This window comes from Gorilla gorilla, chromosome 18 (assembly GCF_029281585.2).
Source record: "Gorilla gorilla gorilla isolate KB3781 chromosome 18, NHGRI_mGorGor1-v2.1_pri, whole genome shotgun sequence".
In the NCBI taxonomy this organism is placed as follows: domain Eukaryota; kingdom Metazoa; phylum Chordata; class Mammalia; order Primates; family Hominidae; genus Gorilla; species Gorilla gorilla.
The window spans coordinates 14,838,012-15,300,987 of NC_073242.2; the positions used below are offsets into that span (position 1 = coordinate 14,838,012).

At 50.2% G+C, this 462,976-nt stretch overlaps 8 protein-coding genes, 3 long non-coding RNA genes, 1 other non-coding gene and 3 pseudogenes across 16 annotated transcripts; 7 read left to right on the plus strand and 8 right to left on the minus strand.

Annotated features, from left to right (window-relative positions):
- Positions 1 to 12,560: 12,560 nt before the first annotated feature.
- LOC109023600 (uncharacterized) lies at positions 12,561 to 26,950 on the plus strand. Of its 2 annotated transcripts, none has more exons than XR_010131502.1 (3): positions 12,561 to 13,783; positions 26,096 to 26,119; positions 26,217 to 26,950. It is a non-coding gene; the product is annotated as an uncharacterized lncRNA (long non-coding RNA). The 2 variants fall into 2 exon arrangements; XR_010131503.1 differs by lacking the exons at positions 26,096 to 26,119; positions 26,217 to 26,950 and adding exons at positions 15,099 to 15,257; positions 17,894 to 17,925.
- Positions 26,951 to 44,400: 17,450 nt separating this feature from the next.
- Positions 44,401 to 46,190, plus strand: LOC129527565 (heterogeneous nuclear ribonucleoproteins C1/C2-like; annotated as a pseudogene).
- A 5,408-nt stretch (positions 46,191 to 51,598) lies between these two features.
- Positions 51,599 to 182,990, plus strand: LOC129527566 (uncharacterized). Its single transcript, XR_010131504.1, has 7 exons — positions 51,599 to 51,706; positions 132,164 to 132,283; positions 133,245 to 133,314; positions 177,629 to 177,672; positions 180,192 to 180,257; positions 181,032 to 181,145; positions 181,252 to 182,990. It is a non-coding gene; the product is annotated as an uncharacterized lncRNA (long non-coding RNA).
- SOCS1 (suppressor of cytokine signaling 1) lies at positions 52,482 to 58,143 on the minus strand. Its single transcript, XM_019012606.3, has 2 exons — positions 58,016 to 58,143; positions 52,482 to 57,465 (listed from the first exon to the last, which is right to left on the minus strand). The coding sequence occupies exon 2, from the start codon at positions 57,413 to 57,415 to the stop codon at positions 56,780 to 56,782; it is 636 nt and encodes a 211-aa protein (XP_018868151.1). The 5' UTR covers positions 57,416 to 57,465; positions 58,016 to 58,143; the 3' UTR covers positions 52,482 to 56,779.
- Positions 69,780 to 71,239, minus strand: TNP2 (transition protein 2). The gene is made up of 2 exons (XM_004057201.5): positions 70,758 to 71,239; positions 69,780 to 69,935 (listed from the first exon to the last, which is right to left on the minus strand). The coding sequence occupies exons 1-2, from the start codon at positions 71,155 to 71,157 to the stop codon at positions 69,919 to 69,921; spliced, it is 417 nt and encodes a 138-aa protein (XP_004057249.1). The 5' UTR covers positions 71,158 to 71,239; the 3' UTR covers positions 69,780 to 69,918.
- PRM3 (protamine 3) lies at positions 75,091 to 76,438 on the minus strand. The gene has a single exon (XM_004057205.4). It carries the CDS (start codon positions 75,499 to 75,501, stop codon positions 75,178 to 75,180), a length of 324 nt encoding a protein of 107 aa, XP_004057253.1. The 5' UTR covers positions 75,502 to 76,438; the 3' UTR covers positions 75,091 to 75,177.
- On the minus strand, positions 76,016 to 76,139 carry LOC115931140 (uncharacterized; annotated as a pseudogene).
- PRM2 (protamine 2) lies at positions 77,522 to 78,284 on the minus strand. Of its 2 annotated transcripts, none has more exons than XM_019012608.4 (2): positions 77,898 to 78,284; positions 77,522 to 77,779 (listed from the first exon to the last, which is right to left on the minus strand). In XM_019012608.4, exons 1-2 carry the CDS (start codon positions 78,166 to 78,168, stop codon positions 77,628 to 77,630), a joined length of 423 nt encoding a protein of 140 aa, XP_018868153.2. In that variant the 5' UTR covers positions 78,169 to 78,284; the 3' UTR covers positions 77,522 to 77,627. The 2 variants fall into 2 exon arrangements, with proteins under 2 accessions (XP_018868153.2, XP_018868152.2); XM_019012607.4 differs by having other exon boundaries at positions 77,522 to 77,735; positions 77,898 to 78,281.
- On the minus strand, positions 82,640 to 83,139 carry PRM1 (protamine 1). The gene is made up of 2 exons (XM_004057202.5): positions 82,926 to 83,139; positions 82,640 to 82,834 (listed from the first exon to the last, which is right to left on the minus strand). The coding sequence occupies exons 1-2, from the start codon at positions 83,035 to 83,037 to the stop codon at positions 82,791 to 82,793; spliced, it is 156 nt and encodes a 51-aa protein (XP_004057250.1). The 5' UTR covers positions 83,038 to 83,139; the 3' UTR covers positions 82,640 to 82,790.
- Positions 95,017 to 95,120, plus strand: LOC115931159 (small nucleolar RNA U13). Its single transcript, XR_004067706.1, has one exon. It is a non-coding gene; the product is annotated as a small nucleolar RNA U13 (small nucleolar RNA).
- Positions 145,962 to 152,311, plus strand: RMI2 (RecQ mediated genome instability 2). The gene is made up of 2 exons (XM_004057204.5): positions 145,962 to 146,301; positions 151,190 to 152,311. The coding sequence occupies exons 1-2, from the start codon at positions 146,007 to 146,009 to the stop codon at positions 151,336 to 151,338; spliced, it is 444 nt and encodes a 147-aa protein (XP_004057252.3). The 5' UTR covers positions 145,962 to 146,006; the 3' UTR covers positions 151,339 to 152,311.
- On the minus strand, positions 172,425 to 325,411 carry LOC101140736 (uncharacterized). The gene is made up of 67 exons (XM_031002978.3): positions 325,274 to 325,411; positions 321,584 to 321,637; positions 320,118 to 320,278; positions 317,170 to 317,240; positions 314,425 to 314,590; positions 314,212 to 314,346; positions 312,780 to 312,960; positions 307,346 to 307,485; positions 300,692 to 300,795; positions 299,418 to 299,583; positions 293,334 to 293,519; positions 292,406 to 292,558; positions 290,451 to 290,595; positions 287,455 to 287,613; positions 286,002 to 286,126; positions 284,311 to 284,505; positions 277,986 to 278,141; positions 277,272 to 277,456; positions 276,215 to 276,397; positions 275,077 to 275,168; positions 271,121 to 271,284; positions 268,977 to 269,136; positions 268,644 to 268,723; positions 261,535 to 261,721; positions 260,382 to 260,537; positions 259,895 to 260,028; positions 259,314 to 259,472; positions 257,199 to 257,379; positions 250,966 to 251,177; positions 249,276 to 249,464; positions 248,322 to 248,461; positions 247,136 to 247,298; positions 246,938 to 247,024; positions 241,335 to 241,472; positions 241,120 to 241,239; positions 239,885 to 239,977; positions 236,041 to 236,258; positions 231,406 to 231,599; positions 225,505 to 225,813; positions 224,486 to 224,721; positions 224,242 to 224,403; positions 223,556 to 223,633; positions 218,005 to 218,212; positions 214,729 to 214,895; positions 213,224 to 213,336; positions 211,650 to 211,731; positions 207,569 to 207,706; positions 205,082 to 205,244; positions 202,424 to 202,545; positions 201,653 to 201,793; positions 200,091 to 200,204; positions 199,861 to 199,989; positions 198,726 to 198,887; positions 196,931 to 197,095; positions 193,812 to 193,980; positions 192,740 to 192,924; positions 192,433 to 192,525; positions 192,089 to 192,284; positions 190,650 to 190,834; positions 190,476 to 190,573; positions 187,439 to 187,623; positions 185,569 to 185,774; positions 185,246 to 185,423; positions 184,575 to 184,684; positions 184,217 to 184,333; positions 183,973 to 184,114; positions 172,425 to 173,136 (listed from the first exon to the last, which is right to left on the minus strand). Exons 1-67 carry the CDS (start codon positions 325,338 to 325,340, stop codon positions 173,132 to 173,134), a joined length of 9,957 nt encoding a protein of 3,318 aa, XP_030858838.3. The 5' UTR covers positions 325,341 to 325,411; the 3' UTR covers positions 172,425 to 173,131.
- On the plus strand, positions 264,217 to 274,768 carry LOC109023609 (uncharacterized). The gene is made up of 6 exons (XR_002003031.3): positions 264,217 to 264,345; positions 264,880 to 264,954; positions 267,409 to 267,554; positions 270,082 to 270,190; positions 270,745 to 271,296; positions 274,569 to 274,768. It is a non-coding gene; the product is annotated as an uncharacterized lncRNA (long non-coding RNA).
- Positions 267,111 to 267,199, plus strand: LOC115931161 (uncharacterized; annotated as a pseudogene).
- Positions 325,412 to 346,240: 20,829 nt separating the features above from the next.
- On the minus strand, positions 346,241 to 385,683 carry LITAF (lipopolysaccharide induced TNF factor). Of its 3 annotated transcripts, none has more exons than XM_004057206.4 (4): positions 385,271 to 385,683; positions 354,733 to 354,957; positions 351,786 to 351,942; positions 346,241 to 347,988 (listed from the first exon to the last, which is right to left on the minus strand). In XM_004057206.4, exons 2-4 carry the CDS (start codon positions 354,950 to 354,952, stop codon positions 347,880 to 347,882), a joined length of 486 nt encoding a protein of 161 aa, XP_004057254.1. In that variant the 5' UTR covers positions 354,953 to 354,957; positions 385,271 to 385,683; the 3' UTR covers positions 346,241 to 347,879. The 3 variants fall into 3 exon arrangements, with proteins under 3 accessions (XP_004057254.1, XP_018868029.1, XP_030858840.1); XM_019012484.3 differs by having other exon boundaries at positions 385,084 to 385,278; XM_031002980.3 differs by lacking the exon at positions 385,271 to 385,683 and adding an exon at positions 384,818 to 384,912.
- Positions 385,684 to 462,976: the final 77,293 nt, after the last annotated feature.

Genomic DNA, 462,976 nt, shown 5'->3' on the forward strand with positions numbered 1-462,976 from the left:
CCACGCCAGTGGGCCCTGCTCCATGCATTTCCCACCCATCAGCTCCTTCTGCCCTCCAACCCTAGGAGCAGGCTCTGTTGTTCCCCCACTTCACAAAGAACCCAAGACCCAGGCAGGTTAGCGTAAGAATACGCCAAGGCAGGCAGATCGCTTGAGCCCAGAAGTTTGAGACCAGCCTGGGCAAAACCCCCATCTCCACAAAAAGTACCAAAATTCGCCAGGCAGGGTGGCGTGTGCCTGTATTCTCAGCTGCTGAACAGGCTGAGGTGGGAGGATTGCTTAAGCCCAAGAGTTAGAGGCTGCAGTGAGTTGTGATCGCACTGCTACACTCCAGCCTGGGCAACAGAGCACGACCCTGTCTTTTTTTAAAAAAGGAAAGAAGGAAGGAAGGAAAGAAGGAAGGGAGGAAGGGAGGAAGGGAGGAAGGGAAGGGAGGGAAGGGAGGGAAGGCAGGAAGGGAAAGAACAAAGGAGGGAGGGAAGGAAAAAGGAAAGGGGAGGGGAGGGGAGGGAAGGGGAGGGGAAAAAGGAGAGGAGAGGGACCAAGTGCTTTTCCTACAGTTTCTCTCTCTCCCACTGTGCCCCATGAAGTGGGTGCTATCATTGGCTTAATTGTGTACAGATGGTGAAACCGAGGGTCAGAGAGAGAAAGCAAACTGCCCGAGATCCCAGAGATGCTTAGGACTCAGTCCCCCTGACCTCAGAGCTCAGGCTCTCAATCTCTGACCCTCCATCCTCACTGCCAAAACCTGGATGCCTGCACAGCCTGGGCATACAGAGGAGCTCCACGACAGGGTCCCCTGTGGGCTTAGGGAGTGCTGAGGCCAGGCATGGAGCCCTTTTTCTGGCCGGGGGACAGACTGTGACGAGCAGGACCCTGCCCACTTCTGTGAAGGAAACCTCTAGGGAGCTTATTCCTAGAAGGAAGGGCCACACCCAGTATTGACTTGCCAGTCACAGGTGCCAGTGACCGGGTGTGTCTCACCACGTGTCTGCTTCTGGGGAAGGGAGGGAGTGGTTAGGCAGACTCAGGCAGTGGCTCCTGTGTGTCCCAACCCCCTCGGCTACAGCAGACAGCTTGGGGACTGGCACCCAGGGGGATGGACTGAGCAGGAGGCCTGGATTCTGAGTCTCCTTTCCCCCCGCGCCACCCTGCATCAGACAGGGCTCCTCTGCCCCTCCTCGACATCACCACCTTCTCCATGCCTCAGTTTCCTCATCCACACCTCGGACACAGTAATGCTTCCTTCCTGGCATTAAGCAAGTTAAATGATGAAGTCATGTGTGGGGCCTCTAGGGCTCCAAGGAGCCAGGTTTTGATCCTGAGGGCAGTGGGAAGCCATGGTGAGGTTTCCAGGGAGCTAGTTAATACAGGATCAATGAAACTGATTTAAAAATACCTATTGATAAGCCCCCACTGGGTCTGGTGCCTCACGCCTGTAATCCCAGCACTTTGGGAGACCAAGTTGGGAGGATGGCTCAATTCCAGGAGTTTAAGAAGAGCTTGGGCAACGTAACGAGACCCCTTCTCTATCCAAAAAAACAAAAAGATTAGCCAGGCATGGTGGCACGCACCTGTGGTCCCGGCTACTCAGGAGGCTGAAGCAGAAGGGTCACTTGAGCCCAGGAGGTTGAGGCTGCAGTGAGCTGTGATTGTGCCACTGTACTCCAGCCTGGACAACAGAGCAAGACCCTGTCTCTAAAAATTAAATAAATAATTGCAATTTATTTATTTATTTATTTATTTATTTATTTATTTTATTTTGTTTTTGAGATAGAGTCTCACTTTGTCACCAATCTTGGTTCACCACAACCTCCGCCTCCCAGGTTTAAGCAATTCTCTGCCTGAGCCTCCCGAATAGCTGGGATTACAGGTACGTGCCACCACACCCAGCAAATTTGTGTATTTTTAATAGAGACAGGGTTTCACCATCTTGGCCAGGCTGGTCTTGAACTCCTGACCTCATGATCCACCTGCCTTGGCCTCCCAAAATGCCGGGATTACAGGCGTGAGCCACCACTCCCGGCCACAAATGTTTTTAAAAAGCTCAAAAGAGGCCAGGCACAGTGGCTCACGCCTATAATCCCGGCACTTTGGGAGGCTGAGGCAGGCGGATCACCTGAGGTCAGGAGTTCAAAACCAGCCTGGCCAACATGGCAAAACTGCATCTCTACTAAAAATACAAAAAATTAGCCAGGCACAGTGGTGCGCATCTGTAATCCCAGCTACTCGAGAGGCTGAAGTACCAGAATCCCTTGAGCCTAGGAGGCGGAGATTGCAGTGAGCCGAGATCACGCCACTGCACTCCAACCTGGGTGACAGAGTGAGACTCTGTCTCAAAAATAAAAAAAGTGAAAAATAAAAAGCTCAAAGAAAAGTAAATTCAGGGGTCAATAATAAAAATGGAACTCAAGGTGGAAGGGTGGGGTGGGGAAGGGGAAAGGGACTCAAATTGGCCTTGATCCCTGGTCATGACTTTCGTGGGAGCAGGAACAGAAACCCCAGTATGAAGGCAAGACCCTGAAGGGCTTCCCCCATCCCATGGGAAGGTACATCACCCTCTGCCCAGCCTAGGAACAGCCCGAGATTGGATAGCGGGAAGTCTAAGAAATTGAAAGTCTGAGCCTGGGAGTGTGGGGGTGGGGCAGGGCAGGGGAGACTGAGGTCTGGGTGGATTCTACTCTGGGTTGCTGGAATCTCATGCCGGGAATTCAGTGTGAATACAGGTCCCCAGCTGGTGAAATCCCTGGAGTATTACTCAAACTCAACGCATCCCTTTTGGGAAACGTCTCGTCCTGAGGGGTGTGGGAGCCCGAACGTGCACAGGCACACGCAGCAAATCTCCCCACTGAAGATGAGCTCACAATAAAGCTTAGAAACCACCAGAAAAATCCACCACATGGGAGAATCCACAGACAGAGCATCAGGCACAGCAGGTCCATCTGGGTGGTCTGTGCTGGAGTGGCTTATAGATCTGAAGTCAATATGACATCGCAGCTCTGTGGCTGCAAAACCCCCTTCCCGTTTACACCCCCCAAATCCTCAGTCACCACCGCTTCTCACAAATGCCTCATGGGAGCATGAGTTTTGTTTTGAGGGATACAGGGAAGAACTGACATTTCTGCTGGGGTCCACGGGATTGATGAGCAGAGGGAGCCCATGTGCAGAGGTGGGACTATAGGAAAACCGGTCCAGTTCGGTGCATTTGGGAGACTGGGGCTGGAGAGGCTGTGAGGACGTGAGTCCTTGGAAATTAGAGATCTGCAGGGGAAGGCTTGGCTTTCCATAGGGGATGGAACTCAGGTTTGGGGGCTCTTACTTAGCCTAAAGAGACACTCGACTCTCCCAGGGTCAAGGGGAGGAAGCCTGTGCTGGACCCAGGTGGTGAGCTGAGGTCCCTGCTCTCGTGGGGTGAGGCTGGCCTGGGTAACTTTTACCTGGCCACGTGGCTACAGGAACACAGAAGGGGAGGCACAGCTTTGGGGGACGGTGACTTTTTTTTCTAGAGACAGCAGCAGGTCTGGATTTGAATCCGGACTCCACAGGGCGTTACTGAGTTTTCCCATGCCTCAGTTTTCATCTCCATGTAATGGGGGTAATAATAGCTCTTCCTCCAGGGCACTGAGAGGACTGAATGAGAAAACCCACTTGACAAGGCAGCTGGCCCAGAGGACAGGCTGGGCGAATGGTCATGGAGTTTACTACTAATGAATGAAGGGCCAGACCCACAGATGAGTCACACAAGTGATCCACTGATCGATCTGATAACAATGAATGGACAAATGAAAGAAATGAATCAATGAATGAAATGCTCAGGGCCTGCCTCCCAGCACCACAGAGAGGGGACCTGGCCCTGGGGAGGGGAAGGAGGGCAGGAGAGGCCCACCCCCTGAGTCAGCTTCCAGCAGCTCCAGCTCAGAAAAAGTTCAGCGGTCAGGTGACCGACACATGGCGCACACCTGTGACGCCCCCCTTAATCACTCCCCCACATCGTGCCAAGGGGATCGAAGGATTCCCCTGAGTCATCTTCCTGCAGGCCAGCCTGCAGCTCCTGCAGCTCCCATTTCCTCCCCCTGGCCCGGCAGAGGGTGATTAAGGGCTTTTCAGGGGAAATGACAGTTAAAAGACTCAGCAAGGAGTGTCCAGCCTGGCGAGTCAGGGGCTGTGGGCAGGACTCGGGAAGGGCCCCCTGGCCCCTTCCTGGCCTCAGAGGGAGCCTCGTCCGAGTGGCAGGGCTTGGTGATCCTTGAAGTGGGAGAGGGATAGCCCCATCCACCACAATAAGTAATAGGAATGACAATGAAAAGTTTGTTTGGCCAAATTCTGTGTCCAGGGCTGCTCGTTTGTTTCTTCATTTAGTCCTCAGCTCCCTACCGAAGGCAGCCGTCTGCTGAAACCATAGGAAATTGCTGATTGCCTGTCTGATCTTGACCCACAAAAATGGCAATCTCATGTGTCATTCGATCTAATAGTCCCATTATTCCTATTTTGCAGAAAATCACGGCTCAGAGAGGCTGAGCAGCCTGCAAAGGAGAGCCAGGGATGCTGCCATCCAAGCCTGGGAGAGCCTTGGGGTGCCCAGGCTTGGGGCCGAGGGAGGCTCCTGGTCTGGAAACAGAAGTGCCCAGGGGACACTAGCGCAGAGCTAGGCTGCACCTGCCCCCTGGGGGAAGGGAGGTGGGGCCAACACTGGGGACGCAGGGCTCCCTCCTGGCGATCCCCAGGCTGGGGGAATTTGGTGCTGGGGATTTTGAGCAGTTGGAGGCTGGGTAGGGGCTTTCTTGCCTTCTGGCTGGGGCCCCGTGGGAGTGGGGGAGTTGGGGCTGCATCCATCTGTCCATCCATCCAGGGAGTCTCCCTCTCCAGTGGTGGCCGTCACTGGGGCCGTCTGCAGAGCCTCTCTGGGGCATTAATTTAACATGCAAAGGGGAACCCAGGGAGAGGGCAGTGCTGAACCCAGAGGAAGGGGGTGGGTGATGGTGGCATTTTGGGCAGACTTCAGTATGGTTTTCTCCCCAGAGAGTGTCTTTCTAGAACGTCTTTCTAGACTCCTGGGACACTGGTGTAATTGGCCTGTGAGGCCAACCAGCCCCAGATGGTTCTGGGAATTTGGAGACCTGCCCCCTGCAAGAGACTCAGATGCTTTCCGTGGAAGGGGCCAGGGAGGGGAAGAGGCACCAAGGTCTCACTGGACCCTCGTGGTCACTCTGAACATTCATGCCACTTGGCATGAGCCCTTCACTCTCCAGACTGTAAAATCAACACCTGGCCCAAATAGCAACAACAAACAGCAACAATACCCCTTACCCCCTCCACGTGGCACCTCCTGTCTGTCTCCAGGGCGCTGTGCTTAATTAAGCACCACACACGCAAGAGCTCAAGGGAGTCTCATGACTAGGCATCTGCGGGGGCTCCTCTGTTTCTCATCTTTCAGGAAACCAAGGAAAAACAGAGAGGTTGAGTAACTTGTCCAGAGTCACACAGCTCTAAGAAGTAGAGTCACCTACTCCAGAGGCCAAGGCAGGAGGATCAGTTGAGCCCAGGAGTTCGAGGTCAGCCTGGGCAACATAGTGAGACCCCATCTCTTTAAACACAAAAAAGTGGAGTCAGAAACAAAACCGAAGGACTCTGGACCCTTGTACTCTTGGCTGCACACATCTTACCCTCCTGAAGAAATGTTTGCTGAGATTACAGACTTGGTTAAATTCATGACAGTCCATCTATGCCATGGGGCCATTAAAATAGTGATTTGGAGGCCAGGCGAGGTGCCTCACACCTGTAATCCCAGCACTTTGGGAGGCTAAGGCGGGCAGATCATCTGAGGTCAGGAGTTCAAGACCAGCATGGCCAACATGGTGAAACCCTGTCTCTGCTAAACACACAAAAATTAGTCGGGCGTAGGCCGGGCGCGGTGGCTCAAGCCTGTAATCCCAGAACTTTGGGAGGCTGAGGCAGGCGGACCACAAGGTCAGGAGATCGAGACCATCCTGGCTAACACGGTGAAACCCCATCTCTACTAAAAATACAAAAAATTAGCCCAGCGTGGTGGCAGGCGCCTGTGGTCCCAGCTACTGGGGAGGCTGAGGCAGGAGAATGGCGTGAACTCGGGAGGTAGAGCTTGCAGTGAGCTGAGACTGCACCACTGCACTCCAGCCTGGGCGACAGAGCGAGACCCCGTCTCAAAAAAAAAAAAAAAACCAGGCCTGGTGGCACATGCCTGTAATCCCAGCTACTGAGGAGGCTGAGGCAGGAGGATCACTTGAACCTGGGAGACAGAGGTTGCAGTGAGCCACCACTGCACTCCAGCCTGGGCGACAGAATGAGACTCCATCTCAAAATAAAATAGATAAAATAAAATGGTGATTTGGAGTATTGCTTCCCTGGGAAAATGCTCATGGCATGTGTATCCTTACAGGAAAAAGCAAGTTGTAAGAGTTTGGAAACCATAACCCCATTTTGTTCGTTCAAAAATTATTTGCATAGAAAAATGACCAGAAAACAGTTACAAATTACAGTGTTGGCAACGATGATGCTGAGGAGGAAGAGCAGGGGCCCATGGAGAAGGACAGGGTCCATACCACCAGGTATGTGCCACCACTTTTGCCTGTGATGCCAGGAAAGGGGGCATCCCCATGGCTAGGGGTCTGAAGACCTGGAGTGAGAGAGAGAATGGCTGTGCCCATGACTGGAGGCTCAGGGCTCTGAGAGGTGGAATCAGGGGTCTGTGGGGGAGGCAGTGGGTGATCCCTCAACCACGGGGCTTGTCCTTCCCACGCCTGCAGAGAAACATTGGTCACCCTGCCTTTGCCCCAGCTGGCTGCTCTCCTGGGATGTGACCTTTCACGTTGGTGGCCAAACCTGTCCATCCTTGACACTAGCTCAGACATCCCCTCCTCCAGGAAGCCTCCTCAGATGTCCCTGCCCAGGCATTTGCCTTCCTTAGTCCTCTGGATCCCTAGTCTAGGACCGAGTGCTTCCTGCCTCCTCACTGCCTCTGACTTCTCTGGGGGGTTGATTTAACACGGCCACGGGGGCTCATTTCCATAACCCCAGCCTCTGCCACAGGAGCCGCTATAGGGTTGAGCTTTACATCCTCTCAGTGGGCTCGTGACCCCCTCATCCACACCTTCCCTTTTATCGAGTCCCTTTCATGTGGTGTCTCATCGACTCCTCACCATAGCCCTAACGGATGGGCATCGCTATTCATTCCCATTCTACAGATGCAGAAACTGAGCTTCAGGGAAGCTGAGGAGCTCACCCTGGGTCGTATGGCCAGCAAGTGGCACAGTCAAGATCCGAGCCCAGGTCAGTCTGTGTCCACAGGGTATCTTGGACAGGGCTAACCTTCCACCACGTTGTCTCTTCATATAATGTTGAAATCTGGCTTCTCTTTCAATAGCTGCCCCAACGCGGCCGGAGCATTGGGACTAAGGCAGACATGAGCGCTAGGATCGCAGTCACCAGCACTGCTACAGCGCCTTCCCTTTTAGTGCCTCCTGTCAACGCTGAGAGGTAGTCACAAGTATCCCCATGGCAGATGTGGGAGGACTGAGGCCCATGAGGTCCAGGGCTCCAGGGACACCTGGCTCTGATGAGGCTAAACTCAGGCTTGCCCCTTCTCTGCACTCCAAACTCCTGGTTTCTGGACCCAGCTCAGCATGTGGAGCCTTGGGTCACACCCAGCACCCAGTGAACAGCATCCGAGAAACACTCTTCCTGCTGAAAGCCTGGCTTTCTGGAAGGGAGCTGGGGGAAACTGGGAGAGGATGGAGGGGGGCCAGGTAGCAGATAGGCACACTCCTTGCGGCAGGAAGTTCTACACATCATTTCTGGGAACCAGGATAGCTTGGCAGTAACTCGGCGCACTTTGACCCCAATAGAGCACCCAGCTGTCACTGTTGACAGCCCCCCTTCCTTCCCAGGGGATATAGGTGAGCTGCTTGGAGCCTTCATGTCGGACATCCAGGTGGGCCTGGGGACAGCCTTGGAGCTCCCGGGCCACCTATCTGGCCACCACCGGATGGAGTGCCCAGATGGGGCTTCTGCCAGCTCTCCAGGAGGCAGCCCAGGCTGGGACATCCAAGCTGAGCCCTGAGCTGGCCTGGCCTGGCCCAGCCCGCACTGATGAGGCAACGTGAGTCCTGTTTCCTGTTACTGTGGCTATGCAAATGGGGGGAAATCAGGGCCTCTCCTGGGGTAGGCTTCCCGGAATGATGGCATCGATTGTCCCAAGAAACCTGGCCCCAGTGGGGCTGCTATGGGAGGGCAGTTGTCAACGGCTAAGATCCCTTTCCTGGTGCATCTCTCCTGCGTGCTGGGCTACATACTGCTGGGAAAAGCTTCTTCAGCCCAGACCTAGGTCATCACTGCATGTCCACTCCCGGACCCACTGCCCATGAGAGCTGGGCTGTGGCTTCCACTTCTTGTCACTGCATCCCCAGCTCCTGGTACATCGTGGGAGTGGGGCGGACGGGACCAGGAAGTGGGTGGCCTCAATGGCTCTCAGCCCCTGGCCTGGAGATCACCACACCCTTCTCTTTACACATAAGGAAACTGAGGACACCAGACTGGGCCAGGGACTTGCCCACGTCTCTCTGCCTCGCCCAGACATCCCGCAGCAGCAGTGGCAAACTTCTGCTTGCCACCAGAAGCCAGCTGAGTCTTCCAGGTCAAGTCCCTCTCCTGCTCCCCACAGTCCTGCCACACCCCTGGCTGCTCCCCAGGTCAGGCTCTCCTAGGGGTCGTTCTCAGCTCACATCTGACCATGCCACTCCCCTGCCCTGGCACCTAGCCCTCACTCAAAGCCAGGCCCCATAAGCCAGCAGTGATTGGGTACCTTCCACCCTGAGTGGTCTCATCTCTTGACAACTCTGCCTCACACATTACCCCTGGTGATGCCAGAACTCCTTGGAATTCCCCCTTGCACCTCTGTGGCTTTGCAAAGCTGTTGCCTCAGCCTGAGAGGATGCCTCCAACACCTTTGTTTCTCTCTTTATTTTTTTTTTTCTGAGACCAAGTCTCACTCTGTCACCCAGGCTGGAGTGCAGTGGCACAATCTCGGCTCACTGCAGCCTCTGCCTCCTGGGTTCAAGCAATTCTTGTGCCTCAGCCTGCCAAGTAGCTGGGATTACAGGCATGTACACCACGCCCAGCTAATTTTTGTATTTTTAGTAGAGATGGGGTCTCGCCATGTTGGCCAGGTTGGTCTCGAACTCCTGACCTTGTGATCCTCCCACCTTGGCCTCCCAGACTGCTAGGATTACAGGTGTGAGCCACTGCACAAGGCCTAACACCTTTGTTTCTATAATTCCTATTTTTTCTCCAACACTCAGCAGTGTCACCTCCAGGAAGCCTTCCCAGATGCCCCCAGCTGGACCAGGTGCCTCCTCTAGGCTCCCTGCATGTCCCCATCACAGCATGTATCACACTGGGCTGTCCTCATCATTTTAGTGCCTGTCTCCTCCCCTGCACGGGAGACTCATCACGGAAGCTTGCACAGAGAAGGAGGCAGAGATGTGGAAATGCCCATGGGTGCAAGACACACGCAGGAAGTCGAACCTGTGGACTTGGGGTGCAGCAGAGGGCTGTGTCAAGGACTGAGTGGCCAGATATTCGACTGTGCCTCTCCTGAGATGGGGAATGCTGAGGTTTGGGGAGGCACAGAGCCTTAGTCTATGAGCCCTAACTCTCTGAACTCCCACCCCAGAGTTAGGAAACTCCTCCCACATAGGACAATGGGCAAGCAGAGCCTGCCTTCCATGGGAGGAGCCCATATAGTCCACACCCACTTTCCCTGCCTCCCTTGCAGCTAGGGCATGGCATGTGACTGGACTCTGCCAATCAGAGGCACCTGCTCTGGAGTTTGAATTGGAGGCTTGTCCTGTCCAGGACTCTTTCTGGAGGGAGCCTGGGCCACATGGAGTTCCTGGCAGCTGTGAAGAAGGAGGACTTCACCAGGCTGGCTCTGTGGTAGGAATAGGGGTGACGTCTTGCCTCCCCTTTTCCATGGGATCCTCCTGCCTTCCTGGGAGTTTTGCATACCCCAATATCTGTTTAATACCTTTTCTTCTGCTTGAGTGAGCCACATTTGGATTCTGTCACTTGTCACTAAGAATCCTGGAGGCCCCTCTTGGGGACAACCACTGGGACCAACCTTGAAGGAGGAGCCCATGTTGATGGGAAGGACAGCAAGTGCATTCGGGGTGTGGGAAACAGCTGACCAGGGTCAAGGTCAGGCTTCCGGGACACGACAGGGAGTGTTGGGGATGATGGCTCATCTGGGTCAGAGTGTGGGGTTCGGTGGGGAGCTGTTGGCAGGGGGTAGATCCAAGGCAGCTGATCCTGAATGCCAGGGCGAGAGCAAGCTTGGATGCCAGCCTGCGGGCAGTGGGACCCAGTGACATACTCTAAGTGGAGGTGGGACGTGGTCAGATTTGGGTTCCAGAAAGCTCAGTCTGCTGCTAGGAGGAAAAGCTAGACCAGATGGGGCAAGACTGGGAGAGTAGGAGACCAGGCAAAAGACTACTGCAATGGTCCCAGCAGACAGTCCTGGAGGCCAGAAAGAAGATCAAGGCAGCGGCAATGGGCAAGGGCAGACCTGGGATTCAGTGTGACTGGCCCTGGGGAGCCATTGAAGGCTTGGGTGACCTACCATGATCATAAGAAAGTGGGGTTGAGCTGAGCATGGTGGCTGATGCCTGTAATCCTGGTACTTCGGGAGGCTGAGGTGGGAGGATCGCTTGAGCCCAGGAGTTTGAGACCAGCCTGGGCAACATAATGAGACCCTGTCTCTACAAAAGCTAAAATATTAGCTGGGTGTGGTGGTGTATACACCTGTAGTCCCAGCTACTCAGGAGGCTGAGGCAGGTGAATCCCGTGAGCCCAGGAGTTCGAGGCTGCAGTGAGCCAAGGCTGTGCTGCTGTGCTCTAGCCTGGGCAACAGAGTGAAAGCCTGTCTCTAAAAAAAAAAAAGAGGAAGTGAGGTTGGAATTTCATGACTGCCTGGACATGTCACTTGCCTCACACTTGGACAGCCCTGATTCGTTCTCAGGGTTTCCCCGCCAGGGCCAACTTTGTGCCTTTGCCTCCCAGCTAAGCTGACACAGACTTGCAGATGTGATTCAGAAATGGAAAACAGGGCTGGGCTGAGTGGCTCACGCCTGCAATCCCAACAATTCGGGAGGCCAAGGCAGGGAGATCTCCTGAGGTCAGGAGTTTGAGACCAGCCTGGCCAACATGGTGAAACCCCCATCTCTACTAAAAATACAATAATTAGCTTGGCATGGTGGCGGGTGCCTATAGTCCCAGCTACTCAGGCTGAGGCAAGAAGATTGCTTGAGCCCGGGAGGCATAGGTTGCAGTGAGCCGAGATCACTGCTGCATTCCAGCATGGGCAACAGAGCAAGACTCATCTCAAAAAAAAAAAAAAAAAGGAATAGAAAGCAGGTCTGTCAACTCCATACCACTGCCAAGCATGCCCCTCGGGCCATGGGTTCCAAAGGAGAGGCACAGCCAGGGCCACCTCTGTCTAGACAGAAAGAAGGACTCAGATGGGACAGCTGGGATCTGGAGGAAAAGTCAACAGGACTGGGAAAATGGGGAGAGGAGACACAGGGCACCCGGCCACCTCCTGCCAGCCCAGGAGTTCCCTGGGCAAGGAGCTTGGCCACAGGAAGCAGTGGATGGATGCTGCTTCAGGGGCTCACCCCTGCACCCCAAACAGCACCAGCCTCATCCCCCAGAGTCCCCTGAGCCTCATCCCTCGGGCGCAGAAGAATATCCTGAAACCATCCTGTGGGGTCATTTTAGGGATGAAAACTTGGGACACAGAGTTGCATAAGGTACTTGATTTTCTTCTTCCTCCAAATCACACAATTTAAAAGCTGAGTGAGGGGCCCAGGGCTCCAATGGGCTCTGTCTGTGTCTGCTTCCTCTCCTCACCGCGTTTCATTTCCTCCTCCGTAAATGGGGAACACAAGCTGGGTGCAGTGGCTCATGCCTGTAATCCCAGCACTTTGGGAGGCCGAGGTGGGTAGATCACTTAAGGTAAGGAGTTCAAGACCAGCCTGGCCAACATGGTGAAACCCCATCTCTACTAAAAATACAAAACTTAGCCAGGTGTAGTGGTGGGCACCTGTAATCCCAACTACTCAGGAGGCTGAGGCAGGAGTATCGCTTGAACCCAGGAGGCGGAGGTTGCAGTGAGCAGAGATCGCGCCACTGCACTCCAGCCTGGGTGACAGAGGGAGACTCCGTTTCAAAAAAAAAAAAAAATGGGGAACACGCACGGCCTTCAGCAGAGAGCCTGGAAGATGGTAAGCAGCTCTTTGGTACACCCCCTGTGTATTCCTTCCTCCCCTAGTGCCCACGACAGCTCAGCTGGGAACCCGCCATCCTCCGAGAAGACATTTTAGCAACAGAGGAGGCCATTTTGCTTTGAGAATCAGAACCAAACCCTGCAAGGCCAGGACAGGGAAAGTCTCAGGCAAGTCACGACTGTGGCCAGGGCTTGCTGAAGACAGGAGGGCAGGGGGCTGGTGGCGGGGGCAGGTGGCCTCTGAATGGCTTTAAGAGGAAGCAGAGATGGGGGCGTCATGGCTGCGCTGGGGATGACACCCTCTCCCTCTAGCTGGGTGTCCCTCTAGCTTGGGCAGGGCCTTTCCCTCTCCAAGCTTTTGAGTGCTCAGCCTGCAATGGCGGACTCCAGCCCCCCTCACACCACCTTGCAGGTGAGTGAGGAAACCCAGCACCAGCACCTGGGTGTGCAGCGTGGGAGATGTTTTAGGGATTCCACCCCTTCTTGGAGCTTTTCTATTTAAAACAATTTTTTTTAACTTTTTGTAGAGATGGGGGTCTCACTGTGTTGCCCAGGCTGTTCTTGAACTCCTTGAAGTTCAAGTGATCCTCCCACCATAGCCTCTCAAAGTGTTAGGATTACAGGCGGGAGCCACCGTGCCCAGCCCCTTCTTGGATCATGTAGTGCTTCCTGGGTCCTTTTCCTCTTTATTCTCCCTCCCCCTGCACCCCAGAACTGATGTGGGGCTGATCTGACCTTACTGACAGGGTGGGAGCCCAGGTGCCCTTCCTACCCTCCCCAAGGGGCTCTACGACCCTCCAGGACAGTCTTTGCCCAGGTGCCCTGAGGGCTCCTGGAAGCAGCAGTGAGATGCACTCTGGAGTAGATGGCTCCCTCTCTCAGCCTCCAGCCTTCGAGTCCACTGACATGCAGCCACAGCCATTCCCGGCTCCACACTTAGCCCTTCAGCAAGGCCTCCTCACCACATCCTGAGCCTGTTCATCACCTCCTCCCTGAGGCCACTGCCCAGGTCCGCACCTCCTCATCTCCCACCTGGACCATCCATGGCAGAAACCTCCCATCTGGTCTCCTGGCCCCTCCTCGATGATCCCAACTCTGCCCACACCAGAGGTGATCTCCTGATCTCCTCTGGCGTGAATCACACTGCTCTGCCCCCTAGCCCACCTGGCTTGCTGTCAGTGCAGGGTCTAGGCCCCTCATCCCTCCTTTACCCCCACCTCCCAGCCCCTTCCCAGTGTCCCAGCCCCTCCCCAGCATTCCAGCCCCACTGGCCTTCCTTTGCATCTCCCGTGGTTGTGCCCCGCTCCTGCCCCAGGACCTTCACACATGCTGTCCCTCAGCCCTGCAAGAACCATCTGCTGGAGCCGAGCAGAGGCTGCCTCCTTTGAACAGGACCTGTACCCTCCACTCCCCTACCGCTGCACCACACCAATCCATCATCACACTTATGATGTCATCTTCTCAGAGGTGAGGCGCATTTCTCAACTGCTGTCTCCATCAAACAGGTATCTGGGGAGGGCTATGGGCTTGCAGTGGCCACCCTGGTTTCATTCATTCATGGCACCTCCCTGTGCCTGGGGGCGGCTGAGTCTGTGACCTCTAAAGGCTGGGGGAGCCCACCGGAGGGCAGGCGGTTAGAGTGGCTAGATTGGCATTTAGAAAATCGGCTTGATCTAGAAAATTGGCTCAGATAGGCATTAGAAAGTCCCTCTGCTCCTGGGTAGGTAGTAGTTAATGGAGCTGCAGGGAGTTTAGTTAGGAAGCTCCTGGGTGTCCTGGTGACAGATAAGGGCGGCTGTGGGAAGGGAGAGAAGCAAATGTTTTCCAGAAATAGAGGTCAAATGGAGAGCATTCGGCTGCTGTCACAGGCGCTGCCCGAGCTCCTCCCAGATTCCTCCCCCAGCCCCCATCCCTTTACCCCTCCCCCCAGGGAACTTTCTCTGCCAGCAGCAGCTACCTACATTTTCTAGTCAGGCGCCATCTTTCGCTGCTGGAACCAGCTTTGCCTGCAACCCCTGGAGAGGCAGAAGCTCCCAGGAATTCATGCATTGCCCAGAGGGCAGAAGGGGGGGCTCCCTTAACCAATCACATGCGGTGGGCATAAAATTCCAGCTCCCTTGCCCCTGATCAGGACTCCTACGGGGTGACCCAGCACCATGTCATGGTCACCAAACCCCTGTCTAGGGTCAGCTTCTAGGGAACACGCACTAAGGACGGTGACTTCAGATTTTGGGGTCTGAGAGAAGAAGAAGGAAAGGCGTTTGCACAAGGTTTTGACTTGTGCAAGGGTGGCCAGTCCCTAGACGGGACGCATCAGACAGGGATCCCTGACTCAGATCGAGGGAGGGCTTCAGGGTGCAGTTTCCTTGAGGACAAGTGGTTATATCAGTTTCGTGTTGCCAAAAATCATCAGGGCAGCGACCAAGCTGAGCACAGATGCAGTTCACTGTCCAGAAGAAAGGCCCCCAACATCTCAGCGCCGTCCCGCTCCCTGCCGTGGGGCGGAGCCGGCCAGCATTTTCCTGGCCTGGGCCAGGCACAGCTAAGGCTGAGACATCTGCGCAGGGCAGAAAGGGCCAGATCAGGCCCTTCCTGGCAAGCGCCTCCCAGGGGACAATGTCAGTCCCAGAAAGCGTGAGTCATGAGTAGAGGACCCCCCACATCCCTGGCCAGGCCAGGAGGTGCCTCTGCAGGGACTTGCCCCAAAGGGGCACCGTCTCCAGTCATCCTCAGAGTCAGGCAGGCTTGCCAACCTGTCCTTTCATCTCTGTCTTGCTCCCAGGCAACCCATAAACCCCTCGGGGCCCAGAGGCCACGCCTCACTCGACAGCTCAGGAGAGCCAGGCACAGGGGCAGAAGCTACTTGCCGAGGTCATGCAGTGACATGGAGCCACAGCCTGGCTTCCTGACACCCCTTCTGCCTTACCAGGCTGATGCACAGGTTTGCCATGTGGGAATTCCCCAGGCCCACCCTGCTGCCATGCCCTGGTACCCTGTAATCTGGAGGCATGTGGGTGCCTGTCACCCAAGCACCCTTTCTGGCACAGCAGGAGGAGACAGCCAAGCACCCAGGGCAGCCCCCAACCTCAGGGATCCCCAGCTCCTCCTGTACCCCTTGACCCTCCCACTCCTCCAGGGGCTGCCTCATGGTTGGTGGGTCCCTGTCCTGCCCTGTCCTAGTGTGGGTCCTTCAGGGAGGGCTGGAACGCAGGGCTGTGTGGCACCCAGCACACACCTGGGGCCCTGGGAGAGGGTGCGCCTCTTCCTTCTGGAGTGTGAGCTGCCTCCTGCTCTGCTCTTGCCCATCAGGCCAGGTGGTGGGGGAAGGGGCGCAGGCGTGGATTTCCCTGCAGTCAGGGCTGCCCTCCCACCATCTTGCATGGGGAGAGATGAGGGGTAGGGGTGCTGGGTGCACAGGTGGAGTCTCCCTTTCTCTCTTTGGTGCCTTCATAACCCCTTGTCCACCTTCTATCCTGGGAAGCTTTGTTCCCCCGTGGGCCACCTACTCCAGCCCACCTCCTCGGGTGGCGACAATGGGCTCAGTGTGTTCCTCCCTTCTTGCCCAAGACAGGATCTTTGGCCCTTATTAATAAAAACAACCAAATCTGGCTGGTGCAGTGGCTCACACCTGTAATCCCAGCACTTTGGGAGGTCAAGGTAGGAGGATCACTTGAGGCCAGGAGTTCGAGACCAGCCTGGACAACATAGCGGGACTCTGTCTCTACAAAAAAATTAAAAATTAGCCAAGCATGGTGGCGTGCTTCTAGCTACTTGGGAGGGTGAAGCAGGAGGGGATTGCTTGAGCCCAGGAGTTTGAGGCAGAAGTGAGCTACGATTGTGCCACTGCACTCCAGATGAGGGAGACCCTATCTCAAAAAAAAAAAAAAAAAAAGTACAATAATCACAGTCACATCTATTAAGTGTTACTTCGTGCCTGGCGTATAGCTGAACACATGGCCCATATGACTTTATCCATGATCCCTGTTTTTCAGGTAGGAAATGGAAGTTCAGAGAGGTTAAGTGGCCCACCCCCAGCGCACAGCTAGTACACGATGGGGCTTCTATGTACCTCTCAGCCCCGGGCCTACCTTATTCTTCATAAACCCATGAAGGTTGCAGGTCTATCCAACATATACACACAGGAAGCTTCTGGCAGCTTGAGAAATACTTGTGACATGAATAATCAATCACAGCTGCTACTTACTAGGGGCTGCCTAAAAACAGCACTTTGGGCCGGACGCAGTGGCTCACGGCTGTAATCCCAGCACTTTGGGAGGCCGAGGTGGGCGGATCACGAGGTCAGGAGATTGAGACCATTCTGGCTAACACAGTGAAACCCCGTCACTACTAAAAAATACCAAAAAATTAGCCGGGCGTGGTGGCGGGTGTCTGTAGTCCCAGCTATGCAGAATACTGAAGCAGGAGAATCACTTGAACCCAGGAGGCGGAGCTTGCAGTGAGCCAAGATCACGCCATTGCACTCCAGCCTGGGCGACAGAGCGAGACTCCTTCTCAAAAAAAAAAAAACAAAAAACAAAACAAAACAAAACAAAAAACCAGCACTTTGTTTTTATTTATTGATTTGACATTTAGTTCATTTTTAAAAAAAGATGGTTCAAAATGCAAAAGAGATAAGAGGGTCTCTTTCCCTGCTGGCCCCTGTCGTCCCCCAGCCACCCCAGTTCCCTTTCTGATACCAGTTTCCTCAATTCCTTCCAGAAATACTTTCTATTTTTGAGATGGAGTCTCGCTCTGTCGCCAGGCTGGAGTGCAGTGGCACGATCTCGGCTCACAGCAACCTCCGCCTCCCGGGTTCAAGCGATTCTCCTGCCTCAGCCTCCTGAGTAACTGGGACTACAGGCATGTGCCACCACATCCAGCTAATTTAGTAGAGATGGGGTTTCACCATGTTGGCCACGATGGTCTTGAACTCCTGACCTCGTGATCTGCCCGCCTTGGCCTCCTAAAGTCCTGGGATTACAGGCATGAGCCCCCACACCGAGCCGTTTTTTTTGTTTGTTTGTTTGTTTGTTTGTTTTGTTTTGTTTTGAGACGGAGTTTTGCTCTTGTCGCCCAGGCTGGAGTGTAGTGGTGTGGTCTTGGCTCACTGCAACCTCTACTCCTCGAGCTCACATGATTCTCCAGCCTCAGCCTCCCAAGTAGCTGGGATTACAGGCGCCTGCCACCATACCCAGCTAATTTTGTATTTTCAATAGAGATGGAGTTTCCCCATGTTGGACAAGCTGGTGTCAATCTCCTGACCTCAGGTGATCTGCCCACCTCGGCCTCCCAAAGTGCTGGGATTACAGGCATGAGCCACCAGGCCCGGCCTCCTTCCAGAAATACTTAATACATTTACTCAAATGTTAGACTACTATACTGATATGATTTGGATCTATGTCCCCACCCAAATCTCATGTTGAATTGTAACCCCTGATGTTGGAGGTGGGGCCTGGTGGGAGGTGATTGTATCAAGGGAGTGGATTTCTCATGAATGGTTTAGCACCATCCGTCTTGGTACTATCCCTGTGATAGTGAGTGAGTTCTCATGAGATCTGGTCATTTACAAGTGTATAGCACCTCCTCCATTTCTTCTTGCTCCTGCTCCCGCCATGTGACATGCCTGCCCCCTCTTTGCCTTCTGCCATGATTGGAAGTTTCCTGAGGCCTCTCCAGAAGCTGAGCAGAGGCCAGTGCCATGCTCCCTGTACAGCTTGCAGAATTGTGAGCCAACTAAACCTCTTTTCTTTATGAATTACTCTGTCTTTAGTATTTCTTTATAGCAATGTGAGAATGGACGAATCCATGTACATACTGTATTCATTATCTATTGCTATTGCTGCATAGCAAGTTAGCCCAAAATTTGGCAACTTGAAATATGAATAAACCTTTTTTATCTCACAGTTTCTGAGGGGCAGGAATTTGGGAGCAACTCAGCTGGGTGATTCTGGCTCAGTGTCACGTGAGGCTGTGGTCAAGCAGTTGGCCAGGGCTGCTGTCATCTGAAGGCTCAACGGGGGCTGGAGGCTCTACTTTCTGGATGGCTCATTATGTGGCTTTTGGCAGGAGGTCTCAGCTCCTCACCACATAGATGTCTCAATAGGGCTGCTTGAGTGTCCTCACAACGTGGCAGCTGGCTTCTGTCAGGGCAAGTGGTCCAAGACAGGACAGAGTGGAAGCTGCTATATTATTTATGACCTAGCCTTGGAAGACATGTTTCCACTGTATCCTCCTAATTACACAGGTCAGCCTTAGTTAATGTGGGAGAGGACAACATTAGGCCCCAAGAGGTGAGAATCATTGTGGGTCATCTGGAGGCTGCCTAGCACACACAGTGTCCTGCACCTTGCCTTTTTTCACTGCACAATAGCATTCAGAATGGTTCTATATCAATATACACAGAATAACCTTGTTTGTTTGTTATTTATTTATTTATTTATTTATATGAGCTAGGGTCTCACTCTGTCACCCAGGCTGGAGTACAGTGGCATGATCACAACTCACTGTAGCCTCAACCTCCCAGACTCAAGCGATCCTCCCACCTCAGCCTCCCAAGTAGCTGGGACTACAGGTGCATACCACCATGCCTGGCTAATTATTTTTAAAAAATGTTTTGTAGAGATGGGGCCCCACTATATTGCCCAGGCTGGTCTCGAACTCCTGAGCCCAAGTGCTCCTCCTGTCTCAGCCTCCCAAAAAATATTCGGATTCCAGGCATGAGCCACTGCACCCAGCCTATTTTTTAAATTGCATAGTATTCCACTGTGTGGGAACATCATGATGTATTTACCCAGCCCACTATTGATGGATCTTTGGGTTTTTCCTGATCATTTGCTATTACCATCAGGGCTGCAGTGACCATCTGATTTGCAGAGGCATTATTTCCCATATCTGATGGGGTGATACTCTGGGACGGACTGGCCTAGTCAAAAGGGGTGGTGCTTTGAAAACACAGCTGTGAATTCTTTGCCACTTCTTGGATTAAGAAGTGGGGTCTAGGCCAGGTGTTACACCAACACTTTGGGAGGTTGAGGCAGGTGGGTTGCTTGAGCTTAGGAGTTTGAGACTAGCCTGGGCCACATGGTGAAGCCCCATCTCTACCAAAAATACAAAAATTAGCTGGTCGTGGTAGCACATACCTGCAGTCCTAGCTACTCAGGAGGCTGAGGTGGGAGGATCATTTAAACCCAGGAGGCGGAAGTTGCAGTGAGCTAAGATCATGTCACTGCACTCCAGCCTGGGTGAGCCAGACCCTGTCAAAAAAAAAAAAGAAAGAAGAAAGAAAGAGAGAAAGAAAGAAAGAAAGAAAGAAAGAAAGAAAGAAAGAAAGAAAGAAAGAAAGAAAGAAAGAAAAAAGGAAATGGAATCTATATCTCCTCCCCTTGAAACTGAGTGGGCTTTTGATGAATTCAACCAGGAGAGTATTACAGAAGTGATGCCGTGGGATGTCTGAGACTTGGTTGTAAAAGGCCATACAGTTCCATCTTGTTTGCTGGAAGACTTGTTCTTGGAGCCTTTACCTGCAACTTAAGAAGTCTGACTCCTTCAGGCTGCCATGCTGGAAGGAAGACCAAGACACTTGAAGAGGCCACATGTCAGCACATCAGTCACTGTCCCCAGTGATGGTGACACCCAACCTTCAAGTCATGCCAACAAAGACACCAGACATGTGAGTGAAGTAGTCTCCAGACATTTTGAGTGACCCCCTCCCCAGCTGAGGCCTTAGTCTTCATGGAACAGAAATAAACCACAAAAAACTAGAATAAAGGATATGAGCATTTTTTTTAAGGTATAGCAAGCACTTATACACTTTAGCTCATTTAATTCTCCCAAGAATCTCGCAGGGCAAGTATTATCAACCCCATTTTACAGAGAAGAAGAACAGAGCTCAGAGAGGTTCAGCAACTCGCCCAAGGCATTACAGCAGGTGACTGAAAGACCTGGATGCTAACTTGGGTCTTTCTGGCTCCAGACCCACCCTCCTACATGGGTTGCTTGCTGAAAGAGGGAAACAACTCATTGTGTCGAACTTTCAAGCTCAGCCATAAGAAATTTCTAGACCCAAAGAATACACTGAATTAGATCAGAAGTTCCATGCCTGGGTCCTCTGGGAGCTATTTTTGGCAAAAAACGCTGGAAAACTGTGCATCCATTCTTCCTGCCAATGTTGTGTAGGCAGGGAGGAATGTGTAAACTCTCCGCTGTTGCTGAGAATTCTGTTCATTGAGGATCTCAACTGGCCAGATGGTCTTACGGTTAACTACCCTGCTGGTTAACAAACAAATGAAGTTATTACTCCCTTTAGTAGGAAGAGACCTTTCTTTTAAATTTAAATTTATTTTTGTTTTCTGATCCAACTGAGAAACAAGTTAGGAGGAAAGCTTTCTAAACATGAAATTCTGCCAGGGCACTTGCCACCGAATGGGTTTCTCCCTACTGGTGATAAGTGGTATTGCAACTCAGCTCTATTAGACAAAAGGGAGGTGAGAGACACATGTACGTGGGGCAATCTCTGGAGCTGGAGACAATTTCAAGGGAAGGCTCAACTAAGAGACAGTGTCACAGAATGATTACACTTGAGTCTCAGGAGTCACAGGATCTGGGTTCAAATCCCTGCCTTGCTGCATGTCCATTAGGGTCCACTCAGGGAAACAGAAACCACATCAGGTATTTCAAACAGAGGGAAATGGATACATGAATGATGAGACTACCAGAGATGAGCATCAGCAGGAAGCCAGTACCACCCAGAGTGCAAGAGGGAAAACCGGAGGACCCCGTATTACCAGAGCCCGGGAGCTGGGGCCATCTGAAATGCAGGAATGGCAACTGAACCGTTCCAAAGGCTAGACTTTGCCAGGGATGCTGGAGCCACAAAGAAGTCCCTGCTGCTGCAAAGATGCCACTTGAAGCAGAGAGAGGGAGAAATACCATGTTTATCCCTTCTTCTCAGTCTCCAGCCTCCCGCCAGGCTTCCCATTTGTTTAACTCAGTAGAGAGTCAATTGGCAAGGAGGCCTAGGATATGTTGGTTCTCACCATACAGAGTTGAGCAAGAGGACAGATATGAAAGCAAAGAGGCAAATGCAGCCTCTCTCTGTAAATGCAACATTGAGCAAGAGCCTTAGGCCGAGTGACTTCCTGCTCTGGGCCTCAACTTCCTCCTCTGCAAAATGGGGATAACATCCTATCTCGGACCGGACCCATCATGATGACAGTCAAGAGAGATAATCCAGAGAAGGCTGCCAGTACCCAGCCTGACAGGGGGTAACAAGCACTGCAGACTTGGTGGGGCTGTTGGTGGAACATCCCCAGCCCCCCAGAAGTCACCAGTGCTGCCCACTGGGGGATATTTTCCATAGGACCCTTCTTAGATTTTAATACAGGAGGGAGCAGGAATGGGGGAATTAGCTTTGAAGTAATGTCCCCTTGCCTGTCACTGCCTTTTTTTTTTTTTTCTTTTTTTTGAGACGAAGTCTCACTCTGTCGCCCTGGCTGAAGTGCAGTGGCATGATCTCAGCTCACTGCAACCTCCGCCTCTGAAGTTCAAGCGATTCTCCTGCCTCAGCCTCCTGAATAGCTAGGATAACGGGGGTGCACCACCACGCCTGGCTAATTTTTGTATTTTTAATAGAGATGGGGTTTCGCCATGTTGGCCAGGCTGGTCTTGAACTCCTGACCTCAAGTGATCCTCCTAACTCAACCTCCCAAAGTGCTGGGATTACAGGCATGAGCCACTGCACCCAGCCTGCCACTGCCTTTTGTATAGAAGTGTTCCAGACTAGTTTGTGCTTTCTAAAGGCTGAGTGTAAGGGAATGTGTGGTGTATGTTCATAGTAGGTGTGTGATAACATGTAAATATATGCATGCGGGGAATTGGTGTGAGTGTGGAAGTGTGTAAGCGTGTGTGTGAGAATGCATGGCATATGTATATTGTATAAGAGTGTGTGGTGTATGAGATGTATGGTGTGTGTTTGCGAGGGTGTAATGTGTTTGGGCGTAGCATGTGTGTGAATGCATTTGTGTGAGTGTGTGTATGCTTGAGTGTGTATGGGTGTGGGTGAGTGTGAGAGGGGCTGCAGGATGAGAGTCGGATTCTCCATCTATGCTTCTCATATAGAGCTCCAGAAGGTCCTTTTGAGAAATCCCCAAACCACAGCCTGCTGGGCCCTGTGTCAGGGCAGAGTCGGGGCCAGGCGTCCAGGTGGGCTGAGGTTTTTCAACTCGAGACTAAGCTCCTTCTGCTGGGTGTGTGACTTTGGCAGCCCATGTGACCTCTTCTTCTGTGCTTCAGTTTCTGTTCGGTGTTTTGTTTTGTTTTGTTTTGTTTTGTTTTGTTTTGTTTTGTTTTGTTTTTTGTTTTGAGATAGGATCTCATTCTGTTGCCCAGGCTGGAGTGCAGTGGCACAATCATAACTCACTGCAGCCTTGACCTCCTGGGCTCAAGCCATCCTTTTGCCTCAGCCTCCTGAGTAGCTGGGACTAAGGGTGCACACCAGCTAATTTTAAAAATTATTTTTAGTAGAGATGGAGTCTCACTATGTTGCCCAGGCTGGTCTCCAACTCCTGGGCTCAGGTGATCCTCCCACCTCAGACTGACAAAGTGCTGGGATTACAGGCATAAGCCACCATGCCCTGCCTGTGCCTTGGTAAATGGGGGTAAAATGGGGGTAATCACTGGAATTCCTAGGATGGTTGTGATGTGAGTGCTTGGCCCAGGGCTTGGGGTGGTGGAAGGCATTAGCCACCTATTATTATCAACTCTGGCTATTTATGTTGCTATTTTCTCTCATCATTATATTTATTTCATCTAAAGAAGTGACAGTGGCCCTCAAGAGGAGGATGAAAATCAGCAGGGCTGGCCGTACAGAGTGTTGTTCAGGATGGGGAAGCCCAGCGACTCTCAGGTGCCACTGTGGGCAATGGAAGTCATTCAACCCATCTGAAATATGAACGGTGTCCACAAAAGCTAACCGTACACATACCCTATACCCAGCAATCCCAGTCCTGGGCAAAAACCTGGAGAAACGAGGCACCTACCCACCACAGGCCTGCACATGCAGCATGGCTCAGGATAGCCCCCAAGGGGAGACAAATCCAATGTCCACCAACAGGGTCATGGAGAAATAAAGTGTGAAAGAGGAGCCGGGCGCAGTGGCTCACGCCTGTAATCCCAGCACTTTGGGAGGCTAAGACGGGCGGATCACTTGAGGCCAGGAGTTCGAGACCAGCCTGGCCAACATGGGGAAACCCTGTCTCTACTAAAAATACAAAAATTAGCCAGGTGTGGTGGCGGGTGCCTGTAATCCCAGCTACTCAGGAGGCTGAGGCATGAGAATCACTCAAACCCGGGAGGTGGAGGCTGCAGTGAGCTGAGATTGCACCACTGTACTCCAGCCTGGGTGACAGAGTGAGACTCCTTCTCAATAAAAAAGTAAAATACAATAAAAATAAAGTGTGAAACAGCCATGCAGTGGAATACCACTCAGCAATGCAAAAGAACAAACTCCTGCCGTACACGATGTGAATGAAACTCACAGACATGGCGTTGAGGGAATGAGATGAGCTAGAAAACATCCCCACTGTCCGCTTTCACTCATCTGAAGCAACAGGCTAAACTCATCAATAGTGACAAAAGTCAGAGCAGGGGCTGCCTCTGGCCAGGAGGTGGGGAGGGTCTGAGGGACCGTGCTAGAGACGCCCTGGACCTCAGTCTGGGTGGTGCCTCTGTGGGCATACAACTATGTCAGAACTCACCAAGTTGGACACTCAGGTGCGTGCATGTAAGTGATTGTGTTTTCCCTTGATAAACACTTTTTTATGACACAGAGTCTCCCTCTGTCACCCAGACTGGAATGCAGTGGCACCATCGTAGCCCACTGCAGCCTCAAACTCCTGTGCTCAAACGATCCTCCAACCTCAGCCTCCCTGGTAGCTGGGACTACAGGCATGCACCACCATACCTGGTTAATTTTTGTATTTTTAGTAGAAACAGGGTCTTGCTATATTACCCAGGTTGGTCTGAAACTCCTAGACTCAAGCGACCCTCCTGCCTTGGCCTCCCAAAGTGCTGGGATTACAGGCATGAGCCACTGTACCCAGCCGATAAACACTTTTTGAAATCCTTTTTGTTTTTTTAAGTAATCAATGGATTGTAGGAATCACGGTAATAAAAGACTGATTCATGCTACATAAAGTGGATGAACTTGAAAATATGTTGAGTGAAAGAAGTCAGACACAAAAGGCCACTTACTGTATGATTCCATTTATATGAAATGTCCAGAATAGGCAAATCCACAGAAGAAGAAAGTGGATTAGGGTTGGCCGGGCGCGGTGGCTCACACCTGTAATCCCAACACTTTGGGAGGCCAAGGCGGGTGGATCACAAGGTCAGGAGATCGAGACCATCCTGGCTAACACAGTGAAACCCCGTCTCTACTAAAAAATACAAAAAATTAGCTGGGCGTGGTGACGGGCGCCTTTAGTCCCAGCTACTCTGGAGGCTGAGGCAGGAGAATGGCGTGAACCTGGGAGATGGAGCTTGCAGTGAGCCGAGACGGCGCCACTGCATTCCAGCCTGGGCAACAAAGCGAGACTCTGTCTCAAAAAAAGAAAGAAAGAAAGAGAGAGAGAGAGAGAAGGAAGGAAGGAAGGAAGGAAGGAAGGAAGGAAGGAAGGAAGGAAGGGAAAAAGAAAAGAAAAGAAAAGGAAAAGAAGGAAAAAAGAAGGAAAGAAAGAAAGAAAGAAAGAAAAGAAAGGAAGGAAGAAAAGAAAGAAAGAAACAAAAGGAAGGAAGGAAGAAAGAAAGAAAAAAACAAAGGAAAGAAAAGAAAGAAAGAAAGAAAGAGAAAGAAAGAAAGTGGATTAGGGTTTACCAGGGGCTGGGACAAGGGCGGTTGGGGGGGTGACTGCTATGAATATGGGGTTGTATTTTAGGGTGGTGAAAACATTCTGGAACTAGACTGATGGTTATATAACACTGTGAACGTACTAAATGCTACCTAACTGTGCTTTAAATTGGTGATTTTTATGTGATGTGTATTTTACCACCTTTTTCTTTCTTTCGTTTTTGGAGACAGATTCTCACTCTGTCACCCAGACTTAAGTGCAGTGGCATGATCTCAGCTCACTGCAACCTCTGCCTCCCAGGTTCAAGCTATTTTCATGCCTCAGCCTCCCGAGTAGCTGGAATTACAGGTGTGTGCCACCACACCCAGCTAATTATTGTATTTTTAGTAGAGATGGGGTTTCACCACGTTGACTAGGCTGGTCTCAAACTCCTGACCTGAAGCAATTCTTCCACCTCAGCCTTGCGAAATTCTAGGATTACAGGCATGAGCCACTGTGCCTAGATGCCACCATTTGTTTTAAAGTAATTAATGGGGCTGGGTGCAGTGGCTCACGCCTGTAATCCCAGCACTTTGGGAGGCCGAAGCGGGCAGATCACCTGAGGTCAGGAGTTCGAGACCAGGCTGGCCAACATGGTGAAACCCCATCTCTACTAAAAATACAAAAATTAGCCAGGCGTGGTGGCATGCACCTGTAATTTCAGCTACTCGGGAGGCGGAGGCAGGAGAAGGGTTTGAACCCTGGAGGCGGAGGTTGCAGTGAGCCGAGATGACACCACTGCACTCCAGCCTGGGGGACAGGTGAGACTCCATCTCAAGAAAATAAATAAATAAAAATAAATAAAGTAATTAATGGTAAAACAAAAAAAGTTGAACTTTGCTCTGAATCTTCACAGTATGCCTACATGTGGTGCCCTATTTTCTCTGTTTTGCAGGTGGGGAAGCTGAGGCCCAGAGAGGTGAGTGGCATGTCCGAAGCAGCCCAGCGCAGGGTGCGAGGTAGGCAGGGCTGGGCCCCCTGGCCTTCCCTGTGAACCATCTGCCCGCCAGTTGCAGGAGGCAGTTCCTGGAAAGCAAGCGGGCCAAGTTCCTCACAGAGATCAGAAGAGCAACAAGATCTCCAGGCCAGGGCAGAGGTCCCCGCCCTGGATGCTGGTGACACTTCCCCTGGGCGGGAGGGGCTGGGAGCATGCAGATCTCAGCCCTGAACAGCCTGTCCTCTCGCCTCGAGGTTCTTGGTAGGCTGGGAACAGCCTGTCCTGCTGAGCTTCCTGTCACCTCTCTAGCTGCCCACACGCCGCACAGCTGCCACCGCCGGCCCTGGCCCGGGAGAGGGGGGTCTCTGGGGCTCTTAGCAGGCCATGGTGGGGGTGTCTTGGGGCCAGCCTGAACTGAAAGACCATCACAGCTTGCAAGCCACCTCCCTGCTCTGTTGCTGGCTCTCCTTGAAGACAAGTTTTTTTCAATTAACCAAAGCGGTGCATGGCAATGTGCTAAGAGAATCAAACACAGAGCAACAGAATCAATGCCCCACACTGGGAAATAGCCGACTTTCTGTTCCCTCCCATCCCTTCCTTCCCTCCCCGCCTCCTTCCCCTACTCCTTCCATTCCACAAACATTTATTGAGCACCTGCTGTGTGCCAGCCACTGTTCTAGGCCCTGAAGACACAGAAGTGAACCAAAAAAAGAGTCCCTGTGCACATCCTGGAGGGAATTTCCCTGTGTGTGTGTGTGTGTGTGTGTGTGTGTGTGTCTATACAGTGTATGCAGACAGTGGATAATAAAAGCTGTTTATCAGGCACTTTCTCTGAGCTGTTCCATGTGCTTCACTTATACTCATTCAGCTAATCCTCAGGACACCCCCGTGAAGTCAGTGATATTAGTCACAGAGGCCCAGAGAAGTGAAGTGACTTGCCCAAGGTCACACAGCCAGCAAGAGGCCAAGCCTGGATTGAACCCCAGCCGCCTGGCTCTGGAGCCTGCAGCATAACCACAGCAGGGAACTGCCACCAGAGACAGACATCAGCAGCCACTAGGAGATGTTAACCAACAGGCTTGTCTTCACGGCACGGCCCCCGCTTCACCAGCTGCACTGTTTGATGAGTTTTGCAGGTCCCAGATCTTATAAGCTCATGGTGATTGATCCAAATGATGCAGAGGTCGGCCTAAAGTTAGAAGTGGACCCCTCTCTGCCCCAAGACAGCCCTTCACCCCAATTCCATTCCCACAGTTTGGGCATCCACCCAGGCTGCCAAGCCAAGCGGGGGCTGCCCGGGTTAGCAGGGACCTGGCCATGGGCCTCCTCAGCCCCCGGGGCCGCCTCTCTGAGGAGTGGGTGCCCCGCCCCTCCGTGGGCCGCCTGGTTTCTCTTATTGGCAGCGTCTGTAGTCCCCTGGCTCTGTCACCCGCAGCTATTCTAGGCCTCTGGTTCCTTTCACTTTCTGCTCTGCGTCTTCCTGCCTCGGTGGTTCCCCACCATCCAGCCTGAGACCTCCCCGTTGCCCGCCCTGGGTTTCTGTCTGCTCCTCTCCATGGTGGCTGGCCCTGGCTCTGCCCCCAAGCCATGGAGAAGGCCAAATGCAGGCTGTAGAAAGGTCTGGGATCAGATCCCCCCATCCCTCCATGGCCACGTGACCGGGCCCGCCTCTTCCCTCTGAGTTTCACGTCCTCATCTGAAGAGGGAATGCTGCTCATGCCCACCTTGCGGGGATGTGGGGAGGGGGTGCTGCCAGTGGAGACTCCCAGGGGACCCTCCAGGAGTCTCATCCTGACTCGAGACTGGGCACCTGGTGGGGGCACAGGCCCCCTCTCCCGCCATGGGACCGCCACATCCAGGCTCTCGTGGGTTGAGATGCTGAGGAAAGGAAAGAACAAAACCTGCTGGAGGAGCAGCCAACACGGCCCTCAGCTGGGTGACCTTGGGCAAGTCGCTTCCCCTCTCTGGGCCTCAGTTTCCATATCTGTGAATGAGGCAGCTGGACTGAAGAATAGAGAGTCACAAAGCAGAGTGACACAAACTGGGCTACAGGAAACCCTGGAGGCCCTTGACCCAGGCTGGGGCCGGGGATGGTTCTGCAAAGCCTCTTGGGAGAGGGTTGCCTGAGCTGAGTCTCCAAACAGAACAGTGGCCCTAAGTCATGGGAGATGAGCCGGAGCAGTCCAGAGGGCACGGTCAGCACATGCTAAGGTCCTGGGGCACAGAGTACAGGGCTTGAAAAGGGTTCCTCTTGCTCCATGTGACTTTCATCATCCAACAGCCTGTGGTGGCACTTGCCTGTATCCCAGCTATCTGGGAGGCTGAGGTGGGAGGATTGCTTGAGTCTGAGAGGTCGGGCTTGTTCTCCTGGTGTTGGCAGAGTCCAGAGGGAGCAAGTGGAAGCCACAGGTGTCTTGAGGCCTAGGCTGAGATCTAGCACATCACTGCGTCACTTCATTTCATCCTATTGGCCAAAGCAGCCCAATTCTAGGGATGGGGATCTAGACTCAACTTCTTGATGGGAGGAGTAGCAAAGTCACACTGCCAAGGGCAGGGACACAGGGAGGGATGAAGAGTTAGGAATGGTTTTTCTTTTTCTTTTCTTTTTTTCTTTTTCTTTTTTATTTTTCTTTTTTTTTTTTTTTTTTTTTTTTTTTGAGACAGTCTTGCTTTGTCACCCAGGCTGGAGTGCATTGTCGTAAGCTCACTGCAACCTCCACCTCCCGGGTTCAATCTATTCTCCTTCCTCAGCCTCCCAAGTAGCTGGGACTACGGGTGCCTGCCACCACGCCTGGCTAATTTTTGTATTTTTAGTAGGGGCAGGGTTTCACCTGCCAGGCTGGTCTCGAACTTCTGTCTTCAAATGAATTGCTCACCACAGCCTTCCAAAGTGTTGAGATTACAGGCGTGAGCCACTGTGCCTGGCAGGGCTGGTTTTTCAGTCACTCTGATGAACTCCCCAACACTCATCCCTTGTCAATTAAGTTCCAGGCCAGTCAAGGTGGCTCACACATGTAATCCCAACACTTTGGGAGGCTGAGACGGGAGGACATCTTGAGCCCAGGAGTTTGAGACCAGCCTGGACATCATGGTGAGACCCTGTCTCTACAAAAGATAAAAAATTAACCGGGTGTCGTGGTGCTTCCCTGTATCCCAGCTATCTGGGAGGCTGAGGTGGGAGGATTGCTTGAGTCTGAGAGGTCGAGGCTGCAGTGAACTGTGATCACTCCCCTGTACTCCAGCCTGGGAGACAGAGTGAGACCCTGTCTCAAAAAAAACTTCCAGTTCCTGGTCACTGACTTTCTTTTTTTTTTTTTTGAGATGGAGTTTTGCTCTTGTTCCCAGGCTGGAGTGCAATGGCGTGATCTCGGCTCACCGCAACCTCCGCCTCCCAGGTTCAAGCAATTCTCCCGCCTCAGCCTCCTGAGTAGCTGGGATTACAGGCAGGCACCACCATGCCTGGCTAATTTTTTTTGTATTTTTAGTAGAGACGGGATTTCTCCATGTTGCTCAGGCTGGTCTTTAACTCCTGACCTCAGGTGATCCGCCCACCTCAGCCTCCCAAAGTGCTGGGATTACAGGTGTGAGCCACCGTGCCCGGCTAGGTCACTGACTTTCAACGATGGGCAGGTAACTCAATTCTGGCCAATGAGACATGAAGAAAGCTTTCCTTGCTCCTAAGGGAAGCCCCAGGGAGAGACATGGTTTCTGTTCTTCCTGATGTGATGCCTGAAACTTCACTGGCCCTCTTAGGACTGACCTCAGATAAAACCAACAGCGAGACATCAGCTGAAAGATGGAAGGAAAATGAACTTGGATTTCCTATTGAACAATATATTACATGTCCAGATTCTTCCTTTTTTTTTTTTTTTTTTTAAGAGATGGAGTCTTGTTCTATCACCCAGGCTGGAGTGCAGTGGTGTGATCATAGCTCACTATAGCCTCGATCTCCTGTCCTCAAGTAATCCTCCCACTCTGGCCTCCCAAAGCACTAGGATTACAGATGTGAGCCACCACACCTGGCCCATTTCCAGATCCTTTTTAAAAAAATATTTTTTAAAATAGAGACACGGTCTCACTATGTTGCCTAGGCTGGTCTTGAACTCCTGGCCTCAACGATCCTCCTGCCTAAACCTCCCAAAGTGCTGGGATTACAGGTGTGAGCCGCACTTGCTTGGCCCATTTCCAGATTCTTTAAGCCGGTTTACATCAGGATTCCTTTTACTTGACCCCGAAGACATCCTTAATGATGCCTCTGGTTATTTTGGTCTTTGTGAGCTGTGTCTGCCTGACTGTGCCAGGTCAGAGCTTGAGAGCTCCAGGCTTTTCTCCCAATGATGTTGGAGGGTCCCAAGTGCAGCCCCAAGCTTCTGCCCTTCATATACAGGGACCTCCCGTCTGCCCACTGTACCAAGGCCTCTCAGCCCCCACGGCCAAACCAGCAGTCACGATCCTGGATTCAGGAGACAGACCTGGGTTCTGGTGAATTGGACTCCACCCTTTATCACTGTGCAACATCAGGTAAGTCTCCTAACCTCTCTTAGCCGTAGGTGGCTCTTCCACAAAACGAAGTAGTCAAATGTACATTTGCATGGTTAATACTTCATGACAGCACATTGAAAATGTTGAAAAATCTCTCTCTGGCAATTAAAATTTGCATATCTGTGGGTTTTCATGGTTTCCAATGTGCTTCTTAGTCTCTTAATAATAACAACAGTAACAACAGTAATAGTAACAGCCAGCAATTAGGGAGCACCTGCTCCGCGCCAGGCACACTGCAGATGGTCTTGCATGCACCATCTCATTTAAAATCTTCTGTGCTCGGGACACTCCCGTCTTACTCTGCATCAAAGCCTCTCTCCTTTCCAGGACCCATGGTCTCTGCGTGATCTGATTCTACTCCTCACCTCTCCATCCTCACCTCTGACTTCTCACCCCTCACGCATGCTGCAGCAGCCACACTGACCTTTCTTTGAACACACTGGGAACAGTCCTACCTCAGGCCCTTGGCACCTGCTCTTCTGCCTGCCTGAAAGGCTCTACATCCAGATGGGCAGCTTGCTCATCCCTTCCAGCTCCCAGCTTCTTGGAGAAGCCTTCCCTAGCCATCATAATAAAATACCAACCCACACCTGGCACCTCCTAGCCACACCCCACCCGCCACTGCCTGCTTTACTTTACTTCCCTCTGACATACTGATTTTTTGTTTGTTAGTTTTTGCTTTTGTTTGTTTTGTTTTGTTTTTGAGACAGGTTCTTGCTCCATCACCCAGGCTGTAGTGCCGTGGCATGATCTTGGCTCACTGCAGCCTCAGCCTCTCCAACTCAAGCAATCCTCCCACCTCAGCTTCCAGAGTAGTTGGGACCACAGGCGCACACCACCACACACAGCTAATTTTTTAAATAATTTTTTGTACAAACGGAGCCTTGCTGTGTTACCCAGGTTGGTCTCAAAACTGCTGGGCTCAAGCAATCCTCCCACCTCCACCTCCCAAGTGCTGGGATGATGGGGGTGAGCCTCCATGCCCAGCCCACGTACTGTTTAACAGGTTTGTTGGCTAGAGTTTGCCTCTCTCCCTGCTAGACCATACGTTCCTCAAGGGCAGAGGATTTGGTCTGTTTTATTCACCGCCAACAGCCCAGAGCCAGAAAGAATGCCTGTCGTATAATAAATGTTCAGTGAATGTTTGTTGAATAAATGAACAATATATATGCCCCTATAGGATAAATGCCAGTGTTATTCCCATTTTTCAGCTGCGACGCAAGAGCTCAAGAAGTGAACTGGCTCCCATTTGCACGGCAGAAGGAGCCGTGGCGGGACTCTGATGTGGAGTCAGCCTCGAGCTGCAGGGCCTTGAGCTGCAGAGCCAGGACTCTGCACAGCACCTGCCTTGGCCCTTTTAAGGTCTCTGCTTCTGGATCTGCCAGGTAAGGCCTGATGCTGGGCCAGATGCCAGAGGGCCCTTCCTGTTGGCATCTCTGCAAAGCCTCATGTGTTGTCTGATGGCAACATAGTACTGGGAGAGCCCTGGAGGCCTGGAGCAGGACCAAGGAACAGTCAAGTGGACAAAGGCCTTTCTGAGGAGGAAGCAGGTGACAGGAGGGAGTCCCGAGTGGCAGGACCAGCCCTGGGAAGGACAGTGTCCTTCACAGCTCAGAGGTCAGAGTTGAATCAGGCCCACAAACCCTCCCTGAGCCTCTTCTCTGGGCTCCTCATGGATAGGCCTAAGAGCCAGGGGTGATTCAGACTTAGGTATTAAAGTGGGGGACAGACGCAGGAGGGTCCTTCAAAGGGGGCTATTTTAACTTTTATTTATTCATTTACTTACTTGCTTACTTACTTATTTGAGGCAGAGTCTCACTCTGTTGCCCATGCTGGAGTGCAATGGTGCAATCTCAGCTCACTGCAACCTCCGCCTCCCAGGTTCAAGTGATTCTCCTGCCTCAGCCTCCCGAGTAGCTGGGATTACAGGCACCTGCCACCATGCCCGGCTAATTTTTGTATTTTTAGTAGAGAAGGGGTTTCACCATGTTAGCCAGGCTGGTCTCGAACTCCTGACCTCAAGTGATCCATCTGCCTGGGCCTCCCAAAGTGCTGGGATTACAGGCGTGAGCCACCGCACCCAGCTGCTATTTTTATTTCATTTCAGCCCTATTCTGATCCTTCTTGGGGATAATGTCTCCCCATTTCATAGATGGGGAAATACAAACTCAAATTGGTGAAGGAATTGTCCCAAGGTCATTTGGCTAGAAAGAAGCATATCGAGGTGGATGACAATGATAATAATAATGTGACTCCCGAGTAGCTGGGACTACAGGCACCTGCCACCACGCCCGGCTAATTTTTTGTATTTTTAGTACAGATGGGGTTTCACCGTGTTAGCCAAGATGGTCTCAATCTCCTGACCTCGTGACCCGCCTGCCTCGGCCTCCCAAAGTGCTGGGATTACAGGCGTGAGCCATTGTGCCCAGCCCCTAGTTCTTTCTTATTCTCTTATTCTGAGTGTCCCTTTTCACAGCATCTTATTCTTCTTATATGAATGCAATATATTTTATTTCTCTGAAGCTTCCTTATTTTCTCGAAGACTTTTGTTTCTCCCTACCTGGCTCTGTTTTTTTGGAGTTTTTTTCCTCTCTTGGTTTCGGTCTTTGACTTTCGTTTTACAAGCTACCCTCAAGGGTTCAGTGACCCTCCATTGCACGTTCATATTGAAGAGCAGGGAACTGAAAAAGATACTGGGAAATGAAGACCCTTGGAAGCTCCACGTCTGTGGCAGGACGTGTGGACAGGTGAGGCTTGTTGGGATCTGGCTGTCCTTGTAAGATCCCAAAGCCAGCATCGGAAGTGTCGTATGAGAGGACCCCTCTGGCCTCCTGACTGCAGAGAAAGCAGGCTATCAGCTTCCAGGAACCAAGCAGGGGGATGGGGCCAGGGGCGTCTCCCTGACAGGCATGTGGCCTTTCCCTTCACTCCTTGTTTCAGGACTAACCCACCCCAATTCACTTTGCTGTCCTCAAACTCTAAGCCTCCAGCACAGGTTTTATTTGGATAGTATATTTATGATGGGTGTTGATAAAGATTGGAGGGTAAATGGCCTCCCAACTTACTCCTTGGCACCCCTCGGATGCCAGGTGGTAGGGTATGAAAATGAACCAGACCTGCTGGTTGAAGACCTGCTAATTATTGAGCAACTACTATGTGCCAGGCGCTGGATCTAAATCAGGGTTTTGCCATGCAATGAACATCTGAGCATGTCTGGAGACATTTCCAGTGTTACAAATCGCTGTAGGGGTGGGTACTACTGGCATCTAGTGGGTAGAGGCCAGGGATGCTGCTAAACGTCCTAAAGTGCACAGTGCAGCCTCCCATACCAGGCTCTGAACGTCAATAGAGCCGAGGTCAAGAAACCCTGCTCTAGAAAGATGAAAGACACATTCCCTGACTTCACAGGACAGGAGTCAAGAATTTCTGGTTCCAGCCGGGCACACTGGCTCACGCCCATAATCCCAGCACTTTGGGAGGCTGAGGTGGGCAGATCGTTTGAGGTCAGGAGTTCAAGACCAGCCTGGTCAACATGATGAAACCCCATCTCTACTAAAAATGCCCCCCGAAAGCCAAAAATATTAGCTGGGTGTGGTGGCACATGCCTGTAATCCCAACTACTTGGGAGGCTGAGGCAGGAGAATCACTTGAACCTGGGAGATGGAGGTGGCAGTGAGCCGAGATCATGCCATGAACTCCAGCCTGGGTGACAGAGCGAGACTCTGCTGAGAGAGAGAGAGAGAGAGAAGAAAGGAAGAAGAAGAAGAAGGAGGAGGAGGAGGAGGAGGAGGAGGGGGGAGGGGGAGGGAGAGAAGAAGAAGAAAAGAAGAAGAGAAGGAAGGAAGAGAAGAGAAAGGAAAGAAAGAAAGAAAAAACAAAGAAAGAAAAAAGAAAGAAAAGAGAAAGAAAAAAAGAAAGACCCTGCTCTAGCAAGATGAAAGACACATTCCCTGGCTTCATAGGAAAGGGGCAAATAATTTCTAGTTCTGGCCAGGCACAGTGGCTCACACCTGTAATCCCAGCACTTTGGGAGGATGAGGTGGGAGGATGCCTTGAACCCAGGAGTCTGAGACCAGCCTGGGCAACATATCAAGACCCTGTCTCTACCAAAAAAAGAAGAGATAAGAAAAGAGAAAAAAAATAATTTCTAGATCCTCAGCATCTGCTATGTTCCAGGGGCAGGAGGAAGCTCTGTCTTCACTTTGACAGCAAGCCTGTAGCCTAGGCATTCTCAGCTCGCTTTGCTGGAGGGGGCATTTGAGGCCTGGCCAGCTTAGCCAGCCTACAAGGAGTGTCACTGGGGTGAAAACAGCCAGCGGGGACCAGTCTGCTTGTGGCCCGCCAGGTGCCTGGGATGGGGAAGCAGCAAATGCCCACCTTCCTGCCCAACCCCCTCCTCCCTCTTCATGGGGGGAACTGGGGGTGGCAGCGGCTGCCGGGTGTGAGCGGGCTCAGGCCTGTGGCCCTGCCTGACGTTGGTCCCCATCAAGCCATGTGACGAGACCAGGCCACAAGAAAGAGGTTTCAACAAGCGTTATCGTTTCCTGGAACTCCAACTCGGCGACTTCCCCGAAGACCGGCTGTGCCTGGCGGGCGGGCTGCGCACAGCGGGGACAAGGCTGCCCCCTTCCTCCTCCGCTGCCTCCGCGGCCGCGTCTATCTCAGTCTGACTACCTGGAAGCAGCACTCCACCCTCCAGCCCAGCGGCCCTCGGCTTGGCTGCCAGGTCACCGGCAACCCCGGGAGCGGTGGGGCAGGGGCTGCTCCACCAGCCTCTGTGATGTTCAGGCCGGGCTGCACCAGCCCGGGACCCCTAGGTGCCCAGAAACCCACTTCCTCTTGTTTCTGCCCCTGAACAAGCTTCTCAGGGCAGCTGACAATCAGACTTAGCACAGATGTGCCTCAATGTTGCTCTCAGAGAAATGGACACAAGGCTAGATGCAGTAGCTCACACCTGTAATCCTAGCACTTTGGGAGGCCGAGGTGGGCGGATCGTTTGAGGTCAGGAGTTCGAGACCAGCCTGGCCAACATGGTGAAATCCCGTCTGTACTAAAAACACAAAAATTAGCCAGGCGTGGTGGTGGGCGCCTGTAATCCCAGTTACTCAGGAGGTTGAGGCACAAGAATCACTTGAACCCAGGAGGCAGAGGTTGCAGTGAGCTAAGAGTGAACCACTGCACTCCAGCCTGGACAATAGAGTGAGATTCCATCTAAAAAAAAAAAAGAAGAAAGAAAAAGAAAAGAAAGAAAAGAAATGGAAACAAATCTCCCACCCCATTCATCCTGCCCACCAGACAGGGGCCTCTCTGGATCCAGGCAGATAGTTTCTGTTTCTGGCTGGCTGGGCCCTAGAAATCCAGAGAAGGGGCTAAAACCTCACTTTGGTGGAGGTGGGGTGGCTCAGAACTCAGATTCTTGGGTACCACCATCTCAGTGATGACTCTGGGATAAGTCACTTCCTCAGTTCCCCAGTTCACAGAAACCCCAGTTGTAAATATAGACCTGGCCACAATGGGGCGGGGTGGTGGGCCCGGGGGCAGAGTGAGATGGGGAGTGAGGAGGAAGAACCAAGGAAAAAATCTGATTCCTCTGAAAAGGCAGAAGCCTCCAGGCCAATGGGGTTTTCTTAATCTGCTTTTGGGAAGGAAAGACTGTCAGGCTTTTGGTCCCTCTGGGCCTCAGTTTCCTCTTCTATAAAATGAAAATGATATTAGCTTGAGCCATATGAAATTGGCAACACTCTTGTGGTTTCGACCTCCAAAACCAGCAATTTCATATGATGCTCTAACACGACTTATCTGGAAAACTGCAGACTGAGATGAGATCCTGCAAAGTGCTTAGCAGAGTGATTGCATATAATAGGTGCTCAATAAACAATACGCCTTATGTTGTAATACTTTTTCAAATAAAAATATTATTTTTTTGTAGAGACAGGCGTCTCACTAGGTTGCCTAGGCTGGTCTTGAACTCCCGGGCTCAAGCGATCCTCCTGCCTTGGCCTCCCAAAGTGGGATTACAGATGTGAGCCACTGCACTCGGCCATAATATATATTTTATATCTCTTATATCTCCTATCTAATGATATGTCACCAGTAATAATAATGGCAGTGCTCCTAATTCTTTCACCCATCCTCTCCTTGTCAAACCCACAGCCACTTCCACTTACTGAGCACACTGTGCACCCAGGACACATATAAATGTTCTCCATTCAGTTTTCACCACTTACTGTCACCCACAAGCGTGAGCCTGTGCAGGCATGGTGTCAGAGCTCAGGATTCATGTGTACACAGCATATAAGCCAGCGCGATCTCATTCTGTGTCCCTTCTCATTCTGGCCATCTCACTCCAGAGTGAGACCCACTCTCTCCTCATTTGGCGCATGCTTGCTGAGGATGGCCCTATTGCTACATTAACTTGTGCAAGCCACACCACGCTCATGGTTAATCTTGAGTTTATATCCTACCATAGTGTTAAGATCAGAAGTTATCCTTGGCCAGGCGTGGTGACTCAAGCCTGTAATCCTAGCACTTTGGGAGGCCGAGGCGGGCAGGTCACTTGTGGTCAGGAGTTCAAGACCAGCCTGACCAACATGGCGAAACCCTGTCTCTACTAAAGACACAAAAAATTAGCTGGGCGTGGTGTAATCCCAGTTACAGATTGAGGCACGAGAATCACTTGAACCTGGGAGGCAGAGGTTGCAGTGAGCCGAGATGGCGCCACTATACTCCAGCCTGGGCAACAGAGCGAGACTCTGTCTCAAAAAAAAAAGTCACCTTCTATTTCAGCAATTGATATTTTTAAGCCAAATGTAGGATATTTGTGTCTTCAATTTCATCTTTGTACCCACTCAGTGTCCCAGTCCAGGGTTTGTTTGGGATCTGGCTCTGTTGCCCAGTGAATTCATTGTCCTTGCAATAAGCAGGTTGTCTGGCTTCTAATGAAGGAATCCAGGAAGAAGGAAGGAAGAGCGTAAGCTGAGGCCAGAGCCCTGTGGCATACCACGTAAGACCGCTCAGCCAGCTGTCACATGTGTGTGCAAGCGTGTGGTGTGTGTGTGTAGTTAATAATTTACAGAGTTGGCCGCCAGGTGCAGTGACTCATGCCTATAATCCCAACACTTTGGGAGGCTGATGCAGGATTACTTGGGGCCAGGAGTTTGAGACCAGCCTAGGCAACACAGACTCCGTCTCTACAAAAACAAAACAAAACAAAACAAAACAAAATTAGCCAGGTGTGGTAGCACAGTCTATATAATCCCAGCTACTTGGGAGGCTGAGGCTGGAGGATTGCTTGAGTCCAGGAGTTTAAGGCTGCAGTGAGCTAGGATCATGCCGCTGCACTCCAGTGCTGGCAACAGGGCAAGACCCCGGCTTAAAAAAAAAAAAAAAAAAAAAGTAAAACACATTTATAAAGTTTCCAACCTGGATATTAATGCTTCTGTCTGGCTTTAAACCTCACTGAAGGGCCGGGCGCAGTAGCTCATGCCTGTAAGCTCAGCACTTTGGGAGGCCGAGGCAGGCGGATCACGAGGTCAGCAGTTCGAGACCAGCCTGACCAATATGGTGAAAACCCGTCTCTACTAAAAATACAAAAATTAGCTGGACATGATGGCACATGCCTGTAATCCCAGCTACTCAGGAGGCTGAGGCACGAGAATCACTTGAACCCAGGAGGCGGAGGTTGCAGCAGTGAGCCGAGATCACACCACTGCACTCCAGCTTGGGGACAAGACTGAAACTCTGTCTCAAATAAATAAATAAATAAATAAAAACACAACTCATTGAAGGCTAATTTTGGCCTTGCCACATGTTAGCTGTTTGACCTTGAGCAAGTTGTTTCACCTCTCCGAGCCTCAGTTTTCTCATCTGAGAAATGGAGATTGTAACAGTTTTCCCCCTATGGGGTGGTAGAAAGGATGACTGAGACGGTGTACATGGCGCTTCCAGCAGTGCCTGGTGTGCCATCGCAGTTTGAGCCAGAGCCATGGAGCGTCTCTGCACCAGATGGATCCTGAAAAGTTGAACAACAGCACGTCTCCAGGGCCAGCAATTTGGCAGAGGCAGGAGGGAGGCAAGGCTGTCCCTCAGGGACTGGAGTGCCAGGCCTCCATGCAGGCTCCCTAGGAGGCCAGTCTCCCTCCTCTCACAACACAGCCTCAAAGCCTTGGTTGTGTCTAGTTTCACAGGGACTGACCAGCAGCCCCTTCCCACTTGGCCCAGGGCTTTAGGGCTCCCAGCCAGAGTGACTTCCCCAGTCTAAGCCTCAGTTTTCCCATCCATGAAAAGGGAACAAACCCGCAGTGGACGGTTAGGAGCACTTGGTGAAGGAAACCACATCCCAAGGTCAACACTGGGTCCGTTCCCCATTCTGGCTGGGCCTGGGCTTCCTTACTGCCCTGATGGGGATGACAGCTCCTCCCTAGCTAGTCAATGACCTAGAAGGATGCTCATGAAATGCTAAGTGGAAAAAAAGTGTGTTGCAATATGGTTCATAAGAAATGGTGTCTTTTCTTTTCTAAAGAGAGAATAGGCTGGATGCAGTGGCTCACTCCTGTAATCCCTACAATTTGGGAGGCCAAAGCAGGAAGATCACTTGAGGCCAGGAGTTTGAGACCAACCTGGGCAACATAGTGAGACCTCTGTATCCATAAAAAATTTTTAAAAATTAGCCAGATGTGGTGGCACGTGCCTGTAGTCACAGCTACTCTGAGACTGAGGTGGAAGGATCACTTGAACCCAAGGAATTTGAGGCTGCAGTGAACCGTGATCACACCACTGCACTTCAACTTGGGTGACAGAGCAAGACCCTGTCTCAAAAAAAGAGAAAGAAAAAACTATATATGTGTGTGTATCTGCAGAAATCAGGTTAGAAATACACACATTACACACACACATACATATGTGTGTGTATATATATATAATTTATTTAATACTAACGTTATCGGTAGGTTCTTTTAACATTTTTTGAAACAAATGTGGAAATTAAAAAATAACATGGGCTGGTGGGGAATGTTAATGAGGGGGAGGCTGTGCACGTGGGGGCAGGGAGAACACGGGAACACTATGTACTTTCCACTCCATTTTGATGTAAACCTAAAACTGCTCTAATAAATACTAAGTTATTAAAAGCAACCATGAGGCCAGGCGCAGTGGCTGATGCCTGTAATCCCAGCACTTTGGGAGGCCAAGGCAGGTGCATCACTTGAGGTCAGGAGTTCCAGACCATCCTGGCCAACATAGTGAAACCCCATCTCTACAAAAAATACAAAAATTACCTGGACGTGGTGGTACACGCCTGTAATCCCAGCTCCTCGGGAGGCTGAGGCAGGAGAATCGCTTGAACCTGGAAGGCACAGGTTGCAGTGAGCCGAGATCGTGCCAGAGCACTCCAGCCTGGGTGACAGAGAGACTCCATTTCAAAACTAACTAGCTAAATAAAGCAACCACAAATCAGGGGGTGTGAAAGTGTAGAAGCCCTGCGTTCCACTTGCTCTCCCTCAAGCTTTCCTCGACCACAGACATCAGCAAGTGACGGGGGCCACTGTCGGCACCAGCTCCTGGCAAAACTGGTCTTAGCTCTTTCACACTGGAAGATCATTGTGTCTCTTCTTATGACATGTGGCTCCATTTCACTTCATTCCAGCCAAACCTGACCTCTGACCCATGCTGTTCTCCAGACTCCAGTTACCCAGGACTCTGGGTTGTAAGTGACAGAAACAAAACTCAGGCAGCATAAGTGAAAAAGGAAATGTGGCACATGGAACAAGGACATCAAGGTGGACTTCAGGCATGGCTGGATGCAGGCCATCACACAATGCATCAGGGCTCTGTCTCGTGTCTTTCTCATCAGCTCTCTTGATACAGTGGGCACATTGGCTAAATTAGGGCCAATGTGCTAAATTGGCTACATTAGGGCCAATTCTGTTAGTTTCAGCTGAAAAGGGAGGTGTCTGATTGGTCCAGCTTAGGTCATGTCCCTACCCTGAATTGGGGCATGGGGAACTCTGATTGGCCAGGTCTGGTCCACACCCATCTCTGGCCAGGGCGCTGTGATTGACAGCTCCTTCAGGACCATAGAGCATGCGGGCCAGACAGTTCCCTGAGAGCAAAGCTCTGGCTCACAGTACGCCACACGTGATTTCTGCTTTCCGGCCCTCCAGCTCCTTAGAATGTGGGACAGAGACCATCGGCTCAGGTCTGTGTTCCTAGGGCTGGGACGCCTCATATAGTGGAAAGAGGAGGGACTTTGGGCTCCAACAGACCTGGGTGTGAATCCAAGCGCCGCAGGTCACTTTACCTCTCTAAGCCTTATTTTCGCTCCCAAACATGTCTCCCTACAGGATGGTGCCAAGGATTTAAGTTAGTCCCTAAGGGTAGAGTGGGAACCTAGGCCCTGGTCCGGACCTGACAGCCACGATGGGGATCGGGGCACTGCCTGTATCTCACGTGAGAAAAGTTTGGATCTCCACTCAGGCTGTGCAGTCTTGGGCAGATAACACTTCTGTAAACCTCAGTTTCTTCCCTTGCAAAAAATAGAGAAACATGCTATCTTAGTCTGTTTTCTTTTTTTTTTTTTTTTCTGAGATGGATTCTCCCTCTGTCACCCAGGCTGGAGTGCAGTGGCACGATCTTGGCTCATAGCGACCTCTGCCTCCTGGGTTCAAGCAACTTCTCGCCTCAGCCTCTTGAGTAGCTGGGATTACAGGTGCCTGCCACCATGCCCTGCTAATTTTCGTATTTTTGTAGAGATGGGGTTTCACCATGTTGGCCAGGCTGTTCTCGAACTCCTGACCTCAGGTGGTCTGCCTGCCTCAGCCTCCCAAAGTGCTGGGATTACAGGTGTGAGCCACTGTGCCTGGCCCTTAGTTCATTTTCTGTTGCATATCACACAATACCTGAAACTGGGTAATTTATAAAGAAAGGTTATGGAGGCTGAGAAGTCCAAGGTCAAGGACTGCATTTGGTGAGGGCCTTCTTGCTGGTGGGGACTCAGTGCAGAGTCCCAAGGTGGCACAGGGCATCCCATGGTGAGTGGGCTGAGTGTGTTTTTTCACATCTCTCTCCCTCTTCTCATAAAGCCACCAGGGCCACACCCATGATAACCCATTCATCTATTACTCATTCATCCATTAATCCATGGGTCTCTCTTGACCCAGTCACCTCTTAAAGGTCCCACCTGTCAATACTGCCACACTGGGGATTCAGTTTCAACATGAGTTTTGGAGGGGACAAATATTCAAACCATAGCACATGACTACTACAGGGACAGTTATTCTGATGATGGCAGATAACACGGGCCCATTGCTAGAGATCACACCTCCAGGCCTTTGCTGATGCTGTTCCTGCTGCCTGAGATGTCTTTCCTGAAGCTTCTGGGGGAAACTCCTTGCCACCCATGTTTGGAGACTCAGACAGCAACTCCTCCAGGGAGCCTCCCCTGATTTCACATCTCTTATCATCCTCCTCACAATTCCTGGGCCTGATTAGCCATGCTCCTGCTGAGGCCTGGGTCAGGTAGTATTGAAGCCATGTCTGAGTCCGTTTTTTTGTTTGTTTGTTCGGTTGTTTGGTTGGTTGTCTGTTTGTTTGTTTGTTTGTTTGTTTTGAGACAGTGTCTCGCTCTGTCACCCAGGCTGGAGTGCAGTGGCGCAATCTCGGCTCACTGCAACCTCTGCCTCCTGGGTTCAAGTGGTTCTTCTTCCTCTGCCTCCTGAGTAACTGGGATTACAGGCTCCCGCCACCATACCTGGCTAATTTTTGCATTTTTAGTAGAGATGGGGTTTCACTGTGTTGGCCAGTCTGGTCTCTGACCTCAAATGATCTGCCCACCTTGGCCTCCCAAAGTGCTGGGATTACGGGTATGAGCCAGCACCTATATCCTTTTTATCCTAACTGTGAATGGCTCAGATTCCTCTGCCTGCTCTGTGCCTGGCATGCAGAAGGCACTGAATCAACGTTTGCAGGATCAGCAGATGCCCTCTAAGCTTTCTGGGGGTCACCCAACTCCAGCACAGGCCTCTGATGTTGGCTTTGCTGGCAACATGACACCTTCCCAGAGGAGGGGGCCTTTGGGCAGGAGAGGAAGTCCAGGCTGCACTTGGAAGCCCAGGTGGCTGATTTCTAAGAAACCAGTTGAGGGACAGGAAGGCTGGGGAAAGGATGATTGGGACGGCTTTTACTTTCAGTTTTCTGGAGCTGGAGCAAAGCAGGTGCCCAGGGTTCTCGGTGGGAAGGGGAGGGTGGCGCAGTCACAGCCTCTTAGAGTCAAAAATAGCCACCACTTCGGGACATAGACCAGGCCTGGAGCCCAGAGTGGCTCCGCTTGGCCCCAGCAACACAGGCATGAGGGTGGGTGCAGTGAACAGCTGTCACTGGGGGCTCCCAGGCAGGATACAGCATCTGAAAGCCTGCGTCCTCGCTCCTGGTCCCTGGCTCATCCATTTGTCCTTTATTTATTTATTTGCTTATTTACTGAGACATGATCTTGCTCTGTTGCCCAGGCTGGAGTGCAGTGGCACAATCAGCTCACTGCAGCCTCGACCTCCCAGGTCAGTCAATCCTCCTGCCTCAGCCTCCCAAGTAGCTGGGACCACAGACATGCACCACCACGCCTGGTTAATTTTTGTATTTTTTGTACAAATGAGAGACTCACTATGTTGCCCAGGCTGGTCTCAAATTCCTGGGCTCAAGCCATCCTCCTGCCTCAGCCTCCCAAATTGTTGGGATGACAGGTGTGAGCCACTGCAACCGGCCTCACCATTTATTTTATACATGCCTTAGATTATTCATTCCTTTACTCGCTCATTCATTCATCCATGTCTCCTTTCTGTTGTCCTTAGGTTCTCTCCCTGTTTTCTCTTGTCTTGTTTCCCTTCTCATTTTTCCCTCGCCTCCCCTTCTCTCCTCTCCCTCTCTGCCCCTCCATCTGTGTGTGTTGCTCCTTCTCTCTCCATCCTTTCTGGGTGGCTCCATCCGTTTCTCCCTCATCTCCCCAACTCTCTCTATCTCTCTGCCTCCTTTCCCCCAATATGCCTCTCTTACTTTCTTTTCTTTGTTCAGCATTCCTCAAACTGCCTCGTTCACTTAAGACAATGTTTTTGTTATTGTTGTATTTTTGTTATTTGTTATTTTGTTATTGTTGTCTCACTCTGTCACCCCAGGCTGGAGTGCAGTGGTGTGATCACAGCTCACTGTAGCCTTGACCTCCTAGGCTCAAGTGATCCTCCCACCTCAGCCTCCTGGGTATTGGGACTACAGATATTCACCACCAGGCCCAGCTAATTTTTGTATTTTTTGTAGAGATGGGGTTTTGCCATGTTGCCTAGGCTGGTCTTGAACTTCTGGGCTCAAGCAATCCACCTGTCTTGGCATCCCAAACTGCTGGGATTACAGGTGTCAGCTACCGTGCCCAAAAACAATTTTTCACCATATCGTTCTAAACAGATGTTCCCCTGAACATTAAAGCAATCTAAATGTCTACTTTAGTGTTGTCTCAGGGAATAATAACCATAACATCTAAGGTTTTATGAGATACATTTTTCCCTAATACACACTGAAATCAATACAACCATTAAGAGAATGTTTGCAGCCAGGTGTGGTGGCTCACCACTGTAATCCTGGCACTTTGGAAGGCTGAGGCAGGTGGATTGCTTGAGCCCAGGAGTTCGAGACCAGCCTGGGCAACATAGGAAGATTCTGTCTCTATTTTTTTTTAAAGGGGGTGGGGGATGAAGAGATGAAGACTGAGCGGTTGTGGCTGCATTGCCGACCTCAAGCAGCAGTTGGCTTCTCCACGTAGAACCCGGGAGTAGGAGACTCAGAATTGAATCTCTTCTCCCTGCCCGCTCCTGTGAGACTTTTTTGATCTTCAGCTACATTTTCGGCTTTGTGAGAAATCTTATCATCAAACACAATGGCCAGCAATGTTACCAACAAGAGAGATCCTTGCTCCATGAACGCGTGTTCGTTGGGAATCTCAACACTCTTGTGGTCAAGAAATCTGATGTGGAGGCAATCTTTTAGAAGTATGGCAAAATTGTGGGCTGCACTGTTCTTAAGGGCTTTGTTTTCATTCAATATGTTAATGAGAGAAATGCCCGGGCTGCTGTAGCAGCAGCAGATGGCAGAATAATCGCTGGCCAGGTTTTAGATAGTAACCTGGCTGCAGAGCCAAAAGTGAACCGAGGAAAAGCAGGTATGAAATGATCAGCAGTGGAGACGTACGGGTCAGAAACAGAACACCCTTCTCCATTCCTCTACTCAGCTCCTCTTTTGACTTGGACTATGACTTTCAACGGGATTATGATAGGATGCACAGTTACCCAGCACGTGTAACTCCTCCTCCTCCTATTGCTCGGGCTGTAGTGCCCTTGAAACATCAGCGTGTATCAGGAAACACCTCACAAAGGGGCAAAAGTGGCTTTAATTCTAAGAGTGGACAGCGGGGATCTTCCAAGTCTGGAAAGTTGAAAGGAGATGACCTTCAGGCCATTAAGCAGGAGTTGACCCAGATAAAACAAAAAGTGGATTCTCTCCTGGAAGACCCGGAAAAAATGGAAAAGAAACAGAGCAAACAAGCAGTAGAGATGAAGAATGGTAAGTCAGAAGAGAAGCAGAGCAGCAGCTCACATGAGACTCATGTGAAGATAGAGTCTGAAGGTGGTGCAGATGACTCTGCTGAGGAGAGGGACCTACTGGATGATGAGGATAATGAAGATTGGGGGATGACCAGCTGGAGTTGATCAAGGATGATGAAAAAGAGGCTGAGGAAGGAGAGGATGACAGAGACAGCACCAATGGTGAAGATCACTCTTAAGCACATGGTGGGCTTAGAAATCTGATCCCATTATTTCTTTACCTGGGTGCTTGTCTAAGATCAAATGCTTCACCAGACCCTCTCCTCTAGTATCTTCAGCACATGCTCACTGTCCTCCTCACCCTTGTCCTTCCCATATTCATTAATTCATATTACCCTGCGCCTAGTCCCATTTTCACTTCCTTTGACACTCCTAGTAGTTTTGTTAAGTCTTACCTTGTAATTTTTGCTTTTAATTTTGATATCTCTTTATGACTTTAACAGTAAAAAGGATGTATGGTGTTACCAACTGCTTCCAAAATAATATCTTGTCATGCAGGGAGTACAGTTCTTTTCATTCATACATAAGTTCAGTAGTTGCTTTCCTAACTTCAAAGGCAATCTCACTGAGTTGAGCCCCTCCTGAAAGCAGCTTTGAGTTCGAAGTATGTGTGTTACACCCCTACATTAGTGTGCTGTGTAACAATGCACAATGTAACAAATGTACAAATGTAACAATGTATTTTTGTGAATGAGAGTTGGCATGCATAACAATGAACAGTGTACAAATGCAAATGTAACAATGTATTTTTGTGAATGAGAGTTGGCATGTCAAATGTAGCCTCTAGAAAAATAATTAGTGTTATAGTCTGAAGATTTGTTTTCTAGGCCAGGCGCCGTGGCTCACGTCTGTAATCCCAGCACTTTGAGAGGCCGAGGCAGGCGGATCACGAGGTCAGGAGATCGAGACCATCCTGGCTAACACAGTGAAACCCGTCTCTACTAAAAAATACAAAAAAAAAAAAAAAAAATTAGCCGGGCATGGTGGCGGGCGCTTGTAGTCCCAGCTACTTGGGAGGCTGAGGCAGGAGAATGGCGTGAACCCAGGAGGCGGAGCTCGCAGTGAGCTGAGATCGTGTCACTGCACTCCAGCCTGGGCAACAGAGCGAGACTCCATCTCAAAAAAAAAAAAAGATTTGTTTTCTAAAGTTGATACTGTGGGTTATTTTTGTGAACAGCCTGATATTTGGGACCTTTTTTCCTCAAAACAAACAAGTCTTTATTAAACCAGGAATTTGGAGGAAAAAAAAGAAAGAAAATGTTCACCAGTTTTATGCCTGACACATACTGGGGCAGGACACCATACCTGCACTTAGGGAGGGGCTGGGTTAGTGTCTCCTTCACCCCCGTGTCCTGGTTCCTCCTTTCCTCCACTGCATTTTTTTTTTTTTCTCTCTTTTTGAGATGGAGTCTTGCTCTGACACCCAGGCTGGAGTGCAGTGGTGCAATCTTAACTCACTGCAAACTCCGCCTCCTGGGTTCAAGTGATTCTCCTGCCTCAGCCTCCAGAGTAGATGGGATTACTGGCACACACCACCACACCTGGCTAATTATTGTATTTTTAGTAGAGACGGGGTTTCGCCATGTTGCCCAGGCTGGTCTCAAACTCCAGACCTAAAGTGATCCACCCGCCTCAGCCTCCCAAAGTGCCGGGATTACAGGTGTGAGCCATCGTGCCCCACCCCATTTACATCCTTGTCTCCATTGCTCCTTGGTTACTTAGCCCATTATCTGCACTCGGTGTGGGACTGGTGTCTGACCTCTAGATACATTTCTGTTTTGTTTTTTTTGTTTGTTTTTTGTTTTCCTAGAGAACTTTCTTTGTACCAGGCATGCTTCTAAGCACTTTATGAAGTTCATGCATTTACACCCCCTTAACAGTCCTGGGAGATAGTGATGGTGATAATTCATGCTTAACAAATGGGGAAACTGAGGCACAAAGTGGTTTAATCAGTGATTAAGTAAACTTGCTTATGTTACAGAGGTTAAACTCTCTCACAGAGAGGTCCCTGCCCTCTTGGCACTCAATCTGTAAGACAGAGCAAACCTCTTGGCAGTCCCTCACGTGGACTTTAGCAGAGGCAGCGGGACCCAGCAGAAAAAGTTAAGGAGAGCTTCCTAGGGGAGATGTTTGCTGAGTTGGGTTTTGAAGGTTGAGTAGGAGTTTGTCAAGTGAAAAGAAAGCAAGGGAAACAGCAAAGGCTTTCCCTGGGGAGCTAGGAAGGCCTAGGAAACCATGAGATATTGGGGTAAATGGGAGCAGATGAGGAATGTGACAGGAATGAGGTGGGGTTGGAAATGTACATTGAAGCCAGATGGCGGGGGGCCTCAAGTTTCACAGGAAAGGGGTCGTATTTGAATATCTAGCAGTTGAGAGCTGCTGGAACACTGTGGAGTCACCTTGTTTGGTTCAAATACTGCTTCTACTACTTTGACTACCTTGAAATCATGGACAAGAAACATAACCTCTCCTGGCCTCAGTTTCCCTGTCTGTAAAATTAGACAATAATAATACCTAACTGGAATGTGCTAGATAAGGGTGAGCTGATAGTAATTTTTATTTGCAGTGGGAGCTAAGTGTATAACTGGGGGTGTAAGGTGATCAAATTTGCAATTTGGGTAATCATACCCAATTCCCTCCTAATGCCTGCAAAGGGAGCTGGGGCCCACATCTCTGGTCCTCAGTTTCCCCATTGTGAATCCAGTGAAGGGGAGCCTGCTTTAAGGCTTGAGTGTGCCTTCCTCCCCTGCCCCCACACCCCTGCCCAGGCTAGACCTGAGATAGTTTCACTTTGACCCAACTTCTGGCAACTGTGGCCTTTCCTGTCAGAAGGCTGGCTACAAGAGGACTTGGCAAAGGTGAGACAAATGGCAGAAATATGCCCAGGGCTGGGCATGCTGGGGGTTTCATTTTCAACAGTACAAGCTGGGGTCAGAGGCAGGGTCCCCTGACTTAGGATCCAGCCTGCCCTGGGAATATCATCCCTTTAGTTGAGCACGTATGCTGGGCTCCACAGTTTATTATCACTTTTTTATTTTTTATTTTTTTTGAGACAGGGTCTCACTCTGTCACTCAGGCTGGAGTGCAGTGGCATGACCTTGGCTCACCACAACCTCCACCTTTCACGTTCAAGCGATTCTTGTGCCTCAGCCTCTGGAATAGCTAGGACTACAGGTGAATGCCACCACACCCAGCTAATTTTTTTGGGGGGGGAGGGGGTGGGTAGAGATGGGTTTTCAACCCTGTTGCCCAAGCTGGTCTCAAACTCCTGAGCTCAAGCAATCCGCCTGCCTTGGCCTCCCAAAGTGCTGGGATTACAGGCATAAGCCACCTCGCCGGGCCTATTATCACTTTCTTTTAATCCTTCACACGCTGTGAGCTCTGGATGCCCATGCCATTTCACAAGTGAGGAAACTGAGGCCCAGCATCAGTGAAGGGGCTACTTGTCAATAACACACAGCTGGCAGTGTTTCTCCAGGAGTGGGACGAGTGCCCTGGAGGGTCTCTGGGTGGGGCTTTTAGGTGAAACATGGACATTTTTATAAAACATCGAGGCCCCTCCTCCTCTGTGAAACCGTGATTTCATATTTTCATCCTCTTGTAGTCTTTCTGCTTAAGTCAAAAAGAAAGTCTCATATTGGTGCTATTGTGTCATAAACACCTCTCCAATGCTTGCTAATACTCCCCCTTCTCCTTCTCCTTTTTTTTTTTTTTTGCCCGACAGAGTCTCACTCTGTCACCCAGGCTGGAGTGCAATGGCACGATCGTGGCTCACTGCAACCTCTCCCTCCCAGGTTCAAGCAATTCTCCCGCCTCAACCTCCCGAATAGCTGGGATTACAGGTACCTGCCATCATGCCGGGCTAATTTTTGTATTTTTGTAGAAATGGGGTTTCACCATGTTGGCCAGGGTGGTCTTGAACTCCTGACCTCACATGATCCACCCACCTCAGCCTCCCAAAGTGCTGGGATTACAGGAGTGAACCACCATGCCCGGCCTCTCCTTCTTCTTTTTTTCTTTTCTTTTTCTTTCTTTCTTTCTTTCTTTTTTTTTTTTTTTTTTTGAGACAGAGTCTCGCTCTGTCTCCCATGCTGGAGTGCAGTGGCAATGATCTCGGCTCACTGCAACCTCCACCTCCAAGGTTCAAGTGATTCTCCTGCCTCAGCCTCCCAAGTAACTGGGATTACAGGTGTGCGCCACCATGCCCAGCTAATTTTTGTATTTTTAGTAGAGACAGAGTTTCACCATATTGGCCAGGCTCGTCTCAAACTCCTGACCTCAGGTGATCCGCCCACCTCAGCCTCCCAAAGTGCTGGGATTACAGGCGCAAGCCACTGTGCCCAGCCTCCTTCTTTCTTTTTTTGTCTCTCAACCAAACATGGAGCAGACCTTTTGCTCAGCACACAGCAGTGTCTAGCTAGAACTTACAATTTTTGGATTTCATTTCATTGCTTAAGGGTTACCTCTTTGTTGCGGGTGATTCTACCTTCCATCTATGGTAATAAAACCTTTCCCTTGAAATAAAATTTACTTAAGGAAATCATGTAACTTAATTTGCAGGAAACATTAATTAAATAACAGAACAGCTGGGGACTTGGACAGATCTTGCAAAAAAAAAAAAAAAAAAAAAAAAAAATACAAGTGAAGCTCCAGTGACTGGTGTGACAGCCTCAGCTTAGAGATGAAAACGAAGGCATGGCTATAAAATTAGGCCGCCCGAGATTAGAATCCATGCCCCCCACCAAGGCTCTGCTACCTACCTGCAGTGTGACCCAAGCCCGTTATTTAACCCTGTGCCCCAGTTTCCTCATCTGCAAAATGAAGGTAGTAATAGTCATACCTGATTCATACAGTTCTTGTGAGGATTAATTGGGATACTACGCATGAATTACTTAGAATCATGCCTAGCGTCTAGCAACATGGGTGAGCTGGCAGTCACCGCTGTTATTAGCAAGAAGCAACCTGAGAATGGGACCAGGTGGGTCTGACTTCATGGCTATGCTGATTCAAATCGTCTGCACAGCTAGTGTGATGCAAAATAATAATTATTATTATAGTTATGTCTGGGCGCGGTGGCTCATGCCTGTAACCTCAGCACTTCGGAAGGACAAGGTGGGAGAATCACTGAGGCTGGGATTTCGAGACCAGCCTGGGCAACATAGCAGGACCACCGTCTCCAGTAAAAAATAAAAAATAGCCAGGTGTGGTGTTGCACGCCTGTAGTCCCAGCTACTTGGGACGCTGAGGTAGGAGGATTGCTTGAGCCCAGGATTTTGAGGCTGCAGTGAGCTGTGATTGTGTCATTGCACTCAGCCTGGGCGACAGTGAGACTGTTTTTCGTTTGTTTTTTCGTTTTGAGGCGGAGTCTTGCTCTGCCACCCAGGCTGGAGTGCAGCGGTGCGATCTCGGCTCACTGCAACCTCCGCCCCCCAGGTTTAAGCGAGTCTCCTGCCTCAGCATCCCTAGTCGCTGGGACTACAGGTCCATGCCACCACGCCCGGCTAATTTTTGTATTTTTAGTAGAGACGGGGTTTCACCATGTTGGCCAGGCTGGTGACAAACTCCTGGTCTCAAGTGATCTGCCCACTTCGGCCTCCCAAAGTGCTGGGATTACAGGCGTGAGCCACCGCGCCTAGTCAATGAAACGGTGTTTCAAACAACAGCAACAAACAAACAAACAGCAGCAATGAAAGAATCAAGCAGAGAGAGCTGATTCCAATGACTGGACACACATCACGTATTAAGCACTTTTCAGGCATCCTTTGATTGAACTTCGCCCATGAGGTGGGTAGTTCTTAACCTCATTTCCAGGTAGGAAAAGAGGTTCAAGACCTAAGGTCTATGTGAGGTTGGGTAGGCAGGGGTTGCTGTGGACCGGAATGGAGTGGGAGAACACGTTGGTCTCCGACGACTACAGGGCGTGGGAGAGGGCTCGCTATTGTGGCCTTGACCTGACATGACCTTGGGACATGCCCTTCCTGGGCCTGGGGTCTTCCAAGAGCCCTGAGATCCCGGCAGGCAGGACGTACCACGAGAACTGGGAACCACGTGAAGGCCAGAAGGGCTGCGGAGCCCGCAGTGCTTCCGAGAGGCCGAGAGGAAGCCGAGGGAAGCCGAGTGTGGCCGAGCCGAGCCAAGTCAAGCCGAGCGTGGCCGAGCCACGCCGAGTGGGCCTGCGGCAGCGGTTGGTGGGGAGAGCGGCGCAATGACGACACTGGCGCGGCGCGTGGTGGCCTGTCGAGAGTGCAGGCGCCGTGGGGCGTCAGCTGGACAAAAGCTGACCCGACTTCATTTATCTGCCTCGACCCCGACCCTGGCTGGTAGACAGCACTCCTGATGCACGGGACGAGGGAGCGGCACGAGCAAAGGCCCTGAAACAGGAGGGAGCGCGGTGAGTGCCTTGCCCAGATCCCTGGGCCGTCGTGGGACTTGGGCCTTCTGTGCGCTGCGGGGAGCCATACAGGGCTGCGGCGTGGGATGCCGGACTCGCCCTGGGTGTCGGGGGAAGGAGATGGGGAGGTTGTACTGGGGCCATACAGTCATTGTAGAACCTGTTCCCCCTGAGGGCCGTCTGTCGGGTCCCAGAGCCAGGACCACGGTTGGGACAATTTGAGCGCCCACCTGGGCACCGTTGTCCCTGTGCGAATGTGCTTTGGTGAAAACTGTGCCTCCTTCTCTAGAGGAAACTAGATACCCCCTACCCCCAAATCAGGCCAAGCCCACCATGTTATTCCTGGTAAGCTCCCAGCCCTGGGGAGGCTCTGAGTGATAGCAGTGGGAGGCCAGGTGAGAGGTACAAAGCTGGCATCCAGGTGGAACTGGCCACACCTACCATGGCCCAGCATCCACCAGGCAGGTCCTGTGGCCTTCCCTTGCCGTTGGTCTGATTGGCTGGAGCCAAAGGGCCTGGCCGAGAATGAACCGCTCCCTTGTAAATATACACCGTGAGGCAGGAAGCCGAAGCCCATCTCACCAGGCCCTCTGCTTAGATCATCTCCACCCAGCAGCCAGGCCAGATCAGGTTACCTCCACGTTCCCCATCAGTCTTGAAATCCACACTTTCCACCAAGGTCTACAGGGCCCCACGTGCCCGGGCCCCTGCCCATCCCTCCCGCTTCTTCACCCCTCCCACTCTGCCAGCCTTCTTGAATGGGCCGAACTCCTTCCTGACTGAGCGCCTTTGCACTCGCTCTTCTCTCTGCCTGGACTGCTCATCTCATCTCCTGGCTTTGCCTGGCTGGTGCCTTTCTGTCATTCCAGGCACAATAATTTCAGTGTCACCTCCTGACCTTTCTAAAAGAGCCCCATCCACTGTCCAACCACCCTGTCGAGTTTTCATCTGACCACTGTCACTATGTACTTGGAATGTTCCTTTTCCTTTATTTCATGTTTAGTTATTTACTGTCCAAGGCCCTGAATGTAAACTCTGTAAGCAGGGTTCAGACCCCTCTATTTTGTTCATTCCTGTATCCTTTCGGCTTAGATTAATGCCTGGCTGGGCACAGTGGCTCACACCTATAGTCCCAGCATCTTGGGAGGCTGAGGTGAGAGGATCACTTGGGCCCAGGAGTTGGAGACTGGCCTAGACAACATAGGGAGACCCCATCTTGGCAAAAATAAATTAGCCAGACATGGTGGTGCATGCCTGTAGTTCCAGCAACTCAGGAGGCTCAGGTGGGAGGATCGCTTGAGTCCAGGAGGTCAAGGCTACAGGAGCTGTGATCACACCACTCCACTCCAGCCTGGGTAACAGAGTGAGACCCCATCTCTTTAGAAAAAAAAAAAAGAAAAAGAAAAAGAGGAGGAAAAGGATAATGCCTGTAACATAGGAGGTGCTCAGTCAGTGTTTGCTATATTAACCTCAACTATCATTATTGGCACCGCATCATTCAGAGATGTATTTAGTACCTACTGCATGCTAAGTTGTGCACTAAGCACTTTCTGCCTATTATGTCATAGAAGAGGCTCAGTTCGCCACTTCCTGGGATAATGACAGTACCTACTCAAAAGGCTGGGAGGATCAAGTAGGCTGAGTGAAGCCTAGGAATATGCATTTTCACCAGATTCCTCCCTTATCCCATCCCCTCTCCCGCTATTTAAGAAACCCATCCTGCGCTGGGCACAGTGATTCCTGCCTGTAATCCCAACACTCTGGGAGGCTGAGGTGGGAGGATCGCTTGAACCCAGGAGTTTGAGACCAGCCTGGGAAACATAGCGAGGCCCCATCTCTACCAAAAACAAGAAAATTAGATGGGTGTGGTGGCTCACACCTGTAGTCCCAGCTACTCAGTCCCTGGGCTGAGGCGGGAGGATTGCTTGAACCCAGGAGTTTGATTCTGCAGTGACCTGTGATCTTGCCACTGCATTCCAGCCTAGGTGACAGAGCAAGACTCTGTCTTAAAAAAAAGAAAAAAAAGAAAAAGAAAAAAAAAGAAGAAACCTGTCTTGTTGTTTAGAGTGGGATGCATTTGGTCCAAGTCCTGGCCATCACTTACGAGCTGTGTGACCTTGAGTAGGTGGCTGCACTTGTCTGAGCCTCCATTTCCTCATCTGGAAAACGGGGGCCAGAGTTTTCAGGTCAAGGGTGGCTTGGAGGCTGGTCACAGGCTGTCCCCACACCCACACACAGTCCTTGTCATTCCAAAGAGTGCCTCCTTTCCCATGGTGCCCGCCCCACACTGCCCTGGCTCACCCGCTCAGTGGGGAGGACACCTCCACTGCACCTGGGCCCCCAACTCAGTCTCTTGCACACACAAACCCTCCTCTCACTTTTCATTCTTGTAAATTGACGTCAGCGCTGCTGAATCATGAAGCTGAGGTTTGAGAGAGAGACAGAATCTGCACCACCCGGGAAGCCACATGGCGCTGGTGCGTGCACACACACACATACACACACACACACACACACACACAGCCTTTTCCCCCTTCAGTGGTGCCTGCACACACTTTGTCACACGGGACGTGGGGTGCAGCTCCCAGGGCTTTAGGTCACTGTACCTATGTTAGTATGGATTTATTTTAAGTGACTTATAAAGGGAGGAAGGGACCAGCTCTGGGAAGTGTGATCAGAGGGGGCCTTTACTCTTAGCTGTTCTGCTTCAAGTTCTGCAAGGGGAATGGGTTTGGATACCCAACACTTGTGTAAGGAAAATATGATTTTCATACTTTTTTCAAAGGAGGAAAAAAACTGTAACGTATCGCAAGCTACCTGCTAGTGGACCCCTCTTTCAAGGAGGACCTGTTTTCCCATCTGTAAAACGGGGATGTTCACAGTCCCTACATCGGAAGGCTGGGTGTGAGTTCAGTGTTTTACACAGGTGATGCGGGACCTGGGAGCAGTTCCTGCACAGACAATGCTACATAGAAATATGAGCAGCTGCTATCATTACTGCAGCGGTTAGGTCCTCGGGTTGCCTAGTGGTGCCCGGCCTCTGAAAAAGTCCTGAGTGGGTTTGCAAAATCTGGCTCCCCCCCTTGTTGTGGTCCTGCTTTGCCTCTTGGAGCCTGTTTTCCTATCTGTAAAATGGGGCCAGCACAGCCAGTGAGTGGTCACTAAGGGTCTGTGAGTACACTAGTATTACAACCAGATCCCCAAGCATTGCCGTCTTGGATTTCTGTTTCTCCAGACACTGCCCACAGCAGGCAACAGACAGGAAAGAACAAGGACAGGACTTAATTAATCCACAGCAGAGAAGGAAGGGCAGGGCTGTGGCAAAAAAAAAGAAAAAAAGAAAAAGAAAAAGCAAGATTTTTGGAGATAGAGATAAGACATCACCTCCTTCCCTCCCACTTCACCTTACTAAGGGATGAAATTGCCAAAGCTCTCTGAGATCCTAAATCTCTTCTGGCCATCCTTAAAGTCCTGGAACCTACTTAATCCCCAAGACAGGCCTGGGCTGCTCTGACTCTCTGACCATCAAGTTAATTTTATGTTGTACTTTCAAGTCTGAAAGGTATTATTAAGCATTAAAACACTATTATATGTGTCTCCAAGGCTGAAGAGGGCCACTCTATCTTCTAAAGATGAAGTATGACGTGTCCACCAGGCTGCTTAACCCTAAACCTGAAAATGACTCAGTTCACCATGTGTTGAGTACAACCCTCAAGTTACCAGCATGGCCCATGTGTCAGGCTGGCCAAAGACACAGAAGTTGCCAGAAACCCAGGTCCTGGACACTTTCTGGTGCTGTGGGCCAGCCCCACAAACGTCCTGGAGCCACTCTTCCCTTCCCTGGCTCCTGAAAACATCAACCTCCTCTATGATGCGCAGAAAGTTGCCCTTAGAAAGGTGGAGGCCCAGGGAGGCAAGGGGAATTGCCCTAGCCGCCAGCAGCACCCTCCCGCCACCACAGACCACACAGCCTCCTTCTGGCTCCCAGTTGTGTGTTTCACCAAAAAGTACACAAGACAGAGCAGGGTGAGAAGAAGGAAACTAGACCCAGCCCTGTATCCTCCATCTCATCTCAACTGAGTATCCCCTGATGCTGGTTCAGAATGTGCCACTCCTCTGTCCAAAAACTCACTAAGCCCCCACCCCCACCCCTCCCTGGAAGCTGTTGTGGTCATAGAACCAAAGAAGTTTCCTCTCTGTTATCCATTTCAAGCAGATGCTTAGTGGACAGCCAAAAAAAAGGCCCAAGTGTTGTCTTTGACAGGAATGGCCACAGGCAGATTTACTCAGTTTTCCCTTCTGTAGAATGGAAATAAGAGCCCGTGCCTCACAGGGTTGTGCCTCTCTATAAGGATTAAGTAAATTTAAGTATGCAAAGCACAGAATGAGGGCTGGCACGCACAAAGTGCTCAAACGCGAGCTGCTGTCTTACCGGACACACGCCAAAACTAGACCAACCGTTTCTCTCCCTGGAGAGTTGTGGGTGGAACCGTGAGGGATGCCCAGCCACAGAGCAGGCCCCGTACACCACCTGCAGCCCAGCAGGTCAGCCTTAGGACCCTCTCCCCTGGACCTGTTCAGAACCAAGTTAAACTTTTGGCCAAAGCACACTCGCTAGAAAACTTATTTTTTTTTTTAAAAAAAAAACTTTCATAATAAAGTTTATTACCTAAACTGACTTTAAAAAATATAAAATAGGATTCTGCACAGCAGAAAAATAAAGCCAGAGACCCTCCCCCAACCCCTGGTTTGTGCAAAGATACTGGGTATATGTAAACATGAAGAGGTAGGAGGTGCGAGTTCAGGTCCTGGCTCCAGATACAGTTAAGTTAAGCTGCTACAACAGTTACCAGGGGGACCCAGAGGGAGCACCAGGAGGGGGAGGACCCCCTCAAGAGGTGAGAAGGGGTCTGCGGCCTCGTCTCCAGCCGAGGGCGGGAGGCGCCTCGCCCCTACACCCATCCGCTCCCTCCAACCCAGGCCGGGGAGGGTACCCACATGGTTCCAGGCAAGTAATAACAGAAAATAACACGGCATCCCAGTTAATGCTGCGTGCACGGCGGGCGCTGCCGGTCAAATCTGGAAGGGAAATGAGCTCAGGTAGTCGCGGAGAACGGGGTTGAGGGGGATGCGAGCCAGGTTCTCGCGGCCCACGGTGGCCACGATGCGCTGGCGGCACAGCTCCTGCAGCGGCCGCACGCGGCGCTGGCGCAGCGGGGCCCCCAGCATGCGGCGCGGCGCCGCCACGTAGTGCTCCAGCAGCTCGAAGAGGCAGTCGAAGCTCTCGCGGCTGCCATCCAGGTGAAAGCGGCCGGCCTGAAAGTGCACGCGGATGCTCGTGGGTCCCGAGGCCATCTTCACGCTAAGGGCGAAGAAGCAGTTCCGCTGGCGGCTGTCGCGCACCAGGAAGGTGCCCACGGGCTCGGCGCGCAGCCGCTCGTGCGCCCCGTGCACGCTCAGGGGCCCCCAGTAGAATCCGCAGGCGTCCAGGAGCGCGCTGGCGCGCGTGATGCGCCGGTAATCGGCGTGCGAACGGAATGTGCGGAAGTGCGTGTCGCCGGGGGCCGGGGCCGGGACCGCGGGGCACGGCCGCGGGCGCGCGGGGGCCGCGGGCGAGGAGGAGGAAGAGGAGGAAGGTTCTGGCCGCCGTCGGGGCTCTGCTGCTGTGGAGACTGCATTGTCGGCTGCCACCTGGTTGTGTGCTACCATCCTACAGGAGGGGCCAGCCGGAGGGGTGGGCCATAGCGTCCGGGGGTGCGCTGCGGGGGAGACAAGGCGGTGAGCTGGGGCGCTGCGGGGCCGGGCAGGTGTGCGCCAGCCGGACAACTCCGGAGGGCGGCGCTCCCGGCGGACCCGGCCCTAGGGGGCGAGCACGGAGCACCAAGTCCGCGCGGATCCATTCAGCCTCAGTGGACACAGCTAGAAAATGGGCTCTGTACTCCGCGGAGCTCTTCCCGGCGGGTGGGGGCTCGGTGGAGGCGGAGTCCGGCCTCGGGGCAGCACCGAGAGGGGGGCGTGGAGAGCAGCCGGCTCTGGCTCCAGCCGTCCGGCCCCGGCTCGCCGCCCCGCGCCCGCCGCCTGCTGGCCAGGCTGGGATCCGCGCCTGGTCTGGGCGATTTGGGCTAGGGCCGGAGAAACGCTGTGCTGCGGGAGCCCCGCGCGCGGGGGGCGGCCTGGGTGGGGCCGGCGAGGGACAGGGGCATCGCGGCCGCGACCCCATCCTGCAGCCCCCGAGGCCCGCCCGACTCCTGGCTGCCCTGGACTCCCCTCCCTCCTCCCTCCCGCCTCCTCGCCCAGGGCTCGGCTCACCTGGCGGCGGGGCGCGGGGCGCCGCGGGCGGGACGGCGGGGGGCTCCGGGGCGCTCCGGGGCGGCTCTCGCGCATGCTCCGGGGCCAGGAGCCGTACAGCTGCCACGGCCGCAGCTCGCTCTGCTCGGCGCCCGCCCCTGCGCCAGTCTTTTAAACGGGCTTGGAGGCGGGGCTAGCGACGGCGGGAGGCCCCGCCCCCTGCCGGCCCCGCCCCCAGCTCCACTTTTGGTTTCTCTTTCCGCGGTGGCGTCCGGCGAGGACCGCTTCGGCCCTGTTTCCCTCTCTTCTGGACCCTCCCGCGGGGCCCTCTGCCCGCCTGTTCGCACCTGCCCCAGCACCCGCCTCTCGAGGGGCTCTGGCCCCGACCCTGCGCCTTCTGGCCACTTCTCGGACCCCTCCTTCGGACTTGGCGACCCCGCTTTTGCCCCGCTACCTCGGGTTCCACTTTCTGCCGCCAGGCCCTCTTGGGACGCGCCCTGACACACCCTCCTCCGCCCCAGGTGTCTCCACACCCGCCGGGGGCAGAGCCCTGTCCTCTCCTCCCCTGCAGCCAGATCCCCCTAGGAGGCCACAGAAGGTGTCCCCAACCCTGAGCCTGACCCCACCCCTAGACCCCCTCCTAGCCCCTGCTCCACCCGCCGTCGACGCCCTCAGTCGCCCGCCCTGCTGTCCCGAAGCCCCGGCCGGCCGCGGCCTCTGGTCTTGGCTCGGGCTTCCCGGGAAGCGGCGGCCTGACCACAGGCTTCAGAGGAACCCCTGGCGGCGCGGGCGCCTCCACCCCGGCTCAGTTCCTCGGAAACTGGGCGGGGCCGGGCAAGGTCCCTGGTGGCCTCGACTGCCCTCCCTGCGCTCCCACTCCCCGGCTGCGGAAGAAACTGAGGCCGGGGAGGGGCTGGGATTTGCAATGGCTTGCAGATTGGGAGCTCTGGACCTGGATCCCACCTTCCCCGTCTTCATTTTGGGGAGAGGAGCAGCTGGACGACATCAAATTGGAGCCCAGTGAAAAAATGGTGCATTCTCAGACGTGATGAATCCCCAAACCTGGTTTCCTAGCCCTCCTCTCCCCCGACCCCTTCCTCATAGATTTCCCCCTCCTACTGCTCCGTCAGGCATCTGCCCTTCAAAGACTGCCTTCCCACCACACACACGGCCGGGGCTTGGGATGGTGAGCGGTCGGTCGTCAGGGCTGTAATTTGCACACGTGTTTGTGATTTAGTGATTCCGATTGTCGTGCAAGGCCGTGGAGTAGGTGCCTGGCTGCTCCGTGTATTTTTGAATGAAGGCATGTGAGGAGCCCCAGCATCACAAGGGGCCACATAAAAGCCTGGCTAGGCTGGGCACTTGGTTACTGGCCTCACACTGGGACACACTGCCCTCTACAGACAGCTCTCAGGCAGCAGCCCAGACGGCTTCTCTCCTGGAAGCTCTGGTGCTCGGTCCCTTCCCGCCTCCCTGGCCCCACGATGCCTCCTTCCCCAGGCAGAGCCTAGGTCCTTATTAACCTCCTGAATACAGGGAGTGGCCCAGAATCAGCCCGGCTTAGCACCCCATCAGTGCCCTGAATCTGCATGTGGCCAGGGCTGGTGGTGGTCATTGGTGTAGCCTCTTAGGTTGTGCGTGTGTGTGCGTGCGCGTGCGTGAGGGGGTGAGAGAAGATGCAGAACCTTGCCTGCACCAGAGGTCAGGTGTGTGGTCATTCGAGAGATGTCCACTGAACATCTGCTGGAGGCCACACTCTGTGGAGGGTGATGGAATACAAGGAGACCCAGTTCCAACTCTGCACCTTTCTATTCTTGTGACCTTGAGCATGTAATTAACCTCTCTGCCATGGTTTCTTTATCTGTGAAATGGGGATAATAATAGTACCTCTAGCAGGGCGCAGTAGCTCATGCCTATAATCCCAGCACTTGGGAGGCCAAGACAGGAGGATTGCTTGAGCCCAGGAGTTTGAGAACAGCCTGGGCAACAAAGTGAGACCCCCTCTCTACAAAAAAAAAAAAAAAAAGTACAAAAATCAGCCAGGCGTAGTGGATTGCACCTGCAGTCCCAGCTACTTGGGAGGCTGAAGCAGGAGGATTGCTTGAGCCCAGGAGGTCAAGGCTGCAGTGAGCCACGATTGCGTCACTGCACTCCAGCCTGGGCAACAGAGTAAGACCCTGTCTCAAAAAGAAAAATAAATAGTACCTCCATCCCGGGGTTGTGCGGGAATTAAATGAGTGATTATGGGTCAGGTGCTTAAAACAGCCCGTAGTGTCTAATAAGCAGTCGGTAGATGTTTGTTGTTCATCTGAGGGTGCCTGTGGAGCCCACAGACGCATGGCTTCAACCCCTGTGTCCATTTTTTTTAAAGAGATGGAGTGTTGCTCTGTTGCTCAGGCTGGAGTGTAGTGATAGGATCGAGGAGGCACTATAGCCTCGACCTCCTGGGCTCAAGAGATTCTCCCATCTCAGCCTCCTGAGTAGCTGAGACTACAGGCACATGCCACCACACCCGGCTAATTTTTTAAATTTTTTGTAGGGATGGGGTCTCACTACGTTGCCCAGGCTGGTCTCGAACTCCTGTCCTTTAGTGACCCTCCTGCCCTGGCTTCCCAAAGCACTGCCTTATATCTATGTTTGAAGCCCTAGTCCAGGGACCACAGGCCAGGGAAGGCACAGCAAGGGAGCAGGAAACCTTCTAAAGGTACATTCAGCACACGTGGGTTCTCCTCACTGCCACCAGTGACAGACAGCTTTGGTTTCATCTTCTGAAGTCCTGTGTTCAAAATGAAACCAAATCCAGATGCCGAAAGAGAAAAGGAAATCTGCTGGTTGACAAGCATCCACCTTGTGGGCTGTTCTCCTGGAGGGCTGGGCACCAGGCTGACAGGAAGCCAGGCAGTGCGAAACCCTGAGGGGCTCAGAGTGCTCGGTAGGATGGGACCAGGCTCTGACCCCAGACCTGCTGCATGACCTTGGGCAAGTGACCTGTCGTCTTGGGAGCTCATTTGCCCCAACTGCAAAGTGATCTCTGGACATCTCGTACCTCACAGAGCAGCCAGACATGCAGAGCCAAGGGCAAAATGCCAGGCATGGAGTCGGTGCTTGGCACAATGACCTCTTGTCACAGGGCGGATGGACCAGCCCTATATCCACAGCTTACTAAACCACAGCCACAGCCAGATGTGTGGAAACATTCTCCTCCCTATCTTGGCAGATCCTCGTACCCCAAATGTGAGGGGCCCAGCCAGCATCTGGGGGAAGTCAAGATCCTGGTGGCTTATGGCACTTAGCTTTTCAGTTTCTCTTTCCGGCTTTGGTGGCGCCTTGCTGGGAAAAGTAGCTCCTGGCCAGGGTGTGTAATCGTGAAACTGGCCTCTGCCCCGGAATTCCTCAGCCCTGCTTTTCCTCTAACCCATGTGTCAGGGAGGTTCCCATGGGAGTCTGTGCCCCTGGGAACCCCGAGCAGTGGGGCTCACAGTGTGGATTCTGCTGACCGCTGGTCTGAATTTAAATGGGTCATTTCATAAGCATGTGGCCTGGGGCCAGCTTCTTAGCTTTTCTGTGCCTCAGTTTCCATATTTGCAAGATGGGATAATAACATATCTATTTCACTTCTTCAGTATTTATTCAGCAGATATTTATTGAGTTCTTACTGTGTGCCAGGCGCAGGGGACTCAGAGGTCTTCAGGCAGACCTAGGGGAGTCAGTGAATTCACACCATCAGTGCAGACCATACTGGGTGCTATGTGGGGAAGAAACAGAGAGAAAGGGGTGACTGGGTGTTTGTAGGGTGAGATAAGGAAGTTAGGGAAAGCCTCTTGGAGGTGGTGACATTAGCACTGACGTCTTTCTAAAAGTGGGATGAAGACCCCAGGTGGCGAGAACAGCCAGTGCAAAGGCCCTGTGGTGGGGGTGCTTGAAGATAGGAAAGGAGAGTTGGTATAGCGAGCCAGGGGGTGGTGTAGGGGTGAGGCATAGGGGTTGGCAGGGTCTGATCCATCAGGCAGGGCCTTGCTGGGCTGTGGCAGGGCTTTGGATTTTGCCCTGAGTGCATGGACCAGCCATCCAGGCCCAAGCGACAGCATAGGACTGACTGTGGAAAGAGCCTTCTAGCTGCTGACCTTCCCAGCTGCTGGGCTTTAGCCACGATGAGCTGTAGTAGTGGCCTTGGGACACTTTCCCATGGTCCTGTGAATTGGAAATTATGTGTTTCCCTTGATCAGATGAGGAGAGCACAACTCCGGGAACTGGTGGAACTTGGTGAAGGTGTTTTGGGGAGCCCTGGGGCTTGGCAGAACCTGGCCTGAAGTCCTCTGTCAGGAGAGGTTGCTTTGATGTTTGGAGTAGATCCCTTCTGCTCCCACAACAGGAACGATTGTGTGTCTCAGTGGCGGGTAGAGGGGTGTGAGCTCAAAGGACCCGAGTCCAAGGAGAAGGTGTGAGAGGCCAGGGAGCGATGGCATGAGCCAGTGGCTGGACTCCAAAGTGGCGCCAGTCCTGGAGACTTGATGAGACTCTTCTAGCAGTCACAGGTGAAGAAAGGAGAGGTGAAGTCAGCTGTTACTTGAAGTAGTCAGTAGTCACTGGCTTTCAGAAAGCAGTCAAGATTGTTTCGTTAACAGCTGCAAAATAGGAGGGGCAGGAAAGTAGAATTCTAGGAATGCTGGTGGAGGGGTCCAGACACACCTGCTTGCAGTCCCAGCTCCCCTCCCCATCAGCTGTGTGGCTTCAGGCAAGTTGACTGAATCCAGTGGCCCAGAGAACTCTCACAAAGCCCGAGCCTGGGAAGCACAGTGCCTGTTCCTCAGTAAATCCCTTGGGATCTTTGTCGTGGCCTATTCACTCCATTTTTGCACAGTATTCCAACAAGCCTAACCAGTTTCTACCCACCCCACCCCATCCCATAAGTGACAAATTAGGTGTCAGCAGCTGACAGCAAGGACCAGCAGCGGTGACATAGGGGGCAAAGAACTTGCAGAAACTATGAAACTAGGCACAAGAGCTAGCACGCAGCAGGCTGGGGACGTTAAGAGTGTGGGGCAGGAAGATTCCTCATGTCCATGGGCCCTCACTGTGGTGATGCTGTTGAGAATGTCGGGTATCGCAATGAGAGGTAGAATTGGGCCCAGTTCTCTCTGAGGAGGCGTCTGGTCTCAGGGCACACAGAGCAGCAGCAGTCTCCTCACATGCCACGATGTGGGAAGCCCAGCGTCTACTGGCCCAGTTGGCAGTGCCCTGAACAGGCTCAGGGAGGGGTAACCCTCAACTGAGTTGTAAAGAGTGAGCATCACGGCCGGGCGCAGTGGCTCACGCCTGTAATCCCAGCACTTTGGGAGGCGGAGGCAGGCGGATCACGAGGTCGGGAGATGGAGACCATCCTGGCTAACACGGTGAAACCCCGTCTCTACTAAAAATACAAAAAATTAGCCGGGCGTGGTGGTGGGTGCCTGTAGTCCCAGCTACTTGGGAGGCTGAGGCCGGAGAATGGCGTGAACCCAGGAGGCGGAGCTTGCAGTGAGCAGAGATGGCGCCACTGCACTGCAGCCTGGGCGACAGAGCAAGACTCCATCTCAAAAAAAAAAAAAGAGTGAGCATCACTTGAGTTCAGGAGTTCAAGACCAGCCTGGGCAGCATGACAAAACCCCATCTCTACAAAAATATGAAAAAATTAGTTGGGCATGGTGACACATACCTGTGGTCCCTGCTACTTGGGAGCCTGAGGTGGGAGGATCACTTGAGCTCGGAAGACAGAGATGGCAGTGAGCTGAGATCACACCACTGCACTCCAGCCCGGGCGACTTAGGGAGACCCTGTCTCAAAAAAAAAAAAAAAAAAAAAAAAAAAGAGCTCTCACCAAGGGAACTGAGGGAGAGCGTATTCCGGGCAGAGCATGACAAGAATGTGAGGCCCTGGGCAGTGCATGAGGCCAAAGGTAAGCCGGACACCCCAAGGCAGCCCTGGTGGCTTCTAGGAAGAGACTCGTCTGGAGGAAGGAGAGGGCTGGGCTGGACCTCTGCCTGCCCTGGAGTGATGAGTCCCTCTGTGGGAGAGCGTTCTGGGTCACCTTGCCCAGACCAGCAAGCCCAGAGCAGGGGCTGATGTTATATCCACATGCCTTTACTGCCTCTCCAGATTCAACAGAGCTTCGCTGAGCACCCATTAGACACATTCACTGATGCTCATTCCTTTTTTATCCTCTTTTTCCTTCAGTTTTCCTCCCCCTAGGTAACCCAGGCACCAGCTTGGTCTGTTCTTTGGGATCTTTTTTATTTTTATTTTTATTTTTTGAGACTGGCTCTCCCTCTGTCACTCAGGCTGGGGTGCAGTGGCGTGAACACAGCTCACTGCAGCCTTGACACCCCCACCCCCACCCCCACCCCCACTGTGCTCAAGCAATCCTCCTGACTCAGCCTCCCGTGTAGGTGGCACGCATTGCCATGCCCAGCTAATTTTTTCATTTTTAGGGAGACAGAGTCTCACTTTGTTTCCTAGGCTGGTCTCAAACTCCTGGCTTCAAGTGATCCTCCCGCCTGGGCCTCGCAAAGCGCTGAGATTATAGGCATAAGCCACTGCTCCCACCCTGGGATCTTTTTCTATGAATCTACATGCTTGTATTTTGACCCATAAAAATTATGTTCCTTGGCCGGGTGTGGTGGCTCATGCCTGTAATCCTAGCGCTTTGGGAGGTCGAGCTGGGAGGATCACTTGTGGTCAGTTCGAGGCTGTGGTGAGCTATGATTGTGCCACTGCACTCCAGCCTAGGTGACAGAGCAAGACCCCAATTATTTAAAAAAAAAAAAATAGTATTCCTTTGTGTAGGACTTTTCCCTCTATCAATGTCATGTCTTTCTCCATCTTGCACTTTCCACCCAACAGATCCTCTGGCAATCTGGCTAGATCACATATAGATCGACCCCATGCTCCTTAAGAACCGCATGATACTCCTCAGCGTGTGTTCATTTAGCCGTCCCCGGTGGGTGGACACATAGGTTGTATTTTTGCTCTTGCAAACAGCGTGGCCTGCACTTCCCTGTACAGCCTCTTGGCACACATGTGATAAACCGTTCTTACCGTTTGAATGTTCATAGGTGCCAGCCAGTCACCTGCCAGCGTGCTGTGCACATTTACCTTCTGGGCAAAAGCATTCAACAATGTTTCCCCATGCCTTCACCATTATCATACTTTTTCCATTTTTGCCTATTTGATGATTTGGTAAGTGGTGGCTTCTCATTGTTGCTTTAATGCCTGCTTCTTCTTTCATATATTCAACAAATACTTACTGCACTCCTAATATGTGCCAGGCACTGTGCTAAGTCCTGGAGATTCAGCAGTGAACAGCATGGTCTCCTCGGTTCTCTTTACAAAGTGTGAGACGCACCTGAGACTCAGAGAGATTAAGGAATAGTCCTGGGGTCACCCAGCAAGGGAATGGGGGAGCTGGGATTTGAAGCTGGGTCTGTGTGGCTGCAGGGTTTGAGATGTTTTTCCTTTCGCATCATAGTTCACATGGGCAACTCCACCAGGGTCTGCCCTCTCATCTGACCACTCCATTCCCGACTCCTGCCCCAACCCAGGACCACTGCACTTCCCCTTGGTGATCCCTCAGGCCCACAGGAGTGACAGCCCTGCAGGTAACCCCACCACAGGACAGGTTGCACCTCATTGTTCCCCAGACCTCACCTCACCCCCCAGTAGCCCACTGAAATTAAATCTCTGAGTATCAAGACAGCTCATCTTCAGAACCCACGTACTCTCTTGCTGGCTGGATTTATTGTCTGTCTCTCTCCATTTCCTGAATTTGGGTCTCCAGCAGGCCTGTCCCCAACCTGCTGCCACCCACCCCAAGCCGAGTAAGTGAAAGCATGAATCTGTGGTTGGATTTTTTTTTTCCTGTCATCATCGTGCGTCTGACTGTACAAGGGTGGCGTGTATTGTGAGTGCTTGCCTACATGTGTGTTTCCTGTGGGAAGGGTCAGGGGAGGTGACTGAGAGCCTGCATGCACATGTAGGGGTGTGTGTGTGTATTTGGGGTCCACATGTGAATGTGGGTCTCTGTGTCTGAGTGGGTTTGAACAGCTGCTTCTTCATACATGTGGCCAGGAGTTCGAGGCTGTGGTGAGCTGTGATTGTATATGTGAGTATCCGTGTTTGTGCCACTTTTGTGTTGGTTGTGTTGGTGTTGGTTTCAGGGAAATGTGGAGTTAAAGGTAGGTCCATAAGCGACACGTGTGACCCAGTCCATTGGCTTATAATAAAAGATTTACCTTCAGTAATCATATCATAAAAGGACACTGCCCAGGAAGTAGGGAGGTCCTTTGGTGAGTGGGGCTCAAAGTCCCTGAATTTATGTCTAACCCTGTCTCCACTTCCTCTTTCAAAATATGTTCCCCAGAAGGGCCTCCCTAACTCTTTTGCACCGATGTGTCAGTGACTGTCATGGCTTAATGTGGCCTTACATTTGGGAACCAGTAAGTTTTGGGCAAAACATGAATCTCTTATCTCAGACCTGCCTGCCAGGAGTCCTTGACCAAGTTGTTTCACCTCTGAGTCTCAGCTTCTTCATCTGTACAGTGGGACCAATAATGTCTCTTGTTGAGGAGTGTGGATTCCGTGGAAATATTTATGTCAAAACATCTGGCATCTAGTAGGTGCTCGATAAATGGAATTCCGGAGTATGCTTGGGTGCTTCCCCACACCCTCTCCTAATAGAAACAACCTGGTACATTTCCCTGCTGTGAGAGGAGGATAAAGGGACCCAAGGAAAGGAGACTGACGGTGACATTGAGTGACATTGATCGGATGGACCAGGCCTTCTCTTGGATGCTTGCAGGTGCATTATCTCAATGAACCTCCACTGGGACCCCTCCAGGCAGGCACCATTAGCCTCCCATTTTACAGAAAAGACCAGGATGCAGACAGGGGACATGACTTGCTCAAGGCCACACAGCTGAGATCTGAAAGAGGACCTTCCATGTCATGCCACTGCCTGGGACGGGCTCAGCAAAGCTTGGAGTCCTGCAAGGCCTTCCCCAAGACACCTGGGTCCATTTCCCTTCCCTGCAGACAGCCCATCACCACTCATTTCTACTCCTGCCCCACCTCCCTTCACCTGTTCACCCTGTTCCTTCAGCCCAAATGTCAAATGCAGCACAAAAGAAAACAAAGTGACCCTGTGTCTGGCGCTGTGCTGGGCACCTTATCACACACCAGGCTGCTGGGTACCCCGCCCCCCGGTATGTCAGAATGATGAGCCCATTAGACAGAGGAGGAGAGTGAGGCTCAGAGTGGTCTAGTCCCAGCCGCCGCAGCTAGGATAGTGAGAACTAGGGCGAACTTGAGTCTGACCCTAAAACCAAGGCTGTGGGTATGAAGGTCAGAAGCCAATTCACACAAGACCCTGGCCATTCCCCAGTCCTTTTGTCTGGCAGCCGGCATTCCTTCACGAAAATCTGCCTGGTACTTTTTATGCCATGTTAACAGCAGAGGTTTACTGAGTGCCAAGCACTGAGCCCGGACACCATGTCACATGCATGACACACTGACCTCTCCCAACCTCCCAGCAAGGGTGCCCATTTTGCAAATGAGAGCAGGTTTCCTACTTGGAAGCAGGGTTCTGTCTGGTTCACCCTTATCTTCCCTCCTTGGCCTTAGCCCAAAGCCCGCACAAGTGGGTGCTCAGTAAATGCTTGCGAAAGACGAATGAGGAAGGCAGGACTCTGGGCATTATCTTGGGGGGAACCTCCAGCCCACCTGTTGTGGAAAATCTCCCCGCTAGACCGGGCTGCCATTCTGCCAATTGCTGTACCCTGTCCCATCCCCTGCAATCCAGTCTCCACACAGCAGCCAGCACCACTTTGAAAACACACACCAGGTGGCCGGGCGCAGTAGCTCACGCCTGTAATCCCAGCACTTTGGGAGGCCAAGGCAGGCGGATCACAGGGTCAGGAGATCGAGACCATCCTGGCTAACACGGTGAAACCCTGTCTCTACTAAAAATACAAAAAAGTTAGCCGGGTGTGACGGTGTGCACCTGTAGTCCCAGCTACTCGGGAGGGTGAGGCAGGAGAATGGTGTGAAGCTGGGAGGCGGAGCTTGCAGTGAGACGAGATCGCGCCACTGCACTCCAGCCTGGGCGACAGAGCAAGACTCCATCTCAGAAAAAAAAAAAAAGGAAAAAGAAAACACATACCAGGCTTGGTTCAGTGGCTCACGCCTGTAATCCTAACACTCTGGGAGGCCGAGGTGGGAGGATTGCTTGAGCCCAGGAGTTTTTAAGACCAGCCTGGGCAACGTAGTGAGACCCCATCTCTACAAAAAGTAAAAAAATACGCCGGACACAGTGGCTCACGCCTGCAATTCCAGCACTTTGGAAGGCCAAGGCGGGTGGATCACTTGAGGTCAGGAGTTTGAGACCAACCTGACCAACATGGTGAAACCTCATCTCTACTAAAAAAAATACAAAAATTGGGGTGTGGTGGGAAAGGGGAGAGCATTAGGACAAATACCTAATGCATTCAGGGCATAAAACCTAGATGATGGGTTGATAGGTGCAGCAAACCACCATGGCACATATATACCTGTGTAACAAACCTGCATGTTCAGCACATGTATCCCAGAACTTAAAGTAAAATGAAATAAAAATAAAAAGCAGTGACAAAACGCCTGCACAGTGGGGAAAAAAAATACAAAAATTAGCCAGGTGTGGTGGGCACCTGTAATCCCGGCTACTCGGGAGGCTGAGGCAGGAGAATTGGTTGAACCCAGGAGGCAGAGGTTGCAGTGAGCTGAGATGGTGCCACTGCCCTTCAGCCTGGGCGACAGAGCGAGAAGTCAAAAATAGCTAAGCATGGTGATGCATGTCATGCTACTGGGGAACCTGAGGCGGGAGGGTGGCTTGAGCCTGGGAGATCAAGGCTACAGTGAGCCATGATTGCATCACTAAACGCCAGCCTGGGTGACAGAGTGAGATGGTCTCAGAGAAAAAAGCACACACCAGACTCTTATCAACTCACCCAGTTGAAACCCTCCCCTGACTTCTCACACCAAGAATAATGTCCAAGCTCCTTCCTGCAGAGATTGGTACAACCCCGGCATGGTCTGGCCCCCACCTGGTGCCCCCAGCTCATGTCCCAGCACCTTCAGATTCTATGCCAGCTCCTCTGGAACACAGGTTCTAACCCAGGCTCCTTCCCTCACGGGGGCATGACATCACCCTGCTCCCTTGATACAGCTCATTCTGAGAAGTCTCGTGTGTTTGGACTGTAAGTTCCATGAGGGCAGGGCCTTGTGTGTTCTCTAGTTCTGTTCCCAGAGCCCAGCACAGCCCCTGAACAGACTTTGGTCCCTTAGTAAAAGTTTGTTGAAATGGCTGCTTTGAGGAACGTTGAGGTTGGTACTATGTTACAGAATCAACAAGTGAGACTCAGAGGTTGGTCACAGTCCAGGGTCACACAGCGAGTACGAAAGATGAGCCAGGATTCAAACTCAGGATGCTCTGGATTGCAAAAGGCACATTCTGAACCCCTCTTCCTGTCTCCTGTCATGTTCTTGGGCTACGTACATGTGGATCACGTGAATAGGTTGTGGACGTGTGTGCATCTTGTGTGTCCACATGTGTACACACCCATGTGGGAGCATACAGGGCAAAAGATTGTTATCCAAGCAGAGTGGACTCTGCAGGCTTCTTGGCATCCTACCCCCATTCATTTCTGCCCCTGTGCAGGCCCCCAAAACACATAACACCTTTATTAGTGAAATCAAAATGACTATGACTACTCAGGGATAGTCTTCCAGGTACAAGCTTTAATTAGTGTTGCGTAGAAATCACCATAGTAACATGTTCCTGCAAGAAGATTGACTTCATCCTAGCATTTTCTCCTTTGGGTGAAACACGCAGGAACAAGCCAAGGAGTGCGGTCTCATTAGTTGGATTTCCGTCCTAAGGGATAAGAGTGGGAAAGGAACCTTTAATAGCTGAGCACTTCATGAAGTCACTGACCTCCTTGACCTCCTGTAAGGTCTTACAACTACTCATTTGTGATTGAATATGGGACATAGATAGAGTTTAGACTACCGTCAGTGTCCTTTTGACCTATATGAATCCATGTATCCATCCATTCATTAGTTCACTCATTCCATTCATTTATTCAACATTTCTTTCCCATTCTATCCCATTAGTCTAGATATCTATTATTCTATCTGTTTATTCAATTACTCTATATTACTCTATTAAGATAATATTTAACCAATCAAACCAACCCATCAAAACTTCTACAACTATTTAACTCTATTTCTAACCAATTCATCCACCAACCACAATCTTCAAACTAATCATCTACCTAACCAACCAAATAACTAGCCAGCCAGTGCATTCATCCATTTATCCATCCATCCAGCTAATCGTATCCAAACTTCCTATCATTCAACCAATGCATTCTTCCAACTATCCTTTCTATTACCTATTTATTGTTTACCCACCCAGTCATCCACCCAACCTCTCAACTCCATTCATGCTTTCATCTAGCTTATCTGCTATCTGTCCATCTTGCCATCCTCCTAATCAACCCATCCAATTTCAAAGAGCCTGTCCGTCAACGTATCATACATTCCGCTAGTCAACTGCCATTGTTTCTCTTCTCCCTCTTCCTCCTTGCCTGTGGTTCCTCTGTGACCTGGCTGCAGCCTTCCTCTCACTGCCGCCAAGGTCTGCTCCCCATCATCTGTGGGCTCGGTGGCCCTTCCCCACCTCCTTAAAGGGTACCTGAGCTCCGCGTCTTGGTTTTGTACACCTGCTGGATCCTCTTGGCCATTTTTTTCTTTTTCAGCTTGCCTTCCAAGTTCTTTCTGTTCTTGGGGCAGCTGCAGTGCAGGATGGTGGGCCGCCTGGGAGAGTGGTGGGAGTTCATAGTCTTTTTGTGGCGCTTTGGTGGTGGACTGGTGTTGGGACTCTGGCTCTGGTGGCCAGATGAGCTGTGGGCTCCAGTTGGGTTGCGGTGGCTGGCCGGGCTCTGGCTGGAGCTCCGGCTCCGGCTGCCACGATGGCTCTGTCTGCAACTCTGGCTGAAGGTCTGGCAATGGCGGGTGCAGGTGCGGCTTTGGGGCTGAGAGTTGCTATGGAGCTGAGTGTGGGTGATAGGAAGGCTGTGAGTCTTGGTGTCCATAGGAGGCCACGTTTGGAGGCCACGTCCTCCTCGTCCTCTCCCAGCAGGCCTAGCTTTACAGAGGCCCTGGCAGCCCACCTGGTTATATAGTTGGGGCTGATTATGATGGCACAGGCAACAGGGGTTTGAGAGATGTGGCTCAGCCAAGACAAAGCCCCTACCCCTTACCCTCACCCCCAGGCTGGGGCAGCTCTCAGGGGTACCCTGGGGATAGTCCCAGCTGCTGGTTCAGGGTAGGAGCCCTTGGGTCAGATTAAGCTGAGTCTGCATCCCAGATCTGCTTTTTCCACATGGTCAGCCCTGGGGATTCGCCTGAACAAGTCCCAGTTTCCCCATCTCTGCAGAATAGGGATAATAATTGTACTGACCTCATTCGGACATTAGAAGAATTATTAATAAAGGAGAGAATTTATATCAAGCAGTTAGCTCAGGCCCAGCCCACAATAAGAGCTCAGTAAACATCACTGACCAGCATCGTCAGGTGTTTTTCTTAACACCCTGGGCAGCTTGGGTGCCAGGAGTGCAGCCCTGACCCTGGTGATGGCAGCTGAATGGTGGGCAGTTGTTAAGACAGATGATTAGTGCCCAGATGATGCGGAGGTGATGAATTGGTCAGATGGCTTGGTGGATGGATGAAAGATGAGTAACCACATGGACCAAGGGGTGGTCCTAGGGCTCACTTGGCAAGCCTACCTCCCCAGCCAGATCTAAAGTCGGGAAATTCAGAGCCGGGTTCAAATCCCAGTTTGCACTGATGTCCAGTCTTGGGTAGGCCATTGTGGTTTCTGAGGCTTAATTGCCTTATGTGACAAAGGGGTGTCTTTCCTTCTTTCCTGGTATTCTCATGAGCCTGAGATGCCTGTCAAGCTACAGGAGGCCCTCGCAAACCCGTCTCTCTCCTTCAGTTTCTCCCTCTTGATTCTCCTCCCCTCCCTGCTAACGAAGCCTCGCCATACCGTTTGAATCACGCCGTCCCTGCTCAGATACCCCAGTACCTCTAGAAGAAAGCCCAGACTTATGTTTGAACACTAGGCCATTTGATCTTCTAGTCTTTGGGTTTCCATCCAGAGCCCTCCACCCCTCCCTGTCTTGTCTGATGCCTTTGGGCTTAGCCCTTGGCCCTGTACTTTCCCACTTCTCTCTGCATGGAACTCCCTCTGTCTCTGTCTGTCCTCCCCGAGCAGGCCTCCGGCCCAAGCCAACCTCTCACTCTGCCCACGTGCAACTTTGCCTCTTGCTATGAGGATTTGCAATCATCTGCTTTTATGGAAGTTTTTTTCTTTTTCTTTTTCTTTTGAGAAAGGGTTTTGCTGTGTTGCCTAGGCTGGAGTGCAGTGGCACGATTACAGCTCATTGCAGCCTCCACCTCCTGGACTCAAACGATCCTCCCACCTCAGCCTCCCAAGTAGCTGTGGCTACAGGTGCATGCCACCACACCTGTCTAATTTTTTTATTTTTATTTTTGTAGAGATGGGGGTCTCACTTTGTTGCTTAGGTGGGTCTTGAACTCATGAGCTCAAGGTTTTCTCCTGCTTTGGCCTCCCAAAGTGCTGGCACTACAGGCATGAGCCAATATGCCCAGCCTTTGCAGTTTATTTCTTAATAAACATGTCAAATTTCTTACAGTGAGAACTGCTTTCATTTACTGAATGCTTTCTACGTGGCTGGGCTCTGGACCTTACCCTCTCCAGGCAGCTTTGCCCTCAAACCTCACAGTGACCCTTTGTAGTGGAATGAATGGCAACCCCCAAAAATCTATGTCCACGTTATAACTCCTAGAACTTGTCAATGTGATATTTGGAAAAGGGGTCTTTGCAGATGTAATTAAGCTAAGAATCTTGAGATAAGCATGTTGGCTTAGCTGGTGGGCCCTAAATCCAATGATAAATGTCCTTATGAGAGACAGAAGAGGTGTCACCCAGGGAGAAGAAGAAACCATGGGAAGATGGAGACGAGCTTGGAGTTGTATGAGCTAGAGGAGGCAAGGAAGGATTCTCTGCTAAGGCCTCCGGAGGGAGATCAGCCCAGCTGGCACCTCAACTTCAGACTTCTGGCCTCCAGAACTGCAGAGAATACATTTTTGTTGTTTTAGCCACCAAGTTTGTGGTCATTTGGTATGGCAGCCCCAAGAAACTTATGCACCCCGTGAGGCAGATACTATGGTTACATTTAGCAAAGAGGGAACAGGCTCAGAGAGGTGGAGTAACCAGCCTAGAGTCCCTTAGCCGATCAGGGGCAGAGCCAGTCATATTCAGGTCTGGCCTCCTCTCGAGGTCACTAAGGGATTCTCGGCGATTAGAGGGACACCTGCAGCAGGGTTCTCAGGGCCCTGCCTCGGGTGGCCTCAGCAGGTCCGGTTGTGGGGTGTATGCTAGACCAAGCCGTGAAGACTCTCTGGGTCTCTGGACCCCCCTTCCCATGGTCTCCTGCTCCTCCACTGCCAACGCCCCACTTTCCCACCCTCAAGCACATAGCCTGGAATGGGGATCGTGGCCTGCCATCAACCAGCCTCTCCTCCACACACCTTTCCAGTCCTCCCAGGGAGGGCTGACCTCTCCCAGCAGCGGGTGTGCAGCACGTCACATACCTGCCCCCGCACCCATGGCAGTGAACTCTCTCCCAGGACAGTGGGGACTATGTTTTATTACCAGGGCCCCTTGTGACTAGCACCATGTGGGGCATACAACAGGGACTCAGCTCATGTTTCCTGGGCAAATGAATGGGTGGGTGGACCTTTGGGCCTTGGACAAAAGGACAAAGCTGACCAACCGAGTCATTTGTGGGTCTGGGAGTAGTGGGATAACAGGGCCTCCCTTGCCCTAGGCCATTGCAGGGCAGAGCCGTGGCCTCCCCTCAGGGTAGCCCAAGGCCCCTTCCTACCTCAAACATGGCCCCCAGAGAAACCGAGGCTTCCCTGAAAATTCCCCAGCCCCCAGCCCCACTGCCACGGTACCAACTAGGATCCCCTCGGGGACAGGGGATCAGCTGATCCAGAGAATTAGCTCAAGGTGGCTGGTGCTTGGAGGACTATGAGGGAATGTGGTGGAGATCACATTTGTGGCTTCTTTGGGATGGAAGGAGTGAGGGAGGAGCTGGCAGGAGGGTGGGCAGCAGACGCACTCCGAAGCTCCTTGCGGAAGGCGCACCGAGCCCAGAGCGAGAGGATGGGGCCTAGGTTCTGTGTCTGTACCCAGTCGCCTCCCTGGGCCTCTTTTGCCTACTGCTCTCATGGGGCACTGTCTCTGCCCCCAGGGCTAGACCCCTTGAAGAAGGCAGGAGTGAGCTTCCAGGTAGGGGTGCAGGTGGTTGCCAGCAGCATAGACTGGCAATGGAAGAGTCTGCAGCCAAGAAGGACCCAGAGGAACCACCATGACCCCAGCAACAATCCCTGTCCTAGCTCAGCACTGACTGGTGCCAGGCCTGGTCCCACCCATCACTTGAGGTAATTTTTCTGATCAGCTGACCCATGAGTAGCTATTAGCTTCCCCTGAACGCTGGGAGGGGCAGCCTGAGGCTCAAAGACACGCAGTGACTTGCTCAAGGACACGCAGCTACCAGAAAAGAAGTTTGAACCCAGGTCTGCTGAACTCCCAAGCCAGTGTTCTTAAAAGACTGTCCATAGTTGGGGCAGCACAGTGGGGACTGCGATGAAGGCAGTTACCCTGTCCCGCTGGGTGCTCTCGGCTGGGGTGTGCTGGGACTCGCAGAGGAATTTCCCCTGTCCCAGAGATGGGAAGATTTGGCGGAGATGATTTCCCCCTCTCAAAGCCTCTCAACCTCTGGCTGGGGCTTGGGAACAAGGTCACCGAGCCTTGCTGTTCAGCCTTCCTTGGCAGCTGGCCTCCCTCCATGTGCACCCACACACACATGCCTTCACACATGTGCACACGTGGGACCACAAGGGATAGGGTGAGGGGAACCAGAGACAGGGAGGATTCCTCAGAGACTTTTTATTGACTCTTCTCTGAACACTGTCGCCGGAGCAGCAGTGGGCGTCCCTTCCTGGGCCTTCGTTGCGGGTCAGGAGGGTGTCTGCTTGGGCTCGGGGCTCTGCTGGGCCTCGGCGTTGTCCTTCTGGCCCTCCTCCTGCCGCTCAGGCTCCAGCAGCAGCAGCTTGCCCTGCACTGGCAGCTCTTCTTTCTCCTCCTCTTCCCCCTTCTCCTCCTCTTCCTCCTCTTCCTCGCCCGCTGATGACAAGGAGAAGTTATCCTTACTCACACAGGCCACGAGCTTTTTCATGGAGGATTCGTGGCCCCGGCCATGGCCCATGCTGTGGCCCGTGCTGTGGCCTGTGCTGTGGCCTGGGCTGTGGCCTGTGTTGAGCTTGGCACAGCGGGAACCCATGGTCTACGTTGCCTGTCTCTCTGGACAAGGAGGTGAGGCAGTGGGTGAAGGGGCTGCGAGTGGGGGCAGAATGCTGACATCACAAAGGGAGCCCATCCCCACTTTGGAACCTGGGTCTGAGACAACAGTTAACTCAGACCTCAGCCACTGGCAGCTCCCAGCCCCTACAGGGGAGGTCTGCAAGGCTGAGCACTGGGGCCAGTTCGGATGCCACACCATAGTCCTCATTTGCCCTGGAGAAAGTTTCCCTCGTAGCTGGGATGGGAGTTAGGGATTGAATTTCTAGAAGCAGGAGGGGCACACACAGACTCCTCCCCACATCCCAGAAATCACCAGCCAGAGAGAGCTGTCTCTGTTGAGTTTCTTGACTGCTAACCCTTGGAAATAAATCAAGCTGTGTGTTTAAAATGTATGCACTCTGTAAGCTCATAAAACTCAGGAACCCTTGGAACTCTTCCTTCGGGGGCCTGAAAGTGTGAAATCTTCTTGAAAGGCAATGGCTCCTAAGCATTGTTTGTTTGTCCAAGGCATGGGAACAGGCCAGAAACCAAGCTGGGATGAACAAGGGGTTGCTTTGTCCCTGACTGATGCAAGATGGACACCACCAACCAGAGGCCACTCTGCCCAGGTCAGGGTGGAGTGACATCCTCTTAAGTGTTTTGGGGCCACAGAGAAGACATCATGGAGCTGCCCCTTGGCAAGGTTCCACATCTGTGCAGCACAATTTCAGCATGGGGGGAGGGGGTTTAGGACTTTATCTTTTATACATTGAAATGAGTCGTTTGTACACTGCAATGGTATTTTTTAAATATAAATTTTTTGAGGCCAGGCGTGGTGGCTCACACCTGTAATCCCAGCACTTTGGGAGGTGAGGCAGGCAGATCATCTGAGGTCAGAAGTTCCAGACCAGCCTGGCCAACATCGTGAAACCCTGTCTTTACTAAAAATACCAAAAAAAAAAAAAAAAAATTTGTTTAGCTCCTCCAGCTACTCAGGAGGTTAGGCAGGAGAATCACTTGAACATAGGAGGTGCAGGTTGCAGTGAGCCAAGATCGCACCACTGCACACCGCCCCAGTGACAAGAGCGAAACTCCGTCTTTTTTTTTTTTTTTTTTTCAGAAACTCGTTGCTTCCTAAAGATTGGTCATTTCTGAGCACCAGGAATCCATATTCCAACATATGGATTGGATCTTGCCAGTCTTATCCCCCCAGTCCTCAGTGGCTATGGTTGGCTAAATACCTCTCCGAAATGCCCCCTTCCTGATCCTGGAATCTATGATGTAAGGATTGTGAGATGGGGAGGTTATCCTGGGTTGTCCAGAAAGTCCCTCAGTGCAATCACAAGGGTCCTTGATTTCAGACAGGAGGTAGGAGTGATGCAGCCACAGGCCGAGGAGAGCAGGCAACAAGGATCGTATTCTGCCTGGGTCTCCAGAGGCTTCAGCCAGCACAGGCCTCACACAGCGCAGCCCATTACTCTGCATTCATCTACTCCTTGCCTTTTGCCCTCTCTGTGCTGACCAAGTTGTTGCTGGAGCATGCCAGACCTGTTTCCCACCTCGAAGCTGTGGCCTGCACTGAGCAGTGCCCCCACCTCTGCCCCCACCGTTTACACTTCCAACCACCCAACACTCAAGATGGGTTGTGTTTTTAAACTGTGGCACACAGTAGGCCTTTAAATATGGCCACAAGGTGCCTTGACATCTTTGTGACTTAATTAGGACTCGATCTGTTCTAACCATTTTCTCCTTTCATGAGGTAGGATCAGGTTCCTCACTGGAGGGGGATCCAGACAGACTAATGTGGCCTTTGACACCATGGAAGGATGCACAATAGACAGGACAGCATCATAGGGTGGCCTCCCAGGCACAGTAACCCTCTCCTAGGTGTCCTGAGAGCATCAGAGCTCCCGCCCTACCTGCCTCTGAGGAAGGGCTGCAGAGAAGCCTCTACCCGCCCTGGGCATGAGGGAAGCCAGGTTTGTGTGATCCGTGCAAAGAAAAGCCGACAGGCCAGCGAGTGTCTTGTCAAGCTTTATTGGGCAGGTGACTTTTGCTCATTTCACTCAGATCTTGTGGGCTTCTCGGCGGCAACTCAGGGCTTGAGCATTTGATGTAGGGGAGTTGCTATGGCCTCACTTGGTGTTTCGGGCGACTTTTTCTTAATTTCCAGCTGGGGGTGAGGGGCCCAGGAAGCTTAGTGCCTTCTGCATGTTCTCCTCCTGGTTCTGCAGCCTTTTGGGAAAGAAAGTTCTGGTTGAGGGGGGCACCTAGGGACTCTGGGTGGGGACGGGGGTTAGGGGGCTGGAGCTTTTGTCAGGTGGGGTGGGTCCCTGCCTCCCTCCTGTGCCTGGGGTGGTCAGGGACACGCAGGGCAAGGCGGGGGCGCAGGCAGACCTTTGCGATGCCTCCTCCGGTGCCTGCAGGAGCGTCTTTTGCGCCTTCTGCAGGAGCGATGCTGCTGTCTGTGGATCCGGCGCAGCCTCCTTTGAGAGCAGTGTCTGCGCCTATAGTGAGAATGGCCGTGGGTCCTCTCGTAGACCTCGACGTGCTCCGGGCTCAGCCCTTGCTCCTCTTGGCCGTGGTGTCCTTGCTCTTGCCCATGCAACTGCTGCCTGTACACCTCGTGCGAGCGTTCGCTCGGGCTCCTCACGCGGCATCGGACCATGGTGCTGGGAGATCTGGTGGCTCCTGGGCTGTGGCTGCAGTGGGTGCTGGGGTAGGGGAGGAGGGCGGAGGCCTGCCCACCTGCCCTTGGTGTTACTGTTGGTCTGGTCTGCAAGGCTCCCCGGGAGCTTGTATATAAAGGGGGCGCCCACTATGACTCTGCGGCCCCGCCCCGTCCCCACCCTGCCCAGCCTCCTCTGTGAGGGCAGCACAGGGCCAGGGGTCACAACTAGCAGGGCCCTGGCACCCAAGCTGCAGGGCTGGAAGGGCAAGAGACCCCCTTGCCTTGCCTGTAAAGCATGTCCTCTGTCTCTTGCAGTAGCGGAACCATACAGATGGCAGGTGTTTTATTGCCTAATCCAAGCCCTCATCTCCCCAAGCCGGTGGGCACGCACATTGTCATTTGGAAGCTTCCTTGCCAACTCACTGCTATACCTCAGCCACCATGTGGAAGGAACTTCCGTGCTTGGATCTCTGTGCACACAGCTTACTGTTAAGATGGCAACAGCAGCAAACAGTTCCCTAATAGCTCCTATGTGCCAGGCATTGATTCATTTATTTCTCATACATTCACTCATTCTCTCTCTCTCTCTCTCTCTCTTTTTGTTTTGAGGCACTGTCTGTCGCCCAGGCTGGAGTGCAGTTGTGTAGTCATGGATCATAGCAGCCTCTACCCCTCCAGCTCAGATGATCCTCCCACCTCAGCCTCCCGAGTAGCTGGGACTATAGGCGTGTGCTGCCACTCCCAGCTAATTTTTTGTATTTTTTGTGGAGATAGATAGGGTTTCACCATGTTGCCCTGGCTGGTCTCACACTCCTGACCTCAGTGAGCCTCCCATGTCGGCCTCCCAGAGTGCTGGGATTACAGGTGTGAGCCACCACCCTTGCATTCCTCACTCTTACAATCCCCATTTTCTGTGGGGCAAACAGGCATGGAGAAGTTGAGTTGCTCAAGGCCACTCTGCTGAGAAGGCCAGGCCGGGCCAGCATTCAGACGGAGACAGCCTGGTTTTAGTCATACCCTTGGCTCTCCATCTACTCCCTAGCCCAGGGAATGCTCCCCTCTCCGCCTCTAAAATATTCATCTTCTCCCCTCCCGCTCGGCCTTGCTGGGGCTTCTCATTGAACTTTGATGATCCCATTAAAGTCCAGGATCAGAATCACAGAAACTGCAAAACCAGTTTCCCTTTCATGGAGGGCAGGGAGAATGTGGGAATGTGGCAGATACACAAATTTAAGGACTTGAAGATGCAGAGATCATCCCAGATGATCTGGGTTGGCCCAGTGCGGTCACGAGGGCCCTTAGAAGAGAGAATAGGGAGGCAGGAGGCTCACAGGAAGAGAAATTGGGAGACACCACACTGCTGGCTTTGAAGATGGAGGGAGAGGCTTTAAGCCAAGGGATGCAGGCGGCCTCTAGAAGCTGGGATGGACAAAGAAATGGGTTATCCTCCCCTCGTGCATCCAGGAGGAACACAGCCCTGCTGACCCCTTGATTTTAGCCCCATGAGACTTCTTTCAGAATTCTGACCTGCCGACCTGTAAGATAATACATTTATGTTGTTTAAAGCTACAAAATTTGTGACGATCTGTCACAGTGGCAATAGGAAACAAATTCAGGAGGCTTAATCTTCAGATCCTTACAGGAGGTGATGGGTGATATTGCCATGCCCTTGGTGTTTCTATGCTGCCTCTCTTTAGGGATAAGAAGGTCCTTTATGATGGCCCTCAAGCTCTTCGAGGGCGTGTGTTAAAAATATGAATGCTGAGGCCTTACCCTACGTCCCGCTAAGCCAAATCTCCATGGCCAAAGCTTGCAGATGAAAATAAGAAGGGGCGGGGCAGGGTTCGGTGGCTCACACCTGTAATCCTAGCACTTTGGGAGGCTGAGGCAGGTGGATCACCTGAGGTCAGAAGTTCAAGACCAGCCTAGTCAACATGGTGAAACCCTGTCTCTACTAAATATACAAAAATTAGCCGGGAGTGGTGGCGGGCACCTGTAATCCCAGCTACTCAGGAGGCTGAGGCAGGAGAATTGCTTGAACCCAGGAGGCAGAGGTTGCAGTGAGCTGAGATGGCACCATTGCGCTCCAGCCTCGGCAACAAGGGCGAAACTTCGTCTAAAAAAATAAAATAAAATAAAATAAAAATAGGAAGGGGCTGGGTGTGGTGGCTCACACCTGTAATCCCAGCACTTTGAGAGGCCGAGGTGGGAAGATCACTTGAGCCCAGGAGTTTGAGACCACCCTGGGCAACATAGTGAGGGCTCTGTCTACAAAAAATAAAAAAAATAGGCTGGGTCCATGGTGGCATGTGCCTGTAGTTCCTGCTACTCAGGAGGCTGAGATGGGAGGATTGCTTGAGCACAGGAGATCAAGGCTGCAGTGAGCCACGTTCACACCACTGCACTCCAGCCTGGGTGACAGAGCAAGACCCTTATCTCAAAAAAAAGAGAAAAAAAAAGGCACACCCAGGGGTCTGCCTGTCCAGCCAAGCTGCTGTCATGATCCAAGTGTGTTATGGGGAGTCATTGCTAAAGTGATCAGGGTCATGGTAGTGCCAGGGCTAGCACTGAACTCTCATGTGCTCACTTGAAAGAACATGGTTGTTGATACCCACCGTAGGTGAGTGCAGCGGCTCATGCCTGTAATCACAGCACTCTGGGAGGCCAAGGCAGGAGAATCGCTTGAGCCCAGGAGTTTGAGACCAGCCTGGGCAACATAGTGAGACCTCGTCTCTACAAAAAAATTAGAAAAATTAGCCAGGCATGGTGGTGCATGTCTGTGGTCCCAGCTACTCAGGAGGCCAGGAGGCTGAGGTAAGGAAATCACTTGAGCTCAGGAGATTGAGGCTGCAGTGAACTGTGTTTGCGCTACTGCACTCTATTCTAGCCTGGGTGACAGAAAGAGACCTTGTCTCAAAAAAAAAAAAGGAAGTGATGTATGCAGAATACCAGGCACACAGTTGGTGTCCCATAAACAGAAGTCATACTGTGACATTTCTGAGGTGTTTGGTGGGCCCTGTCACTTCAGGGAACTGGGTCTCAGAGCCTCTGGTCTCTGCCAAAATGCTCTGGGTTTGCTCTACCATCAGGAAATGACTGCGACCCAGGGCCTGGGTCAAGGAATCGGAGAGGTGGGCTTTCTTAGGCTGTGAGTGAGCCAAGTAGACCAGTGCCCAGTAGGACTTCTTGTGTCCTTCCCCAAATCTCACTGGGGTCTTAAACTCTTGCCTTAGAAATTTTAGTATAGGTGGTATATCAAGCAGCTTGAGTGTGGACTTAGATCCGACCAGATGGACAAGTTAACCTTTGTTTCTTCGGTGGACATAACATTGTGAAACCGTGCCCCAAAGAGTAAAGAAACCGGTGGTTAACAAAAATGTTTGAGTTTACAGGATGGCAGATAAGAGACTTCCTTAATGGTGCTTGATTAAATGTGAAAAGTTCAGCTCCGCTGCTACCTGGACAAGTTATCTCTGTACCCAAATGGGGATGAAAACTTCTGGCACAGAGTGAGGAATAAGCAGTTTTGAATTTAATTTTCCTGACGGTGACTGGCTTAATCTATTTAAGTTATAACCTAAGAGTTCCTTTGTTGAAGAGTGGAAATTTCAGCTTTGGGCTGAAATAAACCTGGGTGGGCAGCTAGGGGACAGGTCAGATGGGATGAGCTGGTTCAATCTTGAGCTCCAGGTGGTAAATGTTTAACTGGCTTTGGGGTTCCTGGGATGGAGGGAACCCAGATTTGTAGCATTTGCTGAGTTCTGTAAATACTCGATGGTCCATTTCAAGCTGCCAAGATGAGGTCACCAAGCAGAGGGGGGAAATGTACACAGTGGGTCCTCAAACTAGAGAGACCTGGCTACAGCACCCCACTGGGTAGGGATCTGTTAAGAGGGTTTGGGAGGCAGATTCTGGTTGTGACTTGGGGAGACTGGTTCTGGTTGTATCTTAGGGAGGCAGGTTTGGGTTGTGACTTGTTGGTACTACTAAGAGTTTGGAACAATGGCCAGGCGCAGTGGCTCATGCCTGTAATCCCAGAACTTTGGGAGGCCGAGGCAGGTGGATCATGAGGTCAGGAGATCGAGACCATCCTGGCTAACAGTGAAACCCCGTCTCTACTAAAAATACAAAAAATTAGCCAGGTGTGGTGGCGGGCACCTGTAGTCCCAGCTACTCGGGAGGCTGAGGCAGGAGAATGGAGTGAACCTGGGAGGTGGAGCTTGCAGTGAGCCGAGATCGCGCCACTGCACTCCAACCTGGACGACGGAGCGAGACTCCGTCTCAAAAAAAAAAAAAAAAAAAAAAAAAAAGAGTTTGGAACAAAACCCAGCGTGACAACTGTCTTTCATGTCCCCCCCACCGACATCTTTCTCCCGTTGCATGCCCAGGCCCTCTCCCCCTCTGCTCATCCCCGAGCCCTCCTCCCCACTGAGCCTCCCCTCTCAAGAACAAGGAGACAAGAGTGGGATGACTTTTCAACATTTATTGACAGGAGGCATTGTTCCTTAGCAGGCTCCTGATTTTTATTGGATGGTGGCATTTTCAAGATGTGGCAAGAGGATCTTGAAGTCTGGTAACATTCTCAGGCAGGAGTTTGGTGGATGTGCCATTCTGTGCAATTAGTGTTTTCTACGTCTCAGTCTGTTCCTGCGGCGACAGCACCCTGGTGAGACCAAGAAAAGTGGTGAGAGGAAGGCTGGGCCCTGAGAGCTCCCAGCCCCAGCCCCAGCCCACCCTCAGCTGGGCCCACTTACTCATGGCTCTCCTCTGTGTCTGGCAGCTCCGCCTCCTTCGTCTGCGACTTGTTTGTCTCTGGCGGTAACATCTGCTCCGGCTCTGGCTGCGACAGCATCTGTACCTGGCCATGGTGCAGGATGGGCTTGGCCTGAATGCTCAGAGCAGGGCACCACCTTGGCTAAGCCAGCCAACCTGTGAGCAGGTGGAACTCTGTGGGCTGTGAGTCAGGGGCCAGCTCTGCGGCCTCTTATAGATGCCAGGGGGCCGTTGGTCATTGTGAGGGCAAAGGGGCTGGGACCTCACAAACCATGGCCAGGTGGCCTGCATCATGTCCATATATGGGCATGTGAGGGGTGGGCAGGCCCCTGAGTGTAGGGGCTGCCTATGTCACAGCTGGGGCGATACAAGATGACTCCTCCGTGGGAGCAATCATCTAGTTATTCAATTAACAAAATATTACTGTTAATACTTTGGCCTGTTCCATGCCGGATTTTGGCCTAGGCCCTGGTATATAGTGATAAACAAGACAGACATGCCCTTGTTAAGAAGTATTTTTTATTTTTTATTTTTTTAATTACTTATGTATTTTGTTTATTTTTTTGAGACAGAGTCTCATTCTGTCACCCAGGCTGGAGTGCGGTAGCACAATCTTGGCTCACTGCAACCTCTGCCTCCTGGGTTCAAGCAAACCTCTGGCCGCAGCCTCCCGAGTAGTTGGGACTACAGACATGCACCACCACACTCAACTAATTTTTGTATTTTTAGTAGAGAAGGGGTTTCGCCATGTTGGCCAGGCTTGGTCTCGAACTCCTGACCTCAAGTGATCTGCCCATCTCAGCCTCCCAAAGTGCTGGGATTACAGGCATGAGCCACCGTGCCTGGCCATTATTATTATTTGTAGAGACGGGCTTTCCCTATGTTGCCCAGGCTGGTCTCAAACTCCTGACCTCGAGCAAACCTCCTGCCTCTGCCTCCCAAAGCACTGGGATTACAGATATGAGCCACCACACCCTGCCCCTAATAGACTTTATAATCTAACTACAGAAAGCATGAATGAAATAGCCCTGAAGAATAATTGTAATAGTGACAAATGCTGATAATGGAAACCTCGGGTTTCTGAGGATATGTGCTGGGAGAACTTGACCTCAGGTGAGGCTCTAGGGAGAGCCCCAAAGGGGTGCTGGCGAAGTGAACCCTAAAGGATGCTATAGTAAGAGGAGGGAGGAGCACCTGGGAAGAAAGAGCTGCTCCTGCAACTGTTCTGAGGCGGTGCAGGATGTGCAGTTCTGTTTCTATGCAGGGCCAGGCAGCAGGGGATCCGTGGAGACAGAAAGTGATCGGGGTGACCAGGGCGGGTGGAGCAGGGAGCAGCTGTGCCATGGGTGGGGTGCTTCCTTGTGGGCTGATGCTTTGGAACTTGATAGAGGCGGTGGTTACACAACATTGTAACTGTACTAAATGCCACTGAATTACACACTTTATTTATTTATTTAATTTTGAATGAACGAATGACAGGGTGTCGCTCTGTCGCTCAGGCTGGAGTGCAGCGGCGCAATCTTGGCTCACTGCAAACTCCGCCTCCTGCTTCAAGCGATTCTCCTGCCTCAGCCTCCCAAGTAGCTGGGATTACAGACACCTGCCACCACACCTGGCCAATTTTTGTATTTTTAGTAGAGATGGGATTTCACCATGTTGGTCAGGCTGGTCTCGAACTCCTGACCTCAAGTGATCTGCCCGCCTCAGCCTCCCAAAGTGCTGGGATTACAGGCATGAGCCACCACACCTGGCCTTGAATTACACACTTTAAAATGATGAATTTTATGTTACCTGACTTTCAGGTCAATTGCAAACACGAAAAGCTGTGAGGCCAAAAGGTGCTAACAGGTGTGAGGGATTGGAGCAGAGCATGGTGCGGGGCACTGGGCATGGTGTGGTCTTTTCCACAGCCCCATGGATTTTAAGGGTAAAGAGGGGAGCAGTTAGAATTGGTTTGGCTACTTAAACAGAAAACCGAAATGAGTGAGTTGGGTGGAAGTTTTATGTTTTTCTTAAGGAGTCAGAGGTGATTTCGGGGGTCATTAGATTGTCCCTGTTTGGGGGATACACATGCTGGAGGATTTAGGGGTGATGACATATGTTTGCCAACTACTCTCAAGGATTTACCCATACAGAAAGAGGGAGAAGAAGGGAGAGAGAGGAGACAGAGATGGGGGGCGGGGAGCTGAACAGATGTGACAGAACATTCACAACTGGCCATGCCAGGCGCGGTGGCTCACACCTGTAATCCAGCTCTTTGGAAAGATCGGCTGTGCCCAGGAGTTCGAGACCAGCCTCGGCAACATAGAGCCCATCTCTACAAAAATAAAAAAAAAATAAAAAAGATTTTTAAAAAAAAAAAAATTGGCCAATCTGTGTAAAGGGGAGGTGTTTGTCAGGGGTTCTTGCAAGTTTTCTGAAATTTTGAAATTATTTCAAAATAGATTATTAAATTTTTTTAAAAAGAACAAAAGAAAACCCAGGGAGGTCAGCCAGGGCTGGTGTGAGGCTCCATCCTTTTCAAGGGTCCAGGCTTTTGTCTTTTAGCTCTGCCTTCAGCAAGTGCTTTCCATCCTCAAAGTTGCCTCATAGTCCAAGATCAGGGCTGCCAGGGATGGTTGTGCAGTTTGTGTCCTGCTCCAAGCTCCCTGCCAAAGGGATTGAGTAGGGACTGAAATCCAGCCTGTGGTCTACTTGCCACTCCAGGCCCTGTACCCACAGGGAATGTTTCAGCCCATCGGAGCTGTCTTTTTCCTAATTTGCCTGCTCACAGCAGAAGTCTTTTCCAAATTTGAACAAAGGCACACTAAGGGCTAAACTTGGCCCTGCTGGAGTCCCACCCATATCCACCGTGCAAGCAGGAAGGAGAAAGAGGAGGGGTGGCAAAGGGAGTTCTTGTCTCTTTTTTAGAGACAAGGTCTAGCTCTTTTGCCTAGGCCGGAGTGCAGTGGCACAATCATAGCTCACAGCAGCCTCAATGGAATCCTCATGGTATAAAGAGCTTTCCCAGATGCCCTGTCCAGCAACTTCCCCTTCTGATCACTGGCCTCCCTGCAAAAGCACACTGCCCCCTGGGGTAAAGCAGGGCTCCTAGAAAGGAGAAGGGGCTGATGGATACCAGGTAGACAGTTAGTACTCTCTTCCCCAAAGGGATGGAGCCCACCCCTGACCCCAGCAAGGTGGGGAAACCATGAATTTGAAGCTAAAGTCTACTGTCACTAAGAGGGATACAGTAGCACATAGTAGGTTAGCAGTAACTTTTCATTAATTGATTCAGATCTAGATTGAGGTAAAATTGTTACCCCCAATCCTCTAACACTTAATACTTTTTTTGTTTGTTTGGTTTTTTTGTTTGTTTGTTTGTTTTTTAGATGGAGTTTTGCTATTGTTGCCCAGGCTGGAGTGCAATGACACCATCTTGGCTCACTGCAACCTCTGCCTCCCAGGTTCAAGCGATTCTCCTGCCTCAGCCTCCTGAGTAGCTGGGATTATAGGCATATGTCACCACGCGTGGCTAATTTTTGTATTTTTAGTAGAGACAGGGTTTCACCATTTTGGCCAGGCTGGTCTCAAACTCTTGACCTCAAGTGATCCACCCACCTCAGCCTACCAAAGTGCTAGGATTACAGGCGTGAGCCACCACACCCAGTCCAGGGTGACTATCAATCTTCGATATCTCATCAGGTTCCTCTGAGACCATGTGAGTTACCGTGTCTCTACTAAAAAGACAAAAATTAGCTGGGATGGTGGCACTCGCCTGTAATCCCATCTACTCAGGAGGCTGAGGCAGGAGAATCACTTGCTGGGATTACAGACATGAGCCACTTTGCCCAGCCACAGAGATTAGTTCTAAGTTCTGGGAAGAGGATGCCCTGGAGCTAGGCGGTGGGGACATTTGGCCTCGTCTGGGGTCTTGAAGCCTTCAGTGGTCATCTGAAATTTTGGGTTTGTCACAGCAGCTGGCTGTTATTCTAATACAGTACTTGCCACTCACTGATACTGTGTTTATAATTTGTCTCCCCAAGTGGGATGGAAGTTCAGTGAGACTTTCTTTTGTTCAGTGTGACAATCCTAATACTGAGAATAACCTGAACTGAAAGGAACTGAAATATTTGTTGAATGAATAAGTGAATAGCAAATGGATGCTTTGTATGATAGGATTCTTTTCTTGGCTTTTTCCAAATCTAAAATTGTGTTATCATGATTTTTAAAATGACGTTTAGCCTCTCCCTGCCAGCCACCCCACTTCTGTTGGGTATGGTCCTTGGCACTGGCGATTAGAAATCACCAAGACTCCTGCCAGTTAAACACACGCTGAGTCTCATAAGGGGACATCCAATACTGTTCCCTGAGGTCCTAATTGGGCAGCCACATGGCTTGTCCCTCTGGCGACCCCCACATCTGTGTTGTCACAGTGGCCTCTCACCCCCACCCTGTTGAAGGAGAGACATCACCAAAGGAGGAAGGCAGGGGTAGGGGATGGGTGCCCTGCTGTGCCACTGGGAGGGGTGAATGCAGGCAGTTCATTCCCAGAATAATGATAGGATAATTTAGCAGTAAGATGACAGTGTTTTAAATGTGCCATCATAGCCACAATTCCATAGTCAGGGATTTATCCCGAAGAAATTCTCCTGCGTGTTCATACAGGTGTGAGATGGAGGGTGTTCATTAAAGCATTGTTTGTGGGGAAAATTAGAAATCGCTTAATGTTCATCTTAAGGAAATGGTAAATCAGTTGTTTCACCCATGTTGTGGAATAGCTCACAGGCATTCAGAACCCTGGAGAGTGATGTGATGTGGACTGATATGGAAGGAGGTCTATGCTATATCGAAACTGAGTGAGTTGCTAAAATGTAGGGTGTCATCCCATGTTTGTAAAAAGATTAGAAATTAACACTCACATACACAGAGGAAAAAGTCTAGAATGTGATACATTGACCTGACAGTGGGAGGTGGAATAATGGAAGGCTTCACTTTCTACCTTATTCATTTCTGTATTTTGGGGGGATTTTTCACTGTAAGGGTATGTTGAATGAGTTATTTCCATGAACAGAAAGAAAAGAATGTCTGTAATCCTAGCACTTTAGGAGGCCAAGGTGGGTGGGTCGCTTGAGCCCAGGAGTTCAAGACCAGCTCGGGCAACATGGTGAAATTCCCTCTCTACAAATTGTACAAAAATTAGCTGGATATGGTGATATGCACCTGTAGTTCCAGCTATGCCAAGTGGGAGGACCACCTGAGCCCAGGGAGGCTGAGGCTGCAGTGAGCCGTCATCCCGTCACTGCATTCCAGCCTGGGCAACAGAGTAAGACCCTGTCTCAAAAAAAGAAAAGAAAAGAGGCCGGGCGTGGTGGCTCACACCTGTAATCCCAGCACTTTGGGAGGCCGAGGCAGGCGGATCACGAGATCAGGAGATCGAGACCACGGTTAAACCCCGTCTCTACTAAAAATACAAAAAATTAGCCAGGCGCGGTGGCGGGCGCCTGTAGTCCCAGCTACTCGGGAGGCTGAGGCGGGAGAATGGCGTGAACCCGGGAGGCGGAGCTTGCAGTGAGCGGAGATCGCGCCACTGCACTCCAGCCTGGGCGACAGAGCGAGACTCTGTCTCAAAAGGAAAAAAAAAAAAAAGTTGCAGAGTTAGTAAGGGGATTTCCATATACCTCTCACCCAGTCTCCCAGTCTCCCCCATTGTTAACATTTTACATCACTGGGGCATATTTGTCACAATTAAAACACCAACTTTGGCACATTAGTACTTACCAAGCAAGCTCTAGATTTTATTTGAATTTCACCAGCTTTTCTACTAATGCTCATTTTCTGTTCCAAGATCCAGTTCAGGGTGCCATACCCACTTTCTGCTACTATTAACATCTTATGTGAGGATAGTGCATTTCACAATTCTTTAACCAGTAGCGGTGCATTATTATTAACCAAAGTCTATACTTTCCTCAGATTGCCTTAGTTTTTCCTCAATGTTTTTCTGTTCCAGGATCCCGTCTCCCTTTAGGCTTCTCTGGGCTGTGACATTCCTGTCTTTGATCATGCTGACAGTTGTTTTGTTTTGTTTTGTTTGAGACGGAGTTTTGTTCTTGTTGCCCAGGCTGCAGTGCAGTGGCACAATCTTGGCCCACTGCAACCTCCGCCTCCCAGGTTCAAGCGATTCTCCTACGTCAGCCTCCCCAGTAGCTGGGATTACAGGCATGCGCCACCACGCCCAGCTAATTTTGTATTTTTAGTAGAGTTGGGGTTTCTCCATGTTGGCCAGGCTGGTTTCGAACTCCTGACCTCAGGCGATCCACTCGCCTCGGCCTCCCAAAGTGCTGGGATTACAGGCATGAGCCACTGCACCCAGCCGGTCACGCTGACAATTTTAAGGAGTACTCGTCAGATATTTTGTGAATATTCCCTCTTCCTCTATTTTTGGAATAGTTTGATTGAGTAGGATTGGTAGGGTTTTTTTAGATGTTTGGTAGAATTCAGCAGTAAAGCCAGCAGGTTCTGGGCTTTTCTTTCCTGGGAGACTTTTTATTAAGGCTTCGATCTCATTACTTGTTATTGGTCTGTTCACATTTTGGATTTCTTCATGATTCAATTTTAGTAGGTTGTCTGTGTCCATGAATTGATCCATTTCTCCAGATTTTCCAGTTTATTGGCATACAGTTGCTCATACTAGCCACACTAATGGTGCTTTGAATTTCTGCAGTATCTGTTGTAATGCCTTCTTTTTCTTTTCCTTTTTTTTTTTTTTTTGAGACGGAGTCTCGCTTTGTAGCCCAGGCTGGAGTGCAGTGGCGTGATCTCAGCTCACTGCAAGCTCCGCCTCCCGGGTTCATGCCATTCTCCTGCCTCAGCCTCCCGAGTAGCTGGGACTACAGGCACCCGCCACCACGCCCGGCTAATTTTTTGTATTTTTAGTAGAGACGGGGTTTCACCGTGTTAGCCAGGACGATCTCGATCTCCTGACCTCGTGATCTGCCCACCTCGGCCTCCCAAAGCGCTGGGATTACAGGCGTGAGCCACCGCGCCCAGCCTTTTTCATCTCTGATTTTATATCTTTAGGTCTTCTCTCTTTTTTTCTTAGTTAGTCTGGCTAAAGGTTTGTCAATTTTATCTTTTCAAAAAACCAACTTTTTGTTTCGTTGATCTTTTGTATTATTTTGTTTCAATTTCATTAATTTCTGCTTTGATCTTTATTTCTTTTTTTCTACTAATTTTGGATTTGCATTGCCCTTTTCTAGTTCTTTAGGATGCATCATTAGGTTGTTGATTTGGTCAGGTATTTTGTAGAGTGTCACTCAATTGAATTTTTTTCTTTTTTTTGAAATGGAGTCCCGCTCTGTTGCCCAGTCTAGAATGCAATGGCATGATCTCAGCTCACTGCAACCTCCCCCTCCCAGGTTCAGATGATTCTCCTGCCTCAGCCTCCTGAGTAGCTTAGATTACAGGCAAGCACCACCATGCCTGGCTAATTTTTGTATTTTTAGTAGAGATGGGGTTTCACCATGTTGGCCAGGCTGGTCTCAGACTCCTGACTTTGTGATCTGCCTACCTCGGCCTCCAAAGTGTTGGGATTACAGGCATGAGCCGCTGTCCTTGGCTTCCACTGGGATTTGACTGATACTTTTCTCATGATTAGACTGGGGTTATGTGTTCTGGGAGGAAGAGCCAGGAGGTGAGTGCCCTTCTCCTCATGTCCTACAGAGGGGACGTGCTCTCAGGAGGACTAACTTGATGCCTGGCTGAGGAAGTGCCTGTCAGGTTTCTTTACAGCAGAGCTACTGTTTTCCCCTGCATTTGATACTGTGCTCTTTGGAAGGGGGTCACTCTGTGCAGCCCATGCCTAAGGAATGGGGAGTTAAGCTCCACCTCCTTCAGGGCAGGGCATCTTCATCACTTATTGGAATTTTCTACCCTGGAGATTTGTCTCTTCTCCATTTATTTATTCATTCATTTATATCAGTATGGATCCATGGATCCTGTATACTTTGGGTGTAATCCAATTCTACTTTATTTTGTTGCTCAAATTGTTCCAGCATTGGCCACTGGATGCCTTTCAGTTGTCTGCCATGTCCCTGTGACACACTCCATCACTGTGAGATTTTGAGCACTTCCTTAACTTTCTGGCACCACAAGATGCTCCAGGCTCATCTTGTCTGTTTCCTGTCTTAGACCTAGAATCAGCTGTTTCTACAAGGAGCCCTGGTTCCTTTCATTGGTGAATGGTATTAGAAACCAAGATCAGGGTGCAAGATGTGCTCAGGGCTGTAGGGTGCTGTTGCTTCTTGGCCGTCTTAGCGGACAGAGCAAGGAAATCTGTGTGTGTACTAACCTGTATGTACACAAATCTATATTTCTATATGTAACCATCTATGGTACTGTTTTAGCTAAACCTGTTCATACTAACATCTCCAACTCTAATCCATGGTCATCACATGGATCATTCTAAATACCTCTCCTTGCTCATCTGTAACAGTGGGAAGCCTGGCTCCTACCATCCTCCATCCATTTACTTAGTTGTTCCCTTTCACTCTGCATGTATGGTGGCTTTAGAATTGTTAACCTTTCTAAAGGCTGGGTATGGTGCCTCACACCTGTAGTCCCAGCACTTTGAGAGGCTCAAGCAGGAGGATCACTTGAGCCCAGGAGTTCGAGACCAGCATGGGCAACATGGTGAAACCCTATCTCTACAAAAAATACAAAAATTAGGTGGGCATGGTGGCGCAGGCTTGTAGTCCCAGCTACTCGGGACTGAGGCAAGAGGATTGCTTAATATGAGAAGTTGAGGCTGCAGTGAGCCATGATCATGCCACTGCACTCCAGCCTGGGTGACAGAGCTAGACCCTGTCCCCCCAACCAAAACAAAAAACAACAACAAAAAACCCCACCTCACCCCTGATACCTTTCCAGTCATTCATTTATTTATTGAATGCCCTCTATGCTGGGCACTGTTTTCAACACCATGAACAAAACAAAGATCCCCACCCTCATGGAGTTATGTTCTAGTGCAGGAGATGAGCAAAACAATAAGAATGATAGATGGATAAATGATACTGTATATTGAAAGGAAAACAGAAAAAGTAGGGCACAGTGAGAACCATTGGGCCTGATGGAGGTAACTGGGACAAGTGGCAATTCAGGGTGCTCAGGGCAGGCCTTGTTGAGAAGGTGACATTTAAGCAGATTTTGAAGGCAGTGAGGCAGTTAGTCATGAGGACATCAGGGAAGAGTGCTCCAGGCAAGGGGAACATCATGTGCAAAGACCCTGGGGTGGGGATGCACAGCCCTTCTGCTGTGCCCAGGGAACAGCAAGGCCAGCATGGCTGGAGCAGAGAGAGGTGGGGGTTGGTAGAAGATGAAGTCACAGAGGTGGGAGGGGGGCACCACATTATAGGTGGCCTTGTCAGCCTCCCTAAGGATTCGACTTTTACACCAAATGAAATGGGGATCGTAAGAGTGACACTCTTTGTCTTAAGGACCCCTGTGCTCCTGTGCTGAGAAGAATGTAGGGGCAGATGTGGAGGTAGGGAGGCTGTTGCTGTCACATAGGCCCAAGGCTGTGGAGGCTCACACCAGGGTGGTAGAGGAGGATGGTGAGGAGTGGTCAGAATCTGGTTGTGTGTTAAAGATGGGGCCAGCAGGACTCACCAGCAGCCTGGATGAGGGGAGCGATAGGGACAGAAGAGTTAAGGCTGGTTTCGAGACTTTGGGCTCAAGCACCTCAAAGGATAGCATTGCCACCAACTCTAATGTATGGAGAAGGCTTGGGAGGAGGGTCCAGAATTCAGACATCTCAGTAGAGGTGTCCAGTAAGTAGGCAGCTGAGTATCTGAGTGTGACATTTAGCCTGGAAGTGATATATTTGGGCATTGTCAGTGTTTACAATCAGGAGACTGGCCAGGATCACTGATTTCGTTTTTGCTGCTGCTGTAACAAAGTACTATAAACTTTGTAACTTAAAACAGCACGAGTTCATTATGGTTTTTCGCCCCCAACTCTGTCACCCAGGCTGGAATGCAGTGGCATGATCACGGCTCATTGCACCCTTTACTTCCTAGGCTCAAGTGATCCTACCTCCTCAGCCTCCTTGAGTAGCTGGAATGGAAGCCTGGCTCCGTGTCCAGCTACTTTTTTTCTTACTTTTTGTAGAGAGAGGTCTCCCTGTGTTGCCTAGGCTGGTCTCAAATTCCTAGCCTCAAGCGATCCTCCCGCCTCGGCCTCTCCAAGTGCTAGGATTACTGGTATGAGCTGCTATGCCTGTCCTATTATCTCACAGTTCTGCATGTCAGAATTTCAAAGTGGTCTTAAGGCGCTAAAATCAAGGTACCAGCAGGATGACATTCCTTTCCTGAGCCTCTGGGGGAGAATCTGTTCTCCGCCTTTTGTTTTTCCTCATGTTTCTAGAGGCCTCCTCCTTGGCTCATGGCCCCTTCCCTTGTCTTCAAAGCCAGCAGTATAGCCTCTTCCAATCTCTCTCTGACTCTGGCTCTCCTGCCTCTGTCTTTCCCTTATGAGGTTTCTTGTGATTACACTGGACCTACCCGGGTAATTCAGGACAATCTCCCCATCTCAAGGTCCTTCATTTAATCATATCTGGATAGTCCCTTTTGCTACGTAAGGCAGCTTATTGACAGGTTCCAGGGATTCACACATGAGCATCTTTGGGGCCATTATTTTGCCTACGTCAAGCACGAAGGGGATGATGGAGAGGAAGAGAGTGCCCAGGACCAAGCATTAAGAAGTCAGGAGCTGGCTGGGTGCAGTGGCTCATGCCTGTAATCCCAGCACTTTGGGAAGCTGATTTGGGTGGATCACTTGAGGTCAGGAGTTCAAGACCAGCCTGGCCAACATGGTGAAACCCCGTCTCTATTAAAAATACAGAAATTAGCCAGGCATGGTGGTGCATACCTGTAGTCCCAGTTACTCAGGAGGCTGAGGCATGAGAATCGCTTGAACCCGGGAGGCAGAGGTTGCAGTGAGCTGAAATCACGCACTGAACTCCAGCCTGGATGACAGAGTGAAACTCCATCTCAAAAAAAAAAAAAAAAAAAAAATTCAAGAACTCAAGAGTTTGAGACCAGCCTGGCCAACACGGCAAGACCCCATCTCTACAGAAAATACAGAAATTAGCCAGGTGTGGTGGTGCACACTGTAGTCCCAGCTACTCAGGAGGCTGAGTCAGGGAATCACTTGAGCCCAGGAGATTGAGGCTGCAGTGAGCTGAGGTCGTGCCACTGCACTCCATCCTGGGTGACAGAGCAAGACCCTGTATCCAAAAAAAAAAAAAAAAAATCAGGAGCTGAGGAGGAGCAGCTAGGAAGGTAGGAGGAACCAAGAGACCTGGGTCCAGGAAGCCCGGTGGACAAAGGGCACTGGGGAGGGGGTAAGCAGCAGCTGTGTCAATGACATCAGAGGTCGACTCAGAGGTCACCCATGGACATGGCAATGTGGCAGTCACTGGTGACCTTCAGAAGAACAGTTTGTGTGTAGCAGTGGGGGCCAGGCAAACCTGGTGGGAGTGGGATTTATTTATTTAATTTTAATTATTATTATTATTATTATTATTTGAGATGGAGTCTCGCTCTTCGCCCAGGCTGGAGTGCAGTGGTGCAATCTTGGCTGACTGCAACCTCCGCCTGCCGGGTTCAAGTGATTCACCTGCCTCAGCCTCCAGAGTAGCTGCAACTACAGGCGCCTGCCACCACGCCTGGCTAACTTTTATATTTTTAGTAGAGACAGGGTTTCACCATGTTGGCCAGGCTGGTCTCCAACTCCTGACCTCAGTGATCCACCTTCTTTGGCCTCCCAAAGTGCTGGGATTACAGGCGTGAGCCACCGTGCCAAGCCTGGGGGTGGGATTTAGAAGGAACACAAAGAGACGAGTTGGAGAGAGCCAGGACTGGCCACTCTTTCAAGGACTTTCACTGCCAAAGAGAACAGAAAAACGGGAATGTGGCTGGCAGCATAACTGGGCCGGGAGAATATTTGGTTTAGTTGGGGTTTGGTTTCTAGCGGGACAGCAGAGCAGGATTGTTTGCTGGTGGGAATGTGCAACAACAGAGAATGACAGATGAGGTGGTTTTGTGGCTCCCAAGCACGATGGTCTGGTGTTCACGAGGGTGTGTGAGATGCACCTCCCTCAAACCTTGTTACAAGGTTGGCATGTTACCCGCCTGATGTGAAAAAAAAAAAAAGAAAAATAGATGAGACTGAGGAGGGAGTTGTTTGATGAATAAATGGATCACACCACACTTCTGCAACTTTTGTTCACTTAACCGCATATCTCAGCAACATCTCCATGGGTAGTATTGCTCCGAGCAGTTTTGCTTGATTCTGCTTGCATAAATCTATCCTGTTGATCAGGGTCAGTAAATAGAAAGATAATGCAAGCCAGCCAGGTAAGGTGGCTCATGCCTGTAATCCCAGTGCTGTGGAAGGCCAGGGCAGGAGGATTGCTTGAGGCTAGGAATTTGAGACCAGCCTGGGCAAAATAGTGAGACCCCATCTCTACCCTCCTCCCCCCACCAAAAAATGCCAGGTGTGGTGTGATGCTCCTGCAGTCCCAGCTGAGGACTTGGGAGGCTGAGGTGGGAGGATCGCTTCAGCCCAGGAGTTCAAGGATGCAATGAGTTATAATTGCACCACTGCACTCCAGCCTGGGCAACAGAGTGAGACTATATCTCAAGAAAGAAAGAGAAAGAGTAGAGAAAGAAAGAGATATAATGCAAGGCACAAATGTGAGCTCTATGTCATTTAAATGGTGTTTTAATGTTTTATTTAACTCAGTATATCCAAAATATCATCACTTCAAGTTGTCAATATAGAATGGTTGGGCTACTTTACATACTTCTCTTCATACCTAGTCTTCGAAATCCAGGGTGCATTTCATCCTTACAGTGCATCTCAGTTCAAACAAGCCACGTTTTAAGTCAGTGGCCACATGTGACTCGAGGCTCTATTGTGGTCAGCACAGCCCAAAAAAACTCACATAGCTTTGGGAGGCCGAGGTGGGTGGATCACAAGGTCAGGCATTCAAGACCAACCTGGCCAATATGGTGAAACCCTGTCTGTACTAAAAATACAAAAATGAGCTGGGCGTGGTGGTGGGCGCCTGTAGTTCCAGCAACTCAGGAGGCTGAGGCGGGAGAATCACTTGAACCCAGGAGGTGGAGGTTGCAGTGAGCTGAAATTGTGCCACTGCACTCCAGCCTGGGTGATAGAGCAAGACTCTGTCTCAAAAAAAAAAAAAAAAAAAAAAAGAAAAGAAAAAGAAAAGGATCTCACATAGATGAGCAGAGGCTACATACGAAACAGATGATCGCAGTGCTGCTGGTATAACCACAAAGCTAGAGCCAGCCTCACTGTACCCTGGCATGGGGCTGACAATGTATATATTGTGGCTTTTTGCTTTTAAAAGCATTAAAAGGAAACATTCATTTTGGTTTAATTCGTTTATTTAAATGATTTTTTTTTTTTTTGAGACAGGGTCTCACTCTGCTGCCCAGGCTGGAGTGCAGTGGTGCGATCTCAGCTGCAACCTCTGCCTCCGAGTTCAAGCAGTCCTCCCGCTGGGACTACAGGTGTGCAACACCACACCCAGCTAATTTAGTTTATTTTTTGTAGAGATAGGCTTTCATCATGTTGCCCAGGCTGGTCTCGAACTCCTGGGCTCCAACGATCCACCCACCTCAGCCTCCCAAAGTGCTAGGATGACAAGTGTGAGTCACTGCACCCAGCCTGAATCATTTTTTAAAGAGCATGTGTCCATTAAAAATTATTTTAATGAAGCTTCTCAGGCAATCAAAGTATCTCATCTCCAATCCCCGGCTTAAATTAGAAAACAATCTCGGCAGATTTGAAGCCCTCATTTACCCCTTCCTTCTGTCATTCCCATCCCTCCTCTCCCTGGACACTGGTGTTTATCGATTCGAAGTCCATCTTTATATGTGTAAGTATGTGTCCCCAAATGATCAGAATACCGTTTTGAGGTGTTGAAAGCTTTGTGTCCCCGAACAGTGAGAACAGTTTTGGGGTGTTGAAATCTTGGTCTGGCTTCACACTCTATGTCTCACATAATAACTTGCTTTGTCGCTGAGGGGTACCTGAGTGAGATTCATCGTAGATGCCTGGATGAAGAGAGGGGCCTTGCGCTTCTATTTGCCTTGTTACATAGTGGTAAGTTACATATTATGTTACATAGTAATCCTTATGTGCCTACCTTGTACCTGTCTTAATTGCCTCTTGTTTTTTGTGGGGGTTTTTTTGAGACAGAGTCTCACTCTGTTGCCCAGGCTGGAGTGCAGTGGCACAATCTCGGCTCACTGAAACCTCCGCCTCCCAGGCTCAAGTGGTTCTCATGCCTCAGCCTCCTAAATTGCTGGGACTACAGACATGCACCACTACGCCCAGCTAATTTTTGTGTTTTTAGTAGAGAGGGAGTTTTGCCATGTTGGCCAGGCTGGTCTCGAACTCCTGACCTCAAGTGATCCACCCACATCAGCTTCTCAAAGTGCTGGGATTAGAGATGTGAGCCACCGTGCCTGGCCTTCATTCCCTCTTGATGGACGCTTGGGCTGTTTCCAATTTTCTGCCATTATAAACAGTGCTGCTGTGGCTAGAATTTCTCTGGAATATATTCAGTGGACTAGCAGTTCTCAAATTTTAGCATGCACCAGAATCACCTAGAGGGCTGGTAAAGACACAAGGTTCAATCTAGAATCCCACGTTGCATTTATGCTACTACTTTTTCTGTTTTTTCCTCTTAAAAATTAAAAAACAAAAAATAGAAACGGGTTCTCACCATGTTTCCCAGGCTGGTCTCAAACTCCTGGGCTCAAGCAATCCTTCCACCTCAGCCTCCAAAAGTGCTGGGATTATAGGCGTGGACCACCATGACCAGCCCTATTCCTTTTTAAATTAATAATAATAATAAGCAAACCTGGAAAAGACCCCACACGTCCAGAGGTGTTCAGGTGAGGAGTCGGGGGAAGGATCATGAGACAGGATCAGCGTCTTGACCCAGACTTGCTTGGGCCCTGCAAGGACCTGTGGGACCTCTGGGCCCCTCTCACCTCCAGACAGGGCGGCTCCTCCCCACACCCAGCTGGGTGGAGTGGGTGACCTATCTATACTGCTGGCCCTGTGGGCCCTGTAATTAGAGAGATCTACTGGAGTTCAGCATCTCTATGACCTAGGAGAGTCCCTACAAAGAGTCTCAGGCTTCCCCTCTGTGGAGGATTCCAGGGTGGGGGTGAGAGGCTCTGAGGGGCTGCGCTCAGAACCTGGGTCTTTCATTTATTTGGCAAATCTTAAATGTCCCAAGTATTCACCAAGCCTTGTGCTGGTGCTGGGGGGACAGCAGAGAGCCTGACACTCCCAGGGGGCTCCTCATCAAAGGGGAGGCCTACAGTAAACAAATAATTACACAAATAAATATAGAAAATGAACTGTCACTTGGGGAGGTGTGGGCCTTGGAGTGGGGTTTTGAGGTGTGAATAGGAGTTCACAAAGCCTCAGAGGAAGGGGAAGGACTACGTTATTCATAAAAATCTCACTGGAAATGAAAAACACTTTAAGGGTTCCACTGTCTGTTGTCAGACTACCCAAATATCATTGCCAGGAAATTCCAGCAGGCCCACACAGCAGAGCAGTCCAGGGCCAAATAACTTCAAAAAGTAAAATTAGAAAAGCCTCTCTGAAAAGTAGTTGTACACCTAAAGTCTATGTTTAATGTGGCCCATAGATGTGTTTTGTAGGTTTGCTCTGATGTGGACTGGGGCACCCCAAGCAGTTGTACCAGTCACACCTCTGAGCTCCTAAAACAGCTCGGGCAGCCAGGCAGGAAAACCATGGGCAGTTTCTTATAAAGTTAAACATTCACCTACGCTGAGACCCAGCAGTCCCACTCTCAGGTATTTACCCAAGAGCAAAGAAAGCATGTGCCCATCAAGATCTGTGCACAGATATTCATAGGAGCTCTGCTCCTAATAATCCCAAACTGGGAAACGTCCCAAATATCCATCAACAGTGAGAATGGATAAACAAATTGAGGTACCTCCATACAATGGGACACTGCTCCCCAGTAAAACATTGCAAACCATTGCACACACCACGTCATGCACAGCTCTCGCACGTGTTGTGTTGTGTGAAACAAACCAGACAAGAAGGGACGCACCCCAAGTGACTGATTGGTTTATGTACAGTTTAAGAACAGGCAAATCTCACTGCTATTTATAGATGGCACAGCAGTGGTTACCTCTGCTAGTGGGGCGGGGGGTCGCTTGTGTACTGGGAAGGGGCTCCAGGGAACCTTCTGGACGCTGAGGGTGCCCTTGATCCTGATTTGAGTGGTGACTATATAGGTATAAAAAATGATCAAGCTGGACACTTAAAGTCAACATAGTTTATGCACTTTCACGTGTAAACATTATTCCTCAAGAAAATAAAAACAGCACCAGTGGCTCCCCCCTTCCCCGCAGACTCCCCCGACACCACCACCTCCTTCTTCGCCTTGCATCGGTACGATAAGGCACTTGTTTGACGGGAAAGAGAAACTCAGCTGCCAGCTGGGGTTCATTTGCACTTTCCCCGCCTGGTCTGCGGTCTGGCTGTGCAGCTAGCCGCTCTGACGGGGAGGAGGGGCCCAAAGCCACTGCCTGCCGCCTGGGCAGGGGAGAGGGGCACGTGAGGCTCATGGCAGAGGCACAGCCAGCTTCTTGCATGTGCCCTCCCCGGGGAATGGCTGCAGAGCCCAAGACTGCCACGCCGTGGGCACAGCCCTGGCAACAGACGGCCACTTGCCCAGTCACCATGCTCTACTTCTCAGCTGCAGCCCCACTGCCTGGACTCGCTTGCCCAGGCCCCCCAGACACAAATCCTGGGCCCCTCCCTGAAACCTCCAAACACAAACTCACTTCAGGCTGGGGCCTTGGTTTTCCCATCTGGAAAAGGGGTGAAAAGCCCCATCTTTCCAGTGTAGCAGTCGAGGCATTTGCAGCACGTGTTTGTGCTCAGTGTGTCGACGTAGGAGGCTCTCAAAAAGGATGTAGAAAACATGAATAGTTATGAGTCCTGTTTTAATAAAATTAGAATAAAAAATAAAAGCCAGGCAAGGTGTTGTGCGCCTATAATCCCAGCTACTCATGAGGCTGAGGCGGGAGGATCACTTGAGCCCAGTTCAAGCCCAGCCTGGGCAGCATGATGAAACCCGATCTCTACACAAAATACAAAACATAGCTGAGCGTACTCCCTAGCTACTAGGGAAGCTGAGGTGGGAAGATCGCTTGAGCCCATGAGTTTGAGGCTGCAGTAAGCTTTGATCACACAAGTGCACTCTAGCCTGGGTTACAAAAAATAAAATAGGCGAGGCACAGCGGCTCACAGCTATAATCCCAGCTCTTTGTGAGGCTGAGGTGGGAGGATCACTTAAGCTCAGGAGTTTGAGACCAGTCTGGGCAACACAGCAAGACCCCATCTCTACAAAAAATTTTTAAAAAAATTAGCTAGGCATGGTGGCGTGTGCCTGTAGTCCCAGATACTCAGGAGCTTGAGGTGGAAGGATCACTGGAGCCCAGGAGTTCAAGGCTGCAGTGAGCTATGATTGCACCACTGCACTCCAGCCTGGGTGACAGAAAGACCCTGTCTTTAAAAAACAAACAAACAAACAAAAAGAGTGAAAGATAAACAAATAATTAAATTTAAAAATAAAGAAAACTAGAAGAGGAAGCCCAAACTATTTCTGAATGTGTTCATCTGAGAAGAGGGCAAAATATAAAATACACACCAATTGTTTCACCATTATTTTTCCCCGAAGGTCGGATTAAAGAAAGGGAGGGGATTAGCGCTTGAACACACCTCCCTTTGTCCTGGGTGTCGTGCTTCAGCATGTGTGGATGGTAGCTTTGTGGTTAAAAAAAAAAAGAAGAAGAAATGAGAGCAAAAAGTACTTTGAGAACTCTTTGTAGCTGTCACGTCCCCAGACCCTGTGGTGAGAACCTCCAGGGACACCTGTGAACATGCATGTTCCCAGGCCCAGCCTCAGGGGTCTGCACGTTTAAGAAATGGATGCACTTGTCTAATGATGAGGGCAATGGTGCCGGACACTGCCCACATGTCTGCTCTCTAGGACAAGCCCTTGAGACAAGCATCATTATCCCCAGTTTAAAGACGAGAAAACTGGCAGGGTGCGGTGGCTCACTCCTGTAATCCCAGCACTTTGGGAGGCCGAGGTGGGTGGATCACCTGAGATCCGGAGTTCAAGACCAGACTGGCCAACATGGTGAAACCTTGTCTCTACTAAAAATACAAAGATTAGCCAGGCGTGGTGGCGCACACCTGTAATTCCAGCTACTCAGGAGGCTGAGGCGGGAGAATCGCTTGAACCCAGGAGGCAGAAGTTGCAGTGAGCTGAGATCATGCCACTGCACTCCAGCCTGGGCCACAGCATGACTCCATCTCAAAAAATAATAATAATAAATAACACAAAATAATAAAGATGAGGAGACTGAGGCCAGCATGGCTTTGATTCTGGCGTGAGAGTCCACAGTCAGGAAGTATCGGATTTGGCACTCCTATCCCTGAAGGCCCCACTTTACAGGTGGACCAACTGAAGCTGAGGGAGATGACCAGACTTATCCAAGGTCAGGGCCAATGAGGGGTACTCAGGTCTGAGGTTCCCTTCATTTCCCCCAGGGGAACCTGGTGAAAGTAAGCCATGGATTCACCCCCAGACTCTTCTCTTGTGCCCTGAAACCTGATTTCTGTAAGACGCACAGCCTAGGAAGGCTGGGCCAGGGTGAGCCTGGATAGCCGCTTCCCCCACCATTCCCCCACCCACCCCAGGCCAGCAGGCAGTCATTTCTTGTTTTCTGCCACCACTGGGTGTTCTGCTCTGACGAGGAGGCCCCAAGTAAACACTAAGGCTGCCTGAGCATGCACTGCTGGCTCGACCTTCCCCAGGCCCCCCAGCCACAAATCCTGGGCCCCTCCCTGAAACCTCCAAACACAAGCCCCAGTTTTGCCTCAAATGAGTCTGCAGAGGGAGGGAAAGGAAGCTGCCTGTGGAGTCAGGTGGAACCTGGTCAGGTGTGTCTGTGTCTCTGAGCCTCAGTTTCCTCATTTGGACACAGAGCTGGTAAGATCAGCCTTGTAGATTCTGTGTAAGGATTAGAAACATCACCAGGGTAGGGCCTGGCGCATGTGCTGAGAGGCCGGAGGGTGGTGGTTCTAGCAGGGGGTCTGGAGCCCAGTGCTTGGTTTAAGTCCCAGCATAGTACTTAACTTCCCTCTATCCACCCAGGTCACACTCAGAGGATATCTGCTGAGCACCTATGGTATACCAGGCACTGTGCAGGGGTGCTCTTGGCCTCAGTTTCCCCATCTGTCCAATGACAGCTCTCACGGCCATTGCCTAATAGGGCTGTTGGGAGGATTAAATACCTTAGCAGTGCCTGTCACAGCAAGCAACTGAGTTTGCTGCTTCAGGGTCAGTGCCCCTCACGGGATGATGGTGACTCGATGACAAGTAGGGCAGAGAGTGCAGGCTGGGCCAGGACTGCTTTCCAAATTGGGCCTCTCTGTTCCCTTGCTGGCCTGGATTTTGAAATGCCTTGCTCAGGCTGGCCAAGCGTTCTTGGTCCTCAGCATCTGTCTCTCTCCTGGTGGCCTGTCCAGGGATGCATGGTGGTTTCCATGGACACCTTCTTCCATAAAAAAGAGAAAATGAAATTATACTTAAGACCACATTGGTATAACGACAAACGTAATGCAGGATGGATTTGTTATTACATTGTCATCATGATCCCATGTGTTCTCCTCCTTTCTTTTAAAAGAACTTTAAATGAAAACATTTCCGTGGGCGCCTGAAGTGTCATAGCCCCAGGAGCTGTGCCTGCTGAGCCCACAAGGGGTCCACCCTGGGTGGGCTTTTTCAGATTGTAAATCCCCCCCATTACCTCTTCTTAGAAGGTGACCCTTGCCCGGGCGCAGTGGCTTATGCCTTTAATCCCAGCACTTTGAGAGGCTGAGATGGAAGGATCACTTGAGCCCAGGAGTTCAAGACCAGCCTAGGCAACATAGTGAGACCCCATCTCTAATTTTAAAAACAAACAAAAAAACAAGCTAAGGTCATGTGCAGGTGTGTTTAAAAAATAACAAAAAATTGGCCAGGCACAGTGGCTTACGCCTGTAATCCCAGCACTTTGGGAGGCCGAGGCAGGCAGATCACGAGGTCAAGAGTTTGAGACCAGCCTGGTCAATATGGTGAAACCCTGTCTCTACTAAAAAAATACGAAAAATTAGCCAGGCATGGTAGGGTGCACCTGTAGTCCCAGCTACTCGGGAGGCTGAGGAAGGAGGATTGCTTGAACCCAGGAGGCAGAAGTTGCAGTGAGCCAAGATCAGGCCACTGCAATCCAGCCTGGGTGACAGAGTGAGACTCCATCTCAAAATAAATAAATAAATAAATAAATAACAAAAAATAAGCAAAAAAAAAAAAACAAAGCCACGCTTGTTGTGTTAGAAACTTGGAACTTCCCAAGGAACAACATTCCCCATCTAGACCTCACTGTTCTGAAACCTACTCCTCCTGCCCCTTTCCTTTCCTACTTTCCCATTTAAAGTAGGGTGCAGAGGACCCTGCTTGCCAAAGCCATTTGACTGACTGTGAGACTGTAGCCATGACCATGGAAATCACAGCTGCTAGCAGTGGTGGAGTATTTCACATATTTCACGTAAACCACTGGTCTCCCCAGTAGACAGAAGCCCAGGGAAGCCACAGAACGTGCCCAGAGTTATGCAGTAAGTGACAGAATCAAGATCAGCCAGAGATCCCCTGAAGTGTCTGATCTTCTTCCCCACAATATCATATAAAATATCAGCAAGACCCTCAGTGGTGGATGTGAACTTATTAATTATATACATTATATTCATTTTCCAACATTGTGGTAACAAATTCCCACAGACTGGGTGGCTTAAAACAATAGAAATGTATTCTCTCATGGTTCTGGAGGCCAGAAGTTCAAAGTCAAGGTGTTGGCAGGCAGGGCTGGTTCCTCCCGGAGGCTCTAGGGGAGAATCTGTTACATGCCTCTCCCTAGTTTCTGGGAGCTGCTGGCGACCCCCAATGCTCCTGGGTGTGGAGATGCATTAGTCACTCCAGTCTATGCCTCCCTCTTCACAAGGCCTCCTTTCCATTGTCTTCTACCCTTCTAAGTACACTTGTTGTTGGATTCAGGGCCCACCCTAATCCAGAATGATCTCATCTCTAGATCCTTCACTTAATCATGTTCGCAAAGATCCTATTTCCAAACAAAGTCACCTTCATAAGGCTTTGAAAGGGGTTAAGATGTGAACTTATCTTTTTGGGGCCACTACACATGGGACACAGATAAGTGCCAAAAGGAATCCCAGGAAGCTGTCAAAAGCAACAATAAGGATGTGAATAAAAGTAATATCTTAGGCTGGGTGTGGTGGCTCACACCTGTAATCCCAGTGCTTTAGGAGGCCAAGGCAGGAGGATCACTTGGGCCCAGGAATTTGAGACCAGCCTGGGCAACATAGTGAGACCCCACCGTACAAAAAAGTTTAAAAATTAGCCAGAGGTGGTGGCACAAGCCTGTAATCCCAGCTACTTGGGAGGCTGAGGCAGGAGGATCATTTGAGGCCAGAAGTTCGAGACCTGCCTGGGCAACATAGCAAGACCCCATCTCTACAAAAAATAAAACATAAAAATTAAATAGTAATATATTGGCATATGGCCCAGCACCTGGCATATGACAAGTACATATATATGTATATATGTATGTGTATATTATATATATATACACACACACATACATACTTTTCTTATATCTATAAAGTTTTCAGTCTCAGAGAAACTGTTTGGATGCACTGGTTTTCCCCAGTTTCAATGTTTTCCCAAACACTAGCAGGTCTCCTCCATCTCTCTTGACTTTGTTGAAACACCTTTAGTCTTGTTTTCTGTTTGGCAGATGGCCAGTGTTCCTGCAGCTGCTTCAGGTCTGTACAAGCCCCACTTGTGACACTTTATCTGCAAAGGGGGCCCCTGATTTTTCCGGCCTGGGGCCTTTCCTCCTGCCTCCCTTGGCCCAAGATGCCTCCACCCTCCCCCTTTCACCTGTTGAGACGCATTTTGTAAAATAAGTTTGCCCTCTGTCTGCCCTTGTTACAGTAGGCAGTCAGACATAAGCAGGGCAGGAGAGGGTGCCCCCCAACCAGGACTGTCAGGCCACCATCAGGTGATGGTCAGGTGATTAACTGTCTCTCCAAAATAATAATTGGTTGTAGCCAGCACCGGGGAAAGGCAGGCTCCCAATAGATAAAAAAAAAAACAGAAATATGATCAGCAGCTTTGCGATAAGATCTCAGAGTTGGCTCAAGCATGCATACTAAGAGGCAGAATGGCAGAGTTTGGTCTGTGACCTGCTTCTAGGAACGCTGGACTGGTAAGGGAAAAACGCCTCAAGTGAGCATGCGCACAACTTCAGTAAACACACTGCGCATGCTCCCCTCCCAAGGACAGGCAGACCATGGCTAAGGGGACAGCCCACCCCAAGGGAAGGATCGGGAGAAGTAGTGCAACCCTGGAAGCGTGCCAGCATATAAGACCTCAAGTCAAATGGCAAAGTGGGCACTTGACTCGTTCAAGTCGCCCGCCTGGCACTCTTCCAAGTGAACTTGACTTCCTTTCATTCCTGCCCTAAAACTTTTTAACAAATGTTCACTCCTGCTCTAGAACTTGCCTCTCTTTGCCTTATGCCCCCTTCGTCGAATTCTTTCTTCGGAGGAGGCAAGAATTGAGGTTGCTGCAGACTCGTATGGACTCACTGCCGCTAACACACACTGGTGCCCTGTGACTCAGATATGTTCCCTAGTGCTAACACTCCCACCTCCAAAAGAACTGGGTCAAGTCTGTCCTGTTTACATTGCTGGGTCCTTGTGCTGGAAAAGGAGCCCCCACCCGCCCCCACTCCACAAAACCATTTCCAATAGTCTTGAGATTTCTCACCCTGCCCCGACCCACCTTTCTGACTCCATCTCCCCCACCCCTCCACATCCGTTATGTTTCAGTTCCCGGAATTGAAATCACGTTGCCGTTCCCTTTGCCTGGAATGCTTTTCTGCATTAGGGCATGGCTGATGCCTTCCTAGCTTCCAGATCTCAGCAAAGTGTCCTGGGGCTGCTGTGCCTGGAAGGGACACATTTTGGGTGCCTCCTTTCATTATCCGCCCATACCACTGGACAATCGGGTGCTCTGTCTTGCCTCTCTGTGTGCTAGCTGCTTCTCTCCACCAGATCACAATATCCTTAAGAACAAGGACGTTGTTTTGTTCATGGCTTCAGTCCCAGCACCTAGCAAGTCGTAAGTGCTTAGAAAATAATGTGTTCAGAGGCCAGGCGCGGTGGCTCACACCTGTAATCCCAGCACTTTGGGAGGCCGAGGCGGTCGGATCACGAGGTCAGGAGATCGAAACCATCCCGGCTAACACGGTGAAACCCTGTCTCTACTAAAAATACAAAAAATTAGCCGGGCGTGGTGGCGGGCGCCTGTAGTCCCAGCTACTAGGGAGGCTGAGGCAGGAGAATGGCATGAATCCGGGAGGCAGAGCTTGCAGTGAGCCAAGATTGCGCCACTGCACTCCAGCCTGGGTGGCAGAGACAGAACTTGTCTCAAAATAATAATAACAATAACAATAATAATAATAGTGTTCAATGTATGAATTACATCATTCTCTCTCTCTGAAACAAGGGATTCGACTTACCGGTCATGGATAGATTTCATGGTAGAGAATCTCCTAAAGTTGTAGGCAAAATATGGTCCCTGTGGAAGCATTTTTCTCACTGTGTCCATTTTAGGGGTCAGCATTCCCCAAAGACAGAACCTTCGCTTTACTTAAGTAATACTGCCTACCCCTGCAGTCGTCCTCTCCTTCCATTCTTGTTTCATTCTACTTGTTATTAAACATACACCAGGCCTCCTGTGTCAGTAGTTAAGGACACCAAACCATATGAGGGAAAGTCTCCGTCTTGGTCATTTGGGTCTCACAGTGCCATGCATGCAGTCAGCATCTCATTCGTGCTGCCAAATGGAGGAAGGAAGTCAGATTCCACTTCAGCTGCGGAACCCCGGGCTGAAATGTTGCCTGTAATATCTACCCTGGAATCCCCAAGCAGAGAAAGCAGCATGAGTCTCAGCACTGGGAGCAGATGGAACCACCTGGAGGTTTCTACAGATCGTGGTGCCCCACCTCAGGCTACTTGGATCAGTGTGTCTCAGTTGGGGCACCAGCATCAGTATGTTTTAAAAGCTCCCGGGCCTGGCTGGGCGTGGTGGCTCACGCCTGTAATCCCAGCACTTTGGGAGGCCGAGGCGGGCGGATCACAAGGTCAGGAGATCGAGACCATCCTGGCTAACACAGGGCAACCCCGTCTCTACTAAAAATGCAAAAAATTAGCCAGGTGTGGTGGCGGATGCCTGTAATCCCAGCTACTTGGGAGGCTGAGGCAGGACAATGGCATGAACCCAGGAGGCGGAGCTTACAGTGAGCTGAGATGGCACCACTGCACTCTAACCTGGGCGACAGAGCGAGACTCCGTCTCAGAAAAATTAAAAATAAAAATAAAAAGTTCCCGAGGCATGCAATGGAATATTATTCAACAACAAAAAAAAAGGAATGAAGTTCTGAGAACTGATTTTAAACCACGATACTACATTCAAACTACACCATGAGTGAACATGGAAAACACGCTGTGTGGAAGAAGGCAGGCACAGAAGACCACTTATTATATGGTTCCATCTATAGGAAATGTCCAGAATAGGCAAATTCGTGGAGACAAAATTAGATTAAGCCTGGGCAGCGTAGCAAAACCCCATCTCTATAAAAAACAAAAAAATCTGGCCAGGCGCAGTGGCTCACACCTGTAATCCCAGTGATTTGGGAGGCCGAGGCGGGCAGATCACTTGAGGTCAGGAGTTCAAAACCAGCCTGGTCAACATGGCAAATGCTGTCTTTACTAAAAATACAAAAATTAGCTGGGCATGTTGGCACATGCCTGTTTTCCCAGCTACCCAGGAGGCTGAAGCAGGAGAATCGTTTGAACCCAGGAGGTGGAGGCTGCAGTGAGCTGAGATCACGCCACTACACTCCAGCCTGGGTGACAGAGTGAGACTATCTCAAAAAACAACAACAACAACAACAACAACAACAAAAAAACCTTTTGTACACCCATGTTCATAGCAGCACTATTCACAATAGCCAAAATGTGGAAGCAACCCAAATGCCCATTAATGGGTGAATGGATGAACATGATGTGGTTTATATTAGGTTGGTGCAAAAGTAATTGTGGTGTTTGCCATTGAAAGTAATGACAAAAACCGCGATTACTTTTGCATCAACCTAATACACATTGCTATGGTCTGAACGCTTGGGCCCTCCGGCAATGCATATGATGAAATTCTGACCCCCACTGTGATGGTGCATTAGGAGGCGGGGCCTTTGGAAGGTGATTAGGTCATGAGGGCACAGCCCTCACGAATGGGATTAGCACCCTTATAAAACAATCCCATGAGAACGGGTTCACACCTTTCGCCATTAAAGATCCAACAAGAATCCTTCTTTCCAGTCTGTGAACCAATAAACAGGCCCCCAGCAGACATTGGATCTGCCAGCATCTTCATCTTGGACTTCTCAGCCTCCAGAACTGTAAGAAATAAACGTTTGGCCGGGTGCAGTGGCTCATGCCTCTAATCCCAGCACTTTGGGAGATCCGAGGCAGACAGATCACCTGAGGGAAGGAGTTCAAGACCAGCCTGGCCAACATGATGAAACTCCGTCTCTCCTAAAAGTACAAACATTGCCCAGGTGTGGTGGTGGGCGCCTGTAATTCCAGCCACTCGGGAGGCTGAGGCAGGAGAATCACTTGAACCTGGAGGCGGAGGTTGTAGTAAGCTGAGATTGCACTACTGTACTCCAGCCTGGGCAATAGGGTGAGACTCTCTCTTAAAAAAAAAAAAAAAAAAAGAAGAAGAAGAAGAAAGAAATTTCTGTTGTTGATAAACTCCCTAGTTTATGGTAGTTTGTTATAGCAGCCTAGATGGACTAAGATAACATGTAGTGGAATATAATTCAGCCCTAAACAGGAAGAGAACTCTGACACATGCAACAGCATGGATGTGCCTCAAGGACGTTATGCAAAGTGAAAGAAGCCAGTCATAAAAGGACACAGGTCATTTGATTCCACTCACAGGAGGTACCCGGAGAAGTCAGATTCAGAGAAACAGAAAGTGGAATAGTGGTTGCTAGGGCAGGAGGGAGGGGAAATGGGAGTTGCTTAACAGGTGGAAAGGTTCAGTTTTGTAACATGAAAAGACTTCTGGAGCTGCATGGCGGTTATGTTGCACAACAATGTAAAAATGCACTTAACATTTCTGAACTGTGCCCTTCAAATGGTTCAGGTGGTAAGTCATATGTGTATTTTATTACAATTAAAAATTTTCTTAGGCTGGGCGTGGTGGCTCACGCCTGTAATCTTGTTGCATGATCCTTGGGGTGCTGCTTTTATGGCCAGAAACCTCTGTGGCTGGTGGCATCTTTTGGCCAAGTTTTGCTTGGGCCCACTGGGCTAGTTCTGCCCACTCAGCCTGGCAGGCTGTGCTCGGCTCACACTACCAGCCTGGATCGCACCCTTGCTTGGGCAAGCCAGGTGTGGCACAGTGAGGGGTGTGTGAGCAAGTGCGCATGGGGTCTGGCCACTGTGCATAGTCAGGCACACTGGCTGCTACAACGGGGCAGGGACCAGGTGCCCGCACAGGCGCCAGCTCTCTGCGAGGCTGCGGCGGGACCGGGTGTACCACAGGCAGCCTCCACGGCTGCCACTGGGGAATGCAGTGGTGCCTGGAAGCTTGGAGGCTCCAGGAACCACAGGGCCCCAAAGAGGGAGTCCCAGCCCTGACTTGGGCTCCCAGGTCTGGGCTCCCTGAAGGGCCACAGCTCTTCTCTCCTTCTCTTCACCCACAATATGGCAAGCAATGGGCATGTTTCTGCCCTGTTTGTGTTACAGTTCCTTCAGCCCTGCCATTCGGCAGTTCCTGAGTTCTTGTCCTGCTTCCAAGAAGAATGAGGTACGCAGACAAGCGTAGGGCGAACAAGGTGAAGAGGAGCTTTATTGAGTGACAGAATAGCTCAGAGGAGGCCTTCGAGTGGGTAGCTGCTCTCTACAGCTGGTTGACCTGACATCTGCTCAGCTCTGGCTGAGTCCGTTGCTTTTATGGGTCTCAGAGAAGAGGAAATGCATGCCAAACGGTCCATGGGTGGCCGTGAGTGGGCCCAGAAAAGGCACCACAAGTTCCCACTCTGGTCCTGTGGGACTGGCAGCCTGGCCCACAGCCTTCAGACCCTCCCTGGGTGAAGGTGGGGCCTCACCGGGGACCCACCGCCTGCACCAAGGAACCTGTCTGCCTCTTGCTGCCGTTCATGGACCCAGGCTGTAGGTGCCAAGGGGTGCCTGCAGGTCAGCACCAAGCTGCCCTCAGCTCCCCCTCAACTTCCCTTCTATGCTTGTCAGTGCTCAAAGTCCAGAGGGGGCTGAGGCAGCAGGGGACTGGTATTGTCAGCACTGCCCCGGGTGTTCACACCTGGCCGGGCTTTGCTTTGCTCCAAGATCAGAGTGGGCACCGATAGCAGGGAGAAGCCAGGCAGTGGGAGCAGGCACTTCTGAGCCTGTGAGGGGAGGGGGGTCTTCCTGGGCCACCAAGAGTGCAGGGATGCCTGGGTCCACAGCTGCAATTTGGGCAGCTGCAGGTGTGCTGGAGACAGGGAGTGCAAGGCTTCTGCCTGCTCTGTGGGGTGGGAGGCCTGAATCTGCAGCTGTGGTTTGGGTGGCTGCAGCTGTACCCAGGAGGGGGCAGGGCTCCTGCCTGCTCCATGGAGTGGGACGCCCAGGTCTGCAGGCACGACTTGGGCAGTTGTGGCTGCATCCGGGAAGCTCCCACCCCACTAACTCAAAAGGGGCGGGGCTCCCACTTGTCCCCAGCTCCTGCCACCTCCAGAGAATGTGCAGCCCCAGCCATGCCTCCTTGCTGCAGCTGGAGTGATGGCAGAGGCCGCTCCACATGGGCCACCGCTGCCATCAATCCTAGCACTTTGGGAGGCTGAGGCAGGAGAATTGCTTGAGCCCAGGAGTTCAAGACCAGCCTGGGCAACAGAGCAAGACCCTATCTCTACAAAAAATAAAAAACTAGCCAGGCATGGTGGCACACACCTGTGGTCCCATCTATTCAGGAGGCTGAGGTGGGAGGATCCCTTAAACCCAGGAATTTGAGGCTACAGTGAGCCACTCCACTCCAGCCTCTGCTCTCCAGCCTGGGCAACAGAGCCAGACCCTGTCTCTAAAAAATACAAAAATAAAATAAAGATACAAAAAGTTTTTAAAATTATTGGCAGAACGCGGCAGCTCACGCCTGTAATCCCAGCACTTTGAGAGACCGAGGCAGGCGGATCACTTGAGGTCAGGAGTTCAAGACCAGCCTGGCTAACATGGTGAAACCCTGTCTCTACTAAAAATACAAAAATTAGCTGGGCATGGTGGCAGGCGCCTGTAATCCCAGCAACTCGGGAGGCTGAGGCAGGAGAATCACTTGAACCCGGGGGGTGGAGATTGCAGTAAGCCGAGTTTGTGCCACTGCACTCCAGCCTAGGCAACAGAGTGACATCCTGTCTTAAAAAAAAAAATTATTATGGTATGCAGTAAGGTCCACAAATCTTAAAAGGAATTGTACATGAGTACACACTCGTGTGGTGACCACCCAGACTGAGATAGAGAACAGTGCCAGCTTCCTGCCTATTCAGTCCCTCTCTTCCCTCCCCCCAGCTCCCTGGGGATCAGACTCTATCACCAGAGTGTGTTTCTGTGACCAAACGTCCTATAAGCAGAATCACGTGGTGTATGCTTCTCTGTGCCTGGCTTCCTCCTCTGAACATGATGTCCATGTGCTTCACCTTGTTGATGTGTGCAGTTGTTTCTTTGTTTTGTTTTCTGAGACTGGTTTTCATTCTGTTGCCCAGGCTGGAGTACGGTGGTGTGATCATAGCGCACTGCAGCCTTGACCTCCTGGGCTCAAGTGATCCTGCACGTCAGCCTTTCCAGTTGCTGGGACTACAGACACAGGCCACCACACTGGCTGATTTTTGTATCTTTTTCTAGAGATGTGGTTTCACCATGTTGCCCAGGTTGGTCTTGAACTCCTGGGCTCAAGTGATCCGCCCACCTTGGCCTCCCAAAGTGCTGGGATTACAGGTTTGAGCCACTGAACTCAGCCTGTTATGTGCAGTTGTATCCATTCCTTCTCACTGCTGTGTAATATTCCACTGTCTGTATAGACCATAGGTTTATCTGACCTGATGCCAACAAGCTCTGCTGTTCCCAGTTTGGAGCTGTCATGAATTGCGCTGATATGTGTGTGCTTGAACGTGTCTTTTGGAGAACGTACCACCACATTTCTGTTGGACATATCCTTGGAAGTGGGACTGTGGGGTCATAGGCTGTGTATGTGCCCAGCCTCAGGAAATCTGTGGCAAGCAGATTTCTGAAACATTGCACCAACTTACGTTCACAGCAGCAGTGAGTGGGGGTTCCAGTTGCTCCCCATCCTCACCACTCTTGGTTTTGCCATTTTCACTTTGCACCTTCTGGTGGGTGTGTTGTGTGTGGGCAGCTCCTTATTTCAAAGTGATCAAGGTTAGGGCTCACTGGTGAGCCCAGGCCACTGGCTCTGGGATGTGCGTGGGCATCATGAGACCTTCCGTGAAGAATCTCTGGTTGGAGGGCCTTGAAGACCAGCTCTTGTCCAGTAAAGGCTCCTATGGAACGTATAGAATTACCCGGCGCTTGTTAGGAATGCAGACTCTTGGCTGGGCACGGTGGCCCATGCCTGTAATCCCAGCACTTTGGGAGGACAAGGCAGGAGGATCCCTGGAGCCCAGAAGTTCAAGACCAGCCTGGGCAACATGGCGAAACTGAAACTGACCCAATAGTCCCATAGATAGTTTTTTGGATAAACAAAGAAATTGACCCTTCTTGTCTTAAAACTTGAAGCTTTTATTTGTTTACCTGAGTTCTTTATCAGGAAAGGACCTTCAGGCCTCTCAAAAAAGTATCAAAGAACTGAAACTAACCACCACATCCAGACAATGAGATGTGGAGGGGCAGGGAGGGGCCCTCATTCATCACGATTGTTTCCTTGCCCCTCCTAGTTCCTGTTTTCTTGCACATCGTTACATTTCTTTCCTGCTGTATAAACCCCTAGTTTTAGTTGGTCAGGGAGATGGGTTTGTGGCTGACCTCCCATCTCCTTGGCTGCCAGCACCGGATTAAAGCCTTCATCCTTTCCTTGGTAATACTCGTCATCTCAGTCATTGGCTTTCTGTGTGGCGAGCAGCAGGACCTAGTCTGAACCCCTGGTTTCTTGGTAACAAAACCCATCTCTACAAAAAAAAAAAAAAATATATATATATATATATATACCCAGGAGGTGGAGGTTACAGTGAACTGAGATTACACCATTGCACTCCATATATATATGTACATATGCATGCCTGTAGTCCCAGCTACTCTGGAGGCTGAGGTGGGAGGATGGATTGAGCCCAGGAGTTCAAGGCTGCAGTGAGTCATGATTGTGCCACTGCCCTCCAGCCTGGGCAACAGAGCAAGACCATGTGTCAAAACAAAACAAAAACCAAAAACCAGACTCTGTGGCTCACCTCCCACTCACAGGGTCAGGAACTCAAGAGGGGCCCAGCATGAGGTATCTTCACAGACCTGCCTGTGAGAGCCTCTGCCCAGAGCTCAGTGGTGAGGACAAGCGCTCTGCCTTTCCATAGCTCCATGGCCTTGGACTCAGTGCTTACCCTGTCTGGCCTCAGTTTTCTCGTTTGTAAAATGAGCATAATAACAGGACCCACTTCACAGGATGGTTTGCGGATTAAAGGGACTCATGTTTGTACTATGCTTGAAACGGTCCTTGGCACCTAGCTAGCGCTCAATAAATGGCTGTAAAATTTAAAGTTAAGGCCCTGGCCAGGCACGGTGGCTCACGCCTGTAATCCCAGCACTTTGGGAGGCCGTGGTGGGTGGATCACCTGAGTTCAGGAGTTTGAGACCAGCTTGTCCAACATGGCAAAACCCTGTCTCTACTAAAAATACAAACATTAGCCAGCTGTGGTGGTGCACGCCTGTAATCCCAGCTACTTGAGAGGCTGAGGCAAGAGAATCACTTGAACCCAGGAGGCGGAGGTTACACGAGCTGCGATTGCACCATTGCACTCCAGCCTGTGGAACAGGAGCAAAACTCCATCTCAAAAAAAAAAATAAATAAAGTTTAGGCCCTGTCTCGCCCAAGGGAGGTTGGCACTAGCATGACTTGACAAATCAGTGCCATATAACTGTTGTTCCAGTTGGGACACAGGAAACTTGCCACCTGCAAGCCCTGGCCCAGTGTAAAGCTCAAGTCCAGAGGGCCGGGGTTTGTGGGAGACAGAACTGTCACCCCAGGACTATCAGAAAGAGAGGGGCTCCTGGCTCTTATTTCTGCAGAAGCAGCTACATGGACAGGTCCCTCACTCCAAGGAGCCTCCAGCACGTGCCCACACCTTTCTCTGGTTTCACTTTCAGTTTCTTGGAAAGGCTGTCCTTCCCTACTCCAAGCCCCTCCCCTCACTCCCTACCCAGGATCTGGGCACTGGAGGTGCCAGACATCTTATGCGCTGTCCGAGGCTAGCAGATAAGAAATGCCCCTTGTATCTGCCAAGGTCAAAATCATACACACCCAGGTGGGGCAGTCCCACCTCTGGGAGGTGTCTTGCAGAAGCACTCCCAGGAGTGTGAGGTGATTTGGCTCCACAGTGCTTGTGGTCAGAAACAACTGGAAAGAAGTTGTGTGCTCAGCAGCATGGGGGCGTGAGGGGGTTGCAGGGCATCCCACGCCATAACCCACGAGGTAGCCTCTATGGGCTGATGGGGGATCAGTGCAGGGTGGTAAGGGCCAGGGCCAGGTCTGAAGGGAGAGTGGGCTCCCATTCGTGTGAGTGGGAAAAGCAATGTATGTGTCCAGGTGCGCCACGTCGTGCAGAGCATATCTTGAAAAGGCACACAAGGGATTGATCAAAGAGGTTGCCTCAGGCAGGATAACTGAGATCTGGAAATGATGTGGGAGGGGAACCAGTTTTTTTTCTGTGAAGTCCTTGGATGCTTTGAATTTTTGTTTAAATCATGCGCATGCATGATTATTGTTTATTCCCCGCCCCCACCCCACCTCAAGTACAGAAGAAAAGAAAGACAGTTTCTTTCTTAAACTAGTTTGCTGGAGGGCTGGACATCCTTTGTTGCTCATTTTCTGGGAGATGTAGGTTAAAATTAACCTACATCTTTGGAGGGCTTTGGAGTCAGACTGTCTGTGTTCAAGTCCTGGCTGCCCCACTTTGTAGCTTCTCGAGCAAGTCGCTTAACTTCTCTGAGCTTTTATTTTCTCTCCTGTAAAATGGCACAATATTATTGATATAATGTTGACATTATTATGGATACATCGATTTTCTTTTTTTTTTTTTGAGACAGGGCCTCCATCTCTCACCCAGGTTGGAGTGCAGTGGCATGATCAAAGCTCACTGCAGCCTTGACCTTCTGGACATAAGTGATCTTCTCACCTCAGCCTCTTGAATAGCTGAGACTACAGGCATGCACCATCATGCCCAGCTAATTTTTTGTAGAGACAGGAGTCTTGCTTTGTTGGCCAGGCTGGTCTCGAACTTCTGGGCTCAAGCAATCTTCCTGCCTGGGCCCCTCAAAGTGTGGGGATTACCAGCATGAGCCAACCCGCCCGGACTGATGTTAAAATGTTGATATTAATGTGATACTAACAGTTTCTGCCTTATAGGCTTGTTGCGTGGCTTCAATGAGACAGTGCAGGGACATGCCTGAGAAAGTGCCAGGCACCCCCACCACATGACAGCAAGACTCAGTGTCTACAGTACACTTCCACTGCTATGGGCGGCGGGTTGGGTGGAGATCTTCATGCCTATTTGCAGATGGGTAGGTTGAGGTACAAAGTAGCAAAGTCCCAGGGTAAGAGGCCTGGTTGGGGCTGCTTGTGCCCTGGATCTATTAGTGACCTGCTGTGGGACCTTGGGATGGTCCCTTCCCCTTGTCAGTGAATTGATGGGGTTGGAAAGGCTCTCCTGGGAATCGTGAAATGCAGGGTCTCCAAGCACTAGTGACAAGTGAGGTGGCAGCACCTCAGATCCTGTTCCAGGCCCTGGGGCTAGGCATCTGCCCTCAGGCTTAGGAGCCTCCGTCTGTGTCCTCTGCCAGCACACCCGCTTTACCAAGCACACGACTTTCCCGGGGTCTTGTACAGTGGAATGCAGATCCTGACCCAGAAGGTGCTGGCGGGGCCTGCAGTTCTGCATTTCCAGCAAGGTTCCTAGAGAGGTCAGTGCTGCTGGTCTGAGGACCGCACTTTGAGTAGCCAAAGTCTGAATTTGATGTGGGTCATGGTATACACCTGTGTAAAAAGCTATCTAGGCCAGGCGCGGTGACTCATGCCTGTAATCCCAACACTTTAGGAGGCCAAGGTGGGAGGATCACCTGAGGTCAGGAGTTTGAGACCAGCCTGGCCAACATGGCGAAACCCTGTTTCTACTAAAAATACAAAAACTAGCCCAGCATGGTGGCACATAGTCTGTAGTCCCAGCCCTTTGGGAGGCTGAGACGGGAGAATTGCTTAATCCCAGGAGGTCGAGGCTGCAGTGAGCCATGATGGTGCCACTGCACTCCAGCCTGAGTGACAGAGTGAGAACCTGGCTCTTAAAAAAAAAAGGAAAAAAAAGCCATCAAGCTGCACATTTAAGATGAGTGCACTTGGCTGGTCTGAAGGTAGTAAGTTATCTCAGCCAATTGTTCACAGGCAGTTACAGATCCAACTCCTCATTCTACTCTTTCCCCTTTCTCATGACTGCACTTGACTAGTCTAAAAGCCAAAAAGGGCTGGTTGCGGTGGCTCACGCCTGTAATCTCAACACTTTGGGAGGCCGAGGTGGGTGGATCATTTGAGGTTAGGCGTTCGAGACCAGCCTGGCCAACACAGCGAAACCCCATCTCTACTAAAAATAAAAAGTAATTAGCCGGGCATGGTGGCACGCGCCTGTAACCTCAGCTCCTGGGGAGGCTGAGGGAGGAGAATTGCTTGAACCCGGTGGCAGAGACTGACTGAGCCAAGATTGTGCCACTGCACTCCAGCCTGGGCGACAGAGCAGGACTCCACCTCAAAAAATAAAAATAAAAAAATATCCAGCCCAAGAAGGGCCGCAGGATGAACTCAGAATGGTTAATGAACCATGAGCCAAGTGGTGAGTACTGGCCACCCACGGTGCCCCTTAGCCCTCCCCTCCCCCTCCCCATCTCCTCCGTACACTCATCCTCCAACACACCCTCCTGGTCCAGGTGCTAGGGCGGGATGCAGGCGCCTCACATTCCAGCAGGGCAGCCGTGTCTGTCTCAGGAAATGCGTGTGGTCTCCAGCTCTGGCCGCCAGGAGACAAAGCCACCCGCTTTGTTCCTTGGCCCCCAGCAGGAGGGGGAAGGGGAGAATTTCCTTAGGAGAGGTTCCAAGAAGAGGAATTACTGCTTCAAAGGGAGTGCACCATTTCAGGCAGCTGAGAGCTGCTGTGCCGGCTTCCAGAAGGGGCCCGGCACCCCTTATTGTTCCCAGCATGTGGGTCCCGGCTAGGTCTGCCTTAGGGCCCACTCTCCTGTCACCTGCTCCCTCTCTTGCAGTTGGTGACCCCTGGGGTCTCCTCTGAGTGGCCTCTGCCCTCAGTTGCCCACCCACCCTGCCCCCTGTCCTTGCTGTCCTCTTGGTGGGGATGGATAGCCCCTTCTTTTCCCCTCCCCTACTGCCCCACTGCCTCACTCTCGTCATTTATTTCCTCACTTAGGTCCTTGTCCCTGAAGGGCCATGGAGCTAAGTGACCAGCGTGCCTCTCTGGGTCCCGTGTGTGTGGTAGGAATCTTCACACTGCCTTGCTGTGACCGTGGGCCATCGCATCACCTCCCTGTGCCTTGGTTTCCTGGCCTCTAAAGACTGACCTTATGGTGTTGTTTGTAAGGATGAAGGCACAAATGCAAGCCAAGTCCTTAGAATTCTCAGCACATAGCAAGTGCTCAATGAACCGCCTGGCTGCTGTTTGCTGGGGACACAGTCTTTTGCTCTCTGGATGTCTGACGGTGCCCTGTCCCTGCCTCACAGGGCCATCCATCAATGCTGGTGAGCTGAGCTCAGCTGACAAGCCAGCCTGGCACGGAGCGCTGCCCCTCCTGCTGGTCCCAGATCCATTCTGTCCGGAGGAGAATTTCTTATCCCCAGGAGATGCCTGGCCTCGTTAGGAGCCTCCTCACCCGCCCGCCCGCACCAACCCTCTGACTCCCTCCACCTCACCGCCTGGGGACAACAGGAAGAGAGCAGGACAGCAGCAGAAAGGAGTGCTGCTTATGTGGCTCTTCTCAGAATCAGGAGGCTCCCAGGCCAGGAATGTGAAACCATTTTGCAGATGAAGAAGATGAAGCCCCAGAGGTTATGAAACAGACCCAACTGGGCTCGCTCTTCATTCTCGGCATCAGGAATCCGGAACCTGGGCCCGTGTCCGGAACTGCTGTGCCCAGGCAGCTTGCCTGGAAATCAGGTAGCATGGGGGGACCCCAAAATCCCCCTGTGACGGACCACGAATCTGCCGTGTTTGTGCACCTCTGTTTTGCTTCCCAGAAACGAAACTTTGGCAACTGGAGAGGGATGGAGTGGGGCGGGTGGGGTACAGCAAGATTGGGAAATAGAACTGTCATCAAATGCCTGCAGACGGTGAGAGAGCCAGCAAGTGTGATGAAGCACCTGTGTGCTTCGCAGCCATTACCGTGTCTAAATCTCGCAACCACACAGTGAGGAAGGGTTTCTGTTTCCATTTTATAGATAAGCAAACTGAGGCTCAGAGAAAGTAAAGTCACTTGCCCAGGAGACACAGCTGGAAGGAGGCAGGGCGGGAATTCATAATTATTTTTTATTTTTTTATTTTTTTTTGGAGATGGTGTCTTGCTCTGTCTCCCAGGCTGGAGTGCAGTGGCGCGATCTCATCTCACTGCAAGCTCCGCCTCCCGGGTTCACGCCATTCTCCTGCCTCAGCCTGCCAAGTAGCTGGAACTACAGGCGCCCGCCACCGCACCTGGCTAATTTTTTTTTGTATTTTTTAGTAGAGACGGGGTTTCACCGTGTTAGCCAGGATGGTCTCGATCTCCTGACCTCGTGATCCGCCCGCCTCGGCCTCCCAAACATAATTGTTTTTGAGTGTTGAAAAGATACTTTTTATTTGCCTGTTTTCAAAAAATATTTCTCCCTTACTTTAGACAATTAGTAAAAGTTACAGGAGCCAACAAAAGGTGAAGGAGAGAGCTATCATTCAAGGCCTTTTCAAAAAACATATCAATCTGAAGAATGATAAAAAGAATATGGAATTCAAAAATTTAAAAAACTCCTTGCATTAAAAATAAGTCAGTATTTGTAATAAAATCTTGTTTCTGGCTAGGCGTGGTGGCTCATGCCTGTAATCCCAGCACTTTGGGAGGCCAAGGTGGGCAGATCACTTGAGGTCAGGAGTTCGAGACCAGCCTGGCCAACATGGTGAAACCCTGTTTCTACTAAAAATACAAAAATTTGCTGAGTGTGGTGGCACATGCCTATAATGCCAGCTACTCAGGAGGCTGAGGCAGGAGAATCACTTGAACCCGGGAGGCTGAGGTTTCAGTGAGCTGAGATTGTGTCACTGCACTCCAGCCTGGGTGACAGAGCAAGACTCTGTCTAAAAAATTAAAAAAAAATTAAAAAAAAAATCTTGTTTTAACCAATTATTTAGTTTTGTATTAGTGTATTTTTTAATATTAAAGATGCATCTCTAGAAAGATTATTATAATTTTTAATTATAGCCAGCTGAATTATACAACTCCTTTAAAAATTCCTTTTACTGGGGAGGGATAACATTAGGAGATGTACCTAATGTAAATGATGAGTTAATGGGTGCAGCACACCAACCTGGCACATGTATACATGTGTAACAAACCTGCACGTTGTGCACATGTACCCTAGAACTTAAAGTATAATAAAAAAGATTCCTTTTACTAACCTTATTATGACTTACATAGACCATTCACAATGTATTTTTTTTTTTTTTTTTTTTTTTGAGACAGGGTCTCACGCTCTCACTCAGGCTGGAGCCCAGCGACATGATCATAGCTCACTACAGCCTCAACCTCCCTGACTCAAGCAATTCTCCCTCCTCAGCCTCCTGAGTAGCTGAGACTACAGGCACGCACCACCACACCTGGCTAATTTTTTATTTTTTGTAGAGTCAGGGCTCACTATGTTTCTGAGACTGGTCTGTAACTCCTGGACTCAAGTGATCCTCCTGTATCAGCCTCTCAAAGTGCTAGGATTACAGGTGTGAGCCACCATGCCTGGCCCAGGGCTGGAATTCTGACCCAAGCCCTCATCTCACAGGCTGCAGAACTGAGCTCACATTCCATTGCGGGGGAGACAAGTGATGAACAAATAAATAAGATTAATTTAGGCAGAATGACGTTTTGGAGGAAGTTAAATGATTAGATGATATAACAGAGGATGATAGCAAAGGGGTGGAATCTAGACCAGCCAGATGGTTGGGGGTAGGGGGGGCTCTCGGCAGAAGCCGTGTTTGAACTAAGATGGGGAGGAAGAGGAGGAAGAGCCAGGTGTGTGAATGTCAGAGGGAACAGTGTCCTGGGTGCAGCGACCGCACGTGCAAAGGCCCCGGGGTGAACTTAGCCTGGCATGCGGAGGAACAGAAAGGCCTGCATGGCCGGAGCTCTGTGAGTGATGAGGATGGAGGAGCTGGGGCTGGAAAAGTAGGCAGGGGCCTGGCAGGTCACATGGGGAGGAGTTTGGGTTTATTCTGAAGGTGGCAGGAAGCCACCAGGAAGGACCGAAGCAGGAGGTTAACCAGATTTTTGGGAGCCACAGCCTTACCTTTCCTCAGCCCTGGTCAGGTTGGGGTGGGTGCCTTAGAGAATGGTTATGGGAGTGTCCTGAGGCCCTGAAGCCTGGAACTGTCCCAGACTTTGAGGTTCCCCATACCTGGGATCGCATTCTTGCTCTGCCACTTAATGGCTTGGTGATCTTGGGCCCATAGCTTCAGTTGTCTGAGGCTTAGTTTACTCTGCTGTAAAAATGGGGATGTCAGCCAGGGGCAATGGCTCATGCCTGTCATTCCAATGCTTTGGGGAGACTGAGGTGGGAGGAATGCTTGAGCCCAGGAGTTCGAGACCAGCCTGGGAAACACAGAGAACCCCGACTCTACAATATATGTATTTTTTAAAATTAGGCAGGAGTGGTGGCACACGCCTGTAGTCCCAGCTACTCTGGAGGCTGAGGTGGGAGGACTGCCTGAGCCTGGGAGGTCGAGGTTGCAGTGAGCTGTGGTGGTGCCATCCTCCCTTTGCAGAGCAGGCCTTGAATACCAAGCCCTTGGCACAGAGCCAACAACCATGAATGGCGCCTGGTATTTCTGCAGTTGTTGCTGTGAGCATCCCTGCAGCACCTTCTCAGACCCAAGGTGGGTCGTGTTCTGGCTCCCTGGGGGTCCCCACTGCCCAGGGGAGGCTCTGAGGAATTGCAGGAGCCTGGGGATGGCCCAGCTCCCAGAGCACCCCATTCCTGTTTCCTTGCCAGGGCCAGCTCAGCAAGATTTCCATGGACATCAAGTGTTCTTTCCTGTGGGGGCAGTGCAAGGAGGGTCCAAAGAGCAAGCTCCTGTGCCTCTGGGGGTGGGGGTGGGTCAGGGAGCCTCAGTTTACCCACTTGTGAAAGGGCCATAGTAACCTCAGACCTCTTCAGCACTGGTTCCCTGATTTGAGGATTTCAAAGATCAGCAGACTTAAAAATATAAACATAGAGGCAGGGGTTCCCAAACCCCTGGCCACAGACCAGTACTCATCTGTGGCCTGTTAGGAACCCGGCTGCACAGCAGGAGGTGAGCAGCAGGTGAGTGAGTGAAGCTTCATCTGTGTTACAGCCACTCCCCATTGCTGGCATTACTGCCTGAGCTCCGCCTCCTGTCAGATCGGCAGCAGCATTAGAGTCTCATACGAATGCAAACCTCATTGTGAACTGCGCGTGCGAGGGATCTAGGTTGCGTGCCCCTTATGAGGATCTAATGCCTGCTGATCTGTCACTGTCTGCCATCGTCCCCAGAAGGGACCATCTAGTTGCAGGAAAACAAGCTCAGGGCTCCCACTGATTCTACATTATGGTGAATTGTATAATTATTTCATTATATGTTATAATGTCATAACAGAAATAAAGTGCACAATAAGTGTAATGTGCTTGAATCATCCTGAAACCATCCCCTACCCACTAGTCCATGGAAAAATGGTCTTCTACAAAACTGATCCCTGGGCCAGGTGCGGTGGCTCACGCCTGTAATCCCAGCACTTTGGGAGGCCAAGGTGGGTGGATCACCTGAGGTCAGGAGTTTGAGACCAGCCTGTCCAACATGGTGAAGCCCCATCTCTACTAAAAATACAAAAATTAGCTGGGCGTGATGGCGGGCACCTGTAATCCCAGCTACTCCAGAGGCTGAGGCAGGAGAATCACTTGAACCTGGGAGGTAGAGGTTGCAGTGAGCCAAGATCGTGCCACTACACTCTAGCCTGGATGACAGAGGGAGACTCCATCTCAAAAAAAAAAAAAAAACAAAAAAAAAAGAAAAGAAACTGGTCCCTGGTGCCAAAAAGGTTGGGGACTGCGGTATGGAGGGATTGGTAGAGTTAACTACCAATTTAAAAAATTCGCCAAACATGGAGTTGCGAAGAAACCAAATACTATCTATGGTTTTCATCCCTTCCTAAAAGAAAAGATAATTAGCTGGTGCACGTGTGTCAGCTCCTATCGTCAGATGGAAGCTGGTCCCTGAAATGCCAAGTGCTGCTCTGGATGCTTAAGAACTCATTGAGAGATGCATGCCCGGGGACAGGAAGTAGCCATTGCAACTGTGAGGTGGCAGATCTGGGATTCAAGTCCTCAGGGGCCGGCTCCCCCATCTGTACTTTGCATCCCTACGGCCAGTGGTCCTCAAACATCAGTAGGCACCAGTGCCACCTGCAGCACCCACCTGGAGCTCCAGTAGCCGGGGTGGGCCTGAGAATGGTCATTCCTCACCTGTCCCCAGGTGGTGCCAGTGCTGCTGGCCCCAGGCCACCCTTCAAGAACTGCTCCTCATGGGGGCTGAGCAGGGTGGATCTGCTTGTAATCCCAGCACCTTGGGAGGCCGAGGCTGGAGGATCTCTTGAGGCTAGGAGTTCAAGACCATCCTGGACAACACAGCGAGCCCTCATCTCTAAAAGAAAAAAATACACACATGCAAACATACATATGTGCATACACACACCTAATGCACATACACATACATGCACATACACATACATGCATGCATACACATACATATACAATGCATACACATACATACACTTACATGCATACACACATGCATATACACATGCATGCACACATGCATATACATATGCATGCATACACATACAGACTTACATGCATATACACATACATGCATACACATACACGCGTATATGCATATACATGCATAAACATACACATGCATATACTCGTACATGTATACACATGCATGCACACATACATACATGTATACACAAATACATGCACACACACATACACATGCATACACATACATACATGCATACACACATGCATATACACATGCATGCACACATGCATATACATATGCATGCATACACATACAGACTTACATGCATATACACATACATGCATACACATACACACGTATATGCATATACATGCATAAACATACACATGCATATGCATATACATGCATAAACATACACATGCATATACTCATACATGTATACACATGCATGCACACATACACACATACATGTATACACAAATACATGCACACACATACACATGCATATACACATACATATATACACATACACATTTACATGCATACACATACATGCATACACACATGCATACACATACATACACGTGCACATGTATATGCACATGTGCACATGCATACATACACACATGCTTATACACGTACATGTATACACATACATACACACATGCATACACACATACATGCACACGTACATGCATTCCACCACTCTCTGCTCTCCTATGCCCCAGATGGGCTTCTGCCTTATGAAAAACCTATTCACTTGTTCTGGTTTCTGTTTTTCCTTTGAAGATGTCAGGGAGCAAACCCATTCTGGGACCCATCACATGGGACCCTCGATTGGGGCTAGGACACCAGGTCTGGGGCTCCCCCACTTCCAGGGCTGTGTTCTCATCTGACAAGATGGTGACCTCCACTGTCTCCCTCCAGGAGGCCAAAAATGTGAGGAGGGGAATCCAGAGAGATGCTTGGTGAGGAATTTTCCGGAAGATGGCCAGTTCCCTCAGGCAGTGTTAGCACTTACTGAGGGTCCGGGGTGTCCAGACATGATTTTCCCTTTGTTTTTTTTTTTTTTTTTTTTTTTTCTGAGATGGAGTTTCGTTCTTGTTGCCTAGGCTGGAGTAAATGGTGTGACTTGGCTCGCTGCAGCCTCCGCCTCCCAGGTTCAAGCAATTCTTCTGCCTCAGCCTCTGGAGTAGCTGGGATTCCAGGTGCCCGCCACCATGCCCGGATAATTTTTTGTATTTTTAGTAGAGATGGGGTTTCACCATGTTGGCCAGGCTGGTCTTGAACTCCTGACCTCAGATGATCCACCTGCCTTGGCTTCCCTAAGTGCTAGGATTACAGGCGTGAGCCACCACGCCTAGCCCAGACACCATTTTCTGTATTGATCTATCAAATTTTTGTTGAGAGCTTTCTAGGTTCCAGGCAGCCACTGTTCTGATGCTTTACATCAACTCATTTAATTTCCCTCATGAGGTAAGAACTGTCATCCCCATTTTACAGGTGAAGAGACAGGCACAGAGAGGCTGAGTTACTTGCCTGAGGTCCCACAGCAAGTAACAGGCAAGACTAGGATTCCAGGCCAGGCCAGGAGGCTCCCGGCTCTCTGTTGGCCCAGCCCTGGTCTTCTTAATGAGATCCCAGATCAAGGCTGGGATGAGGGGAGAGCTGTGCCTGGCACTGCTGCTTGCTTTCCAGGTGTAGTGGGTTAAAAGTGTCCCCAAAGAGATAAATCCACGTTCTAACCCCCCAGAACCTGTGACAGTGGCCTTATTTAGAAGAAGGGTCTTTGCAGATGTCATTAAATTTAGGATCTGAGGATCTGGAAACGAGAACATGGGTGGACCCCAAATCCAACGTGAGGTGTCCCTGGAAGAGAGAGGCAGAGAGAGACTTGGGACACAGACACGGAGGCGAGGAGGCCCTGTGCAGATGGAGGTGGAGGCTGGAATCACACAGTTCCAAGCCAAGGAATGCCTGGAGCCACCAGAAGCTGGAAGAAGCAAGGAAGGGGCCTCCCTTCAATCTTCTGGAGGAAGCAGGGCCCTGCTGAAACCTTGACTTCAGACTTCTGGCCTCCAAAACTGTAAGAGAATCAAGTTCTATTGTTTTAAGCCACTGAGTTCATGACTTGTTGCTTGTGGCCTCGGGAAACTGACATCCTGGGTAAAACGCCTCCCCTCTCTAGGCCTGTGTCTCTTCACTTCTGTGCCCACCATGCAGCTCCTGGGTCCCCTGCTCACTGGTCCCTGACACCAGCTGGCCAGGGACCCCTCAGTACCTGTGGGGAGTGCGGTGGGCCGGCGGCCTTCCAGAACTGCATTGGGCACGCCCCGCCAGGTTTATGCCTGGAGCGGCCTCCCTCGACTGATGCACTGGGCTGGGATCAAGAGGCATGAGCTCTGCTGCAGACCCCAGTGACCTTGGACAAGACATTGTTGCCCTCTGGGCCTGTTTCTTCTGGGAGATGGGAGCCCTGTCACCTGCTAGGTTTGCTGGGAGGGTTCACAGGGTTCTTTAAACATCGCAGGGTCTCAGTCTGTTGTGGACGTCATTGTCATTGGTTTATTACCTGTCTGTCTGTCTGTCTGTCTGTCTATCTATCTATCTATCTATCTGTCTATCTATCTATCTATCTATCTATCTAATCTATGGAGATGGGGTCTTGCTGTGTTGCCCAGGCTGGAATGCAGTGACGCAATCATGGTTCACTGCAGCCTTGACTGCCCAGGCTCAAGCAATTCTCCCACCCAGCCTCCCAAGTAGCTGGAACCACAGGCTCATGCCACCACACCCAACTAAGTTTATTATTATTATTTGTATAGATGAGGTCTTGCTATGTTGTTAAAGCTGGTCTCAACTCCTGGGCTCAAGCAGTACCCCCACTTCGGCCTCCCAGAGTGCTGGGATTACAAACATGGTATGTTGAGTGTTTAAAATTTCAAATTATTTTATTTTATTATTATTTTTTGAACCAGAGTCTCGCTCTGTCACCCACGCTGGAGTGCAATGGCATGATCTCGGCTCACTGCAACCTCCCTGTTGTGGGTTTGAGCAATTTTCGCGCCTCAGCCTCCCAAGTAGCACCCACCACCATGCCCAGCTATTTTTTGTGTTTTTGGTAGAGATAGAGTTTTACCATGTTGGCCAGCCTGGTCTCAGACTCATGACCTCAAGGGATTCACCCGCCTTGGCCTCCCAAAGGGCTGGGATTACAGGTGTGAGCCGCTGTGCCCGGCCTATTTTATTTTACTTTATTTTATTTACAGAGACAGAGTCTCACTATGTTGCCCAGGCTGATCTTGAACTCCTGGGCTCAAGCAGTCCTCCCTCCTTGTTCTTCCAAAATGCTGGGATTACAGGTGTGAGCCACCATGCCAGGCCCATTGTTATTCTTTTAATGAGCTTTTTTCCTGAGCCCCTACTATGTGCTTGGCTGGACATGAAACTCCTCTCAAGGAAATAAGGTTTGTCTGATGCTAATAATCAACTTCATTTTAGTAATGAGGATTCTGAGGTCCAGAGAGGTTAAGACTTTTATGGAGGAGCACAAGCTGTCCCAGGACCCCCACACTTTAGTGCCCTGTAACTGCTGGGAGCTTCCTGGTTGGATGGGCAGGGGAGAGCTGGCGATTTGGCATGTTGAGACAGGGGGAAGAGCAGGCAGAAGGGTGTTCCAGGCCGAGGGCACACTTCAGTGAAATCCAGGAGTGTGGACTTCGATGCCGGGTAAGGCTGGGGCAGCAAGGGGCCCGGAAAGTGCCACTGGCCGCAGTCAAAGTGGGCTGAGCAAGGTGTTCTCTGTGTTTCTGAGGCTGACCTCTGTGAACTCTGAGAGAGAGAGAAAGAGAGAGAAGGGATGTTGGTGTGCGCTTGTGTGCATGTGTGCACAACCATGCAGTCTGGCAGGCTTGTGGGACAGTGCCCATGTACAGGCAGCTCTCTTGTGTGTGCAGGGCTGCTTGGAGGCCATGGGCCTGGGCTCTTGGGTGTGTGTGAGTGTGTGTGTTTCCACTGGTGGAAAATGGGTGTATCTCTTGGCAGGAGCTGGGAATGTGAGTGGGTCTGAGGTCCAGGGAGAGCAAGCCTACGGTTGCAAGTGGGCAGACTACGTGAGAGGGGTCTGGGAGCCTTTGCGTCTGTGTGCATGCGTATGTGTGCCTGCGCCTCAGACTGTATGCATGAGTGGATGAGTGTATGCACACCTGTGTATGCAGTCATGCACACACATGCATGTGTGTGTATGTGCGTGTATATATGCTTATGTGTATGGGAGTGAATGTGCCTCCATGTGTCTGCTTGTGTCTGCAATAGCCTGAGTGTGCATGCGTGTGAGTTTTGCTTTCACATTCAGTGCTAGTCAGAGGCTCCAATTCCTGTAAACCTCATGGTCTCATTTTCCAGCAGACATCCCACAGCAGTGGCGGTGGGCACCACAGCCTAGGCTTGATCTGACCTATGGCTTCCCCTTTTCAAGCCTCTGGTTGCAGGGTGTAGAGGGGATGTAGGTGAAGGCAGGACACCCGGCCCCCAGCTGGCCGCAGGCCCCACCATCCCTGGCATCTGCGGCATGAAGCTACCCATGGGAGTCTGAGGGAGGTCACATTACTGGGACTGGCCAGGGTAGAGCTGCCCTGGGAAATGTGGGTTCACTTTCATTCTACTGAAGGTGAAAATCAGATCACGCCTCTCCTCTGTCTCTCTGAAAACCCTCCAAAGAGTCCCTGTTGCATTTCAAGCAAAACATGAGTCTCTACCCAGTATCTCAGATGTCACCAGGGCCCTGCTGGCCAGAAAGACTTGGGAAGGAACCACCCATGGTGTATCCACTGTGTCACTCTGGGCTTCGAGTCCCTTCCTGTAAAAGCTGAGTAGGAAGTCCTTGCAGGGGGCAGGGATGATTGCGTGCTTGTGGCCGTTCCTCTGTCCAGTGGGTAGACACTGGGAGGCTCTGGAGACTTGGCCATGAAGGAGTCAGCCCTCCTGGTGGGCCAGAGCATTTTCCCTTTCCATATAGCCGTATGCGATAGTAAAGAGCGGTTGCTTCTCCATGCTTTAAAAAATTTTTTATTTTATATTTTATTTTTTGAGACAGAGTCTTGCTGTGTTGCCCAGGTGGAGTGCAGTGGTGCAATCACCACTTACTGCAGCTTCAACCTCTCAGGCTCAAGTGATCCTCCCACCTCAGCCTCCAGAGTAGCTGGGACCACAGGTGTGCACCACCACACCTGGCTAATTTTTAAATTTTTTCTAGAAACAGGGTTTCCCTGTGTTGCCCAGGCTGGTCTCGAATTCCTGAGCTCAAGTAATCCTCCCACCTCAGCCTCCCAAAGTGCTGGGATTACAGGCGTGGGCCCCCGTGCCCAGCCCCTCATGCCATTTCTGTGCCACTAGGAAGTAACACTGGCTAACCAGGTTGACATTTCTCTTGTTCCCAGAGTGAAACAAATGAGTGCTTCTTCTTTAATCCTGCAACTACCCCCACATGGTCAGCACTTATATTTTCACTCTTACTTGGCAGATGAAGAAATTGAGTCCTGTTAAGGAACGTGCTTAGGATCACATGCTAGGAGGTGGTCGTGCTGGAATTCAAATCCAGGCAGGTGCTAGCTTGAGAGCCACTGCTCTATAAAGCCCTTCTCAGGCCTCCACTCAGGCCAAGGGAGGAGGAAGGGCCCTCAGGCAGGAGCAGTGTGAGCAAAGGTCTGGAGCTGGGACTGAGCATGGCATGTCAGGAGAGAGAGACAAGAGCTCTGTGGCCATGGGGAGCAGCGTGAGGTCAAAATGGAGAGGCAAGAGGAGGGAGGGGTGTGGAGGTCCCTGAATGCCGGCATGAACACTCCGGGCCTTCTGTGGGGTGGGCGGCACGGGAGAAAGGGACTCTAGCCAGCTCCGGCTGGGTGCCCTGGCTCAAACCATCCTTGTCTCAGGCAAGGACACCTGCATGGACCCAGTCGCTCAAGCCCCAAACCAAGTCCATCCTTGACTTCTGTCTTTGTCTCCCCTCATCGGGCCGTGGGGAGTAGAGTGAAACCGCAGCTGCAGCCTCCTGGCTAGTCTCTCCACTCCTCTGTCCCCACAGCCCAGTCTCCACGTGGCGGCCAGGGGCGTCTACTGAAAACGAAAATCAGGTCATGTCTCTCTCTTTTTCTTTCTCTCTCTCTTTTTTTTTTTTTTTTTTTTTTTGAGATGGAATCTCCCTCTGTTGCGCAGGCTGGAGTGCAACCACCTCCCGGGCTCAAGTGATTCTCCTGCCCCAGCCTCTCAAGTAGAGGGGTTTATAGGCCACCCACCACCACGCCCGGCTAATTTTTGTATTTTTGGTAGAGACGGGGTTTTGACATGTTGGCCAGGCTGGTTTCCTGACCTCAAGTGATCCTCCCACTTTGGCATCCTAAAGTGCTGAGATTACAGATGTGAGCCACTGTGCCCAGCCTCCTCTCTCTGTCTCTCCCCACCCCTCCCCTCAAAAATGCGCATTCCTGGTGCATTTAAAACAAAATCCAAATTCCTTTAAGTGGCCTGTGAGCCTCTACCTGATCTTGCCTCACCGACCTCTTGACTGCATCACTGACTGCTCCCCCGTCACTGCGTACCCATACTGGCCTTTCTGTTCCTCATACACACAGGGTCGCTCCCGCTGCAGGGCCTTAGCATTCGCCATTCCCTCTGGTGGGAGTGCCCTTCCCCAGCCCACCAGCCCCTTCTGTCATTCAGGTCTCAGCTGAGGGAGCCTGCGCAGATAAGCCCCTCTCCCCATCCCTCCTGGTTTATTTTCTTCATCTGCATGTGCTTAGCACCCGAAATTGTCTCTTGCTCTCTCCCCATCCTTCACCAGATTATAAACTCCATAAAAGCAGGGTCTTTTGTTGGTTTTGTTCACCGCTGCATCCCAGGCATTCAGTGAGCACTTGTTGAGTGAAGAAATCAGACTCAGTCTTCCCCTCTGTAAAATGGGACCACATCAAACCTCCTGGCAGGGTAGTTGTGTGGCTCAGAGGTAACATTTGTACACAGTTGGACTTCTTCCCTGCTGGCCCAAGGACTTACCTGGCCACCCCTCCTGGAACCCAGCCTCCTCCAGCTCCCCCAAGCCCTCTGCCTTGGGAGCGGACACCTTAGCAGAAGGGCCGTCCTCCAGACCCTTTGCAGCCAGGCCTCTCTGCTCACAGATCCCTGAGGACATCGGAGGTTGGTGCCCAGAGCCTAGCCCCAGGCTCATGCAAATTCTGTCTTCCAGTTCAGCAGCTGTGGCCTCCTTCACTCGGCCTTTTAAAAGAAATTCTTGGGCTGACTCACACTTCCTTTGTCTCCAGCTGGGTTCACTCAAGTGTCGCTGTTTTGCAAGGCTGAGGTTTGAGTCCCTCAGAAGCAATCTCCGATGCAGGGGCGCTGTGTGCTTCAGTGAACTTCGAATGAGGGTCAGGCCCCCCAGAAAACCTCATACCAGGACAGTTGGGAAACTACCCCTCACTGGTGGTCAGGGCATTCTGGGTTGGAGAAACTGCTTTGGGGCTTTGGCAGGTGTTCATTTTGTCCATCCCCCTGCCTCCCACCCAACCCCATCCCAAACTCACTCAAAAAAATGCCCCTACTGCCCTGGGGGGTGCATTTCAACGTCTCATGTCCCCCGCTTTTCCTTCCTTCCCTGTGAAATCAGGCGTTTGGATTCAGCGCACTTCTCAGAAGGTTTGTTTCTTTCTGTGCAAACACGTGGAGTGATGCTGTCTCGATTTTCTAGAACACTTCCACTTTCACAGACTTGCGGTTATTTTGAGAAAAAAGGTCTGTTACAGGTACAACAATATACTGGTACTGGTCTGCATTTCTTGTTTATGTCCCTGGAAGAGTTTTTATGTAAATAAAGTCACACTGCTCCAGGGGAAAGGAATTCCTGAGGAATTCCCTGGAGAGAATGGGATGAGTGATATTTAACCCATTTTCTCCCGTCTCCAGTAGAAAGAACTGGAGCTTTGGAGGCAGGCTGATTTCAGGGTCAACCTCTTCCTGGCTGTGTGGCCTTGAGTAAGTTACTTAACCTCTCGAAGGGCCTGAATTTCTTGGGGGTAGATTTAGGGCACAGTTATCCGTGGATACTATTTTTGAGGGGGGAGTCGAACCTTTTTTATTTACTTATTTTTTTTAGAGACAGGGCCTTGCTCTGTCATCCAAGCTGCAGTGCAGTGGCATGATCACAGCTCACTGCAGCCTCGACTTCCTAGGCTCAAGTGATCCTACCACCTCAGCCTCCCAAGTAGCTGGGACTACAGGCACACAACACCATGCCCAGCTAATTTTTTAATTTTTTGTAGAGATGGGGGTCTCCCTGTTACCCAGCCTGATCTTGAACTCCTGGGCTCAAGCGATCCTCCCGCTTTGGCCTCCCAAAATGTTGGGATTATAGGCGTGAGCCTGACCTGGAACCTATTTTTAATAAATGGAAGTGAAATTCACATAACATAAAATTAACTAATTTGGAATGAACAATTCAGTGGTGTTTAGTACATTTACAGCGTTGTGCAACTACCACCTCTCTTTAGTTGGAAAACATTTTCATCATTCCCAAAGGAAACTCTGTATCCATTAAGCAGTCATTCTCCACTCCCTCTTCTCCTTGGTAGTTAACTTAGGTACTACTGGGCTTTCTCGACTGAAGTCCCGGAAGAGGAAACAAGTATTTTCCAGCTGGGCCACCACCTGTGACAAGTTGTCATTTGCACGGAGCTGGGATTCTGTTCTGGGTATGTATGTGCCATTCTATAATTTTTTTTTTTTTTTTTTTTTTTTTTTTTAAATGCAGAGACTCGCTCTGTTGACCAGGCTGGAGTGTAGTGGCACGATCTCAGCTCATTGCTACCTCCGCCTCCCAGGTTCAAGAGATTCTCCCACCTTAGCCTCCTAAGTAGCTGGGACTACATGTGTCCACCACCATGCATGGCTAAGTTTTGTATTTGTTGGAAGAGACAGGGTTTTGCCATGTTGGCCAGGCTAATCTCGAACTCTTGACCTCAAGTGATCCACCCACCTCAGCCTCCCAAAGTGCTGGGATTACAGGTGTGAGCCACTGCGCCCAGCCCCCCATTCTCTAAATTTTGACACAGCTGAGAGTCATCTAACCACCACCACAACCAGTACACAAAATAATTTCATCCCTCCAAAAAATTCCCACTTGCTACCCTTTTGTCATCATCCCCTCCCCTGCTCCCAGCCCCTGACAATCACTGGTCTGTTTTCTGTCCCTAGAGTTTTAGCTATGCCCAAATGTCAGATGAATGGAATCCTGTAGATGTGTACTTTTGGGTCTGGCTTCTTTTGCCCAACACCAAGTATTTGAGATTCATCCAAGTTGCTGGTTGTATCGGTAGTCCACGCCTTTTCACTGCTGAGTAGTAGTTTATGGTGTGGATGTACCACAGCTTGTTAAATTCCTCTGTTAAATGGGGTTGTCTCCAGTTTGGGGTGATGATGAATAGACTGCCCTCAACATCTATGTATAGGTTTTTGTGTGAATGTAAGTTTTCTTTTCTTTTTGACATAGGGTCTTGCTGTGTTGCCCAGGCTGGAGTGCAGTAGTGTGATCATAGCTCACTGCCCCCTTGACCTCAGGGGTTAAGTGATCCTCCCACCTCGACCTCCCAAAGTGCTAGGACTACAGGCGTGAGATGCCACACTCAGCCTGAATCTAAGTTTTTATTTCTCTAGGTTAGACACCCAGAAGCGGAAACGCTGGGTCGTATGGTGAGCGGATGTGATTCTGCTCTGTTTGACCTGGGTAAGTTAAATCTCTGTAGACCTCAATCTCCCACTTCTGTAAAATGGGTATAAGAACAGTGCCAACTCCATTGGGTTATTGTGAGGATGAATGAGACACATAAGGCACACAGTAAGTGCTCAATAAATGTTGCCTTTTGTTTTTGGGTTGGAATTTTTTTTTTTTTTTTTTTTTTGAGACGGAGTCTCGCTCTGTCGCCCAGGCTGGAGTACAGTGGCGCAATCTCGGCTCACTGCAAACTCCGCCTCCCAGGTTCACACTATTCTCCTGCCTCAGCCTCCCGAGTAGCTGGGGCTCCAGGCGCCAGCCACCATGCCCGGCTATTTTTTTGTATTTTTAGTAGGGATGGGGTTTCACCGTGTTAGCCAGGATGGTCTCGATCTCCTGACTTCGTGATCCGCCCGTCTCGGCCTCCCAAAGTGCTGGGATTACAGGCGTGAGCCACCGCGCCTGGCTGGATTGGATTTTGTTTCATCCATATCTTTGGCCATGTTTTTACCTGCAGCATGGGGGCCATTGGCCAGTGCTGTTGCAAGAGGTGGGGTATGAGGATTTCCTTGAACCCCCTTTTTAGGGCCAGACGTTGGATTCCTGGGGAATTCATTATCAAGTCTGGCTGTAGACAGAGGTCCTCTCTGTAGAAAAAACATGAGTTAGGATGGTCCAGTCCCTTTATTCCACAGAAGGGGAAAGTGAGGCTCAGAGAGGGACAGTGTCTTGCCCAAGGCCACTCAACCAGGCAGTGGCAGAGAAACAGTTGGCTCCAGAGCTCCTGACTTGCTAGCCCCATGTACCTCCACCTTGATTCCAGTAGCCAGTGTTTGCTGAATGACTGAGTGTGAATGAGTGAGAACACATTCCTAACACATTAGGAACACAAGCTCTGGAGCCAGCCTGCCAGGGTTTCATATCAGGTTCTTCCTTGCACAAGCTGTGTGATTTTGAGCACATTCTTTGACTTCTCTGAACCTCAGTTTCTTCATCTGTAAAATGGGTACAATCATTGTATCTGCTGTACAGAGTGATCAGGAGGCTTAAATGAGGTAACATGTCCAGGCACGGTGGTTCACACCTATAATCCCAGCACTTTGGGAGGCCGAGAGTTCGAGACCAGCCTGGCCAACATGGTGAAACCCCGTCTCTACTAAAAATACAAAAAAATTAGCTGGGCGTGGTGGCAGATGCCTCTAATCCCAGCTACTTGGGAGGCTGAGGCAGGAGAATTGCTTGAACCCGGAACGAGGAGGTTGCAGTGAGCCAAGAATGCGCCATTGCACTCCAGCCTGGGCGACAAGAGCGAAACTCCGTCCCCTCCCCCCCCCAAAAAAAAAAAAAGATAATTTATGCAAAGACTTAAAACAGTGTCAGGCACACAGTAAGTGCTGAATTAAAGCTAACTTTCGCCAGGCGCAGTGGCTCAAACCTGTAATCTCAGCACTTTGGGAGAGCAGGGAAGGAGGATCACTTGAGCCCCAGAGTTTGAGACGAGTCTGGGCAGCTAGTGATGACCCCATGTTTACAAATAATTTAAAAATTAGCCAGGTGTGGTGGCATGCACCTGTGGTCCCTGCTACTCAGTAGGCTGAGGCAGGAGGACTACCTGGGCCCAGGAAGTCGAGGCTGCAGTGAGCTATGATCATGCCACTGCACTCCAGCTTGGGCCACAGAGCAAGACTATCTTAAGATAATTTTTAAATGAAATTAATGACAAGGACATGGTGGGGGGCTGCAAACAGATGTTTCCACAGGGAGTGCACAGTCCTGCCAGTGACGGAGCAGGTCTCCTTCTTGGTTTATTGAAAAGTCGAGGAAAATGTGGATAATTCATGTCCAGGGACCTGTAGCCAACAGAAAAAAGCCCCTGCCTTCCCCGACTCAGAGCTGCTCTAATACAGAAGCCACAAGCCACATGGGGTGACTGAGCACTTGAATGGTGGCTTAATATGAGTTGAGACGAGCTGTCAGTGTCAGTTATACAGTGGATATCAAAGATGCGGTATGAGCAAAGGTCCTGAGGCAGTTTACCTGGCATGTCTAGGAACAGCAAAGCAGTGAGTAGGAGATGAAAGCAGTGATGTGATCTTGTGGTATCTGTTTCTGTGTCTGTCGCCCCACTTGACTATTGCTTCCTTTGGCAGGGGCTGCATCTGCCTTGTACGTCTCCATAGCCACAGGGGCTGGCATGGCATCTGGCATATAGTAGGTGCTTACCACATGTTTGTTGAATGAATGAATGGATGTTGGTGGTAACTACATACAGCTGAGTTAAACTGAGCCCAAGGAGAGAGAGGACCAAATGCCTGCTGTAGTGGACACTGGTGTGTGCCCAGGTCCCCCTTCTAGACAGAGGCAGTCACTCCCCAGCTGCTGGGAGAGCTGGTGGCTGATGGTTCGTGCCCAGCTGAGTCCCTCTCTGGGCATGGCCCCCTAGACCCCTACCCCACGGGACAGCACACCTCCAAAGACTGGTGAATATGGAGTACAAAAGCCCGGCCCCCTTTTCCCCAGGCAGGACAGCTCTACTGTGCTACTCCAGCTCCCAGAACTTTCCCCAGGGATGACTGAAGCCTTTGTTGCGACTGCATCGCAGCTCAACTCCTCTGCCTGGTCCTGCTGACCTCACTCCCACACAGGTGCTGCCTCCAAGAGCACTCCCCAATAAACCTGCTCACTCGTCCGTGGGCTTCCCTGGGAACCTGACTTGTTACTCTTCTCAAGCCATAACCGTGTCATTCGTCCATTCATTCAATAAATACGTACTGAACAGCTATGCCCCAGGCATTGTTTTAGGATCCAGCAGCAAGCCCAGACAGACCAGGACTGTTTGTGTAGGGATATTGGCCATCGAGTTTTTAGATTTCACCAAGACTGAATCTCATCATCTCCAGCCCCACCGTGGCCATGCCACTCCTGGGAGGCCTGGCTGCTTCAGCTCCCTAGAGTGGCCCTTAGGAGGTGTGGACAGGTGTGGGGACAGGAAGGGAGCAGACCCAGGAGCCCAGGTCTGTGGAGTCAGGCAGACCCAGGTTCGAATTCAGCTTAGTGCTTTTTTGCATTTCCCTAGTGACTAATGATATTGAGCATCTTTTCATGTGTTCATTGGCTTTTGTATATGGTGTTAGTCCACTTTTGTTGCTATAAAGGAATACCTGAGGCTAAGGAACTCATAAAGAAAAGAGGTTCGGGCGCAGTGGCTCACACATATAATCCCAGCACTTTGGGAGGCCGAGGTGGGTAGATCACTTGAGGTCAGGAGTTCAAGACCAACCTGGCCAACATGGTGAAACCTCGTCTCTACTAAAAATACAAAAATTAGCTGGGTATGGTGGTGCGTGCCTGTAGTCCCAGCAACTCGGGAGGCTGAGGCAGTCAAGACAGTGCACTACAGCCTGGGTGACAGAGCGAGACGCCCTCTCAAAAAAAAAAGAAAAGAAAAGAGGGCTGGGCGCGGTGGCTTCTGCCTGTAATCCCAGCACTTCGGGAGGCTGAGGTGGGACGATTACTTGAGCTTAGGAATTCGAGACCAGCCTGGGCAACATAGCGAGACCTCGTCTCTATTATAAATAAAAACAAAAAGTTAGCTACCAAAAATTAGGTGGCGTGCACCTGTAGTCCCAGCTACTTGGGCAGCTAAGGTGGGAGGATTGCTTGAGTCTGGGAGACTGAGGCTGCAGTGAGCTATGATCACACCATTGCACTCTAGCATGGGTGACAGAGTGAGACCCTGTCTCGAAAAATAAAAAAAAAAAGAAAAGAGGTTTATTTGGCTCACAGTTCTGCAGGCTGTACAAGCATGGCACCAGTATCTGTTCGGATTCTGGTGAGGTCTCAGGAAGCTTTTACTCTTGGTAGAAGGCAGAGCGGGAGCAGGCATGTCACGTGGTGAGAGAGAAGGGAGGAGGTGCTGGGTTCTTTTAAACAACTAGACCTCAGATGAACTCATAGAGTGAGACCTCATTGCTGCAAGGACAGCACCGAGCCGTTCATGAGAGATCCGCCCCCATAACCCAGACACCTCCCACTAGGCCCAACCTCCAACACTGGAATGATGTCACATTTCAACATGAGATTTGGAAGGAAAAAAAACATCCGAACCATATCATATACCTTCTTTGGAGAAATGTCTGTTTAGGTCCTTTGCTCATTTTTAAATTGGTTTTGTTGTTGTTGTTGAGTTGCAAGTGTTCTTTATATATTCTAGATACTAGACCCTCATCAGATATATGACTAGCAAATATTTTTTCCCATTCTGTGAATTGTCTTCACTTTTTGGATAATGTCCTTTGATGCACAAAAGTTTTTATAAAGTCCAATTTATTTTTTTCTTTTATTGCTTGTGCTTTTGCTGTCATCTCTAAAGATCCATCGCCAAACCCAAGGTTGTGAACATTTACCCTTCTGTTTTCTTTTACGAGTTTTACAGTTTTAGCTCTTATATTTTGGCCTTTGGTCCATTCTATACATAGACAGAGAGGTTGAACTTTCTTCTTTTTCTTATTGTTCTGGCATTATTTATTAAATGATTATTTTCCCATGGAATGACCTTGTTGGCCCTTGTTGAAAAGCCACTGGGGGCCCGGTGCAATGGCTCATGCCTGTAATCCCAGCACTTTGGGAGGCCAAGGTGGGCAGATCACCTGAGGTCCGAAGTTCGAGACCAGCCTAGCCAACACAGTGAAACCCCATCTCTACTAAAAGTACAAAGATGGCTGGGCGTGGTGGCTCACGCCTGTACTCCCAGCACTTTGGGAGGCCGAGGCGGGCGGATCACCTGAGGTCGGGAGTTCGAGACCAGCCTGACCAACATGGAGAAACCCCGTCTCTACTAAAAATACAAAATTAGCCAGGCGTGGTGGCGCGTGCCTGTAGTCCCAGCTAATCAGGAAGCTGAGGCGGGAAAATCACTTGAACCTGGGAGGCGGAGGTTGCAATGAGCCGAGGTCACGCCACTGCACTCCAGCCTGGGTGACAGAACAAGACTTTGTCTTGGAAAAAAAGAAAAAAAAAGAAAAGGAATAGATGTATGGGTTTATTTTTGGACACTCATTGTGTCCTCTGGATCTATATATGTCTGTTCTCATGTCAGTACCACACAGATTTCATTATTGTAGGCTTAGTGACTTTTTGAGCCTCAGTTTTTTTTCTCCTATAAAGGGAGGGAGGGCAGAAGTAGGTCTCTGGCAGGGGTTTGTGGATGAAATGAGCTGGAATACATCATAGCAGCTAGCAGCATGCTTGGCCCGTAGTTGTAGTAGAAGCATTACTGTTATTATCATATCCAAGATGTAGATTGTGCTTAAAGACTCCTCAAGAGAGCTGGAAATGTGTATCAGTCAGTTTAGGCTTTAAAACAAAATACCATAGACTAGGAAACCTACAACAGAAATGTATTGCTCATAATTTCTTTTTGAGATGGGGTCTTGCTCTGTTGCCTAGGCTGGAGTGCAGTGGTGCAGTCACGGCTCACTGCAGCCTCCACCTCCTGGGCTCATGTGATGCTCCCACCTCAGCCTCCCAAAGTGCTGGGATTACAGGTGTGAGCCACTGTGCCCAGGCTGCTCATAGTTCTGGAGGTGGGAAGTCCAAGATCAAGGCACTGGGAGATTCAGTGTCTGGTGAGGACTCATATTCTAGCTCACTGTGTCCTCACAAGGTGGAAGGGGCAAAAGAGCTCTCTGGGGACCCTTCTTAAAAGGACACTAATCCCATTCATGAGGGCTCCATCCTTATTCATGAGACCTAACCACCTCCCAAAAGACCTACCTCCTAACACTTTCACGTTGGGAATTAAGTTTCTTTTTCTTTCCTTTTTTAAATTTTCTTTTTACATTTTTTCCCTTTTTTTTTTGAGACAGAGTCTTGCTCTCGTCGCCCAGGCTGGAGTGCAGTGGCACATTCTTGGCTCGCTGCAGTCTCCGCCTCCTGGGTTCAAATGATTCCCCTGCCCCAGCCTCCTGAGTAGCTGGGATTACAGGCACCCACCACCACACCCAGCTAATTTTTGTATTTTTAGTAGAGATGGGGTTTCACCATGTTGGCCAGGCTGGTCTCAAACTCCTGAGGTCAAGCAACCTGCCCACCTCGGCCTCCCAAAGTGCTGGGATTACAGGCGTAAACCACCACATCCAGCCTCTTCTAGTTTTTTGAGACTATACAATAAATTATAGTTAACCACATACAGTGGAACATATGAATTTGGGAGGAGAGGGCACAAACATTCTGTTCACGCCATGGCAGTGTGCCGTGGACAGCAGAAATCACTACTGGTGCAGAGGGCCCGAGAGTGTCAGTCATCAGGCACTGAGGTGTGACTTTACCCTATTCTACCCATGCTCCCTTGAGCCCAGCCCTGGGCCTGCGTGAAGTGGAGAAAAAGGGGCACCAGAGGCCAAGATGCATCGACTTTCACATGACCTGGTGATACTCTGTGAGTGAGAGAGCAGAAGTTTGTTTGTCACTGAATGCGGGAGGGCTGGGCCCCAGAATCATTCTAGGGTCCCACCCCCAGACATTCCAATGCAGGAAGGCTGTGCTGCAGCCCTGGAACCTACAGTTGTCCCCAGATGTTGTGTTATTGAAAGAACTGTGCAGTGAACATCAATCACCCACCATGCGGATTCCACAATGAACAAGTGACTCTAGTTGCCTTATCTCAGCTCTAGCCACCTGTCCTTCCCTGTATCCACCCATCCATCCACCTTATTTCTTTTCTTTTCTTTTCTTCTTTTTTTTTTTTTTTGAGATGGAGTCTCACTCTGTCGCCCAGGCTGGAGTGCAGTGGCGCCGTCTCGGCTCACTGCAAGCTCCGCCTTCCGGGTTCACTCCATTCTCCTGCCTCAGCCTCCAGAGTAACTGGGACTACAGGTGCTCATCACCACGCCTGGCTAATTTTTTGTATTGTTTAGTAGAGACAGGGTTTCACCGTGTTAGCCAGGATGGTCTCAATCTCCTGACCTTGTGATCTACCTGCCTTGGCCTCCCAAAGCGCTGGGATTACAGGCGTGAGCCACCACGCCCAGCCATCCACCTTATTTCTTGTTGCATTTCAAAGTAAGTTGCATCCAAAGTAAGTAAGAGACATCCATCCACTGCCCCTTTGCATACTTTGGCAGGCATTTCATTAAATACAGTTCAAAATTTGTGTGTGTGTATGTGTGTGTTTTCATAAAACCTGTATTTCAAAAAAAAATTCCCCAGAGTATTCTTCCACGGTGCCAATCCAGGATAGTGGGTAAGACGTTATGTTAAGAACCACCATCCTGATTACTGAGACACCTAAGAGGAACCCTTTATAAGGGTTCCCAGGGTGGGGATGGGTTCCTGGCTCTACCTCCTCCTAGCTGTGTGGTCTGGGGTAGGTCACATCCCCTGTCCAAGCCTCAATGTCCTCATCTCTAAATTGGGCTTAAGAAAAGTTATCTACTTCTTAGGGTTGTCATGAGGAATAACTGAGTCTCTGCACATGAAGTGCCTGGCATGGTGCTTGGCACATAGTAAGGGCTCAGCTAATAACAGCTTTTGCTATTTTGAAGATGTCACTATATGGATACCCTTCCAGAACAACCCATTTTATTTTATTTTATTTTATTTTTTCCTTCAAGACCGAGTTTCATTCTTGTCACCCAGGCTGGAGTGCAGTGGCGTGATCTCAGCTCACTGCAACCTCTGCCTCTTGGGTTCAAGTGATTCTCCTGCCTCAGCCTCCCAAGTAGCTGGAATTACAGGCACGTGCCATCATGCCCAGCTAATCTTTGTATTTTTACCGGAGACAGGGTTTCACCATGTTGTCCAGCCTGGTCTCGAACTTCTGACCTCAGATGATCCACCCACCTTGGCCTCCTAAAGTGCTGGGATTACAGGCGTGAGCCACCATGCCCCACCCAGAACAACCCCTTTTCTTAGTGCAGTAGGGTTGTTTCTGGAAACCAGAAGCATTTTTGGCCTGATTGGCCTGGGAACTGGTGAACGAGCAGATTGAGGATAAAGCCAAGGCCTACAATTCCTCTCACCTTACCTTTGTCCTCACTGGTGCAGGTGGCAGGAAACCGCCTTCCAAGGATCTTTGATCTCACTGGGAAGCTGGAGCTCGGGGAGGCTGGCACGGGGGTTGCTTCAGGCCTGAGTGTGAGGGTGATGGATTGTGGTGTGGGGGAGGGGGGATAATCCTCCCTAGAGGGGAGGCTTACCCAACATGTGTCAACAGACCCCAGTTGTCTGCTCATGACTGTAATTTAAAATGCCGATTTTGCAACTCTTGGAGCTGGTGGAACACTACAGCCCTTTGGCTATTTTGCAGGAGATTTCAAGGAGCTGCACGTTAGTGAACATGCAGGCTGCCTTGGTGCCTGAAGCAGAGGTCACGTTCTAGAGAGAGTTTGCAGATTGGAAGCCCACGGGCCAGAGTCAGTCCATGGATGACTTTCTGGGGCACATGGTTTGTTTTTGTTCCTTTGTTTCAGAATTGAATTGGTTGCCAGCATTTTTTTTTTAAACATGGAAATTATACATGAAAATGTCTTGAGCTGGGCGTGGTGGCTCACGCCCGTAATCCCAGCACTTTGGGAGGCCAAGGCAGGTGGATCATCTGAGGTAGGGAGTTCGAGACTAGCCTGGCCAACATGGTGAAACCCCATCTCTACTAAAAATACACAAAATTGGCCGGGCGTGGTGGCGGGCACCTGTAATCCCAGCTACTTGTAAGGCTGAGGCAGGAGAATCACTTAAACCTGGGAGGTGGAAGTTGTAGTGAGTTGAGATCGTGCCATTGCACTACAGCCTGGGCAACAGAGTGAGACTCCATCTAAAACAAAACAAAAACAAATGAAAAAAAGAAAATGTCTTGAAAAATCAGATCTAGCAACAATGGGCCCACAGTCCTGCATGACAACCACCGGCTGAGTGTGACGGACCCCTGTTGCCGGGACATCAGAAGGCCAGTTTGCCCCTGCTACACCAGGGTTACCTGTCTGTCTGCTGCTGACAACTTAGTTTGAGAACCCAGGCTTTACTGGTAAGACAGACACAGACACAACTATTTATGGCTCAAAACAGAGGGCAGTGAGTATTGTAGCTTAGGACAGTGGTTCTCCATAGAGGTGATTTAGTACCCTAGGGGACAGTGGCAATGTCTGAAGACATATTTTGGTTGTTGCAACTTGAGGAGGGTGCCATGGCATCTAGTGGGTGGAAAGTAGGGGTACTGCTCCATATCCTGCAGTGCACACGACAGCCCCCACGACAAAGATTATCCAGCCCCAGTGTCAGTAGGGCTGAGGTTGGGAAACTGTGGATTAGGGGCACCAGCAAACTGGTCTGGAAGGAAGAGGTTAATTCCAGTGGTGGGGCTCAACAAAGGCTCCGTGAAGAGAAGAGGTCTTGCTGCTGAGCAGGCACTTGATGAGTAAGCCAGGTTTCAACTGAGAGCGATTGAGGGGGAGGCATGTCAGGCAGAGAGCAAACAACACAAGCAAAGGTCTAGAGGCACCTTTGATGGGTGGAGGTGGGTGAGAGTGTGAACAGTGAGATGGAGCCTGTAGTTGAAGATACATGAAGTTTGGGGTCAGATGGATTTGGGTTTGAGTTCTGACTCTGCCACTCACTAGCCATGTGGCTTCAGGCTTGTCATTGGCTTGAACCTCAGTTTCATCATCTGTAAAATGGGGATAAGACATGAGGTTATGTAGGGCCAGACTCATCTATCCCCAGTCCTCCATTTCTACTCTATGTCCCAGCCATTCTTAACTACTGGCAGTTTGCTACATGCTACTTGCTTTCTCTCCCCTGTCTGGCCCCTCCATGTGCAGTTCCCTCTGCCTGGAATGCTCACATTCCAGATGTGTGGAGTACACCATCAAGGTGTTATAAACCTGGTGCTGACATGCTAAGACTTGTGTTTTGAAAAGATCACTCTGCCAGCAACATGGTGTTGGGCTTGTGGGAGCGGGTGCAGGGAATCTGGAGGCCAAGGGAATGATGGGGGATTCCCAGGCTCATACAAGAAGCCTGGGGGCTTCTGCCTTCATGCTAACTCCCTTCCCCATCACTTCTCTGTCCTTAAGGTACCTTGGGGGAAGGTCAGTGAGGACCCACCAGGCATGAACGGGTTGGATTCTCTCTTGGTTAATGTTCCTGCTCCTTTCTCAGCCTAGGAGCCTGGTTACTTCATAGGTCAGGGTTGAGGTGTTGTATTAGTCTGTTCTCACATTGCTATAAAGAACTGTCCAAGACTGGGTAATTTATAAAGGAAAGAGGTTTAATTAACTCCAGTTCCGCAGGGCTGGGAGGCCTCAGGAAACTTACAATCATGGCAGAAAGGGAAGCAAACGTCCTTCTTTATGTGGCAGCAGGAAGAAGTAGTGCCGAGCAAAGGGGGAAAAGCACCTTATAAAACCATCAGATCTTGTGAGAACTCACTCACTATCATGAGAACAGCATGGGAGTATCCGCCCCCATGATTCAATTACCTCCCATGGGGTCCTTCCCATGATATGTGGGGATTATGGGAAGTACAATTCAACATGAGATTTGGGTGGGGACACAGCCAAACCATATTAGGTGTAGAGGCCAAAACCTCATAGAGGCTACTGAGAGTCTATGGGCCAGCCCTCTAGCTTCCTTAAGCCTCAGTTTCCTCACCTGTGTAGAACAGTCTTTTCAGGGTCTGTGGGGGTACATGGGATACTTCCTACAAAGTTCTTACAATAGGACCTGGCTCAATTTTATAAAAATGAAGCTCTTGGCCGGGTGCGGTGGCTCACGCCTGTAATCCCAGCACTTTGGGAGGCTGAGGCGGGCAGATCACGAGGTCAGGAGTTTGAGACTAGCCTGGCCAGTATGACGAAACCCCGTCTCTACTAAAAAATACAAAAATTAACCAGGCGGGTGGCGTGCACCTGTAGTCCCAGCTACTCAGGAGGCTGAGGCAGAAGAATCACTTGAACCTGGGAGGCGGAGGTTGCAGTGAGCTGAGATGGCGCCACTGCACTCCTGCCTGGGTGACACAGCAAGACTCCGTCTCAAAAAAAAAAAAAAAAAAAAAATCAAGCTCTTGCTGAATACTCTCTGAATGCCTGGTACTGCAGGAGGCCCTGGGAACTCAAAGTTTCTCTTAAGAACTGACCTTGACCTTAAGGATTGCCTGATTTAGGATTTGTGGACTTTGCTGACTGGGGACATCCAATTTTTAGGGAGAGATTCCTGGGAATTTTATTTGAAGGATGCACACAAAGATTTAGCTTTTACGAGTGGATCACGAGGTCAGGAGATTGAGACCATCCTGGCTAACACGGTGAAACCCCGTCTCTACTAACAAAAATACAAAAAATTAGCTGGGCTGGTGGCAGGCACCTGTAGTCTCAGCTACTCGGGAGGCTGAGGCAGGAGAATGGCGTGAACCTGGGAGGCGGAGCTTGTAGTGAGCCCAGATGGCGCCACTGCACTCCAGCCTGGGTGACAGAGTGAGACTCCGTCTTAAAAAAAACAAATAAAATAAAAAAGATTTATCTTTTAAGTAGGTCCACAGTGGATATATTTATAAAGTGAAAAATTGGAAATAGCCTTAATGTCCAACTGTAGGATATTGGTTTAATATGTGATAAGACAAATCGAGTATTATGCAGTCATTCAAGAGGAAGCAGATGGATATTTGCTGATACAGAAGGATGTTCATTATTAAGTGAAAACAATATACAAAACACTATTTGTATATCAGTAATAGGCCAGGCATGGTGGCTCACGCCTGAAATCCCAGCACTTTGGGAGGCCAAGGAGGCAGGATTGCGTGATCCCAGGAGTTCCAGACCACCTTGGGCAACATGGTAAGACCCTGTCTCTACAAAAAATACAAAAATTAGCTGGACGTGGTGGTGCACGCCTGTAGTCCGAGATACTTGGGAGGCTGAAGTAGGAGAATCACCTATGCCCGGGAGGTGAACGCTGTAGTGACCCGTCACTGTGCCACTGCACTCCATCCTGGGCAACAGAGTGAGACCCTGTCTCAAAAAAAATACACACACATATTTTAAAGCCTAAAGGCTAATATACCCCAAACTTAAAAGTGGGTATCTATAAGCAGCTTTTACAATTATTTTCTTATTCTACATTTTTTCCCTATTTTTTTTACAATAAATGTGCATTTCTTGTCTGAAAAATAGCAATATATTTTATTAACCTTAAAATTATTTGATGCTATTAAAATATAAATGAAAATAATAATAAAAGAAAAGGCAAGTTTGCCAGCTCTCCCCGTCTCCCTCCCCAGCCTTATCTCCTGACTGGATTCTTGCTCACTCCCAATAAACACGGACTCTCAATTCGTTTCAGTATTTACTAACCTCAAAACAAGGCAATGTAAGGATGAATAATCATATTCTGTAGGTGATCTGCATGCACGCCAAATTTTGAGATGCGTTGAAAGAGGAAGTTCTTTACCTCTCTGCCTTCAATTATTTATTCTCGTTTAACCCATTTCCTCCGTTCATGCCTAACTTGAGGGCCTTTATTTACTTTTAACTACGCATGCGCACTCCTGGCTGCTAGAGAGGGCCGCTTCTCCCGGTGGTCCCGCCTTCTGACGTCGACCATTGGCCGGCTCTGCCAGCGCGCTTCTGATTGGTGGCTGCGGGCCGGGCCCCGCTGCTTCTCAAAGTTGGCGGGAAAGCGGCGGCGGGGTGGAATGGCTGCGGCGAGGCGGAATGGCGGCGGCTGCGGACTCGTTCTCAGGCGGCCCCGCGGGGGTGCGGCTTCCGAGGTCGCCGCCACTCAAGGTGCTGGCGGAGCAGCTGCGGCGCGACGCGGAGGGCGGCCCGGGCGCGTGGCGGCTGTCACGGGCGGCGGTGGGCCGCGGGCCGCTGGACCTGGCGGCCGTGTGGATGCAGGGCAGGGTAGTGATGGCGGACCGCGGCGAGGCGCGGCTGCGGGACCCGAGCGGAGACTTCTCGGTCCGCGGCCTGGAGCGGGTGCCGCGCGGGCGGCCCTGTCTAGTCCCAGGTAATGCCCGGGCCTCACCGGGCGCCCTCTTCCCTGCTGCCCGCCGAGAAGTTGCCGAGGCCAGATTCGATCTTGTTCTTGACACTCGAACGGGGGCGGGGCGGGTCTGTCCCTCCTCCGGGCCTCTGCCCCTGCGGGTCCCCGCTTGGGTACCCTTGCTTCGGTCCGTCCTTGGTGAAGTTGATCTGATGATAAGCATCACCTGCCGTCCCTTTTACAAATACAGATTCCTGGGACTCTCCCACCCCTAGTGGGAATCTTCTGGGGAGGGACTCCGGCACCTTCGTTTGTCACAAGCCCCCTCTCCCAATTGATATCCTTGTTTTGGGAAATACTGTCCTGGGAAACTTCTGCTCATCCTTAACGTCTCAGCTCAAATGTTACCTTTCTCAGGGAAGTCCTCCCTAGCCCCTAGGAACGGGAGACCCTCCTGTACTTCTCCTTAATTGAACTGTCTTGGGCTGTAGCTCACTCATGTTTGCCTCCTCTCTCTCTTTTTTTTTTTTTTTTTTTTTGAGACGGAGTCTCACTCTGTCGCCCAGGATGGGGTGCAGTGGCGCGACCTCAGCTTACTGCAGCCTCCACCTCCCGAATTCAAGCGATTCTCATGCTTCAGCCTCCCGAGTAGCTGGGATTACAGGCATGTGCCACCACACCCGGCTAATTTTTGTATTTTTAGCAGAGACTGGGTTTTGCCATGTTGGCCAGGCTGGTCTCGAACTCCTGGCCTCAAGTGATCTGCTCATCTCGGCCTCCCAAAGTGCTGGGATTACAGACATGAGCCGCTGCGCCCTGCCTGCTTCCTCTCTTAAACCACTGATGCTCAAACTTGAGCCAGCATCAGTCTCTCCTGGAGGGCTTGCTAAAGCTGGGATGGCTGGGGCTCCACCCTCAGGGTTTCTGAGTCAGGAGGTCCAGGTGGGGCTGGAAATTTGCATTTCTAACCAGCTCCCAGGTGATGCTGATGCTGCTGGTCTGGGGACCATACTTTCGACTTTGTAAATGTTTTATTTATTTGAGATAGGGGACTCACTATGTTGCCCAGGCTGGCCCTGAGCTCAAGCAATCCTCCTGCGGTCAGCCTCCTTGGGTAGCTGGGACTACAGGCCTGTACCACCACGCCTGGTGTTTGGGGGCCATACTTTGAGAACCACTGGGCCAGCCCAAGCTACTGGAGGGCCAGAGCTGTGTGGTCCTGACAACTGTATCCTCAGCATCTGGCCCAGTGCCTGACACATAAGTGCTCCAAAAACCAATAGTCTTGAGTGATAGGCAATGGGCATCCATCTCACTTGTTCCCTGGGATGTCAATTGAGCACGTGTTGTACATCAGCCCCTCATGTGCAGTGTTGGGCTGCAGCCGAGACCTAGATAAAGTCTGCTGGGAGACAGGCGGTGAGCAAGTGTCCCAGAGGATCGCTGATCTTTGGGGAGCCATGAGGATGTGCAAGGTGCTGAGTGGCCCGGGGAGGCTTCTAGAGGATGTGAGGTCTAAGCTGAGGAGGTCTGAGGCTCCATGGGCCTTCCCTCACCTCAGCTCCCTCCCTTGGGAAATCAGGCCAAGATCACTTCATTCCTAAGGGCCCTTCCTGCTCAGTCTTGGAGTCTAACTAGAGGCAGATAGGGCTGTGGTCTGGCCTGAGCTGCTTTGGACCCAGACAGGCTTAGGTGGAATTTCTGGTTCCACCCCTTCCCAACTGAGCTGCCTGGAGCACTCTTGTTAACTTTTCTGGACTTGTACTATTTTGTAAAAAGGAGCTAATCATTCCTGCCTGTTGTGTGGATTCAATAAGTAAACAACTGCCTTAGTACTGCACCTGGCTCACAGTGAGGATGCAAATATCAGGACTCGTTTACTGCCACATGCTCCTGTTCCGTCCCCCCACTGCCTTACCCATCAGCCTTCCCTCTGTCTCCCTGCCCTCAGCCCCAGCGTTAGTCTAGGACAGGGTCAGCAAACTACAGGCCTCCTCTTTTCATGTGTCCTGCGAACTAAAAATGCTTTTAAAATTTTTATGTATTACTATTATTATTTTTGAGACAGAATCTCGCTCTGTCTCTCAGGCTGGAGTACAGTGACGCAATCATGGCTCACTGCAACCTCCACCTCCTGGGTTCAAGCGATTCTCGTGCCTCAGCCTCCCGAGTAGCTGGGATTACAGGTGTGCACCATCACACCCGGCTAAGTTTTGTAGTTCTAGTAGAGATGGGGTTTCAACATGTTGGCCAGACTGGTTGGTCTCGAGCTCCTGGCCACCTTGGCCTCCCAAAGTGCTGGGACTGCAGGCGTGAGTCATTGCACCTGGCAGGATTTCACATTTTTAAATGGTTGAAAAGAAAATCGTGATATGTGAAAAGTATATGAAATTCAAGCATCAGTGTTCATAAGTTAAGTTTTATTGGAATACATTGGTAATTTACAGAATGTCTCGGGCCGCTGTCTCACCCCAGCTAGAATTTTATTTGGGACAGAGACCCTATGGCGAGAAAAGCCCAAAATATTTATCTCGCCCTTTACAGAAAAAGTTTGCCAACCCTTGGCCTTAGCCTTGGCCCAGCAAGTAACCCATGCTGCTTGGTGTGTTGGTTTGCAGGCAAAGCACCTTGCAGGCAGGCTGGGGCAGTCTCCTATCTGGTCTCAGCTCTGGCATAAGCCTGGCATCTAGTAAATACTTAAGTGTTTGAACCCATGGGCATTGGTGAACCTGTCTGACATACCCACTGGCCTGAATGCCAGCTGGCAGGGGCCATGTCATTTCTTCTTGTTAATTAATACTGAGTCCAGCTTGACAAAATTGAGTCACTGCCATCAGGGAGGCAGGGAGGTAAGCGGGCCACTAAAACACAAAGTAACATTGCAGGCAAGAGTGAGGTGGCGCAGAGGAGGGACAGCTGATCTAGGTTTGAGGGCTCAGGGAAGGCTTCCTGGAAGAGGCAGCCCTGAAGGATGCATTGGAGTTATCTGTAAGGACCAACCCTCCTGGGTTGCCTGGGACTGAGAGGGTCCTGGGACGTGGGACTTTCAGTGTTAAAACTGGGACACTTGGGCACCCTCTGTCTGTGTGCAGTGGCAGGAGATTGTGCGGCTCCATGGAACAGCCTGTGCAAAGGCTTGAAGGGGATAGAGCCACGTGCCTTTGGGGAGCCTGGGGCAGTGGTGGAAGGTAGGAGGGCTCTATCCTGATGAGCTTCAGTGGCTGTCTGGAAGGACCTGCCTGCTTCAAGATGGCCTTGAACTCTGCTCACTGCACTGCTGCTGTAGTGCTGTTCCTCCACCATCTCTTCCTCTGGAACATCCAGGAGTTTGTTTCCATAAACCTAAGGTGCTGAAGAGGCAGAGTTGAAGGAGAAGCTCTTCCTGCCCTCAAGCTGCTCTCTGTCTGCAGGAGAATCAGAGAAACCATGCTTACCTAGATCGCGCTTGGATCAACTGAGTTCTGGAGGCAGGAGGTGGATTTGAGAATGTTGACTGCAGCAGTGGGGTGGGGATGGTTTCGAAGAGGAGGAAGCTGGCAGGAGATGGGCTGGAGCCATTGGAATGGTCATGGCAACCGCGGGGTGGGGATGCGGGAAGGAGAGGGAGAGACAGCGGAGAGCTGCTTTGGAGTGGGAGAGGGTGTGGGTAGAACCTACAAGGCCAATTTGTCCCATCGCGTGCCTTCGAGTTCATCCGGCTGGCTGTGTGTGCCTTCTCAGTAGAGCTCCTGTTCCCCTCTCCCGGTTGGAATGCCCTTGGGCTTGTTCTTCTCTTCGTGGGCCTTCAGTCATTCTACTTCTGTGTGTTCCAACCCTACCAGCACTTTAGGCCCATTCAGAGGGGATGGCAAGTGCATTTTCAGAACTAGCCTCTGTCACGGAGGGACCCAGGTGGAATGTAGGGGGGTAGTTCTGAGATACTTGAGCACATCCTGCCTGGGGTTGAACAGCAGGATCAGGGGTCAGCTTGCCTGGGGCTTCAGTCAAAGCCCCAGGCCCCACGTGCAGTGCAATGAAAGCCTCACGGGGCAGGCAGCAGGGCTGGCACCGGGCCTGTCCTTCCTGCAGCGTTTGGAGTTTTCTTTTACACAATCGGGTTTTATGTGGTTGAGACTGGCCAAGTTTTGCTTTCAAGGAGAGTCACTTCCCCAAGGGAATGGGAAGAGAGTCACAGTTAATACGTCATTAGATCATCCTGGTGGCAGCCGGCCCTTGTGTGGATTTGCTTGTGTGTGCTGGAGGAGGTGGCAGGGATATGTCTCAGCAGTTGGAACAATGGGGCGGGGGGCTGCCTGCCCAGCCTTTTCGGCAATGTGGAGGGAAAATTGGATTGCTTAGTAACTGTCAGAGGGTGTCTGCAGAAAGAGGATGTGTCCTGTGCACAGAAACCAGTCACACACTCTGTAGCATTGAGCAAGCAACAGGATTAGAGGAAAGCTGAGGTTTTCTGCCCCCACCTCACAGCCGCCTAATTATAACTCGCTCTGATGGGAGCGTCTCCGCCATTCCTTGGGCGTGGTTACATTTTACATGACAGTTTTGTTTGGCCTAGTAAAATCAGAAACCAAAGAAGATGGCTGGGTACAGTGGCTCACGCCTATAATCCCAGCACTTTGGGAGACCAAGGTGGGTGGATCACCTGAGGTCAGGAGTTCAAGACCAGCCTGGCCAACATGTGAAACCCTGTCTCTACTAAAAATACAAAAATTAGCCAGGCATAGTGGCAGGCACCTGTAATCCCAGCTACTCAGAAGGCTGAGGCACAAGAATCACTTAAACTCAGGAGGTGGAGGCTGCAATGAGCCGAGATTGCACCGCTGCACTCCAGCCTGGGCGACAGAGCAAGACTCTGTCTCAAAAGAAAAAAAGAAAAAAAAAAGAACATTACTATGGGCTTTTCTTCTTTTTCTAGGAAAGTATGTGATGGTGATGGGAGTGGTTCAGGCCTGCAGCCCTGAGCCCTGCCTGCAGGCTGTGAAGATGACAGACCTTTCTGATAATCCCATCCATGAAAGTATGTGGGAACTGGAGGTAGAAGATTTACACAGGAATATTCCTTAGAGTATGTTGGAACTGTCGTTAAAAACAACCAAAATCCCGAAACTATTTAGAAGCTTATAATGATGTGGATTTCATGGACACTTTTCAATGTGTATTTTTCAAATGCTTCTCAGAGAGCCTTGCTTTGGTTGACCAAGGAGTCCGGATGTAGGAATGTTTAAATCCTCGGATACTTCAGTGACACAGCCTCTGCTGCCCCTTGCTTTGCCTGTGTTTGCTGATGAAAAGCAGATGCTTGTGTTTCTTTTTCCTTCCTGGTTTGTGTGTGTTAATTCTCTCTCTCTCTCTCTCAGACACAGAAGTCTCATGTTGCATTTTCCAAATTTTATGAGTGATGATACTTTTTCCATTACTGCTGCGTCCCTGTTTTACAATGCAAAATTTAAGTATGGTCATTGCCCATGGTGATTAAAGTGTGGTTATGGGCAGGAAGACAGACTGTGTAAAAAAGGAATGACATCCTGGCTCCTCATCTTCTTCATCATCAACTACCATAACCAGTTTGCAAGTGAAATGGCATTTCCTAACGGCAGGCATGGCGGCCCCTGAAAGACAACAGCTCCCTTTCTGCTTCGGACACCACTCAAACATTTAGACGCAGCTCTATCCCTTTTCCTAGCTAGAGAAGGTGATGCCTTCTTCCATTACTCAGAGATGTTGAGACGTTTTCAGAATTTCTTGTTGAAATGAAAAACATCAAGATAAAGGACGCCTTTCAGGCATTAGCTAAACTTCCACTTCATAACTTTGGGCGAGACGTGGTGAGCCTCCTGGTGTAGAGTTCTTTTGTCTTTGTATGGAATGACTTTTTGCTGTGATGGTTTTCAATGTTGGGTTTCTGCTGTCTGCTTAGTACCCATGCCTGAATTTTTTGAGATTGTAAATATCAAAGGAGTTAGATTGTGTTCTGACATGGTTGTAGACTTTCACCTGGATTATTGATATTCTACCTCTAATAAATTTTTTAATAGGCTGTATGGGTTTTTTTTTAATAGACTTTTAAGAAAACAGTTTTAGGTGTTCAGGAAAATAGAGGAGAAACTACAGCGTTCCCATATACTCCACACACCCCACTCCCAGTTTTTCCAGCTATGAACATCTTTTATTAGGATGGTACATTTGATAAACCAACATTACATTCTTATTAACTAAAGTTTAGTTTACATTAGGCTTCATTCCTTCTCTTATACATTCTGTAGATTTTGCCAAATGCATAATAACATGTATCCACCACTACAGTATCATCCAGAATAGCTTCACTGCCCTAAAAATCCTCTGGGTTCCCCTTATTCACCCCTCCCCACCAACCCTGACAGTCACTGATCTTTCTTTTCAGTTTTGCCTTTTCCAGAATATCACATAGTTGGATCATACGGTAAGTAATTTTTTCAGACTGGCTTCTTTCATTTACTATGCATATAAGATTCCTCCATATCTTTTTTTTTTTTTTCTTTTTTAAGACAATCTCAGTTTTGCCCAGGCTGGAGTGCAAGGGCACAATCACAGCTCACCACAGCCTCAACCTCTCAGGCTCAGGTGATCCTCCCATCTCAGCCTCTCAGGTAGCAGGACTACAGGTGCGCATCACCATGCCTGGTTAATTTTTTTGTATTTTTTGTAGAGACAAGGTTTTGCCATGTTGCCCAGGCTGGTCTCAAACTCCTGGGCTCAAGCAATCTTCCCATCTCGGCCTCCCAAAGTGCTGGGATTACAGGTGTGAGCCATTGTGTCTGGACTCCTCCAGGTCTTTTTCCAGCTTGTTAGCTTTTTTTTTTCTTTTTTTTTTTTTTTCAATAAATGCCCGTGCTTATTACAAGATAGAAACATGAAGAATTCCTTAGGGACTGTTTTTTTTTTTTTTTTTGAGACAGAGTCTAACCCTGTCACCCAGGCTGGAGTGCAGTGGTGTGATCTCTGCTCACTGCAATCTCTGCCTCCCGGGTTCAAGCGATTCTCCCGCCTCAGCCTCCTAAGTAGCTGGGATTACAGATGTGTGCCACCACGCCCAGCTAATTTATTTATTTATTTATTTATTTTGAGTTTTTAATTTTTGTTTGTTTAAGATGGGGCCTTGCCCTGTCACCCAGGCTGGCGTACAGTGGTGTGAACGTGGCTTACTGCAGCCTCAACCTCCCAAACTCAAGCAATCCTCCCACCTTGGCCTCCCAAAGTGCTGGGATTACAGGTATGAGCCACCACGCCCAGCCAGCTCATTTCTTTTTATCACTGAATAATGTTCCATTGTATGGATGTACCATAGTTTTATCTAATCCACCTATTGAAGGACATCTTGACTCCAGTCTTTGATAACTATGAATAGAGCTGCTGTAAACATTCATGCCCAGGTTTTGTGTGGGTGTAAGTTTTCAGCTCATTGGGGTAAATGCCTAGGAGTGCAATACTGGGCCATATGGTAGACCTATGGTTAGCCTTGTAGAAACTGCCAGTCTGCTTTTGCATTCTCACCAGCGATGAAGGGGAGTCACTGTTCCACATCGTCTCCGCCACTGAGTGTTGTCAGTGTCTCGGGTGTGCTGTGCTTTTAAACTATTTTCTTTTTAAAGCCGGGCAGATTGGAAAGTATGCATCATTTTTGTTGCCCACAAGAAGCTTGTTTTGAACTGTTTTATGTTCACAGTTTGGGATTTTTCAGGCAATATTGCTGAGCTTTAACAGGAACTTTGCAGTCCTGTCAACCTGAATTTGAGCCCTTCATCTGCAACTAACCTTGCCGTGTGACTATGAGCAAGGTACCTAACCTCTCCATTGTTCAGTTTCTTTATCTGTAAAATGCAGATTATGCCCAGCTCATAGCACTGGTGTGAGGAATAAATGAAGATGTAGATCACTTTTACATGGTATGTGACACTTGGTAGGCACCAAATCATTATTGCTGGGAGGATCAGTATGTTCTTGCTTGTCTACACACACACACACACACACACACACACAAACACACACGAGAGAGAGAGAGAAATTGCAAAGATAGTACAAAGAGTTCCCATATACCTGTACCCAGCTTCCCCTATTATTAACATGTTAGTACAGTGCATTTGTTAAAATTCATGAACCAATATTGAGATGTTATTAACCCAAGTCTGTACTTCATTCAGATTTCTCTGGGTTTTTCCTAATGTTCTTTCCTGTTCCAGGGTCCCATCCGGGACACCACATTCCATTTCGTCATCATGTCTCCCTAGGTGCTCTCCCTGGCTGGGTCGTTCAATCAGTTGCTTTTAATTGCATTTAAATTTAATTTTGGTGCAGACAGTGAGATCTGTTACAGAATTCTTAGGTTAAAACTTAGTCACAATGGCTGGGTGCAGTGGCTCACGCCTGTAATTGAAACCCTTTGAGAGGTCGAGGCAGGCTGATCACTGGAGGCCAGGTGTTCAAGACCAGCTTGGGCAACATAGTCCCCCGTCTCTACTAAAAACACAAAAAAATTAGCCAGGCATGGTGGCACGCACCTGTAATCCCAGCTACTCTGGAGGCTGAAGTATGAGAATCTCTTGAACCTGGGAGGCGGAGGTTTCAGTGAGCCAAGATCATGCCACTGCACTCCAGCCTGGACGACAGAGCCAGACTCTGTCTCAAAAACAAAAAACAAAAAAAGCAAACCTTGTTCACAAAATTATTATGGGGCACCCAGTAGTAGCCCCTGAGCTGGATGTGTGGTAGACTCCCAAGGTGTTAACCTGAAGTCTGCCCTACTGTGGCGAAACCTGCTTGTGTGCTAGAAAAAAGACCCAAGCTGCCGAAAACCACCTGTACCGTATCCTGCCCCGTTTGTCCTCACCCAACTTCTGGTAAGTAATGTCCATTGAAAAATGCTAGTTGGGCTGACATGGTAGCCTGAGCAATAATGCATCTCAGGAGTCTGTTGGGGGGTGGAGGTAGGAAAAGGAGGGCACTGTGTGTTTTTTCCGACAGTCCCCTCAGAAATGCTGGTGGCTTGGTGCTGGAAGGGTGTTGCCTCAGCATGTTAGCTGAGCTGTGTGGTTTCTTTGAATGTTAATAACTTTCACTGTTTCGGCTTGAGTTTCCTCCCTGACATCACCAAATGAAAACATATGTCAGAGGTTTTGGGTTTCTGGTGCCAAATCCAAGATGGTTTATCAGCAAGCGCCCCCCGCCAGACAATGGAGGCTGTGTGCTGGGGCAGAGCTGCTTCCCCTTTGACATTGGCTTTTTTCTAAAACCGAAAATAAGCAACCGTGGCTGTGACTTCACTTTTCTTGGAACTGCTTTACATTACCCCCCCCAAATGGAGAAAACCCTCATTTAGCAGCTTTTGGATTGCCAAGTTCTCTAATTCTTTCTGTTGCATATTCTTGTAATGCTCAAGTTTTACTGACAAATCCTTCTGCATCAGGTGAAGCAGGAGGAGGAAGGAATGACCATGTGAAGTAACTGAGTGCTTTGTTGCCTGGCCTGTGGGTGTGTGGTTTCATGGTTGAGGAGAAAAAGCACCTGGAAGACACAGTGTGTGTAGAATGCCTTCCAGTTCCAAGGGTGACAACCCTGCGATCTGCTGGCCAGCAGATGGGCTAGGGCTGCTGTTGCTAAACATCAGGCTACAGCCGAAACTTACAGAGCAGCTAGCTGCCTGCTTCAAGGACAAGGGGAAAAATGCATTTTCAGTCATAATGGCCTACATTTAGCAGATATTTCGGAGCCCATGCGAAAGGACATCTTCAAGGGGCCTCTGCCTCCTTGTGATAAGGGAGACAGTGATGTTAGTCAAACGTGGGGCCCAGTCCTGGTCCTGCCCGTTCCTGTCTGACTTTGGCCTTGGAAGTCTGTGAAGCCGAGACAATTCATCCTTCAAAGGGTGGTACCGGGTAAGTTCTTGGGAATGGAATTGTAGACAGGCACATACGTTGTTCTGAAATCATCTGTTGCTATCTCTGTCCCTGTTGGAGGCGCTTCCAGTGACGTCGTGATTGTGTCCTACTTATCTCAGTATCCCTGCCCAGCATGGGGTCTTATGTAACATACATGGGCAGTCGGTCAATGTTAGGACTGGCTGGGTTTTAGGCTAGAAGACAGAGGAAATATACAAGCAAAGGCACAGTGTCTTAAATTTACACTTGGCCCGCAGCAGTTTTCAGATGAAAGGAGCCACCTGCTTAGTAGCGCCTTTTGAATTGGGCCCCCTGTGTAGTTTATAGCAGGCCTGAGGGTGCTGGCTAGACTGTTGGGGAGTGCTCTCTAAGCACAGAGGAAAGACTTGGTAAAGACATAAAAGGGTGGAGGAAAAGGAGCGAGACAGCCGAGTCCAAAAAACGATTCATGTGGTTTGGGCAGAATCTGAAATGAGAGTCCTTTGAGATTGACTGAACGTCTCTTGATAAAGAAAGCAAGTTCAGCTGGGCGTGTTGGTTCATGCCTGAAATCCCAGCACTTTGGGAGGTTGAGGCGGGCAGATCACCTGGGGTCAGGAGTTCAAGACCAGCCTGGCCAACATGGTGAAACCCCATCTCTACTAAAAATACAAAAAATTAGCCAGGTGTGGTGATGTGTGTCTGTGGTCCTAGCTACTTGGGAGGCCGAGGCAGGAGAATCGCTTGAACCCGGGGGATGGAGGTTGCAGTGAGTAGAGATCGCACCACTGCACTCCAGGCTGGGTGACAGAGAAAAACTCTGTCTCAATAAAATCAAATAAAAATAAAAGAATGCAAATTCAGCTAAGAGTTAAGTGCCAGGGCCTGTACTGGAAGCCGTCTCATGAGTCGCTTCGTTTTTCTGTCCCAGTACGCCTGGGAGGTCCGTTTCCCATCCCCTTTCACAGCTGTGAAAACCGCAGCCACGGAGATGAAGTCTTTTTTCCAGGGGCATCTACCTGGCAGCCGAAGAGCCAGGTGGTGAACCAATAGGTGCCCCTTGTCATTAAGGGCACTGTTGTTGTGGGTGGCCAGGACCAGGCCTTTCCCTAGGGCAGCTCTTCCCCAGGGCAGCTCTGGGAGCTGATGGTCTCTACACGGGCGCTGGCCCCCCCTGCTGGTCTATGCACAGAAAATGGGATGACAACCCGTCACCAGAAAACAAGGGCACAGAATGGAGCAAAAGAACAAAATGGGGCCATGAGAAACTTCACCCCTGTCTACCCAGGAGTTCTGCCCATTATGGCCAAGCCCAGGTGGGGGTGGGGAGAGTGCTGGATTTGGCAACCAGATGGGTTCTGAGGGGCTTGCAGTGGGGCCAGCCCCACTGTTCATTCAGTGGATGACCTTGGGTGGGTTATTTTCACTGCCCTTACTTCTGATATCCATAGAGAAGGGATGAGGTGGGGTCAGAGAAGTTAAATAATTCGTCTGCATGACTGTTAACTGGAATCTGGTGCTTCAAAGTTCACTTTAGTGGCCTTTCTGTCACCAAGCACCTGCTGGGTTCCAGACTCTGGATACACGAGGTGAAGGAGACACGTGGCTGCCCCCTGTGTGCATGGTATCTTCCTGGACCTCCCATTCCTCCTTATCGTTCCTGTTTTAAGCCCGAGAAAGTCCTGTGCTTTTAAGAACTTGTGCGGTTAGATTGGGCTCACCTGGGTATCCAAGCTAATCTCCCCATCCCAATGCCCTGACTAATCCCATCTGCAAAGTCCCTTTTGCTACGTAAGGTATCATATTCAGAGGTTCTGGGGATTAGGGCGTGGACATCGTTGTGTGGGGAGGGACATTCTGCCTACTAGACCCCAAAGATGTGTGTTCATACCAAATACAAAATACATTCACCCTGCCCCAAGGTCTCATCCCATTATAACATCAACTGAAGAGTCCCAAATCTGCTCTCAATCTCCTCACCTAATCACCTCAATCTGGTGCTGCGGAGGCTTTGGGTATGACCCATCCTGAGCAGTTCGTCTCCCTCTGTGAACCTGGAACTCACTAAACCAGTTACCAGGCCGTAAAGTGCAGTGGGTGGCCACCTAGAGGAGCACAATCTAGTTCTGTCCCTGATCCAAGGGACCTGAGATGTAATATGGGCAAGAAAGATAAGAAACAATGAGGCTGTACACCCAGAAATACCAAACTGCCAAGCCTCCCTTCCTCCTGCTCACACAGGACAGGGAAAGGAGTTTCTCCAAAGGGCCTGTCAGCACCGAATTCCACGTCCTGTGAGCTTGGGAAGACGCCAAGCTACACGCTTTCCTCCAGCGGGTACTGCTCATTTTAGAAAGTGAGTCAGTCTGGGCGTGGTGGCTCACAGCTGTAGTCCCAGCACTTTGGGTGGCCGAGGCGGGTGGATCACCTGAAGCCAGGAATTTGTGACCAGCCTGGCCAACATGGCAAAACCCTGTCTCTACCAAAAATACAAAAATTAGCCGGGCATGGTGGTGCACACCTGTGGTCCCAGCTACTCGGGAGGCTGAGGCAGGAGAATCACTTGAACCCAGGAGGCGGAGGTTGCGGTGAGCCGAGATCGTTCCACTGCACTCCAGCCTGGGTGACAGAGTGCGACTGAGACTCTGTCTCAAGAGAAAAAAGAGTCAGCACCTGCCCTGGGGTCTTCCATCAGACAGCTGTGCGTTACTTCAGGTGAAGGTTTTCCCAGAGCACAGCTGAGCCTGGTCATCCTGCATGTAGGACTCAGAGTTGTCAAAAGTAGTTGATTATCAGCTCCACCTGGGCTGTTTTTAGCCTGGTCCCTACCCATATCTTTAATTAGGATCCACGTGCTGGGGGCTCAGGGAAGTCTAAGCTTTTAGAGAGCTCTCCAGTGGGTCTCATCATCAACCAGGCTTGGCAGCCACAGATCTACAGCTTCCTGGCCCAGAGATAGCCGGGCCACAGGAGGGGTCAGAGCTGCCCGTGGCACTGGTTGGGAACTGGTGAAGGCTTCCTCGGGTGGGGACCCTGGAGCCCTGAGTACCAGGACCAAGGGGTCCATGCATGCCCCAGGCTTCTGAGGAGGAGAAGAAAGGAAGGATGGGAAAAGCCCATGCGGAGGAACAGGGCTGCTCCACCTCTTGGACGTCCAGGGCCATCTTGATGCTGGGCCGTTGCAAGGTAGTGATATCAAGTTCCCTTTTTAAAAAGCCCGGTGGCTGGATGCAGTGGCTCACGCCTGTAATCCCAGCACTGTGGGAGGCCAAAGCGGGCAGATCACCTGAGGTCAGGAGTTCCAGCCCAGCCTGGCCAACATGGTAAAACCCTGTCTCCACTAAAAATACAAAAATAAGCCGGGTGTGGCGGCGGGTGCCTGTAGTCCTAGCTACTTGGGAGGCTGAGGCAGGAGAGTCGCTTGAACCCGGGAGGCGGAGCTTGCAGTGAGCTGAGATGGCGCCACTGCACTCCAGCCTGGGCGACAGAACGAGACTCCATCTCGGGGGGGAAAAAAAAAAGTGAGCCCTTTTACAGAAAACTACTAAGTAAACAATAGTACAGTGGTACCTGAGTGACTGATGTTTGGGTACTTTTTCCTGATGTTCTAAAATAGAGCTGCACTGTCCAATGTGATTGTCACCAGCCTCATGGAGCTGTGGAGTACTTGGAGTGTGCTGGTGTGACAGACAGAGTTGCCAAACTTAGTAAATAAAAGTGTAGGGTGCCTCCCATTCCACCAGCGTGGGCTGTGCACAGTGACTTCCTTCCAGAATGGAAAGGGGGATAAAAGAGTAACTTTACGGTGGTGAAACCTGACAAACTGCCTCAGCCAGCTGGCCAAGGTTAACATCAAGTTGATACATCACGTTAATAGCACACATGGGTAAGACGCCTGAGGCCCTGGGAGGCCAGGACTTAGAAGCCTCAAATTCCACAGCCAGTCCTCACCGCCCTCACGTGGCTCCTGCAGAGAGTAGGGATAGTGCCCTAAGGGGACTTTGGGAGCCGCGTATGACCACATGAGGTCTCTTGAAGGCCTGGAGAGGCATTTGCGGACATGGTGTCTTCCATAGGTATGACAGCCGGGGTTGGTGCTTGAGACCTCTGGTCAGAGCCTGTAATGCCACATCATGAATTGCCACAAACTTAGCAGCTTAAAAAAAACAAATGTATTAATATCTCACAGTTTCTGTGGGTCGGAGTCTGGTAGGGTGTTGTTAGGTTCTCTGCTCAGGACCTCTTTAGGCCAAAATCAAGGTGTCGGCCAGCTGAGCTCTCTTCAGGAGGCTCTGGGAAGAATCCAGAATGGGCATCCAGGCTCATTAGGCTGTTGGCAGAATTCAGTTCCTTGCAATTGTAGGGCTGAGGTCCCATTTCCTTGCCGGCTGTAAACTGGAGGCTCCTAGAGGTCCCCTCCATCTTCAGGAACGAGCCTTGAATCTGCCTCCTGCTCTCCAGCCTCTGATTTCCTGGGCCCAGGTTTAGAGAGGGCTCATGTGATTGGCTCAGGCCCCCTACCTTAAGGTCAGGTGACTTGGGACTTTACCTCTGCAGAATCACTGCACAGCAACACCTAGATTCGTGTTCGATTGAATGACTGGGGGAAGGTGTATCCAACAGGGGTGGGAATCGTGTCTGTGGAGGGGAAGGGGTATCTTAGAATTCTGTCCACGAGGACCTGCCAGATGGAACAGCACAAGAGGGCTTCAGATCCAGACAGCATGGTTCCAATCCCAGCTTTACAACCACTCAATAAATGATTTGGGACACATAGCCTCCTTGGGCTTCCATTTCCTCACTTTGCAAAATTGAAGTAAGAACAGCCTCGTTTGCCGCCCTGTAGTCCCTACTACTGGGGAGGCTGAGGTAGGGGAATCACTTGAACCCGGGAGGCGGAGCTTGCAGTGAGCCAAGATCACACCATTGCACTGCAGCCTGGGTGACAAAGCAAGACTCCATCATACAAAAAAAAAAAAAACCAAAAAACAAAACCAGCCTTGTTAAATTCATCCCATGTGTTGATGCACTGGCTGTAATATTCCTGCTATTATTAGTCACTTGCTCCCAGAGCTGCCCTGCCCATTGCGAGAGCTCTTCTGTCTTCCTAGGTGGGAGAATCGTGTTTTCCCTGCCTTTACCACATTCTCCGCCTCTCTGGCTGGTGTCACGGTCCTTTAAGGAGAATGAGTGCATTGACTCCAGGATCTTGGTCTCCCCAGTTTGGCGGCTGGCCCCGACTTGGCATGAGAAATAAATGTCAGTGGGAAAAATCTTTTTAAAGATGTACGTATGTAGTAAAATGCATATCCAAACACAAATGTCGTTGCATGTGTTGATGTGTCTTCAGAAACCTGGGGTAGGGAAGTTTGGTAGGTGGAAGTTACTGTCCATCTCCTTTCTCATTGCATGGCGCATGGAAGATGAGATTTTGGCTTTAGCATTTCGCTGTGAGTGTCCTGTTTATTTCATGGTCATGGGCCTTTAGTATCAAATTTACTTGAAAACCTTGTGAAATTATACAGAAAGAAAGAATGAGGAATCTTGGGTAATGGGAAAGCAACCAGCCAGTTTTGCAAAAATTCCAACATGGGTGATTTATAACTAATTGGAAAAACATGTCTCTTCTCAGTTGACTTAATCCTTTTTGCAGTGCTGGGGGCCATAAGTGTTCCCAGGAGGTTTAAGGAGCATAATCAGCTCCCAAGGTGGTCTGCACAGTGACAAAAAAGGACAAAGGGCTCTGCCTGCGTCTGAGGGTCCTGCAGTCATGGCCAGCTGTGTCTAGGGGAGCAAAGACCCTGTCTGTCATCAGCCTTCCTGGCTAAGGCAAGGGGATGAGTTTGGGATAGTAGAGTGTGGGCACTTGTTCTGGCTGGAAACTTAGCCTTCAAAACAAGATTCCAGAGGCAGAATTTGAGACCCAAACAGGAAAAGGAAATGCCCAATGTTGAAGCACTCAGAGCGGAGGGGTCCTGAGCCGTTTGATTATAAGCAGAGTGTTGGGTCCTTACACATTTTTACAAAGTTGTTTTCAGAGACACGGAAGTCGATGGTCCCCACTTTCTCTTCCTCATTGGAGTTCCCTGGAAAAGAGTGTTGCCAGGGACAGATGATCTGACGGGGCCACAGCCCCACCAGTGTCCTTAGGAGGGAAACCTGTCAGCAGAGGGACCTCAGCCCTGGCTGATCACATGGGCTATGCTAGGCCAGTATCTGCAGAAACCAACAGCCTGCCCTTAAAGCTCCCAAGTTGGAGAGACCCGGTCGGTCACGATCCTGGCTTTGGTAGCCACACTCAGTCCCCGGGTTCATCTCTCGGGGCCAATGCGATGTTGTTTGTGAGATGGAGAGAATGGCATTGCCCCTACCCCCACCAGGGTGGCTTCAGGATGAAATTCAACACGGGAAGCACCCTCCCCCCACCCCCATGGACCAAGAGGTGATACTATTAGAGTTATATGGGTTTGTGGTTTCCCCTCACTGTCTCCACTTCCTTCCTGAAACCCTGAAAGAGGCTTCGCAGGAAAGGAAGGGTCTTTCAGATGCCTGAGTGCAGCTGGGAATGGCTGTCCCCAGTTAGCCAGGCTGGTTGGAGCCTAGGGTGAGTTGGCTGGGTTGTGGGTTTGAACCACCAGAATCACTGAGGCACAGCTGGCCCACTGCCGAGTGCTGCCAGCCATCCTGCAAACGCCACCATTGCTCATCCCTGGGAGATGCTCCAGCATTGACCAAAAGGGTTGCCGGGTCTTGTCCTGCTCAGGACAGGCCACTCTAGAGTGATCTATAGTCCTACTGTAAGGATAGATCTGGGTCCTGTGCCTCCTAGGGACCCTGAGCACAGAATACACATGACAGGGCCCCAGCACAGGGGCAGCGGCCCCTCTTGTTAGTATTATGCACTTATGTGAAATGCACCTGCTCTTGAAGAAGGGGACAGCCAATGATTAAAACAGTTGAGGGCAGGTCACCAGGCTGTTTCAGGTTCCATTAAGAAATGGCTCTGAGAGGGATACTTTAGAGCAAGGGAAGGGTCTTCTGTTGCAGGGGCTCTGTGCCTGGCCAGCACCACCTCCCCCGCCTTTTTTTTTTTTTTTTTTTTTTGAGATGGAGTCTCGTTCTGTTGCCCAGGCTGGAGTGCAGTGGCGCAGTCTCGGCTCACTGCAACCTCTGCCTCCCAGGTTCAAGCAATTCTCCTGCCTCAGCCTCCCAAGTAGCTGGGACCACAGGTATGTGCCACCATTCCTGGCTAACTTTTTGTATTTTTAGTGGAGACGAGGTTTCACTGTGTTAGCCAGGATGATCTCAATCTCTTGACCTCGTGATCCACCCACCTTGGCCTCCCAAAATGCTGGGATTACAGGCGTGAGCCACCGCGCCCGGCCAGCCAGTCCCTTATTTTATGGAAACCCCAGCCTATTCCAGCCACCCAAGAACCTTCGTTAAGTGGCTCTGAAGTAGGAATGGCTACTTAATTTGCAGGGATCAGCACAAAATGAAAATCAATAATTTTCAGAAATTAAGATTCAAGATGGTAATAGAGCATTCAAGTAAGCATTGGGGACCTTTCTGAGCACGGGGCCCTGTCTGTGCAGTTTGCACACAGCCCAGGTCTGGAGAGAGTACAAGGCAGGCAGCTGGCTTGTAGCATGTGAATGAACTGAGTCACCCTGCCCTTTGTGGGGGTTGACCTGCATCTTTTCTAGGCTGTTGGCCAGGGCAGGGCTGATGACATGAGCGGGGCTTGCCCTGGTGTGGGCTGAATATGATACACTGTGAGAAGTTGAAGGGAGGGGGATTGGAGTAGGATGCTCCAGGCAGCATCATCTCTGTACAATAGGAAGTCCCTGAGCTTGGACACATGACTTGATCACCTGTCACAAGGTTCAAGGTGAAACCCAGAAGGCCAGGCAATGATGCATTGAAACTGTCACTACCCAAGTCAGCATTTTCTAATACCATTAAACACTTGTGGCTGGGCGTGGTGGCTCATGCCTGTAATCCCAGCACTTTGGGAGGCCGAGGCGGGCAGATTACGAGGTCAGGAGACCGAGACCATCCTGGTTAACACAGTGAATACTAAAAATACAAAAAATTAGCCGGGTGTGTGGTGGGGCCTGTAGTCCCAGCTACTCGGGAGGCTGAGGCAGGAGAATGGCATGAACCCAGGAGGCGGAGCTTGCAGTGAGCCGAGATGGCGCCACTGCACTCCAGCCTGGGCAACAGAGCGAGACTCCATCTCAAAAAAAAAAAAAAAAACAAACTTTTTTTATAGATACGAGGTCTCCGTGTGTTGGCCAGGCTGGTCTTGAATTCTTGGTCTCAAGTGATCCTCCTGTCTCGGCGTCCCAAGGTGTTGGGATTACAGTCATGAGCCACTGCACCTGACCTCCAACACCATTTTTAAAATTTTGATATATCTGTGATTTTGGCTTACATCTGTTTTGTTACTTCTGTTAGAGAAAACTGACCTGGCCGGGCGCGGTGGCTCATGCCTATAATACCAGCACTTTGGGAGGACAAGGCGGGTGGATCACTTGAGAATCAGGAGTTTTAGACCATTCTGGCCAACATGGTGAAACCCCGTCTATACTAAAAATCAAAAATTAGCCAGGCATGGTGGTGGGCGCCTGTAATCCCAGCTACTCAGAGGCTGAGGCAGGAGAATCGCTTGAACCCACGAGACAGAGATTGCAGTGAGCCGAGATCGCGCCACTGCACTCCAGCCTCAGCGACAGAACAAGACTCTGCCTCCAGAAAAAAAACAAAATTTCAAAAGCAGATTTGTCATTGCCAGGTGACCTTGTTAACCATGGGTGTACAAGGACAAACCAAATCCGGGTGAAAGAATTTGTGCTTTGTTTTCTTTGCCTTTGACCTTCAGCCCCGTGCATTCCTGCAAATGCATTGCCCCTGGTAAACCTTATGAAGACCTTAACTTTTCTGTTTTAAGTGAGATTTCCAAGTTAATTTAAGTTGTGTGGAACAGGACACTCCCTTTACTGGAGAGCAATTGCTATCTGAAGAGAATGAGATAGAGGTTGCTAAGGAAACCCTTGTTTGCAATGTTTGGTTTACATAAATTATTGGTGAATAAGAAAAATAAGTTTATTCCTTCTTCCAGATGGTAAACTGGAAGGGAAGTATGTTACTGGGTAAAGTGAGTTATGGGCCGTGGGAGGCTCAGATGGAACAGGGCTCTGGGATGCCTCTCTCTCTCTCTTTACTTGGGACCCCTTTCTAATTTACCTACCAGGCCTCAAAAGACAAAGCCCTCTAATCTGTTTAGGCAGGAACAGATAAAATTCCTCTGGGTGGATGGGTAGGGGAGGGAAGGAGGAAGTTTGCAGAAACTGAAAGAGAACTTTTTTGGGGGGAGAGGGAGAAATCTCTTGTTTAATTACAAAACCAAAACATCATTTGCAATGCCTTCCTTCTCCTACTAGTCTTAAGGAATTGATAAGTAATTCACATACCACAAAATGCAGCACTTTATAAAGTGTACCAGTCTCTGATGTTTTTTGTTTGTTTTTGAGATGGAGTCTTGCTCTGTCACCCAGACTGGAGTACAATGGCACGATCTCGGCTCACTGCAACCTGCGCCTCCTGGATTCAAGCCATTTTTCCGCCTCAGGCTCCCGAGTAGCTGGGGTTATAGGCACCCGCCATCATGCCTGGCTAAGTTTTGTATTTTTTGTAGAGATGAGGTTTCACCATGTTGGGCAGGCTGGTCTTGAACTCCTGACTTCAGGTGATCTGCCTGCCTCGGCCTCCCAAAGTGCTGGGATTACAGGTGTGAACTACCCTGACTGGCCTTTCTCTGGTGTTTAGTGTATTCACACAGTGGTACAACCATCACCACTACTAATTCGAGAACACTTCATCACCCTAAAAGAAATGCCATACCCATTAACAGTCAATCCTACAATCCTCGCATCCCCCTCAGCTCTTGCAATCATGAATGTACTTTCTGTCTATATGAATTTGTCTGTTTTGGACATTTCGTTCCAACGTAATCATACAATTTGTAGCATTTCGTGTCTGGCTTCTGGCACTCAGCATGGTGGGTTTTTTTAATTTTTGTTGTTGTTTTGAGACAGAGTCTCACTCATTCGCCCAGGCTGGAGGGCAGTGGCACGATCTCGGCTCACTGCAACCTCTGCCGCCCTGGTTCAAGTGATTCTTCTGCCTCAGCCTCCCAAGTAGCTAGGATTACAAGTACCTGCCACCATGCCCAGCTAATTTTTGTATTTTTAGTAGAAATGGGGTTTCACCATGTTGGCCAGGCTGGTCTTGAACTCCTGGCCTGCAGTGATCCACCCGCCTCAGCCTTCCAAAGTGCTGGGATTACAGGTGTGAGCCACCATGCCTGGCTCAGCATGGTGTTTTCAATATCCATTCATGTTGTGGCCTGTATCAGTACTTCATCCCTTTTTATGACTGATTCCTTTTTATGACATAATATTCCATCATATGGATAGACCACATTTGGTTTATCCACTCATTGGTGGATGGACTTTCGGTTGTTTTTCCTAATTTTTGGCAAAAGAGACTTGTTGACACCTAACGGAACTGCAGGAGTCCCAAAGCTGGGCCTTGGTTTTAGGAAAGACTTAACCAGAAGTTACGGAAAGGATAGCACAGTATTTGATGTTCCTCATGAAAAATGCCATTTTCTCAGGTGGCAGTTGTTATTGGTAGAGGTGAGGTCTCACTATGTTGTCCAGGATGGTCTCAAGCTCCTGAGCTCAAGTGATCTGCCCACCTTGGCCTCCCAAAGTGGTGAGCCGCTGTACCAACCCTATTTTCTGCGTTTTTAATTGTTCCATCAAAAAAGTAGGAAGCCCACATATTATCTGTTTATCTGATGTTAATAGAGCTTTTTTATAATTAATGTTTACATAGATATCTTTTTTCATCCTGTGTTTTCATCTTATCTGTTTTTGTATGTAAAGTGTGCCTCTTCTACACATTATGTAGGTGAGTCATGTTTTTGTTTGTGTTTTTTTAAATTTAGTCTCACTGTCTCACTTTCACTTGGAGTGTTTATTTCACTTTCGTTCAGTGGAATTTCTCTCTCTTTTTTCTTTTTTTTTTTTTTTTTTAGAGACGGAGTCTCGCTCTGTCACCCAGGCTGGAGTGCAGTGGCGCAATCTCGGCTCACTGCAAGCTCTGCCTCCCGGGTTCATGCCATTCTCCTGCCTCAATCTCCCAAGTAGCCAGGACTACAGGCGCCTGCCACCATGCCTGGCTAATTTTTTGTATTTTTTAGTAGATGGGGTTTCACCGTGTTAGCCAGGATGTTCTCTATCTCCTGACCTCGTGATCCGCCCGCCTCGGCCTCCCAGAGTGCTGGGATTACAGGCGTGAGCCACTGTGCCCAGCCCAATGGAATTTCTAATGTATGCTGTTTGTGTTTTTTGTTGTTGTTTTTTTTTTAGACACAGTCTTGCTTTGTCGCCCAGGCTGGAGTGTGCAGTGGCATGATCTGTGTGCAGTGGCATGATCTGTGTGCAGTGGCTCACTGCATCCTCTGCACCCCTCCCCCCACCCTGGGTTCAAGCGATTCTCCTGCCTTAGCCTCCCGAGTAGCTGGGATCACAGGTGCACGCCAGTGCGCCCAGCTAATTTTTTTTTTTTTTGTATTTTTCGTAGGGAGCCAGCGCACCCAGCCTATTTCTCTTTGTCTCTTGTTCCTCCTTTCTTGCCTTCTTTTGGATTATTGGAGTGATTCTTCACATTTCCCTTTATCTCTGTTGACTTCTGGCTATATGTTTTTGCTCTATGTTTTTAGCTATATATGTTTTCTTTAGCGATTGTTCTAGGGATTACAACACACACCCTAACTTTTCACAGTGCACCTACGGTGCTTATGACACCACTTGGGCAATAAGGCAGTAAAAAGGAATGAAGCACAGACACGGGCCACACATGGGTGAGCCTCGAACTTTATGCCAAGTCCAAGCAGCCAATCACAAAGGGCCACGTATTGTATGATTCCATTTATGTGAAATGTCCAGAATGGGAAAATCCAGAGAGAGAGAGGGAGCAGATTACTTGGTCACCTGGTGCTGGGGAGGAAGGAAGAATTGGGAGGGGTGATGACTAAGGATAACAGGGTTCCTTGTTGGGGAAATGAAAATGTTCTAAAATCAATTGAATTGTGGTGATGGATGCACCATTCTGTAAGTATACAAAAAGCCACTGATTTTGACACTTTATTTTTTATCTCTGTCTATCTATCTATCTAGGAGACAGTCTCCCTCTGTTGCCCAGGCTGGAGTGCAGTGGCACGATCTTGGCTCACTGCAACCTCTGCCTCCCAGGTTCAAGCTATTCTCCTGGCTCAGCCTCTTGAGTAGCTGGGATTACAGGTGTGTGCGACCATGCCTGGCTAATTTTTGTTTGTTTCAGATGGAGTCTTGCTCTGTCGCCCAGGCTGCAGTGCAGTGGCACGATCTTGGCTCACTGCAACCTCTGCCTCCTGGGTTCAAGTGATTCTCCTGCCTCAGCCTCCTGAGTAGCTGGGATTACAGGCGCCCACTACCTGTAACACCCAGCTAATGTTTTTTGTACTTTTAGTAGAGATGGGGTTTCACCATGTTGGCTAGGCTCGTCTCGAACTCCTGACCTCAGGTTATCCACCTGCCTTGGCCTACCAAAGTGCTGGGATTATAGGCATGAGCCACTGTGTCCAGCCCCATAAGGTAGATTTATATTCACCTTTTAAGAAACCGCCAAACTGTGTTTTGGAGTTGCCATGCCGCCACATTCCCCCCAGCATGTGTGAAGCCTCCATTTCCACACACCCCCGCTTGATATTGATGTGACATCTTTTTAATGTTGAACCTTTCTCGATAACACATGCAGCATGGCCTTCTTTGCATTCAAAGTGTTTCATATCCCTTGGCAGCATTTGAAAGATTTCTTCATATGGATTGTGTGTGTATATTTTTGCACATTTATTTCTGAGAGTTTTGTTTTTTGGGAGTGTGCTGTTGCAAATGGGATGTTTTCTTCTGTTAACTTTTCTAACTGCTTGTTTGTACATAGGAAGACTGAGGCCAGGCTTGGTGGCTTACACCTATAATCCTAGCACTTTGGGAGACTGAGGCAGAAGGATTGCTCGAGCCCAGGAGTTTGAGACCAGCCTGGGCATCATAGTAAGACCGCATCTTTATTTTATTTTATTTTATTTTATTTTTGAGACAGGGTCTTTCTTTGTCACCCAGGCTAAGTGCAGTAATGCAGTCTCGGTTCACTGCAACCTCCACGTCCTTGGGTTCAAGCAATTCTCATGCCTCAGTCTTCTGAGTACCTAGTATTACAGGTGTGTGCCATCACACCCGGCTAATTTTTGTATTATTAGTAGAGATGGAGTTTTGCCATGTTGGCCAGGCTGGTACCGAACTCCTGGCCTCGAGCAATCCGCCTCTCTCGGCCTCCCAAAGTGCTGGGATTACAGGCGTGAGCTGTGCCCGGCCCCATCTCTATATTTTAAAAATTAAGAAAAAGGAAGGCTGCTTATTATGTTACTTTTGTACCTAACTCCTTAGCGAAATCTGTCTGCCTCATTTTTCAGAGTAAATTATTTTACCTCCTGCTTTTTTCTTAAATGTTTTACTTTCCTCCTTGCCTAGTTTCATCAGCTAGGGCCTCCAAAATAATAGTGGTAACAGAGGGCATTCTTTTGTTGCGAAGGTTAATGGAAGCTTCTGTTGCTTCCATCCCCTACAAATGATGCTGGGCTCTGGCTTGATGGGTGTGTGTCTGGGTGTAATTTCCTTTATCGTGTGTAATTTAAGGAAGTATCCCTCTTTCTAATTTGATGGGTTTTTTTTCTAAATTTTGTAGTAAATTTTGTCAAATGCCTTTTCAACATCTATGACGATTATGATTTTTAACATATTAATATGAATGAAATTAGGCTGGGCGCAGTGGCTCACACCTGTAATCCCAGCACTTTGGGAGGCCGAGGCAGGCAGATCACAAGGTCAGGAGATCGAGACCATCCTGGCTAATATGGTGAAACCCCATCTCTTCTAAAAATACAAAAAAACTAGTCGGGTGTGGTGGCCGGCGCCTGTAGTCCCAGGAGGGTGAGGCAGGAGAACTGAGTGAACCCAGGAAGCCGAGCTTGCAGTGAGCCTAGATCGCACCACTGCACTCCAGCCTGGGCAATAGAGCGAGACTCCATCTCAGAAAAAAAAAAAATTATATATATATATATATATATATATATGTATATATTTGAAATTAAAAGATGTTCTAATTTTGAGCTATCCTTGTCACACTGTACAAGTCTCACTTGGTTTAGGTCACTTTTTTAAAGGCCCCAGTGGGGTTTGTTTGGTAATATTTTATTTTGGATTTTCTTACATTGATTTGTATGTAAACGTCTTACCTTGTTTTGTTTTGGAGATAGGGCCTTGCTCTGATGCCCAGGCTGGAGTGCAGTGGTGTGATCATAGTTCATTGTGATTTTGAACTCCTGGGCTCAAGTGATCCTCCTGCCTCAGCCTCCTAGGTGGCTACAGGCATGTGCCACCATGCCTGGCTAATGATTAAATTTTTTTAGAGACAGAGTCTTGCTATGTTGTCCAGGCTGGAGTTCAGTGTATATTGTAGACGTGAATTGGTCTTTCCGCTGGAATCATTCCCTCTCCTGTTTCAAATTCATGCATAAGTTCTCCACCCACACCCCCCAGTTGCAAAGTATTGATGTTGTCCAACCTGCCTTGAGAAGGGAGAACTATGTTTCCCTCTTTGTATCTCTGCTGGTGTCCAGTCCACTGCTGTGTTTTTGGTAAATACTTGACCCATAGAATGTGGGAGGCAGGAAGGAAAGGCTTCTGCATTTCCTTTCTGGACCAGAAATCATGGATCCGTTAAGCATATTGAGAAACCAACAGGTCAGGTGGCTGCACACTCTAGTTGCATCTGACTCTGAATTGCTCATGGGCCCCTGAGCACCAGTGATTTGCTTTTCTTTTATTGCAAAAGCAGAAGTGGGGGTTGACTGAGCTTGGGCAGCCTTGGGAGGCAGGCAGGCCCGCGTCAGTGCCATCCCGGCTGTTTGTAGTTTGTATGACCTTGGGGAAATCCCCTCAACTCTCTGAGCCTTTGTTTGTTCTCTCATTAAGTGGGGATCATCCATTCCTCATTGGACTATTGTAAGGCCTAAGATCAAACTGTTTTTTTTTTTTTTGAGATGGAGTCTTCGCTCTGTCGCCCAGGCTATAGTGCAGTGGCACGATCTCGGCTCACTGCAAGCTCCGCCTCCGGTGTTCACGCCATTCTCCTGCCCCAACCTCCCAAGTAGCTGGGACTACAGGAGCCCGCCACCTCACCCGGCTAATTTTTTGTATGTTTAGTAGAGACGGGGTTTCACCGTGTTAGCCAAGATGGTCTCGATTTGCTGACCTCATGATCCATCCGCCTCGGCCTCCCAAAGTGCTGGGATTACAGGCGTGACCCACTGTGCCCGACCCAAACTTTTTTTTTTTTTTTTTTTTTTTTTGAGACGGAGTCTCACTCTGTTGCCAGGCTGGAGTGCAGTGGTGTGATCTTGGCTCACTGCAGTCTCCGCCTCCTGGGTTCAAGCAGTTCTCTGCCTCAGCCTCCTGGGTAGCTGGGATTACAGGCGCCAGCCACCATGCCCGGATTTTTTTTTTTTTTTTTCCAGTAGAGATGAGGTTTCACCATGTTGGCCAGGCTGGTCTTGAATTCCTGACCTCATGATCCACCCGCCTCGGCCTCCCAAAGTGCTGGGATTACAGGCGTGAGCCACTGCACCCAGCCCCCAGATCAAACATCTTTCAAGGCACTTGGAGCAGTGCCTGGTCTCCAGGGTCTTTAGGGTGTAACCACAGCAAAACACTCAAATCACAGCCACTCTCCCTTCTGTCTTCCCTCCAGTGTGGGGGTGTGGAGGACCAACCTTCTTGTTCCCATTCACCCTGGAGTTCTTTCTTCTGAACTTCATCTAGCACCTGCTGTGCACCAGGGATTCACGGGGGGGATGGTGGGGCTGAGGTCAAGGACGGTCAAGTCTGGCCTTCAGCTTGCCTCAGTCCCTGTGGCTGATGCCTTGCCCTTTCCTCTGGAATCTGGGCCCTACAAGCTCCTACCAGGCTCAGTGCAGAGAGGGCTCGAGGGCACCCCCTATCGGTGAGCAGATTCCATAGCTGCCCACGCCTCCCCCTCTCTTGAGTGGATGATCAACCCCAGCAATCTAGAGACATGTTCTTGGATTCTGCCAGCTTTATTTTTCAGTTGAAAACTCAAAGGAAAAACTTACATTCCCAAAAGAAAGTAAAAAACTTCCAGTGATGTAGCCTGGGGGCCTGAGTTCACAGGTGCCCCTACCAAAACAGAGGCCCTCCCCAGGGTCCCCTAAAGCATTCAATCCCAGTGTGTCTACCCCAAAGAGAGAAGCTCCCTACCTGGGCTTCTGATTAAGAGGCTTGGGGCCATCAGTTCCCCTCAAGGAAACTCCTGCCTCAAAAGACCCCTGGATCAGGCAGGGAAAGCCAGTACCAAGCAGCTGAGGACCTGGCTTCATGTCCCCCACCACGCAGTCAGCGTTCTGAAGCAGTGGCTTCCCAAATGGCTGTTGAATAAGTGAATAAATACCTTGGGCATGAACAGGGGCCAGGTGGAGTTTTCTCTGCAGAGCTGGTACTTGCTGGCCGCACTGTCTGCTTGTTTGAAGTGGAAGTGTGGAGGAAGGGGGAGAATTACCCAGACCAGTGGGAGAGTTTCATGTCCCCCGGAAGTATTTTGAGCCCAGTGGCAATGAGCCCTGCTTCCGTGCGTTTGCAGCACGTGCGGTTCTGAGTTTCCCGGCATTCCATGCTGGTTATTCTGTCCCAGCCATGAATCTTGCCATTGTCAGGGAGCTGGAATTGCAGTAGAAGGTGAAGGAGTTTGAAGTCTGGCAGCCTAGTGCTGGCATAGACAAAATGTCAAACTGTAAAGGAGAGAGAAGAGAAGTAAGACCAGGCTATGGGCCCCTGAGGAGAGGGGCCCCTGCTGTTTCCTGAAATAAATTATGCTAGGGCCCCTGGCCCTCATTATTAAAAGGACAACTCCCCATCCACTCCCACTCATCTCCCTCCCACCTTTTTGTAAGAGCAGCGGGCATGGGTCAATGAGTCCCTACACCTGCAGGGCCTTTGCAGGCAGCAGTGCTAGGCCCAGCCTGCTGAGTTCCTTGGAAATTGAACAAGCATCTGTGGAGTGCTCACTCTGTGTCAGGTTCTGCTGCCAGCACCCTGGACACAGAGAAGACCAAGACATAGTTCCTAGCCAAGGGGAGGGCGGAACCTTAGCACACGATGCTTTGAGAGCTCAGGATGCATCCAACCCAAAGTGTGGGCTAAAGGGAGCTCACTGTGTGGGTGAGATCTTCAGTACAGCATGCAGTGGAGGCCATGACGTGGGGCTCCTGGCCCTAGAGGGACTGCTCTGCTGTTTCACCATCAACTGGGGTGGACAAGGGCACAGATGGACACTCAGAGCTACCAGGCAAAGGAAGTGCCCTTCTATCCCTCATCTGCTAAGAGAACTGTTGAAAAGATGGGTTTTAACTTTTTTGAGATGGAGTCTCACGCTATCACCCAGGCTGGAGTACAGTGGCTCACAGCAACGTCTGCCTCCCGGGTTCAAGCGATTCTCCTGCGTCAGCCTTCTGAGTAGCTGGGATAACATGCGCCTGCCACCACGCCTGGCTAATTTTTATATTTTTAGTAGAGATGGGGTTGGGCCAGGCTGGTCTCGAACTTTTGACCTCAAGTGATCCACCTGCCTTGGCCTCCCAAAGTGCTGGGGTTACAGGAGCAAGCCACCGTGCCCAGCTATTTATATTTTTTGAGATGGGGTCTTGCTCTGTTGCCCAGGCTGGAGTGCAGTGGTGCGATCTCAGCTCACTGCAACCTCTGCCTCCCGGGTTCAGGTGATTCTCCTGCCTCAGCCTCCCAAGTAGCTGGGATTACAGGTACATGCCACTATGCCTGGCTAATTTTTATATTTTTAGTAGAGACAGGGCTTCACCATGTTGGTCATGCTGGTCTCAAACTCCTGACCTCAGGTGATCTGCCCGCCTCAGCCTCCCAAAGTGCTGGCATTACAGGCATGAGTGACCTTGCCTGGCAGGAAGGTACCCTTCTATCCCTCATCTGCTAAGAGAACTGTTTAAAATATGGGGTTTAGGTGGCCTTTTCTGCCATCTCTTTCTACTACATTCTGGTTCTTTTTCAGATATATAATTTTCAGTAATTAGTAAATTAGCTGATTTGCTAAATTACTAAACTACAAATTTAGTAATTAGTAATTTTAATAATTTCTAGTTCCCTGCTAAAATCTGTAATCTGTGTCTAATAAACCTACTATCTGAGTCCTGTGGGTCTGTGTCTATTGCCTGTCTGTGCTAGCTTTTACACGTAGAATTTTATCTCCTTAAGAGTGTTTCGTTTTATAACTATGGTGTTCATAGGTAAAATGTTTATCATTGTATCACCACGCCTAGCACAGAGATGCTCAGTATACATTTCTAGTGTAAAAAATTTTAAATGTAGTTAAACACAAGTAAAATTTACCATAACCATTTTAAAGTACACAATTCAGTGTAAGTACATGCATATTTTTGTGCAACCAATCTCTGGAACTCAGTAAATCCTGCCAAACTGAAACTTTATCCCCATTAAATAACCCATTACTGCTCTCTCCCAGCTCCCGGCAGCCACCACTCTACTTTCTGTCTCTATGAAACTGATTACTCGAGGTCCTTCAAATAAGTGGACTCATACAGTACTGGTGTTTTTGTGACTGGCTTATTTCACTTTGTATAATGTCCTCAAGGGTCATCCATGTGGTAGCGTGTGTCAGAATTTCCTTCGCTTTTAAGGCTGAATCATGATTGATTGTATGGAGAGACCACATTTATCTGTCAGTGGACTCTTGGGTTGCTGCTGTCTTCTGGCCGTTGTGGATAATGCTGCTATGAACATCGGTGTATAAATGTGTGAGACCCTTTGAATTTTAGGGGATACATACCCAGAAGTAGAATTGCTGGATTGTATGGTAACTCTTTGTTTTGAGACAGAGTCTGGCTCTGTCACCCAGGCTGGAATGCAGTGGTGTGATCTTAGCTCACTGCAACCTCCGCCTCCCGGGTTCAGGTGATCCTCATGCCTCAGCCTCCCAAGTAGCTGGGATTACAGGCCTGCACCACCACACCCAGCTAATTTTTGTACTGTAGTAGAGATGGGGTTTCACCATGTTGGCCAGGCTGGTCTTGATCTCCTGGCCTCAAGTGATTCGCCCACCCCAGCTTCCCAAAGTGCTGGGATTACAGGTGTGAGCCACTGCACCTGGCCTATTAACTCTTTGATGAATTGCTACTGTCTTCCATAGCTGCAGCACCATTTTATACTCCCAGTAAGAATACACAAAGGTTCAAACAACTCAATGTCCTAACACTTGTTATTTTCTGTATTGATTACAGCCATCCTAATGGGTCTGAGGTGGCACCTCCATGTACTTTTGAGACAGAGTCTTGCTCTGTTACCGAGGCTGGAGTGCAGGGGCGGGACCTCAGCTCACTGCAACCTCTGCCTCCTGGGTTCAAGCAATTCTCCTGCCTCAGCCTCTTGAGCAGCTGGGACTACAGGCATACACCAGCACTCCTGGCTAATTTTTTATTTTTAGTAGAGACGTGGTGTCACCATGTTGGCCAGGCTGGTCTCGAACTCCTGACCTCAAGTGATCCGCCCACCTTGGCCTCCCAAAGTGCTGGGATTACAGGCGTGAGCCACTGTGCCTGGCCTCTCCATGTGGTTTTAGTTTGAGTTCCCCTAATAATTAGTGATGTTGAGCATCTTTTTATGTGCTTATTGGCCATTTGCATATCTTATTTGGAGAAATGTCTATTCAAGTCCTTTGTACATTTTTTTTTTTTTTTTGAGATGGAGTTCACTCTTGTTGCCCAGGCTGGAGTGCAATGGTGCAATCTCGGCTCACCGCAACCTCTGCCTCCCAGATTCAAGCAATTCTCCTGCCTCAGCCTCCCGAGTAGCTGGGATTACAGGCATGCACCACCGCACCCAGCTACTTTTGTATTTTTAGTAGAGACGGGGTGAGAAACCCCGTGGAGAACATGTTGAGGCTGGTCTCGAACTCCTGACCTCAGGTGATCCACCTGCCTCGGGCTCCCAAAGTGCTGGAATCACAGGTGTGAGCCACCGCGCCGGGCCCTTTGTACATTGTTGAACCGGGTTGGGTTTTTGTTGTTACATTGTGAGAGTGCTTTATGTATTCTAGATGGGAACTCCTTATCAGATATAATTTGCACATCTTTACTCCCATTCTGTAGGACGCCTTTTCACTCTGTTAATAGTATCCTTCAATGCAATCCAGTTTGTCTATTTCTCCTTTTGTTGCTTGTGCCTTTGGTGTCATATGTGTCATATCTAAGAAATCATTGACAAAGGAAGCTCTCCTACTGTGTTTTAAGAGTTGTATAGTTTTAGCTCTTACAGTTAGGTCTTTAATCCATTATTGAGGTTTTCTTTTTTTTTTTTAAACATGTTGTAAGAGGTTAACTTCATTCTTTTGCATGTGGATATCTGGTTTTCCCAACACCATTTGTTGAAAGACTGTCCTTTCCCCAGTTCAATAGTCTTGGCATCCTTATTGAAATCACTTGACCACATGTGTAAGAGTTTCTTTCTAGACTCTATATTTCATTCCACTGGTCTATACGTATGTCTTTACGCCAGTACCACACTTTTGACCACTGTAGCTTTCAACAAATTTTGAAATTGGGAAGTATAAGACGTCCAAATTTGTTCTTTGTTTTCAAGATTGTTTTGGCCATTTGGGGTCCCTTGAAATCGTGTATAAGCTTTAGGATGGATTTTTCTATAATTGAAGAAAAAATGCCACTGGGATTTTGATAGCAATTACGCTAAACCTGTAGATCACTTTGACTAGTATTGACATCTTAATGACATTCTTACAATCCATAAATATGAGATGCCTTTACATTTGTTGTATAACCGGTCTCTGGGACTCTACATCCTGCCAAAGTCTTTGCCTCCTGGTTAAGTTTATTCCTATTTTATTCTTTTTGATGCTATTGTAAATGGACTTTTTTTTTTTTTTTTAAAGATGGTGTCTCACTGTGTTGCCCAGGCTGGAGTACAGTGGCTATTCACAGGCATAATCATCGTCAAAACTGACAGCCTTGACGTCTGAGGCTCAAGCTATCCTCCTGCCTCAGCCTCCCAAGTAGCTGAGACTATAGGCGTGCACAGCCATGCCCAGCAATTGTTTTCTTAATTTCCTTCTTGGATTGTTGACTGTTAGCGTGTAGAAATGCAACTGACTTTTGTATGTTGATTTTGTAATCCTGAAACTTTGACAAATTATTAGTTCTAACAGTTGTTTTTTATTTCATGCAGTGTTCAGGATTTTCGACAAAGATGATCATGTCATCTGTTAACAGGTAATTTTACTGCCTCCGTTCCAATTTGGATGCCTTTTCTTTCTTAATAGCTGTAGCTAGGATTTCCAGCATTATGAAAGCAGGCATCATTGTATAATTCCTCATCTTGGAAAACTTTGTCTTTCATCACTGAGTGTGATGTTAGCTGAGGGTGGTTCTTATGACCTTTAATTATGTTGAGGTCATTTCTATTTCGAGTCTGTATGTTTTTAATCATGAAAGGGTATTAAACTTTGTTAAATGCTTTTTCTTCACTAACTGAAATAGTCATGTGTTTTCTTTCGTTCATTCTGTTAATGTGATATCTTATACTGCTTTTTATATGGTAACCATCTTTGCATTCCAGGAATAAATCTCACTTGATCATGGTGTGTAATCCTTTTTATGATGCTGTCAAATTCTCCTTATTAGTATTTTGTTGAGAACTTTTGCATCTGTATTTATCAGGAACATTGGTCTATTTTCCTCTGGTGCTTTGTCTGCCTTTGGTATCAGTAATGCTGGCCTCACAGAATGAGTTTGGAGGTATTCTTTCCTCAATGTTTAGGCAGAACATGAGCAGGATTGGTATTGATTCTTCAAATGTTTGGTGATTCACCAGTGAAGGCATCTGATCTTGTGCTTTTCTTTCCTGCCAAGTTTTTGGTCACTGATTCAATCTCCTTGGTAGTTACAGGTCTGTTTTTTCCATCTTCTATTTCATTTATTTCTGCTCTAACCTTTATTATTTCATTCCCTCTCCTATCTTTGGGTTTAGGCTGTTCTTTTTCTAATAACTTAAGGTAGAAGGTTAGGTTGTCGGTTTGAGAGCTTTTCCTTTTTCTTTGAGAGAGAGACTTGCCACGTTGCCCAAGCTAGTCTCAAACTCCTGGGCTCAAGCAGTCTCCTGGCCTTGGCCTTCCAAGTAGCTAGGATTATAGAACAGTGTCACGGTGCCTGGCTGCTGCTTTTTTTTTTTTTTTTTGCGGGGGTGAGGGGGGAGGTGGAGTCTAGCTGTGTCGCCCAGGCTGGAGTGCAGTGGCACAATCTCAGCTTACTGCAACCTCCGCCTCCTGGGTTCAAGTGATTCTCCTGCCTCAGCCTCCCAAGTAGCTGGGATTACAGGCGCCTGCCACCACGCCTGGCTAAATTTTAAAATTTTAGTAGAGCTGGGGTTTTGCCATGTTAGCCAAGCTGGTCTCAAACTCCTGACCTCAGACGATTTGCCCACCTCGGCCTCCCAAAGTGCTGGGATTACAGGTGGAGCCACCGCACCCAGCCAGCTTCTTTTTTAATTTAAGTGTGTACAGCTACAAATTTCCCTCATAGCACTGCTTTTGCTGCATCCCATAAGATTTCATATGTTTGGTCTCAAGATACTTTGTAATTTTCCTTATTTTCTTTCTTTGATCCACTGGTTTTGTAGTATGTTGTTTAGTTCCCACATATTTGTGGATACTTCAGTTTTCCTTCTAGTATGATTTCAGTCATTTAAAATGCATTAAATCTTGCTTTGAAGGCTAACATACAATCTTTCCTGGAGAACATTCCACGTGTACTTTTGAAGAATGTGTATTCTGCTGTTGGGTGAAGTTGTCTGTGTGGTAGGTCCAACTGGCCTATAGTATTGTTCAAGTACTTTGTTTCCTTCTTGATCTTGTGTCTGGGTGTTGTATCCATTATTGAAAGTGAGGTATTGGGCCGGGTGCAGTGGCTCAGGCCTGTAACCCCAGCACTTTAGGAGGCCAAGATGGGTGGGTCACCTGAGGTCAGGAGTTCAAGACCAGCCTGGCCAACATGGTGAAACCCTGTCTCTACTGAAAATAGCTGGTCGTGGTGGCATACGCCTGTAATCCCAGCTACTCTGAGGCCTAAGAATCACTTGAACCCAGGAGGTGGAGGTTGCAGTGAGCCGTTATGATGCCACTGCACTCCAGCCTGGGCAACAGAGTGAGATTCCATCTCAAAAAAATAAAAAAAGTGAGGTGAAGTCTCCTACCATTATCGTAGAACTATCTATTTCTCCTTTCATTCTACAGTGTTTGCTTAATATATTTAGGAGCTCTGAGGTGCGATGCATGTACATTTATAACTGTGACATCTTTTTGGTGAATTGACTGTTATCATTATCTCTTATAACAGCTTTTGACCTTAGGTCGATTTTGTCTGATATTAGTATAGCTACTCCTTCTCTATCTTATTTCATCCTTTCACTTTCAACCTGTGTTAAGTCTCTTAGTCTTTTGATTGTGGAATTCATTTGTATTTTTAAAGATTATCATTCTGATGCAACTCACTAACCTGGTGACTGTGTCATGAGGCCCACAGCCAAGGACTGCAGTGACCAGTTGCTGTGGGGGGACTCCAGCACACTATTGACGGGACTTCCCGATGGGGAAGGACTTCCTGGTGCCACGCTGTTGATTGTTTTCTGCATGGCTTATGGTTTGCTTTCTCTGCCATTTCGTCCCTTTGTGTTTAATTGATGTTTTTATTGTGACGCACTTAGGATCTCATCTCCTTTTGTGTACATTCTATAGATATGTTGTCATTACCATGGGGATTACCCGAAACATCCTGAAGTTAGAGCAATCCATTTTAAACTGGTAAGTTCAATCACATACAGCTATCCTACTCTTTGACTGCTCTGCCCCCCTCCTATGTTGTTGATATCACAAAGTATATCTATTTTTAGAGACAGGGTCTCACTCTGTCACCCAGGCTGGAGTGCAGTGGCATTATCATAGCTCAGTGTAACCTCAAGCCCCTGGACTCAAGCGATCCTCCTGAGTAGCTGAGACTACAAGTGCAAGCCACCACCATGCCTATTTTTTTCCACAAATTATATATTTAACATAGATGTATAGTTACAAATGTTTTAAATCCAATAAAATAATTACAGAGATGAATCAAAATTACAATACAGGTCTTTATATGTGGCCTCAAACTTCCACCTAGCATTTTTTTTTTTTTTTTTTGACTTGCGCAAGGACTCCCTTTAGCATTTCTTGCATAATGAACTCTCTCAGCTTTTGTTTATCTGAGAATGTCTTAATTTCTCTGGCCGCACGCGAGGCGGGCAGATCACGAAGTCAGGAGTTCGAGACCAGCCTGGCTAACATGGTGAAACCTCCTCTCTACTAAAAATACAAAAATTTGCCGGGGGTGGTGGCGCATGCCTGTAATCCCAGCTACTCGGGAGGCTGCACCACTGCACTCCAGCCTGAAGGACAGAGCAGAGACCCTGTCTCAAAAAAACAATAATAATAAGTGTCTTAATTTCCTATTAGAGTTCATAATATGCCTTTATTGTGTAACTTATAACCACCTTTTAATTTGTCCTTCAAAAGTTAATTATAACAGGTGACTGCTTTTCTTAGATACTTGTCTGGTGTCCAAGAGGGGAATAACTTAGCGCTTGATTGAAAAAAATAAACCCTAAGGAAGGGAGAGGACCTTAACTGCAGATACCATTCCATTGTGACACTGTGGCTGTAAGTCTTCTCTGTTGTCCTCCCAGATGTTTTGCTGATGGCTGACGTAGCGGACAGCTTTGTATTTACATGGTCAAAACAACGAGCACTTCTGTTTGATTCACAGATTCTCCGAGGTTCCCGTGGAGCCACAGCACCTCCCGTCTTGGCACTTCATAGTTGTCTCATCGAGTCCAAGGCTGCCTCCCAAGGGTCTGGTTGGTAGACCATGAAGTTGATTCCTGCCTTAAGCCTGGCTCTGCAAGCAGTTGTCGTATATTCTCACCAGTCACATTTTTGGTACTAGAACGGTGCTTTTTATAGTGCACTCATAACTGGACGCTGAAATCACAACCTGGCCATTTGGATGTTCAACCAATGCTTTATGCTGCTGAGTCCTTGGAACTCACCACCCATGCCGGAACTCACTGGAGCTCAGGTGTGTGGCACTACCTTGTTTCTCTGCAGCTGGTATTGCAAACATTTTTCATGCATTTATTTCCCATTGTTTACTTTTGAGTTTTTGTTTTGTGAGACAGGGTCTCAGTCTGTCACGCAGGCAGGAGTGTGATCATGGCTCACTGCAGCCTTGACCTCCTGGGTTCAAGCTGGGTTCAAGCAATCTCGCCTCAGCCTCCCAAAGTGCTGGGAGTACAAGTGTGAGCCACCACACCTGCCCTACTTTTGAGCTTTGAGTTCTTTATATATTCTAGAGATGAGTCCTCGGTCTGATAGGCGGTTTGTAAACATTTTTCCCAATCTGTAGCTTATCTTTCCATCTTCTTAATAGAGTCTTTCAGACAGCAAAAATAAGATCTCTCTTGCAAATACTCTGCCTCTGTAGCATTCATGGTAAAGATATCTCTAGACAGATCAGTGCTGAGAGGCTATTTCATTCTTAAATAATTGTTGAGCTGGGTACACACGCTAACCTCATGCTTATTTTCTCTTACTCCACTGTCTTCTGCTGTTGCTGGTGGGAGATCAGTTATCAACATGTTCCTTCTTTCCACTCTCTTCGGTAGCTTTTAGGACCTTTTCTTTGTTTTTTCTGCAGTTTAGTTCTGATGGGTCTTGGTATGGATGGATGGATTTATTGTATTGGGGATCATGCCTGCTGACTCTAAAGGGTCCTGTGTCTGTTTTCATTCTGGAATTTTTTTTTTTTTTTGAGACGGAGTCTTGCTCTGTTGTTCAGGCTGGAGTGCAGTGGCGCAATCTCGGCTCACTGCAACCTCCTGGGTTCAAGCGATTCTCCTGCCTCAGCCTTCATAGTTGCTGGGATTACAGGAGCACGCCACCACACCAGGCTAATTTTTGTATTTGTATCAGAGACGGGGGTTTTGCCATGTTGGCCAGGCTGGTCTCAAACTCCTGACCTCAGGCGATCTGCCCATCTTGGCATCCCAAAGTGCTGGGATTACAGGCATGAGCCACCACACCCGGCATTTCTTTTAGACACGTTGGATCCTCTTATTTCATCCTCCCTTTGACATATTTCCCAATTCATTAATTTTCTCTTCTGCTGTTAAGGTTTTAACAGCAGCCACTAATTCTGGCATCTGAAGCTCTTGGAAGTCTACTCCTGTTGTTGCCACTGACTTCTATGCCCATTTAGTGGGGCTTTGGCTGTGGGAATCATACGCAGCACTGGATGATGGAGCTCTCGCCACATGGGATCTGATGCTGTCTCCAGGTAGCTGGTGTTAGAACTGAATTAGAGGGACACCCTGGTAGTGGGGACAACACACATTTGGTCACAGAAGTCATCTGCTGTGTTGATGACTGTTGTGGTGTGAGAGCAGAGAGAAAACAGGGCTGAGTATTTTCCCTAAACAGTGGTGTACATTCAAATCCCTGATGAGGCTGGGCGTGGTGGCTCCCGCCTGTCATTTCAGCACTTTGGGAGGCTGAGGCAGGAGAACTGCTTGAACCCAGGAGGTGGAAGTTGCAGTGAGCCGAGATTGTGTCACTGCACTCCAGCCTGGGTGACAGAGTGAGACTGTCCCAAAAAAAAAACCCAATGGCAAATTTTCAAGAGGCGACTTAATGTGGCTCTGCGGACACTTAGCTTAGTAGGGGGTTAGGGAATCCGTTTACAGTGATATAAAGGAGCTCCTGAGGCTGGGTAGTTCATAAATGATAGAGATAATTGGCTCACAGTTCTACAGGCTGTACAAGCACGGCTTCAGCATTTGCTTGGCTTCTGAGAGGCCTCAGGAAGCTTACAATCACGGCAGGAGGAAGGAGGTGCCAGGGTCTTTTTTTTTTTTTTTGAGACAGAGTCTCACTCTGTCGCCCAGGCTAGAGTGCAGTGGTGCAGTCTCAGCTCACTGCAAGCTCTGCCTCCTGGGTTCACGCCATTCTCCTGCCTCAGCCTCCTGAGTAGCTGGGACTACAGGCGCCCGCAACCATGCCCTGCTAATTTTTTTGTATTTTTAGTAGAGACAGGGTTTCACCGTGTTAGCCAGGATGGTCTCGATCTCCTGCCCTCGTGATGCACCCACCTCAACCTCCCAAAGTGCTGGGATTACAGGCGTGAGCCACCGTGCCCAGCCTTACCAGCTTCTTTTTAAACAAACAAACAACCTGCTCTCATGTGAACTAGCAGAGCAAGAACTCACTCTTCACCAAACGGAGGGCACTAGGCCATCCATGAGGCATGTACCCGCCTTGAGGGGACACACATCCAAACAGGCAGTCTTAATAAATGTTGTGACTCTTAGCTCCTTGAATGACAATTATTTGTCCTCCCTGGTGAGAGAAAGGGACTGGTTTTCCCTCTGGGCTGGAAGGGAAGGCAGATGCCAGACAGGGGGCAGAATGCTAGATGGCTGGGGCAGCTTACCACACTGTGGAGGAGGGGCCAGGGGTACGAAGCCCCGGGCACACAGGTGGATGTAGGCGGCCGCCAGGTTGCAGGCAGGCTGGAGCTCCTGGGTGCCACAGGGGTCCTGCACACACAGGCTGAGGAATGGTGTAGGGTCTACCTGCAATCAGGGACACCGAGTCACTGTCCACACCCTGAGGAGGGGCCTAGGCTTAATCAGAGAAAGGGCCTTCTGCACCCCATGGGCCAGGCTCACACTCACCACCCGGAAGCAGTTCTTCAAGCTGGAGCGGGGGTCCTCGAAGAAGGCCCGGCAGGTGGGGAGCTGTCCTGGGCAGGCCTGCTGAGGCTTCTCCGTGGCCCTGCAGTCACCACCCACCTGGCAGGATGGACGCAAGACTCAGGCCTCCTGCTGGACCATGTGGCTCCCCCACGTACACTGGCCTCAGCAGGAGACTTCCCCCAAACCCTGGGCCTACGAAGTCCTCTGCAGAGCCATCAGGCCGCCTGCCTCTCCCGGGACTCTGCAGTGAGCAGCCCTCAAGAACCTCAGGGACTCTGCAGTGAGCAGCCCTCAAGAACCTCAGCCGAAAGGAGGACAGGCAGGTGCACCCGCTCACCTGCCAGGCCAGGCTGAGCTCCTCCAGGCTGCGGGCCACAGAGCCGTCCGGCAACATCAGCTCATTGCCTGCTTCATTGTCGTTGGTGCCCAGAAGGCCAGCGGATATGCCTGTGGGGAGGAGGGAAGTTGAGGCCGGCCGTAAGAGCCTGTGATCCTCCCCCAGCCCCAGCTCTGCTGCCTCAGGACCTGTGTGTGAGATGAGCCTGAGGCACACAGAGGAGCAGTAGAGTCCCACCACCTGCACCCCGGACTCCTGGAGCCCAGGCCCTGGCTGTAAACCCTCATCCGAGGAGGAAGAGAAAGCACAGGGGCTCAGGACAGCATGTGTATCCCCCGTCCCCTCCCCATGTCCTCAGCTCAAGTGGCTGGAATCCAGCCCCTTCCTTTGTGTTATTTGGCAGAGGGACCACAGAAGTGCCAACTCCACACTGGAGCCGCATGTCCCAGGGATGGGACAGAAAGCCCTGGGCCTCTTTGCGGTCATCTGGACACGGGGTCAATGGCATGAGACTAGATGAGGAGTTGAGGGCACACGCGCTGCCATGCTAGAGACGAGGCCGGCAGAGGCTCTGCATGCACGGTAGCCCCCTGCCGCCCTGGAAGCTTAAAGGGGTGCATCCCAAAGAGTCCTCTGTAGGTGGGGCCAACCCTCCTGGGGCCCAGACCCACCGTGCTGCCAGAGGCCCAGAGTCAGGCTGCAGACGCCGGTGGGCACGTCACAGGAGACAGAGACCCCGTCCTCGCTGGCCAACTCAATCCTGGAGACGTCCTTCCTTGTCGTGGCAGGATGCAGCTTGAGATCCGGACAGCTGTCCCCCGGCAGGGAGGAGTTGTACAGCCTGTAGGCCTGTGGGCCAGAGGGGGCTGGGCAGGAGGTCTGACCCACAGCCAGGTGACAAGCTTGAAAGTGCCATCCCCCCAGGCGACCTGCCATGGGCACAGGTCTCCAGGGGAGGCTCAGTCCTGCAGGCTGCCATGCCTCTCCTGCTCACCTGCAGACTGGGGTAGAAGATGAGGGTCTTGTGGTTAAGTTCCACGAACAGGGCTGTGAGCCCCGAGCCTGTCCGACTCAGCGTCAGCGAGAATGTGTTGTGAGCAAAGTCCTGGGCCAGGAGGATGCTGCCACACTGGGCGCTGAGGTCCCATACCCGGCCGTCGAAGGTCACCACGTGCTGGGCCCCGGCCACCAGGGCATGGTCTGGGGAGAAGCAGCCCAAAGGCAGGGTGAGTGGGGCCAGCTCCACACACCGCAGTAGGAGCCCAGTGCCTGCTGGGTGCCCTGAGGCCTGGATTCCCCCTCCCCTGGCGCAGCAGCCAGAGGCCCAGGGATCCCCCAGCGGCTTCAAGATGACATGAGCTGAAGGTCTACTGGCAATTCAGCCCTAACAAGGAAAGGAGTCCCGAGACCTGCTACAAAAATACTGTGCTAAGTAAAAAAGCCTGGCTCAAATGCCACACGGTCTATGCTTCTGTTTACATAAAATGTCCAGAGCAGGCACAGCCATGGACAGAAGGCAGATTGGTGGCTGCAGGGTTTCAGTTTGGGGTGATGAAAACGTTTTAAAATCGACTGCAGTGATGGATGCACAACTCTGAATAAACTAGAAGCCACTGAATCGTACACTTAAAATTCACTCATCGGCCAGGCACGGTGGCGCTAAGCCATCCCAGCACTTTGGGGGACTGAGGCAGGAGGATCACTTGAGCCCAGAAGGTCAAGGCTACGGTGAGCTGACATCGCGCCACTGCACTCCAGGCAGGACGACAGAGTGAGACCTAGTCTCAAAAAAAAATGTCACACATCATACAAGTCATCCATTTAATCTCAATGAAGCTGCTGGCGGGGATGGGGGGAAACATTCACTATGTAAGTGGATAGCCAACGGGTCCCTCAAACACAAGACTGGTGTCCTGCAGACCTACCCTCTTCAGGGTAGGGAACAGATGGCCTGAGAAGGAGGTCTGACCAGTCTAGCCAGTGCGGCCCCTGAGCTGTGGCTTGGGAGTGGGGGTGCCCTTGCCCGTGGCCAGGAAGCACCATCTATGGTGCACAGCCAGGCACCTGTCAGCCAGTCCCAGCATACTGAGGGAGGCACTACCAGCCCCGTGGGCAGCTGTCACAACTGAGAGGCACAGAGAAGCCCACGGTCACACACATGGAACTTGAAGACCAGGCTGTTTTCTACAACACCAACGTGCTGCTTAGACATGACTGCGCCCATGCTTCTAGGGAGCCCTGGGCCTGGGTGTGAGTCCCACACACATAAAGCACTCCTTGCCAAGCCTGGGTACCGGGGTTCCCCCACAGACATGAGGGGCTCCCCCTGCATCAAGAACAGTACATGCCCATTACCCATAGGAGCGAGCCACATTGTTACCTGCATTTCACGGTGGAGCAAATAGAGTCCCACAGGTTGGACTCACCTGGCCACACAGCATTTCATGGTGGATGAAACCGAGTCCCACAGAAGTTAGACTTGACTTGCCTGGCCACACAGCAAGCCTGAGCCACACGCGAGCTCCCCAGCCCTTGGCTACAGGTCGCCTCTGACCGGCGAGTCTGAAGTCAGTCAGTCCTCTTCCAGCTGGAACTGGAGGGCTGCCATCTTCTCCAGCAGTGCCCGCAGGGAGGGAGCTGGCCTGAAGCCCTAAACCGCCCTCCTCACCCCTCTGCAGGGCCAGGACTTACATTCTGGACAAAAGCAGGATGTGTCACCTCAGCCCTAGTCCCATAGGACCTTGGGAAGCCCAGTAAGCTCTGGGCCTGGCACTGTGATGCCACCAGCCTATGGAGGCTTCCCTGTGCCCAGGGGGCAGGGGGCTCCCAGGGAGGAGGGCGGCACAGCCCGGGGCAGGACTCACATTCCCAGGGGCCCGCCAGCAGGCGGCGTCTGAGCCAGTAGTACTCAGCCAGCACGTTGGCCCCAGACAGCTCTCGGAGCGGCCGCAGCAGCTTCTCCTCCATGAGGTAGCTGGTCACCCGGGCCACGTCCAGGGGCTCGTCCCCCGCAGGCAACAGTGGCAGCGTCACCACCACTGAGCGGTTCCTGGAGGGAATGCAGAGGACAAGTCACTGTGCCTGCCCCAGCCTTGCTTCCCTTGGCTGCAGAGGGGAGCTTCTAGGTCTGCAGGAAGAGCTCTGCGGTGGAGAGCATGAGGGTGCCTTTCACGGAGGGGCTGTCCTTGTTTTGGGAAATCCCATCATGAGGTGGAGGAGGACAGAGGCCGGCATGACAACGGAGGTGGTGGATGATGGCTGGGGACAGAAACAAGCTGCCCCATTTTGAGGACACAGATGTCCGATGTCATGCCTACTCTGCTCCCCGGGTCTTGGGCAGCATGGGCTTATGTGTGGGGATGCCGAGCACAGGAGCTGGAAGGTCTAGGAAATTTTTTTTGTTTTGTTTTTTAAGAATCTCATTCTGTCACCCAGGCTGGAGTGTAGTGGCACAGTCTCAACTCACTGCAACCTCTGCCTCCCGGGTTTGATTCTCCTGCCTCAACCTCCCAAGTAGCTGGGACTACCAGCGCCCACCGCAACACCCGGCTAATTTTTGTATTTTTAGTAGAGTTGGAGTTTCACCACATTGGCCAGGCTAGTCTCAAACTCCTGACTTCAACTGATCTGCCCACCTCGGCCTCCCAAAGTGCTGGGATTACAGGTGTGAGCCACTGTGCCCGGCCAACAGGTCTAGAAAATTTCTAGTTTAGCGGAGGACTGGAACTTTCTCAGGATCTAGAGTAGGGATCAAGCCTGTGAGATTTGAATGATCAGGGGGATCTCAGCTCACATGGGGGTGTAGTGGGAAGACAAACATCTCATACCCTGTTGTTGATGGGCCAGTAGAGAGGGAGCAGGGGCAGGTGGCCTCACTTGCTTACTTCTAGGAACCCAGAGGCCCTGCAGCTGGGAGCAGGAAGCAGCCTCAACTCCCTCTCTGCCACCTGAATCCATGTTTTGGCACCCCCACCTACAGTGACCGGATCCCACTCACCAGGTAAGTGAGTAACCAGGCAGGTCATTCTTCAGCCAAGCCAAACCCCGCCCTGGGAGCTCTTCCCTTCATCAGCCTCCATTCTGACCGCAGGAAGGCAGGAGCAGGAACTTGTATCACAGGGAGTGTTTTCCCCATGATGTGGGTTTAGTCCCTATTTTACGGCTGGGGAAACTGAGGCACAGAGCACTGAGGCAGAGGAATCCTAGTTAGAGGCAGAGCCGGATTCCAGATGCTCTGCGAGGCCACCAGCATGGAAGAAGGAGCTGCCTCCCTGCTTGGAGCCCAGTTCCTGGTGGGCCTCGAGCCTGTGAGGGGAAAGGATACTGGGTCCCCAGGTCTCTGCTCTAAACTGGGCTCCCCGCTTCTATCCACCACCCCCGTGTTCTCAACACAGGGGCCAAAAGGGTCTTTTAAAGTGAAAGGGCGATCACGTCCTTCCTAGGTCAGAGCAGAAGCCAGAGACCACCCGAGCCCCACCTACCCGCCTCCCCAGTCTTAGGAACTCCCAGTCACATCCACTCTCCCTTGCAGGCATTCTGCTCCAGCCCTGCTGGCTTGATATTCAAATAGACAGGGCTGGGCTTGGTGGCTCATGCCTATAATCCCAGCACTTTGAGAGGCCAAGTTGCTTGAGCTCAGGAGTCTGAGACCAGCCTGGCTAATACGGTGAAACCCCGTCTCTACTAAAAATACAAAAATTCGCTGGGCTTGGTGGCAAATGCTTGTAATCCCAGCTACTTGAGAGGCTAAGGCAGGAGAATCGCTTGAACTTGGGAGGCAGAGGTTGCAGTGAGCTGAGATCACACCATTGTACTCCAGCCTGGGCAACAAAGAACAAGACTCCATCTCAAAAACAAACAGGCCAGGCACATCCGTCTCCCAGGCCTTTGTGCAGTGGTGACCCCCACCTGGAGCGCTCTTCCCACGCTGGCCCCGTGGCTCTTGCTGAAACTCTACCTTCTCCTCAAAGCCAGTCATGGCCACACCGTTTCATAGGCTCCACCCCCCCATCTCACCGATGTTCCTTCTCTAGCATTTGCTACCTAACGTATAGCTCAGGGGTGGTAAATGGTGACCAGTGGGCCCCAGCCTGTGGCTAGCTTCTACACGGCCTGCAAGTAAGAAGGGTTTTTGTGTGTTAAAAAGATTATTACAAAACAGGCCAGGTGCGGTGGCTCATGCCTGTAATCCCAACACTTTGGGAGGCCAAGGCAGGTGGATCACCTAAGGTCAGGAGTTTGAGACCAGCCTGGCCAACATGGCAAAACCCTGTCTCTACTAAAAATACAAAAAATTAGCTGGGTGGGATGGCACGCGCACCTGTAGTCCCAGCTACTAGGGAGGCTGAGGCAGGAGAATGACTTGAACTCAGGAAGTGGAGGTTGCAGTGAGCCAAGATTGCACCACTGTACTCTAGCCTGGGCAACAAGAGCAAAACTCCATCTCAAAAAAAAAAAAAAAAAAAAAAAAAAGATTACAAAACAAAAGCAAGGAAATGTGACAGAGCCGAATGGCCTGCTTAAGATGCGACTCTCAGGCCCTCTGCAGGGAGCTGTGCAAGCCCCGGTGTAGATGACTTCCTTGTGCTTCGTGTCTGAGTAAAAGTGAGCTTCCTGAAGGCAGGGTCAGCCTCAGCCACTGCGCTCTCTGCAGCTCCTGAAATCCTGCCTACCCTGGGCCAGTGCTCACGAGGTATCTATGGCGTGAGGAAGAAAGCCCAGCTTCCTCATCTGTAAAACGAGGAGAGAAGAAGCCTCTGGGCAGGGCGGTCACAGGAGTCAGTGTGTCGGAAGGTGTCAAAGCATTCAGCACTGCACCTGCTATGTGGCAGGCACGCAGGATGCGCTACTCTCAAACCCCGAGTTACCTGGCCGACAGGCTGTACAGGTCCCCCGAGTTACCTGGCCGACAGGCTGTACAGGTCCAACAGTGGTTTGCAGAGCCTCTTCAGTGCCTGTGAGAACGTGGCCTCAGCCCAAGACAGCATCTGGTGGGCGGCCTGGAAAGGGAGGGGACAGTGAGAGCTGGCTCAGTCATCTTCACCTGCCAACTACGCCCCATCCTTGCTCACTCACCAGCTCCAGGGCTCCTTTCATAGCCCCCAGGGCTGCCCTGATGGGCCTTGGACCCTCATTGCCTGGCATCCCGGGCACCCAGGCCTGCAGCCGCCGCATGGCCTCCTCTGCTCGCTCCCGCCACACCTCCTCCAGGGGCCGCAGTGTCACCTCCAGGTAGGCATCCTTCAGTGTGGCCAGGGGCCCTGCAACAGGCAGCCACCACCCACCATGAGACCTCAGGGCAGGTCAGAGAACCAGCCCTGCCCAGACATGCCAGGCCTCGAGGAGATAGGGCCTGTTCCTGGGATTAAGATGTGGGGAGCTGGGGGAACAGGAACACAGCAGTGGCACTGGAGATTGCAGGGGAGTTGTCACAGCAGGCCTGAGCCGTCTCTGTAAGGCCTGCTTATAAGGTTGTCTGGGAACTTGGATTGGGGGAGGGTTCCCACCAGTCCTAGAATTGATATGAGGCTCCCTGCATCTGAACTGTTTGTACAAACATGGTTTATGCCGGACCCCTGCTTGCCTCCTAGGAGTCTGACAGTGTGGTCCGTGCCAAGCAGCACCTGCCAGTGTACAGGCTGCTGTGTACTGTGTACACTGTACTGGCAGTACAGTGTACTGCCAGTGTACACCCAGTAAAAACCCTGGGTGCTGAGTCTCCCAGGAACTGCTCTGGTGACAGCTGGGACAGCTAAATGCATCCTGTGTGAAAGCGCTGGGACTGGGAGAGTACCCTGGGCACTGGCCCTGGTTCTCCCTAGACTCCGCCCCAGCCCCCTTCCCTGTGCTGACACTCCTGCATCCCCTCACTATAATAAATCACAGCCATGAATAGCGCTGGGAGGAGTCCTGGCACATTCCTCCCGATTCACTGCCCTGGGGGTGGTCACAGGAACACTCTGGCACAGCAGGGAGGATCGGGAGGTAACATTCAACAGCCAGTCAGAGGGATGCCCACCCTGGCGCTGGGCAGGGCCTTGGGGGCTCTGTGCTGCGCTGGGCATTAGCCCTGGATGGTGGAGAGGCCAGAGGTTCCCAGTCCTGCCACGAGGCTGGTTGGGGCAGCAGGTGTGAGCCTTTAACGACCACGTGGCCACATTGAGCTCATCGTGGAACCAGAAAGAGATGCTGTGGCAATGAGCTTCACAGAAACAAGGCTGTATACTCAAAAGAAAGCAGGCGAGAGACTGAAAAAACCTAGGCAGCAGGCATAAGGGAGATGAGCTTGGAGACTCTGTAAGAATGACACAGCAGACCAAGAAAAAACGAAGGCTGTAGATCTATAAGAAATAAGGCAGGGGGCTAAACACAGCTGGGCTGCAGGCCCATGGGAAGCGAGGCCACATTTCTGATTGAAACAGTGCCACAGGCCAATGTGAGCACTTAGGGCCCCGGTGGAGAGGGGGGGACATTGATTTCCGCACAGGATTGAGCCCTCCCCCTCCCGCACTTACATTCCAGCTCCTCCCGCAGCTGCTCCAGCCCCACCTGCAGCCACTCCAGGTAAAGAGGCAGGTGCTGGGTCAGTGCCTGGCTCCAGGCCCACAAAGTGGCTACTGCCCAACCACTCGCCTGCATGGCCTCCCGCCCCGCCTGGGACAGCTGCAGAAGGAGGCCTGCCACGCCGTCCAGGGTGCCTGCCGGCTGTACCTGGACAGGGAAACCGAAGCAGAATCAGGGTGAGGTCCAGAGCAGAGAGAGCCCCAGACCCTCCTGCCTGGTGAGTGGGGGCTACAAGCCAGGCCAGAGGGGGACCTCTCCACCCTGAGCCCCCACCATCCCCTGCTGTGATACCCACCAATTGCTGGAACCTTCTCACAGAGGCACCCAAGCCTTGAACCTTCTCTTCCAGCCGGGCTTGCACCTGGGAGCCAACTGCTGCAATCCTGGACTGTGAGGACAGAGGAAGAGGCTGGGACCTCGCAGGAATGAAGTAGACACAAGGTTCTCGGTGCCAGCGGCAGGTGTGGGCCTCACCATGGGGTTGTCTGCCCTGGTTTCTGGGCACAGCTGGACCCCAAGGGCTCGGGGCTCCTGGCACGGGGGCCTCTGCCCAGTGAGAGAACGGTAACCCCTTCCCTGTGTCCCAGCCCAGGCCCTCTCACCTCCACATGGCCCAGCAGGCCCCCCTGGCAGCCACGCGCGGCCAGCAGGAGACTCTGGTTGGCAGCCTGCAGGGTCAGGCGTCCCAGCGGCTGGGAGGGCTGCCTGCCATCCCGGAACAGGACCTCTGCCTCGGCTGTCCGCCCGTGGGCACATGCCCGCAGCACCACACTCTCCTCTCTGCCCCCTGGAGCCAGAAAGGGACCTGCTGGTGCCCCCACCATGTCTCTGGCTGCCCACTCCCCCTCCACTGCTTTCTGTAGCTCCCCACTGCCCCAGGCCAAGCCTCAAGGCCCTAGGATTTGAGAACCTTGAGCTGCACCACCTAGAGCAACCACCTGAGCCACCTGAAGCCCCCTGTTCTGTCCCCTCCCCCGACACGGCAGGCAGTCAGGGATGCCATAAGTCTTCATGGGGTTTCCTGAGGTTTTTTTTTGAGACACCAAGGCAGGAGTACAGTGGCAGGATCACAGCTCACTCCCAGCAGCTGGGACCATAGGAACACATCACCCCCCACCCCACCAGGTTTTTTCGTTTTTGTTTTTGTTTTACTTTTTGAGACAGAGTCTCGCTCTGTCGCCTAGGCTGGAGTGCGGTGACACGATCTCGGCTCACTGCAAGCTCCGCCTCCCAGGTTCACGCCATTCTCCTGCCTCAGCCTCCTGAGTAGCTGGGACTACAGGCGCCCGCTACTGTGCCCGGCTAATTTTTTGTATTTTTAGTAGAGCTGGGGTTTCACTGTGTTAGCTAGGATGGTCTCGATCTCCTGACCTTGTGATCCACCCACCTCGGCCTCCCAAAGTGCTGGGATTACAGGCGTGAGCCACCGCGCCTGGCCCCCCCCCCTTTTTTTTTAAGTAGAGATGGGGGTCTCACTATGTTGCCCAGGCTGGTCCCGAACTCCTGAGCTCAAGCAATTCACCCATCTCGGCCTCCCAAAGTGCTAGGATTACAGGTATGAGCCCCTGCACCCAGCCCCGACTTCTGAAATCTTAACGCCCAGACCCCCGTCCTTTCTTGAGCCAACAGGGGCTGTGGCCCAGCTAGCTGAGCTGGCACCCAGCCGCCACTCACCCTCCTCATGGGCCACAGAGGCCTGGAGACAGCTTGGGGCCCGGAACCCAGACAGCCTCACTTTCTCCTCTCTGTTGTCCACACTTCCCTCCAACCGGACCAGGCTTTGAGAAGTCGAGGTGGAGACACGGCCCAGTAGGCCAACCCGCTGAGCCTTGGAGCCACGAAGCTGGGAGGGGGAAGGCAGAGGCCTGAGTGGAGCCTGGCCCACCTGTCCCTGGTCTCTCCCCTGCCCGCCCCAGGCTTAGGAAGAGGCTGGCTGGGGAGGCTGCTGTTGGACCTGTAGGGAACCAAGGGAAGGCACAATGCCCACGCCCGATCTCCAGGGCACCAGGTTCCCCACGCCATATCCCTATCTAAGGCTGCCAGTGCCCCATTACAGAAAGCGCTTATGAAACTACTCCGGGCCAGGATCAAGGGCTCACTTCTATAATCCCAGCACTTCAGGAGGCCAAGACGGGTGGATCGCTTGAGCCCAGGAGTTTCAGACTAGCCTGGGCCACATGGCAAAAACCCTGTCTCTACCAAAAATACAAAACTTAGCCAGTCTCATGACAAATACTTTTTTTAATTTTTAAAAATACCCATCTAGGAGCCCAACCCAGCAGCAGCCGTCCACAGCGTGGCTTAGAGATGGCTGCTGCCCAGGCCCCACCCAGACACTCTGATTTAATTGGTTTTGGGGGCCCCGGGCCCTGGCATTTCTAACATTCCCAGTGCCCTGGTGTTTCTGCTACAGCCCAGGCTTTCCGAGTTTGCATGGGAACCACTGCAAAGGTCTAAGCAAGGAGACATGGGCACACCTGGCATAACACCCCAGGCACTGGGAAGTTTACCTAAATCCCTGCAGGTGCCCAGCCTTGGGGGCACGGCAGGGACCAGGACAGGCGAGTCTAAAATGGGGTGGGAGAGAGGCTCAGAGGCCCCCAAGAGAACACAAGCCTGGAGGAGGCCCTGCAGGGGAGGGAGCCTCAGCTACCCTGTATTCTAGTCCAGACACTGCAGCTAACAAGCTGTGCACCCTTCAGTAAGGGTGTCACCCTCTCTGGGCTTCAGCTCCAAGATCTGTAAAATGGTACAGAACAATGGTTCACAAAACTTAACAGGACTTAAGAGTGTGTGTGCGCGTGCACGTATGTCTGTTAAGGGTTGAATTTTGTTCCTCAGATAGGTGAAGCCCTAACCTTCTATACCTGTGAACGTGGTGTTATTCGGAAACAGGTTTTTTGCAAAAGTAATCAAGTTGAGGCCATAGTGGATGAAGGTAGGCCACACACCCAATGAATGCTGTCCCTGTGAGAAGACCATGTGAAGATGCCACCCAGAAGGCAGAAGGCCACCACGTGGGACAGAGGCAGAGACTGTCGTGATGCCACCACAGCCGTGGGTCCTGGCAACCACCAGAAGCTGGAGGTGCTACAGAAGGATCTTCCCTAGGACTTTGAGAGGGAGTGTGGCCCTGCTGACAACTTGCTTTTGGACTTCTGGCCTCTAGAATTGTGACACCATACCTGTCTGTTGCATTAAGCCTTCCAGTTGGTGGCAATTTAATACAGTAGTCCTAGGAATCGAATGCAGGGTGCTTACTAAACCTGCAGAAGCATGTCGATCTCTGAGGAGATCCAAGTTGGTAATACGGCTACAGCCCAGGACTCCTGTGGAATTTAACCAAGCACAATATGATCTTGCCAGGCAGGTAGGGGCAGGGGACGGTCTGCAGACCACACGGAGTTGGCCCTGGATGGCTCCGAGCATCTGAGCTCAGCCCCGCTGGGTGTCACTGAAGAGCAAGGGCCATGCCTGCCTCTGTGTAGCCTGGGTGAGTGCCTGACCTCCCTGAGTCTGTCCCTCATCTGTCCTGGGGCCACTGGGTTGGGGTGAGGAAGAAACAAGGCTGTGAAAGCCTTCTGACCACTCCACAGACCCCAGAATGGACCAAGTGAGAACAGCTGTCCCAAATAAATCGGGGACAGGGAAGCAAGAGGACCAGCCTCTTGCCGAGCATCCACCATGGGTTCACTCCCAGGGCTCCAGTTCCATCAGGCACGGGGCTTACAGAGCCGGGGGCAGGCAGGGGCCTGGCTGGAAACGGGGAAGTGACAGTCAGTCCTGGAGAACAAGAACCTTGGAAGGAGAAACTCCTTTGAAATGGCCACGACTGCTGAACTCTCAACCCAGAAATGCCATCCTCATTCAGCTCGGATGCTGGGAAGGGAGGGAACTCCCCTCTCACAAGCACCTGCTACATGCAGATGTTGTACAAATGTGTTTCCTCCTAAAGATTCTGCAAGGGAGATGGTATTTGTTCCCATTTGACAGAGGGGAAGACTGAGGCTCAGCAAAGGAAAGTCACGAGGTCAAGTTCACCTGGCCAGGGAGACAGAGGAGGTGGATGGAAACACCGAGAGAGCACCTGCTACGTCACGTGCCTTGGCTATGCAGGCAGCGGGAACCGGTATCCAGACTCCCAAAAACCACCCTGTGAAATATCTGATCCCCTCCTACAGATGAGGAAACACATGCTCAGAGAGGTTCCTTCCTGGGATCACCTGGCCAGGTCAGGGCAGAGTAGGTATTGGAGGCCAACTCTGCCCCTTCCTACTTCCCAGGGCTGCTGGGAGGAAGGAGGGGGAGGAGATGGTGCCAATCATGGCTAATAGCAAATACTTACGTAGTGGCTGTTTTCTCTCAGGCACTGCTCTAAGCGATCTATACCTATGACTATATTTAATCCTTGCAATATTAACCCCATGGGAGATAGGGCCAGTACAATTATACCCATTTTACAAGGGAGGAAACTCAGGTACCAGGAGGCAGCTAGGCTGGGATTCAAACTTGGGCAGCCCAGCCACTGCCTCTCCGTTATAGGAAGGGCCAGGTGTTGGGGCTGTGGAGGAGCTGCTTTGTCTTGGCGCCAGGGCCAGGCCTGGGGTTCAGCAGGCGTTCCCCCGACCCACAATGAAGCTCTGGCCCCATCCAGAATGCTGGTTTGCGGTTCCTCAGATAGCCACTAGATGGCGGGGCCGCCCAGGCAGTTGGGGGCCTGCTGGCCAGGGAGGAACCGCAGGGATGCCAAGGTATCGTTCCCAGGGACTGTCAGCCCCATCCTGGCCACTGACCTCCAGCGCCCCGGAGAAGTCAGCTGAATGAGACCTGCTGTGGTTTTGGAGGGTCAGGCTGAGATGCAGGCCGTGGTCTGGGTCTGGTGCAAGGCCCAGGTGGCAGCGGGAACGCAGCAAGAGTCTACCCTGGCCCAGGGTGTGCTCCCCGACGACCAAGAGGGCCTGGGACGAGAGAGTCTAGGTGTCAGGCAGGCACAGGGGCGGCAGCTTCCTCTCTCCCCAGTCCCCTGCGCCGAGAATGCAGCAGCAGCTGCCACCTCCCAGCCTCCACACCTGTCCCAGCTCACAGCTGACCTCTAAGAAACGCAAATCAGATGCCGTCCCCTAAGAAGCTGGGCTCTGGCATGGCCTGTGGCCTGCTTTGTTGTCCCAACCTCACTTCCCTTGCTCCCTCCGTAAGTGCTGCCCCGTGTTCGTCAAGGCAGAGTCGTGCCTTAGGCCCCTTCCCTCTGCAGGGCTCACACTCACCAGTGAGGCCCCTTTTTGCAACACCCTGGCCCCTCTCTGCTTCATTCCTACACAACGTTTACCACACCCTGACCATAGACCATGCATCTCTAGTTTGTTGTATCGTCCTGGCCCCACTGGAATGCGCCACCCAGGAGGCCGGCACCTAGGCTGTCTCTTTCACATCCAGTCCCTGCACCTAGAACACAGCCTGGCATAGGTGAAACACACAAATGTTTTCTGAATGAACAGAGGAAAAGATAAGGGGTGGGAAACTATGGTTTGGGGCCGAATCTGGCTCACTGCCCACTCTTGTAAATGCTTTTTGAGACAGAGTTGTGCTCTGTTGCCAGGCTGGAGTCCAATGGCACGATCTCAGCTCACTGCAACCTCCGCCTCCTAGGTTCAAGCGATTCTCCTACCTCAGCCTCCTGAGTAGCTAGGACTACAGGCACGTGCCACCATGCCCAGCTCATTTTTTCTATTTTTAGTAGAGACGAGGTTTCACCATGTTAGCCAGGATGGTCTCGATCTCCTGACCTCGTGATCCGCCTGCCTCGGCCTCCCAAAGTGGTGGGATTACAGGCGTGAGCCACCGCACCCGGCTTGTAAATACTTTTACTGGAACACAGCCATAAGGATTCATTTACATATTGTCTATAGCTGCTTTCACAAGACAGTGGTAAAGTTGGTTGTTGGAACAGAGACTGGATGGTTCATAAAGCCTAAAATATTTGCTATCTGTCTCTTTACAGAAAAGTATGAGTCCTTGGGATGGAGGGAGGGAGGGAGGGATGGAGGGATGGACGGATGAATGGATGCAAGGGAGGAAGGGTTGGAGGATGAATGGATGGAGAGAGAGGGTACATGGGAGGGCAGATATACGGGGATGGAGGGAAGATAGGAAGGAGGATGGAAGGATGCGTAAAAGAATGGATGGATGGGTTGGTGGATGGAAGAACCAATCAATCAGCTACCAACCCCAGGAGGGGAAAGCGGTTGAGGAAAAGGGGTCCTAACACCTCTCCTCTGGGGTAATGATGACTACAGCAGCTGTAACTTATGTGCCCGGCACCAAGGCTGAGCATTCCCGCATCACGTCTCTCTTAAGTCTCACCATCACTCTACGTCCTGGAACCTGCTGCTCCTTCCTCAGACGAAACACCAGAGGCTCAGAGAGGAGATGCGCCCTGCCCAGTCACCCAGCAGGCAAATGGCAGAGCCACCATGCTGGCGTCTGGCTGCCTTGCTCACACGCCTGCATTCTGCGGGCACCACCCTCCCTGCTGCCCCCTCACCATGGGTCCCTGGTCCTCCAGCTGCCCCCTTCTGCAGGCAGACTCACCCTGGGCAGGTCACAGAGCCCCAGGTGGAGGGAGTGCCGCAGCCAGCGTGCATAGTCAGTCTGTACTTCTCCCCACAAGCTCTGACGGGTACAAGAGGCCCCGAGGACGTGCTCCAGCATGGCCTCCATGATGATCTTGTCTGGCTGAGATGGCCAATGCCTCTGGAATGAGAGGGCCCATGGGTCAGAGGCTCATCACCTGAGAATGCCCATGGCCAGCTGCAGCTGGAGACGCTCATCTAGGCAAGAGCATGTGCCAGGAATGTGCCGTCAGAGCTCTCATCAGCCACAGCACCCCCTTACACCCTGCGGCAGGATTTTTTTTTTTTTTTTTTGAGACAGTCTTGCTCTGTAGCCCAGGCTGGAGTACAGTGGCATGATCTAGACTCACTGCAACCTCTACCTCCCAGGTTCAAGCGATTCTCCCACCTCAGCCTCCCAGATAGCTAGGATTACAGGTGCATGCCACCACACCCAGTTTTTTTTTTTTTTTTTTAATTCTTTAGTAGAGACGGGGTTTCGCCATGTTGGCCAGGGGATCAGGTGATCCCCCCACCTCAGCCTCCCAAAGTGCTGGGATTACAGGTGTGATTCGCCATGCCCCGCCCGTGGCAGGATTTCTGCAGTGAGCACTTAGGGGGCCATGCCTAAGAGCCCCAGGAACCCAGGTGGGAGGCCCAGAGGAGGAAGGGGCTTCCAGGGCCAGCTCTCCCCATTTCTCCATGGCCTGGTTCCTGCCCCAGGCTCTGCAGAACAGTGCTCAGCCCCATGAGGAGCCCTATCAGGTAATGATGCTGGAGGAGACCAGACCTGATGCCTCGGGGAACCTGAGCTCCTGATCTCCCTCCCCCGCCTCCTGAGAAGCCCCCTAGCATCCCACCTCCTTCCCCATCTGTTCCCAGCATCTCGAGCCGGTCCCCTTGCTTTTCTTGTTTTCCAGAGCCCTCGCCACATCCCAGTTAGGAAGGGAACCATTTCACAGATGAGAACACTAAGGCTCACAGCACAGAAGTGAGTTGCCCAGGATCCCGCAAGCGCTGGAACCCAGGACCACGTGGTCCCAGAGCTGGACACTCCTGTGGCAGGTGGAGCCGCCTGGGGGTTCCCTGCCCAGACGCTGCTCCCCCGACCTCACCTCGTATGTCAAGTTCTGCCGCATGCGGTGTTGGCCCCAGGACAGGTCGAGCTGTTCAACGAACACAGCTGGGGTCTGCATGAAGGCCCCGCAGGCCTGGAGGGTGTTCAGGCCCCAGGTTTCCTGGAGCTGATAGGGAAGAGAATAGGATACATGACCTGGGGGGCCAGCTGAGAAACCTGGAGCGAGGGGGAGCCCCTCACTTGGTGCAGCGCTCAGGCCCCACATACCTGCCCCGGGGAGGCGGCCAGGCAGCCGTCCCAGGCGGTGCTGTGTGCTAAGGACCCGTCAGCCCAGGTGAGCTGCAGGGTCGCAGGTTGTCCTCTGTTCCAGGTGAGCTGCACCTGCATTGGGATGGGAGGGCAGTGGTGGGGAAAGGGGGACACATGGGGGAGAGGAGAGGCTAATGGTGCCCCCACACCCATCTCTGTTGGGAAATGAGAGGCTAGGGAGGATGGAGAAGCTGGTGCCCCTCCCCCAGATATCCCTAGAGGAACTAGGATGGAGGGTGGAGAGATTGCCCTGCCCAACCCCATCTCTGGAAGAGCCCAGAGCCATACCCAGGCTGGAGACTGAAAGCATTTAAATGAAAAAAAAAAAAAAAAGCCTCATCCCCACACCCAGACTCAGCATTTCCAAAGACAGAAAGCAACTGTGCTCCTCACTGGGGCCTCCGGGGCCAGCATGATCTGTCCTTGCCCATCTGACCTCATCTCCCTGTCACCCATCCCTCCCAGTCACTCTGTTCCCATCTTATTTCCCTTCCAGCCCTCCCCAAAGCACCCGGCTCGTTCCCACCACAGGGCCTTTGCACGGGCTTTTCCTGCTGCCTGCAGTGCTGCTCCTCCAGTTTCTCTCAAGCCCGGCTCCTTCCCATCCCGGGGCCGCCTCCCCCATGAGGCTCTCACTAACCACCCACCTTACAGCTGCTGCCCCACCCACCCATCTGGTCACGCTCAATCTCACATCTTTTTTTTTTTTTTTTTTCTTCTGAGACCGAGTCTCACTCTTACCCAGGCTGGAGAGCAGTGGCGTGATCTTGGCTCACTGCAACCTCCACCTCCCAGGCTCAAACGATCCTCCCGCCTCAGCCTCCCAAGCAGCTAGGATTGCAGGCACACACCACCACACCCAGCTAATTTTTGTATTTTCAGTCAAGACAGGATTTCGCCATGTTGGCCAGGCTGGTCTCAAATTCTTGGCCTCAAGTGATCCACCGGCCTCGGCCTCCCTCAGTGCTGGGATTACAGGCATGAGCCACCACGTCTGGCCCCTCTTTACTACTTTACAGTGCTTATCACACCTTCTGATTTTTTAATTCATTCCTTGGCTTGAATTCTGGAGAGCATCTTTTGCCTGCACGCAGCTGGCCTATTGTCCTCCCTTTCATAGATGGAAAAACCTGAGTCTGAGAGAGGCGATAGGACACACCCGAGGCCCCCCAGCCAGACAGGGAGCCCAGCTGCCTCACTCAGTCCCCGAAGCTACCACTAAACAAGCAACTATAAATGATCAATCAGAGATGCCTGTACCTGTTTCCCACATTAAAACGTGAGCTATCTTCGAACACCGCCTGGTATACACTAGGTGCTTAATGAGGGATTGATAAAGGAATGATTGAATGAAGGATCCCAGAGATCCCCAGGCTTCAGGAAGCTGTGATTCTGGAGAAGTCCTTGTCACTGATGAACACACTCTCCTTCTCCTACCGGAGGTGCCCAGCCCCACAGGCTCAGTCACACGGCTCCCACCTCCAGCCCCGGCCAAGGGCGCCTGGGACATCCCCACTCACCTGCCGTCTCTGCCTGCCACCCCTGCTCTCAGCAAGGCCACTGGCCTCGGCTTGCCGCCAAGACAGGTTGAATGGGTGAGCCAGGGCCAGGCGGGCGGCCAGCTCACTCTTCCCCAGCCACAGGGAGGAGGAGACCAGCACCTAGGGAGGGAGACAGACTCAGCCAGTGGCCTTGCCCAGACAGACTGCACCTCTTTCCCACCCGCACAGACCACCTTCTCCATAGAGGTCAAGGCTGCAAAAGGGCAGGTGGCTTTGAGCACAAAGCCCCATCCCTGTGCAAGGCCCTCGGAGAGCTCAGTCCATTTCACAGAGGAGGAAATCGAGGCTTAGAGAGGAGCAGATGGAGCGAACACAAGACAGAGATGGGACTGGAGGTCGCGCTCTTCCTCCACTGTCTTCCCTTAGCTCTGTGGCCCCGGGCAGGTCACTGCACCTCTAAGTGCTTCAATTTCGTCATCTGAACACGGGCCTATTAATAGCGCCAAGCAGATGGGACGCTGATGTGTGGGTTCACACACAAAACCTATCACAGGGTAAGCATTCAGGGCCTGTTAGGCACCGTCATTGCCATGGCTGTCAAGGTGTTGTGGGGACCCAGGTCTCCTGCTGCCCCCCCAGTGCCTTTCCCACAGTCCCTTGGGGATGTGGTACAGCCTCACTGACCCCAGATAAGGCTCCTCAGGCAGGGGAGGGCCCCAAAGACCCCGCTCAGCCTGCAGGGTGGAGTTCAGCTCTGCCCCAGGGTCACCTTCCGGCCCTGACACTTACCTGGTCCCTGCCATCCCAGCCGACAACCAGGCCATCCCGGTGGCTGCCTCCCAAATGCTCTGAGGACAGGCGGAGGCTGCAGTGTCGTGGCAGGGGGAGGGGCAGCGGGTGGGTGAGCTCCACTGGGTGGGTGAGGACACACACAAAGGGTAGGGCACGTGAGCTGAGGTCAGCAGCTCCAGGCCCAAGGGGTTCAGGGGACTCAGCTGACGCCACTGCCAGCTCACGCAAATGGCCACTTGGGGGCCACACAGCCAGATAATTTTCACAAAACTCAGAAGCTACACACTCACTTTGTCACCATTACCACTCGACACCCTGCACTGTCCCTGTGGGAGCCCCATTACAATGAGACTCTGAGGCTCCTCCAAGAGGTGGCGTCTGCCTCCCCAGCCCTTGAAGCTGGGCTGGCCTCGTGACGTGCTAATAAAATTCAACAAAGTTGACCGAGTGCCAGTTCTAAGCCCAGGCCTTAGGAGGCCTCACCCCGCTTCCTCCCTTGAACCCCTGTCCACCCACATGAGAACAAACCCTGCTGGCCTGTGGGCTGGTGCCACCTGGGGTTGGGGAGAACCTGGTTTCAGCTCAGGATGTCCTAGCGCAGCTGACAGCTAGCCAGCCCCTGAGCAGGCTGGAGAGCCCAGCCAAGGCCAGCGGAGCCGCCCGCTCACCCTACAGCTGACCTTGAACATGAGAAAGACCAGAAAAGCTGCCCAGGTGACCCACAGCCTTGTGAGCAAGGCGCCACGCTTGCTTTATGCTGCTGAGTTTCGGAATACTTTGTTACCATCCTGAATCAGGAGCTGATGGGGGCAGCCGCAACCTCAACATCCTGCATCCCTCTCGGGGGCCTCACATGCACAGGTGCCCCGCGCCCCCTCAGAAGCCCCACACCCCATGCTACCGTCTGCTGTCCTGTGCTCTCCTTCCATCTTGGGTGTGACAGGTGACACCCCATAGCTGAGTCCTCGCGACAAGAGACGGCCTCCACACCCCGGGTTTTCTTCCTTTGTCCCCCAGGTGAGTCAAGCTGCTCTGACCTCCGACATCACTTGACCCCATCTCCTGAGGCCCCTGAGCAGCCCTGCTTTCCCAGACCCCACAGCAGGAGGCTGCCCGAGGCCCCTTTGCACATTGGTGACCTGTGAGCTCTGTACAAAGGGCACCCACCTGTTCAGATGGGCTGCAGGAACCATGCCCAGAGACACTGGCACTGGCTGGTTCTCAGGGCATCACCCAGTCATTGGTTCTGGGGAGGCTGACCACATGCAGGGCTAGAACCCTTTGTTCCTGCCACCCGCTGACCCCACCTACAACACTGTCAACACCGTGTGGGGCTGCAGACTGTGTAGCTCACCAAGGGTGGCACAAATACACACACACACAGGCATGCACACACGTGCATGTATACGCATGCACACATACACACATGAGCACACACTCATGAGCACACACATACACGCATGCACACTGCCTTGGCTTGCTGGGGACCTGCTCACTTCCTCTGCCTTCCAGGGCACACATGTGGCAAATGTGACGCTGGGAGGATTCCATCAGGCCACCTGGCAAGCCGTGCCTCCAGGCTGGGGTCTGCACTCTGTCTCCACACCTGGCAGGCTGTGGGTCGGGCTCTGCTCTGTGCTCAGGGGGTTCCTTACACAGAAACTAAGTCTTGTGGCTACACAGGACACGAATTACAGCCCCTTCCAGGGATGCCTGTTTCTGGAGGACCCAGGGGCTCATGGCTGCTGTCGTTGGCACTGCGTCGGCACTCACCTCCCCTGGCACCAGAACTGCCCAGGGATGCCACCTCTTCCACGCCCTGGCCCCTTCTCCCTGCCCGGCCGCACTCAGGATAAGCCCCAGCTCCTCTCTATGAGCAGAGACGCTGCATGACCTGGGTCCCCCAGCCCTCCTACCTCACCTCATCCCTTCTCCCCATTCCAGCCATGCTAGCCCCGCTGCTGCTGCTCCACATGCAAACCTCATTTCCAAGTGGGGCCTTCCGCCTGAAGTGCCTCTGCTCAGACCTGCCAGCTCCTTCTCATCCTTCAGATCTCAGTTCAGAAGTCACCTCCTCCAAGAGGCCTTCCCAGACCACCCCACCTAAAGGAGGCCCACACCCCACAAAGACCCTGCTTGCTCTCACAGCCTTTCCCACTCATGGAAATGGTCATGCTTGACGTTATTTTGCTTATGTGCATCTTGTTGCTCAATGCCTGTCTCCCTGACGGGTGACACCTGGGCCATCTTGCTTCCTGATGGACCCCTGGTGCCTAGAATCACACCTGGGATATGCAGGTGCTCAGTCATGGCTTTTTTGAGACCGAGTCTCACTCTCGCTAAGGCTGGAATGCACTGGCTCAATCTCAGCTCTCTGCAACCTCTGCCTCTCAGTTCAAGCGATTCTCCTGCCTCAGCCTCCCAAGTAGCTGAGATTATAGGTGCCTGCCACCATGCCTGGCTAATTTTTGTATTTTTAGTAGAGACGGGGTTTCACCATGTTGGCCAGGCTGGTCTCAAACTCCTGACCTCAAGTGATCCACCCACCTCGGCCTCCCAAAGTGCTTGGATTACAGGCATGAGCCACCGCGCCTGGCCAGGGATGATTTCTTGAGTGACTGGGCCACCCCTGCCTGCAGCCCCTCACACACTCACCCTGCAGGCTGAGGTTCCTGGTGGGCTTGGGGAAAGGCCCAGAAAGGCTCCCGGTGAGGGCCACCTCCTGGCCATCCCACAGCACCACCTGGCGCAGGACACGGGTCCCACGAGCTCGCTCGTATGTGGTCTGCAGGACCAGCTCCCTGGGAAGAGCGCTGAGCTGGAAGAGAATGACGGCGTCACGGGGGAACCCGACCCATGCTTCTGCCTGGGATGGGAAAGAAGAGAAGCTTGCAGAGGAGGAAAAAGGGAATATTTGTGGATCATTTACAGTTTCCTGAATGGTGACATATGTCAGGGTATCAAAAACCCAAATGCTTCCTAAGGATGAGCAGATAATTTAAAGGAGAGGAGTAGGTGAGGGGAGTATGGCCAACAGGAGACAGCACAGAACAGCCACTTCGCAATTCCATGGCCAAGCTGTGTGGCTCTGGGCGTTTTTCAACCTCTCTGAGCCTCAGTTTCCTAGAAAATGGAGGCCAGAAAGTGACAACCTCTGCAAGATGATACAAGTGGTGCACTCAGCCCAGGGCTAGACGGTGGAGAGGAGCTTGTAGAAGCCACGCAGTTGGTATTGCAGTTTCTCAATCATGTAGCGAGCAGGTATCATGCTCCCAAGCCAGTGCTGAGTGCCTGGGTACAAACCTAGCCAAGACCTGGTCCTGGCCCTTAAGGGGCTCCCAGGGAGATAGTCACAGGACAGAAAATGATGGGATAAGGTGACAAGGATGGTCACAAGAGACATTCAAGGGAGAAAGGAACGCAGAGAAGCAAGCTTGGGGAGGAGGCAGGGAAGAGCATTCTAGGCAGATGGAAGAGCCTGTGCAAAGGTGCGGAGAGGGACGCCGTCCCTGCTGGTGGGTGCCACAGCCCGAGGGTGACTTGACGGCACTGCAGGAGGACTGCTGGGGTGGGGTAGGAAGTTTGCTCTTAAACGTCTCTAAAACCTATCACTACTGCCCCCAGCTTGGTCCACACATTATTATTGCCCTGTCCCTGCCCATTATGGGGCTTCCTCACTGCTCACTTCTGCCACCTGTAGGTCCCTCCCCACACAGCAGCCAGAGGGATCTGAAATCATCATCTATTTGATCATGGCCTCAAAGGCTTCTAGTAGCAGATAGAACACAATGCAAACGCCTCCCTGTGGCCTGACTGACCCTGTGTGACCAGACCACCTACTACCATTCCCCACCCACCCAGCTCCAGCCCAGTGGCTCCTTGGCCATTCCTAAAACATGCAAACCCATCCCTGCCCCAGGCCCTTTGCATGTCTTGCTCCCTCTGCCTGGAATACTCTTTTCAAAAAAAGTGTTTTAGATTCAGAGGGTCAGTGTGCATATTTGTTACATAGGTATACTGTGTAATGGTGGGGACAGGGCTTCTAGCATCCCCGTCACCCAAATATCGAACATCATACCCAGCAGGTAATTTTCCAACCCTCGGCTCCCTCTCACCTTCCTCCCTTTTGGAGCCCTCAGTGTTTACTGTTTCCATCTTCATGTCCATGTGTATTCAATGTTTAGCTCCTGCTTACAAGTGAGAACATGTGATATTGGGTTTTCTGTTTCTGAGCTAGTTCACTTAGGATAATTGCATCCCTGCTGCTGCAAAGGACAGAATTTCATTCTTTTTTACGGCTGTGTAATATTCCATGGTGTATTTATACCACAGTCTCTTTATCTGCCTCGAATGCCCCTCCCCAAGAGATTTCTTTTTTCTTTTCTTCTTTTTGAGATGGAGTTTCGCTCTTGTTGCCCAGGCCAGAGTGCAACGGCGCAATCTCGGCTCACTGCAACCTCCACATCCTGGGTTCAAGCAATTCTCCTGCCTCAGCCTCCAAAGTAGCTGGGATTATAGGCACGTGACACCACGCCTGGCTAATTCTGTATTTTTAGTAGAGACGGGGTTTCCCCATGTTGGCCATGCTGGTCTCGAACTCCTGACCTCAGGTCATCCACCCGCCTCGGCCTCCCAAAGTGCTGGGATTACAGGCGCGAGCCACCGTGCCCAGCCTTACCCCAGATTTTCAAATGGCTGGTGCTTATCATCCACCGCTAGCTCATGTGTCGTCTCTTCAGTGGGGCCTTTCCTGGCCACCTAATCTAAATAAGCTCCTTAGTCACTCTCAGTCACTTCAGTACGTTTTCTCCGTATCACAGCACTATCCGGCATATTTCGTTTGTGTGATTTCGGGGAGTCAATCTCCCCCGCTAGAGTGGACAGTTGATGAGAGGAAGGATTGATCAGATCTGTTTTAGGTCACACCCCAGCTTCTGAAATAGTGCCTGGCACCTAGTAGATGCTCCATAAATCATGCAATAAATCCAGCTCAATAAATCCAGCACATTTTGTCCATTTCACAGCCTTGTCTGTCCTTCTTCCCAGGAACCAGGACACTAGGACAATTTTTCTTTTCTCAAAGGGCTGTCCCAGAGGCCCCCCACCCCAGCGTGCTCCGGCCCTGGGCTGACCTCCACACACCTGCAGAAAGGTCTGTTCCAGTTTGATGAAGTTGTTGAGACCGGCCTTAGCAGCTAGCTGCCGGGTGCTGATGTGAAAATGACGCTCCTCCACGCCCAAGGCGAACATGCTCTGAACCTCACCCTTGGAGTAGTGTAGCTGGGTCAGAAAACAAACAAACAAACAAAAAAAACCCACCACGAAACACGATAAAGCTCCTCATCAGGGCTCTGATGGAACATTCCAGGAGATGCTGGCTGTAGGCCGAGGGCTCTGCCTCCCAAAGTCCCAGGCCCAAGAGACCCACAACTCCTTGGGCTGGATGAAGTTTGATGATGCGAGGGTTTGGAGCCTCAGGTTAGGCCATCAAGCGTGGCCATGGCAACTATCTCTTCATGCCCTCCCTGCTATAACATTGACTTGAAAATATCTACCAGCCTGGCACCAGCAGCCAAGAATTCTAGTTGTAGTACTGTTGCAGACAGCAGGGGGCAGTCTAGCAGAAACAACTATGCCTGGGTGCGTGTCAGCATCAAACACAACAGAACTCCAAGTGTGGATCTACCACTGAGAGGTGAGTGATCTCCAGCTAGTTCCTTAACCACCCAAGCCTTCTAATCCAAAAACAGGGATAAGGACACCTATTTTATTATGTGTTGTTGCGAAAATTGTATGAAATAATGTGCTAACTTCCAGGTTGGCTGAAAAGCAGAATCACTGGGGGGGAACGTACTAAAAATACAGATTCTGGGCTCCCACTTAAAACCTACAAAAATGGAGTCTCTGGGAAGATGTTCCAGAGCTGTTTTTTTGTTTTTTTGTTTTTTGAGAAGGAGTCTTGCTCTGTTGCCCAGGCTGCTGAACTGCAGTGGCACGATCTCCGCTCACTGCAACCTCTGCCTCCCGGGTTCAAGTGATTTTTCTGCCTCAGCCTCCTGAGTAACCAAGATTACAGGCATGTGCCACCACACCCAACTAATTTTTGTATTTTTAGTAGAGACGGGGTTTTGCCATGTTGGCCAGGCCAGTCTCGAACTCCTGACCTCAGGTGACCTGCCCACCTCGGCCTCCCAAAGTGCTGGATTACGGGTGTGAGCTACCGTACCCAGCCAACAGCTGGTATTTTTAACAAGCTCACTAGAGGCGTCATTTCGTTAGTGATACCCCTTGTCAAAAATGTTCAACTTGAATCTTATCTTCAATAAACAATCGGACAAATCCACATTAGGAGGATGTTTTGCAAAATAACTTCCTGGACACTTCAAAATTGTCAGTGCAGGAATTTTTTTTTTTTTTTTTTTTTTAGACAGGGACAGGGTCTGTCTGCTCTGTCATCCAGGCTAGAGTGTGCAGTGGTGTGAACACAGCTTACTGCAGCCTCAACCTCCTGGGCTCAAGCAATTCTTCCATACCTCAGCCTCCCTGGTAGCTGAGATACAGGTACATACCACCATGCCTGGCTGATTTTTAAATTTTTTGTAGCAATGGGGTCTCCCTAGGTTGCAGGCTGTTTTGAACTCCTGAACGCTAACAATTCTCCTTCCTTGGCCTCCCAAAGTGTTGTGATTATGAGTGTGAACCACTGCATCCAGTTGGGACTTTTTTTAAGGTGGTTAATGATAATAAAATGTTTAGGGGGAATTATATCTGAAACTTACTTTGAAATGTATCCAAAAGTAAGATGGATGGATAGAGAGCTATGTGATTATGTGAAATAAAATGTAAACAGGAAAATCTAGTATATGGGTATGCACTGTAAAATTACTTCAATGTTTTAGTGTCTAAAAAATTGTATAATAAAATGTTGGGGGGCCAGATGCAGTGACTCATGCCTGTAATCCCAGCACTTTGGGAGGCTGAGGTGGGCGGATCATTTGAGGTCAGGAGTTCGAGACCAGCCCGGCCAACGTGGCGAAACCCCATCTCTACCAAAAATACAAAAATTAGCCAGGCATGGTAGTGCATGCCTGTAATCCCACCTACTCAGGAGGCTGAGGCAGGAGAATTGCATAAACCCAGGGGGCGGAGGTTGCAGTGAGTCGAGATCACGCCACTGCACTCCAGCCTGGGTGACAGAGTGAAACTTCATCTCAAAAAAAGAAAAAATAAATAAAAAAATAAAAAAATAAAAACATTGGGTAAGGAAGGGTAGGGTGTAGAAGGAGAATATTCTAGATCAGGAGTTGGCTTTTGGGTCAAATTTGGCCCACAACCTGATTTTATAAAAAGTTTTATTGTAACAGCCATGTCTATTCACTTACATATCGTCTATAGCTGCTTTTGTGTTACAGTGACAATTCTGAGTAGTTGTAACAGGGACCATAAGGCCTGCAATCCCCACAACATTTTACTTTACAATAAAAGTTTGTAGACCTCTGTTCTAGATTAAGAAAATTAAAAAGACATGGCAACTACGCATGCTGCGTGATCTTGGCCTGCATCCCGGATTTAAAACAAAACAAAACAGTTTTTTGAAAGAACATTAGTGGGAAAGCTGGGAAACTGTATATGGGCTGTACATTAAATGAAGGTATTACTTCAATGTTCAGTTTCCGGAATGTTGTAATTACCGTGTTAAATCAGAAAATATCCTTGTTACAGGAAATAGTTGAAGTATTTCAGAGTAAAAAGGTGATGTCTTCAGAAACATCTCTATATTAATTCTTGATACAGAAAAAATGTGTGTCTGATGATACAAATTTATGTAACATAGATAAGAAAGATGGAAACATATTAACAATTGGTCAATGTTCACTGTCCTACAGTAGCTTTTATATAGGTTGAAATGACTCAAAATAAAACTTGGGAAAAAACTAAGAAGCTCCCGGAATGGAGCCAGGTGTGGTGGTACCACCTGTAGTCCCAGCTACTCCGGAGGCTGAGGCAGGAGGATCACTTGCACCCAGGAGTTTGAGGCTGCAGTGAGCTATGATCACGTCACCACACTCCAACCTGGGTGACAGAGCAAGACCCTGTCTCAAAAAGAAATTTTAAAAACAAAAAATAAGGCTGGGCGCAGTGGCTCACACCTGTAATCCCAACACTTTGGGAGGCCGAGGTGGGTGGATCTTTTAAGGTCAGGAGTTTGCGACCAGCCTGGATATCACGGTGAAACCCTGTCTCTACCAAAAATACAAAAATTAGCCAGGCGTGGTGGTGCACGCCTGTAATTCCAGCTACTCAGGAGGCTGGGGCAGGAGAATCACTTGAACCGGGGAGGCGGAGGTTGCATTGAGCCGAAATTGTGCCACTGCACTCCAGCCTGGGTCACAAAGACAGACTGTGTCTGAAAAAAAGTTTAAAAATTAAATAAATAAATAAAGAAGTTCCCTGAATGACTGTGCAGTTGGAGCAAAGTTTGAGGAACTCCAAAATCATGTGTAAATGCGGCAGGGGACCCAGCACATAGCGCATGCTCTGTAGACAAAGGTGGCCTGGGCCAGGGCTGGGAGGGTGCCTACCAAAACATGGTGGCTGGTAGGAAAATGAAGTGACCAGTTACAGATGTAACCATTCATGTATGCACTCACCTATTCACGCCCTATTTTTTTACTAAACAACTACTGTGTGCTGGGCCCTGTGCCAGGCACTAGGCATGCCCTCCAGGAGCTCCGGATCTGGGCACAGACAATGACAGCTCAGAGGGACAACAGAACCTGGCCTAAGACTACTGGGCCCTCCTGTCCACTCCTACGACCCCTCAAGTCCTGCATGCAGGGCAGAGATGGGGGTGACGCTGGCTCAGCTCCAAAGGGCTGTGTCATCTGTTCCAGCTTCTACAAGTGTGCCAGGCTGGGTGAGGCAACGCCAGGCGCCAGGCACTGGGTGAGGAGGCCTCCCCCATCTCCCAAAGGGCTTGTGGGCCTGACTGGGGGCCACGGGGGCTGGCCCAGGAATGTAAACCTGGGTATGTTCGGGAGTAAACCTGGGTATGTTTGGGAAAGCTGGAGCCAGGGGTTTCCGAGGGTTGCCCACTGGAGCCTGCTGCAGGCTGGTGAGCAGATGTGCATGTATTAACACTCCCCAGAGGGGCCTGGCCCCCTCCTGCCTCGGGCTGGGCACCTGGAACCAGTTAGGAGCCAGGCAGCTGGGGCACAGTTACCTTAGCTGAGGCTGAAGCTGAGCTGGGGCAGAGACCCAGGAGGGAGGAGAGGCGATGCCGGCCTGAGAACAGCAGCTCTTTGCTAGAAGGAAGGAAAGAGAAGGCCTGAAGCTGGCAAGACAGCACCTTGTCCAGTGCCCCCAGGGCCATGTCGAGACCAAGGTGACTTCCCTGAGAGAGAGTCAGAGAGCCAGATCACATCAGTGGCCCAGTTCAGGGCTATTCACACACCCCGAGGCCCAAGGGCCATACTGTGCCCTGGTTAGGGCTGGACTCTGGAGCCAAGTTACCTGGATTTGAGTCCTGGCTTGGCCTCTGCCTAGCTCTGGCACCAGGGGCAAGCTTCTTGGTTGTCCCTCTCTGACCCTCAGTTTCCCCATTGGTATCAAGGATTAAACATGGCTCTGGGCTTCAAGTCTTCCATGAGTCCATCAACGAGCTTTCTTGGGTTGGTCCCATGGGAGTCCCAGCAGGGTCTGGACAGCAGGATTTTAACCCCCTGACTCCCTCCCAGGGATCCTCCTCACATAGCACCCCTCCCCTCACTCCTCCGGGCCAGGGTGGTTACAGTCTCCACGTTTTTCTCTTTTTCTTTTTTTTTTTTTCTTCTTCACTAGAGACAGGGTCTTTCTCCGTCACCCAGGCTGGAGTGCAGTGGTGCCATCTCTGCTCACTGCAGCCTCGATCTCCCAGACTCAAGTGATCCTCCTGCCTCAGCCTCCTGAGCAGCTGGGACTACAAGCATGCGTCACCATACCCGGCTCATTTTTAAGATTTTTTGTAGCGATGGGGATCTCACTATGTTGCCCAGGTTGGCCTCGAGCTTCTGGGCTTAAGCAATCCTCCCACCTCGACTTCCCAAAGCACTGGGATTACAGGTGTGAGCCGCTGTGCCAGGCCTGTCTCCCCTGTTGCTAACTCCAGGGTGCTACACCCTCTTGTCAGGTTCCTCTGCACCTCCATGTCTCAGCCTTGGCACAGCTGACATCTTGACTCCTGGCCTTCACAGCCGTGGGTGTGTCCTGGGCACAGTAAGATGCTTAGCAGCATCCGTGGCCTCTATACACTGACTCTCAGTGTCCTCCTCCCCAGTGTAGCAACCAGAAATTCCCCAGACTTTGCTGAAAGTCCCTGGGGGGAAACTCGCCCCTAGGTGAGAACCACTGGTCTACCCCTCCAACAAGTGGCTTACTCACCCCCTCCCTCACTGCTGAGACCTGAGGGCTAGAGCTTGGCTGGTGGCCCCTGACTTACTGCACACGTAAGAGCACCAAGCACCTCACCAGGCCCCCAGGCCTAAGGGCAGTAATAGTTATTAATAAGTGTTTGGGGCCTTGGATGCACTTAGTTTCTGAGACTGAGAACTCATCAGTGCCCTGCCTGGAGAGGATGAGGGATTTTTATAGCTGTGTGACCTTGGAAAAGTTACTTGGCCTCTCTGAGCCTCCCTGCCCATATTTATGCAGCAGTGCTGAGCGGAGGATTGAGGGGTGCTGTGTCCAGCGATGGTGCACAGCAGGTGCCCAGTCAATGGTTCCTCCCCCGACTCCTCTCCTCCTGGGGGCCCCCCTCACCTGACTGCCTGGTTCTGGCCACGGACGTCAAGGACCAAGGTGGCCTGAGAATCGCAGGTCAGCTGCAGTGAGGAGCTCATCTCTTCTGCCTCCCAGAGTCCTTGGAACACGAGCTGAGGAGGGAGCAGGCTGTGAGATGTGTCGGTGTAGACAGCCTGAGGAGCCTCACAGGCTGGGTGGGGACCCCAGCCAAGCTCTATAGCCCAGCATGTCCCTGTCCCCAAGCCCAGCATGGCCTGGCTCATCCAACACTCTCACAGGTGCTGAGGATACAGGGCCGGAGTCAGCCCCTATTGCAGCTCAGGTTGGCAGTGCCCACCGAGGGACCCCAAAGGACAGCTGCAGCCCAGACGTCAACAGAGAATGTGCTCCCGGGAGGGCTCCCTGTCACCTGACCTCGAGGCCAGGAAAGGGTTTAGATGAAGTCAAGGGCACAGGGTATCCAGTCCACTCAGTTGTGGGGTACAGGGCTGAGATCCTTTGCAGGAGGGGTGACATCCTGGCCCCCTGACCCCCTGGGAGCTGCTCCCTCCTCCCACAGCAGAGTGGACTGGGGCAGGGGTTGCTGGGTAATCTGAAACAGGAGGGTGTGAAAGAAGCATTGGCGCCTGGCTCTAGAATATGTTCTGTGGCTCTTGGAGAAAGAGGGCCCAGCCAAGCAGGACGAGTTCATGCCAAGTGACAGTGGTCAGGGCATGGCCCCATGTGGGTTCCTCTTCACCGAGGCAGGAGGACACCGTGAGGAAGGGCCTGGGTGCCAAGTCCGAGTCCCTATTTTGCTGCTAACTTGCTAGGTGACCTTGGGCAAGTCACCCACACTCTCATGTGTGACCCAGAGATGATGATGATAACGATGATAATAATCATTGTCAGACCATCAGCATCTTCTTCTTCGTCTTCGCCTTCATCACAGCAGGTGCTTAAGGATCTACTCATGCATTAATGGGATGAACTCACTCGATCCTCACAACCTCCACATTATAGGTAATATCATCATCCCTGTTTTGCAGATGAGGAGATGAGGGCACAGACAGGTGAAGGAATTTGCCCAAGGCCACACAGCTGGCAAGCAGCAGAGCTGGGATCTGAACATTGGAGAGGGCCTTGGTAAGGACGGTGCCATCCTGCCTTTCTCTGGAGCGTGAGTAGGATGAGACTAATGAACGCCCATAAACCCTTTGAAGGGGGCTGGGCACAGGGCAGGCGCTTGACAAGCAGGAGCTTTGATTCTGACCCAAGATTGCAGGGCAGAAGGATGCAGGGCAGGAGCCAGACGAGGCTCCAGGGCACCCATCCACACCAGCCCTGTGATTGGAAATGCAGAGACTGCTCAGCAGCCCTGGTTATAGCAATTATGAATGAAGCCTTTGTAAACTGTCAAGTACTGGGGAAACCCAAGGCCTGGTCCTCCCCACCCACCCTGCACACAGCGGGTCCCCTGCACACCAGGAATTGGACAGAGAGGACAGAATTTGGAGGGAGGTCCTGCTCCATCCACTCCTTACCTGGTTGGTGAAGGGCAGGCCCAGCCTCTGGAGAGCAGGCACTGTGTGGCTGGCATTGGCCACCAGCTGCAGCGGGCCACGCCGTGGCCGAGCCACCAGGGCTGCCAGGTCCACGCTGACTCCACTGTCCCCACCATGGAGGGCCACCCTGGCCTGGGCCTGGGTCTCTAGAGACAGAGAATGGCATGGGCTACTGAAGACAGGTTCACCTCCCTTCCCAGCCCAGGAACACACCAGACTACATGAGAGGCCATGCCCTGTGGCCCTCAAACACAACACCAGCAGGAAAGGGCAAGGCTGCCACAGCGTGGGTGCTGGGTGGGGTCAACCCCTTTGAGCCTCCGTGACATCATCTGTCATAATTTGTCCCTGAGGATCCAGGCCTGGGTGGCTCCTTCTCTCATTGAAGTTGAAGTTGCTGAAATGACACCTTCTCCAAGAAGCTTCCCTTGACTGCCCATGTGAAGTCCCTCCCAGTCCTTTGCTGCCAGGCATCCTCCATCCCATCTCCCTGGAGTGTGGTTTCCAGCACAACCTGAAATGACCTCGCTCACTTACTTATTAGGTTCCTGCTCCCCAAACTCTCACCCCACCAGAAGGTCAGTGCCTGGGGGCGGGATTTCCCTTAGGACAGCTCCTGACATGCAGCGGGGGTGCAGTGAGTGCTTTCTGAATGACTGCGGGATGAAAGGCTTCTCTGCAGGGATTCCTGAGGATTATGGGAGGGGTAGCCTGCAGAGGAATCAGCATGAGGTCTGCTCCCCACAAATGGCCACTGCGGCCACTGACATCCACCTGCAGCCACCTGGCCCTGGCTGGAGGGTCCCGTCCTTCCCATCACCCCCTACAGAACAGGAGATTTTGGCTCACAGTCAGGAGTTTCTTCTTTGACTTAAACTCCCTTTGCTATACAGAGAAACTCATCGGGTCCAGAAGCCCCAGAGCAAACAGATGGTGCCGATTCTATGTCAGATGCCAGGTTCCCGTGGGGTGCAGCTCACGGCTCAGGCCCAAGTGACACTCAGCCAGGCTCCAGCACCTCCCATCTGGCCAGCAGGGTGGACGAGCTCCACAGCCCTGAGCCTCGACTTCCTTATCTATGAGGTGGGCACAGCCCGCCCGCCTCAAGGGACAGCGTCCAGAGTGAATGGGGTAACACACGGGAGAGGACCACTTGTGGGACATGCAGGTGGCCTCAGGAAATGCTTCCTTCCTTCCTCGTTCAACATTCAACCACATGTACCTACTACATGCAGGGCACAAAGAGACAGGGAACACAATCCCCACACCTGGGAGCACCCAGCTGTCAGAGATACCAAGAATGTTAACAACAGGCAGAGCATCCCCAGGAGGTGGGGACAACAGACTGGACAGCAGTGGGAGAAGGGAGAAGTCACTCTTGGCTGGGGGCGGCCATACCAGGCATCCTGGGTCAGGAACTAGAGCGGCGTGGAGGTGGTCAACCAGAATGGCCTCCCCTCACTTGACTGTCATGTCCCTAACAAACCCTGAGGTCAACTCAGACTGGGGACAATTTCCCCATGTGATCCTGTCCTCTGTTCACCCCTCAGGAGACTAAGGGCCAAAAATAAAGTGTTTTTTTGTTGTCGTTGTTTTGTTTTTTTTTTGAGACAGAGTTTCACTCTGTGGCCCAGGCTGGAGTGCTGTGGCGTGCTCTCGGCTCACTGCAACCTCCGCCTCCCAGGTTCGAGTGATTCTTGTGTCTCAGGCTCCTGAGTAGCTGGGACTACAGGCATGCAACACCATGCTCAGCTAATTTTTTTTGTAGAGACAGGGTTTCACCATGTTGGCCAGGCTAGTCTCGAACTCCGGACCTCAAATGATCCACCCGCCTTGGCCTCCCAAAATGCTAGGATTACAGGCGTGAGCCATTGCACCCCGCCCCCAAAATAAAAAAATTTGAGGCCAACAGAAGGACTCCCCTAGGGGACTGGGGAGTCCCCCGGGTCCTGAATGGTCAAGAGCCAAGTCTGCATAATCTATATGGGGGTCAGAGGATGGCTCTGGGTTCAATCCTCACTCCGTCATTACCAGCTGTGTGGCCTAGACCAGGTGACTCAACCTCTCTGAGCCTCCATTCCTCATGTGCAGAATGGGAATGGCGTTCCTAACCCTATCTCATAGGCTCGTTCACGCACCCATTCAATACCTACTATGTACCCTACGGCGAAGCAGACAAAAATCATCCCTGCCCTCACAGAGCACACATTCTGGTGATTCTAGCATAGAAAGAATGAAAAACAAAGGTATTTGTATGCTACACAGTGTGTTCAAATGACAGAGCTGGGGAGAGGGATGGGAGGGGATGGGAGGAAACGGGGAGGTGGAAAAGAGAGGCCTCCCTGAGATGCCATTGGAAAAATACCTAAGGGAGCCAGGCAGGCGTGTGGGAGAGACACATTCCAGGCAGCAGCATCAGCCCGTGCCAAGGTCCTGGGGCCGCAGCAAGCCTGGCGTGTTGAAGAATAGCAAGGAGTGGAACAAGTAAGGCTGGGGGCTGGGAGATGAGGTCAGATGGGGGAAGGGTGTGGATTCTGATGGCTCGCAGGCCCCTCTAACAGCTTTGACTTTCCCCCGTGTGATCGGGACAGCTGTACTGTATTGTGCTCTCGTGTGCACACAGCTTGCCTGGCATGTATGCAGTAAGTGCTCAGCCAGTGCTGGCTCCTCTTGTTGCTTTTATCTTCCCACCATAATGGGTTGAACCGTGTCCCCCAAAAAGAGATATTGAAGTCCCACCCCCCTCACCCTCTGTCCTGTGAATATGACTTTATTTAAAAATAAGGTCTTCACAGATATAATTAAGTAAAAACAAGGTCATATTCAAGTCGGACGGGCCCTCAATCCACTGTGGATTGTTTTTATTTTGAGACAGGGTCTCATTCTGTCACCCAGCTGGAGGGCAGTGTTGCAATCACAGCTCATTGCAACCTCAACCTTCTGGCTCAAGTAATCCCCTGCCTCAGCCTCCCGAGTAGCTGCGACCACACACATGCACCACCACACCTAGCTAAGATTTCTATGTTTTAAGCCATCCAGTATGTGGGACTTTGTTGTGGAAGTCCCAGAAAACTAATCCACCTGCCTTGGGAGTTAGGTCATTGATGGGCAAGGCTGTCCTGGTTGTCCTGGAGCCCAGAGCCACACTGGGCTTGATGGGAGTGCCACCTGGGTCCAGGCCTGAGGCTGCTGGTCTGGCCCAGGCATGGAGGAAGCCAGCTCCCCAGTCCCGAGGCTGTGCGCTGAGTGCCTTACCGTGTATCTGCAGCTCAGCACTAAGGCAGGCCTCGCCTGGGAACCCCGCCCACAACAAAGCCTCGCTGTTGTGCCAGCTCCGGCCGGAGAGCTCCAGGTGCCCATCACGGTAACAGCAGCTCACAGAGTAGTTGAGGAATGTGGGCCCCATCAGGATGCGTCCAGAATGCTCGAAGCCGGAGCTGCCATTGTGAATGTCCACAGAGACCTGGAATGACACCGAGGAGACGCTGGACTGCCCTGTGCAGAGAGAGCCAGCCTGGGTCAAGCTGGCACTGGCTCCCACAAACCCTGGGGTTATCAGTGCCATCCACGTCGCTGTGATGGGAGGAACTCAGACCCTCTTGAAGGAGCAGGTTTGATGACCAATGGGGTTACTCCAGCTAATTACACATGCACCCAGGAGACCGTAGAGAAAACACGGAGAAACCAATCAGGAAGTGGGGCAGGCAGGGGAGAGTGGGCCTGGGGAAGATGGCTGCAGAAAGACTTTGGGAAGACCAAGATGTCCTGGCTGGTGCGAAACAGGTTGCAAACCACAGCCTACATCTGTTGTTGTAAATAAAGTTATTGGAACACAGCCCTGCCTGTTTGTCGGAGGCATTTGAACCAGAGCAACTCCATCTTGAATAGACACTGGGCAAAGTAAGGCTGAGACCTACCAGGCCGCATTCCCAGGAGGTCAGGCATTCTAAGTCACGGGACGATATAGGAGGTCAGCACAAGATACAGGTCATAAAGACCTTCCTGATAAAACAGGTTGCAGTAAAGAAGCTGGCTAAATCCCACCAAACCAAGACGGTGACAAGAGTGACCTCTGGTCGTCCTCACTGCTACACTCCCACCAGCACCATGACACTTCACAGATGTCATGGCAACGTCAGGAAGTTGCCCTATATTATCTAAAAAGGGGAGGCGTGAATAATCCACCCCTTGTTTAGCATATCATCAAGAAATAGCCATAAAGATGGGCAACCAGCAGCCCTGAATTCTTTCTTGCACAAGATCCAAGAACCCTCCCTTGCGGTCTGGATCGAGACCCCGTTCCGGTAACATGTTCACATCCCATTCCTGTGGCTGCTTTCACAACCCAATAGCAGCAGAATGGAGGCGTTGTGGCAGAGACTGCAGGGCCACAGAGGCTAAGACACTTACTGTCTGGCCCTTGATGGAAAAAGTTTCTCAAACTCTGCTGTGAGATGTAATTCCCTCCCATGCCACCCCACAATTGTCTTAGTAAAACCTTCAGTGAGGCCAGGTGCAGTGGCTCATGCCTGTAATCCCGGCACTTTGGGAGGCAAAGGCGGACAGATCACTTGAGGTCAGGAGTTTGAGATCATCCTGGCCAACAAGGCAAAACCCCGTCTCTACTAAAAATACAAAAATTAGCCAGGCATAGTAGTGGGTGTCTATAATCCCAGTTACTCAGGAGGCTGAAGCGGGGGAATCTCTTGAGCCCAGGGGGCGGAGGTTGCAGTGAGCCGAGATCACTGTACTCCAGCCTGGGTGAAAGGGCAAAACTCTGTCTCAAAAAAAAAAAAACAAAAAACACACAAAAAAATATGCTACAAGGCTACAGTAACCAAAACAGCAGGGTACTGGTACCAAAACAGAGATATAGATCAATGGAACAGAACAGAGCCCTCAGAAATAACGCCACATATCTACAACTATCTGATCTTTGACAAATCTGAGAAAAACAAGCAATGGGGAAAGGATTCCCTATTTAATAAATGGTGCTGGGAAAACTGGCTAGCCATATGTAGAAAGCTGAAACTGGATCCCTTCCTTACACCTTATACAAAAATTAATTCAAGATGGATTAAAGACTTAAACATTAGACCTAAAACCATAAAAACCCTAGAAGAAAACCTAGGCATTACCATTCAGGACATAGGCATGGGCAAGGACTTCATGTCTAAAACACCAAAAGCAATGGCAACAAAAGCCAAAATTGACAAATGGGATCTCATTAAACTAAAGAGCTTCTGCACAGCAAAAGAAACTACCATCAGAGCGAACAGGCAACCTACAACATGGGAGAAAATTTTCGCAACCTACTCATCTGACAAAGGGCTAATATCCAGAATCTACAATGAACTCGAACAAATTTACAAGAAAAAAACAACCCCATCAAAAAGTGGGCAAAGGATATGAACAGAGACTTCTCAAAAGAAGACATTTATGCAGCCAAAAGACACATGAAAAAATGCTCATCATCGCTGACCATCAGAGAAATGCAAATCAAAACCACAATGAGATATCATCTCACACCAGTTAGAATGGCAATCATTAAAACGTCAGGAAACAACAGGTGCTGGAGAGGATGTGGAGAAATAGGAACACTTTTACACTGTTGGTGGGACTGTAAACTAGTTCAACCATTGTGGAAGTCAGTGTGGCGATTCCTCAGGGATCTAGAACTAGAAATACCATTTGACCCAGCCATCCCATTACTGGGTATATACCCAAAGGACTATAAATCATGCTGCTATAAAGACACATGCACACGTATGTTTATTGCGGCACTATTCACAATAGCAAAGACTTGGAACCAACCCAAATGTCCAACAATCACAGACTGGATTAAGAAAATGTGGCACATATACAACATGGAATACTATGCAGCCATAAAAAATGATGAGTTCATGTCCTTTGTAGGGACATGGATGAAATTAGAAATCATCATTCTCAGTAAACTATCGCAAGGACAAAAAACCAAACGCCACATGTTCTCACTCATAGATGGGAATTGAACAATGAGAACACACGGACACAGGAAGGGGAACATCACACTCTGTGGACTGTTGTGGGGTGGGGGGAGGGGGGAGGGATAGCATTAGGAGATACACCTAATGCTAAATGATGAGTTACTGGGTGCAGCACACCAGCATGGCACATGTATACATATGTAACTAACCTGCACATTGTGCACATGTACCCTAAAACTTAAATAATAAAAAATCCCAAAAAAACAAAAAAAACCCCCAAACTTTCAGTGAAATCTCCACCACCTCTACCACAATTTTGAAGTAGCTACCCAGGCATGAAGGAGCAGGGATGAGAGACGGGGAGAGGGCACCCTGGTCCCCTGCAACCCAAAGAATGAGCCGCGGCCCAGCCGTGACTGCATCACCCGGGCTGAGAAACGCAGCATCTCAGGCCCCACCCCAGACCTGCTGAATCAAACCTTCATTTTAACGCCCTCCCCGATTATGCCTGTGTACTGGGTGTGCGGGAAGCCCTGCTCTAGGCAGAAGACGGCCGCCTCTGCCGTGGGACCCCACAGGAGGTCCAGGTCTGCTGGGCTCTGATCATGTGCCACCCACCCTCTGGGATGACAGCACAGGGCCCAGGGCTGGACTTGTCCTGAGTTTCAGGGGCTCTGTACTGCTGGCCACCTCTGCCAAACTGTCCCCTTCCACTCTGGGCCACACCCAGGCCTGCCTGCTAGGCCTCTGCTGGTGTCACCACTGACCTTGATGGTGCCAAGGTCAGACGGGCCCCAGGCACTCAGGCTCAGGGCAGATCCAGAGACTCAGTGTGACAGCAGAGAGGCCAGGAGTGAGCTCTCTGTCACTATCCACGGAGCGCTTCCCTGCACCCCAGCCCCAGTGGGCAGAGCTGGGAAAACTGAGGCCTGAGCCCTCGTCACCACACAGCTGGCTCCCTGGACTTCCCCCCAGGACTAGGCATTCCCAGGGTCTAGTCAATCCTAGACCAGGGGTTGCAAACTGGTGGCCCTTGAGCTGATAAGTTTTTTGTGGTCACTCACTCTGGTATTTTTTGTGTTGTTTTTTTTTTGAGACAGAGTCTTGCTCTGCCACCCAGTCCGGAGTGCAATGGCACAATCTTGGCTCACTGCAACCTCCACCTCCTGGGTTCAAATGATTCTCCTGCCTCCGCCTCCCAAGTAGCTGGGATTACAGGCATGCGCCACCACGCCCAGCTAATTTTGTTGTATTTTTAGTAGAGACAGGGTTTCACCATGTTGGCCAGGCTGATCTCGAACTCCTGACCTCAAGTGATCCGCCCACCTCGGCCTCCCAAAGTGTTGGGATATACGACATCTTGTATAATTCTGTTTGTATGAAATTTCCAGAATAGACGAACGCATAGGGAAGGAAGGCAGATTTGTGGTTGCTAGGGACCAGGGAGGAGGGGATGGGAGGGACTACTAATGTACTGATGGGTATGGGGTTTCCACTGGGGTGTTGAAAAGTTCTGGAACTTGTAAGCACCGATGATTGTAGAATAGTGTGAACGAACATAGCATCCCCAAGTTGTATACTTTAAAACGGTTTTACATTATTACACATATTTTACTACAACAAGAAATGTGAAAAGATACATATGATGTGGAGGGTTTGAGACGTGGCACACACTCTGTAGTTCCCCACACAGCCCAATGACACATTTCAGTTCTCCGCCTGCCCCCAAAGTCTTCGAGTTTGCAACCCCTGTACCCAATGCACACAGGTTTATCACTGAAACAGCGGGAGCAGGCTGGGTACATGGCCCACGCCTGTAATCCCAGCACTTTGGGAGGCCGAAACGGGCCGATCACTTGAGGTCAGGAGTTCAAGACAAGCCTGGCCAACATGGTGAAACCCTGTCTATAGTAAAAATACAAAAATTTAGCTGGGCGTGGTGGTGGGCACCTGTAATCCCACCTACCTGGTGGGCTGAGGCAGGAGACACTTGAACCTGGTAGGCAGAGGTTGCAGTGAGCTGAGGTCATGCCACTACACTCAAGCCTGGGCAACTGAGCAAGACTCTGTCTCAGAAAAGGAAAGGAATGGGATGGAAAGGAACAGAACGGAACGGAAAGGAAAGGAAAACAAAGCAAAGGAAAAGAAAGGAAAACAAACAGCAGCAACAGCGGCAGCAGCTGCGATCCCTGCCTGAGCATGCAGCAGGCGGCAAGGCCCCTCACTGTTTTATGTCACCTGTTTTATGAGGCAGAAACTGCTACTCTATATGGATCAAAAATGTTGACTGAGCACCTACTACATGTCAGGCCCCGTCTCAAACCTGGGGATACTACCATGCACAAAATAGAAATGCCTGAGCCCGTGACGCTCAGGTGGCAGTGGTGGGAGGCAGACAGGACAAAGAGAAAGGCATTGTGCTTCCTGCCTGCACCCCCAGCAGAGACAGCATGAAGCCACCTGAGCTGAGCTGCACCCCAGCCCTGAGCGCCACGGTCCGGTTGTCTCACGATGCCAGGACATGCCCACCGCCAGCCCAGCTGCCCATGACAGAGGTGGGCTTGCAACCCTTGGGTCCTGATTGATGTTTACCTGTGTTTGCAGATGGGACCACTCGATGACCATCAGGTTGAGCTGATGCCCCTGGGAACTGGGAGTCCAGGTGCATGTCACCAGGGATGTGGGGGGTCTTGAAGGAGGGGGACCATGTGAGTATCTCCTGGCAGCGACCTCAGCTCCAGGCCACACCTCAGACAGCCCCTGTGATCAGGCTGTGCCAGCCCCACTGGAGGGGCCCACTATGTACCACAACCATCCAGCCCAGGACAGAGACCCCATACCTCGAGAGGCTGCCCAGCGATGTCCACTCGGCACCGTCCTAACAGCTGGGTGGGCGAGGCGTCTCCACTGCAGTTGACCTACAGAGACCAGTGGGTGGGAAGGGGCTGGCTTCTTCCCTGACCCCAGAGTGAACCGTCGTGGGTGCCAAGATCCCACTTGACCCTGCCACCCTTTGGGGAAGCCACCGTGGGCAAATAACCCCAAAGAGAGGTTTGCACAGGGACTTGAGGGCGAAGCCACAGCATCATCATCAAATGAAGGTAAACGGAGCTCCCAGCATGCAGGGCCTCCACGCCAGGCACGGTGCTAACTGAACCACAGAGTAACCACGGGAGGAGGTGGCAGATGAGGAAACTGAGTCACGCAAGTCAGGGAAAGAGGAAGCATCTTGCTTGTGGTCACACAGTCAGCGACGGTGCAGCCTGGCTTCAGGCCAGGAGCCCTGCTCACTCACATTCCCTCTCCCACCATGGACGGTTTAGCCACCCTCAGGGACAGGCACCGAGGTGGTTTCCTGCTTTTCATTTCTGAGAACAATAAAGAGGACAGCTGCGGGTGTGAGGCTTCTCCAGGGTAGGGGCCCCAGGGAGGAACTGAGAGCCCAGGGCCTCTACCATCTTCATTCTACCAGACAGGGCCTGGTGCAGGCTGCAGCCTGGCCCATGTGGGCACCCAACCCACTCACCTCCAGCTGGGAGGGCAGGGTGCCCTGCAGCCCCGAGAGGCCATGGTGCAGCCCCAGCACCAGCCCCTGTCGGCCACCCTCTGCCTTCCTCTCCAGGGCCGCGCGGAGCTGGTCGCCATCCAAGATCACCGTCAGCCCAGCCGCCAGACTACGTCCCACACTCTGGGCAGAAGCAAAGCTGTTGGGTGTCCCTGGGACCCACTGGCCCCCGAGAGGGCCCGGGTGCAGCCCCCTCCTCACTCACCTGGAAGTGCCCGTGGCCATCTAAGGAGAAGGGGAGGCCCCAGTGCTTGAGGCTGGGCATGGTGTGGGTGTGACGGAGGCTGGCATGGAGCTGGAGGCCCGGGGACTCGGGGGTCAGGTCCTCCAGGCCAATGGCACCGTCTAGCTGACCCCCCGCGTTCCGCAGTGCCAGGCGTGCTGAGCAGTTGGAAGCCACGTGGGTGAGAGACAGGAGCATCCCTGCCTCGGAGGGGAGTCCTGGGGGAAGAGGCCAGCGGGCAGGAGTGGGCAGAGCCCCAGAGACCACTCACCCCAGTCCACCACATTTAGTCAGGATGGGAACATGACGGAGGCCTGGCCAGCACACCTGCTCTCTAGAGGATCCCCTGAGCCCCATAGCTCCAGGTCCTACTGCACCCAATACACCAGGTTAAACCATCTGAAACTGTCCACATTTCACAGAAATGGCGATTTCATCTGGTCCAACCTCACAGCACAATTGCCACATGCAGCCGGTGATAAGACCCATGTCCCTTAGGACTTCCAGCTCCCCGAGGAAAGGACACAAATCTCAGAGGGAAACAGGGGTCTGATTGTGTGTCCTCCCCTCGCTGCTGCACCCGGGGGCCCCTCCAGGCCTGGAGGTAACATCTGAGAAGCTCGAGCAGGGGCTGTTGGGATTATTTCATAGCTGCGGTCCCAGAGGGCATCCTTGGGGTCCTGGCTAGGCCAGGTATCCACGCTGCACAAGCTGTCCCAGGGAATGGGGGGTGGGAGGCCTGGAGGGCTGATGGCAGCGGCTGTCACCAGCTGATTTGAAGCCTGTCAATACGGTAACAACTGGTACCCTGAAGCTACATGTTCTGGCTGAATCACGTCCCAGGGAAGGAGACACAGGTGTGCCAGGGAAGCCAGCAGGGGAAAGAAATGAAGCTGGAATGTGAATTTGGGGGTTGGAGGCTCATTTATCCCCGCTCCCTTGGCTCCAGGACTTAGAAGTCTTGGAGGAAGAAGCTGTTCTGCCTGGACCACTCGTCCTACCTGCATCACTCAGCGTGCTGATATTGTGTGTCAGGCCACCCGCAAGCTGTCCGTGCCGGGGGCCCCAGGAGCAGGCGCCACCCAGAGCCAGGCTGGCTGCATGGGCCCGGATGCTGGCCTGGGCCCTGAGGTTCCTCGTCTGGGCCTGCAGCCGGCCCTTCAGCTGGAGCTCTCCAGGCAAGGCCTGGCTGCTGTTCTGGGCAAGGACACAGGTCACGCTGCGCACGCTGGTGCCGTTCCCTGCCTTCTCATGCTTGCCCCGCAGGAGGAAGCCCAGCACAGCTGAGTCCGCAGTGACCCTGAGGGTGCCTGCAGAGGATGGTGGAGAAGAACAGAGCAGAGGCGGCTCAGGGAAATGAGCTGCTTTGGAGAGGAGGGAAAAGAATTTGGGGGTAAGAAGTTGCTAGATTCATGATGTCGTACTTGTAACTCATGTCAGAAATGGCACATTTGTGAAATCCATCAGAGTACACCAGCTCCCTCCCAGGATACTCTGAAAATCAAGCGAGCTAATTCGCAAAATAATTCAGAAAATCTGAACAGCTCTATATTTATATAGAGCTATACATTTATATAGCTGTATACGTTTTCCAAAAAACTCCCACAAAGAACGCTCCAGACGTCTTCGCTGGTAAAGTCGATCAGACGTTTAGAGAACATCACCACCAATCTCACACAAACTCGTTCAGAAAAGAGAAGAGAAGAGGATACTCGACTTGGTTTATGAAATTTGCATAAACCTCATACCAAACCTGATGACAGCTTTGCAAAAAAGGAAAATTACAGCCCAATAGTGCTATGAACACAGCCACCAACTTTCTTAACAAAGTATTAGGAAACCAAATTCAATTACATATAGAAGGAAAGAAAAAAATGCAGGGAATCCCACTAAAGCAAGGTTGGTTTCATACCGAAGTCCAATTTAATTCACACTATTAACAAAATTAAAGTGAAAAACCATATGAATATGTACTAGATTCAGAAAAGGCATTTGACTATATTCAACGCCTATTCTTCAGAATAAAAACTGGCCAGGCGCGGTGGCTCACGCCTGTAATCCCAGCACTTTGGGAGGCTGAGACAGGCAGATCACTTGAGGTCAGGAGTTCGAGACCAGCCTGGTCAACATGGTGAAACCCTGTCTCTACTAAGAATATAAAAATTAGCCAGGTGTGGTGGCGCATGCCTGTCATCCCAGCTACTTGGGAGGCTAAAGTAGGAGACTCGCTTGAAACTGGGAGGTGGAGGCTGCAGGTTGCAGTGAGCAGACATTGCACCACTGCACTCCAGTCTGGGAGACAGGGCAAGACTCTGTCTCTAAAAAACAACAACAAAAAAAACTCTGCAAAACCAATAGCAAACATTAAAATTATTTGTGGAAATTTTGAACATTTTCTTTCTAAGATTGAGAACAAGGTAAGAATTTTTACTCTTAGCATATTTATTCAATATTATATACTGTATTTCTTAGCTACTGCAATAAGAAAAAAAAACCTAAACGGCATAAAAATATCAGGCCAGGCTGGGTGCAGTGGCTCATACCTGTAATCCCAGCACTTTGGGAAGTTGAGGTAGGAGGATTGTTTAAGCTCAGGCATTCCAGACCAGCCTGGGCAACAAAGGGAGACCCCACCTCTAAAAAAAAAATTATCTGGGCATGGTGGCATATACCTGTAGTCCCAGATACTTGGGAGGCTAAGGCAGGAGGATGCTTGAGCCATGATCATCCCTCTGCACTTCAGCCTGGGCGACAGAACAAGACCCCATCTCAAAAAAAAAAAAAAAAAAAAAGGCATAAAAATCAAAATGGAAGTAAATATCCTATTCTAGAATATATAAAGAGTATCTACAAATCAATAAAAGACAAACAACTTAATAAATGGGCAAAAAAAAATTCATGTGACCTGTCTCAAAGGAAGCTACATGAACAAATAACACACACGAAGCAGTGCTTGGCCAGGCGCAGTGGCTCACACCTGTAATCCCAGCACTTTGGGAGGCCTAGGAGGGTGGATCACCTGAGCTCAGGATTTCAAGACCAGCCTGACCAACAAGGAGAAACCCCATCTCTACTAAAAATTATACAAAAAAAATCAGCCAGACATGGTGGCGCATGCCTGTAATCCCAGCTACTTGGGAGGCTGAGGCACAAGAATCGCAGAGGTTGCGGTAAGCTGAGATGGCGCCATTGCACTCCAGCCTGGGCAACAAGAGTGAAACTCCATCTCAAAAAAAAAAAAAAGTGCTCAACATCATTCATCAACAGGGAAATGCAAATTAAAGCCACAAGGAGAAACCACTAGACACTAATTTGATTATTTTTTTTGAGACAGGGTCTCATTCTGTTGCCCAGGCTGGAATGCAGTGCCACAATCATGGCTCACTGCAATGTCCACCTCCCAGGCTCAAGCGATCCTCCCACCCCAGCCTCCATGTAGCTGGGACTGTAGGCATGCACCACCATGCCCAACTAATTTTTTTAAAATTTTTGCAGCGACAGAGTCTCCCTATGTTGCCCAGGCTGGTCTGAAACTCCCAGGCTCAAGCAATCTGCCCTCCTCCACCTCTCAAAGTGCTGGGATTATAGGTGTGAGCCACTGCTCCCAGCTGAGGTGTGCACCTTTCTTTTTATGTAAATTTTATATCAGAGGAAGGAAGAAAGGGAAGGAGACTAAGAGCAGGGAGAATTGTAAGCACATTTTGAGCTTTAGTCCATGATGTGTATGATAATCCATTTGGGTGTAAGGTGTTCTGATGTCTACAACTCACTCTGAAAAGCATCAAAAACAACATAGATGGATGTGTTACAGGAAAGGGGTCTGGATCCAGACCCCAAGACAGACTTCTTGGATCTCCCACAAGAAAGAATTCAGGGAAAGTCCACGGTGCAAAGCAAAAGCAAGTTTATTAAGAAAGGAAAGGAATAAAGAATGGCTACTGCAGACAGAGCAGTCCTGAGGGCGGCTGGTTGCCCATTATTATGGTTATTTCTTGATTATATGCTAAACTAGGGGTGGATTATTCATGCCTCCCCTTTGGGTTTATTTTATTTTTTGAGACTGAGCTTCGCTCTTGTTGCTCAGGCTGGAGTGCAGTGGCGTAATCTCCTCTCACTGCAACCTCCACCTTCCAGGTTCAATCGACTCTCCTGCTTGAGCTTCCTGAGTAGCTGGGATTACAGGCATGTGCCACCACGCCTGGCTAATTTTTTTGTATTTTTAGTAGAGATGGGGTTGCACCATGTTGGCCAGGCTAGTCTCGAACTCCTGACCTCAGGTGATCCACCTGCTTCAACCTCCCAAAGTGTTGAGATTACAGGCGTGAGCCACCGCGGCCGGCCCATCCCTCCCCTTTTTAGACCATATGGGGTAACTTCCTGATGTTGCCATGGCATTTGTAAATGACCATGGCGCTGGTGGGAATGTAGTAATGAGAACGAACAGAGGACGCTCTCGTCACTATCTTGGTTTTGGTGGGATTCAGCCGGCTTCTTTACTGAAACCTGTTTTATCAGCAAGGTCTTTATGACCCGTATCTTGTGCCGACCTCCTGTCTCTTCCTGTGATTAAGAGTGCCTTAACCTCCTAGGAATGCAGCCCGGTAGGTCTCAGCCTCATTCTACCCAGCCCCTATTCAAGATGGAGTTGCTCTGGTTTACACACCTCTGACAGATGGAGAGTGCATAGGCGATAAAGAAAATAACACAAAATGCGAACAATTATAACATTTAGGTGGGGGCACGTGGGTGTTTGCATACAATTCAATTTTTCTATATGCTTGAAATCTTGCAGGGGAAATGGGAGGGGGAGGGGGAGGAGCCGTCTCGTAGGGACTCCCACGGGGCAAATCTAGGAAAATCCAGCACTGAAATAATGATCATGACAGATTACTGAATAAAATAAGAATCCATGAGTCCCTACTGAGGTTAAGGAAGGAAAGAAGGAGGGTGATATGGTTTGGACCTGTGTCCCCAACAACCCTCATGTGGAACTGTAATCCCCAGCGTCAGGGGTGGGGCCTGGTGGGAGGTGACTGGTTGGCCTGGGAGCGGATTTCTCATAAACAGTTTAGCAGCATCCCCTTGTCCTGTCCTTTCCATAGTGAGATCTGGTTGTTTAACGTGTGTAGCGGCTCCCCCCTCTTTCTCTTAATCCTGCTCTGGCCCTGTGACGTGCTGGCAGAGAAGAAGATGCACCATACTTCCAGTACGGCTTGCAGAACTATGAGCCAACGTCTTTATAAATTACCCAGTCTCAGGATGTGATAGCAGCACAAGGACAGACTAATACAGAAGGGAAGGGAGGGGCAAAGGGAGTAAGCAGGGAAAGCATTCTGCCCTAAGCAATAAATTATTTTTTGAGACAGAGTCTCACTCTGTCACCCAGGATTGGAGTGCAGTGGTGTGATCTTGGCTCACTGCAACCTCTGCCTCCTGTGTTCGAGTGATTCTCGTGCCTCAGCCTCCTGAGTAGCTGGGACTACAGGCGTGTACCGCCACCCCTGGCTAATTTTTGTGTTTTCAGTAGCGACGGGGTTTCACCATGTTGGCCAGGCTGGTCTTGAACTCCTGGCTACAAGTGATCTGCCCGCCTCAGCCTCCCAAAGTGCTGGGATTACAGGCATGAGCCACCACGCCTGGCCTGTAAGCAATAAATTAAAAAAAAAAAAGAATTAGAAAAATCCCCATTTGGCAATCATCATAACAGTAAGAGACTCAGACAAGCACCATCAGTGGCTGCTAAAACTAGGAGGGTCACAATTCCATGAGAACAGAGAATACTTACATGACTTCCAAGTATCTCACCCAGTTACTTATTAATTACAAAGGAAATAACTAAAAACTTTACAGCCAAGAAACCTGGCAACCCTACCTTAATCAAGAGATCAAAGCTAATGTCACCAACGGTGGACAAACAGACAGAAGGTGCCACCTGACAAGAGGCTGCCTCATTTCTGTGGTGTCCTACCAACAGGCTTTCTTGAATGCAGGCATCAGGAAGTGTCACTCAAACCCAGACGGAGGGCTGTTTCACAACATGACTGCCCTGTACCCTTCAAAATGTAAATATCTGCCAGGCGCGGTGGCTCACACCTGTAATCCCAGCACTTTGGGAGCGGAGGCAGATCGATCACTTGAGGCCAGGAGTTCGAGACCAGCCTGATCAACCTGGTGAAACCCCGTCTCTATTAAAAATACAAAAAAAAATTAGCCAGGTGTGATGCTGTGTTCCTGTAATCCAAGCTACTCGGGAGGCTGAGGCAGCAGAATTGCTTGAACCCGGGAGGCGGAGCTTGCAGTGAGCTGAGATTGCTCCATTGCACTCCAGCCTGAGGGACAAGAGCAAAACTCAGTCTCAAAAAAGAAAACAAAAAAAAAGAATTATCATGTCTGCAATCTAGGAAAACACAACTCAGGAATAAAATAATATGTTAAATATACATACATATAGAGAGAATATGAGAATGGTAAGGGAAATGTGAAATGTTAGTAACTGATTAATCTGGGCAAAGGGGCTGTGCAATTCTTTGCATTGTTCTTGCAACTTTTCTACAAGTCCAGTGTTATGTCAAAATAAAAGGTATTCCAAAATATATGCCTGGGAAACCCTGCACCCAACTCTCCCTCCTGGAGATATACAATGTCCATTAGCGTGTTAAAGGCTCTGACAAGTCCTGCATAAGGAACCCTATTCAGTTTTTAGTGAGCAGATTTTCTTTGTCAGAATGCATGTTCATTTCTCACAAAGGGAAGTCATCCATACCCCTTTATCTAAACCTGTGGATATGCCAGTGTAAGATGCTGGAGTTGGAGCAACACTGCACTTGGGTGGAAATGAATCTACCTTGCAGTTCCAAAGAAAGTGCTTGCCGCTGCCCCCATGGCATTCCCCAGGCCCTCACCCTCTTGAAGTGTCTCCTTCTGCTTCAGCCTTCCTGTGAGTGTCAGGAGGCGGGGCATCGCTGCCCAGCCAGCCACCGTGTGCCGGGTTTGGCTCTGGAAAGTCAGGATCCGGCCTCCCCTCCATTCCTCAGATGCCTTGAGGAGCAACTGTGCTGTGTTCTGGTCCAGCAGTGCCTTGGAAAACAGCCAAATCCTAGGCAGCGAAGTAAGGGGGTTAAGATCATGGGCTTTGTTGTCAGGCAAACCTGGGTTCCAACCCCAATGCTGCTGCTCACTAACAGGATGACCTGGGACAAGGACATAACCTCTCTGAGCATCAGTTTCTCCTTCTGCAAAGTGGGGAATAAAGTGGACATACTGATATTGAGCTTTTTTTCATTTTTTTCCTAGGAGACAGAGTGACTCTGTCACCCAGGCTGGAGTACAGTGGCACAATCTCAGCTCACTGCAACCTCCGCCTCCTGGGTTCAAGCGATTCTCCTGTCTCAGCCTCCTGAGTAGCTGGGATTACAGGGACCCACCATAACAGCTGGCTAGTTTTTGTATTTTTAGTAGAGATGGGGTTTCACCACGTTGCCCAGGCTGGTCTCGAACTCCTGACCTCAGGTGATCTGCCCGCCTTGGTTTCCCAAAGTGCTGGGATTACAGGCATGAGCTGCTGTGCCTGGCCTTGAACTGATATTGATATTGATACTGACAGGTACTCAACCAGGTGTGAAACAGTATGTTTGCACCTATGGCCAGCTCTTCGCATACTCTCCTGCAAGGTGACTTTGCCACTCCTGCATTAACACGTGAGATCTATGTCCTCTCCCTTTGAATCAGGACTGGCCTTGTGACCTACATTTTGGTCAGTAGAATGTAGCAGAAGTGACAATGTAGAACTTTCAAGATTGGGCCCTAAGATCTGCAACTTTCACCTTCTCACGTGAATGCTGCCTCTTGGAACCCAGCTACCTGGTAAGAAGTCTGACCAGCCTGAGACCGCCATGATGTGAGGAAGCCCAAGCAGCCACTTAAAAAGAGAGAGGGGGATGCACATGGAAGAGCACTGAGGTGCCAGACACGTAAAGGAAGCCTTCCTGGACTTCCCAGTCCACCCCCGTCCTCAGCCCATGCACACATCTGGCTCGGAACTGACTCAGCTGAAGGCTGATGTCAGCCAAGAGTCCCAGAGAATGACCCCTGCCAAAGCCACACAGAACAGAACTGCCTAAGCCTTGTGTAAGTTCCTGACCCACAGAATCGTGAGCAAACAAAATGGTTGTTCTTTAATCTCTATGCTTTGGAGTAGCTTGTTATGCAGCAACATCTAACCAACAGACTCTGCCATGCACTGTGTACTTTAGACACATTGTCTGACTCCTTACAAAAGCCCTGTGAGTTTTGAGAATATTATGAACCCTAATATACAGATGAGGAAACAGGTAGAGAGAGGGTAATATGCCCAAAGCTCAAATAAGCAGTTAGCAGTACCTAAAGCATAGGGTTGTTTAGAATTAAACGAACTTTGGAATATAAGGTTCCTGCTCCAGGGTCATAATGAGTGATTGATAAATGTGAGAAAAGGAACAGCCCCAAGAAGCTTGCTGTTAAACTTGCTGGAAAACTGGGGCAGGGGACACAGTTCCTATCATCACACAGTGAGTTCCTACATGACACCATTGGAGAGATTTCACTTGAGCTTCACCACCAGGAACAAGATCAGCCAGCATTTCGTGGTGCACAGCTGTGGACTTTGTGTGTGCACTTCCTGAGGGCCACTGCAAATACTACTACTTGTTGGTTTCTCTCTTTGCATTGCCTGCTAGGAAGCTCAGAGCCAAATCTTCAGCTGAGCTCTAAATAACACAGAGGTACTCATGGCATGAATTTTGTTTACTGAAACTACTTTGAGCAGCTTCCCATTTTTCTTTTCCCTTCCCCCTAGCTTCCTTGTGTATCTTTTTAAAATCTAGAACAAGGGTTGGAAAACTACAGCTTGTGGGCCAAAGCTGGCCCACCACTTGTTTTTATAAATAAAGTTTTATTGGAGCACAATCATGCCCATTATTTATGAATTGTCTACGACACTCTTGTGCCGCAGTGGCAGGGTTGAGTAGTTGCAACAGAGACCATATGGCCCACAAAGCTGAAAATATTTCCCATCTGGCCTTTTACTGAGAGTCTGCCAACTCCTGACCTACAACAAGGTGCATTTTAATAATTTGCCTCGAATCCTTTTCACACTGGGGATAAGGATGGGCAGTTGGACAGGTGGATGGACAGACAGCTGTGGTGGCAATTCTGAGGACAAGGTTATCTAGGACCACGTCCACAGCCCAGGGTCTCCTTAAATCCATGCCAAAGCTGGAACAAACATGGGATTGCAGAGGAAATATTTAGTGGAGACCCAATTTGTACCAGAATGTGCAGTACTCAAAATACCAGCATAATATTGTGATGTAATAGGAAATATATATTTGGTCTCTGTCCCTAATCCTTGACACATAGCTCCTGATCCCTTGGAACTAGAGAGTCTCTTTTGTTGACAGGAGCATCTTTGGTTCTAATGAGGTGACTCTTGGCGGGTTCCTGGACAGGAACTGGTCAACAGAAAGATCAAGCCATGATTAGAGGTTGGAACTTTCAGCCCCACATCCCATCCTCTGAGAAGGGGAGAGGGGCTAGAGGTTGAGTTAATAAGCGGTCATGCCTGCATGATGAAGCCACCATAGAAATCCCTGAACCATGGGGTTCACAGAGAGCTTCTGGGCTGAACACACAGAGGGTGGTGAGCCCAGAGAGGGCAGGGAAGCCCTGCATCCCTTGCCCCATACCTTGCCCTATGCGTCTCTTCCATCTGGCTGTTCTCAAATCATATCCTCTATAATCAATGAATAAATATATGTAAAATGTTTCCCTGAGTTCTGTGAGCCATTTTCACGAATGATCAGACACAAGATGGGAGGAGGTTATGGGGAACTCCAAGTTACAGCCAGTTGGTCAGGAGGCAGGGGAAGGCTCAGAAGCAGAGGGAGGACAGGAAGGGTCTATAGGAACCTGAGTGAGGGGGAGGATCCCTTCTCCAGGAAGCCCTCCCGAGCCACTCCAGCTCTGGAGCGCTCACCAAGCACAGTGGGCAGCAGAACCTAGGTTCTTCCACTGTTATGAGAGCATTCATGGTATATAACACAAAGAATTATAATAGTCTATAAGTAATAATGTATAATAATGTATAAAGGGTGGCTCATGCCTGTAGTCCTGGCATGTTGGGAGGCTAAGGCTGGAAAATTGCTTCAGGCCAGGAGTTCAAGACCAGCCTGAGCAACATAGCAAGACCCCGTTCCTACAAAAAAAGTACAAAAATTAGCCAGGTGTGGTGGTGAGCCTGTAGTTCCAGCTACTAGAGAGGCTGAGGGGAATGGTGTCTAAAGTTGGGGGCAGTCTCACACACTTAACATGTGGGGTCTGATGCTACCTCCAGGTATATAGAGTCAGAACTGAGACTATTTGTAGGACACCCAGTTAGTGTCCACCAGAGAATTGCTTGATGGGGAAAAAGACCCCCTGTTCCTGGCCACAGAATTATCCTGTACTGAGCATTAAGAGGATAGCAGCAGAAAAGAGTTTGTTTTTTCCGATTACACCTGCAGCAAAGATGGTAGCCAGCTACTGAGCATGCTCACTGGCCCTGGCTTGGAATTCAAATGCAGGGCTCAGTTCACCATTAGGACAACCCTAAGAAGCAGGTGGAGAAACTGAGGCACAGAAGGGAGGGTGGTCCCAGAGGCAGCCGTGGCCGAGTTGGGACTTGAACCCAAGTGGTCACCCCTGGACCCTAGGCTCCTGAGCACCCCACCATAGTGGACACATGAGTAGGTAAATATATACTCAGACATGAGACCAGACGGAGATGCACGTTCCTTGGGATCACTAGTGATTTTTATTTCATTCCTTTTTACGTGATTATTACTATTACTATTTTAGAGTCAGGCTCATTTCACTGTTGCCCAGGCTGGGCTGCAATGCTGCAATCACAGCTCGCTGCAGCCTCCAACTCCCAAGCTCAAGCAATCCTCTCGCCTCAGCCTCCCAAGTAGCTGGGACTACAGGTGCATGCCACCACATCTGGCTATTTTTTTTTAATTTTCTGTACAGATGGGGTCTATGTTGTCCAGACTGGTCTTGAATTCCTGAGCTCAAGCAATCCTCCCACCCCAGCCTCCTGAGTAGCTGGGACTACAGGCACACCCCACCACACCTGGCAAATTTTTTTTTATTTTTTGGAGAGATGGGGTCTTGCTATATTGTGCAAGCTGCTCTTGAGATCCTGAACTCAAGAAATCCTCCTGCCTCAGCCTCCCAAAGCCCTGGGGTGTGACTCAAGGTGCCCAGCCCTTTATACATTATCCTTTAAGCCATCTACAATGAACACTCTCATAACACTGCAAAAAAGAAACAAAGGGCAAAAGTGAAAAACTGAACACCACTCCCTTTTCATGCCCTCAGTGGCACCAGTGGGGCTGACTTGGGTGTGGTCTCAGAGGAACAGAAGAGGGGCCTCTGAGTGAGGATTTCCCATATCCCAGGACACCAGCCTTTTGGCCTCTGTGGTCTCCCTGCCTCCTCGCAGGCCACCTGGGGACCATTACCTTGCTGGGGTGATCTTTGCAGACAGCTGCAGCTGAACAGCCCTGGGGGCACTGAGGACAGCCTGGTGGAGAAGGACACTCACACCCCAGCCCCGGCTGCTCCTCCGAATGTCCTGGCTGGCGTCGACCTCCAGCAGAACCAGCTCCCGGCCAGACATTTGCACAGATAGAGACCCGTTGAGGCTGCGCACTCTGTAGCGCCCGGCAGCTGCCTGCACCTGCAGGGAGGCAGGGGACGGACAGGAAGGGTCTATGGGATCCTGGGTGTTGGAGAGGGCTGCCTCCTTCTCCAGGAAGCCCTCCTGAGCCACTCCAACTTTGAGCACTCACCAATCATGGTAGACAGCACACAACTAGGAGGAGAAACGAGACAGAGGAAGGAATGGGGGAGATAGCCTACCCTGGCTCCAGCTCCTGGCCCAGGGGTACAGTCCCATCTTGTCCTTTCCACCACATGTGAAATGGGAGTTCTTACTGTACAAATGGGTAAACTGAGGCACTGAAAGGGTCACATATGCCACCTGAGTCTGCCTAGCTCTAAAACTCGTGCTGGTGCCTGAAGGGGGCTGGTGGGGGAAGCAGAGGACATCTTTGCAACTCCTCCACAGAAAAGGAGGCCCCATAGAGTGCCCCACGGGAACCAGAGGACCCAGAACTTCTGGGGTTCAAAGAGGATGGCATCTGGGTACCCAAGTGGTCAGGCTGGGGTGAACATGTAGCTAGTCCCAACAAGGGTGCTGAAGGGAGCAGTGGGGAGGGGAGCAGTGGAGGGTGGGAGCAGAGGGGTCCAAGGCTCCACCAGCTCCCAAGGGACGTGAGCCTATCCCTTTCCTGATCTGGGCCTCAGTTTCCCCATCTGCAAAGCAGGTTTAGCCCCATGGTTCTCAATCCAGCCTGTGCATTACAATCACAGGAAAAATTTTTTGTTTTTTTCTTTTCTGTTCTGAGACGGAGTCTTGCTGTGTCACCCAGGCTGGAGTGCAGTGGCACAATCTCGGCTCACTGCAACCTCTGTCTCCCAGGTTCAAGCAATTCTCCTGCCTCAGCCTCCCGAGTAGCTGGGAATACAAGTGCCTGCCACCATGCCCAGGTAATTTTTTTTTTTTTGTATTTTTAGTAGAGATGGGGTTTCACCATGTTTCCCAGGTTGGTCTCGAACTTCTGACCTCAGGTGATCTGTCTGCCTCGACCTCCCAAAGTGCTGGGATTATAGGCGTGAGCCACCATGCCTGGCCTGGAAAGGTTTTAAAAGAATGCCTGGTGCCTCCTTAGATGAGCTGCTGAATAAAACATGATACACCCAGACAATGGAATATTATCTAGTGCGAATATAAAATGAGCTATTAAGCTGAAAAAGACATGGAGGACACTTAAATGTATGTTACTAAGTGAAAGAAGCCCATCTGAAAAGGCTGCATACTGTATTCCAACTCTATGACATTCTGGAAAAAGGCAAAACCACAGATAGTAAAAAGATCAGTGGTTGCCAGGGGGTGGAGTGTAGGAGGAGGGATGAAAAGGTAGAACCCAGAGGATTTTTTAGGGCAGGGAAACTGTTCTGAATGATGCCGTAATGGCAGATCCATTACATTATATCAATCTGTCAAAATCCATAGGCTGGCAGGGCATGATGACTCACACCTGTAACCCCAGCCCTTTGGAGACCAAGGCAGGAGGACTGCTGAAGGCCAGGAGTTGAGACCAGCCTGAGCAACAGAGCAACACCTGCATCTCTACAGAAAATTAAAACATTAGCTGAGCGTGGTGCCATGCACCTGTAGTCCCAGCTACTCAGAAGGCTGTGGTGAAAGGATGGCTGGAGCCTGGGTGGTGGAGGCTGCAGTGAGCCATGATCATGCCACTGCTCTCCAGCCTAGGTGACAGAGTAAGACCCTGTCTTAAAAATTAAAATTAAAATTAATGTTTGAGCTGGGCACAGTAGCTCACACCAGTAATCCCAGAACTTTGGAAGGCCGGGGCAGGCGGATCACTTGAGGTCAGGAGCTCAAGACCAGCCTGGCCAATGTAGTGAAATCCCATCTCTACTAAAAATACAAAAAATTATCTGGGTGTGGTGGCGCATGCCTGTAATCCCAGCTACTTGGGAGGCGGAGGCACAAGAATCTCTTGAACCTGGGAGGCGGAGGTTGCAGTGAGCCGAGATCATGCCACGGCACTCCAGCTTGGGTGACAGAGCGAGACTCGGTCTCGAAAAATACTAATGATAATAATGTTTGCACTCATTAGATGACCCAGCATCCAAGCTTCCAGGGCAACCCACCCCCACTCCCCAATGAGTTCGGGGGATCGATCACATGTGCTCTGAAACCAGAATGCCTGGGTTCCCACCCAAGATCTTCCACTGGTGAGCTCCATGATCTTGGGCAAGTCACGCCACCTCCCTAAATCTCAGAGCCTCACCCACAAAATGACAACGGTGCTCCATGCCCTCCACAATAGCATCATGAGGTGACCATGAGCTAATCCACAAAGAGGGTTTAGAACAGAGCCTGCCACACAATCATGTCACAGACATCAGCTCCTGGAACAAATGGTTAATATGATGACATTTCCTCCAATCTAACATGCCAGCAGCTCTCAAATGGGCCAGATCTCTGGGAACTCCACAAAAGCAAAAGGTTGCTAGTGAAACAGTGACCTGTGTCAAGGTGAAGATACAGACCGACTTCAGGGACATCAACCTGTGACAGCTCATGCCTCGAAGAATAAGCAGTTCCCTCCATTCAGAGCCATTCTCGGGCTCCATTCAAGTTTCTAAAACCCAATACACAGGGAATGAACAGCAGGTGTTTAAAAAAATGCTATCAGGGCTGGGCGCAGTGGCTCATGCCTGTAATCCCAGCACCTTGGGAGGCCAAGGGAAGAGGATTGCTTGAGCCCAGGAGCTCAAGGCCAGCCTGGGCAACATAGCGAGACCCTGTCTCTGCAAAAAAAAAAAAAAAAAAAAAAAAAAAAAAGTACAAAAATTAGCTGGGTGTTGTGGCATGTGCCTGTGGTACCAGCTACTCAGGAGGCTGAGGTGGGAGGACCGCTTGACCCCAGGTGGTCAAGGCTGAAGTGAGCCGTGATTATGCCACTGCACTTCAGCCCAGCTAACAGAGTGAGATCCTGTCTCAAAAGAAATTTTAAAATGCTATCAGGCTAGGTGCGGTGGCTCATGCCTGTAATCTTAGCACTTTGGAAGGTTGAAGCAGAAAGACAGCTTGGGGCCAAGAGTTTAAAACCAGCCTGGGCAACATAGTGAGACCCCACCTCTAATTTTTTTTATTGCTGTCAAATTAATGGTGTGCCCCATGTCTCCTGAGGGCCTCATCCCTGTTGGGATTTCCTATTTACACCTCCACATCCTTGAATTAGCCACCCCCTAATTTCTGTGCACACACCATGCACAGCCTCTTCAATGAAGCCACAAATTTGGTGGGGGGGGGGGGGGGACAGGGCTCCCACCTGGATGTCTTTCTCTAACTCCAAAATACCCCGGGTCAACAAAGCCCTCTTGAAGGATTACATGGCTTCTCCCAAGCCCAAATATAGGGTAGAGTTTGGAGGAAAACTCTGCTTCTGTCCATTTTCAAGAGTGAAATGTGATCCCTCACCCCCTTCAGCCTGGACCATCACTTCCAAATGATGGATGTGGAAACCTCCCTGCCATCTGTTCTTGATTCTGCAGGGCTGTTTGGCTAAGCACAACATTGCAAGTGTGGCCTCCCTCCCTCGGGCCCCCCTCCTGCCTTCTTTCTGCCCATCTCCCAGCAGGCCAGCTGCTCAGAGACAACCCTTGGCAGGCGAGTCAAGGTCATCTCCAAGGGAGCAACGTCCATACCTGGAAGTTTGGAGGAAATGTTGGTCCGTGAGGATGCCTGAGTTGGAAGAAAAATGCAAAGTCGGAGTCAGATCTGTTCAGCTGGACCGAGGCCTGTTGCGGGGAGAGTTGAAGAGGGGTCAGAGGGAACAGAGAGAGAGATGCAGAACACTAGGAGGTGGCTACTGGGCAAATGCATCCCAGAATATGCCTAAAGCTCAAACCAGAAACTTCTGTCCTCCCTTAATATTCCTCAGCCCTCAATCTTACGCAGGCTGTGCCACTGAAAAAGGTTGCTTAGGAAGTGACATCCTGGATGGGGGGCTGGGAAGACCACTCTGGAACCCCCTACTCCCTGCCATGGTGCCTGCTCATGCCTCCCACAGCCACACCACCTTCTACTTGACCCTGACCTTGAACCAGGCACTGTGCTACCAGATTCACAATGACCGCCTCATTTAATCCTCAACACTGCTTTGCTGGGTTGCTGTTACCATCCCATTTCCCAGCTAGCAAAACTGAGGCTCACTGGGATTCAGTAATTCACCCAAGGTTACACAGCTAGTTAACAGTGGAACTGGGAATTGAACTTGAACTTATATAACACTAAAAGCCCACTAGATTGAAAGCTCCTCAGAGATGGGAACAGAGATGGGGACAGAGTCACCCAGCAGAGATACAACCCATCCATGCTGAATGAATGGACAGGAATGAACACATCCACGGATGAACAAATGAACAGCCATGAATGAGTAAATATACCTACAATGGCTGCTATATATTCACCAAACTGCATTTCCTTTTCTTCCTGGACACAGAGCTAAAACTACATTTCCCAGCCTCCCTTGCAGCTAGGTGGGATCATGTGATGAGAACCCAGGCAGGAATGACCTTTCTACCTATGGGTCTGGCACATAAAAGCCTCCTGCATAATTCTCCACTCTCTGTCCCTCCATCTGCCTGCTGGTGCAGAGCCACAAGGTGGGGAGGCCTGGATCCTGAGAGACTGCATGGAGCAGAGCCACGCTAAACTGCACATGAACACTGGCCTTTCACAAACAGCCAAACATTGTTTACAACAACAGTCAATGCATCCTGACTAATCACACACACTCTGCCAAAATAAGGGCTGTGCTGTTGACTCCCCAGGGTCATGTCTCCTGCCACCTCCTCAGACATCTCACACAGGGCACCTTCACTTAAGGTTATTAAGACCTGGCCTCCCTCGGCAAGGGAGCAGAACTCAGTCTCCTGACCTGGGATGTGACGTTGTGATTGACGGCAGCTCGTGCATCCATGCCAAAGTTGAATGTTCCTTGGGGACTCTGTCTAAAGATGATGCCTCCATCCAAGCTCAGGGCCTGGGGGAAGCTCAGCTGGGAAGAAACAGACAACACCCTTTACTTCCGCTAACAGCCAAGCTCTGTGTGGAGGGCACAAACCAGTGTCTGCCCAATCTGGGGACCCATACCTGGTAGGAATGGGCCAAGTCCAGGGCCAGGCTGTGCCGGATTTCCCCATGCTGAGATCTGTCATGATGCAAACCCTTCAAGTGCAGGACAACTTTCCGGTTGACTTTCAAAGTGGCCTCGACCTCCCTGTTCTTAGCCTGGGTATGTGAGAACCAGAGGCACTGAGAGAGGTCTCATCCCATCTCTATGTGCCTGCAGAAGCTACCCTGGGAATCCAGTGGTCAGAAGAAAGTAGTCCAAAGATTGATGGGTTATGGAGCAGTCTACACTCTTCCACTTATAGGGCAGGAAGCGGGGATGGGTACACAGGAATGGTAAACTCCAGTGCCTACAGGTAAGATTAGCAGGGTGGGCTTGATGGAACAAATGTGAATGTGTCTTGCTCAAAGAAAGTGCCTTGGGAGTAGTTTATTTTGTTCATTGCCATATTCCTAATACTTAGCACAGGTCCTGGCATGTAGTAGGTGCTCAATAAATATTTGGACAAATGCAGAATCACTAGTTACAGCCTGAAACCCCAAGGTCAAAGCTGTGCTAGAGTGAAAGAATGAGTAACTCATAGTGGAGCTGGCAGAAGAACACTCAATCCACGATGACATCCATGTCCTCATCACTGGAACCTGTCAATATGTGACCTTTCATGGCAAAATAGACTTTGCAGTGTGATTGGATTGAGGATCTTGAGATGAGGAGATTATCTGGGTGGCCCTAAAGTAATCACAGGGGTCCTATGAGACGGAGGCAGGAGGGTCAGAGTCACACAGAGACTGGAAGACGCCACGCTGTTGGCTTTGAAGGTGAAAGAAGGGGCCATGAGCCAAGGCATGCAGGCAGCTTCCACAAGCTGGAAAAGGAAAGGAAATAGACTCTCCTCTGGAACCTCCAGAAGGAACACAACCCGGCTAATACCTTGATTTTAGCCACGTGAGATCCATTTTGGGCTTCTGAATTCCAAAACTGTAAAATCTGTGGCATTTTAAACCACTAAGATTGCAGCGATTTGTTATGGCAGCCATAGCAAACTAATACACAATTACTCCATCATTTATTCACTCAACAATCATTTAGCTTCTGCCACAGGCCAAGTACACAGTAGCATGTTGCCATCTTTTCCTACCTCTGTTGACTGAGAAGTTAAAAATGCCTGCCAAGGAGCTGTATCATTGGAGTGCATCTTTAAAGGGTGCTCGGCTTTACTTTAGAACCAAGACGGAGGAAGAGAAATAAGGGTCCAAGAGGAGAGAAAAATGTATGTCATTAAACAGCTTATTTTATTTTATTTTATATTTTATTTTAGAGACAGCCTTGCTCTGTCGCCCAGGCTGGAGTGCAGTGGCGTGATCTCGGCTCACTGCAACCTCCACCTCCCAGGTTCAAGCGATTCTCCTGCCTCAGCCTCCTGAGGAACTGGGATTACAGGAGCCTGCCACCATGTCTGGCTAATTTTTTTTGTATTTAGTAGAGATGGGGGTTTCACCATGTTGGTCAGGCTGGTCTCAAACTCCCGACCTCAAATGATCCGCCTGCCTCGGCCTCCCAAAGTGCTAGTATTACAGGCGTGAGCCATCTCGCCCAGCCTAGACACGGTTTTAAAAAGAGCAGACAGCCAAATTATATGAAACTAAACGACTGCCATTTACTCAGTCAGACCCTGTTGTTGTCAGGTCACACCGTCTGATTTTCTTCTTATAAACACCGGAAATCTGGGTTTTACTCAAAATCTTCTGATTTTCAATGGTAGCAATTAATTTCCTTAAAAAATTTAAATGCTAAGCAGACCAAACAAAACCCATCTGCAGGTTGAATTTGGCCCATGGCGTGGGCTCTGCAATCTCCGGTTTAAGAAACAGCAAACACCATCGGGAGCCACTTCTGCAGGTGTCTAAGGCTGTCATCCTGCCATTTGTTTCTCCCTAGAAGCTCCAATAACTGTACTACCTTATCCCCGGGGAGCCACATGCAGCCTCGTTTGACTAATGGTGAAGGGAGCCCCCAGAAGGGTGGGTCTCAATGCTCAACAGCTGCCTGGTTCACCCTCCTTCCCAGGGGCTGTTGTGTATCTTGCAGATAGAAATGGCCGGGCGTGGTGGTTCATGGCTGTATTCCCAGCACTTTGGGAGGCTGAGGCGTGGGGATCACCTGAGGTCAGGAGCTCGAGACCAGCCTGGCCAACATGCAGAAACCCCAACTCTACTAAAAGTACAAAAATTAGCCGAGTGTGGTCATGGGAGCCTGTAATCCCAGCTACTCGGGAGGCTGAGGCAGGAGAATCACTTGAACCCAGGAGGCAGAGGTTGCAATGAGCCGACATCGCGCAGCTGCACCCTAGCCTGGGCAACAGAGTGAAACTTGATCCTCAGTCTCAAAAAAAAAAAAAAAAAAAAATGATGGGAGGGGTCTGTGCATGAACCTGGGACGTGGAGGTTGCAGTGAGCTGAGATCAAGTCATTGCACTCCAGACTCCAGCCTAGACAACAGAGTGAGACTCTGTCTAAAAAAAAAAAAAAAAAAAAAAAAAGAGAGAGAGAGAGAGAAAGAAACAATGACTATCTTCCTTGCACACAGTAGATGCTCCCTAAATGCTTGCTGAAAAATACGGTGCTCTCCCAGAGTATCAACTCCTCCTAGAGGTGTCAGGAAGAAGACCCGGATGGGGTTCTAGTAGGCGTTTTACAACGCTACATTGTAATCCTCACAGCCACTGCATAGAGATGAGTACTGCTGCTCCCATTCTGCACACAAGGAAACTGAGGTCCAGAGAGATGAAATAATTTGCCAAGGACACACAGGCAAAAACAAGTTTCACCCCTAGGGAGCCACATGTCAAGACCCTCAGCCAGGTGTGGTGACTCTTATCTGTAATCCCAACACTTTTTTTTTTCTGAGACCAAGTCTCTGTCTGTCACCAAGGCTGGAGTGCAGTGGTGGCATCTCGGCTCACCGTAACCTCTGCCTCCCAGTTTCAAGTGATTCTTGTGCGTAAGCCTCTGGAGTAGCTGGGATTATAGGCACCCGCCACTACGCCCAGTCAATTTTTATAGTTTTTTTTTTTAGTAGAGATAGGGTTTTACCATATTGGCCAGGCTGGTCTCGAACGCCTGACCTCAAGTGATCCACCCACCCTGGCTTCCCAAAATGCTGGGATTACATGTGTGAGCCACCATACCTGGCCTAATCCCAGCACTTTGGAAGGTGAGGCAAGGGGATCCCCTGAATCCAAGAGATCAAGACCAGCCTGGGAAACACAGTGAGACCTCCATCTCTACAAAACATTTTAAAATGAGCTGGGTGTAGTGGTGTACACTTGTGGTCTCAGCTACTTAGGAGGCTGAGGTGTGAGGATCACTTGAGCTTGGGAGGTCAAGGCTGCAGTGAGTGAGCCATGATCGCACCCCTGCCCTCCAGCCTGGGTGACAGAGCAAGACCCTGCCTCAAAAAAGACCCTCAAAGTCAGGGACCAGCAACTACAGCCCCTGGTCCAAATGTGGCCTGTTTTTGCAAGTGAAGCCCTGTTGGGACACAGCCACGCCCGTTCATTATGTATTATTCACGGTGCTCTTGAATTGTAACGGTAGTGATGAGTCAACAAGACCTGAACCATGTGGCCCATGAAACCTAAACTAGTTACTATCTGGTTCTTTCCAGAAAAGTTTGTTGACCTCTGCTCTGGATCCTGGCATGCAATGGGTGTTAAATAACATCATGGCGACAACTATTCATTGAGCACCTACTGTGTACCAAGCCCTGTGGCTACGGTGGTAAAGTACTCATGGAGATCATGAGCTTTCCAGATTAGCAGAGGAGCCAGGGATTGATGAATCACACAAAAATAGAACTGGGGCCAGGTACGGTGGTTCACACCTATAATGTCAGCATTCTGGAGGCCAAGATGGGAGGATGGCTTACAGTCCAGGAGTTCAAGACCAGCCTGGGCAATATAGCAAGACTCTGTCTCTACTAAAAATAAAAATAAAAAATAACCAGGTGTGGTGGTAGTGTGTGCCTGTGGTCCCAGCTACTTGGTAGGCTGAGGTGGGAGGATCACTTAAGCCTAGGAGGACAAGGCTACAGTGAGCTGAGATTGTGCCACTGCACTACAGCCTGGGTGACAGAGTGAGACTCTGTCTTTAAAAAAAAAAAAAAAAAAAAAAAAAAGATCTGGGATTTGTGATAGGTACTAAAAGCGAAAGACAGAGGGCAAGCCGGGTGCAGCGGCAATCCCAGCACTCTGGGAGGCCAAGGCGGGCAGATCACTTGAAGTCAGAAGTTGGAGACCAGCCTGGCCAACATGGTAAAACCCTGTCTCTACTAAAAATACAAAAATTAGCCAGGAGTGGGAATGCACGTCTGTCATCCCAGCTACCTGGGAGGCTGAGGCAGAAGAATCACTTGAACCTGGGAGGCAGAGGTTGCAGTGAGCTGAGACTGCACCACTACACTCCGGCTTGAGCGACAGAGTGAGACTCTTTCTCCAAAATGAAAGAAAGAAAGAAAAAGATATAAGGCATCGCTAGGGTAAGCACGGGTGTGTGTGAGTTGGTCTGGGGGTCAGGTGAGAGGATGCTTGAGCTCAATCCTAAAAGATGAGTAGAAGAGAGGAGGCAAAACTGAAGGAGAGGGTGACGGCTCCAGGCACACAGGACACGCAGAGGCCCCGAGGCAGGAAAGAGCCAGGCGAGGAAATGCGAAGAGGCTGGATGAGGCAGATGCAGGCCACGAAGCAGGGCTGAGGGGACAGGACTGGGGCTTTATCCCAAGAGAGGCTGTCAGAGTTTGAGAGCATGTGGGTGGCAGGGTTGTGCTGGCCTTCAGAATACATCCCTCTGACTGTCACACAGACTGTACTAGGGAGGACCAAATGAAACAGAGAACCCAGTCAGGAGAACCTTTTTTTTTTTTTTTTCTGAGGCAGTGTCTTGCTATGTGGCCCAGGCTGGAATGCAGTGGCGCGATCTCAGCTCACTGTAACCTCTGCCTCCTGGGTTCTCCTACCTCAGCCTCCTGAGTAGCTGGGACTGCAGATACCTACCACCACGCCCGCCTAGTTTTTATATTTTTAGTAGAGACAGGGTTTCACCATGTTGGCCAGGATAGTCTCGAACTCCTGACCTCAGGTGATCTGCCCGCCTTGGCCTCCCAAAGCGCTAGGATTACAGGTATGAGCCACCACACCTGGCCAGGAGAACTTTTTTGTGTGTGAGGTTGGGGGGCAGGGGAGTGGTGTCTGAGTCTTGCTCTGTTGCCCAGGCTGGAATGCAATGGTGCAACCATGGCTCACAGAAGCCTCAACATCCTGGGCTTAATCAGATCCTCCTGCCTCAGCCTCCCCAGTAGCTGGGACTACAAGCACATGCCACTATGCCTGGCTAATTAAACAATTTTTTTTTTCTTTTGTAGAAACAGGGTTTCCATATGTCGCCCAGATGGATCTCAAACTCCTGGTCTTAAGTGATCTTCCCACCTCAGCCTCCTGCATAGCTAAGATTACAGGTGTGAGCCACCGCATTCAGCCCAGATAACATATTTTTAATCCTATTGAGCGACGACAGCAACTTGAACCTGGGCTGGCTGGGGTGCAAGTCTCTGGGGTCTCCGCTCTTACCGTGTGCTGATTCCAAGTAACCAGGCACCCCTCTGTGTTCCTGGGGATGACTTTGCCATCGTATGGATGCGTCAGACCTGCACAGACCTGGGAGGGACAACCACATACATGTACACACGCATGCAGGGAGTGAGGAGGCAGCTGGGGCCTTCCTCTGGCTCTCAGGCCCCTTCCGGGCTATGCCCCAGACCCACTCACGTAGGGGTGTCCGGCCTGGCAGCCCAGGACCATGGTCTGCAGGGTTTCCTCTCGGCCATTCAGGACAACCCTAGTCTCCAGGGAATAGCGCTGGTGTCGTCTATCAGCCGTGAAGGTCTCCTGCAGGAGGAGGCTCTGCGGGATGGGCAGGTGCAAGGGGTGCCTGGTGTGCAGAGGGAAAAACAGGCCAAAGCCATTAAAGCAGCCGGCAGTGTCGGGGGACAATTGTGCCCCATGGTCTCAGCCTGGGCCTGTCACGAGCTTGCAGAGTTAAGACTCTGCCACAGAGAAGAGAACATCAGGACACCTGGCAGCCCTATGCTTTACAATTTGGCATCCAGAACCCTTCACCACCTCACTGTGCCAGAGAAGTGGGCATGGCTGGGGTCCCCGTCGCCATTTGACAGCAAAGACTCAAGGGGATAGATGACACACAGCATCTGGTGTCACACAGACTGGGATTAGAATCCAGGCACAGTCTTTCACTGGCTGTGTGACCTTGGGAAAAGGACTTGACTATTCTGTGCCTCAGTTTCCCCATCTGTAAAACGGAGGCTAAAATAATACTGATCAGACACAGTGGTCAGGATTAGAGATAACATACATGAAATGAACACAAGCTCCCCAAGGGCAAAGATTTCTGACATTCCGGTTCTCTGCCATTTTCCACGTGCCCAGAAGAGCACTTGGTCCATAGTATGTGCTCAATGAATGTAAATGGGATAAAAACACGAACGAACACTCTGCCAACGATGCTGCTGTTCCTTTGTCATCACTGCTTCTGTTTAGGCTGTAGCTGACTTATCTAAGGCCATACAGCTGCTCAATGCATAGCCTGCAGTCCAAGATGGCTCTGCTCGTCCCAACCTCATGCTGTTCCCTGCACACAGGGAACTGTTTGAATGAGCTCGTCTCTAGGAAATGAGAAGACGCCCCAAGCAGCTCCAGGCTAGGTTGGTGAGACTCTTAACTCTGCTCCCACCTCAGCAACTAATGGAGGGGGCGAGGGATATGGGAGCTTTCAGGGGAGGTGGCTCTTCTCTGGGATTTAGGTTCCATCTGGGCCCCAGCAGGTCAGCAGGGATTCTCCAGGTAGCTCTGCCCATCCTGTTCCCCCTGGGGATGCTCCGTGCTAGAGAAGGGGAAACTTGCAGGGGTGTCAGCTGAGCAGAAGGGGCGCACATACCTAAGGAGCAAGGCCCCCCGTTTCCGGTACAATGTCCTGTCTTGCCTCAGCTCCTCCAGCTCTCCCTCCAACTGCAGGCCCCGAGGCTGGCCCTGGGCACCAATCCGCACAGCCGTGAGCGACACCTGGGTCTTCCGAGGCTGCAACAAGATCCAGGCTGAAGAGAGGGACGGGCCAGCAGGACCAAGCTGCAGACCTGCCTTGCAGGAAGGCGAGGGGTAGCCCCCCACAACCTGCCCATCACCCCCAGAAATGACTATCCGAGAATGGCTACTGAACTGGGCCACAGCCTCCACCCTGATCAGACCACAAGATCCCACCGGCACACCACCATGGCTGGACCTCCCTAGGTACCCTGGGGAAAGAAGAACTTGGACTTCTCAGCTAAAGGAAGCCAAGCTTTGCTCCTGGATCTGTGCTAAAGTGACCAGGGTCCATTTCACATGCCAAGAAACTAAAGCTTGTCTGGGCGTGGTGGCTCATGCCTGTAATCCCAACACTTCGGGAGGCTGAGATGGGAGGGTAACTTGAGCCCAGGGCTTTAAGACCAGCCTGGGAAACAGCAATACCTCGTGTCTGCTAAAACAAAACAAACAAACAAAAGTCAGTGATGCATGGTGGCATGGGTGGCATGTGCCTATAGTTCTAACTACTTAGGAGGCTGAGCGGGGAGGATCCTTTAAGCCCAGACGTTCGAGGCTGCAGTGAGCTATGACAGCATCACTGAACTCCAGCCTGGGCAACAGAATGAAACTGTCAAAAAATATATAAGAAAAGAAGGAAAAGGAAAAAGGAAAAGGAAAGAGAAAGAGAAATAGAGGCTCCAGGAGGCCCAAGGTCACAGGCCAAGCCAGTAGCACAAAGCCCTTTTCCATCCCAAGCAGGGAGAGAGGTAGGAGACCGAGGTGAGGGATTCGGTGGTCTCTTGGCTGCACGGGCCTCCTGGGCTCTTACCCACTCCAGGTGCCTGTAGGCCGCTGTTAGGTTCAGCTCCTGCTGGGGGCCTTTCAACCAGCAGTTCAGGATCTTACGGTCCCGGCTGTTCTCAGCATGGATCTCGCCCTGCACTGCTGCGTTCCAGGCTGACTCGAGTTCGCTCCAGCTGTGGAAGAGGCTCTGTGCCAAGACTGTCACTGTGGAAACCTGCAATGAGGTGAGGAGGGGGACCAAGGCCTTTGCACACCCTATTTCCTCCACCTGGGATACCCTTTCATCTCTTTCCTGCTCGGTGAACTCCTCTTCATCCCTCAAAACCCCTTCAATGCCATTTCTCTGACGCCTAACCTGACTGGTGCAGGTAGGCTAGTTTTCTCTACAGGGCCTTGAGACAAGAAGAAAAACTCCTCTCTGTTGCCCCAACCCTGAACAGAAATAATTTCCTTTTCTCCTCTTCAGTCTAGGGAGGGAATCTGATCTCGTTGGGCCGCTATTACTAGTAGCCAGGGTGTCTGTACCCTGAAGGGCACATGCTGGCAGGTGGCCTTCTCTCCCTGCACCATCACCATGGTCTTCGGGAGTCCTAGGAAGAGCTGGCTGTCATCTGGCTCGTTTCAGAGCTAGGGGAGGTAGGCCATTTGCAGCCACCACCCTGGCACAAGCCCCACATGGGATGGTTCCCTGTTGGCCACCATCCATTCTTCACACAACTCAGGGGTCTCACAAGGAGAAGTGACAACGACAAGACAGGGTTTGGGCGTGGCTGAGCCTCCAACCCAATACCAGAACTTCGTAACACTTTGTCCCATGTCACTGATCCTCGGTTCCCCACCATCAACTTCCTCATTTCCTAGAACGGCACTTCCATCCCGCCAGATGCTTGGGCCAAGACTTCAGAGCCACTTATTTCCTTTCCTTCACTCCTTCCCCACCACTAGTCCATCAACAAATATGCCATCTCCAGGATCTGGACACTTGCCGGCACCTCCACTGCCACCACCCCGGGCCAGGCTGCCATGCCCTCTGGTTGGGTGAAGGGCAGGAGCCGGCTAGTCGACCGCACCTCGCTCTCCTGTCTTGGCACCCTCTGTTACACAGAGGCCTCCTCATGGTCCCTAAGATTACCACCGCTCTTGACTCCAACCTGGTGCCACCCAGCCCTGCCTCAGAGGGTACTGTGCTGCCCTCGGATGAACCCAATCAAGGCCCAGACCTTCCCCACATCCACGCATCACCCAGACAGTCCACCCGCCAGGCTCCCTCAGCCTTGCAGATGACACTCATGGCTTTTCTCCCAAACCTGTTCTTGCTTCTGCACCAAACGTGTGCAGAGAAGCAACATCATGACAGTCAGTAGTTGGCATCAAACCGACTTACGTCCTAGAAATTTTCACTCTGTTTTTTTGGCAAAAGCCGAATGTCCATCTGTTTCCAAAGTCCTGTTTGACTTGCTTTCCTATTTTATATTTCTCTCCCCGTCATCTGCCGAGCAGGGATGTGGGAAATCTAGATTTTCTTTTTTTAGGTCTAATTCTTCTACGTCACTTAGGAACTAAACTCTGATAGTTGCAGGCACTGGGAGGGCCAGACTTCACACACCTGTGAGCTGCTATCTGCCCACAGGCCTCAGCTTTTATCCGTCTCTGCACCAGAAAAAGATCTCAGCGGCAGGGGACCAGACATATATCGGGGGCCGAGCACTGCTCACCCGGAGATAGGTGGTAGCTGCGGTGTAAACCTGGATCTTGCCTTCCCTGTTGGGGCCTTGACTCCTGCAGCCCACGCTGACCACGAGGTCCTTTAGGGTCCAGGCCTTGCCCAGCGTTAGCTCCAGGACAGCTTGGAACACAGCTCGGTGTGGCCAGTATAGCCTGTGAGCTGCAGAGACCATCAGCCATGGACTATCCAGGTTCAAGGCTCCTGCAAGCAACAAAGAAGGAGAATCTGGTACGCGGGGTAGAGAGGAAGCTTCTAGCAGGCAGCGAGAGGTCCTGAGAGTCTTATCACAGCCGCAATGGACAAATCTCAAAACTGGGAATAACTAAGCATGAGGGAACTTTCTAGGACATTGGTAATGTTGTGACTCATGACAGGTGTTTGGATCACCCAGATGTATACACCTGTCAAAACTCATCCAATCGCACCGTGGAGATTTATACATTTCACTCTGCTTAATGAAACACATGCTGAAACGTTTAGGAGTGAGATGTATACATGTCTACAATTTACTTTCAACTGCACGGAAAAAATAAGAGGGCTGGATATGCAGACAGAGAGGTGATGAGGCAAGTGGGGTCAACTGTTAATAGCAGAACCTAGTATGAGAGGATGCTGGTAATCACTGTACCATTCATCCAACTCTTCTGAATGCAATTTTTTCATAATAAAACATTGGAAGGTCAGGCGCAGTGGCTCATGCCTGTAATCCCAGCACTTTGGGAGGCCAAGGCAGGAGGATCACTTGAGTCTAGGAGTTTGAGTCTAGCCTGGGCAACAAAGCGAGACCCCATCTCTACACCAAATACAAAAATTAGCCAGGCACGGTGGTGCTCACCTATATCCCAGCTACTTGGGAGGCTGAGGTGGAGGCTGCAGTGGCTGTGATGGTGCCAATGCACTCCAGCCTGGGCAACAGAGGGAGACGCTGTCTCAAAAAACAAACAAACAAACAAACAAACAAAAAACACAGGTAGAAATGCTGAGGGCTGTGAAGAAAAACAATAAAGAAGGAATTTGATAAAAATTGGTTAGGTCAGCAAAGGCTTCTAGGAGGAAGTGACAATTTACCTGATACATAAATGAAAGACAAGGGGGAGTTGATCAAAGGGGCAGGCAACCCACCCCTGCTGGAGACAGGAGATTTACTGTCTGGGGAAACTGAGGCAGACAGGCTCAGATGCAGGGACAAAGACACAGTGAGGGGAAGGAGGAGCCGCGGAGTTGAGAATAGGGAGACATTGAATAGTGGGCAGTCTGGTCTCTGCACAGTTGCTCCCTTCCCACGGGAAGCGGGAAGATGGCACCACAGAAGAACAGAAGGAACACACGGATCCCTGGAGAGCCAGGTCCCCACCCAGTTGCTTGATTGACAGGGAAACCCATCGGTCTGCACATGCCCCACCTATGTATAGCGTCTCTTTCCAAACAAGTTTTGAGTCTCCAATTAGTTTTCTATTTCATTCATGTTCTTTCAAGGTGATAAAGATCTTATTTCACTTTATAGATCACAGTTGCGATCTGGCAAACTCGGGCCCTCCAGAACATCTGTCTGGTTGCTCATTTTTGTTTGTTTGTTTGTTTTTTTGCTTTTGAGGTCATGGTCGTTCATTTATTTCTCATTACATTGGGCTGGGCCAAGAGTCATGCGCCAGTGTGTAGATTACGTTATTCTATTGCTTTCAGACAGAATTGGGATCCAGGTTCTAATTGTCTCCCAAGTTCAAGACCTGGATCAGAACCAGAAGAGAGCGGCCACTGCTGCAGGAGGCTAGGGGCTGCTGGAGGAAAGGCAGGAAACAGACCTAGAGCTGACCCCACGCGGGGTTCATGATCAAGGACGCCCCTCTGGGTACCCGAGGATCCTGCACACAGCTCATGGGTAGGGGAGCCCACAGCGGCCCCTCAAAGTGAATGGGGATGGCACAGGCCTGGGTTTGGAACTCCGGAGCTGGAAGGACAACTGCATCTGCCCAGGCAGGACCTGAAAACATGTTGTCCTTCCATTTGTATCCCAAAATCCTGTGTAGAGTCTTTCCATGAGGACAGGGCCAGGGCTGGCTCCTGGGCCTCTGGGTGGCCTCATGGGTCATTCAGTAAAAGTCCTGCAAACTTGTCACCATCTGGGGACATTCCTGCCAGTTCTTCTCCATGCCCTTCTGTGTGAGACACTGGGCAACTGCTTTAGGCCATTCCTGATTCTTCTTCCTCAACTCTTCAAATTCAGATTTCTAATCTTTTAGGAAGCTCTGGATCTCCAGTTACTCCAAAGGTGAATTAACTGGTCCGATGAGTTTTCTGGTTCTTGGTTTCTTTTTCCTTTTTTACTTCCTGAGGGCTTCTAGTCATTTTAGTCAGATGTCTCACTTTCTCCACTTTTATTCCTGAGTTTTCTCCTGAGATCCTTTTTACGGCAGCCTTAGGGCCTAATCCTGGGTTGGCAGAGAACTAGCACTCACTCTCCCCTAATGGGATCCAGGAGAGTCAAGAGGTGGCCAAGTGTGGAAATGTGTTCTCTCCTCTCTGTTTCAGTGGGTCTCTTACTCAAAGTTTTATAAAAGGATTTTAAGGAGAATAGATTTTTTTAAATCTGTGCTCCAGAATATGAGATCCCTAACTTTGCTAAACTGCTGGTTTTAATTAAGTCCTCAGGCAGCTTCTGAGTACACTCAAAACATAATTACCCTGTTTGAAAACAGGGTAACCAATATTTTGAGCAGCCGACTCAAGCATAAGCACATATCCAAGGCTGGCTTAGCATTTGGGGGAAAGCCTCCAACAGGAAATACAGAAGTAAAAAGAAAAAAGAAACTCGGAGGAAACAGATAAAACTCCCCGAAATTCTGTAACTTATACTCTAAGAGAAGACAATTGCATTCATGGAACAGGATGCTGTAAGAAAGGAACAACAACAACAAAAAAGGGCTCTTGAAAATATAAGATAATCCAAAATAAAAATGCTAGTAGAAGGGCTGGCATATGAAGTCGAGGAAATCGGCTCTTGAACAGAACCAAAGGACAAAGAAATAGAACAAAAGAGAAACAAGGAGGCCAGGTGCGGTGGCCCACACCTCTAATCCCAGCACTCTGGGAAGCAGAGGCAGGACGATCACTCGAGCCCAGGAGTTTGAGACCTGCCTGGGCAACATACTGAGACCCCATTCTCCAAAAAAGAAAAAGAAAAAAAGAAAAACGAGTTTGAAAAGAGAAACAGAGAAAACATTAGAAGCTCAGTTTTCTGAGGACCAACATCTAACCAATAGGAATTTCAGAACAAAGAAAGGCAATTATCAAAGAAACTGTAAGAGAAAATTACACAGACCAAAATGACATGTTTCCAAATTGAAACACCCTATGCTAAGGACCCAGTACAATGGAGGAACATAGATCCATACCACGGTACCTCGTAATGAGATTTACCACCAACAGGACTAAGACGAGCTCCTAAAAGCTTCTAAGACAGTGAGAAAACGGTCACATACAAAAGATGATAAATCAGAAAAAGCATCAGATCTCCCAATTAATTCAAAATAATGGAGCAATGCCTTCAAAATCCCAAGGGAAAATTATTTCCAACCTAAAATTCTCCACTCAAACTGTCCCAGTAGAATGAAGACATTTTCAACATTTAGGGTCTCAAAATGTTTGTATTCTGTGATGGGTTAACTTGTGTTCCCCCAAAAGATTAACTGAAGTCTTAATCCCCAATCCCTCCCAGTGCAACCTTAACTGAAAATGGGGTCATTGCAGATATCATTAAGTCAAGATGAGGTCATACTAAAATAGGACAGGCCCTTAACCCAATAGAACTGATGTCTCTATTAGAAGGGAAAAATCTGGACACAGACACACACACACACAGGGAGAATGCCATGTGACAAAAGAGGCAGAGATTAGAGAGGATGCGGCTGTAAGCCAAGGAACACCAAGCTTCAACATCCATCACCAAATGCTTGGAAAAGGCAAGGGAGGGTTGTCCCCAGAGCCTTAGAGAGAACATGGCCCTGGTGGCTCCTTGACTCAAACTTACAGCCTTCAGAACTGTGAAAGAACAAATTTCTGTTGCTTTAAGCTGCCCGGTTCAGTAATTAGTTACAGAACCCTTGGAAATGAATACACCTCCAATGTATGCTTTCTTTGGAAGCTACTGAAAGATGTACTCCATCAGAACAAAGGAATAAACCAAGAGAGATGACACAGGTTTAAGAAAAAGGGATTGTGACCCAGAGGAGAAGTAAAAGGAATTCCCAGGTTGATGGAAAAGGGAGGCTGCAGAACCACAGCTGTGCAACTGGTCTACTTTGGAGCAGGACTCAGGCTCCAGGAAGAGGGTCCCCAAGAAAAATAACAGAACTAATTGAAGTCAATGAACAATTTGATGTGTCTGACCACCTGGAAAAAAGTTTTGCAATGCTGCTGAAAATTCTGTAATTAGTAGACAAAAATGATAGAAAACTAATCAAATAGAAAAATAAAGGCAATTACAAAACTCCAGAAAAAAACAATAGGTCACCATGATAGGACACCATATATCTCAGCTATGTAAGACATTTACAGTTATAATTGGGTAAGCATCAGATGTTAACAAAAAGTAACTCTTTTAAGAAAATGGAGGAGAATATGTATTTGAAAGGGACACCAATCTAAGAGTTAAATTCTTATCTTCTCTAGTAAGAAACCTATGGAGAAGGCCTAAAGCTGAAAAATCAAGAAATAACAGCATGATTATATTATTTTAAAATATGGAGAATATAAACAGAAAAAATGGCTAAAAGAATTTAGCGTGCTTACTGTTTTAAGCAAGACTTGGGGTAGGGGCCAGGCACAGTGGCTCACACCTGTAATACCAGCACTTTGGGAGGCCAAAGAAGGTGGATCACTTGAGCTCGGGAGTTCAAGACCAGCCTGGCCAACATAGTGAAACCCCGTCTCTACTAAAAATACAAAAATTTGCCAGGTGTGGTGGCGCACACCTGTAATTCCAGCTACTTGGGAGGCTGAGGCACGAGAAGAGCTTGAGTCTTGGAGGCAGAGGTTGCAGTGAGCCGAGATCGTGCCACTGCACTCCAGCCTGGGTGACAGAGTAAGACTCCGTCTCAAAAAAGAAAAAAAAAAAGAGAGAAACTAACAAACAACATAGGGAGATGTGACACAGAGGATGTATAAACTTTAATCAACTTTTATAAACTTTAATCTTTTAGATGAAACTTTATAAACTTTAATCAACTTTTAGAAAACGTAGTTCAAGTCTACACAAGAGCAGAGAGCATAATACGATGAGCCCCCATGGGACCCAGCTTCGACAATGAGCAACTCACAGCCAAATTCACTTTTAAACAAGGTATCGCTTCAATAAAAATAAAAATCGAAAAAACGGAAAAAAAAATCGTGGATAAAGTATGGTGAATCCTTTTTTTTTTTTTTTCCTGAGGTGGAGTTTCACTCTTGTTGCCCAGGCTGGAGTGCAGTGGTGTGATCTCTGCTCACCGAAACCTCCGCCTCCTGGGTTCAAGCGATCCTCCTGCCTCAGCCTCCCGAGTAGCTGGGATTACAGGTGCCTGCCACCACACATGGCTAATTTTTGTATTTTTAGCAGAGATGGGGTTTCACCATGTTGGCCAGGCTGATCTTGAACTCCTGACCTCAAGTAATCCGACCCCACACCCAGCCTCCTAAAGTACTAGGATTACAGGCGTGAGCCACCATTCCCAGCCGGTGGATCCATTTTTTAAAAGTGAGAGACAGTGTTTTCGAGACACAAAGATCTGCAAATGCAAAGGCCCTGGAGTGTGTCTGGGGAACAAAAAGAGGCCTCTGAGCCTGCAGGATAACGAGCAAGGGGGAGAGTGGGGTGGGACAAGGCTGGAGAAGGAGGAAGGGCCTGACACTTGACTGGCAAAGGTAAGAAGTTACGATGTAATTATAAGCATCATGGGACTCATTAAAGATAAGGTTTTCGTTTGTTTGTTTTTAAAATTAAGACAGGTTCCTACTATGTTGCCTAGGCTGATCTCAGACTCCTGGCCTCGAGAAGTCCTCCCGCCTTGGCCTGCCACAGTGCTGGGATGACAGGCGTGAGCCACTGTGCCTGGCCCAGTTTGAGTCTTGAGTTAGCCTAGCCAACAAAAGGAAAAGGTGTTCCAGGAAGGAGGCATAGCTTGAGCAAAGGCCTGGAGGTCAGAAATCTGAGCTGCTAGCCAAGGAGGCCCCACAGCCAACACTCACCTTCCCACTTCCACAGGGTGGCCCGAGATGTGTCCTTCCACTGCCCGCCTGCCACAAACAGCGGCCGCCCATTGTACTGCACCTTCAGGTGACTGCTGCTCTCCACATAGGGCAGGCGGAGGCTCAAGTGGTGCAGCTGCATGCGGCAATCCACTTGCCTCTCAGGCACCTGCAGCACAAACTGGAGAATGCCCACCCCCCCCAAGATGCCAATGGGATCATGCCACCCCTGGCCTAGAATGTGCCCGGGAAGTTGAGGCAGCAGTGAGCCAAGATTGCACTACTGCACTCCACACGGGCAACGGGAGTGGAACGCAGTCCAAAAAAACAAAAAACAAGGAGCGTTGGTAAGGATGTGGAGAAATCTGAATTCTCATATGCTGATGGTGGGAATGTAAAATAGTGCAGCTACTGTGGAAAACAGTGTGGCAGTTTTTCAAAAAATTAAAGATCGGGCCGGGCACAGTGGCTCACGCCTGTAATCCCAGCACTTTGGGAGGCCAAGGCAGGTGGATCACGAGGTCAGGAGATCAAGACCATCCTGGCTAACACAGTGAAACCCCGTCTTTACTAAAAATACAAAAAATTAGCCGGGCATGGTGGTGGGCGCCTGTAATCCCAGCTACTTGGGACACTGAGGCAGGAGCATTGCTTGAACCCGGGAGGCGGAGGTTGCAGTGAGCCAAGATTGCACCATTGCACTCCAGTGTGGGCAACAAAAGCGAAACTCTAGTCTCAAAAAAAAAAAAAAAAAAAAAAGACAAACAGTGTATGATTCCACGGCTCTGTGGTAGCTAGAGTAGTCAAAAGTCCGAAACAGAAAGTAGAATGGTGCTTTCCAGGGACTGGGAGAAGGAGAGAATGGGGAGTCAGCATTTCCTGGTTATAGACTTGCAGTTTTGCAAGTTCTGGAGATAAGTAGTGGTGATGGATGCACAAGAATGTAAAAGCATGTAATGCCACTAAACTCCAAAATGGTTAAAATAGGAAATATGGTCGGGTGTGGTGGCTCATGCCTGTAACCCAGCACTTTGGGAGGCTGAGGTGAGCGGATCACCTCAGGTCAGGAGTTCAAGACCAGCCTGGCCAACATGGAGAAATCCCGTCTCTACTAAAAATACAAAAAAATTAGCCAGACGTGGTGGCAGGCACCTGTAATCCCAGCTACTCAGGAGGCTGAGGCTGGAGAATTGCTTGAACCCAGGAGGCAGAAGTTGCAGTGAGCCAAGATCGCCACTGCACTCCAGCCTGGGCGACAGAGCGAGACTCCATCTCCAAAAAAAATAAAAAATAAAATAAATAAATAAATAAATAAAAACAGTAAATTTTACATGATGTATACTTAGCCACAATTAAAATTGAAAGTTAATATTTAAGAGACCATTTGCAGGACTGGATGTGAAAAGGGAAAAAATATTCTAAACCAATTTTTTTTTTTGAAACGGAGTCTCGCTGTTTCGCCCAGGCCAGACTGCAGTGGTGCGATCTCGGCTCACTGCAACCTCCGCCTCTGGGGTTCACGCCATCCTCCTGCCTCAGCCTCCAGAGTAGCTGGGACTACAGGTACCTGCCACCACGCCCGGCTAATTTTTAATATTTTTAGTAGAGACGGTGTTTCACCGTGTTAACCAGGATGGTCTTGATCTCCTGACCTCGTGATCCGCCCGCCTCGGCCTCCCAAAGTGCTGGGATTACAGGCGTGAGCCACTGCGCCCGGCCCCTAAACCAATTTTTAAACATACAAGGTTAAATGTGTGCTGTGTAGGAACCACCACCTGTTCAGCTGCTGCGCACACCATCAGTCCTAACTCAGCAAAAGAACCCACCCTCTGGGAAAGACTAAAAGCGAACCGCTCTTTCCAAAATGCATTTTTACAGGTGGAAATCTATGTTTCCCTAGCCCTCCTGCCACTCCTTGGCACTCTGACAAGTGTTTCTCACCCCTGGGGACATGGGGACATGGGGCTGGAGATGCAAAAAGGAAAGTCACCAAGGCTAAGTTTCAGCTGGTTGCATCCTTGCAGCCAGGGCCAGAGGGCCATGTGGGGGTTCCCCAGCTCCCATCGTCCATGCTGGACTCATGGGGCACGGCTCTGCCACAGTGGCCAGGCTCACCTCCATGAAGTGATTGCTCAGGGCGGGCCCCGAGTCATTCTTGAAGGTCTGGCTGACACGGACATGCCTCTTGTTGCTGTTCTTGTCCCAGTGCTTCCCGTAGCTCACCTCCAGCTGTGAGTGCAGGTGGCCCGAGTCCTCCTCATGCCAGAGCTGGACCTGGGACACACATGGTTGGTGAACTGCCCATGGAGGCCCTGCCCACCCAGTCCCTGGGCCTCCTCATAGCCACCCACTCCAGGGATATCAGCCTGGTTTTCAGAAGAGACGTTTCTGTAAAAAGCACTATTTTTTTTAAATTTATTATTTATTTATTTTAGAGACAAGATCTCACTCTCCCACCCAGACTGGAGTACAGTGGCGCCATCTTTGCTCACTGCAACCTCTGCCTCCTGGGCTGAAGCGTTCCTGGATGAACAGACATAAGACTGAGGCTGAAGTTCCAGCCCCGGATCCATTCCCATATGGCTATGTGATTGTGAGCAAGTCCATCTCTTTGGGGATGAGCTCAGGGTACTCAGATCACCACTTGCCTGACTCTAGTGCTCTCTCTGGATGTCGCACCTCGCCTGGGTACCCACCTTGTGGCTGAAGGCTGGGATCTGTGTGCAGTGGAGCTCGTGGTGCAGCTCCAGCCTGTAGGCACCGTCTGAGCCACTGTCTGCCCGCAGCTTCTGGCTGGTGCTGCACTCGTGTGCCGCCTGCTTTGCCTGACCTGTGTGGATCAACCCAGAGACCCCTGCCCTCCTCTGCCAGGCAGCCCTCCACCAGGGCTCCAACAGAAGGAGGGCCCGGCCCAGCCTGGCCTCAGTCACACCCCCCATGCTTTGCTCCACCTGTCACTCCATTAGAACCTGTCGATGGGGAGGTATTAAGAGATGGGTGAATGTCCCCTCAACAGACACACTTTATAATGGGCAGGTACTCAGTCCTACTCAGAGCCAACAGAATGACTAATGGAAAACCCCGTGGTGATAGCGTATCTTAGCTCACGGAGCCACAGCCCTAGGAAACAGGGCAGGCCCTGCCACCTCCACCTGCCCCGCAACCAGGCACGCAGTGCCTTACCCAGGAGGCTGTACTGGATCCTCAGGGAGTTGGTCCAGAGCTGGCCCCGTTGCTGCAGCAGGCCAAGGGCACGAAGCCCCACCAGCCCTGGCACGAACAGCTCAGCACCCAGGGCAGCCACCCACCGTCCATTCTCCTCCTTCCTCTCCAGCAGTGCTGCAGGGACAGAGAGCAGGCAGATGAGAGGGTCAGCCCCCAGGGACCAGCACCCCCATCCCCAGGCAAAGAAGGGACTCAGGAATCACCGAGGGGCCTTGGGGTTGGGGGTTCCTTGAAGAGCCAACATGTGCGCCCTGCACAACAGGCCACAGACAAGCCTGATCACGGCTCACTGTAGCCTTGACCTCCCAGGCTCAATAAATCTTCCCACCTTAGCCTCCCGAGTAGCTGGAACTACAGACGTGTGCCACCACACTTGGCTAATTTTTGTATTTTTTGTAGAAGCAGGGATCTCACTATGTTGCCCAGGCTGGTCTTGAACTCCTGGGCTCAAGTAATCCTCCTGCCTTAGCTTCCCGAAGTGCTGGGATTACAGGCATGAGACACCGTGCCTGGCCCAAAAATAAAGTAGAATAAAACAAAATCGAACAGGACAGAAGAGAAAAGAAAGAACAGCACATCATGGGTTGTTGGGTAAATTTCACCTTCTGAAGCTTCTGAGACACAGAAGGTCAGCCAGAACGCACAGGTGAAACTGGGCCAGCTGTTATGACTCCCAAACGCCCACATCGGGGGGTCAACAGCCACTGCTCCAAGTACCCCCAGCCCCAGCTCCTGTCCTTACCTTAGAATCTTCCGGAACACCCATGAGAGGTACACCCAGGCGCCACTACCGCAGCGCCAGCACCAGGGCCAGCACCTGCTCACTCTGTGTGTGTTTTAAATGCCCAGTGTATTTTAGGTCAAAATGTTACAAGTGTTTCTTTTCGTGGGTCAGAATAAAAACAGTCCAAAAGTTGCTATTTTAAGGTTTGCAGGTGCAGTTGGAGGTTGGGGGAGGTTCTGGGGGCTCACATGGAGCCTGGATCTGCCCTTGGATGGGATGTTGATATTAAGAGAAGCTGCAGTGATGAGGACCATAAGGAGGCACTTGGGCCACCACACCCTAACCTGGCCACAGAGCAGAGGGGACAGAAGGGGTCTCATCTCCTACCTGTCACGTTGGCCTGGTCACTCAGCAGATGGCTCAGCGATGCGGAGAAGGCCACCTTGCTGCCCGCCTGCCGTGTGAGGTTCCCGGTGAAGACGACGGGGCTGCCCCCCGTCACCAGTTTCACCTCCAGCTGCGCCTGGAACCGCTCGGCCTCGCCACCCATGGCTGGCTGCAGGTCACTCCAGCCCTGAAACGGCCTCAGTGTCACCTGGGAGGACAGGCTTGGCCAGCAGGCCCAGCCCTGACCACACGAGCTGGGACCAGACAGGGCAGGAGACAACATCGCTAACAACCTTCTACACCGATCCTTACCCAATTTTTGTTTTTCCTTGAGACAGAGTCTCACTTTGTCCCCCAAGCTGGAGTGCAGTGGTGGGATCCTGGCTCGCTGCAACCTCCACCTCCTAGGTTCAAGTGATTCTCCTGCCTCCGCCTCCCTGGGATTACAGTCACGTGCCACCACACCCGGCTAATTTTTTTATTTTTAGTAGAGGGGAGTTTCACTATGTTGGCTAGGCTGGTCTCAAGGTCCTGAGCACAAGTGATCCACCCGCCCTGGCCTTCCAAAGTGTTAGGATTACAGGCATGAACCACTGTGCCCAGCCCTTCCCCAATTTTTTAAACTCTGGATTTCTCAAAATTAGAAACCTGTGTTACAAACTCAGACATAAATATAAGGGACTCCTCTTCTCTCCTTGACATCCCCCTCATTCAGTCCATCAGGAACTTGAGTCAACTGTCCCTATGGAACGTGTCTAGAATCAACCACTTCTGCCACCTCCGCTGCCTCACCAGCTGGAGCCCCGATCATCGGCCTGTCTCACTGCAACATCCTCCTGGCTCTCCCGGCTCCCATCCCGCTGCTGGCAACTAATCTCCACACGGCGACCAGACACGTCAAATGATGGCACGCTAGCCTTTCTTACAGTACAACCCAAAGTCCTTGTGAAGGCCAGCGAGGCCAGAACTTTCTCTGCTTGTCAGTGGTGCAGACCTGGCCATGGGAAGACACTGGCAGATGGGCCACGAGGACAGCTCACTACACACTCCACGGCCTCGCAAATAATATTCTCTGGAAAAGTCATGAGCAACTGCAAACATCATCTTTGATGGCCCCGCCAACCTGTAGGCTCCCCACCCCCACACCCCCGATGGCCACCACCTGGTCAGTTTACCCAAAAGACGTCAAAACAAGACTCACTATTACCACACTGCCCTTACTTAATGCTCTCTGTCCCCGATCCCCACAGATGTGTGTGCAGATGTGTGTGTATGAATGTGTGTGGATGTGTGTACAGATGTATCTGTACATGGATGTGTGTGTATACAGGGGTGTGTATATACAGACGTGTATGTACACAGACATGTGGGTGCATACAGATGTTGTATGAATGTGTGTATACATGGATGTGTCTGTATGTAGACGTGTGTATGGATGTGTGTGTGAACGTATGTATACGGATGTGTAAAGAGGTGTATATATATGGATGCATGTATATGAATGTATGCATACAGATATGTCTACACGTGGATTGTGTGACTATGGATGTGTATGGATGTGTGTGTACGGACATGTGAACAGATATGTATATATGGATGTGTGTGTGGATATAGGTACAGATATGTATATATATGGATGTGTGTATATATGAACGTATATACAGATGTGTATATGGATGTGTGTGTGAATACGTGTGTATGGACGTGTGTGTATGGACATGTATCTGTGTAAAGAGATGCATATATACGGATGTGTGCATATGAATGTGTACAGATATGTCCACATGTGGATTGTGTGAATATGGATGTATATGGACGTGTGTACACCACGGACATGTGAAAAGATATGTATATATGTGGATGTGTGTACATGAATGTGCATACAGATATGTCTACATTTGGATGTGTGTGAATATGGATGTGTATGGACTCTGTACAGACATGTGTACAGATATGTGTGTATATACGAATGTATGTACAGATGTATCTACATGTGGATGTTCGTGTGTGTAAATATGGACGTGTGTATAATGTGTATGTGTATGGACATGTATATGGGTATGTCATATGTGTATGGATGTATGTGTGTGCACACATGAATATACAGACACACCCTTCTCCCTCCCTTTTTACAGAAACAGATGCTCGCTCTCCACTCTGCTCCCAGCTTTTCCTGCTGACAGGCACATTCGAGCGATGGCTTTCTCCAGTCTGTATCAGAGGCTGTGCAGTGCTCGTCAGAGCTTCCTCAAGGTGCACGTGAACAGGGTGAACACAGAATTTCTCACCCAAACCAGAACACTTTGCAGTTAAAGAGAACACTAGTTGTAAATGTGTCACGTCACCAGGCGTAAACTGGGGCTCTCCAGGCAACCCAGGACCCAACCCCTGCACACTAGCAGGAGGGGGCACTGAACAGAACATTCTTCCCTAAACCAACCTTAAGTCCCATTAGCTTTGAGACAAGTTGAACCTAAGCTCTGGGACTCCATATTCATGAGCTCATCTGCCTCAGTTTCTTCATCTTGTATGGGGTTACAGAGGACTTGAAGGGGGGACCTCCTGTCTGCTGAAACAGGCTCCAGAAAGTTCCGGAGTTCCGGCTGTTACTGTAATTGTGATGAGTCTGGGGCAGATGGAACTAGAATTTCTCCAAAGGCAAACATTTCCAGGCTGCAGGCAGCTCTATAGGGACCAGCAGGAAGATCCACGGGGAGGTAGAGGCAATCCGTGCTTGTACATTTAGCAAACAACTAGAAGTTCAAGGGCCCCTGGGAATTCTGAAAATGAGGCATAAGTCTCAGCCATCAGGTAGGTGGGGCTTTAGGAGGAAGACAGCTCTCCCCTGACATAGGTCTTCCCCCACCCAGGCTGATGGCAGAGCTGGAAGAGGAGAATGTATTTTTGCAGCAAGACATCCAGCTCCGGCTTCAGATGCTCCACTCCAGGCCTCTCTGAGAAGACACTGGAAACTGAGGCAGAATCAGGAGATCCACTGCCGAAGGTGCCCAGCAATCATGCCTGGTGGGATCAAGTCTAAAGCTGCTATTTGTACCCTGGCTGGAATGCAGTGGCATGATCTCGACTCACTGGAACCTCCACCTCCCAGATTCAAGCAATTCTCCTGCCTCAGCCTCCCAAGAAGCTGGGACTACAGGCATGCGCCACCACGCCCAGCTAATTTTTGTATTTTTAACAGAGACAGGGTTTCACCATCTTGGCCAGGCTGGTCCCAAATTCCTCACTTCAAGTGATCCTCCCGCCTCAGCCTCCCAACATTTGTATACTTTTTGAAGTCACGTATCTTCCTGAAAAGTGGATAGAAGTTTTCAACCTTCTTTGCAGGATGGAGGGCAGACACAGAACTTCAACACAATGACAGGGGCTTCAAATGACTAAGTTCCGTCCAGGTACCCTTGGGTAAGAACCCTAGAAAAGCACCTACTAAGATGAAAACGAGCCTAGACAACACAGTAAGACCTCGTCTTCACAAAAAAAAGAAAAAAAGAAAAATAGAAGGGCATGGTGGCACAGGCCATAGTCCCAGCTACTTGGAAGGCTGAGGCAAGAGGATCGCTTGAGCCCAGGGGTTTGAGGCTGCAGTGATCTATGATCACTGCACAGAATAAGACCTTGTAAAAGAAAGAGAAGGCAGGGGGTGGGCAGAGAGGGAAAAGAGAGAGGGGGAAAGAGACGGGGAGAAGACATGGGGGAAAGTGGGGGAAAGAGGTGGGAAGAGGAAAAGAGAGGGAATAGAGGGAGGGAAAGACAGGGAGAGAAAGGAAAGAAAAGGAAGAAAGGAAGAAAAAAGAAAAGAGAAAAAACATATAAACCTTGTGGCCTGGGAATTCCATTGTTAAGAATTTACTCTGCAGAGAGAATGGTGTTCATGGCAGAATATTTGTAAGAGCAGAAACCTGGAAAAAACTCAAGAGTCCTTCATTATTAAACTAGCTGAATAAATTCCATTCCACGGACTATTACACAGTAATTTGCGCTACACAGGAGGCACTTTCTTTAAAGTGGATATATTAACTCCATGTGCTGACTGTGTGCATAGATCATCTCAGAAAAGAATCACCAAAAAAACCCTAACAGTGGTTGGCTTTCAGGAGGGGTGGGAGAGAGGTTTTAAGTCTACACCAGCACCAACCAATAGAACTTTCTGCAATGAGGACAATGTTTCAGGGCCACAGGAAGCTGTGGAACACCTGAAATGTGGCCCATGCAGCCAAAGAACCAAATCTTTAATTTTCTTTAATTTTAATTCATTTAGTTTTTTGTTTGTTTGTTTTTTTGAGACAGAGTCTCACTCTGTTGCCCAGGCTGGAGTAAAGTGGCGTGATCTTGGTTCACTGCAACCTCCACCCCACTGGGTTCAAGCAAATCTCCTGCCTCAGCTTCCCAAGTAGCTGGAATTACAGGAGCTCGCCACTACACCCGGCTACTTTTTGTATTTTTGGTAGAGACGGGGTTTCGCCATGTTGGTCAGGCTGGTCTTGAACTCCTGACCTCAGGCGAGCCACCTCTCTCAGCCTCCCAAAGTGCTGGGATTATAGGCATGAGCCACCGCACCTGGCCTCACTGAGATTTCAATAAACATGTGTGCCACTGGCTACCATATGGGACAGTCAGTTCTATACCCTTTCATAGCTTTTGAGCTTTGAATCATTTAAATGCACTGCCTATTTAATTGTAGAATTTAATAGTATTTAGATTGAATTAATCTCAGTGAAATCTACAATAGAATTTAAATTGTATCAGCGCATGCTGGTCTAAAAAGATTGCCAAGGTGTATGTACGCATATGTGCATTACGTGTGTGTATGTGTGTGTATATATATGTGTATATATATATATATATATATGCACGCACGCACACACATATATATATATATTTTTTTTTTTGAGATGGAGTCTCACTCTGCTACCCAAACTGGAGTGCAGTAGTACCAAATCGGCTCACTGAAACCTCTGCCTCCTGGGTTCAAGTGATTCTCCTGCCTCAGCCTCCCAAGTGGCTGGGATTACAGGCATGCACCACCAAACCCAGCTAATTTTTGTATTTTTAATAGAGATGAGGTTTCACCATGTTGGCCAGGCTGGTCTCGAACTCCTGGCCTCAAGTGATCCATCCTCCTTGGCCTCCCCAAGTGTTGGGATTACAGGCGTGAGCCACGGCGCTTGGCTGCCAAGGTGTATTTTTGAGTAAAAAAAAAAAAAAAAAGAAGTCCTTACAGGGTTAAAAAAAAAAAAAAAACTGGGAAACTGGGAGTGGAGGCTCACGCCTGTAATCCTAGCACTTTGGGAGGCCAAGGTGGGCAGGTTGCGTGAGCCCAAGAGTTTGAGACCAGCCTGGGCAACATAGTGAGACCCCATTTCTATAAAAATATAAAAAAATAGCCAAGCATGGTGGCACATGCCTGTAGTCCCAGCTACTCGGGAGGCTGAGGTGGGAGGATCGCTGGAGACCAGGAAGTCAAGGCTGCAGTGAGCCATGTTTGCACCTCTGCACTCCAGCCTGAGTGACAGAGCAAGACCCTGCCTCAAAAAAAGAAAATAAAAATAAAAAAACAAAACCTAAACATGACAGTTGGGTTTTCATGCTATTGTATGATACCTGCCTCCCTCAAAACTTGTTACATCATCACATCACTCACCTGATAGACAAAATAAAACCCAGAAACCCAAACTAAAAATATTTGCAAATCTATAGGGTTATGGGTTGTACTGTGTCTCCCTGAAAGATGCCGAAACCCTAAGCCGCAGGAGCTGTGAATGTGACCTTATTTGGAAATAGGGTCTTCACACATGATTAAGCTAAGCTGAGGTGATGAGGGTGAACCCTAATCCCGTTTGCCTGGTGTCCTTATAGAAAGGGGATGTACGGACACAGACACCTACAAAGGGAAGACTATGGGAAGACAGAGACAGAAGACCACCTCCAAGCCAAGGAGTTCTGGGGGCTTCTAGAATCCAGGAGCGAGACCTAGGTCAGATCCTCCCTGACAGCCTTCACAGGTGGGGAAAAAAAAACAAAAAACAAAAAACAACAATAACAACAAAAAACACCTTGATTTCAGACTCCTGGCCTCCAGAACTGTGAGAACAAATTCCTATAGTTGAAGACACACAGTTAGCGTACTTTGTTAAGGCAGCTCTGGGAAATGAATACAGATTTCTCAGGGCGTGCATCAGTACTTCTGCAGGAAATTTGGGACGTGGCATGCTTTAACTTACAATTTATACCTTTCTCTATTCTGAATTCTTTTTTTGAGAGACAGGGTCTTACTTTGTCGCCCAGGCTGGAGTGCAGTGGCAGAAGCATGGCTCACTGCAGCCTTGACCTTCTGGGCTCCAGCAATCCTCTTGCCTCAGTCTCCTGAGTAGCTGAGACTACAGGCACACAACTCTGTGCCTGGTTAACATTTTTTAATGTTTTATAGAGACTGGGTCTTGCTATGTTGCCCAGGTTTATCTCAAACTCCTAGCCTCAAGTGATCCTCCCAACTTGGACTCCTAACTTTCTGTAATTACAGGTACAAGGCGTCATACCTGGCTTTTTTTTTCTTTCTTTTTTTGAGACAGAGTCTCGCTCTGTCGCCCAGGCTGGAATGCAGTGGCATGATCTCAGCTCACTGAAACCTCCGCCTCCTGGGTTCAAGTGATTCTTCTGCGTCAGTCTCCCAGGTAGCTCGGATTACAGGCACCCGCCACCACACCCAGCTAATTTTTGTATTTTTATCAGAGGCAGGGGTTCACCATTTGGCCAGGCTGGTCTCGAACTCCTGACTTCAGGTGATCCGCCCGCTTCGACCTCCCAAAATGCTGGGATTACAAGTGTGAGCCACTGCATCCCACCTGAATTCTTAAAAGCACGTTTTTGTGTTATTCATATCCATTTTTAACATCAATGACGGTGGGATTTGAGCCCATTTTTTTCTTGTTTATACATTTCTGGGTAACAGAACTAACACTTGTTAACTGGCAGGTAGAAAGGGAAGATCCCAGAGGTGGTGGCAATAGTTAACAGGGCTCTGGAACGGGGGCAGGAAATCCCTGGGGAGGTGTCAGGTGCAGACACAGGTGGGCCAAGGGTGTGGAGCAAACCTTGATGTAGTAGACGTCCCTGTCATCCAGCACCAGCTCCAAGTAACCCGTGTGGGTACTCCCAAGAGCCTCCATCTTTCCTGGGGGTGCAAAACAAGAGTTTAGAGACAAGGGTTCAACATCTGGATCTGGCCCCTCCATCCCCCTGGGAGGACTGCCTGCCCTTTTTTTAATCTCTGAGCCTAAGACGCAGCACCTGTAAAATGGGGCTGGATTTAGTGCTGACCTCAGGAGGTCACAGACAAACCTATAAGCCAGCTCACTGCAGGGGCCCTGCCCTGGGTGTGGCACCGAGTGAGGGGCGCAGTGAGCAGGGAGGGACGTTGACATTACCGTCCAGCTCGATTTTCTTCTTGGGATGGAGAAGCTTGAGCCGGAACTTGTTCTGGGGCAAGCTGTAGCTGATGTCCACCCCGACGTCCCTCAGCACTTCTGACCCGGGCGTGCCCATGAAGACGTGGGCTGTGGCTTCTTGGGGGAACCAGCTGTCCTTCTGGAAATAGCAGAGTCTTCAAGATTGAGAGCCTCCACCTGTACCCTTCAGACACTCGCACTGTTGTCCTCACAATTCCCCAACCAGGAATTTCTCAGGCTTGAAAATTGCCTGCAGAATTGTAAAGCTCTGCAGAACAGCCCAGGACCATGTCCACAGGGTCGCAATTTATTCAGCAAATGGCCAGGGAGAAGCGGCTGCGGTGCACACTCCTGGCACCCTGCACAGACCCCTCCCATCCTTTTTTGTTTTGAGACCGAGTCCCGCTCTGTTGCCCAGGCTGGAGTGCAGCGGCATGATCTCGGCTCACTGCAGCCTCTGCCTCCCAGGTTCAAGTGGTTCTCCTGCCTCAGCCTCCTGAGCAGCTGGGATTACAGGCATGCGCCAACAAGCCCAGTTTTTGTTGTTGTTGTTGTTATTTTTGGTAGAGATGGGGTTTCACCATGTTGGCCAGGCTGGTCTTGAACTCCTGACCTCAAGTGATCCACCTGCCTTGGCCTCCCAAACTGCTGGGATTACAGTGAGCCACTACGCCTGGCCTCTCCCATCCTTTTAACCAGCTTTGTGTCCTTGTCCCCCAGCTTCTGCAAGCTCTGCACTTCCTGGCTGTCACCTGACGGCTCCAGAACATTGCCCTCCAGCACTGCAGCCAAAACTCCCAGCACCCTAGCCCAGAGGGGAACACACTCTGAGAGTACCTCGTGCTCTGGGGCTCCCTGTGAGACCAGGCTGAGGCTGCAACTTCACCTGAAATTGCACATCTCTCAGCATCTTCCCTCGGCCTTTCCTCATTTCTCCACTCTTTCTGGGTCCCCCGGAGCCTTTTCTTAATAAATCACTTGTACCCCAGCCCAAGGCTTGGGTCTCTTTTTGGGAAAGTGCAGCCTCAGCCACAAGCCCCGTTCTGAAATCCTATGTCACCGTACATTTGTTCAACACCAACAGAGATGTGTGCTGCTGCGTGGAAGATGACTGAGCATGAGACACGCAGTCCCCGACCGCGTGGAGCCTACGTCCTAGAGAGGAGGCACAGGAACACCAGACACAAGAACGGGTAAGACGGTAGCCGCCGGTGAGTGTGCTGGTGAAGTCAATGGTGTAGGGGCCCTGACCGGGATGCTGGTCTAGACAGGGAGGCCCAGGAAGGCTGCCTCTGAGGGGTCCCATTGAAGGACACTTGAAAGGAGCTAGGGAAGGAGTTAGATGGATGTCCCGGGGAAGAGTGTTCCTGGCAGGGGAAACGCCCAGTGCAAAGGCCCTGGGGCAGGCATGTGCGTGGCCTTGAAAAAGGGGCCAGTGTGTTTTCAGGGCAGTGAGTCTGGAGGAGAGCCAGGGAAGGAGGCCAGCAGGTGCAGGACTGCCAAGGGCCTGTGGGTCACGGCGTCTGGCTCCTACTTTAAGGGTAACAGAAGCCACAGGCGGGCAGTCTACACAGAGAAGGGACACGATCCAGCTGGGATTTCAGAGGCCCTGTCTGGCTGCTGGTGAAGATGGGAAGGAGACCAGAGCGGGAGCTGGGGGATGAGACAGGAAGCCACCGAGTGCCTCCTCTGGACCAGATGCTGATGACAGAGGGGTAAGTAAAACCAACCCTGAATCTGCTCCCAGGAACTGAGTCACCAGCGGGGAAGACAGACCTTAACCAAGTAGCTTCACTAAGAAACAGAAGTGATTAAAAGGGAAGAAACGTGGTTGTCTTAAGGCAAGTCACAAAAGAATATGATGTGCTCTGGGGTAACCAAGGCAGGCTTCCCTGAGGAAGTGACCCCTGAACTGAGACCTAAAGACTGATTCAGAGTTAATGCATCATACAGCCCCAGATGGAGAATCAGCATGTGCAAACGTCCAGAAGAAACCTACAGCAAGACCAGCACAGCCCAACAGCCCCAGAGAGGAGCCCCACGTCCTTTAGGGTGAGCCCAGGGCTGACCTAAGGAGATCCACAACATGGCTGAGAAAGACGGGGCTGTTGTCTAGGGCCCACCTGTGGCTGCAGGGTATAGGCAGCTTCCAGCAGGTACTGTCGGAGCCTCGGGTCCCGTTTCTGCAGCGTCACGGAGGCGAACACAGGCAATGAGAGCAAGTAGGGCTGGCCAGGCACCGGCCAGGTCACTCCAGTGCACAGTCGCCAGCCCCAGGTGTAGGACACTGCAGAGAGAGGTAAGCCGGCAGCACTGGTCAGTGGAGACTCAGAGGGCTCTGAGCATGGGTGCCCGCAGCTGCTGCACCAGCAAAGAAAGCTCTTCTCTCATTTCTTCTGAGGAAAGGCACCATGTAGACAGGACTCCTGTGAGACAGTGGTGTGTAGACCAGGGTTTCTCTGCCTCAGCACTGCTGATATTTGGGATCAGATCATCTTATTTGGGGGCTGTCCTGTGCATTATCGCGTGTTTCGCTGAATCCTGGATCCCCATCCACTAGACGCCAGTAACCCCTACCAACAACCAAATATTTCTGCACATATTAACCAAATGTCTCCTGGGGGGTCAAAACTGCCCCAGCTGAGAACCCCTGGTAGACTTTTTTTTTTTTTTTTTTCCAGACAGAGTCTCACTTTGTCACCCAGGCTGGAGTACAGTGGCACAATCTCGGCTCACTGCAACCTCTGCCTCCCAGGTTCAAGTGATTCTCCTGCCTCAGCCTCCCGAGTAGCTGGGATTACAGGCACGTGCCACCACGCCTGGCTAATTTTTGTATTTTTAGTAAAGATGGGGTATTACCATATTGGCCAGGCTGGTCTTGAACTCCTGACCTCAGGTGATCTGCCTGCCTCAGCCTCCCAAAGCGCTGGGATTACAGGCGTGAGCTACCGTGCCCAGCCCCTGGTAGACTTTTTAAAAAGAGTGTCAGGCAATACTGTGTAGAACACAGGCTCTGCAGCAAGAATGCCTGGTTCAAATTCTAGCTTGGCCACTTTCCAGCTGTGTGACCTTGGACAAATTACTTATCCTCTCTGGGTCTCAATGTTTCTTTTTCATTATTATTATTGTTACTACTCCCCCGACTCACTGTAAAGGCCTCAGTCTTTCTCATCTTAAACTGCTAATGATAATAGTTCCTGCCTCATGGCATAGCTGTGAAGATTAACAGGTCAGTAAGTGTTGAGAGCAGCACCGGGCCTACAGTAATGTCTTTGGTAGTAACTCTTATCCCGATTATAAAAATATATTTGTTAGCTGGATGTGGTCGCTCACACCTGTAATCCCAGCACTTTGGGAGGCCAAGGCGGGTGGATCACCTGAGGTCAAGAGTACAAGACTAGCCTGGCCAGCATAGGAAAAGCCTGTCTCTACTAAAATTTTAAAAAAAATAACCGGGCGTGGTGGCAGGCACCTGTAATCTCAACGACTCAGGAGAATTGCTTAAACCCGGGAAGCAGAGGTTGCAGAGAGCTGAGATTGCGCCACTGCACTCCAGCCCGGGTGACAGAGGGACACGCTATCTCAAAATAAATAAATAAGTAAATTAATTAATTAATTAAAAAAATGTACTTGTTGCAGGAAATCAGAAAAAAAATCAGAAAGCTCAGAAAGATTTCTAAAAATTTTTTCTGTATTATATGTTATAGTTTCAAGTTTATTTACAATTCTAAATGCAACTTAAATGCAAAAAAGAAAAATTATCAAGAAGCAAAATTTGTATATCTTCATTAAATAGAGCCCTCCCCAACCTTACTCTAAAAAAAAAAGAAAAAAAAATTTCAAGATCTCCTATTATTTGGCACATTTATTTCCTGTCTTTTTACCCAGATGAGATCATATTCAGTGTTGCTGGCTTACACTCGGCATTATTATTAAAGAAGCTTCTCATTAAAACAGCTCACTCATAATGGAGTTTAAAAGTTTGGGAAGCCAAAGCAGGCGGATCACCCGAGGTCAGGAGTTCAAGACCAGCCTGGCCAATGTGGTAAAACCCTGTCTCTACTAAAAATACAAAAATTAGCCGGGCTTGGTGGCAGGTGCCTGTAGCCCCAGCTACTTGGGAGGCTGAGGCAGAAGAATTGCTTGAACCCAGGAGACAGAGGTTGCAGTGAGCCGAGACTGCACCATTGCACTCCAGCCTGGGCAACGAGAGTGAAACTCTGTCTCAAAAAAAAAAAAAAAAAGTTATGCAATATGTCAATAACTTACCAACCCAGGAGCCAGCAAACATTCTTTGTAAAGGGCCAGATTGTTTGTTGAGTTACCTAGATAGCTAGCTAGAGACAGAATCCACCTTGGTCACCCCGGCTTGAGTGCAGTGACATGAACACAGCTCACTGTTGCCTTGACCTCCTGGGCTCAAGTGATCTTCCTGTCAGCCTTCCAAGTAGCTAGGACCACTGGTGCATGCCACCATGCCCGGCTAATGTGTTAATTTTTACTTTTGTAGAGACAAGGTCTCACTATGTTACCCAAGCTAGTCTTGAACTCCTGGACTCAAGGAATCCTCTCACCTCGGCCTCCCGAAGTGCAGGGATTACAGGCGTGAGCTATCCGCCAGCCAGATAGTCAATATTTTATGCTTTGCAGTCATAGAGTCTGGCTTGCAACTACTCAGCTCTGCTGTTGTGGGACAAAGTGGCTACAGGTGATATGCAAATGAAGGGAGTGTGCTGTGTTCCCATACCACTTTATTTCTGGACACTGAAATTTCAATTTCATGAAGTTTTCATGATATGAGATATTCTTCTTTTGACTCTTTTTAGCCACTTAATATAACAACTTACCCTTAGCTCACTGGCCTTTATAATTAGCCATTTTGCCTACTCTGGAATATTTGAGTTGCTTCCTATTTTTTGTTCTAAATAATGATGCAACGAACATCTTTGTGCACAGAGCATTTTTAAGTGATTTTGGTTTCCTTTTATAGGGCAGAGTTCTAGAAGCATTATCATTGACTGAAGTGGTTGGTAAAGGAAAATAAAGCCGGGTGCAGCGGCTCATGCCTGTAATCCCATTACTTTGACAAGCCGAGGCAGGTGGATCACTTGAGCCCAGGAGTTCGAGACCAGCCTGGATAACATGATGGAACCCTGTCTCTACAAAATACAAAAAAAGAAAAATTAGCTGGGCAGGGTGGCAAGTGCCTGTAGTCCCAGCTACTCAGGAAGCTGAGATGGGAGGATCACTTGAGGCTGGGGAGATGGAGGCTGCAGTCAGCCATGATTGCACCATTGCACTCCGGTCTGGGCGACAGAGACCCTGTCTCAATAATAATAAAAGTACAATATCGGGATCCCAATTCGCTATGCCAAAAGGAAAAAATTAAGCTGGAAGCTGAGTCATGCAAGAAGCTGCCTTCTCTTGTTCCTAAGCAGGTAGCTACAGATAAAAGGTCAAATATTTGCGCAGCTATTCTATGTTCACCTTATCTTATGTAAAGTGTTGATTTATTGAGCAAGTATGAATATGTAAGTGACTATTCCCTTCCCTGCTCCTTTTCCCTTGCAGCTTGTGGATTCAGTCACATGACCATACCCTCCCTCTTTCCCCTCCAGCCCGCTTCTCCCCTTTAAACAAAGGGATGGAGAGCATTAGGACAAATACCTAATGCATGCGGGGCTTATAACCTAGATGACAGGTTGATGGGTGCAGCAAACCACCATGGCACATGTACACCTATGTAACAAACCTGCATGTTCTGCACATGTATCCCAGAACTTAAAGTAAAATAAAAATAATAAATAAATAAATATTGAAGCTTTCAGAATCATCTCTGGAAAAAGGCATAGACCACAGATTGTTCTGTGGATTTGTGTTCCTTTATTTCCAAGCATGTCCTTAACCTTGGCAAAGTAGATGTCTAAATTGATTGAAACCTGTCTCAGATACTTTTTGGTTTGCAGAATATGAATACTTTTAGGGCAGGAGAGCAACTCTGGGATCTGGAGCTGGCATTTTTCCCTTCAACCCTGGGATGCCCACCTTGGTACGATGGCATGGAGGCCCTGCTGCCTACCTTCCTCACCAGTACAGGACTGGACCTCAGAAGGGCCAGGGACATGCCTGAGGCTCCTCACGCCACCCCTAGTGATGAGGTACAGCTGAGAGCTGGGTGGGGAAAGAGGACAGTGTCAGACGCATCATTTTCATTCATTCATTAGACAACACCTTGAGCTGCCAGAGCTTGGCACAGGGGCAAATTCTACCCTGAGCGGGGCCAGCCTTTGGGCAGTGCACACGCTGGTGCGGTGACACTCCGTGGGTACAGGGACAGATGCTGAGGACCACAGAGAGTGACAAGTGCTGTGAGAAACCCACATGGAGGACAGCATGGCACAGGGCTGTCTCAGGGATAGAGCAGGGCCTCCCCTAGCTGGAGTAGGGGGAGTTCTCTGCAGAGGTAACTTTTGAGCAGAAATCCAAAGGATGAGAAGGGGCTATTGTTCCAGACAGAGGACACAGCAGGTGCAAAGGCCCTGGGGTAGGAACAAGTTGGCTGCTTTAGGAGCATGGAAAGAAGGCTGGTGGGAGGGGATCAGGATAGAGGGGGACAGTGAGTGAGGGGCAGGGAACAGGGGCAGATGCGAGGAGGGAGGAGGGAGATGGGCAGAGTCCCCATGGGGCAGGACAAGGGAAAGAATACGGGTAGGTGGGGCAGCCTGGATTCACTCCCTCTAAAATTGCCCCTCTCCAAGAGTTACCTCCCTAGGGGTCACAGACAAGCATGCCCCAGAGGGACTCCAGGAAAGAGCTGAGGGGTCTGAAAGTTCTCCAGCTCTCACCTCTCAGCTGCCCACGGTCCCTGTCAGACATGCCCACCCTTCACAGTCAACAGACACACATGCTCGTGGACACACACGCACTCCCACAACACACTCACTCCTCACTGCCACACTCACGGACACACCCTCATGCACACAGCAGCTCACACACTCTCATATGTCTGATCATGTGTACTCAGACACAGGCTCATCGGTGCACACACTAACACACATGCATGCTAATGTCACATCCACACCCACGCACATCCCCTTGCGCACACGCAGACATGTGATCACACACTCACATGCATGCATGCAAGCACACACACCACACACCTGCTCACCTGCACCCTCGTGCTCACGGTTCCCTTCCTGCCGGCACTGGGCACCCACCTGAAGCTGAGCAGCTCCACGGCCTCCTCAGGCGTGTTCAGATGCACCTTAAGGTCCCGCCCCTTCTGCACCTGGATCCCGCCATCCAGGCTGGCGGCGCTGCGGACGCTGGTCACCCACCTCAGCCCGGCCTGCCCCAGGATGCCCGCTGTGCCCATCTGAGCTGAGATCTGGAGCAGGGCACTGAGGGACAGGCATGTACCAGCTGCATCCCGAGGGCCCTGGGGCCACAGACCCCACCTGCGACCCCCAGCAGCCCCCTGCAGTCCTGAGCCACAGCAGCCCCTCCACCACTGCCACCACTGCCACCCACAGGCTGTACATGCACCAAGCACTTTCCAGTCCTCACCCACACTAATCCCTCTTATGGATGGGGAAACTGAGGCTCAGAGAGGTGAAAGCACCTGCCTGGGTTCCATGACTGGGACAAAGCATGTGGCTGGGACACGTGAATCCCGGGTGTCTAAGTCCCAGCCCAGGCTCTTCCCGCCAGAGAGCACCCAGCCTAGGGCATCCACATTCCCCATGTCAAACCCAGGGCCCAAGGACAGCTCAGCTGAGGGGCTGGGGACAGATGCTCAGCAGCACCATGACAGGTTCCAGAATCGGACCAAATATTGCACACACTCTGCTCTGGCGCCATGTGGCCCCAGGCTGTCAGTGTCCTCGCCTTGAACCTTGGTTTCCTCATCTGTCAGTGGGAATAAGAAGCACCAGGCTTGGTTGGTCGGGAGGGGGTCACACGAGTTCAGTGAGCTCAAGGCTACCTCCTCTCCTCCCTTCTGGGTGGGGTGGATGGAAGGGCATAGGGTTGTGGCCAGCCACCTCGCACTGCGGTGTGACCTTGAACATGTGACTGGACCTCTTTGAGCCTCATTCTTCCCACCTGTAAAGTGGATCTAACCACCCAGCATCTCTGCACACAGTCTCTTGGCACAGGTGTTCTGCAGAATAGGGATCCTCTCTTGCCCATATGGATGTCACCCAGACCTCTGCAGCCCTCTGTAGGGATGGGATCCCACCACCTAACCTGCGCCAGGTCCCAGGAGCTAGGTACCTGGGCTTGACATAACCATTCACAGAGAAATCCGAGCGCTGCTGGAAGTCAGTGGTTCCTCGGACCCGGATGCTGATGGCAGCCGAGGCATTTAGGGTCAGCCGGGCAGGAAGGCCAGACACGGTAGGAAAGACCAGCTCCTCTGCGGCCAGGCTCAGCCTCCGGTTCATCTGCACCTCCTGCCCCTGCCACCAAGAAATGATAAGCGGGGGCCGGGCTGGGTGGCTCACGCCTGTAATCCCAGCACTTTGGGAGGCCGAGATGGGTGGATCACTTGAGCCCAAGAGTTCGAGACAAGCCTGGCCAACATGGGGAAACCCTGTCACTACTAAAAATACAAAGCTGGGACTACAGACACCTGCCACCATGCCTGGCTAATTTTTGTGTTTTCAGTAGAGACAGGGTTTCGCCATGTTGGCCAGGCTGGTCTCAAACTCCTGATCTCAGGTGATCCACCCGCCCCAGCCTCCGAAAGTGCTGGGATTACAGGCGTGAGCCACTTCGCCCAGCCAGATATTTTGTTATTTTTTATTTAATATCCCATTTCACAGACGCAGAAACTAAGGCCGTGGTAAGTGAATCAACAGCTTCGAGGAGGTAAATGAAAGAGCTGGGATTGGACCTTGGGCAGCCTGACTCCAAATTTCACGCCCTTAAGTGCTTTGCCAAAGTGTCACAGGGCAGATGGCATGGGTAGGGGCAGGGAGGAGCTACCTTCATGAGCTTGATGGCGAGCTCGGCCAGGTTCAGGGGCCAGTGGTTCACGTGACTCCCCGTGGCCCCGCAGTTCACAAAGCTCAGCTCCTGCCCCAGCAACTTCACGCTCAGCTCGCATCGCAGAGCCTGCCGGGCCCCACGCCTCTGGGTCACCTGGGGGAGGGCCCAGACAGGTCACAAAGAACAGAGTCAGGGTTAGCAGAGTGATATGGTTTGGCTGTGTCCCCACCCAAATCTCATCTTGTAGCTCCCATAATTCCCACATGCTGTGGGAAGGACCCTATGGGAGATAACTGAATCATGGGGGCGGGTCTGTCCCGTGCTGTTCACGTGATAGTGAATGGGGCTCAGGAGATCCTATGGTTTTAAAAATAGGAGTTTCTCTACACAAGCTCTTTCTTTGCCTGCTGTCATCCATGTAAGACGTGACTTCCTCTCCTTGCCTTCCACCATGATTTTGAGGCCTCCCAGTCACTTGGAACTGCAAATCTATTAAATTTCTTTCTTTCGTAAATTGCCCAGTCTCTGGTATATCTTTATCAGAAGCATGAAAACGAACTAATACACAGGGCAAAGTGCCTGTACTTTGGGAGGGGGAAGGGGTGGCTGAAGAGAAAGGTCAAGAACTTGTGGGGTCCAGATGAGGCTTGCAAAACTCCTAGAGCATGAACCAAATCCCAATCCCAGATGTGTTTTCTCTGACTTGCACAGTAGTGCCCAATGCTGAGAGAGTGTGTGTATGTTTTCATGAAGGTTTTATTTTAGCATAATTTTAGATTCACGGAAAAGTTGAAAATTGGCTTGGAATGGTGGCTCATGCCTCTAGTCCCAGCACTTAGGAGGCCAAGAAAAGAGGATTGCTTGAGGCCAGGAGTTTAAGACCAGCCTGGACAGCATATCGAGACCCTATCTCTACAAAATTAAAAAATTAAAAAAAAAAAGCCGGGTATGGTGGCACCCGCCTGTAGTTCCAGCTACTTGGGAAGCTGAGGTGGGAGGATCGCTTGAGCCCAGCAGTTCAAGGCTGCAGCGAGCTATGATCATGCCACTATACTCCAGCCTGGACAACAGACAGAGCAAGACCCTATATCTGAAAAAAGCACAAAAGAAAAAAAAGAAAATTTGCAAAGACAGAACAGAGAGTTCCCACGTATCCTTCAACTGATTTCCCCATTGTTAACATCTTCCATCACCAGGATGCACGGTACAAACTAACAAACCAACACTGGTATGTTTCTATCAACTAAACTCCAGAGGTCATTTACATTTCACCAGTTTTTCCATTTCTGTCCTCTTTCCGTCCCGAGATCCAATTAAGCAAACCCCACCGCGTCTCGTTGCTGTATCCCCCTGGTCTCTGGTTCATGGCAGTTTTTTAGTCTTTGATTGTTTTTCATGCCACGTATGTTTTTTATAAATTGAATTTGGAAATTGGGAGATTTTATATAAAACCTAGCTCTCCGGCTGCTCTATAAAGAGAAACATTGGGCTGCCCACCCTCCCCACAACAAGGGACAACAAGGAACCAGAGCTGAGCAGTGGCTGCCACTTTAGCTGGGCCATGGGCTTCCTCTGTCCGCCACAGTCCCCACCACTCCCTATTGTCTCTCCAACACTGAGGCCAAGTATCTGCTGCCATTCATCACTGCACTCATGCAGAATGTTTCTCAGGATGTGAGTCTCTAGGAAAAGCGAGAAAATAACAGACAAAGGGGATTGTGCATTCTAAGAAAAACTGTTTATATCTAGCTGACCTCCCTCTTTCAAGTCTCTTGCTGCCCCCAGCTCTAGTCCAAGATGCTTTTAACAGCAAGGATTATTGCCCTGCTCATCCTGGTGTTCCCAAGCCCCGGGTTCACACTTGGTGGTTAGGAAACATGTGACCAAGCGAACCAATGCCCCAACTGTCCACCTTGGTCACTATGACATTTTCTAAGAGCAAAATGTTGTCAATAATCTAAAACTCCATCAATGGGAAAATGGTTATGTAAACTGTGGCTCCTACCCATAGGATGAATATTAAAATACCTGCGAATGGTGAGCTTCTAGTAAGAAAATACTCAAGTGACAATAAGAAGAGAAAAAGTAGGCTAAAGATATATACACCCTAAGACTAAGCAATTTCACTCCTAGGTGTACGCCCGACAGGTATAAATACACACGTTCCCTAAGAAGGCAGGCCCAAGAGTCTTCATAGCACTGTATGTAACAGCCAGCAACTGATGGATACATAAATTGTTGTTTGTTCACACAATGGAATACTATGCAGCTATGAAAAGGAACAAATTATAAGTACACACCACAGGACAGAGAAATCTCACCAATTTTAAACCAAAGTCAGACACAAAAAGAAGTAAAGGAGCAGCACTATTCAGTCTCCAAAAGGCAGAAACAATCCAAATGTCCATCAGTGAATGAATGGATAAACACACATGGTACATCCATACGATGAAATATGACTTGACCTTAGATAGGAATGGAGTACTGAGCTACGCTACAATGTGTGTGAACTTCCAAAACATTAGGCTAAGAGGAAGAAGCCAGACACAAAGGTCACATATTATATGGTTCCATTTACATGAAATATCCAGAAGAGGTAAATCCATAGAGACAGGAAGCAAATTGGTGGCTGTTGGAGGCTAGGAGGAGGGGCTGCTGGGGAGTGACTCTTTCATGGGTGCAGTGTCTCTTTTGGGGGTGATAAAAATGTTCTGGAACGAGACAGAAGTGGTGGTGGCACAACATGGTGAATGTACTAAATACCACGGAATTGTTCACTTTTTTTTTTTTTTTGAGACGAAGTCTCACTCTTGCCGCCCAAGCTAGAGTGCAGTGGTGCGATCTTGGTTCACTGCAGCCTCTGTCTCTTGGGTTAAAGCGATTCTCCTGCCTCAGTCTCTTCAGTAGGTGGGATTATAAACGCCTGCCACCACACCTGGCTAATTTTTGTATTTTCAGTAGAGACGGAGTTTCACCACGATGGCCAGGCTGGTCTCGAACTCCTCATCTCAGGCAATCCGCCCACCTCCGCCTCCCAAAGTGCTGGGATTGCAGGCAGGAGCCACCGCGCCCAGCCCTATTTGATTTTTTATTTTTTTGAGACGGAGTCTTGCTCTGTCACCCAGGCTGGAGTGCAGTGGTGCTATCTTGGCTCTCGGCAACCTCTGCCTCCCGGTTTTAAGTGATTCTCCTGCCTCACCCTCCAGAATATCTGGGATTACAGGCGCACACCACCATGCCCAGCAAACTGTTTTGTGTCTTTGGTAGAGACAGGGTATCACTATGTTGACCCGGCTGGTCTTGAACTCTTGAGCTCAAGTTATCCACCCACCCTGGCCTCCAAAGTTCTGGGATTACAGACATGAGCCACCATGCCTAGCCAATTGCTCACTTTAAAATGGTTATTTTTACATATGAGAATTTCATCTCTTAAAAAAAAAAAAAAGAGTATACGGTGAATGATTCCATTTATATAAAGTTTACAAAAGGAACTGGATGTGACTTCTACTGCCAACCAAATTGGAGTAATGAAGACTGGGTTCAACCTCCCATGTGGAGCAGCTGGTAACCCAGATGACACAGGCTCAACAATGGTTCCCAAGACACAGACATCAGGCAACCCAAGACGATGAACCCCAAGAGATGTAAACAAGCAAGATGACCTCAGCTTCCTGCCCGGAGACAGTGTCCAGGCTGTGGTGCAAGGAGGGGGAATGGAGGCTGAGCCAGGGGACTCCCTGAACTGAGGAGCCGGGGGTATGTGGAGTCCCTGGCAGCTGGACTTTGCAGGACAGGATACCAAAGATGAGAGAGCTGAACAGAGAGCATGCTCGCAGGTCTGCAGAAGGTCCTACGAGAATCTCTGTAACATCCCATCAGGCAAAAATTTCTGAGCTGTAACAGTCAAAGCTCTATCAGCCAAAGAAACTAATAAACTTGACTTCATGAAAATTAAGACTTCCTGCTATTTTTTGGAAGACACCATTGAGAGAACAAAAAGACACACCACAGACAGGGAGAAAATATTTCTGAGTTACATATCTGATGAAGAACTTGTTTCTGGTCAGCCATGGTGGGTCACACCTGTAATCCCAGCACTTTGGGAGGCTGAGGCAGGAGGACCGCTTGAGGTCAGGACTTCAAGATCGGCCTGGGCAACACAGTGAGACCCCATCTCAACAAAAAGAGAAAAAAACTTAGCCAGGTATGGCAGTACTGCCTATAGTCCCAGCTACTCAGGAGGCTGAGGCTGGAAGATCACTTGAGCCCAGCAGGTCAAGGTTGCAGTGAGCTATGATCACACCACTGCACTCCAGCCTGCATGACAGAACCAGACCTCAACTCAAAAAAAAAAAAAAAAAAAAAAAAAAAAGGAAAAAGAAAAAATCAACAACTTGTTTCTGGAGTATAGAAAGAATTCTCAAAACTCAGTAATAAGAAAACAAGCCAACAAAATAAGATGAGCAAAAGATTTGAATGTACATTTCACCAAAGAAGACGTACAATAGCAAATGAGCACATGAAAAGATTATCAATGTCATTAGTCATTAGGGAAATGCAAATTAATGCCACGAGATACCACAACACATTATTAGAATGGCTAAAATTAAAAAGTGTAACCATATCAAGTGTTGGTGAGGATGTGGAGAAACTGAAACTCTCACACAATGCTGGTGGGAATGCAAAAATAGTACAACCACTTGGAAGAATGGTTTAGCAGCTTTAGAAAAATTTAAACATATACCTACCATATGATCCAGCCACACCTACTAATTATTCAAGAGAAACAAAAGCTTGTACACAAATATTCATAGCAGCTTTCTTTTTAATAGCCAAACCCTGGAAACAACTCGAATGTCGATCAGGTGAATGGAGAAACAAACTGTGGTACATCTATACAATGGAATACCATCAAGCAATAAAAAGAAAGAAACTATGTTATAACCTATAGCATGTGTGAGTCTCGGAATAATTATGCTGAATAAAAGAAGCCAAACAAAAAAGAGTACATGCTTTTTTTAAAAAGGACATGTTGGCAAATGCAGTGGCTCACACTTGTAATCCCAGCACTTTGAGAGGCCAAGGCAGGAGGATTACTTGAGCCCAGGAGGTTGATACCAGCCTGGGCAACATAATGAGACCCTGTCTGTACAACTTTAAAAAAAAAAAAAAAAAAAAAACTAGATAGGCATGATGGCACATGCCTATAGTCCCAGCTAGTCCAGAAGCTGAGGTGGAAGGATTGTTTGAGCCTGGGGGGGCAAAGGTTGCAATGAGCCAAGATCATGCCACTGCACTCCAGCTTGGGTGACAGACTGAGACTGTCTCAAAAAAAAGGACATGCTGTGTGATCTAATTTACATAACATTCTAGAATATGCAAACAAGTCTATGGTGACAGAAAGCCTCTCACTAGTTTCTGGGGACAGAGGAGAAGCAGGAGGAAGGGATTTTTTTTTTTTTTTTTTTTGAGACAGACTCTCGCTCTGTCGCCCAGGCTGGAGTGCAGTGGCGTGATTTCGGCTCACAGCAAACTCCGCCTCCCGAGTTCACACCATTCTCCTGCCTCAGCCTCCCGAGCACCTGGGACTACAGGCACCCACCATCACGCCCAGCTAATTTTTTGTATTCTTAGTAGAGACGGGGTTTCACCATGTAAGCCAGGATGGTCTTGATCTCCTGACCTCGTGATCCACCTGCCTCGGCCTCCCAAAGTGCTGGGATTACAGGCATGAGCCACCGCGCCCAGCCGCAGGAAGAGATTATTAAGGATCTGGAAGAGACTTTTGGGGGTGATGGGTATGTTCATAAGCTTTATCATGGTGACGATCTCATGAGTGTGTACATGGGTCAGAATGTATCAAATTGTACACCTTAACCATGTACTAGTGTTCACCGTGTGTCAATTAGACCTCAATAAATCTCATTTTTAAAAAGTAGAACAAACTGATGCTGCCAGAAGTCAGAAGAGTGGTTACCCCTGGTTAAGGATGGGTATTAACAGGAACAGGAGGACAAAGGGGAGGCTAGGAGCTGAAGATGGTCTGGGTGCTGATGACATGGGTGTGTTGAGGTGGTGGACAGGCAGGCTGTACACTTACAACTTAGGGACTTTTCCATGCATAGGATCTATTTCAAGCAACAGTTTTTCCAAATAAAGCCAGCTACCAGTTGACTACTCAGATGTGAACCAGCCACTTAATTCTGTAAGGAGGAGGCAGAGTCAGAGTTCACGGACACCCAAGTCTCAGGTTCAAAAGTCCACACATGAAGCGGGGTGGGCCTGCCTGGGGGAGTATGGTGGGTGTGGCCACCTCCCTTACCTTCTGCTGTAGGTATCTCATCCTTCTGTCTCTGTCTCCTGGACACTCGGGGCTGGCTGGCTGTGGTGCAGGCCCTGGTTCTGGCCCTGGGGGCTTCTCTGGCTCAGGCTCTCTCCCATCTTCCTGACCCCAGAATGACTTCCTGCCAAACAGCCTGTGAGCAATTTCCTCAGCATTTTCCAGCCGGAGCCCAAGCTGGGAAGGGAAGCCACGGGCTCAGGGAGGAACAATTCAGTCACAGGGGTGATGATGAGCTGTTAGGCTGGGGATATGAATGGAGGACCCAGAAGGCTTGAGCAGGGCACTCCAGGCTCCCTGGTGCCCACCTGGGCTGAGGTTCAGGGACACAACCTTGGGAAATCCACCACTCTCTCTGTATCTGCTTGGTAGATGCCACACTGTAGGAATTCTTGCCAATTCTTTAAGGCTTGGGTCAAATGTCATCACCAGTGGGAAGCCCTCCCTGAACTCCCATGTCACTCTCTTCCCACCTCCTCTGCCCCACACACAATATACTCAGACTGGAATGTGTGTCTTCCTCGAAAGATCCAGGATGAGGGCAAGGGCTCGTGTATCAATCACTAGGCACCTGCACGACCACCCCTGGATAGGGGGGAGGGTTCTCAAAATTTGATAGGTGAATAAATGGATCTTTCCTTCTGTCCCTCCCGTCTTCCATCTGCCCCTCCGCACACCCCTCTCTTCACCTATCCTTTCATCCTTCCCACCCATCCATCCATCCATCTGCCTCTCCACCTTCCATCTTTTCTTTCCTTTGTTCTATCCATCCTTATTCCTATCCATCCATCTGCTTTTCCTTTCTTATGGACCCCTCTCCTTCCATCTATCCTTTCTTCCCTTTTTCCATCCAGACATCTCTGATAGCATTTTCAGAGAAGTCACCAGAGACCAGCCCTTGGCAATGACTGGTGAGTGGATGGATGGATAATAGATGGATGTGTGACTCAGAGGATGAAAGATGGATGAGTGGGAAAACAGATGAATAGATAGGTAGGTAGACAGAGATGGATGGGAAATCACATGGCTGGATGGACACACAGATGGACAGATGGGAGGGTGGGTATGTCCATGGATGGGTAGGAGGGTGGACAGATGAATAAGTGAATGGATGGATGGGTGGGTGGGTGGTTTGGTAAATGGATTGAGTGAATAGATGGATGGATGGATGGATGGATGGATGGATGGATGGATGGATGGATGAATGATACATGGGTAGACAGATGATGGGTGGGTAGATGAATGAAAGATGGCTGGATAGATGATGGGAGGGTGGGCGGATAGATGATGGGTGGGTGGATGAATGGATGATGGGTGGGTGGGTGGGTGGTTGGATGAATAGATGATGGGTGGGTGGATGAATGGATGACGGGTGGGTGGGTGGTGCATGGACGAGATGAATGAGAGGGATGTGTGTGGATGGACAGATGGACAGATGAGCAGGTAAGTGGATAGATGGAAGGAGGGAGGGAGGGATGGAGTGACGGAGGCATGTAGGTGAATTGATAGATATATGGACATATCTATGGGCGGGTGGGTGACTAGATATTAGGGGAGGAGATTGAACAATGGAGGCAAGGGATGGATGGACAGACAGGTAAGTGACTGGGATATTTTTTGGCCCCAAGTCTAGAAGAGGCCCTGCAGAGGCTATAGCAAGGCTCCCCTCTAACCTCCAGAAGGTTGAAGGCACGGCCCATGGTGTGGATGGTCAGGTTGACTGTGGCAGAACGGGGAAGAAAGGAGGCAGGAGAGAAGAGAAGGGTCCCCTCCAGGTTGGCTCCCAGGCTGCCAGACACTAGGAGTAAGAAAAGAACATCAGTACACTCTGTACACTCACAGAGTGGGGTCTGGCTATTACCACAGGGCCATACCCTGAGACAGGGCCAGATACATGGTGTGTCTTCCCACCCCTCCCTGGCCAGGATGGGAAACAGCCTTAAGCCTTTTCAAGAACAGAGAGAGTCCAGGACACAGAGTCACACACACCCACTTCTGCTGACAGGCAGAGAGGAGGTGCCCAGAGCACCTGACCCCCAACCCCAGGCTTCCCAGAATGACTGAGGTAGTTTTGGAGCCTTAGGTTGAAAGAGATTCCCTTTTTTACTTTCTGTTTAATTACAACAAAGAGGCAGTCTCAGTGTGGGGCTAATCTCTTTTCTTAACACAGGAAAAAACACTTCTCACAATTCGCAGCCCTCAGCAAGCCACAGAATCCAGGAGAATTTAATAAAACAGTGTTTCGGCCAGGCACAGTGGCTCACGCCTGTAATCTCAGCTTTGGGAGGCCGAGGTAGGCAAATCACTTAAGGCCAGGGGTTCGAGAGCAGCCTGGCCAGCATGGTGAAACCCCATCTCTACTAATAAAAATACAAAAATTAGCCGGGCATGGTGGTGCGCGCCTGTAGTCCCAGCTACTCGAGAGGCTAAGGTAGAAGAATCACTTGAACCCTGGAGGCAGTGGTTGCAGTGAGACGAGATTGTGCCACTGTACTCCAGCCTGGGCAATAGGGCGAGAGTCCATGTCAAAAAAAAAAAAAAAAATCAGTGTTTCGTTACCCGCCTCTGGGTGTACAGTACTCCTTTTTAGGACTACCTTCTCCTTACAGAGAGTTAAGGTGATTTTCTATTAATGGTAGTGATAGACAATTTCCTCTTTAACATAAATATAAGGTACAAAGAGCCAATTTAGAGAAAAGATATAAGTATTCAGCTGAATGCCATAAAATAACTGATATGACTTCTGTCTTCCAAAAAAAGCAGCAGGTGCTATGAAAATATTGCAAAAATATTTTTGAACAAGCAGCATGTAAGTTTTTTGTTGTTGTTGTTGTTGTTTGTTTGTTTTGTTTTTTTGAGACAGGGTCTTACTCTGTCCCCCACGCTGGAGTGCAGTGGTGCAATCATGACTCACTGCAGACTTGACCTCCTGGGCTCAAGCAGTCCTCCTGCCTCAGCCTCCCAAAGTGCTGGGATTACAGGTTTGAGCCACCACACCCAACTGGCATGTAAATATTTGACCCCTTGACACAACGTCTGATCCACATGCTCTCAAGAGCTGGAGCTCCAGGGCCCCCAGCCTTTGTGGTCCCAGAGCAGGACAGGGGCTGCCCAGGATGGCCATACCTGATCGGAAGGTGACATCAGAATAGGACGAGTGTTTCCACATTTCTGGGTGGAACTCCTGGCTGAGGATGTCCTCAGGGAGGGTGTCCCGGAGGGCCCGTTTCAGGGGGTCGTGCGTCTCCAGCAGCTGCAGGAGGTGACTCCACACAAAAGAACCCACTGGAATAGAGTCGTGGGCAGCAGGGAGGGGCCATGAGGAAAGGGCCAGGACCTGGCGCTGTCCAGAGAAAAGACCCTCCCCACCCCCATCCCAGTCCTCAATTCCCACACACGGGGGCTTCTCAGGAGTCTGGCTACAGAGACCTACGTCTTCTCTCAAGAAACAGCAGCCAACAAGTCGTGCCTGAACAGAACTTGGAAATCCAACCCGTGTATGGAATTCTGACACACTTCCCAGAAGAGAAAGGAAGGTGTCATGGACTCAAAAGTCAGACCTGAGTATGAATCCAGTCCCAAAGCTCAAAACCTGTGTGACCTTGGGGTGGTCCCTCTGCCTCTCCGAGCCTCAGTTTCCTCATCAGTGAAAATGAGAAGTCAGACCTGATTTCAAATCCTAGTTCCACCATGTACCAGTGTGGCCTGAGATGGTCACTCCAGCTCTTGGAACCTTAGTTTTCTCATCTGAAGAAGGAACTAACAAAGTACCTTGCAGGGCTTTTTGGGAAGATCAGTTAAAAGCAGAGCCTGGACCTAAAAAGACTAAGCACATTTCAGCATCAACAAAAGGTGACGTGTGACCCATGAGGGTCCCTGGAGGGATAAAGATCAAATAAGAGCCTCAGGGGACTGAATCCAACGGGGAATATTAGAGTCCTACAGGGAGCCCCCAACCCTCCCCCCATTGTCTCAGGCTCTTAGAAGGTCCAGTCAGGGGCTTCAGGAACAATCTATCACAGAATAGAGCAGAATGTGGGTTTTTAGGGATAAGGTGCCCACTTATTCCCACTGGACAATACATCAGGTGGTACCCCAGGGCCACTGTGGAGGCTGAGCCCCTCAGCTGATCCCCTGAGGAGGGGTTTAGCACACATCACACCCCATGCCTGAAACTGCCAAGGCAGAGAGGTGTATCTTCCAATAGTGCCATCTCTTCAGAATGTAATTCAGCAATATCACATCAGACTTTTAAATGTACATACCCTTTACCATGGCAACTTATCTTCTGGGAAATTATCCTAAAGTGAGATTAACTCAAGGGCCAAAGGTAGCTGTGCAGGTAGGTTTGTGGTTGTTGCTTCTAACGGCAAAAGACCAGAAACAGCCTAAAGGCCTATCAGTGGAGACTGGTAAAATGGGTTATAGTACAAACTTCTGGCGGAACACCCACACAGCCACAGATCAGAGTCCATAAGAGCTATAGATGAGAGACAAGCTCCTAGACATGCTAAAGACAAAAAGCAAGCAGCAGGCTGGACCCAGTGGCTCATCCCTGTCATCTCAAGCACTTTGGGAGGCTGAGGTGGATGGATCACCTGAGGTCAGGAGTTTGAGACCAGCCTGGCCCACATGGAAAACCATCTCTAATAAAAGAATACAAAAATTAGCCAGGCATGGTGGTGTGCAGCTGTAATCCCAGCTACTCAAGAGGCCGAGGCAGGGGAATTGCTTGAACCCAGAAGGTAGAGGTTGCAGTGAGCTGCAACTGTGCCATTGCACTCCAGCATGGGCAACAGAGTGAGAATCTGTCTCAAAAAAAAAAAAAAAAAAAAAAAGGCCGGGCACAGTGGCTCACACCTGTAATCCCAGCACTTTGTGGGGCTGAGGCGGGCAGATCATGAGGTCAGAAGATCGAGACCATCCTGACTAATGTGGTGAAACCCCGTCTCTACTAAAAGAATACAAAAAATTAGCTGGGCGAGCTGGTGGCCGCCTGTAGTCCTAGCTACTTGGGAGGCTGAGGAAGGAGAATGGCATGAACCCGGGAGGCAGAGCTTGCAGTGAGCCAAGATCACACCACTGCACTCCAGGCTGGGTGACAGAGCGAGACTCCGTCTCAAAAAACAAAACAAAACAAAAAAGCCAAGAGCACAACAGCAAGTAGAACATGATCCTGAGATGCTATTGTTAAGGAGATATGTGTGTATGTTTACCTATGTATTACAAGTTCTGATGTAATACACAGGAGAACTGTTCACAGTGTGTATCTTCAGGACATAGGAAAATACTGGGGGGAAGAGGAAGGAAGACTAATTTTCCATTTGTCCCTTGCCTATGCTTTAAAATTTTGACTATACAGCTACACTGCATTAATAATAATAGCAGTAGTGATAACAACATTAAAAGCAACAGTCACACATATGGCACTTACTATGCTTTCTAAATGTCTTTGTGTATTAACTCATTTTATGCTCACAACACTCTATGAGGGAGGTACTAGCATTATCCCTATTTTACAGATACAGAAATGGAGGCTCACAAAGGTTTACTTACTTGTCTAAAGGTATACAGGAAGGAAGAGGTGAAGCTGGGATTTGAACCTGGGCTCTCAGGCTCCAGGCTCTCACCCCACTGTGCATTATGGAAAATTTTTCAACAATCAGTTGAACTTATTTTTTTGAATTTACATCTTTGTGTTCAGGTGCCTGTATAAAGGGAATTGTCTCACTCCAGAAGGGATCTGAGATTTGCCGACGCCACCCCTCTTCTATCTGAGGTCTCTCTTTAGGATACTGTGTCGTGATCTGGCCAGAGCTAAAAGAGGCCTCACTGATTTCCATCCTATTTTACAGATGAGGAAACTGAGGACCAGAGAGGAGAAGCAACTTCTCCAAAGTCATCCAATGGCAGAATGGGGACTGGAATTGCCATGTGGGGGAGGGAAGAACACATAGCCCCTTATCTAGACAGTGTGGTAGAGAAACAGGGGAACAAGAAGACAGGAGAATACCAAATGGGTGGAGGGAGAGGATGCTCTCAAACCCCCTGCACTCTTCAGGAGGTGCCCTCCCAGTCCCACCCCTGCCCACACCCCTCCCACACACACACCCAAGGCTCACCCTGGGTGGAGAGCTCGCCTGCCTGGGTGCGCCGCACCTGGGCAAACACCTCCTCACTGGGGCATCTCATCAGGGCCAGGTAGGCATTGATACGGATCTCAGCATCCTCCTCCAGGGATTGGTACAGACGGGAGAGCACCGATCGCTGGCTTGGGCAGAAGGAAAGCCATCACCCAAGGCCTACCTACCTCCACCCAGGAGTATGATGTCCCTGGCTGCAGCAGGTGGACCTGCTGCCTAGCCCCAGCTGTCCTGATGCCCCTACTGCGGGAGGCTTCCCCGACGTACACTCACCTGTGGCTCAGCTGTGGGAGGTAGCAGGGGTTCAATGACCGTGCCTAATTCCCAGTCTCTACCAGCCCCAGCCTACAGCCTCATCAATTCCCCAACAAATGGGCATGGCTACATTCCGATAAAACTATTTACGAAACAGCATAGTGTCTCGCCACACAGGAGGTCTTTAAATGTCTTGGCCTTCCTAAGCCCTTCCTAAGCAATTCACCTCCCCACATTGTGACTCCCTCAATACCTATTGGCTTCCTCCACAGCCAGCCAGCCAGCCACCCATCCATCCACCCACCCACCCATCTATCCATTCACCCATCCACCTACCCATCATCCATCCACCCACCCATCCATCCATGCAACAAATATTAACATAAGCAGCAACTATGCACCCAGCACTGTGCTAGGTGACAGCTATAAACAAGACCAACTAAGCCCCTGTCCACCTGAAGCTGGTATCCTAGTGCAGGGAGACAGTCAATGAGATTAGCATGTGAAATACATAAAAAGTTAGGTGGTGGCCGGGCGCAGTGGCTCATGCCTGTAATCACAGCACTTTTGGGAGGCCGAGCTGGGAGGATCACGAGGTCAGGAGATCGAGACCATCCTGGCTAACACGGTGAAACCCCGTCTCTACTAAAATTACAAAAAAATTAGCTGGGCGTGGTGGCGGGCACCTGTAGTCCCAGCTACTCAGGAGGCTGAGGCAGGAGAATGGCATGAACCCAGGTGGCAGAGCTTGCAGTGAGCGGAGATGGTGACACTGCACTCCAGCCTGGGTGACAGAGTGAGACTTCGTCTCAAAAAAAAAAAAAAAAGCTAGGTGGTAATAAACCCTAAGGAAGGAAAAATGAAATGGGGAAACAGGACCAGAGCCAGGGGGACCTGGGAGGTTCAATTTCAGGTGAAATTGTCAAGGGAGACCTCACAGTGAAAGTGCCTTTTAAGCTAAGACGTACAGGATGTGAAAAAGAAAGGCCTGGGGACATCTGGAGGAAAAGTGTACCAGGAAAGAGGACAGCATGTGCAAAGGGCCTGGGGCAAGAGAGGGTCACAAGTGTTTGAGGAAGAACAGAAAGGGCAATGTGCTGGGGAGGAGGGGTGGGAGGTGACAGGAGCAGGTGAGGCCCAGAGGTCAGATCCCTCAGGGTCTGGGAGGTCAATGAAGGGACTGTAACTTTGACTCTGAGTAAGAAGGGAGGTAGTGGTCCAGGGATTAGCAAACTTTTTCTGTAAAGGGACAGAGAACTCTTTTAGACTCTGCAGGCCATGTGGTCTCTTGCAATGACTTGACTCTGCAGGTGGAGCAGGAAAGCAGCCATAGATTAACACCTAAGTGAGTGGGCATGGCTGTGTTCCGATAAAACTTTATTGAGAAAAACAGACAAAGGGCCAGGTAGTGGCCCATGGCCCGTAGTCTGCCAAATCCTGTACTAGAGGGGGCACAGATGGCACTGGTAATCATACGGTTGTGTTTTTGATAAATAATCTGCTTCCCACACTACACACAGGCTTAGACCTGGATACCTGTTCACACTAGTACCCAGCCCACAGTAGGTGCTCATTAAATACATGATGAATGAACAATTGAATAAGTGAATTAGCAAACTGTGGTTCGAGACCCACCACCATCCAACCCCAACCCTGTGAAACAGCACACAAGGGCTCACGTCTGCAGAGCAGGGGACCCTTCGGAAGGCCTGGATGGCCCCCAGCCGGATCTCGGGTGTGCTGCTTCTCAGAGATGCACAGGCACTCAGCGTAGGGGTGAGAGCCACGACTGCCAAGCCCGCGTTGCCGACTGCCTTCAGCACCAGCTGGAGCTAAAACAAGATGGAGGCAGGACCATGAGGGGCCGTGGCGTGGGGGGAGGGGCCGTGGCGTGGGGGGAGGGGCCGTGGCGTGGGGGGAGGGGCCGGCGGCGTGGGGGGAGGGGCCGTGGCGTGGGGGGAGGGGCCGTGGCGTGGGGGGAGGGGCCGTGGCGTGGGGGGAGGGGCCGTGGCGTGGGGGGAGGGGCGGCGGCGTGGGGGGAGGGGCGGCGGCGTGGGGGGAGGGGCGGCGGCGTGGGGGGAGGGGCGGCGGCGTGGGGGAGGGGCGGCGGCGTGGGGGGAGGGGCGGCGGCGTGGGGGAGGGGCGGCGGCGTGGGGAAGGGCGGCGGCGTGGGGAAGGGCGGCGGCGTGTGGGGGGCAGTGGCGTGGGGGAGGCAGTGGCGTGGCGGGGGTGCTGTGAAGAGCATTTACCCACCTTCTCAGGGTGGGGGCCAATTTCTGTCCCCAGGCACGCTCCAGACCCCGCGGGCCAGCCTGGCGCCTTCCTGGGCATCTCAGCCCATTCCCCCTTCCCCCTTTCACCCCACCCCCACTCAGTGGTGTTGGGGGGCAGTGGTGTGGGGGGGCAGTGGTATAGAAGGGGCAGTGGCGTGGGGGGGCAGGCAGGAGGGTGAGGAGACGGGTTGAAGGGGGGAAGGGGGAATGAGGGATAGGAGGAAGGGGCAAAGGGGGGAACCCACCCCCACCCTCTCCACCTGGAGCTTGCCTGATTGGCTTGGGCCCCACTGGGGGCACTGACGCCGGTACTCAGGACACTGGATGTCCTCACCTTGTCATCATGCGAGGGCTCCTGGATGGTACAGTTCTCACCCAAGGCGTCACCCAGGATCCTCACTAGGGAGCTGACTCCAGGCAGCTGGCTGCAGGGCCCATCCAGAGAAGCACAGAGGTTGTGCACCAGGGCTGAGATGCCCAGGAAGGCACCAGGGCTGGCCTGCGGGGTCTGGAGCAGTGGCTGGGGACAGAAATTGGCCACCTGAGGTGGTGGGTAAATGCACTTCACAGGCCTCACCCTGGCCACACATCGACTCACCTGGGCACTTCATAATACAGAGCTGAGTCCCCCAGAGTCTGAACAAATTGCTCTGTTCAGGGAACATTTTAAAAGCACCCCAGAGGCCAGACACGGTGGCTCATGCCTGTAATCCCAGCACTTTGGGAGGCCAATGCAGGTGGATCACCCGAGGTCAGGAGTTCGAGACCAGCCTGGCCAACATGGCAAAACCCCGTCTCTACTAAAAATACAAAAATTAGCCTAGCATGGTGGTGTGTGCCTGTAAGCCCAGCTACTCGGGAGGCTAAGGCACAAGAATCCCTTGAACCCGGGAAGCAGAGGCTGCAGTGAGCTGAGATCGTACCACTGCACTGCACCCTGGGTGGCAGAGCGAAACTCTGTCTCAAAAAAAAAAAAAAAAGAAAAGAAAACAAAAAAGGCACTCCATGTGGCCCACCACTCAGACGCCCAGCTACCCTCACTCCAGGGCTTCAGTGAAAGGAAGGCAAACAGGAGGGGGTTCAGGACACAGCTGCTCCCCGCCCCAGGCACCTCAGAGAAATCAGACCAACAAATCTTTTTTTTTTTTTTTAAGATGGAGTCTTGCTCTGTCATCCAGCCTGGAGTGCAGTGGTCCTATCTAGGCCCACTGCAACCTCCACCTCCTGGGTTCATGTGATTCCCCTGCCTCGGCCTCCCACATAGCTGAGATTACAGACACGTGCCACCACGCTTGGCTCATTTTTCTATTTTTAGTAAAGCCGGGTTTCACCATGTTGGCCAGGCTGGTGGTGAACCCCTGACCTCAAGTGATCTGCCCACCTCGGTCTCCCAAAGTGCTGGGATTACAGGCATGAGCCACCGTGCCCGGTCTAGACCAACAAATCTTAATAAACTGTGTTCAGTACAAGCCAGACTGCTGATAACATGTCACACACGTTGCCTTTCTTATCATTCCCATTTTGCAGAGCAGGAAGCTGAGACACAGAAAGGGTAAGGAACTTGCCTCAGGTAGCCCACAGCTATAGATAGAACTGAGACTTAACCCAGGAGAGGCTGGCTCCCAGGCCAGGCATGATCCCAACACTCACGGCTTCTCAAAATGCAAATTCTGGGCTCACTCTAAAATCCAGCCCTGGGGCACTGGCTGTGAACAGGGGCCTCTGTGCTAGACCCACGCCACTCCAGAACAGGGACTGCTTGGCAGCTGTGGAGAAATAAAATCTCTGCCTAGCTCTGTCCTTTTTTTTTTTTCTCGAGATGGAATCTCGCTGTTGTCACCCAGGCTGGAGTCCAGTGGCACAATCTCAGCTCACTGCAACCTCTGCCTCATGAGATCAAGTGATTCTCCAGCCTCAGCTTCCTGAGTAGCTGGGATGACAGATGTCTGCCACCACGCCTGGCTAATTTTTGTATTTTTAGTAGAGATGGGGTTTCACCATATTGGCCAGGCTGGTCTCGAACTCCTGACCTCAGGCGATCTGCCCACCTCAGCCTCCCAAAGTGCTGGGATTACAGGAGTGAGCCACCACGCCCGACCTGCCCAGCTCTGTTCTTTCTTTGGATTCGTGACTCTTCACCAGATCTGTGTTACTACGCTAGGGTGTGAGCACACTGTGTGAAGGTGTGAACATGAGCATCTGTGTGTGTGCATATTGGTGTGTGCTGTAGAATCCTAGTGCTTGTGGGTGTGTACGTTCCCACTTGGGTGTGCAGGTGTCTCAGCGCACTCGAGTACCCTAGTATGCGTGCATTTCCTGGTGGATGCCTGTGCACACGTGTCCCCATGTGGGCATCTCGTGTGTCCCAGTGGGTGTGTGCACGTGCCCATGCGTCCAGGTGCGTGTGTACTGTGTGTCCCTTGTGTGCCCATGCACAGCCCAGTGTGTCTTGGTGTGCCTGTACATGTGTCCAGGTGTGGGTGGCTGTCTCCACACGTCCCACTGTGTGAGTGTCCTACTGTGTCTATGTGCATGTCGTGCCATGTCTTCACATGTGCATACACTGGGGTGTATATCTGCATCTCCAGGTACGTGAGTCTTGGCGTGTATGCCTCAATGTGTGTGTGTGTGTGTGTGTCTGCGCGCGTGTGTATCTTGACAGGTCTATGGTGTGGGTGTGTGTCCGTGCATTTCCCCATGTGGGTGTCCTGGGAAAGCCTGCCTCAGTGTGAGCCTGCAACAGTGTGTGTAGGTCTGTGTGTGTACACGTGATCCAGCATGTGTGTGCATATCCCTGTGTGTTTGTGTGTCCCTGTGCCTTGGTGTGAGCCTGTGTCAGAGTACGTGCAGGTCTGTGCATGTACACGTGATCCAGTGTGCGTGTGCACGTCCCAGTGCAATGGGTGCCTGCTTCAGTGTGTGTGGGTTGTGTCCCATGTGTGTACACGTGCGCTCAGGATGCATGCGTGTGGGTCGTGGCGTGTGCATCTCACTGCATATTTTCTTTGTGAAAGAACAGGGGTGTGTGGAGCCTGGAAAAAGCACATTCAATGTTTCCCTGTATTTGAGCAAAGAAAACAAAGCTGTCTGTTTTCTTAATACAGAGCAGGGCAAGCGGGCGTGGCTGGGAGGGCAGGGGTTATAAAAAGACTAAGAAGCTCTCCGGCACATGGGAGGGGCCGCCTGCTGGAGGTTCCCGCCTCTGACTGCTGTGCCCAAGAAAGGCGGCGGGGGCACAGACAGGGCAGGCTCGGGCCTGTCCCAGACCAAAGCTGGAGCCAGAAGCCTGGTCACAGCCTGCAGGGCTGTGGGGCAGGCTGGTGCCACTTGGCTGGCAGAGAGCCCAGATCTGTGAGCCACTTCCGGTGGCCCCGCCAGGACGACTGGGCCAGCATGAGGCCTGGGTGCTGAGCAGTCCACACAGTAATGACCCAGTTGGTTCTGTGTACGGCTGCCCGGGGGATGCACCCAGAAGGGCCAGCCTTCCCCGTTTTCACAAAAACCAGAAACCACATCGCAAAGAGAAGAACAAAGAATTTTGAAAGAAAAATAAATTAAAAAAAAAAAAAATGGGAGGAGAAAAAAACAATCTTAATGCAAAAATCTCTAACGAAGGCTTACTTACACTTCAGTTGAAAGTCTGTTTAAAATATTCACTCTTTTTCATTTTTAAAGATGGAAAAATAAAATTATCCTCAAACCTGTGACCCTTATTAAGCTGATTTCACTTTTCCAACATGATTCTAAAGCTCAGTCATCATGCTCAAACCAACCCTCCCTGAAAAGCTAAGAAAACAGAACTGGGAGAAGACAAGCCAGGAAGCACTGGGACCTGGGGGAGATCAAACACCAGCTACAAAGCATCAAGAAGCCGCACTTCACCAACATGAAGAACTTTTGTTCATTGAAAGACACCATTAAGAAGGCCGGGCGCAGTGACTCATGCCTGTAATCCCAGCACTTTGGGAGGCCGAGGCAGGCAAATCACATGAGCTCAGGAGTTCGAGATCAGCCTGGCCAACATGGTGAAATCCCATTTCTACTAAAAATACAAAAGAATTAGCCAGGCCTGGTGGTGTGCATCATAATCCCAGCTACTCAGGAGGCTGAGGCACGAGAATCACTTGAACCCGGGAGGTGGAGGTTGCAGTGAGCTGAGATTGTGCCACTGCACTCCAGCCTGGGCAACAGAGCGAGACTCCGTCTCAAAAAATAATAATGATTAAATAAATAAATAAATAAAATTATTCCGAAATTAAAAGTTCATTAAAATACTCTCTCCCTGCTTGCCCCTCACTCCCCACTTCCCACCCCCCTCATCTCCCCAGGCTTCACGAAGCCGGTGCATTCCCAGAACCTGCCAGGGCTCATGCAGGGCCTTGCTGACTCGATGACAGAACAAGAAAATACGGCCCAGAGAGGCATGAGCTCTGGCCTGCATATGGAACATCGCATGTGAGGCAGGTAGAGGAAGCTTCTGGGCTCCACAAGCCGATGGATGCCACCTGCTTGGCTCAGTGCTGTGTCCCAGACTAATGGCAACAGCCACTTCCCTCCGCACACACCATACAATTCACCTGGTCTGCAAGGTCATTCTACAAAATAGTCCCATTGTCCAGACGGGGAAAATTGAGGCCTGGGAAAGTAAAGTACCTTGCCCAAGGTCCTGCTGGTGAGGAATGGGGCTGGGATCTGAAATAAGGAAGTCCAGATGGGTTTGTGCTCTTAGTTACTGCACACGAATTGAACACATGTACAAATAAACGAGGGAAAGGAGGAAGCGGGGAAGGGGGGAAGGGAGGAAGAGCGGAGGGGGGAAGGGAGGAAGGGGGGGAAGAAGGGGGGAAGGGAGGCAGAGGGGAGGGGGGAAGGGAGGCAGGGGGGGGAAGGGAGGCAGAGGGGAGGGGGGAAGGGAGGCAGAGGGGAGGGGGGAAGGGAGGGAGAGGGGAGGAGGGGAAGGGAGGCAGAGGGGAATGGGGGAAGGGGAAGGAGACAGACATTTCCAGGGAGATGGGCTAAGCCCAGGGCAGGTCTTGGGTGGTTCTGGCATTCCTGGTGGCCAGCGTGTCACCTGCTAGGCTGTGAACTGTGGGTGATGACTCTTGGGACCCAGTCTGGGCCTGGCTCTGAGTCAGTGCCTGATTCTTGTCTGCTGAGCAGAGCCAGCAACACAGTCTACCTGGAACAGCCCCACCTCAAACCCTGGGGTCAGAGGCCAGAAGGCAAGGGCTCCCTATATTCCACCTGGAGGGACAGCCAGGGCTGGACCAGCTCCAGGGGCTCTCAGATCCTGGTAGGGTCCATTCTACCAATGCAGGGGTCTCTGATGCCCCCAGGGACCCCAGCTGCCTGGCACCAGCTTTGTCTTCACTCCCGCTCCCTACCGATGCCATCTGACTTGGCACTCACTATTAGCCGGGACAAGATGGGGAGTGACAGGTGACACCCCCCCGCCCAGGAAAGTGAGGACACACCCCAAGGTCTCAGGTCAGAATTGAGGTGAAGGGCAGAGCAGCTGCAATCCCTTGGGCAAGCTGCCCTACCTCTTTGGGCCTCGGTTTTCTTGCCTGCAAAATGGGGTTGATGACAGCACCTACTTCATAGAGACACCTCAAGGGTTAAATGAGACCTCCACATATCGTAGAAAGTATTGACCTCATCTCACACAGATTTCCTAATCTCCAGACTCATTAAATATGTGTGTTTATAAATATAATAGCTCTGATTTCAAGTGCTCAGATTTCGTGCCAGACACCAGGAGAACCACTTCACACACAGCATTTCATTCCTCACTATAAGACCAGGATAGAGGTACCACTGCCATTCTCCTTTTAGAGATCAGAAAACAGTCGGGCGTGGTGGCTCACACCTGTAATCCCAGCACTGTGGGAGGCTGAGGTGGGTGGATCACTTGAGGTCAGGAGTTCGAGACCAGCCTGCCCAACATGGCGAAACCCCGTCTCTACTAAAAAAAATACAAAACTTAGCCAGGTGGGGTGGTGCATTCATGTAGTCCCAGCTACTTGGGAGGCTGAGGCAGAAGAATTGCTTGAACCCGGGAGGTGGAAGTTGCAGTGAGCTGAGATCGCACTGCTGCACTCCAGCTTGGGCGACAGAGCAAGACTCCGTCCTAAATAATAATAATAATCATCATCAGAAAAGAAGCTCAGGAAGGTTAAATCACTTGCCTGGGATCACACAGGTGGGAGGCACATTGCTGACCCTTGAACCCGGAATTCTCTGATACCAAAGGTTCCCTTGAACCCGCCACAGAAGCCCAGGAGGATGGGTGGTCTGGCCTCCTCTGCTGATCCTACGAGGGGCTGGCACAAAAGAATGATCACCTCCCCCGCATCTAACCAGCAGCCAAGCCACGGAGGGAGGACACCGGGGCCCCGGGTGGGGTGCAGGGACTCACCAGCAGCATGTGGACCATAGCATCTGTGGGCTGTGGGAGGAAGGCCAGCGATGAGAGCCACGCCTCCACCTCATCTGCCTCCATCTCTGCTGATGCGATGAGTTCCTTCATGAGGCCCACACAGTGCTCCGTCCCACAGGAAGGCAGGGCATCCAACAGTGGCTGCCTGAGATCATCAAGGTGACCCACACGTGCTGAGTGCCTGCAAAGCTCATCTCACCGAAGTCACCCAGGGGTAAACTGAGGCTCAGAGAGGTACGGTGCAGACATGCCCACCCTCACACCTTGGGAGGGGCTGAGCCGGGTCTGGGACCCTGCAGTCTGGCTGAGGCCCGTGCTCTTAGCACGGCAGCACCCAGCCCAGACCCCGGCAGCTCTACCCACCCAAGAAACACTAGTGTGGGAAAACACAAGTCCACACCCAGTGCTCTGCTGAAACCCACCCAAGCAAATGTCACCGAGAAGTGGTAAAAATCCCTAGCGGAACAGGAACCAGCGATCAGCAAACAGTCTCTAATTTAAACCTCGAATACTGAGCACAACATCAGGACATTTATTTTTTGTTTTTGTTGTGAGACAGGGTCTCACTCTGTCACCCAGGCTGCAGTGCAGTGGTGCGATCACACCTCACTGTAGCCTCCACCTCCTGGGCTCAGGTGATCCTCCCACTCAGCCTCCCAAGTAGCTGGGACCACAGGTGTTCGCTACCAAGTCGAGCTAACTTTTAAATTTTTTGTAGAGATGGGGGCATTGCTATGTTGCCCAGGCTGGTCTCAAACTCCTGAGCATAGCCCTAAGCTGACTGAGTTAGTGCCTCAGAGATTCCCCTCTGAGATTGGGAGTCTCTTTACCCGCCTTACTAGCCCCAGATCAGCAAGGTCTGGGTGGTGGAATGCCAGCCCTGCCCAGCACCCCCCAGCCCAGACTCTCCACGCCCCCGGCAGGAGGGTACCCTAGGTGCATTGGAATGCTAATTCCAGCAAGAGGGTCTCTGTCTGGGGAAGGGAACAATGGCTATCTTTATCCGCCAGGCCCTTCAGCTTCTGGTCTCAGGCAGGATCGAGCTTGGACCCCGTGGGAACCTCCAGGCTCCCCACTTAATCTCTTTCTTGGCACATGTTCTCGGACTGAAGGACAAGTCAGTGTCACGGGGACGAGATGAGGCATCAGCATCCATCCCTCACTGGGAACCCAGGACAGCACGAAGACTCCCTTAACCCAGGGATGCCCCCAGCCAGCTCCTAGTCCATCCCCCACCAGGAGAGGGACCTTACCCATTGTCTCGGCATTTGAAGGAAGAATATCGCCAGAGTTCCATCAGCTCACCCCCAGAAAGGCCCTGGAGCTGGGACACCAGTGTCAGGAACAAGTCCATGGCCTGGGATTCAGAGGGGGCAGCATGAGACACCCAGCAGTGCGGGGGATCCCCAAAGGTCACCTCACCCGTCCCCTGCCTGTAAGCACAACCGTGGGGAAAGTGGGAAAGACCTGCCACCTTCTCCCAAGGTGTGCTGAGACCCAGTGAGATGAAGCTCCAGGTCTGGCTTCTCCCTCACTGCACCCCAAGCCCCTACAAGCATACAAGCTGGCTCATTTTTCTCTAATTTAGCAGGTATTTATTGAGCACCTACTATGTGCCTTGCATTGCACTCAGGATATGGTGGTGAAAGAACAGGCATAGTGTCTGAATCTGTGGCATCTAATAAAACCCCAATAAATGTTCACTATGATTGTAATATAATTATTTTAATGAGTCTTAGCATATTTCAAATATTTAGTGAGGTGGCAATCTTTTCCCACATAATATACATACTCTTTTTTTTTTTTTTTTTGAGATGGAGTCTCACTCTGTTGCCCAGGCTATAGGGCAGTGGCGCAATCTCAGCTCACTGCAACCTCCACCTCCTGGGTTCTAGCGATTCTCCTGCCTCAGCCTCCTGAGTAGCTGGGATTACAGGCACCTGTGACCACGTCTGGCTTATTTTTTGTATTTTTAGTAGAGATGAGGTTTCACCATGTTAGCCAGGATGGTCTGGATCTCCTGACCTTGTGATCTGCCCACCTCGGCCTTCCAAAGTGCTGGGATTACAGGCATGAGCCACCACACCTGGACCACCTTTTTTTTTTTTTTTTTTTTAAGAGACAGGATCTCCCTCTGTCTCCCGGGATGGAGTGCTGCAACAGTCACTTCTCACTGCAGCCTCAACCTCCTGGGCTCCAGCGATCCTCCCACCTCAGCCTCCCGTGTAGCTGGGAATACTGGTGTGCATCACCACGCTCAGCTAATTTTTTTGTATTTTTCATAGAGATGAGGTTTCACCATGTTGCCCAGGCTGGTCTCAAACTTCCGGGCTCAAGTGATCCTCCCACCTTGGCCTCCCCAAGTGCTGGGATGACAGGTGTGAGCCATCGCGCCCACCCTCTTCCAATATTTCTAATAAAAAAATTGTTTTATACAATTATTAACAGTGATGGCTAATAAAGGGCATTATAGGGGGTGCAGAGGGCCCAAAACTCACAAGAAATAAAGGACTCTACTCAGAGAACAGCCCCTGGGTTTAGGAGATGTTTAGTTTGGAAAACCTTCCCTCCTGGTACCCCTGTAGTCTCAGGCTCACTGCACTGGCCTGAACCCAAAGCCACAGAAACAGCAACAAGGTAGGAGCCAAGCCAAGCCAGGTCCCAGCTTCCTGCAGGGAAGCCCCCATACTTCCCCCAGGCTTGGCCAGGGTCAGGCCTGAATCCCCAACCCACCCAGGGGTCCTCCGAGGCTGAGACCTGCTTCCCTGACCCTGGGCCTCCTTGCTGTGTGTGGCTGTGACAGAATCCCCGCACACGCAGCTCGATCTCAGCAAGACGCAGCCTGCAAAACAGGCCCTCACTGGTCACTCGGCACACCTGCCAACGTGTCTGCCCACCAGAGTCCCGGCAGCCTTCCCAGAATGTGCCTTCTGTGGTCAGAGCCAGTGGCAACCCTCAGCTCTGTCTTTCCTTCCTCCGGCAGGACCCACAAGCCAGCCCCTGCTGCAGGCTAACTGCCACCATCGCAGCTGGCCCTGACCACTGGTAGCCTAAAAGACTCTATTGCCCAGTTTGGGGCGTCTATCCAAAAAATTTCAGTTCCAGGCCTGCTTCCTTCCTTCCTAATGGGCTCGGCCACATTTCCCTCTGGCTGGTGGCTGCCTTTCCCCGACTGCCCTTGGCACCCTGGGTTCGGAACACGTGTGCAGATGGGCACCTGGGGATGGTGCCTGCCCGGGACCACTCCTCCTGCTCTGGGCAAGCCTCTGGCCACAAGTGTTACCCTGAGAGTGCACCTTTCAGATCCAGGCACGACAGGAGGGATCATTAGTGGCTTATCCTGGTTTCCCTCCACTGGAGGAAGAAGAAATTCAAAAGGAGAAAAGAGGACAGATCTAGGGAGGCTACGGATGGAGGCAAAGGGTCCAAGGCTCCTGCCTAGAAATCAAGTCCAGGGCCTGGCGCGGTGGTTCACGCCTGTAATCCCAGCACTTTGGGAGGCCGAGCCGGGTGGATCACTGGAAGTCAGGAGTTTGAGACCAGCATGGCCAACATGGTGAAACTCTGTCTCTACTGAAAATACAAAAATTAGCCAGGCGTGGTGTTGCATGTTTGTAATCCCAGCTATTCAGGAGGCTGAGGAAAGAGATCACTTGAACCAGGAGGTGGAGTTTGCAGTGAGCCAAGATTACGCCACTGCACTTTCCAGCCTGAGCAACAGAGCGAGACTCCGTCCCAAAAAAAAAAAAAAAAAGACGGATACGTAAGTCGATAAGAAAACTGCCACCCCCATTACCACCAATAACACATGATAATTGTGATAAGGCTGGGTGCAGTGGCTCATGCCTGTAATGCCAGCACTTTGGGAGGTCGAGGCAGGCAGATCACTTGCGGTCAGGAGTTCAAGACCAGCCTGGCCAACATGGTGAAACCTCATCTCTGCCAAAAATATAAAACTTAGCTGGGCATGGTGGCGTGAGCCTGTAATTCCAGCTATTCAAGAGGCTGAGACAGGAAAATCACTTGAACTCGGGAGGCAGAGGTTACAGTGAGCCAAGATCGCACCACTGCACTCCAGCCTGGGCGACAGAGCAAGACCCTGTCTCGAAAAAAAAAAAAAAATTGTAATAACAACTACGCCACTAGTTACTTAGTAAGGAGCTTTTATTATGTTCCAGGAACTGGTCTAAGCTGACAGAGAAGGAAAGTGACACTCAAAATAATTGAGGCAGGTGCCGGTGGCCGCATGCTACTCAGTAGCAGAGCAGAGACTTGAACCCAGGGTACCAGCTTCTAAACCCACACTCTTAACCAGCATCCTATATGCAATGGCTTAAAAAAAAAAAAAAAAAAGTCCTGATTTGTAGCATTTGCCGATTGTCATGGTGTAAATATACCCACCATGGTCAGTTTCAAGCTACCAACTTGCAATTGCTAAGGACAGACCTGGGAAGAAATGCACCTTAGCACATCATATCATATTTCCACCACACGGTTACAATAAACATGACTAACCTCTAATGGAAAGACAATAGTAAAATGGAATAAAATAACTAGGTAGTCATGGTTGGGAGTACTTAATACCTTTGTTTCTAATATAATTCATTTTATTTGATTTTTTAATTTTTCTTCTTCTTTTTTTTTTTTTCGGAGAAGAGTCTCACTCTGTCACCCAGGCTGGAGTGCAGTGGTTTGATCACAGCTCACTGTAGCCTTAACCTCCCAGGCTCAAGCCAACCTCCTCCCTCAGCTTCCCAAGTAGCCACGACCACAGGCATGTACCACCATGCTTGGCTTATTTTTTGTAGAGATGGGCTCTCTCCTTGTGTTGCCCAGGCTGGTCTCAAACCCCTGGGGTTTAAGTGATCCACCCACCTCAGCCTCCCAAAGTGCTGGGTTTACAGGCGTGAGAGCCAATGCGCCCGGCCTGTTTACTTGTTGATACACATTAGATTCACATATTTTCAGGGTACCCGTGAAATAATTTGATACATTCATCTAATCAAATCAGGATAATTGCGATATCCATCACCGTAACTACCTTTTCTTTACGTTAGAAACGTTCAAATTCTTCTCTTCCAGCTGTTTTTAAGTGTAGGATTATGTTAATTATAGTCATCCTAGGAATCTATTGAGTATTAGAGTCTGATTTCTTCTACTGAAGTGTATATTTGTACCCGTTAGTCAGCTATGCTAAAACAACTTTATTTATTTTATTTATTTATTTTGAGATGGAGTCTCACTCTTGTCACCCAGGCTGGAGTGCAGTGGAGTGATCTCGGCTCACTGCAACCTCCGCCTCCTGGGTTCAAGCGATTCTTCTGTCTCAGCCTCCAGAGTAGCTAGGATTACAGGCTCCTGGCTAATTTCTGTATTTTTAGTAGAGACAGGGTTTCACCATGTTGGCCAGGCTGGTCTGGAACTCCTGACCTCAGGGGATCTGCCCGCCTCAGCCTCCCAAAGTGCTGGGATTATAGGCATGAGCCACTGTGCCTGGCCACAACCTAATGTTTAAAACAGCAGTGTTTAACAACCAGCCTGTGGGACACCCGGAAGTCTACTCACCCACTCTTGTGAGCCAGTATGAGCCAGTCCTGTTCTGCCACTGTCTATGCCATTTCATGAGTGTACACAGTCAGCCCTTAATAAACACCTATAACTCCTTGTTCTCAGCTATAGCTCCTTGTTCTCAGAACACCCAAGATTGGTGATAAGCCATGCCCTCTCCCAGGCATCCTTCCTGGCAGCCTGGAGAAGTTGGTCCAGCTGGCTCCCTCTGTCTGTCCCCTCCCATCCCCAATGCACCCTTGCTTCCTCCTCCTTTGTTCCTTAGGGACGCCCTTGGCCATCCCACCCTCTGCCCCCCACATGGAAACTCCGGGGCCTCTCTATGGAGGGCCCGACTCGGGGGTTTGCTTTCTATTGAGCGCTGAGTCCTGGTTTTGTTTCCAGACTGAAAAACAAACCTTGTCTCCTGCCCACCGTCAATGGGGAGGGGCAGAGGCATTTCAAGCCGAAGCTCATGAGGTCTATCCCCCTGGCAACCCAGGCAGGCCCTCAGCCCTCCCGGGGGCCCAGGAGCTGCTTGGTGTGCACCGATGTTTCCCTGCAAAGCCATTTCTAGCAACAGGGTCCTCAGCATTTCACCCCCAGCCCAGGGGACCTCCATGGTGGCAGTAACTTCCTTTTTTTCAATGCTGTAAGTAAAAGACAGCCGCACAGTGCCCTCTGGGGCTAGCACCGCCAGCGTCCAAAAGTGGAGATCCAGGCCCACAGCCTTGCCCTGAGCCACCCCTGCCAGGGGAAATGTCCAGTTAGGTGGTCAGGGGTCCTCTTGGGGCCAAAGAATGCAGTCCTGTCTTCCCATCAAGCCATGAAGTTCGGCAGTGCAACGGTTAGAGCACAGGCCACAGAGCAGCGGTCCCCTACTGGTGACAACTGTGCTCCCCAGGGCCATCTGGTTGCCACGGACTGCAGGTGGGGATGATGGTGGTATCTAGTGAGGAGAGGCCAGAGATGCTGCTAAACATCCCACATTACACGTGACAGCCTCCCCCACACACTCCACAAAGAATGACCCAGCCCTCGGTGTCCACAGCACCCAGGGCGAGAAACCCTGCTTTGGGCCATGCTGCCTAGGTTAACAGCCCAGCTCTATCACTTACTAGCAGTGTGGCTTTAAGCACATTTCCTAAACTCTTCAAGCTTCAGTTTCCTCATCTTTAAAATGGGCACAATGATATGAATTTTACTGAGATGATTAAATTAGATAATGCAAGTGAGGCCCTGGAGCTTATTGTCTGAGCATACACTAAGTGCTCAATTAAACTGCAAAGCCCTGGCAGGGCGCAGTGGCTCACGCCTGTAATCCCAACACCTTGGCAAGCTGAGGTGGGAGGACTGTTTGTGTCCAGAAGTTCAAGACCAGCCTGGGCAACGTGGTGAAACCCCGTCTCTACAAAAAACACACAAGAATTAGCCAGGTGTGGTGGCACGCACCTGCAGTCCCAGGTACTCTGGAGGCTGAGGTGGGAGGATCACTTGAGCCAGGGAGGTCAAGGCTGCAGTGAGCCATGATTTCACCACTATACTCCAGCCTGGGCAACAGAATGAGACCCTGTCTAAAAAAAAACTTGTAGAACATTGAATGGAAGCCCCCAAAAAAGATATGTCCATGTCCTAAGCCCTAGAACTTGTAAATTTCCCTTATTTGGAAAAAGGATCTTTGCAGATGTAATTAAGTTAAGGATCTTGAGATATGATCACTCTAGATTATCTGGATGAGTCTGCAATCCAATGACACATCACTTTCCTCCCCCAGGGACTGTGCCATGCTAAACCATCTCTCTCGTGCTTTCCATCTTACATGTGGGTTCAGGGCCCTCTCTCAGAACAAGACAGGTGGTGAGGAGGATCTCATCATCACAGCACAGCCTCAGAGCCTCAGATTCTTAATGATCACCAAGGAAGGAAATGGCCGTAAGTCTCAAAGCCACATCCACCTCTTGACTTGAAACAGCCAGGAGTTTCGGAGGAGGACTGGGCCATGTGTTTCTAACTTTGTTGTGGGAAGTCCTCAATGCTGAGGCTCAGATGGGGCTAGGCCTGGGAAATTAGACTGTGAATCAACAGGACTGTTGTGTGCTCCTAGACAGACAGAGGAGAAAAAGCTTCCCCTCTACTCACATCCAACCTGGACTGGGGCACTGGCCTGGCACACGCCATCTAGATTTCCTTGCTTCTGCAACCAGGCACAGTTGTGCAGTGCACAACCTACCCACCCATACGTGACAGCCCTGATATTAAATATCTGAGCGGATGGGCCAGGATATGGGCAGGAAGAGGAAGGTGTCCTAGGGACTCAGGGCCAAGAAAGACTCTGGCCTGGGGCTGGAGAAGCCACTTACCTCCAAGCTAGTGGTCTGAGCCAGGCACAGCCTCCTTATTAATGTGGCCGCAGTGGCCACCATGGCCTGGGATGATGTCTCCTCCCACTCATACAGCAGGCTGCTTGGGGTCATGTCTTCATCGTCTCTATCATCTGGATCTGAGATGGTAAGAGGTGGATGGGATGACCATATGGGGAAATGCCAGAGTGAGCTAGAAAGCCCTCTGGGAGTCGCCCCCACCCCCTCCAGTGCTTCCTTCAGCACGTTTCAGGCAACAGGTAAGAGGGGTGTCTACGAGGGAAATCATAGCAGTGTCATTGCAAACAGCCTAAGATGGGAAGCACCTATGTACCCACCAGCAGGGGCTGGGCAAACAAACTGTGGGCCACTCACATCAGGGAACACTGAGTGTCCTTTTTTTTTCTTTTTTTTCTTTTTTTTTTTTTTTTGAGACGGAGTCTCACTCTGTGCCCAGGCTGGAGTGCAGTGGCGCGATCTCGGCTCACTGCAAGCTCCGCCTCCTGGGTTCACGCCGTTCTCCTGCCTCAGCTTCCTGAGTAGCTGGCACTACAGGCGCCTGCCAACACGCCCGGCTAATTTTTTTGTATTTTTAGGAGACACGGGGTTTCACCATGTTAGCCAGGATGGTCTCAATCTCCTGACTTTGTGATCCACCCACCTCGGCCTCCCAAAGTGCTGGGATTACAGGCGTGAGCCACCATGCCCAGCCAACACTGAGTATCCTTTAACAGACACAAGTCAGCAGGACACGCCCTGCCTTGTAAAGATCTCCAAGCCATCGAGTGGCCCAGGCAAGATGCAGAACGATGTATGGTGCAAAAATAAAAATAGACCACTCTGTGCCCGGCACAGCAGCTCATGCCTGTAACCCCAGCACTTTGGGAGGCCAAGGTGGGTGGATCACCCGAGGTCAGGAGTTCGAGACCAGCCTGGCCAGGATGGTGAAACCTGTCTCTATTAAAAATACCAAAAATTAGCTGGGCGTGGTGGCAGGCGCCTGTAATCCCAGCTACATGGGAGGCTGAGGCAGGAGAATGGCGTGAACCCAGGAGGCGGAGCTTGCAGTGAGCCGAGATCGCGCCACTGCACTCCAGCCTGGGCGACAGAGCGAGACTCCGTCTCAAAAAAAAAAAAAAAAAAAGATGGGTGATGGTAGAAACTGCCCTCTGCTCTACACACAGCCATGGTGTTAAACTTTCCTGAGCCCACATCTCAGCCAAAGACCTGCCCTCGAATCCACAGTCCACACCTCCCTCAGCTTCAATGCTCCTTAGCAAAGGCGTGTGCCTTCTACATGCTGTCCAACACCATCTGGCTGCCTGCGGGCCTAGGCACCCGCCCTCGCAGTGTGTCTAGCTCCACACAGGTGCACACATTCATCCATCTAATCCTCAGACCTCTCCTTAGCCCCCCAGGTGCCTGGGACACACAGAGGTCGTGCCTGCCCCAGGGCCTTTGCACTTCCTGTTTCCTCCCTGAATGCTCTTTCCTGCATCTTCCCAAAGCTGACCTTGTCTTATCCTTCATTACTTTCTCAGAGAGGCCCTCTTGGCGCCCCTGTCTAAGTCACTGGCTGTCATGCAGCTGTTTAATTTCTTTCCTGACATGGATCACAGTCTCAAGCCACCTTGACTAGGTTTTTTCCCCATCAATGATTTCCCCCTCCCAGGAGGGTGTCAGCCTCAGGGTGACAGAAATGGAGTTGACCATGATCACAGGCCTGTCCCCAGAGCCCCGGCAGTGCTCAGCACACAACAGGTGCTCAGACAAGCATTTCGTGTAAGCATGAATGAAAACACACTCCTGATGACCTGCTAAGAATCTGCAAACCTAAGGAGAATTCTCGCACGACAGTTGGGAACCAGATGACTCCAACCCAGGGAGGAGGACAGGGCCAAGCCAGGGCCGTCTGAGCCCAGCGCGGAACTTCAAGAAGGGATAAAGGCTCATTTCTGAGTATGCCTTTGGGATCAGGCCCTAAAGAACGGGGCCAGGATGATGTGAACCAGTGCTCACAGAGGCCACGTGCCAGGTGCTTAGCTAAAGGCAATGATGATTTTCTTTTTTTTTTTTTCAGAAGGGGTCTCACTCTGTCGCCAGGCTGGAGTGCAGTGACGCGATCACAGCTCACTGCAGCCTCGACCTTCTGGGCTCAGGTGATCCTCCCACTTCAGACTCTCAAGCAGCTGGAATTACAGACACACACCACCATGCCTGGCTAATTTTTTGTATTTTTCACAGTGATGGGGTTTCGTCATGTTGCCAGACTGGTCTCAAACTCCTGGGCTCAAGCAATCTGCTCACTTTGGCCTCCCAAGGTGCTGGGATTACAGGCTTGAGCCACTGTGCCCAGCTGACCATTTTCTGTAACTTTCCCCATAGCCTATGGGGTAAGGGGTGACCTACCCGTATATTTACAGCTAAAGAAACTGAGGCACAGAGAGAAGCTATTGGCCCAAGTCACACAACATAGAGTCAGAATTTGAATCCAGTTCTGACTCCAAAGCCTCCTGGGAATGACAGTGAAAATATGAAAAAACTCCTCTGTACAATGGAATATTATTCAGCAATGAAAAAGAAAAATTCCAATTCATGCCACAACATGGATGAACCTTAAACACCGTGCTGAGTGAAAAAGCTAGACACAAAAGGGCACACTTTATGACCCCATTTATATGAAATTCCAGAACAGGAAAATTAGAGGCAGAAAGTAGTTGAGTGGCTGCCAGGGTCTGGGAAGATGATGGCTAATGAGCACAAGGTTTCTTTTTAGAGTGATGACAATGTTCTATAGTTGACTAAGGTGGAGCACAGTGGTTCACACCTGTAATCCCAGCACTTTGGGAGGCTGCAGTAGGAGGATCACTTGAAACCAGGAGTTTGAGACCAGCCTGGGCAACATAGCAAGACCCAATTTCTACAAAAAACTTAAAAAATAGCCAGGCGTGGTGGCACACAGCTGTACTGGGAAGGCTGACACTGGGGGAGCCCCTTGACCCCAGGAGGCCAAGGTACCATTGCATTCCAGCCTGGGCGACAGACCAAGACTGTCTCTTAAATTAAGTTGAAGGCTGGGCACGGTGGCTCATGTTTGTAATCCCAGAACTCTGGGAGGCCGAGGTGGGCGGATCACCTGAAGTCAGGAGTTCCAGACCACCCTGATGGTAAAACCCCATCACTACTAAAAACACAAAATAAGCTGTGCATGGTGGCACATGCCTGTAATCTCAGCTACTCAGGAGGCTGAGGCAGGAGAATTGCTTGAGCCCGGAAGGACGAGGTTACAGTGAGCTGAGATCATGCTACTGCACTCCAGCCTGGGCAACAGAGCCAGACTCCATCTCAAAAAAAATAATAAATAAAATAATAATAATAAAGGGGCCTGGCACGGTGGCTCACGCCTGTAATCCCACCACTTTGGGAGGCCGAGGCAGGCAGATCAGACACCTGAGGTCAGGAGTTTGAGACCAGCCTGGCCGACATGGGGAAACCCCATCTCTACTAAAAATACAAAAATTAGCCAGGCATGTTGGTGCACACCTATAATGCCAGGTACTCAGAGGCTGAGGCAGGAGCACTGCGTGAACCTGGGAGAGGAGGTTGCAGTGGGCCCGGATCACGCCACTGGACTCCAGCCTGGGCGACAAAGCAAGCCTCCATCTCAAAATATAAAATAAAATAATAATAAAGTTGATTGTGGTGATGATGGATGTACAACTCTGAATATACTAAAAACCACTGAACTGTACACTTTAAATGGTGAATTGTATGGTATGTGAATTCTCTCTTAATAAAGCTGTTAAAAAGGAGGAAAAAAAAAGAAATCTCATCCAACTCAGTGGGACACCACTGGGTCCTGGCAAGCCTGGATGCCCCCAGGCACAGCTAGTTTCTGTAGCTGAGGGTCGGTGTGCGGGGAGGGCAGACCAAGCTGCGATCCTAGAAGGCATCCCATGGTGCAGAGCGAAGTCGGAGAAATCCCAAGGTCCCATCTAGTGGGTTCTCCCCCAGGGGATGCCGGGAGCCTGCCCTCCAAGGCAAATGCTATTACCAGCCAGAGCTGCAGAACACACGGCAGGGGTTCAGGTCCCAGCCCTGCCTCTCACTCACCGTGTGACCTTGGACAAGTCATTTGACCTCTTTGAGCCACAGGTCACTTATCCGAAAAATTTAATTGGCGGGGTACAACAGTTCACACCTGTAATCCTGTAATCCCAGCACTTTGGGAGGGCGAGGTGGAAGGATTATTTGAGCCCAGGAGTTCGAGACCAGCCTGGGCAACGTAGTGAAACCCTGTCTCAACAACAACAACAAAAAATTAGCCAGGTATGGTGCTGTGCGCCTGTAGTCCCAGTTACCTGGCGGGCTGAGGTGGGAGGATCACCTGTGCCTGGGGAGGTTGAGACTACAGTGAGCCATGATCAGACCACTGCTCTCCAGCCTGGGCAACAGAACGAGACTGTGTCTCAAAAAAAAAAAAAAAAAAAAAAAAATTTAAAAATTTATTTATTTATTTATTTATTGAGATGGAGTCTTACTCTATCACCCAGGCTGAAGTGCAGTGGCATGATCTTGGCTCACTGCACCTCCGCCTCCCGGGTTCAAACGATTCTCCGGCTTCAGCCTCCTGAGTAGCTGGGATCACAGGCGCCCACGACTACTTCCAACTATTTTTTGCATTTTTAGTATAGAAGGGGTTTCTCCATGTTGGCCAGGCTGGTCTCTAACTCCTGACCTCAAGTTATCTGCCCACCTCGGCCTCCCAAACCGCTGGGATTATAGGTGTGAGCCACTACATCTGGCCAAAATTTTTATTTAAATTTAACTAATTTTACCTTCCTAATGGGGTTTTGATGAGAATTAAATTAACTTAAATACACATAAAGTGCTCAGCACAGCAACCGGCCCACAGTAAATCCTTCCAAAGTCCCAGCAGTAAGAATAACCATTCTTATTTCATTATTCAGGAAGACAACTGGTTTCCAAACATGGAAAAGCAATCCTCCCCCCAGATATAGGCCTTGCTTGTTTCTTTCTGTGCAAAATTGTAGGAGGGCACCAAGTCCCAGGGAATGCTATGTGTTAGCAGGAACTTTCTGGAAAATCAGGAAACCTGAGTCAGTTTGCCCCTAAAATGGGCAGACTGAGGGGTCACTGAATTTAAGGTTGAGAAACAGAAGATTCCATGTTCACCAAGGACATCCCAGGGAAAAGGGACTCAACCAAGCCAGGGCCATTTGATCTGAGCCTGCAGAAAGAGCCTGGAGAACCTTCTAGAAGTGGCTAACTCTCCTGAATGACCATTTTCAGCAATAGGTCAGAGGTGTCCAGGCCGGGACAGAGGAATGGAGCCTGGGCCTGCTTGGGCCCCTCTGGCCAGACCCCCTCATGCCACGGCCAGGGGGTGGCCACCAGGGAAGGCTGAGGTCACCTGTGCCCGCTGGATCTTGGGGCATCTCGTGCAGCAGGCTGAGTGAGGAGAGGGTCCGCATCTGCACAGCGCTTGCCTTTGCAGAAAGTGGCCCCGCGGAGTCCAGCTCTGTGCAGGAGGCCTCCCTCAGCACTCCGGCCCGGAAGCTCTGGACGCAGGTCAGGCGGGAGGTCAGGCCGGGCTGCGGACCAAGAGGGGAAGGGACAGCTCAGGCCAGGATCTAGCCACCCACAGGACCCAGCTGGAACCAAGGGGAGGAGGGACGAGGGACACATCAGAGCTGTAGACCCCCCATTCCCCACTCAGCGAGGCTGGGGAGGAGACCCTGAGGACTGCATCCCTGCATCACCCACCCCTGGCTCGCCTGGATTGTGGCAACATCAGCTCAGGCAAAGGCACACCGGAGATGACAAGGACGAGGGGAAACAAGAAAGTCTAGCAGACAGTGACCCCCCAGGAGAGGAATGACAAAGCCTCAGTATGAAAACATTTCAATCAGCAGAGGCCCACCTCCACCTCTTAGATGCTGAGACTTTTGATAATAAGTCAACACAAACAATGATCACTTCTCATCCTCCTGCAGATGTTTGGTATTTACAAAGCACTTGCCTCTTCAGGGAGCTAGAGACAGAGGTGGGGAGGAGGGCTTGGGGAAAAGGACAGAGGGGCGGGCGTGGTGGCTCATTCCCGTAGTTCCAGCACTTGGGGAAGCCAAGGTGGCCGGAACGCTTGAGCTCAGAAGTTCAAGATCAGCCTGGGCAACATAGCAAGACATTATCTCTACTAAAATTTTTTTTAAAAAACTAACCAGGCATAGTGGTGTGTGCCTGTAGTCCCAGCTACTTGGGAGGCTGAGGCAGGAGGATCACTTGAGCTCAGGAGTTCAAGATCAGCCTGGACAACACAGCAAGACACCATCTCTACTAAAAATCCAGAAAAAAAAAAATTTAACCAGGAATGGTGCCTTGTGCCTGTAGTCCCAGCTACTCTCAAGAGGCTGAGACAGGAGGATCACTTGAGGCCAGGAGTTGAAGGCTGCACTGAGCCATGATCACACCACTGCACTGCAGCCTGGGTGACAGAGTGGGACTCTGTCTCTAAGGAAATACATACATACATACATACATACATACATACATACATACATACATAAAATAAAATAAAATTTCTTGAAGGAAAGAGGAGAAGGGAGGGGAAGGGGAAGGGAGGAGAGGAGGTAAAGGAAGGAGGACCAAGAAGAGAAGGAATTGGAGGAGAGGAAAGGAAGAGCTGAGGAGGGAGGAGGAAGGAGGAGGAAAAGGGAGGAGGAGGAGGAGGAAAAGGGAGGAGGAGGAGGAAAAGGGAGGAGGAGGAGGAAGAGGAAGAAGAGGAGGAGGGTCTGGGAGAGCAGCAGTCAGGGGCCCAGCCCAGCCCAGCCCAGCCCAGCACTTACGGCCACTCCAGGCAGGGCCTGAGAATGGAGTGATGAGCGTCCCCTGCGCAGGGAGCACCGTGCCAGGTCCTTTGTCTTGTGTAGCCAGTCCCCATGGTGCTGGTATGTGGTGGGGCATCGGCCCAGGATGTCCACCTGGGCAGAAAGGGTGGGGGACAGGTCAGCCTTCTGGCCACCTCTACCCCCTACCCCCTTCCCATCTCCTGGCCTCACCTCATCAAAGGTCTTGGGGCTGTGGGCCCCTGGGTGGCCCTGCAGGAGGCTCAGCACAGCACGCTTCACGTTCAGCACCCAGCGTGGCTCAGTGGGATGGGGACACAGGTGGGCCACACGCCCAGAGTGCAGGATGAAGCGGAGTGGGTTACGGCCCAGGGCGGCACTGCAGGAGGGCAGACAGGGGTCAAGCGGGACTCTCCAGTGCCCCAGGCCACTTGCAGACTGCCAGAGGCCACAGCATCCCTGCCTTCCTGCAGGCCAGCCCCCATGGGAAGCTCCCAGGGAACCCCACATCCCCCCACTAGATAGCCTTTGTTCCCTCTGCAGCTGGGCTCTGGGGCAGCCAACTCTGCTCTGAGCCACCCCAGCCTTTTCACCCCGGGACAAATGGACAGGTGTGTGAGACAAGTGTCAAAGAATAAAAGGTTGAGACCCCAAGAGCTGCCTGCATTCCAAAACGCCTCACTTAATCCCAAGGAGCTGAAGGAATTCTGGATGTGCCACCCCAAAATATGCCACTTGGGAATATTGGCTTTTTTGTGGACCAGTCTCGCTCTGTTGCCCAGGCTGAGCTCACTGCAGCCTCAACCTTGTAGGCTTAAAAGATCCTTCTGCTTCAGCCTCCCAAATGGCTGGGACCACAGACATGTGGTCACCATGCCCAGCTAATTTTTAAACCTTTTGTAGAGATAGATTCCCGCTACGTTGCCCAGGCTGATCTCAAACTCCTGGGCTCAAGCAATCCTCCAGCCTCAGCCTCCAAAGCTCTGGGATTACAGGCGTAAGCCACCGCACCCCAGCCTCTTGTCTATTTTGAACCAAAGACTGTATTTGTTGAGAAACAGCAAATACGGGGAGAGGCTTTCTCTGAACTCCCCTCTTCTGCCTAAAGACAGATCCTCCAAAAGGAACCTAATTGTCATCAATGCCCTCCAGGGAGTTTCATCCACCTGGGGAGAGCAGCTCTCATCCTAAGAGAGGATGGTGCAAGTCAACACCACACCCAGACAAACTTTATCCCACACTAGCACATCTCCTGTCTCTTCTTCCAAGGGTCCCTTCCTCTTTCCTAGAAACCATCTACTTGCCTCCCTCCCTCCTCCCCTTTCCCCATGAAAATGGTGTATAAGCTCCCAAGTCTCAGCACTCTGGGGAGCCTTCACTCTTTCATTCCACGATGCCCCTGTGCATATAAAAAAATCTATCTACCTCTTCTCCTAATGTCAGTTTATTTCTAGACACAGCTATTGAACCCAGGAAGGTAGAGGGAGTCTTTCCCTCCCCTACAGATCCCACCAGGGAGGTAATTATCATCCCTCCACCCACATTCTGGATGAGGAAACAGGCTCAGAGCAATGCAGTGTTTTGCTCGGGGCTCCAGCTGGGATTTGAACCCAGCCAGGCTGGCTGTGGAGTCACAGGCTGCAGAAACCCTGAACTGGGAGTGACTTGAGACTGTCATTGTTGAGACAAGGAAATGAGGTCCCGAGACGGGGGCCTTCTTGGGGGATATCACACAGCAAGTCAAGGAAGGAGCTGGCACCAGAATTCAGCCCCGTGCTCCTCCCGCCTGCCCTTCCCCTGGCAGAAAGGTGCCTGGGTCTGGTATCTGCAGAGTGAAAGGATGGGGAAGTGAAGGTGTGGGAAGTGAGGGGTGATGGAGTCCTCCTTCCCTGCATGGAGTTGGAAGACAGAGATGCTTCAAGACGGAAGGGAAACCGCCAAGTCCCCAGACCCTACAGGCTAGCAAGACAAAACCCTGGGTAACAGATATGTCACCACTTCTACCTTCCAGGGGGGCAGCGGTCACTCTCCAGCTCCAACTAAAGCCTGGAGGTCTTCCTAAGGCAGTCCCCTGGGTCTCAGGCCTTGATGGAGAGAAATGCTAATGGCGTCCACCACTCCCAGAATAGCAAGTGTCAGTCTGGCCTCCAGGAAGTGACAACCCCTGGCCCCGCTGACTTAGCATTTCTGATGAGGAGCTGGGGGACAATAGTCCCCTTGGAGGAGACCCTCCCCTTGCCTTTCAGTGAGGATCTATCTGTCCCTCAGCAGCATCCCCCATCCTGGTATCCCTAGACAAAGGCTTTATTTCTTAACAAATGAATTTGCAATAAAAACGGAAGAGGAATCTGCAGAGGAGTTGTCTTCAGGCTGGCGGCCGCTCTGAGCTTTGAGGCCACCGAGGCCCTGTCAGGGAGGCCTGGGAAACAAGCCACAGGGAGAATCCCAGGCTTGGCTGGGTCACAAAAGAGGGGCTTAGCTTGGGGTGGGAGAGGATGGGATCTCGGCAGAGTGGGGGAGGGGAAAAGGCAGACCTCCATGGACCCGGCAGTCCCATTAGCCGGAGTCTTCCAGAACACACTCAACAACGATGCCCAAGGGGTCATCGGCAGGTGTGAAATCTGGACATGCTGGGGGTGACAGGCAGAACTACGGGATGAGTTCCTCCCACCAGGTAAGAGAAGAGCACCTGCGGCTATCTGGAGTCACCCAAGGCTTCTACATGAAGGCAACCCCCCAGCGGTCTTCATCGGTGCTTGACAAGGTCAAAACAAATACAGAAACTTCTTTTAACTTCAGTCCAAGATGGCATCTCTTTGCTACAGAGAGGTCACCCTAACCAATTGTCCTAATCTAATTCATTGCACCCAGAGCCCGACAGCTGTTGAAAGACGGCAGAGGACTCACACCTCCAGCCCCATCGTGAGCAGGTCCCAGCCCCATGGCCAAGTGTCTTACCTCAGGCTCTCCGACTCCTTCAGAAGCTCCACCTTGGCCCCCAGGATGGATGTCACCTGGAAGTCTTGGAGCTGAAGCACAAAGCACCGTGAGTTGGTGACCTCTCCTGGGATACCCCGGGAACTCGCCAGCACCCCACCCACAAAGCAGTTCTAGGGCCCTGCAGGATACATGAACCCATGTTGGGGGCAAGGCAGAGAGACCCCTCCCTTGAACAGGTACCAAGCCTGGGTGGTGAAGGCTGAATGTCTCACTGAAATAATCAGGTACCTACAGCTCCCTGCTAAACGTCTGGAAAGTTCTCATTTTGCCCAAAAAGACGCTGGAAGTTTGGTTGAGGGATTCATAGGACTATATAGTACCAACAAGAATATGTTACATCATAGAGCAGACAAAGGTTTTGCCCATGATGAAGACTTGGATATCCCACTGTCACCATGGGGTGTGTGTGGCGGATGAGTGGAGGGGCGGGGGGTTGCAAAAGAAGGTAGACTTTCTAAAAATGGAAAATATCCTCCCTAAATAACTGATTTCACTGTTTAAATTTAATAGAGCCGGTCACGGTGGCTCACACCTGTAATCCCAGCACTTTGGGAGGGTAAGGCAGGCGGATCACTTGAGGTCAAGACTTCAAGACCAGCCTGGCCAACATGGTGGAACCCCATCTCTATTTTTTAAAATAAATAAAAAATAATTTTTTTAAAGGATGAAGTTCTGCTACATCCTACAATAGAGAGGAACCTTGAAAATGTTATGTTAAATGAAAGAAGCCAGACACAAAAAGTCACATATTATGTGACTCCACTTTTTTTTTTTTTTTTTTTGAGAGGGAGTTTTGCTTTTGTTTTCCAGGCTGGAGTGCAATGGCGCGATCTCGGCTCACAGCAACCTCCATCTCCCGGGTTCAAGCCATTCTCCTGTCTCAGCCTCCTGAGTAGCTGGGATTACAGGCATGCACCACCACGCCCAGCTAATTTTGTATATTTAGTAGAGACAGGGTTTTTCCATGTTGGCCAGGCTGGTCTCGAACTCCTGACCTCAAGTGATCTGCCCACCTCGGCCTCCCAAAGTGCTGGGATTACAGGCGTGAGCCACTATGCCCAGCCTTCCTTTTTTATTTCTATCACCATAGATGAGTTTTGCCTGTCTTTGAACTTCTCTCTAATGGAATTGTACAGGATGTTTTCCTTTGTGTCTGGTTTATTTTTATTTTTATTTTTTTACTGTGATTAAAATATGGAATACACCATTTCAACCATCTTAAGTCTATAATTCAGTGGCATTAAGTACTTTTACATCGTTGTACAACCATCACCACCCTCCATCTCTAGAACTTTTTCATCATCCTAAACAGAAGCTGTGTGCACACTGAACAGTAACTTCCAATTCCCACCCTGCAGACTCTGGTGACCTCTATTCTGCTTTCTGTCTCTAGGAACTTGCCTGTTTTTAGGTACCTCATATAAGCGGAGCTTGGCCAGCATGGTAAAATCCCATCTCTACCAAAAGTACAAAAATCAGCCAGGCGTGGCGGAGCACACCATGCACTACCAGTAATCTCAGCTACTCAGGAGGCTGACGCAGGAGAATCGCTTGAACTGGGGAGGTGGAGATTGCAATGAGCTGAGATTGTGCTATTGCACGCCAGCCTGGGCGACAGAGTGAGACTCCATCAAAAAAAAAAAAAAGTTGTACCCTTGGGAGAAGTGACCAAGAGGAAGTATGAAGGAGGCTCTTGGGGTTATATTTTGTTTCTTGCTCTGGTGATCGCTACATAGGTGTTTGGTTTATGAAAATTCCTTGTTTTGAAGATTTGTGATTTTTACACTTTTTTCTCTAAAAATATATTCATTAACCTCCCAAGGGGCCAGAAAATTTCCATTTTCACCTAGAATCTTTGAAATACACCAGTTGTTTATATCCTTGCCAACATTTGACATTGGCAGCTTTTCTTAAGTGCTTAAAGCAAACAAATGAATAAAACTGCAACAGAACACAACTTGCTTTGTGAAAACTGGCCCTGCAGATAAAAACAACCACAAGTGTTTTGAAGGGTGTGAAAGGATGATAAAGATTAATAAAGCAGCATCTCTGACATATTGGACACTTTAAGAATTCAGAGGCAGCTCAGGGCCACTCCATGAAAGACCTCATCCTGTGGTCTACATGAAAATACAACAAAACGGCTTTGAGAAACTCTTGTTAGCAAGTGCTCCAGCCAGTACAAAAATGCATCACAATATGAGATGAGACTCCAACAGAAACTAAAAGGCCTTTTATGTGGGTTGAGAGGGTTTATCCAGGAAAAATATGAGGGTTATCAGAAATGGGACAGAGGCAAATGAGCAAGCACTTCTGCTTGCAAGAACACTGAGGAGCTTCCAGAAAATCTCAATGAAAGGAAATCTGCAACCACCAAGTGGGCCTAGCTCATAATTCTGCCTTAACCGAGGACTAACACCACTGGACCTTAGTGTTTGCCTATAACCTGAGCCTGTGGACCCAAGCACTGCAAGGCTAGTGTCCACAGGGCAGGCCTTCCTGGGAATAGACTTCCACCCAGTCTACTCCTTTGTCCAAAGGCTTGACTTGGTTTGACTTTGCACACACCCTTGGACTTGCAGACATGGCTCTCAGTCCACCCCTAGGGCACAGTATGTCCCCGTTCTATGGCTCTTCTCACTCCAAGAACTCCCCCAACCTGCCCTAAAAATATTCCTTCCTTAACTTCTGCTATTCCCCGATTGGGCCCTCTGTGGCAACTCTTACAATCAAAATTGCACCATTTTCCCACATTCCTCCCAAGGGTCCTCACTTGCCAAATAAAAGATTCCTCCGAAAGCTCCTCTGTTGATTAAGCAAATTGGAAATTGGAGGTGAGGGGCTGTGGCTTCCTCTTAGTCCTCCCCAGCATCAACATGATCTCCCGGTTGCCCAAAGACACTCACCCATAAAGCCATCTGGCACAGGCCAAGCACATCAAGGACAGCCAAGCCTTGGAGGCCAAGACCACTCCCCTCCACCAGGACCTCCTGCAGGCTGGTGCTGGTGTTGGTGGAAAAATGATAGGTGTATCTGGTGCCCACAGGGAGGTGGGGCCCAGCTGACCCTGAAGAGCAGAGAGAGACAGCAATGTCACCTTGAACCTGCAGCCCTCTGAGATCCCAACTCCACCTCCAGCCATCCTTGCTCACACCTCTCTCTCTCCATCTGGGCCCTGAGCTGCCTGTCCCCAGCTTGGGGAAAGGTTGGGTAGCTGCATACCCTCATAAGGGTGAAAAAGAAAGTAAAGATAATGACAGTAAGTGCTCAATAAGTACTAGCCAGTGTCATCATGGGCCAGGCTTTCTTCTAATATCAAGGTTTCTCTGCCTGGGCACTATTAATAGTTGGGGCCAGGGAATTCTGTTTGTGAGGGCTGTCCTGTGTGTTGTCAGGAAATTTACCAGCATCCCTGACCTTTACCCACAAGATGCCAGTAACCCAGCCCAGTTGTGACAACCAAAAATGTCCCCAGACTTTGCAAAATGTCCCCAGGGGAGGGAGGGCCACAATCACCCCAGTTGAGAAACATTCATCTACAGTAACTCAGTTACGCTTCATAACCAACTTTGAGGTGAATACTCTTTTTTCTCCATTTTACAGAGGAAGAAACTGAGGCTCAGAGAGGTTAACTAACTTACACAATCCCCAGCTGGGATTCCACCCTTGGGAGTCTGACTACTCACCTATCATCTTGATGGATATCAAGTGGGGCTGGCGGGGGTTAGGGTGGGTTGTTATTCTGATCTTTATAGAAGATAAAGCTGTAAAGCTGCCCAGCCTTGGGGGATCTGGGGGTGAGGAGAGTAACTGCTCTGGGGAAGAGCTGATTTAGGGAACAGAGAGGTCTGTAATTATCGAGCCAAATCTCTAACCTCCTATTGAGGCCAGGGGATCAAGCGTGAAACCTAATTATAACATCTCACCCCTCCCCATGGCTTGTGATTGAACTGACATTTTCATGTCAATTTCCTTGAGACAGAACCACACCTCATATTCCTAAGATGCTTCTCTCTTTCCAAAGAATTTGTTCCCAAGGTTCTTTCATCTGCTCCACTCCAAAATGCAAATGGCATCACCTAGCCAAAGACATTTATTCCACCTGGGGCCCACAGGTATGAGGAGGAAGCCTTGGGGGCTGGGATGGCTTAAGGCATTTTACTCTGAGCTTGCTATTCATTTCTCTAACTCTGTGGGTGACCTTTGCAGAACTGGCCTTGGTCCTCCCAACTGGTATCTTTGGGAGCATAGCCAGGGCCCTCTGGGGCTGTCTCTAATCCCATCTTACAGCTTCACCCCCATTGGGCCCTGTACTGGGCTCAGGCTCCTGGTCACGAGAGGTGTGATCAGGCGTCCTGAGAGAATCACTCACCTGTGCACGCAGTCATGCAGGAGGCCGCCTGCCCCACCTGTGAATCTGGAATTTCTGAAATCGCAAATCAGATGGAACCCGGGTGAGGCCAGAAAGAGGCATAGGATAGCCCCACGCTATGGGCCACTGACCTTACTCCAGGAAGAAGATGAGAAACGATAATGCCAGCTCTCCCCAGACTTTGCAAAATGTTCTCAGGGGAGGGAGGGCCACAAAGACTGGAAGTGATTGCCCTACCCTTTGTCTAATTTGCTCTTGTCCATCTTGGGTACTGGCACCATCATCCCTGATAGCTCAAGCTGCCAATCATTCGTGCTTCCACATCCCTCATCACTACCTGAGTCCAATATGTCAGCAAGCTCTGTCAATTCCATCAACAAATGCAGGTCTCCATTCCTCCCATCCATCAATCCATCTACCCATCCCCACTCCCATCCATCCACCCACCTGCTCCCTGCTCCTATCCATCAATCCATCCATCCAACCACCCCCACCCCCACTCCTATCCACCCACCCCCAATTCCCCTCCTATTCATCCACCCACCTGCTCCCCTCTCCTATCCATCTATCTACCCACTCCCCACACCCCTCCTATACACCCACCCCCAACCCCCCTCCTACGCATCCATTCACCCACTCCCCGTCCCATCCATCCATCCACCCACCCCCAGCCCCCCTCCTATCCATCCATCCACCCATCACTTCCACCTCCTATCCATCCATCCACCCACCCCCTATCCGTCCATCCACCCCCCAACCCCCCAACCCATCCATCCACCCACCCACTACCCTCTCCTATCCATCCATCCACCTACTCACCCATTCCCCCTCCTATCCATCTACCCACTCACCCACTCCCTCTCCTATCCATCCATCCACCCACCCACTCCCCGCTGTTATCCATCCATCCATCCACTCACCCACTCTCCCTCCTAGCCATCCATCCACCCACCCACCCACCCTCTCCTGTCTCCTATCCATCCAAGTGACTTGCCCAGGTGCACACAGCTGGTTAACGGTGGAGCCTTAGGATTTGAACCCAGGCACTCTGGCTCCAGAGTCCCCAGCCATACCCTCATCCTGAATGAATCAGACAGTAAGTGAGCAAATGAGTAATGAATGGAATACCAGCAAGACCAAGAGGCTGCTGCAGGAAATAGCAGGAGCTGCTGCTGCTCCCTGTCGAGTGTCTCCCTTCTCCCACCATCGAAGGGGCAGAGGACAACCAGGGCATGAGCAGATGTGGTGAGGTGGCCCCTCGGCCCCCAGCTCAGGCTGCTAAGGAAACTGCCAGGGATTCCTGGAGCTCCCTCCCTGGGAAGGCCAGCACCCCTCCCTCCCTCCCTCCAGCCACCCAGCCCTTCCACTGCCACCTACTTTCAAGCCTTGTTTCCCCTTCCTGCCATCCACTTGCAGGATCTTTCCCAGGCATCACCCGTGCCCTCCTGTGCATTAAGCAGGCATTCATCTGCAGCCATTTCCATAGGATGGCATTTCAATAATACCACTTCCATCCTCAAAACCACCCCGCTGCACCTCGACTGGTCATTGCTACACTTGCTGACCTGTTTAATCCCTCGAAAAACACATTGTGCCTGGGTGCGGTGGCTCATGCCTGTAATCCCAGTACTTTGGGAAGCTGAGGTGGGTGATGGCTTGAGCTCAGGAGTTCGAGACCAGCCTGGCCAGCATGGCGAAACCCCCTCTCTATAAAAAATACAAAAATTAGCCGGGCGTGGTGGTGCACACCTGTGGTCCCGGCTACTCGTGGGAGGTGGGAGAATTGCTTGAGCCGACAGGTGGAGATTGCAATGAGCCAAGATCGCACCACTGTACTCCAGCCTGGCTAGCAGAGTAAGGTAAGACCTTGTCTCGAAAAAAAAAAAAAAAAGGAAAAACAAATCATTTCTCCAAAATGGGGAGGGGTGGGGGTAGGGTGCATTATATACTATTTTGTTTACACCCTTTAAAACAATAGGACATGGTAAGATATCTGGCAGGGTTTTTTTCTCCTAAATATTTTGGCACATCTAACAAAACCCTCTTTGCATTCAAGTAGAATATCAACAGATAAAACCACATTTCAAAGACATTCAACCCAATCAATTTCCCTTCCAACTTTCCTTCAACTCTTTGATCACTTGGACACTGGGCACCAAATTAAACATATGTGTGCATAATCATTACCTTCTCGATTGTGCACAAGCCCAGCAGCCTGCTTGTTTGCTCAAAGACAATCCCTACATCTGCTTTACTGCTCAGCTAGGCTACAAAGCAGCCTGGCCCACGAGCCTCCATCCACCATGACCTGCAGAAGTGAGCTGAGCTCTGAGAGCATTGTGCTTGAATTAAGCCTGTACCCCTTCCATTTCCTGAACGCTTAAACACATTTAAAATATTTTTTAAATTTCAGAAAAATGAAGTTCATGTCATGATAAATTCATAACAGATTAACCAAGGATGGGAAAACACTGCTCACTGGAGGTAATAAATTCTTCAATCAGATCCTACTCACTTCTAGGAAGAGATCTGAAATGGACTGAAATGAGTGTCATCTCTAGCCAGCAAATGAAATCAAGTGCCATTTCAGCTTTCTCAGCTGTCAATTCTGGTCAGTGTGCATTCTTTTATGAAACCAACGCAATTTACCAAGTACCTATAGCATGCCAGGCAGTGTTCTATGCTGAAATAAAAGCCCAAATATCAAAACAATTACATCATTTACAACAAATAAAAGACCCCACAATCTGGCCTGTGCTGCCCAGTATGTGGCTATGAAGCATCTGAAATGGTACTGGTTACAGAGAAACTTTTCATTTAATTTTAATTAAACAAAAAACCAATACTCAATTCACTTATTAGAAGACTTTCAGCCTGGTGCAGTGGCTCATGCCTGTAATCCCAGCACTCTGGGAGGATCACTTGAGTTTGAGACCAGCCTGGGCAACATGGTGAAACCCCGTCTCTACAAAAAATACTTTTTAAAGAAAGAAAACCTTCAAATATGTTTGAAACAACTTGGCGCAGTAGGTAAACCTACTTTCTCAACTCTAAGTTTTAAGAAATCTAAAGACAGATCAAGTATTTGCAATGAAAATTTAGCATCCGAATTGAAATATGTCGTAAGTATAAAATACACATTAAATGTCGAATGGGAAATAAATCTCATTAATACTTCCTATTGATTACACTTTCTAATTATATATTGGATATACTGGGTTAAGTAAAATGTTATTAATTTCACCTGCCTTTTTAAAAATTTGTATGTGTGGATACTAGGAAAATTAACATTACTTGCATTTTTTGTTGCTGAGACAATGTCTCACTCTGTTGCCCAAGTTGGAGTGCAGTGGCATGATCTCGGCTCACTGCAGCCTCGACCTGCTGGGCTCAAGCTCAGTGGGTCCAGAAGGCAGCATTTTCTCACTCAGGGCTTCAGATCTGGTCTCTGCAGCTCCCCAATCCCTGCCTTGTCTGAGTTTCCAGAGGATGCTGGTGGAGCATGTGAGTGAGAGATGAGGATTCACCTGTCATCTCTCGCTCCTCTTCCCCATGAAAAGCAAAACAAAAGGTGGCAGCGGAAAGGCAGGTCAACAGGCATCTGGCTACAAAAGCGCAATCCAAGGCGCATCTGGGCTTTCCCTTGCTTCGCTCCAGACAGGACCAGAAACGCGCAGCAGTTTTACTTACTCTCCGCAGTCACTGCCATCAGCCGCCAGAGCAGGACCAGACCGAGGAGTCCCACGGGGGCCGGCATCACTTCCTGGGCCAGCCCTGTGCCACCAGCCTCAGGCTCCAGAGCAGTTCAGCGTGGTCCTGAAAGGAATCTTTTTCCCCAAAGAGGAGGGCTCAGCTTTAACCCACTCTCCCAGCCCAGGAGGGTAGAAGGGGAGGTGGGGGGCATTCAGAACAGAGATCCAGCCAATCAGAAGCCTCCAATAAAGTTATTAGCACCCCACCCGACAGAGAGGAGGGGAGGGGGCTCCTGACCAATGAGGGGAAAAAAAGCCTAGAGGGGAAAAAAAAGGAGCTTGACTACTCTCCTAGCCTTGTAAACAGAGATCTCAGGTCAGAAGGCAAGACGGTGTAGTGGTTGTTTCTTTTTAATTGCAGTATAATCATATTTTAAAAACATAAAATTGACCATTTTAACCATTTCATTTATTTTAAAAGACAGGGTCTCAGCTGGGCGCGGTGGCTCACGCTTGTAATTCCAACACTTTGGGAGGTCGAGGCGGGCAGATCACGAGGTCAGGAGTTTCAGACCAGCCTGGCGAACACAGTGAGACCCCATCTCTACTAAAAATTTAAAAATTATCTGGGCATGGTGGTGAGTGCCTGTAATCCCGGCTACTCGGGAGGTGGAGGCAGGAGAATCGCTTGAACCCGGGAGGCAGAGGTTGCAGTGAGCCAAGATCGCGCCACTGCACTCCAGCCTGGGCAACAGAGCTAGATTCCGTCTCAACAAACAACAACAACAACAAGGTCTCAATCCGTCACCAAGGCTGGAGTACAGTGGTGTGGTCATGGCTCACTGCAGCCTACACCTCCCGGGCTCAAGCAATCCTCTTGCCTCAGCCTCCCAAGTAGCTGGGACTACAGGCACTGTGCCACCACGCCCACCTCATTCTTGTATTTTTTGCAGAGACGGAGTTTCACTACATTGCCCAGGCTGGTCTTAAACTCCTGGGCTCAAGCGGTCCACCCGCCTCAGCCTCCCAAAGTGCTAAGATTACAGGCGTGAGCCACGGCACCCGGCCCATTTTAACCACTTTAAAGTATTCAGTTGAGTGGCGTCGTGTCCACTCATGACATTGCGCAACCATCGCTACTGTCTAGTTGTGTAGTCTGACATTGGGTTTGTCTTTCCCAGTGCTCAGGTTAGGAAAAGCCAGCGGGAGGCCTGGCTTAGCAAGGCCTTTGGAAATGGCTCTTATCACAGCAGCAGCGGGTTTTTCAAAGCTCCAGGTTTAAGGCCTCCCAAGAGGACAAGGAAGTAATTCGGGAGGCCGGGGATCTGCTCACACCTGCTCAGCGTTCATTCTAGGTCCCACATCTCCACCTCTCTCCCTCAAACTCACCTCCACCCACGCCTTTTGGTTTTCAAGGTGTGATTTTTGTTTGTTTGTTTTTGTTTTGTTTTGTTTTGTTTTTTAAAGATGGGCTCTCACTCTGTTGCCCACGCTGGAGTGCAGTGGTGTGATCGTAGCTCACTGCAGCCTCAACCTCCTGGGCTCAAGTGATCCTCCCACCTCAGACTCCCAAGTAGCTGGGTCTACTTGACTCGATTCTCCCATTTAAAGCACAAAACTCAACTGGCGCGGCAGCTCATGCCTGTAATCCCAGCACTTTGGGAGGCCAAGGTGGGTGGATCACAAGATCAGGAGTTCAAGACCAGCCTGGCCAACATGGTGAAACCCTGTCTCTACTAAAAATACAAAAATTAGCCGGGCACGATGGCATGTGCCTGTAATCCCAGCACTTTGGGAGGCTGAGGCGAGTGGATCACTTGAGGCCAGGAGTTCAAGACCAGCCTGGCCAACATGGTGAAAACCCGTCTCTACTAAAAGTACAAAAAATTAGCTGGGCATGGTGGCGCCTGTAATCCCAGCTACTTGGGAGGCTGAGGTGGGAGAATCACTTGAACCCAGGAGGCAGAGGTTGCAGTGAGCCGAGATTGTGCCACTGCACTCCAGCCTGGGTGACAGAGTGAGACTGCATTTCAAAAAAATAAATTAATTAAATTAAAATAAAGCATACAACTCAATGGTTTTTAAGATAGTAAGGGAGTTTGGCAATCATTACCACAACCAATTTCATAATTTCCTCACTGCAAAAAGAAATCCCATACCTAGTAAACAATCACCTCTGGTGCCTCTGACCCCAGTCCTTGGCCACCACTGATCTGCTTTGTGTCCTTATGGATTTGTCTATTCTGGACATTTCACATAAATGGAATGGTTTAGTAGGTGGCCTTTGTCTGGCTTCTTTCACTCAGCATGACAGTTTTGGGGCTCAGCCACGAAACGTGAAATATGTGTCATTCCTTTCCGTGGCTGAATAATGCACTGAAAGGATAGACCACTTTCTGTGTAGCCATTTATCTCTTGATGGACAGTTAAATGTACTTTTAATGGAATTTTCTTAGAGTCAAATTAAGACACAGTTGACTGGTTGGCACACCATGTTTTATGAAAACTTAATCATTTATGCTTTTAGACTTGGCCCATTTTCTTTTCATATTTTGAAATCAATGATTCTACCTCCCTTTTCCCAAGCTCAAGCATTTTCCTTTATTTTCTTTTTTTGAGACGGAGTTTCACTCTCGTTGCCCAGGCTAGAGTGCAATGGCGCAACCTCGGCTCACTGCAACCACCACCTCTCAAGTTCAAAGCGATTTTCCTGCCTCAGCCTCCCGAGTAGCTGGGACTACAGGCATGTGCCGCCACGCCTGGCTAATTTTGTGTATTTTTAGTAGAGATGGGGTTTCACTATGTTGGCCAGGCTGGTCTCGAACTCCTGGCCTCAGGTGATCCACCCTCCTCGGCCTCCCAAAGTGCTGGGATTACAGGTATGAGCCACTGCGCCTGGCCCCCAGCTCAAGCATTTTCTCTAGCAGGGTTCAGGAGCACCTGACCCACAGGGATAAAGACCTAAAAGACCCTTCAGCTCACAGATGCTTGGGGACTACGATGGGTTCTGGTGTGGCTGCCAAATGCTGTGGGGAAGAGCATCCTGGGGGGCGAGTGGGGGGGTGCTGGCTTGGAGGAGCCAGTAGGGAAACGAGATACACAGGCAGAAGATTTTCAGCACACCACAGACAGACCTCACTCAGAGAAAGGAACAGTTATTCTGGCAGGAAATCGTGGAAGCAGTTTACAAAGGAGAGATTTCCTTGGATCTCAAAGAATAGATGGCACTGTTGTTAGGAAACTATCAGACTAGGCAAAGCATTCCTTGTATATTAACTCATTCATCAACTTCTCCTGCAAAATCCCTGCAAGGTGAACTAGATCATCCCATGGTACAGATGAGGAAACAGAGATACAGAGAGGTTAAGACACTTGCCCTAAGTCACACAGCTCAGGAGGATTTTAACCCCATCTGGCTCCAGAGTCCCCCTCTGTTAGCTCTGGCAGCTTTGGTCCATCACTTTCTTTCTCCGTCTTCTCCCCCAGGAGACTCAAGTCTCTGACCACAGGCCTGAATTCCTCCCCCATTCAAAGTCAGGAGCCTGAGCAGAGACCTTGCAATTCTCAATGCGATGGTTTCTCGTCAGTCACAGCGGGTATTGGCTACAAATGCAGATTCCCAGGCCCATTCCAGACCAGGACAATCAGACTCCCTAGGGTGGGGCCCTCCCTCCAGGCCATTCTGATGACCAGCTGTGTTTGCATTGCCCCAGCCCACCCGAGTCTGCCTGGGAAGGGTCTCTGTACCGCTGGCCTCACTTTGTTTCTACATTGTCACAGGCCCAAAACCCAGTAAGGTGGTTTGATAGAACATGGGGACACAGGATTCGATTCACAAAGACTCAGACCCTCCTATACAAGCCATCCACCATAGATCCAGCCTCCCACCTCCTCTTCCTCCCACCAAAGAAAGTCCTGCTTCTACCTAGAGAAAATTTACGCGGATGGGGTTGGGTTTGCCAGCGACTGGGGATCGAGCTTCCTTCCAGTCAGTGTGAGTTCAGCCGGAGTATGGATTGAAGCCCATCAGGCTCAGGTCAGAGTCACCAGAGTTCAGAAGCCCTTTTGGTGGGTGCAGTAGCTCAGGCCTTTACTCCCAGCACTTTGGGAGGCTGAGGCAGAAGGATTGAGCCCAGGAGTTTGAGACCAGCCTGAGGAACACAGGGAGACCTCGTCTCTACAAAAATAAAAGCCGGGTGTGGTAGTGCACACCTGTAGTCCCAGCTACTCAGGAGGCTGAGGCAGGAGGATTTCTTGAGCGCAGGAGGTTGAAGCTGCAGTGAGCTGTGATCACGCCACTGCACGGCAGCCTGGGTGACAGAGCAAGACTGTTTATAAAAAAAAAAAAAGGGCAGCCTTTTCATTTGTGTATTAGCTTGTTCTCACACTGCTATAAAGAAAGACCTGAGACTGGGTAATTTATAAAGGAAAGTGGGTTAATTGGTTCACTGTTCGGGAAGGTGTACAGGAAGTATGGTAGCACCTGCCTCTGGGGAGGCCTCAGGTAGCTTTTACTCATGGCAGAGGGCAAAGTGGGAACAGGCGTCTTACATGGCAGGCGCAGGACCAAGAGAGAGGCATGGCGGAGGTACCACACTCTTAAACAACCAGATCCCTCCGCTCTGCCTATTAATCCTTCCCTTTCCCTTACCACGCCCCCCACCAACCCCAAAACCGCTGATCTTTTTACTGTCTCCAGTTTTGCCTTTTCCAGAATGTCACAGAGTTGGAATCCTACAGTGTTTCTTCAATTCTTTTCAGAATGAAGCAGGTTTTTTTGTTTTTGTTTTGTTTTGTTTTTTGAGACAGGGTCTCACTCTGTCACCCAGGCTGGAGTGCAATGGCGCCATCTCAGCTCACTGCAACTTCCGCCTCCCGGGTTCAAGCGATTCTCCTGCCTCAGCCTCCCCAGTAGCTGGGATTACAGGTGCCCACCACCATGCATGGCTAATTTTTGTATTTTCAGTAGAGATAGGGGTTTCACCATGTTGGCCAGGCTGGTCTCAAACTCCTGACCTCAAGTGACCTACCTGCCTCAGCCTCCCAAAATGCTGGGATTACAGGTGTGAGCCACTACTCCCGGCCTGAAGAAGCTTTCTTTCTTTTTTTTTTTTTTTTAACAACTGGTCATCAATTTATTAAAATAGTTGACTTAAGCATCTGCAATGGTGACTTCCACCTCAACTCCTGGCTCAGTACTGATGGAAGCTTTCTTTTTAAACCACCAAAAGATATTTTGCAGAGCTAGGGTAAGCGGGTGAGAGAGCCACAGATACCCCATGATAGAGAAGAAGTAACCAGCAGGGGGCAGTGAGCTCCTCTCGCCTGGCCTTCATGAAGCACTCACTACTGCCACCTTATCTTCAACACAAAAGATGAACAAGAGGCTGGGCTAGGCGGCTCACGCCTGTAATCCCAGCACTTTGGGAGGCTGAGGCAAGCGGATCACTTGAAGTCAAGAGTTCGAGACTAGCCTGGCCAACATGTGAAACCCTGTCTCTACCAAAAAATACAAAAATTAGCCAGGCATGTGGCATTCACCTGTATAGTCCCAGCTACTCGGGAGGCTGAGGCAAGAGAATTGCTGGAACCCAGGAAGGGGAGGTTGCAGTGAGCTGAGATCACGCCACTGTACTCCAGCCTGGGCAACAGAGTGAGACCCTGTATCAAAAAAAAAAAAAAAAAAAAAAAAGATTGACAGAGAAATTGGCTCCCTGTTGTTTACTAGTAAGGTTGGAGAAGTCAGGTGGATGGAAGAAGGTGGGGAGTGGATGGGAGAGAGCAGGGAGGGATGGTTCATCCCTTTGCTTATTTATTCAATTAGCAGTGTGGCCTTAGAAAAGTTACTTAACCTCTCTGGACTCCTTTACTCACTGGCAAAATAAAGGGGCTAGAAATTCCTGGCAAAGTGTCTTCTGGCTCCATGTTGTGTTCAAGTGAAGAACAGAGAGTTCAGAAAGAAACCAAGTACACACAGGAGTAGGCGCATGATAAAAATAGCATTGCATCTAGTTGGGGAGAACAACAGATTCAAAGATGGACAAAGTATACGAGCATCCCATTCACAGAAAAGGACACAAAAAAAGACACAGATAGAGTTTCGGCAAAGAGGCTCAACCTTAGACATTAAAAAAATTCAAATTAGGCTGGGTGCATTGGCTCACGCCTATAGCCCCAGCACTTTCGGAGGCTGAGGAGGGCAGATCATCTGAGGTCCAGAGTTCGAGACCAGCCTGGCCAACATAGTGAAACCCCGTCTCTGCTAAAAATACAAAAATTAGCTTGGTATGTTGGCACATGCCTGTAATCCCAGCTACTCGGGAGGTTGAGGCAGAAGAATCACTTGAACCCAGGAGGTGGAGGTTGCTGTGAGCCAAAATCACGCCACTAAAAAGGAAATGCAAATTAAAGCTACAAAACTCAGGCTGGGTGCGGTGGCTCACACCTGTAATCCCAGCACTTTGGGAGGCTGTGGCAGGCGGATCACTACTTGAGAGATTGAGGCAGGAGAATTGCTTGAACCCGGGAGGCCGAGGTTGCAGTGAGCTGAGATCGCACCACAGCACTTAAACCTGGAGACAGAGCAAGACCCCATCCCCCCACCCCTCCAAAAAAAAAAGAAGAAGAAGAAGAAATTTAAAAAATTAAGTGAAAAGGCCATGAAGCCTGGACGAAATAATTGGCGACTAGTGGAGAAAGAGGACATGGGCCCTCAGGGAAAAGAAAGAGGAAACAGCACATTGAGGTTTTGCAGGTGAAAGGTGAATGGTAGATCACTTCATATTTGGAGTACGTGAAACTCAAGCAATTTAATCTTTTCAAGGGCAAAGACTATCCTCCCTTTTGTATTGCTCATAACACCTTCACATTGTGGCCATAAAAACGCTGGCTGGGTAGGGAAGGGGAGGCACATTTTCTCTGTCCTAGCAATTCCCCTTCTAGAAATTAACCCAGGCCGGGCACAGTGGCTTCCACCTGTAATCCCAGCACTTTAGGAGGCGAAGACAGGCATAACACCCAAGGTCTTGAGTTCAAGACCAGCCTGGCCAACAACGTGAAACCCTGTCTCTACTAAAAATACAAAAATTAGCCGGGCATGGTGGCATGCACCTGTAATCCCAGCTGCTCTGGAGGCTGAGGCAGGAGAATTGCTTGAACCTGGGAGGCAGAGGTTGCAAAGAGCCGAGATTGCACCACTGTACTCTAGCCCGGGCAACAGAGGGAGACTCCGTCTCAAAAAAAAAAAAAAAAGTTAACCTTGTCCTGCTCCTGGAAGGAAACTCCAGGCCCTTGGAATGTGCTGCCTGATAGTAATGTCAGTGTCTTTGTTTACCTGAGGGCCTGGAACCACGCCAGCCAGTCTCTGCTAATGACATGATTTAGGGTGGGGGGTTTGGGCCAGGTGACACCAGCATGACCTCTGGAAGGGCTGGAGACTGAGGTCAACTATGAGCCATTGGCCATGACTGGTTGCCAATAAAAACATTGCACACAAGGCTCTGGTGAGCTTCCTTGGTTGGCAATGCCCTGTGCATGTTGCCACACATTATGGCTGGGAGAAATAAGTACTGTCCACGAGTCCACAGGGAGAGGACATCTGGGAGTTGGTGCCTGGCCTCCCTGCCTTATGCACCTTTTCCCTTTACTGATTTTACTCTCTATCTTTCCCTGTAATCAACAGCAGCCATGAGTGCAATGGCTTTTCTGAGCTCTGTGATTCCTTCTAGAAAACCATAGAGGCTGAGAGTGATCTCGGGCCCCTCCTGAAATGCAAACATCTACTGTGTGCTAGTCACTGTTTACTGGGGATACAGCATCAGACAGATGAAAGCCCCTGCCTTCAAGGAGCTGACTTTCTAGTGCAGGGAGACAGATCAGAAGCAAGACAAATAGGCTGAGTGTGGTAGCTCAGCAATTTGAGAGGCCGAGGTGAGAGGATGAAGAGTTTGAGACCAGCCTGGCCAACACAGTGAGACCCCATCTCTATGAATAAGAAAAAAGAAAAGATGACAAAGAAGCTTGTTTTTCAGGAGCAGACCAGGGGGCCAGGAAACGCCTCGAGACACAGGCTTGGTACCTATGAGCCAGTCTCCATTAGGCCCAGGTCATATTCAGCTTTGATAAGCAGGAGTGGAACAAGCCAAGCAAGTGACACTCAATTTTGCAAGCAGCAGCCACCTGTGTCCCCTTCTCATCGTGGACTGCCGGGTGTGGGTGTCAGCATCAGCACACCTGGCTTGGGTGAGGATGAGCTGGTGGCCACCTCTGTGTCATTTGAAAACACCCATGTTTCTTTCACAGGCGGACCACAGGGGCTGCCTACCGCCCGGGAAATAAAACATGTAGTTTATGAGTGCAAACAAGGAAAAAGTTCAAGCACAAAAACGATACAAAATGCCTCTGGGAGGATTGACATGTCAGCTGAGGAATCCCAGCTTGGAACCTGGGACCGGTAACTTCACCTGTCAGAATTTCAGTTTGTCTGTAAAATGGAGAGGGGATGTTCATCTTACAGAATCGTTGTGAAATTCAATGACAGAATGTGCCCCGCCCATGGCAGGCACTCAACAGATACTCACTGCTGCTCCGTGCTGGGGTGATCTACAGTCATTGGTCATTATCTTCCTGGCATCCAGAAGCTTACTCACTAATTTACCTTTACTGTTTACAGGTTGACATCATTTCACAATCAAAGATCGAGTCCCAATTCCTATAGCTGTCAGGAGCTCAGCTGAGCTGCAAGAGGGCGGGCTGAGCTGTCAGGTGGCAAAGCAATAAGCCAAAAATGACAGCGTTACGCCCGTGATCACTCACCGTGATGGTACAAGCAGAATGTTAAAACCGGAGAAAGCACCAACTGCCCTTCTCCCGTTTCCCCACGGAACAGGGCATCAGTTGAGGATCTGGTGTATCATCCAGATGTGGGGGAACCGGGCAAAAGGCTCCTGACAGTATTATGGACCTGGGTAGGGGGCAAGAGAGGGGGCTAGGACTGGTAAAGTACTGAGTAACAAGCCAGGGTGGGGAAAAGGATCTTCTTTTCCCTCCTTCTGGTCATAAGAGAACCCTGAAGAAGATCCCTGCCCAAGACCTCAGATCAGGAGACCTAGGAAGGCAGGCAGCAGGGCTAAAAATGCAGACATGCATCAGAGCAGAGCCGTGGGGACTGAGACCACGATGCAACCACCTCTGGAGATCACAGGGTACTGGCTGCACCCCAAGTCTGGTGTGGGGAGGGCAGCTTCCCCTAAGGCCTGCCAGGTAAAGCTTTCGGAATTGCCTATGGTCAGGCCTTAAAAAAAAAAAAAATCACATGTGGGTTTTCTGGTTTTTTGAGACGGAATCTCACTCTGTCACTCAGGCTAGAGTGCAGTGGCTCGATCTCGGCTCACCGCAACCTCCGCCTCTCAGGTTCCAGCGATTCTGCCTCAGCCTCCCAAGTAGCTGGGACTACAGGTGCGTGACACCACACTCAGCTAATTTTTGTACTTTTTAGTGGAGATGGGGTTTCACCATATTGGCCAGGCTGGTCTCGAACTCCTGACCTTGTGATTCACCCACCTCAGCCTCCCAAAGTGCTGGAATTACAGGTGTGAGCCACCACACCTGGCTACATGTGGGTTTTTAACCAGGGGCCACGCTCCTCTGCTGTGTTATCCAGGGCCTGAAGCATTGAGACAGTGCATTGCTGTTACCTGGCCCAGGAGTGGGGTGTCCACACATTGGGCATGCCCAGGACAGCCTCAATTCTGCTGCCCGGCCTACTCATTAACAGCTGCCCTTTTGTCTTTGACATGTCCTATTTAGGTTTACCCTTATAATTTTTAATATAGAAGAAGATTGTCTAAATCATTTTACTGAAAAATGGCACAGTGGTTTTTCTTTTTTTTTAATAGCTGGTGCAATGAGTAGCAATGATAGAGCCACAGACTTTTTAAAGATATAAAGATAACCTTCAACAGATAAACAAAATGTCGTCTATGCACACAATGGACTACAATCTGGCTATAAAAAGCAATGGAGCAATGACACCTGCCACAGCGTGGGTGGCCCTTGAAAACATTATGCCATGTAAAAGAAGCCAGGCATCGGCCAGACGTGGTGGCTCACACCTGTAAGCCCAGCACTTTGGGAGGCTGAGGCAGGCGGATCATGAGTTCAGGAGTTTGAGACCAGCCTGGCCAACATGGTGAAACCCCGTCTCTACTAAAAGTACAAAAAAAATTAGCCAGGCGTGGTGGCACACACCTATAATCCCAGCTACTCAGAACACTGAGGCAGGAGAATTGCTTGAACCTGGGAGGTGGAGGTTGCAGTGAGCCAAGACTACCCCATTGCACTCCAGCCTGGGCAACAGAGCGACATTCCATCTCAAAAAAAAAAAAAAAAAAAACAGCCAGGCACAAAAGACCACATATGCTATGATTCCCTTTACATGATATGTACAGAATGGGCAAATCTATAGAGCTGGAGAGTAGATCAGTTGATTGCAAGGGGCTGGGAGTGGCAGGGAGAGGAGATTGAGAGTCGTCAACTAAAGGGTACGGGGTTTTTGGTTTTGTTTTGTGACCATATCTCACTCTGTCACCCACGCTGGAGAGCAGTGGTATGATTTCAGCTCACTGCAATCTCTGCCTCCCAGGTTCAAGCAATTCTCCTGCCTCAAACTCCTGAGTGGCTGGGATTATAGGCACCTGCCATCATGCCTGGCCAATTTTTGTATTTTTGTAGAGACAAGTCACCATGTTGGCCAGGCTGGTCTGGAACTCCTGACCATAGGTGATCCGCCCAGCTCAGCCTCCCAAAGTGCTGGGATTACAGGCATGAACCGCCACACTTGGCCCGGGGTTTCTTTTTGAGCTGATGAAAATGCTAAACTTGATTGTGGTAATGGTTGCACAACTTTGTGAATATATTAAAAACCAATTAAATCATTATGCTTTAAAACTTTATGTTTTAGAGACAGGGTCTTGCTCCTGTTGCCCAGGCTGGAGTGCAGCGGTGCAATCACAGCTCACTGCAGCCTTGACCTCGGCGCGGCTCAAACAATCCTCCTTCCTCAGCTTCCTCAGTAGCTGGGACTGCAGGCACGCACCACCACGCCCAACGACATTTTTAAGACAGAATCTCGCTCTGTCGCCCAGGCTGGAGTGCAGTGGCATGATCTCAGCTCACTGCAAGCTCCACCTCCCAGGTTCACACCATTCTCCTGCCTCAGCCTCCCGAGTAGCTGGGACTACAGGCGCCCACCACCACGCCAGGCTAATTTTTTGTGTTTTTAGTAGAGATGGGGTTTCACCGTGTTAGCCAGGATGGTCTTGATCTCCTGACCTCGTGATCCACCTGCCTCGGCCTCCCAAAGTGCTGGGATTACAGGGGTGAGCCACCGCGCCCGGCCCTTTTTTTTTTTTTTTAAGAGACCGAGTCTCACCTTGTTGTCCAGGTTGGTCTTCAACTTCTGGCCTACACCAGCCCTCCCACCTTGGCCTCCCAAAGTGCTGGATTACAGGTGTGAGCCACCACGCCTGGCTGAATTGTACACTTTAAATGGGTGAATTTTGTGACATGTAGATAACATCTCAATAAAGCTACTGCCAAAGAAGCCAAAAAGTTCTTACCGCAAAGCCCTGTGTGAGTGGCTGTTATACAGCAGAGTCTACAGTGGGGTCTGAAACCTTCTCCCTGCGTTAGGAGGCCTGCCTCTCCCGGCACATTTCCCCCCATTTCTTGGCTACTCAGAGATGCACCAGCCACTTCACCTGGGGCTCAGCTCTATAATCCACCCCTGCTTCCAATCCCCACGTCCTCCAAACAGAAATACGCCTGCCCAGGATCACAGGTACCCCAGCTGCTAAGGCCTCCGTGGTAATGAGCCCTTATGTAAAGACGACAGCCCCGTGCCCAGTCCCCTTCCTGCCCTTGCTTCCAGGGAATGGGCCCTGTTAGCCATGCCCTGAGCAGGACACACGTGCAGCCCTAGATCTGTAGACGCAAGACTCACTCCAAAGATGGGATTCTCAGCTCAGGGAGGGAGGGAGGCAGCCCCCAGGGCCCACCGGTGGAAGGAATGTGGGGGCTTTCGAATGACCTGCAAAGGTGGCTCCTGGCCCCATCCTCACCTGAGCCAGATGTGTGAATACAGACGCCCGCCCCTGGCAGCAGACGGTGGGAAGGAGACACAGGGGGCTGATTCTTGCAAAGTTGAGTGTCATTTCTTGGCTTGCTCTGCTCCTGCGTATCAAAGCTGACCACAGCCTGGTGCTCATTGAGACCTGTGTCTCAAGGGTTTCCTAGTTTACCGACGAGCTGGCTCCGGTGGGCTATAGGGCAAACGCACCTGAATGCAATAACCTGCGCACATCCTTAGGATGACCTGGATGGCAGACTCACCTGAATGTGAGTCCCAGCTACGGAATCCGGGAATGCCCAACCTGGAGATTTGTTTCCTGTCTATGAGAAACATCTGAGCCCCTGGCCCATCCCATGAAACACAGGCCCTCCAAGGGATGGAGGCTCTGAGTTTTAGGTTACATGAAGGTTGCCAGGTGGAGGTCGTTAAGGGGAGGGTGCTAAGTGAAAATGCTGAATAAACTGCATGCTGTTTGCAAGTGGCTGCAGTTTTCCTCTCCAGCCCACCACCACCTGCACTCTCTCCCCTGTGTCTAAGTCCCGAATCAAACCCAGTGTCTCCTTTGCTGGCTCTGCATTTCTTCTTCAGCCTCTTGAACTTGTTACCTCCCTAGTGAAACTAACAGGGTTTCAGCACAACATAGGCCAAAACAGCAAGCCCCTAGCATATTCCAGCATGTTCTGGAATGTTCCAGCAGGTACTGTCGTCTCCCCTAGACCTGTCCATTTCCCAACACAGACATTTAGCGCTGGAAGAATCAGCCTACCTCTTCTTCGAAAGGAGAGGAACTCGGTGTGGGAAGCTCAAATGAGTTGTCCCAGCCCTGCAGCAGGTTGCAAGTAGCTCAGTCATGGTTCTTGATGAATCAAATGCTTTCACTTTACTTTCTTCCCTAATTCAACAAGCATGTCCTATACATTTTAACCCAACATTGTACTGGTTCCAAAGATGTCGATACTGATGTCCTGTCCTCAGATTCTACCATTTGCTTTATAAGTATTATTTAATTATATATTATAGTCTTTTTTTTTTTTTTTTGAGACGGAGTCTCGCTCTTGTTGCCTAGACTGGAAAGCAATGGTGTGATCTCAGCTCACCGCAACCTCTGCCTCCCAGGTTCAAGCAATTCTCCTGCCTCAGCCTCCCGAGTAGCTGGGATTACAAGCACGCGCCACCACGCCTGGCTAATTTTGTATTTTTAGTAGAGATGGAGTTTCTCCATGCTGGCCAGGCTGGTCTCGATCTCCCGACCTCAGTTGATCCGCCTGCCTTGGCCTCCCAAAGTGCTGGGATCACAGGTGTGAGCCACCGTGCCTGGCCATTATATTATAGTCTTAACACAGTTGGTAATGGTTACTACCTCACTGAAACCTCCATTCTGATTTACGCTGCATCCACAGTTCACTCTATCCTCATTTTACCAATTGTCACATGAAACGATACAAGTTGGTGTATTTTCTTTGATCGAGGTGAGATTCACCTAGTACAATTAAACAATTTTACAGTGACCAATTCAGTGGCATCAGCACATCCACATTGTTGTACAACTGCCACCTCTATCTCGTTGCAAAACATTTTCTTTTTCTTTCTTTTTCTTTTTTTTTTTTTTTTTTGAGACAGGGTGTCACTCTGTCGTCCAGGCTGGAGTGCAGTGGCACAATCATGGCTCACTGCAGCCTTGACTTCCCAGGTTCAAGCGATCCTCCCACCTCAGCCTCCCTAGTAGCTGGGACTACAGGTGCCTGCCATTACACCAATCTTTTTTTTTTTTTTTTTTTTTTTTTGCATGTCTTTGTAGAGAGAGGGTTTCACCATGTGGCCCAGGCTGGTCTCAAACTCCTAGGCTCAAGCGACCCTCCTGCCTCGACCTCCCAAAGTGTTGGGATTACAGGCATGAGTCACCACGCCTGGACTGCAAAACATTTTCCTCACCCCCAAAGGAGACCCCAGATCCATGAAGCAGTCACTTCCCATTCTCCCCTCTTCCCAGCCCCTGACAACCACCAATTTGTCATCTGTATCTATGGATCACCTATTCTGCATATTTCACATAAATGGAATCATACAACAGGTGACCTTTGCTGCCTGGCTTCTTTCACGTGGCATAACGTTTCCAAGGCTCATCCACACTGTAGTATGTGTTAGTGCTGCATTCCTTGTTATGGAAATTGGTGTATTTTAACCATGTTTGGGTCAGTGACAGACACTCGATCCCCAAACATTGGAAATGTTTCCTTTGACCCATGCACTTTGCCCAGGTGTTCTCAATGAGGTGATTTGATTTTGTTTCTCCAGAGACATTTAGTGATGTCTGGAGTATTTTTTTTTTTTTTTTTTTTTTTTTGAGACAGAGTTTCACTCTTTCGCCCAGGCTGGAGTGTAGTGGCGCGATCTTGGCTCATCGCAACCTCTGCCCCCGAGTCCAAGCGATTCTCCTTGGCTCAGCCTGCCGAGTAGCTGGGATTACAGGCGCCCGCCACTACGCCCAGCTAATTTTTGTGTTTTTAGTAGAGATGGGGTTTCATCATGTTAGCCAGGCTAGTCTCGAACTCCTGACCTCAGGTGATCCACCTGCCTTGGCCTCCCAGAGTGCTAGGATTACAGGCATGAGCCACTCTGCCTGGCCTGGAGTATTAATATTTTTGATTGTCACAACTGGGGACTGCTACTGGCATCTATCTCTGGGCAGAGGCCAGGGATGCTGCTAAACATCTTCCAATGCACAGGATGGACTCAGAACAAGGAATGATCTACCCCAAGGTGTCAATAGTGCCAAGGTCAAGAACCCTGATTTCAGTTCCTTCTGTCTGGCTGATCTGATCCCCAGGCCCCATGGAACAACATTTTTCAACCTTGCCAGCCCTTAGGAAACACCCAGGCACTCCTTTCTCATTCTCTTTCTTTCTCTTTTTCTTTCTCATTCTCTTTCTTGCTCTTTCTTTCACTCTTTTTGAAGAGATGAGGTCTCCCTATGTTGCCCATGCAGGAGTACAGTGGCACAGTAATAGCTCACTGCAGCCTCTAACTCCTGGCCTCAAACAATCCTCCCACCTCAGCCTCCCAAGTAGTTGGGACTACAACGGGCATCACCACACCCTGCCTTTTCTTAAAAATGCAGATTCCTGGGCCCCTTCCCAAGCCTTTCAAATCTGAATCTCCAGGCATGTAGCTTGGGAATGTGTATTTTTAACAAGCCCAAGGTGAATTTTAGGACCAGAAGAAGTTACTCTGTTATGAATTTCTTGGCAACTGTGTAAATCTCACTTATTCCATGCCTCCTTTCTTTTACTTGTAAAATGATCATGTTTTTCCTTTTTATCTGGAAGAGTTCTTGGCAGGATTGGTGGAGACAGTATTTGAGGAAGTGTTTATATGCAAGATCACATTACCATAATATGCAAAGCAAGCATAACATGATGACGTTCTAGTTTAGATTCCCAAGAGCAAGGAGCCTGACTCTCCCATTTGCTGCTGCATTCTGGGAACATGTTGCACACCCAATACGCACTTATGATTGAACAGAGGCCCTGGGGACCACAGCATCAGTGATGGAGCCTCACACACTCACACCAACCCCCAGGCCAGGCCAGCGACCTGGGGCCACGCTGCAGCTGCCAGCTGATCGGGGCAGCCTTAGCACTTCAGTGGGCCACTTCCTCCATAAAAACATATTTAAACATGTATTTTATGACTGTGTTGGTATAAAGAGAAATACAATCCAGGCTGGATTCATTATTATATGCAGGCATTTTTCCCTCTTATGGAAAAAAATGATAAAATTAAAGACTTTCTGTGGCCCCAGTATGGCTGTGCCCAGGGATAGGTCGGCACTGATGCCTGGTGGCATCTTGAGAGTTCCTAATCCAGTTGATCTGGGGCATGGCATGGGCATGGAGCCTTTTAAATGCTCCCCTGGGGGATTGTTTTTTCATTGCTTTTTTTTAGAGCAAGGGCCTCACTCTGTTGCTCAGACTAGAGTGCAGTGGTGCGATCACGGCTCAGTGTAGCCTTGAACTCCTGGGCTCAAGCCATGCCCCTGCCTCAGCCTCCAGAGCAGCTGGGACCACAGGCACACACCACCACACCCAACTAATTTTATTTATTTATCTATTTATTTATTTTGAGACAGAGTTTCGCTCTTGTTGCCCAGGATGGAGTGCGATGGCGTGATCTTAGCTCACCACAACCTCCGCCTCCCGGGTTCAAGCGATTCTCCTGCCTCAGCCTCCCAAGTAGCTAGGATTACAGGCATGCACCACCATGCCCAGCTAATTTTGTATTTTTAGTAGAGACAGGATTTCTCCATGTTGCTCAGGCTGGTCTCAAACTCCCGACTGCAGGTGATCTATCCGCCTTGGCCTCCCAAAGTGTTGGGATTACAGGCATGAGCCACCACGCTCAAACTTAATTTTTAATTTTGTAGAGACGAGGTCTCACTATGTTGCCCAGGCTGGTCTTTAATTCCTGGGCTCCAGCAATCCTCCTGCCTTAGCCTCCCCAAAAGGCATGAGCCACCGCATCCAGCCTCCCCCAGGGGATTCTAAGGTGCAGCGTGGGGTCTGAGGACAGTGGCCCTGGCCCTGTTGTACAGGATTCGGCAAGAATCTTTCCCATCTGGAATCATCCACCAGCAGCTGGACACAGTCGTGACTGACAAGGTTGGGAGGCCAGGCATGGTCCCCTCTACACTGCATAACAATGGAAGGATCATTCCTACCCTTTAGTCCCTGAGATCAGTGAGGCAACAGTCATTTGTCTTCCCCCTGGGGGTCGTTGGCCTGAAAGTCCTTGCAGCGCTCCTGGAGGACTGAAGGCTTCCAGGCCAGTGCAGCTCCGGGCAGCTTGGCCCCTTCCCCTTACGCTCCATGCACCCAGAGACACATACACATGGGGATGCACGCTCACACGGGGCCAGACACTCATAGACAGCTACGGAGACACCTGGAGCCCAGCTCGCACACATGACAGACACCTAGGCCCTCCAACAAACACCCACAGACACACCCACACATACACAGACACACTCCTACATATCCCCCCATACACAGCCCCCAAGACACACACACACACCTATAGAGACACCCAGACCACCCCCTCTCACATATACACATGTGGACACTGTCTGCTCACTGATAAAGGCCTGAACGGATTTAAGACTTTAAGACAGAAGGCAGGCAGAACATAAAATGAGGAGGCCATTAAGTTAGACAAACAACTAATGCAGGGAAAGGCAAACCAATGTAACCACAAAGAAAACCTTCAGTGAAAAGGGGAAGGCCAAGCACAGTGGCTCACGCCTGTAATCCCAGCACTTTGGGAGGCCAAGGCAGGAGGATCACTTAAGCCCAGGAGTTTGAGACCAGTCTGGGCAATATAGAAGACCCCAACTCTACAAAAAATTTAAAAATTAGCTGAGTGTAGTGGCGTGTGCCTGTAATCCCAGCTACGCAGGAGGCTGAGGCAAGCGGATGGCTTGAATCCAGGACTTCCGAGACCAGCCTGGGCAACACAGTGAGACACTGTCTCTACAAAAAATAAGCCAGGCGTGGTGACATGCACTTGTAGTCCCAGCTACTCAGGAGGCTGAAGCAGGAGAATCGCTTGAACCCGAGAGGTGGAGGTTGCAGTGAGCAGACTGCGCTCCAGCCTGGGTGACAGAGTGAGACTTGGTCTCAATAAATGAATGAATGAATGAATGAACCATACAGGTAGAATTACCCTATAACCCAGCAATTGCATTCCTAGGTATACACCCAAGGGAACTGAAAACATATGTCCACACAGAAGCCTGTAAACAAATGTTCTCAGCGGCATTATTCACAATAGCCAAAAGGTAGAAACCACAGACGTTCATCGAGGGATGAGTGGATTAACCAATTGTGGTCTATCCACACAACGGAGTATCATTCACCCATAAAAAGGAATGAACCACTGGTCCATGCTACCATGTGGATGAACTTTGAAAATGTGATGCTCAGCAAAAGATGCCAGATGCAAAGATCACATATTCTATGATTCCATGGATATAGTATACCCACTATAGGTAAATCCATAGACAGAATGCAGACTGATCGGTGCCAGGGGTTGTGGAGAGGAGGGAATGGGGAGTGACTGCTAATGGGTTTGGGGTATTATTTTGGGCTGATGAAAATGTTTTGGAACTAGGTAGAAGTGATGGTCACATAGCATTGTGAATGTACTAAAAGCCACCTAATTATGTACTTTAACATTAGGTGAATTTTAGATGGAAAGAAGGAAGGAGGGAAGAGGAAGGGGGCAGAAATGTTGGCAGGGCAGCGCTAAGCCCACTGTTCACTCTTCCTAGGCAGGGTCGTGTTTTCTACCCCGATTGTACAATGCCTGCAACACAGCAGGAGTTAATCAACGATAAACAATGTCAAATCCACAGACACCAACCAGAGGCTTCCAGATGTTACCCTTCACACTTACTTTACACCGTGACCCCTCCCCCAAACACACACATCTATATATCCAAGTTTTACAAATAATACTCAGATCTATTATGAGTAATGCACTGTGACTTTTGATGAACCCATTAAATTGATTTTGCCCATTTGGGAAACCGCCAAGATCACTTAAGAGGCACTGCAGTACTAAGAGCTTTAAGAATACTTAAATGCTGAGGCCAGGCACAGTGGCTCACGTCTGTAATCCTAGCACTTTGGGAGGCCGAGGCAGGCGGATCACTTGAGGTCAGAGGCTTGAGACCAGCCTGGCCAACATGGCGAAACCCTGTCTCTGCTAAAAATACAAAAATTAGCCTGGCGTGAGGGAGCGCACCTGTAGTCCCAGCTACTCAGGAGGCTGAGGCAGGAGAATCACTTGAGCCCTGGAGGAGGAGGTTGTAGTGAGCCGAGATTGTGCCACTGCACTCCAGCCTGGGCAACAGAGCGAGACACCATCTCAAAAAAAAAAAAAAAAAAAAAAGGAACAGAAAGGGAAAGAAAAGGAGAAAAGGTATTTAATTGGTAGAACATCTTTTTAATACTGCAGAGAGCAGTTACAAGGTGGTGAGTTACATGCAGTAGACTCTATACTTGGTGGTGAGCTATTTATTTATTTATTTATTCATTTTAATCCGAGCTCCAGAATCTTATTTAAAATTCTTAGATTAAAAAAAAAAAAAAAAGGCCAGGCACAGTGGCTCATGCCTGTAGTAATCCCAGGACTTTGGGAGGCCAAAGTGGGCAGGTCAGGAGTTCAAGACCAGCCTGGTTAACATGGCAAAACCTCATCTCTACTAAATATACAAAAATTAGCTGAGCACGGTGGCAGGCGCCTGTAATCCCAGCTACTCGGGAGGCTGAGGCAGGAGAGTCGCTTGAACCCGGGAGGTGGAGGCTGCAGTGAGCTGAGATCATGCCATTGCACTCCAGTCTGGGCGACATAGCGAGGCTCCCTCTCAAAAAAATAAAAAGCAAAACTATTCTTGATGTCTCTTTCATGGCCCTTGCTAGATCTACTTCCAATTCACTCATGTGCCTGCAAAAAAACAGGCGACTCATTGTAAACATTTGAGTCATACGGGGAGGAGAGGACCAAGGAACCAAAAGGCAAATCAGAATTCTGCAAGTAAAATTCCAACGTCTAGATTTACTCCTAACAGAAATCTTGAGCCCAGAAAGTCAGAGAAGGATTTTTAACATCCCAAACACGACAGGCTCTCACTGGGGAGAAAACTGAGGCCAAATGGTGTGAGTATATGAAGCCATGTTTATAAATAGTTCAGTATCCAACAGAAGGGTTCTCGTTAGCAACTGGGAAGCCAGTTGTCCCAGAGAAAACATTTTCACGGGTAACGCTGTGGTCAGCAAAGAATCCATCATATGCTTAAGTCTGGCTTCAAGAGATGCAGTAGCTGAATGATTTTGTTAAGCCACAAACCAACACTTCTTAGAAGGCCACCTTGCCTAGATGGACATAACAGAATATAAGATATACAGCCACTTTTGGTTTCAGATTGGTAAAATTCCTCTTTGCGGTCCAAGTAGGTAGGTATAAAGCCCTTTCATTAATTGAATGTGAACCAGTGTTTGCAAGAGGCTCTCAAGTCCCCACCAAACAGTGGCAGAACAAAAGAGCCTTTTAATTTGATATGTAAGTCCATACTTCGAACAGTAAAATGGAATGTCCAATGAACGCTTCACACTCCAGGCATCTGACGTGAAAGTTCCGCGTAAGACATGTTTTTACGATCCTGAAATAGGGCTCTTGTTTTGAAGACTTTGCATATGTAATTAATAATAGCTTGAGATCATGTATATGCCACCATCTGAGCCAAACTGCTAAATATGCATGGCCCCGAAACTACACAGTCAAGATCTGGAAAGCAGCAGGTTTTCAAGACTGTAATTTAGGGTTTAAATGACAATGTAAGCCACACCAAGATGACATTATTTCCCTGCATCTAGCAAAATGAAGCTGTATCATCAGGTAGCAAAGGACGGGGGAAGGCGGCATCCATATTCCTGACATGTTACAATACCCTCCTTTTAGCATCTCACAAAGCATGTTTTGTTCAGAGAATGAATGGGGACAGTTCTCTTCTGTGCATTTTATTAAAACTTGAAAGCTATGGCTTGCCGCCATCAGTGACGCCTATTGGGTTCCAATAGCCTCATGTTCAAATCTGACTCGTTAGCAAATCCACCCAGCTCAACATCGGTCATCTTGACATTTCAGGATATTCAGCAAGTCTGAAGTTTTTAATCGGGAAGGATTTTCTACCGTTACTGAACAAATAAAGGTTCTTTGTAGCAATGGCTGGAAATGCAACATGAGCCCTTTCTTCACACCAAAAGAACTCATAAATAGTTCACCGGGTGAACCAAAGACTTTATTTTTCAAAAGCAGGTAACACCAAAGTACTATGTGGTATCCATATTCCTTGCAAAAATGATAATTACTGGAATTTTCCAAACATCAAATGAAGGGGGATCAATGGTTACCACTATCGTTTTCAACCAATATACAGATGTTCACTCAAGGTCTAGGTTTTATTTCTACATAGTAGTATTCACATGAGTTCCCTAGTCCGAATTATTATCAAAACGAGGACCCTTGAAGGTCGAGCCCAGCTTTGTCTTGACTTCAAAGATGACACAGCAGCCAACCTAGAATCCTGGCTTGCTGCTTGAGTCCTGGAAATCATGTCTTCTCATGTTTTACAAGCTGTGTCTCTGAAAACTAAAATCAGACTTTAGATTCCTCTGAAACAGTTCTGGTTCCCAAGCATCCGCACCATGGTACCCAGACATGCTCAAAATGTGCTTTCCCTTATCTTTCAAAACCCACCACCAGGAAACCAAAACGGACCCCACTCCGAGAGTTCCATGATGAAGGTGTTTAAGAATCGCATTCACCCCAAGTAAAGGCAGTAGATGAAATTATCCATTTCTTTTTCTTTTTTTTTTTTTAAGTGAGACTACATTGGCAAATGGGAAAATGACACCAATCATTTGATTACAGAAAATGGTTTTATAAATCCTCCTCTTGAAATTATGTTCAGGCCCAGCATGGTAGCTTATGCCTGCAATCCCAGCACTTCGGGAGGCCAAGGCAGAAGGATTGCTTGAGCCCAGGAGTTCGACACCAGCCTGGGCAACATAATAAGACCCCATCTCTGTTTTTTTTTTTTAAAAAAGAAATTCTGTTCAAAAGTATTTCAGACCAAAAAGAGGTCATAAAAACTGTTCATATAATTACTCTATGAGAAAAAAATCCCTGTATGGAAAGGGGCACTGAAGATCTGGCACAGAGAAACAAGGGGAGACAGGGTAGTGATAAGATCCAGCCCTATTTTTCTAGCATGCATTTACGACCTTGTGGATATGTCTGTACTGGGTGTTATTAGCCCCCTCCTTGTATTTAAAAAAAAAAAATTAAGAAATTAAAGTGAATCTGTGTGCTAATGAAGTCTGCAGTTACAGAATCTCAAAGCCAAGCCTGTAAAGTCTGTAAGGCAAGATCTTTTTCATCAGGGACAGGAAGAGATGGATAAGATAATGGTAGGCACTAAAGGCTGGTTCAGCCGAGCTCTGGGCAGAACAGCCTCAAAAATAAGGCAACTGTGGCTTCTCAGTTTGAGACTGCCACCAGAAAGGCCCATGGAAGCAGGAAAAAAGAGCCACTGATGGCAGATCACAGGAAGATATTCAGATAGGGCAATGATCACAGTTAGATGGCAGGACTCAGGGTCTCAGGGAGGCAGGAAACCGTGGAACTGACACTCAAGGGGAATGTCTTTGCAAGTCCTATGCACGACTCCAAGCAGCAATTTCTGGGGTTTGGAGATTTGTTAGTTTTGCGACGTATTCCCCCCAAAAGAAGACATGAAGGTGGGCCCCCTGAAGAGGTGAGACCACCAGGGCAGAACCTCCACCAGGCGTGAAGCTGGATGAGAGGTGGAAAGGACTTCCTGTGGCACCCGGCTCCCTCCACGTCTGGCTGAGTCCTACAAACGCTTGTAGGTGCCCAGGAGAGCTCTGCAGTTGGGACAGTAATGGTCCACGTCCTGCAGGGCATCCACGCAGAAGGGGATGAAGCAGCAGCCCGCTATGCACCTGGGAGGAGAGAGAGACACACGGAGCACATTACTGATCACAACAGGATGGACACTGGCTGCCAAAAACATGTTCATGTCCTTCTTTGTAAAAAGGGTCTTTGCCAGTATAATTAGGAACTTTGAGATGGGATCATCTTGGATTATCCAGGCGGACCCCTAAAACCCAATGACCTTAGAAGAAGAGGAGAGGACACACAGAGATACAGAGAGGGCAGAAGGAAATGTGAAGACAAAGGCAGAAGCTGGAGTGATGAGGCCATAAGCCAAGGACACCTGGACCTACCAGAAGCTGAAGGAGGCAAAAAATGATTCTCCCTGAAGCCTTAGGAGGGAGCGTGGCCCTGCTGACATTTTAGTTTTTGGTTTTGTTTTGTTTTTTTTTTTGAGATGGAGTCTCGCTCTGTCGCCCAGGGTTCAAGCAATTCTCCCTCCTCCTGGGTTCAAGCAATTCTCCTGCCTCAGCCTCCTGAGTAGCTGGGATTGCAGGCGCATGCCACCATGCCCAGCTAATTTTTGTATTATTAGGAGAGATGGGGTTTCACCGTGTTGGCCAGGCTGGTCTCAAACTCCTGACCTCAAGTGATCCACCCGCCTTGGCCTCCCCAAGTGCTGGGATTACAGGCGAGAGCCACCACCCCCGGCCCCTGCTGACATTTTTATTTTGCACTTCTGGCCTCTAGAATTGTGAGAGTTAATACCTGTTGTTTTAAACACTAGGTGTGTTGTAATTTGTGATGACACCCCTAGGAAATTAACATGCCAGCCAATGCCAAGGCTCCTCCTACAGACAGAGCCCCTTTGAGTATTATTTTCAAATCTGGGGTCATTTGGGAGTCTTTCAAAGTCTTAGATGGGCTTGGTGAACTTTTTTTGCAAAGGGACAGATAGTAGATCTTTTAGTCTTTTTGTTGCTGTGTTTTGTTTGTTTTTGTAGACATGGGGTCTTGCTATGTTGCACAGGCTGGTCTTGAACTGCTGGCCTCAAGTGATCCTTCCACCTCCACCTCCCAAAGCGCTGGGATTACAGGTGGAAGCCACCACACACCCAGCCACATACTTTCATCCTGATGAGCCATGGCGTCTCTGTTGCCACTGCTCAACTCTGCCCTTGGAATGAGAAGACAGCCACAGAGAATCCAAAAACCAACAGGCGTGGCTGTGTTCCTGTAAAACTTAAAACAGGCGCCTGGCTCCAGGGTCGTTTTGCCAACCCCCGTCTTACTGATCTCTTTTCCATATAGACAGGCTGCTTCTTACAGCAACCAAGTAGAGTTCCCCAAATAATGCCTCTTAACCTACATAATCCACCTTTGGCACACACAGGCAGGAACCTCAGACAGCCTGACAACCAATGTTTGCCAAAAACGGAGTTAAAACTCAACCTTTCACAGGAAGACGCTGGTTTACATAAAGCAGAATTTGGAAACATTCCGATGAGGAAATTATCTCATGAAAGAAATTTCCTCCTATGGCCTAAGCTTTCCAGAGCTCAAATAAGCGCAGTCAGTCCATTCAGCAGGAATCCTAACCTATGGCTTATAGGTGCAGGCACGGCTCCAGGCAGCACACACACATATTTTATCCTCAGCAGCCCCTGAGGTGGGCGTTATTGCCCCGCACCCCCGTCTATAGATGGGGAAACTGAAGCACAGAGAGGTAAAGTCACTTGACCATGGCCACACAGCTAGTGAGAGGCAGGATTGAAACCCACTCTACCATGTTTAAGGAAGGAACAAAGGGAGGGAAAGAAAGGTTGCCTCAATTTCTAAAGCCAGACTGGCAGAGGCCAATACTCAATGTAAGTTTCTATTCCTCTATAATCCCAGCACTTTGGGAGGTCAAGGCAGAAGGACTGCTTGAGTCCAGGAGTTCAAGACCAGCCTGGGCAACATAGTAAAACCCCTGCTTCCACAAAAAAAAAAAAAAAAAAAAAATTTAAAAATTAGCTAGGTATGGTGGCACACACCTGTGGTCCCAGGTACTCAGGAGGCTGAGCTGGGAGGATTCCAGGAGCCCAGGAGATCAAAGCTGCAGAGAGCTACGATCGTACCACTGCACTCCTGCCTGGACAACAGAGCAAGACTCAGCCTCAAACAGAACAAAACAAGTAAGTTTCTATTCCATCTTTCCCTGATTTCAAAGATAAAAATTTGTTTTAATACAAATATCCAGAGGCAATGGACTTTTTTTTTTTTAAGCATTTTCTGCCCACAGAATGAAAACAACAGCAGAGTCCTATGGGCAAGAGGGGGAATCAGGTGCCCAAAAAGCTGTTTTATCTCCTTCCTTCCTTATTTAACACATGACCTCAAGGAAGTTAACTAAACTCTCCGGGACTCTGAGCCTCTTATTGAAGTTAGGAAGAGAAATATTGTTCCTTCTCAACCTCAAGTCACCAAAGGACAATGTGGAGGAATGTGCCGGTTGCATGAGGCTCCTGAAACTCACAAACATCGTTTCCTTCAAGGAAAAGAATGGAGCCCCTTGGGGTTTTCTGAGTGGCTCACATGGCCAGGTATAAGGAAGCTACTTTTACCTGCTTGGTGGGAAACAAAAAATTGATTGTGTTTCCTCAGATTTTTCTCCCAGAACAGAAACTGTTATCTCTTTAAACATAATACCTTTGGTGCAGACATAAATATTTATATAATTTCCCTGCATGGGCAATGGGAAAAATACTTCGGATCATAAAAGGATAAGAAGTTTTGAAGCAATTCCTATGAAGAATTTTAATGTGCAGATTGTTTAAAGCTTCCCTCGGGCTCGAGCAAAACATTATTATTTAGGTCATGAAATTCTAGAAGAAAAAGGAATCCCTGAGGATATTGCCCTGTACACAGCTGGAAGCAGCTGTGAAGCTTGTCCCTACATGCAGGGCGTGGTTTCAGCAGATAAGCAAGAAGAAAAGATGGAAGACCAATTTCTGGGGACTGATATGCTTAAGAGCAGCAGGGATGACTTGGCCTCCCAGGGGGCATTTTTGTTCAGAACACTGGGGAGCGTGGTGCTCCTAGCATCAAGCAGGTGGGGGCCAGGGATGCTATTCAATATCCTACAATGCACAGGACACCCCCTACAATAAAGAAATGTCTTGGGCCAGGCATGATGGCCCACGCCTGTAATCCCAGCACTTTGGGAGGCTGAGGCGGGTGGACCACCTGAGGTCAGGAGTTCGAGACCAGCCTGGCCAACATGGTGAGACCCTATCTCTACTAAAAGTACAAAATATTAGCCGGGCCTGACAGTGCACACCTGTAATCCCAGCTACTCAGGATGCTGAGGCACGAGAATAGCTTGAACCTGGGAGGCGGAAGTTGCAGTGAGCCGGGATCGTGCTACTGCACTCCAGCCTGGGCAACAGAGTGAGAATCCATCACAAAAAAAGAAAGAAATGTCTTAGGCCAGGCACAGTGGCTCACACCTGTAACCCCAGCAGTTTGGGAGGCCGAGGTGGGCAGATCACCTGAGGTCAGGAGTTTGAGACCAGCCTGGCCAAGATGGTGAAATGCCAGCTCTACTAAAAATAAGCTGGGCATGGTTGTGCGCCCCTATAATCCCAGCTACACAGGACGCTAAGGCAGGAGCATCGTTTGAACCTGAGCAGTGGGGGTTACAGTGAGCCGAGATCGCCCCACTGTACTCCAGCCTGGGCGACAGAACCAGATTCCATCTCAAAAAAAAACAACACAAATGTCTGGCCCTGAATGTCAAGCATGGTGCAGTTGAGAACCCACCCCCGCCAGCACCCAGAGAGAAGGGCAGGAGGGCTTGGGGCCAAGCGGGAGGCAGACTCACCCCAGCAGGCACAGGCTCCCGCAGGACAGCCAGGTCAGAGCACCGGCGTTATAGGACAGCTGACTCACGATCATCTTGTTGCAGGAAGGACAACACATTTGGACAGGGCGGTCCAAAAAGGTGATGGGGTGCTGCACGTAGACCGTCTGCACGGTAACTGATGAAAGGGAGAGGGACAAACACAGGTTGCTCAGGAAACAAGGCCAATAGCATTCACTACAGGACAAAGAGAGGAACGCAGGGATGCCAGCAAATATTGTATTTGTACATTTGTGTTCATAGCATGCGTTCATCGTTTGGCTATCTATGAGAGCCAAAAGGGGAAGGAACACAAGTGTCCATCGATGGACCAATAAATTAACACAGTGAAGTTTATCCATCCACCAGAATATGATTCAGCCTCAAAAAGAAAGGAGGACCGGGCGCGGTAGCTCATGCCTGTAATCCCAACACTTTGGGAGGCCAAGGTGGGAGGATTGCTTGAGCCTAGGAGTTTGAGATCAGCCTAGGCAACATGACAAGACCTCATCTCTACAAAAAAATATAAAAATTAGCCCAGCGTGGGAGTACATGCCTGTAGTCCCAGCTACTCAGGAGGCTGAGGTGGGAGGATCAGTTGATTGCGCCACTGCTCTCCAGCCTGGACAACAGAGCGACACTCAGTCCCAAAAACAAATAAATAAATTTTAACCAGCCTCACACTGTGCCTAGCAGCTCTTGATAAATAATCCACTCTCTTTACACAGACCCTTTGATAAACTCTGACAGCCAATGATAAGGGTAGAGTTTACCAAGCCAGGAAATGCAGGCCAACTCTGTAAGACAAGCTAGTGAACTGTGTTGATACAAGAAATGAAAATATAAAATAATGCTAGGAAGAAAAAGCTATGTGAAAACATGTTCGAACATTTGCAAGAATCAGAAGAGAATCCAGGCCGGGCACGGTGGCTCACACCTGTAATCCCAGCAAATCCCTTGGCTTTGGGAGGCCGAGGTGCGTGGATCACCAGAGGTCAGGAGTTCAAGACCAGCCTGGCCAACATGGTGAAACCCTGTTTCTAAAGACAAAAATTAGCCAGGAATGGTGGCGCACGCCTGTAGTCCCAGATACTTGGGAGGCTGAGGCAGGAGAATTGCTTGAACTTGGGAGGCAGAGGTTGCAGTGAGCCGAGATCATGCCACTGCACTCCAGCTTGGGCAACAGAACAAGACTCTACCTCAAAAAAAAAAAAAAAAAAAAAAGAGAGAGAATCCAGGGTGATGAAAATCATCAAGCACTTCAGTTGTTAAGCTCATATTTTTGTCAAAGCAACTTCCTTCTGTTCCTTTTTACATTGTTAGAATGTCATTTATATAACAAATGAATTAGGGGGAAATTACTGCCTAGAGTTAACTGAACTTAGTAATACTCATAGAAAGACCCTCCTTCCAGAAAAGTAGTATTGAATCACACTTTAGCACTTATGTGTAATTTTTTTTGGCAGCGGGGACAGGGTCTTGTTGTGTTGCCCAGGCTGGAGTGCAGGGGTACAATCATAGCTCACTGCAGCCTCAACCTCCTGGGCTTAAGCAATCCTCCCACCTCAGCCTCCCAAGTAGCTGGGACTACAGGTACAAGCCATCACACTCGGCTAATTTTATTTTCATAGAGACAATGTCTCACTATGTCACTCAGGCTGGTTTGGAACTCCTGGCCTCAGGTGATCCTCCTGCCTCAGCCTCCTCAGTAGCTAGGATTACAGGCGCAAGCCACCACACCCAGTTCATACATTTTATTAAGTGTTTTTGGGGTTCAAGAATAAGTTATTTGGACCAGGCTCTGTGACTCATGCTGATAATTCTAACACTTTGGGAGGCCAAGGGAGGTAGGAAGATCGTTTGAGCTCAGGAGTTAAAGATCAGCCTGGAAAAATAGTGAGACCCGATTTATACACAAATTTAAAAATTAGCCAGGTGTGGTGCTGTATGCCTGTAGTCTCAGCTATTCCAGAGACTGAAGTGGGAGGATCACTTGAGCCCAGGAGGTCCAGGCTGTAGCGAGCCATGACTGCACCACTGCACTCCAACCTGGGCAACATGGTGAGACCCTGTCTCAAAAAAAAAAAAAAAAGAAAAAGAAAAAGAAACGATTTATTGATCACAGGATGGTCTAAGAATCTAAAGTCATTATCTCATCCTCTTCCAGCTCAAAATAACTTGAACACAACAATAAGAGTTCACTTTTATCAAACGAGTACTCTGTATTTGGCACACAGAACTTCCTCTCATGTTAACAACTCACTGATATTTATAAATAGGTACTTGATGAAACCTATTTTACAAATGGGGAAGCTGAGGCACAAGGAGGTTATGTGAACCCAGGCAGTCTGATTCACGGGCCCCCTCTCTGAGCTAAAGATTTCTTTCAGCACTACCTGTGATACTAAAGCAGTGACATACCAGGGCACCCTTGGGCGGAAGGAAGCACCAAAGGACAGGGACCATCTAGTTGCTCAAAAGCAGAAGAGCAACTTGCATTGAGGGTGAGCTGGTATGAAAACACAATCACACATTGCTCAGGATGGTTTCTTCTCCTCCCTATTCCTATCTCGGCCCTGGCCTCAGGGCAGAAGTTCTGCATCAGACCTCAGGAGGAAGCGTGCGGGCCCTTAAGACACAAACTCCCATTCTCAGAAGAAAGTTGGTTGTGCCTCCATGAGATGTGCCAAAAGATTCGTATATGATGACCATGGGAAAGATCCTAAACCATACTTTATTACGGAAAAGCTGTGAGCCTCACCAACATGGAATCTAAAAGACTGTGTGTGGAATTTCAAGGTAAGGGGGTAAAACTGGAACGTACTGGCACTTCACTTAGACTCTTTGGCAGAGTCACTTCGGTCACTCTCCTGATTCCCAGGGTGGAGGGCCAAGGAATGGTAAGGGGGGCCTGGGAGGCCACACGTACTTGGATTGTTATTGGGGATGGGCGCTGGCTGGGTATAATACGAAGGAGGATTCATGCCCTTCCCATCAGGCCCCGTCACAAGCCCCGTAGTTGGCCCAGGCATGGGAGCTGGAGGTGTGGGGTAATAACTGTTAACAGCCACTGTCTCTTCATAGGATGGAGGTGCGGATGGTGCTGAGGAAGGCCCAGTGGCCGCCTGGTAAGGTCCTGGAACCGACATTTTACCTAAAACAGAAACAGAACATACCAGATAAGATATTCAGTTGATCTCTCCCTCTCTTTTTCACCTAAGTCTTCAATTTTCTTTCTGGCAAACAGAAATTCTGAGAAAATGACTTCCACCCAGCTTTGTCCAAAAGCTAGGAAGAGGGTTAATGTCCCTTCAAGACCCCAGAATTAATCAGAAAGTAAATAATTACTACCCAAAATCACCAAAACCTGGAAAATCCAAAGTGGAAACATCAACCAAATAAGAGTCATTTCTTCTTCACATCTTAAACCATTACCAGATAATGACCTATGTACCTTCCATATCTGGTGTTTCTTCTTCGTTGTTTTGTTTTGTTTTGTTTTGTTTTGTTTTGTTTTGTTTTTTTGGTTTTTAAACCACTGTGGTTTTCACTAACTGTTTCAGGTAACGGAAAAGATAAAGGCATTCAAAAACCAACCACAAATTATCACAAATAGCAAAGGGGCCAGATGCCACAAAATGCACACTGTATGATGCTATTTAAATAAAGGTCAGAAATAGGCAAAATGAATCCATGGAGCGGTTACTCTTGGGAGAGGAAGAAGAATCTGGAAAGGGGTATGAGGGGGCCTTTGCAGGGGGCGGGTCCTGTTCTCTTTCTTCACCTGGGGGCTGGTTACAGAGGTATGTTCAGTCTGTAAAAATCTCAGTTGTACAATTAAAATGTATATACTTTTTTGTATGTGTGTTATAGTTTTGTTTTTTGTTTTGTTTTATTTTTTTCAGACAAGATCTGTCACCCAGGCTACAGTGCAGTGGTGTGATCTCAGCTCACTGCAGCCTCCACCACCCAGGCTCAGGTGATCTTCCTGCCTCAGCCTCCCAGGTAGCTGGGACTACAGGCATGTGCCCCCACGCCCGGCTGATGTTTTCGTTTTTTGTAGAGATGGGGGTCTCACTTTGCTGTCTAGGCTGGTCTTGTACTCCTGGGGGCAAGTGAACCTCCCACCTTGGCTTCCCAATGTGCTGGGATTAAAGGCATGAGCCACTGCGCCCAGCCTGTGTGTTATAGCTTTTTAAGAAGGAAATACACATAGACTCCAGTTCTCATTTTGAAAAATGAGAACCAGAGCAGCCAGGCACACATTTTCTTTTGTGAGGGCAAAGAAAGGATTTCCCTCCAGTCCTGGCAGAGCTGCTGCTCGCCTAGAATTACACCCTGCACCCAGAGTGTGCTCCTGTCTGATGTTCCATGATCCAGCAGCCATGGGGCAGCTGGAAGCAGACACAGTGCTGTTCTTTGTGTGGCTGTTTTTCTAACTGGGCAGGGTTCAGGCTGCCTTAGAAGAGCCATTCAAACCTGTCTCGGGAGAAACGGGAAATGAGGCTCCGGGGCAGCGAGCCACAGCCACCACTCCCCTCTCCCGACACTGTCTGCCTCATTTTCTAGAACTCGTGGGAAGCCAAGGCAGCAATTAATCCCACTGCAGGGAGAAGGGTAGAGTCCTTCTCAGAAGCCCTGCCTCTAAACCAAGCCCCAAAGAGGAGACTTCTCTGGAGGAACCAAAGAAAGGGTATTCACCTCAAAGTGGAAACAGAGACCAGGTGCGGTGGCTCACACCTGTAATCCCAGCACTCTGTGGAGCCGAGGTGGCAGGATAGCCTGAGCCCAGGATCTCAAGACTAACCTGGGCAACATGGTGAGACCCCCATCTCTAAAACAAAACAAAACAAAAGGGCTGGGTGCAGTGGCTCATGCCTGTAATCCCAGTACTTTGGGAGGTTGAGGCAGGAGGATCACTTGAGCCCAGGAATTCACCACCAGCCTGGGCAACATAGTGAGACCCTGTCTCTACAACGAATAAAAAAAGTAGCCAGGTGTAGTGGCACACACCTGTAATCCCAGCTACTTAGGAGGCTGAGGCAGGAGGATTGCTTAATCCTAGGAGGTTGAGGCCGCAGTGAGCCATGATCACGCCACTGCACTCCAGCCTGGGCAACAGAGCGAGACTCTGTCTCAAAAACAAACAAACGAAACAAAGTGGAATAGAGGCGGGGGAGTGAACATGATAAAAAGAAAGTCAGTTAAGTAAAGATACGTTGGGGCTACATTCTAGAAAACTTTGAAAGTCCCTTGGAGAACACATGTTCAAGACTTCATTCTATCAGAGTGCTGTCCAACAGAACCTTCTGTGAGGATGGAAATGCTCTGTATCTGCTGCCCAATATAGCAGCCACCAGTCACGTAAGGTTATTGGGCGTCTAAAATGTGGCTTGTGGCCGGGCACGGGGGCTCATGACTGCAATCCCAGCACTTTGGGAGGTCGAGGCAGTGGGATTACTTGAGCCCAGGAGTTCAAGACCAGCCTAGACAACATAGTGAGACCCTCTCTCTACAAAATTTTAAAAATTAAAAAAATTAGCCAGGCATGGTGGTGCACACTTGTGGTCCCAGCTACCCAGGAGGCTGAGGTAGGAGGATCACTTGAGCCTAGCAGGTGGAGGCTACAGTGAGCCATGATCATGCCACTGCACTCTAGCCTGGGTGACAGAGCGACACTCTATGTCTAAAAGAAAAAAAGAAATGAGCTAGTGTGAGTGAAGAACTGAATTTTTTTTTTTAGCTTCCTTTTCATCTTTTTACTTGCCAATGAATTTTTACTTGTATTTAAGTTTAAGCAATTTAAATGTGAAAACCAACAATTCAATTATTGGGAAGCTTTTATGTAAGTCTAGGACAACTTGAGTATCTGGATCATTTCTTCAACGGTAAATTTGATGAACACTGAATATAGATCAAAATGTTTTTTTGATAAAAATTTAGCATTCAATTTGGGATAGAATGTCAATGTAAAAATACACCCTGGGTTTCAAAACTTAGTAGGAAAAAATGAATGTAAAATATCTCATTAATAATTTCTTATATTGGTATATTAAAATGACCACAGCTTAGATATATGAAGTTAAGTAAAATGTATTGTTAATTTCACCTGTTTCTTTGTACCTTTCAAAATGTGGCTACTAGGCCGGGCATGGTGGCTTACACCTGTCATCCCAGCACTTTGGGAGGCTGAGGCAGGAGGATGGCTTGAGCCCAGGCATTCTAGATCAGCCTGAGCAACATAGGGAGACACTGTCTCTACAAAAAAATTAAAAATTAGCCAGACATGGTGGTGCACCCCTGTGGTCCCAGCTACTTGGGAGGCTGAGGTGGGAGAATCACTTAAACCCAGGAGTTCAAGTGAGCCGTGACTGTGCCACTGCACTCCAGCCTGGGCGAGACTGTCTCAAAAATAAATAAATAAAAACAAAATAAATAAAAAAGAGGCCAGACACAGTGGCTCACGACTATAATCCCAGTACTTTGGGAGGCCAAGGCAGGCGGATCGCCTGAGGTCAGGAGTTTGAGACCAGCCTGGCCAACATGGTGAAACCCCGTCTCTACTAAAAATACAAAAATTAGCCAGGTGTGATATTGGGTGCCTGTAATCCCAGCTACTCAGGAGGCTGAGGCAGGATAATCACTTGAACGCGGGAGGTGGAGGTTGCAGGGAGCTGAGATTGCGCCATTGCACTCTAGCCTGGGCAACAGAGTGAGACTCTGTCTCAAAAATCAATAAATAAATACATTAAATGTGGTGGCCAGGCACGGTGGCTCATGCCTGTAATCCCAGCACTTTGGGAGGCTGAGATGGGTGGATCATTTGAGGTAAGGAGTTCGAGATCAGCCTGGCCAACATGGTGAAACCCCATCTCTACTAAAAATACAGAAATTAGCCAGGTATGGTGGCGTGGGCCTGTAATCCCAGCACTTAACCTGGGAGGCAGAGGTTGCAGCGAGCTGAGATCACACCACTGCACTCCAGCCTGGGCCACAGAGTGAGATTCCATCTCAAAAAAAAAAAAAAATGTAGCTACTAAAAAATTTTAAATGATGTAATGAAGCTTGCTTTCTGCTCCTAATACACAGCAAAGCTATGAGCCATGGGAGTCACAGAAGGTTATAGAGAAGAGGAAAGGCCCAACCCCAGAAAAGACAGATGAGACAGAAGGTCTGTAAGAGGAGCAAGAAGCAAAGTAGAGAAGGCCACAGAAGCAGGAGGGCAGGGTGGGGCTGTAATGAGATCGCAGGAGGTGTTTGTGAAAACAGGCTCCGGTTTAACACTGAGACTGACGGTGTAAAGTGGTTTGAGGCGTGTTGCTAGTTTCCTCTGACATACAGGAACAGAAATGCAGAAGTCCCAGCTTGCCCCTACAGTCAGCTGACATCCCTCCCAGATGACCCCGGGAACCCCTGACATCTGCTTCTGGCCTTGTTGAAACTTCCAGCAAAGGGAACGACAGGGCACCCTGGGGGTCTGGAGTGACCTACATCCGGGTTGAACGTCGAGGACTCGCTATCACAGCCCCAGACCCACCTCCACGATTTATGATGAAAACCGACTCGTATAAAAACTTATAAGACCAGAAAAAGCCAGTGTGTACAGAAATCCTCAAGGAGCATGGTTGGTCGTGATTGCCAATGGAATGCTCTGAGGGAAAACAAGGCCTGGGGCATCCTAAACCTCCAAGAGGCAATGGCTGAATTCAGCAGCGGCGCAATTCCTGCAAAAACCACGGCCTCTCCTCCCAAAGTGAGGACACTGCATCTTTACAGAGTCAACATACACGTGTGGGGGATGGGAGGACGGGAGCTTTCTTTTGACGACCTTTAAAACATGGGTGGGCCCCGGTTTCTCGTTCTGGAAATTAAGGCCTCGGCCACCGCCTCTCCCCGTTTATTGAGACCATCTTTCATGTGGTAACATCTTATCTTCTGGGATTTCGAGACACTGCCTCTTGTGAGCATTGCTTTGAGATCAAACAGCCACACAAACACATTTATAATTCTGAAAAGAACAAGAGCAACAGGCCAGAATAGTAAAAAAGACTCATAACCGCTGGTTTGGAAGTTTTCTAAATAAATTCCACAGTCTTCCCTCCCTCAGGCCCCAAGGCCAGGAAATGCCACCACGGGCTAGTCCCATTTTGTTTCCCTTGTTTTGCGCCTTCATTTCAATTTGGCTTATCTCCTGGGATAAGAGGCCCACCCACCAACCATCCCTCTCCTCATCACCCCCCATCCCCTCCTTATCACCCCCCCAACTATGAAACTCTTAGAACAGCAATTAGTCCCCCTCACCCTAAACTCACACACACACTCTCCACAATGTCTTTTTTTAAAAAAGAGGGAAAGAGAGAAAGAAAGAGAGAAACAGGGTCTCACTCTATTGCCCAGGCTGGAGTACAGTGGCATGATCATAGCTCACCATAGCCTGAAACTCGTAGACTCCAACAATCCTCCTGTCTCAGCCTCTGGAGTAGGTGGGACTACAGGTGTGTGTCACCGTACCTGGCTATAACTTTTTAATTTTTCTTAGAGACAGGGTCTTGCTATGCTGCCCAGGATGGTCAGAAACTCCTGGGCTCAAGTGATCCTCCTGCCTCAGCCTCTCAAAGTGCTGGGATTACAGGCATGAGCCACCGTGCCCTGCCTCTCCACACTGTGAACCTGGGAGATGGAGGCTGCAGTGAGCCGAGATCGTGTCACTGCACTCCAGCCTGGGCGACTGAGCGAGACTCCGTCTCAAAAAAAAAAAAAAAAAAAAGAAGGAAGAAAAGAAATTCGAACACTTTTTGAACAAAGGGCCTCGCGTTTCCATGCTGCACTGGAGCCCAGAAATTAAGTAGCCAAATGTGACCGGTGGTGACAGAAAAGGAAAAGGAGGCATTCCTGATCCATGGAGAATTTGGATCTGACATGCCCAGCTGTGGAATCACTTTCACATCTATAAATATGCCACTTGGGATATCTTGGGGTCCCTTTTAGCCAAAAGTTTTCCTCATTCTACCTCTCAACAATTTGCTCAACGAAAGGTATTCTTGCCCAGGCATGTTGGATCACGTCTGTAATCCCAGCACTTTGGGAGGCCGAGGTGGGCAGATCACTTGAGCCTAAGAGTTTGAGACCAGTCTGGGAAACAAATTCAGACCATGTCTCTACAAATGGTACAAAAATTAGCCAGGCATTATAGCAGATGCCTGTGGTCCTGGCTGCTCTGGAGGCTAAGGTAGGAGGATCACTTGAGCCCAGGAGTTTGAGACTGCAATAAGCAAGGATCACGCCACTGCTCTCCAGCCTGGGTGACAGAGCAAGACCTTGTCTCAAAACAAAAAGAAGAAAAAAAAAAAAAAGTAGAGTCACAAAATCATATATAAAGACAATCTTTAAATTTTTTTTTTAATTAAAAAATATATATTAGCCAGACATGGTTGCACAAACTTGTAGTCCCAGCTATTCAGGAAGCTGAGGTGGGAGGATTTGCTCGAGCCTGGGAGCTCGAGGTTACAGTGAGCTGTGGTCACACCACTGCACTCCAGCCTGGGTGACAGAGTGAGACCATATCTCTACACAAAAAATTATAATAATAATAATTTTTTTTTTTTTGAGTCAGAGTCTCACTCTGTCGCCTAGGCTGGAACGCAGTGGCGTGATCTTGGCTCATGGCAACCTCCGCTTCCCAGGCTCAAGCAATTCTCGTGCCTCAGCCTCCCGAGTAGCTGGGATGACAGGCGCCTGCCAACACGCACAGCTAATTTTTGTATTTTTTAGTAGAGACAGGGTTTCACCATGTTGGCCAGGCTGGTCTCAAACTCCCGACCTCAGATGATCAGCCCGCCTGGACCTCCCAGAGTGCTGGAATTACAGGCGTGAGTCACCACGCCTGGCCAGAAATTTTTAAAAAACAGAAAAATCATGAAAGGAAAATACACCCTCAGTGGAAGCAACACATTTGAACTCTGGAGGGATCACCTCTCTTTCTGCCTCCCTAATACATGAAAGTGCGTTTACTGTGCACTTTCATGCCACATACTTGATGCCATGCAAAAAATACCTGCCAATGATGGGTTCCAACTCATTCTGTCACTGGGCACTTTGCAATTCAAGGTGACCTGCTTCTTAGTAAACAGGCAATAGAACGTTAATGATCAGCCGAGGTTGGAAAGTCACAAAGCTCAGCCCTCTCATATTGAGAAGAAAAACAATGAAATTCTGAGAGAGCTCAGAATTTCCCTGGAGGCAGGGTGCCCAAAGCTGCATATTTACTGCTTCAAGCCCTTAGCAAAAGACAAAGGGTTGGGGTGGGGGGCGTGCTTGTCAACCCAGAGAGCATCTCCATCTCAGTTTTGCTTGTATTTTTGTTTGAGACAGAGTCTCACTCTGCTACCCAGGCTGGAGTGCAGTGGCATGATTTCAGCTCACTGCAACCTCTGCCTCCCAGGTTCAAACAATTGTCCTGCCTCAGCCTCCCGAGAAGCTGGGATGACAGGCACGTGCCACTAAACCCAGCTAATTTTTTGTATTTTTACTAGAGACAGGGGTTTCACCATGTTGGCCAGGCTGCTCTCAAACTCCTGACCTCAAGTGATCCACTCACCTCAGCCTCCCAAAATACTACGGTTACAGGTGTGAGCCACCGCGCCTGGCCTCAGTTTTGTTAAAAGTGGAGGCAAAAAACCAAGGAACCCACAGGGAGAAGCCACAGTGTCAGACCCAGCGATCATCCGCGCCCTTAACTGATATTAATGCACCGATCTGGAATCCTCAGGACGCGGAAGTAAACTCCATGAGGGACCTCACTTTCAGCAACAGATCTGCTTCTAAACAATTCAGCCTCAACAGCCTCAGAATTCTCTGGAATAGGCCAGTGCAAGCTGCTACTTCAGGCGCTCACAAGGTCCTGGGTGTCATCCTACTCCTTGCGCGCCCAAAACAGGGGTTCATTCAACGTTTGCAAAATCAAACCTGCAGGTCAAAAGGTACAGTGTTGTAGCTCGAATCTTGAATTTTTTTTTTTTTAATGGGGAGATCGCAGGGGAGTGCAATGGATAAGCCTCACCCTGGGAAAACCACGTTCATGATTATGGTATCGCTCCTGCTAGCTAAGTATGACCTTGAATCCTAAATGCAAAGGAAAAGATCAGACTTCGGGAAGCCCGGGGTGGCCAGCCTAGCAGTTTCATCACTGATCATTCCGGCTCCACGACAGCCCTGGAATGAACCTCGAAAGCACAAAAGGCTACAGATCAAATGATTCCACTGAGATGAAATGCCCAGAATAGGTGAATTCATAGAGATACAAAGCACATCACTGGTGGCCAGGGATGGGTGTACAGCAGTGGGAGGAAATGGGTATGGGGTTCTTTTGTGGATGATGAAAATGTTCTGGAACCAGATGGAAGTTGATGGTTGCACAATGCTATGAACTTACTAAATGCACTGAATTATCTTTTTTTTTTTTTTTGAGACAGAGTCTTGCTCTGTCGCTCAGGCTGGAGTACAGAACTTACTAAATGCCACTGAATTATCTTTTTTTTTTTTGAGACAGATTCTCGCTCCATTGCTCAGGCTGGAGTACAGTGGCACAATCTTGGCTCGCTGCAACCTCTGCCTCCCAGACTCAAGCAATTCTCCTGCCTAGCCTCCCTAATAGCTGGGATTACAGGTGCCTGCCACCACACCCAGCTGATTTTTATATTTTTAGTAGAGACGGGGTTTCACCATGTTGACCAGGCTGGGCTCGAACTCCTAACCTCAAGTGATCCGCCTGCCTCAGCCTCCCAAAGTGCTGGGATTACAGGCATGGGCCACCGCGCCTGGCCTTGAATTACTCACTTTTAAATGGTTATCTTTATGTGACTTTCTCTTCACTAAAAAGCAGGATGGGGGCGGGGAGGAGACACTGCTGGAAATCTCTAATCTCACTATCCCAAGCCAAGGCCTTAAAACTGAGCCTCTAAATTGGCCGCTGGTCTTGGTTCAGTCCATCCTGGGCCCGTTTGTCTAAAATCAAGCCACGTGCGTCTTTCTGACACCCCTCATTGTGCTCTTGACTAGCGCGACTCCCTGCTCCAGGTTTGTGGGGACTGAGAAGATTCCCAGGATGCACTGGCGCCCCTACCAACCACACAGTCTCTTGTGGCATCTCCCGCCACACCTGCCTTGCTTGGATGTTCCCAAACATGTCACAGGCATGCTCTTTCTTCCGTCTGCCTCCTTCCTGATGGGTCTGGCAAATTCCGCTTATCATATCCCAGCTTGCGTGTCACCTCCTCCAAGAAGCCCTCTCTGGCTTGCCCCCGGGAGAATTCATTCCTCCTGGAGCCTCTCTATATGGTGCAGAGGTCAAGGGCACAGACTCTGGAGCTAGACCCCCTGGGTTCCTCCAGGCGCCCCATGCCCCAGGGCATGACTTCAGTGCCTCAGGTTTCCCATCCGTAAAATGGGCACACTGATAGTTTCTTCCTCATAAGGATCTTGAGAGGTTGAAATGAATCCATTTGCAAAAAAGGACCAGAGCAACTTGGAACACACAAGCACTGGTATGTGTCAGTTGTTATTAACTCATGTTTGTTTGCTGTATTTGTCATAAGGCAGTTTTCTTCACTTGTCTGTCTTCCTATCTGGTCATAGACCCCATAAGAGCAGGAACTGACACTAAAATCTGCATCCCAGCACCTAGAAAGAGGGCCAAAACGTTATGGGTGCTTCATAGGGTGACCCACTGTCCCAGTCTCCCTTGGACAGAGGGGTTTTTCCCTGGATGCAGGACTTTTGGTGCTAAATCTAGGAAAGTCTCAGGCAAACTGGGACAAGTTGGTCACGCTGGCACTTCAACAGTTTGTAGAAATCAATACCTAGGTATGAAAAAAGGACACCAAGATCCATCTGGAAAGGCATGAAGATTTGGGAGCAGGCCAGACGTGGTGGCTCATGCCTGAAATCCCAACACTTTGGGAGGCCAAGGCAGAAGGATCGCTTGAGCCTAGAAGTTCGAGACCGGCCCGGGGAACATAGTGAGACGCCATCTCTACTAACAATCAAACAAATTAGCTGGGCGTGATGGCACATGTCTATAGTCCCAGCTACTCGGGAGGCTGAGATAGGAGGATCCCTCGATCACTTGAGCCCAGGAGGTTGAGGCTGCAGTAAGCTATAATAGTGCCACTGCAATTCAGCCTGGGCAGGGGTAGGGGGGCACATGGACAGAGGAAGACTCTACCTTGGGTTAAAAAAAAAAAAAAGATTTAGGAGTAGACATGAAACAGCAGGAAGGGCTTACTCCAATAGCCCTAACATAGAATCTGAAAAAACGACGTTTGTAAAGGAAGATGTTTATGTAATGACAAGCCTCCATATAGATGGTCTCACAGTTCAGCTCAAGGTAACACGAGGATTTATGGTGCAGATGCCAGCACATCACCAAATATGCTCAAGAACTGGAATCCGTGAATTGAGCCTGGAGTCCTTCATTTCCTCCGGGATTCCTGGGGGCAGTGTATTGTTTCTCAACAGGGCACCCTAGGATGTCCAGGCAGGAGGAGATCAAGTCGGGATAAAACATGGGTGGACAGGCCGGGCGCAGTGGCTCATGCCTGTAATCCCAGCACTTTGGGAGGCCGAGGCAGGCGGATTACCTGAGGTCAGGAGTTTGAGACCAGCCTGGCCAACATGGCAAAACCTCGTCTCTACTAAAAGTACAAAAATTAGCCAGGCGTGGTGGCACACGCCTGTAATCCTAGCTACTCGGGAGGCTGAGGCAGGAGAATTGCTTGAGCCCAGGAGATGCAGATTGCAGTGAGCTGAGATCGTGCCACTGCACTCCAGCCTGGGCAACAGAGCAAGACTCCGTCTTGGAAAAAAAAAACACAAAACAAACCAAAACAACAACAAAAACATGGGTGGACAGAGGTTGAAAGGGAAGTGTAGGGGCGTGTACACATGGACAAAATGAAGTCAGAAAGAAAAACTGCCGCAGTCTCCAAACCACAAGACTGGTTGGTTCATTTTTTTCTCCTTGGTGCAAGTTTATGGCACTGCTAGAATCATCACTCAGTGGAAGAGACCCCTTGTTTGGGCCAGCATCCACTCCAGTTCTGGTTCCAGCTATGGAAAGATGTCAAGAGGGTAGTTCCAGGCCGGGCACAGTGGCTCATGCCTGTAATCCCAGCATTTTGGGAGGCCGAGGTGGGCGGATCACTGGAGGTAGGGAGTTCAAGACCAACCTAGCCAACATGGTGAAACCCGACTCTAATAAATACACAAAAATTAGCCAGGCGTGGTGACGCACCCCTGTAATCCCAGCTATGTGGGTGGTTGAGGCAGGAGAAGTGCTTCAACCCAGGAGGCGGAGGTTGCAGTGAGCTGAGATCATGCCACTGTGCTCCAGCCTGGGCAATAGCGAGACTCTGTCTCAAAAAATAAAGAGGGTAGTTCCAGCAGGGCACAGTGGCTCACACCTATAATCCCAGCACTTTGGAAGCCCGAGGCGGGAGGATGGCATGAGCCCAGGAGTTCGAGACCAGCCTGGGCAACACAATGAGACCCCATCTCTACAAAAAACATAAAAATTAGCCAGGAGTGGTGGTATGCACCTGCAGTCCCAGCTACTTAAGAAGCTCAGTGGGGAGGATCACCTGAGCCTGGGAGGCAGCGGTTGCAGTGAGCCATGTTTGCACCACTGCACTCCAGCCTGGGCAACAGAGCAAGACCCTGTCTCGAAAAAAAAAAAAAAATAGAGAGAGTGGGTAGTTCTTTCCACTGTATTATCCATTCAGAACCTTGAGTCATGAGCAGGCTCCCCAGTGTCCCCACCCCACCAAATTCAGAAATACTTGTCACTCCACACTCATCACCTGGTCCTTCGGGTAGCCCTAAAGCCACTTGTTCAATGGGGACAAGATGTCATCCATTCCCCAGAAATGACACTGGCTTTCTTCATGGGTATCAAGCAGATTCTGAGTCCCTAACTTGCTGGTACCCCAAGATGTCACAACGTCAACAGTTCCAGCCAACAGGTGTGGAGAAGAAAGGGGACATGGAGTTGCTACCGTGTAAGTGCTCCACCTTCAGTGCTTGCTTGTGACACTGAAGGTACACCCTTGTCTTTTTCTTTTTCTTTTTTTTTTCTTTTTTTTTGAGATAGAGTCTCATTCTGGAATGCAGTGCCTTGACCTCGGTTCACTGCAACCTCCGCCTCCCCGGTTCAAGCTCACCTCAGCTTCCTGAGTAGCTGGGACTACAGGCATGCGCCGCCAAGCCCAGCTAATTTTTGTATTTTTAGTAGAGACGGGGTTTCACCATATTGGCCAAGCTGGTATCTAACTCCTGACCTCAAGTGATCCACCCGCTTCAGCCTCCCAAAGTGCTGGGATTACAGGCATGAGCCACTGTGTGGCTCACGAAAAAGGGCCTGACACCCTTGTCAAAGGAGTCTCAGGGCCTTTTTCCTCCTTGACCCCATCCCTTTCTGGTGAAATGGCCAACAGGCAGGCAGGGCCCAAAAGGGAAGGAGGAGTAGGACGGATAGTGCCCAAGGCTGAGAACTGCCCTTGAGCAACTGAACAGGACACGGGGGCTTCTGAGCAGAATGCCATCAGGAATTGGCCTGGTGGGGAAACTGAGGCCACTAAGCTCAGAGATGATACAGGCTGGACATCTCTGCCTGGTGCCCAAGATAAATTTCTGTTTTTGAGAAGGAGTCTCACTCTATTGCACGGGCTGGAGTACAGTGGCACCTACATAGCTCACCACAGGCTCCAACTCCTGGGCCCAAGTGATCCTCCCACCTCAGCCTCCCAAGTACCTGGGATTACAGGCACATGCCACCATGCCTGGCTAATTTTTAATTTTTTTTGTAGAGATGCGGTCTCGCCATGTTGCCCAGGCTGGTCTCGAACTCCTGGCCTCAAGTGATCCTCTTGCCTTGGCCTCTCAAAGTGCTGGGATTAAATCAAGATAACTTAACATGTGGAAATTTCAGAAACACCTCTGTGTGTCCCCCTGTTATTTACAAGAGTCACAGAGTCACTCATAGCTCAGGGAGAGTAGGAATGGCGTGGACTACGGCCTGGCCAACTGAACACCCAACTGTTACTCAGAGTGAAGAGAAGACACAGATGATGGTGAACAGGCAGGGCATGAAGAGGGAAATAAAAAGGGCTAAAAGAAAGGTAAGACAATGGGGCCGAGCGTGGTGGCTCACGCCTGTAATCCCAGCACTTTGGGAGACAGAGGCAGGTGGATCACTTGAGGTCAGAAGTTCAAGACCAGCCTGGCCAACATGGCAAAACTCTTTTCTTTACTAAAAATATAAAAATTAGCCAGGTGTGGTGGTGCTTGAATGTAATTCCAGCTACTTGGGAGGCTGAGGCAGAATTGCTTGAACCTGGGAAGCGGAGATTGCAGTGAGTCAAGACGTACTGCTGCACTCCAGCCTGGGCCACAGAGCGAGACTTTGCCTCAAAAAAAAAAAAAAAAAAAAAAGTTAAAATGGCAGAATTTTAAGGCAGGGCAAACCTTTAAGAGCAGAAACTCTAAGAGCCAGCCTCCTTGGTTCAAATCCCAACTCTGCCACTTCTAGGGTGTGCAAATGGGGGTGAGTTGCCAAATTTCTCTCAGGTTTCCTCATCTGGAAAATGGGCCAACAATAGTACTTACACTTCAGAGGGCTGCTGTGAGAATGCAGTGAGCAAAATACACTGGAACATTGGGTAAGCAGGTTACTATTATATCAACACACAGCTGTCATTACAGAGGAGAGTAAAACCCAGGGAGGGGGTGACTTTCCCACAGTCACACGGGGGCTTCACTGCGAGAGGCAGGAGGACCCAGGCACAGACCTCATTCCGCCACAGGGATCTGTTCTGTACCCAGTACCTCCACGGCTTCACAGGTAGACATTCACTTGTTTGGCTAAATCCCCTACAGTCTGACCTTCCCACCCCTACCCGCAGTGTGGGCGACAGAATAATGATCCCCAAAATTGTTCACAGCCTAATCCCTGGAAGCTCTGAATATGTGACCTTAAGTGGTAAAGAGAGACTTTGTGTATGTGATTAAGAATCTTGAGATGAGGGGGTTATTCTGGATTAACCAGGTAGGCCCAGTGTAATCACAAAGGTCCTTATAAGGTAGAGGAGTTCGAGACCAGCCCTGGCCACATAGAGAGACCTCATCACTACAAAAATTACAAAAATTATCAAGGTGTGATAGCGCACATGTATCATCCCAGCTACTTGGGAGGCTGAGGTGGAAGGAGGCTGGGGGGTGGGGTCTGGGGGGTTGAGGCTGCAGTGAGCCACAGCTGCACCACTACACTCCAGCCTGGGCAACAGAGCAAGACCTCTGTTGGGTTTAAATGTAGAAAAAGGAAGCTGTTGGCTTTGAAGGGGGAGGAAGGAGCCATAAATTAAGAAATGCAGGCGGCCTCTGGAAGCTGGGAAAGGCAAGACCATGGATTTTCCCCAGGAGCCTCCAGGAGCACAGTCCAGCTGACACTGCTATTTTTTTTGTGTTGTTGAGTCCAAGTCTCACTCTGTCGCCCAGGCTGGAGTGTAGTAGTGCGATCTCAGCTCACTGTAACCTCCGCCTCCCGGGTTCAAGCGATTCTCCTGCCCCAGCCTTCTGAGTAGCTGGGATTACAGGCACCCAACACCATGCCTGGCTAATTTTTGTATTTTAGTAGAGATGGAGTTTCACTATGATGGCCAGGCTGGTCTCAAACTCTTAACCTCAGGTGATTCGCCTGCCTCGGCCTCCCAAAGTGATGGGATTACAGGCGTGAGCCACTGCGCCCAGTCGACACGTTGAATTTAATCTGGTGAAGCCCACTGCAGACTTCAGGCTCCAGAACTGGAAGATACTACATTCACGTTACCTAAGCCACTGAGTTCAGGGTAACGCGTTAGAAAACTTATCCATCCACCCTCATAGCTGGGTTGCCCAGATTCCCCACTGGCCCTGCAGATTCTCAATGGGCACTCTTCCCCCTCCCACAGCAGGGGGCACCAGGCAGAGGTCAGACCCCCTCAACCTCCCACCTTAACCCCCAGGCATCTGTCTGCCCGCTCTGGGCTCAGAAGCAGCCCTCCTCCTCTGGTTCAAACTTCAATCTGGTGAATGTGGCCATCTCTAGGTGGGAGCGGGCCCTGTGGTCTCTGGGAGGGACGGTGCTCAGACAACGTCCCCTCTTGCCAATCATGCCCTCTCGGCTGGCTCTTTTCCTGGGGTCTCCTAAATGGTTTAATCTTTCCAAGCACGGTGGCTCATGCCTGTAGTCCCAGCACTTTGGGAGGTGAGGCGACGAGATCACTTGAATCCAGGAGTTCAAGACCAGCCTGAGCAAAATGGCAAAACTCTGTCTCTTTTTTCAATTAGCCAGGCGTGGTGGTGCGCACCTGTAGTCCCAGCTACTCACAGGGCTGAGGTGGGAGAATCACTTGAGCCCAGGAGTTTGAGGCTGCAGTGAGCTGTGATCACGCCACTGCACTCCTGTCTGGGTGAAAGAGCAAGACCCTATCTCAAAATAAATAAATAAACAAACAAACAAATAAACAGATCAAAACAAAATCCCCCTCCTGCCTTAGCCTGGGTCTTCAGCCCCTCCAGTGACCTGCCTCTCCTCCAAATCCACCTTCCACGTCAAGACACTTCCTGTTCCCTTCCTGCTCCCCAGCTACGCAGGGTCTGCACGAAGCCCTTGTGGTTCCCCCTACCCCTCAACCTCAAACGCATCAAGCTGACCACAGCCCTCCCCTAGACAACACCCCGGGTCCTCATGCATGAGATGATGCTCCAGTCCTCCTCAAAAGCAGGGAGATGCAGCTAAAACCACACAGAGACAGATGATCGGGCTGAATATCATCAGCGAGAAGTCACATGACATCACACACCAGTGAGAAGTCACATGACATCACACACCAGCGAGAAGTCGTCACATGACATCACACACCTGCTGACGGGACATCACACACCTGCTGACGGGACATCACACACCTGCTGACTGACAGGATGAGGTGAGAAGGGCCTCTGTGGCCTTCCTCCCCGAAACCCGCAGCCCCACGTAGTCATGAGAAAACCGGCCACAGGGCATCAGGCCAGCACTCCTCAAAACTGTCAAAGTCACGGAAAACAGGAAAGTCCAAGAAACTGTCAGAGACCAGAGGACAATGAATAGAGAGGTGACAACTGAATACGACGTAGAACCCCGGCACAGAAAAGCCTTAGTTGGAAAAACTGGTGATGTCCAAATAAAGCCTGGAGTTTGGTAAACAGTAACGCAGCGGTGTCAGAGAAGCAGTTGTGGCCAGTGTCCCATAGGGAAGTAGATGCTGGGTGACGGTAAATGGGAGCTCTCTGTATTAATTGTACCAATTTTCTGCACATCTCAAGCTCTTTTTTTTTTTTTTTTTTGAGACAGGGTCTCACTCTGTCAACCAAGCTGGCATGCAGTGGCGCAATCTCAGCTCACTGCAACCTCCGCCTCCCAGGTTCAAGCAATTCTCATGCCTCAGCCCCCTGAGTAGCTGGGACTACAGGCGTGTGCCGCCACGCCTGGCTAACTTTTTGTATTTTTGGTAGAGATGGGGTCTCACTATGTTGCCCAGGCTGGTCCCAAACTCCTGACCTCAAGCGATCCGCCTGCCTCGGCCTCCCAAAGGCCAGGGGTTACAGGAGTGAGCCACTGCACTCGGCCATAAAAGTTTTTTTTAAACCCCATAACCGATGCCATGATATCATGATATCATTTTTCACCCATCCACCAGGCAAAGAGAAAAATGTTGGTAACACACACACAGAGCTAGCCTGGGTATGGATAAACTGAGGCTCCTGCAACAGAAACGGCCAACCAAATTTAACATGAACAAGTCCAGCAACTCTTCCTCTAGAAATGTGTGCTGGCAATAACCCCCACATGTGGCTGAAATGACAAAATGACAAGCACATGGGGTATTCACTACAGCGTTGCTGGTAACAGCAGAAGCCTAGTCCGCCAGCAAGGCAAGGGTACCAATCAGGGATGGTCCCTCCCCACAAGGTACTGAAACGAGGAAGAGTTTTATTTGGGGAAATGCAATCACCACCAAGATATACCATCATGTTTAATGAGGCAGGAGAGTGTTTGTAGTGTGCCACTATTTGTGTAAGGTGAGAGAAGAAGATATACTTTTTTTTTTTTTTTTAGGAGTCTTGCTCTGTTGCCCAGGTTGGAGTGCAGTGGCGCGATCTCGACTCACTGCAACCTCCGCTTCTCAGGTTCAAGCACCTCTCCTGCCTCAGCCTCCCAAATAGCTGGGATTACAGGCGCCCACCACCATACCCAGCTAATTTTTGTCTTTTTAGTAGAGACGGGGTTTCACCACGTTGGCCAGGCTGGTCTCAAACTCCTGACCTCAAGTGATCCTTCCACCTCGGCCTCCCAAAGTGCTGGGATTACAGGCATAAGCCAAGGTGCCCGGCGTTTTTTTGTGTTTTTTTTGGTGTTTTTAAAGACACGTTCTCACTGGGTTTTTTAAAGACAGGTTCTCACTGGGTTGCCCAGGCTGGAGTGCAGTGGCATGATCATAGCACACTGCAGCCTGGAGCTCCCAGGCTCAAGCGATCCTCCTGCCTCAGCTTCCAGAGCAGCTAGGACTACAGGTGTGCACCACCACACCTAGCTAATTTTTTTATTTTTTGTAGAGACGGGGTCTCACTATGTTGACCAAGCTTGTCTCAAACTCCTGGGCTCAAGCAACCCTCCCACCTTGGCCTCTCAAAGCGCTGGGATTACAGGCATGAGCCATCATGCCTGGCCTAGTATTTCTTTATATAATATGCATAAAATGTCTCCAAAGGCATACATAAGAAACTTAACGGTCGGTGTTTGTCGGGAGGGGAACCAGGTGGACTAGGGGATGGGGTGTGACAAACACTGGTCACTTTTACACCCTTGCTGGTCTTTTGTATGTTGAGCCATAGTAATATTACATATTTACAAAATACATACTTTTTTAATTAAAAAAGAAAGTCTCCTCTGCAAACCTGTCTCTGCCCTCCCCAGGCCTCCATCCCGGGTCCTTCCCGCCTCTGGGTAAAGGTGATGTCATCACAGCCCTTTGTGTTCCTGCCCAGCACCTGGCCCTGGGACCTTCCCTGTTTGCAGAGTGATTAAAGCTTCTAATTATTTCTATTTGGTAAGAAGATGTTCCCTTTACCACTCCCACTATATCAACCCCAAAATTTGCGCTAACAACATCCTATTTGTCAATATAAAGTTTTTTTCTCTTTTTTGAGGCAGAGTCTCATTCTGTGGCCCAGGTTGGAATGCAGTGGTGTGACCTTGGCTCACTGCAACCTCTGCCTCCCAGGTTCAAGAGATTCTCCTGCCTCAGCCTCCCAAATAGCTGGGATTACAGGTGCATGCCACCATGCTCAGCTAATTTTTTTATTTTTAGTAGAGACAGGGTTTCACCATGTTGGCCAGGCTGGTCTCGAACTCCTGACCTCAAGTGATCCGCCCACCTCGGCCTCCCAAAGTGCTGGCATTACAGGCGTAAGCCACTGCACCCGGCCTAAAGTTCTTTTTTTTTCATGTTGCACTATGATCCAGTTTTCCTCCAGGGGGTTCTAAAGACCAATGGTGGACAAAGGATTGGGAGACGTGGACCCTCCCTTGCCGGCCTTATGGGACCTATATAGGGAGGCAAAGTCAACCAACAGGGGCAGATGTGGGAGAGATATGAAGGGGAGACTGGGTATAGTTTCTTTTTTTGTTTTGGGAGGGGTACGGTTCCTAGGAGCGAGTGGAGGATCTGGGGACAAGGGCAAGGGGGCAGATCTGGGTACAGCGGGGACAGACACCCAGAAGCCATGTACTTGTGTCCCGTGGGGCAGGTGAGCAGTGCGGGGCCAGGAGAGTGAGGTCGTGTTACAGGAGCCTTCACACCACAAGGTGGGCACCAGCGCCTGGGTTTATGGGGGACCCCACCAAAGGGGCTTCTATTTCAAAAACCAGCAGTCTAAGAACAACTTGAAAACCCCCAGAGGGATTCAACTCCTGCCAAGAAGGAGAGTTCAGAGTCTAAAAATAAGCTTCAAAACCGAGAATACCAAGAGAACCACCCACCGCAGAAGCCATCCCAACAACTCGCCGTCAGCGTAAACACACATCAAAGGTCTCACGGCCCACAGCCAAGGGTGTCTTCTCCCGAGAACACAAAAAACCAAGTTGAAACACAGCAGAAACCCCAGTCTCCACAGCTTCTGGTGTTGCTTCATTCTGACCCATAGCCTCTGTAAACATTCCCCCGAAAAAAGTATCTTAACCTTTTTCTTTTCTTTTTTCTTTCTTAAACTGAACTTTGTTTTACAATCAGGGTCTCGCTGTGTTGCCAAGGCTGCAGTGCGGTGGCGCAATCACAGCTTACTACAGCCTTGAACTCCTGGGTTCGAGTGATCCTCCCACTTCAGCCTCTCGAGCAGCTGGGACTCCAGGCACACGCCACCATGATTAGCTAGTTTTTTAAATTTTTAATTGTTTGTAGAGACGGGGTCTCACTATGTTGCCCAGGCTGGCCTCAAGTGATCCTCCCAAAGCGTTGGGATTACAGGCATAAGCCACTGCACTCAGCCTTAATCTTTTTCTAAAATCGATCCCAGCTGGGCACGGTGGCTCATGCCTGTAATCCCAGTGCTTTGGGAGGCCGAGGCGGGTGAATCACTTGAGGTCAGGAGTTCGAGACCAGCCTGGCCAACATGGTGAAGCCCCATCTCTACTAAAAATCCAAAAATTAGCTGGGCAAGGTGGTGCATGCCTGTAGTCTCAGTTACTCCAGAGGCTAAGGCATGATAATTGCTTGAACCTGGGAGGTGGAGGTTGCAGCGAGCTGAGATCGCACCACTGCACTCCAGCCTAGGCAACAGAGCAAGACACTGTCTCAAAATAAATAAATAAGTAAATAAATAAATAAATAAATTCCCATATTCCTCTCTCCTTTCTTACAATCTGCAAAAAAAAAAAAAAAAAAAAAAAGAGAGAGACAGAAAGAGAAAAAGAGGAAGGAAAGGAAAAATGTTTGTGTCTACATGTGTGGTTCTACACGGTCCCAGGCTGCCAACAGTCCAACATGGGGCTGATGGCGGCTCCATCCCACCAACACAATTTGCTGCTTCAAAGCCTCTGAGGACTTGGACACCAGCAGAACCCAGAGTATAAGGACTCTGTGTAAAGTAAGAGTTCATAGTTGCCTTGGGTGCCTCCTCTAAGTGAGGTAAACAGGCTTGGGCATCTGCTTTGATGATAAATATATACCTTATTTGGGAGTCTTCTATTTGCTTACTTCCTTTGTTCTGGCCAAATTCCAGATGACTGCAGGTAGTCTAACTGTCTTTGAAAATTCCAGAAAACAGCAATCTTGCCTTTAGCAAGACTTACGGATAATGTGGGAACAGGGTGGTGGTGGACATTGCCTGTCACGTGCTTTTCATGCCTGTTTCACATCCCCTGGCTGATACCACATGATCTAGCCCTTGATGGCATATGTCTTCCTCCTGCATCCTAATTGCTTCCTGTCTGCAAGTTAGCTTCTATTAATATTTCCCTAACTGGACCATATTACCTTACTCTCTACCCACCCCAGGGGAAGGGATGTGATCTGTATTTCCCCACCAGGCCTTGAGAAAGCCAAGTGCATCTGACATCCTTGCACAGCTGAGGTCTCCTGTGCCCATATGGCACATCTATCCCATCTATGACAGGGTATCTATGGCATCAGCTCATTAGAAGTGTCTATTTTTTTTTTTTTTTTTTGAGACGGAGTCTCCCTCTGTTGCCCAGGCTGGAGTGCAGTGGCACGATCTCGGCTCACTGCAACCTCCACCTCCCAGGTTCAAGCAATTGTCCTGCCTCAGCCTCCCGAGTAGCCGAGATTACAGGCACCCACCACCACGCCCGACTAGTTTTTGTACTTTTAGTAGAGATGAGGTTTCACCATGCTGGCCAGGTTGGTCTCGAACTCATGACCTCAAGTGATCCACCCACCTCAGCCTCCCAAAGTGCTGGGATTACAGGTGTAAGCCACCACACCCGGCCAGAAGTGTCTATTTTTTAAACAAGAAAAGACAAATCTTCCTCACTGACAAATTCCAAAAAGTATGAGTAGATACTCCCCCTCCAGGGGATACACTTTTATTTTATTTTCTTTTTTTGAGACAGGGTCTCACTCTGTCACCCAGGCTGGAGTGCAGTGGCACCATCATAGCTTACTATGGCCTCAGCCTCCTGGGCTCAAGCGATCCTCCTCCCTCAGCCTCTCGAGTAGTTGTGACTGCAGGTGTGCATCAACGAGCCCAGCTAATTTTCTATTTTTTGTAGAGATGGGGTCTTGCTCATTCCACTATTTCCAGGCTGGCATGCAGTGGCTTGATCGTAACTCACCGCAGCCTTCAACTCCTGGGCTCAAGTGATCCTCCCACCTCAGCCTCCTGAGTAGCTGGGGCTACAGGTGTGCACCACCACACTCAGCAATTTTTTTTTTAACTTTCCGTAGAGATGGGGGTCTCAATATGTTGCTCAGGCCGGTCTTAAACTCGTGGGTTCAAGTAATCCACCCGCCTCAGCCTCCAAAAGTGCTGGGATTACAGGCATGAGCCATGGCACCTGGCAGGAGGTGGAACTTAATCTCTCCCTTTCCTCTCCTGTGTGTGGGCTGGACTCCATGACCCTCTTTCAAAGAACAGAGTCGCCAGGCGTGGTGGCTCATGCCTGTAATCCTGGCACTTTGGGAGGCCAAGGCGGGTGGCTCACCTGAGGTCGGGAGTTCGAGACCAGCCTGGCCAACATGGGGAAACATGTCTATATACAGGCACATGCCTGTAATCCCAGCTACTCAGGAGGCTGAGGCAGGAGAATTGCTTGAACCCAGGAGGCAGAGGTTGCAGCGAGCCAAGATCGCACCATTGCACCCTAGCCTGGGCAACAAGAGCAAAACTCCGTCTATGAAAAGGGAAAGAGAGTAAACTACAAGCGAGAAAATCTGGCAAATACCTCCTTTTCACTCTCTCTCTTGATATTAATTAACATCAGGAATACTTTACTCTCTCCCTTGATATTAACATCTGCAATGTCATGTGCATATCATGTGCCCTCTGATGTGACAGGATGAGAAGGACACTTTACCTCCGTGGTCTTCTCCTCCCAGAACCCACAACCCCATTGTAATCATGAGAAAAATATCAGACAACCCTGATTTGAGGGAAATTCTACAGAATCCCTCATCTTCAAAAAGTATCTAGGTTATGAAAAACAAAGCAAGACTGAGAAACTAACATAGCCAGGGTGGCTGAGGAGACAAGATGACTAAATGCAATGTGGGGCCGGGCACAGTGGCTCATGCCTGTAATCCCAGCACTTTGGGAGGCCGAGGCGGGTGGGTCACCTGAGGTCGGGAGTTCGAGACCAGCCTGGCCAACATGGGGAAACCCCATCTCTACTAAAAATACAAAAATTAGCTGGGTGTGGTGGTGCGTGCCTGTAATCCCAGCTACTCGGGAGGCTGAGGCAGGAGAGTTGCTTGAACCCAGGAGGCCAAGGTTGTAGTTAGCTGAGATTGTGCCATTGCACTGCAGCCTGGGCAACAAGAACAAAACTCTGTCTCAAAAAAATAAAATAAAATATATCAATGCAATGTGGTACCCTGGGTTAGGACCCTGGCCCAGAAAAAAAGGACATCAGTGGGAGAACTGGGAACTCCAAATAAAGTCTGGAGTTTGGTGAACAATAACATACCCTCATCAGTTTCTTGGTTTGACAAATATACTGTGTGATGTAAGATGTTAATAATGGAGAGAACCAGGAACTGGGTGAGGAACTCCCTGTACTAACTTCACAACTTTCTTGCAAATCAAAAATTATGCCAAAATTAAAAGTTTATTTAATACTTTCAGGGATCACACTTATAAATGAGTCAAATAGGTGATGGGGCTCAGGACACACTACCCCCAAATATGACTGTAGGAGACTAGAATATGTCACCTCAGGATCTATTTCTTTGGCATATTTTGAGCTGATTATTCTGAGAAACTGCAGACACAGGAGTACCTCTGAAAAGCTGTCCTTTGATACAATAAATTGAAATCTACAGGTTGATTATCCCAAATGTGAAAATCCAAAATCTGAAACTTTTTGAACACAGACATGATGTTCAAAGGAAATGCTCATTGGAGCATTCTGGATTTTGGATTTTTGGATTAGAGATGCTGAACCAGTAAGTAGAATGCAGTATTTCAAAATCTGAAAAAAAAATCCAAAATCTGTAACACTTCCGGTCCCAAGCATTTCAGAGAAGAGATACTTGATCTGTGTAAAGGAAAGTGACTATCATAGGACCCTCATCAACCAGTGAAGTTTTTTTTTTTTTTTGAGACGGAGTCTCATTCTGTGGCCCAGGCTGGAGTACAGTGGTGTGATCTCAGCTCACTGCAACCTCCGCCTCCCAGGTTCAAGCAATTCTCCTGCCTCAGCCTCCCGAGTAGCTGGGATTACAGGTGCCCACCACCACACCTGGCTAATTTTTGTATTTTTAGTAGAGACGGGGTTTCACCATGTTGGCTAGGCTGGTCTTGAACTCCTGACCTCATGATCCACCCACCTTGGCCTCCCAAAGTGCTGGGGTTACAGGCGTGAGCCACCGTGCCCAGCTGGAAGATCTTAACTTAGGAGAGGAGACTGAAGGTCGACACCTGGTCACAAGCCATCACCTGTTCTTCTGAGGCTACTCTGAGACAACTTTCATCATTCAAGAGACTTTTTATCTGCATAACAAGGTAACCTCTGTTCACCATACATTTCCTCCCCTTACCCTTCCATAACCTATCACCACCTGCCTCCAGGAGCCCCAAGCCCCTATTCCTTTTTCTTTTTTATTTTGAGACAGGGTCTTGGTCTGTCACTCAGGCTGGAGTGCAGTGGCACTATCTCGGCTCACTGCAGCCTCAACCTCCCAGGCTCAAGCGATCCTCTTGCCTCAGCCTCCAGAGTGGCTGGGACCACAGGCATGAGCCACCATGCCAGGCTAATTTTTGTATTTTCTGTAGAGACAGGGCTTTGCCATGTTGCCCAGGCTGGTCTTGATCTCCTGGGCTCACGCGATCCTCCCACCTTGTCCTCCCAGAGTGCTGGGATTACAGGCATGAGCCACCACGCCCGGCCGCTTATTCCTTTTTTGTAGCTCAGGCACACTATATAAACTTCAATTATCTGACCTTGCTTTGAGTTTCACTTTCTGTGGGACTTCCACATTTATGCATGGAATAAATTTGTATGTATTTTCATCTGTTAATCTATCTATCATCATTTTATTTCATAGACTCAATTATGGTACCTTCAGAAGGCAGAAAGAAAGTCTTCTCTCTCCCCTACATAGGCCAAGAGTAAGAAAAACTATAAGGTGAAATGGAATAGGCAGGTCTTACCCCAAAGCACTCAAGTTCAATTTAAAAAAACAAAATTTGAGTGCTTTGGGGTGAGGCTCGTGCCTGTAATGGCAATACTTTGAGAGGCCAAGATGGATGGATCACTTCACTCCAAGAGTTTGAGACCAGCCTGGGTAACATGGCGAAACCCTGTCTCTACAAAAAAAACCACTAAAATTAGTGTGGTGGCTGAGGTGGAAGGATGGCTTGAGCTCGAGAGGGAGGTTGAGGCTGCATGGAGCTGTGATCACGCCACTGTACTCCAGCCTGGCCAACAGAACAAGGCCCTATCTCAAAAAATATATAAGTAAATAAAGTATATTTTGGTTAAATGCCAAAGATTAAGTGGGGGGAAAAGGAGAGTTTCTGATACTTCTAACTGATGAGGTGAAAAATAAAAAATAAAATAAAATAAAAAGATACCTAGAATTTCAGCAAAAGAACAGGTTTTAAAGGAATCTCCCAAACTCTGCCCAGCTGAATGCATATTTACACCTGACCACAAGTCTGCGCTCCCCTGGAAAGGTATTTCACAGCTTCCACAAAGGAAGGACAACAAAATTAAGCTCACAGAAGTAGAGAAAAGAACTGTGGTTACTGGAGGTTACAAAGGCGAGGGGAAGAGAGGCTAGAGAGAGGTTGGTTAATAGGTACAAAGTTACAGTTCAATGGGAGGAATAAGTTCTACTGTTCTGTAGAACTGTAGGGTGAATATGGTTAACAATTATTCAGTGTATATTTTCAAATAGCTAGAAGAGATAATTCTGAATGCTCACAACACAAAGAAATGATAAGTGTTTGAGGTGATGAACATGCCAATTACTCTTTGATCAATTACACACTGGAGACATGTAAGAAAATACCACTCTTTATCCCATAAATGTGTATGATTATTATGTGTCAACTAAAAATAAAAGAGAAAATGGTCAATGGCTTTTTAAAGGGTTTGAAAACAAGAGCAAGATATAGTGAAATATCTATTTCACTCACAACGGAAAAAAAAAAAAAAAAAAAGAACTCCCCACAAAGCTTTAGCCACATGTGGGTGGTAAACTCTTCTAAAAATATATCCTCAAGCTGTGTATAGAACTGTTTTCTACATTTGGGTATCAGATCAACACATAAAAGGGCAAGGCCTTCAGAAAGATAAAGCGGCTTTTTAACTACCAACTTAATCCTCGAAGATCGATTCTTCCAGGAAGAAAAAGGAGAAATATTCAATTCTACTCTGGTCTCCATCTCCCAGCCCCCAGAAAAGAAACACTAAGCTAGGCCCATGAATATGTATATCGCAGAAATGACCCCAGAATAAAAAAGGGATTCCTTAGGCAAAAGAAGGGCACTCACATGCAAATTGTCAGGTCTCCTAAGAAAATAGCCTAGTTTGTAAACAAGAAAGAGAACCAGCTGCGAGGGTCAAAAAGGTCTGGTCTTTTAGGGTCTCTGGAGAAAAACGTTATTTCCAATAATGTGAGCACAGTGGATCCTGACTATAATCAACTTTCAGGAACTATCCAAATTGTACACTTATTAAATTGAATATTGCTTAAAATTCTTAAACTAAGGAGGGTCACCTGGCAGGTTTTAAGCTACAATAATTCTGCAATATGGTTTTTGTTGTCATGGAATTTAACCTGTCTATCATTCCTGAAAATGTTCAAGGTGAATGGTGAGTCTTAAGCCATAAATGGTTAAGCAGGAAGGTAGACAAAAGGGGAAACCCGGACTTCCAGCTCTTTGGGAAAGGAAGCGAGAAATTGGCCTTTGGTTATTTGATCCCAAACAAATTCCAGTTTCAGTAGACCTCAGTAAAAGTACAGAAGCTCAGAGTGAAATATTTCAGAGAAATGTGTGCCAATTCCATCTTCTGAGTTCAGGCTGTTTCTGCAGGGCGGTATGTCCCACAAGTCAAAGATAAAGTTACCACAATCTTAAAGCCAGGTTCAAGCATGGCGTAATGACAAATCACAGTGATTTGTGGAATGGAAAATGCTTCCATCGGGGAGTTGGGCTGCTCCCCCACAATCAGAGTGGGCAGTTTTCCTCTGGACTCCTGGTGAAACCACATCCCTAGTTTCCACATGAATGACAGTTTTTCATCAAACAGTGCAAGGAGATCATTAATAAGACTGAGACTGCATTAGGATACAAAATTGTATGAACGCTGATGACAATTTCATAGAAAACAGGCACAAAGACAAAAGACAGAAGCCTCCCGATAAGGACAGCCAGTGGTAGTTGTTTCATTCTATGAGATTATGCCTTTCTTCATCTTCCACACTTTAATATTTTTTAATAAAAAATTTCGAACTATCAGTGCATCATCTAGGAATAACCTCATGGATTCAAGTTTAAGGCAAGTTATCATTAAGCTCTTAAACTTACCTGAGGCACACTGTCAATTAAATCTAAGGCTCCATGAGCTAAATAGCTTAAATTCTCCAACATTATTTTCTCTGAAGCCTCCAGCTTTGGATCCTGGTATATAAACTCCTACCTACTACGAGGTGAGCAGAGAATTACCATCACATAGACACCCTCCAGAATGGTTCCTTTCTTGTGTGCATGCCTTAAGCTCTATGAAATTACACAATTCTTCTACTGAAATAACCTGCAGCCAAGGGACAACTTCATTAGCTACACAGCTGTTGTCACCTGTGTCCAGAGTGTCAATCAATACAGGCTCAAACAACAAGATGAAATTATGAGGACCCTGGAAAATGCCACTTGACCTCAAATAACAATTCTTAGGCAAGTAAACATCAATCAAATTCAGAACAGACCATGGGTGGCCAAACAGACCCGGGAGACGTCAAAAATGTGTGTGCTAAAGAAATAGAGAACTAAGGAAGTCTATTTACCTGATAGACCGCCTCACCCACGGGGCTATTTTCACTGCTGTAAAAGCAAAAACAAATAGAGGACAAGTCACAGTGCCAAGAATACAGGACTTCCTCTTGCAGATCCTCTTTTTTCCACCCTCACTGTAGCTCTGGGGAAATTCCTATTCAGTGGGAGAAGTTTAAGTCACAAAACGGCACCAGCCCATTCTCAAAGTGGTATTATACACCTCTGAGCAGTGAGGATGGGTAATGTCAGCAAAATATGCACTGTTTATTTTCTTGAAAATTAACTTAGGCTGGAAACGCCTTCCAGCTCCTTCCTCTCAGTGGATTTTCCATTTACTGTCTTCAACCACTTGGGCTTGTCTGTACCTCCTCCACAGCTCTGCTGAGACCCTCCTGTTTGTTTGAACTATGTCCTCATGTTCCTTCTGCCACATGTGCTCAGGCCTCAGTTTTTCCATGAAACTTTCTCTAACTTAGCTGCCTCCTTTCCACTGTTCTCAAGCCCTTTCTGGAGTTACAAGGGCATTAGCAAGCACCAGCTTTTTCGCCGGTGTGTATTTCTACTTTCTACCCATTGCATAAACCCCTCAGGACCAGGAGCCATTCTTCTGCATCCTTTACACGGCAAGGGTAGTGCTTTATTTCTCAACAGCCCGCCCATAAAAGGAACGGAAGTAACAGAGGGAAATGTATTCCCCAAAGACAGTGAATTACACTTCAATCTACTATTTTAGAGACTTAAGAAATGGGCCAGGTGAGGTAGTTCACACCTGTAATCCCAGCATTTTGGGAGGCCAAGGCAGGTGGATCACTAGAGGTCAGAAGTTCGAAAACAGCCTGGCCAACGTGGCAAAACCCTGTCTCTACTAAAAATGCAAAAATTACCTAAGCATGGTGGCACCCAACTGTAATCCCAGCTACTTGGGAGGTTGAGACACTAGAATTGCTTGAACTCGGGCAGGGAGTTGAGGTGGGGTGGGGAGGGTTAGAGGTTGCAGTGAGCCGAGATCGCACCACTGCACTCCAGCCTAGGCGACAGAGTGAGACTCTGTCTCAAAAAAAAAAAAAAAAAGAAAGAAAGAAATTGATCCTACGTCTTAGATCAATCACCCAGTCACTTAATCTGTGAAAACATTACAAGATACTTTCTCAAATGTGAATAAATGCATCAATTATTCATGCCTTGAAGTAACAGGAAAGAGGGAGATGGGCCTCCCTCATGGTAGATTACAATTAAATGTTTCTTAGACAGTTTGGTGCACATTTAGTTCCCAGAGCAAGGGCTGGTGGAGAAGAAAGCCAAGTGCAACATGGGTGTTACTCTATGCCAGGTAAAGCAAGTCACACGCCATCTAGATCCTGCTCCAACTGATAAAACCAAAACACTGGTGGAATTCCAGATACCAGCCTGCACTTCTCTCTGTAGGCATCTGGGTTAGTCCTAAATAGGAAGTCCTAAAAAGAGTCACTCTGAGAAGGCAGGGGGTGAGAGGGTAGATGAGGCAGCCAAGCACACATTAAGGCAAATCACGGCTTTCCTAAAGAGGACCCCAAGCTGGGCTTCAGACAGTCTTTGAACCAGCACCAGTGCACCAGGCCAAGGGAAGGGAGGCATCCTCTTTGGGAAGATTCGTAGGAGCTTGGAAGACCCCGTGGCTTCCACAAACTGTAGATTTCCCAGTGACCACTGCTCAGTCCAACAGCCAGTGACATCAGCTCCACTGTCGGGAAGTAGAAAACCAGTGAAGGTCCAACTAGCCTGGTCCCTGAAGCATGACTGGCCCTTCCAGAACACACACCTTTCCCCTATCACCTCCTCTCCCTGACCCCGAAGAGCTTCGGGCACACCACCAACTGACCACCTATCCACAGTGACCTGCAAACCAGAGCGGGGAGGGTATTTGCCTAGCTTGGCAGGGAGGGGCGAGATCCACTTCTGCCACCAGTCACCAGCTGGTCCCACCAGCACCTACCCGGCACCGGCGGTGGACGGTGAGCGGCGTCTGGGCCCAGAGCTGGGTGCCATCAGCAGTAAGAGGACCCCTGCGCTCGCGGGGTGCCCACCTTACCCCGCGGGGAGGGGTCAGGCCTGGGGGCCACGGCCCGCTTCGCTCTCTGATTTTCACCTCCCCAGGGTCTCCCAGGGGCCTCGGGTGTCCTTCCCGGATCTTGCGCGAACTCGCGGGGGCAGGGAGAGAAACGCGGGTACCCGCGCCCCTAGAAGTCAAATGTTTGGCAAACAGCATTTGGGAATTCGTTGGGGTTTTTTTGTTTGTTTTGGTTTTGTTTCTGAACCCCCGGGGGATATTTCTGGAAATCTCAACCTGAGTCACTAGAGAGAATCGCGCCTTTTTCTAAAAAGCCCAGGGGCCGTCCTCTCCGGGGAGGGGGACGCGGCGGCCGCGAAGGGCGCTCGTTCGGGTGGGGGCCGGACGACCCCGCCACGCGCGATCGGGCCACTCTGGGACGCAGGAGCTGAACCCAACCGGAGACGCGGCCGGGACCAGCGATGGGAGGCCGGACCCCGCCCCGGCCGGGCCCGCACGCCCTCCGCCGCGCCTCGATGCCCGCGACCCGCCCCGCGCCCCCTGGCCTCCCAGGAGGCCCCAGCCAAGGGCTCAGTGCCCGGGGCCCCCAGCAGGTGCTGGCGCCACCGGCCCCCCGCTGTCTCCCGCTGGTCCCCGCGCCCCGGCGTCCCCGCGCCGCACTCACCGCCGCCCGCGCCGCCTGTCGAGCCGGGAGGTCTGAGCTGGCCTCTCGGGCGCCCCGAGAAAAGGGCCGGGCGGCGGGGACGGGGGCGGGGGCTGGACCCGCCGGGGCGGAGCGCGGCCGGCTTGGGCTTCCGGCTTCTCCCGCCCCCCGCGGCCCGCACCTGGGCCCCAGGCGAGACCACCGCCGGTTCCCCGCCTCACTCTGCTCGCCCCCAGGCTCCACCCCACACCCCGCTCGCTCGCCACCCCAGAGCTCCCCAGGCTTACCCCCGAGACGCCTGGCGCGGACCTGGTGTCTCCCCCACTCTCCTATCCTGCCCCTGCCTCTCGGTGCCAGCCCCACCCGTCCGCCCCCGACAGCCTGACCCTCCCTCCGGATTTGCCGCTCGCGGCTCTCCCCACTTTCCCCCCTCCCCCCGCCGCTCCACCACTTCCAGGCGGCGGGACCACCAACCTCGACCCCGGACCCGCGCTGGGGCGCTCCCGGCCCTCTGGAGGGCGGCCCTTCTCTTCCTGTAACTCTACAGACGCGTCCGGACAGACCAAGACACTCTCGGTGCCTTCGGGCAAGTTACCCATCCTCTCTGAGCTCGGCTTCCTGTCTGCAAAATGGGCACAATAGCGGTCCTGTCTCCTAAGACCGACTGGGAGTGAACTGGGAAGATGGTAAAGTTTTTAGCACAGGATAGGTATTAGGTAAGGCTTATCAGCTGCCTCTCCGCTTTGTGCCCCCAGGGTGGTCCGTGCCCCCAGGTAGGCCTTTCTCAGCCATCACTGAAAGCAAGTCCTGGAAATCAGTAGCTCCTATTTCCACATCCACCCCTAAATGGGTGCCATCTGCCCGTCTGCTTGGAGCCCCATCGGCTGGCTGCAGTGATAACAGCAGCAGCCTGGATCCAGCAGGCTCTCTGGGAAATCATTAGAGGGAATTAAGAAGCATGCCTGGCTTTGAGAGTACACAGAGCCAGGAGATGGGCAGAACCATGATGTGGCCATCCACAAACAAACGCCATTTGGACAGGGAGCTTCCGAGCCCCATGCTGGCAAAGACCTGGATCTTACAACCCTCCGGTGCCCAAATCCCATGCCTTTACCTGAGGTCCTAAAGATAGTGAGGCCCAGATAGGGAGTGTGGCTTGTCCCGGGTCCCTCAGCAGAGTGTCCCCAGCCCCAAGTTCTTGCCACCTTCCGCCGTGTCCACTGACGGGCCACCCTCAGCCGTGGACAAGTTACCAAGTTGGAAGGGATTTCAAAGTTCTCCCAAGCATAGGAGGTTCCCATGTAGATGTTATTAGTGCGGGCAACATTTTACTGCTTTTAAAATATGAAGGGGGCGGGTGCAGTGGCTCCCGCCTATAGTCTCAGCATTTTGGGAGGCCACGGCCAGAGGATCTCTTGAGCCCAGGAGTTCAAGGCCAGGCTGGACAACATAGTGAGACTCCATCTCTATAAAAATTTTTTTTAATTAAAAGAATAATAATAAAGTGGTGGAGTGGTGGCATGTGCCAGCTACTCAGGAGGCTGAGGTGGGAGGATTCCTTGACCTCCGGAGGTTGAGGCTGTAGTGAGCTATAATCGAGCCACTGCACTGTAGCAAGCAAGCAAGAAAGAAAGAAAGAGGGAAAGAGGGAAAAGAGAAAGAAAGAAAGAGAAAGAAAGGGAAAAGAAAGAGAGAGAAGGAAAGAAGGAAGGGAGGGAGGGAGGGAGAAGAGAAGAACAGGAAATTGGATTACACCCAACCTCTGCCATTCCTCCATTCTCAGGATGCAACCAAGGCTTGCAAAAGTACCAATTATTATACTGACATTAAGACAGAATATCACAGACCATTGCTAGGGAGACATAACACCTAGGGAAAATCTCTCAGAGATAATGTTCAAGAAACATCCCTGTATGAATGCTTTTCTTCCTTCCTTCCTTTCTGTCTCTCCCTCCCTCCCAACCTTTTCTCCTTCCTTCCTTCCTTCCTTCCTCCCTTCCTCGCTTCCTCCCTTCCTTCCTGTAAAAAGCAGTAGTAAGCCTGAATTTTCTTCTGTCCTTTACTGAATACTACCACATCTTCATTTGTTTCTCTTTCCCCAACTGCTGAGCAGCAGCAGGAGCCAGCTTTGTGTTTTTATCCATCCTAAACACTTACCATGGCTGTGAGCTTGCAATTATTTATGGGGAGAGCTATAAGACTGGAACTCTTTTCTTTGATCCCCAAAAAACCACAGAGATTGAATTTCCAACCCAAGGCTTCCAACCAGGGGATAAAAGTAAACTGGGCCACGTGATCATCTCAATAGACAGAAAAAGCATTTGAAGAAATCCAATAATGCTTTCATGATTAAAAAATAAATAAATAAACTAGAAATAGAAGGGAACTTCCTCAACCTTAGGGCTTCTATGAAAATCCCACAGCTAATGACACACTTAATGGTAAAAGACTGGAAGTTTTCCCCCTAAGAACAGGAACAAGCCAAAGTGCCCACTCTGGCCACCTCTGTCCAACATTGTCCTGGAGGTTCTGCCCATTGCCAATAGGCAAGAAAAATAAAAGCGTCCAGATTGAAAAGGATAAAGTGAAGCTATCTCCATTCACAGGTGATATGACCTATATGTAAGAACCCTAAAGAATGTACTAAATACCTATTAGAGCTAATAAACCAGTTCAGCAAAGTTGTGGGATTTAAGATTAACATACAAAAATCAGTTGCTTTTTTTTTTTTTTTTTCGAGACAGGGTCTCTGTCACCCAGGCTGAAGTACAGTGGCTCGATCACAGCTCACTGCAGCCTTGACCTGCTGAGCTCAGGCGATCCTCCCACCTCAGCCTCCTCAGTAGCTGGGACTACAGGCATATACCACTGTGCCCAGCTAGTTTTTCTGTAATTTTTTGTAGAGATAGGGCTTTGCTATGTTGCCCAGACTGGTCTCAAACTCCTGGGCTCAAGCCATCCACCTGCCTGGGCCTCCCAAAGTGCTGGGATTACAGGTGTGAGGCACCACACCCAGCCAGTTGCATTTCTATATACTAGCAATGAGCAATCCAAAAATGAAATTAAGAAAATGGCTCCATTTACAATAGCCTCAAAAGGATAGAAGCTGGGTATGGTGGCACACACCTGTAGTCCCAGCTACTCAAGAGGCTGAGGCAGAAGGATCCCCTTGAGCATGAGAGTTTGAATCTAGCCTGGGCAACATAGCGAGACCCCATCTCTAAAAAAAAAAAAAAAAGAAGAGAGAGAGAGAAAGAATGTAATACTTAGGAAAATGCTTAACTAAGGAAGTTCAAGACCTATACACTGAAAACTACAAAACATTGCTGAAAGAAATTAAAGAAAACTAAATAAATGGAAAGACATTCATGGACCAGAAGATTTAACATTGTTAAAGTGGTATATCAGTCAGAAATCTTTCAAAGAAAGAGAGAGGAGATATATACATATATAGATGGTACCAGACTTAATGATGGCGCAATTATGATTTTTTGACTTTATGATGGTGATACACATTCAAAAGAAACCGTACTTCAAGTACCCTTACAACCATTCTGTTTTTAACTTTTAGTATAGTATTCAGTAAATTACATGAGATATTCAATACTTTGTGATAAAGTATTGAATTAAGTAAAGGAGACCGTCTCCTTTACCTGAAGTCAACTAAAATAAACCACATCTGCAAAATACTTTTACAGCAACATCTAGATTGGTGTTTAATTGAATAACTGGGTACTATAGGCTAGCCACATTGATGTGTAAAAGTAATGATCACAAATGGCAATACTTCCCAAACTGATGTAGAGGTCCAATGTAATCTCTGTTTTTGCTGTTGTTGTTGTTGTTGTGTTTTTGAGATGGAGTCTCGTTCTGTCGCCCAGGCTGGAGTGCAGTGGTACGATCTCAGCTCACCGCAACCTCTGCCTCCTGGTTTCAAGTGATTCTCCTGCCTCAGCCTCTCGAGTAGCTGGGACTACAGGCGTGCACCACCAAGCCTGGCTAATTTTTGTATTTTTAGTAGAGACAGAGTTTCATCGTGTTGGCCAGGCTGGTCTCGAACTCCTGGACTCAAGTGATCCACCTGTCTCGGCCCCCCAAATTGCTGGGCTTTCAAGTGTGAGCCACTGTGCCCGGCCCAGGTCCAATGTAATCTCTATCAAAATTCCAGCTGCCTTTTTTGGCAAAAATAGACAAGCTGATCCTAAAATTAATATGGAATTGCAAGGGATTTCAAATAGCCAAAACAATCTTGAAAAATAACAAAGTTGGAGGATCCACTGTTTCTGTTTTTTACACTTTGTTTTTGAGACAGAGTCTTATTCTGTTGCCCATTCTGGGGTGTAGTAGTGCCATCATAGCTCACTGCAGCCTCAAACTCCTGGGCTCAAGCGATCCCTCCTACCTCAGCCTCCAGAGTGGCTGGGACTACAGGTGCGCACCACCATGCCTAGCTAATTTTTAAATTTTTTGTATAGATGTGGTCTCACTATGTTGCCCAGGCTGGTATTGAACTCCTGGGCTCAAGTAGTCCTCCCACCTCCACCTCCCAAAGTGCTGGGATTACAGGTATGAGCCACTGCACCTGGCCCACACGTTCTGATTTTAAAACTTACTACAAAGATACAGGAATCAAAGTATGTGGTTCTGGCATAAGAATAGACATATAAATCAATGAAATAAAATTGGGAGTCTACATATAAACCATATATCTATGATCAATGAATGCCAAGACCATTCAATGGAGAAAGTCTTTTTTTTTTTTTTTGAGACAGAGTCTCACTCTGTCACCCAGGTTGGAGCGCAGTGGCGTGATCTTGGCTCACTGCAACATTCACTTCCCAAGTTCAAGCAATTCTCTTGCCTCAGCCTCCCAGGTAGCTGGAATTACAGGCATGCACCACCACAGGCTGGTGTCAAAGTCCTGACCTCAAGCGATCCGCCCACCTTGGCCTCCCAAAGTGCTGAGATTACAGGCATGAGCCACTATGCCCAGCTGAGAGTCTTTCTGACAAGTGGTGCTGGGACAACTGGATATCCACATGTAGAAGAATGAAGTTGGATCTCTACCTCACATCATATACAAAGGTTGACTCATACAACTCTTAGAAGGAAACAACAGCATAAATCTTCATGACCTTGGATCTGACAATTGTTTTACAAATATGAAAACAAATGCACAAGCAATAAAATAAAAAATAAATAAATTGGACTTCATCAGAATGGAAAACTTTTGTGCGCCCAAGGACACTATCAGGAGAGTAAAAAGACAACCCACAGAAGAGGAGAAAATGTTTGCAAATTATATATCTGATAAGGGTCTAGTATCCAGATTATATAAAGAACTTTTACAACTCAGCAATAAAAAAACAACAAACAATCTAGTGTAAAAATGGGCACTGGGGCTGGGTGCGGTGGCTCACGCCTATACTCCCAGTACTTTGGGAGGCTGAGGCGGGCGGCTCACCAGAGGTCAGGACTTTGAGACCAGCCTGACCAACATGGTGAAACCCCGTCTCTACTAAAAATACAAAAATTAGCCAGGCATGGTGGCAGGCACCTGTGGTCCCAGCTACTTGGGAGGTTAGGCGGGAGGATCACCTGAGCCTGGGAGGTCAACACTGCAGTGAGCAGAGATCATGTCACTACACTCCAGCCTGGATGACAGAGCGAGACCCTGTCTCAAAAGAAAAAAAAAAAAAAAAGGGCAAAGGACTTGAGTAGCCCTTACCCCCAAGAAAATACACAAATGGCCAAGAAGCACATGAAAAGATGTTCGACATCACTAGTCAGCAAGGAAATACAAATCAAAACCACAACGAGATACCTCTTTATACTCACTATGATAGCTGCAAAAAAAAATTTTGGGTCGGGCACGGTGGCTCATGCCTGTAATCCTAACATTTTGGGAGGCCGAGGTTGGCAGATCACTTGAGGTCAGGAGTTTGAGACCATCCTGGCCTATGTGGCGAAACCCCATCTCTACTAAAAATACAAAAATTGGCCAGGTGTGGTGGCTCACGCCTGTAATCCCAGCACTTTGGGAGGCCGAGGTGGGTTGATCACGAGGTCAGGAGATCGAGACCATCCTGGCTAACACGGTGAAACCCCGTCTGTACTAAAAATACAAAAAATTAGCCGGGCGTGATGGCAGGCGCCTGTAGCCCCAGCTACTCAGGAGGCTGAGGTAGGAGAATGGCATGAACCCCGGAGGAGGAGCTTGCAGTGAGCGGAGATTGCGCCACTGCACTCTAGCCTGGGCAGCAGAGTGAAACTCTGTCTCAAGAAAAATAAATAAATAAAAATAAAAATACAAAAATTAGCCGGGCATGGTGGCAGATGCCTGTAAACACAACTACTCGGGAGGCTGAGGCAAGAGAATCGCTTGAACCCAGGAGGCGGATGTTGCAGTGAGCCGAGATTGCGCCACTGCTCTCCAGCATGGGAGACAAGCGAAACTCTGTCTCAAAAAAAAAAAAAAAAAAAAAAAAAGTTAATGGAAAATAAATATTGGGAAGGATGTGAAGAAATTGAAACCCTCACACATTGCTGGTGAGAACGTAAAAGGCTATAGCTACTGTTCCACCCCAAGGTATATACACAAAAAAACTGAAAACAAGTCTCAAGTGAAAACTTGTATGAGAATGTTCATAGCAGCACTAATCCCAATAGTTAAAAGGTAGGGATAACTCAAATGTCCATCAGTGAATGAATGGATAGACAAAAATATACTATATCTCTACCAGGAGTATTGACCATAAAAGAATTGAATGATTTGGCCATAAAAAGGAACGATGCATTGATGCTTTCCACAGTACACAGGGACCTCAAACAAATTTTGTAAAATGAAACCAGACACCAAAAGCCACATATCTACGATTCCATTTACATGAAATGTCCAGAATAGGCAAATCCATAGACAGAGAAAGTGGATCCGTGCTGAAAGGATTCGGGGGTGACTGCCCAAGAGTATGAGGTTTCTTTTTAGGGTGATAACAATGTTCTGGGCTGGGTGCAGTGGCTCATGCCTGTAATTCCAGTACTTTGGGAGGCCAAGGCAGGCGAGTTGCTTGAGGTCGGGAGTTTGAGACCAGCCTGGGTACCATGGTGAAACTCTGTCTCTACATTAAAAAAAAAAAAATACAAAAATTATCCAGGCATGGTGGCGCACAGCTATAGTCCCAGCTACTTGGGAGGCTGAGGTGGAAGGATCACTTGAACCTGGGAGGCAGAGGTTGCAGTGAGCCGAGATGGTGCCACTGCACTTCAGCCTGGGTGACAGAGTGAGACCCTGTCTCAAAAAAAAAAAAAAATTCTAGAACTAGATATTGGCGGTGATTGCAAAACACTACATGCCACTGAATTGTACAGTTTAAGCTAGTTAAAGTGTTAAACTTTGTTACAACAACTGTATCTCAATTTTTTTTTCACATAAAACAGGCATCTATGTGGGCATAGCAAGAGGAGGCCAGGCAGGCTATGGTTTTATAGGACATCCGCCAATACCCCAGGAATCACACAGACCAGAAAGGAAGATGCTTTTCCTCTGGGTGTACTCTGAAACTTCAGACATGAAGTGGCCAGAGGAGGAAAAACTGGTTCCCTAAAAGAATGCAGACTATGATCCCACTTATTTTGTTAAAAAGAAAAAGAAATACACACACACCTGGAGGAAAAGTTTTCCAAGGAAAAAGAATGCTATAGAGGCTGGGCGTGGTGGCTCACACCTGCAACCCCAGCACTTTAGGAGGCTGAGGCAGGTGGATCGCTTGAGGCTAGGAGTTTGAGACCAGCGTGGCCAGCATAGCGAAACCCTGTCTCTACTAAAAATACAAAAATTAGCCGGGCATGGTGGCTCGTGCTTGTAATCCCAGCTACTTGGGAGGCTGATGCAAGAGAATCATTTGAACCCAGGAGGTGGAGGCTGCAGTGAGCCAAGATCACGCCACTGCCCTCCAGCCTGGTCAACAGAGCGAGACTCCATCTCAAAAAAATAAAATAAAATAAAAATAAAAATAAAATAAAGGCTATAAATAGTTGTCTCTGAGTGATGTAATTAGGGAATTTTTCGTCCTTTTGCTACTGTCCATTTTCTAATGTTTCAAGAACAAATGCAAGTTGCTTATTGAAAAAAACTAATCTCCAAAACAGGAGCCCAGTTGCCAGTAAACAGCCCCCACTGCCTGGTCTGCGTTACCCATTAACGACCAATTCCGGTCACTCATGTTTCCATAACACCTTTCCATTTCCAAAACATGTTTCCCACATACATCACATGCTTTATCTTCAAAAAAGGTCCATGCAGCTGGGATTCTTCCAGCTGAGTTATGCAGATGGGGAGCCTGAGGCCAGGAGAACAGGAGGCTTGCCTGAGGTTACACCCCCAACCCCAATCCTGGCTCAGTGGCCTGGCCCTGACCCTGGCCAAACCCTTTGTTTCTGCTGCTGCCAAGATGGAGCTGAAACGGGGTGAGCTCGTGGGCAGAGGGAGGCTTTAGGGAGTGTTACTGGATCTAGCACATAACTATGAAGGATGCCGGCTGGGCACAGTGGCTCAAGCCTGTAATCCCAGCACTTTGGGAGGCCGAGGTGGGTGGATCATGAGATCAGGAGATCGAGACCATCCTGGCTAACACAGTGAAACCCTGTCTTTACTAAAAATACAAAAAATTAGCCGGGCATGGTGGGGGACTCCTGTAGTCCCAGCTACTTGGGAGGCTGAGGCAGGAGAATGGCATGAACCTGGGAGGTGGAGATTGCAGTGAGCCGAGATCGTGCCACTGCACTCCAGCCTGGGCGACAGAGTGAGACTCCGTCTCAAAAAACAAAACAAAACAAAACAAAAAAACAGGTAAAACTATGCAGAATGCCCAGTTAATCTGAATTGCAGAGAAGTAGCAAATGCCTGTTGGTCATTTGTATAAGTATGTCCCAAATGCTGCGGATTTGTAATATGTCCCTATACTGTGTAAGACATACTTATACTAAACAATCATTTGCTATTTCTTTGGAATTCAAATGTAACTAGGCATCCTGGGTTCCATCTAGTAGTGCTCCCCGTGAGATCTGCCTCTGGCCAGGACAGGATATCCGAGTCAGCAGGCGTCCTGGCTCCAAGTCCATGGGTAGTCCCTGGTCACCGTCTGGGGGTGATGGCACCTGCAGCCAGTGGCACAGGTAGAGGCCCAGGTGAGCTTCCCGAGCACTGTAATTAATGGGTCAACCCTTCCCCTCGGGGCGTGGGACCATCCCAGAACTGGCTAGGCCTCAGTCTTCACCACGGCCAGGAGAAGCAGCCCAGCCAGATAGCAGGTGGGGCCTTTCCCGCCTGCCCAGAGTGAGGCCCGGGTTACCTGCTTCAGGTCAGGGGCCCTGTAAACCGCAGGAAGAGCGTGTTCTCAGGATGGGAGGCCTGATCCACTTAATAATGACACACAGGTGTCTTCTTGGCCACAGGGATTGTGCTGCATGACTGTGTTTCTATTTAACAAAACATACCCAGGTCACAGCAACTGGCATCTGATGCAGAATGAAATCCCAGTAGAGGAGGAGGAGGAGGAAGAAGAGAGAAGTAAGGGGAGGAGGGGGAGGGGGAGGGGGAGGAGGAAAGGAGAAGAAGGGGGAGGAATGGGAGGACAGAGGGGGAGGAGGCAGAGGGGAGGAGGAGGGGGAGAGGAGGAAGGGGAGGAGGGAGGAAAGGAGGAAGGGGAGAGGAGGAGAGAGAGGAGGGGAAAAGGAGGAGGGGGAGAGGGAGGATGTGGAGGGAAAAAGGAGGGGAGGGGGAAGGAGCAGGGGGAGAGGGAGGAGGGGGGAGTGTGAGAGTGAAGGAGAAGGGGAGGAGGAGGAAGAGAAGGGGGAGGAGGAGGGGGAGGGGGACAGGGGAGAGGAGGAAGGGACAGGAGGAAAGAAGAGGGGGAGGAGGAGGAGGTGGTGGGGAGGAGGAAGACAGTGATGGGCACACAAGCTGAGTACCCACTGGGTGCTGGGCCCTGGAATGTAAAAGCACTTTTACATCCACCATCTCATTTTCTCCTTACAACAATCCAGCTGTTGTACAGATTAGGCAACTGAAGCCCAGACAGGTAAAGTAACATGCCTCGAATCACAGAGCAAGAAGGTGACTACAGGTAAAATTTGTACCAGGTCTGGCTCATTCGTGAAGTTGTCAGGCAGCTTTCTCACCCTCTCAGGTGATGCGTCCTAGGAACCAGGCACCATTTCAGGAGCTAGAACTGGGGTAACAAGATAGCGGTCCCAACTCCCCTGGAGTTTATATTCTGTTTAGGAGCAGGGGAGGAAAAATCCACAATAAACAAGTACCCTGTGACTTTGGGGTCATCTACTGGCACTTTCTCTTCCTTGTAGCCTCCAGGAAACACACGTCTTCATAACACAGAAGAATTTCATTCTGTGAGCTCCATTCCACAACCCATTGGGGGTGTGGGGAGAGGCTGGGCAGTGGAGTGCGGGTGGAGCATGAGTCATAGAATTATAGTCGCCTAACAGTCACAGTCACATGGGCCACCAGACTCCTCTCTCCCAGTAACCCTATAAGGGAAATATTATCATCTCCGCTTTACAGACTTAGCAATACAGGCCCAGAGAGGTCAGGCAGGTTGTCAAAGGTCACACAGCCAGCACATGGCAGCAGTAGGATTTGAACCCAAGCTGTCTGGCTCTAGGTCCATGCTCAGCCCCCATGCTGTGGAGAGCTTCTTAGAGCTTAGAGCTTTCTAGATGGCCCAGATCTGTGACTTTCTGGCCACAGAACCTAAGAACCTTCCCTTCCAAAACAGTGTCCTACAGAGCCCAACTCACAGAACAGAAACAAGCAGTTCTGTGTGAGGTGAGGCAAGTCCCTGCCCTCCGCACTCTGAAGGAGAGCCCTCTGCCCGTTTTCCCCGCTCCAGCCCCGTCATTTTATAGCTGAGGCCCAGAAAGGGGTTGAGGAGCTAAAGGCCCCATAGCCAGGCTGGAAATGGGACAAAACCCAGCATGCTTTTTTGCTTTCTTTTTTCTTTGTAGAGACAGGGTCTTGCGTAGTCACCCAGGCTGGAGTGCAGTGGCGCTATCATAGCTCACTGCAGCCTCTACCTCCTGAGCACAGCAATTCTCCCGCCTCAGCCACCCGAGTAGCTGGGACTACAGGCATGCGCCACCACACCCGGGTAACTTTTTACTTTTTGTAGAGATGGGTTTCCCAGGCTAATCTTAAACTTAATCCTAGGCTCAAGTGATCCTCCTGCCTCAGCCTCCCAAGGTGCTGGAATTACAGGCATGAGCCTCTGTGCCCGGCCAAAAGCTCAGCACTCTTGGGTCTCCATGCAAGTTTCTCTCCTCTCTTGGGGCACTCACTGAGGCCCCACTGTCTCTCCAGGGCCTGAGCCTTTTTTTTTTTTTTTTTTTTTTTTTTGCCCCAGACAACAACAAGCCAAGATGCCACTCTCCTACTCGGCTTGCAAAAGAACCTCCTTGTCTAGGGTTTTCTCCCAGACGCACCATGGCTGGGCTGTTGCTGTGTTTCCTGAAATTTGAACCTCCATATCAGTGTCTGTCCATCATCTGAGTCCCCTGGCACGAGCTGCGGTGGCTCAAGGCGGGTTTCTCTTCCTGAGGCCAGAAGGGGAAGCGCAGGTAGGGAGTCGTGCCTGTGGGTACCGGGAAGCCACAGGTTGCTCAACCTTCCGAGGGGGTAACCGGGGCTTACGGTGCAGCCAGGCCCCCTTTGGTTTTTAGGAAATGGTGAAAGCGGTGATGATGATGACATGGCTTTGAAAGTTCCCTCTGGTCTCTTTCGTGGCGGCCACAGGACCTGAGCCAGCGCCTCCCTTCCAGAACCTATGTTTTTGTTCTCTCAGCTGCCCTGCCTCCTCCCCATGGTCATGACAATGAGATAAAGCAGCAGGCACCGTGCCTCATTCAGCTATTTATGTATTTATTTATTTTTTTAAGACAGGGTCTCCCTCTGTCCCCCAGGCTGGAGTGCAGTGGCGCGATCTCGGCTCACTGCAACCTCCACCTCCCGGGTTCAAGCGATTCTCCTGCCTCAGCCTCTCAAGTAGCTGGGATTACAGGCACCCGCCACCACTTCTGGCTGATTTTTGTATTTTTAGTAGACATGGGTTTTCACCATGTTGGCCAGGCTGGTTTCAAACTCCTGACGTCAGGTGATCTGCCCACCTCGGCCTCCCAAAGTGTTAGGATTACAGGTGTGAGCCACCGCACCAAGCCTTTTTTGGGGGGGTGGGGACAGAGTCTCACTCTGTCACCCAGGCTAAAGTGCAGTGGTGCGATCACGGCTCACTGCAGCCTCCGCCTCCTGGGTTCCAGCGATTCTCCTGCCTCAGCCTCTGGGTAGCTGGGATTACAGGCATGCATCACCATGCCCAGCTAACTTTTGTATTTTTAGTAGAGACAGGGTTTCACCATGTTGGCCAAGCTGGTCTCGAACTCCTGACCTCAGATGATCCACCCACCTCGGACTGCCAAAGTGCTAGGATTATAGGTATGAGTCATTCAGCTATTATGATAATGGTGTTGCTATTGACTTTAAGCTCCCCTTCCACCCAAAACAAAACCCTGCAAGGCCCATGAGTGAGCCCTGGGCTGGAACTCATGTGTTTCCAGAATCACAGTTTTGATCTGTTTGCTGTAGCCACAGCTTCGTGATAAGAAAATGGTCCCAGCCAAGCAAATGGACTCATGACACAAACCACCCCCTACCTGAGCTCTGGACTCAGTCTCCCCAAAGCCCAGAGAGGCGGCAGAGCCCTTCCTGAGAACTCTAGAGCCCTGTGTTACCCTAAGCCTCGTCTCTTCTCTGCCCCTCACCTCCAAAACATCTTCCACTCTGCTCACTCCACTCCAGCCACACGGGCCTCCTCCCAGCTGTTTCAGAACTGTCCCGCCTCAGGATCTTTGCACGGCTGCTCCTCCTGCCTGGACTGCAGGCATCCCAGGTATCTATGTGGCCTGCTCCTTCCTTCAAACCTGTGCTCAAACACCACTGACCACTCTATCTGAGGTTATCCTCCCCTTCCTGACCCCCACCCTGTCACCTTTTTCTGTTGCACTACCATCTCCTTTTTAATTTTTTAATTTTTTATATTTAGAGACAGGTCTCACTCTGTCTCCCAGGCTGGAGTGCAGTGACGTGATCATACAGTTCATGGCAGCCTCAAACTCCTAGGCTCAAGCAATCCTACCACCTCAGCCTCCCGAGTAGCTGGGACTACAGACACCAGCCACCATGCCCAGCTTGTTTTTGTATTTTTTATTTTTGTAGAGATGGGATCTCTCTGTGTTGCCCAGGCTGGTCTGGAACTCCTGGCCTCAAGCACTGGGATTACATGTGCCAGCCACTGCATTCGGCCACATTTACCACCTCCTAAATAACTACATCATGGTTGTTATTCCACATCTGTCTTCCCAGCTAGAGGGTCCCTGCTGGGAGGCGAAAGCTTGTGTGTTAGTCACTGCTGTGTCCCAGATGCCTGGCATAGGCCTGTGAGAGTGGCAGGAGGCAGCCAAATGCCTAGGCAGATGGGGCGGGTCCCCAGTGCAACCCCACCTCCAAGTGGGAGACAGTTTAAAACCCAAAAGCCAAGCTAGAAGATAAATTCTCGGACTGGATTGGGAGCTTGTCTTCCCGTTTGGCATGCTTTCCTCTAGTTGGCCCCCACCCTTCACCTATTTGACATATACCTACCTTTTCCTAATTGGTTTTCTACACCGTCATGCCCACCTTTGAGTGGTGTCTTCATTTTAACCTTTTTGCAATACTCACAAACCAGTCAGCCCACACTCCCCATTCTGAGTCCATAAGAGACCCAAGACCCAACCACAGGGGGAGAACTTTCCTGCCTTCAGGTGGGGGGACCAACCCTGTGTCCCCTCTCCGCTGAAAGCCGTTTTCATTACTCAATAAAATTCTTCCCCACCCTCCTCCTCCAATGTCCCGCATATCCTCATTCTTCTTGGGCATGGTACAAGAGCTCGGGAACTGCCAAACATGGATACAAGCTATAATACAGGCAAACCGGGGCATGCCAGTGTGGCTGAGTGAGGCCTGGGCAGGGTGTCGCCTACTGGGGGTCCCTGGTTTGGAAAGTGACCGAGAAGAAAAATCCTGCATCGCCGGCACATGAAAAAGTGAATAAAGAGAGGGTAGTATGGACAGGAATGGAATGGGGAGAATCCTGATTCTCCATCCCCCAACCCTCACTCCCCCTTTTGCACCTGCCTCCACACACAGGCGGCCCTCCAGACCCCATCCTGGGAATGTCACTCGGAGGCCTCAATGTCTGGAGGGTTTCCACAAATCAGACAAATAAAACCGCCTCCCCTTCCCACCTCCCCACCCTTCTGTGACAGAGGTCATTCCCCCACCCAACCCCATTCCACTGGCCTCCCTCCTCCACCCTGAACACCTTAATGGGGCCACCACAATTAGACCCTGAAATGTAGAGGAAACATTTGGGAAATACCTGAGGGAAGGGGGCTCTCCAATTTTCTTCTCTCTGTTGGCCACACAGAGCCAGGGTAAGGTTAGCTACTTCACCCAAACTCTTTCTGAACCAAGAATATCCTCTTTCTAAAACCATAGTATTTTCTTAAAAATCGTGACTGGTTCCTACAAGGAAACACAGTAGGAGCCGCTTTTGTTTATTTATTAACTTTTTTGAGACAAGGTCTCGCTCTGTCACTCAGGCTGGAGTGCAGTGGTATGATCACAGCTCACTGCAGCCTCCACTTCCTGGGCTCAATCAATCCTCCCCTGCCTCAGCCTCCCCAGCAGCTGAGACTACAGGCACCCGGCTAATTTTTGCATTTTTTGTAGAGACGGGGTTTTACCATGTTGCCCAGACTGGTCTCAAATTCCTGGGCTCAAGTAATCCGCCTGCCTAGGCCTCCCACGTTGTTGGGATTACAGATGTGAGCCACCCTGCCTGGCCGGTGCTTGCTTTGTAGTCCAGAATTCCACCCTGGGAATCTACCACATGGATGTGCTTGTTCCTGTGCCTAGATGGGATGCTCTTGCTCCTGTGCCTGGATGGGATGTCCCACATGACCTCAATAGTGATAGCCCCAGCGTGGAAACAATGCAAATGACTCCAGAAGGAGTTGAACAAATACCTCCAGAAAAACCACTCAATAAGATAACTCTGCCCAATGGGGCCGGGTGCAGTGGCTCACGCCTGTCATCTCAGAACTTCTGGGGAGGCCGAGGCGGACGGATTGCCTGAGCTCAGGAGTTCGAGACCAGCCAACATAGTGAAACCCTGTCTCTACTAAAAATACAAAATATTAGCTGGGTGTGGTGACACATGCCTATAGTCCCAGCTACTCAGGAGGCTGAGTCAAGAATTGCTTGAGCCCAGGAGGCGGAGGTTACAGTGAGCTGAGATCGCACCACTGCACTCCAGCCTGGGTGATAGAGTGAGACCCCGTCTCAAAAATAACTAACTAACTAACTAAATAAATAATAAGATATTCTGCCACTGTTAAGGAGGAAGGAAGAGCCCTACGCAGGCTGTTATGGAAATGTTATGGAAAGCAGACTGCTAAATTCTTCAATATGAGACCCAAGCTGTAGGACAGGGAGTCGTGAACAGCTGGCCTCGTGTGTCACTGTCTACAGCAGGTGTCTGTCTGCAGGTCACACCTGCAGTGGGGCACGAAATCATTTGATTGGGTTATGACGAGCCACCTTTCTTTGTAAACAAAATGTAATTGAATGGAACGGAATAGACTACACAACTCCAGATGGGCACTCCATGCCACAAGTATGGTTGAGGTACACTTGTGTTTTATTTCTATACGAGTGCCCGTGTGTACCAGGTTGTACGATCTATTGTTCACTGTGGCTTGTTGCAAAAAAAAAAAATTGGAAAGCCTTGAAATGGAAACTATCTAAAAAAAACGACACAGGTGGGATTCAGTGACTGACTCACGCGTATAATCTCAGAGCTTTGAGAGGCCAAGGTGGGAGGATTGCTTGAGGCCAGGAGTCCCAGACCAGCCTGGGCAACCCAGCGAGACCCCATCTCTACAAAAAAATAACAAAAAATTAGCAGAGTATGGTTGCCCATGCCTGTAGTCCCAGCTACTCGGGAGGCTGAGGTGAGAGGGTCCCTTGAACCCAGAAGTCCGAGACTGCAGCGAGCTGTGATCACACCACTGCACTCCAGCCTGGGCGATCTAGAAAATAAAATAGAACACATTTAAAAATAAAAGGAAGAACACAAGCAGTAAAGGGTGCCTCCCTCTGAAGAGGAGGAGGGGGTTGCAGGCAGGAGCTTTATATTATACAATTCTGTACTATTTGTGTGTTTCTTTTTAAACAATCAGCGTGTATTGCTTTTGCAATAAAATAAAGACCTTTAACAATCTTTTAGAAAAATTAAACTTCCCTGCCTCCATCCCCAGGATGGGGGCGGTGCTGTTTGAGCTGTCAGCAGGCTTTTGAGGTGAAAAAGACCAAATCCCTGCCCCAGGGGCTCTGCCTCCCGAGGGGTTTCAAGGGCCTCCCTGGCTGTTTTCCACGCGCCCTTCTCTTCCCCTCCAGAAATCCAGGGGAACATCCAAAAAGGAAACACGCCTTGAGATGTCAGTCTTCATTTTCCAAAATGGAACAGGCGCTCCAGTTTTAGCCTGGGAATGGCTGGAAACGCCCTGGGGGACACAGCTGCCTGGCAAGGTTTCCTAGCAGACAGAGCAATGCGGCAGTATCAGAAATGGTTCGGAAAATCCACAGCCCCCATCCCAACCCGGCCATCTCAGCAGGCATGCAATTGTGTTTCCAGCTTAGCTGACAAAGAGCTCTCAGAACTCCTTCTTATAAATGCAGATTTAAGAATCCACTAGAGGCCGGGCGCAGGGGCTCACGCCTGTAATCCCAGCACTTTGGGAGGCTGAGGCGGGCGGATCACAAGGTCGGGAGATCGAGACCATCCTGGCTAACGCAGTGAAACCCCATCTCTACTAAAAATACAAAAAAAAAATTACCCGGGCGTGGTGGCAGGCGCCTGTAGTCCCAGCTACTCGGGAGGCTGAGGCAGGAGAATGGCATGAACCTGGGAGGCGGAGCTTGCAGTGAGCCAAGATCGCGCCACTGCACTCCAGCCTGGGCAACAGAGCGAGACTCCACTAGAGGCTGGGCGTGGTGACTCATGCCTGTAACTCCAGCACTTTGGGAGGCTGAGGCAGGAGGATTGCTTGAGCCCAGGAGTTTGAGACCAGCTCAGGCAACATAGTGAGACACTGGAGGGGTAGGTGGTGATGTGAAATTTCAGTTCTGTGTGCTTATTGTTCTAAATCAACCAAACCCATTCATGCCTGCTCTAAAATGTGGAATACGCTTGGTGGATTTTAACTTGGAACTACATTCACTGAAGGGAAAGAAATTCCTGAGAGCTGACCTCTCATGAGCCCCTGTGAAGCAAGTATTTCATATATCATTAGTTCATTTAATCCTCATTACGACCCAACTAATTGCATAGTTTTGTATCATAAATATATTGTTTAGATAGCAAAGGGAATTTATTTGCTCATATAGTTGGAAAGTCCATGGTGAGGACTTCAGGCATGGCTGGATCCAGGAGCACAAATGCCATCATCAAGAATCTCTCGGCCAGGTGTGATGGCTCACGCTTGTAATCCCAGCACTTTGGGAGGCCAAGGCAGGAGGATTGCTTGAGCCCAGGAGTTCGAGACCAGCCTGGGCAACACAGCAAGACTCTGTCTCTCTTAAAAAAAAAAAAAAAAGAATCTATTAGGTGGTGGCCACAGTTGTGTCACCTGGATGGTTCCCTATTATAAAATGTCACTGCAATAGATATTGCTGGGCACATGGCTTTGCTTTTCTTTTTTTTTTTTTTTAGGGTTATTTCCTTTGGGCAAATTCCCAGAAGTGTGATTACTGACGAGAAAAGTATAGACATTTCCAGGCCCCTGAAACACTGTGTCAAACTGCTTCCTGAAGAGGCTGGGACCCACCCACGCCTGTTCAAGGAACTGCCTGCTCAGTATGATGAAGCCACGGCCACCTCGGTCATCTTTGGATGTGAAACATCTGTTCTCCTGTGTCGGGAAGTTGGAGCAATGCAGGAAAGAACGGAACTTCCTTGCCTACTCCAGGAATCGGCCAGGACCACTGCTGGACGTGGGGCACTTGAATGGGTCCCTCACCCATGTGCAGGCCCTCAGGGCTCCCAGGAACAGGAATGTGTCCTTTCCTCTCTCTCTCTCCGTCTCCACTGTGCAAACAGAGAGCCCAAGCTCTCAGCATCCCCCCAGCCAGCTCTCAGCATCCCCCCAGCCAGCTCTCAGCATCCCCCCAGCCAGCTCTCAGCATCCCCCCAGCCAGCTCTGGATGAAGGATGAGCTGAATTACGCACTGTGGACTTCACCAGTAGGGCTGTGACTAGTGGCTGTGTCCCCGTGGGGAATGTGGCCCCTAGTATTCAATGGGGGGATGCCACGCAGGTCTAGGCTATGTCTTCAGAAACCCCCACGAGGCCCAGGATTCCTCCCAGGCGGGATCCTGTGCACCTCCTGGAGGACTGGGAAGAGGGAAAGGAGCACAGCTAGCACTGCCCTGGGCTTCCTTCACAGTGTGGGGGACCTCTTCTCAGCCCCGTGTCTCTCTTTACAGCCCAGAGCCGCACAAGAGGGAGACTCCTAGGCAGGGGCCGCAAGGAAGGAAGGGAAGAAAAGGAGAAAGAAGGGAGGGAAAAAGAGAAAGGAAAAGAAAAAGAATTGAGATGGGACAAGGAGTGAGAAGAGGGGAGGAAGTGAGAAAAAGAAAGCAGCAGCCAGCCGGGCACGGAGGCCAAGGCAGGAGGATCGCTGGAGGCCAGGAGTTCGAAGCTGCAGTGAGCTATGATTGCACCACTGCACTCTAGCCTGGGCAACAGAGTGAGACCCTGTCTCTAAGAGAAAGAGAAGCAAGAGAGTCACCGTGAGAGCCCCGAGAGCTTCCCACGCTACACATGTCACTCTCACAACCGCACCAGGAGGTAGGTTCCACTGTTCCCACGGAAACTTATCAATAGCTGCCTCTTTAGGATCAAGACCAACCTCTCCCACGGCCTGCGCACAGCCTGATCTTCTGGGAGCCCAGGCTCCCCAGTCCCCATTCTTCCTTCAAAGTGTTGCACACACAGGATATGTGATCATTGATTTAGTTGAGGGATCCTTTTTCGTTAAACTTATTGTGGGCTATTGCTATAATACACAGAACAGGCATGATAGGCTGATGGCGCTGATCTCCACACCCTACTCACCATCTGGTCTATCTGATGCTATCTGTCCCACATGGTTCCCTCTGCCCCTGGATTTTTTTTTAATTTTTATTTTTTAATTTTTTGAGATAAGGTCTGGCTGTATCACCCAGGCTGGAGTGCAGTGGCATGATCTTGGCTCACTTCAACCTCCACCTCCCAGATTCAAGCCATCTGCCCACCTCAGCCTCCCGAGTAGCTGGGACTACAGGCACGCACCACTATGCCCAGTTAATTTTTGTATTTTTTGTAGAGACGAGGTTTTGCCATGTTGCCCAGGCTGGTCTCCAACTCCTGATCGCAACTGATCCACCTGCCTCGGCCTCCCAAAGTGCTGGGATTATAGGTGTGAGCCACCTCGCCTGGCCAGAAAAGTTCCTGAAGGAAATTAAAAGTACACACATGAATGATAAGAAAGTGAAACAGGCTTACTGCTGATATTAATTTTATATGCACTGGAAAACCAAAAAATTTCTGTGACTTGCTTTCTTGCAATTTTTGCTTTATTGTAGTGGTCTGGAACCAAAACCATAGTATCTCTGAGGTATGCCTGCAGCCACAAAACTACAACATGCCCAGGCTGGAGTGCAGTGGCACGATCTCGGCTCACTGCAACCTCTGCCTCCCAGGTTCAATCGAATTTCCTGCCTCAGCCTCCCGAGTAGCTGGGACTACAGGCACCCACCACCATGCCCAGCTAATTTTTTTGTGTATTTTTAGTAGAGATGGGGTTTTGCCATGTTGACCAGAGTGGTTTCGAACTCCTGACCTCAGGTGATCCACCTGCCTCAGCTGGTCAGAGTGCTGGGATTACAAGCGTGAGCCACTGCGCCCGGCCTACTTCACTGTATTCTTCCAACAACCTTACGAGCGAAGTGCTATTCCTGTCCTATATTATGGATGAGGAAACTGAGTTCAGAGAGGTTTCAGGAATGGCCCAAGGTCACACCACCATTTGGGAGTAAATCCACATCCTCACCCAGCCAGTTTGGCTCCAGAGCCCCAGCTTCCACTGCTATTCTCAACTGCCTGCAGTGTGGACCATGTTTTCTGTTCCGAAGTTGGGAAAGTAAAACCCCCACTCTCAGGGCAGGTGCCCGATGTATAGCTGCCTTGCCAAGCTGGCCTCAGCCTTGCATCACAGGCCTGCATCAGAGGATGCAATGTGATACTCACTATCATGTTCCCTGCAGAGCTGTGTTGAGAACAGTGCTGTCTCCTCCAGCACATTGCCTTGGCCCCTGTATAAGGGCCTGTAGGAGAAAAGCCCTTCACACCCAAGAAGGCTGGACTTCCCTTAAGCTCTTAATTTATTTTCAACTTTGGGTCAGTGAGAATCTTGAAATTAATTTGTTCTCTTTTTGCTCTGGCCACTAGGAAGCTCAGAGCCAAATGTATGTCCCACTTCTGAAAGTAGTGTGCTTTAATATGGGTATCATTCGGGAAAAAAAAAAAAGTTCCTTCCTTCTTATTGTTTTCTACCTCAACGTCCTCATTAAAAAAATCCTGTTGTTTTGTTGGTATCTCTGTAAGTTACCTCGAATCCATCTTGGAAAAAGGCAAGGGTTGTGAATGCAAAAAAAAAAATTTAATAAATACAGGCACACATGAAAAACGAATGAATAACCATAACATCACCAGACCAGGGTTCATCAACCTTGGCACTATTAGTATTTGGGGCCAGGTCATTCATTGTTATGGGTGCTTGCCTGTGCATCATGGAAGGTTTGGCAACATCCCTGACCTCTTTCTAGAAACCAGTAGCACTCCTCCCCACATCATGACATCCAAAGATGTCTCCAGATGACATCTCCAGATTTGTCCCCTAGGACCAAATTCCCTCACAGTTAAGAACCCCTGTCCCAGCTCCCTGAAGGCAGGATCATTATGGTTTTACAACAGTAAACTCCCTCAGGCATGAAGCTGGCACTTAGCAGAAACAGCTGGCTGAAGAAATAAACTAATGCCTGCCCCAATACATCATCCCTTTCCAGGCTTCCAGGACACAGAGCTCTTGCCACCTCGATCCTCCTAGCACCCCCATGGGATCAGAATTAGATCCTTGCGTCACAGATAAACCCCACTGGGGTTCAGAGAAGTTGAGCGAGTGGCCCAAGATCACACAGCAAGCACAGCCCAGGATAAAGGATCGAGTGCAGAAAGACTGCCTGTCCCTCGTTATGGTGAGAAGAACGGGGAGCAGTGAGGAAAGGGACGTAGCTGGATCATGGGGAACAAGTTGGATTCTACCGGGTGTGGGGAAAGGGGAGGGGAGTTCCCAGATAGGGAAATCCCGGCATGAGCAAAAGCCCGTAGGCAGGAATTTGAGCAGCTTGCTTAAGAGTTGGGAACTCCCACAAGAATTGAAAACCTAAAAATCCATAGGAAACTGTACACAAATGGTGGAAACACCCCAAATGTCCATCGACAGACAAGTGGATGAACAAAATCCGGTCTATCCATACAACGGAGCATTATTCAGCCATAGAAAAGAATAAAGAACCGATACAGGCTGCATCGTGGATGAACCTTGGAAACAGTACACTGAGTGAGAGAAGTCAGGTGTGAAATGCCACAGGGGGCCAGGCGCAGTGGCTCACGCCTATAATCCCAGCACTTTGGGAGGCCGAGGCAGGTGGATCATCTGAGATCAGGAGTTCGAGACCAGCCTGGCCAACAAGGTGAAACCCTGTCTCTACTAAAAATACAAAAATTAGCTGGGCATGGTGCCGCATGCCTCTAGTCTCAGCTACTCGGGAGGCCGAGGCATGAGAATCTCTTGAACTCAGGAGGCAGAGGTTGTAGTGAGCTGCACTCCAGCCTGGGTGACAGAGTGAGACTCTGTCTCACACACACACAAAAAACCAAAAACAAACCGCACATAGTATAGAGTTCCATTGATGTGAAATGTCCAGAACAGGCAAATTCACAGAGACAGAAAGCGGATTCATGGTTTTAGGGCTGGGGGAACAAGGAAATTAGACAGCGATGGCTAAAGGGGATGAGGTTTCTTTTGAAGCTGTAGAAAAATGTTCTGAAACTGACAGTGGTGACAGTTGCACAATTCTATAAACTAAAAGCCTTTGAATAGTAGACTTTTTTTCTTTTTTTTTTAAGACAGAGTCTCACTCACTCTGTCGCCCAGGCTGGAGTGCAGTGGTGAGATCTCAGCTCACTGCAACCTCCACCTCCTGAGTTCAAGCGATTCTCCCGCCTCAGCCTCCTGAGTAGCTGGGGTTACAGGCGCCTGCCACCACACTCAGCTAATTTTTTTGTATTTTTAGTAGAGATGAGGTTTCACCATGTTGGCCAGGCTGGTCTTGAACTCCTGACCTCAAGTGATCCACCTGCCCCGGCCTCCCAAAGCGCTGGAATTACAGGCGTGAGCCACCGTGCCCGGCCTGAATGGTATGCTTTAAATGGGTGAATTGTCCGGTATGTGAATTACGTATCCAAAACACTCTTGGAAAAAAGAAAAAGGGATAAAGGGAGCAAAGGATTCAGGCTGCAGGACTGGCTGTGCCACTTTCCGGCTGTGTGACCGTGAGCAAGTTACTTCACCTCCCAGAGCCTCAGAGGCCCCCATCTGCTACGGTTGAGAGATGCCTGCCGTTCAAGGGACCGTAAACATTCGTCCCTGGCATGCCTCCTTCCTGCCCACTTCTCCCTCACACTCCAGAAGCCTCCAGAATGTCTGCTGCAGGAATGGGGCAATTCCTTGAAATCCAAACGGAAAAGACCAGGCTTTCCTGGCCAGTGATGGAAACAAATTTTCACTGTCGTCCAAGCGCTGGATGCTGGAATCACACCCCACCTTCTCTCTCCAGGCCCAGAGGTCCCCACCTGTCATTTACAGTTTCAAGGCACCAAATGACCCCAATGATTTGCAAAGGATTCCCTATGGCCACCAATCTCTGCAGCCTTCGATCCTCCCCACCCTAGTCCCCACTGCTCCTGATGGCTTTGGGGGGCCTCAGGGAAGCACAGAGAAGCTGGGACTCACCCTGCAAAATAATCCAGCCCAGGAGGACTGGGTGGTGGGGGGAACCCATAAAGAAGCAAGTGTGTGAGCAGCTCCTCTGCACACAATGGCCCCTCAGAAACCTGTCCCAGGGGAAAACAGAGGATCTCTATTGGCAAGGCCTAAGAAAGAAATGTCTGTCTTCTTTCAGGACCTGCCCCCGCAGGCTCCAGGCCAAGAATGTCTGGCAAGGGGTCTATTAAGTTTCTAAAATTATGCCTAGGTTGGAGGGTTGGTGGGGGTGAGGATCGGGAAAGGACGTGGCGGTCAGGCAGGCAGGAAATCTTTATTCTGGTCCTTCAAGCCCCAGCCTGCACGCTGGGCAGTGGGAAGGGAGTGGAGAGTCCCTCCAGCAGATATCAGGATGGCCTGAGAATCAAAAGCTCTGTGCACATGGCTTGGCAGCTCAGTTGTCTTCAGACATTGCCACAGTGCCTTCCCAGAGTGCTCAGGTTTTCCCCCGAGCAAGGCAACAATGGGATGGAGCCCAGCTTGAGCAGTAAATAAGAGGAAAAAAACCATCGCCCAGTGGTCATAATCTAGAAGTGGAAACAGGGTTGCTGTGTTGGGTTGTGCAGGTTGCGCACTGCATAAACGCAGGGGGCACTCTTCTCAAGTATGGAGTCATGCTTTGTACAACTCAGACAACCATTCAAGGCAACCTGTAATGTACCAGAAGGGGGACCAGCTGGCTCATGGGAGCAAGCCTTCACTCTTGGGTGGGGCTGGGGAAATGTGAATCAGTGGCCAGTTTGTACATGGAAGACGGAACAAGACCTCACAACAGTGTCAGTCCTAATTGAAACACTTAGGACCCCTCTCCCCCAGCTACCAAAATCTAAGGGGTAGGAGGAGGGAGGAAAAGTCAAGGAGAAGGAGCCTAAAAATCTATGAGTCGTCCTACCTCCCAGATACGGTTTCCAGAAAAAAATACAGTACATGGCTAGGCATGGTGGCTCATGTCTCAGCACTTTGGGAGGCTGAAGCAGGAGGATCACTTGAGGCCAGGAGTTCAAGACCAGCCTAGCCAAAAATAGTGAGACCAAAAAAAAAATTTTGAATTAGCCAGGCGTGGTGGCACAAGTCTGTAGTCCCAGCAACTCAGGAGGCTGAGCTGGGAGGATGAATTGAGCCCAGGAGTTCGAGGCTGCAATGAGCCACGATCACCCCCCTACACTCCAGCCTGGGCAACAGAACGAGACCCTGTCTGCAAAACATATATATAGGATGCCCAGTTAAACTCAAATGTCAGAGAAACAGTGAATACTTTTTTAGCAAGTCCTAAATACAGCATGGGATATACTTATACTAAAAAATCATTTGTTGTTTCTCTGACATTTGAATTTAACCAGGCATCCTGCATTTTTATTTACTAAATCTAGCAGCCTTTCCCCTAGAGGACATCCCTATAACAATACTTTTTACCACCTACCATTGCCTGGAAATGGCTACTAAATTGCAGCCAATTGGGAGCAAATTTCCTCCACGCATTTTTCTACCTTTTTTTTCTTTTTCTTTCTTTTTTTTTTTTTTTTTTTAAGACAGAGTCTCCCTCTGTCACCCAGGCTGGAGTGCAGTGGTGCGATCTCGCCTCACTGCAATCTCCACCTCTCGGGTTCAAGTGATTCTCCTGCCTCAGCCTCCTGAGTAGCTGGGATTACAAGTGTGCGCCACCATGCCTGGATAGTTTTTTTGTATTTTTAGTAGAAACAGGGTTTCACCATGTTGTCCAGGCTGGTCTCAAACTCCTGACCTCAGGTGATTCACCCACCTCGGCCTCCCAAAGTGCTGGGATGACAGGTGTGAGCCGCTGCGCCTGGCCCTCCCATTACGACTGCTGTGCGGTCCCACAGGATATGGAGTGTGACAACAACCCCCATCCAACGCAACTTAATGGCTTCCTTCTTCCTTCTTCCCCTCGGGGCTCTGAAATCACCACTCGCCTGGCAAAGAGGGTTATGTGGGTGCCCACACAGCCATGTCACTGAGAGGGTGGAAACAGGGTCTCAAAGTCCAAGGATCTCCTGGCACTGCCCACACCACCAAAGCTCAGGAGAGCCAACCATGTGCCAGGTTTGCTCAGCCCAGATCTAAAACGGGGGTCTCTCCAGTGAGTCAGACCAGGTCGTTTCCCAGCCCAGGGACTCTGTGACTCCTGGGAGCCGCAGCAGGCTTTGGCTGCACTGTCCTCATCATTCTTGTGAAAAGGGGCCACCTGGGGGGCAGCCTGGAGGGTTGGTGAAGAGGTGTCTCCCTCCCTGGCTTGGCCTGGGCTCTCTGGAAGGCAGGTGAAGAATGAGGAAGGAAGGGCCTTATTGGGCAACTCCCAACAGGTTTCTGTGGGAACGGCTGTCTGACCTCGTGTGGGTCACCTGCGGTTAGAGCAAACTGCACTGCATGCGGCCAGCGGGCGATCAGGGCCGGCCCAGCTCAGGACACTCACGTGCACAGAGAATCTGGATGGAAAGTTAACAAGGCCCAGGCAGGAGCCCTCGCAGAGACAGCAGAGCTTCCCACCCCACTCCCAGCCCAGAACTGGCCACCCACTTCCCCACCCCATTCTCCCCTGACATCTCTGTTTGTCCACGTCCTTGAGAAGGGCGGAGGGACGAGGACAGACTGAAAAGAGATGTTTGGAGGATGAGTCCACCCTCTTGGGGAATGATTTCACTGTGGAACCAAGCTTGGTTACACCAGAAGCTCTTGGGCACCATCTCAGGGACTCCCATGGCTCCTGAAGACTTGTGGGAACCCTGTGTCCCCCTAGAATCTTGACCTCCCAACCCTGCAAAAGCTGTCATCTTGGGGCACAGCCGATGGCCTGAGTGCCTCTTGATGGGCAAGGCCAGCCATTCAGGTGCTTCACTCTAAGTTTTTCTTTGGATTTTTTTTTTATTTGTTTTTTGGGGTTTGTTTTAGATGGAGTTTCACTCTGTTGCCCAGGCTGGAGTGCAGTGGTACAATGTCGACTCACTGTAACCTCCATCTCCTGGGTTCAAGCGATTCTCCTGCCTCAGCCTCCCGAGTAGCTGGGACTACAGGCACCTACCACCACGCCTGGCTAGTTTTTGTATTTTTAGTAGAGACGGGGTTTCACCATGTTGACCAGGCTGGTCTCGAACGCCTGACCTCAAGATCACTCTAGTTTTTGTTTCCACTTCTGGATCCCCATGGGATGGAGAGAGAGAGATGGGACACTCGCATTGACAGAGAGACCAGACTTTCTGGATCACCTGGGGGAATAAGCAATGCAGCCAGCTGCCAGGTCCCAGGGCTGCCTTCTCCTGACCATCTGGGTAATTCAGACACAGCTGGGTCTGAGGTGCCAGAGTGTGTTGTTCTGCCTGTTTAGACCTGCCCCACCTTGAAGACATCGGTGATTCACAATCTTCCCTAGAACGGACAACTCCTGGAGGGTGGGGCCCCTGCTGATTCAAACTGGGCTCCTATGAGAGCTCCCAGAGGTTGAGGGCAGTCAGGGAAGGCTTCCAGGAGGAAGTGGCTCTTGTTGAAGGCTAAGCCAGAGTTAGGTGGGAGAGGAGCAGGAAAGGTGTCCTTACAGGGAGCACAGTGAGACGGAGGGTGTGGCGTGTGCCGGCTCGGCAGTTCATACTGGTGGAACCGAGGGCACAGAGGTGGCTGGGGAAAAGCCCAGACAGAAAGGAGATCTCAGAAATGAGGATCTGTACTCCGAGAGCCAGCCTCACCCTGCCACATGTTGTCAGATGACCGGGCGGGCCACTTCTTTCCCTGAATGTTTATTTCCTTATCTCTAAAATGGAACCGACAGTTGAGATCCACGCCTGTGTTCTGTGGGGTCCCTCTGCTTCCTGGCAGGCCCTGAGATTTGGACACTTGCACATGACTCATTCATTCCCAGCAACACCAGTCAACAGTGCAGCCGTTGTGCCCATTGTACAGACGGGGCAGCTGAGGCTTGTGCAGGCTCAGAAGGACGTCCTACTCGCTCTCACTCTCCTTTCTCCCTCCTATGGATGCTGTGACAAATGACCACAAACTAGGTGGCTTAAAACAACAGAAATTGATTGTCACAGTTCTGGAGGCTGGAAGTCTGAAATCAAGGTGTCAGCGGGCTGGTCCTTCTGGAGGCCTTCTCCTTCTCCTTCTCCTTCTTCTTTCTTCTTCTTTCTTTTTCTTTTTTCTTTTCTTTTTTTTTTTTTTTTTTTTGAGACAGAGTCTCACTCTGTCACCCAGGCTGGAGTGCAGTGGCACAATCTTGGCTCACTGCAACCTCCACCTCCCAGGTTCAAGCAATTTTCCTGCCTCAGCCTCCCAAGTAGCTGGGATTACAGGCACACGCCACCAGGCCCGGCTAATTTTTGTATTTTTAGTGCAGATGGGGTTTCACCATGTTGGCCAGGCTGGTCTCGAACTCCTGACCTCAAGTGACCTGCCTGCCTTGGCCTCCCAAAGTGCTGGGATTACAGGCGTGAGCCACTGTGCCCAGGCTTTTTTTTTTTTTTTTTTTTAAGATGGGGTCTTACTCTGTCACCCAGGCTGGAATGCAGTGGCACAACTTCAGCTCACTGCAACCTCCACCTCCAGGGCTCGAGATCCTCCCATCTTGGCCTCCCGGAGAGCTGGAATCACAAGTATGAATCAGTGTGCCCGGACTGTTTTCACCTTTCAGCTGTTACAAATATCTTCTTACTTCCTCTGATATGCCTACTAGAAAATTTAAACTTGCCCAGTGGCATGGATTACCCTGCAGCTGGACCAGCTCTGTTCTAGACGGCAGGCAGTTCTAAAAGCAGGGAGTCAGTTCAGTGATTGTCGTGACAGCGAATGCATGGCTTCCAGGACCCTGCGGCCCGCTGTCAGATGGGGCTGGGCATGAACCCAACAGGCTGAGTCCGAGTGCCTCACTCACAGCTGCTTCTCCAGCACCCAGCCCAGCAGCTGGCACGGGGTGGATGCCCAGTCGGTACACACTGGGAGAATGAATGAATGAACAAAGGAAGGAGGGAGAGACCAAGCTGGGGCTCTAGGAGAAAACAAGGCAGGAAAGTCCCAGGGGACAGTGGCTGAGGAAAGAACAGAGATCCCAGGAAGAAAAGCGACACCCAAAGCCCCATCTACCCTGGGGGGTAAACAGCATGGGCAACAACTCATTGGAAAAGTAAAGACCTTGGGCGCGGTAGCTCACGCCTGTAACCCCAGCACCTTGGGAGGCTAAGGCAGGTGGATCACCTGAGGTCAGGAGTTCAAGACCAGCCTGGTCAACATGGCAAAACCCCATCTCTACTAAAAATACAAAAATTAGCCTGGCATGGTGGTGCATGCCTGTAATCCCACCTACTCAGGAGGCTGAGGCAGGAGAATCGCTTGAACCTGGGAGGTGGAGGCTGCGGTGAGCCGAGATCACACCATTGCACTCCAGCCTGGGCAAAAAGAGTGAAACTCCGTCTCAATAAATAAATAAATAGCCAGGTGTGGTGGTGCATGCCTGTAATCCCAGCTACTCAGGAGGTGGAGGTTGCAGTGAACCGAGATTGCACCACTGCACTCCAGCCTGGGAGGCAGAGTGAGACTATGTCTTTAAAAATAAATAAATAAATAAAATAAAATAATAAAAAAAGAAAAGTGAAGACCTATGTGGTATAATAAAAAATATCTATTTGGTCTTTGTTCCCTGTCACTGGTTCCTGGCACAGAGCTGCTAAAGCCCTTGGACCCTCCTCAGTGATTAGAGTATCTTTCGTATGCTAATGGGATGACTCAAGATGACTCAGTGTGGGGGTACCTAGATAGCTTTGGAATGCTTAGAGGGTTAGAAGGTTCAGTTCACCCACTCCTCACCTCTGGGGAGGGGAGAGGGACTAGGAGTTGGGTCCAATCACCAATGGCCATGATTTAATCAATTATGCCTACGTCACGAAACCTTGATAAGAACCACTAGATAGGTTTCTGGGAGAATTCAGGTTGGCAAATACATCCACTACCTGGGAGGTGGGGCACCCCAACTCCACGGGGACAGTGGCCCTACATTCAGGGCCCTTCCAGACCCCACCCTATGCTCCTGTGCATCTGGCTGTTTGTATCTTTTATAATAAACTGTAATAGTGCTGGACACCGTGGCTCCCACCTGGAATCCCAATGATTTGGGAGGCTGAAGCAGGCAGATCCCTTGAGGCCAGGGATTTGAGACCAGCCTGGGAAACATGGCAAGACCCCATCTCTAAAAAAATTTTTTTTTAAATTAGCCAGGCATGGTAGCACGTGACTGTGTTCCCAGCTACTCGGAAGGCTGAGGTGGGAGGATTGCTTGAGGCTAGGAGGTTGAGGCTGCAGTGAGCTATGATTGTGCCACTGCACTCCAGCCATGGGTGACAGAGTGAGACCCTGTCTCAACAAAACAAAACAAGAAAAAAAAAGAAAAAGAAAGGGGCTTATGATGAATAACAAAAGATGTACCTCTCATCTTTGCCACTCAGGAAATTACGAGGACCTTAGAAGCTCTGTCAGGTATATGAGGCAAAGACCAAATACATATTTCCTATTGTATCACAATATCACAGGCTACCCTCTGGCCTTTGAACACAGATCCCTTACAGTCAGATGATCATAAACATCAAAAGATGCCCAGAGTGGGCAACATAGGAAGACCCCATCTCTACAAAAATTCTTAAAAATTTACTGGGCATAGTGGTGCACACATGTGGTCCCAGCTACTCAGGAGGCTGAGGCAGGAGGATCACCTGAGCCCAAGAGGTTGAGGCTGCAGTGAGCTGTGACTGAGCTACTTAACTCCAACCTGGGCAAGACAGCAAGACTCTATCTCAAAAAAAAAAAAAAAAGATGCCAGCAGGGCGCAGTGGCTCACACCTGTAATCCCAACACTTTGGGAGGCCGAGGCAGGCAGATCACCTGAGGTCAGGAGTTCGAGACCAGCCTGGTCAACATGGTGAAACCCCATCTCTACTAAAAATACAAAAATTTGCCAGGCGTGGTGGTGCAAGCCTGTGGTCCCAGCTACTTGACAGGCTGAGGCAGGAGGATCGCTTGAACCCGGGAGGCAGTAGTTGCAGTGAGCCGAGCTCACACCAATACACTTCAACCTGGGCGACAGAGCGAGACTCCAACTCAAAAAAATAAATAAATAGAAATAAAAAAGATGCCAGCACATTGCTAAAATCCATCAGTCCTTAATAACAATACAGTCCACCATCCCATGAAATGTATGAAAATGTCCCCCAGGGTAAGGCTGCCCAGGCTTGCAGGCTTCCATTCTGTCTTATCAAGTTCCGAAAGCAGGGGCGGTCCCAGCAATATATGGCTTCACTCTTTTTTTTTTTTTTTTGAGACGGAGCCTTGCTCTGTTGCCCAGGCTGGAGTGCAGTGGCACAACTCACTGCAACCTCTGTCTCTGCCTCCCAGGTTCAAGGGATTCTCTTGCCTCAGCCTCCCAAGTAGCTGGGACTACAGGCTCACGCCACCACGCCCAGCTAATTTTTGTATTTTTAGTAGAGACGGGGTTTCACCATATTGGCCAGACTGGTATCGAACTCCTGACCTTGTCATCCGCCTGCCTCGGCCTCCCAAAATGCTGGGATTACAGGGGTCAGTCACCGTGCCTGGCCTATATGGTTTCAATCTTTCAGGCATCTGGTATAACTGAGCCAAGGGACAACGCCATCTCTTGATCTAAGCCTCTTTGAAGGTGTTAATGTAATATTAAATTTCCTTCCCTCCGTAGCCTATTTATTTATTCATTCATTCATTCATTTATTCATTTTATTTATTTGAGACAGGGTCTCACTCTGTCACACAGGCTGGAGTGCAGCAGTTCGATCATAGCTCACTGCAGCCTCAACCCCCTGAGATCAAACGATCCTCCCACCTCAGCCTCCCAAGCAGCTGGGACTACAGGTGCATGCCACCACAACCAGCTTCAAAAAAAAATTTTTTTTTCGAAGAGATGGGGTCTCACTATGTGGCCCAAGCTGGTCTCAAACTCCTGGGCTCAAGTGATCGTCCCCACTCAGCTACTGGGATTACAGGCGTGAGCCACTGCACCTGGCCATAACCCATTTATTTATTCTCTCTTTTACCTCCAGCTATTTTTGTTTCTTCTCTCCATTTATGCCCAAACTTTTCCCCCTTTGGAAGGCACATTCCGTTCTGCCACTGTGCTGGTCTAGATTGCAGGCAGAAATACTAGTCTAGCAGGTGCCTCCCCTGGCAAGGCAGGAGGAGAGCCCTGAATTTGTAATCAGCCAGGCAGAAGTAGGGGTAGCCTGAGGACGCCATTTGCACTGGTGTCTGAAGTGGGAGCAGTCCTGTGGGACTGAGTCCTTTGACCGTGCAGTCTGCACTAACTGTGGGCAGCTTCTGTCGGAACTGAATTGAATTGCTGGCCATGCAGCTGGTGTCAGAGAATCTGGAGAGCGTGCTTGATGGGCTTCCCGGGCTTTCGCTGTGTGCGATGGGCTAATAGCAAGATAGCTTCCCTCTGGCTATGGAGCCAGTGGCCATTGTCCCCGCCTCCCAGTGGGTGGAGCATTTCTGGGGGTGCGGAGGGGGCGCTTCATAGAGCTGCAAATTAAAAACCCCCGCACTGGCCGGCCGCGAGGGCTCACACCTGTAATCCCAGCACTTTAGGAGACCGAGGCAGGCAGATCACGAGGTCAGGAGTTCGAGTTCAGCCTGGCTAACATGGTGAAACCCTGTCTCTACTAAAAATACGAAAGTTAGCCGGGCGTGGTGGTGGGTGCCTGTAATCCCAGCTACTCAGGAGGCTGAGGCAGGAGAATCGCGTGAGCCTGGGAGGTGGAGGTTGCAGTGAGCCGAGATTACGCCACTGCACTCCAGCCTGGGCAACAGAGCTAGACTCGGTCTTAAAAAAAAACAAAAAAACAAACAAACGAAAAAAAACCAGCACTGGCCGGGCACGGTGGCTTACGCCTGTAATCCCAGCACTTTGGGAGGCCAAGGCAGGCGGATGGCTTGAAGTTAGGAGTTCGAGACCAGCCTGGCCAACATGGCAAAACCCCTTCTCTACTAAAAATACAAAATTTAGCTTGGTGTGGTGGCGCTTGCCTGTAATCCCAGCTACTTGGGATGCTGAGGGAGGAGAGTCGTTTCAACCTGGGAGGAAGTGGTTGCAGTGAGCCGAGATCATACCACTGTACTCCAGACCGGGTGACAAAGCAAGACTTCGTCTCAAAAACAAAAAACAAAAAAAAACCCCAGCACTGCTGGGCTCAGAGGACACATCTCCACATGGCATGATGAGGCAAAGACCAGTGCCCCAAAGGCCCTAAATGTCATGTGACCCATGTGCACTTCACCCTGTGGCAAGAAGCTGCCAACTCAGCCCTCTTCAGGGGTCATGCAAGAGACAGAAACAGGAGAAGCAAGCTGAGTATAATTATTACAGCCACAGGGCATTCTTGGCTTATATTCCACTTTCCCACTTTGTTTTTGTTTTTTTTTTTTTTTTTTTTTTTTGGAGACAGTCTCAGTCTATTGCCCAGGCTGGAGTGCAGTGGTATGATCATAGCTCACTGCAGCGTTGACTTCCTGGGCTCAAACCACCATCCTGCCTCAGCTTCCTGAGTAGCTGGAAACACAGGTGCATGCCACCACATCTGGTTAATTTTTTTAAATTTTTCTTTTGTAGAGGCGTCGTCCTGCTATGTTGCCCAGGCTGGTCTTCAACTCCTGGCCTCAAGCGATCCTCCCACCTTGGCCTCTGATATAGTTTGGATATTTGTCCCAGACCACATCTCACGTTGAAATGTAATCTGCGGATGGGTGCAGTGGCTCATGCCTGTAATCCCAGCACTTTGGGAGGCCGAGAGCAGTGGATCACCTGAGGTCAGGAGTTGGAGACCAGCCTGGCCAACATGGTGCAACCCTATCTCTACTAAAAATACAAAAATTAGCCAGGTGTGGTGGCGGGTGCCTGTAATCCCAGCTACTTGGGAGGCTGAGGCAGGGAGATTGCCGGAACCTGGGAGGCAGAGGCTGCAGAGAGCCGAGATGGCACCACTGCACTCCAGCCTAGAGGACAGAGTGAGAGTCCGTCTCAAAAAAAAAAAAAAGAAAAAGAAAAGTAATCCTCCACAATGTTGGAGGTGGGGCCTGGTGGGAGGTGTTTGGATCATGGAAGCGGATCCCCCATGATTGGCTTGGGCAATCCCCTTGCTGATGAGTGAGCTCTCACTCTGAGTTCACGGGAGATCTGATTGTTTAAAAGACTGTGGCCCTCCTCCCAACACTATCTCTTGCTCCTGTTTTCGCCGTGGGACATGCCTGTTCCCCCTTCGCCTTCCACCATGACTATAAGCTTCCTGAGGCCTCCCCAGAAGCTGAACAGATGCCAGCACCATACTTTCTGTACAGCCTGCAGAACCATGAGCCCAGTAAACCTCATTTCTTTATAAATTACCCAGTCACAGGTATGTTTTTACAGCAATGCAAGAATGCCTAAAACAGCCTCCCAAAGCACTGGGATTACAGACGTGAGCCACTGTGGCCAGCCCACTTTCCCACTTTTGAAGGTGATATGGAAAAAACAGGTCATTTCTATTCTGCGAAAGAATCGGCAGCCCAAGTATGATGATATTAGGAACTTATTCTCAGCCTCTGGTCAGGGAGACAGACAATAGGGAGTGGTGGGGACTGTGACAAACTGAAGGGCAAAGCCCCATGTAACAGGTGCAGCGGGCACTGTCATGGCCCTGCCCACATCTCCCTCAGCAGCTGCTGCTCCAGGACATGTCAACACTGCACGCTGGGCTCGCCATTTGTGACTTTCTATTTTGAGATGGTCTCGCTCTGTTGCCCAGGCTGGAGTGCAGTGGTGCCATCATGGCTTACTGCAGCCTCAACTTCCTAGGCTCAGGTGATCCTGCCACCTCAGCCTCCTGAGTAGCTGGGACTACAGGCGCACTCCACCACACCCAGTTAATTTTTTTTTTTTTTGAGATGGAGTTTCGCTCTTGTTGCCCAGCCTGGAGTGCAATGGCGGTGCGCGATCTCGGCTCACCGCAACCTCCGCCTCCCAGGTTCAAGTGATTCTCCTGCCTTAGCCTCCAGAGTAGCTGGGATTATAGGCATGTGCCACCACGCCCAACTAATTTTGTAGTTTTAGTAGGGACAGGATTTCTCCATGTTGGTCAGGCTGGTCTCGAACTCCCGACCTCAGGTGATCCGCCCGCCTCGGCCTCCCAAAGTGCTGAGATTATAGACATGAGCCACTGCACCCAGCCCCAGCCAATTTTTATATGTTTTGCAGAGATGGGGTCTTGCTATGTAGCCCAGGCTGGTCTTTAACTCCTGGGTTCTAGCCATCCTTCTGCCTCAGCCTCCCAAAGTGCTGGGATTACAGGCATGAGCCACCGCTCCTGGCCCACCCATGACTTTCTACCTGAAGCTTTCCTCTTGGCCTATGTGCAGAACAGACTGGTATTAACTCCCCTCAGAAGCAGGCCTCCATCAAGGATAGACAGGAGTCAGAAGGGAACATCCCAGCCCCCTTGCCCCTCAGGAAGCACAACCCACATTCTACACAGCTCCCCTGAATTCCCCAGCAGGATGCAGCCCCAGGTGCCCACAAGAGTGGCCGGCTCCCTGACACCTTGTAGTGTGTGTTGATTCTTTCCCTGCCCCGACTCTCTTCCCAACTGCTTGTGCTTCCTGAGATCCCCTCCCTAGTAAACCACTGGCACCCAGATCCTAAGATCCTGCTCTCAGAGCTCCGGGGCAATGCAAACTAAGATAAGAAACCAGCTCCTACGTTGCTGCAGCCCATTTCTGCTGGGTGGGAAGGCAAGACCTTCCCATTTTTTTCAAAAGAAACCAAGATCCAAAGTTTCTCGTGAAACCTTCTGAGGGTTCATTGCCAGCTCAAATTAAACAATGCAAAACAAAATGAAACAAAACACGTCTGCAGGCCCGCTCCAGCCCTTGGCCTTGCCAGTTCTGAGCTGTCGGTGGCTGATGAGGGTGGAGGCAGTGGGGATGTGGTCAGAGAGTGTGTTTGGGAGACCCGCCCTGGCAGCCTGGTGGGGACAGCTCAGAGGAGGTGCCACCATAAGCCAGGCGGCATGGCTTGCTCATGAGACCCCAGCTGGAAGCATCTGGACCGCCTGGCACGGCCACCCTCGGGCTGTCAAGAGACCGAGAGTAAACAGCCTGAACGCTTTCCCAAACACGCAGACCCCAAGCCGCCTGCGGCCTCCCCCTGCTTCCTGGGTGGGGAGACATCCCAAGACCCCTCTGCCTGCCTGACATCTGAGCTCAGGCCCAGGAAAAACAAACCCAGGACAGCTGGAGTGCCCCCGGGAAGAGGCAGCAGTCACGGGAGAGCCACTACCAGACCGCACACTTGTGAATTTCACTTTAATTCTGTGCAGATGGAGGAGGCTGTCTGTGCAGATTTCCACCTCCCTACACAACCCCCTTCTTTCCTCTTGCAGAGAAAACAAAAACGGTGTCTCTCGAGATTGCTTTTGCACCATTTAACAGGGTTATTTAAAGCCATTGCTTTTCTGCTGTCTTTTCAGAATGTAAATTAAGAATACAAGGTGTCGTGAAGGATACTGGAGGGGTAGGTGGTGATGTGAAATTTCAGTTCTGTGTGTTTATTGTTCTGAACCACCTAAACCCACCCATGCCTGCTCTAAACTGTGGAATATGCTTAGTGGATGTTAAGTTGGAGCTACATTCACTGAAGGGAAAGAAATTTCTGAGAACAGACCTTTCATGGGCCTCTGTGAAACAGGTATTTCGTATATCATTAGTTCATTTAATCGTCATCATGACCCAATTAGTTGTATAGTTTCATATAATGAATATATATATATATATATAACTTTTTTTTGAAACAGAGTCTCGCTCTGTCGCCCAGGCTGGTGCAGTGGCGCCATCTTGGCTCACTGCAAGCTCCGCCTCCTGGGTTCACGCCATTCTTTTGCCTCAGTCAACTGAGTAGCTGGGACTACAGGCGCCCACCACCACGCCCGGCTAATTTTTGTATTTTTAGTAGAGACGGGTTTCACTGTGTTAGCCAGGATGGTCTCAACCTCCTGACCTTGTGATCCACCCGCCTCAGCCTCCCAAAGTGCTGGGATTACAGGTGTGAGCCACCGCGCCCGGCCGAATATATTTTTTAGATAGCAAAGGGAATTTATTTGCTCATATAGTTGGAAACTCTGTGGTAAGGACTTCAGGCATGGCTGAATCCAGGAGCACAAATGCCATCATCAAGAATCTCTCAGGCTGGGCGTGGTGGCTCACACCTGTAATCCCAGCACTTTGGGAGGCCGAGGCAGGCAGATCACGAGGTCAGGAGTTCGAAACCAGCTCGGCCAGCATGGTGAAACCCCGTCTCTACTAAAAATACAAAAATTAGCCAGGCAAGGTGGCGCATGCCTGTAGTCTCACTCAGGAGGCTAAGGCAGGAGAATCGCTTGAACCCAGGAGGCAGATGTTGTGGTGAGCTGAGATCACACCCTTGCACTCTAGCCTGGGTGACAGAGTGAAACTTTGTCTCAAAAAAAAAAGGATCTCTCTCTTGGCCAAGTATGGTGGCTCACCCCTGTAATCCTAGGACTTTGGAAGGTCGAGGTGGGCAGATTACCTGAGGTCAGGAGTTTGAGACCAACCTGGCCAACATGGTGAAACCCCGTCTCTACTAAAAATACAAAAATTAGCTGGGCGTGGTGGCAGGCGCCTGTAATCCCAGCTACTTGGGAGGCTGAGGCAGGAGAATCTCTTGAGCCTGGGAGGCGGAGGTTGCAATGAGCCAAGATAGTGCCATTGCACTCCAGCCTGGGTGACAAGAGCAAAACTCCATCTCAAAAAAAATTTTTTTAAAAGAAGAATCACTCTCTTGGCCAGATGTGATGGCTCACACTTGTAATCCCAGTACTTTGGGAGGCCAAAGCAGGAGGATCACTTAAGCTCAGGAGATCAAGGCCAGCCTGGGCAACATAGTAAGACCCCATTTCTACCAAAAATAAATAAATAAATAAATAATTTCTCTCTCTCCATCTCTTGCCTCTGCTCTCCTCTGTGATTGTATCATTCATTATCAGGTAGGCCTTTCCCTCAGAGGGGCAAAGAGGGCCCCCAGCAGTTCCAGTCTTATCCCCAACCAACTAAACATTTTTGGTGGAAAGAGAATATTTTCCAATAGTTCCAGCTAAACTCCCACGGTTGAATCTCACTGGTCTGGTGTGGGTCACGTGCCCATCCTCTGGTCAATCTCTATGGTTACAGCAATAGAATTCATGATAACAAGCCCCTCCCTGGAGTCTGAGACTGTCAGCCTCACTAGAATAGAAATGGAGATAGGTAGTTACTATCCTCAGAAGGAGCCCTAGATGCTGACATTCAAAAATAACAAATGCCTACCACAGTGGGGCATGTGAGAAGAATAGGTGAGTTCTATGACATCTTGCACAGCAAGGCTGCCGTGACAGTTGCACAGGTTGTGCACTGCACATCTCTACAGGGGCTCCATTTATGTTCACTGTCACCCTATGTTTATAGATTTATCATGATAAATTTCCAACAGACTGCAGTTAAACATCTTCAGGAAGGGAAGTGTGATCGACTGAAAATGAAAAACATGGTCGCAGTATTTTGCAACTCTTCCTGTCAAGAGGTAGAGTCTATTTCCTTACCCCTCAAATCTGGGTGGCCTCGAGACTTGCTTTGACCAATAGAATATGGTAGAAGTGACTGTACAAATTTTGAGGCTAAGACTTAAGAGGCTTAGTTTCCACTCTGACCCTCCTGGCGTGCTGCCTGAGACTGCCCGATAAGACTACCGCATAAGAAGGCAAACAGCCCCCAGGAGGGTGAGAGGTCACGTGAAGGAGACCCAAGGTGCCCCAACCAAACAGCTCTGGACTGGAGAACCCGGGAAGGTGAGACAAACTGCTGGGTGAACTGTGCTGTGCCAACTCATTGAAGCTGAGAACTCAATTTCCCAGAATTTCCTCCCCATGTGGTTCTGGTTAGAGATGACCAAAAGAGGAACATGACTGAAATTTGGAGGGTGGAGACAAAGCAGTGGCCGTGACTCTCTGAAGGTCACTGTGGTCCGGTGTGATGGTGGTGTCTCCTGAGATCACCTCCCAAAAAGCTTTTTTTTTTTTTTTTTGAGACAGGGTCTCGCTCTGTCACCCAGGCTGGAATGCAGTAGTGCGATCTCGGTTCACTGCAGCCTCTGCCTCCTAGGCTTAAGCAATCCTCCCACATCAGCCTCCTGAGTAGCTGGGACTACAGGCACGTACCACCATGCCAGGCTCATTTACGCATTTTTAGTGGAGACAGGGTTTCGCCATGTTGCCTAGGCTGGTCTCCAACTCCTGGGCTCAAGCAATCTGCCCATCTCCACCTCCCAAAGTGCTGAGATTACAGGTGTGAGCCACTGTGCCTGGCTCCAGATAAATTACTTGCACCCAAATTTCTGTCTCAGCATCAGCCTCTGGGGGAACCAAGTCTAAGACAGGCTTCTTAGGAACCCTGAGTTCCCCTAGGTTGTGTGCTGAAGGAATGCAGTGACAGAAATCAGAGCAGAAAGAGATCAACCTTCCCTTTTAATCTTTCATTTATTCATTCATTTTACAGTCAATGAGTCCCCGCTGTGTGCCCACGCTGGAGACAGAAAGAGCCCAGAACTTGGAGTCAGCCAGGCTAGTTCTAACTCCAGCCCTGAGACACAGACAAGTCCCCTAAGCTCTCGGAGCCTCATCTGCTCCTCACAATGGTCCTACGAGGCAGAAAAGCTCATGACCCCAGTGCCCGTGAGGAAATGGAAGCACAGAGAGGTTGGGTGACCTGCCTAAGGCCACACAGCTAAACAGTGGCAGAATCAGGATTTGAACCTGGGAGTCAATTCCAGATCCCATGCGCTTAGTAACTTTCTCAGGAGTTCCAGAGACTGGGCTGATTGATGAAAGTTCCAGAATTTAGGACTTGTTCCAATAAATGGTATGAATTAGTTCCCGTATGTTTGTGAGAAAGATCCCACTACTTTACTTTAAAAAAACAAAACGAACAAAAAAAACCTTCTTTTTATACAGTGAGTCTGAGTCTTGCTGGAGTGCAGTGGTACAATCTCAGCTCACTGCAACCTCTGCCTCCCAGTTTCAGGCAATTCTCCTGCCTCAGCCTCCCAAGTAGCTGGGACTACAGGCTCATACCACCATGCTCTGCTAATTTTCGTAATTTTTTTTTTTTAGACAGTCTTGCTCTGTTGCCCAGGCTGGAGTGCAGTGGTGCAATCTCAGCTCACTGCAACCTCTGCCTCCTGGGTTCAAGGGATCCTTCTGTCTCAGCCTCCTGACTAGCTGGGACTACAAGCAGGCATCACCATGCCTGGTTAATTTTTGTATTTGTAGAGACCGGTTTCACCATATTGGCCAGGCTGGTCTCCAACTCCTGACCTCATGATCTGCTGGCCTCGGCCTCCCAAAGTGCTGGGATTACAGGCGTGAGCCACCGCGCCCAGCCTGTAATTTTTTTTTAGTAGAGACGGGGTTTTACCATGTTGGCCAGGCTGGTCTCGACCTCCCACCCTCAGGTGATCCGCCCACCTTGGCCTCCCAAAGTGCTAGGATTCCAGGCGTGAGCCACCTTGCCCGGCCTTTTAAAACATTTCAAGCTCTACTAGGTCCACTATATTTTTATTTAATGTGCTACTGGTGAAAATTTATTTCTTCTGTTTTTTGTTTTTTTTGAAATGGAGTCTCTGTCGCTCAGGATGGAGTGCAGAGGCACGATCTCGGCTCACTGCAAACTCCACTTCCTAGGTTCACGCCATTCTCCCACCTCAGCCTCCCAAGTACCTGGGACTACAGGCACCCACCACCATGCCTGGCTAATTTTGTTTTTGTATTTTTAGTAGAGACGGGGTTTTAATGTGTTAGCCAGAATGATCTCTATCTCCTTGTGATCCACCTGCCTCGGCCTCCCAAGGTGCTGTGATTACAGGTGTGAGCCACTGAGCCCGGCCTTTTTTTTTTTTTTTTTTTTTGAGACAGTCTCACTCTGTCTCACTCTGTCCAGGTGGGCTGGAGCTGCTCACCTCAACCTTGACCCCCTGGGCTCCAGTGATCCTCCTGCCTCAGCATCCCGTGTAGATGGAACTACAGGTGCACACTATCACACCCAGCTAATTGTTCTGTATTTTTTGTAGAGATGGAGTTTTGCCATGTTGCCCAGGCTGGTCTCGAACTCCTGGGCTCGAGGGATCCATTGACCTTGGCCTCCCAAAGTGCTGGGATCTGCAGGCGTGAGCCACTGCACCTGGCCAAAACAATTTTTTTTTTTTTTTTGAGTTGGAGTTTTGCTCTTTTCACCCAGACTGGAGTTCAGTGGTGCGATCTCAACTCACTGCAGCCTTCACCTTCCGGGTTCAAGCGATTCTCCTGTCTCAGCCTCCTGAATAGCTGGGATTACAGACACCTGCCACCACACCCGGCTATTTTTTTTTCTTTTTTTTTTTTTTTTTGGCATTTTTAGTAGGGACGGGTTTTACCATGTTGACCAGGCTGGTCTCAAACTCCTGACCTCAAGTGATCCGTCCCCCTCAGCCTCCCAAAGTGCTGGGATTACAGGCTTGAGCCACCACTCCCGGCTGACAATTTATTTTTAAAATCCAAAATGTTTCTGTTTCCTACTTTAATGCAGAAAAGTGTTACCCCGAACACTGACCTAATGCATCACTCACAACATGGTTCTAAGTCAGCTACAAAGGGCCTCTCCACTTTTATTTTTTAATGCATCTTACATTTCAGTATCTTTACTCTTCCATGGAAACTTCACTTCTTTAAGCCGGATGAAATTGGGATCTGAGCCCCCCTTGCTACAGGGGGAAAGCCCTTGCCTCTCAAGATGCCTATCTTCCCAGACACCCCTGCCAAGCTTCTTTTTGTTTTTAAGACAGGGTTTGCTCTTTAACCCAAGCTGGAGTGCAGTGGCACAATCTTGGCTCACTGCAGCCTCTACCTCCCGGGCTCAGGTGATCCTCCCACCTCAGCCTCCCAAGTGGCTGAGACTACAGGCACGCACCACCATGCCTGGCTAAACAAGCTTCTTCCAGTCTGATCCCATCCCCCTAGGAACCCGGGTGTGGACGGCCTCTCTTACCTTTGCTGCAGAGGCGTCCCTCCTTCCTAGCCCCAGGGGCTGTGTCATGCACATGACCAAGCCTGGCCAGTGGCTACCCAGCATCTCCTGAGCCTCAGTGATTGCTCCAGTAATGGGCATGTGACCCAAGCCAAGCCAATGACAATCAACCCCAAGACCCTTGCTGGAGCTTCTTGAATAAGACAAATTCTTTACAAGGCTGGTGAGATGAAAACCCGGAGCTGCCCAGCACCATCTTTGCCAGCAGGTAGAGCAAGCCCACTGGAGAATGAAGCCAACACAGAGAACAGCCAGGTTTGGAGTTGGAGACGGATCCCTGACAGCATGGTCTGAGCTTCTGGATCCAGCCAGGCCTAAAGCTCTTGCCCTCCCCACTTCCCAGTGACACAATACATTCTGCAATGGCATAAACCAATTCCAGTGGGATTCTGGTTTTTGCAGCATTCTGCTATTCATCCTGACTAATGTATTAGACTTAAAAAAATACAAGGCCTAGGTGCGGTGGCTCACGTCTGTAATCTCAGCATTTTGGAAGGCCGAGGTGGGCAGATCACCTGAGGTCAGCAGTTCGAGACCAGCCTGGCCGACATGGCGAAACCCCATCTCTACTAAAATTACAAAAATTAGCCAGGTGTGGTGGTGCACGCCTGTAGCCCCAGCTACTCTGGAGGCTGACGCAGGAGAATGGCTTGCATCCAGGAGGCAGAGGTTGCAGTGAGCCGAGATTGTGCCACTGTGCTCCAGCCTGGGTAACAGAGCAAGACTCAATCTCAAAAAATATATAAAAATACAAAAATTAGTCAGGCGTGGTACCACACATCTGTAGTCCCAGCTACTTGGGAGGCTGAGGCAGGAAAATCATTTGAACCCAGGAGGCGGAGGTTGCAGTGAGATTGCGTCACTGCACTCCAGCCTGAGCGACAGAGTGAGACTCTGTCAAAAAAAAAAAAAAAAAAAAACAAGGCCTGTGATTCTCCATTGGCCCAAGACAAGCACAGTCCTGCAGAACACAAAGACACATTTGCTCCTTGAAAGATTCACAGGAAGGGAAAAATATTTCCCATTCTGTTGTAATGAATCAATACCCAAATAAGACCTGGTTCATTTCTCAAGCAGGTAATCCTGCCCAACAGCCATGACTCATCCCAGCCCCAACCAGCCCTGAGGTTGGTGGGGCCCCAGATAACTCGCTAAACTTGGGGCCGCCCCAGATTTTCCATGTTTGCGTGTCTCCTCTCCTTTCTCTTCCAGCTAAGAGTCCTGGGAACTCTTTCTAGAGTTCCAAGTAAATGCTTCACAGAACGCCCAACCCAGATCAACACCCAGTAGATGCTCTCAGCGCACAAGGAGACATCCGGAGATCTTGCTTTTACTGAAAGTATCCAATGAAAGGGAAAAAACAAAGTTGGTCTTGACCCTTTCTATTTTTTTATTTTTTTGTTTCTTTTAGTCAAGATCTTGCTCTGTTGCCCAGGCTGGAGTGCAGTGGCACGATCATAGCTCACTGCAGCCTCAAACTCCTAGGGTCAAGGGATCTTCCCGCCTTAGCCTCCAAGTAGCTGGGATTACAGGTGTGTGCCACCACGGCTGGCTAATATTTTTTCTTTTCTTTTTTTTTTTTTGAAACTGAGTCTTGCTCTGTCATCCAGGCTGGAGTACAGTGGCGTGTTCTCAGCTCACTGCAACCTCCAACTCCCGGGTTCCAGTGATTCTCCTGCCTCAGCATTCCTAGTAGCTGGGATTTCAGGCACACACCACCATGCCCAGCTAATTTTTGAATTTTAGTAGAGACAGGGTTTCGCCATGTTGGCCAGGCTGGTCTCAAACTCCTGACCTCAAGTGATCTGCCCGCCTTGGCCTCCCAAAGTGCTGGGATTATAGGCGTGAGCCACCGCTCCCAGCATATTTTAGTTTTTTTAGAGACTGGCATCTCACTATGTTGCCCAGGCTGGCCTTGAACTCCTGGCCTCAAGTAATCCTCCCGCCTCACCCTTCCGAAGTGCTGGGATTACAGGCATAAGCCACGGCACTCAGGCTTGCCCCCTCTTACCAAGTGCTGGGATGGCACCCAGGACCTCAGCAGCAAAGGGAGCTTAACAGGCATCAGATGAGGAAGGCTCAGAAGGCTGAGCACAGGGAAGCAGGCTCTGTCCGCAGGACACTGAGGACTTTGGGGAAGGCACTCAGCCGGGAAGTCAGACATGACCTCATCCTAGTTGAGGTTCCGTAGAAGCAGAGCCTGTGATGGAGATGTGGGTGCATGTGGTTTTCTAGAAGTGAGGGTTCTCAGAAGAGGGGAGTAAGGAGACAAGGTGCAGGAGGAAGAACAGCAGACAGGTCCCAGCTGGAGGCCTGATCCCAAGGCAGGCCTGAAGTAAGAGTTTTCTGAGTCAGTCCCACCAGGAGGCAAGGGGGCCCTGCTGAGGACCTGTCCTCGGCCAGTCGGTCCCTCTGGGGTCCCTCTGGGCTGCCAAGAAGGGTGGGTGAGGGGTGGGAAACACAGCTGTGAGTAGTCAGCGGCCACACTCGAAGCAGCCGGCTCCTTCCTTCCTCTTCTTGGCTGCACACCTGCTTTTGGGGAAGGAGCTCATGGACTGGTTGCAGCTGGGGTGGGAAGAATTAAACAGACACTGCTGAGCTCAGTGCTTGAGGGCCCAGGGCTTCGGAGGCAGAAGCAGCCAGTTTCGAATCATGATTCTGGGTTGACTCAAGTCTCCAGCGTGGAGCTCCAGGGGTGCGCAGCTCATGGAGTGCGGTACGGATTAACAAGGCCATGTGGTAGGCGCTCTTCCGCTGACAGCCTGGCGCATGGCAAGTGCTCAACAAATCATGGCTTTGCAAACATCTCCAAGTGTCACAGGCCTGGCCGCCATGGTGGGAGATTTAACATCAGTCGCCAGGTGTTGGGGAGGGAAGAGAACGAGTTTGGGTGTCTTCCTGGACTCACTCCAGCACCCGCAGGTGCTCAGCGCACTTCTATCTGGGTCAGGTTTTGCTCCTCATCAAGTGCAAAGCGGGCACACAGGACCCCGGAAGAACGGAGGTCATGAGAGTCCAGATAGGAACCAGACCCCTGGCGTTGGGGGGGCTCCAAACCTCTGTGTTTGGGAGTCCTGGCTTCCCCAACTTCCCCTCCTAGCCTCAGCCCCTATGGATGGAAAAGTACCCCCAACTAGCATGACTGATCGATTGGTTTGGGGCACAAAGCTGAGTCCTCTCTGAGGAGCAACTTGGCAGGAGGTGCCCGCAGTCTGGCCTTGGCCACAGTGCTACTTTGAAACTGCTTTAAACTCGCCAATGATGTCCTAAAGCCCTGATGACAAATCCCAACCTCCCGCAGGCCCTGCTCTGGTGGGGACACCTCTTGGGCCTCATGGCAAACCACACGACCCTCCTCCTGTGCCCTGCCTGCTCCAGGCACACGGGAGTCCCTGTTGCTCCACAGCTTCAGGTCTCTCCGGCGGCAGTGCCTTCCCCTACCCGCCCCTGGCCAACTTTTTTTTTTTTTTTTTTTTTTTTGATGGTGAGACAGGGTCTCATTCTGTCACCTAGGCTGGAGTGCAGTGGTGAGATCAAAGCTTACTGCAGCCTCAAACTCCTGGGCTCAAACAATCCTCCCACCTCAGCTTCCTAGATAGCTGGGACTACAGGCACCCACCACCACATCCAGATAATGTTTTTATTTTATTTTTATTTTCTAGAGACAGGGGTCGGGGTGGTCTCACTATGTTGGCCAGGCTGGTCTTGAACTCCTGGCCTCAAAGCGATCCTCCCGCCTTAGCCTCCCAAAGTGCTAAGATCACGGGCATGGGCCACGGTTCCCAGCCTGCCATTACCTTTGACACATGGACAAGAGGTAGCCTCCCGTGCATAGCAGTAGCCACGATAATAGCAATCATTACTTTTTGCACCTGACTCATCTAAGCACTGTCTGCTTATTTTTGATATTATTGTCCCTGTTTACATTTGCAGAAACCGAGGCTTAACAAGGTTAAAGTCACCTGCCCATAGCACGTGGTGGACTTGGGATTTGGACTCAGGGCTGCAGAAAATAAATAACCAGGTCGCCATGGGGTAAGTGCACTGCAGGAGAAGCTGCTTACAAGTGAGCTATCGGTGTCCTGTGGCTGCAATTATCACATTACCACAAACTGAGGCGCTTAAAACAGCAATGTATTCTCTGTTCTAGAGTCTAAAAGCTTGAAATCAAAATGTCATCAGGACCACCTCCCCCTGGAGGATCTAGGGATGGTCCTCTCTTGCTTCTTTCAGCTTCTGGTGGCTCCAGGCATCCTGGGGCTGGGGGCTGCAACACTCTGCACATGGCTTTTTGTTGTTGTTGTTGTTGAGACAGGGTCTCACTCTGTTGCCCAGGCTGGAGTGCAGTGGCGTGAACATAGCTCACTACAGCCACAACCTCCCGAGCTTAGGTGATCCTCAGCCTTCTAAGTAGCCAGGACTACAGGCACATGCCACACAGCTGGCTAAGTTTTTCATATTTTTGGTAGAGACAGGGTTTCACTACGTTGCCCAGTCTGGTCTCGAATTCCTGGGCTCAAAGGATTCACCCTCCTCAACCTCCCAAAGTGCTGGGATTACAGGTGTGAGCCATGGTGCCCAGTCACCACACGGCCGCCTTCTCTCCGGTGTCTGTGGCTTAAAGCTCCATGTCTTGCTTACACAGACACCCGTCATTGGGTTTAGAACCCACCCTAAATCCAGGATGATCTCATCTCGAGATTCTTAACTTGATGACATCTGCAAAGACCCTATTTTCTTTTTTTTTTTTTTTGAGACGGAGTCTTGCCCTGTCTACAGGCTCGAGTGCAACGGCACAATCTCAGCTCACTGCAATCTCTGCCTCCCTGCTTCAAGCTATTCTCCTGCCTCAGCCTCCTGAGTAGCTGGGATTACAGGTGTGCGCCACCACGTCTGGCTAATTTTTTTGTCTTTTTAGTAGAGACGGGGTTTCACCGTGTTAACCAGGATGGTCTTGATCTCCTGACCTCGTGATCCACCCGCCTCGACCTCCCAAAGTGCTGGGATTACAGGCATGAGCCACTGCGCCCGGCCTCGCAAAGACCCTATTTTCAAATCAGGTCACCTTCACAAGTGCTGGGAGTTACATCGTGGACGTGTCTTTCGGGGAAGGGTCATTATCAAGTAACTACAGCTGCCGTGGGAAACAGGATTAGGCAATCCACTGGCCCCTCCCCACATGGACTGAGAAACGTGAGGACGACTGGCTCAATCCTGGAGAGAAGGTGAAGGAGGCACCGAGATGACAGAGACAGGGAGAGGGACAGAGAGGGCTACTATGCTCCACTGTCTGCTGGAAACCCTGTTGACAAAGGAGGAAGCAACCCAGGGAAGCTCCCGCAGGTCCCAGCTCAGAACTAACAGCTACCCCGACTGTGCGGGCCCAGAGCAGATCACTGCCAGCCGGCCCCTGTGGGCTCTTTGGCCTGCGCTCCCTGGCACGTGGGATCCCTTGGCCCCATCTGGAGGAAGCCCCACCGAGCCAGAGCCAGGGGAAGAACTGCTGGCTGGACCCCAGGCCCAAGGCAGACGCCACCCAGGCCCTTCTTTCGGTTCTGCAAACGCCACTGGCTCTGCTGGCTCTGAGCGCAGAGTCCAGCCCCCGTGCACATGACTATGCGGTGCCCTCAGCCCCCGCACGGGTCAGAGTTTTCCGTGTGCCGCCTCCTCGTCCATCTTCTGCCGAATGCCTGGAATTCCACAGGAATTTCCACAGAGGCCCACCCCACTCTGAGCCTCCTAGTGAAGGAAACAAAGGCCAGCTCTGAGGCCCGGGGCTGGGAGGGCTGAGCTGGCAGCCACTCCAGAGATTTGCTGTCTTAGATAGGAAAGGATGGCCTGGGATCCTGCACCCATGATACCCTCTTGGAGGCCCTACTTTGGGGCCTGGGAAAGGAGGTCTCTCTAGCCCCGTCAACCCCTGCATACACATAAGTGCATCCCCCAACACACGTGCACACAGGAACCAGACACATCACGCTGGAGGCAAGATGGGTAGACATATTCCCAGGGGTGCACCCATCCACATGGACCTGGGGCAGCCCAGGGCCACCTGAACAGGGAAGTGGCCCAGACTGAGTATTGCCTTGGAGCAAGCCAGCCAGGGCTCCAATCTCAGCTCTACAACCTCAGGCAAGTTACTCAACCTCTCTGTGCCTCCCTCACCTCATTTGCAAATAGTAGTGTCAGAGGGGTTTGAACCAGAGCAACTCCATCTTGAATAGGGGCTGGGTAAAATGAGGCTGAAACCTACTGGGCTACATTTCCAGACTGTTAGGCATTGTAAGTCACGGGATGAGATAAAGGGTCAACACAAGATACAGATCTAAATACTTTGCTGATAAAACAGGTTGCAGTAAAGACGCCGGCCAAAACTCACCAAAACCAAGACGGCGACGAGGGCGAACTCTGGTCTTCCTCACTGCTACACTCCCACCAGCACCATGACAGTTTACAAATGTCATGGCAACGTCAGGAAGTTACCCTAGATGGTCCAAAAAGGGGAGGCATGAATAATCCACCCCTCGTTCAGCATATAGTCAAGAAATAACCTTAAAAATGGGCAACCAGCAGCCCTCGCATGGGGCTGCTCTGTCTATGGAGTGGCCATTCTTTATTCCTTTTCTTTCCTAATAAACTTGCTTTCACTTTACAGACTTGCCCTGAATTCTTTCTTGCATGAGACCCAAGAACCCTCTCTTGGAGTCTGGATCGGGACCCCTTTCTGGTAACAGTAGTACCCACCTGAAAGGGTTGCTGTGAGGATTAACTGAGTTGATGCATTGGTAGCACCCAAACCCTGGAACAGAGGAAGTGCCACATATATGTTTGCTGTGATTAGTGGCATCACACACGCAGACATGTGTAAGGCCACTTAGCAATACACAGACACATGCAGAGGGACATACAGAACCTCAACAACTCACATGCAAATGGACACACAGACATGAATACACATGTGCAGAGACACATATGGGCACTTATACACACATGCACACAGGTGAGACCATCTTTGCAAAAATTATAACAGAAAATTGTGACAGTGAAGGAGATCTGATCTAACCGACTCCCATCTTGCCTTTCACCTCCAAACTGCTCTTCATCATTCCTGGACTTGGGCCAAACTAACTCTGGGGAACATTTAGTTTATAGTTTAAGTGATACTTTTGTTTTTAGTGTACAGTTTAATGATAATGATTCCCTTCCCCAAAACTCAACCGCCTTTGTGAAGGTAACAAAAGGCCACCAGGTTACGAAGCTAAGGAATGAGAGAAAGCTAAATTCTGCTAAGGTGTAGACATACATGATTACCAGCCATTATTCCAGAGGCCACAAGATTTGCAACTTCCCCTATTGCCCCTGCAGATAACATCACTATTGTAGAATCTAAGATCAGCCTTTTGAAATGTCTTCTCAGGTTTTTGCATTTCTCACGATCCACTGAGTACTCAGTGCACATGAGGACCATTTTCCATAACCCTATGATTGCATCCCCAACCAGTCAGCAGCACCCATTCCCTGGCCAGACAAACTATCCTTGAAAAACCCTAGCCTCTGAATTTTCAGGGAGACTGACTTGAGTCATAAAACTCTGGTCTCTACCAGGCATGGTGGCTCACATCTGTAATCCCAGCACTTTGGGAGGCCAAGGCGGCAGATCACTTGAGGTCAGGAGTTCAGGACCAGCCTGGCCAACCTGGTGAAACCCCGTCTCTACTAAAAATGCAAAAATTAGCTGGGCATGTTGGTGGGCACCTATAATCCCAGCTATTTGGGAGGCTGAGGCAGGAGAATCGATTGAACCCAGGAAGTGGAGGTTGCAGAGAGCTGAGATCACGCCATTGCACTCCAGCCTGGGCATCACAGTGAGACTCCATCTCAAAAATAAAATAAAATAAAATAAAATAAAATAAAACTCCAGTCTCCTATTCAGCCAGCTCTGTGTGAATTAAACTCCTTCTCCCTTGCAAATTCCCCTGTCATGATAAATCGGCTCTATCTGGGCAGTGGGCAAAAGAATCTATTAGGTGGTTATACAGATACACAAATGCACATTCAGAGCATAAAGACAGATGCACCCACAGTGATTGTGCAAACGCTTGCATAGACACACACGCATGCACGCATGTAGATACCAATCAACGCTGGGGCGATGTCTGCAACCAGCCCTCCAGCCAGAGCCAACCCCTGTACTGGTTCATGATGGTTCCAGTGCTTCCTCTCCCTTTCCCCTCCCTTATGCCCTCCACCCTGGCTCACCTTTGTCCAGGACACACCTGGGAGTGGCCATGGGGACAAGGAGGCTTCCACATCCTTCAACAGTCTCCTTTGTCACCTCTCGGGTTATAATACACCAGCTCACACACAGGCCAGTTTCTGTCCGCCTGACTGCAGATATCCCCAAAGTGCCCACTTCAAGGAGGAATTGAGACCCTGGGCCGCAGTAGCCTCTGACCCCATATCTGTCTCTCTGACCAAGGGGAAGAAAAACGCCCAAACTGCAACAGCTCCCACCTGTCTCCCTTCCTCTGGGCCAGTGTCCCCACAGGGACCCTTTTTGTCAATGGCGCCTCAGCCCAGACCATGTGGATTAAAAGCTTTCCTCTGTGGGACATACGGAGCATTTCTGAGCCACAATCCCAGTACCTTTTTGACTCCTCCAAGACCTGTGTCGCAGGCATGGCAGGGTTCCACACCTACACGGGCACATGGGGCCAGACTCGGGCTCTGGGTAGCACAAAGACACGGGGTATTTACAGGAGATGTGGCTGGAGGGTCTGGAAGAACAAAACACTAGGGCCATCACAGGCTGGGTTATTTTTCCTCCCCAAGGCTCAGTCTGCTCATCTGTAAAAGGGGGTGAGAAGAACCGCCATCTGTACTGGGCATGAACATTGTGTGGGGCTACCCAGGCTCTGAGCTCCATCCCAAGCATGGAGAAATTTCCCTCCTTAGAAGGCTTGCAATTCTCCAGCCTCCTCGGAGCCAGGCTGGGGCAATCAGGTGTGCTTGCTCCAGATGGAATGGGTGCTAGTGAAGCAGCGTCGTTGTCTGGGGTAAATACCCGAGATTTGTTGTCTGACAGCCATGCAACACTAGGATGCGGACACACCAGATTGAAGTTAAGAGCAGAAGTGTAATAGGCGAAAGAAAGAGAAGCGCTCTCTGCGAAGAGAGGGGTCCCAGAGAAAATGGGTTACTGCTTCCGCAGTGGAATGCAGAAGGTTTTACAGATGAGCTTGAGAAGGCGGAGTCTGATTTACATAGGGCACCAAGATTGGTCGGACCAGGTGTGCTATTTGCATAGCATGTGAAGAACTGGTTGGGAGTAGGTGTACCTTTTGCATAGTGCATGAAGAAGCTGGCTGCCCCACCCTAATCTTTTATTATGCAGATGAGCTCTCTACCTGGCCAATGCCAATGTTGCCTGTTCCTTTACGGTACACACGATGACAAAGAAAAGGGAAGATAGAGCCCCCGTGTTGAACATACCTGGCCTTCAGGTAGCCTTTTCCTATTGGCACAGCTGCCGGCATTCACCTGTGCAATCTTCCAGCTTGCTTATCTATGTCTGCAGCTCGATTTTCCAGGCTGCTCTTTGTCAGAAAAGAAATGATGTGGAGGCTACTTTTTATTAAAAGTGAAATTCCACCGAGGACTCCGTTGCCCTTACTATCTGCCTAAATAATTTATTTTTCTTTTTCTTTTTTTTCAGATGGGGTCTAGCTTTGTTGCCCAGACTGGAGTGCAGTGGCACAATCTCAGCTCACTGCAGCCTCCGCCTCCCAGGTTCCAGTGATTCTCCTGCCTCAGCCTCCTGGGTAGCTGGGATTACAGGCACACACCACCAGTGTGCTCATCTGTAAAAGTGAGCCCAGCTAATTTTTGTATTTTTAGTAGAGATGGGGTTTCACCATGTTGGCCGGGCTGGTCTCGAACTCCTGATCTCAGGTGATTCGCCCACCTCGGCCTCCCACAGTGCTATGATTATAGGCGCAGGCCACCGCGCCTGGTCTGCCTAAATAATTTTTTTCTATCTCCTGTATCACTAGCACCACAGAGAAGTGGAGAAGGGGCCTCACAGTAGGTGGCAGGAACGCCCATCTCTTTGGGCCAGTGTGGCTGCCTTGGGTCCAGGGTTGCAGTCTGGGAACGGAGCCCCAATAGAGTGGTCCAGTTCTGGGCATTCATTGGTAGCTCACTCTCTATCCCATCTTCAGTGCTGGGGCAGAACTACTCAGTCCTCTTTCTGTAAATTCTTCTTCTGCTTACATCAGCCAGGTTTGTTTCTGCTGCTGGCAGCTGGGGACCTGGGCTCACCTATGGCCTGGTAAAACTGCCGTGAGGCGCAAATGAAACAATCCACCAAGGACTCAGCACAGTGCCTGCCCATGAGGGGCACACAGCACGTGCACAAGCCTGCTATTCACAGCATATGCTGCACGCAGCAGCTCACGCCTATATTCCCAGCTGAGGTGGGAGGATCACCTGAGCCCAGGAGTTCAAGACCAGCCTAGGCAACATAAGGAGCTCCTGTCTCCACAAAAAATTTAAAAATTAGCCAGGCATGCTGGTGGTGCCTGTAGTTCCAGCTACTCCAGAGGCTGAGGTGGGAGCATCACTTGACCCTAGGAGTTTGAGGCTTCAATGAGCCATGATTGTGCCACTGCATGCTAGTCTGGGTGACAGAGTGAGAACCTTCCTCAAAAAAAAAAAAACTATATATATATATATATACACACACACACATATATATATGTGTATATATATACACACACACACACATATATATGTGTATATATATACACACACACACACACATATATATATATATACATACATATATATGATTAGCCCAGCTCTGTCACCTGCCAGCCAGGAACCTGAGTACATCACATCACCTCTTGGCCTCAGTTTTCTCAACTGTAAGATGGGAACAGTAATAGTCCACTTCCCCATAGGTTTGGGGTGATGATTAAATGAGATAATGCACATAACAAGTGCTCAGTATTTCCCATTGATGATAGTGCTTGCCTTCACATGGTAACAGCATGATTTCTTTGAGTTTTATGAAATAAGAACTGAGTAGGTGTCCTCAAACTCAGAGGGAAAAAATACACTGGAGCTGGGTATGGTGGCTCACACCTATAATCCCAGTACTTTGGGAGGCCGAGGCAGGCGGATCACGAGATCAGGAGTTTAAGACCAGCCTGACCAACATGATGAAACCCAGTCTTTACTAAAAATACAAAAATTAGCCGGGCGTGGTGGTGCATGTCTGTAATTCCAGCTACTCAGGAGGCTGAGGCAGGAGAATCATTTGAACCCGGGAGGTGGAGGTTGCAGTGAGCTGAGATCACGCCTCTGCACTCCAGCCTGGGCCGACAGAGCAAGACTCTGTCTCAAAAAAAAAAAAAAAACAAAAAAAAAACCCTGGAAATTTAGCATCTAACTTTAATTCCTAATGGAGCAATTCTCATGTTAGTATTAGCAGAATTCCAATAGGAATCACAGGTATTTTTAATTCCACAATCTCATTTTAGATATACATAGCTGGCTACCTTTGTAACCTGTGTATTTTTTTTTTTTTTTTTGCATTGAAAAAATATTCTGGATGGTAAACTTCAGTTATTTAAATGCATAACAAATTGTTCAAGGAAATGGGTACTGACGTCAACAACTTATTGTGAAATGCATCCAAAAAGTAAGATGTGTAGAGTGATGGATGGACGGGTGAATGGTTAGGTAGAGAGAGGGATAGAGGGATGGATGGATGGATGAGTAAACAAATCGGTAGAGGTTAGAGGGATGGTTAGAGGGAGACAGGAATGGATGCATAGATGGTCAGAGGTAGGGATGGATGGATGAATAAATGGATGGGTAGATGTATGTATGGGTAGATGGATGAATGGTTAGAGGGAGAGAGGGATGGATGGATAAATGGTTAGAGGGAGGGATGGATGGATGGATAAACGGATGGATGGGTGGTTAGAGGGTGGGAGGGATAGATGGGACATGAATAGATGGGTAGACGAATGAATGATTAGAGGGAGGGAAGAATAAATGGGTGAGTGGTGGATGCATGGGTGGATAGATGGGTGGATGGATGGTTAGAAGGACGGAGGGATGGATGGGTGGGTGGAATGCATGTATGGGTGGATGGATGGATGGATGGATGGATGGATGGATGGATGGATGGATGGATGGATAGATGGATGGATGGACAAATAGGACAAAATGTTATCTGGGTGATGTATACATAGGTATTCCCCGTATAGTTCTTTCAACTTTTCTTTATATTTGGACATTTTTACAATAAAACTTTGGAAGAAAGATTTTTTTTTAAAAAAAAGAAAAAAGAATGAAACAGAGAGAAAAGGACATCCAAAGTCTGGGCAAAGAAAAAAGATTCATCTTTAAAATAATCTTTTTAGGCCAGGTGCAGTGGCTCATGCCTGTAATCCCATCAATTTGGGAGGCCGAGGAGGGTGGATCACTTGAGGTCAGGAGTTCAAGACCAGCCTGGCCAACATGGTGAAACCCCATCTCTACTAAAAACACAAAAATTAGCCAGGGCCTCTGCCTCCTGGGCTCAAGAGATCCTACCCTCTCAGCCCCCCAAGCAGCTGGGAGTACAGGCGAGAGCCACCATGCCCGGATAATTTTTGTATGTTTCGCAGAGACATAGTTTCACCGTGTTACCCAGGCTGGTCTTGAACTCCTGGCTCAAGCGATCCACCTGCCTTAGCCTCCCAAAGTGCTGAGATTACATGTGTCAGCCACCGCACCCGGCCAACAATGTGTCGATGTAGATGACCTTGTTTGTTGACTGTCCTCTCAGTAGAAAGGGAGGTCCACTCTGCCAGGGCTGGGTCCTCATTAGGCATTCATGGCTGGCTCCGCAGGGCTGAGTACAGCATCCAGCACGTAGTAGCTGCTCAGCACATGTTCGTGGAGCGACTGAGTGTGTAAGTCAGTGAATGAACAAACGAATGAAGGGGTTCCCGCTCTGATACTTGTTCTGCAGCCTGGGAAACTGAAGCTCAGAGATGAAGTGACTTCACCGAGGTCACACGGACAGTGGGCGGCAGAACTGGAGCTACCTACGCAATTGGGATTACGAAATATTTCACAAGTGCCAAGAAGTGCACATGATGCAGGGCTCTAGAAGGCTTCCTCTTTGATTTGTCACAGTCCCTGCAGCAGAGAGGCAGCCCAAGGCTCTGCAAATCACTGCCCCTTCATCACGGCTGCAGCCACCCTTGTGCAGGCCCCGGCTCGAGGTCTTCTCACTCGATGCTGGTATGGGGGTGATGATCATCCATCTGGCAGGTCACAAGGACAACCCTCGGGATGGGAAATCTGATCCTAATTGCTGAGTCACAGCTAAACGGCAGAATGACGTCATCTGTAACCATGGCATGCATTCCAAACTCAGCCCCAGCTTGGCTTCTCCTCAAGTTTGAGTGAGCCCCTGTCAGTCTACACCACCCCTCCTCATGTTCGGCTGTTTTCAAGCCCGCACACTGGCAAAGACGCTGCCAGGAAGGAAGGAAGCCAAGCCCAGGGAGAGGAGAGAGCTGGTTTGCTGTGGGTGGCCAGGAACAAGGTCCCGTTTGTGGAGGAGACAGAACACAGTCATGATACCAGGCCAGGAGCAGTGGCTGACTCCTGTAATCTCAGAATTTGGGGAGGTTGAGGTGGGAGGACGGCTTGAGCCCAGGAGTTCAAGACCAGCCTGGGAAACATAAGGAAACCCACCTCTATTTAAAAAAAAAAAATCAGCCAAGCATGGTGGTGCATACCTGTAGTATCTGCCACATGGGAGGCTGGGGCAGGAGGGTCGCTTGAGCCCAGGAGGTCGAGGCTGCTGTGAGCCGTGATTATGCCATTGCACTCCAGTCTGGGCGACAGAGGGAGACCCTGTCTCAAAGAAAGAAAGAAAAAGAGAGGGGAGGGGAGGAGGGGAAGGGTAAAGGCCACATACTGGCATGTACAGCCTCCTGCCTGACCCCCATTCCCAGGAGCCCCTTTCAGAGAGTAAAGAGAGCTGGAACAAGGGAGCAATGCTGACGGAAGGACAGACAGACAGATGGACAGACTGCACTGGGGGCAGAAGGGCCCGCAGGCTCCAGACGAGCACGATCAGCAGGAGAAAGCAGGCCATGCACAGGTGATGTGGGTGCCAGAAGCAACCTAGCAGATAGAGGAATTCCAATAACCGCACAGCACTCAAGTAAAATAAAAACACCTTGACTTCTCAGCAAGCCAGTATGGCCCCCTAGAGGCCAAGGGCAGAATTTTATTTTTATCTATCTATCTCTCTGTCTGTCTATCTGTCTATTTTCGAGACAGAATCTCGCTTTGTCGCCCAGGATGGAGTGCAGTGATGTGATCTAGGCTCACTGCAACCTCCGCCTCCAGGCTTCAAGTGATTCCCCTGCCTCAGCCTCCCAGGTAGCTGGAATTATAGGTGCAAGCCATCGCAGCCAGTTAATTTTTGTATTTTTAGTAGAGACGGGGTGTCACCATGTTGGCCAGGCTGGTCTCTAACTCCTGGACTCAAGTGATTCACCCGCCTTGGCCTCCCAAAGTGCTGGGATTACAGGCATGAGCCACCGCGCTGAGCCTGTTGAGGCAAAGCACAACCCCAGATCCTCCTAGCCAATGGACCCCTCGCTTCTGAAACAGTTCCGGTGGTCAAGTTGTGGGCATGTCCTGGACTTCTTGGTTTTGCAGGGAGGAATCACTAGTTCTGGGTGTTGACAGACATCAAAGCTTTTCCAACTGTGCATGTCTGGGATACCTGACTTGCTGTGTTGGCTCAGTTATATCTGCCAGGTAACTTGACCTTCTGTTATCAACAGAGTAGGTCCGGTTTGGGCTGGTCTTGCAGTTGTGTTTTCTCGAGGAACAGTTTGGGCTCAACCTGTCTTTCCAATCAGCTGAAACTGGAGCATCCCTCAGCCTCAGTTTCCCCAATATCCTGAACTCTGCTCCCTACATCGTGCACAAAGGCCAGATTTCTTGTGAAACCATGTGGTGCAGGGTTAGAAAGAGACAGCCCTGGCTGAGCATGGTGGCTCATACCTGTAATCCCAGCACTTTGGGAGGCTGAGGCAGGAAGATCACCTGAGGTCAGGAGTTCGAGACCAGCCTGGCCAACATAGTGAAAGCCCGTCTCTACTAAAAATACCAAAAAAATTAGCCAGGCATGGTGGCCCATGCCTGTAATCCCAGGGGGCTGAGGCAGGAGAATCTCTTGAACCCAGGAGGCGGAGGCTGCAGTGAGCCAAGATCCCAGCACTGCACTCCAGCCTGGCCAACAGAGGGAGACTCTGTCTCAAAAAAAAAAAAAAAAAAAAAAGACAAAAAAGAAAGAGACAGCCCTTCTGTGCCCCCTGCCTGGGCAAATGACACCTCCACCCACATAGGCTCAAAGCTGGGGAGCAAGATATCCTCCTTGCCACTGCCCTCTCCCATCCCCCACCTTTCCCAAACCCTCACAGGGCACAGCACAGACTACTCTGCACCCCAATATCCACTCTCCCCTTCTTCCAAAGCAATAGGACTTCCAATACGTAGCTGGGCACAGCTACCCAGAAATAAGACCACATTTCCCAGCCTCCCTTGTATATAGGTGTGGCCAAGGGGTTAAATTCTAGCCAATAGGATGTGTGCAAAAGTGACCTGTGCAGCTCCCTGCATGTGTCACTAAGGGAAAGGGCAGGTCTACCTCCATCCATCATTAGCTTCCCTTCTCCTTTCCCCTTCCTGGTAGTTGGAGTGCAGGAGAGGGTGACCATCTGATTTGGACAATAAGAGTAAAGACAATCGTTTAGGGAAAATGGAGCAACAAGGTAGGAGGAGCCTGGGTCCCTGATGCCTTGGAATAGCCAAACCAGAGCTGCGACACTTACTTACACCAGGACTGACTCTATGTGAAAGGGAAACAGAGGCCGGGTGTGGTGGCTCACGCCTGTAATCCCAGCACTCTGGGAGGCCGAGGCAGGCAGATCACTTGAGGCCAGGAGTTCGAGAGCAGCCTGGCCAACATGGCAAAATCCTATCTCTACAAAAAATACAAAAATTAACCGGGCGTGGTTGTGGGCGCCTATAGTCTCAGCTACTCGGGAGGGTGATGTAGGAGAATCATTTGAGCCCAGGAGACTGAGGCTGCAGTGAGCTGTGATTGCGCCACTGCACTCCAGGCTGGGCAACATAGCAAGAAACTGTCTCAAAAAAAAAAAAGGAAACAATCGTTTGTTGTTTAAACCAGTTATTTTAAGTCTTCAAAATGGCAGGTGAACCAGTGTCCCAACTAATAAAGTCACCAAGTTCTGTGCATTTTGCCTTGTGCTGGTCACCTCAATTCATCTACTTCTTTTCTTCTTTTTTATTTTGAGACAGAGTTTCGCTCTTGTTGCCCAGGCTGGAATGCAATGGCATGATCGGCTCACTGCAAACTCCGCCTCCCGGGTTCAAGCAATTCTCCTGCCTCAGCCTCCTGAGCAGCTGGGATTACAGGCATGTGCCACCACACCTGGCTAATTTTGTATTTTTAGTAGAGACGGAGTTTCTCCATGTTGGTCAGGCTCGTCTCAAACTCCCGACCTCAGGTGATCCACCCGCCTCGGCCTCCCAAAGTGGTGGGATTACAGGCATGAGCCACCGCACCCGACCATCTACTTCTTTTCATCTCCACGGACCCCAACCCAGGCAAAGACATGGTCCCCTCCATCCCTTCCCTCACTTCCTGAGCTGCAAACTCACCAGCTTTCTATCAGTTACTCGAATGTATCAGGCTCACTCCGGCAGCGGAGCCTTAACACATGCTACTGCCTGCTTCTTCCTCTCTTCATCTAATCACCTCTATTTTTCCTTCAGATCTCAGCGTGACCACCAGCTCCTCTTCAAGAAAAGCCGTCAGTGACTATTCTGATAGGGCAGAGCCCCTGTTATGAAATCCCAGAGCACCACGAACCTCTCCTGCATAACATGTATCATAAGTTAGGATTTAAAATCCCCTGAGGGGAACGAGGAATCCATTCCCCAGATCACAGACACACAGGGTTTTTCACTGCGGCACTGCTAATGATAGCATAACGTGAGAAACTCAAGCATCCACCAAGAAGGAACTGGTTGAATAATCTATGGCACAGCCACACAGAAGAGTACTATGCAGCAATATAAAGAAATGAGGCCGGGAGCGGTGGCTCACGCCTGTAATCCCAGCACTTTGGGAGGCCGAGACAGGCGGATCACGAGGTCGGGAGATCCAGACCATTCTGGCTAACACAGTGAAACTCTGTATCTACTAAAAATACAAAAAATTAGCCAGGCGTGGTGGCACACGCCTGTAGTCCCAGCTACTCAGGAGGCTGAGGCAGGAGAATCCTTTGAACATGGGAGGCGGAGGTTGCAGTGAGCCGAGATCGTGCCATTGTACTCCGGCCTGGAAGATAGAGCAAGACTCGTCTCACAAAAAAAAAAAAAAAAAAAAAAGGAAGAGAAAAAAGAAATGAGAAGGCCGGGCACAGTGGCTCATGCCTGTAATCCTAACACCTTGGGAGGCCGAGGCAGGCAGATCATCTGAGGTCAGGAGTTCCAGACCAGCCTGGCCATCATGGCAAAACCCCGTCTCTACTAAAAATACAAAAATTAGCCGGGTGTGGATGCCTGTAATCCCAGCTGCTCAAAAGGCTGAGGCAGGAGAATCGCTTAAACCCAGGAGGCAGAGGTTGCAGTGAGCCGAGATCGCGCCATTGCACTACAGGCTGGGCAACAGAGCGAGACTCCATCTCAAAAAAAAAAAAAAAAAAGTTTCCTTATCCTACAATGCAGTGGTCTCCAGGATATACGGTTAAGCAAAAAAAAAATAAATAACTGGTCAGGTGTGGTGACTCACATCTGTAATCCCAGAACTTTGGGAGGCCGTGGCAGGTGGATCACCTGAGGTCAGAAGTTCGAGACCAGACTGGCCAACATGACAAAACCTCATCTCTACTAAAAATACAAAAATTAGCTGGGCATGGTGGCAGGCGCCTGTAATTCCAGCTACACAGGAGGCTGAGGCAGGAGAATTGCTTGAACCCTGGAGGCAGAGGTTGCAGTGAGCCGAGGTTGCACCACCGCACTCTAGCCTGGGTGATGGAGTGAGACTCTGTCCCCAAAAAATTTTAAATAAATAAATAAATAACAGTATCCAAGGATCAGAACTATGAATGCAAAGCGTGCTACCTACCTTCTCAATACACCTGTGGTTTGTATATGTTTGTTCACATTTTCAAAGAAAAACGATGAAATAATAAAGCCAACATGGGTATTTACAGGGTAAGAGGAGGGAGACTGGTGATGGAGGGGTGGAAGCTCAGCTTCTCTGAGTGTGTCTTGTTTCAGAGTTTCTATTTGGTAAATGTAAATATTTTACAAAATTACAAAGCAAAATCAAAGACAAAAAGACCAATCCCTTAAAATAAAAAAAAAAAGTAAAAAACCCTGAGTATATGCCAACTTGGCATAACCACACTAAGAAGGATTATTGGAAGTGACTTTTTTCCTTTTTTTTTTTTTTCCAGACAGAGTCTCACTCTGTCACCCAGGCTGGAGTGCAGTGGCACAATCTTAGCTCATTGCAATCTCTGCCTCCTGGGTTCAAGCAATCTCGTGCCTCAGCCTCCCGACATAGCTGCGATCACGGGCATGCATCGCCATGCCCGGCAAATTTTTTTGTAATTTTAGTAGGGATGGGGTTTCACCATGTCAGCCAGGCTGGTCTTGAACTCCTGACCTCAGGTGATCTGCCCACCTTGGCCTCCCAAAGTGCTGGGATTGCAGGTGTGAGCCACTGCACCCAGCCTCTTCTTTTTTTTTTAAACTTTCATTTGAAGTTCAGGGGTACAAGTGCAGGTTTATTACATAGGTGAACCTGTGTCATGGGGGTTTGTTGTACAGATTATTTCATCACCTAAGCATTAAGCCTAGTACGCATTAGTTATTTTTCCTGATCCTCTCCCTCCTCCCACCCTCCACCCTCCAAAAGGCCCCAGTGTATGTTGTTCCCCTGTATGTGTCCATGTGTTCTGCCATTGAGCTCACAGAAAGTGACTTTAAAATAGCATTTTGAGGCTGGGCACGGTGGCTTATGCCTGTAATCCCAGCACTTTGGGAAGCCGAAGCGGGCAGATCATGAGATCAGGTGTTTGAGGCCAGCCTGGCCAATATGGTGAAACCCCATCTCTACTAAAAATACAAAAATTAGCCAGATGTGGTGGCACGTGCCTGTAATCCCAGCTACTTGGGAGGCTGAGGCAGAAGAATCGCTTGAACCCGGGAGGTGGAGGTTGTAGTGAGCCAAGATCGCGCCACTGCACTCCAGCCAGGGCGACAGAGCGAGACTCTGTCTCAAAAAACAAAAATAGCATTTTGAGCCAGGCACAGTGGCTCATGCCTGTAATCCCAGCACTTTGGGAGGCCAGGAGTTCGAGACCAGCCTGGCCAACTTTAAGCCTAGCAACCCGGGAGGCTGATGCATGAGAATTGCTTGAACCCAGGAGGCAGAGGTTGCAGTGAGCCGAGATTGTGCCACTGCACTCCAGCCTGGGCAACAGAGCGAGACACCATCTCAAAAAAAAAAAAAAAGCATTTTGAGCAGGGCACAGTGGTTCATGCTATAATCCCAGCACTTTGGGAGGCCAAGAGTTCGAGACCAGCCTGGCCAACATGGTGAAACCCTGTCTCTATCTACTGATAATAAAAAATGAGCTGGGAGTGGTGGCACACATATGTAATCCTAGCTACCCAGGAGGCTGACGCAGGAGAATTGCTTGAACCCAGGAGGCAAAGGTTGCAGTGAGCCGAGATTGTGCCACTGTACTCCAGCCTGGATAACACAGCGAAACTCTGTCTCAAAAAAAAAAAAAAAATAGCACTTTGATTGTATTATACCAGATATTATATATCTCTAGTGGGTTTTACCCTAAGGACAAAAGAACCACCATGAAACAGAACCACATTGAAATCCTCACCTGTACTCAGTTATCTTATAGGTAGTGATTATATTAGCATTGTGACAGTGAAGCTGTCAGGTTTTTGCCATCTCTTGCTTCCTCTCTCACCACATGATCTCTGCACATGCCTGCTCCCTCTTTGCTATCCACCATGAGTGGACACGGCCCAAGGCCCTCACCAAATCCAGCTGCCCAATCTTCAACTATTTTTTTTTCTTTTTTCGAGATGGAGTCTTGCTTTGTCACCCAGGCTGGAGTGCGATGGCACCATCTTGGCTCACTGCAACTTCTGCCTCCTGGGTTCAAGCAATTCTCCTGCCTCAGCCTCCCAGGTAGCTAGGATTACAGGCGCCTGCCTCCATACTCAGCTAATTTTTTGTATTTTTAGTAGAGATGGGGTTTCACCATGTTGGCCAGGCTGGTTTTGAACTCCTGACCTCAAAAGATCCGCCTGCCTTGGCATCCCAGAGTGCTAGGATTACAGGCATAAGCCACCACGCCTGGTCCCAATCTTGAACTTTTAAACCTCTTTTCTTTGTAAATTTTTAAAAAGAAATGATTATCTTTGTAATATACGATAAAGAAAATAAGAAATTGGCCGAGCACGGGGGCTCACACCTGTAATCTCAGAACTTTGGGAGGCCAAGGCGGGTGTATCGTTTGAGCTCACGAGTTTGAGACCTTGTCAAACCGGCGAAACCTTGTCTCTATTAAAAAATACAAAAACTAGCCAGGCTTGGTGGTGCATGCTTGTAGTCCCAGCTACTTAGGAGGCTGAGGTGGAAGGATGGCTTGAGCCCAGGAGGTAGAGGTTGCAGTGAGCCAAGATTATGCCACTGCACTCCAGCATGGGTGATACAACCAGACCTTGACTCAAAAAGAGAGAAAGAAAGGAATGAAGGAAGGAAGGAAGGAAGGAAGAAATTGTGTTAATGCTGTTAGAAATCCAGATTTTCTATGTTAGAAAAAAGGAGATATAGGCCGGGCCTGGTGGCTCACACCTGTAATCCCAGCACTTTGGGAGGCCGAGGTAGGCGGATCACCTGAGGTTAGGAGTCTGAGACCAGCCTTGCCAATTTGGTGAAAACTCATCTCTACTAAAAAATACAAAAATTAGCTGAGTGTGGTGGTGTACCTGTAGTCCCAGCTACTCCGGAGGCTGAGACAAGAGAATCGCTTGAACCTGGGAGGCAGAGGTTGCAGTGAGCTGAAATCACACCACTGCACTCCAGCCTGGGAGACAGAGCAAGACTCTGTCACAAAAAAAAAAAAAAAAAGAAAGGCCGGGCGCAGTTGCTCACGCCTATAATCCCAGCACTTTGGAGGCCGAGGCAGGCAAATCACAAGGTCAGGAGTTCAAGACCAGCCTGACCAACATGGTGAAACCCCGTCTCTACTGAAAATACCAAAATTAGCTGGGCGTGGTGGTGCACACCTGTAATCCCAGTTCTCGGGAGGCGGAGTCAGGACAATCACTTGAAACCGGGAGGCGGAGGTTGCAGTGAGCCAAGATCATGCCACTGCACTCCAGCCTGGGCAACCGAACGAGACTCGGTCTCAAAAAAAAAAAAGAAAAAGAAAGAAAAGAAAAAATAAAATGAAACAAAGACACTCTCAGAGACTACTGAGGTCCCATCAAAGGTGAAGGACATCATGCAAAGACGTTCCTGTACTGACTATGATTCTGAGTGCTTTACAAGTTTTTTGTTTGTTTGTTTGTTTGAGATGGAGTCTCACTCTGTTTCCTAGGCTGGAGTGCAGTGGCATGATCTCGGCTCACTGCAACCTCTGCCCCCTAGGTTCAAGTAATTCTCCTACCTCAACCTCTGAGTAGCCGGGATTACAGGTGCGCCACCACACCCAGCTAATTTTTGTATTTTTAGTAGAGATAGGGTTTCACCATGTTGCCCAGGCTGGTCTTGAACTCCTGGCCTCAAGTGATCCATCCACCTCAGCCTCCCAAAGTCCTGGGATTACAGGCAGGGGTCATAGCACCCGGCCCTTTACAAGTATTAACTCACCCCTAGGAATATTATGCTTAACCTCATTTAATCCTCATAACATGCCTATTAGGAGGGCGCGTGATTATGCTTCTTTTATACATGAGGAAACTGAGTCACAGGGAGATTACTACGAAAACTGCCCAGGATCATGAAGCTGGTGGGTGGCTGAGCCAATATTTGCATTTGGGAAGTCTGACCCTAGAGTCCAAGGCCTTAACCATCTTCTGAGCTTCCTCTTCACTAACGTAGGTGATTTCACATAAAAGTAGAAAAGGAAAACAAAGGAGGCCAACTGTCGTAGCTCATGCAGGCCATCCTAGTGCTTTGGGAGGCCGAGGTGGGAGGATTACTTGAGGACAGGAGCTTGTAACCAGCCTGGGCAACATAGCAAGATCCCGTCTCCATGAAAAAAAAAATTTAACTTAGCCAGGTGTAGTGGTGCACACCTGTAGTCCCAGCTATTTGGGAGGCTGATGCGGGGAGGATTGCTTGAGCCTACGAAGCTGAGGCTGCAGTGACCTGTGATCTCACTACTGCACTCTAGCCTGGGCAACAGAATAAGACCCTGTCTCAAAAAGAAATTTACAAATAAAAATTTAAAAGAAAAGGAAAATAAGCCGGGCACGGTGGCTCATGCCTGTAATGCCGGCACTTTGGGAGGCTGAGTTGGGCGGATTGCATGAGCTCAGGAGTTCGAGACTAGCCTGGGCAACATGGCGAAACCCCATCTCTACTAAAAATACAAAAATTAGCCAGGTGTGGAGTGTGGTGGTGCATGCTTGTAGTCCCAGCAACTCGAGAGGCTGAGGTACTAGAATTGCTTGAACCTGGGAAGCAGAGGCTTTAGTGAGCCAAGATGGCCCCACTTTACTCCAGCTTGGGCAACAGAGCGAGACTCTGTCTCCAAAAAAAAAAAAAAAATGAAAAAGAAAAAGAAAAGAAAGGAAAGGAAAGGTCCAGAGGCTTGACAGAAACTGGGGAATGGTGGGGATAAAGGGGTGGGGTTCAGAACCATGGACAACACACACACACACACACACACCCCACCCACCACCAATCTTACCACCTTGTTAGTACACAGTGCCTATAATCAGGGCTTTCAGAGGCTGACACCAGTGGGATCAGAGGCCAGCTGGGATGTGCTTGGCCCCATATCTTTTTTTTTTTTTTCTGAAACGGAATCTTGCTCTGTCGCCCAGGCTGGAAGGCAGTGGTGCGATCTCAGCTCACTGCAACCTCCACCGGGTTCAAAGGATTCTCCTGCCTCAGCCTCCCAAGCAGTTGGGATTACAGGCACCTGCCACCATGCCTGGCTAGTTTTTGTATTTTTCGTAGAGACTGGGTTTCACCATGCTGGCCAGGCTGGTCTGGAACTCCTGACCTCAGGTGATCCGCCCACCTCGGTCTCCCAAAGTGCTGAGATTACAGGCCTGAGCCACTGTGCCCGGCCTTGGCCCCCTATCTGGGTTAGTTGCTGACCAAGCTTCCATGACACCCAGCCTCTCTGCCAGCCACATCTCACCTCCTCCTGACCTGCCTGGGGCCACCTAGGCTCTCTTCGTCAAGGCCACCCCTTAATAATAGGGATCACCATTTAATTCCTGAAAATGCTCAGCCAGGTGGGAACCAGCATTCCCACTTCCCAGATGGGGAAACTGAGGCTCAGAGCTGTATCCAACTGCCGAGTTCATGCACCTGCGAAGCGGCTGCTTCTGGTACTGCGCCCTTGTGGCTCCCCATTGCCTCCCTCTTGTTGGCTCATGCTTCCCAGGAGGGTGAGCATGGGGTGCTGGTGGCCCTTGCTGAGAAGTGAGTCGCCCTCATTTTGTGTGTGTGTCATCCCCACAGCTGCAGCTGGGAGCTGGGAGGAGGCATCTGAGCTGATGAACTAGGGGTAAGAAGGCTGCTTCTCCCAGCGAGAAAGGACCCAGCTCTCAAAGCACCTGACAATTCTACCTCCGGAAGATTCCTGGAACCTGTCCCCATTACTTCCTCCCCAAAGCCCCAGCCCCAGCTCAGGCCATCATCAGCTCTTGCTCACACTGTAGGAGCCTCCTCCCTGGTCTTCCTGCCTCCTCCCTCACCTCCCCGAATCTGCTTCCTGCAAGAGAGATGCAGACAGATGCCAGATACACTTTGAAAGTGGAATTGACAGGGCTTGTGACAAAATGGACAAATGAGTATATTTAGCTGCCACCAACAACGGTGTGACTCCCTTCTCTACCCAGGCCTAATTTTGTTTCTTTCAAGATAATTACCCAATAACTTGGGATCCTCAGGCTCACCAGAAGGCCCAGGTTGGAGGCCTTTCTGCTGGAGGCCATGTCAGGGGCAGCAAATTAATGATTATGAGTGACGATTCTGCACTTTCTCTAACAATTAACGGGCCAGGAAATACAAAGGAGGGAACCGTTATAGACCAAAGGGGCTCTAAGAGATGTAGCAACCAAATGTGACATTTGGACTTTGTCTCTTGGCTTGACCCAATGAACCATAAAAATATATTTAGGAAACAATGGAGGAGATATGGCATTTTTAGACGATATTAATGAATCATATCAAATGATACAATGCCAGAGACCTGAAATAGAATGATTCAGCAGGGGGCGGATGAGGAATTGGGTGAGGTACAGCTGAAAAAAGGTTGTCCAGAGAAGGTTACACATTTCTCAAAAGACACACTTCGGCCGGGCGCGTTGGCTCACACCTGTATTCCCAGCACTTTGGGAGGCCGAGGTGGGTGGATCACGAGTTCAGGAGTTCAAGATCAGCCTGGCCAAGATGGTGAAACCCCATCTCTACTAAAAATACAAAAAATTAGCCAGGCGAGGTGGTGGGCACCTGTAATCCCAGCTATTCGGAAGGCTAAGGCAGAGAATTGCTTGAACCCGGGAGGCAGGAGTTGCAGTGAGCCGAGATCGCGCCACTGCACTCCAGCCTGGGTGACAGAGCAAGACTACATCTCAAAAAAAAAAAAAAAAAAAAAAAAAAAGACATGCTTCAGGCCCGGCTCAGTGGCTCATGCCTGTAATCCCAGCACTGTGGGAGGCCAATGCGGGAGGATCACATACACTTCATCACAGTGGTTCATGCCTGTAATCCCAGCCCCTTGGGAGTCTGAGGCAGGAGGATCTCTTGAGGCCAGGAGTTCAAGAACAGCCTGGGCAACTTAGTGAGACCCTGTCTCTACAAAAAATAAAAATTAAAAAAAAATTAACAAAAAGAAAAGATCGCTCTCAAACCGGGTGTGGCAGTGTACACCTGTCGTCCCATCTACTGGGGAGGCTGAGGCAGGAGGATCACTTGAGCCCAGGAGTTCGAGGCTGCAGTGAGCCATGATCTCACCACTGCACTCCAGCCTGGGCAGCAGAGTAAGACTCTGTCACTAAAAGCAAAGAAACAAAAATAAAACAAGATACACTTCCCATGATCACAGTAAATAGAATATGTCTGGAAACTGGGCCAGCCAGCAGCTCACAGGTGTGAGAATATGGTGGTGGTCCACCCCAGGATGGTATTACTTGTTGATCATTGTTTTTTGGTTTTTTATTTTGAGGCAAAGTCTCGCTCTGTCACCCAGGCTGGAGTGCAGCAGTATGTGATCTTGGCTCACTGCAACCTTCACTTCCTGCGTTCAAGCGATCCTCCTGCCTCAGCCTCCCAAGTAGACAGGATTACAGGTGCCCGCCACCACGCCCAGCTAATTTTTGTATTTTTAGTAGAGACAGGGTTTCACCATGTTGTCCAAGCTGGTCTGGAACTCCTGACCTCAGGTGATCTGCCTGCCTCGGCCTCCCAAAGTGCTGGGTTACAGGCGTGAGCCACCGCGCCCAGCCAGGAGTGAAGGTTTTAGAGCCAACCTGCCTGGTTCAAACTCTGCAGTGTGCAGTGTGACCTTTGGCAACTCACGTTCCCACTGCGTGCCTCAGTTTCCCCATCTGTTAAATGGAGGAATAACAATCTCTGCCTGACAGGGTTGTGGTGAGAGTTACAGGACTTGAAACATAGAACAGGGCCCAGCATGTCAAAAACACTAAATAAATGTTAGTTCCGATTCTTGCTATTAGGAAATATTAGGGTGTTTTTATGATTTTTTTTTAAACTTTGTGTTTATCTGAACAGATTCAGACCCCCTCCCTGGGGGAAGATACAGGGAACCTGGGGGGTTTGCTTATTTTTAACAGATTTATTTAGTTATAATTCACATAGAATTCACCCATGTAAACCGTACACAGCAGTGGTTTTTAGTGTATCTGCGGACTTGTGTATCCATCACTGCGATTTTATTTTATTTTTGAGACAAGGTTTCCCTCTGTCACCCAGGCTGGAGTGCAGCGGCATGATGATAGCTCACTGCAGCCTCGATCTCCTGGGCTCAAGTGAGCCTCTGGCCTCAGCCTCCCAAATAGCTGGGACTACAGGCACATGCCACCACACCTGGCTAATTTTTGTGGGTTTTTTGTTTTGTTTTGTTTTTTGTATTTTTTGTAGAGACAAAGTCTCACTGTGTTGCTCAGGCTGATCTCAAACTCCTGAGCTCAAGCAATCCTCCCACCTTGGCTTCCCAGAGTGCTAGGATTATAGGCATGAGCCACCGTGCCTGGCCCGTCACTGCAATTTTAGAACATTACCCCAAAGTAGGATATGGCTTCAATGTGGGCAGGTAGGTGGTGATTCTGACCTCTCTCTCTCTCTTTTTTGCCTCGACCTCTTGGGCTAAAGCAATCCTCCAGTCTCAGCCTCTCCAAGAGCTGGGACTAAAGGTACCACCATGGCTGGATAATTTTCTTATTATTTTTTTCGCAGAGACAGGGTCTGGTTATGTTGCCCAGGCTGGTCCCAAACTCCTGACCTCAAGAGATCCTCCTGCCTTAGCCTCCCAAAGGGCTGGGATTACAGGGGTGAGCCACTGCACCCAGCCCCCTCAGCCTTCTTATGATTTCTCTTATGGCCAAAGGTGTGGGCCATGGGGGCACCATCTGCCCACTGCTCCCCTGGGGTGGGACCAACAGGCAGTTCCCATAATATTCTTTAAGGCACCCATGAGCTGCCAGCTGGCCCGGCTTCCAGGAGCGTTTAGTTACTGCAACCATGTGAAGTATGTCTTTAGAGAAAGGTGCCCACAGACCTCAGTGTGGCTTTCTCTAGATCACTGATAACCTGCCACAGTTTAATTTCCTTCTTTTCTGTCCCGAGGGAGGGAAAAATGATTACAGCCTACATGGCCAGTGTTAAAGTAGCTGCGGGGCCCATCGAGGGCCATTGAGACTGGCAGGCCATTGACAGCCCCGGAACAGAGGGCAGCGGAAGAGAGGAATCAAGAATGGCTCTGGGGTCGGCCAGGCGCTGTGCTTCACGCCTGTAATCCCAGCACTTTGGGAGGCCAAGTCAGGTGGATCAGTTGAGGTCAGGAGTTCGAGACCAGCCTGGCCAACATGGTGAAACCCCATCTCTACTAATAATAACAAAAATAGCCGGGCATAGTGGTCACGCCTGTAGTCCCAGCTACGCAGGAGGCAGGAGGCTGAAGTGGGAGGATCTCTGGAACCTAGGAGATGGAGATTTCAGTGAGCTGAGAGCTCGCCACTGCACTACAGCCTGGGCAACAAAGTGAGACTGTGTCTTTAAAAAAAAAAAAAAAAAAACTGGGCACGGTGGCTCATGCCTGTAGTCCCAGCACTTTGGGAGGCTGAGGCAGGTGGATCATGAGGTCAAGAGATCAATACCTTCCTGGCCAAAATGGTGAAACCCCATCTCTACTAAAAATACAAAAATTAGCTGGGCGTGGTGGCTCATGCCTGTAGTCCCAGCTACTCGGGAGGCTCAGGCAGGAGAATCGCTTGAGCCTGGGAGGCGGAGGTTGCAGTGAGCTGAGATGGCGCCACTATACTTCAGCCTGGTGACAGAGCAAGACTCTGTCTCAAAAAAAAAAAAAAAAATTGAGAATGGCTCTGGGGTATCCGGCTCAGCGACCGAGGAGCTGACAGTGCCATTTACCGAAGGGGGCAGGTAGGAAAGGGGCAAGTGCATCCACAGCCCCAATCTTCACAGAGGTGTTGTGAGGCTCGAATGAGATCTCACAGGCCTTTGGGGTCAGACGCAGCTGGGTTCAAAACCTGCCTCCCGCCTTCCGAGCCATGTGGTCCTGAGTCAGTGACTCTGAGTCTGGGTCTCCCGGTCTGTGAAATGGACCGTGAATCCTGCCTCCGACAGGTGGGCTGTGAGGGGCAGAGGGGCCCAGGCTTGCGGTGCCCCCAGCACAAGACCTGGCGCGTGGTAGGTGGTCCATGCCTGGCGCAGAGTAGGAGGTCCGTGGCCTTAAGGGAGGTGAGTATTCGTATCCCCCACTGGCCGCAGATCCTTCTCACACCCCCCTGGGGGAAATTCCAGCTCAAAGAGTACCTGTCTTGGGGCTGGGAGAGGCAGAGACCACGGAAAGACCCCGAGAGACCGGGAACTGCCTGTGAGGGGTTTTCCAGGCTGCAGAGAGAAGAGTCTGACAGGCAAGGGGAGGTGAACACACCACCCCTGCTTGAAACCCTCCATGCCTCCCCAGGGTCACACTCCCCAATGTCACTCACCTTCCAGGCCTGGCCCACACCCTCCAACCCCATCTTCTCACCCTCCCAGCCACCCTAGCCCTCTACGTTCCACCTCAAGCCTTTGCACTGGCTCCTCCCTCCTCCAGGAATGTTCTTTCCCTATTTTTTGCTTTTCTTTATTTATTTATTTTGAGACGGAGTCTTGCTCTGTCACCCAGGCTGAAGTACAGTGCCGCAATCTCGGCTCACGACAACCTCCACCTCCCAGGTTCAAGCAATTCTCTTGCCTCAGCCGCCCAAGTAGCTGGGATTACAGATGCAAGCCACCACGCCCAGCTAATTTTTGTATTTTTAGTAGAGACGTGGTTTCACTATGTTGGCCAGGATGGTCTCTAACTCCTGACCTCAAGTGATCCACCCGCCTCAGCCTCCCAAAGTGCTGGGAATATAAGCATGGGCCACTACACCTGGCCTTTTTTTTTTTCTTTTAATGAGATGGGATTTCACTCTGTTACCCAGGATGGAGTGCAGTGGTGCAGTTATAGCTCACTGTAGCCTTGACTTCCTGGGCTCAAGAGATCCTCCCACCTCAGCCTCCCAAGGACTGGTAGTGCTGGGATTGTGTGCTGGGACTACAGGCACACACTATCATGCTTGGCTAGTTTTTTCTTTCTTTCTTTCTTTTTATAGGGATAGGGTGTGGGGGTGGTCTCCCTATATTGCCCAGGCTAGTCTCAAACTCTTGGCCTCAAGCAATACTCCTGCCTCAGTCTCCTAAAGTGCTGGGATTACAGGTGTGAGCCTCTTGCTCTGGGCCCCAGGAATGCTCTTTCCATGAGTGGCTTCTTGGTGTACTTTAGGCCTCAGCTCTACGTCCTCAGGGGATCCCACCCTGGCCCCTTCTCTATTGACGTCCCATCCCCACCCACGAGTTGTCCCTCTCTGAAACTACATTACACAACGTATTAATTAACTTACATGTTCCTATGCTGATGGCTTCCACCGCTAGAAGGTCAGCGCCACGGGGGCTGGAATCTTTCTTGAGACGGAGTCTCACTCTGTCGCCCAGGCTGGAGTGCAGGCACCATCTCAGCTCGTTGCAACCTCCGCCTCGCAGGTTCAAGCAATTCTCCTGCCTCAGCCTCCCGAGTATCTCGGATTACGAGCCCCTGCCACCACACCTGGCTAATTTTTGTATTTTTAGTAGAGACGGGTGTTTCACAATATTGGCCAGGCTGATCACGAACTCCTGAACTCAAGTGATCTGCCTGCCTTGGCCTCCCAAAGTGCTGGGATTATAGGTATGAGCCACCGCGGTGGGGAAGGGGGTCTGGAATCTTGCCTTGTGCATGGCTCCACCTGTAGGCCTTTTCTTGTGCTTCCCCAGTGGCTGAGCCTGGGCTGGGGCTGCCTGGGAGGAATCCTCCAGGAGCCCCAGGTCCCCAAGGAGGTCTTGGGAGGGCACCCAGGCTCTGAGCCCCCAGAGATGGTCACGCCACAGCTCCAGGGCAGGGCGGGGCTCAAACCTCTCCTCTCAAAGACTTCCCTGGGCCTATTTCCTGCCTATTTCCAGGAGGCAGAATGGTCTTCGTTCCTGGAATATGTTTTCATATCTTCACCGGGGTCCCCAAGTCCATGGCTCTGCCCATGGCTTCACGGACGGCTGGCCACTGGATAGGACTCGGAGGCTCTTCAGACCCTGTTCCTGGGATCATCTGCAGCTGGCCTCACCCTGATCCCCTGCTCCTCTCTGCACAGTGACTCCATCACCCGTTCTGTTGGCTCTTTGCTACAAATCCTCCTATATCTATCAGCACCTCTTCATCTCCGCCTCAGTCCAAGGCATCAAACTTTCTCACTCAGGGACTCCAGGGGCCTCCACCCTGCTCTCCTGGCCTTGCTGTACTATTTTCTATACAGCAATCTCAGCCAGCTCTTTCAGATTTCATGTGGGACTGGCCACAGTGGCTCACACCCATAATCCCAGTGAGGCCGAGACAGGGGGATCACTTGAGCCTAAGAGTTTGAGACTAGCCTGGACAACATAGCAATACTCCATCTCAATTAAAAATAAAAAAGGGGCCAGGCACAGTGGCTCACACCTCCCAGCATTTTGGGAGGCCCAGGTGAGCAGATCACTTGAAGTCAGGAGTTCCAGACCAGCCTGGCCAACACGGTAAAACCCTGTCTCTACTAAAAACACAAAAATGAGCCAGGCTTCGTGGCCCACACCTGTAATCCCAGCTACTTGGGAGGCTGAGGCAAGATAATCGCTTGAACCCAGAAGGCAGAGGCTGCAGTGAGCCAAGATCTCATCACTGCACTCCAGCCTGGGTGACAGAATGAGACTCCGTCTCAAAATAAAATAAAATAGAGAGAGAGGATGGGTAGAAAGTCACATCACTGGAGAGGGACCGACTCCCCACACCTACTAAACATGAACCTGCATTTATTGAGCGCCAATTACAGGCATCACCCTGTGTTAGAGAGAGACATGGTCCTTGCCTTCAGAGACAAAGTTTGGGGCTGGGGGGCACCTTCCTAATTTGCTTCCTGTCTGCCTGCCTGCATCCATTCATTCGTTTCCTTTCAATAAGCATTTACCAAACAGGCACGATGGCTCACGCCCGTAACCCCATCACTCTGGGAGGCTGAGACGGGCGGATCACTTGAGGTCAGGAGTTGGAGACCAGCCTGGCCAACACAGTGAAACTCCGTCTCTACTAAAACTACAAAACTTAGCTGGATGTGGTGGCATGCATGTGTCATCCCAGCTACTCAGGAGGCTGAGGCAGGAGAATCGCTTGAACCCGGGAGATGGAGGTTACAGTGAGCTATGATCACACCACTGCACTCCAGCTTGGGTGACAGGGTGAGACCTCGTCTCAAAAAAAAAATAAAAAATAAAAAATAAAAAAAGCCTTCACTGAGAATCCACAGTCCCTGGGTTACAGAGCTGGCACAGACTAGCAAACTGGTTCCCTGCCCTCAGGGGTCTCACAGCCTGTTGAGGTCCACAGATGAGATCTGGGCTGGGCTGTGGGAACACAGAGCAGGGTTGCGGGGTGGGCTTTTCCAGGCAGACTCTTGACTGGTGAGAAGGAGCCTGCAAGGAGGGGGCAGGGAATCCCAGGCCTTGGGAGCAGCTTGTGCAAAGGCTGGCAGCCCGAAGGAGACACAAGGAGCGGGGGACCGTGTGGCTGGCATGGAATGAGGAGGCAGGAGGAAGAAGACAGGGCACGAGGGCAGTTGGAAATGCTGTGGGGGCCTCAGTGGCCCCACGAATCTCAGCGGGAACCAGGGACCTGGAGCAGCTTTCCTGGTCCTACCCAGCCTCCCAGCCAGGACAGGCCAGGGCCTGCCTGAGACAGCTCACCAGGCTCCAACCCTTCCCTCAGGGGCCGGAGCAGAGGGGACAGGGCTTGGCAGGGGCCCCGAGCAGGGCGGTCAATTTTTCCTGAGTCAGGAATCGCCCTCCTGGGGAGGCCTTGGCTCTGCTTGGAAGGGGTTCTCATTTCCTCCCACGCTCCTCCCCACCAGAGGTGCTCAGTCTGCCCATGCACCAAACCCATGCTAAAGATGGAGAAACTCAGGCTCAGCGGAGTCAAGCTCAGAGCCAGGTGTGGCAGAGCCAGGCTTGAACCCAGAGCCTGTGTGGCTCAGAGCCCAGAAAAATGTTCCCTGGAGAGCTCGTCCCAGGCAGGGCAGTCTGGTTCTAGAGCAAAGGTCCCTCCCTGAGCCTTGCAGGGCCTGGCAGGCTCGTCAGGGCTCAGGAAGATCACAAAAGCATCAGCATCAGCTCCCTTGCTTTTTCCCTTTTTTTTTTTTTTTTTTTTTTTTTTTGTTGTTGTTGTTGTTGAGACAGGGTCTTGCTCTGTCACCCAGCTGGAGAGCAGTGGCACAGTCTCAGCTCATTGCAGCCCAACCTCCCAGGCTCAAGCTATCCTCCCACCTCAGCCTCCCGAATAGCTGGGAATACAGGTGCTCAACCACGCCCAGCTAATTTTTTGATTTTTTTTTTGTAGAGATGGGGGTCTCACTATGTTGCCCAGGCTAGTCTCAAACTCCTGGCTTCAAGGAATCCTCCTGCCTCAGCCTCCCAAAGTCCTGGGATCATAGGCGTGAGCCACACACCTGACCTATGTCAGTATTTTAGTATAAAATACTAATTATTTAGTATTAACCGTCAACAAGAGCTCACCTACCATTTGGAAGTGCCAAATTCCAGGGCTTAACATTTCCTTCAAGCTAGTAGTTTTGATTTTTTACTTTTTTGAAACAGGGTCTCTTGCTCTGTCACCCGGGCTAGAGTCCAGTGGCACAATGATGGCTCGCTGCAGCCTCAGCTTCCCAGGCTTAAGTGATCCTCCTACTTCAGCCTCCCAAGCAGCTGGGACCATGCCCTGCTAATTTTTAAATTTTTTTGTAGAGACCGGGTCTTGCCATATTGCCCAGGCTGGTCTTGAATTCTTGGCCTCAAGCGTTCCTCCCACCGTGGCCTCCCAAAGTGCTGAGATCACAGGCATGAGCCACCGCACCTGGCCCTCAAGCTAGTCATTTTTATTATCCACCTGTTTACAAATGTTGGGTGTGAACCTGAACTGTTTTTTGGAAATGGCCCCTATATCACAGGGTTGTGGCGAGGATCAGATGTTGGTGTAAACTCCGGCTTCTGTTATTCTAGCTCAGCAGTACCGTGTCTTTATATGTTTCCAATTATTTGTTAAAATCTGAAATCTATGTGTGCCGATGGGGAGTAAGCTTCAAGATATATATTCAAGTGAGAAACGGAAGGAATAGAACAGCATGTATGGAACATGGCCATCTGTGTTTTTAAAATTGGAATGTGTATAGATATACATATATATATATATATATGCCTGTGTTCACGCAGGAGATCTCTGGAAGGATGCACAGAGGAAATGGATCGTGCACCCCCCTACCCCCACCCCCATGCCTTCCTCTCCTTCTATCTTCTCCCTGGAATGTATGCAGCATACAATGCATTTTCCTCTTTTTTTTTTTTTTTTTTTTTGAGACGGAGTCTTGCTCTGTTGCCCAGGCTGGAGTATAGTGGTGCCATCTAGGCTCACTGCAAGCTCTGCCTCCCGGGTTCACGCCATTCTCCTGCCTCAGCCTCCTGAGTAGCTGGGACTACAGGTGCCCACCATCACACCCGGCTAATTTTTTGTATTTTTAGTAGAGACGGGGTTTCACCGTGTTAGCCAGGATGGTCTCAATCTCCTGACCTCGTGATCCGCGCGCCTCGGCCTCCCAAAGTGCTGGGATTACAGGTGTGAGCCACCGCACCCGGCCTACATTTTCTTCCTTCTTTATTGTCTATCTCCTCCAGGAGAATGGATGCTCCATCAGGGCAGGGGTTTTTTAGGGTGTGTTTGCTGCTGACTCCAGCACCTAAACTTGTGCAGCCCGACCCAGCAACCCCAGCCGCAGGTGGTGACCGAGCACTGGAAACGTGGCTGGTCTGAATTGAGAAGGACATAACAGCAAAATGCATATGAGTTTGTTTCAGGTTTTTGTTTTGTTCTGTTTTTTGAGATGGAGTCTCGCTCTGTTGCCCAGGCTGGAGTGCAATGGCGCGATCTCAGCTCACTGCAACCTCCGCCTCCCAGGTTCAAGCGATTCTCCTGCCTCAGCCTCCCAAGTAGCTGGCAATACAGGCATGTGCCACCACACCCGGCTAATTTTTGTAGTTTTAGTAGAGATGGGGCTTTGCCATGTTGGCTAGGCTGGTCTTGAACTCCTGACCTTGTGATCCACCCACCTCAGCCTTCCAAAGTGCTGGGATTATAGGCGTGAGCCACCATGCCCAGCCTGTACCTGTATCTATGTATTTACACATGAATACACAATGTATGTATAAACATATATACATATATATATATATATATATATAGAGAGAGAGAGAGAGAGAGAGAGAGAGAGAGAGAGAGAGAGAGGGAGAGAAGTCTAAATACCATATCTGTAAATGTAACCTTATTTGAAATTAGGGGGCCAGGCGTGGTGGCTCATGTCTATAATCCCAGCACTTTGGGAGGCTGAGGTGGGAGGATCACCTGAGTCCAGGAGGAGTTAAGACAAGCCTGGGCAACACAGTGAGATCCATCTCTACAAAAATAAAATAAAATTAGCCGTGCATGGTGGCATGCACCTGTACTCCTAGCTACTTGGGAGGCTGAGGTGGGAGGATCACTTGAGCCAAGGAGTTGGAGGCTACAGTGAGCTATGATGGTGCCATGGCAAGAGAGAGATAGAGAGAGAGAGAGAGAGAAAAGTTACATAAAAAAATAAAAAGATTCCAGCCAGGCACAGTGGCTCATGCCTGTAATCCCAGCACTTTGGGAGGCTGAGGCAGGTGGATCACCTGAGGTCAGGGGTTCCAGACCAGCCGGCCCAACATGGTGAAACCCTCTCTCTACTAAAATACAAAAATTAGCCGGGCGTGGTGAAGCATAGCTATAATCCCAGCTACTCAGGAGGCTGAGGCAGGAGAATCGCTTGAGCCCGGGAGGCGGAGGTTGCAGTGAGCTGAGATCGTGCCACTGCACTCCAGCCTGGGTGAGCGAGACTCCGTGTCCAAAAAAAAAAGTTCCCTGCCCAGGGCCAGCTCATATTGTCCATCTACCTCCACACCTGTGAGCTTCTCTGGTGCCAGGACTAGGTTGTATCCATCTGGCACCTGGCACCTTCTCAGAGAGGCCCTCCCTACTTCCGTCCTGCAAGGGCCCCCCCATCTCTTACCTTACTATTTCCCTTTCTCCATAACATGTATACTTGTTTCTGCATTTATCATCTGTCTTCCCTCAGGAGAATGTAAACCCCACAAGGGCTGGGTTTTGCCTGCCTGGCTCACAGCTGTCTCCCCAGCACCTAGCACAGTGCTTGGAACATAGTAGTTGCTCAGTTAAAACTGACAGAAAAGGCTGGGTGTGGTGGCTCATGCCTGTAATTCCCACACTTTGGGAGGCCGAGGTGGGAGGACTGCTTGAGCCTAGGAGTCGAGACCAGTGTGGGCAACACAGCAAAACGTGTCTCTACAAAAAAAATACAAAAGTTACCTGGGCGTGGTGGCACACACCTGTGGTCCTACTTACTTAGGAGGCTGAGGCAGGAAGATCGCTTGAGTCAGGAGGTGGAGGTTGCAGTGAGCCAAGACAGCGCCACTGCACTCCAGTCTGGGAGACAGAGTGAGACCCTGTCTCCAAAAAACAAAACAAAACAAAAAAGATTGGCAGAAAGGATGAATAACTGAGTGAGTGAATGAATGAATGATCCGGTGGGTAGACGATGAGCAGACACCACTGTTCAGTGAGTTTGGGGGCGGTGGGGAAGGCAGAAGGAAACACAGGGCAGGCTGAGGGCAGGCTGGGGGCAGGGAGCACCATGGGCAGGGCATGCTGTTCCCCCTCCCCCGGTCTTCTCCTTATCACATGAACCCCAAAGACCCCAGAGATGAAGGCCAGAACCAGCCCAGGCTCCGCTCAGACATGACAACCCAGATGGACTTTGCCAGAGGATGCAGGGACCTGTGGGATGGCCCCATGTATTGACTGAGGCTCTGCTGTGCCCACCAGGAAGCGGACCCTGACTTATTTATTCTTTTCCCAAACACACTGATTTAAAAAGCAGTGGGGTCAGGGTGCAGTGGTTCACACCTGTAGTCTCAGCACTTTGGGAGGCCGAGGCAGGCAGATCACCTGGGGTCAGGAGTTCGAGACCAGCCTGGCCAACATGGGGAAACCCCGTCTGTAGTAAAATTACAAAAATTATCTGGACCTGGTGGCGGGGACCTCTATTCTCTGCTACTTAAAAGGCTGAGGCAGGAGAATCAGCTGAACCCATGAGGCGGAGGCTGCAGTGAGCCGAGATTGCGCCACTGCACTCCAGCCTGGGCAACAAAGTGAGACTGTCTCAAAAAAAAAAAAAAAAAAAAAAAAGCAATGGGGGCTGGGCGCCGTACCTCATGCCTATAATCCCAGCACTTTGGGAGGCTGAGGTGGGCAGATCGCTGAGCCCAGGAGTTTGAAACCAACCTGGGCAACATAGAGAGATTCCATCTCTGCAGAAAAAAATAATAGCCCAGGCGCGGTGGCTCATGCCTGTAATCCCAGCACTTTGGGAGGCCGAAGAGAG

Coding starts and splice junctions, on each gene's coding strand:
- SOCS1 (XM_019012606.3), bottom strand. CDS start 57,415: ATGGTAGCACACAACCAGGTGGCAGCCGACAATGCAGTCTCCACAGCA.
- TNP2 (XM_004057201.5), bottom strand. CDS start 71,157: ATGGACACCAAGACTCACAGCCTTCCTATCACCCACACTCAGCTCCAT.
- PRM3 (XM_004057205.4), bottom strand. CDS start 75,501: ATGGGTTCCCGCTGTGCCAAGCTCAACACAGGCCACAGCCCAGGCCAC.
- PRM2 (XM_019012608.4), bottom strand. CDS start 78,168: ATGGTCCGATGCCGCGTGAGGAGCCCGAGCGAACGCTCGCACGAGGTG. Junction 77,780..77,897: donor CCGGAGGAGGCATCGCAAAG/GTCTGCCTGCGC, acceptor GTCCCCACCCAG/AGTCCCTAGGTGCCCCCCTC.
- PRM1 (XM_004057202.5), bottom strand. CDS start 83,037: ATGGCCAGGTACAGATGCTGTCGCAGCCAGAGCCGGAGCAGATGTTAC. Junction 82,835..82,925: donor GACACAGAGGAGAGCCATGA/GTAAGTGGGCCC, acceptor TGGTCTCACCAG/GGTGCTGTCGCCGCAGGAAC.
- RMI2 (XM_004057204.5), top strand. CDS start 146,007: ATGGCGGCGGCTGCGGACTCGTTCTCAGGCGGCCCCGCGGGGGTGCGG. Junction 146,302..151,189: donor GCGGCCCTGTCTAGTCCCAG/GTAATGCCCGGG, acceptor TTCTTTTTCTAG/GAAAGTATGTGATGGTGATG.
- LOC101140736 (XM_031002978.3), bottom strand. CDS start 325,340: ATGCCGGCCCCCGTGGGACTCCTCGGTCTGGTCCTGCTCTGGCGGCTG. Junction 223,634..224,241: donor CCCTGCCCTCCCAGCTGGAG/GTGAGTGGGTTG, acceptor TGGTCTCTGTAG/GTCAACTGCAGTGGAGACGC. Junction 184,685..185,245: donor TCTGGGCCTCTGGCAGCACG/GTGGGTCTGGGC, acceptor TCCTCCCCACAG/GCATATCCGCTGGCCTTCTG.
- LITAF (XM_004057206.4), bottom strand. CDS start 354,952: ATGTCGGTTCCAGGACCTTACCAGGCGGCCACTGGGCCTTCCTCAGCA. Junction 351,943..354,732: donor CATCCCCAATAACAATCCAA/GTACGTGTGGCC, acceptor CCCTTTCATCAG/TTACCGTGCAGACGGTCTAC. Junction 347,989..351,785: donor GGGAGCCTGTGCCTGCTGGG/GTGAGTCTGCCT, acceptor CTCTCCTCCCAG/GTGCATAGCGGGCTGCTGCT.